A 527,845-nucleotide genomic window follows, 5' to 3' on the forward strand; every position below is an offset into this window, starting at 1 on the left:
TACTGTGAGGCAGGCACCAGCATGGTGTGAGCTGAGAGAAAATCTCTGCAGGGAAAGCTTGGACGAAGAGGCAAAAAAGAAAGGAACCAGAACACAAGGAGTCTTGAAGGTCAGGCCAAGGAGGTTGGCTTGGCTGGTTGTGAGAGCAGTGGCTGTCCAGATCGTGCGTTAAGTGTTTGGTGCCCTGGTACATTTCTTTTCCCCAGCTCCCACTTGCTCATCCAGGCCACAGAAAGTAGAACACCTCACCCCCTGGGGCCTCAAAAAAGCCCAGAATAATTTTCTTACCCAGATTCCTCTTCCTGTGTGTATCTGGGTGGATTCTGAGGGGTCCCCAGCTCCCCAGTGCTGGCACACGTTGTCCTAGGAACTGCCGAGGGCATCCTCCCCAGCCCTGTGCACCTGTCCCTTCCAGCCTTGTCCTCCCCACCCCACCTGCAAAGTACCGACAGCTTCAGTGAGTACAAGCCCAGGGGGACTGTGGTCCCACAGCTAGGACTGCTCTGCCTCTCGGAGCCTCCAGCCTGCCCAGCTTCCCCTCCAGGCGTCACATTTCCTGCTCCCTGCTACTCCAGGGCTGCCAGAAGCCTCAGACTGAAAACAAGCCCAGCCCCATTTCCTCTGTTTAACTGTTCAAGCTACTTGCAGAATCCCTGGGAGAGGAGGACAGGGCCCTGCAACAGCCTCCTTCTAGAATAGACCTTGGCCTGGCTGGCAGAGTCTCTGCTGGGCCACAGCACACAGGATCTGCCTTGAGGCAGGGTGATGGGCTGGAGGGAGAGCCACTGGGAAAGGGGCTGCCAAGCTTCAGTGGCATCACCTGGCTATGTCCCCAATCCTAGAGGGGCAATAGGATGTCTCGTTTACGGGCACAGACTCTGGGGTGAAATTCTTATTTCTACCATTTACAGGCTGGGTAACCTTGGACAAATGAGCTTAGCCGCTCTGTGCCTCAGTTTCTCCATCTGTAAAAGGAGGAAAATAACAAGATCTATGTCATAGGATTGTCACAAGAATTCAAAGGTTTCTGGCACAGAAATGTCCAAGAAATATTAGCTATTTTTTATTATTACCAAGTATTAACTAGTCATGATTTATTAAGCAAATAGTTATTGAGAAATATTATGTTCCAGTCATGAGGGACACAAAGGTGATTACAGCACCAGATGGAGGTTTCTAAGGGCTGGGATGGCATCGTGTACATTCCTGTGTCTGCAGGTTCTGTAGCATAAACGTTTATTGAACTGAACTGAATTGAACTGACACCCTTTCTGTCCTCGAGAAATTTACAATCTTTCTGGGGTAACAAACACATACAGAGCTAAAGAACTAATTATAGAGCAGCGTGACTAAAGAGTGCTTAAGGAATGTATGATTTCCATCCCAGAACCAACCCTAATAACAAAGAGCGAGCGTATGCCTTACTATTTATTTACCAAATCCTCACGATGGCCTCAAAGTCCACCCAGTGTGGCCTTTTTGCTATTCTTTAGACACATCAAGTACATTCCTACTCAAAGGGCCTTTGCTCTTACTGTTCCTTCCACCTGGACTGCTGTTCTCCCAGACTGTCACATAACTTGCTCTCTCAATTCATTCGGGTCTGTTCTCACATGTCACCTCAGGAGGCCTTCCCCAGTCCCCCTAACCTAAGTAACATCGCTGTCATCCTCCTCCTCCCTCTTCGCCTTGGCTTTATTTTTCTCTATAGCTCATCTCATCTCATTACCGGACATTATTTCATATATTATTTGTTTAGAATAGAATCTAAGCAACATAATGTTAGAGCGCTGGTTCCTTGCACACTGCTATCTAGTCTGATACAGTGCCTGATGCACAGATAGAAGGCACTCAATAAATATTTATTGAATGAATTCATTTGTAAACCCTTTCGCCTCTCATTTAATCCTCCTAAAACTCCACAAGCTCAGTTATTACTGTTGCCCTCTTCCATGTTACAGATGAGAAAACTGAGGCTCAGAAAGGCTCCCTGACACACATATTCACCAGTTTATCTGTTTATAGCCTACCTTATTCCAAAAAGGATTTCAGGTGACCTGGAGAGGTAAACCTCTCTGACCTGATCCAGAGTGCACAGCTGGTAAGTGGCAGAAACAGGACGTGCGCCCACATCTTCTAGCTCCATTCTGGTTACTCTCTCCACTCCGCCACTGTCCGTGTGTTAGACGGTGTGGTGCTCACAGAGCTGAGAGGAGAGAGAGCTGTGTGTGGGCTGGGCACGGTCCCAGTGCACCCAGAGGTTGTGAGGGAGCAGGAGACCTCAGCAGGACCAAGAGGTGAAGATCGGAGCAGTTAGGTGGAGAGGAAGGCCAGACTGGGGCCCAGGTTCAGATTCCAGCCTGGGCAGGCCTGCTGGCTGCCTGACAGCCTCTGACTTGGTGCTGTCTCCTGGCTGCTGGGCTGGGCTTGTCCTCACCTGCCTCTTGCCCTCCGGGGCAGCTCCTCTTCCCAGCCAGCCTCCTGCCCTGGCCAGCGGAAGGCGCCTACGAGGTTTATGGTCCTCGACGGGGCAGCCGGCCGGCCTCTCGCAGGGCCCCCTGGTCAGGAAGTGCCGAAAGAGGAAGAGAGTCGCCGGGCAGGATGAGCACACTGGGGGCCGGCCACAGTACCGGGGGAGGCTGCGATGAGGCTGCGGCTCTGGGCCCCGCGGAGGCTCTGGAGACAGAAGAAGGAGAGCGGCCCGGCGCATTGAGGCAGATGTGGCGCTACCGCTCCTGGGACGTGCCACAGATCCCAGCTGAGGACCCCCAGTCACAGTAGGTACTTGGGTGGCTGGAGAATGAGCACAGGGACCTCTGGCCCTCAGTCCCTCCATGAGGCTTTTATCTGGGGTTGGGGGAGTGACAGAAGTGGGGTTACGCCCCTCCCTGTGTCCAGTGGCTCTGCAGAGGCGCAGAAAATGGCAAAGGGGTACTTGGCAGGGTGAGAAGGGCTCTGTTGTTTGAATTGCTGGGGCAGTGTGGTGGGGCCTGAGCTTGCAGAAGGCTAGGAGTCGAGGGAGCTAACCGCGGGGGGGTCTGGGCAGAGAAGTCCCCACAAGAGTGTGGCATTGGGTGCCTTGTGCAGACTCAGTGGGGTCTTCAGTAGCCTCTGGTCTCCTCCCTCAGAGCTTGGTGTCAGAAGCATTGGGAAACTTTCCCAAAGGGACCCACGCACCCCAGGAGGACCGTGTCCGGCCCACTTGCAGATTTCACTGCCACCCTGGCACCTGCAGCTGCTGGGAGGGCTGGTGCCCCATTCCCCTGGTCTCCAGGCCTAGAGGAAACGTGAAGGAAGCTGCGAGAAGGTTCTGAGCTTCTAGATGCTGGCTATTTTTTTAAAACGGCAGGGTTGCCCACATGTCACAGCTCCCGGCACTGGCTATGTGTGGCAGGCTGAGGCTGGAAAAGGGGCTGCCAGAACCCCAGAGAGGGTGAAAGTGAAGTGACACAGGATGTGGCTTTGCAGAGAGGAGTGCTAACAGAAACAGCAGGCAGCTGATATGGGCATCAGGGTGGCAGGGTTTGGAGGGAGAAGACCCATACTCTCCAGCTTCCTGGCCTCCTTTTGTCAGCCCTGCAGGGGCTGTCAGAGGCTGCCCCCAAGCTGCTGATTCTCAAGCACGTGTACTGGCTGTGCCACCACAGGCGACTGCTCTGGTTCCACTTGCTGTCCTCATCTCTTGAGGGGGACAACCTTTGCTGCCCATGGGGGTGTGTTTGTGTGTGGCTGCGAGGTATATTTCTGGGTGGGTGAGGTATATGTAAGAGGGATGTGGCAACATGTAACCGTTGTCCTGGGTTATATTTGGGTATAGGAGAAAGACGTATATGTTCACTGAGGGCATGGATGTTGGGGAATGAGAGTGTGGTCCTTGCTTTTGTGTATGTATTTATGAGTATGTAAGAGGTGTGCAGGTGATTCCTGTAGTGTAAGAGATTTACAGGTTCCGTCGGATATTGTGTTGGGAAAGTGCTATGTGTTAGGAGTGTGAAAGGATTAGAAACAGCTTTGGATTTAGAAAGATGAATTTGAATGAGAAACGTGTGGTTAGTGTGTGTGAGGGTCACTAAGTGACTTTGGTCCTGGTATACATTTCTGAGTGTGAGAGGCTGGTGTGGGAAGTGTTAGTTTGTGTAATGAGTGAGCATAATTGTGTGAGAGGCGTGTCTGTTCTGTGCGTATGGGGAGCACTGTGTGACTTTTGTTCCCGAGGGCGTGATTTGGGAGAGCAAAGAGGGTAGGAGTGGAGATTGTATGAGTGGCTGTGAAGGGCACAGGGTGTGCGAGAGAGGTGTCTATTCCTTGTAGATGTGGGAGGGGAGGTGGTGATAGCCACCCTCGCGAGTGTTCACTTGTGAGTATGTAGGTTGTTTGGTGCGGGGAGACGGGGCTAAGAGGGAGAAAAAAAGGTTGCGTGTGCCTGGGTGCACGCAGGGCGGCTGTGTCGGGTTGGAGATTCTATTCTAATCCCGGAGGCGGACCAGCTGGGGTTGTGGGCGGGGGCTCCGTTGCCCCGCCCCCTCTCGACCCCCCGCCCCCTCTGGCGGCCCAGGCGGGTTGCAGCTCGGCCGGCGGCCGGCAGAGGGCGCGGCGGGCCGGTGCCACCGCGTAGCCGAGGGGGCGTGCTCGGCGGCGGGCAGGCAGCGGCCCGGCCAGCTATGCGGGGTCCTGCGGCCGCAGCTGGCGGCACTTCCTGGAGCGGCGACTGCGGCTGCTTCCCCAGCACCTGGGCGTGGAGCGCGGGGGCGCGCGGCGCGGGGCGGGCGGAGCGAGCGCGCGCCATGGCCGCGGCGGGCGGCGAGGAGCCGGCTTGCTAAGCCCCGGCCGCCGGCCCGGCATGGGCGTCTTCCGCGGGCCCGCCGCCGGCCGGGGCTAGGGCCGGATGGAGCCGCGGGACGGCAGCCCCGAGGCCCGGAGCAGCGACTCCGAGTCGGCCTCCGCCTCGTCCAGCGGCTGCGAGCGCGACGCCGGTCCCGAGCCGGACAAGGCGCCCCGGCGTCTCAGCAAGCGGCGTTTCCCAGGACTGCGTCTCTTCGGGCACAGGTGAGCGCGGCGGCGGCGGCGGGAGGCATCCCTCGGCCACCTGGTACTGACACCGAGCGGGGTGTTCCCGGGCACCGGCGACCCGGGTTGTCTTGGCGTTGGCGCTGCGTGGGGGTCATCCCCCAGCATCCGGGCACTGGCACCGAGTGGGGGTCATTCCCTGGCACCGGCAGCTTAGCGCGCCTTCTCTGTGGTACCGAGGCAGGGATGGCTTCCAACTCTCCAGCAGGGAGACAGAATCACCTAAACCCCTGGCACCAGCAGGTAGGGCCCCCATGACTGGTCACGATCCCCTTCTTGGCACTGATGAAACAGGGCCCCCTCTGAGCCTCCTGGCCCCAGGGAGGTGGGCGGTCACGTCGCCACTCTGGTCCTCGGTGTGGCCGCGTTGCCTACCACCACTGCGTGACATCCGCAGAACATGGCCTCGTTGATACTACTGTTAACGACCCATGCCTGTCCTGGAGCACTGGTCACAGACCTAATCGCTCAGCATCTTCAGCTTCTCCTTGGAGTTGGGGGTTCCTGGCCGCCTGTTTTACAATGCTCTTAATTAGCAGGGAGACCTCAACCTCTGCTCTGCTAGGCAGTAGGCATATCTCCCCCTACCCGCGTCTAGCCCTGCTGGGAAAGGGATCGGGTGCTGACTCTTCAAGCTCTATCTTGTCCTCTCCCCCAGCACGCCAAATGTCACCATATTGTGCCTGTGACGGGGCTTTGACCAGGACTCTGGTGAGGAACTGTGGGGAGGGTGTGGAAAGATTGAGTGCAGGCAACCCGTGGCATGTGTGCTGGTGTTGGCTGGGAGCCGCTTCCTGCCAGTGCATCTCTGGTGGAAGGTGAGGGGAGATGGAGCCCCATAAGGACTCCACCTGGCTCCCTGGACTTCTCCCTGACTTACTCTGTCCTTCTACAGTGGCCACGGAGCTTGCAGCCTATCAGCTCAGGACCCCAGAGCCAACTCAGACTGGACTCTGACCGCTTGGAGTCTGCCCAGGGCCTCCCTCTCACTTTTCTTCAGTTGTCCAGGCTTCATGGCAATTGGCCCCCCGAGCTTTGTCCTGTCCCTTCCCAGGGTTGACCTCACCCACCAATAACATGGGTCGTCTTTTTCTGTACAAGTTGGCATCCCTGTAATGCTGACCTGTGCCCTCTGCCTGCCCTACCCTAAGCAGGGCCCTGCTCTTTGTGCCTGCACTGTGTTGCCACGCACAAAGATCTGGATCCTCACACTGGCAGATGGAGCTCTGTAGGCCCTTGTGAAACCAGGCAGGCTTCAATGCCACATAAAACGGGGCAGGGAACAAAGCTTCTCGTACCTCTGTTTTGTCACCCACAGCCCTGCCTGCCGGAGCAGTTTACACCCAGCTCTGCAGGATGTAGCCTCCAGTGTTCACAGGCTTGTGAGGGGGAGGGAGGGGCTCCGCCGGAGGCTTCCTGTCCCTGCCCACAGGGTACCAAGTGTCGGGCTCTTCTGACCTCTGGCTGTTGCCCCTTGTGAAGGGCACAGGTTTGTGCGTGTAGCAGTGAACCTCAGACACATTCAGGAGGAAGGATAAGAAGCAAGAGAACAGCAAGTACCTTTACATAATTCTCTAAAATAATCCGGACAGATGTTATTTCTCCATTTTTATAGACGAGAAGAACACAGGCTCAAAGAGATGAGTAGTTTGCCCAGAGTCACGTAGCAGGTAAGAGGCAGAGATAGAGTTTGAACTCTAGTCTGATTCCAAAACCCACATCCTTTTCTCTATACCAGGTTCCCAAACAGAACATCACAGTGACCTCGGGTGCTTTAGGAACTACAGATTCCTAGATCTTACCCTTGGCATGTCTGACTCATCAGGTCTGGAAATGGGGCTGGGCTTTTTTTTTTTTTTAATTTATTTTTGGCTGCGTTGGGTCTTCATTGCTGCACACAGGCTTTCTCTAGTTGCAGCGAACCGGAGCTGCTCTTCTTTGCAGTGCGCGGGCTTCTCATTGCGGTGGCTTCTCTTGTTGAGGAGCACGGGCTCTAGGCACGTGGGCTTCAGTAATTGTGGCTCGCGGGCTCTAGAGCTCAGGCTCAGTAGTTGTGGCGCACGGGCTTAGTTGCTCCACAGCATGTGGGATCTTCCCTGACCAGGGCTCCAACCCATGTCCCCTGCATTGGCAGGCAGATTCTTAACCGCTGCGCCACCTGGGAAGCCCCTTTTATTTTTTTAAATTATTTTATTTCTTTATTTTATTTTTGGCTGTGTTGGGTCTTCGTTGCTGTGCATGGGCTTTCTCTAGTTACGCCGAGCGGGGGCTACTCTTCGTTGCAGTGCGCAGGCTTCTCATTGCGGTGGCTTTTCTTGTGGCAGAGCATAGGCTCTAGGTGCGCAGGCCTCAGTAGCTTTGGCTCTCAGGCTCAGTAGTTGTGGCCCGCGGGCTCTAGAGCACAGGCTCAGTAGTTGTGGCGCACGGGCTTAGTTGCTCCGCAGCATGTGGGATCTTCCCGGACCAGGGCTCTAACCCATGTTCCCTGCACTGGCAGGCCGATTCTTAACCACTGCGCCACCAGGGAAGTCCCGGGGCTGGGCATTTTATAAAGCTTCCCAAGTGTTTCTAAGGTGCTACCAAGTTTGAGAACCACAGTATTACATTCACTCTGGGGATGGTAAGTGATCTGACAGGATGCCTTAATGAGAAGAAAATCAAACAGCACCTCCGGGAGTGTGTAAGGAGTCTCCCCTGCATAGTTGCATTGTGCTGGGGCATTGGGGCACACAGAAATGAATGTATCTGGAAAACCCAGTAGAGTCAGGGAGAGGGCAGTGGACTAAAGACTTCCCCCTGACAAGCCTGGGCGTTTGGAGAATCAGATGTCCACGGGGCTGATCTGCCTCCCCTTGCTTTGACTGGAGGCTCGGGGGACAGATATTTGGAATAGTGCACCGCCTTGGCACCTTCCATTTAATGCTGTTTACTTGGTCCTGCCACCTTTGCGAGTTGCCAGTCTCAAAACTCCCCAGTGCCCCAGCTGAACCTAGCCCTCCGTCTTTCCCCAGGCTCCAAGCTCCTTCTCAGTCCGGCTCTTGCTGCTCACTGGGCATCCACCCTCTGAATTTCCCCCTTCCTGCTCCCCTCCCCCACCCAGCCATACACACTTCAGGCCTTGGGGCTGAGGGACCTGCAAGGCAAACAGACAGTGGCTGGAAGGGAGGATAACAAATAGATTGGTCATGGCTGCGGAAGCTGTATTGAGACTTCTGCATTCGGATCTTGGCTCAGTGGTAGAGTTCTAGAATCGACTAGCACTCTCTGCTGGGGGCTTGGGAGGTGTAGTGATGGTACATGGGCCGCATGTTTGCCATTCCTGGTCTGGTCTGGTAGAACGGTCTGTGAATGGCAGCCTCTTCGGCATCTCCCTTAAAGAGGCTTTTTCTTAAAGCCCACTGCAGCCTCCCACATCTGGTTCACCCTCTGGACTCTGGGGAGCAGTTTGCCGTCTCCCCTTTTTTATTTAGCCCAGTAAGGCACACGGCTGAGCCATGCTCCTCCCCGGCTCCGTTCCACCTCGCCTGTCCTTGCCGGGAAACATCAGCCACTCCCACATGAGGAGGTGTAGGTTCTGCCCTCCCCAGGGCATCTGGGTTTCCTCTGTCCTTACCGTTCAGATTCTATTGGCCTTGAGGGGTGGTCAGTCAGAAGTGGGAGGGAAGTTGACTCTGCCTCCTCCTGCTCTTCCAGGGCCCACCTGGAGAGGACCCCCTCACCCTCTGGCCCTGTCCGTCACGCAGCTTGTGGATTAACTGGTTTTGCACCCCAGCGGCATCAGAAATTACCTGGCACTTCACACATCTAGACGGAAGGCACCTCAGCCTGCAGAGCCCCTGGGAGCCTAAGCGTTGGCTCTGCCACCCCTGCCCTTCATTAGTGCTTAAAGTCATTCATTCCTAGAGGGCAGAAAACGCACCTGTGGGACAAGTTTGAGACAGTAGGTCCCATTTAGAGGTGATGCCACGCGGGGCCAGGTGTCCTGAAGTCCAGGATGGCAGAGCGTCCCCGCCGGGCAGCCTGAGCAGAAGCAGTGCCGGTTTGGGTTGATTTTGCAATGATCCGGAAGGGACGCGTTGAGGGACGCCCCACGTTCGGAGGCAAGAATCTGGGCTGTAGTGCCGGGATGTCTGGGAGCAAAAGGTGCCTCTTTGAGTGGTTTGTCTTGCTCAGGCTAATTCTGGGAGCTGCCCAGGTGGCCAAGGGAGGCAGGTGTAAGCCAGAGTCCCTGGGTTCCCGCAGGTTTGGGAAGAAAAAGGGGCTTCGGTGACTGAGCCGTGCATCGGCTCACCTCGCTCTGCCTGTTCCCCACGCGACATGGTGTGCCAGCGTGGAGCCGGCCAGGCCGGGACCTGGGTTGGGAGCCCGCGGTCTTCCCTCTGCTGCCACACACCCGCCAGCGGCTCTGGCTTACAGGCCAGGGGAGGGGGCGGGCAGCTCGTCATTTTTTCTCCGTGCTGTCCTCCGAAAAGGTCAAGTCTCAGGATGTGGAGCCGCCCGGGACTCTCACTTGGCAAAAGAGAGCACGAGAGTGGGTGTCCTCCCAGGCAAGGACGGAGGAAGGACTGAGTGACCCTGGGAGAGGGAGAAACAGGCCTGCCTCTGCCGCTTCCTAGAGCCCTCTCCAGAATTCACCAGTCGCCCCCCGAGCAGAGGGGGAGCCGAGTTGGCATGCTGGCCACGAGGCTTGGCCTGTGCTGGTCCCTAGGAGAAGCAGAGGTTGGATCCCTGTCCCCCGACAAAGGCGAGAGAGTTTCCAGGTCCAGGAGCTGACTGGAAACTTGACCTGCAGTGTCGCTAGAGCGACACAAGGGGGCGACAGCTGCCACGGTGGGGCCGTGAGAGGGGAGCGTCCCTTTGCTGCCGTCCGTCCACTTGTACCACAGGCCTGCTGTGAGTGGACCCGCACAGACCCCCGCTGCTGAGCTACCTGATACTCTGGCTGCGGCAGAAGGCAGGCTGGGCGTGAGCTTCCACATCACCTGGCCCGACCCCGACCCCTCTCTTGAAGATTGAGGTCCAGTGCATTGACCTTGACTGGGCTGAGGTCTCACAGCTAACTAGGGGTTATCTGGGACTTCAGTGCCAGTCCCCTAACTCCAGCAGCTTGTCAGTTTGTACCACATCACAGGACCCCAAAGGCTTCCCTGCTTTCGGAGAAATCCCCATCCGGCACCTTCCGACCTGCCCTCCGCCTCCCCTCCCCCCTGCCGCCACCTGAGTAACTCTCTAGGTCGGCATGGGGGACGGGGCAGCGTGGGCGGGAGGGGGCAAGCCCTGCACCTGCATCCAGGCTCACCGTCTCCCCTCACTCCTGGGCGAGATTAGCAGGGTGCACCTCTGGGTGATGCTAGGCACTCATTTCTTGCCCCCCTGAACTGCTTCCCCTGTGCTTCACGTGTGGGAGCCCCTGATGCCCTTAGGATATCATCCTCACATAGGGCTGCCTTGTGGCTTCTCAGCACCGGGCCTGCCGGGCACTCCAGTCACACGTGGGAGTCTTGGAAGGCAGTTTCAGGTGGAAGAGGGCAGGCCAGAGCAGTGACCAGGTGCCCTTGAGGAGCTATCATTCTGCCGTCTCTCCTCGTCTGCCCCCTTCCTCAGCTGAGACGCCAGAGGCATGGTTAGGTGGTGCAGAGCAGGTTTGATGAGACCGAGGGCTCTGTGGCCCAGGTAGAGGAGGGAGAGGCCGAGGAGATGAGCACTCCCACCTGCCACCCCTCTTACACTCATCTGGATGCAGGGGATGTGCCAGCTCATCTTCCTCTGGCCGTTAACGGTTGCCAGAAGCTTGTAAATCCATCAATTTCATGTAATCCTCTGAACAATCTTGTAGTTGATTTTATTCCCATTTTACAGATGAGACAACAAGGCTCAGCGAGGTCAGGGGCCTGGCCCAGGATCATGCAGCTTACGCTGGAGCCCAAACCCAAGTATCTTTTCATAACACCAGGCTGCCCTACTTACTAGCACTCCTTTCTTCTATTCTTTTATTTTCCCATCACCAAACTGGTAGAGCCTAAGAAGGGGTTTAAGTGCTTGAACCCCTTGAAATTGAGAGATCTTTATCTTGTGTGGGAGTAGAGTGAGGCCCTTGAAATGATCTGTGCCCCAACCCCAAGGGAGAACTGCCACCAGGATCCTAGCCCCAGGGGGAGCAAGGCTGAGCAGGGTAGGGTGGGGAGACCCTTGGGTAGGGAGACTCGGGTTGTAAGGAGGATGTCATGTGGCTCCCTGGCTGGATCTGGAGTGGAGGAACAAGTCTGGGACCTTTCATCTTGCTTTCAAAGTGCAGGGAGCAGATGACTCGAGGGACTTGTTCACAGGAGCTCCAGATATCACCCTGGAGTCAGTGGGGGGCCTGTGGCCTGGGGGGAGGTGTTAAGGAGGAGAACACAGCGCACGGGGCCTCACGGTGAGAGGTCTGAAGAGAGAGGGAGGGCCCCGAGCTCTCTCCCTCCACTGTAGAGACCTCCCTGCCGCTTGCACCTGGCCTAGCGCCAGTTCAGAGCTCCCACATAGAGGCCTCTCCCCTGCCAGGGCTGAACCAAAATAGCTGTCTAGGAGCCTGGGCCCGCGCCGCCCACGCTGCAGCATCTCGCGGGTTAACAGCTTGCCTGTCTCTCCGCCCCCCTTCCCCAGCTAGCTGACATTTTACTGGGGCGGGGGTGGTTGTGAAAGGGGGCCCCAGCCCACGCAGACACCCCACTGACGCAACCTGTCAGCCACTCGCCCTCCTCTGAAAGGCATCCTTTCGGGTGAGACCTTCCTTCCGGCTCCACAGGTATGGGGTTCCTACCAGGAGACGGTGTAAGGAATACTTGGGGCTCCAAGGGGTGAGGGGGAATGCTGCTCCTGGCAGATGCCACTGCTGAAATCCACCCATGGAAGACCCAGGGCAACCGCCCGGAAGCTGGTCTCCCTCTGGGGGCCTTTTTTTTTTTTTTAATACTTAAAAATCTTTTGAAAAGCATTAAGCATTTGCCCTGAGGAAAGTATACAGAATAACGTTAACACCTACCACTTAGCTTGGTCAGATCTTACCATTATGCCATATTTGCCTTAGACAGAGATGGAGGCCTCCTTGTCTCCCTCCCCAGGAGAAACGACGGTCCTGATTGGGGTGTTTACATTCCCGTGCCTGTTTTAAGATTTTTTCCCTATGTATGTATGCATCCACAGTAACACATAGTACTGTTTTGTATGGCTTTGCCCTTGAGTTAAACGGTGTATTGTACGTATTCTGAATTTAGGTTTGTCCCTCCATGTTGTTTCAGAGATTTAACTGTCTTGAAACACGAGCAGTAGCGTGAAGCCATTTTAACTGCCATCTACCATTCCTTTTTGTAACTGTTGACGGACATTTATTTTTGTTTGTTTTTTTCTGTTTTGTTTTTCCTTTTTGCGGTACGCGGGCCTCTCACTGTTGTGGCCTCTCCCGTTGCGGAGCACAGGCTCCGGACGCGCAGGCTCAGCGGCCGTGGCTCACGGGCCCAGCCTCCACAGCATGTGGGATCTTCCCGGACCGGGGCATGAACCCGTGTCCCCTGCATCGGCAGGCAGACTCTCAACCACTGCGCCACCAGGGAAGCCCCTGTTGACGGACATTTAGGTTGTTGGTAGTTTTTTTGCCATTGCAAGTAATCCTTCAGAGACTGTGCTGGGACATGGCTCCTCGTGTGTTCTGTCCGCCAGTGCTTGGTTACAGAGCAGTGTATCTTCAGCTTAGACAGTTGTAGCCAAGTTGTGCACTAAAGTGGTTGTCCTAATTTTTAGGCCTCTGGAGTTATTTTTCTGTCTTTAAAGTTTTGGTAAACTGAGGAATGGGTTACCATGAACACTTTCTCTTTCAAGCCCGCAATATCCCATGAGGAAGACAAGGTGGTATTATCCCCACTAATCCGATGAGGAAATTGAGGCCCAGCCGGGGTAAGAGACTCAGCTTGAGGTTGCGTAGCCGGTCAGAGGCAGGACACTTCTGGACCTTTGAGTCCAAATCCTCGGAAAGCACCTTTGACCCCTGTGACCTCTCAGGAAGATTGGAGGCACATGTTCTGTCTTCGGGGCAGGAAAAAAAAAAAAAAAACCCTGTGTGGAGTGCATGAAGCCTGGGAGGCCGAGTGGGGCCCTGGGGGCTGACAGCTGATTCTAAGAAGATCTTCTAGTAGATGGAGGAGGGAGCAACTTGGTCAGAAGAGTCAGAGGGGGAGTTAAATTTTGAATGAGGGATAAGGGGGAATGCTGCTCCTGGCAGATGGGGAATGGGAGCCTGCTGCAGACACAGGATAAGGCAGCAAGAGGGACCAGTCACAAGAGAAGAGGGACGTGGGGGCCAGCAGGGGTTTCGTAACGCTCCCAGCAAGGTGTTGCGAGACTCAGAGGGAGACATATCGGCATTCCCATCAGGGATCGATTTCACTATGTGCCTCTGAGACACAGGAGCTCAGCCCACACCAGCAACTTGTCCACCCAAGGCTGGCAGGAAGGCCTCCAGAACTGGCCAGCCACTGGGTCACTGCGCTGGCCCACAGCCCTTTGCTCTCAGCGTGATCCTTGAGGCTGAGCCTGGACCATTCACCTTTCCCTCCATTCACTCTTCAAACCACATCCAGCACTTCTAGACCCTGGGGATGCAATTATGAGTAACACATGGTCCCAGGGGCGCACGGTCTGGTGGGGGATACCAAGCTGCAAACCAGCGCTGATGGCCCAGAACAACCAAGAGAGGGCCTGAGCGTGGGAGCAGCTAGCGCCCGGGAGAGGAGGCTGGGGAGAACTTTCCGGCAGAGCCGATATCTGAGCCAGCTCTGAAAATATGAGAGGAAAAAGATGAAGGAGAGTTCACTGAGCAGAAGAAGAGAATGGTGTTCCAGGCAGAGAGACTGTCAGGTGCCACGCACACAGGCAGGAAGAGACCCCTGTGCGTTGCTTGACAGACGCATCTAGAGGTAGAGTGAGGGATTGAGAGCACAGACCCGGAGCAGACTCCTAGGTTGGAATCCCAGCTCTGCCACTTACTAGCTGCGTGATCACAGGCAAGTTGTTTAATCTCTTTGTGCCTCGGTTTTCTGATGTATAAAATGGGGATAATACTACTATTACATTTTATGAATAAAAAAAGTTAGTATTTGTAAAACACTTAGGACGGGAGTGAGTTATGTATTTGTCAAGTAAAATGTAAAAAGTATGAAAGCAAGAAGGGAGAGGAGGCCGAGAAGCCTGTTGACTGCCAGGCCCAGGTCTTTGCATTCTGTTCCCTGACAGTAGAGAGCCATTGAAGGATACGTGGACACTTCAGGATGAATTCTGGTGGCAGTAGGAGGATGGTTTGGAGGGGAGGCTCTAAAGGCATGAGCCAGTCATTAATTCCACAGACATTTCTCCAAGGCCTACCAGGAGCCAGACCCTGAGACAGGGACTCAGGATACAAGGAGAGAGAGACTGGGGATGTTTCAGCAAGGAGCTCAGAGCTGGGGTCCTGGCCTGCCCCCCACCCCACGGCATCTGAGGCAACCGCTCCTCTCCCCTCCTTGCCCACATCTTCACCTGTGACTTCATGTCACCAAACCCTGTTGCCGGGTTTCATAAGGAAAGCCTTGGAGAACGTGGAGTGGGCAGTGGCACCCAGCCCGGAAAGGAGCCTCAGCTGTCACTCTCTGGGTCCTCTGGAGAGGAGAGGAAGGCAACTGCTAAAACAAAGGCTGCTGCCGTCCCCCGTGCCCAGCAAAGAGAAGTGGCCTGGGCCTTGCGGTCAGCCCTTGGGTGGGGTACCCGAGGTGGAGGAAGCCCTTCTCTTCCCCTTACGGCTCTGGTCCCTCCCCGATGGAATTCGCTGTTCCTTCCTCCTCAGCCCATCAGCAGTAAACCCTGGACTCACCGCCAGACAACGTGCTGAGCTGCCCAGATGCAGCAGATCTGGCCCCTGGCCCCCCAGGAGCTTGTCTGGTGGGTGGGAGGAACGAGGCATATGGATTTGAGAGAATCAGGACTTCCACGGGTCCCATGGCAGAGGAGCCAGATGGGTGGTGTGGAGTCATCAGTGGGAGTGAGGTACTCTTGGCTGGGGCAGCTGTGAGCAGGTGGGATTTTGATACGAGGTGAGGAAGGAGGCCGGTGTTCCAGGCAGAAGGTATGCCATGTGCAAGGACACAGCAGTGAGCTTGGGCTCAGCCAGACTAGGGGGCAGAGAATAAGTTGCCTTGGTTAGCACCAAGGGTTGTATCAAGGCATAGGAAGTTGAGTTAGTGCCACATTGCAGAAGCCACGTTTGCTAGGCAAGAGGATTTAGAATTTATTCTGAATCAGTGGTTCCCAAAGTATGGTCCTGGGGTTGCCCTTGACCCTTTCAGGGGATGGTTGAGGTCAAAACTGTTTTCGTAATAATACTTTCAGAGCTGCCCTAGTTTGTGTCCTTCTCACTGTGTTGATATTTGTACTCATTGTATAAAAGCAACTGTGGGTAAAACTACTGGAGCCTCGGCACAGACAAAGGCAGTGGCCCCAACATAAACTTGTAGCCATTGTATTCTTCACACTCACAACAAGAAAAATGCAGTAAATATATTAATCTTCTAAAGCCCAAATCCTTGAGTACACTTTTTTAAAAGTTCTGTGTGAAGAAATGTGAAATATACATACAGTACTTTTGCTGCAAACCGAACTGTGATGGCTGTCTTGAAAAAGCACTTTTGTGACTGAGTTGCGAGCCCTACTCGTCACTTTTTTCTTTTTTTTAAGGAACACCATTTAAACTTGAAAGAACACCTGATGACAGACAGAACTCTTCAGATTTGGATATTTAGCAGACGTTTTCTCAAAAATGAATGAAGTGAGCTTGTCACTTCAAAAACAGTATCAGTATTTGTTGCTATTGATAAAATGTGTTGCTACTGATAAAATTTGAGTGAAAATTACAATTTTGGAAACTTTGTTCCAGTGTGTGGAGATCTGCCTAACTCAGTAAACCAATATTTTCCAATGACCTATGCTTGATGTTTCAAAATTCAGAATGCAAGACAGACCAGTGAAAAGTTCAGATTCCACGTGGCCACTAACCTTTAAGAAACTACCACTTGTCATATTTGGGTGTAGTAGCAGAGAAGAATACCCGTAATTGCGTGAAAAGGCTATTAAAATGCTCCTTCCTTCTCTTAACTGCCATGGGACGCAGAATTTTCTTCATGTACTTCAACCGAAACAACAGATCACAACAGATTGACTGCAGAGGCAGGTATTAAAATCTAGCTGTCTTCTATTAAGCGAGACATGAGAAATTTGCAAAAATTAAAACATGCCACCCTTCTCACTACTTTTCTGTTTTAGAAGGTAGTTTATTTTTCATAAAAGTATGTTATTTATATTAACAGTTACTGGGTTTATTGTTTTTCAACAAATGAATAAATAGTATGTTAAATATTTCTCAGCTTTAGTTTCTAATATGGTCAGTGTTAATAGCTATAACCCCCATAAACAAAACCGTTTGGGGAGCTTCAATAATTTTTAAGAGTGTAAGGGGGTCCTGGGACCAGGATGTTTGAGAGCTGCCACTCTAGATCCTAGGGGCTAGGAGTGTTAACGGAGGGGTGGCGTTCTAGGCAGGATGGGTGTGACATGGGCTGGCTTGCTTCTGGATCTGACAGGCCCCCTTGGCAGGGCTGGGAAACCCAGGATCAGGAGGCTCCGCTCAGCCACTTGTGAGCTGTGGGCAGTCACGGGCCTCCGTGAGCCTCAGCTGCCCTGGGGGTTCAGCTGGGAGCAAAATGCCCCTTGCACAGGGGAGTTACAAGCCTCCTGTCCGGCAGTACTTGTGGAAAAGTGCTCAGTAAGTTGTGAAACACGCCACAGATGCTTATTTTTGCAGTTATTTTGTCTGAAGCCGGTGCTTAGCTGTCTCAGCTGCTTTCCTCAGATCCCGGAATACCTGTCCAGTGGGTGCGAGAGGGTGTAGGGTGACCCGCCTCTTCTCCCCCCAACCCTCCCGGAGCTGAGGCAGGGGCTGAGCTGTACCGGGGGCCGCGTGGAGGGGAGGCTACTGAGCTGTTGCTCAGCCGGCCTCTGGGGACTTTGGGAAGAGAAGCCAGGAGGCGAGGCTCGTGCGCGAGTGTGTGCCCGCCCACTGCCTCCTGCTTGCACTGCTGGGAGAGGAAGTGCAGTCACTTACCGATCGGGTTATTTTCATAACGGCTGTCTCAGGCGTGGGGGAGGAGGGTGGCGAGGGGGAGGGGCAGGGGAGCAGCCACAGCAGCTCACTCCCCAAACTAGGACTTGCTCAGCCGGAGGCCGGCCCGGAGCTGGAGCGGGAGCCGGGGCTCGCCTGCACCCCCCCCCCAGGACCCCAGCCCCCGCCCGCTGGCCCACCTCCTGCCTGCCGCCCTGCCTTCCAGATCAGGTCAAAGGGGCTTGCCTCAACCCTTCCTTGCCTTCTGCTTCCTCCCTCCTGGATCTGTCTGGGTGGGCCTGGGGAGGGGTGGATCAGGGCGGGCCCGGGCACCACCATCCCCAGTCGAGGCTCCTGAAGCTGATGGAAAGGGACCGGCAAAGCGTAGGCCGACCGAGCTCCTGTCTGAGCTCCTGTCCCCGAGCCAGGGCAGGACCCTGTTGAGGTAAACATGACTGGCCTGGTCGCCTCCTTTGCCATGCATCCCTGGCCCACCTCTCCCCGCTGTGCATTCTGGTTTGGTTTGGTTTGGTTTGGGCAGGATCCTTTTAGTGAACAGAGACCTAGGAACCCTGCCTCACCAGCCCCAGGCAGGCCCCCTTTCCAGCATTCCCCGTCTCCTCCCCTCCGACCTCAGCCTCAGGGCCGTGGGAGCAAAGCAGCCAGAGGTGGCTTCTGAGCAGCAAGACCCTGGGGAAGCAGCTCCAGGCCCCGGCTCTGGGGCTGCTGGAAATGGGGCCACATGGCGCCATTCCCAGCCTGCACCGGGAAGAGGGGCGTGAGGGGCCCGTCCACAGCGTGGAACGGGCACTCTGACTGAATCCCACAGGGCAGCCTGTGTGAGCACCTCTGGAAGCAGAGGGGTCCCCGGGGGCCAGGCCTGGTGCCAGGGGCAGAGGGCGTTCATCACAGCAGGAGCAGACACCCAGGCGGCTCTGGCTGCCAGGCTCTGTTCCTCAGGGGGTGGGGGTGGCCATCCTGGGAGCTCCAGCTTCCCCTTCCGGGTTCCCACCCCCACCGTGGGCAGAGACAGACCCCAGGAGGTGACACTATCCACACGCCCTGGTGTCTGCTATAGGCGTAGGCCCTGCCCTGCCCCTCCTCTCTGCCAGCCGCCGTCAGGTACTTTCTACTGTTATCTCATCCGAACCTCCCTTATGTCAAACCTCCTAAACTAGGTCATTTCATCCCCATTTTTCAGATAAGAAAATTGAGACTCGGAAAGGTTAGTTGGTCAGCCCAGGAAAGCAATGGCAGATATAGGATGCCAAGGCTCATGGGCTTTTCCACTTGAAGCTAACATAGAGTGTGAGACAGTCTGGCTGGGAGGCCAAGAGTCCTGTGCTTCCTAACCAGTCGCCGATGAAGCTGAGGCACTCGTGTCCGCTCATCCCCGGCAGCTGCCTTAGCTTGGCCACCTGCAGCCCCACTCGGTGCTGTTCACCGGGGTGCATGGCCAGCCACCACTGTGCGTGTCTCCCTGTAGCATCCTTTGTCCTCCCCAGGCTCCCAGCAGCCAGTTGACGGGGCCCGTGAGTCCTTTCCCACTCTGTCCCCTTCGGGTGTGACAGGATTACCCCAGGTCCCCCCCTGGGAGGCTGAGGGGCAGCCATTCGTGCTCTGCTGTTGGTGTTAGAGCCCTGTGGGGCGTCCTCCAGTGACCTTTACACGTACCATGTGGTACGTGGAAGGTGACAGAGCGTGAGGTGACAAGAAGCTGCCACTCGGAGCTGTGCTGTGGGGAGAAGCTCCACGCCCAAGCAGAGGAAAGGCTGGGACAGGCCTGAGACCAGGCTGGGCTTCTGAGCAGACCCAGGAAAAGCCTCAGCAGAGATAGGAAGTCAGGAGTCAGGCCACTGCTGACCAGAGGACAGAGGTTTCTATGGAGACAGGAGGAACAGGAAGCATGGGGCCTGGGGGGAGCGTAGAGGAGTGGGTGCCTTAGAGGAGAGTTTGTCATAAGGTGTCAGGTCAGCCAGCTGACTGCCTCCTTGGACCAACAAGGAGACTGAGGCCCGTGAGGGAGGGGCTTTGCACGTGGCCACACAAGGCCAGGCTGGCCTAGCCTGCCCCGCCCCGCTCGCAGTGACTGCACCGTCAGGCCCCTGAGGAGACCCCGGGGCAGTGTGTGGGCTCGAACGCGGTAGGGGAGCACCTGTAAGTCGCCCCCGTGTCATGAGGCGGATGTGCGGGCGACCTCGTCCTGCCGGCGCCTCTTGTCGTGGGTCTGGGGCAGTAGGCAGGGTCCAGCCCTCACTGCCACCCAGAGAGCAGCTGCCGCACCCCACCCCCCCCCCCCCCCCCCCCCCCCGCCAGTGACTGTGGCCTTTTGTTTTCTGGGTGACACTCGCATCAGGCGGTGTGTTCCGGCTGACTAATCTCCTCCGGGCTGGGCAGCTGTCACAGGGCGGCCTGACCAGGTGGGCAGGGAAAGCTGACACCCTGGGGCAGTGCTGGCAAGCCAGTGCCCTGGGGCAGTGGGCAGCTGGGCCTTTAGGCTCCTCTTCCTGGGTGCAGAGCAGACCCTGCGTCAGGCAGCCCTGGGTTCAGGTCCCAGTCCTGCCGCTGACCAGCCGAGTGATCTTGGAGCACGTTACTGCACCTCGTCAAGCCTGTTTCCTCATCTCTGTAATGGAGCTATTGATCCTGCCTCAGGAGGTGGTGGTAGTGAGGATCAAACGAGATGATAAACGAACGCACTTAGCCCAGGGCCCGTCGCATAGTAGGTGATGGGTAAATGGGACCGCTACTGTCCTTGTTATGGCTCCCTTCCCTCCCCCGCATCCCACCTTAGTCCCAGCTCGTGGCCCAGCAGGGAAGACCCTGCTCTCTGCCATGTCTCTGGGGCGCGGGCTTTGGGGTTCAGGTAGAGGCAGGTTCCAGCAGTGGCTCCGCACAGACTAGTTGTGCACTTTGGGCAAGTTACCTCCGCAGTCTCCCATGAGGAACGGGGCATGATACAGTATCTATTCTTTAGGGTGCTGTGTTTATTTATTTAAATTTTATTGATTTATTTATTTTTGGCTGCGTCGGGTCTTCGTTGCCCGGCTTTCTCTAGTTGCAGCGAGCAGGGGCTGCTCTTCACTGCAGTGTGCGGGCTTCTCATTGCGGTGGCTTCTCTTGTTGCGGAGCACGGCCTCTAGGTTCGCAGGTTTCAGTAGTTGTGGCTTGCGGGCTACAGAGCTCAGGCTCAGTAGCTGTGGCGCACGGGCTTAGTTGCTCCGCGGCATGTGGGATCTTCCCAGACCGGGGCTCGACCCCGTGTCCCCTGCATTGGCAGGCGGTTTTTTGTTTTTCTTTTTTTTTGGCTGTGTTGGGTCTTCGTTTCTGTGCGAGGGCTTCCTCTAGTTCCAGCAAGCAGGGGCCACTCTTCATCGCGGTGCGCGGGCCTCTCACTGTGGCGGCCTCTCTTGTTGCGGAGCACAGGCTCCAGGTGCGCAGGCTCAGTACTTGTGGTTCATGGGCCTAGTTGCTCCGCGGCATGTTGGATCCTCCCAGACCAGGGCTCAAACCCGTGTCCCCTGCATAGGCAGGTGGATTCTTAACCACTGCGCCACCAGGGAAGTCCCTAGGGTGCTGTGGTTTATAAAATGGTACACATGTTTGCAGAGGGCTTAGAACCGTGCCTGTTACAGGTGGGCGCTCAGTAAACGTAAGCCATGATGGCATTGACTTTAGGAGGAAGCCAAGAGCTCTCCTGCCTTTCTCCCTGTCACCTGCAGAGGCTGGCAGACTGTAAGAGGCAGAGACCCGGAGCTGGGCAGACCCGAGCACTGCTTCCCCAGGCATGGGTGCCTCCGTGTCAGTACCTCCACAGCCATCCAGGGCCCCGCCTGACACTGCCTGCCCGGACCCACAGGGCAGTAGCAATCAAGGGTGGGGGTGTTGGATGGGAGGAGTAGGCGCTGGACATGCAGCCCAGCCCCGATTCCTCAGTCACATCATCTTCCACCTTTTGTCCAGGGCTCCCACCCTCTCTCAGAGGCCCTCAGCTAGCAGAAGTATCTCTCCTGTCAGCCCCAGGCAGGTGTCCCATGGCCGTGACTCAGACCTCCCTGTGGCTGCCAGGGCCCAGGAGAGTACTTGATGGCAGGACACAGGTGTCCCTGGGAATTCTGGAGGCGTTGCCCCCCTGAAGCATACCAGGCTTCCTGCCCCTCCCGCACTGTTAGGGGAAGGTGAGGGCGCAGGTGCTCCCAGCCGCCTGTGCGGAAGGGGCGGCAGGGGGTAGGTGAGCTGGCAGAGGAAGCGGAGCCTGTGTTCAGACCAGGTCAAGGGAGGATGGCTTGAGCAAGGGTGGTCGCCAAGGCTCCTGCAGGAGGAGCTCTGGGTAGCTTAGTGTCTGGAATTCTCAGCGTTTGGGCTTCGGGCATTGGCCCCCAGGTCAAGGTGCAGTTCATGGGCTTCCTCAGCAGCAGAGCTGGAAGGGTTTTCTGACATCATCCAGCATTTTCACACATGGAATGTCTGTGCTGTGCCTCTTCAGAAAGGTAAGACCAGAAGAGTTCTTACTGTCGGCCCCTCAGAGCAAGAGCACACACACACCCAGAGGCGGAGGCACTCTCTGCTCTCGTGGCTTCCCACACAAAGTCCCCCTGGTGGCTTCTCTCCCTGTGCAGCTGCCTCTCCAGCTTTCGGGGGGCCTTAGTTCCCCGGGGCCTTCAATCCCCAAGGCAGACGTCAGATCCTCTCCATTTCTAGTGCCACTGTCAGCCTGACTGCAAGTCAGGGGGTCGTATCAGGACTGAATTTCTCTTCAGAGAGCCTCATTTTCTTACCGTGGCTTGGTTTGTGCCATGTTCCAGGAGGGGACACCTAAGCCTAACCTGCCCTGTGTTGGTGGCAAAACAAAGGCCTAAGGAGAGGAAAAGCCTTGCCCTCAGCCCCTCAGTCTGTCTAGGTCGGCTCCAGGCTTCCACCTTCCTTTTTATTTTCTTTTCCATCAGCTTCAGGCAAGGGACTTGAAGCCCTTTAGGCTAGAGCTTGGTGGATCATGGTGCCTGGACAGGGGATCCCAGATGGGGAGCTGGCAGCCCCTCCTACCCAGCACTCCTGGGGCCGCACAGGGAACAGTGATGAGTGCAGGCTCCCTGCTGGATCCTCTGGCACCCCCAGGCACCCCGTTTATGGAGCTCAGAGGCCACAGACGCCCCCCAGCCCCCGCAATGCCTCCCAAGTGTCCCTTCTCTGCTCAAAGGGCAGCGGCTGTGACGGGGCTCCCGGGCACAGGGTGCGCCGTGGCCTGGCCCAGCTCCTCATGCCCCCGGTCTCCACCCGACAGCCACCCGCCTGCCCCTGCCATGGAGACCTTCTTTAGGAGACACTTCCAGCGGAAGGCGCCAGGCCCTGGAGAGGGGCAGAGGCGGCCCGGCAGCGTGGGGCTGCCCACAGGCAAGGCCCGGCGCCGCTCGCCTGCAGGGCAGGCCTCCTCCTCGCTGGTCCAGCGGCGCCGCTCCAGCGCACAGCTCCAGGGCTGCCTCCTGGGCTGCGGGGTGGGGGCCCCGTGCTCCAGCCGCCGGCGCTCCAGCACCGCGCCCCCCTCCTGCAACCCCCGCTTCACCGTGGATGAGGTGCCCGCCCTGCAGCCTGCCACTGTTGGGGCCCCGCGTCTGGACGCACCCCTGCTGTTGGCCGGGCTCTTGGGCATGGATGAGGAGGAGGGGGTCCAGGAGGAGGATGTGACAGTTGCGTCGTTGGCGGCCACCCAGCCAGGCACCAAGAGACCGGGGCCATCCCCGCATCGGGGAGCCCTGCCCGTGCTGCCCATTCCCCGCTGGCGCCGGCGCCGGCGCCGGGCCTCCTCCCACCTGCTGCCCGCTGACGTGGTGAAAGACCGCGCCCTCTGGGGCCTGCATGGTTACTACCGGCCCCTCAGCCCGCAGCGGCCCTCAGGCCAGCACCTCAGCCTGGGGGGCCGAAGAGCCTCGGGCACCGCAGCTGGCCCCAGGATGCCTGCCTGCGTGCGCCCGCTGTCCCGCAGACGCCAGGTAGCCCTGCGGCGCAAGTCAGCCGGACCCCAGACCTGGAGTGCCCTGCTTGCGTAGGTATAGCTGCAGCCAGCAGGGCGAGTGGCCTCCGGGGGCTGGCTTGAGGGCCCCCGGCTCGGGAAGAGCTCTGAGCCACGCTCGGAAGCCAGCAGGACTCTCAGGAGGGCCCAGTCTCCTCGGGGATCCTCTCAGAGTCTTGGGCTGCCTTAGGGCATCCTCTGCCCTTCCTACCGCCGTCCCTGTCTTGACCCGGTGTTGAGGTCACGGTGAGGGCAGAGATCCTAGGTGAGGGGAAGGAAGCAGAGTCGCCGAGTGCTCAGCTAGCCTCAGCTATCTCCTTTTCTGTAGGAAAGCCATCACCAAGTCAGGCCTCCAGCACCTGGCACCCCCTCCTCCAGCTCCCGGGGCCCCGCGCAGTGAGCCTGAGCGGCAGATCCGGAGCACTGTGGACTGGAGCGTGAGTGGCCGGGAGCTGCAAGGGGCAAATGAGGACCAGTCCCCGCCGGGCTCAGGGCCACAGGAGCAGTCGGGTTGAGGGTACTGTGGGCAGCTGCGAGAAGAGCCCGTGGGCCTATGGGGTCAGGGCAGACCTGGCATGGCCACGTTTGAGCCAAGCCTTAAAGCCAAGGGACAGTGGGGAAAACAGGATGGAGCAAAGTAGATTGTGGCAGCTGGAGCAGGTTTGTATTGGGAGAGGGAGGGTTGGTCGGGCAGGGCAGGGGTGCACTAAGCGTGCTCATCCTGTGGTCTAGGAGTCAGCGACGTATGGGGAGCACATCTGGTTTGAGACCAACGTGTCCGGGGACTTCTGCTATGTTGGAGAGCAGTACTGTGTAGCCAAGATGCTGGTGAGTGAGCTCTGTGCAGCACACTGCCCCCTGGTGGTGGAGCCAGGTCTAGAAGCCTGTAGGCCGACGCCTGCGGGCCTGACAGGCTGCTGCCCTTCCAGGGAAGGCGGAAACAAGGCTCTCACCTAAGCACCCCTGCGGTGGGCTGCCCGAGGATGGTGAGAGGAATGGGGCTGTGTCCTGATGCCAGGGCTGGGGCTTCCCGGTGCACACAGTGGGCAGCTGTGCTGGGGCAGGTGCGAGGAGTTCTCTGCCTGCCCTGCGGCAGCATCCTGGGTGGAGTTACCTGGTGCCTCAGGGGCCCTCTCTTTCCTGCAGCAGAAATCAGTGTCCCGGAGAAAGTGTGCAGCGTGCAAGATTGTGGTGCACACCCCCTGCATTGAACAGCTAGAGAAGGTGAGTGTGGTTGCTCAGGCTCTCCGGCCCCTCCCCTTTGGGTGCTAAAGCCCTCCCAGTGCACACACGTGTGTATCTGTACACGCATTTTCATGTTACACAAACATCACCTGCCGGGGGTACCCCAGTGTGCGTAGTGGTGAAGAGCCAAGGACCCTGGAGCTGAGATGCCTGCATTTGCATCCTGGCTCCTCCCCTTTACTTGTTACTGTGACCCCACTGCCCAGAAGAAGCCTGGCACAGAGTGGGGCTTGTAGACTATTACTCAACCAGATGAAGTAATGAATGATGACCGAGACACCATTTTATCAGTTCCCAAACTAACACTTAGAAGGGGCCATGCCTTGCTGAAGCTGTGCAACTCAGCTGTGTCAGGGCCAGTCCTGCGCGGCCCTGAAGCCTGGCTCAGTCCCCTCCACGCTGCCACTGTAAAGACCTTTCCCCAAGGACCACTGTCCACGGTGTGTCTGCAGCTGGGGGCACGTCTGGGCCGTGTGCTTCCAGGGAGGGAGGTGGAAGGAATGCTGGGCGGGTGGGTCCAGGCAGAGGGTGGGAGGGCTGCCATGGCCCATCAGGGCTCCCCAGGCAGCAGAAACCCAGACCAGCATAAGAGAAATCCCGTAGGGCTAGCAATGGCATGAACAAGGCTAACATGGACTGCTTCCCCGACCCCCCAACTCGTAGTGTGAGGTTTCCCTACAATTCTGCTAAGGCTGAAGCAGGGACAGTTAGGAGAAGAGAAACCAGTGTAGCCCCAGGCACTATAGACCCATCACACCACCCCCTAAGGTGAAAATCAAACCAGGATTTCACAAATGAGCTAACAATCTCCAGGGACCAGTCAGCAAGCAAGGACTGGGTTGCCGGCATGTGCCTGAGTTGGGAGTGCTGGAGGGTGAGGAAAGGTATAGGAGGGGTAAGCCTTGGTGCTGTTTTAGTGGGGGAGACGGATACAGAGCTTGCTGTCTCCCTCATCCCAGAACACTGGGCAGAGGAAGGAAAGATTCCTTCTGGCTAGTGGAGAGGAGCGGGGATGTAGGAGGGCTTCTGAGAAGAGGTGTCTCACGTTCTCAGGGCTCCCAGGATGATTGGGGGCTATCCCTACCTTGCAAGGATGCCTCCGAGTGACACTTTCCTGAAGGGGGTGGCCATATGCCTGACCCCACGAAGGGAGGTTCTGATGTTTTGGTGATCATTTCATGTTTCACAGATAAATTTCCGCTGTAAGCCATCCTTCCGTGAATCAGGCTCCAGGAACGTCCGTGAGGTAAGTGCCCAGGGTAGTTAGGGCCCCAGGTTTCCTGAGTGGGCCTCTCTGCAGTGTCTTCAGAGTGTCACCAGGGGCTCAGCTCCTTCTAGGCGGCTCTGGGGCCCAGGGAGGTACAGGGCTGAGGCTCTGAGGGTCTCAAAGGGGAAGGCCCGGTTGGCCCTGCCTGCAGATGGGGTAGGGCACTGCCTACCTCTTGTGCCTCCCAGTTCTCTCTGTACTTCCTCTGAGCCCCGACCTCCAGGCCACGGGGAGAAGTCTTCAGCCCCTTCTCACACACAGGACTGCAGAGAGCATCCTGCAGCCCCTGCCCCTCACTGTTGATATATTGAGGGGCACAGGCCACGTTCAAAGCTTCCACCCCTCACTTACTCCGGTGACGCTTCTCTCCTCCGCCAGCCAACCTTTGTGCGGCACCACTGGGTACACAGGCGACGCCAGGATGGCAAGTGTCGGCACTGTGGGAAGGTGAGGCCCTGCCCAAGGAAGTTGGCCAGCCTGCTGCCCACTGGCCCCAGGCCCTACGGCCCCTGAGCCTCGTGTGGCCCGTCCATCACTGACCGTGGTCAGGGCTCACCCTCAGCCTGGCTGCAGTGCCCAGCCAGTTCCAGAGCAGCCAGGTCCCTGGGCAGAGCAGGAGGGCAGGGAGGAAAGCCTTCTAGAGCAGCGTCTCTGGACTGCTCTGAAGTCGCAAGTGAGCCCTTTGAGAAGCATATAGACTTCTTCACTCATTAACTCAGCAGATGCATGTTTAGGGCCTGCTGGGTGGCAAGCACCGAGCTGGGTAGCGGGTCCCTGTCCTCCTAGAGGAGGATGTGGCTCCCAGACAGGCTGCAGGGGGCTTCCTGAGCACAGTCCACAGTGGTTGTGGTTTCGTTGACTTATTTATTGTCTGCTTCTTGTCTGCTCCCTCAGTAAGTTCAGGCTCTGAGAGGTCCCTCTTTCCTCCGTCCACTCAGTATCCAGCAGTGTGGGGCACACAGCAGGCCCGCGAGGAATGTGTGTGGAATGAGCAGGAATGAATGTGATCGGTACCATAAAGAACTTTCAGAGTGCACTGGCGGGCCTGGCGGGCCTGGGTCAGGAAGGAGGGATTGGAATCAGGCAGGAGTTAGCTGTGGACCCCTTTGCAGCAGATCACGCAATTAACTAAAGAGAGTTGTGGGCACCTGGCTCAGCCTCCCTCCCTACCCTAGGGACTCATTTTACAGTTCTTTTATTTTTAAAAAACGTGCTCCATTGCCCTGGGTGGAGAAAGGTTGGCACCGGAAGGGGGCTGGGTCTGCTGCTCCAGGCCGGGTCCCGGCTGCCCTCATCACCCTGTGTGCCCTAGGGCTTCCAGCAGAAGTTCACCTTCCACAGCAAGGAGATCGTGGCCATCAGCTGCTCCTGGTGCAAGCAAGCAGTGAGTGCTGCTCGCCCTACCTGCAGGCTGGCCCCCGGGCTGCGCTGGGTTGGGGGTCCCGGGTCTCAGCTGGGTCCGGCTCAGCCACGCCAACCAACCCCCTCTAGTACCACAGCAAGGTGTCCTGCTTCATGCTGCAGCAGATCGAGGAGCCGTGCTCCCTGGGGGTCCACGCCGCCGTGGTCATCCCACCCACCTGGATCCTCCGTGCCCGCAGGCCCCAGGTGAGTCCTGCCCGCACCCTTGACCCCTGCAGACACCTAGGGTCTGCCAGCCACCTGGGCCCACCCACCTTGTCACCAACATCCTTGCTTCCCTTGCAGAATACCCTCAAGGCAAGCAAGAAGAAAAAGAGGGCATCCTTCAAGAGGAAATCTAGCAAGAAAGGGCCTGAGGTTAGACCTGGGACCAGGTTGGCAGCTGGAGGGGAACAGGAGAGAGGGGCCTGTTTTGGGGGATGCTGAGCCCCCTGGGCTGATGCTGCCAGCTCGGCCACCAGTGGGTCAGTTTGGGCTCTGCGGCCCTGAGGAGGGTGAGAGGTCAGATCCGAGGTGCCTCTCTATGGCCAGGCCCACTGTGAGGTGTGACCCGGTGTGATCACAAGGGAACGGGGGCGGGGTCTGCCAAGACAGGAAAGAGCCTTATGGGCTCTCTGTGTCTCCAAGGAGGGCCGCTGGAGACCCTTCATCATCAGGCCCACCCCGTCCCCCCTCATGAAGCCCCTGCTGGTGTTCGTGAACCCCAAGAGTGGGGGCAACCAGGTACCCACAGCCTGCCCTCTCCACCGAGCGCCTTGGGGGAGGGATGGGGTCAAGCTCATGCCCCTCCCCGCAGCAGCTATTCCCAGGTTCCGTTGCAGCTTCTGCCCCATTCCTCTTTCCCAGGGACGCTGAGAAAATCCATTTCTGTCTCCACCCTTCGCCCCTGCCTAGGCCTTGTTCCCACAGTTCCCACCCTTCTCCCCACGCATCTCTCCACCTCAGCCCGCCACCCCTGACTGCCTCCCCCCCGCCCCCCGCCGCCCCGTCCCTGTCGGCTCCTGGTCTCCCACAGGGCGCCAAGATCATCCAGTCCTTCCTCTGGTATCTCAATCCCCGGCAAGTCTTTGACCTGAGCCAGGGAGGGCCCAAGGAGGCGTAAGTACTTGCCAGGGCTCTCGTGGGGATGGTGGCGGGGGCTCGCCTGGCGCTCGGGGTACAGCACTCGGACCCTGACCCCGTTCCTGTCTTCTGACCCCAGGCTGGAGATGTACCGCCGGGTGCACAACCTGCGGATCCTGGCCTGTGGGGGCGATGGCACGGTGAGCGCCCCTGCCCCTCCCGGCCCGGCCCGGCCCTGGCCTCGCACTCTGACCTGGCCTCTCGTGCTCTGCCCGCGGCAGGTTGGCTGGATCCTCTCCACCCTGGACCAGCTGCGCTTAAAACCACCGCCACCTGTCGCCATCCTGCCCCTGGGCACCGGCAACGACTTGGCCCGCACCCTCAACTGGGGTGGGGTGAGCGCCCACAGGGCAGGGGGCTGGGGAGGGCGGGGCAGGAGGGAAGGCCCAGACCCCGGAGGGGCTCAGTTCCTGCCTCCCCCCAGGGCTACACCGATGAGCCCGTGTCCAAGATCCTCTCCCACGTAGAGGAGGGCAACGTGGTGCAGCTGGACCGCTGGGACCTCCATGCTGAGCCCAACCCCGAGGCGGGGCCTGAGGAGCGAGATGAGGGGGCCACCGACCGGGTGGGTCGGCCGGGGCAGGGCCGGGGGTGTCTGGGATCCTGGGACCCGGGGTGACTCTTGGTGTCTCCAGCCCTCGGCCTTTTCACAGGAAGAGGGAGTAACGGTACTCACCTCAAGAGGTAGCTGTCACTCAGCCACTCAGCACATATTTACTGAGAACCTGCTACTGCCGGGCACCGTCTGTTCTCAGCAGTGAGCAAAACCGAGTCCCGGCTCTCGTGGGGCTCCTGCGAACACGGCCCGTCAGGGGGGAGGGCTATGGGAAGAGAGGGCCAGCAGGGCACGGGGCGCCCTTGTGCACGGGGCACTTAGCCTGGGAGCTCAGACGGCAGGGCCGAGGCCGGGGGGGCTGGGGGCAGAGCTGTCTGGTGGACGTGACTGTGTGGGAAAGGCCTGAAAACGCGGGGGCTGAGCCGGCCAGCCCTCATGCCCGTCCCTGGCCTTTCTCCAGCTGCCGCTGGATGTCTTCAACAACTACTTCAGCCTGGGCTTTGATGCCCACGTCACCCTGGAGTTTCACGAGTCTCGAGGTTGGCAGACTTTTGCTGAGGAGGCCTGGGGAGGCTGGGGAGGGAGGGATACAGGAGGGGGTCCCCGAGGGGACCAGATCTTGCCCTTCCCAGTAAAAGGCATTCATTCTCAACCCTCCCTCTTGACCCCAGCCTGGGAAGCCCCAGCAGGCTCAGAACAACTGACTGTCCCCTATTTCTTGTCACCACCCAGAGGCCAACCCAGAGAAATTCAACAGCCGCTTTCGGAATAAGATGTTCTACGCCGGGGTGAGTCTGGGGTCTGCCAGCTGCGCCCCACCATTCCCATGCCCACCTCTTCTACCGCCTGTGCCCCCTGCCTACCTGTGTCTCCCAGGCCGCAGGACCCCTGCGTGGCAGCGGTGAAGGCAATTACCTGTCACCAGATGGTGACGCCCTCTGTCTCCCACAGACAGCCTTCTCCGACTTCCTGATGGGCAGCTCCAAGGACTTGGCCAAGCACATCCGCGTGGTGGTGAGTGGGCCATGCTGGCAGGCAGGGTGGGCGGGCCCAGCGGAAGGGAGACCACCTGGGTACATATACCCTCTACACCCTCCGCCGTTCCCGCCTCCAGTGTGACGGGACTGACCTGACCCCCAAGATTCAGGACCTGAAACCCCAGTGCATTGTTTTCCTGAACATCCCCAGGTGAGGAGGGAAGGGCTCTGTGTGGGCCCTGCTGCCTCTGTCCTGCACGCCCGTCCCCTGAAGCCCATTGTGGTGCCCTCCCCTGCAGGTACTGTGCAGGCACCATGCCCTGGGGCCACCCTGGGGAGCACCATGACTTCGAGCCCCAGCGGCATGATGATGGCTACCTCGAGGTGATTGGCTTTACCATGACATCCCTGGTGAGTGAGCCAGCACGGGGACCGTCTAGAGCCCCGGCCCCTCTTTGCCCCGGCCCTGTCCCCACAGTGCCCCGGAGCCTGGCCCCGAGATGGAAGGGGGGGCAGTCACCAAACTTCCTTCATTGGCCAGGACAGGAGAGCTGACCCTCACCTCCTTCTCTGGCTGGGGTCTCACCCTCCGTCTGCTCTCCACGGGGCGGGGGGTCACTCTCACTTTGGCCAGGGCATCCCTGGGAAAAGCGGAGCTTGAGGTCCTGCCACCCCCTGGCCCCTGGCCTGAGCCTCTCGCGCCCACAGGCAGCACTGCAGGTGGGCGGGCACGGCGAGCGGCTGACACAGTGCCGAGAGGTGCTGCTCACCACGTCTAAGGCCATCCCAGTGCAGGTGGATGGTGAGCCCTGCAAGCTCGCAGCCTCATGCATCCGCATCTCGCTGCGCAACCAGGCCACCATGGTGCAGAAGGCCAAGCGGCGGAGCGCCGCCCCCCTGCACAGCGAGTATGCCCCTCCCCAGCCTCGGTTTTCCCATCTGGAAATGAGGCTCACAATCCCCCGGGGCAGCTGGGTGGGGCACGTGGCTCAGTGCCTGGCGGGGACGGGAAGCCCAGGAGAGCCCTTGCCGAGTGCTGTGTGGTCGCCCCGCCCGCAGCCAGCAGCCAGTGCCGGAGCAGCTGCGGATCCAGGTGAGCAGGGTCAGCATGCACGACTACGAGGCCTTGCACTATGACAAGGAGCAGCTCAAAGAGGCCTGTGAGTGGCGAACGGGGCTGGGGGCTCCGAGGAGCGCCGGGTCCCCTGAGGGCAGGGCGGTGGGGGGCAGCCGGCTGCTGACAGCCGCTCTGTCCTCCAGCCGTGCCGTTGGGCACCGTGGTGGTCCCGGGAGACAGCGACCTGGAGCTGTGCCGCGCCCACATCGAGAGGCTCAGGCAGGTGAGGAGCAGGTCTGGGGCCTGCCTGGGCTGCCCCCTCCTGCCCCGGGTTCTGGTCGCCCCCAGCCCCGGCCTCTGCTTCTCTCGGTAGGAGCCCGAAGGTGCTGGAGCCAAGTCTCCGACGTGCCAGAAACTCTCCCCCAAGTGGTGCTTCCTGGATGGTGAGTGGCCCCAAGGGCCATCTCAGGGTGGTCCCAGGCCATGTCCTGCCCCCTCCCTTGGGGGTCCTAGGTGGGGCGGCAGAAGACCTAGGCCTGGACAAGGGCCCCCTTCCTCAGCCACCTCTCTCCCCACAGCCACCACTGCTAGCCGCTTCTACAGAATCGACAGGGCCCAGGTGAGCACTCGCCGTCCTGCTCCGTCCGCCGCCGGCTCCGGGGCCCCAGTATCCCCTGTCGTGCTAGGCCACCCTCCACAGCCGGGCACAGCCGTCCTTGCGTCCCATAGTGTCCGCGGTTGGGCCGTGCACAGGGATGGTGCTGACGGGAGAAGGGAGCCCGTGTGCCCGGACAGGGCTCGCTGGGTTGGGTTGGCGTGGGGTGGGGGGCGGCCCTCACAGCACAGCTGTCATCCATCCAGTCACGGAAGGAAAGGCACTTCTGGCCAGAGGCCTGGTCACCTGGGTAAACGCTTAGCAGTAGGAAGGGGCTGGCCAGCTGGGGGGCCCGCTGTGTGGAGGTCAGGGTATGGGCTTGGGTGGCAGGAGAGGAGAGGAGAATGGGGGAGGGGACAGGGGACTGGCAGGGCCACTGGCCCGCCTGCCTCCTGTCAGCGTTCCTGCTCACAGCAGAGGCTTCTCCAGGTCTCCTGGCCTGGAAGCCCCTCCACCACCACCCCGGCCACCCTGCAGGGCCCTGACTCTCGGCCCTGCCCTCCCGCCCGCAGGAACACCTCAACTACGTGACCGAGATCACACAGGATGAGATTTATATCCTGGACCCTGAGCTGCTGGGGGCGTCTGCCCGACCCGACCTCCCAACGCCCTCTTCCCCCCTCCCCACCTCGCCCTGCTCACCCAGGCCCCGGTGAGTCCCAGGCCTCAGCCAGTGCCCTGGCTGTAAATCCCACCCGTAAGGCAGCGGCTCCTCAAGCCGTCTTCCGCCCCAGCCACTTCCCTGAGTGCCAGACGCACGTCCAGCTGCCTGTGGTCCCCACCGGCCCCGCCCCACTGACCCACAGGCAGCAAACTGAACCCAGCCTGCCAGCCCTCCACCCCACCATCCGCCCGCCGCGTCTGAGCACACCGCGGAGCCCCTGCCTCCTGCTCTCTCCCCCCAGCCTGGAACCTTCTTCCCCAGCACCCACCCTGCAGTCAGTGTGCCCTCCCCCGTACCTGGTCACTTCATCCCACGCAGCCTGAGCCTGGTGGTCTCTGACCCCACCAGCGCCCTCCCTGCTCCATCACCACAGTCCAGCCCCACTCGCCTCTGGGTTCTTTAAGGCACAAGTTTGCCCACCTCTGGACTTCTCCTTGCCTCCCCGATCTTCACAGAGCTGCCCCTCCATTCATCTCTCAGCTTGGGTGTTTCCTCCTCAGAGTCTCCCAGGAGCCCCACCTGAAGTTGCTGTTCAACCACACTAGCCTGTCTCCTATTCTTTGTAGCACTTCCTGCTGTTTCAAAATACCTTATTTATTTGTTTACTTGTTTGTCTCTCTGACTAGAATGTAAGCTCCCTGAGAGCAAGTTCTCTACCCGCCGTGTTCACTGCTGTGTTGCCAGTGCCCAGAACATCACTTGACACATAGGAGGCACTCAATAAACTGCTGAGAGGACAGAGGGCACCCCGGGTTGGGGCTGGGGAGGGCGACAGGCTGGGCCTGTGCTGTAGCCATGTCACCCGTAGCCCTGCCACATCTCATCCTGCTCTGTTTGCAGGTCACTGCCAGGGGATGCTGCACCCCCTACAGGTGAGGCCTCTCCCTGCAGGGCCCCTGTTTCCTCCCTGGTCCTAGGACGGAGGCTCGGTGGGGTGGTGGGGTCGGGTGGGGTGGAGCCCATACGCAGCCTCACAAGAACACAGCTACGTCACAGTCACCGTGAGCCCACAGCCCTTGGCATACGTGCCCCAACAGGCCCCCTTCTCTGCACAATAGTACCTCAGACGTATGTTCACACACCGACACATGCCTAGGCGTCCGGTGCCAGAGAGTAACAGGCAGGTGTTCCGTGCAGGTGAAGAGCTGGTCGAGGCTGCCAAGAGGAACGATTTCTGTAAGGTACTAGTGCCAGGCTCGGGCTTCTTCCCCTTGGCAGCCCCCTCAGGCCCTGGGGAGTGGGGCCTCTGGGCTGGGCCAAGAGCTGATCTGTTGAGGTACGGTCATCTGTCGTCGCCTGGGCCTCTGTGGGGCCTCCGTGTGGTTGTTCCAGTCAGCCATGCCCCCCATCCCTGTCCAGCCCACAATCGATGTCCCTGCATAGGGGCTTCCTAGCTCATTCTGCCTGTCCCTGGTGCTCAGAAAGGATCGAGCCTTAGAGGAACCGCAGGCTCCAAGGCTCGGTCGTCAGTGCTCCCGGGGTGTCCAGGGGCACCTGGGGTGAGAGAAGCTCATCGTGTCTCCCCTGCGCTCCAGAAAGACCCCCAGAGGCCCCTAGGGAGCCTGGGGCCTGTGTGAGTTGGGGGGCGTTTCTGTGGCTGGAAGCAGGGTGGCCCTGAGGAGCCCCAGCCCTGCTCTGCCTCCTGCCCCCAGCTCCAGGAGCTGCACCGAGCCGGGGGTGACCTCATGCACCGAGACGAGCGGAGCCGCACGCTCCTGCACCACGCCGTCAGCACCGGCAGCAAGGAAGTGGTCCGCTACCTGCTGGACCACGGTGAGCTGTGCCACTGGGGCCCCTGGGAGGAAGGAGAGGCTGCCAGGCCTCTCTGACTTCCCCCTCCCCCTTCTCCAGCCCCCACAGAGATCCTTGATGCTGTGGAGGAAAAGTGAGTATGTGGGCAGTGCAGGACCCCAGTTACCCTGGAAACTGTCCCGTCTTTATCTAGCCCCTCCCATTTGGTCCTGTCAGAGCCCATAAACCCTTCCTGGCCACATCTGTCATCCTCTGGGCCACCCCCCCCCCTTGCCCCAGGACCCTGAACTTCCTGCCCTTTCTAATGGCCTTTGGGAGACAGGAGGGCTCAGAGGACTGGATGGGGTCCACAGCCAGCCCCTGTTCCCCCAGCGGGGAGACCTGTCTGCACCAGGCCGCAGCCCTGGGCCAGCGTACCATCTGCCACTACATCGTGGAGGCCGGGGCCTCTCTCATGAAGACAGACCAGCAGGTGAGCAGACTAGCAGGGCAGGCAGGGGATCCACGCAAACACATGCAACCCTTTCCCAAACTCCAGCCCGGGGAGAGGGGAGTCTGGGGGAGGGCCGCCTCCGGGGATTCAAAGCTGTCCTTCAACCAGCACAGTCCAGACCCCGAGAACCTGAGCCAGCAAGAGTTGGCTGCTCCCGAGGGAAGAGCCCCCATCTTCTAAGCCTGCTGGGGCCGACAGGTCCCTGAGGTGATGGCAGCCCCCCTCATCCAGGGCGACACTCCCCGGCAGCGGGCTGAGAGGGCTCAGGACACGGAACTGGCCGCGTACCTGGAGAACCGGCAGCACTACCAGATGATCCAGCGGGAGGACCAGGAGACGGCTGTGTGAGGCCGCTGCGCAGCAGGGCGACGGGCCGCCAGAGGACCAGCCCCTCCTCGCCCACCTCACTGCCACATTCTAGGCGGAGGGCCATAGAGGGACCCGGGACCCAGGACCCAGGGAAGGAGCCCTGTGCTGCTCCCTGTGGAGCTGCCCAGACCTAGGGCTGGACTCTGAGGAGCTGGGGGCCAGGGGGTGGGGTGGGGTCTCACCCGGCCCCCTGAGGCCACAGCCTAACCCAGAGGCTCACAGGGGGCCAGGAGACTGGACTGGGCTGGGCAGACCATTGGGGGGGCTGGGGGGGCCCTCACCTTCCCTGCAGTGGGTGCCCTGGGGTTGAGGGCCCGCAGCCCAGAGGGCAGAGGGCCTTGAGGCCCTGTGAGGGAGCCCCCAGGAAGACGCTTCCTAAGCCTCCGGGTCCTTTAGGACCCTCACTCTGAGGCTCCTGGGAGCTTGGGCCCCTCTCCCGCCCTGACACCACCCCCCCACCCCCGCCCCCAGGGCTTCTTCCCGGAAACACGGAGCCTGCTGCATCTGCCTGCCCGCTGCCCTGCTTAGCACCTACCCGGTGACCCTCCTCCCAAACCCAGTCATTTCACCTCCGACTGTGTGGCCTGGGGGGTGGGGGTGGGGGCTTTCACGGTGACATGTTTACAGCTGGGTGTGACTCAGTAAAGTGGATTTTTTTTCCTTCCCGCTTTTCTTTTTTTGTGGGGGAGGTCTTCCAGAAGCGGTGGGATCTGCTGGGTTATCCTCCGGGTGGGGGACTGGACACCGTCGACCCAGACCCAGACTCATTTCGAGGGATCTTGGCTTCCGTTTCGGGGTGGGGTCCGAGGGGCTGCCCGGGACCTGACCTCTCTGCCTGGCTGCCGCGCTGGTCGTGGCCGGGGGAGGAGCTGATTTCCTCCTGCTTCCCGCTTCCCGCGGGGAAGATAACAATGAAAGTGAAAGAGGTGGAGAGGGGGCGCCTATGGCCTGGGGCAAACCCCCCCCCTCCTGGCCTCAACTGCTTTCGCTGTTTAGGGTATCGGATGAGGTGATCCCCGAGCCTCCAGGCTCAGAAGGGGTGGGCGTTTGCAGCCGCTGCCGGGCCGCGTCTGGAACTTCTCAGACGGCTGCTGTCGGCTCTAAATCTTAACCAAATCCAGGCCTGCGGGCTCCTCCTTCCCCAGCTCCCCCGCCCCCCGCGCGCCCGCCAACCTGCGCGTGGAGAAAGGCGCAGTGGCCTCCGCGCCTTTCCGACCCGTGCGCTTTTTGGGGTGCCCCGTCCGAGCCCCATCCCGACACTGAGCAGAGCATCTCACTGCAGACCTGGTGAAGCGACCCGAGGCGGGGGCTGGCACTCCTTCCCCAGCATCTAATGGGCGCTGAGAGTCGAGCGGGCCCTGGGAGGCGGAGCGGGGCCTCGACGGGGTTAATCACTGCACCCGGGGCTCGACGGACAGAGCCGCACACAGGCTCGAACGCGGGCCCCGCGCCGGGACCTGTGACACACCCGGGGCTCCGTGCTCCCTCCTGGTCTCCACCTAAAGCTCCGTGGCCATGAAGGGAAGCTGGCGTCCAGAGGGGAAAGGGGACGGCCCCGAGGAGGGGGCAGAGGGCGGGGACGGCAAACAGGGGCCTGGGCCGAGGGAGCGCGAGATTGGGGGCTGGGGACAGGGGGTGCCGGGACAGGACGGAGACCCGGGGCTGGGGCTGGGGACGCCAGGAGAGCCCGGCGTCTGAAAGCGGAGGGCACCGGCCGGGCGAGACGAGGCAAGGCGAGGGTGTGGGGCCGAGCGGCGGGAAGAGGGGGTAGAGGCGCGGGGGGCTCGGGGAGGGAGCGGAGGCGGGGATGCCGGGGTCGGGGGCGGCGCGGGTTTGAGGGGAGGGGGCGGGGCAGGTCCTTCGTCGGTGGGGGGGAGGGGGCGGGGGCCCATGTGACCGGCTCAGACCGGTTCTGGAGACAAAAGGGGCCGCGGCGGCCGGAGCGGGACGGGCCCGGCGCGGGAGGGAGCGAAGCAGTGCGGGCAGCGAGCGAGTGAGTGTGCGGGGCCCCGGAGGGCGCGCGGCGGCTTCGGCCCCTCGGCCGCTGCCGATCTGGGGGCTGGAGGCGGGGTGGGGGTCTGAGCTGAGTCCCGGGCTCCAGGCGGCCCCTGGGGAGACTCCTCCCGCTGTGCGCCCCGGCTGGCGGGGAGGGGCCAGCCCCCCAAATCCGCCGCCACCGCAGTAGCCGCCCGACCCTTTGGGCCTGGAAACTGGGGAAAGGGGGTGGGAGGTTCACGCCTGCGGCCCCCAGTGAGGAATCTGACCCGTGCTCTACCCCCAGGATGCAGCGCCGAGGCTTCCTCCTCCTCGCCCTCCTCGCCCTGCTGGCGCTCACCTCCGCGGTGGCCAAAAAGAAAGGTGATATGGAGGGTGGGGGGTTTAAGGAGGGCTGGAGCCGGGCAGGTGAGGCCGGCAGCCTCGGTTCCGAGGCCGGGACTCCAGGAAGGGGTCTCCGAGTGAGTCTCTCCTGGCCCGGGTCCTGAGCTCTGTTCCCCATGCGTTGTAGACAAAGTGAAGAAGGGAGGCCCGGGGAGCGAGTGCGCGGAGTGGATCTGGGGGCCCTGCACCCCCAGCAGCAAGGACTGCGGCGTGGGTTTCCGCGAGGGCACCTGCGGGGCCCAGACGCAACGCATCCGGTGCCGGGTCCCCTGTAACTGGAAGAAGGAGTTTGGAGGTGAGGTGGGGCGCAGGCGGAGGGTAGGCGGGGGGCCCAGCCTCACGGGGACCTGAGCAGACCCGTGGAGGGGGCCACAGGCCACCCAGCTCTGACCCGGGCACTCTCCCGCCAGCCGACTGCAAGTACAAGTTTGAGAGCTGGGGGGCATGTGATGGGGGCACAGGCACCAAAGCCCGCCAAGGCACCTTGAAGAAGGCGCGGTACAATGCCCAGTGCCAGGAGACCATCCGTGTGACCAAGCCCTGCACCCCCAAGACCAAAGCCAAGGCCAAAGGTTAGCAGAGGGGCCAGGGGTGGGGTCATCACAGGTGGCTGCCCCTACCTGCGAAGGGAGTGGGTAAAACCTGAAGTTTTGGATCCTGGCCAGTGAATTTTTGACGTGTCTGTACCGGGTTTCCCTGTAGGTAGAGACACCTTGGGTGGGCGGTACTGAGGGCCCCCACAGAGGGTGCTCGGGAGGTTGAAATCCTGGCTCAAGTAAGGACAAAGTCAGCTGTTCTGTTGGAGCCTTTGGCTTGGGATTCAGGGAAATCGTACTGGAACAGCTTGGCTTTGTCATCTCTCTAGCAGGTGGGGGCAGTTTCTATATGGGAAGGACTTCACAGTCCTTACTTCCTCTTTCCCCTAGCTTCATTCCTGACTCACAGCAGCCCTGGAGGCCAACAGGGCAGAGTGGAATCTGCCCACTTCTCAGGTGAGGGGACTGAGGCTGTTGTCCAGGGCTGCTGGGACCAGGACTGAGACCGGGAACTTGAAGGTTTTCTGATCCCCAAAGTCTAAGCTGGGGGGAGTAAGGACTGTCCAGCATCATAATGGCTGTCCTGTCCCACGGGCTTCCAGGCTAGCTGATAGAGAACCACCAGGGGGCAGAATTTTCTCTTCTCTAATGTCTGTGTTGGGGGGAAGGGGGTCTCCAGTGGGTCACCCAAACCCTGCTAATGCGGTCTTTCTTTCTTGTTTTACAGCCAAGAAAGGGAAGGGAAAGGACTAGCGGCCAGGCCTGGATGCCAAGGAGCCCCCTGGCTTTACTCGGAGGCCTGGCCCATGCCCTCCCTCTACCGGCCCAGGATATAACCCATCAGTGCCTTTTGCCTACTCGTTAGCTTTATCAATCATGCCCTGCTTCTTCCCTTTCACTTGCCCACACCCACCCCAAGTGCCCAAAGTGGGGAGGGACAAGGGATTCTAGGCAGCTTGAGCCTCGCCCAAAGGGATTTGATTCCCCTGTACCCACTTTTCTTCTTCCCCCAATGATGCCATTACTAAGAAATAAATAAATGTCTTTTTTTTTTTTCCCCAATAAAAGCTTTCTTTTAATATATAAAAGCCCCTTCCCAGGAAGTTTGCTGTGGTGATTTGTTGGAGGTGGGAGAATGGAGGAAAGAGAGGGCTGGAGGGAACGGTGGCTTTCAGGGGGTTGAAGACTTGGCGGTGAGTGCCCCCCAGAGCTCATGGAGAAAAAACGGTTATGAAAATTTCTTCCAGGGCCCCCTACTGACCCCTGGAAGGGTGCCCCCCATCAAGTCCCCTGAGCCTCTCAGTCCTGTTTCTCCAGGGGCCAGGGCTGGGGGAGGGAACCCAGGGGACTCATTAGAACTGATTCCCCCCATCTCAGTTTCCCCCAGGTAAAGGTCTTTTGGTCCAGCCCACTGCCAATCCAGAAGGTTCTATCAGCTGGGAGAGGAGAGATGGGGGTCGCTTGCCTGCCTCACCAGCCCTGCCCCAACTGTCACTGAAGCCTGTGTGTGGGTCAAGTCCACCCCCGTTTTCTCCCTGGTGACCCACCAGGGGTCCCTCGTGCTGCAGAGGCCAGCCGTGAATACCACTCACCACAGTCCCACCTTCACTGTGTGTGACCCGAGCCAAGCCCTCTCCTTGGGGAGGGAGGGCAACTCTTCAGAATGACAGGGGCCACTCAGCTCAGCCTGGGGAGGTAGGTGGCCAGGCCCCAGTTCCTGAGTGAACCCCTGATCTCCCTGCTAGCCCATCCTGAACGTGGCCAGGGTAGTGCCGTAGGGGGTGCTCGGAGCCCCCTCTGCCTGGCCTCCAGCCAGCTCACCCACTGACCCGCCCACCCAACCAGAGCCCTGCTGAGTAGCTGCAGCAAGGGGAGACTTCTGCCCCTGGAGAGAGATATAGGAAGAGGAGGCTGAGCCTACATGCGGGGTACAGGGGGGCAGAAAGCACCGATTACAGCAGGATGGGGGACCCTTCCCTCCCTGAGCCTCCTTTCCCAAGCATTGGCCCCTTTGCTCCTCCCAGAGGGGTGCTGGGCTCTGCTCCCCTCCAGATGTCCGTTCTTTCAGCCACGCTGGCTGGTCATAGTGGGGCAGGTGCCCACATAGGCCAGTGCTCCCCAGCTCCCTGAGGCAGGACAAGAGCGATGGGTCAGACTGTCCAGTTTGGTCACTTCCTGGGGCTGATCCTCTTTGGCCTGAGCAGAGACCTGGTCTCTGAATCCAGCCAGAGCCTCTTCCTGAGGCTCACGGGGTCTCGGGAACATCAGTTCTCTTCGGCAAACATGAACACTGAGAAGTGCCTCCACATCTCTCCCTGGCAGCAGCTGACACGTGGTCCCCAGCACACACACCAGCACCTCCAGTGGTACCCCTACCTGCCTACCTGGCAGTGCCGATGTTCCGATACTGGCATAGCAGCAGGTGTCTGAAAGTCTTTTTAAAGGTGGCATTGCAGAGGGCGTAGCAGGCCGGGTTGATGGTGCTGTTGACGTAGCAGAGCCAGTAGCCAATGGACCACACGGTGTCAGGAATGCAGCTCTGGCAGAAGGTGTTCACCAGGACCATGACATTGTAGGGTGTCCAGGTGAGGATGAAGGCTAGCAGAATGGCAAAGATGGTCCGAGTCACCTTGCGCTCCCGGGCAGCCATCTGCCGCTTCTTGCGCACCTGGTTGCGGGCGATGCTGGCAAACTTGCGGGCCACATTGGCCGCCGGACGCATGCCAGCCGGCGTGGCAGGCACAATCTCGATGGCTGTCACACACTCGTTGCCTGTCTGCTTCGTCACAATCTGGATCTTGGACCATTTGGAGGCCGGATTGAGGGTCCGTGGCTGCAGGGGAGGTGCAGGTGTGGCGGGCGTGGTGGCCTCTGTGGTTGACAGCTCTGTGGGTGGTCGTTCCTTGGTGTTCTGGGTGGCGCTGCCCGAGCTGGACTCATTGGAGGTGTCCTTGTCAGCCACTGGGCGTGGCGGGGGGGGGAGGACCGGTGGAGGGGCCTCCTCTAGCTTCCCGTTGCGCAGCTCCCCCCGAGAAGCTTCTCCTGGGGGCGGTTTCTTGACACTCTGCTTCATCAGGGGGCTCTTGAGGAAGGCCAGGGTCTTGGCCTTCTTCTCCTTAGGGCCTTCGGGCCGGTGCTTGTGAACTCGGCTGCGACTGGCCAGGGAGATGTGGATGTAGAGCACCGTCATGATGACCACAGGCAAGTAGAAGGCAGCGATGGCCGTGCCGAAGGTCACCGCCGGGTTGGACAAAAACTGGATGAAGCACTGGTTGTCTGGCACCGTCCGCTTGCCCACCACAAACTGCCAGAACAAGATGGCAGGTGCCCAGAGCACGAAGGACAGGACCCAGGCAGCGGCGATCATGAGGCCCGCCATCTTGGTGGTTCGCCGCGCGGGGTAGGTGAGGGGCTTGGTGACGCAGAAGTACCGGTCAAAGCTGATGATAAGCAGGTTCATGACAGAGGCATTGCTCACCACGTAGTCCAGGGCCAGCCACAGGTCACACACCACGGCACCCAGAGGCCAGTAGCCCTTGATGATGTACACGGTGTAGAGGTTCATGGAGAAAGCGCCTATGATGAGGTCAGCACATGCCAGGCTGAAGAGGAAGTAGTTGTTGACCGTCTGCAGTTGCCTGTTGACTTTGATGGATAGCATCACCAGGATGTTGCCCACGACAGTCACGAGGCTCAGTGAGCCTGTCACCGTGGCAATGAACACCATCTCCACTGTCTCATAGCGGTTATGGGTTGACGTGACCAGGCGCACAGACTGGTTGCCCAAGCTGCCATTGACCGGTGTGAAGTTCGCCATTTTGGTTAGCAGCAGTGGGCGGGCAGTGTCTGGAGGAGGAAGGAGAGAGGAAAGGGGTGAATGGTTGAAGGGGACTAGAGGGGTGAGGTGGGGTACACTGGAGTCAAGGCGACAGAGGAGCATCACCATCCTGCAGAACTCCATCCTTAGAGAACTCTGTCCCATCACTTCCTCCTGTACTCGGTCACTCGTCCTTTGTTGAGTGCCTACTCTTGTACAAGCACTGTTGTACACGCTGGGGTTACAGAGTGAAGGAGACACACGCAGGCCCCACTCTCACGGAGCTTACAACCCTAGCAGGGGAGACATACAAGCATGTGAGCCACAAAAAAGTGCTAGAAAGAAAACAAGGGCAGGTGATGGTGAGTGAGTCAGAGGGGTGATCAGCGAAGGCCTCTCCGAGGAGGTGAGCTGGATGATGAGGAGGAGGCAGCCACAAGAAGAGCTGCAGAGAGTGGCCTAGTCAAGGGCAATGGCGAGAGCAAAGGCCCTGAGGCATGTGTGAGGCATGGAAAGAAGGCCAGTGTGGGTGGAGGGCTGGGGGGAAGAGAGGTCCCAGATATCAGTATGTGGCTCTGGTCAGACGTATTCATTCATTTACCCATTTGGTCATTTCTTAACCAAACATTACCGGGGACCTGCCCTCCAATCCCTACAGAAGGCACTAGGGACAAAGGCAAGAATATATACTACCAGCGAACATTTATTGTCTACTCAGTGCTGGGCACTTTCTACACTTTTTATAAGTATTCATTCATTTCATCCTCATAGCAAACCTATGAAGTAGATACTGTGTTGTTTTGGTGGGGTTTTTTTTGTTTTTGTTTTTTTTGGTGGGGGGGTGGCATGTGGCTCGGCACGCAGGATCTTAGTTCCCCAACCAGGGAATGAACCCAAGCCCCCTGGAGTGGAAGCACAGAGTCTTAACCACTGGACCGCCAGGAAAGTCCCGGATACTGTTATCTTTTACTAACAGATGAGGAAAGTAAGGCACGGAGATGTTAAATAAACTGCCCGAGGTTCCACAGCTTGATCTCATGTTGCTGTCCCAGAGCTAAGGGTTCTGGTAGAGGGAGGCCCAAAGAGCCACAAGAGCCAGTGATCCCACCTTGGGGAAATCTTCCCAGAGGACCAGAAGAGGTGACATGGAACTAGGAATCCAAGAAGGAGGAGGAGGAAAGTGCCACTGTGGCATCCCCTCCCGGAGCCCTCCCCCATCCCCAGGGCGTGGGGATGCAGTGCAAGGGTAGCTGGGGTCTGTCAGCAGCCAGGGGCTAAGACCTGTGAAGAATCAGAAGCCTAAAGGGCCCATCAACTGAGGAAAGACACACACAGCTTCCCAGGGGCCAGTGCCCTCCCCAAGGCCTGACAGGGAACCCAAAGGGTGAGCGAGTGTACCAGAGGGAAGAGAGGGGCTGCAGCAGGGGAGCCTGTGGCCAGCCCCTGAGGGTACCCCTCGGCCCACCGGTACACACCACGGCGCCCCAGCTGGGGTCCTCCAAGCACGAGGCTCCTCCCCAGAGCCTCGTCACGTCTCCTCCCCCTCTTCCTCTCCTCTGCGTGTGAGGGAGGCCCACGCCCAGGGCACTGTGCCAGGGCAGCCGCTCAGCCCAGCCTCCTTCACACCCGCCAACACGCGCACCATTACACACGCACACAGGCCCATCACAGCCATGCCAGCCCCGCAGCTCCCTGTCGTATATGCAGTTCTGTGCGTCTGTGTGAGAGAAGCAGAGGAGAGACAGTGGGGTGTGGAAGAAGGAGCATGCGCCCCACAGCCCAGGCTCCACGGCCAGCGGGCTCTTAGCCGTGTGGCCTTGCACAAGCCACCTCACCTTCCTGCTCCTCTCTTTCTCATCTGCAAAACAGAGAGGATGCCTGTCCCGGGGCGGCCTCCCTCCCCGGCAGCGGTGGGGGTCAGCAACTCAACTCCATCTCCAGCATTAACGTGCACTGGACGCTGGAGCCAGGTGCCAGGGTGACGCCCCCTCTCCAAGCCTGGCTTCAGTCCCCTTAAGCCACCATCACAGACGCAGATGCAGACCCAGCCTCCTGGCCTGGTAGTTTCAGTTCTCATGCCCAAATCCTAGGTTCACAGGAGAGGCTCACAGAGGGGTGGTGCCATCCCCAAGGTCGCAGAGGAATCAAGGGCAAAGACCAGATACTGCCTTCTCCTGGGGGGGGGGGGGGGTCTCTGACAGCCCTTTTCAGTGCTGAGAGACTCCAGAATGGAGCCTCAGGCACCACCCTCTGAGGAGGGGTGGAAGGGCAGAGGCACCCAGCGTGGAGAGGCTGTCCTTCCTAGGCACCTGCCCGTAGGCACAGGGTGGGCAGGAGTGATCTGTCAGCCAGCCCCAAGGAAACCCTCGCTCTAGCCTCCCAGGTTCAGGACACAGGCCAGTGAGATCAGAATGGGGCTCGAGGTATCAAATAGGAAAAACATAATCGCTCTTGTTTATTCAGTGTTAATTATGAGTCAGGAATCCCTCTGAGCTTTTTATACAGATTATCGGGTTTAATTCCTACAGCAGCCTGAGAAGGCAGGTGCTATAAGTATGCTCATCTTACTGAAGTAAGTATCTTCGTACAGATGAGGATAATGTTAATTAACTTGCCTAAAGTCACCCAGTGTGTAAGCAGGGGCGGGGGCAGGATTAGAACCCAGGAGCCACCTTCTTAACTGCAAGGTGCTACTGCCTCTAGAGTTGATTTCCCGCCTCTGCTCTCCCCTCCTCAAAACCACACCACTAGGGGTGGGTCAGGGGAGGCCTGGGTAGGGCCCCTTCTCATTCCCTGCCAGCTCCCACACTTAGCTTTCCCAGAAGAAAAGAGACCTCTTGTCTCCATCTGTACAGCTAGTCTCCAATCAGGTGGCCAAGGGTTTAGTCCCTCTCTGGGCCCTCTTGGGGAAGCTGCCAGCTGCAGGCACGGCAAGGCACTCTCCCTGTTCCCCACCCAAACTATCTTTCTGGACCCCTGGGGGTCACCCGCAGACGTTCTGACTGCACCCTCCTCTGGAGCGTTTCTCTGGGACGCAGGCCCGCCCGAAACCTGGGGAGGCGAGCAACCGCCGCCCAGGCATGTGCGCACCGCTAGATGGCAATGTCGGTCCCTGGGTGCCAGCTCCGGACCTGGAGAGGATGGCCGCTATTCGCCACCGCCCCCTACTCCAAGGCGACTGGGAAAGCAGTGGAGGTCCCAGGCCGGGCCTCCCAGGGGAGGGACTTGGGCCCCCCCCCCCCCACAGGCCTCACCCCGTAGCTGCCTTTAGGCCTCACCCCGTAACAGCCTTTGGCTCCGCACGGGGTTCAATGGTGGGAAAGTTAAGGGCGCCTGGTTCCACCCCTCACGCGGCGAGGAAAGTGTGGGCGGGAAGGCGACTGCGAGTTCTGTTTGTGTGTGATTACTGGGAAGCTCGAGTAGAAGCTAGTAGCTGTCTGCATGTGCGTGTGTGCGCGCGCTGGGCCACGCCTGGATACCAGTGCGCCCGTGTGCGTGTGAGCATGCTCGCGCGGTGTGGACACGTGCATGTGCATGCGTGTGTGCGCCTGGAGTGCTGCGGCCTGGGGGATGCACACGGTTCGGGTGTGCCTGTACCTGTGAGCTTGTGTACACGAGCAAATGCAGGTCCCACAGTGGGTGACCCGCCACATTCTAAACGCCCCTGTAGGGAGGCTCAGCCCAGACTTCGGCTGTCTGAGTAGGAAGAAGGTCGGGCCAAGAACCGGTGTCTAGATGGCGCCCCGCCTGTGCATGGGGAAGAGTCGCCGGCAGGACAAGACCGGACTACAATCTGGGCTGCGACAGACCCCCTGACCTTGGGGGCGTCTTCTTAGCAGAGAGTCCTGTGGTGTCTGCGTCCCCAATGCTGCGGTGCAGAGTCCCAGGCTGGGACTGACTTCTGTCGAGGGGCTGCTGCTAGAGTCTCTCAACCGGGCTTGCGGGACGCTAGGTTCAGCTCAATGTGCCCACTGTGCAGTTATCGCCAAAGGGCGCCCAGTCTGCCTGGCAGGAGGGTGCTTGGTCGGGCCTTGTTGGGAATTATTACTGGGCCCATCTGGAGGCTCCTCCATGTCTCCGTGGTTGTCGAAGGGGCCCCGAATCTCCCGTGCCCCACTCTCCCCCAACTCCCTAGAGCGCAGTTCCTGCAGCCTCTGGGCGTGGGCACCGTGCTTTCCCGGGCCCTGGAGCCCCCCCTTCCCGGACGCGATGGGAGCGTGTTCCCTGGACGCCGGGGGTGGGGGTGGGTCCTCGATTCCTAGTCGTTCGCTCTAGGGCTCCGGGAAGGCTGTGGTCTCTGGATCTGTCCCTGGGGCGGGAGAGGAGACTCAGGAGTTGCGGGGAGAGAGAAAGCGCGCAGGGGATTTGGCACCAGAGCCTGAAGCTTCCGCCCTGGGGCTCGGGCCTTGGCGCTGGACCTCCCAGTCTCTGAGCCTGGGCAAAAGAGGTGGGGAGTCTTGGAGGGGGGAGGGGCACCAGGAGAGGGCAGTGGTGTTTTCCGTCGGAGTTCAAGGTCGCTGATGGAGGACTCCACGGACTGGAGTGGGCTGGCAGCGCTGGGGGGTGGGGGGCGGGGAGACGGGCGGGAAAAAGGCTCTTTGGGGCTCCAGCGTCCGGCGCCCTGCAGAGCTGCCAGAGGAGGGCAGAAGTGCGGGGTCCCGCCCCCGACGGCTGCCCCTGGCTCCTGGCGGGCTGTGGGCGGGCACACACACCACCACCACCACCCGACCCACTGAGAGTCCATTCCTTCCCAGAGGCGCACCCGGAGATGCCTCCGGGCGACTCCGGGCCTTGCTTCCAGCGGGCCCCTCGCCCCCGGGCCCTCTGGAGCTCCCAGCGCCGCGCTCGCCCCCGAAGGAGCCTGAGGCCCTGGCCCAGTCGGGCCCGCCTCGGGGCGCCTCAGAGGGTCCAGAAGCCACGCGTCCTTCTCTCCCAACCGGGTCCCCCGCCCCCGCGCTGCCGCGGAGTCACTTACCAGACACCTCCGCCCAGTTCTCCTCGCACCTGACAGACGGCTGGACGGGCAGGTGGCCCCGCGGGCCAGCGGGTGGGGCGGGCGGCCGGGCCGCGGGCCGGGGGCGGGGACGGGGTGCAGAGGGGCGGCCCCTGCTCCGCCCGCAGCTCCCAGCGCTGTGGCTCCGACTCGCGCTCACGCTCGCACTTTTCCCCGAGCCGCGTGATGTCACGGGGAAGCAGCCAATCCTGGTGGGCCCGCGCCGCCCGCCCCGGGCCGGCCACCCAACGGGGACGCGCGGGGGCCACCACCCCGGGCGTCGGGGACCCCAGCTACGCGCGCCCCTCCCTGGAGCCGGCCGGCAGCTCTCCACTCGGGCACTATGGGGGCACCGCCCACGGTCACCAGTGCTGTTTAGCGGGGGGCGCTGCCCTCCCGGGAGGCTGGGGGTGGGGTGGGGTGTCCGCGTTGTCATGGGGACGCGGCGCCCCCTCGTGGGCTGGGAAGGGAGCTGGCAGCCCCGTCTGGCTGCGTTCCCATCTCCGCTCTGACCAAGCCCCCGGGACCGGTAGGTGGTCTCGCGCCCCGCCCGGACCTCACTCTTTATACTGCCCGGCTCGCAGCTGGACCACGGAGGCGCGAGTGTTTGACCCCAACAGGAGGTTATGGGTGGCTGGGGTAGGCTCTGCCGCCCCGGTTCCGTCGGGGCAGAGAGCCGAGGGCCGGCAGTTTCGAGCCTCGAGGCTGCGTACTGGCTACCGGGCAGCCACAGAAGAGGGGCGCCGTCGGGGCCTGGGAAGGAGCTGGAGAGAGAAGCCAGGCAACGGTCCCCAGGGAGAGAGGAGCCGGCTCATCGCACACAACCCTGCCCGCCCCCCATTCCTGCCGCCCTGTTCCCTGCTCCCGCGCTCCAAGCCGGGGAGTGGGTGCGCACCCTTTCTCCAGCCCCGGGAAAGAACGCGCCGCTCATCCAGCCGCGGCCTGGAGGGCAGGTTCACCGATGCTTGTGCGGGAAAGCCGAGTGCCCAAGGTCACCTGGAGCGGAGCCCGGAACGAGACCCCAGAAGGCGAGCTGCTGGTCTCTTGAAGTGTCCGGGAACCGCGCGGGCCGGAGCCTTGGGACTTGGGGCCTTGCCTGCACCGAGCAGGAGGGTCCGCTGGGGCGCTCGCCGGACTGAGAGCAGGGAGGCTTCAGCACCTCGGAGAGCTCCACCTCTGCCCTGACCTTGGGGGTTCTGCTCCGCCTGCCCAGGCTCCAGCGTTTCTGCCTCCCTCTGAGACGGCCCTTCCTCGGGCCAGTCAAGGTCCGACTCGCTCCCACAACGCCCGGGCCTGTCACCCCAAACTCTCTGAGCGCAAACATCCAATTAACCTTAAGACGGATGGGTTCTTCTCTTGGAAAATCAACTCAAGTCCCGCCCCTCCTCCACCCTCCCCCAAGGGTTGGGCGGGGGGCTGTGTGTGCGGGGGAGGTGGAGGCCGCACCAGTGCAGGAGGCAGCAGGAGCTGCCAGAGAAGGGGCGGGAACTCAGGCAAGAGGCAGCCCTTTGGGGCTCTTGGTGTGGAGCCCTCTGTGCTGAACAATGAGGCAGAGGTCGGGTCCTACCGCTCCCCAAGGCGACGGCTGGAGTTGGCAGTCGGCTGCAGTGAGAAGCCATGGTCCTTTACATGAACAATCTGGGCTCCCATGATTCTCATAACCAAAGGATGAAAAAGCCCTATTGTTTTTGCTTGCACTTCACACATGAGGAAACAGGCTTGGTTGGTTCATATGACAATTAGATGACAGTCTGTACTCACTGGTTTCCCTTTTTCACATCCCTCCTAGGGTCCAGGAGAGGGTGGTCCTCCTAGGAGGGTGAAAGTGTGTGTGTGCACACGCACACAGGCCGGGAGAAGGCCAGACACTTACAACTGTAAGATGGGGAAACAAGCAAGGCCACTGGAGGCCACAGAAACTTATCACTAGAAATGTCTCCAACCACTGCCTTGAATTCTTCCAGAAGCTGTCAGGCAAACCTGCTCCAGTTTCTCCAAAATCCCTACTATGGTGTAGGGCATTTGGCCTCCCCCAATCCCAGAACGTGGAGAGCTGAGACAGGAACCAGGGGACCTGGTTTAGTCTGTACTCTCTTTGATCCAACTGGTTCCATAGACATCTTGGGTCCACAGAACTGCTCTGAACCTATTTCCTCATCTCCAAGGGGATTGCTGAGCTCTGCCCCGCTGGCCCCATAACCTCATCATGATATGCAAGGGGGCCCATGAAGGCCCTACTGGGGAGGCTCTACCCACACAGCAAGGGCTTTCTGAGGAAAGAGGTTGGTATGGGGACGGAATGTGTTGACAGGGGCCTCCAACAGGCAGGGGCTGGGTTCATCCTTGGCCAGTAAGGACAGAGGCGAGGCCAGGCAGGACTGAATTTAAGTCACTTCATCCACAAAGCCTCCTCATACCCCCTTTTTCAAAGTAACAGAATACGTTAGGGTCCCATCTGGGTTCAAACCCTGGCTCCACCATTTAGTTGTGTGATCTGGGTGTACCAGTACCCACCTCAGAGGGGTTTTGTGCTAAGGACTGAGAGATAATAAACACTGAATCCTTGGCACACGGTTCACATTCAACATAGTCCCCACTCTTGGACCATGGAATTCTTTCTCCCACTGGGGGCAGTATGTGGGTGGAGGGCACGCATTGCAGTGGGCGCCCTTCTCTTTTCATCCTTTAATGCATAGCTCAAACCTCACCTCTTCAAGGAGGCCTTGTCTTACAGAGCTGGAATTAACTTTTAAGAGGTTGCAGATAACACACCATTGTAAAGCAATTATAACCCAATAAAGATGTTTAAAAAAAAAAAAAAAAAAAAAAGAGGTTGCAGAGTACAAGCCCTGCCTCCTAGAGGGAGAAAATGAAGCAAGAGAAAAGGCAAGTGGCCTGCCCAAGGTCTCACAGCTGGTGTGTCTTAGTCCAGAGTGTGCTGTAATATAACAGTTTTCCAAAAAATTCTACTGTTCCTCACCATATAACTCTTAACAGTGTTTTGTATTATTTGCTTGCCCATTTATCTTTTGGTTTTGCCTCTGCTGGGGCAGAACCTATACTTCTGTATGCCCCATAGTGTCTGGGACAGAGTTGAGCACACAAAAGTTACTCAAGAAGTACTTGTTGCTGGCAAAAAGCCCTGCGGTGGCTCTGATTTCCCTGTATGCCTCTGTGAGAGCAGGGTCAAACATCCTTCTTCCGCTTTCTAACTGACTTAAATCTAAGTGTCCAAGGCCCATGACCACAGCACACCCCTCAGCCGCTGTACTGACACAAAGTAAAGGGAAACCTGAGCAGCCAGCAAATGGCATCTTTGGGGGATGCCTGTAGATAAGGCCAAGCTCCCTGCTGGCTCACGCAGACACCCATTATGGGCGCTTTCCCAGGACTGCAGGTGAGCCAGCTTTCTGGCCAGTTACATCTTCACTCCAGGCCCATCATCCTGGGTAGGAAGCAATCACGACGAGCAACCTTAGATCATTCTTACCTACGCACCTGTTACTGTGAAGGTTGCTCCAGTCCTTAGCAGGCCCCTGGGAAGCAGGAGGTGAAGGCACACAGACGCAGCATGAAGCAGAGGTGGCAGCCCTTACCTGAGTGGCTTCTGCTGAGGCATCACGGGGCTCCCCACCTAGGAGGACAGCAGCACCAGAAACAGTGCCTGGGAGAACCAGGGTGGCTCAGTTCAATGTCCTCTCCCAGCCCCCCCAACACTACCCCACCCCCGCAACCCCCATGGAAACAAACAGAGAGGAGACTGGTGAGGGGCATGTCATCATTTTAATGATGTAGATCTTTGGTGTTTCCCTCATTAGCAGTCAGACTATCCCCTCTCCTCCCACCACAATGTTTCTATGATGAGTTACAAACAGAAATCACATTTTCATACTAAAAACAAAATAATCAGAGCCTCGATTTCTCCACTAGAAACTACATGTACAGTTCAAGATTCCACATGCAACACCTTAAATCACAGACCAAGACCTCACATTCTGACCTGGAGTCTCATCCCCTCCCCCAGCCTTGGGCTGGCTTTGGCCTAGGCTCAGCTAATACTGACACCCACAGGTGCTGCTCTGAGGGCCTTGGGGGGTGGTGGGGAAGGAGAAGCTTGGTGGACAAGCGCTGGGGGCTGGCCAGCCTACACCCCCCACTCCTGAGCGAGGACCTGCCCACCATCCCTTGACCCCATCCTGTCTCAGGCAAGCAGGCTGCCCCATTCACTCCATGGTTGTTCCCCAACAGTAAGTGCAGGAAGTCCCTGTCCTCAGGAATCTGGAGGCCTGGCCTGACCCCTGACTGTGGTCTCTGTGGGGTAAGATGATCAAGAGAGGCTGAAGCTCTGGAAGGCTCAGAAATGGAGCTGATTTCTGGGAGCCAGGCTGCTCCTCCTGCACTAGGGCTCCTAGTGGCTCTGCCTGCACAACAGGTGAACAGGGAGAAGCTGGCCCACTGGCCACCGTCCAGGATGGTTTGGCCCAGATCTGGAAGACTATTCACCCTTCTGAGGGCTCTCTGCCCAGGGCTGAGTCCCTTGAGCCTTGTTTCCAGGAGAAAGGGGGGTTCATGGCAGGGATACCCATTTCCACCTCCATTCACACTGAGCGCAGCAGTCTGTGGCTCCCCTGGGCTCCAGATCCTAGAAGGTTCTAGTCCCCGGAGGCAAGCCTTGCCCCTTTGACTGCCTCACGCTGGCTGACTTGGACTCCCTCTCAACCCCCCACCCTCTTGCTCCTGTTTCCTGTTTCCGCAGCCCGCGGCTCTTCTGCGCATACAGTTCCCAGTCAGCTGTGAGGTCCGGTTTCTGCTCAGCGGTTCGAGGGGAGGCACCAGTGCACACACGTCTCTACCTGTTCCGTGTCTCCCCACTGGGGCCCGCAGCCTCCCCCAGGCTGCTGCCCCCACCATCGGGAAGGTGGTTGTTATTGGTGGGGTCGCAGTGCAGGGCTGGTCCCTCAGTGCTGGGAAGGGGGATGGGGGAGGAGGCGGGCAGGGCTGCCTGGGGTGGGTCCCACGCAGGGGTACCAGGCCGGTCCCAGGAGGCTGTCCGGGGGCTCAGGCCTCGCTCTGCCAGCTGCCCAGCTTCCGGGAGCAGTCCCCGAGAGGTGGAGGGCTGGGGCGAGGGGGCGCGCGCGACCCCAGGCTCGGTGCCCGTCTGGGAGCTGCGGTGAATACGGTGGCTGACGATGATGTTGTTGCCAAAACCACCCATGGAGGCCATGGTGGTGCTCTGCTCCCGCTGCACCACGGCTGTCATGCCCCCTTCCGCCATCAGCCGCTGGATCCTGCTGAGAGCGTCTTCCCCGCTGGCACCGTACTCCGAGCCCTCGCCTGGAAGGCACAAAGCAGAAGGGAGGGAATTAACTGCTGGCCTGGGCCTCTGAGTTAGGCAGGCCACCGCTAGTAGTAACTGGGGGATTCTAGCTAAAAGCAGAAACAAGAAGAGGGCCAATCCCTCACTTCAAGAATCAGTCAGGCGACAGACGAATGGATAAAGAAGATGTGGCACATGTATACAATGGAATATTACTCAGCCATAAAAAGGAACGAAACTGAGTTCTTTGTAATGAGGTGGATGGACCTAGAGTCTGTCATACAGAGTGAAGCCAGAAAGAGAAAAACAAATACTGTATGCTAAAGCACGTATATGGAATCTAAAAAAATGGTTCTGATGAACCTAGTGGCAGGGCAGGAATAAAGATGCAGATGTAAAGAACGGACTTGAGGACATGGGCGGGGGAAGGGTAAGCTGGGACGAAGTGAGAGAGTGGCATGGACTTTTATATACACTACCAAATGTAAAATAGCTAGTGGGAAGCTGCTACATAGCACAGGGAGATCAGCTCGATGCTTTGTGATGACCTAGAGGGGTGGGACAGGGAGGGTGGGAGGGAGGCTCAAGAGGGAGGGGATATGGGGATGTATGTATACATATAGCTGATTCACTTTGCCGAATAGCAGAAACTAACACAGCATTGTAAAGCAATTATACTGCAATAAAGATATTAAAAAAAAAAAGAAGAATAAGTCAGGGACTTGAAAACTAGATAAGACTCCCCAAACAATCGTAATTCGTACTTCTGTTTTACAGGTGGTGAAACTGAGGCCTAGGTGGCCGAGGCTGCTCAGCTGGTTAAGAGGCAGGGCTGGACCAGAAGCTGGGAGTCTGGTTTTAACCCTCTGGATACCACAGGCAGACTGGTCATGCAGCTAATGCAGGCAGCCCAGACAGCTGGCTGTGTCTGCTCCTCCCTGTCTTGGGTAACTGGTAGACCTGGCCCTGGAACAGGGGGCACTGCCTGGTCTTTGGAAAGCGAAGGAACTGTATGGGGTGTGGCTAGAAGGCAAATGGTCTGCTCTGCTCCGTTTCAAAGCTGTGCTCTCTCTCTTCATTGTTGTTCTCTTTATATCACTTCCTAAAAGCACTCGAGGAAGACGATTTTTAACTGTTCTCTAGAAGGCATTCTGTCTTCTCCTCTTGTCCCACTTTACTCACCAACTTTCCCAAGTTATTTCCCACATACTGTTCTCCCGGGGCTGGATGCCTGATACCCTCATTTTTCACTAGAGGCAGCCAACTACCCCAGCCTGAGGCTTCAGTCTGCACCTCTAGGGAGGAAGAGAGAAGGTTCTGCTCTTTCCCCAAAAGCCTGAGTATTCCCTTGTCTGTGAGCAGACAAGGCTTTGGCTCAGACCTTAGTTCTGCCACTCACTAGCTGTGTGACCTAGGATATGTCCCTTGACACCCACATTCCTGTTTTCTTTTATCTTTTTTTTGGCTGCGTCGGGTCTTAGCTGAAGCACGCAGGATCTTCATTGAGGCAAGCGGGATCTTTCATTGCAGTGTGCAGGCTTCTCTAGCTGTGGTGCACGGGCTTCTCTGTAGTTGTGGCATGCGGGTTTTCTCTCTCTAGCTGTGGCGTGCAGGCTCCAGGTCATGTGGGCTCTGTAGTTGTGGCGCGCGGGCTTTCTTGTTGAGGCACGCGGGCTCTCTTGTTGAGGCACGCGAGCTCAGTAGTTGTGGCATCAGGGCTTAGTTGCCCCATGGCATGTGGGATCTCAGTTCTCCGACCAGGGATTGAACCCGTGTCTCCCTGCAATGGAAGGCGGATTCTTCACCACTGGACCACCAGGGAAGTACCACTCAATTTTCTGACTTGCAAAAGAGGGATGAAACATCCAACCTGCAAAGTGCCGGGTAGAGGGAATGAGATAATGCCCGTTACACACCTGACACACAGCGGGTGCTCAGTCAATGGTGGCTGTTGTGAATAACCTGGACTCTGCAGGAAGAGCCCCACCCTGAGGGACCTTCCTCCAGCCTGTGTTCAGCCCCCACTGGACAGACATGCAGTCCAAGCCTGTGGGCAACTATGATCAAGGCTCCCAGGCTGCCAGGGCTGCTCTACCAAACTATGTACGGATTTGTTTCCTTTGGCTACCTGTTGGCCACTTTGGGATTCTGCAGTCTGGGCAACTTTGATGGTGAGGTTTGAATTTTTGGGGGGGTACTTGTTGTCAACAGCTATCTTTGCAAGACTTTCTTTGCTCCCACACTGTCCAGTGCCTTCTCTCTGCTCACCTTGTCAGAGCTGGATTTCCAGGCAGCCAGTTCTGCAGCTTAGCTGCATCGAAGTCCCGTTAGATCTCTTCCCTCCTTGCGAGTGCTTGGCAGGCATGTGCTGGTAGTTCTTCCTCTGGGTCTCAGTGAGACAGTTCCCCCCAGTACTGAGTAGGGACTCCGCCTGGGCTCTCACTTATGTCCAGCTTGCTTTTCTCCAGATTTTCTAGTAAATTCTACCCTCCCACCTCCAACCCCTCAAGGCAAGCTGCCCTTACATGCTTCCCCCTCATACAGCTCAGTGCCAACTCCCAGGGCAGAAGGAAAGAGAACCTGAAGGGCTCTCAGAGTACTTCTCTCAAGGGAAAAGCTGTTCAGCAGTGGGTAGGGGTAAGAGGAAAGGTCAACCTAGGGCTTTGGTGCCAGCACAGCTTCTACCCTGTGAGCCAAAAGGGCTACCTGGAGAGGGCCCATGGGGACCTCCCCGTGCTGCCACTGCCACAGTTTTCCAAGAACGCTATGCACTGAGGGCCTCCCCAGCCCGGCCTGGGGTATGCAGCAGGCTGGCCCATGGCCTGCTGGCACTGGAGCTCAGTGGGCTGGGCTCTGTGCCCGGTGAACTATCAGCTCTTTTCCTCTAGATCACTTTGAGGGGTGGGGCAGGTCTGCCTTGGGGCCCTAGGGGAGCTGTCACAGCTAGGTCCTGCCCTGCTGCTGGCACTCGGGTCTGGGACCTCCTGTCCTTTCTCGCTGTGCCAGTGGCTCCAGGCCTCGCCACCTCTCACCGCAACTGTGGCTGTCTTTCCTAAATGGTCTTCTTGCTTCTCTCTCCCCTTTCCACCCAGCCTCCATGCTGCTGCTATTACCATTCTAATTCAGCTCTGATCCACTGAGTTCTGGTTAAGTCCATACTCGGTTCAAAACCCAGCAGCTCCAAGAGTCCTCAAGTAGTTAAGGTTCTCACCGTGACATTTAAGGGCCCTCTCTGGTCAGGTCCTAGTTGTTTCCCTGACCATCCCCCTTCCTGAACCCAGAGACTCAGCGCTGCTGTGTGCCCAGCGCCCCTGCCTGCACACACTGTGGGTGTTCTACCTGCCACGCACCTGCCCATTTCCCCACATCCGAAGTCCACTTGTTTACAAGGGCCAACACAAGTACCACCTCCCTCACCCTGCCTTCCAAGGTCCCCAGCTGGGAGTGGCTGCTCCTGCTCTGGGCCCCACAGTGACCCACACCTCTCTGCGTCAGAGTTCTCTCCCTCTGGGCTCTAAGTTCCTGACGGTCTCGGACTAAGTTTTATTCATCTTTGGGCTTGCACTTGGCATCTACCTGTCGAATGTGTGGGTGAATAAAGGGCTCCCAGGCTGCCTACAGGCGTTCCAGACTTAAGGTGGCTTCTGAAAACCGGTCACATGTTACCCTTTTGCTATGGGGACACAGTTATATATCTGTTTCCTTTCTGGACTTATTTTTGAGGGTAGAGACATGGCTTCATCTCTGAATCAGATTCCCTTTGCAATACCTGTGGATTCATGGTGCCTAATACAATACTAGACATAAAGTAAGTACTCACAAAAGATGGGATAGAAGAGTTTAAAAGGTATACACAAACGATTTCCTCAGGGCTGGGTGTAGGTAGCTTCAGCCTAGAGAGCTGTGAGCTGTGCTTGTCTCTTGGGAGCTCTAAGTCAAGGCTGTGAGCCAAGGTAGGCAGCCAGCACATTCTTCAAGAGGAAAACACACTGGGGCCTGAGAGAAGTGGCAGCCATGGTTAGGGATCCAAGCTATTAGCTCCAGGAGCAGTGGCGGCCACAGGGGTTAATTCTGCTGTCTCCTTCCCTGTAGCAAAAGCATTTCTTTTTGTCTCTGAAAAATGGTAAACTGATTTAGTGTTGACATGAGATCATTTCCTTGGCAAGTTCTAAGGTACGTTCTGGATACAGAGGCCAGAATGGGATCAGTAACTTCCCATAATGCCCAGTTCTGGGGGTTTCACTGCCCAGAAGGGGGAAGCCAGATTGCATCAGAGGAGGAGCTGCCCTTCCTGACCTCAGGGGGCACCCTTTCCTTCCCTTTTCACATTTGTTCTTCCCTGGCCCAGCTGGTCTGTCATCTTCACCAGACAACAAAAAGGTCCAGGCAACCGTTCTCAGTGGTCAGAGGCAGAGCCATGGGCTCCCCAAATAGTGCAGCACAGACAAGCTCAGAGGCAGGGCCTTGCCTCTGCTCAATTCACTCATTCCACACACTTCTTGAGCACCCACTGTGTGCCAGGCAGGCACTGTATCAGAGCTGGGAGCAAACAGTGAGCCCAGGGAATGCCTCCCCTCCCTTTCTGAGTGACAGGGTAGGGAAGCTTTAAAGCTGGACAAGTAAAAAAGCCAATACCTGCAAACTCCCCCTGTGGAGGGCTCTTCCGGGAAGTCCTAGACGGAACTGAATAGATTTTAATAAAATTCTCATAGAACGTGAAAATGAGTAGCCTGGGACCCTTCAGTGCTAACCAGTGGGAAAGGGCCAGGGGAGGGGCAGTCCACAGAATGGTAATCACCACAAGTGGAGCTGGCTGCCCAGACTAATAGACTGGGCCCTGGTGTGTGGAGGGGTGCAGAGGGGGTACCCCCCAACTAGCCCCACCTTCTAGCTAAGCCCAGAAGAGTTAACCAACTTGATGAGTGGTTTCCTCTAGTAGTTTTGCCAACTGGGAGACAGAAGGCAGGTAGGGGTGTGTGTGTGTGTGTGTGTGTGTGTGTGTGTGTGTGTGTGTGTGTGTCCGCGCGTGCCTGTGTGTCTGTGTGTGCGCGCGTGCCTGTGTGTGTGTGTCGCTGCTGTGTCTGCCTGCTAGATGGGGAAAGCGGACCAGGAAGGAAGTCTGAGCCCAAGAAGACTCTTGATTCCTGGTCCCCCTACCAGAGCGGCAGTAGTGGACGGTGGTCAGTGGGGTAAGCACCTCAGAACAACGCTCCTGGCCCCAGGAGGGACAAGGCTGGCCAGTCACACCCATTGGTCAACGCCCCACACATCTTCTCCCCATACTCCTTTCTAGGCGTGGGGTTTTCTGAAAGGGACTATGATGCTGTCCCTTTCAGAGCTGGAGGTCCAGAGCTCCAGGCAAAGTTCACCAAGCCAGACAGATGCAGCGAGCCATCCTGAACCACCCTGCCAAGGCTCCCGTTCTAGAGAACAGCCTATTCGACTGTTGCCTCTGCTGAAGAGTGCCTCTGGCCTCTGAAGGGCTCACCCTCCACCACCTGTTCTACTTTGCAGGGAGAGACTGGGAGTGAATCAGGTTCTGGTCTCAAACTGGAAAAAAGAACCTCCTTCCTCCGGCCAGCCCATCATCTGCATCCCGAAACAGGAAGAAAGGAACTTATAATTGACTGGAGGCCAGGAATAAGCTGATGCTAATCAGGAAATATCAGAGGCTTCTTTGGGAGGTGAAAACACCGGTGGATGCTCTTCTCCTCAAGTGGGGAGCCCCTGCTGCACTTCACTTTCAGGCTGAAGGCCTCACTTCTGACCCAGATCCCTGTAATCTGCCCTTCCTGCTCATCCAGCCTCCGTCTCAACACGCGATGACAGGCCAGGAACAAGAGCCCACTAGTGAGTGGTCCTCGGTGCAGACGGTAATGTTTTTGAACTTGGTGCCCTTGCAGCTGCTGTCCCCTCTGCCAGGAATGCCTGCCCCCTGCCCCCATCCCACTTGGCCTGACATTTTCCTACTTATCCTTGAAGACTCAGCTCAGGGTCACCTCCTCCAGAAGCCTTCCCCAAGCCCCACAGTTGGGAGGTGGGCCCCCCTCCTCCGTGGCCCCGAGGTCCTTATCGTGTGAAGCAATTACCTGCTGGGGGCCTGCCTCCCTGTCTAGATGTCCAGTTCCTTGGGGAAGGACCAAGGCCTATCTGTCTTTGCAACCCCAGCGGCTGATGCATGGGAGACAGTCAGTAAACGGCCACGAGATCGTGGTAGGGGGGCCGCCTCAGACAAGGACTTCCACCTGGGGCTGGCTGGAGGAGCTCCAGCTCTCTCCTCTTCAGTGAGGCTCGGAGCTGTGTTGGGCTGCTGCAGCCGCTACCTCTACACCAAGGGGCTTCCACCCAACAGATGTAGGAGGTGGCCTGGGCCACAGACCAAGAAGGGACTTAACTGTAAAAAGTGTCAGTTAATGGCAGCGACAGGGACAGTGCCCTGCTGGGGGGCTGCAGTTTGGAAAGCTGTTCCCTGGAGGTGACACAGGCAGATTAGTTACTCCTTGCCCGATGCACACCTGTCCTCTCTTCTCATGGTCTCTCTTGAGCAAATGGCTTAACACGGACCTAGGAAATGTGGGTCTGTTTGGAGGCTGCCTTGTCTGGAGCCTGGAGCAGCCAGGGGCTGGGGTAGGGGGTAAGGACAGTGACTGAGCGAGAACAGCCTATTTAACACAGCTGCCAACACACTCCAAAGGGGCTCGAGCGCTACCGCTGGGAAGTGCTAATTGGTTCTTAGCAGTGTGACGCCAGCGCAGAGCCAGGGCGGAGCTGGCTGAGCCACACCTGCAATAGGTGAGAGGAAGGGGCTGACTGCGTGCCAGGCTGCAGTCAAAATGGCCATGAAGCACGGGTGTGTGAGGGCCTCACCTGTGGCAGTCCCGACTCCGCCAGGCTGGCGGCAGGGGGAGACAAGCTACCCTGTGGGGTGGTCCTGGAAGCCCAAGGCCTGGGGTGCGTGTCTCTGGAACGAGAGCTCACAGCAGGGAGCCTTCTCTATCTAGATGATTCTCTGTGCTCTCTCTCCGGAAGAACACCCTGGGTCCTCCAAGTTTTAGAGGATAAGGAGATCAGGGTCCTTGGTGGGACTGAGCAAAACTGTGAGAGCAGCTCGGCTTGCCGGAGCAGTGACCCGGATCAGGGGAATGACCTTCCTGCCCGAGAAGGCACCACCACATGAGGGGCACTCACCCTGACAGCAGTGGTGCTCGCCCTGCACCAGCTGTCCGTGTGGAGGGGCCGGGAGCCTCAGGGAGGGGTGAGAATGGTCCCAGCCCCCACCCCACGCCACTCTCCCGGCCTCATTTCCCCTCTAGTGTTACATGGCTCCTACCTTCATCAGGACCTGAAGCTGCTGTCCCCGGCTCCTGGATCTCCCTCTCTGTCTGTGTTTCGGCATTCTGCAGCTGAAGGGCCAGGGTCTGGGTGCCCTGAGATGTCACTGAGGTGGTGGGGTTCCGGGGCTGCAGCCCAATTGCATTCATGAGGCCCATGTCTCTGTCTGTCCTCCATGTGGCTCTGCTGGTGCTATGGAGAGAAAGGCAGAGCGGAGTCGGGCAGGGCTGGGGACAGCACACCACACACAGCTCCGCGTGCTCCATGCCAATCCCCAGGGCACAGCCTGGACCAGGGCCTGCAGGCTGAGAGGCCCGCTCCCGCGGCTGCCTCCCGATGGCGGTGAACTCGCCTGTGTCCTTTCTCCTCCAGATCAGTCCACACCCCGGGACAATGAAAGGAGGCGCAGAACCGTCCAGTTTTGCAAACCCAGCTGGTCCAGTCACTCAAACAACGAGGGCCCTTCTGGGGAGGTAGAGATGGCTGATCTTAAAAGACACTTCCTTAGATTCGGGAAGCCACTAGCTGAGCTCCACGGGAAAAAGGGTGAGCAGCCCAAGAGGGCCCTTTCTCTCTTTAGCTTTTCCTTCCTTCTAACTATATGCTGACAAGATTCCAGTTTAAATTCTTGGAACTTCCACTGAATGTCCACTTTGGAGGAAAAGCACCAGGACTCCTGTGAGGCTGCTCTGGGATCCTCTTTTGGGGCCTTCTGAAAATAGACCCTTAAAAGCAGGGAGCGCCAGCTGCCAATGAGTAAGGCCCAGGCCCCAAGCTATACGCCCCCTTCCTTGGGCATTTCCTAGGCACTGACCCTCAGGACAGCTCAAGCTGGCAGCAGAGGGAGCCCAGGACTTTCAAGACAGTCACCAGCCACTCCTATTTGTAGCTGCTTCTGGGGATTACTCCTCCGGCTGTGCCCTGTACTCCCTCTAGGAAGCAGTGATTGCTTTGGCTTTATCATTGACCCAGGACTTTTTCTCAAAATGTTCCAGTCTTCATTAATGAATTAAGTGATGAGAGGATCAGTACCAGGTTCCTACTCTCTCACTTGCTCCTGGGGAGGGTCTGTCCCAGGGCTGCAGCTCTGGGCAGCTTGGACCCTGAGGCCTGGGTCATGTGGGAGACTGCCCACAAGCAATTTCCTAGGGAGGGCATCCCTCTCCAGTGTCCACTCCTCTCTCCTCACCGCAGCTCGCCCAGATACCATGCCAGAATGAGAGGGCTAGACGGTGTCCTAGCCTGTCTTAAATCAAGGCTCTGAGGGCAGAGGTTCTGTTCTCTTTCTAAGCCATGAAACACTCTTCTCGAAAAAAATCACATGCAAAAGCTCAATGCATGAAGCAGATCAAAGAGGAGCTGCTCTGGTTGAGGATGGGCAGCTACAGAGCCCTGGAACACAGTCTGAGGGCACTGCTCCAGAGCCCACTGGTTGCAGAAGGGAGGGCGGGCCTCCTCTTTCACAAACTCACCCAGGCCTCTCACTGCTTCGGCTGCTGGAGTGAACAGTGAAGACAGTCTCATTCAGCTGGTCCCAGTAGTACTCAACACCAGAGTTTAAGGCCCTGAAAATCAGTTGGGAAGGAGAAAAGGTGGAAGGCATTAGATACGGAACAGCCAGAACTCCTTGCAATTCCCTCCTTCCTCTCCTGGGGCTGGGCTGAGGCCAGGACCAAAGATATTCCTGCATCAGGATGCTCAGTGTAGAGCAGACCAGACAAATCTCCAACAGCCCCAAAGCCTGGAGTGGTGGCTTTAGCCTCTTCCATCTCCCAGAGCCTAACTGGCTCCTCTTTGGGGCTAAGGAAGAGCTAAAAAATAGCCATGCCAGTCAGGCAGTGAGTTCTGCATGTACGTCAGACATATGAGAAAGGAGCTAAGATGGCCCTGGAGACACCAGGTGCCACGGACAGCCCTGTCTAAAGGGCGTGCTTAGTGCTCAGAAACAGAGAGTGCAGGGTCTCACCACTGGGTCTTCCCTACAGCCACGGCGTCAGGAGAAAGGAAAATGAGGGCACCTTGACATTTTTACTTTGCCTGGAGCTCAGAAGTCTAAGCAGGAAAAAGCTCCCGCTGAGCCAGAGAGGCCCACATCTCTTTCTATTCTGGCCCTAGAGGCTCCTTTGCCACGTAGAGGCTGGACAAGCAACTGGGAGAGCAGAAGATGACCCGGGAGGGCTCACAAACTTCTCCTGGGGGAGGGAGGAGAAAAACTGCAGCAGCGATGGGCTGGACTGCTGACAGCACAGAGAAGAGCTTCTATCCATCAAGTTCTCTGGGCTGCCAACCTTCGCCTGGTTCCTTCTTTCCCTGCAATGGAGTATCAAGCAGTTTCTTCCAACCTCATGCAGGCAAAACTGCCAGAAGGGAAGCAGTGGCCTCTTATCTTTCTATACTGATGTGCCACCTCAGGCAGCAAGCCTGGCTGCCAGTGGTGGGTCCCAAAATGCAAGACAGCTACCTAGCACCAATCACATGGTTGAGGGTGGGGTGCTGCTGACGGTGGTGAAGGAAGAGGGATAAGAGTTGGGAAAGAGCTGTCTTTGAGCCCTTTGATGAGAACTCCAGTGTCTATGTAGAGATTGTAGGAGATACTCAAAAAAGCTAGCTCTGCTCCTAAGAGGGACAGGGCATGCACATGTGCTTGAAGAGCTCTGCTATAGACTGAATCCCCCACAAATTCACATGTTGAAACCCTACCCCCAAAGTGACTGTATCTGGAGATAGGGTCTTTAGAAGGTAATTCAGGTTAAATGAAGTCATAAGACTGGGACCCTAACCCAAAAGGACTCTGGCCTTATAAGGAGAGAGAGAGATCTTATTCTCTTTCTCCATCATGTGAGGACACAGTGAGAAGGTGGCTGTCTGCAAGCCAGGAAAGGAGTCCTCACCAGAACTCAACCATGCCAGCACCTGATCTCAGACTTCTAGCTTCCAGATGGTAGAAAATAAATTTCTGGTGATTAAGCCACCCCGTCTTGAGCTGACTAAGAAAAGCTCCAACGGAAGCCAGCTTTTTAACCTAGAGGCTGAGGTCACCTTCCTTTAACGACAGAACTTCTTCAATAAAGAGCAAACAAATGAAAGTCAGTGGGTTGTGAGGATCAGCCAGGAAAAGATGAGTTGTGGGGGGGTGACGTAAGGTGATTCCTTCCTAAATATGAGGATTGGATAGGGCAGGGGCCTGATGGGGCCTGCACGGTGAGCGACTGCATGTCAGGAGGCTGTGCTACCTCAGGTGAAAGGAAACGGGCCTAGGCACTGGGACCCCAAATCCATCACTAGAGGGGCACTAAGATTCTGGGGATTAGGCTTTACCTGTGGGAAAGAGCCACAGCCAAACAAAAGTACTCTTCCTCTCCCTGTTCTGGACTAAACCCCTCCCAGCTCCTCTTAGAGGGCAGATTTGGTGTGATCTTCAGACGAGCCCTCTGAAAGAACATCAATAAAGAATTAAAGTTCAGGGTAACAACACCTGCGGTCAGCCCGGGGGCCAGGACTGAGGTCAGCACCCTGAGCCGGGACACCTCAACCCAAATCTCTGCCACTCCCACAGCCGCACAGGAGGTGGCGGGCCATGTTTCCTGGATCTCAGCGAGCTGCTGTTTCTCCTCGAGACCACAGGAAGCTGAGTCACCAGATACTCAGCTATTTTTGTGAGGGCTGTCTGAGAACCACAGGGCATTGGAGAGCAGAGGTGAGAGAAGACCTTACGTGAGGGAAGAGGCAAATGACCAGAAACAAAAGCAGAGGTCCCCAGAAAACAAAGCCACCACTGCAATTTTTGATGAGCAAATCTTGGCTGCATGAGGCACCACATGAAGCCAGCTGCCAGGGAGTCTCTGATTTACAAACTTGTCAAGATTTATTGACAGGTGGCAATACCACATGGGTCCCCGCCAAATCCTTTGTCTGTAATTCCTGCTACCCAGGGCTGGTTAGTGACAACAAACTGCTCACACCAAACCTATACCAAACCATGTATTGCGTGACCAGGCACCTTCCTTCCCATCTCAGAGAAAAGGCCATCTGAAGGCACACTCTCTGAGCTGCGACTGCCAGCATGATGCTGATGGTCAAAGAGTCCCTCCAACACTTTCCATCTGGCAGCATGCGCCATCAGCTCCAGGCTATGAACTCTGGCCATTTACCGAGGACATCAACTGCCAAACAGAACAGGAGTGATGGAGGCTATCAACATCCTATTCCATTCTCCCCCCCGACCCCAATCCTCTCTACTCCCCACCAAGAGGTCCAATTCCAGCCATGATTTGTTCTACCTTCTATGGTCAGACCAGCTTGACTACGACAAGCTCATGGATTTGGTTGAAATTCCAGGCACTGTACCAAGGAACAGAGTTGAAGATACCCTCTCTGGCTAATGAAACTCTAAGTGTTCAATATTCAGTGTTGCTTATTTCCATCTGTAAGCTAAAGAACAGTCCCAACCCTCTCCTTCCTCCTTGGACCTTAGGGAGGATGAATGAGTCACCACTGTTTGCTCTAGGTTCCTCCTGGAAGCTAGACAAACACACAGAGGGGTGAAGAAGAATAAGAAGGCCAGTCAGGGTCAGCCTTCCTGGCTTCCTTCAACAGCCTCTGTGAGCTGTGCTTCTGGGCTTGGTTCAGTGACTCCTTACAGCTGGGACCCTTGGGGCTCCCTGAACACAGCTAAGAGCCAGCCTGGCTTCCTCGGTGGTGAAAACGCTCTCACACAGAACTGCCCTCCTCGGCAGTGAAAGCACTGAGTCCTAACTTCTGGACCACCAGGGAATTCCCCCCAGCCTACTTTTCTTCTGACATGAGTCTCTGAATTCTGTCTTCTGAGCTGACTCTCAGAGGTCTTCCCAGCACCTCCCCACCCCGCCGTTTGTAGGGCTGATCTATGAGACGAAGTGAGCAAGCAGCCCCTCACATCAATCTGGCACTTCATACCCACCCTGGTTACTGGTGGGGGGGCTGGCTGGGCTGGCGGACAGCCAGAGGCACAGGAGCAGCTTGGGAGGGGTGGCGGGTCAGAGAGCAAAGCAAAGGAGAAAGGAGCATCTCACTGCTGGGAGCGGGGTGGACACCAGGCTATCAGCCACTGAAATGGCTCTGTATATGGGTGGAAGGGCCAGTGGTCCATCTCCTCACCTGTCTTAAGAATTTCTGTGCCTGGAGAGATGGAGTGTTTCCTTAGGCTTTTTTCTACTGTCAAGTGGGGTTTTAATACCTTCAAGAGATGCCCAAGGAGCTCGTTACCTATGTCTCTGTGCTTGGAGAGAGTGCCAAGGCTAAGACAATGGAGGAAAAATCAAGAACAGGATTGAAAGCACAAAATGTGGTAAAGCTGCCTGTGCCTGAGACAAAGGCAGACAACCACCTGTTTTGGAGGGAGGGCTGTAATCTTGGCCCAGCTGGCTGGCTGGCTGGCTGGCTCATGTGCCCTTGGGAATGGGTGTGCCAGGGAGCTGCATCACACGGGGCCAGGCAGCAGGCAACAACCCTGAGCTTCTACTTCCCTATTTATTCATTCTCCTCGTTCGAAGCCGGAGATCACTCAGAGACTGTTAAAAAAGATGTACATGTTCTCATTTATCCTCTCTCATTTCCCACTGCATCAATCACCTGACCCACTTAAATGCCTCAACATGATCTAGAGCTACATTCTTCACCTGAGGTCTTAAAAGAGTTACAAAATTGTGTGTTCTTGTGGTACATTCTTCTGTGGAAGAGAGTATGTTGCTTTCGTCGGAATTCTAAAGGGGTTTTTGATTGAAAAAACATTAAGAATCAGCTACAGGAAAGAGCTCTGGATCGGAAAACTGGGAAGGCTCATTTTGTCACTGATCTGCTGGGAGACCTCGGGTGAGTCTAAACTTACTTACCTGAATATTTTTCATAGTATTTCCTGCCTAAAGTACAGAAATGAAGGTGACTGAGAACTGGAGAAGCTTTGGACAACTTGGGACAAAGTCATGTCCATCTTAATTTTATATGGTACCCTTAAACACTGGCTCTAAGGTATGGGGCATTTACCCACATGACCCAAGAAATCAGAAGAAAGAGCAACACCAAAAAGGCAGGCTCAACTAGCTCTGAGTCCAACACAACTTGGTCTGTGATGCGGTGCTGTTCACTGTGTCAAACATTAGTGCTATCTTTTTTTTTTTTTTTGTGGTACGTGGGCCTCTCACTGTTGTGGCCTCTCTCGTTGCGGAGCACAGGCTCCGGACGCGCAGGCTCAGCAGCCATGGCTCACGGGCCCAGCCGCTCCGCGGCATGTGGGATCTTCCCAGACCGGGGCACGAACCCATGTCCCCTGCATCGGCAGGCGGACTCTCAACCACTGCGCCACCAGGGAAGCCCATTAGTGCTATCTTGTCATGGAAGAGACTTGAGTTGCTGGTGGGTAAGAGAACTCCCCAGGCAGCTCAAGACGGCTCCAGCTTGCTGAGACGGTGGATGCTGAAGATGACATATGGGGAGAAAAGAGAGGCCAAAGCCAGCTTCATGTCTGGCTGAGATGTCTGTGACTCACACCAAGTGTGTAGGCTGGGGTTGTAGACATAAAAGCCTTGTGGGGCCATGACAAATTGGGAGCAGAGACACTGCCTCTGTAAGAGCAGATCGCTTTTGCAAGAGAAGGGGCTGGGAGTCTGGTTGGGACAAAGGTTAGTAGCTGGAGCCAGGGACAAGACAACAATGCTAAGGAAGGCTGTCTTGGAGAAACAGGAGAAGAAAGGCCTGTAACTACAGTGTTGGTAAGAGTGAAATTATAATCCAGAATTCTTTTCCAGTTTTGGGAAAGATGCCTATTAGAGTCCTCTTATGAATTTCTAAGAAAAGAGGAAGAGGTAAGATAATGTGCTTTGGGGAAAAAGAAATCGTTCAGGGAAGACTGATCCTGAGACTACGGACAGGCTGGGGGGAGGGCAGAAACGGACAGATAAAGCACCTGGGTTAACAGTGGCACAGTCGTGAAAGAGGCAGGCTGTGTTCTGGAGAGGCACCAGGAGCTAGTGAAAGGGGCTCTGTGGACACTGAGTCTGAAGAGAGTGTAGCTGGCAGAATCAAGCAGTCTCCCAGCTCTAAGAGCAGCTTGACTAGGTCAGGCTGAGACAGCAGCTTCCCTTTGGAAGGGGCTCCGAAAATTCTAGATGGAATAAAAGAGCTGTCATCAGAACCAGGTTTTCTTTCTCCTGGGCCACCGACCTAGCTCAGCTGACAAAGGCTCAATCACCAGTCACCTACCAGGCCACAAGAACTGACCCAAATACACACTTTAGGAAAAATCACCAAGGGCCCTATCAAAAGGCAACATGGACACTCCCAGCAGCCAGAGACCCTACCAGACCAGCCACACCGTGCGTGCTCTGTGATCTGCAGGCTACCCTTGGAGAAGACTCTGCACCAAGTGAAGGACAACATTAGGACGGCCTGGAGGCAGAAGTGGCATTTAGTCGGCTGGAACCCCGCAGTAGCCCACGCAGCAATCAGCCTGATCTGCATTGAAGTACAGAGTTTCACTCTCCCCACCTGGCTGGGTCTGGAAATTGATGACAGACCTGGCTGATTCCCAGGGTCTTGAGTGAAAGGATGCCTGAACAGACCTCTCTCCTCCAAAAAGCCAGAGGAAGGGGAGAAGCGGGTGTCATCAGGACTTAAGACAGAGATGCTTTGGTTCCCTGTCGCCTCCTACCCCCTACTTCAATCAAGACCAGTTAATTATCATTTTTATTCTAAACTAAGCTTTTCAATCTGCCTTCACTATTATGAGCCAGAACCCCAAGCAGAAAGGAAAACAGGCAGGACACAGACAGAGCCAGGCTGTCAGAGATCCATAGCTTGACAAATTAGGGCTTTAACAATATTCTATTTCCAATTTTGTTTCTTAAGTTAATGTCTATGGCATTTACACAAACCTGAGACCACCTGTTGAATTTTTCAAAAAGGGTTTAGAAAAGAATCTTTGATATCTATGCTTTTGCCTGCAGGGAAACTTTACTATCACTAGGAAACCAGAGAACGAGGGAAAACAAAGAAAAAAAAATACTGCCTTAGATTTAAAAACACCTAATAACTATACCAGTCTTTTGAAGATTTTTGGAATGGAGAGCTAACCTTACCATCCCCTAGGTGAAAAGGACACTTTGAGGAGTGACGCCAAGAACGAGTCAGGCTCTAGCAGAATTCGAATTTCCCATCTAGAAGACCCCACCTCAGCGGGGGTGGTGGTGGTGGTGGTGTGATGAATTGGGACATTGGGACTGACATATATACACTAATACGTATAAAATGGATAACTAATAAGAGCCTGCTGTATAAAAAAATTAATAAAATTCAAAAAAAAAAAGACCCCACCTCACTGGCCAGATCCACAGGTGAATGCTGATGACTCCAGTCCTCAGCCTGGATGACCCCGAGGCCCCACCCCGCCAGCCCCTTGAGCCACTCACTCTGGTCGGCAGATCACCAGGTCTCCTTTGTTGGTACCATAGGCCAGGCCGAGCCCTGGCTCGGGCAGCCACCGGGCAGAATTGATGCTGACATGTCTCCGCTGGTCAGCAGGCATGGGATAAAGGACGTTGAAAACTCTCTGGGTGAGGAAAAAAGAGGGAAGAAAAGAGAATGGGAGGAGAAACAGTCTGTTACCAAGAATAACAAAATCCAAGGGGAACAAAGTCCCTCCTATAGCCTGAAGCAAGTTAACCACAGGGAAGAAAAGAGATGGTTGGACTGGGAATGGGATGACTCTTAACATATATCTGAGAACTTGGGGTAGCACAGGGGAGGGTGGGACCCTCTTACTTCAGGTGAGGGCTAAGGACTGTCAGGAAATACCAGGGGCATACTTGGACCCTTCTGCATGAAGCTTCACTATGCTCTCCTCACAGCCTTTAACATTTCTCACTTCATCACTTTTAAGGTAACCCCCTGGAAAGCCCCATGCAGAGCCTAGCACACCAGGAAGGACTGCCCCAAACTTTCCTCTGACCAGACCAACCAGTGAGAGCCAACCTCCACTGGTAGTCCTGTTACCATGGAAATCACAGCACTCTTCACTGCAATGGGGAACTGAAGGTGATAGGGGGGCGGGAGGGGGTGATAACATCAAAGAACATTCTTAATTCATCTAATTAAAAGCAATGTTAAAACTGCTATTGTTAAGGAAACCTAAAAGGTGCAATAAGATGTAGGAAGCAGGGCAGATGGGAATCTTGAACACACACATATATGATTTCTTTCTAGCTTATATAAATCACCATTAAACAGATCAGTTCCATTTTTCAAAGGGAGTCTCCTTTCATTAGTCTACATCTTTCCAAAGCTACTATTTTCTCAGGGGGCAGCTTAGCTTGTCTCAGGTTGGGCTGAAGGTGATATCTGGCTACTGATCTACACAATGTTCCAGAATCGACTTTAGTCAGAGACAGGTGCAGGGCAGTGGAAGAATGAAGGGCATAATTTAAGAGTTAGAAAGATCTGGGTCTGAGTCCTGGCGTCACTGCATAACAACTTCTCTGGATCTCAGTTTAAAAAGAGACAGCACCGGGCTTCCCTGGTGGCGCAGTGGTTGGGAGTCCGCTGGCCAATGCAGGGGACATAGGTTCGTGCCCCGGTCCGGGAAGATCCCACATGCCGCGGAGCAGCTGGGCCCGTGAGCTATGGCCACTGAGCCTGCGCGTCCGGAGCCTGTGCTCCGCAGCGGGAGAGGCCACAACAGTGAGAGGCCCGTGTACCACACACACACACACACACACACACACACACACACACACAAAAAGAGATAGCACGAACACTCAAATAATAGGGGAGATTAAAAGAAATGATGTATATAAAATGCCTGATGTGGTGCAAGCTCATAAATGGTAACTCTTGTTATTATTACCATGAACTTGCATCTGGGGCTTAAAAAAAAACAAGAAAAACACATCATCAGGCCCTATGAAAAGGACGTGAGGCTGAGAATCTATAAACTGGAGTTTTAGTCAATACAATGTTTTCTCTTTTAGCCTCTTCAGGTTTTTATAAAATAAGGATGAACTTCATCTGTCTTTACCTGTCCCTAAGGGTTGATGGAAGGGAAAAAAATGAGAGAACAAATGAGAGCGTGATTTAGAAAGTAATATTAAAAAATGAATTTAGGTCAGTATAATAATAATTATTTTTCTGATTATCCTGATGAGAGACCCTGCTCCCCCAAAAAGGTAAATACTGAGCTAAGGGTCCACGCCATTTACAGAAATCAAGTGATAAGAAGTCCTGCATTTGGGAACTTGTTCATGTGCCTTGGGTAGCTATCTGAAAGGCCTTTACCAGGACAGCCTCTGGACTAGAGAAGACAGCGGCACGTGTGCTCGATGTAATGACACACACACAGAGAATCCTGTTATAAAAATTCCCCAGCTTTGTGGTGCTGAGAAATGTGCCTGGGCAGCTTATAGCACACTGCTGGAACAGCCCTGTTATGGTCCTGAGGTCGAATGGGTCTGTTACAAATATGGAACTGGCTCTGGTTTGAGGAATAAGACAGACTGCCCCATGGCTGCTGCTGCTGCCTTAAGAACCTCCTACCTCCTATGTCCTCCCCATATGACTCAACTCCAAATTTAAGAATTAACCAGGGATCCTTAAATCTTTGGCCTGAGGAGACTACTGAAAAAGAGCCCAATGAAGTTTATGAATTTCTAAACTAGTCATCCAGAACATGCTTGCCTGACCTTTGGATAATCCCTTCCTTACACGTACATACCTGGCAGGAGCCTGGAATGAATTCATGGCTACTCCTCTCCATCGGCCTCACTACTGGCTGACTGTCCACAGAGATGGCAATGCCAGTCTTTTCCCCTTTGCACCTAATCAACTCTTTTCCTTCGGGTCAGGGGATGGGTGTGGGGCCTTCATCCTTTCTCACAGAGGTTTTCACTTTTCCAGAAGATAATCAATGGTTTCTGTCCAACCTATCGGCTATATGGTTAAATATGACTTGATATACAAATCAAAAGGACAAAGTGGCTGTGATCAGACAACTGTGGCTGGGATCACTTAATCTGTTAAATTTTTCTTCTCCCAAAGGTCAGATAATATAAGTTGGGGATACACCCAGAGTTCAGAAGGGATGTGCTTTAATTTCAGTGGGTTGGATGAGGGGAGCCTTATTTTTTGCCTATGGCAGTTCTAATGGGATTCACAAGAGTCTCCCCTAAAATCATAATGATTCATTATTGCAGGCAATGGGCCAGAAGGGCCAGAGATAGTGGTCTTGCAAGAAGGGAGACAATGCAGTTAGTAAATCAAATGCTTTGAGGTTGCGCTGAGTGTTTTGACTGCGGTCTCACAAGAATAAGGATTCTTTTCTAGAAATGTTCCAGACCAGGAAAGAAGCAAACAAAGCCTCTCACACGTCACAAATTTACCTTTTATAGTCTGTTGCTGCAGAGGGATTAACAAGCAAATACTATCAATTTGCTTCTAAGTACAGGAATTTGCTCTGGGGACAAAACCATCAAGAAGCCAGTATGATGGGTGACCCAGCTTAGGTGAGACAAGGTCAGAGCAACTGGAGAGAAGTAATTAAAGGCTGAGACCCCTAGACCCTGCTGCACAGATATTCACAACCTCCATGGCTATAGGAGTCATGGGGTATCGATTTGTCCTCCGACTCTGGCAGCTCCCCACCCTGCCCAAGTCCTCAAACAGTGTTGAAAGGGCAGCTCCCAAGAGCCCATCTTCTCCAGTGTTTGGGTATTAGGCTAAATCCTGCTTTGTGGCAGGAAGCCAGAAAATGCCACGTGAAGATCAGTAGCCTCCAGAATTCCTGATAAGCACTTGCTTACTTATCACACTCTAATGTGGGGGTGAGAAGGAAGGAGATGACAAGGAGATGACACAGAGGATGCAGGATGGGTAGGATCACTGATTTACAGGTTCTGAGAGGTCATCTGATCCAATGTTCCTATTTCACACATGCCTGGAATGAAAGGACCCTAAGGGAATGAGAATCTGGCCCATTTGGAAAACCACCCAGAGGTATAGTTTCCATTCCTTTCTCTGGCCGCAGTTTAACAGCTCTGAAAGTACCTCAGGGACAGGAACTACTCCTCACAATTAGCCCTAGAGACAAGACAATACTGGGCAACAAGTTCCCCAATGCTGACAGATGGCTATAGCTCTGGCTACTCCCAAACCATTTATGGTTTCAGCCATCAGTCTTTCCAACCCAGTGACTGGGTAATCTGTGAGCCTCCTCCCAGATTTCAATGGGGGCTGGCTCCATAAGCCCAAAGTTCATCAGCACTGACAAGAACGAAGATCCGAGACAGTAAAGGAAGCTCTGGTCTTTATTTTAAGGCACTCCAAATATATCTCCAGTAAAACCTTCCTTAAAGCTAGTCAGGTGCCCAGAAGCTCCCTGTCAGATGTTAAGGACAAAGCCGGGGACCTGCCAAAAATGCCTCCCCCTCTCTGACAAAAGTGACACCTTATGAAGCTACACCACCAAACTCCATATACTGGAGGAGGATTATCAGGTTCTGGGGTCCCTTTGTGGGGCTGGATACAAAACCTGGATGCTGATTCATGTTTGCAGAGGCCTGGTTTCAACCTGTCTCCAGGGCAGCTATTCCCTGGTAGATGACAAATGCTGACAGAAACCCCCCTCCCCAGGCAGGCTGTTCTCATTTCTGTCTAACATCTGTGAAGGGAATTGGGATCAATGAGCTAGAAGGAACAAATTTTTGAGTCAGTGCAGTCTCAGCATGTCAATAGGGAATGAGTCAGGTCACCAAGATCTTTACAGTTCTAAGGAGTGGGAGAAGATAATTCCTCTACTTCAGGGGTCCAAGACAATCTCTTGTACCACTTGCCTCTATCCCTCAAAGTCTCTAATAGGAAGTAGGAACAAAAGAAAACAGTTCCCAGATCAAAACTAAAAGCGTCTTGTTTCTTGTTCAAAGATAGACAGGAAAAGAACGAGAGGTAGCCAGGGGAACTCAGTGGGAAACCTCCCTCTCCTCCATCTTTCTAAAATTTAGAGGAAAAATGTATTGCTGCCCTCAACAAGATGCTTTCTTTTCTACCACATGTCAATAAAGCTCACACCATTAGTCCAAGTAGCAAACTGCATTGCTCAGATCAGCCCAAATAAGAAGCTAAAAGAAAAAAAACTTTGCAGTTTTCTTGTTTACATTTGGGAATCTCATTATCCTTAAAAGCTGGAACCTTGCCACTGTGGCAAGAGGTCAAGTGCGGTCGGCAGATCTCCCTTGTTTTAACCAAGACAATGAAAGCTGGCTGAGGGAAGAGGACAACTGGAAACTGAGGCCAGAAGGACCATGAGAGAAGTCGCAAGCCAAACGGGCTTTGAGGAAGAAAGGACTTGTGAGGAGGAGAAATGCCTTCTGGGTCGTGATGAGAATCAAGGGAGGCTTTAAGCTTTTAGAGAGGGTTACTAGAGGAGAATTAACTCTCTGGAAAGAGGAAAAAACATCAGTGGAAAGCAGATGCTAAGAGACAGCTGACCTTTTCATTGGAAATGGATGGCTACACTTCTTGTCACAGGCTGAGAAATGCACACATCCCAAAACAGGCAGGGGGAGGGATACTAGTCATCCTTTTTTTCTTTTGGGTTGATTTGCTTAGATTCATCAATTACTGGAGTTTCTTCATCCCTAGGAAAATGTGATTGTTTTTCAGAACCTTTAATTTCTTTTACTGTCTCTAAGCCTTCTTTATATCTACTTTGGAGTTTAGAACTCATAGAATGTTGATTTTAAAGTGGTTATTTAAAAACAAAAATCGGAATACCAAGTCACTTTACTTTCCAGACTTTGTTCAGTTGAAGCAGGAACAAATCTGCCTAGAACACTCTTGTTTAAACCAAAGCTCCCCCAGCAGAAAAGAAGCACAAACAGCTCCTTTTCTTATCTCTTGGGAACTTGTTGCCCTCCTCTGTTCCTGATAACCTGATGCCTTGTAGTCATTTCCAGCCAATCTCCTGTGATTTGTTGAGACCTACAGACTTTGTCTTATTCACCTGTTCCCCTCAAAGAGATCCCAAGGACAGTCAGAGAACAAGAATTTTATTTTTCAATCGGCCTGATGCTTTCCAAAGTCCATCTCTGGCTATTAGGATTGAAGCACAGAGATTACTTCAGTTGAGGGATCTACTTCTGTGCTAAATCAAATACCAAGGCACTCAACGCTCCTGGAACTCCCAGAAGTTAAAATAATTGCTTCCTCCTGTGCCCACACCTCTGTGCACAGCACAAGTTCTTGAACTTCCTCAGTTTTCTAAATCTCAAAGGAAATGGCCAAATGAGTAGTTGTTCTAGATATTCAGCTCAGATAAGGGAGTCTTTCAATATATTCATACACTTTACTTGATCCATATTTTTTTGAAAGAAGAAAGCTCAGGACGGGGGTTAAAATAAAATACTTTCAGCTTCTACAAATGCAGAAGTTGGTTCTCCTACCAATTCTTTTTTTTTTTTTAAATAAATTTATTTATTTTATTTATTTATTTTTGGCTGTGTTGGGTCTTCGTTGCTGCGCGAGGGCTTTCTCTAGTTGCAGCGAGCGAGGGCTACTCTTCGTTGCAGTGCGCAGGCTTCTCATTGCAGTGGCTTCTCTCATTGTGGAGCATGGACTCTAGGTGCGCAGGCTTCAGTAGTTGCGGCACGTGGGCTCAGCAGTTGTGGCTCACGGGCTCTAGAGCACAGGCTCAGCAGTTGTGGCACAAGGGCTTAGTTGCTCTGCGGCATGTGGGATCTTCCTGGACCAGGGATGGAACCCGTGTCACCTGCATTGGCAGGCGGATTCTCAACCACTGTGCCACCAGGGAAGCCTCTCCTACCAATTCTTAAAAAACAAAATGTCTTACCTTTCACTTCTGAAACAGCCACTGGGAATCTCCCACCATTTCTCAGTGCTGTGACTGGAACCCTGAGAAACTCACTGATACTGGGCAGAACTGTGGTCACTAGCAAGACACTCTATATTTTCGTAAGAATTATATCTAATACTTATGTTTAATTACCATTTCCTGAGGCACGTGCTAGGCACACTGATGGTGCTGGTGAGTAGGGGTGTGTGTTCATGTACGTGCAGGGAATACACAGCACACAAGATTTCAAAGCAACATATTCCCAGAACGAATGCTGAGTGCCTCCTGTGTGCCAAGCACAGTGAAGGCTGGGGATACAGCAGTGAAAAGACCCGTTAAGAAGCCAGGTGTCCAGCACGTATGCACCAGGAGAGCAAGGTCCAGATCCATTCTGTTCATTGTATTCCCAGACCTAGCAAAGTACCTGGCCCAGGGTAGGGGCGCAATAAAATTTTGCTGAGTGAAAATAATAAAATGCAGCATAGATTGTGCTCTACTAAAAAGCCATGGAGGAAAGCAAGCATCAAAGTCGGAGGAATCTGTCATGGAAAAATTTGCCTAAACTAATGGCTTTGATTGTAGCTCTAACGTTATTTTTAATTTTTTATTTTGCCCCCTCCCTTCTCTGACAAACTGCATCAGAGACACCCCTGACTTCTCTCATACCTCCTCCCCCTTTTCTACAACATGCTGAAGAAAGGAACTTTTTGAGGATAGATGCTTTGTACCACATCTCAGAACTCAACTTTAAGATAATTGCAGCGGGAGCAGCTTTTACTCAACTGACAAGCAGCTTTAAGAAAATTAATGAGGACAAAATCTTAGGAAGGAGTAAATCATTTCTGACAACAAAACTGTCTCTCTTTTATCCCAATCTCCCCTTGAAGAAATAGTACCCTTCTAGGATACAAAAATAAAATATCTTTATTTTTGGTTTTTGCCACTCCCAAGCCCAGACAAGATTAAGAAGAAGCTCAGTTCCCTTAGATTGCTGGAGAATACTCTGGATTGAACTAGAGTTCTAGGTCACTTTTTTTTTTTTTTTGGCTACATTGAGTCTTTGTTGTTGCGCGCAGGCTTTTCTCTAGCTGCAGTGAGCAGGGGCTACTCCTCATTGCGGTGGCTTTTCTTGCTGCGGAGCATGGGCTCTAGGCGCGTGGGCTTCAGTAGCTGTAGCACGCAGGCTCAGTAGTTGTGGCTCGCAGGCTCTAGAGTGCAGGCTCAGAAGTTGTAGCACATGGGCTCAGTAGTTGTGGCTCACGGGCTCTAGAGCACAGCCTCAGTAGTTGTGGCACACGGGCTTAGCTGCTCCGCAGGACGTGGGATCTTCCTGGGCCAGGGCTCGAACCCGTGTCCCCTGCATTGGCAGATGGATTCTTAACCACTGCGCCACCAGGGAAGCCCTCTAGGTCACTTTTGAAAACCAAACTTTTAGAATCTAGGAAGTACTGATGACTGGATTTGATCACAGGCTAAATTCAGGGCAAGGAGTAAGCCACAGTAAAGATTATATGTTGAAGAATGGAGATAGGATAAGCCAAAAGAGCCTATGCATGTTAGTTACATAATGCTGGTCAGTGCTGACAGAGCTGGCTACCCATCCCGACCCAGGGTCTAAGCTACAATTTAGTTATGACTAATTTGAGTACTCTGGACACCAAGCCTTTTCTGTGGTTCATTTTAATGAACTTATAATAATAATAATCAGTCATCACTAGGCTGTTCTGTGAAGATGGCTATGAAATTGTATGAAATAAAGAAAGCCAACTAATGTTTCTTTATAACCAGGGTGACACTAAGATATCCATTAATGGGTACCACAGCGACATCTTCCATCCAAGGATAACAGTGAGTTGAATGTTGGAAAAAGGAACTCAAGAACTACACCTTCAGATGGGGAAGGTCCTGGAGAGAAAGATATTTCTTCTCACTTTTTAAGCCTAAGAATCTCTGTATTCTATAGCACGAAGGCAAACAGGAATGGGATCACGGTTAAGAGCCTCAACAAAGTCAACTGTGGGCAGGCAAGAATTTTAATTAGAATTGGGAAAAAGGCTCCACAGCATTAGTCTTTAAAGTACCATCACTAGGATGCTAGCATATCCAGAAATGCTATGGGCAGGAGGTACTCATCAATTTCTCAACTTCCTGAAAGTATATGAAAGATCTGGTTAAAGGAGCCATAGAAATAAACCAGATGAGATTCCAGAGACAAGGTGAGAGCAAAAAAGAAAACGACAAAGCTATACTGACAGGTGAGGTCTAATTGGGATCCCCATGCAGTTGATGATTGGTTCTCAATCTTGACTCAGCATGCAGACTCAACTGGAGGGCTTGGTAAAACAAGGATGGCTGGGCCCTACCCTCAGAGCTTCTGATTCAGCAGGTCTGGGACAGGGCTGAGAAGCTGCATTTCTATTAAGTTCCCTGATGATGCTGACTTAAGTCCCGGGGAATACACATTGAGAACTACTGGCCAGTTAGATATAAGTAGGTTGTAGGTCTAAAAAAATCTGCTTCCTTTTCCAGCTGCCTAGGACCTACTGAGAATGAAGGGGATGCATATCTTTACAGCTGGAGCTCTAGAGGGAGAAGGTATACAAGGGGACTGTCCACTACTGAAGAGCAGAACTCTCAGGGTCAAGAAGGGGTTGGGGGAGGCGGGAGAGAAGAGAGGAAGAAGGGGGAGAAGAGGGGGGAGAGAGAGGGGTGGAGGGAGGGAGGGGCAGGCTTTCTTTCCAACACCCCCTCCAAACTAACAATCTGTCTGGGTAATAGTTGCTCAACCCTTGAATACAGTTTCACCACATAGCCACAGAGAAAAAGCTTTCAATAAAATTGACCCTTAAGTATTGATGTTTGAGGCTTGGCCTTAAAGAGCACAATGCTGTCCCATGGAGAAAGGAGAGCTAAACTGCTTTCTGTCCTAGGGCTTCTTCTCCCACCCAAGTCCCTTGTCCATCACTTCTGCCCAAACTGCCCCAGCACTGCCTCCCCACCTACACCCACACCTCGACTGCTGACGTTTGCCCCCATTCCTAGGTAAAACAGCACTTATTACAAACTGGAGGCATAGTTTGCTATATGACTATTTCTGGTTTCATTAGTAATTTTATATTTTTGTTATTTTGCTTTCACTTGGTTACAACCAAAGTTATTACATTAAGTTACCATAATTTTAGAAGATTAATTGCAGTTTTCTGCTACAATATTGTGCCTTGTTCCAATTAGAAAATGAAAAGCAGAGAGAGAACTCAGGCAGTTTAGTGTTTTGAGAATTCAGCAAAACTTCAGCTTAGCAATCTTTAAATGTCTAACTTAAAGACCAAACAGAAATTAACAAAAAGTCCTACTGGCTCAAGTGTGAGGGAGTCAGATGGCACATAAGACCCTGAGGCAGAGATAGTAGCATATTCAGCCTGGAAGAGCCTCGAATCGACAGACGGAAGGGGGAGATAAAATATGTGCCTAGTCTTATTTTTCCTGATTTGCCAATGATACTAAAATTGGGAAGACTAAGCCTAGCCTTAGTAAGCAGAGAAGGGAAATATCTGAGGACCCTAGATCCTAGAAACAAGGATAATAATTAAATTCAACATGGGGAAGAAAATAATTCAGCACATAGAGATATTCAAGGGAGAACCCTGTAAAGCAACAACAGCTGAGAAAAATGGGAGGTGAAGCACGGACAGCCAAGAAGCTAAGAGTTTTATAGGAGACAGAACACAAACACCACTGTGCCTGCAACAAAATTAGCAAAGGATCAAAGCATCACACATAAAACCACGATAAGAAGTAAACCTGAGACTGTATCTCTGCCTCTGCTGAAGAGGCTGAGGGCAGAAACCTAAAATGAAGAAAGCAGTCATTAAGAACAGCAGTTCTCAAACTCAAGTGCGTATGAGAATCATCTGGAAAGCTTGTTTTTTTGTTTGTTTGTTTTTTGCGGTACGGGCCTCTCACTGTTGTGGCCTCTCCCGTTGCGGAGCACAGGCTCCGGACGTGCAGGCTCAGCGGCCATGGCTCACGGGCCCAGCCGCTCCACGGCATGTGGGATCGTCCCGGACTGGGGCACGAACCTGTGTCCCCTGCATCGGCAGGCAGACTCTCAACCACTGCGCCACCAGGGAAGCCCTGGAAAGCTTGTTTTACAAATACAAATACCCGGTCCCCTTCCTGCCCAATTCTTATTCTGATTTTGGTCTGAAGTGGAGTCTGTATTTTAACAAGGACCCCATGCATTCTAATGCAGGTTGTCCAAGGAGCACAGTTTGAGAAGCACTGATCCAGAGGTCTGAAGAACTGCTTAGAATAAGCATGCCAAGGCGAAGAGCAATTAGCAATTCATTTTTACAGGAGTTTTCACATGGGATTGTGTAAGAGATCATCTCTTGGGGAGAGATGGTCACTTAGTGGGAATTAAAATAAGTCGATGCTCTGGAGGATGCTCTCCTGGGAATGTCTGCCGGCCCAACAATTTCACCTCTCTGAACGTTACCACAGTGAATTCCAAGAGGTAACATCACAGAGAAGGGGGATTCTGGGTAGAAAAGCTCTAGGACAGGCCCAGTACCCATAAATTCCTTCAAGGACAGAGCTTGACATTACAGATGGAGACAGCCACCTATACTTACCTGTGCAAAGAGGGAGATGCTCTACTGTCCCATTAAACCCTCGCTCCCTGTTCTCAGACAAAAATGCACTTCTTGCCTTAAACGGTGGTACAGCACAGCTATCCAAAAAAGCTGGTGTCTTCCCTTCCACCAGTGACTGAATTCAGGGACATGTGCTGAATGCTTTGGTGCCTTTGGACGTAAGGGGCAACCAAGACCTGGAAAACCAGAAACCTTTCTGTAGCATGGGGGTTTAAAGTCAGACTGGGTGGACACAGGGTGAGCAAAACCTTGTTGAGAAGCCCGGATCCTGCCTCTTTTGTGAGAAAAATGCTTCCCAAATGAGAGCTTTCTAGTTACTTCAGCTCCCTCTCCTAAGTGGCAGATGGGGTCTAATGAGAATCAAAAAAGCCCTGCTGGGAATGCTGAGAAGTAGCTCTTGTCCTGAGGCATGGAGCAGCTGGCTAGGTGCCTTGAGCCCCTACACAGCAGACTTCTCCAACTGCATTCCCTGAGCTGCCGGCCCCATATGTGACAGCATCTTGGCTCCCGCCCTGGAGCTGTTTGCCTTTAGCCAGATGTTTCTGGCTACTTATAGAAAAGAGGAACCTTGCTAGGATGGAGGACTGGCAGGCTGTGCCCAAAAGTTGGGCAGGAGCCCTCGCTTCCAGAAGAGGCTGGAGATGTCCATTAGTGTTGCTGAAATCAGATCCTCTCTTAATGATTAGAAACAATTATTCCACAATTAGGTAGGAAGGGTTAGAAGAACAGCAAGGATCAAGATTCTAGGTGGTAAAAAGCAGACACCAGGTACTTTTACCATCCAAATCTGCTTAAGATAAGAATATTTAAACTAAAATTCACCTTCCATCCTCATTTATCTAGGTAAGAAAATAGGATTGATGAACTTCCTGCAAAGTCCTCTCCCAATCACTCAATGTCAAATATTTCTAGTCACATGGATTCAAGAATCAGAACTTTCCTGTCATTGTGATGTCAAGAGCAGAGAATGCCTTGTTTCTACCCTTTCAGAGGCATGGCGGGACACGATGTCACCCATCAATGGTTCTGCTAGTTACCACCTAGAAACAATAAGGATGCTTTTCTTGAGATTCTCTTTCATTTATTCAGCTTCTCCTAAATGAGAGGTTTCTTATTAGGTATTTGGAGTTCATAAAGATGAAACAGACACGATCCTACTCTCAAGGAGCTCATGGGCCAAGAGAGGAGAACGATGTGGAAATAAATAACTGCAGTTCGGTGTGATGAGTGTTAACACAGAGAGTGTGCCAGGTACAGGGGTGGCACAGGAGGGAGTGATCAATTCTGTTTAGGAAGGTTCCATAGAAGGGGAAGAGCTTGCAGGCAGTTGGGTTTCAGGGAGAAAAGGGCACTCCAGGTAAAGGTACCCCGGCAAGAGAGAGCCTTACTAATTCAGGGGGCTTGGAAAGTGGCTCAGTAGAGTTGGATAGAAGGTCCTTGTAGGAGACAGGAGGGACAAGAGGCTGGAGACACCACACCTGGCCACCCACTTTCTATTGCTTTGTATATAATGGGTCCTATCTTTAGGGTTTCTTCTTTAAAACAAATGCTTCATATTCCAGGCTGAATTCAACAAGCATCTACATGTGTGGCACTAAATGAGGGACCCCGGGGGATATGCCCCTAAGGAGCTTACACTGAACCTAATTGGGTGGATTAAACATACACACCACACTGCTAAAGAAAACACAAAACAACACATAAACAAGTGCATAAAACTATAAGTGGCACAGCATAAGTGCTAAGGGAATTCACAGGTTCTTAGATTGAGACCGAGCTTAAACACCATCTAATTAGAGAAGTGTTCAAATGCTCAACTCCCCTTGACAAAACCCTGGCCAAATGAGCACTCATGGGATGTGGGAATAATCTCAGTCAGAAACTAGACAGGTTGAGTCCAGGAGGCCACTAACCCCAGGATGCCCAGAAGGCTTTTATGGCAATACAAGCAAGGACGGCTTCAGACAAGAAAGGGTCCTAAATAGAACATTTCTCTGCTACTGAAATGGATGGGACAGTTAAGAGCATAGCAGCTGCCCAAAGTCCTTATCCTCCATCATGATTACAACCTCAGGAAAAGAACATTTCATAGTATACTATTTATCTCTTTTTATAGCTTGCGTCCTGAAAAATTTATTTTAAAAAGAAGCATAAATATTTCATTGGGTTCTCTGTGTATCTCCAGACTAAAGGTTTCATGTTGAGGTAAGGAAGTATTCAGTTTGGTCTTTATGCAAAGATCCTTTCAGGCCTCTGGGGACCCAGCTCATGATTTAGGGTATGAGAAAGCCCCTGCCTTTTAATAGTCCAGAGCTTCCAAAAGTGCGGCCTGCTGGTCATTACTAGGCTGGACTGGAGTCCTTCCTGGCTCCTTATGGGCATGACATCTCTGGTCCTGGCTGGGAGACCACAACCTTGTCCTGCATTACCCTGCCAGCCAGGCCTAGGAGAGCCGCCATACAGTGAAGCCACGAGCAATGCACTCACCCTCATGGAGGTCTCGCCACCATGGGCCTGTTGCAGCCTGAAGACCTGGGCCACCATGTGCTCCGTGGAGGGGTGCAGCAGGATCCTTCGTGAGGCCAAGCCCACCATTACATATCGACCCATCGGGGACAGGCTCACTGAAATGGCATTGGGACCTGAGGGCCAGAAAAACAGAGAAACATCTCCCAGAGTTCTTGCTATTACAAGGGAATAATTTTCCCTCTTAGTCTTTTCTCTTTCTCTCTAATCTTCATCTTTGTTTGGTCATCCTGGGGTTAATCTCATAGGACTGTAGTGAAGAGTACAATGAGAAGGCATGTAAAGTACTGAGTACAGTGTTTGACACATAAAAAGTACTTAATAAATGCTAATCAGTATTATCATAGAATCACATTAAAAAATTATTATACTGTAAATACTATTTTGAAATCTACTTTTTTCACTTCATCCATTACGAACATTTTTCACCATTAAATAGTCTTCTGTAAGAGCATTTTAAAGGCCAAATGGTATTCTGCCTTATTAATGCACCATTATTTCTTTAAGCAACTCTTCACAATTTGACATTTTTCTCTATGATAAATAACACTGCTGTGAACATCCTTCTGAATAAATCTTGCATAGTTTTCTGATTATTTCCTTAGAAGTGAAATTACTGGATCAAAGAGAACATACATTTTGGGGGCTTTTAATACACAATGCCAAACGGCCTTGCAGTGTGTGTGTGCCCACTTCCCCAAGCCATGGCCAAGAACGAAGCTCTCCCTTATTCCTGCCCATAACAACAGGAGTATGCTGGTGATGCCACTGTGGTAGGGAGGACTCTTATTCTGAGATTCTTCTGCAGTGCTACCAGCCAGCACAAAGCAATCTTCCTCTGACACGTGCCCCAGTGAAGCAGGGGCAGTATGTGACCATTACTCCCACCTAAGCTATACCTCACCTAGGAATGCCCAGGCCAAGGTACCAGCATCCCTTTGTCACCAGGTTGGGCTTCCTATCCCTTACCAAATCGCTTGGTGTAGAGCATTTCGCCCAGGTTATGGGGGGCCAGAGAGTACACTGCCAGGATGCCTTCATCAGGAAAGCCCCTTTGGCTGCTAGGGATGAAAGCCGCCAGAAGCTGGCCATCTGCAGAAATGTCACAGCTGGCATCATTGTAGATCTTGCAGTTCTGCACCAGCACATTCATGGAGGCTGCATCAGACAAAGAAAGAAAAGAGGGTAAGAAAGTTTGGAGTTGATGGTATAAAAAATTCTGGGTCAAGAAATCTGGGGGTCTCTCTAAGGGCCTGAACCTGAACCCTCTCTAGAAATACTAAAGGCTGCCTTATCAAACTAAAATGTCATGGAACAAGCAACACAAGACACACAAAAGATATGTCTCTTCTACCACTTTAATAGGAAACTACAGAGAGTCAACACAACCATAACCACATGCTGAGTCTTAGCTCACACTTAGGAAACATCACTTGAGAGATGAGCTAGGGAAAAAGTTATTAAAAATTGTTCCTGGAGAGCCACTCAACAGCTGTTATTGTCCAAAACTGAGATGAATGAAAATGTAAACCCACTGATTCCAAGAAATAGCTGATCCAGGTAAAACTTCCTTGGGGGTGAGAATCCTACTCCCGATCTCTATGTGACCTTGGAGAAGGAAATCATTTCACCAGTTTTCGTCTTATTTTCTCATTTAAGAAAACTGGAGCATTTAGAGACTTCAGTCTTCTGGACGGCTCCTTGCTAATGCTAATCCCTAATTCCACAAGAGAGGATAAAGAGAAACAAAGCCTAGCCCTGGCTGGATGGCTGGAACTATTTTCATTTCTCACTACGCTCTATCCCTCGCCCATACCATAAGCCAATGACCATGGGCAGCCCCAGTCTGCACGTAGCAGTTACTGAGAATTAAGTACAGTCAGCCAGGCAGCAGGCAGGCTCAGCACCAGCGAGGGAACGGGTGGGGTCGGAGGTGGGGTGGAGGAATGCCTGTCCGTGGGGAGAATCGTGCCACATGACAGGACTAATGAGATGTTAGCTAGCTCTGGGGCTGCGCCTGCATGATTTGTTCCGGTTTTCATTTGAATCCCTCTCTGAGGCCCATTGTGCAAATCCCTGCCGGGAGGAAGTGCCCTACCCTTGATGTGAGCCTGGAATCAGATGGCCCACACCATGGGCATGAGCAGAACAGCACAACACATCCAAAGGGACCAAGCTCCTCTGGGCTCTGTCTCATTTAGATCTACTTACATGCAAAGAGACTAATTCACTTTCTCTTATTTGAAGGAGATCACTTCAGATGTCCACTGTCAGAGGCATTATGGTTAAAACAAACAAAAAGGCAAGTTCAACTGCCCTCACCAGATTCCAGGTGATCTACTCCAGGAAGCCAAATGGCCTGACCAGGAAGGTCAAGGGCAAGTTTCCCCAGGAAATTACCTTAAGGAAAACAAAACAAAGAGCTGCTTTCCAGGGGGAACGTGAGACTTACGGGATCAGGGATTCAGAGTGATTTCTAAAACTCTATATTCATCCCCCTTTCCCTGTGTGTGTTGTTAATGAAGCCATAGAGATGACAGAGGAGATCAAAAAAGACATCAGAACACATTGATTAGGCTATTGTGCCAACTCCTGGGGGCTGACACCTACAGCACCATTACACATAAAGCTGAGGAGGGACCACAAGGATGGTTCTGTTTGCTAACTAATAAGATAATGACATCCAAATACTCATTGCTATCACCATTAGGGCTCTGTACTGCTCAACTTCCAACCCACCATCTGCTCGAGCCTGTATGGCTAGATTTATCTAGTTAGCACTGAGACTGTCTGCTCCTTACTCAGGGTCCCAAGCCTGTTGCCAAAAAGATAATCTCCTCCCCCTTCCCAGGACTGACACAGGATTACAGTTGGGGATACAAAACCAAAGCAACTGCGGGAGCTTCAACAGTGAGTCCAGGGACTTCCCTAGTGGCGCAGTGGTTAAGAATCTGCCTGCCAATGCAGGGGACACGGGTTCGAGCCCTGGTCTAGGAAGATCCCACATGCCGCGGAGCAACTAAGCCCCTGCGCCACAACTACTGAGCCTGCACTCTAGAGGCTGCGAGCCATGACTACTGAGTCTGCGCGTGCCATAACTACTGAAGCCCGCGTGCCTAGAGCCCATGCTCTGCAACAAGAGAAGCTAATGCAATGAGAATCCTGCCTACTGCAACGAAGAGTAGCCCCGGCTCGCTACCAGAGAAAGCCTGCGTGCAGCAACAAAGACCCAACACAGCCAAAAATAAAATAAATTAAAAAAAAAAAAAGTGAGTCCATCTTGTTTTTCTAACCTTTATGTTGGCACAATCCTCAGAAAGGTAAAAAGAAACTGACAATTTAGACTGCAACCATCAAAGGAAGAGAGAGAAAGAAAGCAATGACAAGTATTAAGTAGGACATGAAAATAAACAGAAAAGGAAATGGGACTCTGTGGGCTTTAAGGCAGCTTTGTATGGCTTCCATTTTATCTACATTTAATGTCCCAAAAATGCATGGTGAGTATTTTATGAAAGTCGGCTTTTCTATCTTGCTGTTACAGACATCTAGCTTGTATGTGTTAACCTGCAATTCAGTCAAACATATAGAAGCCTACAATGACCCTCAAAACTCACCACCAACATTAAAAAAGCACTGAACTAGATACTGCCAGATTAATTACTAAGAGGGGTCTGCGGGTGAGGGGGAAAGTACAAGTAAGGTTTTCCTTCTTTTGGGAGGCTCGGCTCTAAGCCCACGAAAAACTGGGCATATAGACAAAAAGCATTTTGTCAGCCTCAAATTCAAGCCATGGTGTTTGTGTTTGTACTGTATTATGATGATTCCAAGTCAATGGCCATCTCCCAAATTTTGTCCCATCCCCTCAACTCCACCCAATTTCACAACTGCTCCCAGTTCCTGCAGTGAGCTCAGAGAGAGATATGCAAATAACAAGTGAAAAGAGAATGCTAAAAATTAAAATGGAGCTTCTCCAGCAGTATGTTTCCCTTTCAGAACTTGTACAGCTAGGGATCTAGGGTTTTACTTCTACCATAATGAAGGGGATGTAATAGGCACAGAGTGATCTGGTAGCTTCACTGAGTAGTGGGTGGTGTGTTTACAGTTTCATTAATATTTCAAAGCTCCAATTAGCAATTTACATTTATTGCTTGTTGTATACTAATTTCATGGAAATTAATATACAACAAGCAATGGAAATGGAAATGTTGAGATGGAACATGGAACGGAAATGGAAATGTTCAGTTACAGTGGTGAGTGGTCACTGCTTCAATTCGCTCATGCAGCTTCTTCTCGTAAGGCTGAAATTTTGATGAGTTAATTTACAAAGGGAGAGATTTCCTGGGTCTCTGTTACTTCTTTTCTCAGGCCATAGCAAAGTAATGCACTAATGACAAGGAGAGCTCATCCTTTTTGGACTCAATAATGATGTAAGCAGGTAGAGAAAAAGGTGAAGTTAAATACAGTTTAAGACAGTGGCAACCCACACACCACTAGAAACCTTTGTTCTGCTCCCTGCCTTGCCTTACCACAGTGGTTCTCAAGTATCAGCAGGCATCATAATCACCTGGAGGGCTTATTAAAACACAGAACGCTGGGGTGAGGCCTGAGAATTTGTATTTTTAGCAAGTTCCCAGGCATCTGATGTTGCTGGTCTGGGACCACACTTGAAAACTGCTGTCTCACCAAACAGTCCTTGACCCCTGAGCTGGAGCTCCAGCAAACTGCCCTGCACTTAAAGGCAAAACACATGTCGGGAATGATGATGGAGCAGTTAGCTGGGCAGCTGAGAATGGAAATAAAGTCTAGGAAAGAAAGGATTTTTCAAATCAAAACTGCTTAAGAGCTTCAGGGGGCAGCTCCAGGAGGAGCAAAAACAATGCAGAAGACAGCAGGAAGCCATGTTCCAGACTGTGCAATGTAATCTCCTCCTAATTATAAATGATTTCCAAGTTAAAATGCCCTAGCAGGGAATGGGAGGGGTAAGAAGTACTGATGCCTGGAGGAGCAGAGGGCTCTGCCTTTCTATCAGCTCCATAAATTATAAACAAACACCTTGTACAAAGATCGGTTTGTAGCCTGTTGCTGGCTGGCCAGATGAGGCCACGGGAGCGATGAGCAGTTGCAGTACTTTTACAAATGCATTAGATATGGATTTGGAAAACCCAAAGGGGTTTAAATCAGCAGGAAAATTTCCTTTTCACTATCTCTGAGCCCTCAGAGTTCAGAATAGGACCTCCTGCACAGAGCTCCAATGACACTATATAAGCATTCCCAACGGCACCAATCACTACATCCTCTCTGGATGTGTGTGTGCCCCACACTGCTCAGCCCCTGGGTTTCTTAAGGTCCGTTCCGTCAGGGCACCCTGGTGACTAATGCTATTCTCCCACAAGAGTTCACTCTTAAAAAGCACAGTGAATCTAATGAGCTATTTTTTCCCCCATGAGAGCGGTTTCAAAATTATCTATGTTATATGAGGCCTTATTCACAAATTTCTAAACGCTTTACAGATAGTAATTCATTAATCCTGTATCTCAACTAAGAGAAACAGGTGGTAACACTCTTTAGCCTAATTCTAGAAAAGAGTTAAATTCAATTCAGATAAGTCAGATGACCTCTTAACAACACAGTGGCTGCTGAACACGTGAGTAAAACTGAGGGCCAGTGGCTCCCAGGCATGAGCTGTGCCAAAGCCAAACACTTCCCTCCTCTGGGAAGTATGCAAGGTTCAGAAACAAATCCTACAGATTCCCAACTGAACTCTGCTGACAGCTGAATCTACCAGATTCAGAACTGTAACTAGACTTTATTCAGACCAACCAGAAAAAGCAGTTAGAGTTAATTACAGGAGCCTCAGGTGAAAGTGACTGTCATTCTAGAGGGTAATACCATGGCAAGGAACACTGGCCACCATCAGACATATACGCCCTAAACTCCTAGAATGCCAAGTATTTCCCAAGGCCAAAACTCTGAGAAAAATAGGGCACTTTTAAAAAGCAGAAATCTAACACTGCACAGGACTTAAATGAGGAAGAAAGGTGAGCCAAACTAAATGAGTCAATCTGGTTGCACATGATGCTTTTTGATCAGCTCAGGTTTTACAACAGCCATGATCAAAGGAAGAAAGAAGGAACACAGAAGGTGAATGACAGGAAGTTGTAGTCAGAACAAGTACAGAGCTTGTACAAAGAATGTTAAGGACAACCAAAAAGACTGTCTCAGCTCTGCTAGCAGCATATCCAATGCCTGTATTCTTCTGAATATTTGGTTTTTCTATCAAAGAAAATTGTCTCCAACTGGGGAGAAACAACATGCTTCAGAAGGATCAGAAGCCAATTACAGATGAGGCAACAGGTTAAAAGAGAACCATCTTTTTTACATGAACATCACTTTACAGAGATGGAAAATACACCTCTCAGAGTACTGAAAACAGGGGCAGGGGTGACTTTAGAATTATAGCCATACTCTCAAAGAATCACAGTATAATTTCCAAGAAAAAGACATGATAAAAAGAGCTAACATTTACTGACCATTTACTACAGAAAGTGCCAGATGCCGTACAGAGTGCCTGACATGTATCAATGTTAACTAATTTAATTCTCCTAACAATCCTATGAGGTTGGCACTATTATAACCCTCATTTTATAGACAAGGAAACTAAGGTGTAGAGAGATTAAGTTACCAAGGTCACACTGCTAGAAGGTGGCTGAGCAAAACTTGAACCTGGACATTGTAGCTGAAGAGTTCATTTGCTTAACCATCACAGGACAGTTCACAAAGAAAACGTTATCAAAGAACTACCTCTCCCTATGCTTGTGAAAAAAAGGGAAGAAAAAAGCATCAGGCTCCGACCTTTAAAGTATAAAAAGTACCAAGTAATTCCAATACTATTTAAGCTGTTCCAGACAAAAAGAAAAACTTTCAAATTATATTTGTAACACAAGCATAACACTGATACCAAAACTCATAGATTTTATGAAAAAGAATAGGATAGATCCATCTCACAAATTTCAAGGAAAAAACTCTTAAGTAAATTATTAGCAAGCTACATGGAAAGAATTTAATGTTAAAGCATATACCATGAACCAGGTGGGGTTTATTCAAGGGATGTAAGGTTGGGTTCAATATTACAGAATCTATCAACATAATGATTTCGGGGCTTCCCTGGTGGTGGTGGTTAAGAACCCACCTGCCAAAAAAAAAAAAAAAAAAAAGAACCCGCCTGCCAATGCAGGGGACACGGGTGTGAGCCCTGGTCCGGGAAGATCCCACATGTCATGGAGCAACTAAGCCCATGCACTGCAACTACTGAGCCTGCGCTCTAGAGCCCGCGAGCCACAACTACTGGAGCCTGCATGCCTAGAGCCCGTGCTCCGCAACAAGAGAAGCCTCCACGCTGAGAAGCCCACGCACCACAACAAAGAGTAGACCCTGCTCATCACAACTAGAGAAAGCTCGCGCAGCAATGAAGACCCAACGCAGCCAAAAATAGATAAATTAAAAACAATAATAATCAAGGGAAGTTTATTGGTACTATTGGGATTTAAAAATTAATTTAAGGTCAATTAAGTCTCCAGATACTTGTTTAAAAAAAACCATAATGATCTCATTATTAGGTCAAAGGAGAGAAAAAAACATGATCATCTTCAGAGATGCTGATAAGGCAGGACTAAATTTAACATCTATTCTTTTTTTTTGCGGGGGCGGTTAGGGGGGAGTCCTAACCACTGAACCGCCAGGGAATTCCGAGTATCTATTCTTGATTAAAAACTCACAATAAAATAAGAATAATGACTTCCTTAAAACAATAAACTAGTTCTGGTTCAACCCAAAAGTCAGCAATATGCTTACCGGGAAAAAGCTTGAAGTTTTTCTACTGAAATGAGGAATGATATGAGCATGCCTGCTATTATTTAACATTGTTCTGATGGTAGCAGCCAATGCACTTAGACAAGAGGAAGAAATCACAGGTGTACAACTTGGAACAGAGGAGGTAAAATTAATACTATTTACAGATAACATACTTAGAAAACCCATGAGATTTAACTGAATAACAACTATAATTAGTAAACAAATTCAGTAAAATAGAATTTTTTTTAAAGCTTGTAACAATAAACTTTAAAAATGTATAAAATTACACGAAGAAAACTTTAAAACATTCCTAAGACCACAAGAGAGACTTGGAGAAACTGAAAAATCATACCATGTTCTTACATAAGAAGATACCATAACAATATTGAGTCTCCTTAAGTTACTTTATATGTTCAATGCGATCGCATTAATTACACTAACAGAATTTTTTCAGGGGGGTGAAGGGAAGAAGCGAGGTAGTTTTAAAGTCCATACAGAAAACCAAAATGTTCAAGCAGGCAAGAAATTTTGGATTAAAAAATTAACAAGAGGAGACTAGTCCTACCAGATTCTAAAACAGAGCCTCAAACTTAAACCAATGTGGTACTGTTACATGAATAATCAGACAGATCCCTGGGACAGAAGAGACAGAATAAATACATCCAAATACTCAACAGGAAATTAACAGGATGAAAGTGACATCCCAAATCAATGGGGACAAATAGATCATTTTATAAACTGGTTGCGACAAATGAGTAGCACATGGGAGAAAAGTTGGATCATACTCTGCTTATTTAGGACTAGGTTAAACTTCTGATGAATCAAAGATTTAAAGTAAAAAACTAAAATATAAAAGTACTAACTGATCTTCTTGATGCTGCCACAAAATCTAGGAACCATAAAAGGAAAGTTGGATAATTCTGACTACTTAAAATAAGTTCTATGACAAAAATAACCTTCAGCAGAGTCAAAAGACAAATGACAACCAGGAAACTCCTATTATGAGTTAATTTTCTGATTTATAAAGAGCTCCTGTAGAACTGGTAAGGAAAAGATCAACAACACAATAAAAAAAAAAATAGGTAAAGCACAGAGACAAGCCAAGAAAAGGCAACACATGTGGCTAAATGTATGCAGAGCCACACAACCTGGTTTATAATATGAGAAATACAAATTTAAAATACCTACATTTTTTTTTTTTAATTTTTTTGGCTACACCACGCGGCTTGCAGGATCCTAGTTTCCTGACCAGGGATTGAACCCTTGCCCCCAACAGTGGAAGTGCAGAGCCCTAACCACTGGACCACCAGGGAAGTCCCACCTACATAGTATTTTTTACCATCAGATTTGTAAATACCCCAAAATATGATAGCACAAGCAAGAGTTTAGGGACACATGCACCCTCATGAACCACAAGGGAGTGTATAAATTGGTATCATCTCTACAGAGGGTGATTTAGCAGTATCTACCGAAATCACGAATCTACATATTCTTCCTCCCTACAATTCCATTTCTAGGAATTTATCCTATGATATACTTGCACATATGCAAAATGACAAACTGTGGCATGGTTTGTATAGCAAAAGACTGGAAACAACTTAAAAGTTCCTCAGCAGAGGGGCTTCCCTGGTGTTCCAGGGGTTAAGACTCTACACTCCCAACACAGGTAGCCTGGGTTCAATCCGTGGTTAGGGAACTAGATCCCGCATGCTGCAACTAAAGATTCTGCATGCCACAGCAAACATCCCACATGCCACAACTAAGACCCGGAGCAGACAAAAAAAAAAAAAAAATTCCTCAGCAGAACACTGGTTAAAAAATAACTGGTTAAAAAATGGACAGTGGGAGGACTTTCTTGGTGACAAAGTGGTTAAGAATCGGCCTGCCTGGTCCAGGAAGATCTCACATGCTGCGGAGCAACTAAGCCCGTGCGCCACAACTACTGAGCCTCCGCTCTGCAGCCCGCAAGCTACAACTACTGAGCCTGTGTGCCACAACTACTGAAGCCCGCATGCCTAGAGCCTGTGCTCTGCAACAAGAGAAGCCACCGCAATGAGAAGCCTGCGCACCGCAACAAAGAGTAGTCCCCGCTTGCCACAACTAGAGAAAGCCCACGTGCAGCAACAAAGACCCAACACAGCCATAAATAAATAAATAAATATGTGTGTGTATATATATATATAAAGGACAGTGGGATACTAGGCAGCCATTAAAAAAGAACTGAGTAAATGCTTTATGTACTGATACGGAAAGATCACCAAGACATAAAGTAAAGAAAGCAAGGTACAGAAAGAAAAGTATGTATAACATGCTACCATTTAGGCTAAGTAGAGGTGGAAAAACAAACATTTGCATGTACTTGTATATACATACGATATCGTTGAAGAGGTATGCAAGACACTGCTCATTGTGGTTGCCTATGGGGTGGAGTGGTGGGTAGCTGGGAGCAGGATTGGGAAACTTTTCACTGTATATCCTTTTATATTTTAAAAATCTTTGGTAAATGTATTTCAGATTATAATAAAAGAAACGAAGCAAATAAAATAACGAAACAAAGTACCTAGGGAAAATTATGGCAAACACCTGGGCCAGAAATCTATAAACAAGCAAACAGTATTTAATAAGGGAAAAGGTAGATTGCATTTGATTTCTAGTAAAGAATAGATTATTGAACATGCGGCTTAAAAGCACTTAGAAAAAAATGATTGCTACTGAGGTTTCACTAAGATCAGGACATGAAAAAATTGACCTCATTTTCATGGTCTGATAAGGATACCAAGATTGGCATACTGGGAAATGCCACAGAAGGGGCTATCTTGATTACTTTAAGGTATCTGACCAACTCTTACAATACCCTATAGACAAGATAGAAAAATATGGGCTTCACATGCGAACAACCAAGCCTAGGTGCAAATTCGTGAACCAAAATTGACACAGAGCAAGCCCACAGGAACATACCACAACACTTGGTGCAAAGTCCTGACTGATGCACTAGTTTTGCTAGCAATCCAAAGTTAAGACAGAGGGGGGACTTTCCTGGTGGCACAACTGGTTAAGAGTCTGCGCTCCCGGGACTCCCTGGTGGTGCAGTGGTTAAGAATCCACCTGCCAATGCAGGGGACACGGGTTCGAGCCCTGGTCCAGGAAGGTCCCACATGCCACGGAGCAGCTAAGCCCGTGTGCCACAACTACTGAGCCTGTGCTCTAGAGCCTGCGAGCCACAACTACTGAGCCTGCGCACCTAGAGCCCATGCCTGGCAACAAGAGAAGCCACCACAATGAGAAGCCCACGCACCGCAACGAAGATTAACCCCTGTTCACCGCAACTCGAGAAAGCCCTTGCACAGCAACGAAGACCCAATGCAGCCATAAATAAATAAATAAATAAATAAATGTATTAATTTTTATTAAAAAAACAGTCTGCACTCCCAATGCAGGGAGCCTGGGTTCGATCCCTGGTCAGGGAACTAGATCCCACATACGTGCCGCAACTAAGAGTTCTCATGCCTCAACTAAGGAGCCCGCCTGCCGTAACTAAGACCTGGCACAACCAAATAAGTAAATAAATAAATATTTTTTTAAAAACCAGAAAAACAAAGTAAGACAGAGGGACTTCCCTCGTGGTCCAGTGATTAAGAATCCACCTTCCAATGCAGGGGACTCAGGTTCAATCCCTGGTCGGGGAACTAAGATCTTACATGCCTCGGGGCAACTAAGCACTCCCGCCACAACAAAAGAGCCCTCATGCTGCAACTAAGACCCTATGCAGCCCAAAAAAAAAAAAAAAAAAAAAGAATTAAAGTACTTAGTGTTAAAAAAAAAAAGAGAGAAAATATGTTTATCAAATTAGAAGATGATGTAAGGCTGGGAAAAAAAGGGCTGAATCAAAGTTCAAAAAAATGTTGAGAGGCAGGAACTAAGAAGAGCAATTAACACTATTAAGATAAAACTTAACAGAAACAAATACAAACCTTTGGTTTTTAAAACATTCGAACTGCACAAGTAAGTACAGGACAGTAAAGTCTTGGTTTATTAATAGTTATCAAGTATTTTTTTAATAAATAAATACATTTATTTATTATTTATTTATGTTTGGCTTCATTGGGTCCTCGTTGCTGTGCACGGGCTTTCTCTAGTTGTGGTGAGCAGGAGCTACTTTTCATTCCAGTGAGCAGGCTTCTCATTGCGGTGGCTTCCCTTGTTGCAGAGTGTGGGCTCTAGGCACGTAGGCTTCAATAGTTGCAGCACACGGGCCCAGCAGTTGTGGCTCGTAGGCTCAAGAGTGCAGGCTCAGTAGTTGTAGCGCATGGGCTTAGTTGCTTCACGGCATGTGGGATCTTCCTGGACCAGAGATCGAACCCGTGTCTCCTGCATTGGCAGGCAGATTCTTAACCACTGTGCAACCAGGGAAGTCCCATCAAGGAATTTTAAGTGACTGCAAACTCAATAGTGGCTTCAGAAAAAGCTGTTGAAATCTTAAGCTGAACTAACACTGTCCAAACCATCATTGTACTCTGTTTTGGACAGCTCTCATCTGGAGTGTTCTACGTTGTTCTGCCACCTCAAAGCCTGAAGAGGAAATGAGCAGAACTGTCAAGGATTTGAAAACCAGATCATAAAAGGAATCTCAGGAATTCTGGCCCAAAAAGAATGATTTAAAGGGAAGTGGCAGTTTATCTTCAAATAGCTTGAGAACTGTCACTTAGAAGAGACGTCATTAAACTTATTCTATGGAGATTCAGAGGTAGAACTAGGACCAATGGGAGGAAGTGACAGCAAGGGAAATGGTGGCTGGGTATAAGAAAAAACATTTGAACAGGAATTTAGCAGTGATGGACTAGGGCCAACTCATCAGACAGTGTGACCTATCTGAAGTGTTCAAGCAGAGGCTGAACCACTACTTCCCAAGGATGTGTGAGAGTCCGTCATCAGATAGAAAGTGAAATGAGATGCCTAAAATGCTGTGATTGGGCTCCCCTGGTGGTGCAGTGGTTGAGAATCCGCCTGCTAATGCAGGGGACATGGGTTCAGGCCCTGGTCCGGGAAGATCCCACATGCCGCGGAGCAACCAAGCCCGTGCTCCACAACTGCTGAGCCTGCGCTCTGGAGCACACGAGCCACAACTACTGAAGCCCGTGTGCCAAGACTGCTGAAGCCTGAGCGCCTGGAGCCTGTGCTCCATGGCAGTGAGAAGCCCTCGCACTACGGCGAGGAGTGGCCCCCACTCGCTTCAACTGGAGAGGGCCCGCACACAGCAACGGAAGACCCAACGCAGCCAATAAATAAATTAATTAATTAATTTTGAAAAAATGATGTGGTTTCAATCGAACAACTGGGGCATGGGATTGAGGACTCGTAGAAGCTGGGAAAACGGACTGACAGACAGACATGTTTGTAAATCACACATCAATCAGGCCACTCCCTTTGTTCTATTCAGATCTAGATTAATAAACGAGTTTATCATCACTGTAGTCTTTCCTCAAGGGTCTGGCTCTCAGTTTCTACACTCCCTTCTCCTCTTCCTCTGAGTTCCACCCAAACTTCTAGGCTTGCGACAATGAACTACTAGTTGGTAAACTCCTGGGGCAGATATCTTCATTTTGGTGTCCACCTTAGCATTGTTCTGATCACTGTACCAAAGCATTGTTCACTGCTCAGGGTGGGTGCTCAATACACGTTTGCTGAATTGCTTAACGAGAGTCAGAGAAGAACTGCAGAAATGGCACACGGCAGTCAGCTGCTCAACGAGGCGATGAAAAATCCAGTGCTATGTGGGTTTCTGAGCTCTGGCTCACCAGTAAGAGTCAGACGTTCCACCAGTATCCCCAGTTCTACCTTGGCTTACCATTACTGATTTCTGGGAGGTCAAACTTAGTGAAGTCCCACCACTGGAGCCGGTAGGTAGTATTGGCAATGTTACTGGCCACGGCAGACTGTCCATCACCAATCACTGCCCCTGGTGGGGGAGAAGACAAAGAGAGCACATTATAGTGTTTATCTATATGTTTCCATTGCAAACATGAGACAAAACTAGGATTAGTAGAAAAGGGAGAAAAGGAAGAATCACAACTAAGGCTGAAGAAAGCTGACAAGTCCTGTCAAGTCTCTATCTCAGAGAAACCAGACATGTTTCTCAAGAACAATTCTACATGTAAATATAGTATAATACAATATAGTATAGTATAGTATAGTATAGTATAGTATAGTATAATATAAATCAGCCCCCCTTCCCATTATTACATAACATTTACTGAGTGCCAACAATGTGGCACGTACTGTATATATCCTATCTGGTAGGCTCACAATCTAAAGAGACAAATGGGTGTTCATAAAAATTCTGGGAAAGACACATGAAAAATGGTAGGACACCATTAACACAGAAAAGCATTCAGTCCCTGGATGTCTTTGTGGTAAGCAGCACCCTTTGGGGGAAAGCATCTCCTTTGTATATGACCTTCCTCCTAATAAAACATCTCAAAAGGAAGCTTCGCCCAGGGAAGAGGCAGCCAGCATTCAGCTGATAGGATAGAGAGAGACAGCAAAGAACAAATGAGGTAATATTTGTTAATCTCTTCTGGACCTCTGGCATGTAACACAATAGAAATTTATGAGCCTAGCTTTTCCCCCTCAGAATATTTTTATTAAGGCAGTATTTTATAACTCCTGCCCTGCCCCACCCCAGGAGAACTTCCTTGAATCTAGATTCACTTGTAACATCTCACAGTTTAACTTTCCCTGAGACATACACTTCTGTATGACATTTTTTTCCTTGGTAACCAATTAAATAAAAAAGGGATTTTTTTAAAACAGGGTGACACTTTAATTTGCAGTTGTATTTCATTTTACTTGAACATGTCATCTCTTCCTCCTCCTCCTTCCGAGGTGCATTTCATACACACCCACCCTTCTGATCAGACAGAGCCAAACCCTCTTGGGAGAATAGAACATTCTTATGTGCTACACAGCCTAAATGGTATTCTCTGCTGCAAATCAACTCTGACTGAGAAACTGAACTTGTTAGAGCTGACTAGCCTTGGAACAATGGACAGTTCTATACCCAGATTCTTCAGTATCACCATTTTCCTCCTCTGCATTTCACTGCAAGAGGGTCTTGTCTTTTTTTTTTTTCCCTCCTTTTAGAGCACTGCATTTATTGCTCTGCTACTCCTGGTGTTTCCCTGTTCTTTCCTCAGATGGTCAAGAGGTTGTTCAGAGAGAAAATGTCCTCCATATAAGCTATGAAATATGAGAAAAGTAGTCTTCTTACTCTTCCTCAGTTGCTTCAGGCCATTGCATGAGAAGACTCTTTTTTAACATTAGTTTACTGATAGAGTCCTTGTCCCTGTTTCAATTTGTTAAGAAAGGTACAAACAACTCATTCCCAAGATGATGATACTTCTAGATTAACATATCGTCAACATGGGCAGGACTGCCCCCATGGGGGTGAAAACTGTTCATGGTGGGGGAAAAATCTTAGAGAGTACAATCCCCAATCCCTGCCAAAGTACTGCAGTACATGAACAGATACACAGCATTATCTGTGATATTAAAATTTCATGGGAGGGGGGTGATTAGGGAAAAAGATGTCTAAAAAGGCTCCTTAGGAAGGTAATGATAAAATAAAGGTTGAGAAATACTGTTTTAGATAAACCAATACCATCCAAACAATACATTCTTTATAATCTTGCAGGTTCAAAGACATTGTTCAAAATGGTCATGATCTCTCTGAAGGCCTAAGAAAGACAGCATTTGAGGGTTCTGTCAATGACCCACTGACCTCAAATCCCTATTGAGGGGGCTTCCCTGGTGGCGCAGTCGTTAAGAATCCGCCTGCCATTGCAGGGAACACAGGCTCAAGTCCTGGCCTGGGAAGATCCCACATGTCGTGGAGCAACTAAGCCCGTGCACCACAACTGCTGAGCCTGTGCTCTAGAGCCCGTGAGCCACAACTACTGAGCCCACGTGCCACAACTACTGAAGCCCACACGCCTAGAGCCCGTGCTCCACAACAAGAGAAGCCACCACAATGACAAGCCCACACACTGCAACAAAGAGTAGCCGCCGCTCGTCGCAACTAGAGAAAGCCTGTGCACAGCAATGAAGACCCAACACAGAAAAAAAAAAAAAAAATCCCTATTGAGGGCCCTGTGGCATATCACTTAAATGAGGTAAATATATGCCTTTGCTTAAACTTTACAGAAAATTCTGTAATAATGATATCTGACTTGGGAAATTTTGCTGAACCTCTGGGTCATGAGGAGGGTAAGCTGCCTATAGGACTTTCTTTTTGTAAATAAATAAATAAATTTATTTATTTATCCATCTATCCATCTATCTATCTATTTATTGCTGTGTTGGGTCTTGGTTGCTGCGCGAGGGCTTTCTCTAGTTGCGGCGAGCGGGGGCTACTCTTCGTTGCGGTGTGCGGGCTTCTCATTGTGGTGGCTTCTCTTGTTGCAGAGGATGGGCTCTAGGTGCACGGACTTCAGTAGTTGCAGCACGCGGGCTCAGCAGTTGTGGCTCGCGGGCTGAAGAGCACAGGCTCAAGCAGTTGTGGCACACAGGCTTAGTTGCTCCGCAGCATGTGGGATCTTCCTGGACCAGGGATCGAACCCATGTCCCCTGTATTGGCAAGTGGATTCTTAACCACTGCGCCACCAGGGAAGTTCCCCTATAGGACTTCCTTAATAGGAACTTTCTTGAGTTTTCTAGGCCTCCTTGATAATGAAAATAACTTTAAATTCCAAGGTCCACTACTCAGGAAAGAATTGTTCAGTTTTATTTGGAACCAGGCTCAATTCCATTGAGGTTATGAATTGTTCCTCTGGCTTGCTTATCTTTATCTAGATGGTTGATATCAACCTCTGACCACCAGTCTCTCTCAAATGATTTTAGTTCCTTATAATTTCCTCCAACTTTTAACAGAAAAGCATATAACCCAAAATGGAAGAAGGCAAGTTGATTTTCTTAGTATATGATGAAAGAAATGCTAGTTCCTAAGACAGGATACGAAAAAAATTGAAAAAACAAACCCCATATCGTAGGAGCTTAAAATCTGGGGGAGAGGACGAGAGCTACAAACAGGAAAACAGTTAAGGAAAATACCAGATGCTTTAAGAGCGCTGTGGATATATCTGCAACTGGAACAGAAATGACTGAGGCTCCAACTCACAGCTCCAGAAGCATCCTGTATATCCATGCCTCAGGAAACGTCTTCTGGAAAACAGCTGTGCAATAAAATAATCATGTATGGTTGTACTGTGTGGAAGAAACTAGGGAGGTATTCTCTGCCAGCGGTGCCAGAGTGTTGAGGGATGGGGCCTGGCAGCAGGGAGAGTTGATTTTCAGTGCCGCGTAAACATAGATTAGGGAGCTAAAGATGCCAGCAACAGATTATTGTCACCAGGTTCTCTTCTGTAAGAGCTGCAGGCCAACTGAGCCTGTCTCTCAAGAAACATCAGGAAGAAAAAGTAGCACCCTATTAAAAAAAAAGCCCAACCATTTAACAGGCCTCTGGCTACTAAGCTCAAGGTACAGGAAATGTGCCAGAATGAATTAATGGACTGACCCACAAAGTATTTACATAGGAGGCACTTAGCCTTGGAAACCAAATCCTGACAGAATGCTGAGGGATTTCTGAGGGATCAAGGTTTTCTCAGTAATAACAGAATGGAACAAGCTAGACTCAGGGTTTCTCAACCTCCACTATTGATATTTTGGGTCAGATAATTCTTTGTTTAGGGGGTAGGGTGGGTCTTGTGCACTGTAGGATGTTTAGCAGTACCCCTGGCCTCTTCCCACTAGATGCCAGTAGTCACCCACTTGTGACCACCAAAAATGTATCCAGACATTGTCAAATGTTCCCTGGGGATCAAAATCATTCCTGGTTGGGAAACTCCAAGTTAGATAAATACAGCCTACATTTTACTCCAAGATAGGTGCTCTTAGGAAGCACTACTACTGGAATGCTTGCTGCTAAAGGCACCAACACTGTTGGAGATACTGATTTTGGAAACCAATAAAAGGCACAGCATTATACAAATATTCCTTTAGCAAACTTCCAGTTTTCCATTTCTGCCATGGATTAGAGTTTGGCTTGAACTGGGATCTCATGTGTCTGTTTTTAACATTGTTTCTGAGAATACGGGCTTCAGAATCAGATGGACCCGATTTTGACTCTTCCTGCTAGTACCTATATTAGTATTGCTCTGTGTAAATCAATCTCTCTGAACCTCAGTTTCCTTATCTGTAAAAAGATAATAAAAATTCTTTCAACTTATAGGGCTATTTGGAAAACTTACTGAAATAATAAATGTAAAGTGATGGCAAACAGTAAGTGTCTAATAAATGACCATTAAAATTATTTAATCATTTACTCCAATCTCTGTATGCTTCTCCTCTATAGGTATAGCTCTGGAGTCAACAGCTCATAGACAGAGGTTCTTTTGTAAGAGACTGGCCCAAATAATGTGCCAGGACCAAGGAAGAGAAGCACTTCATTTCAGAATTAAGAGCAAATGCATAGGACCCAGACTCCTTAGTAATGTTCTCCTTGAAAAACAGCTTAGGCCAAGATAGACCACATTCTGGTCCACAAAACACACTGTAACAAATTTAAAAGAACTGAAATCATACAAAGTATGCTGTCAGAACACAAGGAAATTAAACTAGAAATCAGTAACAGAAAGATAGCTGGAAAAATCCCTAAATACTTGGAGATTAAGCAACACACTTTAAGTAACACATGGCTCAAAGAAGCCATCGCAAGAGAAATTTTAAAATATATTTTTTTCTTTCTTTCTTTTATTTTTTTGCGGTACGCGGGCCCCTCACTGTTGTGGCCTCTCCTGTTGCGGAGCACAGGCTCCGGACGCGCAGGCTCCGGACGCGCAGGCTCAGCGGCCATGGCTCACGGGCCCAGCCGCTCCGCGGCATGTGGGATCCTCCCAGACCGGGGCACGAACCCGTGTCCCCTGAATCGGCAGGCGGACTCCCAACCACTGCGCCACTAGGGAAGCCCTAAAATATTTTTAACTAAATGAAAATACAACTAATTAAAATTTGTGGGATGTAGCGAAAGCAGTGTTTAGACGGAATGTTACTGCTTTGAATGCACATACTAGAAAAGAAGAAAGATCTAAAATCAATAATTTAAACTTCCACTTCAGGAAACAAGAAAAAGAAGAGCAAATTAAATCCAAAGTAAGCAGAAGAAAAGAAATAATCAAAATTAGAGCAGAAATCAGTAAGACTGAAAACAGGAAATCAACAGAGGAAAAAAAAAAATCAATGAAATCAAAAGCTGGTTCTTTGAAAAGACCAATAAAATCAATAAACCTTTAGCCAGGCTAACAAAGAAAAAAAGAGGGAAGATACAAATTATTAATACCAGAAATGAAAGACAAGCTATCACTACTGATCCCATGGACACTAAAAGGATAGTAAAGGACTATTATGAACAACTCAAGGCCCACAAGTTTGATAAGCTAGGTGAAATGGACCAATTCCTTGAAAGACACAGACTACCAAAATTGACACAAGAAGAAACAGATGATCTGAATAGGCCTATATCTGTTACACTGAATCAATCATTAAAAACCTCTTAAGACAGAAAGTGCCAGGCCCAGGTGGGTTCACTGGTAAATTCTACCAAACACCTAAGGAAGAAATTACACCAAAACTCCATAATCTCTTCAAGAAAACAGAAGTGGGACTGCTTCTGAGGCCAGCACTACCCTGATACCAAAACTGGACAAAAACATTGAAGAAAGGAAAACTACAGTCTAATATCTTTTATGAACACAGAAGTAAAAATGCTCAACAAAATGCTGGCAAATCGAATATAATAATGTATATAAAAAAAGTTACACACTATGACCAAATGGGGATTTATTCCAGTAGGCAAGGCTGGTTAAACATTTCAAAATCAGTTAATAATATGATACATCACATCAACAGGATAAAGAAGAAAAATCATATGATCATATCAATAGATATAGAAAAGGCACCTGACAAACTCTAAAACCTATTTTTGATAAAAACTATCATCAAACTGGGAAGAGTGGGGAACTTCTCAAGTTGATAAACAATGTCTACAAAAAACCCATAGCTACATTTAAAGGTGAGAAACGACAGTTGACCCTAGAAAAACATATACGTTTGAACGATGTGGGTCCATTAACATGCAGATTTTTTTCAATAAATACGTATACAGTACTACATGATCTGCAGTTGGCTGAATCCAGGGTGTGGAACAGCAGATATGGAGGGCTGGCTGTAAAGTTATACATGGATTTTCAACTGTGCGGGAGTCAGAGTCCCTTTCTCCCCACATTGTTCAAGGGTTAACTGTATATGCTTTCCCCCTAAGACCACTCCTCTTCAACACTGTACTGGAAGCCTACTTAATGCAATAAGACAAGAAAAGTAAGTAAGAGGTATACAGATTGGAGAAGAAGAAATAAAACTTTCTTTGTTCACAGATACCATAATTGTTTATGTAGAAAATCCCAAAGAATAAAACAACAAACAAGCAAAAAACAAAACCTCCTGGAACTATTAGGTGATTATATTAAGTTGCAAGATAGAAGTCAACTGCTTTCCTATATGCCAGCAATGAATAAATGAATAAATGGAATTGGAATTTGAAGTTAAAAACACAATATCATTTATATTAGCACCAAAAAAAAGGAAAACCTTAAGTATAAATCTAACAAAACATGTACAAGATCTATCTGATGAAACAAATCACAAAAGATCTGAAAAAATATTGGAGAGATATTCCATGTTCGTGGATAGGAATATTTAGCACTGTTAAGATGTCAATTCTTCCCAACTGGATCTATAGATTCAATGCAATCCCAGTCAAAACCCTAGAACATTACTTTGTGAATATCAAAAAACTGATTCTAAAGTTTATCTGGAAAGGCAAAAGATCCAGAATAGCCAACGCAATATGCAAAGAAAGAACAAATTTGGAGGACACTATCTGACGTCAAGACTTACTATAAAGCTACAGTCATCAAGATAGTGTGGCATTGGTGAAAGAATATGTCTACTCTAGATCTATGTCTAGACCTATTCTTGATCTATGTCTAGACCAATGGAACAGAAAAAAGAGATCAGAAATAAACCCACACAAATATAGTAAACTGATCTTTGACAAAGGAGCAAAGGCAATTCAATAGAGAATTGAATCTCTTCAAAAACAGTACTGAAACAACTGGATATCCATATACAAAACTATAAAATAAACCTAGACACAAACCTTACACTTTTCAAAAAATTAACTCAAATTGGATAGACCTAGACGTAAAACACAAAACTCTAACTCCTAGGAGATAATATAAGAGATAATCTAGGTGACCTTGGGCTTGGCAAAGACTTTTAAGATACAACACCAAAAGTACAATCCATGAAAAGAAAAAATTGACAAATTTTACTTCATTAAAATTAAAAACTTTTGCTCTGTGAAAGACACTGTTAAAAAGAATGAAGAGACAACAGTCTGGCAGAAAATCTTTGCAAAACACTTAACTGATAAAGGACTGGTATCCAAAATATACAAAGAACTCTTAAAACTCAACAATAACAAAAAACCCAATTAAAAAATGGGCAAAGGATCTAAACAGACACCTCACCAAAGAAGATATACAGATGGCACATAAGCATATGAAAAGATGCTCAACATCATTCCTCATCCGGGAACTGCAAATTAAAACAACAAAGAGAAACCACTACACGATTGTCACAATCGCTGAAATCCAAAACACTGATAACACCAAATGCGGAACAGGATGTGAAACAACAGGAACTCCCATTCCTTGCTGGTGGGAATGCAAAATGGTACAGCCACTTTGGAAGACAGTTTGGCAGTTTCTTGCAAAACTAAACATACTCTTACCATATGATCCAGCAATCATGCTCCTTGGTATTTACACAAATGAGTTGAAAGCGTTATGTCCACACAAAACCTACACAGAGATGTTTATAGCAACTTTATTTGTAACTGCCAAACCTTAAAAGCAACCAAGATGTCCTTTAATAGGAGAATGGATAAGTAAACTGTGGTACATCCATACAATGGAATATTATTCAGTTCTAAAAAGAAATGAGCTATCAAGCCATGAAAAAACATGGAAGAAATTTAAGTATATATTATTAAGTGAAAGAAGCAAAAAGCTATATATTGTATGATTCTAAACTATATGTCATTCTGGAAAAGCCAAAACTGTGGACACAGTGAAGATCAGTGGTTGCCAGGAGTTTGGGGGGAGAGAGGAATGTACAGGTGGAGCACAAGGAGGCTTTTTTTGTCGCAGTGAAACTATTTTGTACGGTACTATAATGGTGGATCATGTCACCATATTTTTGGCAAAACCCACAGAATTTACAACAATAACAGTGAACCCTAATGTAAACTATGGACTTTGGGTGATAATGATGTTTCAAGGTTGGTTCATGGATTATAACAAATGTATCGCTCTGGGGCAGGATGCTGATGGTGGGGGAGGCTATGGGTGTGTGGGGAAGGAGGAAGGTATATGGGAGCTGTCTGTACTTCCAACTTAATTTTTCTGTAAACCTAAAACTGCTCTAAAAAAAAGTCTATTAATTTAAAAAGAGAGAGAGAGAGAGAGAGCCCAAGACTCTCATTCATGTTCTAGGAAACGGTGGAAAGAGCGGCTGTCCATAAGCATACTGTTAGTCATAGCAGTTCACTTTCTACCTCACAACCACAGAGCTCTTCTTCTGGAGCCTCAGAGCAAAAGAGTAAATGAAGATTATTCTGACGAAAGACAAAATGAAAGGGAAAAGAAACTTGAATCCAGTGATCCTGGCCAACCATCAGAAAACAACCATGGAGGGCTTCCCTGGTGGCACAGCAGTTAAGAATCCGCCTACCAATACAGGACACGGGTTCGAGCCCTGGGCCAGGAAGATCCCACATGCCTCAGAGCAACTAAACCCGTGCACCACAACTACTGAGCCTGTGTTCTAGAGCCCACGAGCCACAACTACTGAGCACGTGTGCCACAACTACTGAAGCCTGTGCGCCTAGAGCCCGTGCTCCACAACAAAGAGAAGCCAGCACGATGAGAAGCCCACGCACCACAACAAAGAGTAGCCTCCACTCATTGCAACTAGAGAAAGTCCACGCACAGCAACGAAGACCCAATGCAGCCAAAAATAAATAAATAAATTTATATTAAAAACAAAAAACCTTCTTTTCTTTAAAAAAAAAAAAGAAAGAAAAAGAAAACAACCATGGCAAAAACCAAACTGCTAAGTCTCATTCTCTGAGTCCTGTGTTCAAATTGCAGGCTGGAAGCTTTGGGAATGTGTCTAGGGATAAAATTTTAATAGCCATGACAGTCACATGGTAGGTGAGCTCTACCAAGTCTGCATACATCTTTCTACCTCTGCTTCTCTCAGACTCTTCTCTCCTGTTCCTTGGAAAGGAGAATCAGGGACCCTTTTTTCCAAAAGAGCTTTTTAGGCTCTCTCCAAGATCTGTTCTAGGAGCAGGGATATGAAGAGTATGATTCAACAGTACAGTGAAAATGTGCAACAATAGGAATCATTAGCAAATCTATCAGAAAAGCTAATTCGGGAGGTTAAAGAAGGGCAAGTTACAAAGAAGGAAGCGATTAAATTATATCTCAGTCCTATAAAATTGATGCATTTGAGGCGGCCTAATTCAGAACAGCCGTCTGACTGTGCTGCTGCTGGGAAGACAGAATAAGAATGGGGCTGGGGGCGAAAACACGCCATCAGCCGAGAAACACAGTTACTCTTCTTCTGCTTGGTTGTGATATGAAGCCAAGAACCAGCTTGCTAATTGGTCAGTAGAACTGAAACTAGAAACCCCAAGGCAGATCCAACTGAAGAACTAAGCAACTTTTCAAAATTCTTCTTAGAGAGCCAGCCACAAAAGACCACATATTATATGATTCCATTTACATGAAATGTCTAGAATAGGCAAAGCAACAGTCAAAAAGTAGATCAGAAATTGCCTAGGGCTGGAGTGGGCAGGGGAAGTGGAGGGGGGAGGGGGAAGTGACTGCTAATGGGCATGGGGTTTTTTACAAGGTGATAAAAATGTTCTGAAATACATAGATAGTGGCAATGATTGCACAACTCTGTGAATATACTAAACACCACTGAATTGTACACTTAAAATAGGTGAACTATACAGTATGTGAACTACATCTCAATAATGCTATTATTAAAAAACAGTATTCAATATAACTTTTGTTCAATTTATGAAGTAAAATATGGCAATTCCACTTTTGGTATCCCTTCACACTTCTTTAATAATTTAGGAGTATTGGTGAGCATCTTTTTGTTCCGTATTTGTTTACTGGCTCATTTTATTTCTTTTACTGTGCACTGCTTACCCGCACCTTTTGTGTATCTTTATGTTTGGGTATTTTAAAGTTTTTTTGTTTTTTTTATAGATTGTCTGAGTTCTTTGTAAATAATAAATTGGTTTCTGTCCATGAAAAATAATTCTTAGAGCAATACAACACAGGATTATTTGGACATAAAAAGCATTCTTCATAAGTATATATTGAATGGCATCCTAGGAAGAACACTTATTCCTCTTTCCAGAAAGCTTTATTTAAATGCAGTCTTTAGGAACTTCCCTGGTGGATCAGTGGTTAAGAATCTGCCTGCCAATGCAGGGGACACGGGTTTGAGCCCTGGTCCAGGAAGATCCCACATGCCATGGAGCAACTAAGCCTGTGCACCACAACTATTGAGCCCACGCACCTAGAGCCTCTGCTCTGCAACAAGAGAAGCCACCGCAATGAGACGCCTGTGCACCGCAACGAAGAGTAGCCCCCGCTCGCCACAACCAGAGAAAGCCCACACAGCAATGAAGACCCAAATCAGCCAAAAATAAATATTTTTTTTCAAAATGCAGTCTTTAAATCTGTTCCATGAAGGAGTATATAACTAAGCATGTTGTAACTCTCACTTTATCACCTTATCACCAATTTAAAAAGTCTCATCCAAGATCATAGTCAACTATTCTATAGCCTGGGGACCTGGAAAGAGTTCCTGGTGGCAAATAACAAGACTTCCTCCAAGGGTAGATGTTTCTCTTAGTTCTCATTTATGGTTTTGACATTGAGGAAAATGACCAAACTATATGTAGTTTGTTTAAAAATAACAGCTTTATTATGATATAATTCACATATCATATAATTTACCTAATTAAAGCATATAATTTAAGGGGTTTTAGTATATCTCACAATTGTGCAACCATTATCAAAATCAAATTTACAACAACCATCACTGCTACCTAATTTCAGGACATTTTCATCATTCCCTAGCTTCCAAAATACCTTACCCATTAGCAGCTACTCCCCTCCCCTCTGCCCCACTCCCTCCCTTGCCCTAAGCAAGGGAAGAGACTAGTGAATCTATTTTCTGTCTGTATAATTTTGCCTCTCTTGGACATTTCATATGAATGGAATCATACAATAAGTGGCTGTTTGTGTCTGGCTTCTTTCATTTAGCATAATTTTTTCAAAGTTCATCCATGTTTTAGCATTTATCAGTACTTCATTCCTTTTTATGGTCGAATAATGTTCCACTGTATGTTTTTATAACTGAACCACAGGTTCACATGAGATTAAGATAATAGTTTTTATTTATAGAAAACACACTGCATGGAACCTAGCAATCATAAAAGTGTTGAGGGAAACAGATTTATGTCCTTCCAAAGGAAGGAAAAAGTAGGCTTTCAAAGATCAATTCTGGGGTCTTCGCTGGTGGCGCAGCGGTTAAGAATCCGCCTGCCAATGCAGGGGACACGGGTTCGAGCCCTGGTCCTGGAAGATTCCACATGCCGCGGAGCAACTAAGCCCGTGTGCCACAACTACTGAGCCTGTGCTCTAGAGCCCGTGAGCCACAACTACTGAGCCCACGTGCCACAACTACTGAAGCCCACATGAAGCCACCGCAATGAGAAGCCCGCCCGCTGCAACAAAGAGCAGCTCCTGCTCACCGCAACTAGAAGAAAGCCCACGCGAAGCAATGAAAACTCAACACAGCCAAAAATAAATTTAAAAAAAAACAAAACAAAACAATTCTGAATATATCACCTATAGCTGAAGCGAGTCTTTGTTTTTTTCTGAGGCTAAAATAAAAGATAAGAGGAGTATTAGGGGACATCATTTTCTGTAAAAACACAAAAATAAAACCCCACTACTCTGTTCTCTGTATCTACATGTTTGGTTTGGTTTGGTTTGTTCACTTATTTTTGTTTTATTTTTTATATTCCACACATGAGACTTATATAATGTTATAAACCAATGTTACCTCAATAAAAAATAAATTAAAACAAAAAAAGACCCCCCAAAATATCATATGGGTGACTATAATTATGACATAGGAAATATTCTCAGTAAGGTATGTGCTCTATCAGACTTAGGCTGTTTAATAACTGCTCTAACTGGTCACTGAAACTGATGTTGAGATCAACCATTATACAGTAAAGGTCCGAAATATATATATATATATATATATATATATATATATATATATATATATATAAAATTTTCCCCTCCCCCAGCTTCACTGTGCAGCTTGCAGGAACCTGCGCCCTCGGCAGTGAAAGTGTGGAGCTCTAACCACTGGACCACCAGAGAATTCCCAGGTCCGAAACATATTTAACATAAATTAAAGGGTAAGTATTCTGTAGATACAGATGTCATTGACTATATGTGTCCCTTTTTTTGGGGGGGCCGCACCCTGCAGCTTGTGGGGTTTTTAGCTCCCCAACCAGGGATCGAATCTGGGCCCTAGGCAGTGAGAGCATGGAATCCTAACCATTGGACCGCCAGAGAATTCCTGACTATACGTGCTCTTAGCAGGAACTGGGTCCCTAAACCAACATAATTTTATTGTCCAGTAAACTCCTAAAGGCTCTAAAGCTCCTGCTCATAAAAACAAGGGTAGCATTAGTCCACATACAAATCATGAACTTTAGGAGCAGACCCAAGAAAGATATTGTTGAGGTCAAAGGCATTAGATGAGGCCAACAAAATAATAAATTATATAGCCTGTGAACTCAACAAGGATATTAGTAAGGCCTGGAATACAGATACTGTGCAAGGAAGGGGAAAGAAACAGCTATGAAAGATTTCTACACATCACAGTGTCATCGAAATTTTTCTCAAAACAACAATTCAAACCAGGATTATATGGCCATAGCAGAGTAAGCTTTGTAACAGGCCAAGAGGAGGAAGAGAAATTAACCTGATGGTCATTAGGGCCAGAGCAGTGGATAGAGCCTTCCTATCTGGAGTAAGTAGTACACAGAATCTGATATTAGCTTTTCTAAAAATTGTGGCAAAAAGCACATAACATAAAATTTACCATCTTAAGCCATTTTTAAGTGTACAGTTAGTTACAGTTACAGTTCAGTAGTGTTAAGTATATTCACATTGTTGTGAAACAGAACTTTTTCATCTTACACTTACAAACCTGAAACTCTATACCTGTTAAACAACTTCCCTTTTCACTCTCCCCTCAGACCACAATTCTTTCTGTTTCTATGAATCTGACTACTTTAGATACCTCATATAAGTGGAAACACGTACGTAGTATTGGCACTCGTTTTTAATGCGTCTTAAAAGAGAGAATGCACCGTGCTTCCCTGGTGGTGCAGTGGTTAAGAATCTGCCTGCCAATGCAGGGGAGATGGGTTCGAGCCCTGGTCCGGGAAGATCCCACATGCCGCAGAGCAACTAAGCTCGTGTGCCACACTACTGAGCCTGAGCTCTAGAGCCCGCGCGCCACAATTACTGAAGCTCATATGCCACAACTACTGAAGCCCGTGTGCCTAGAGCCCGTGCTCCGCAACGAGAAGCCACCGCAATGAGAAGCCCGCGCACCACAACAAAGAGTAGCCCCCACTCGCTGCAACTAGAGAAAGTCCCCACGCAGCAACGAAGATCCAACGCAGCCAAAAAAAAAAAAAAAAAAAGTAAAATAAAGTAAATAAATTTATATAAAAAAAAGAATGCACAACTAGATAGCGCACACATAAAGTCATTCACACAGACATGGTGTGAAATCAGTCATATTCATACAGGTGGTCCTTAGGTCTGATGGGAGAATGTAACTTCTAGGCCTGGCATGGCCATTTCCCCTTAAAAAGCCATTCCAAAATAAAATAAGTCATTCAAAGAGGTCAAACAGAGCACAGGGCTCATGCCAATAGACCTAGAAAGCTCCAGAAAGTCCAAAGGTGGTGGGACTGCCACAAGACTACTTTGCTTCCCAATTCAGAGATCGTCAATGATTAAATCATGGTGCCTTGATGGTACCAGTGTCAGCAGGAGTTCAGCAAAGCATCACCAGCCTAAAGCAAAGGAGTAAGCTGCTCTTCACTGGGTCCTCACTCCTTCCTCCTATCACATTAAAACCCAGGATTAATCTTGACTGTTGGCAGGGTGACTGGTACCTGCTAGCTCTCTGAAGTCAAGCTAAGATGCTCCTGCGTGGGTAGATGAAGACGCCGAGGCCTGTTTTCATCACCCATTCTGTAGACCTCCCCTTCTTCGATATGTATGTCCTAATGAAGCAATTATCTACACTTACACTAATGATGTAATTGGGACAAGTAATTATGAAAGCAGAACATCCATTTTCGAAGAAATGAATATCATTACCTTTCTTCCACAAACATTATTTAAGACAAACACAAATAAGCTCACAAGAACACATGCTACCGAAAGATATTTAGGAACAGCATTCCAAACCCCAATGTGTTCAGGAGAAACGGAGAAAAAAAAAAGCCCAACAACCCCAAAACAAAAACAAAAAACCTTGCGTTGGACTCCCACCAGGCAGGGATTTCCTCAAAGCCTCTACTTCTGACTGAAGACATGCAGGTGGATGAGAGTATTAAGAATTACTCTACCTCCACTTCAACATCCCCCACAACCTGGCATTTCCTATATTTAGGTCCTAGCAATCTCTGCTGCTGGAAGGACACTGGCTTAGGCAGGTCCCTGAGTGAAGCCAGGAAAGGAGTCCGGAAAGCTGTCATCATCTCACCGTTGCACAACGGGGCTGCTTACAGTGGGTGCCTGAGCAGCAGACGGATGGGCAGAGATGGGGTGGGGGGAGGCGGGGAAAAGTACTGAGGGAGATAAGAGGTGAGAGAGAAAGATAAAGAGAGCGACTGACCAACTCAAACACTGAAGAGCTCTCACCAATCACCTGTCTTAGATTGCTGAGACTAATGTTTGGTGGAAGCACAAGTGAGAAGAATTGGACCAGAGGGTCTTGGGCTTGTCAGCAGCAGGAGGGAAACGACCTTTACTGCTGCAAAGAGGATGCAGATTTCAAAAGCCTAAAATCTGCAATGAAGGGAAATGGAAATGTGCTGAACGTGGGTTTGACTGGCAGCTTTCCTCATCTGCCGATCACAGGGTAATAAACACTGGGAGATGGCAGAAATGAAGACAAATGCTTTCAGCAGCACCATTCCCCACCCGCCCCTCCTCTTACGCCCCCACTCAGCACATGACAAGAGAGTTAAAGCAAGAAAATAAATCAGCTTCTCAACCAACTCCTTTGTTAAAACTTTCCTTACAGGCCACCTACACGTGAATTATTGCTCTATGAGCCTACATTCTCATTAGGAGGCCCAGTTTGTAAAGGGTGAAAAGCTCCTGTCAAATCACACCTGTACATTTCGGGGTACAGCATTACTGGGCTGAGTCAGTTGGGGCCAGCATATAAGAAAGAGGCCACAGGCTGCTCCCAGAGGGGAAGGCACAGAGGCCCCAAGCCTGTGAGACTCTAACTCAAGCGTGGCTCACTCAGTTTAGAGGAGACTCTCGAGCTCCAAGGACAGCATGGTGTCACTTCACTGCAATCACTGCCACATTACTATTTACCCAGGGACAGAAAGGCTGAGTAAGCTCTGAGGGCCAACAAAGAAGCCCCTTGGGCTTGGAGGGCAAAGGTGAAGTCAGATCACAAAGTGGATACAGAATACAATACTCAGTCTTGACTGCCAACTTCACATTCACTTTGGAGTGAAGGAAACATCTATAAGGTCGAGGATCATATGGGTTTCCTGCAAGTTAGTGGAAGGGAAATATTGCATATTTTAGGACTTGCGACATTGAGATAAAGCATCCAGCTGACTTAGTTTTTGTAAAGGGACTAGGGTTTTTTGAGTAAGGTCAAAAGGTTAGTAATTCCTAATCCATGTGGTGGCAGCTGCTTAAAGGAAGATGGTTGAGCATTTTGTAAAAACTACATCCTGATTATGCTAAAAGTGAGCCTGATAAAAATCTTAGTAACTAGATCCTTTAAGATACTCAAAAAGACATTCTGTCCTACTGGCCCAGTCTGGCTGTTTTTTTCCAGATCAGAGGTGGAAAAAAGATTCTAGACCTTTGTTCTAAAGTGCAGGCACCAACTGGTGGAAAGTCTGGAGCAAAAATAAGTGGGAGAGACCTTGGTAAATGGGCCTGTTTCAAACCACAAACTGCTCGGAAACGTGAGTAGTCCCCAGAGCCAGGCATGTGCTCTGGGATCCTGGGAGAACAACACTTGTCACATAAAGATAGCTAATTTGAAATAGTTTCTAATTAAAATCCACTGTTCAGACATTAATATCAGGCACAAAGTGGAAAAGCATTATTAACAAGCCCCATATTGAGATACTGCTTAGAAGGATGCACCTAGAAGCTAGACAACAATCTGGATAAAATCTAAATAAAATCTCACCTCCTTCTGGAAGCTTTTCAGAATTAGGGAGAAATCCCTCCCCACACAGCATTAGCCATTTTCATAACACAAAACATTTGTCATCTTGTAGGTTACCTGTATATAAAGTCTGCAATGAGTTCAAGTGTTTATATCTCTGTGTACACTTAGCCATCAATTTTCAGTTGATACTGCCTGGTCTCTTTCTTCTTTAAGATAGTGAACTCCTTGAGAGAAGGGGGTCAACTTTTCACTTAAATTTTAAATATTGTACAGTCGCAGAACTTAGAATTTTGCCATTCATACAGTTACAAAGGGTGAGGAGCACCAATGGGAGCTGCAAGGAAGGTCACTGCTAGCCTTATGAACTGTCCTTCCACAAGTGAGAAGACATGCCCTAGACAGTCCTTACTATCTATATCTATTATAGGGACAGGCTGAATTATAAAGAACCAAATCATATGTTAATTTTCAGTCCAGTATATACATCCAGGAATGGGACTAAGCAATTACAGTTTGCAAAAAGAGCATGTCTTTAATTATAAATAAACTGAAACATCCATCGAGAAAAAAACAGCTTAACAAACTATAGTCAATTATACTATGGAACACCATTCAGCCATCCAAGAGAATAAAGTAGATCTGTATGTACCGACACAGAAAGATGTCCTTGATATATTGTTCTGTATGATCCCATCTCTATAAAAAAACAAAATGAAGAATAGGTATATAAATATGTGTGTGATGAGGCATAGAGAAAAATTTGGAAAGATATACTCCAAAGATGGTGAACTCCTTGAGAGAAAGGGGTCAACTTTATACTTAAATTTTAAATACTGTATAGTCGCAGGACTTAGAATTCCCTTTGGGGAATGGGACTGAGGATAAGAGTGGTGAGGAGAGACTTAAGCATTTTACAGTACATATTTTGATATTAGCTGAATTACAATGGACCTGTTTGGTTTTTGGGTTTGTTTTTTTTTGCGGTATGCGGGTCTCTCACTGTTGTGGCCTCTCCCGTTGCGGAGCACAGGCTCCGGACGCACAGGCTCAGCGGCCATGGCTCACGGGTCCAGCCACTCCGCGGCATGTGGGATCCTCCAGGACCAGGGCATGAACCCGCGTCCCCTGCATCGGCAGGCGGACTCCCAACCACTGTGCCACCAGGGAAGCCCAGTTTTGGGGTTTTTTTAAACAAGATTTAAAAGGGAAAACAGGAAGAGTGAGAAGTTACCTTTATAATGATCTATGGAAATCTTGTACGTTTTACCATTTAATATCCCCTATATTCGACATATACATTTATTTGTTCTATGAAGCTAACTAGTTGAAGGACTTGAGAAAAACTCCTTGATCCTGGGTTTGCAATAAAATTCAAAAACCTCAAGTTTTCCATTTTTACCAAGTGACAGTCAGAATGATACTCTGAGATGCCCTTCATACATCTAAGAAGAGGGTTATGTCTTTGGTAACCAATAAATCTGTGCTATTTGACTAAAAAGGAGTCAGAACAATTCCACCTCTGGGTGAATATCTTACAAAAAATGCTACACATGTACACAAGGACATATGTCAAGGAAGTTCAAGGCATGTTGTTATAGTAAAAATCTAGAAAGTTTCATGTTCTTCAATAGGGAATAATGTATATAAATGAATACTAGGCAACAATTAAAAGGAACAAACCAAATCAATCAAACTGCGTCATTGTGGATTGATGAAAAACGTAATATTGAATTATAAAAGTTGTAAAAATGATACATATGGTATGATACCATTTATAAAAATACAACTCTTAAAACACAAAGCAGGGCTTCCCTGGTGGCGCAGTAGTTAAGAATACACCTGCTAATGCAGGAGACACAGGTTCGAGCCCTGGTCTGGGAAGATCCCACATGCCGCGGAGCAACTAAGCCCGTGCGCCACAGCTACTGAGCCTGTGCTCTACAGACCGCGAGCCACAAGTATTGCAGCCCGTGTGCCTAGAGCCCATGCTCCAAAACAAAGAGAAGTCTCTGCAATGAGAAGCCTGCACACTGCCAACAAAGAGTAGCCCCTGCTCGCCGCAACTAGAGAAAGCCCGCGCCCAGCAATGAAGACCCAACACAGCCAAAAATAAAATAAATTAAAAAAAACAAACACAAAGCAATGATATTTTACTAACATATTAAGTTATAAAAGAGGGACTGCAATTATATAAACCAAATTCATGATAGAGGCTGCCTCTAGGTAGACCGGGAAATATAATTATGGAAGTCAAAGGGAACTTCGACTTTATCTAAAAATATTTTATTTTTAAGAATTGAGGGGGGTGCTCGCTTCGGCGGCACATATACTAAAATTGGAACAATGCAGAGAAGATTAGCATGGCCCCTGCGCAAGGATGACACGCAAATTCGTGAAGTGTGCCATATTTAAAAAAAAAAAAAGAACTGAGGGGGGAAATCCCCTGGAGGCCCAGTGGTTAGGGCTCCCCGCTTGCACTGCAGGGGGCATGGGTTCGATCCCTGGTCGGGGGAACTAAGATCCTGCATGCTGCGTGGCAGCCAGAAAAAAAAAAAAGAATTGAGGCAAGCAGGGCAAACTGTTAACAACTATTAAATCTTGGTGTGGCGGCACAGATGCTGTTATATATGTGTGTGCCTGTATGTATGTATTTATACTTCTTTATATTAAAAAAATTTCTCACTATTGAAGGGAGGGAGAAAGGGGATAGGAAGGAAGTAAACAAGCAAGAAGCTGGGGACACAAGGTAAAGACCTTTAAATGCTTCCCCACAATCTCAAGCCTTGTCCAACAAAGAACGGGTGAGGCAGTAATTGGCTAAAGTGAAATACTCTGGGATGTGGAGTCCCACTAAATTCCAAAGGTGGGCAGAGACGGCCATATTCCGTTTACTTGGAATTCTTGACATGAAAGATTTCTCCCACAGAAACATATCCTGTGTCTCAGTGAATCAAGTTTATACCATGTAAAGCCTGAGCTACTGCACTGGTGAAACCATCCAGCAGGCAGCTATGAATGGCATATGGTCACACAAACTTTGTACCCAACAAAAGCGGAGGCTCTAAGGCCATAGGCTTCCTGGGTTCACACTAGGAACAGTCTGTCTGCACAGATGAAATGTACAAACAGATGCCCAGCCCTAAGCTTTTCTCTTAGATGCCACCTTAAAACATCTTACCAGGGCTTCCCTGGTGGCGCAGTGGTTGAGTCCGCCTGCCAATGCAGGGGACACGGGTTCATGCCCCGGTCCGGGAAGATCCCACATGCTGCGGAGTGGCTGGGCCCATACGCCATGGCCGCTGAGCCTGCACGTCCAGAGCCTGTGCTCCGCAACGGGAGAGGCCACAGCAGTGAGAGGCCCGCGTACCACAAAAAAAAAAAAAAGAAAAAATCTTACATTGAAGAAACCTAAGATTTATTTTTAATGTCAGGTTAGATAAATTTCTGAGACAGGCCTGTGGCAAAATTCTAGTTTTTGAAAGGGATATTTCACAAGGGAAAGCAAAGGAGTTTAAGATATGTTTTAGTCTCTTCCTTTCTGCCAGAGCTGCTGATATAAACTCCTAAGGAAACACTGGGCCTGCTATCACTCTTCAGGGATGCCTGAAAGCCAGTGAGCATGATGGTACCCATACCTTTTAAAGACGAACTCTGTCCGTAGTCATCATAAAGAATGCATGACAACATGCGAACTTCTCTATAGGCCACTTTGGGTGTGAGTAAGTAACATCATGAAAGAATCTTGCAGTTATCACTAAGCTATGGGCCCTTGTCCTTTACAAAACCATCTATCTATCTTCCTCTCCACTCTCCTCACTCCAATCCATCTTTTTTTTTTTTTTTTTTTTTTTGTGTGCGGGCCTCTCTCTTTTTTGGCCTCTCCCGTTGCCGCGCACAGGCTCCGGACGCGCAGGCTCAGAGGCCATAGCTCACGGGCCCAGCCGCTCCGCGGCATGTGGGATCTTCCCGGACCGGGGCACGAACCCGTGTCCCCTGCATCGGCAGGCGGACTCTCAACCACTGTGCCACCAGGGAAGCCCTAAAAGCAGAGTTTTGATTGTGTCACTCATCTGCTCAAAAATCTCTAATGGCTCCTCGTTGCCTAAACTGAGCTCGGTTCCTTGGTTTGTTATTTAAGGCCCTCAACAATCTGCCATCTACATTTCTGTGCTTATCTCTTACTGCTCATTAGTCATGTGTTTCTGGAAATATGTTTTAAATATATCTCCACTTTTATACTTTGCTTCATACTGTTCCTACTATCTAGACTCTTTCCTCTCTCTCCTAACAAATGTTTCCTAAAATCCCCCAATCCCCGTCCCTGATCAAGGACTCTCCCAATCGCTTTTTCCAAGAAGTCTACTGATCTCATTAACCTGACATGATCCTCTCTTTGGAAGCCCCATAGCATTTTGTTTCTCTCTCTTATTCTGTCATATTCCTTCTGCTCTATCTCCTACCCTCCTGTCCAGGCAGGACTCTGCCATTATTCAGTCCACTTAAGACAAGTACAAAATTCAGTCCACCAGAGGTCCAACTCAAAATCTGTAAGCCAAGTATACTTGCTCTGTTCCTGCTCAACACTTTCCCTGGACCTGAATCCCCACACTCCATTATAAATAGGTTCCCTGTTTGTTTTTTGGCCACATCATGCGGTTTGCAGGATCTTAGTTCCCTGACCAGGGGATTGAACCCGGGCCCTCAGCAGTGAAAGAGTCGAGACCTAACCACTCGACCACCAGGGAATTCCCATAAATAGGTTCTTTTGACAGGAAGACAACACATGATTTTCTCATCTTTGTATGAAATATCTTGATGCTCTACCACAGAAGGTGTGCGATAACTCTGTATTAAGCACAGAAACAAAGGTTTCTTTGACTATGTGTAGACTCTTACTACTATATTGTTAGCGGAGTACGGACTATCTTAAATCCCTGTGAGAGACTTAAGTACCTCTCAGTCCTTGTGCCCTAAAAAGAGCACTTTGCACAAACCACATAGATGCAACTCAGTTTGTTGCCTTGGAGCCAGAGTACCTTTGGCTTTGAGAAATATCCATTCAACCAGCAGAAGGACACCTCCAGAATTCCTAAAACCACTTTTGTTTGATTTCTGAACTCTAGGAAAGTACCCAACCTCTGGAAATCTACAAAATACAGTACTCAGGGCACTAAGAAATTGATGGTTACATGCAGGAGAAACACTCTAGGAATTTACTTCCTTCTTAACTGCAGCCAAAACAAAGCAGGGGTGGCCAGGTTTTCCACTGCAAGCTGGTTTAAGGTTAAAAAGTTTCTCCCTTTGGCCTCTGGAGGATCTGAGCTGGGAGCACGGTGTCCCCTTTGTCTGCCTCTGCAAGGCTCTTGCCTTGAGGCCAACAGGATTACCACAGCCATTTCATGCTCTGAAAAGTCAGAAAAGGCGAGATGGGGAGCTTTTCACTCAAGGAAATGCCTAGTAGCCAGAGACAGTTCTGTTTCTGTTGAAAAGATAAGCGGGGATGCTGAGGTTAAAAAGCACAATTTCCAACAATGCTTAATGAAAGGTTTGGAGACAATGTACAGAATTAGGCAATGGGATAAACTCCAAGAAGAGAGGAGCAGGTGCCAGAGCAGAAATGCAGCAGAGAATCAGCACCAGACAGTTCATGCATTCAAATTTCCATGTATTTAAAATGTCATCAGGAAGCCCTAGGAGTACAGACTTGATGTAGCAATTAGGGGATACAGGCTTATCCCTCTTGGCACAAAATACCCACAAATAAGCTCTTAGGGTAAAAGTCAAAAGAAAGTAGAAAGGAAAGCTTTACCATAAAAAATTGAGCAGCTGCTACACTCTGTTGCCTTAATAGATAATTAACTACAGACCTTCTTATGAAGAGGTAGCCTAAACTCAACTACTGTATTCAAAGGCATAGAGCTCCCAGGGCCCAGACTGGGTTTTAAACACTGGGTCTATAGACAGTCTTCAGGAGCTCCAGGAAACCACTGAAATAGCAAATTAAATTTTGTGTGTGTGTGCGCGTCACTGTGTTAAGTGGGTTTTGTTTTCTATATTTTATGGTGCTTTGATATCTTGGGGGCCACAGAGACTGATAGACTGCCCCTCCCTGTATTAGTTAATTCCTAGAGATAGCAAACAATTGCCTACAAGCATGCAAACCAACCAATCCAGATCCCACACCTTCAACCAATATAACCTCTGCCCTAAATCACCGTCCATGTTATGTTTTATAAAAACAGGCACACTGTGCCAACCAATGACAGTATCACCAGCAAAGAGATAAAACCTTGGCTTTCAACCTCACTAAGGCTGACAGAGATAGATTTTTAGACCAAAGTACGGAGTCCTGGGACATGCCCAGAATAGAGTAGTGATCTCAAACCAGAGGCTTTTTGATGGCTGAATGAGAACTGAATATTAAACATATATCTATCAAACATACATAGTGGAAGATGTACATAAAATGGTAATATGATGTCCTTCTTGCTTGGCTGAAGCCAATAATCCAGTTGGGGAGATAAGAGTTATGTCAAAAACATTACAGGGGCTTCCCTGGTGGCGCTGTGGTTGAGAGTCTGCCTGCCGATGCAGGGGACACAGGTTCGAGCCCTGGTCTGGGAAGATCCCACATGCCACAGAGCAACTAAGCCTGTGAGCCACAACTACTGAGCCTGCGCGTCTGGAGCCTGTGCTCCGCAACAAGAGAGGCCGCGATAGTGAGAGGCCAGCGCACCGCGATGAAGAGTGGCCCCCGCTTGCCACAACTAGAGAAAGCCCTCGCACAGAAACGAAGACCCAACACAGCCATAAATAAATAAATTAAAAAATAATAATAATCCATCTTAGAAATTATCTTAAAAAAAAACCATTACAAACAAGAAAAGGCCACTTAAGTGTCTAATGAATGGTACAGATGACTAGAGCCACAGCTGTTTAGGAAAGGTCACTGGGCTTGGGGAGGAGAAACCAGGAAAGCTTAGGGAAGAAATAGGAGCTAGGGCTTAAAGGAAGGAGCAAAGGATTTGGAAAGGAGGAGAGGGGGAGAATGATTCAAGGAAGAAAGAGGCTACTGCTCAAGGTGATTCAGGGTTCAAGGGCTAATATCAGTTCACTGGGAAGCAAAGGCTCATATAAAGCAGAATATAATATGAGGCTTAAAAAATGACAAGGAATTTGTCATCTGTACAGCAGGAAATAGAAACTCTTTGAAATTTTTTGAGTAAGGGAATTACAAGGTGGATAGCTTTTAAATTTCAATTTTTATCAAAATACTACATACACATAATTTTAAAAGTTAAAGAGTATTACAAGGCTAATAAAGTTAAAGAGCAGCCTCCTGCTCCATCCTCTCCCTTGATTTCTGCTCTCCAGAAGCAATTACTTTCCAAATCTTTTAGCTGTTTTTCTTCTGATAATTAACTGTCATATTTCTGCTGTTACTAATTTTTCAATTTCAGCAATTATCTACTGGCTTCCTAAGATGGCAAATGATTTCTCCTGCTCTCTTTCCTCCCTCATCCTACCAAAATAGTTATACCCCATTTTTAGGTTAAATAATGTTAATTATTTACAGTATTATGACTATATAAATATTCATAGCATACAGGAATAGTATAATAAATTTATATTGCCTTTCACATACAATTTTGTTTCTTCTGGAGGAGAAATGTTGTCGTAAGTTGCTAGTCGTAACCCTTCTTTTCCCATTCTCTTTATACAATGAGCATATTTATTTATTTTTGGCTGCGTTGGGTCTTTGTTGCTGTGCGTGGGCTTTCTCTCGTTGTGGTGAGCGGAGGCAACTCTTTCGTTGCGGTGCGCAGGCCTCTCATCGCGGTGGCTTCTCTTGTTGCAGAGCACAGGCTCTGGGCACACGGGTTTCAGTAATTGTGGCATGTGGGCTCAGTAGTTATGGCTTGCGGGCTCTAGAGTGCAGGCTCAGTAGTTGTGGCGCACGGGCTTAGTTGCTCTGTGGCATGTGGGTTCTTCCCGGACCAGGGCTCGAACCCGTGTCTCCTGCATTGACAGGTGGATTCTTAACCACTGTGCGACCAGGGAAGCCCCTGGCAAATATTTTAAAGGTGGGAAGACTAGAAACAGGGAGCCACCAGAAAGAAAACTGCAGTGGTATGACAATGGCCAGAATCAGGGTTAGAATAGTGAGAAGAGAAAGAAGAAACAATCAGACACTCCAGTAGGGATGAATCACCTATACATGGTAGGAAACAGAATATAGGTAGCTGGGGTGAAGTAATAACCCACAAAAATTTACAGGCCTAGCACCTGGGCATCAAGAAGAATGTTGGTAAAATTACTAAAAATAGGGAGTGGGAGAAAGTTTGGCTTTCAACGTATTAAACATAAGAAGGTTGTGGGCCATTCAAAGTGGAAAGAATTTAGAAAAATGTCTGAGGGGCTTCCCTGGTGGTGCAGGGACTTAAGGTGATAAGAATGTGCAGAGACTTAAGAAAACAATAGAAAAGATCAATGAAACTAAAAGCTGGTTCTTTGAAAAGATGAACGAAATTGATAAACCTTTAGCCAGACTCATCAAGAGAAAAAGGGAGAGGGTCCAAATCAATAACATCAGAATTGAAAAAGGAGAAGTTACAACTGACACCACAGAAATATATAGGATCATAAAAGACTACTATGAGCAACTATATGCCAATAAAATGGACAGCCTAGAAAAAACGGACAAATTCCTAGAAAGGTAAAATCTCCCAAGACTGAAACAGGAAGAAACAGAAAATATGAACAGACCAATTACCAGTACTAAAATTGAATCAATAATTTTAAAATTCCTGACAAACAAAAGTCCAGGACCAGATGGCTTCACAGGTGAATTCTACCAAACATTTAGAGGAGAGTTAACACCTATCCTTCTGAAACTATTCCAAAAAAATGCAGAGGAAGGAACACTTCAGAACTCATTCTGTGAGGCCAGTATTATTACCCTGATACCAAAACCAGACAAAGATATCACAAAAAAAGAAAATTACAGGCCAATACCACTGACCAACACAGAGGCAAAAATCCTCAACAAAATACTAGCGAACTGGCTCTCACAATACCTTAAAAGATCATACATTATGATCCAGTCAGATTTATTCCAGGGATGCAAGGATTTTTCAATATCTGCAAATTGATCAACTTGATGCACCACATTAACAAACTGAAGAATAAAAACCATATGGTCATCGCAATAGATGCAGAAAAAGCTTTTGATAAATTCAATATCCATTTATGATAAAAAAACTCTTCAGAAACTGGGCATAGAGGGAACATAACTCAACATAATAAAGGTCATATATGACAAACCCACAGCTAACATCATACTCAATGGTGAAAAGCTGAAAGCATTTCCTCTAAGATCAGGAACAAGACAAGGATGTCCACTCTAGCCACTTTTATTCAACACAGTTTTAGAAGTCCTAGCCACAGCAATCAGAGAAGAAAAAGAAATACAAGGAATCCAAATTGGAAAAGAAATAAAACTGTCACTGTTTGCAGATGACATGATGCAATACATAGAAAATCCTACAGATGCAACCAGAAAATTACTAGAGCTCATCAATGAATTCTGTAAAGTTGCTGGATACAAAATTAATAAATCTATTGCATTTCTATATACTAACAATGAAACATCAGAAAGAGAAATTAAGGAAACAATCCCATTTACCATCAAAAAGAATAGAATACCTAGGGATAAACCTACTGAAGGAGGTAACAGACCCCTGCACTCCGAAATCTGTAAGACGCTGATGAAAGAAATTGAAGATGACACAAACAGATGGAAGATATACTGTCTTTTTGGATTGGAAGAATCAATATTGTTAAAATGACAATACTACTGAAGGCAATCTACAGATTCAAGGCAATCCTATCAAATCACCAATGGCATTTTTCATAGAACTAGAACAAATTTCTTTTTTAATTTGTATGGAAAAAACAGAAGACCCCAAATAGCCAAAACAATCTTGAGAAAGAAGAACAGAGCTGGAGGAATCATGCTCCCTGACTTCAGACTATATTACAAAAGTACAGTAATCAAAACAGTATAGTACTGGCACAAAAACAGACATATAGATCAATGGAACACGATAGAAAGCCCAGAAGTAAACCCACACACTTATGGTCAATTAATCTATGACAAAGGAGGCAAGAATATACAATGGACAAAAGACAGTCTCTTCCACAAGTGGTATTAGGAACACTGGACAGTTACATGTAAAAGAATGAAATTAGAACATTTTCTATGCTATATACAAAAATAAACCCAAAATGGATTAAAGACCTAAATGTAAGACCAGATACTATAAAACTCCTAGAGGAAAAACATAGGAAGAACACTCTGTGACCTAAATCGCAGTAATATTTTTTTGGATCCGTCTCCTAAAGTAATGGAAATAAAAACAAAAATAAACAAATGGGACCTAATTAAACTTAAAAGCTTTTACACAGTAAAGGAAACCATAAACAAAGTGAAAAGATAACCTATGAACTGGGAGAAAATATTTGCACACCAGGCTACTTAGAAGGGATTAATTTCCAAAATATACGAACAGCTCATGCAGCTTAATATTAAAAAAAAAAAATCAAAAAATGGGCAGAAGACCTAAACAGACATTTCTCTGAAGAAGACATATGGATGGCTAACAGGCACATGAGAAGATGCCCAATATCACTAATTATTAGAGAAATACAAATCATAGCTACAATGAGGTATCACTTCACACCAAGCAGAATGGCCATCATTAAAGAGTCTATAAATAATAAATGCTGGAGAGGGTGTGGAGAAAAAGGAAGCCTCTTACACTGTTGGTGGGAATGTAAATTGGTGCAGTCACTATGGAGAACAGTATGGAGGTTCCTTAAAAAACTAAAAATAGAATTACCATGTGGTCCTGCAATCACATGGGCATATATCCAGAGAAAACTCTAATCAAAAAGATACACGCACCCCAATGTTCATAACAGCACTATTTACAATAGCCAAGACATGGAAGCAAGGTAAATGTCCATCGACAAATAAATAGATGAAGAAGATGTGGTGTGTGTATATGTGTGTGTGTGTGTGTGTGTGTGTATACACACACACACACACAATGGAATATTACTCGGCCATAGAAAGAATGAAATAATGCCATCTGCAGCAACATGGATGGACTCAGAGATTGTCGTATTGAGTGAAGTAAGTCAGACAAAGACAAATATCATATATCACTTATATGTGGAATCTAAAAAAATGATAGAAATGAACTTATTTACAAAACAGAGATAGACTCACAGACATAGAGGGCAAACTTGTGGCTACCAAGGGGGACAGCAGGGGCAGGGAGGGGGAGATGGATAAACTGGGAGTTTGGGATTGGCATATGCACACTACTGTATATAAAGTGGATGGGTGGCGGGGATCTACTGTATGGCATAGGGAACTATATTCAATATCTTATAATAGTCCATAATGGAAAAGAATCTGAAGAAGAATATATATATTTAAATTTATTTATAACTGAATCGCTTTTCTGTGTAACTGAGGCTAACACAACATTGTGAATTAACTACACTTCAATGTTTTAAAATGGTAAAAAAAAAAAAAAAGAAAAAAAAAGTGATAAGAATGTAAGCTGTATGCACTGATAGTTATTTAAAAAAAAAAAAAAGCCCAGCCATCACTCTTAAGGAAAAGGAAGATGTAATCAAATGTTAGGTTTGGTTGGTATAGGCTTTATGCTTATATATATATAGCTGTAATATATTTTAATTGAAATTGCCTCAGGTAAAATGTGTTATTGTATGTTGAACTCTCTAGCTCTTATAACCCTCCTGCCTCCAAATGAAAGCACTGTTTTGTTTTTTGTTTTTTTTGGCCATGCTGCACGGCTTGTGGGATTTAGTTCCCTAATCTGGAATTGAACTCACACCCTCAGCAGTGAAAGCTCTGAGTCCTAACCACTGCACTGTCAGGGAATTCCCTGAAACTACTGTTTTTAAAACAGAATTTATTTTATTATACTGAATGTCTTAGGAATATAACTCTTGCATTACAGCAAAATAGGCTATAACAGAAGCACTGGGCACTAGAAATATGAAAAAAGACAAGGTTCTTGACTTGAGGGAACAAATAATTTAGTGAGAGACAGAAAATATGTATACAAATATGAGAATACAAGGATAAACATTGTAAAATTATAAATACATTAAACACCCTAGGTACAATTTGAATATGTTACCTCGAGAGTAAAATAAATCTAAGAATAAGACATAGCAGAAGTATATATTTCACTTTTTTAAGGTTATAATCATTGAATATCCACACCTTGCATTCAGATATAACTGAGCACTGTGGCTTATGTTCATTTTTCAAAAAAATGTAGAAAGATACTTCATGAACTATAATGGCTACCATTTTCTAAATATTTATCTTGTGCCAAGGGACACAATAAGTTCTTGTTCAATAAATGTTCCCATTCAATCTTCACAAGTATCCTACAGGAAATCTGTTTATTCATTAGACAAATACTTAGTGAGTTCCTACTACATGCCAGACAGTGAACAAAACAGACAAAAATTCCTGCCTTCATGGGAATTACATTCTGTGGGAAGGAAGAGACATATAACAAAGACATGAGTCCACACAGCACGTTAAATTATGTTAACTGTCATGGAGAAATATAAAACAGAGAAGAGGAATGGAAAGTACAAAGGGTGAAAAGTTGGCAATTTTAAATAGCGTAGTCACTGAAAGGCTTATACAGAACCCCTCTTTACAGATGAAGAAATTGAGGCTCAGATAAGTTAAACAACTTTCCCATGGTCACCCAGTTAGTAAGAGGTGAGATGAAATTTGAATTCAGCTGTCCTTAGTATTAAGCTATATGGCCTCTCCCCAAGGCAATAATAAATTCATTTACACAGGTTTGCTTTATCAGATTATTTCTTTAAGATTATGTTGGCATTTTTAACCTCCCAAAGTGGTTAAGAAATAACTTTCTACTTTCAGGATTTGATGTCTTATTTCATATCCACATAACTTTTACAAAGGAGTAGGGAATGGCCTAAGATCTTTGGTTGACATTATATTCTTGGAAAAGCTGAGAAGAGATCAAAATAATTACTCAAGGAGAGTCAAAGGACACTTCACAAACTACATTCAGCCTATGAGAAGATTATGCACAAACCCTAGACAAGTCCTGCTTCCTGTTACTGCTGCTGTAACCACCTCTATTTAGTTCATCAAGAAGTATTTATTTTATGTCCCAAGGGTGCCTAGCACAACTCAGATGTGCTTCAGCAACTCATTTTATTAAGCTGAGATGGATCCTTTTCAGTCTCCTAAGACTGTCTCTTAGCATCAAGGTGTTCCTGTCACCAGAACATCTAAAGTTGGCAGTCTTGGCTTGTCCCAAGTAGTTCATGTACTGCAAATAACCTGGGCGCTAAGGCAAACATCTACTTTTATTCCTTTTAACTTCAGATAATATATTTTTCAAAGAAGTTAGAGTGCTTTACCATTTTTTTCCACTTAATCCCTGGAAGGAACATGGAGGTAAGCACCACATCCTCACCTGTCAAGTGGACAAAGAGACAAAATGACTCACTCAAATTACACTGTGAATTATTGAAAGAGCCAGAATGACAAAAACCAGGCCGTCAATGTCTAGTTCACCTTCTAGCACACAAGATCAGTAGTTCTCAGTCTTTTTGTGTTCACAATGTACCATTTGGGTACTAGATTTTTTGGCAGTATTTTTGAAGGGATTAAAAGACTCAACGCAACAGAAAAGTCGACACTAATAAAAACGCCAGCACTATTTTAATAAGACAGTGTCTCACAGCACACGTCTGATGGCCTTTGGTACTGCATCAATGAGCAGAACAGTACTCCCTGCCCTGACTGTTCGCACTCCAACCTAACTTCTCATATGCTCTAGGAAACACAAGCTCTGTCTTTGGCACCAGCATCTTACCTCTTACTCCTACCAACTTATATCCTACTCTAGAACACATGTGTGACATCCTCAGGCCCAAAGTCAACCTCACACTGAAATAATTTTATTTAGCAAAACTGCATTTCACACACCAGACAAAACTTGGTGGCATACCAGCATGCTAGGTTGTATAAGAAAAGCCAGCCTCCCTTCAGGAAAGCAAAGCTGCCTCCTTGACTAAGAGGTCAACTTGAATTTAGTGGTTAATTAATACTTTAATGCAACATCACCAGGAAATAAGCAATTGACAATCAGTGCCAAAGGCACTCATTAAAGACTATATCTTCCTGTATCACATCAGAATGACAGCGTCTCTGACAGCCAGAGAAACAATTGACCTCATCTAAGGAAGCTAAGCTGGAACGACACTGTACCTCCCAAAAAAGCTTGTTGAAGAAAAGGCTGTTGAAGCCTGGTTTGAGTGGTAGGAACTTTAGGTGTGGTTAAGAGACACAAGGAAAACTAGAGAAGTGATAACTTGCATTTTTGTAACAATTCTCTGATAGGCTAAGTATTCTATTGATATCTTTGGGTAAAGCCTTGTTACAGATCAAAGTTAATTATTTTCCTGTTACCTGTGGGGGAAATTGTGACAGGCTGACGTAATGATCAAGAGTAAGGAAACAGATAAAACCTAGGACGTCTGTTTACAGTAAGTCAAAGCACTTTTGAAAAGATATGAAAATAATAACTGAACCTGAAAGTTAACTTATTTTTTTCTGTTAAAAATTCCCAGCACTTAGTGTAGGGCCTAGCAAGTTGTAGCACTCAAGAAGTATATTCCACTCGGGACTTCCCTGGCGGTCCAGTGGTTAAGTCTCCACGCTTCCACTGCAGGGCTCAAAGGTTCGATCCCTGGTGAGGGAACTAAGATCCCACATGCCATGTGGCACGGCCAAAAAAAAACAAAAACAAAAACAAGTATATTCCACTGAATTTATTACACACAAACTTAAAAACAAGACTATAAGACTATATTATCAGGACTTCCCTGGTGGCGCAGTGGTTAAGAATCCACCTGCCAATGTAGGGGACACGGGTTCGATCTGTGGTCTGGGAAGATCCCACATGCCGAGGAGCAACTAAGCCCGTGCGCCATAACTACTGAGCCTGCGCTCTAGAGTCCGTGAGCTACAACTACTGAAGCCCGTGTGCTCTAGGGCTTGCATGCCGCAACTACTGAGCCCACATGCTGCAACTACTGAAGCCCGTGCGCCTAGAGCCTGAGCTCCGCAACAAGAGAAGCCACTGCAATGAGAAGCCCACGCACTGCAACGAAGAGTAGCCCCCACTCGCCACAACTAGAGAAAGCCCACACGCAGCAACAAAGACCCAATGTGGCTACAAAAAAACCCCCCAAACTATATTATCTGTCTGAAAAACAATGAGAGAAATAGTAAAATCATTCAGTTTTGGTATTTTTCCTGGTTGATTATTTTCATAATGAAATTAATAAGTATTAGAACCACAAGGGGAAAATAGTTTCCAATGAATAAGGGAATAAATGAACAAATCATTGTTCTGAGGTATAAGATCGACATGAACAGAACAGATCCATTCACATACTTCTCAAATACAAAGAGAGACCCTAATTTCTACCCTAAATTCTACTCCTTCTAATGCAGCTATACTGTCTATTGGACAGAGCCGGGAAAAAACCTATTGGGTTGGCCAAAAGGTTCATTCGTTTTCTTCCGTAAGATGGCTCTAGTTGCACTTAGTTGCCTTTAACTTCATTCAAAACAATTTTGTTAGATTGCATGTGAGAGCTGTCATATCAGTGTGCATTTAAAAAAAGACATCAAAATTGGTGAATTTTTGTGTAGCCATTTTAAAATCGAAGATGGAAGAAAAAAGCAACATTTTTAGCACATTATGCTTTATTATTTTAAGAAACGTAAAAACACAACTGAAACGCAAAAAAAGATTTGTGCAGTGTATGGAGAAGGTGCTGTGACTGACTGAACGTGTCAAAAGTGATTTGCGAACTTTTGTGCTGGAGATTTCTTGTTGGACAATGCTCCAGTCAGGTAACCAGTTGAAGCTGATAAGGATCAAATCGAGACATTAACTGAGAATAATCAATGTTATACCACGCGGGAGAAAGCCGACATACTCAAAATATCCAAATCAAGTGTTGAAAATCATTTGCACCAGCTTGGTTATGTGAATCGCTTTGATGTTTGCGTTCCACATAAGTTAAGCGAAAAAACCTTCTTGACCGTATTTCCACGTGTGATCCTTTACTGAAACGTAATGAAAACGTTCCATTTTTAAAACAAATTGTGACAGGCGATGAAAAGTGGATACTGTACAATAATGTGGAACGAAGAGGTCATGGGGCAAGTGAAATAAACCACCATCAACCACACCAAAGGCCAGTCAGTCTTCATCCAGAGAAGGTGATGTTGTGTATATGGTGGGATTGGAAGAGAGTCCTCTTTTATGAGCTACTTCCAGAAAACCAAATGATTAATTCCTGTAAGTACTGCTCCCAAATAGACCAACTGAAAGCAGCACTTGACAACTTGACAAAAAGGGTCCAGAATTAGTCGACAGAAAGTGCATAATCTTCCATCAGGATAACGCAAGATGGCATGTTTCTTTGATGACGAGGCACAAACTGTTACAGCTTGGCTGGGAGGTTCTGATTCATCCACCGTATTCACTAGACATTGCACCTTTGGATTTCCATTTATTTCGGTCTTTACAAAATTCTCTTAATGGAAAACGTTTCAATTCCCTGGAAGACTGGAAAAGGCACCTGGAACAGTTCTTTGCTCAAAAAGATAAAAAGTTTTGGGAAGATGGAATTATGAAGTTGCCTAAAAAAATGGCAGAAGGTAGTTGAAGAAAACAGTGAATACGTTGTTCAATGAAGTTCTTGGTGAAAATGAAAAATATATCTTTTGTTTTTTCTTAAAAACTGAAAGAACTTTTTGGCCAACCCAATACAAAGGGCTAATACTCATTCTAGATTTTCCCCTATGCCTAGCAGATAAAAATTAGGCTCAAGGAGAGAAATACAGTACTGGTTCACCGAGGACATCTAATCCCTATCTATCTTCTTCTAAGGAGATGCTGGACGTGATCTTTAGAGCAAGAAAGATGGGGAGAAAAAGCTTAAGTTGGACTTCCCTAGTGGTACAGTGGTTACGAATCTGCCTGCCAATGCAGGGGACACGGGTTTGAGCCCTGGTCCGGGAAGATCCCACATGCCACGGAGCAACTAAGCCCGTGTGCCACAACTGTTGAAGTCCGCATGCCTAGAGCCCATGCTCCACAGTAAGAGAAGCCACCGCAGTGAGAAGCACGGGTGCCACAACGAAGAGCAGCCCCCCGCTTGCCGCAACTAGAGAAAGCCTGTGCGCGGCAACGAAGACCCAACACAGCCAATAAATAAATTAATTAATTAATTAAAAAAGAAAAGCTGAAGTCAAGAAAGTCATAAGAGAAGCAACACAGAGAAGAGCTGAGAAATGGAAATTTTAAGGCTCAGCTTAAGAAGGTCCACAGATATCTACAGAATGAGGATGAAAACATTATGTTCCCACAGGATCAACCTAAGCACCTGGAGGGGAGGTGAGGAGAGGAGAAAACGAGTGAGATGGACTGAATAAATTTTTAAATGGAAAAGAAGTCTTAGCAACAGCAAAAATTTTAAATAAATAAATAATAAAGTATTTTAGGTCCTTCTGAAAGTGGAATAGCAAACCAACTAACTTTAAATCCTAGTCAAGTAACTGGCATGCAGCCTCCAAGGCCCAATGCTAGGTATAATCTGGAATACAAAGGATTCGTTATGATTAAAAGAAGAAGTCAAACCTTTGGCTTCTCACAAGAAAGCAGTTATGGGTGTGACCCCTTGGTAGCTCCTAACGTTCAACATTTACGAACATCAAAGCCAAAGGAGAACATAAGTGAAATATTCAAGTTTAACGTCCAGGTCCTAGGTTGAAAAAGGAATGGGGAGGCATGTGTTTCTCTGGGAAGTAGACTGGGCCTTAATCTTGCCTGTATTAATCTGCAATATTGTTTGATTGAGTCTATTTATGCACACACACAAAAATCCCCTCCCATCACAGACTGCCAATAAAGAAACAAAAAAGAAAGATATAAGAGGAGTTCTGAGGATAATTCAATTTGTCAAAATGAGGTCTAAGAACTCAAAATTCCAATATTTTCCTTTACAGACAGGGCCCTGAGGCCACTTCAAGTATGATAGTTTGTTTCAGTTATGCTCCCCACACAAAAGTTATGAGTCATGTAAAATTATAAAATGTGAAATAGTCAAATTGTAACCAACATTGCTTAGCTCTTGCTATAAGAATCCCATAATTTCTTGCCATATCCTTTTCACTCTCATTTTAAGGTCTCAGATCAGGAGAGACGTAGAAGAGGGAAGTCTAGCATACAAAATGAAGAGGGCAAAGGAAGCGGGCATCTTTATTTTTTATTGTATTGTATCGTATTGTATTGTTTGCTTGTTTATTTATTTGCCATGCCACAAGGCTTGTGGGATCCCAGCTCCCTGACCAGGGATTGAACCCGGGCCCTTGGCAGTGAAAGGGTGGAGTCCTAACCACTGAACCACCAGGGAATTCCCAGCAGGCAACTTTATTTATTTATTTAAAGGGTATTTACCATGTTTTATCCAGAATTCCTTTTTTTTTTAAATTAATTTTTTTGGGGGGCTGCGTTGGGTCTTCATTGCTGCGCACGGGCTTTCTCTAATTGCAGCGAGTGGGGGCTACTCTTCATTGCAGTGCACGGGCTTCTCATTGCAGTGACCTCTCTTGTTGCGGAGCAAGGGCTATAGGTGAGCGGGCTTCAGTAGTTGTGGCTCTCAGGCTCAGCACTTGTGGCTCGCGGGCTCTAGAGTGCAGGCTCAGTAGTTGTGACACACGGGTTTAGTTGCTCTGTGGCATGTGGGAATCTTCCCAGACCAGGGCTTGAACCCGTGTCCCCTGCATTGGCAGGTGGATTCTTAACGACTGTGCCACCAGGGAAGCCTCCCCCAGCAGGCATCTTTAAATAAAGGAGATCCCCAGATACCAAGACTATGATTATTTTTTTTCAAGATTTCTAAACTCTAACAATTTTTCTTCAGGTGCCAGAAAAGAACACTGTCTCTCTCTGTAGTGCATTAGCACATAGCACGTAGTGTCCCACGTAGGAGAGACACTAATAACACAAAGGAAAAGGTAAGCAACTCCACTTCATGCCTGAGAACAAAGACTAACAATAAGTCCACACTAACCAAAACTAAAACACAGTGTACCTGGAAATAATGGTAGAATGGGACAAAAAGTAAACATGAAGCTGAAGGACATAAACCACCAGTCAGCCTTTCCTTCACCACTATAACCTCCAAATTCTATGTCCAATTCCTCTGGTACTTCCACCCAGTGGCAGCTCGAGAAATTCTATAAATGAGTCTTAGGGCTGGCAGTTCAATAGGTGGGGTGGGGACAGGTTAGGTCCTGAAGCTGCCAGCAGAGCAAGCTCACTGTTTTCACTTAGATGGTATTATTATTTTTTTCTTTTTTTTAAATATCTTTATTGGAGTGTAATTGCTTTACAATGGTGTGTTAGTTTGGTGTGTTAGTTTCTGCTGTATAACAAAAGTGAATCAGCTATACGTATACATATATCCCCATAACCCCTCCCTCTTGCTTCTCCCTCCCACCCCTCTAGGTGGACACAAAGCACCGAGCTGACCTCCCTGTGCTATGAGGCTGCTTCCTACTAGCTATCTATTTTACATTTGGTAGTATATATATGTCCATGACACTCTCTCACTTTGTCCCAGCTTACCCTTCCCCCTCCCCGTGTCCTCATGTCCATTCTCTACATCTGCATCGTTATTCCTGTCCTGCCCCTAGGTTCTTCAGAACCTTTTTTTTTTTTTAGATTCCATATATATGTGTTAGCATACAGTATTTGTTTTTCTCTTTCTGACTTACTTCACTCTCTATGACAGTCTCTAGGTCCAACCACCTCACTACAAATAACTCAATTTCGTTTCTTTTTATGGCTGAGTAATAATATTCCATTGTATATATGTGCCACATCACTTAGATGGTGTTATTTTTATGGGTAGCTTGGGTTGCATCATGGTGCCAGAGAGGTATCTAAGAATTCCCAAGCTCACCCTTGGTGCTGGCTGCTTTTACCCCATAGGACCTTAAAATTCTTCCTTGGTAAGACAAAGATTAGAATAGCTGGAAACTTCTTTAGAGCAGGTGTTCTTAAGCTGTAGTCTCTCTAACTGGAACATGGCGGGTGGAGAAACTGGGCATTTGAAAAAACTTATCTCAAGCTTTGTATTGATATGTTCAGGTTTAATTAGTTTACCTAGTAAGCAATATAACATTTTATCCCTTTCTCCCAGTCACCTCATTTCAGCAGAATCAATGAAAATATTGAGACCAAGAAACACTTTGTGACTTTTATAAGCTCTCAATTAGGTCTTATGTTAGCTGTATTCATTTTGCCTAAAAGAACATCGAGTTCAAATTCAATGACCCATGATAAATAAAGGTAAAGGTAGGGGACCCAAAGAGCAAAGGCAGAGGAATGGAAGGATACTGGCTGAATCCCATCACTACACACTCTAACCTCTTATCAAGGGAATAAGAGACAATCTGTAGTTTTATTTGGGGACAGTCTCTGCCTCTTTAAACAGTCTCTACACTTCCATTCTCAGCACTCTTCTTCCTTCCCAAGGCATACCACTGCTCCAACTCCTCTGGGGAGTGGAATCTACAGTTCCCCATGCCAGGTTAAGCTTCTCTTCACTTTCTAGTAGAAAATATGGCCACACACACACACACACACATTCCAAGCTGTGGCAGCTCCCTTTATGCTTCACAGTCATTTCATGAATCTTGGCTAAGCTTTGAGACAGAGCAAAGAGATGTTCAGTAAACACACTAAACCACTGGGTGCCCTGCTGAGCTGGATGAAGTTCTTGTGAAAGCCAGCTTAAATCTCCTATGATAAGTATACATCTTTCTTGTACACAGGCCATCCTATTTTGAACCCAACTGCCCAGTGCAAAATTCAGAGCTCACCAACAGCAGAGCTTGCATCCCACCAATCACGGAGATGGCTCTGAACATCAAGGATGTCCTAAAAGCATGACTACTGGATATGAAATTTGTCTCTATATGCCCTGAGGCCCAATCCATGCATTCACATTTGGAGCCCATAAAATAGCTCTTAACCAATCTCATCAATAAGGCCAAGCAAAAGCTAACTCCTATGCTTGAGGAGAACTGAATTCTAGCTTCTCCCAACTACTGCTATAAAAACGCATAATGTGCCACAGTGACTGGGCACACAAAGATCCCTTGCCTTAGGAACTTTTCTTCCAATTTGCTTCTGTTAAAGGAGCTGGGGATTATAAATAATGCCACGGGTACAGGTTCACTTACAGCCAATTTAGTAAGTGCTCGCACAGTTAATTCTGTCAGTCTTACTCCTACACAGAAATACATGTGGCCCCAAGGGGCCCAACCACCCACAGAGCTCTTTTGCACATCTTTTTACCCTCCAGCACACAGAAATAGAGGGCTACATCCCAGAAAACAGAGAAAGAGAAAAGGCAGTTTCTCTGAAATGCTATGTCTAGAAAACCAGGATCTAGCTATCCATTTGGATGTAATTTCTAAATTCATGTCTCTCTGAATAAACCAAATAATGATTTAGACCAAGATGCTTCTCTGGAATTCGAAATCTGTACATCTGTATCCCTTGGTATGCTGAAACTTTCCTTTCATGTATATGTAAGGACACTTTAAAAAGCAGTTTGTTTAGAATGAGTTACCAGGTTACCTCAGATCTCAAAAATCTACTTCGTTGTGGAGGAATGTTACAGTAATGGCCTTTAATGATTTAAGCCCCCCTGTATCCATGCCCTTAAAGAGAGTACCCTCTCTGACTCTGGGCTTAACCATGTGGCTTACGTTAGCTGACAGGACAATAACAAAAGTGACAGCAGAGACTTGCAAAGTGTTTGTGTATTGGGGCCTGACAGCTCGTTTCTCTCTGTAAGCCTAAGACACTGTGTGAAGAAACTGGTGAAGAGAAAAGAGACAAGTCATCCAGCTGAGGCCAACCAGCCTGTCAACTGCCAGATATGTGTGAAGCCATCTTTATTAGTTTTCTGCGGCTATAATTATGAATTACCACAAACTTAGTGGCTTAACATAAATTTACTAGCTTTCATTCCTGCAGGTCAGAAGACCAACATGGCTCTCATGGGGCTAACATCAAGGTGGTGGCAGGACTATGTTATTTTCTGGAGGCTCTAGGGAAGGATCCATTTCCTTGCTCATATGTTTTTGGCAGAATTCAGTTCCTTGCAGTTTCAGGACTGAGGTTCTTTTTCCCTTGCTGACTGTTAGCTGAGGGCCAAACAATTCCCATCTTCTATCACTGCATCTCTTGGACTGACCTGTCTGCCTTTCTCTTCTACTTTTAAGGGCTCATGTGATTAGACTGGGTCCACCCAGATAATTCAGTATCTTCTCCCCATCTCAAAATCTGTAACCTTAATCACATGTGCAAAGTTTCTTTTGCCAAATAAAGTAACATATTCACAGGTTCCAGCGATTAGTATGTGGAGATCTTCAGCGGTCCAATGTCCTGCTTATTACACCAACTAAGACCATCAATACCCAGCCAAGTCATCAACTGACACAGAGCAGCCAAGTTGGCTCAGACCAGATGAACTGCACACAGGAACCACGGAATTTTAAGGAACAGTAAACACTTTTTTAAAGCCAGTAAATTTAGGGGTGGTTTGTGAGGCAGCAAAAGCTAACTGATAAAACGGCCAAGGCTACACCACTTCCGAAGGGTCTGTGTAACCCTCAACCTGATAACATAGATATTTCCCCTTTCTCTGCTCCAGTTCAACAAGCATGCCTAAGAGGTCACTGGCAGTTTTCTGTCCTCTGAATCATAAAACAAAATAATTAGTTTAATTTCTTCTTCCAGTCCAGATCTAGAGATTATTGCTGAAATTTAACAAAAGTTAGCCTTATAATCTCAACAGAACCAGAGAGGGGCTTTTTGATGGACAACTAGAAGCTATACACACAAAATACATATAATACGTATAAATATAAATACGTATAAATATAAATATATATGTACACACACGCACACACACACACCAGAAGTTTTAGGGAAAGATTTTAAGGAAGGGCCAACTTTTGATAGAGCAGAAACTCCTGATGAGAGGGAAATTTCATTGCCACCTAACCATTTCCTCTTCATGTATAAACACCAATGAGGGCTTTGGGGCACAGCGTCTAAGCAGGGGTCTCTAACCCTTCATTAGCCAAATATATTTCCTCAAATGGTCTCTCCCTCAAATTTGCTGATACTTAAAGGTCTGGAAAACTTCAGTGGAAGGAAAATGCCAACAGCAAGTTAATGTCTGTCATCTTGGCTCTTTTGGCTGACTTCCCTATGCCTAGGCTTTGCCTATTAATTGAATGCTATTTGGATTCCATCTCAAAAATAAATGTGGATAGAGACCAGAGGCCTGCCTTCCCCAGACTGGTAAGAACAGCACAGTGCAATTATACCCAAACAGCTTTGTTTTGGAATGTAATCACCAACCCAGCCTTCTTCCCAATGGGATGGCAACAGTGTAATTACCTCTTCAGGAGTCATTTGTTTGGGAATGTAGTTCTTCTACAGGGCTCTTTCTAGTGGAAAGGAGCTGCAACAAGAGTATATGAGAATTTGTAGCGCCCTCCCCAGTAGCAGTTTTGTAGCTGAACAAATTATTTTTGTTTTCTTAAAGTAAAGCCAGAGTTTACATTTCAGCCTCTTTTTCTACCAACATGGAATCACCCATACCCCATGACGGTTCTAATTGAAAAGTCCCAATCTAAAGCTAGATTGCTTGAGTTCTGATTCCTACTCTGTCAAGCACTAGCTGTGGTCTTGGGCAAATTACTTCATCTGTTTATGCCTCGGTTTCCTCATTTATAAAAATGAGTAATAACAGGACATCACTGGAATATTATGAAGATTAAGTGAAGAAATATGTGAGAAGTGCTTAGAGCACCACTTGGCATATAGTAAGTGCTCCTGGGTCTTTGTTTTGTTTTTAGCACATTTGAAGCACTGTATTCCACCACAGTCTCCACATTTTGCAAATGTGATCTAACATCAGCTCATGGTCAAATCTAAGCTTGAGTTACTGCATTCTTTCTGTCCACAACCCTTTTGCCAATTCAGCACAAGGGGCAGTGTTTTGGAAAATTTTAAACGCTGCTATAAAACTGTCACAGTCTCCGAGCTATTTGCCTAGGTAAACTCTCCGATAAGCAGGAGGGACTAGATATTTCCATGTCATTCTTTTCATTTGTGTTACTAGTCCAGGGATATTACAATAAAGAGCCTCTGTTGTGAAATCTTGCTGTTGGAAAAACGAGCAAATACCACCAAAAGCAGCCACTGGCAATATGGCAGATTCTGGAGAAAATTCACCTTTTTAGACAGATTTATTCATGAAAATGAATGATATATTTTCCTCACATGCCTACAGTATATCCAACCACCCTGAAGACTCTTGTTCCCACTGGGAACTTCCACCTTTTACCTCCTGTCCAGTTTTCCCTCTGTTCCTTTGTAGCCTGGACGAAATTCTCTAAGAAGAATATTTTTTGGCTTGTGCTTCACCAGCCATGAGCCATAGAGTAAAAATCATGAGTTTGCTTGCCAAGCAGTCCCAAAGTATACAACTCCACAGCTCAAGGCAGTAGGAATGAAGCTGGGCCCCTTCTGCATGGCACACAGCTGCAGTGGGCTGGGCTTATGATAAACCCAGGGATTCATCATGGTACCCCTGTAATAGGAGAGAGTGTTTTTACAGGCTGACGTATGTAGTTACAGGATAACTTTCTGGCTCTGGGGTGACACTAAACACCTGGCCAAAAGAAACACCACCACCACCCCACAAAGAGTTTCAACACTTCAAAAGGTCCCTGGTCACACACCTGCAGGTGCCTCTTTCCACCTCATGGCTTATATACCAAGATATCTGTGCTTACTCTTGGCTTCTAGCTGAGTGCCACAAGGACCCTGGGGAAGAGCTGGCCTTGTGGATCAGCAGGTGTTAAAGAAAAGAAATTAACACCCATGGGTTGGATCTACTTTGGTAGAGAGGGTGAGAGGTGCTGTCTGTCAGCTCCCATGGCATTTCCAGTCAGTTTGGAATAAATGAGACTGCCCAAGGACATGGTCTGAGAAAGAGGAAGAAAAGCTAATATGAGATCAGAGTTTTAAAAAAGAAGGAGGTGGGGGGCTTCCCTGGGGCGCAGTGGTTGAGAGTCCGCCTGCCGATGCAGGGGACACGGGTTCGTGCCCTGGTCTGGAAAGATCCCACATGCCGCGGAGCGGCTAGGCCCGTGAGCCACGGACGCTGAGCCTGCGCATCCGGAGCTTGTGCTCCGCAACGGGAGAGGCCACAACAGTGAGAGGCCCGCGTACCGCAAAAAAAAAAGAAAAAAAAAGAAGGAGGTGGAGGGTTAACATTCATATCAAGCACTTAGGTAAAAAATGATGGAGTAGATGGGACAGCAAAGAAGACTGTTTCAAGTCTTTCCAGAGTATGTATAAGACCTCTAATCTTAAGTAAAGTGGAGATTGGCTATTGCCTCCACTGGAAAAAATGGGCTTTGACCTATATTTTGCTCTTTCTTTCCTCACATCTCCTCTGTAGATTTCTATATTGTTGTTTTGAGGGGTTGCAAAACATGTCAAAGCACATACCAATCATAACCTAAGAAAAGTAAAAGGGTCCTGGCATTACAGTGGGTACTTATAGCCCTAGAGGGCATCTTCAGCTGGCACCTTCAAAATGAGTAGTATTTCTAAGAAGTACACAACCCACAGGACTCAACAAACTTTGAGATCACTCTAGGTCTAGGGAAGCCCCAGAGTACAGAGAACTTACAGTACAAGTAAACAGTGGGGTCTCAATACAGATATGTTGATGCTAACCTTTCTTTTTCAGGAGGAAGAAGGGGAAGAGATAGGAAATTGGTTAAGAAGTTACAAGAAAAGTTATAGGTCAATTTCTCCTAGGAATAAAACTCCTAGCAGAGCTGACAAGAACCTGTTGTCCCAGCATAAAAGCTTAATAGACTCATATTTTCTGCTGTAGAAATGCTGGCAGTTTCTGTGCTCTCATAGCCAGTTTTCTGTGTATACGTCTACCTTAGCATTTAGCACAATACACACTGTCCTATAGCTATTTCTGAGCACGATGGGCTTACGCAGTAGACGGTAAGCTTATGGAGAGCAGAGATCATGTCTTTTTCATCTGGGTACTATCATATACCTAACAGTGTACCATATAAACAACAAAAGCTCAATAAAAGCTTATCGAGTAAAAATGGCTTATATACCAGCTGAGCACTCTGTAGGTAATAACAAATTCATTCATCTTTTCCCCCACTACTCTTAGCTCCAGATCAAGAAGAGTTATACGCCAGGAGCTCACTAGGACCAACAAATCTTAGATTCCTGCAGGCACACTCCTTAATGTGTGGCAAGTCGTCTCTTCCCATTTCTTCCCTCTGCCTCTGTTCCTAGCTTTAATGAGTTAATCTAGAGCAGTGGTTCTCAATTTTTCAAGTGCACCAGGATCACCTAGAAGACTCTTTAAAAACAAATTCCTAGGCCCACAACCAGAATTTCTGCTTCAGTGGGTCTGAGGTAGGGATCAATAATTTTCATTTGTAACAAGTTCCCAAATGATGCTGATGTTATTGGTCCACTTTGAGAGTCCCATGTTGCCAAGGTTACATAGGAGCAAGCACTTAGTCTGGAGAGTAGATGCTTATTTCATGAGCGCAGGTTCTGATGGGAGACAGAAAACGGTTTCTCAAATGCAAACTCTGACTCCTCTAATCTAACCCCCTTGGTTGACATGACTACAGGCAACAATGGACACATTAGCATGTCAAACTATCAACACAGGGACCTTCAGGTTACCATCTGTTGGTGCCTTAGAGCACAAGCTCCCAGTTTTTCCAACTCTCTGACCATAGCAAAGGGGAGAAAGCCCTGCTTGGTACCCAGGAAGTGCACCATTGTTGAGGAAAACAGAAGAACAGTGAGAGATCAGCAAGGTTATAATCATTGAGGAGACTAGCACAGCTCTAACTCATGCTGGCCCCCAAGATTTACAATAAAAATCATAATGATAATAGCTAAAATCTATTGAACACTTACTTTGTGCAAAAAAAAAATCCTATTCTAAGTGTTTCATATATATTAGCTCATTTAATCCTCAAAACAATTCTACGAGCTAAATACTATTCTTACACCCATTTTACAGATGAAGAAACTGAGTCCCAAGAAAAGGTAAAATAAATTAACCAAGATTACACTGCTAGGAAGTAGCAGCATGAATATCTGAACTTAGATAGTCTAGCTCTGGAGCCCAAACTCTTGAACATTTTGTTCTACTGCCTCTCAAACCAACTCTACACTGCAAGTGGCAGCTGTCCTTCCCAAGCTCCACTCAGGCTCACAGACGCGTGCAAAACACAAATGGGGGCACATTCAGAGTCACTTCAAACTGCACCAAAACCCAGAAATTCTTGGTCCAAGCCCAGGTTTGAGTTACACACACACACGCTAATCTATTAGGATTGGCAGTTAAATTCTCAGGGGAATTATTAAATTTTTAGAGGCAGGGCTAAAACAAAAACAAAAAACACACAGAAACTCAGGCTACAACCTGGCTAGACAGTAAACTCCATTAAGGGCAGAACCATTAAATTCTTTTAACAGACCTAAAGAGGACTTCCCTGGTAGTGCAGTGGTTAACAATCCACCTGCCAACGCAGGGGACACAGGTTTGAGCCCTGGCCTGGGAAGACCCCACATGCCACAGAGCAACTAAGCCCGTGTGCCACAACTACTGAGCCTGCTCTCTAGAGCCCGTGAGCCACAACTACTGAGCCCACGCACCACGACTACTGAAGCGCGCACACCTAGAGCCCGTGCTCCGCAACAAGAGAAGCCACAGCACCACAACAAAGACCCAACACAGCAAAAAAAAAAAAAAGACCCAAAGAGCTCTGGAAAATGCTAAGCATTTAGAAAGTTCTATGTACATTTCAAAGTGACGGTACAGAAAGAGCACAGGTGTTAAGCATCAGTGGGGAGAGATCAAGAGGAAATTTCCTAGGGTAGACAGAGATGGAGGCACAGAAAAACTTAGTCACACATTATAAAAGGAACAGAAGAGTTCGCTGACAAGGCCCAATATTCTCCTCTAGAAAAGCCTGAAGAAGCACAGATAATTCAGCTTAGAAACCAGGACCTAGCTTCTCGACAAGCATACTTCTCACTAGTGGAATAAGGAGATGCAGCAAAGGGCTGGGGTAGAGAGAGCATGGATGCTCCAGTGATTGGTGGAAACCAAATCAGTAAAAGGCCCTGGATGCTGTGTAAGGCATCTATGAAAGCTGGGTTCTCTGGAAGGAGCTGCTTCCCAGGCAACCAAGCCAGCCCCTTATCGCCTTTACTTTCATCACTGGAGCAGAATGAAAGGTAATTGGGTTAATTATTAAAGAGGTCCTAGCTAGTACCACCACCACTAATTGTCCATTAATCTGGGGTTTATAAACAGCTATCTTAATTGATGTTGAGTTGGAATGTGCCACTTACTTTATTAGCCTGGCAACTGGGTACCGGAGAGGTAAAGAACATGGAGAAGGGTCCAGCCAAGGAGATAAAGGGTCCAACACCAGAATTATCATTCACTTCTGTTCATACTCATGTAAGTATACCACGATGGCCTTCAACTGTATTCACTACTTTTCATCTTTCCTAGATTTGCCAACTCAAATGAAGATCTGATATACAGTAATTAAGCCATCTGTTGTATTAAACAACTATGATATTAAATTGAGAAATTAGACTAATTCTTAAATGTCAGCAAGCCCGAGGACCCAGATGTCCACCTAGTTGGCCAAACTAGATTAGACAGGCCTCCTGAGAGTAATTCCCTAAGATACCAGAAAAGTGGGGAATATCTAAGAAAGAGGACCACTGTTTTTAAAAAAGAGGAGAGGGGCAAAAGACAACCAAAAATAAAGTTAACAAGAAAAAGAAAAGTAAATTCTTGCAAAAGGGGTAGCTCTATTTTACTCACAACAGGCAAACAGAAGGATGCCTGGGATATGAGATTACATAAAGCAATAAATTGTAACACTGTATCACTGGGTTTGTAATATATAGACATAATATACATAGCAATAATAGCACAAAGGAGGGGTATGACAATGTAGCTATAATGGAACAAAGTTTCTGTATCTTACCAGAATCAACTCTCTATAAGTCTGAAGTAGATCCTGATAAAGTACAGTTTAAAATCAAGAAAGGAATTAAAATAGCACATTAGAAGCTATCCACTTAATACAAAAGAAGTCAGTAGGGGCTTCCCTGGTGGCACAGTGGTTAAGAATCTGCCTGCCAATGCAAGGGACACAGGTTCGAGCCCTGGCCTGGGAAGATCCCACATGCCACACGAGCAACTAAGCCCGTGTGCCACAACTACTGAGCCTGCGCTCAAGAGCCCGCAAACCACAACTACTGAGCCCACGTGCCACGACTACTGAAGCCTGTGCGCCTAGAGCCCGTGCTCCTCGACAAGAGAAGCCACTGCAATGAGAAGCCCGTGCACTGCAACAAAGAGTAGCCCCCACTTGCCGCAACTAGAGAATGCTCACGCACAGCAACAAAGACCCAACACAGCCAAAAATAAAAAGAAACAAATTAATTAATTTTAAGAAAAAGTTAGTAAAGGAGAAACAGTAATAAAAAAAGACATTAGAAATACAGAAAACAAACAGCAAAATGGCAGGCAAAAATCTAACTATATTAATAACATTAAATGTGAATGGACTAAACAATCTAATCAAACAGCAGAGATTTTCAGACTAGATAAAAAACAACTATATGCTTTCTATAGGAGACACACTTTATATTCTGATATATAAAATAGGCTGAAAGTAAAAGGATGGGAAAAGATATATTACACAACCTACATCCATAAAAGAGCTGGAGTAGCTATACTGATGTAAGAAAAACTAGACTTAAAGACAATATTACTAGAGAATATAACCTTTAAAAATTGTGAATCACTATGTTGTACACCTGAAACTTATATAATATTGTACCATCATCTATACCTGGAAAAAAAAAAACAATATTACACGAGATAGAGGAACATTTTATAACGAAAAAGTTGATTCATCAGGGAGGCAAAACAATTACAAATATATAGGTACTTAACAACAAAGTCCCAAAATATATGAGGCAAAAACTGACAAAACTGAAGGGAGAAATATACAATTCAGGAATAATATGAGAAATTTCAATACTCCATTCTTAATAATGGGTAGAACAACCTGACAGAAAATCAGCAAGGGTATACAAAACTTGAATAACACTATCAACCAAGTAGATCTCCCTGGCATCTACAGAACCCTCCACACAGCGACAAAAGAATATACAACCTTGCCATGCACACAGGTAACATTCTCCAGAACAGACCATATGCTAAGCCATAAAGCAAGTTTCAACAAATTTACAGTAACTGAAATCATACAAAGTATGTTCTTAGACCACAGTAAAATTAAATAAGAAAGCAACAACAGAAGGAAATTTGTAAAAATTGAAAAACACACTCCTAAACTAATGGCTCAAAGAACAAATCCTAAGAGAAATTAGGATGACTGGGCACAAAGCCCATGACACTCAACCAGGCCCCAATGACCTGTAGCTAGAAGCAAAAAAATCCTGACACTTCCCATTGATTTTAATCAAAATACTAAATTAAATCCATCAGGACCACATCTGCTGGGAGCAGATGCTCATTAGGATGAAAGTCAAAAAGATTAGACAGAACAGATAACTAATACCCTACACTACCCAGGTCCCTATCCCTCAGCGTTTCTCTTCCAGTAATTACCAGGAAGACGTCAAATGCCAGGGCTTCTCATTTCACTTATATCAGGTCTCAAGCATGCAGAAAAATATTATAGGCTTAAGAACCTTTCGGCAGATACTCCCTACTTGAACTCAGGCAAAACATGGCACAGAAGGCAGAACAGAGTTATTATGAGTCAGGCAGACCTGGTTTAAAGTTCCAGGTCTGCCTCTCACTGCATTATATTGGACAAGTAATGTAACTTCTCTGAACCTCAGCTTTCTTCCCTACAGAATGGAAACACACTATCTACTTCATAGGGCTGTCATAATGTATGGGAAAGCACTTTGGACTGTACCTGGCCCATAGTAGGCAGTCATTAACTTCATTTCCTTCTCTGTTACAGACTGCTATTACTATACAGAGCTAGAGCTGTCTGCTAAAAAGTCAGCAGGGGGAGCGCCCCAGACTTTTGCGTGTTTCCCCAAAAATATACCGGTAAAGTTGCAGTAGCTTTAAATGTAGTTATACCTCTTTAAGTACAGGTTCAGAATTTGTGTTGCTGAAGAAGGGGCCTGGTGTGGGTTGATGGGTGACTGGAGGCCACCAGGAACCTACAGAATTGTGGAGAAGACAACAAGATAAGGCGGAAGAGATGAAGATTAACAGACTATCAAAACACTTCTCTGTAGCAGCTTCTGTTTTATATTACTGCTTTCAGGCTCTTGTGGGAGGAAGTGGGCAGAATGGATCTTAATTTTCTGCAAATCCATTTTTGTTGATGATTCTGAATGGCTTTGGCTAGGGTCCATTGAAAACTCATTTGCCACTGGTAATGCCTCCTAAAACTGCAGGTGTGTATATACTTTGTCCCTCCAGGTCTGCCAAATTTCCATGCTTCACCCCTACAAAAAGCCACTCACCATACAAAGGTTTCTGCCTTATATTTGGAGCTAAGAACCAAACAGCAAGACTGAGGTACAGCCAACCACCTAAACTCTGAGCTACAGAAGAGCAGGGATCTTGTCTGTCTTATTCACTCTGGTAGCCTACAACAGTGCCTGGCACACAGTTGCGGAACAAACGTCTACTGAATCTAATTGTTCTGAGACCATCACAGCCTCATTCCAATCATATAAGAGAAAGTGCCTTTCCAGGAAAATTGGGAGTGCTTACTGCTACAACACTAATTTGTCTTCACTTCAAAAGCCATTATTACAGCAGCTCTATCTATTACATGATCACAAAATAAGTTTAATAAAAAGCAAAACATCTGTGTCCAGGAGGGCATGAAGGCTCGGGGAAAGGCCTATTATATAATAAGATTTTCCTTAGCAAGCACTACTGGGTCACAAAAAGCTATGTCTAGAAACCACTTAAAATAGAGGAATTAGAACAAATAAGAAAACCCCTGAAGATCAGCCAAGTTCCCTGGGACCTCTTTCCCTTTTCTAGATTAAGGACCTAGAAGAAGAATGCTATTTTGATGCTCTGTCCTTAAAAATAGCTGTGGGGAGGCAGGCAGACTAGGAAACAGAAGTCCCACTGCCTGGTTCACTTCTGGCTCCTCTACTTCTAGCTGCATCACTCTGGGCAAGTTAGCCTTCTGGGCTTCAGTTCCCACCACTGTTAGATAATAGCACCCATCTCATAGGATTACTGTGAGAATGAAATGAAATATGACTAGGAAGAGCACTTAAAACACTCCCTAGCATACAGCCAATGCTCAATGAATGTTAAGCTTTTTTTTGTTGCTGTTATTATTATCATTGGAATTTTCTCAAGAGAAGAATAAAAGTAACACAAAACTGTCAACAGAATCTGGAGGGACATCCAAATGTCTACAAATGATGAGGGCATTTAAGAAAAGACCAGTGGGGTAGATGCAAACTATTCTATACAGAATGGATAAACAACAAGGTCCTACTGTATAGCACAGGGAACTATATTCAATATCCTGGGATAAACCATAATGAAAAATAATATAAAAAGAAAATATATATGTGTATAACTGAGTCACTTTGCTGTACAGCAGAAATTAACACAACATTGTAAATCAAGTATACTTCAATAAAAAAAAGAAGAAAAAAGAAGAAAAGACCAGTGGATACTCTGCAACATGCATCTTGAGAAAATGGGAGAAATGAGTTTAAATGTGAATGGAAACCATCCGCTAATCTAATTCAAGAATGAGCTTCTTGAGAGCCTAGATTTCCTTCCTCTCAAGGCACTCTACATCTTTTGTTAGAGAACTTTTCTCAGTAGATTTCATGTTTGTAAACTGCCTGCTGGAACATAACCCCTATATTCAAAGGTATCCATAAGTGAAACTGGGCTATTTGGGGTCAGACCTCTGGGCATAAAGCAGGGAAGAAGAAATGGAGGTAAAGAGTTATTAGATCAAAGGAGAGAAAAACAACATACAGCTGTTCCAAAAAAACTAAATGCAAAGGAAATAGAGACTTCCCAGCAGTAGAGGAGCAGGGAGCTGCTGTGTTGGGTGGTAGAGGCAGATGTCTGGAACAAAGAAGGATGCAGAAGAACTCTGTAGTACTGTCTGGCAGCAAGTGATTATCTGCCAGTGAGGAGCTTCCACGTGCCATTAGCCAAGCCACACAGAAGCGCCAAGCAAGGAGAGCCATGGGGTCTGTTTACTGACTAGGGCCCTCCTCAGTCAAGGTTGTCAGGACACCATGGTGCAGTCTACTCCCCCACCAAGCCTGGGCCTATGAAGCCCTGGTGTCCAGTAGAGAGAAACCATTGAGGTTTCTGGGGTTTCTAGGCCTTGACACTGGGTCAAGGATACTGCTACTTAAAGGAAGCCAGGTCCCATGGCTTACCAGCTGCCACAACAGCTTGGTCAGAAATCATACTCCCCCAGCCTGACAGTGCTACTGCCTCACACGGATCCCTCTCTACCTTTAACCACCACGTGGCCCAGATTTTCCAAAACGTAATGTCATTTGAATTTTTAAAATAAAGATGCTTATTAAAGATACACCAAGAGACTTCCCTGGTGGCACAGTGGTTAAGAATCTGCCTGCCAACGCAGGGGACACAGGTTCAATCCCTGAAGATCCCACATGCTGTGGAGCAACTAAGCCCATGCGCCACAACTACTGAGCCTGCGCTCTAGAGCCCACGAGCCACAACTACTGAGCCCACGTGCCACAACTACTGAAGCCTGTGCACCGCAATGAAGAGTAACCCCTGCTCGCTGCAACTAGAGAAAGTCTGCGCACAGCAATGAAGACCCAGCGCAGCCAAACATTTAATTTATTTTTTAAAAAATACACCAAAATGTGGCTTGATTTTTATAGTTTTTAATGCCTTCACATACATAAATTTACAAGTTGGCAGTGGAGGTGGGGGGGAAGGGGGAAAAGAGAAAAACCTTTGTTAGAAAAAAAATAGATTCTGCTTTGTTTCCTTCTCTAGACTGCCCAGAAGCAGCAGCACACACTGGGTCTCAGCCCAGTCACATCACGCATATTAGCCCCAAAACGTTGGTCACTAAGTTATTCAGCCACCATAAAACTGCCTCGGCTGGGTTTGTCCAGTCCATTTTCTATTCTGTGGAAATTTCTAAGCCAGCTCCATGGGTCCCTCTCCTCCTTCTTCCTCTGAAGATTATTCCACAGGGCCTGGAAACTCCATGTGCTGGCAGCAGCAATGGGGTGGAGAGGTGTGCTTTCAGTCCTAATTAAATCACAGGATCTGGCTCATGCGTACCTCAACAATAAAACATGAGCAAGGCATCTTTATCATTCAATTTAAAAAGTCTATTTGCTGGATTAAGAAACAAATGGTTTAAATAAATTTTTAAAAAGATGTCTGGGGACCTCCCTGGTGGCGAAGTAGATAAGAATCCGCCTGCCAATGCAGGGGACATGGGTTCGACCCCTGGCCTGGGAAGATCCCACATGCTGTGCAGCAACTAAGCCCACACACCACAACTACTGAGCCCACATGCCACAACTACTGAAGCCCGCGTGCCCAGAGCCCGTGCTCCACAACAAAGAGAAGCCACCGCAGTGAGAAGCCCACACACTGCAACAAAGAGTAGCTCCCGCTCGCTGCAACTGGAGAAAAGCCCGTGTGCAGCAACGAAGACCCAACGCAGCCAAAAATAGATAAATAATTAATTAAAAAAGAGATGTCTGAAGGAAGTGGGAATGGGCAAAAGAAGCAGCTTTCCTCAATCTGTAGTTTCCTGCCCTGAAGTAAGGAACCAAGTACAAGACCTTAAAAAAGAGTTTTCAGCCAGATGCCAAGATGCCATCACATCAACATAGGTAAAGGAGGGGAAAGCTTTACACGGCTCCCTCCCCCTTTAAATTTTCAAAATCCAAAGAAACATCTCCTTACCTGCCAGGACCCTGTTAACAGAAGAGTGAGTAGCCAAGCCAGGCTGTCCACGTTCATGAAAAATCCCAGCATAAGGCAAGTACTCAGGCAGCAAGAAACGCCTATAAGATGGGAAGGAAATCCAAAAAAGAGGGGATATATGTATATGCATAGCTGATTCATTTTGCTGTACAGCAGAAACTAATACAACATTGTAAAGCAACTACACGCCAATAAAAATTAATTTAAAAAAACGCCTATATGAAGGAATCACGCGTTAAAAGCCTACTACAGACTGCCTTAAAACAAAGGAGATATACTATCTACCAACCCTCAACAATCAAAGATAAGGGATCCACTAAGCCTAGGAATCCAAAGAAACCTAGAGCAGAGTACAATTCCTCTCACACGTTTGCATCTTCTTCCAATCTTTCTTCTAAAGTTTCCCGGGGCTTCTATTCTTGAACAGGATGCTCCCAATGCCATTTTTCTATGTCTTTTCATTGTGGTTAATCATTTCCTGTCAAGTCTTTAGGTGGCAGGGCTGGACTGTAGGCTCACTAGGAAATAATTCCAGATATGGACAATCCACCAGATTGTCCATATCTGGAATTATCTGTCCAGGACAAATAATTTTGTCCAAATAGGTCTGTCCAGGACAAACCTACCAGAAAGTAGGTTTAAAAATCCCAGCCTCTCATAAAGCCTCCCTCAGAAAAGTCTCTCATAAAAGTTGACTATCCAGTTCTTACCTTGGGACAAAGCGTCCAAGTGAAGGTGCAGACATCCGGGCATTTCGTGGAGCTCGGTGCCTGGATCTGTCACCATTGTCCCTGGAGAAAACAAAAAGACTACACCTAAGAGAGTCACTAAAGCAGAAACAGACACCAGCCCAAAAGACAGACATCCCGCAAACTAAATTCCTACACTTAGGTGAAGGTCCCAGAGAAGTTAGTCATCTGGTTGCTTACTAATTTGGGTGGCACATTAATATACTACGTTTCTGGAGTACCTCAATTAAAATATTTATGAGCATTTACTAAACAGTTCAGTAAGAAGGAAGATTTTTCTTGAAATAATGTGGTCTCTGAACTCTGCAGCATCTGAAATTGAAGCCAAGTTTAGATCTTCTAAAGGGATTTAGAATGGATATGTATATAAACATATCTCTTTCTAGACTGAAAGACAGAGAAACTTTGGCTTCGGGGGATCTTGAAGGAAGAAGAATTCTCCCATCAAGTTCATTCAACAAATGGTTATCTTTAAATCTGTTTAGGTCCTTGGTGTGGAAAAATCATAGATATGTGAAAGAAAAACAACACAAGAAAAAGACTAGGCAGTCCTTTCTTTTAGAGACTGAAAAATTAACAATGATGAAGATTATTAGACAAGGCAATCCTAAGCTTGGTCATTTGATTAAAAAGAAAAAAGTCTAATGTTTTCTTTATGGTCTGTTAAAGTAATGGTAATAAACACCATTTACTAAATATCTACTAAGTCCTAATACAAAGGTTATTAATATGTTACCCCATTTAATCTTTTGAGTTTCCCATTAAGTCTCATTAGATCTGTTTCACAGATAAGGAAACTAAGGACCAGAGAGGCAAATGCCCAAGGTCACACAACTAGTAAGTGGTTGAGACAAGATTCAAGGAAGATCCATCTGACTCTGAAGCCCTTGCTCTTTCCACTACACTTCACTGCTTCCTACAAGAGAAGACAACAGAAACTTCACGTGGCTTAGTTTCCAATGCATCAAAGGAACAATAAGCCAAAGGGCACTCTGGCTGGATAGAGCAGTTAATTAGCTGTTTAACCAACTCCACAAAATAAATGAACCTCTTGAGAGCTTGATTTGGGGTATGTTCTGAATTCTTCCTTTGGATTATCTTCAACTTAATGAGATAATCTTCAAACTGGCACTGTAACCAAAGTTAAGACAACACTTTGGCTTTCAAGTGTACTACTGGGACCCTTACAAACCAGAAATGAAAGCCTAGGAAGGTTTTTATATCTTGGTGGAACTGGATGCTGAGCATTTAGAGACAAATCAATATCAGGGATATTGGAAGCTGATCCATTAAAAGTCAGTACTTGGTTTTTATTTTCCCAGAAGAGAAAGCATATTACTGTTTTCTTTAACATATCATATTCCTGTGACTTGAAACTCTACAGATGAAGGGAGAGGCAAGGAAAGAGAGATAAGACCATATGGAAAGTGAAAAGGGGATTATAAAGAACAACGAGATCAGAAGTTCCTGACCAGCAGACTGCAGCTCTGGGGAGCCCACAAATTATTATAAGGAGTAGCTGAATATCAAACAAATAAGACAGCTCCCAAATTAAGTATATTATTATTTTTCAAGTATATGTAGATTCAAGTTGTGATCAAAGTACCAACTCGGTTAAAAGTACAAGTGAACTCATGACAGCTTTTCATAACAGTATATTTTACTTACAGATGGCCACTAAAAGTGCAACTAATTATCATGAGAGAAGTTAGAACACATATTAAAGTTAAGAAGGGTCCTAAGGGGGGGGGGGGAAGGGTCCTAAGCCTCAAAAAGGTTGAAAATTAAGTTATAGAAAGAAGCATCATGGGACAAATCCAATTACTTTATTCTACAGCTAAGAAAGAGCTGGCCTTCCCAGAACCACGCTGTGGAGCTGACAATTTACTTCTGAACAAGGACCAAAGAGCCCTCTCTCTCTGGACAATAAACAGTGCTCTATCTGGCATTAGCAGAGTTGAAGAGCAGGGAAGGAGAGGGATGTACAGGAGACAGTACTGATCAGCAGTTGCCAGAATCAAACATGACACAGAGCTGGGTGAAAGGACATATGAAGATAACTTAGAAAAATGGACAAATGCCAGGGCTGGGAGAAAATTTGGCTCCTATGACATATTTCACAAGCCTCTTTTAATTGTTATTAAAACCTAAAAACAATTAACTTCTTTCTGATTCAATTTCTCCTTCCGTCTAAAAAAAAAAAAAAAAAAAGGGAGGAGGAAGGGCAAAACATGGTCAGAGATAATGGCTTTATGTTATTTAGAGATTACCGGAAGATATATATATATATATATGAAAATCAGCTGGCTCAGATACAAGCAGTCTCAGAATGATGGTTACATTAGGCACCGCAAAAGAGGCAATAATATTAAGTGAGTGGAGATGTATCTCTTGGTCCTCAGTTTAACGTCTTGACTAATGATGGGGAAGTAGGAGTTAAACAGCATCTCAATAAAATGTAGAGAAGACTTCAAATTGAAAGTGTTGAGCACACTAGCAAAGAAGGAGAAATGACAGAATTGTACACAGAACAATTAGTAAAATGTGAAATGTGGTGAACACGCAAATGAGATGCTGCCTATGGGAGAAAAAAAACACAGGCATCTAGGAGAAAATAGCCTAGAACAGCTCAAACATTTCCTGACCAGGAAAAACTTAAAACATGAATGGGTAAGGTGGCAAAGGCCAGAATGTCCAACCACAGGACAAGTTAAGCAAGTAGAGGGCAAAAGCCCCATGTTTTAATGCTGGCACACAAAAATCCCTGACTAAAAGCATGGCCTTAAATAAATTAGAGGTGAAAAGAGCAACTAATGACTCTAGCTTCTATAGTCTAGAAAGAAGGGAAAATTCAAAATAAGGAGCTGAGATGGGGAAACAAACTTCAATGCAAAGGATATCTGCAAGGGCGGGGAGAGGAAGAGTGGTTAAGAGTTTCAAGAAAAGGAAAAAAAAAAGTTTCAAGAAAAGGGCAAAGAAATTAAAAGTACTTAAAATAATGTTCAATTTAGAAAACTACACAGACTCTGACACTCACTTCAGTGCTGATACAAGACCAACATGGAGCAAGCCTCCACGAGATGAAGAAGGCAAATTTAGGCAGAGACTAAAGATTAGAAGATGTTTGCCAGATGAACAGTGGGAGAAAGGCAGACCCAGAAAGATAGTTTACCTTAGGAATAATGGAGGGTGATAAATACTGGGCCTAACATAACATAGCCCATGCCCTTTTCAAGGGTAGTACTTAAAAAAAAAAACAAAAACAGTGAAGACCAGAGTATGCAAGCACGCTGGTACCACTCCTCTATCACTGGAGGACTCTTTCTCACCAGAATACTTTTCAGGGAAACACCAGAGAAATCCTCATCAATTTCATCAGCCAGAAGCTGCCTTTAAGCCAGCAGGATAGAAGCTGGCTGAGTTATTAATGGCCTTCCCAGTTGTTGAACTCTGTGCATCTCTGATTAACTCTCAGAAGGCTATTTGGGAAGGAGAGGGGGGAAAAAAATAAGACTTTCTCATAAAAGATTTTGTAAGGAAAAATCACCCTTCAAACAAGCATCCAAGACAACTGCCAAATACAAGAAAATGCATCTATGGAACAAGGGAGAAACACAGCAGCTACTCTTGCTAAATGCCTGGGATTAATTGCCTCAGAGAAAAGCTGTAACTTAAAGGAATGTAAAATACACCTACAGACTGCTGTCTGAGTCCTAACCAGAGAGTCAGGCTGCCATTACTACTCAGTGACAAATGGCTCTGACTTGGGCCTTTGTAAATAAAGCTCTGGCAGCACAAAGCTCAAAAGGCCATTATCTTCTTGACAATACACAGTTGACTGTGCTGAAAATTAGACCATTAAAAAAATACTTGTTTCCCTGTGCTCTTCAGTTTCTACTCAATCTCCAGACAACAGAAGGCCTAGCTGGTGTTCCTGTCCTTGGATGGCACAGTGATCTTGGCCAAGTCCTTTCTTTACTCGGGTGCTATTAGTAAGGCTCTAGACTCTACTTCGAAGGACTGTGCACGCATGTCAGGGCTAGATTTCTGGGAGGAAGGCACAGGCCCAGCTGATATCATTCATAGGGGATACCTAATAGCATAGGTCTCTTGGAACTTCAGAGCCTTAATTTTTCTCCAAGGAATAGTAATATAACAGATAACTACCACTTACAAATTCCTCTCCTTTCTTTTTCTTTCCTTTTTTTTTTTTTTTTTTTTAATTTGTTTGTTTGGCTGCATTGGGTCTTCGTTGCTGTGTGCGGGCTTTCTCTAGCTGCGGCGAGCGGGGGCTACTCTTTGTTGCGGTGCGTGGGCTGCTCATTGCCGTGGCTTCTCTTGTTGTGGAGCACGGGCTCTAGGCACGCGGGCTTCAGTAGCTGTGGTACGCGGGCTCAGTAGTTGTGGCTCACGGGCTCTAGAGCGCAGGCTCAGTAGTTGTGGTGCACGGGCTTAGTTGCTCCGTGGCATGTGGGATCTTCCCGGACCAGGGCTTGAACCCATTTCCCCTGCACTGGCAGGCGGATTCTTAACCACTGCGCCACCAGAGAAGTCCTCTCCTTTCTTGTTCTACCTTTAATTTCATCTTCATGTATTATGCAAATCCATATTCCTATTGTGCATTTTATGTTAAAAAATAAATACATATCTCTAAGTGATAGTTATCCTCCTTTCCCCCTCTTCCTTCACAGCTGTTTAATTCTTTAAATCCACATATATTCCATTTTCTTTCTCTTCTCCTACCATTCCTCATAATAAATATTCATATGTATTTTAGTTGCCCAGAAAGAATACTAATTTTAAAGCTGCCAAGCAATATTATATATTTCTAAGCAATAGGCTCAAAACCCTCAGGAAAGAGCTGGAATTCAGGTAGGCATATATTTTATAAATCTGTTGGGGCTCCACAGGTACCAGATATCCTATTCCTAATCCTCAGGAAGTCTCTCCACTTTTCTGAAACTTTTCATTATTCTACCTCTGCTGAGTACAAGGGAAATCCTTCTAAGATAGGTAGTTAGCTCCAACAAAGATCCAAGAGCTTTAGGGCTAAAATAAACTTCAGAGATTATCTAATCTAATTTTACAAGGTCAGACATTGAGGCCTAGGGTAGGAGAGGGACTTGCCAAAGGTCAAATGGCATATCACAGGCTCAGCCGAAACTGGAACGCGGGGCTATTCCCTAGACAATAGTTGTCAGGCTCTGGGAACCAGTGGGCACTAACAGGAGATCCCAGTTCCATCCAATCACAGCTGTTCTGGGAGTCACTTGCTACTTTATAAACTTAGCTCAAAATCAGTTCCAGTAAGAGTAAAAAAGGACTCCGGCAACATTTTATTTGGAGAAGTAGGAAGTGAGGCAGCTGAGCTCTCACACAGCTCATCTCCCCAGGAATATTCACAAACAGGCCCCACTCTTATAAAACACCAAGGCCTCTTATGTCTAATACTTAACATTCAGTCCTCATATGTCCTCATATGTATTTTGCCCACTGTTTTCTAACTGGTTTTCCTGCATCCATATACTTGCCACCTGCCTAACAACCGCTGTCAGAATTCGCTGCCTAAAACACATGTTGAATAATGGCTGTCCCTAGACAAAAACAAGGCCAAAATTTCTCAGCCAGGCACTCCAGGCCCTCCACAGTCCATGTCTTTCTGATCTTATCGCTCAAAGTACAAATACTCCGTTGCTCTAACCACAGATGTATGCAGGGTCTCTGCACAAACCCTGTAAATCTTCTGTGTCTGGGCTTTTGCTTAAGCTACTCCTTTGTCTAGAATCTCCTTCCCTACTTCCATCCTCCACGTCAATTCGTTGAAGTCCTATGGGGTCTTCACACCTAGCTGAAACCCATGAAGCCTTCTCACATCTCCCCAAGTACTCTCTCCCTTCATACAATGCTGTCCTGTACTTTAGGGGTACCTTATTACAGTCTATCTTATGAGATATTGTGTAAAAATCTGATGTTATTCCATAGCTTAAAACTCTTCAGTGACTCCCGCTCACCTGCAGGGTACAGTTCTCCTCCTTTGCAAGGCACACAAGACTCCCCAAGATCTGGTACCACTCTAACTCTCGGGGCTCATCTCCTGCTGTATCTTGGACTTTACAACCTGACCATACTTGTCAACAAGGGAATTCTTGACATGCTCCATGCTGTTTCATGTTTCTATGACTCTGCATTTATTTGCCTTTCTTCTAAGTATATCTGGAGAAAAGTCCTATTTTAAGACTTTCTCTTTTATAAACCCACGCTATAAAAAACAATCAACCACCACAAACATCAATTAAATGAAATTATTTAAAACTCTGGTAAAAAGGAAGTGAATGGTTTCTTATCTCATCTCACTTTAAGAACTACTTCTATATAATACCACCACTCAATAACTGTAGCTGGTTGCCTGATCCTTGACTGCTTTGGCAGGTTCCAGTCTGTAAAGAGAATGGTCACTTTACAGTGTGTTCCCTTATAGTTTCTCTTGCACTTCTAATATCAAAGAGATTATGGTCTGTAAGTCAAAGGAAGAAACAAAGGCAACCCCATTTCAGAATGAAGTACACGACTTCTTGCTCTGAAGATCTGCCCCTTCCCTTTCTCGGCTATAAGTAACATATCTGTTATTAGTAGTCACTGACTCCCATAGGAGTCCTGGAAATTTGGGGCATAGAAGAGAGAGCAGGGGCAAACACTACCAAGGACATGTGACTTCACTCTCCTGGAATTTCTAGCCATGAGAACTTGACACAAGTATATGAGTCTCACAAAGCTGTCAGGATTTCACCTATAGACAGATAAGAGTAACATCATCGGGTTTCTAACATATTTTCTTTGTGTGACTCAATTAAATTTCCGTAGTGGCAAAAGGGCAGATGAAGAATATTAAATTCTGAACTATAAAGGCGAGTAACTTCTATGCCACACCCAGTCAGATGGCAGAATGGAGTGACAGCCTTCAGAACTGTCCTCAGCTACATTATATACCAAGAAGACCTTTTAATGACTTCCTTGCTAGAAGGTGTCTAGCAAGGGGACCATGAAAGCCTTCTGGTTGAGGCTCCTCCGCACATGTGTATGTGGTACTGCTAGAACATATCATGCCAAACTAAGGAACCAGAACCCATCTTGGGCAACCAGAAATGACTGTCATTCATTTCACAATGAAACGGTTTTGCATATTTGGTCACAATATGGATTTCTGGGTAAAAGGAACCCAAATACAACGAGATAAATTAGAAGAGTTAATAAAACAAATGTAACTGACTTCAAGACACTTCATCTGAAAGACCAGGCTGAAAGACTAGAATTCTCACTGAGACGTTTTCCCCAAGTACAGACTGGTGTCACAACTGTGAATGAAGGATTTGTTCTCTCTGTGCTGGCAACAATTTTTAAGAAGTTGAGGGACTTCCCTGGTGGTCCAGTGGTTGAGAATCTGCTTTCCAATGCAAGGGACACAGGTTCGATCCCTGGTCGGGGAACTAAGATCCGCAACTAGGCCCGCATGCTCTGGAGCCCACACACCACGAGAGAGCCTGCACGCTGCAACTGCTAAGCCCACGCGCTCTAAGAGCCCACGCACCACAACTAGAGAAAAGCCTGTGTGCTGCACCAAAGAGCCTGCGCACTGCAAAGAAAGATCCCGTGTGCCGCAACTAAGACCTGATGCAGCCAAATTAATAATTTAAAAAAAAAAAAAAAAGAAGTTGAATATAATTATGCAGTGTTGGAGATATTTGTGACTGATCTAATCTGAAGCTTCTCCAGTTCTGTCATTAGCTCAGGGTATCCTTGCCTTGGAAGGCAAAGCAGGTAAAAAATGAGGCAAGAAGATGAACTGGAGATGATTCTAGGATTATAATTACATTTAGAATAACAGATAAAATGAGGGGGGAGGGTAAGGGTAGGTTGAACAACAGTCATAAAGTCACAGGTACCACCTCTTTTGCTGGCCTTAGAAACTACAGGAACACAGCACTCAACCTGGGCTTCATAAAAGCCTCCCTCCCTCTTTCCAAAGGGATGGTGAAAATAAAAATGTGAGTTTTCCTTATGCTTATTTGCCATCTACATTCTAGCAGGTGGTCTGAGCTCAGAAGGAGGCAGACAGCAGGGTCGGGGCAGCCACACCTTTACCCTGCTTGTGAACATCTTTATGCAAAGACAGATGCTGAGGGCTTCAGGACAGACCACCTGACAGCAGGTTTCTGGATGTCCTGTTTGTGCATTTTGATAAACACAGGGACCCTGAAGTCTCAATCCTTGCCGCAGACAGAGACAAATGACAGGAGAAGATGCCTGCCTGGGAAGATGGTCATTAATCCAGACCACAAAAGAATAGAAAGTTTAACCTGATGTTGACCAACCTTCAAACCTATCTTCCCTAGCGATAAATCTAGATAGTCTTGCTGCACAGCAAGCTCATGGAGCAAGGGCTCAAATATGGTTGTACATCATTTTTAAAGGTTTTTAAATCTGCAGGACACTAAAGTCAGACACTAAACATGCTTGCTCCTGATCTCTAATCTTAGACATGTCTGACTTTGGTCAAGCCTCTGTATCCTTATTTTAAAAAACACAGTGAAATGAACAACTATCTCACTGGGTTATTATAAGGAGTAAACAAGATTTTAAAAGACATATGTATATTAGTATATATATACTACAAATGTTGTGTATGTTATAAATTAGTATACATGAAAAATGTGATAGCTGATACCTTTCATTCAATGGATGATGAAAGAGAACCAAAAAAGATGGGATCTGCGTAATGTCTCCGTTTTGTTTTCTGAGGTCCCTATACACCTGGATGGGACAAGCTAGAGAAAGGCAAAATGATCTGTGACTTAGCAAATAGAAGGAGAGTGAAGAGGTTGGAGTGGGGTGGCAAAGGCAAGACCATGCTGTGTTGTGAAGGTGAGGAAACCCAGGAGAAGAACAGTCTCTCTTAATGGTACCCTAAGTGTTAGGATTCCAGGCCATATCTAACTTAATCTGCTTCTCTGTACTTGAAAGAACTATAAATTATGACTGTACACGCCTGTAACTTTCTTTCTAGTTATCAAAGCTGAGGAAAAGGATTCGGGCAGAGAAATTAAAATGGGCTGGTACATTCCCTAATTTCTCACTTTCTCTCTCCTCAGAGTACCTAGAAATTAAGAGAAGAGGCACAACCACAAGCAGCCTTTGGTTTACAGTAGGGGGAGGAGGGCGGGGAAAGAGACAGAGAAAGAATGAACAGACGGTAACTCAGCATCAACCAGCCGGCAACATCCTTCACTAGAAGACCTGGACTGCTAATACTGAGGTGACTAATCCACAGCTGCTATTAAAAACAAGTTTATAGTCTGCTTCAGCCCCACAAGAAAGGCAAACACCAAGGGGAGGGACTTTCGGAGGGGCTTTAGAGAAACCAGCCCATTGTTACTAACCAGGGAGCAATACAATGGTAAGTCAGTGCATGAAAGGTGAAGAGGGTGATGTAAATTCAGGCTGCGCTGAAGCCAGGGGGAGGCAAGAGCACAGGTGGGCTGTGGGGAGCACAGGGAGGAGGCAGTCTGACACAGGAAAATCAAGGGGGAAGGAAGGGGAAAGGGAGGAGGTGGTAACAGAAGAAAGAGAAGGTAAGATGAGAACAGAACATTTTAAACTAACCCAGAACTCCACTGTGAAGGACAAGTCACGAGGCAAGATACAGCTCAAAGGCATGAGCCCCACGTTTCACCACTGCGAAGAGATAACAGCCTTCCAAACATGCGTGGAGAGAGGGCTATGCAATCTGCACTGACTCCCAGAGCTCCACGGGATTACCGAGGCTTTTCAGCAGCACTAAGTCCCAGCAGCCTTGGCACTGTGCGTTGAAACTGCTTCCCTGAATAGACCCCGGTGCTGGAAAAATAATCATTTCTACAGGGGAACATATTTCCCTACAGGTGTCTGCCTGGCTAAAGGAGTGGAGACTCTCCCTTCACTGCTGTGCCCACGTCCATCTTCCCCCAGCGGGGACTTAAGGCAGAAGGACACATCTGAGAGTCACAGAGCAGCTGGGCCCTTCTCCCACCACCCCTGCTCCGTTTGCCACAGCACAGCTGTTTGAGGGCAACCTTGCATTTCTTTCACATTTACATCTTCCTCAGACGAATGAGCCTCCCACTGAATGTTCCTTCTGCTTCCCAGTACACAATTGGCCAGTGTGTTTAAGGATTGTATCGGGAAGGCCAATTGGTATGAAGGGTATTCCCACCTTCTTGGTCCTCTCTGGCAAAGATATTTCTCAAACACTTCATAAAGCTCCACTGCAAGATGGCTCCTGGGGAACTATTCATTCAGCTTACGAAAGAGGAAGGTGGAAGGGAGGCAGGAGCTCTTAAGATCCCAGACCTGACCAGGCTATGTCAAGATGAAGGGGAAAAAAAAAGGAAGATGACTGACAGGCTGTCCTATTCCAGTACTGCCAGCAAAAAAGATGGGGAAAGAAAAATGTTTAACCACCCTTCCCTCTTATTCTGCATGTTTTGAGAATATCAAAATATAGGAATCAAAGCAAAAGCCAAATGTCCAATCTGGTACAAGCCAGGAAAGCTCAGTTTCAAGATGGAAAGAAACACAATGCATGGCTAGAAAGGTCAGGAGCAGCAGGTGAGAGAATGTAAAACCCAGCAGGAAGATTGGGGAGCTTGACCTTGGAGCCCGGGACTGACGCTGCTCCTTTAGCTCACCCCCGTACCCCAGCCGACCGCTCAAAGAGACTAGCAGAGCAAGGAATCACCTCTCAACCCCCACATTAATCTGACAGGCAACTTCCAAAGGATCCTTACTGGGGGTACAGGGAGACTGAGAACGTTTAGGGACAAGGGAGTAGGACCTCAGAGAAGCAGTGTGATTAAGGGTACTGAGAGAATCTGTCTCCTAGGGAAATCCGAGTATTGTCTTTGTTGTTAATCTCTGTATCTACTCTGCTTAAGAGAAAAAACACGAACCCTCCTGCCTCCCTGATGTTATGAAGACAGTCCACATGAAGCACTTCCACAGTCACTGTTTACGCAAATGGGAAATTAAAAAGTTGCCTAAAGAGCAGCGGCCATTTTCTCCCAGCCTGGCCTGGGGCCCAATGGGCTGTCTCTTCCCAGAGGCTTCAGGGAATCAGCAATGCAACTACCAGAGGTGGGAGTGCCCTGGGCATTTTAACCCTCTGTCCCTCACCCCATCCTATTTCTCATAAATAATAACTTAGGGGTCTGAAGCAAGAATGTCAAACCACTATTGCTCAGACAGTGGCCAACTTGGAAGCACTCACAGCTTGGGAGGAGGGGTAAGAAAGCAAGTTGAATATATACTTACTCAAAGTCCTCAAATTCCAAGTCGGTTCCCTCTACTGATGGACCCTGGTTGTCTGAGGAAGAGGAGGAGGTGGAAGAACGGAGGCGGTTCTGTTGGTAGCGCATAGAACGCTGGCGGATACTGTCTCTCCGTGAGAGATACTGGATCATCCTCTGGGCATAGTATGCAGCAGGAGATAATCTGAGAGAAACAGAGATGAACAAACACAAACTAGCACTAATGTGGGGAATACTGTGAAAGACAGTAAATCCAGCTCTCCCATCACATCTCCCTGCTGAGGCGAACTCTGGAGACATGAAAAATAAACGGCATTTAACTCACCAGGAGATTTGTACTGCACAATATGCTTATCAGACTACCACCAGTGTTTCTGTTCTGAGATAAGGCAAACAGCTGTTTAATCAGTCATCATCTGATCAACAGCTGCCCCTTCCAAGAGTTTAACACTGGACCTTTCTTTTAGTTTCTTAAGGGACCTCTTTTAACTTCTCAGGGTGTGCCCTTTATATAGATTCGCAGATTTTCCTTAATCATCCATATTCAAAATATAAGAAATGAAAGGGACCACAGCTTCTTTCATTTTATAGATGAGAAAACAGGCCAAGAGATGGTGAACCCGAGATGACTAAAGAAGGCATCTTCAGGCATCACCTTCACCAGGGCTCCTTTCTTCTCCAACAAATACTTGTAGCTCCAGATTTGTCCTAGCTCCTTAAGAGTACTTCTTTGAACCTCTTATCTCTCCTTTACAGATTATCCAGATATTTTAACACAGAGAAAATATTCAGGATAGAGACTGAGAGTAAAATATACTCAGGAGAACAGAAAATCTAAAAGAAAACAACAGCTTTTTTCTATTTCTTATGACAGAGCATCATAGGCTACGTGGGCACTGAGCAACACAGAAGACAACAGTCACTCTTCTTCTCCCTTACAATGGCTGTTCTCAGTAATTAGTCTTAAAAGACTTAATTTACTTTAAATTAGTAAAAGGTCTATATTCTTCCAGCTATGGTTCACTGTCTTCATACTCCATGAAAATGTCTACTGTCCTATACAATTTGCACATTCCCTTCTTTCTCAAGTTTTTCCTCCATCTTTCACAACGTATATAATTTGAGGCTGTGAACTGAGAAAGTGAGAGAACAGTAACAGAAAAATGTTTTATATATAATATTAAGTGGATTACTAAGAAATTTCAAGACTTAAAACCTGCCCAAGACCTAAAACCTGCCAACTTTGATTCAACAATTCCACTATTAATTTTATCCTACAGAAATACACCAGGATACAAAGATATATATATATATTGCTGGCGCTAGTGAAAAACTGGGAAACACCCCAAATGTCCACCAACAGATTAAATAAATTACATCTATACAAAGAAACATTATATAACAATTGAAAAGAATATCCTTATATATGCACAATGAAAGCCCTCTAAAATAAAATTTTAAGTGGGGGAAAAATTAAAGAATGATATGTATATACTAATACGTATATAAAAATATTTATTTCTGTAATTAGAACCAAAAAAATTAAACACAACAATCCTGATAAGGATTCCTAGGGACCTTAACTTCTATAATGTTTGAATATAGAAGGAAAAAAAAAGCATGCAACTTTTTTTTTCTAATGGAAATCTGGAAAAACTGATTGAGAATGGAAATGGAAATACTTACATCCAAATGGTAGAAAAAGTACAAACATCTTGCTGCCTGACCTTTCATTACCCCTGGACAAAGTAAGCCTCTAGGTAAATCCTCGGTAAATCTACTCACTCAGACCAAAGGAGATCCTGCAGTCAACTGCCTCACGAAACAGGGCTGCCTCTGAAATGCCTGTCATCAGAGGTGGTGTCCTTCTGGCCAACCATCAAGCAGAATTTCCAAGCAGGCCAGGTGACAATCTTTGGAACTCAAAAGTCTGTGTTATGGAACAATATGCTGCATTTGGCACCTCTGAATCCAAATTATCTTTATACAGTAGGTGGGCATGGGACGTACAGAGGCCTTGGCCAAGATCATCAGAGAATAAGATTTAAAGTTTCAACTAGTGGAACTTTCACTGTCTCTTTGGGCACCTGTTCCCATGCATTTGGCAAGGATGAATCAAGAACCCTAAATTTTCAACAGACAGAAGCCAATACTCTTGAGTTGTTCCTATAGCTACCAAATATACAGAAATCTTCCAGTAGAAATCAATTGTTGTTGGTTAAATTCTCAAGTCAGTCAGAGCAGAAAAGAATGTTAAAAAAAAGTTTTAAGAGGAGAATGAAGATTCTTTTTTTAGAAAAGATTCTGAAAAGTGACCATAAATACACTCATTACTGAGTTGATAGCCTACCTTAACTAATGGAAAAATTATATTATGGTGATAGAGGCAGAAATAATGTTGATGCTGACAATAATAAATAAAGATTGTCCTTTTATGTAGGGGTAAAAATTCAGCTCTAGGGGGCTTCCCTGGTGGCGCAGTGGTTGAGAGTCCGCCTGCCGATGCAGGGGACGCGGGTTCGTGCCCCGGTCTGGGAAGATCCCACATGCCGCGGAGCGGCTGGGCCCGTGAGCCATGGCCGCTGAGCCTGCGCGTCCGGAGCCTGTGCTCCACACGGGAGAGGCCACAGCAGTGAGAGGCCCACATACCGCAAAAAAAAAAAAAAAAAAATTCAGCACTAGGTAACCTCAATTGTTTAATTTCACCATTGGACAGGAATTCCCTAAACTACATAACTGTGCATCAATGGTAAAGAAAAATGGATTCACAATTATTAAGTACAAGTACATCATAGCCTCATCTTTTTAGATATCCAGAGGGAAGCTAAGGATCTGAATGCTGACATGTCTCATAAAGGCTTTGACCTATACAGATTATGCAGGGTGAAATCTAAGAGGAAAAAGAAATTAAACAACCAGTAATGAGGTAACAATCATCCTCCTACTGAAGAGTGGATAATTATCAAACTCTAAAAGTGTTCCAAGTGAATATTTTAAATAACTCAAGTTTTCTTCAAGGAAGAATACTTCCCCCTCCAAAAAACCCTTTTTTGTGTTTAAAGGGAAAATGTAAAAATAACACCACCACAAAGTTTGGCCTTTCTGTGATAAAGAGATCTGAGTAGGAATAAATAACAAATTTATTACATGAAAGGCGGACAAATAATGGTCTTTAAGAGTCACCGTTAAACTTTGTCAGGTTAAAAATTCTGGGGATGAGATTCCCATTACTGTCCTAAAAGAAACTGTTTCACAGCAAGAAGTTCTCTCAGGGTTTCAAAGAATTTGATTCATGCAAAATATTTCCTTCTCTTATTTAGGGCTTGTTACTTTCAAATATGACTAGAGACTAACATAAACTTCCTTGTTTCAGTCATCATCTAAGTTGCCTACCCGTTTTAAAGTCATCAGTCCCCATGTTCCCTGATCTGCCATTTCTGGGGTACGGAAAAGGAAGTAAGAGGATAACAGGGAATCTTTTCACTAGTATCTCAGAAAGAATGCTCAGTATCATGACATAACTGTAGTAACAACAAAATCACTCAATAACCTTGGAAACAAAAACCTTGGACTTGAAATTCTTAATCTACAGCAAAGCTCATTTAGCCTTTTCTGACCTACACTGTTAATAACTTCAACCCCACCATTATAAATTACCCTCTTCTTTTGGCAAAGCCTCACAATGTGCGGTCTGCTGTTGCTAGAGAATGTGCAGGTTTAACCCCCTTTCGGATCATTAACAGAATTATTAAGTCCTGCTGTGACAACCCCAAAGGGCTGCTCACTATAAATAAATGTTATATAACAACTCAACACCCCATCCTCGGTCCTGAGTTACCAGTATAAGGTAAAGGTGGGCCTTAAACTCATCTGAATTCTTTTTTTCTTTTTATCTCTTCAAGAACTTTTCAAATGTCTTCTAATGGGGGTAAGGCAAGCACTTTAATAATATGTCAACTTGTTTTATTCAGTTACCCTTTTGTCAGTCATCTCTTCCGTCATATAGTCTCCAAAACTTCAACATCTGAATGAACTTGATTTCCGCCTTTTCATGTTCTAAATTTTCTCTCAAATGAGAGAGAATTGTTTGCTTTTAATTTGTAAGTGATTTCCCTATTAATAAAAAAACTTTTGTTTCCCTTTTGGCTGTCCATCTGAATGGCAACAGCCTCTCTGATGAGCAGAAAAGAAATATCCTGTGATTCTGCCAATGACCTCCTCAGGTCCCTCCTCTAGTGTCCCACTTACAAAAATGAGCCCCAAAGGACAAGGGCTCAGTCATAACCCTCTGTCACCAGAGGCTCTGTTCACTTACCTGTAATACTTCCCAATCACCTGAACCACCTGTCTCAAAACTGTAACTGAAGAGTAAAAGAGCACCAGGACCAGAGAGGCACAGAATGGGGCTTCCAACAGCTTGGGAACCCCAAGGGCAGTCCCTCCCCCCCACCTAGTGCCATTTCTCACTTCAGCCTTACCTCGCTGGGTCTGGGTAAATTGGGTGCTCTCTGGATCCTGCTCCATCATAACGGGATAATGAAATGAGGGAAGACTCCAGCAGCCTCCTAGCAGAGATTAAAAAAATGGCAATAATCCCTGTCAATTACCAACTCAGAGGTCATTCATAAGGAAAAATGGGGGGAGAGATAAATAACATCCCCCTTTGCAGCTAGCTAACACCTCTTATCTGGGATCACACCCTTCCTATAAGCACTTAGAGGCATAAGTAAATGAAGAGCTCCAGAGCTCCCACGCTGGATATGGCCATTGTATCATGGTGAATACTGCTCTTCCGTCAGTGCAGTAGAGACATGATCTTATTTCTATTTCCAGTACCTCCAGTAGACAAATAGGAGGTTGGGATCAACATGGGAGAGGAAAATGAGGCATACCGAGAGACTATCATGTAGTGCCAACATTTACCTTGGTGTTCAGTTCCTGCATGTCATCCTAATCCACAGCCCCTTATCTTCTACACATTCTGCTCTGCCCACACCCTTTCTGTGAGTACTCCTACAGCTCTCTTAAAAATCTCTAATTATATAATCTAGCCCAACTGTCAATTCAATGATCATATGTGTTACACACATATTTTATTGAGCACTTTTTTAGTGCCAGGCAAATACTAAGCACTTCACATGTAGTTCTTTATTTAAACCTCACCACAGCCTGAAAAGGTAAGCATTACTATACATACATGAGATCAATGGGCCTAGAAGTTAAGTGTATTGCACTGCAGCACACAGCTACCAAGTGATAGCACCAGGACTCCAGTGAAGGCCTGTCAACTCCAAAATGCTTCAAACCACTATGTACATGTATCCAGTGTGAGTCCCAACTAGAATGCAGGTCCAGTAACACTGGCTCTTCCCATTTATTTAAGGGAAGCCAAAAATCTGGACTTTTGCATGAAATCTCCTGTTACATTTTAGCTAAAACATTTTTTTCCTTTTCGTACAGGAAAGGCCAGTTTGACAAACATCTGACAAACATGGTTCGGGGCCCGCAGTTTGCCATGTCTGCCACACTGCTTCCCAACTCATCTGACAAACATGGCTCGGGGCCCCCCAGTTTGCCATGTCTGCCACACTGCTTCCCAACTCAAATGTGCCTTGGCAGCCAATCAAGCTCCTGCCATAGAAGACGTTTCAAAGGAAGTGGACTCAGAAAGAAATGCATATTGTTCCTCTCCAGCAGCATTTTGCCTGGCTCTACCAGGAGCAGGTCTCCAGCTCCCTGCTGGACTCTTCTTTAAAGCAGATCTGCAGGATAAGGACAGCAGCTACCAATCTTTTCCAATTGAGTTAATTCAATTCACTGTTATTATCCCAGCGACTGGCTCACCGAAGCATTTTCCCTAACAGCCTGGGAAAGAGATACAACAGAGGCCCTGTCAACCTGGCTTGCTACCTTTCCCACCCAGGAAAATAACTGTTACATGATGTTTTGGATCTAGACAAGGCTTATAATCCCCACACTTAGGACAAGTTAAATAGTCCTACCACTGAAGGGAGTGAATACAATGAAGCCAATGAGGAAGAGAAGAAAGCAATAAAACAACTTCTCTCTGGTTGAAAACCTGAATCTTCAATGATACCACTGTTTACAGCAGCAGAAATGCTGTGTTTCATCAATTCTAAGACACGCTTTCCCCCCCAACGTTTTAATGTGTCTGAAATTAAGATACATTTTATAATTGTGTGACGCAGTTTAACTGGCAAGATTTTTTTCTTTCATAGGAGCACATAAAATAATGGCATGTCTTTGAATCTTGAAATACGGACTATTTGTGAGAGGAAGGGATAGTGAGAGGTACACAGACTGGAGAAAGAAGAGAAGCGAAATTTTGAGAAGAGTATCAATTTAGGCCATCATATATTCACTACTAATAAATTTGTCCTATAGGAATTAGGCGGGAGCTGAAGAACAGAAGCAAGATCTGAGAGCAGCTGACTGCCCTGGAACACCCAGAAGCTTGTTCTATCCCAGAGGGTTCTGGAATGAGTCTTGAATTTCATTGAGCCCTGTCGTGTTACCCTCCAAATGTCTGCTTAATAAGCAGAGGCCCTTTGACAAGAGGCATCCTCCAGAGTGACCAACATATATCCTTCTTAAGTACTTCTGCCTGAAAAATGACCCTGCCAAATTAGGAGGCCAATATTACCCACTACTCTGCCAAGGCAGTGACAGTACTCAAAGAAATGAGATGACTTTTTAGAGATGCTGTGAAGGAGATTCTTGAACCAGAAGAGCTTGGTTTACACAATTTCAATTTTAATGATTCCATTTTATAATCCCGCAAACCCTACTTCCCACCCTAAATTCTTACCTTAATTAGGAAGGCGTCTTAAAACAGAGTTACACCAAAATGTTTAGTTTTGTCTCTGGGGAGTCCCTGATGAGGTTCTTTTGGAACACATATATATCCCCTGTGCCTACTTACTAGAATCTGTTGGCACCATTTGCTCCTCAGGCAATACAGTGGACTAGCAAGTCATACACATATGGCGTGTTAGCTGCTAATACACAAAATCAGGAGAGCCAATTACTGTGAATAGCACCCCATACATGTATCACTGATGAAACATTAAGTTCTCTACAGTTACAACACAAACACTATCTGAAGGATTAAAAAACACTTCTCCAGGGGCTTCCCTGGTGGTACAGTGGTTGAGAGTCTGCCTGCCGATGCAGGGGACACGGGTTCGTGCCCCGGTCCGGGAAGATCCCACATGCCGCGGAGCGGCTAGGCCCGTGAGCCATGGCCGCTGAGCCTGCGCGTCTGGAGCCTGTGCTCCACAGCGGGAGAGGCCACAACAGTGAGAGGCCCGCGTACAGCAAAAAAAAAAAAAAACAAAAAAACACTTCGCCAATTGGTGTTGAATAAAGAAATAACGAGTAAATATCACCACCACTCCTAGGAAACTCAAAGAAAGATCTTTCTCTCTCACAGTTAGCCTCCTGCAAAGAGCCATAGATGGGGAAATGACACAAGAAAAAGGAATGGAATGGCAGCTGAGCGCTTTCTGATCTGGCCACCACAAATTTCACTTGACAATGATCAATCAAGTAGTTGAGTAATATGAAGTCAGGTAGGACTTAGGATGGGCTCAGACAAGCTTGTTCAAGCTTGAAGCTACCATTTCATTCTGACCTGTTATTTAGAAATGTTTTAAAGAGTCATTGAAGCTCTGACAGAGAAAAAAAAACCTTTCTTTACAACTTTGCCGGGTTTATTCTCTAAACTAGTGGTGTTCAAGTGAGGTACATCAGGGGTTCTGCTCTTTTGATCCACTGGAGAACAGGAAGAAAATAATAGAACTTTTGATTTAAAATGTATAACCATAATGCCACACACACGCACACACACACAGGTTGCTCAAAAGCCTTTTACTAACAGAGGTTGTTTTTTTTTAAGTCTAAAGGCCACTGTTCTATCAAACTATACACTATTTTAAGAAAATTCAATATTTAATAGAATATAATTATCACAAATATATAAAATACAAAAACTATAAATAAAGCCATAACTATATTCACATACAGGTAGAGCAAAAGAAAGAAAATGATACAGCAAATGTGGTAAAATGTTAATATTTACGGAATGTGGGTGAAGAGTATACGGGAATTCTTTGCACTATTTTTGCCACTTTTCTGCAAGTCTGAAATTATTTCAAAATTTAAAACATCCAATATACAAAATCTAAAAGTAAACCACTGAAAACTAAAGAGAAAACTACTCATTTTCAAAAGAATTACTCACTTCTTAAAAAGAGTTTCTTCAAATAGCAAGTTGCCTCTAAAAAGCAGGTTTGACAAACTACAGGCACTGGGCCAGCTGCCTGTTTTTATAAATAAAGTTTTATCCAAACACAGCCACAACCACCCATTTAAATATTGTCTGTGAGGACTTCCCTGGTGGCCAAGTGGTTAAGAACCTGCCTGCCAAAGCAGGGGACACAGGTTCGATCCCTGGTCTGGGAAGATCCCACATGCCATGGAGCAACTAAGCCCGTGCACCCCAAGTACTGACCCCACGTGCCTTAGAGCCCGCGCGCCGCAACTACTGAGCCCACGTGCAGCAACTACTAAAGTCAGCACGCTCTAGGGCTCACGTGCCACAACTACTGAGCCTGCCTGCTCCAACTACTGAAGCCGCGTGCCTAGAGCCTGTGCTCTGCAACAGAGAAGCCACCGCAATGAGAAGTCCACACACCGTAACGAAGAGTAGCCCCCCGCTCACCACAACTAGAGAAAGCCCGTGTGTGGCAACAAAGACCCAACGCGGCCAAAAATAAATTAAAAAAAAATTTTTTTAATTAAAAAGAATATCGTTTGTGGCTGCTTTGGAGGTAGGAAGGCAGAGTTGAGTAGACCTAATAGGGAAAGAACTAAAATATTTACTACCTGGCCCATTACAGAAAAAAATCTGCCCATCCGTGCTCTAAAACATTTGCTTACATAAAATCCCTTGAAAGATAAGGTGGAGTCACTAAGGAATGTAACAGAAAAGCTTGAAATCAAAGTATTACACACTAGAATAAGTTATCAAAAATTAATATTAAGCCCTACTAAAATATAAGTCAATACACAATCCAAGCTGTAAAATTCCTAATATTTTAAATGAATACAACTATTTCTTCCTTCCCTAATTAATACTCTGAATATGTACAACAGTTCCCTATATCAGCTGTATCCTTTGATGACTAGGAAAACAATAAAAAATAGTAGTAGAAGAAAGCTCCGGAAAAGAACAAAGTTGTCAGGGCAGATGAGATGGGTTACCCAAAAGAAAAGAACCTTTGGGGAATTCCCTGGTGGTCCGGTGGTTAGGACTCTGCGCTTCCACTGCAGGGGGCATGAGTTCCATCCCTGGTCGGGAACTAAGACCCCCACAAGCCGCACAGCGCGGCTGGAAAAAAAAAAAGAAAAGAATCTTTGTTTCAAATTCAATGGGTATCGGGGTGGAGAAGGAGAAAGTTTGGGTACCAGTCTAGACAAATAAATAAGCCAGTGACAACTCTTCCTTAATAAACAACTATATCCTAAAGATATTCTTTTAACTAATTGTCAAATCACAGAGAAAATCAACAAACTACAGCCAACAAACAAGTACAGACCTTCTCCAATCACTGGAAACAATCAATAGCTAAAACTGTGACCTATATATACTGATAAGGAAAGTTGCTCTTAGAAGCTAAGATGCTGGTGCCCCATGCCTGAAGAGTAATTTCCCAGTCTGGCTCTGATGTCTGGGTGACATCTGCTAGCTCAGTTCAGGGAAGCCAAACCCAAAGGAATAACTCCCTTCCACCTAGGAAATAAAATCCAAATTCCTCAGCTTGACACCCAAAGCCTTGCAGCCAAATTTCTCATTCCTTCTGAACATACTATATGCTCTGATGCAATCATTTTCAAACTTTTTGGCCTCAGAGTTCCTTTAACAATCTTTAAAAGTATTGATGGGGGGCTTCCCTAGTGGTGCAGCGGTTGAGAGTCCGCCTGCCGATGCAGGGGACACGGGTTCGTGCCCCAGTCCGGGAAGATCCCACGTGCCGCGGAGCGGCTGGGCCCGTGAGCCATGGCCGCTGGGCCTGCGCGTCCGGAGCCTGTGCTCTGCAACGGGAGAGGCCACAACAGTGAGAGGCCCGAGTACCACAAAAAAAAAAAAAAGTATTGATGGGGCTTCCCTGGTGGCGCAGTGGTTAAGAATCCACCTGCCAATGCAGGGGACAGGGGTTCGAGCCCTGGCCCAGGAATACCCCACATGCTGCACAGCAACTAGGCCCATGTGCCACAACTACTGAACCTGCGCTCTAGAGCCCAAGAGCCACAACTACTAAGCCCGCGCGCCTAGCGCCTGTGCTCCACAACCACAACAAGAGAAGCCACGACAATGAGAAGCCCACGCACCACAACAAAGAGTAGCCCCCGCTCGCTGCAACTAGAGAAAGCCTGTGTGCAGCAATGAAGACCCAATGCAGCCAAAAATAAATAAAATTTTTAAAAAAATTATTAATGACCCCAAAGAGTTTTGGTTTATATGGGTTTTATCTATCAATATGTACTATATTTGAAATTAAAACTGAGAAAAATTTAATACACAAGTACACATTCCATTGGCCATCAGAGTGATAACCTCATTACACATCATGTAGTGTCTAGAAAACTCCACTGAACCCTCATGCAAGAGAGTGAAAAAGACAAAGAACATCTCAGTATTATAAACATAGTTTTGACTTCAGGGATCCCAGGCCACACTTTGAGAACTATTGCTCTAGCTAAACTAAACACACCCTCACTGTTTCACCTCTGTCTTTAGCTTGGCCATTTCTTCTTTCTGGAAAGTTCTTCCCCATCTCTGTCTGTAAAACTCCTTCAAAGCTCAAATACCTGATTCCTCTAGCCAGATGTTCACCCTTTCTTCCCCCACACCCCGTAGCATCTGAATCCTCTCTTAAAAGGCCTTCTCCCAAGTCACCTGTACTGCAGTTCCTAGTAAGTATGTCGTCTTCTCTCTGCTACTGGACTACAAGGTACATGAAAGCAAGTACTGGGTCCAAGTCATCTTTTTATCCCCATTAAAACTCACATCCTAATTAACACATAATAGGAGACCAATAAATATCTAAGTGAATAAATCAGCAGGCCTAAGTAGACTTGGAAAAATAAGCAAGAAGACATATCTGATTGCCCCTCACTGACCCTGTGACTTTCAGACAAGGTTTCTAGATGTCCAAAAACTCACACTGAAATTCCTGAAGGAACTAGTTTTTCAGAAACTGCTTACATCACTCTTCATCCCTTCCGTCACTTAAGCCCTTCAGGTTAAAGTGCTGACATAGTTATCCTGATAAATGCAGTGCAGCCTGCTCCCTAGGAGGCTTGTTAAGTCATAAAGTCAGAGGCTGGCTACTTGCCTGGGAAACTACCACTGATGCTCCTGGACAGCTTATTGCCGAAAGAGACCTCACAGGGGAAAGAGGGCAATGTTTTCAGGGGAATGAAGAGGTGGGAGGCCAAAGAAACTTGGATACAATATTGCCTTCATTTCTGCATCTTGCTCGGCAAGCCCCAGATCTCTGCCTTGGCGCATGCCAGGGCTGGGAGATGACAAGCCCTTATTCTTTGTAAAAAAATAATTGTGTGTTCTGCAACGACACTTCTATTATGATTTCCAAATTGACATCTCTGCTTTAAAGCAGAGGCATCCAAGCCTCCCCATTTCACACACTGGCAATTATCGCTTAAGTTATCCAACGATAGGCACTCATCTGATCTCTGCAGGGCCCCCTAGTTCTAGGCGTGCACTTACAGCACATGATGCAGTTGCCAGAAGAGACTGGCAGGCAATTCCTGCTCCTGCTGTGGGGCAGACCAAGGCAAGGTGGCACTGCTAAAAGGCTAACCTCAGGAAAAAAACAGACATGCTACAGAAAGAGCTCACAGTGCCTGTTGTGTGGATCAGCCTTATTTTATCATCATCCAGCATAAACAATTCACAGGGCTCAAAGTAAAGCCTTTTACCAGACAAACATCTTACAAAACATTAACATATCCCTCAATGTCTCTGTGCAGCGAGCAACTGATGGCAAAATATCAGAGCACAATATAATCAGAGACACCAAGAGGGAAGAAGGTGGAAACAATTCATACGGGGTGTGCAACTGTGTATCTGGCTATACGAAAGTCTTGCCTGAAAAGTCAGTCAGACCCCTCTTAGAACAGCGGACCCTCTGCTGACCGTTAGGTACTTGGTTATTTTTATTTATTTTTTTTTTAATTTTTATTTTATATCGGAGCATAGTTGATAGGTTATTTTTAATACAATTGTAAAATGATTGGTTGGCGCTATGCCTAGCTCCTGTATATCCTCAACATATCACACTATAGTTATAAAACATCCATTTATAATAAACACTCACTTTTGTCAGCATCTGAACTCAAAGGTCCAAGGTGATCTACATGGACATGTTTACTCTGTCTCCAATTCTTTCTCTCTGGGAGACTTGGGAGGTCTGCCCACAGACCACAGACATTTTTAAACTAGGAATTTAGATCAGTGGCTTTTCACCAAAGGATGAGTAGGATCATACCAATAACAAGTTCCAGAGCTAGTTCTGATATTCACATGCACACATACCAACAAGCAGCAGCCATGACATGCTAGTTTGAACTTTAATCAAGAGGAAGTTACTAGAGTCTGTCATACAGGGTGAAGTAAGTCAGAAAGAGAGAAACAAATACTGTATGCTAACACATATATATGGAATCTAAAAAAAAAAAAATGGTTCTGAAGAACCTAGGGGCAGAACAAGAATAAAGACACAGATGTAGAGAATGGACCTGAGGACATGGGGAGGGGGAAGGGTAAACCAGGACAAAGTGAGAGAGTGACATTGACATATATACCCTACCAAATGTAAAATAGATAGCTAGTGGGAAGCAGCCACACAGCACAGGGAGATCAGCTCGGTGCTTTGTGACCACCTAGAGGGGTGGGATAGGGAGGGTGGGAGGGAGACGCACGAGAGAGGGGATATGGGGATATATGTGTATGTACAGCCGATTCACTTTGTTATACAGCAGCAACTAACACAACAATGGAAAGCAATTATACTCCATTAAAGATGTTAAAAATAAAAAAATTTTTTTTAAAGAGGCAGTGAATCCTAATTGACTGGTTTCCCCCCAAATCAAGAAGAGATTTACAGAATTCAATAATCCTGAATTCTCAGCTAATTTTTTAAAAATTTATTTTATTTATTTTTGGCTGCATTGGTTCTTAGCTGTGGCATGCAGGATCTTCATTGAGGCGTGCGGGATCTTTCATTGCGACGCAAGGGCTCTACTTACGGCGCGTGGCTTCTCTCTAGTGCCGTCTGGGTTCTCTCTTCTCTAGTTGTGGTGTGCAGGCTCCAGGGCTCATGGGCTCTGTAGTTGTGGTGCATGGGTTCCAGAGCACGTGGGCTCTGTAGTTTGCCGCATGCAGGTTCTCTAGCTGAGGTGCGCGAGCCCAGTAGTTGCAGCACCCAGACTTAGTTGCCCCGTGGCTTGTGGGATCTTAGCTCCCTGACCAGGGATCAAACCCGCGTCCCCTGCATTGTAAGGCGGATTCTTTACCACTGGATCACCAGGGAAGTCCCCCTCAGCTAGTTTTATTCAGAATAATAGACAATTCCAAAAAAGTCTATCTCTAGACCTACTAATACTACAAAGGATATATGATATAATCATTTACTGTTTCAATAACAGCAAACCTTGCACATTTCTTCTCAGATGATTCTTCACATTCACATTCCTGACCTGAAATTTTAAAAACCCTCAACGAGGGCCATTTGTTCTACTGACCCTGGTATACTGCAAACAGCATACTCTACAATATGAAATAAAACCTTAGGGCCAACATCAGAAAAGCAAAGAGAAGTTAGTAAATGAAGCCTAACAAGAGAATGAGGAAAAAGGAATGCACAGTGGGCTGGGGCATTTATTAACCAGAGGCAAAGAGGCAGCCTTCCTGGCTGTCTGTTCAAGCAATTAGGTTTCTGGAGTCTATAGAAATAGAAAAGAGGGCAGAGACTCCCAGCTGGGCCCCCAAACAATCCACTGTCAGCCCTTGCATTAACCCAAAGCTCAGAGTACAATCACTTTTCTTATATCCTGGGCTCACTCTGAACTGCTTCTCTTAGTGACATTTGATTTTCACTGATTCATCTCTAGGGGTATACTACTTGCCCTTCCACCCTGATCCCGACCTCAGGAACCTTCTTGATTCCCTTTGGACTCAGCATTTGACTCCACTGGAATAATTTCTCTACCATTTCCCTCTGTCTAGACAACACGAAATTGTCATAAATGACACCTAAACTACAATTAGGAGAAAACCTGCAATTTCCACTCTCCTCCCCCGTTTCCCAAAAGAATTGCACATGCATGTCAATCAGTACTACCATGAAGATTAACTCTGTGAAGCCTGGAAGCCATTTAATTTCCAGCTTCCTAAATATTATGCATCCCCCCCCACTCCACTATAATTAGAAGATCTAAATTGCCTTCTTTTCTCTAGCACTAATGGTTATAATCTCAGAGATCTGAATGCCTGCTGAATCGATACCTGGGTAGAAAGTCCTTACACTTTATCCAGCTGCATTTTATTTAGCAAAATCAGACAAAAGCAAAAAGACAAGGCAAAAGAGAAGAGAGGCAATGAGAGAAAGGCATGACTCAAGAGCATCAGAACCAGGCAGTACGATTATAACTATTATAAAAATAAGATAGTTTGAAGCCACTGCCAGTTCCTTGTGAAATGTAATATCAAAAAATAGCAAGGTCAGGGGACAGAAAATCATGAAATAACTTATCAATGGTTTTCAATGGGAGGGGGTTCCCCCCAGGAAACCTATGTCTGGATACATTTTGGTAGTTGCAACTGGGTGGGGGGAGTACACTGGCATCTAGTGGGTAAAGGCCAGGGATGCTGCTAAACATCCTATGATGCATAGGACAGCTCCCCCCTCCTCCACCTCAATAAAGAATTATCCAGCCTGAAACGTTAATAGTGCTGCTTTTGAGAAATCCTCTGACACATCTTAACAGTCTGAGATTAACAAAGGGAAACTGAATAACTAATATATGAGGTAAGTCCATGCTTTAGCTTCAGAAACAAATTGCAGTTTAACTCATCATCTTGTGTCACTTATTAGCTGTGTGACCTTGGGCAAGTTCATTAACCTCAGCGTCCAAATTTAATGGGAAATACCTATTTCACAAGGTTGTTACGATTAACTAAGAACATAACTATAGTAGCCAGTACAGTCTAATAAAAAATGATTATTTTTTTCTTCCCTCGATTACAGTTCCCAAAGTACCTGCAGGGAACACCTAGCCACCCAAGTCACTATGCCTACAAAGGTGGTTTCCTAGAAAGACATGTGTTGAAGAAGAACTGGTACTATAAAGGCAGAGACATGGGTATCTCAGCCCTAAGAATCACATAAGCCTCACCCAAATAGACCAACAAGAGCAGTTAGTCAACCATCCACCAATCTGGCTATTGGCCCATCCAACCACTGATTCAAACCACAAATAATTATTGAGTGTCTATTATTGGGTATATATTAGTACATAAAATAGATATGGTCCCCGCAGTAACTAGTATCTGAAGATGGACTCCAAAGAATCATACTTCTTGGTATTCTTGCCCTTGTGTGGTCTCCTCCCACACTGAATCTAGACCAGCCTGTTAACTGCTTTAATCAAGAAAACGTGGTGAAAAATTAAAAAAAAAAAAAAAAAAAACTGGTGAGTTCTGGGATTAAGCCTTTTTGAGAACTGACAGCTTCCTCCCTCTTGGAACTGTCACTTTTGGAAGTGCTAAGCCACTACATAAAAAGTCTGGTTACTCTACTGGAGAGGCCACATGGAGAGAGGAGCCCTTAATAGGCCTAGCTGCTCCAAATGAGCCTCCAGATGGCTCCAGAGAGACCCCAAGCAAGACCAGCAGAATTCCTTAACTGAGCCCAGTCTACCCAAAGAACAATGAAAGATAATAAAATTGTTATTTTAAGTCACTAATGTTGTTTTTTGGTTGGCTATGCATCAGCAGATGAATGAATTAGTTCCTGATCTTCTAGAACTTTCAAGCTAGTTACAACAGCAGCATTAAAAGTTAGTTTACAAGGGAAACTCGGCTACCAAAACAAAACACCAAACAACACATTTGGAAAAGGACCTTAAACAATAAAACTCAGTGCAAACTTGCTCACTGTCCAAAGCATGAGGTCTTGGTACTGGTCAAAAGGGTGAATGTCAATTTAGAAAGACTTTCTACTCTTTTCTACTTGTCTCAATCAGGCTCTCCTTCTTTTTGAAACACACTTCTGCCCTGGACGGCTCCCTCTCAATATTGAAGGTGACCCTAGAATTGGGGAAACTAAGGCTATTTGTACTCCCTCTCTTATCAAGAGGCAAATAGTTTCTTTTGCACAGATCATTATAGTAGAGTGCAGGAAAAATGAAGATAATATCCCATTCCCTTGCTATGGGCCAAACTACTTTCTGTATCACTACACTTTCTAAAATAGAATCTCATTGCGTCTGCTGCAAGTGACTAAGGGGAGTAACTGGCACTAGCCCTATCACAATAGCTGTTCCTTACCCTTTCCTTTATACAGCACCTCACATTTTTATGTACTTGGTTTACTCCAATTTTACATGGTGAGATTTCATAGATCATGAAGACTTAAGTCCAAAAAAAAAAAAAAAACACGGTACTAACAGATACAAAAGAAAATGACCTGTAGGGAATGTGTCATGGCAAAAAAAGTTTTTGTTTGCTTTTTGGGTTTTTTGTTTGTTTGTTTTTTGAGCAGAGTAATAATGGAGAAAGAGAGAAAAGAGCTGGCATTTCTTGAGCATCTGAACATGTAAAAGCAACTGATGCTTAACTCATTTAACCTGCATAACAACGATTTTATAACTGAAGTTCAGAGAGGATATTTAATCTGCCCAGGGTCACACAATCGGGCCAGAATTTGAATCCTAAGTTGCTCAAATCCAAATCCTTCTATTAGAATACATTACAAGAAAAGAGGGGGAACCTAAGGAGACTATGAGAGTTAAAGTAACACTGCATCACACATGGGACAGGAGCAAAAGGAAAAATAAAGGTGATGGATGATGCAAAGGAATTTTAGTACACTTCAGAGATTTAGGGAGGAGGTGGTGGTTGCGATGTTAAGAGTTCCTGGGTGGTCTAAAACAGTATTCTCTAACTTAGTGCATATCAAAATCATCTGGAGAGCTTGTTAAAAACGCAGACTGCACACCTCCCACCCCAAGTTTCTGATTCAGTAGGTCTGGAATGAGCCCAGAAACTCGCCTTTCTCACATCAGCAGGAGATGCTGATGTTCCTGGTCTGAAGACCACACTTTGAGAACCACTGGCCAAAGATCGCACGACAAACACATTCTGATGTATCTACACCTCTCTCTCTCCTTCTGTCTCTCTCTCTCTCTCACATATAACTTACCCCATCCAAAATAGTACCATCTAACACAGCTGCCAAATTTAGTTGCTCTAGGAGGGACTATAAATTCATCAACTCTTTGTAAATGAACTATACTTCAATTAACAAAAAAAATTGGGGGCTTCCCTGGTGGTGCAGTGGTTAAGAATCCACCTGCCAATGCAGGGGACATGGGTTCAAGCCCTGGTCCAGGAAGATCCCACATGCCGCAGAGCAACTAAGCCCATGTGCCACAACTACTGAGCCTGAGCTCTAGAGCCTGCGAGCCACAACTACTGAGCCCACGTGCCACAACTACTAAAGCCCGCATGCCTAGAACCCGTGCTCGGCAACAAGAGAAGCCACTGCAATGAGAAGTCCACGCACCGCAACAAAGAGTAGCCCCCACTCGCTGCAACTAGAGAAAGCCCGCGCGCAGCAACAAAGACCCAACACAGCCAAAAATAAATAAAATAAATAAATTTTTAAAATTAAATTAAATTTAAATTTTTTAAAAAAATTCAGTAACTCTGTTAGGATGACCATTACTGCAATGGTCCTTTGCCTTCAAGGAGCTAACAGAAAATGACCAGCCCAGCTTCTGCCTCAATTTTGAGAACTCAAAAGAGACAAGCATAAAAAGGAATCAGAAAAGCATGCAGAAAAGAAAGAGTGCTAGACTTCTGGGAAAACACTAAAGTTAAAAAAAAAAAAAAAAAAAAAGAAGAAGAGTTCTTTCTTGTCTTAGTTTTAAAAGGGTTACATCTGCTAAAAAGAAAATTAAGAAAACAATCCTACTTACAACAGTGTCAAAAAGAATAAAATACTTAGGAATAAATTTAAACAAAGAGGTGGAAGGTTTGTACACTGAAAACTATAAAACACTGCTGAAAAAAATTAACGACACAAATAAAAAGAAAGACATCCCATGTTCATGGATTGGAAGACTTAACATTGTTAAAATGTCCATAATACCCAAAGCAATCTACAGATTCAATGCAATCCCCATCAAAATCCCAATGGCATTTTTTTCCTTTATTTCCTTTTTTTTTTGCAGAAAGAGAAAAAAAAAATCCCAAAATTCATACAGAATCTAAAAAAGAGCTCTGGATAGCCAAACAATCTTGTGAAAGAGGAACCAAGCTGGAGGCCTAACCTGTCCTGGTTTCAAAACATATTACAAAGCTATAGCAATTAAAACAGTATGGTACTGGCATAAGGACAAACATATAGACCAATGGAACAGAATAGAGAGCCCAGATATAAACCCTTGTGTGTATGGGCAAATGATATTTGACAAGGGTGCCAAGACTACACAATGAGGGCAGGACAGTCTTCCCAACAAATAGTACTGGGAAAACTGGCTATCCACATGCAAAATAATGAAGATTGTCCATTATCTTATGCCACAGATAAAAATTAACTCAAAATGGATTAAAAATCTAAACATATGACCTGAAACTATAAAACTCACAGAAGAAAATATAGGGGAAAAGTTTTATAACATTGGAATAGGTAATGATTTCTTAGATACTACACACAAAAAAGTCCCACGGGTAACAAAAACAAAAATAGACAACTGGGACTGCATCAAACTTTTAAAACTTAAGCAAAGGAAACAACAGAATAAAAAGGCAATCTACAGAATAGGACAAAATGTTTGTAAGTTATTTATCAGATAAGGGGTTAATAGCCAGAATATATAAAGAACTCCTACAATTTAATAATAACAACCAAAAACCCAATTAAAACATGGGCAAAGGACTTGAATAGACAGTTATCCAAAGAATATATACAAATGGCCAACAAACATATGAAAAGATGCTCAACATCACTTATCATCAGGGAAATGCAAATAAACCACAATGACATATTATCTCATGCATGCTAAGATGCCAATCTCCAAAAACAAAAAAAAACCCAAACAGAAAATAACAATGTTGGCAAGGATGTGGAGAAATTGGAACCCTTGTGCACTGTTGGTAGAACTGTAAAATGGTGCAGCTGCTATGACAAGCAGTATAAAAGTTCCTCAAAAAATTAAAAATATAACTACTGTATGACCCAGCCATACTACTTCTTAGTATATATCCAAGGGAATTGAAAACAGAATCTTAAAGAGATATTTGAACACCCATGTTCATTACAGAATTATTCACGTAGCCAGGATGTGGAAGCAACCTAAAGGTCCATCCACAGATGAATGGATAAAAAAAATGTGGTATATATACACAACTGAATATTATTCAGCATTTAAAAAGGAGAAAATCCTGTCATATGCTACAGCATGGATGAACCTTGAGGACATTACGCTTAGTGAAATAAGCCAATCACCAAAAGACAAATACTGCATGATTCCACTTATATGAGGATCTAAAGCAATCAAACTCACAGAAAAACAAAACTGAATCATGGTTGCCAGGGGATGGCAGGACGGGGAAATGAGAATTGTTCAATGAGCATTTCACTCTTGCAGGGAGAAAAAGTTCTACAGATCTGCTATACAACTATGTGCATAGACTTAACAACACTGTACATTTAAAATTTAAGAGGGTAAATTTATGTTTTTTTATCACAGTAAGAAAAAAGACCCCCAAAATAGGTTACATTTGCCACCAGAACAAAGAAAGCAAAAGATAAAAGCCACCTTGCTGAGGTGAAGTGATCCAAGGAGACAACAGGGAGATAGAGGAAAATTGAGAAACGTATATGAACATGTGTAGGGGAGGAAAAAAGGAAAAGAGGCAAAAAGATTCAAACTCATACTCTCTGATGCAGCAAAGGAAAAGAGCACAATGTTATTAACAAGCTGCAATTCTCCTTCTATGACAAGGTCATACTTTCAGCCTTTGATTCCTTTATTATTACAAGTTTCTACTCTTGCTCTAACTTGATTTTAATTTTCTGGCGGGTGACATCCAAATCACTCGGCCTTCTCACGGAAACCCATCCCTCTGTCCAAGGCACTCTGCTCACAGGGAGAGGCGCAGACATTCTTGTCCAAGATTTCACATAGTTCATCATGAAAGGAAGGTTAAGGTTACTTTCATACTGCATAACCTGACATGACAGAGGTCTGCTCACTAAATGGTGCCCCAGCCAGCAAACAAGCTTGGCACCCCCACCTTCCCTCTTTGGAAACAAAGGAGGAGTTTATTAAATGTTGCTATTAAAAAGTCAGGCAGCTTTTCAGGCGAGGGGGCTGTGAGCATGTCAGCCTACTGCCAGCAGGGGAGCCCTTTATGTGTGAATTAGGCAGGATGGGTGGGGTAGAGGAGAGAGTACTGCCATGTCCAGTGCCTCCCCCTGGTGGAGACAAGGGGTAGGGAACTTAAGAAGACCTTCTTGAGCTAATGAATGCAGTGGTAACCAACACAAAATTGGAATTAAGCAGGAAACGTAAATGGATGAAGTCAGCCCAGTGCAGACTAAGGCACAAAGAAAGTCCACACCTTGACTAAAGGGGCAACAACTACTCAACTCCTGCTGATTGTTATTATGTGGGAATGTAAGCCAGATCTAATTTTTTTTTCAAGAGAATCCAGAAATCTGGATTTATGTAGAAAAAACCTGAAATTTTTAGTGACATCGTGAGGGCCAAACAAATGTACCTGAAGGTTATTTTGCAATCTCTGGGCTAATATAACAGGCCCACCTGCTAAAGCCAAATTTGCTCATGTGAACACATTGTCAGGAGTGCTTCCAAGAAGGAGCAGATGATGTACTGGATCCTCCTCCTCCCCATAAATATATAAGAAATCCTAGAGGAGGAGGAGAAGCTACCTGCACAGCTCTAACGGGCTGGGACCCATTACAATAAGCAAAATATATTATGCAAACAAAACCCCGTACACCTGGTGTTAATGTCTTAGCAAAACCTCCAACACATCCTTTAGAGCACTACTCTGAACAGATTACAGTAGAGAAGGGGATCTGAAGGGGGGAAAATGAGTACACGGGAAATTGCTCCAAATATATTTGCAGTACACATAGATCCCACTGAAGTCCCCGTGGCACTCCAACACTCTGAGCTGACAGAAGCGATTACATATTTTCAAGTTCTCAGTGTGTATACAAAGCACACAGCCTGCTCTAAACCATTCAGCCCCAGACAGAGGGATGATGGGGGATAATTTAGATCTGCCCAACAGGTGTTAATTTGACCTGCAGTGGGGGAAGGGCTGCCTGTCAAGCATACAGCCTGGAGGACCTGGAGGCTCACACCCTCCCTAACACCAGGGCAAGCCTCCTCACTTGCAAACAATTCCCAAGACAGATATATAGCAAGGTTAGAAAACCTTGCTTCAGGGCAGAAAGCAGAGGAAACAAGAAACTCTTCAGGTGCGTAAGCCTGCTCCTAACCGTCAAAGAATCTTACAAGAGCCAATACTCAGGACATCTAGTCCAAAGTACAGAGAGAGACAAGTGCAGGGGTCCCATCCCTACCTCTTCCAGGGCCCTCCTTATCATAATGCCTTTTATTACTATAACACCCAACTCTCTTCCATTCCAAGCCATATTCACATAAAGCAGGGATTGGCAAACCATGGTCTGTAGGCCAAATCTGGCCTACTGCCTGTTTTTGTATAGCCCATGTGCTAAGAATGGTTTTTATATTTTTAAATAGCTGAAAAACATCAAAAGAAGAATATTTCACGACACGTGAAAATTATGTAAAAATCACATTTGTGTCCGTAAGTAAAGTTTATTGGCACACAGCCATACTTATTCACTTACCTATTGTCTATGGCTACTTTCGTGCTACAATGGCAAAGTTCAGTATTTGCAACAGAGACCATATGGCCTACACAAAGCCTAAAATGTTTACAAACTTGCCCTTCACAGAAGAAGTCCTAGTCACTGAAACAGAGGATACAACCAGGGATCACACTCAGAATTCAGAGGCTCAAATACAGAGTGACTTAGTTGGGCAGATGAGCAGAGAAGGGGAAAAAGATTACCAGGTACCCTCTCTTCTACTCTACCCTCACCCTCATATTGCCAAAGAGAGAAGTGGGTTTTCTAACTATCCCCGAAAACAAATAACTTAAATATCTAAATGTTACTGCCTTATGATGGGGCAAGAAATATCTGGACTCTCTCAATCATTTAACAAGGCCAGGAAGACTAGGTGGCCCAAAGCCAGTAAGTGAGTGTCAAAGATGGAACCAAGTCTCCCTCATACAAGGCTACTGGACAAGAAAAGTACATGAACACCTCCAGGTGGCATATGTTAGAAGTCCTTCTCAACCTTGAGGATCAGATTCCTGAAAAACCTGGTGGTAGGATTTACAACTAAGAAACGTAAGACCTTATGGGAGGGGAAAAAACACAGGATTAGGAGTCCTAATCTATGAAATTATGAATATCTATAAAATTATGCTCACTAAAATAGAAAATATCATTTTATACGTTTTAAATTAGTAATAATGAATACAATTAATTTTTACCATTAACAATGTTCACACTCTTCAGCCCCAGCAATTGTAGTTCTGAAAATTCATCCTCCTCTAGAGACACCTGCACAAGTACACAAAGATGCTACAGCATTGTTTCTGCACGCAAAACCCAGAAACAATACAGATTCTGTCAACAGAGGACTTGTTTAATCATGGTGCATCCAATTGTGGAATACGATGCCATTGTTAAAAAGAATGTAGCAGATCTATACACATCAACATGGAAAAATGTCCATGACATATTAAGTGAAATATGTAAACAGTGGAAGAGTAGATTTAGTATGATCCCATTTTTATAAATAAAAAAAAGTGCTTTCATTTGCAGAGAAAAAATTCTTAAGTTAACACACAAATTGCTAACAGTGGTTAGCACTGCAGAGGACATTCACTATAGATAGATAAATCACACATTTCTATGTTTGAATTTTTACAAATGACTTTGTATTTGTTTTGTAAGCAGACAAAACAGGCATCTCAAAATTCCATTTATGATACCCTGCTGACTACAAATTTTTCAGGCTCTCCCTTCCTCACAGTTTCAATAACATGCTGTCATGCTTGGGGGATGGGGGTGGCTTTGTTGCAGATAATACGCCTGCCAAGAGGCTTTATTTCTTTATTTATTTGGCAAGTCTTCATCCAAACATTTAAGGCCCTTCTAATTCTGACACAATCATTGACTCCCGCCTTCTGGTTTTCACCACAGAATCAAGACACAAATTAATCTAAAAGTGTGTGATGTTGGCCTAACTTTAATTTACCCTATTTAGCAGAGCCTCTTCAGTCTATTGTCAATCAGCAGCCACATGATCCTTTTAAAATATAAGATCATGCTACTCCACTTCCCAAGGCTTCCCAAATCACTCAGAGTAAGATGTAAAATGCCTTAAATATCTTAGAAGGCCTGCATAATCTGGTCCCCATTACCTCTCTAACTTCATCTTCTATCACTCCACCCTTCACTGTGCTCCAGCCAAGCGTTTCAGGGATTTTGCATTTGCCCTTCTCTGCCTAGAATGCCCTTGCCCCCAAAGTATACAGAGTTTACTCCCTTACTTGCTTGAAGGAAGGAAGAGGTGTCTGCTCCAATGTCACCTTACCAGACTTCCTCTGATGACCCTATTTAACACTACAAACTTCCACCCCAGAAACACCTACATTTTCAAATATTTTTCTTCATAGAATTTAACATCATCTGGCATACTAGATATTTTATTTATGTGTTTATTTTCTTTCTCTCATTAGAATAAGAGACTTCTTGCTGGTACTTAAATAGTATATGGTACACAGTAGGTACTTAGTAAATATTTGTCAACCTATGAATGAATGAATCGATCAATCAGAGTAATTATTTCACCAGCCCAATTCCCAGGGTTATAACAAGAACCACGCTCCTTTAAGGCCTGGGTTTATCTTCCCCCACGCTTCCCTTACTCTTTTTTTTTTTTTCTTTTTTTTGTGGTATGTGGGCCTCTCACTGTTGTGGCCTCTCCCGTTGCGGAGCACAGGCTCCGGACGCGCAGGCTCAGCGGCCATGGCTCACAGGCCCAGCTGCTCCGCGGCATGTCAGATCTTCCCGGACCGGAGCACGAACCCGTGTCCCCTGCATCGGCAGGCGGACTCTCAACCACTGCGCCACCAGGGAAGCCCCTAGAAGTTTTGACAGAGAAAACTGATGTGTGAAAGCACTAATTTCAAATGAAGAGGACGAAAGAGCACCCTCTTTAGGACCCAGAAGTTTGACTCCCATCTTTGCTACAAGCACCTCTTTAAAGTCACTTCCGGGCTTCCCTGGGGGCGCAGTGGTTGAGAGTCTGCCTGCCGATGCAGGGGACACGGGTTCGTGCCCCGGTCCGGGAGGATCCCACATGCCGCGGAGCGGCTGGGCCCATGAGCCATGGCCGCTGAGCCTGCGCGTCCGGAGCCTGTGCTCCGCAACGGGAGAGGCCATAGCAGTGGGAGGTCACTTCCCCTCTCTGCTTCTAAGTTTTCTCATCAATTAGAAAGAGACAGAGACAGGCAGACATACAGACACTGGACTAAATAAACTCTAGGTTTTCTCCAGTTTCAAGACGCCATTTAAATAATTTTCTTTTTTTCCCTAATACAAGCCTTTCACGGCCACAGGGACCCTGTTGCAAGAAGCCCCAACACCCTCATCTTCTCCTGCTAAGTCCTGGGCTATCAGACCCCAAAAGAAGCTTCTCATGGTGAAGCAAAGGGTCTGCCATCCAAGTTATAAACTGTAACCTGGAGTCAGACTATATAGAGACAGTCACCTTCCACTGCCCAGAGGCAAAAGGAGATAAACCGTGCATCACTGTTCAGCAACATAGAGCTACACTGAAATACACACTTTTGCTTCATATTCTCACTATCTGAAAACACTATAGATTATATCAGCAACACCAAGGATCAAAACATGCCTCCTTAGTCCATCTCCTACTACATGGCTGAAGAATAAACCCCCTCCCTTCAAGTAGACGTGCACACACACAGTAAGGACACCTCTTCCCTGCCAGCCTAGCCCAACAGTGACACCTGCTGGGGAAATCCAAGCAAGGCCGCTCATCAGCCAGAGAACACTGGACCTTCAGAAGGTGGTAGAAGATGCCAATTAACACAAGTATATATTAGTGATTTATACCAGAATGCAGCCCCTCAGTTTATGAGGAAGTGGTGGCCCTTCTTTAATGGGTGTGCACTTAGAATATTTTACAAGATACCTCATTTTTGATAGGCTGTAAACCCTCGTGGTACACCTCATTCAAGTTCATTTGAAAAGCAACTCCATAAATAATGTAACCACTGGATTAATATACTATTTTACAATGAGAACTGTGCATTTGTATATTTTAAAATTTAAAAAGCGTGTGTGTGTGTCTGTGTATATATATATACATATACATATAAAATTGTTTACAGCAAGATGACAAGGGACTTCATTTTCTACAACATAACATTTCTAAATGCTTGAACTTTTTTATTTAAACCACAAGCACATACTACTTTTTGCCTAAAAAAAATTCTGATACATCCTTAATAGTTTCTGGGTTTTAAATGGCCCACTTTATTAAGAAGTGACTATTAATATATTAGTCACATGTGGCTATCTACATTTAAATTAGTTAAAATTTAAATGTAGTTTCTCAGATCACACTAGCCACATTTCAAATGCTCAATAGCCACATGCGGCTGGTAGCTACTATACTATATGGCACAGATATAGAACATTTTATTAGACAGAATTGCTCTAGAGAAACATACTAGAGTATTTTCAGACAAAATTATATGATGTCTGGGTGGCTGGGAGTGGATAAGGGATACAGACGAGTGTTGAAAATTTCTGAAGCCAGGTGATAGGTATATGGGAGTTCATTTATACTACTTTTCTTTTAATTTTTATATGTTTGAAGATTTCCATAACAAAAAGTTAAAAGAAAAGAAAAACATAAAAATGGTTCACCTAAAAATGAGATTATCACTTTAAGAAATACACCATGGGGACTTCCCTGGTGGCGCAGTGGTTAAGAATCCACCTGCCAGGGGCTTCCCTGGTGGCCCAGTGGTTGAGAGTCCACCTGCCAATGCAGGGAACACGGGTTCGTGCCCCGGTCCGGGAAGATCCCACATGCCGCAGAGTGGCTGGGCCCATGAGCCACGGCCGCTGAGCCTGCGCGTCCGGTGCTCCGCAACGGAAGAGGCCACAACAGTGAGAGGCCCGCGTACCGCAAAAAAAGAAAAGAATCCACCTGCCAATGCAGGGGACACAGGTTCAAGCCCTGTCCAGGAAGATCCCACATGCCACAGAGCAACTAAGCCCGTGAGCCACAACTACTGAGCCCGCATGCCACAATTACTGAAGCCCACGCACCTAGTCCGTGCTCTGCAACAAGAGAAGCCACCAAAATGAGAAGCCCGCGCACCGCAACGAAGCGTAGCCCCCGCTCGCCTCAACTAGAGAAAGCCCACATGCAGCAACAAAGACCCAACGCAGCCATAAATTAATTAATTAATTAATTAATTAATTAAAAAAACACACACCATGGAGGGCAGCCTAAAAAATCTTTAGTCATGCACACTGGAGTTCAAATCCCCACTCAGCAACCTACTGTGTGACCTTTAACAAGAAACTTGACTTCTCTGAGCCACTCTTTCCTCAACTGGAAGATGGGAAATTTCATACCTGCATTGCACAGAGTTACTGTGGAAATTAGAAATAATTAATGCAAAGCTAGAACACAGTAGTAGGCTCTCAGTAATTGGTATCTCTAATTATTATCAAACAACAGAGTTTGTTTTAAACAACTCAGGTAGGGCTTCCCTGGTGGCGCAGTGGTTGAGAGTCCGCCTGCCGATGCAGGGGACACGGGTTCGTGCTCCGGTCCGGGAGGATCCCACATGCCGCGGAGCTGCTGGGCCCGTGAGCCATGGCCGCTGAGCCTGCGCGTCCAGAGCCTGTGCTCCGCAACGGGAGAGGCCACAACAGTGAGAGGCCCGCGTACCGCAAAAAAAAAAAAATAAACAACTCAGGTATTTCTCAGAACAGCAACACATGAAGAGGTCCTGCTAGAACAGAACGGACAGAGAGGCTGACCACAAACCCACTGATGCTAGTGAAACAGGCACTGGTAGGCTTTTAGAGCAATAACTGTAGACAGTCCTTTATGGCTACCTTTAATAAACTTTTTGAATGCCTACTATATGTCAGGCACTATGCTTGCTACTGTCTCACCTCTCTTGACAAAAAGGAAGAACAGAATCTCAGGCTCCTGATATGGGTCATTATGCAAGGCAAAGTATTCCAAAGCTGGCAATTTAGATGTTAATCCAGAACTGGCCTCAATCAAACGGGCAGAGTAACAATCTAAGCTACCTCATCTCTCTTTCATATCTGACCAAGTCTCCCTGTGTTCACGTTACTAACTGCCCTTAAGTAACTTCTTCTTATCCTGAATTCATCATGCCCTTTCCTCCCTTAGCATGTGCTATATCCTCAAAATAAAAAGGTCTTTCCCTTTCCAAATCCTACCCATCTTTCAAGACTTATTCTTGTAAAGCCTTCTTTGATGATCCTTCCCTTTCTCTGAAATTAGACTACATTTAATCTCAGTACCATACAATGAAGCATTCGGCTCATTTACATTTTTTATGTAATTACATGTAAATAAGTCTTGCCTCTACAACAACACTGTATACTGCCAGTGGGTAAAGACCAGGTATTATACTGCTTTTGTACTCCTGACAGTGCCTAGCACAGTGCTAGAAAAAATATATAATTCAACAAATACTTATTAACTGGGTAACTCTCTAAAGCATTCTCCCAAAATAACAAGTACATTATGTGCACAATCCATATTCCCACCCTTGCTAGAAGCTTATGTCAGAGAAACTTCAGATGCTTCAACAGAGGATGTAATGCACAGCAATATGCTGTTTGGATCCAACAAGCATATTCTGGGAGTTGGTGATTATGCTAGATTTGACCTTTACAGAATTACAGAAAGAAGTCCCTAATAAATCAAGATAGATGCGCACACAGCCATACACGGAACATGTGGTGGGCGATCAACTACACCCACTCTGTTTCTTCCATGAAAGAGTTGCCTGGGATGCCAATCCAAGTATGGAGAGGCCTTCCTTCTATGAATTTCTTCTTCTCCACCTCGAGGTGAATGTCCATCTGGAAGATCTACTCAAAGAATCTTAACTAAGCAACTAACTTGCTGTCCAAAAAATATATATCGCTAAAAAAAAAAAAAACTTTTTCTTGACATATATACGTACTATTTTCTTTTCCTTTTGTCAAGTTGCAATGTTCCAAAAGATATGGTTTCAGAATTTGTCCAAAGAAACACAATCAAAGAGCCAATACACTAATCTGTCCTAAGCAGGGTTCTCTTTTACTACTTTTTCCTAGTCTCTCTGGGACATTTTGTTGTTTCACAATAACCAGTCCTGCACATACAATCCTTGGAGAAGGCCAAAAAGCAGAGAAGAGGAAGTCAACGGTTTTACCTCCTCATGCCTCTCTAACCTCATCTACAACTCTCCTCCAAGGCTAAACATCACATGAGCTTAGCCAGAAAAGGAGCAAGCCGAGTCACCTGGCTCATACTGCCAGGCCTTATCCTCTTTCCGCCACCACAGCAAGATTTTCCAAGAAGATGCAATGGAAGCTAGGGAAATCAGAACCAGATGCATGATGCATGGATCCCAGACACTCCAGATCCAGCCACAACACCCACAGGACTGAAGGAAGAGATATCAGGAGGAAAGTAAGGGATACAGGAGAAGACAGGAAAGTATCTGCTCACCTCCTGAGTGAATCTTCCTCGGAGCTTTCCTCAGCCATATCCTGATGTAAGGCCTCCTGCGACACAGTTCCAGATCTGCTGGACTGGGTGTAAATTCGTTCCCAGTGGCCTGTCTCCTGGTTGAAGGCCACCCCCACAGTCCTCTCCTCCTGTGGGCTAGCAGAGCTGCTCAACTCCAGCCTGCTGGAGCTCGGCGTTTGGCCCTCAGTCCGCTCGAGAGGTGGCAACTGGCTGCCACTCGAGGGCATGCCCTCAAAGGTACTGGGGACCTGCCAGGAGGAGCTGGCTTCACCAGAGGAGTAGTTAGGTGCACTTCTTTCCCAGCGCAGGGTATCGTTGTTGAAGGTCAGGAGATTGTGGCAAGCGCGGCAGCGGTTCAGGTGGCCACGGGACAGGTTGGAGTTGTTCTCGCTGCTGTGCGGGGTGGGCTGGTGGGAGGGGCCTGGCCTCTCAGATTCAATGTTATTGTTGAGCATTTCCTGGGCCTGTTGGGCCTGGGGCGCTTCCCCACTCAGGCTCTGGTCCAGCTCCTGAAGCCGGTCATACTCCAAAAAGAAGCGTCTCAGGTCACATTGAAGCTCATGGCGAATGCTGCCCGAGTTGTTTTGGCTGGAGCCATTCCCTCCATCTGACTCAGCTGCCAACCCTGAAGCTGGAAAACCCCTCCCTTCTGTGGCTGAAGTGTACACAGATGCTTGAGAGCCACCTTCCTGCTGTCTCAGCACAGACAGCAAACTCACCGAAGAGGCACTGGTCCTGGGCGGGGGCATGGATTCCGCCTCAGAGCGGGAGTTCAGACTGAGCACTGTCCGGGTCCACTCAGATCCTGTCAGCCCGGGAGCGATTTCTCGGTGATACCTAGAAGGGTGGCTAGATAGAGGACCTCCCAAAGAGCGACGGGTGGGACCCAGACTGAGGTTGCGGAGCGTGTTGCCGGCAGTGCTGCTCTGGACTGTACTGAAGGCAGACGGCCGGTTCAGGAGGCCCTGGTCCTGCTGCGCTGATGAGGCCTGCTCCGGGGGATGGAAGGGCTCGGTCTGTACAAAAGAAAAGGAAGGGGTAGTAGCCCTGGCAGGAGCAGGGGGTACACTGTCCTGGTGTGGCAAGAGGGAAGGAACTCGAGTGCCAGAGCAGCGGCTGCAAAGGCACAGGATCCCAAGGTGCTGGCAGCACTCGGCTGTGGGGTAACTGACCCGCTGTCGGAGCCGGATGTAAGCGGAAGTCCTGGGACGCTCCGTGGAGGGCTGAGGGGGAGGCGGTGGGGGTGAGGGGGTGGCAGAATCTTGCACTGTGCTTTGCTCTCCCACCTGGATGCCAGAGGAGCGGGAGGACAGCATGTGCAGGAAATTGTGGAGGAGAGGCGTCCGGCGCACTGGCTGTGACTGCAGGAGGGCACGCTGACGGTAATGCGATAATTCTGTTCCGTCTATGGGGATCTCTGGTTCGTCATCACCCTGCAACGTGGACCAAGGTGGGGCGGGGGCAGAGCCAGGTAGTTAGGTAGAACTTGCTGGTAAATCAAGAAAAACTACTGATAATCATCCAAGGAAAACCTTTCTAGAGAGGCAACAACTCCATCCTTGAAGTACTGAGAACTAACTGGTTCCAGATTCAGAATCATCATATGGTATTAAATTATTCACTTCCAATTAGCAACACTTCTGAACGAGTACAGCTGGCAAACCAACTCTGTTACAAAAGGCATTTCCATGACATGGAGGCAGTAAGGGGAAGCAAAATGTCAACCAGCCAGAGGCACATGAATGACAAGTTATCCAACACGGCCTGGTTACTTCTACTGGGACGATCACTCAGGGGTTTCAGAATGGACTCCCCTGTCACGATACGGCTATAACTTTGAATACAGTCTGAAGCTAGTTTTGAATCTTGACTGGAAAGAAACACTTGGACATTGAAAATTGAAGTCCAATATAATCAGAATTAGAGCACTAGTTGAGAAAATAACCCACAGTTTAGACAGAGTTGAAACTGCTGACTAACTTACCTGCTGATTAGAGGGGTTAACAATTGCTGTGAGTAAGTAGTGTCCAAGAGGATCAAATCTCACCAGACTGAAAGCACAGAAGAAAGGGACAGAGACACAGAGAGAGAAATTATGTTAACCAAGAAGAGGAAACCTGTGAGAAAACGTCTGGAAATCATTACTGACAATTGTGGGATCACCAAGGTATCCACTTAATGCTACAGACTTCCAAAACTTTCAAACAGATTAAAGTAATAAAGCTCAATACTTCTTCTTACGTCCTCACACTTGCCAGAATAAGGGAATACGTATCGCAAAAATAATTTCAAAAAACACCTGGGCTTCCATCCCAGGAAGCAGCTAGCTACATTAAGCACACAGCTGCTCATGTCTAAGAGCCCATCATAATAGTAAAGCAGAGAATGCTCCCATACTCTGCCACAGGTTCAGGTCTCCCCTCACACAGCAGCTACACTGGCAAGAAGCATGAGTGCTGGTGACAAGGAACAGTCTCAGCATCAAGTGACATAGCTGAGGCTAGAAAATTAGCTAATATCCAACTGCGATACCAAAAGGACCAAAGGAAAACAATGCATCGACTATAATTCAGGCAATATGTGCGCTGATTTTGAAGGCTAAATATGTAAATATCTACTAGCAGATTGGATACATATCTACACCTCCACTTTCCATTTCCAGAAAACCAGGGATGAGCAACTTAGCCACCAAGCTACCCACCACCTGAATACCTTTCAGGATTATTAAAAAAAAAAAAAAAAGGCTTTATACCAAACCAGATAGCTTTGAACCTAAAAAAGATTCTAACAGCCATAGTCTACAGAGATCAGAAGATGAGGCCAATATGGAACAGCTGAAATGAACAATATGAACTGCTTCCTAGCTGATTAGCCAGATGCTTAAAAAGTAGGAAGAGCCATAGGGATAACACCCTGCCCTGAGCAGGGATAATACGGAGATAATAATCTGTCTCCTGAGGTGAAAGCACGGGTGAATGCTCTCTGCCATGTTAATCCTACGCCAGACATTGCTGGTGGGCAGAGCACTCACCGGACCCGTTCCATCTCACTAGCTGTCTTCACCACGGCAAAGGGCTCCCGTCGACTCCAATCCCAGAAGTGGATCTCATTGGCAGTAGCAATCAGCAGGAGCTGAGCCGTAGGGTGGAAAGCCAGGGAGGCAATGGCATTGTTGCTATCTGTGAACCAGCTTTCACTGCCACCCTATGAATGAACAAATCCCAGACATTCTTAGGTTACAAGCTGCCAGCAGACTGAGATGTCAATTTCAAAAAAAAAAAAAAAAAAAGGGTCCATTTAACATAAAACGACTACTTGTAGGGCCCACTTTAAGTATGTCCTCTGAAAAGGACGTACAAAACCAGTGATCTGGCATTGTCACAACTTTATCAGAAAAACATTACTGTCAGCTCAGTTTTGTCATTTACAATCCATAAGCAATGAGCACCCGCACAGCTCCTGTTTCTGTAGCCTGTGAAAACTCAAGCTTGGTGCATGACATGGTGCACAACAACCCACTAGCCAGTCACCAGGACAAGGAGCATGATCAGAATACAGTACAATCCTTGATCTAAAACAAGAGAAATCCATCCTGAAGACGTCTTAGAGTGTCCTGTACTATGTCACAATGGGCAGACAGTTAAATAGGGTGTTCATCTTAGAACGGAGGGCTGTCGGCTAGACTCCCTATCAGTAAGTAGGCAATGATTACTGAGTAAGTACTCAGATATAGTCCTAAGAATCTGGCTAGTCTCTCCTCCAGAGTTAAGAAACCAAGGGTAAACAAGTCTCTGCATTTAGAATACCAAAGAAAAGGAAACACTTACGTGTAAATCCCAAATCCTAACCTCCCCATCTAGGCAGCCAGAAGCAATAAGGCCTGAGATGGTGGGATGAAAAGTGACACACCATGGAGTGCGGCGGTGTCCAATCAGAGAGTGAACACACTTGCCTGTCTTCACCTCCGTGATATAGATATTATGGTTTACATGGGTGGAGGCCAAGAGAGTCCTAGGGAATCAAAGAGGAGGAAGTAAATATGAAGCGTGTGGGAGGGTAACAAACTTTATCAGCTTTGGACAAAAATGAAAATTGATACTTATTTCCCATCCCAACATGATAAATACTACGACTTGGGCATTACAAACAACAGAAACATTCTCATCTTTAAAAGCTTTCGGCTTCTCCATTCTGTCCCCAGAAGACACATAACCCCTTCAGAGAATATTCTTTCCAGCAGGGAAAACTATCACACTATTGGTGGCCTATATCACACAGGCAAAGGATTCTTACTGAGAAACTTTCCAAGCTCTGATCCTCGACGTTCATAGATTCCTTTGCTTATTCCCATTATTTTTATGGTTAGCACTGCTCATCTACTTTCTTTCCCTTTCTGATAACACTGGCAAAGCTCTGTTCATTCAGTGCTTCAAAGAGCCTTTAGGGGGCTTCCCTGGTGGCGCAGTGGTTAAGAATTTGCCTGCCAATGCAGGGGACACGGGTTCAAGCCCTGGTCCAGGAAGATCCCACATGCCGTGGAGTAACTAAGCCCATGTGCCACAACTACTGAGTCTGTGCTCTAGAGCCCACGAGCCATAACTACTGAAGCCCGCACGCCTAGAGCCCGTGTTCCGCAACGAGAGAAGCCTCCGCAACGAGAGAAGCCACCGCAATGAGAACCCTGCGCACCGTAACCAAGAGTAGCCCCCGCTCACCACAACTAGAGAAAGTCCGCGCACAGCAAAGAAGACCCAACGCAGACAAAAATAAATAAATAAAATAAATTAAAAAAAAAAAAAAAAAAAGAGCCTTTAGGGATTTGACTTGGAAGATCAAGCTAGGCCAAATACACAGAAAGCAATGCTGTCACAAGTCTCAGGTAAAGTTTAGGTAAGGACTTGGTGGTACCTGTCTGGGCTGAAGGCCAATAAAAAGGTAGAGCGTGGACTATCCGGCAGTTCTACTCTCTGAGAAATAAACAAACAAAAGTTAAAATACATTATTTATAAACTATGGCTCACTCTATCTCAAAAACACCAAACCATTCCAGACTAGTATTTACAGTGTAAGCTTAAAAACTGGAGACAATGATCAAGCTACAAATTGAGAGAGATAAATCTAAATTACCTTCAGGAAAAATATCTAGCTCTAAAGAAAAATGATATTTCTAGCCCATTATGCTTCCAAATTTATTAAAACCTCCCCCCACAAAAAACCAAGTTAGATATATCAATTCTCCTACACAAAATAAATTGTACCCCAACTCTATGTCATTATCCCATTCTAAGGCCCCATTCTACTGTCACCCCTACAACTCCTATGTGAAAAACACCCATTTTTCTCACCTTGCCCTCCCATTTCATCCACCGGGTTTTATCTTCCACCAGCTCCTGCAGAAGTCGCTGAGCTCCAAAGGTCCGAGTGCCCCGTTCTCGCCCCCAGAGTATCCGGACAGCATTCTTCTCTGGAACAACCTTCATGGTCCTCAGTAGCCACTGTCACACCAGGCCCGGGAAGAGAAGGAGTGAGCAATAGCTCTACACGCTGAAGCAGCTAAAATGAGGCCATTCAGGTCCTTGTAAGTTGCCTTCATGGAAATCTAAGGTATAGACATTAATGTCAAAGAACATCTATTCTGCAGTCAGAGAAGGTTCCCACTGCAAATATGATTCTAGCTCAAAGAGGAAAGTACTGTTCTTTTCATATTTAACGACATCTTCTCAGAAAAGACCCTTCTCCCAGAACTTTTCTTCCAAGAATATTTCATCCTTAAATTCCTCCCATATCCTCCATAGCTCTCAGCCTTATATCTAAAGAAGAGACCATTGTCTAAAGGAGTTATTCTTTTCATCAGGCAGTAAAAACTTTTTTACTAACCAAAAGGTCTAAAACCCTGTCAAAAACAAAACAAATCACAATATCTGCACTCCGGGGACTTCCCTGGCAGTCCAGTGGTTAGGACTCCATGTTTCCAATGCAGGGGTCACAGGGTCAATCCCTGGTCCGGGAATTAAAATCCTGCATGGCACACAGCACAGCCAAAAAAAAAAAAAAAAATCTGCACTCCCCGCTCTGTGCCAAGCTGCTTCCCTAGTTGCTAGTAGTCCTCTTTATCACTTGGGCAGCCTCCAAACTAAAGGACACGTAACCAATTTTAAAAGGCTATTACTTAAGGTATGGTTCTTATGCAGCAGCTTCAATTCTATCTCCTACCTAAAAGCAAGTGCACAGAACCACTTCGAGGTACCTTTCTCATTCTCTTTTTCTCTTCCCCACTCAAGTTCCAGAATAGAGGACAGAGGAAAGAGAAGAAAAAATTTCAATTCCTTTTTCTCATCCACTGCAAGCCTTAACTGTATAAAGCTGTCACAAAATAAACACAAATCCTATTAAAATGTCAAATAGCAGCAAAATATACACATGTGCAACAATTAAAGAATTGTGGTCCCTCCAAACAATGGAATATGCAGCCCAATGAAATGGCATTTGAAAAGAATACGTATATAAACCTCATTCATTGCAACACTGTTTCAACTATATTTTGAAAAAATTCAAATATACAGAAAAGTTGAAAACAGTAGAATAAATACCAACTACTCACCCCTTAGACTCAAGAATTGCTAATATATTGTCAAATTTGCCTCATTTATCTCTATGGATAGAGATATATAAGGGTTGTTTTAATTTTCCTGCGAACCATTTCAGCAGGCATTGAGATACTCTAATCCTATATACCTCACTGTGCATCTAAGAATGAAGACATTTAACTTCATAACCACAATACCATTATCACACGCATTATCATTTGTGCCTTTAATACACCAAATACACCAAAAAGTGTCTTAAAAAAAATCCAGGGCTTCCCTGGTGGCGCAGTGGTTGAGAGTCCGCCTGCCGATGCAGGGGACACGGGTTCGTGCCCCGGTCTGGGAAGATCCCACATGCCGCGGAGCGGCTGGGCCCGTGAGCCATGGCCGCCGAGCCTGCACGTCCGGAGCCTGTGCTCCACAACAGGAGAGGCCACAACGGTGAGAGGCCCGCGTACCGCAAAAAAAAAAAAAAAAAAAATCCAGAACCCAAACAAGGTTCAAGCAACGAATTTGGATGTAATGTCTCTTTAGTCTCTTTTACTCTAGAATGGCCTCCAAGTTTTATTTTGGTTGGTTCTGTTTATGCTTGTTTGTTTACAACACAAGCGTTTTAAGAAGACCAGGAGAGTTGACTTGTTGACTTGCAGTTGACAGTTACATCCTAGTTTTGTCTGATTATTTCCTCACAGTGCCATTTAGCTTGCATCTCTATCCCTAATACTTCCTGTAAACACTGACTAGATTTAGGTTAAGAGGCTTGGGCAAAAATGCTTTTCAGGTGATGCTACCTATGTACCTCATCTCATGATGCAGCACATCATATTCTCAGACTGTTCCATTTAGGGAGACCTGGTCAATTACATGATCATCTGGCAAAACATGATCACTTGGTTGAGTCTGTAACAGCCAGAGCTCTCTTTAGAAAGGTATATTTCCCCCTTTACAACTACTGATCTGTGGCTAACGTTCGGCACCATGTGAATATGCTGTTCCTCTTCAACCTTTTGCTTAATCATTTAGCAGTCACTGATGATTCCTTTTTAAATTATTTCATTTGGGGGCTGGAATACATTGATTTTCCCATTCCATCATTATTTCTACATTTATTACCTGGCATTCTTCTGGAAAGAACTTTCCCTTAATAACTGAAGCAGAGTAAATGCTTAATTTTTTTCCCTTTAATTACTACTTCTTATTGTTTGTAATAGCAAAAATTGGGCACAACCCAAGTCTCTAAAAGGGACTAAATGACTAATCTACGGTAAGGAAGGTTCTATGGGTACTAACAGCAAGAGATCTCCAAGATACATTGTTCAGAGGAGGAAAAAGCAAGGAGCAAAACAACATATATAGTAAGGCTAACTTTTGAAAAAGGAGAAATTAATGGTCACTTATTAGGAACTGAAGGGACAAGGTAAATGGAGACAAAGATAGAAGCTAGACTTCTCAGTGTTTTTGTTTTATGTCATTTTTATTTTTGAAATTACCTATTCAAAATTTATTTTTAAAATATTTAATAATGTGAAAAAATACATGTTAAGTGAAAAAAGCAGAATAGAAAATTACATATACAGTATGATCCAAATTTTATTTTTTTTTAATCTTTACGAATAATGATAGAGGCACTTCCCTGGTGGCACAGTGATTAATAATCCACCTGCCAATGTAGGGGACACGGGTTCAAGCCCTGGTCTGGGAAGATCCCACATGCTGCGGAGCAACCAAGCCCGTGTGTCACAACTACTGAGTCTGCGCTCTAGAGCCCGTGAGCCACAACTACTGAGCCCACATGCCACAACTACTGAAGCCCGTGCGCCTAGAGCCCATGCTCCACAACAAGAGAAGCCACCGCAATGAGAAGCCCGCACACCGCAACGAAGAGTAGCCCCCACTCACCGCAACTAGAGAAAGCCCACACGCAGCAACGAAGACCCAATGCAGCCAAAAATAAATAAATAAAATTTTTTAAATCATAAAAAAAACAACGACAGAAGAGAAATATAAAAAGTATTAACCATGGTTCTCTTTGGGTGGCAGGATTATAGGTGACAATCAACAGAAAAGGCAGTGTTCTTTTCATTTTTTTAATTTAAAAAGTAATAAATGCTTATTGTAAAAAGTCAAACAATCATCAGCTCTTTACACTTCACGAAAGGCTGCAATCTAAAAAGTACACAACTAGATGCATCCAAATACAGAAGGAAAAATACTTATCGCCTATGCTGAAATGAGTTTTCTCCCGGAATATTAAAATTTAAAAAGCCAGAAAGATTCTACAGAAAAACATAATTCCAAGTTCCTAGTCGCATATAGCACAAAGTTCCCTAAGGATTGATTGAGGAACACTCTAGCCTGTATCCTTGTAGTACAGCTCTCATCCCCCAGTAGCCTACAATATAAATACTATGTACACAATGAATATGTCAACACAGTGCTGGCCAACCTCCTGCATAAACTAAGGATGAACTAACTGGAAAGAAATAATCTCCTTGGTGACCCTGATAACTCATGGTTTAAAGACCAAAAGTCTGGAAGTGAAACTGCCACAAATCTGAAATACAGTTCCCATCCATTCACCTTAACCCTTAACTGAGCCTATAATTTTTTTAGAGCCAATCATTCTTTTACCTAATATAGAGAAGTTCAGCAGAAATGAGTTTTGAGGGTTCCTTGCCCTATAGTGCAACATTAAAAGTACTTTTTAACCATTTATAATCTTATAACATGTGGTGAACACAGCAGCAGTCCAATTCCTAAAAAAAGTCTGACCTTCTGACCTCATGTAACTCAAGAGGAAGAAAATATAGGTCACAAACATTGGATGATTCAGAAAACTGTGATGCAGTCTGAAGTTCCTACAGGAATCAGAAGGACGAGGGAAGAGCTGCTACAAATACCAGTTATCAAGAAAATTCAAAAGCTAAAGCTCAGGATTACTGAAGAGCTTCTCTACCAATTCCCAGAGACCTAAACACACCAACAGTTCAAACAAGAGAAAGTCTGACTGATGGCAAGAAGTCAAAGGAACTAAAACAACTGCACAGTCTCTCTTTTGTCTGAAGAAAAAATATTTGCTCTGTTTCTTTAAAAGGATAAGGGGCCTTCTCCTGATACACTCCTTACAGCCACCTGAGAAGAAATTTCACTTTGTTCTCCATAAAGAACAAAAGGAGCTAAATCAAACTGCAGTCAGGCAGGCCTGTCGCTGAGGAGGAAGTGCCAGTCAAGTGTGTTTTTCATTTCTCTTTTTAAAAAGGAGGAAGAAACAAGTTTCCCAATCTGTCCCTTAAACCAGATCGGGACAAAGGGTGCCAAGAAGAGTCTTTGTGATACCATTTCACAGGCCCCCGGAATCAATCCTCAATCACCAAAAGCCTCGTGCACGTACAACCAAAAGGACACGACTGGGATATGTACATAACACAAATATTATTTGTTATTCCACCCCATTTCTAACCACCACCCCCCATAATGATGATCACTCTAAAAAGATGGGAAGATAACCACCTTGAAAGGTTTTCTCTGCTTAATTCTAGGACAAAATTATATTTAACGAGCACTAATAAAAGTCACCTAGAGATTATGCACAGCCCAGTGGAAACTAAAGTCAGACTTACAGGTTCTCCTTGCAATTTGATCACCTTATGCTAGCAATTTCACTCCAGCTTCAAGCAATATGACTTTGGACAAGTTATTTAACTTCTTTGAGGCTTTTCTGCCCCCTTTGTAAATAGGAATTGCAATATCTGCCTCATCAAGTTGTTGTGAGGCTCCAATAAGAAAAGTGTGGTGGAGCATTAAGACCACTGCTGTTACTGTTGTCATTATTATTGAATCCTCTTTGGGGTTCACCATGGTTTCCCTCACCAAACAATATGGCCAATTAAAACCTCTGAGACCTGAGATGCCACGATTCCCAAGAGTAGCAGATTCCTAAGAAACATTTCAAAGGCTGTTACCAGACAACAAATTAAAAAGTACTCAGGGAAAGTACCGTACTCATTTGTGTGGCAAAAATAATTAAATGAGATTTGGGCTACCTCTACATAAAAAGTGAATTAAAAAACAGAACCAACAACTTAGAGCTATATCTGCAAAACCTGGCTGATAATTCACACCCCAAATCCTCCCTACCAATAGCATTCCAGGGGTATGAATCAGAAAGTTATTAGGCCTGGAAGCACTGTTAAAATGCAGTCCAATGATCTCATTTATTTGAGTAACTGCATCTCTCTTCACTTCACTATGCCCATGTAGGCAAAGTCTAAGAGTCAAATCAGCCATATAATACCAACATATATCCCAAAATAACATACAGGATCCAACCCAAGGTTAACTCTTTTTTTGTTGTTTTTGCTTTTTCTTTTTTTGGCCGCACTACGTGGCATGCGGGATCTTAGTTCCCCAACCAGGGATCAAACCCACTCCCCCTGCACTAGAAGTACGGAGTCTTAACTGATAGACCGCCAGGGAAGTCCTGAGGGTTAACTCTTTAAAAGAAAAAAAAAAATCCTTTAAATACTAAACCTAGGATCACCTGCATAAGTAGAGTTCTCCCAACAACTGGAAAATTAACTACAAAATGTCAGGCCTTTAATTAGAGGCCTAAAAGTGGCCCAGTACTCTTTAGAAACTCCATGTGGGTGGAAATACACAGGGTTTTCTACAACTGGCAGATCGGTTTTCATTAATAGGACTTTCTATAGGGCATTTCAGGACACTTCAAATGACACCATATATGATCCGAGTCCAAAAATGTAAGCACCACAGCAGCAACCATCCCTGCCTCTATATAGCTCTTGCCTGACTCCTAGAGTAGACTGAACTTGGAGGGGAGCAGGGAATTTGGGGCAAAGCATCACAAATCTAGAACTGTTATCAGGTAACAAACTCTGAAAGCAAACACACCTGGAAGCATAAGAACTTCAACTATTACCTGAGTTGTGTATCTACTGTATGCAGAGTACTAAAGGATATCCTAGGATATACCAAACTGCTAATTGTGGTTTAAGTCCAGATAGAGAAACTTTAAGTAATGTTTGTTTAATTTTTTTATCCATAATTTCTAAATAAGAGATAGTATAGTATAGTGATATATGGCTCCTGAAATCAGACTGGCAATTGAATCCCAGCTCTGTCATTTTCTTGGTACATGAAGGTTTCTTGGTACATGAAGGTTTCTTGGAACAGTTACTTAACCTCCCTGTACTCCAGTTTCATCATCGTAAAAGACAGTATGTATATGATAGGATTACCACAGGGATTAAAAGACTTACCAAATGAAAAGTGCTTGCTACTATATAATTCCAGTGCTTGTACCAAAATAATACCTTCATTCTATAATGAAGAATTACAGAATCTAATAAAATATTTAAGGCCACAAAGTCCTATAAACAATCAGACTAATTAAAGACAAATTCTTCTAGGCAAAATGAGACTGTCCACTGCAAAGGTCTCCAAATCATTTCATATTAAAAAAAAAATATCTTACCACTGTAACCTTTAAAAAAATAATAATAAAATCTTGAGATAATGGTTAAAATAATAATAACTAACACTTTCATAGTCCTTTTCATTCCCACTGTTCTTAGCACTTTACATAAAGTAACTCATTTACAATCCTCAGGTACACGAGGCCCTAAGAGAACAAGTCACAAGTCGGTGCTGGATTCAGAATCCAAACCCAGGCAGTCTGGCTCCAGAGTCTACATACTTCATTACAACAGAAAACTCCCTAATGCCTGAGATAAATTCTCCTATGTGGTCTCACATGTATTAGGCCCTCAATCAATGTTTCACTGTCTTACCATATCAACTGGAAATCAGCTTGCTTTCTATTTTTAATGTTCATTTCCTCAGAGGTCAAGAAATTAAAGAATGATGCTGAGGGCAATTCCCTGGCAGTCCAGTGGTTAGGACCCTGCGCTTTCACTGCCAAGGGCATGGGTTCAATCCCTGGTGGGGGATCTAAGATCCCACAAGCCCCACGGTGCGGCCAGAAAAAAAAAAATGATGCTGAGGAAAAATGAAAAAAAATTCTCATTCCTTCCTTTACAGCAACTTATTTACATAGTTTTTGCGAGAAAAGGGGACTTCAAAACCTTTGACCATAAATACTCTGAATTTGATAAAGTGCCAAATAAGACTATATCATGAAATTCAGCTACTATGTGTTTACCCTACAAACCTACCAACTCCATCCAAATAAAAAAATTACCTATTAGGAAACAGAGATAGATGCCACAGGAATTACTTTTGTACAGCAACCAGGATAGAACATAAATCTCAAAAAACACGGTCAACAAAGAATGTGATTGAACATACTCTGTCATGTCTGTGCATACCCCTTTGTCAAACATGAAATATGACATCAACACACCTGAGGAAAGAAAAAGGGGAGTCTTCAATGTAGAGCCTCATACCAGCCCTTTCTCATCCACACGGCAGACACATATGCTAGTGACCTCCGTGCATTGCTAGAGTTAGGATTCTCCACAACTAACTTAGTCTACCTGTCTGTGATAGGTTCTCTCCAAAGACAGTCTCCATCAATTCCTTCTACCCTACTCCCATGCTGCTCTGTCCATCAAGAGATAAGAACATATTTTTCTCTCCCTGAATCTGGGCTGACCCTGTGACTTGCTCTGACCACAGAATATGGCAGAAGCGATAACATGCCAGTTCCAGGACTGACAGCATCCACCTTCACTCTTGGAAGCCAACCACCAGGCTGCAAGGAAATTCAGGATGTCCCACTGGAGACAGAGACCATATAGAGAGACCTGGATGATAAGACACTACTAGGAGAGGCCACATTGAAGGTGCCAGACCAATGAGTTGAAACCCTGATGCCCTGTCTAACCCAGCCTAGCCACCAGCTGAAAGCAGACAAATGAGTGACCCCAACTGATGCGACACAGGGCAGAAGAACGAACCAGACAAACCCTGCCCAAATTCCTAACCCACAGGATCGTGAGAAACACATCATTGTCTCAAGCCACAAATTTGGAGGTGGTGTGATACTGTGATTTATAATAAGAAATACATATTTGGTCTTAGTCCCCATTTTTGGCACAGAGCTCCTAAAACCCTTGAAATTTCCTGAGTGATAGAAGTCTTTTGTCATTCATAAGGAGTCTCTTTTAAACTTATGCTAACAGGTGACTTAGGGAGGTACCCCTAGAAAGCCTCAGGATGGGGCTGGTCACCAGAAAGACCAAGTGATTACAAGATTGGAACTTTCAGTCTCACCCACTGACCTCTGGGAGAGGAAAGGGGATAGATAGGCCTGCAGATTAAGCGCTATAAAAACTATCGAAGGGACTTCCCTGGTAGCGCAGTGGTTGGGACTCCTTGCTCCCAGTGCAGGGGACCCGGGTTCAATCCCTGCTCGGGGAACTAGATACCACATGCATGCCACAACTAAGAGTTTGCATGCCACGACTAAGGAGCCCGCATGCCGCAACTAAGGAGCTGGCGAGCCACAACTAAGGAGCCCACCTCCCGCAACTGAGACCCAGTGCAACCAAATGAGTAAACAAATGGATATAAAAAATACATACACACACACATACATACATACATACATACTACTGTACAAGATCTGATGAGTTTCCAGGCTGGTGAACACATTCACAGCCCAGGAGGGTGATGCACCCCAGTTCCACAGGGACAGAGGCTCCTGTTCTTGGGACCCTTCCAGATCTTGCCCTATGTACTTCTTCATATGGCTGTTAATCTGAATCCTTTATAATAAACTGGTAAATATAAGTAAATATTTGAGTTCTGTGAGCCACTCTATCAAATTAGTCCAACCCAAAAAGGGGGTTGTGGGAACCTACCACCTATAGCCCATCAATCAGAAGCACAGGTTACAACCTGGACTTGCAATCAGTGTCTAAAGTTGAGGGGGTGCAATTTTTTGGGACTGAGCCCTTAAACCTGTGGGATCAGATGCTATATCCAGGTAGAGAGTGTCAGAACTGAGTTAAATTTGTTGGACACCCGGTCAGTGTCTGCTGAGAATTGGAGAAATGCTTGCCAGTTTTGGAAAAAAAAACACACATCAGAGGTGGTTTTTGTACAGCAACAGATAACTAAAACACTACTACCTAATACCCAGTGTACGTAATGCCTTGTTAGGACTCTATCTTCCTCACTAGACTATAAGCTCTGTGAGGGCAAAAATCATGTCTGTCCTAGTCCAGTATCTACTTTAGTGCCTAACATAGAAGAGAATGAATATGTGTGTGTATTTATATCCAACTGTGAGGAAAGCCCAAAACAAACACTAAACTCTCATAAATAGCAACACCTAGGTGAAAAAAAAGTGGTTATAGGTAGTGCTGTTGGTTCAAGGTCATAAATTCAATTTCTACGAGTCAAATATCTCCAAAAAGAGAAAACTTTGTACCATTAACTAATCTCAACAAGTCATTTCATTATGTACATGTCATTAATCAAGACAAGGCCAGGCAACAGAGTATGAACAGGGCAAATCCATCCCTACCACTACTAAGGGGGAGGGGGGGCTAAACCTAAAAAAATACATATACAGAGATGACAGGAGTCTTTTGTACTTTTTATACTCATATAACAATGCTTCTTTATACTCATATTTGAAACACAGCATATTTAGAACAAAATACAGAAGCAGTGGATTTTCTGAAAGCAAGGTTGGGAATATGGGATATTGTATCTTCTGAGCTTGAGAGTGCTGGATATAAAAGTGATGTGATTTAATGGGTAAAGATAAGACTAATAGGTAAGAAGCTTCAATGACTGATTCCTACCACTGAGGTGTTATATAATCTTGAACAAATCACACTCTACATATAAAAACTGAAAGTAATAACACCCTCTCTTTCTACCTTAAAGGAATAATATCCTTGGAGTATCTTAGGAGTCGCAAAAAGTTCAAGGCAGGATTACAACTTTTCTAAGTAAAAGTCAAGTTAGGAACCAACAGTAATCAGAATAAACAATAAATGGGACTTCACACAAAGAAGTCCGGCACATGCAGCTCTAAGAGAAAGTGCAAAGGAAACTACGGTGGCTATGAAGCAGAATCAGAGAGTACCTCTAATTAATCACCCGACAAACTAAAAGCAAATAATTTCATGGAATCAAGACCTATACAATCAAAATTATACACAGCCCCTTTATAAGCAGCCAAAGACCAGAAATAAAATGTTAATAGAACCTGCACCTGTACTGTAGACATGCACAGCATTTATGTTCAGAATTATAAATACTCTAAAATACAACTGGTCTGCCTCTAGAAAGGTAGGCTAAGAGACAATAGTGAATCAAGTACCTGTAAAAGGTTGTCAGCCCAAATTTACCAAGAGATAAGCAAGCAATGTAACCTCTTTTTCTCATATCTATCTTTTTCTCATACACTCCCCAGGGCGTTTTTTATATATAAACTCAGTGTAAGGAAGACCACTACAGGGTATATCACAAATAAGCTAACAACTTTCCAAAATGCTTTGAACATATAAAACTAAAAAATTCTAGTGACTGTTATTATAATGAAGGGGAGGAAAAAAACACCAGCTTTTCTGCTATAGATTTTGCTGACTACGGCTTCCTGAAGTAACTCACAATGATATAACCTAACGTCTGCAACATAGTAAACTTTACGCTCCTATGATCAAAGCTAGAAACAGAAAGCCGTAAGACCCAAATTTGAGACTGACAATCTTCCTTACTCTCACTTACCTCAGAAGAATGAAGAGAAAAGAAACGAAGCTTCACCTGCAAACTCTTCTGGGGAAAACAGTGAGCTGAGAACCCCTGAAAACTCAAGGAAGAACACAGAGGAAACCACTGAACCAAAAAGAAATTGAAGCTCAATTTTTGAGTCCCTAGCTGTCAACAGAATCAGGACCAGGAAGGCTACTGCTAAGTGCACAAAAATGGCAAGAGATTTCCTACTAGCAAGCAAAAAAGAAAGAAAAAAGAGTAGCTTTTGATGGAAGAAATTTCACAGAAACAAAAACAGCTTAACCCCAGAAATGGGAACTGACCCCAGCTGCCTCAGGCAAACAGGCCTAATGGCTTTGGCAACAACATACCTTTCATCCACCAACAACATTAGGAGGCTGAAGTAGAGCCGATTTCAAATCACGAAGGATCACATCTTTCTGTTTTCTGCGTAGTCTTTGGGAAAAAGAGTCCAGCTCTCCTCCCTGGAGTACCACACTGCCCCCAGTAGTTCCTGGAAACTCCTGGAGCCACAGCAACAGTACTGTAAAAAGCTTTGAGAACATTAAGCCAGGTATCCTCACAAGCCCAGACAGGTAAGATTACTCACCAGACAAATAAGAACATTTAAACCTGGAAGAGGTTAAGAAATTCATCTAGGTTTGCAAGATGAGTCAGTAGGCAAAGCAGGATTTGAATTCAGGCTTTTCCTTCAGATAGTATCAGAGCTTGACTCTCAGTCCTTGGCTCAGCAGATACTGTGTTCAGTGTTCTCCAATGTTAGAGTCAGCCCAGGTCAGGTTCTTGGCTGACTAGAATAGGGAAAGGAAAAATTTCCCTCAAGGCTTCAGGAAAAGGAGAAGTCAAATTATTAAATGCAGAGCTCTTATGCTAAAAGGTCCAGATGCCCTTCTACCTTGCCAATCACATTTCTCAGCCAATCAAAATAAGACACTGGATTTTAAGAACCTACTCATTTTAAGCTCTCACTAGAAGTTGGAAGGTATTTTCCCTACTTCCCAAATAAAAAACACTTAAGGGGGACTGGAAAGATGGAAAAGCAATAACAGCCAGCCAGCAAGTGTTTACTGAGTATCTATGTACTCAGCACTATTCTAGGCACTGAGGATACTACAGCGAATGAGAAATACCTGCCCTCAAGGAGCTTATGTGACTATTTATGTAATTTAAAAAATGATGACACTTTCAAGTACTGATAAATGTGAGGAAGAAAATATGAAAAGTAATGTTTTTGGGGGGGACAGATTAAAGGAAGGAAATCAACAGTTCAGAATCACTTTCTAGTTTTCTATGACTATGAGCCTAAGAAAATATGAATAACTCAGGAGAAACTTTAAAATATTTTCATACAAACTAATACTATAATAAATATAATCCAACATCACTTCCTATATATTTTTTTTTTTTGCAGTACGCGGGCCTCTCACCGCTGCGGCCTCTCCTGCCGCGGAGCACAGGCTCCGGACGCGCAGGCCCAGCGGCCATGGCTCAAGGGCCCAGCCACTCCGCGGCACACGGGATCCTCCCAGACCGGGGCACAAACCCGCGTCCCCTGCATCGGCAGGCGGACCCCCAACCACTGCGCCACCAGGGAAGTCCTATCACTTCCTATTTTTAAATAATTATATATAAGACTAAATTTGAAATAGCATTAAAAGAAAGTATTCTTATCTCAAAAGTTACAGCAATCTTAAAGCCTTACAAGTACATGGCAGTAAGATCCCAATATTTATCCAATCATCCACCAACTGATAAAGACAAGCCCAGTGGCAGAGTATAACACATATATTTAAAGCAATACTTCTATCGAACATTCACTGAATATGTGCTACACACCTGACAGTGCTAAGCACTTTTCCACACATTATCTCATTTACTTCTCACAGCAACACTATGAAGATAAGTACTATCATTATCCCCATTTACAAATCACAAAACTGAGGCTTAGAGAGGTTAAATGATTTGTCCATGTGGAGGAGAGATTCAAAATCAAATCAGATGGGACTTCCCTGGCCGTCTAGTGTTTAAGATTTTACCTCCAATGCAGGGGGAGTGGGTTCGATCCCTGGTCAGGGAGCTAAGATCCCACATGCCTCAGGGCCAAAAAACCAAAACATAAAACAGAAGCAATACTGTAACAAATTCAATAAAGACTTAAGAAAAAAGAAAAAATCAGATGCCAAAGTGCATACTCTAACCACTACACTATATTGTTTCTACAGAACAAGCACTAAACCTCAGATACAGAAAAAAATCCTTTTCATGTCCTCACACCTAGGTCAAAATTACAAAGAGTTAATTCAGGAGACAGAAAGAGAAGGAATAAATCTGAGTGAATCTGAGTCAGAACACAGTACTGTAACCTTAGGCAAATTCCACAATACCCATGCCTCAACCTCCCTATCTATAAAGGAGTTAACCACACCAGCACTAACCATTACTTGCCTCCTGGTAGGTTGTGAGTGTTAATTACTAACTGTAATAAATACACAGATCATCAGTTGAAAGAAACAAGGAAAACTACAGCATTATTATTATTGCCTTGTTGCTAGAGCAAAACACCAGAAATCAACATAAATAAGTTATGTACACCAAGAATGTACGGTTTGAATATGTACTTTGAAAGGCAATCATATAATAAGTTGTTTTACCTCTAATTTTTTTCCTTTTTTTTTTTTTAATTTAAAAAAGCAATACAGGGACTTTCCTGGTGGTTCAGTGGTAAAGAATTCGTCCTGCAATGCAGGGGACGCGGGTTCGATCCCCGGTCGGTCGGGGAACTAAGATCCCACAGGCTGCAGGGCAACTAAGCCCTCGCGCCAAACTACTGAGCTCACACACCTCAACGAGATAGCCCACGTGCTGCAAACTACAGAGCCCACGCGCTCTGGTGCCTGCACGCCACAACTACAGAGCCCATGTGCTACAACTAGAGAGAGAAAACCCACACTCCACAACTAGAGAGAAGCTCTCATGCTGCAACGAAGAGCCCGTGCGCCGCAACGACCAAAAAGATCCCACATGCCTTAACGAAGGTCCCGCGTGCTGCAACTAAGACCCAATACAGCCAATCAATCAATCAATCAATCAATAAAGTGGGGTGGGGGGAGCAGTACAGGAATTTCCCTGGCGGTCCAGTGGTTAAGACTCCAAGCTCCGAATGCACGGGGCATGGGCTCAATCCCTGATTGGGGAACCAAGATCCCACATGTGGCACAGCATAGCCAAAAGAAAAAAGCAACATATACCATACAGCATTTATCCCAGAGAACGCATGTTCGCACAAAAAAAGGTACACAAATGTCCACAGCATCTCTATCAGTAATAGTCAAGAACTGGGAAAAAACTCAGATGTTCTTCAATGGGCAAGTGATTAAACAAACTAAAGTATATCCAAACTATGGAATACTACTCAGCAATTAAAAAGAAAGGGGCACTGGGACCTCTCTGGTGTTCCAGCGGTTAAGACTCTGCACTCTCAATGCAGGGGGCCCAGGTTCCATCCCTGGTCAGGGAACTAGATCCTGCATGCTGCAACTAAAGACCGACACAGCCAAATAAATAAATAAGTAAATAAATATTAAGAAAGAAAAGAAAGGAGCACTATTGATTCATGCAATTTAGATGACTCTCCAGGGAATTACATTGATTGAAAAAGGCCAATCCAAAAGGTTACATGCTGGGAATTCCCTGGCGGTCCAGTGTTTAGCACTCAGCACTTTCACTGCCTGGGCTGGGTTCAATCCTTGGTCGGGGAACTAAGATCGCATAACCAGCAGCGCAGGCAAAAAAACTTTTTCTTTAATTAAGAGAAAAAAAAAAAGGTTACACACTATATGATTTTATTCACATAACATTCTTTTTTAAAAAAATTAATTTTATTTTTGGCTGCGTTGGGTCTTCGTTGCTGCATGTGGGCTTTCTCTTGTTGCAGCGAGCGGGGGCTACTCTATTGCAGTGCATGGGCTTCTCACTGTGGTGGCTTCTCTTGTTGCAGAGCACGGGCTCTAGGCACGTGGGCTTCAGTAGTTGTGGCACGTGGCTCAGTAGTTGTGGCTCCCGGGCTCTAGAGCGCAGGCTCAGTCATTGTGGCGCATGGGCTTAGCTGCTCCGCAGCATGTGGGATCTTCCCGGACAAGGGATCGAACCCATGTCCCCTGCAATGGCCGGCAGATTCTTAACTGCTGCACCACCAGGGAAGTCCCACATAACATTCTTGAAATGACAGGTTGCCAGGGACAGATATGGCCGGGGGAGTGGGAGATGGGCCATCTTCCCCAGGGGGTATCTTCCCTTGATCATCTGCACAAAAACTTTATTGCAACTTTACCCACTGCACTATCAGATCATTATGATTTGGTGCGAGGGGGAGCAGCAGTGGCTATAAAATGGCATCAGGAGAGATCCTGTGGGATGGAAATGTTCTACATCTTATCTGTGTCAATGGCAATACCCAGGTTGTGACAGTATTCTATGGTTCTGTAAGATGTTACCATTGGGGGAAACTGGGTAAAGGACACACAGGATCTATCTCACTATTCTTTCTTACAACTGCACGTAAACCTACAATAACCTGTAAACAAAAAGTTTAATCAGAAATGAAGGCAACACATGCCTCTTGTAACAAGTAAAACCGTAGTCTGTGGTCAATCTCTTTCCCTACCCATTCCATTCCCTCCCTCTTGAGATAACCATGCAAACTCACTGCTCATACAAACAGGCATGCATTTAATACTTTTTGTTTATTGTATCAAAATGGGATCATACATACTACACATTACCCTGCAGCCTATCTTCTTCACCTATCATCACTATATCATAGAGAGCTAAAAAAAAAAAAAAAAAATTTAAGTGCCAAGCAGGATGGCAGGTATAGAAAATTTTCTGACTGGGGCAAATCTGACAAATGTTTACCGTGCTAATGTGCCATAGCTGAGCCAGGTGCATTCAGTGAGAGCACAATATACAAGTAGCATTCTAAAGAGATCTGCAAAAATGCAAGTTCTTCAGCAGCTCTTCGAGGATCCCATCCCCCTCTCTGCCTCCTCCATGGAACCATCCCGGGGGGCCCATGGAGGAAGAAATGCTAAATGATTTCTTTTCAGCAGAAAACTGCAAGGGGGGTTAATTCTCCCACATACTGAAGCCATAGCAAACAAACTTCCCTGAAAATGTATTCCTCCTTCAAGCAGAAGTGCAAAATATATTGTTGATAACATTTAAGACATCCAATTGTAAAAAAGCAACTACCACGATTAAGCGCTTAATGTTTTATGTACTGTATCTCTAGAGCGCCCTCCTACCCCACTACCATTTTACAGACCAAAACCTGGCTTGATGTGAAATTACTTGCCCATGATCAAACAGCCAGCAAGTGGTAAAGCTGGCATTCAAAGGTACAAGTGCTTTTTCCACTTTATCAGGTTTTCCTATAATATCACATGTCAACAGAAGAGATTCAATAAGTGTAATAAGTGTATTTAGGCAGAATCCATTTTCTAAATGTCTGCTGACTTTGATTCAACCTTTTTTTCCATTTAGCATGTCTGGGGGGACTATATTATGTGCCAGGACCTATCATAGGTGACAGTGAAAGAGAGGTAAAAACAAACAAACACAACGCAGAAAAGGCCTCCAACCTCAAAGAGCTTTCAAACTGCAACTGCAATATACTGAAACTATAACTGCCATATTGATATGTGGCGAGTGTTACCCTCAAGGAAGTACAAAGTGCTGTGGGTTTGAAGAATCCAGCTCTCCTCCCGAAATCAAGTGACATTAGCTTCCTTACAATTGTTCTTAGTTTCAATTCCACTCATATTCTACAAGTCACATATTTCTCTTCGTGATCTCTGGCAAAAGGTCTGCAATGTCCTTCTATACAAAACACTGCCCCAGACACGCTCAATTAGTATGAACAGAAGCTGCCAGCTCAAATCAGCAGAAAGCTCCTTAATGCTGTAATTTTTTGAAATTTTGGCAATGAAAAGAAATTAACCTTTTTGGTGAAATCATGGATGTGCAGAGTTAAAAGTGACTTAGACATCATTTTGAACATAGAGACTTAAAAAGGTAAAAATTCACTTGTCCATTGTTACAAGACTCATAAGGGCAGCTCTCAGACAAAAGCCCAGGTCTCTCAACTCATTGTATGGAGTTCCTTTCCACTCCTGCTTCTTTCTTTTAAGTCCAATGAAAAACTTAGTGATGTTCAAGTTTTCTCATTTCATCAATGATAGATGCATTCATGAATCATGTGTAGTTTAAAGATGAACTTTATCAAAAACAGACGTGCTAAGCATGATGAGATACATATATACAGAGGTAAAGGACTGCCTATCCTTGATAAGGCAGCTCTTCAGGCATTTGGGAAGGCAATGTTAATACACTAAAAAATTGCCATCATCAACATCATCATCATCTTAGCAATAGCTAGTATTGGGGGGGATACGACTATGAGTCAGGCACTCACAGTATTTACATGATATTTCTTATCCTTACAACAACTCTTGAAAGATAGGTGTTGTATTGTACACTGGTGCACACCAGGTTTAAAGAAGAATCCCCAAATTCCACAGCTACCCAGGGGCTGGGCTAGAATTTAAACTCTAGAGTCCATACTCTTTTCCCACTATCCTATGCTCCCTAGGAACAGAATAACTGCACTGCACATGTGGCTGTGACATCAAGTCACTTCAAACTCTGACATGATTTCCTGATCGGTAGTTATGTAATTAGCCATCTTTTCAATCTTCAGGTTGTCTTAACTAATTTCTTTCATGATTCCACAGTGGTTTTCCATGTTTTCTTCCTTTCCTTTCTTTGTTTTTATAGAAGCAAAACCCTTTTTCCAAATGAAATCTTATGTGAAAACACTAAAATATAAAAGCGATCAAAGTTGAGCTGCTCTGGTTTAAGCAGAATGGGAGAACCAAAGCTCTTCCTTACTCTCATGGCCATCCCTTAGGCACCTCGAAAGAACACACTAGCTTAATACAGAAGGCTGCCTTCTCCATCTCAGCTTTGCCACTCACCATCTGTATGAGGACCAGTAGACCTCAAAGCATGATTCTGGTAACAGACCTGAGACCCCTCATGAGGGATCACTTTTTCTTGTCCTTTACAACAGAGATACCACCATCCGCTTCATAGGTTTGTTATTAACATTACGTGGACGAACAAATATAAACTTCCCAGCAGATGGTTAAGTATTGGAAAGTTGGCTCCCCCCTCTTTTATCCTGCAGAGGTAGCAGTTGTTGCCAATTCAAGAAAGCTCAATAAAATATACTTGATGGTTATCTTCAGTAGCAAAGAAGTAAACAAGTAAATGCTCCCACAGCTCAACTAAAATAAACAAACCTAACAAACCCTTCATTAAAGGTACCAATGGTAATACCCCCTCCCAGCTTAGTTTCCCATAGTTTCCCAGTCAGTCAATGACCCATGGATCTCAAAGCACAATGTTTATAATGCACCTGAGATCCCTTATGAGTTACCATAATGCAGATGGCAAGTGTCAGGTGAATGAGTTAATGTTGTTCTGAGCACCTTAAATTTGGCACTTCCTGAGCTGAGCATTTAAATTGGCTACTTAATATTGCATTTAATGAGTATTTTTATGTTCAAGTTCTACAACAGAATCTAATGTTCATTTGCCCATCTTCTGGCTTCTATTTCTCCAGGCATTACAAACCAAAAATATGCTGATGTCATGTGCACCTTCACCCAAGCAACTTTAACCTAGCCCTTCCTAAACTAGTCATTAAGAATCTATTAACCAAAAAAAAAAAAAAATCTGTTACCTTAGTCTGTTACTGATAATGTGTTCCCTTTTCTATATGTGTAACAGGAGACTAAATCCATTTTCACAGGAAAGAGGTTCTCAGTCCCAATCTAAGCCCAACCAACAACTCTCAAACTATCAACTTTATGGAAACTGCAGGTATTGGCTTTGACCCCCTACAGTTTAGGAAGAATTATAACAATAATACATCATACAGCCATGAAAAGACTCATTTACAATAAAGAACACATCCCTAAGCATTCAACTTGGGAGCCAAGAAGATTCAGAATGCTAATCTATTTTACCAGGAGACCTTGAGCAATTCACCTACTCTCTAATGATTATTTTTACATAAGGAAAATGAAAATATACTCATTAAAATTCCAGAGGTACTGTCTGATTAACCATCAAACAACTATTTCCTGCGGTTACCAGGGACCTCAGGAAGTCATCTTTGTCATCTCCCTCATTTCTTAACAAGCGCACACCTAAATCATCCTAGAAAGACAGTTACAAAGTCTTTGGGAAAGATATTTCACAACCTTCCTTGGTAACATTCCAGTATCTTGTAGTCAGGAAGTTCTTTCTAATTTGTAACCTATATCTTTTCCGTTGCAAATAAAACACATTCCGGGCTTCCCTGGTGGTGCAGTGGTTGAGAGTCCACCTGCCGATGCAGGGGACACAGGATCGTGCCCCAGTCCGGGAAGATCCCACATGCCGCGGAGCGGCTAGGCCCGTGAGCCATGGCCACTGAGCCTACGCGTCCGGAGACTGTGCTCCACAACGGGAGAGACCACAACAGTGAGAGGCCCGTGTACCGCAAAAAAAAAAAACACACATTCCCTCTTGTCTTCTCCACTGTGGAAAGAAAACATCTGCTTAACACCACCTGAACAATATCCCTTCAAGAGACTATAAAATATAGGAAACCTATTTCAAACAGCTTCATGTAAATGCCACATGGCTTTCAGTGGGTCACCTAGACAAAGAACGTGATTAAGAGTCTTAAATTCCCAGTTCCATCACTGACTTGCTCTGAAGAAGATATGAAGTTAAAACCATGCAGGTGCTGTACCTCAATTATCCCATCAGTAAAATGCAAATAACAAAATGAGTAAAGGAGAACTCAATTCCTCAAAAAATTAACCACACGAAAAGAGATTCTCAATCCCAATCTAAGCCAACAACTGTCACATCACACACTCTATAGAAACTGCAGATGTTGGCTTTGATCCCTATGGTTTAGGAAGAATCATAACAATTACATTACCATAGGGCTCTGTAACTCCACTCCTAGGTACGTACCCAAAACAACTGAAGCAAGTACATGCACGTGCATGTTTACAGTAGCACTATTCATAATATCCAAAAGGTGGAAACAGTCTAAACAGTTCATTAATGGATGGATGGATAAACAAATTATGGTCTATACATACACAAAAGGTTACATACTAGATGATTCCACTTATATGAAATATCCAAAATATATCAATCCATAGAGACAGAATGCAGATTGCTCATTTCCAGGGGCTAGTGGAAGGGGGGAATGAAGAGAAACTGCTCAATTGGAAAGAGAATTTACTTTGGAATGATGGAAATGTTTTGGAACTAGATAGAGGTAGTAGTTGCACAACACTGTGCAAATGCCACTGAACTGCCGTTCACTTTAAAATGGTTAATTTTGTGTTATGTGAATTTTACCTCAATAAATTATTTTAAAAGAAAAAAAAAGAATGCTAGGAGAATTAATGGGCACAATAACCATAAAATGCTTACCCTTTCCAGGAAAGTCTAGGCAGAATGGTAGCCAAAATGTTTAATATTACTTCAATATAGTCAATTAGACTTTGAGCAAAGAATATGTAAATGGGAAACAAAATAGAAACCAAAATAAAGTCTAGAGTTATATAGTATCCCATATGGAAACAAGAGCCAATAAATAAGTGAATGAATAAAGGGAAATAAAGTAAATAACCAAGCATATCAGCTAATTAGCTATAGCAATAATGACCATAGGAAAGCAGTAAGAAAAAGATAAAGGTAAGGAATGAACTTTAAAAACCAAAACTGGCGCTTCCCTAGTGGCACAGTGGTTAAGAATCCGCCTGCCAATGCAGGGGACATGGGTTCGAGCCCTGGTTCAGGAAGATCCCACATGCTGCGGAGCAACTAAGCCCATGCACCACAACTACTGAGCCCGTGCTCTAGAGCCCGCGAGCCACAACTACTGAAGCCCATGAACCCAGAGCCTGTGCTCCACAACAAGAGAAGCCACCGCAATGGGAAGCCTGCGCACCGCAACAAAGATTAGACCCCGCTCGCCGCAACAAGAAAGCCCGTGCAGCAACGAAGACCCAACGCAGCCAAAAATAAATTAATTAATTTTAAAAAAGAAAGTGCTTGCTCAAAGCAGGTGGTTAATAAATATAATAATAATTTAAAAAATCCAAAACCAGTAATACTAAAATACAAAAGATCCATTAGGTAGGGAGGTGAAAATAGAAAGGCTAATGATAGCAAAGCTAAAAAGCAAAGCTAAAAAGTATACATAAAGCCTTAAACTCCAAGGCCACATATAAAGACCATGAGAATCATTATCTCACCATCTTGAGAATATCCTCATTCCCTTGCCCCTTTCTGCTTTAATACAACTTTTTCGCAAGACACCAAGGCTAAGCAGGCAAGGACAACAAAATGAAAAGGTACTGTTCCTATGTTCATGGACCTTATGATATTACTTCTTTTTAAAGACTTACTTCTTATGGGAAGACACATATGGTAATAATCTAAATATACAGACCATCTCCACTTCCTCCCTTTCCACTTCTTAAACGCACTTTAATCTGGCTCTGGCCCTACATTCCTCCAATGCTGTTCTTGCTATGATCATCAGTGATCTCTGTGTTGCTAAATCAAACAAAATACCGGTGATCACTTCCTCCCTGAAACATGCTCCTCTCCCAGTTTCTGAGATTTTCTCTTAAATTCCTTGCAGCTTGGTCCTAAGTGCTCTTCTACTCCTAGTCTATACATGCCTTTCGTCTGGGTAAACTCATCCATTTTCCTTGACTGTTAACACCTATATACTGGGGCATCCAGATTTATTTCCAGCGCCATTTTTGAGCATTAGCTCAATGACTGCTTACTTGATGGGTCCACGTGTATTATTTCACAGATATCTCACACTTAGCATGACTAAAATTGAGGCTTTCATTCCACTCGCCAACTCAAGTTAAAACCTACCCCTCCTCCAATGTTTCCACCTCAGAAATGGCAACTTCTGAGATGCTGATACTCATGCCAGAAATCTGGGAATCATACCTGATACCTCTCTCTTCCCACATATCCAATCCATCATTAAGTCGTTCTGTCCTAATTCTAAAATATCTACTGAATCTTTCTACTTTCCTCCATCTCCTCTGCCTACAGCCTAATCCAAACCATTGTTATCTTTTGCCTGGACCACTATAAGGCAGCCTAATTATTAGACTTTCCCCACTTCCTCTCTTTCCAAATTTTCCACAATTTCCAATTTTTTCCACCACAGATTTTCAAAAATTTTCACAACATAGCCAGAATAATTTTTTAAAAATCATATATTAGGTTACAACACTCATTCTTAAAACCTTCAAAGGCTTCTGATTATACCTAGGAAAAAAATCCAAAATCCTTGACACAGTCCTGCCTAAATCTCTATCCTCATCCTATGCCCCCCATTCTTACCCACTGCTCATTGCATTCAAAGCACACCCGTCTTTTTTCAGCTTCTCAAATGTGCCAAGTTCTTTCCCACCCCAAGGCTTTCACACATGCTATTCCTTTCCCTTCCCCTTTCTTCCTTCTAGTCTCTGCTTAAATATCACTTCTTCAGAGAAACCTCCCCCAAAGCTCCAATATAATTCATGTCCCCCTGCTATAATCTTTTTTACTTTTCCATCATAAGACTTTACATACTTTGTAATTATACATTTATCAGTGTTTTTTTTGGAAATATTTATTTATTTGACTGCATCGGGTCTTAGCTGCAGCACGGGCTCTTCGTTGCGTTGCAGCAGTGGGCTTCTCTCTAGTTGTGGCATGCGGGCTTAGCTGCCCCGCGGCATGTGGGATCTTAGTTCCCCCACCAGGGATGAACCAGTATCCCCTGCATTGGAAGGCAGATTCTTAACCACTGGACCACCAGGGAAGTCCCTATTGGTGTATTTTTTGTTTACTGCCTCTCTCTCCTCTGGATCATAATCTCCATAAGGGTATGGACGATGTCTATTTTTTTCACCGTACTCTTGGTATAATGGCAGTAGTTTAGAGAGTTTAGAATTGTTTAAAGTATTGATAGTTTAGAATCAGTATAATTTAGGGATTAGGAGCAGGGGAGCCAGGCTGCTTGGATTCAAATCCTGGTTCTGCCACGGACGAGCTCTATGACCTTGGGCAAACTGCTTAACCTCTCTGTGCCACCATTTCCACATCTAGAAAATGGGGAGAACAAAAGTACCTACACCATAAGGTTGTTATAAGAATGAAAAGAATCAACAACACAAAGCACTTAGTACAGTACCTGGTGCAAAGCACTTCAATAAGCACTGGCTCTGATCAGCTCTTATTAGGGTATCCTCACCATCTCCCACAGAGGTAAACATTCAATAGACATTTACTGGATGAATGACTGATAAAAGAGACTCTACTACAGTCATTAAATAGGCTTTTTTAAATGACAGAGCAGGAGTATTATAGAGATTTGGAGATGAAAACATAAACAGTTAAGGCAAAGACTGAAGAAACCCACAATTTATAATGCATAAAGGGATAACAGTAATAAAAAACTAACTCTGGGACTTCCCTGGTGGCGCAGTGGTTGAGAGTCCGCCTGCAGGTGCAGGGGACACGGGTTCGTGCCCCGGTCCGGGAAGATCCCACATGCCGCAGAGCAGCTGGGCCCGTGAGCCATGGCCGCTGGGCCTGCACGTCCGGAGCCTGTGCTCCGCAATGGGAGAGGCCACAACAGTGCGAGGCCCGCGTACCGAAAAAAAAAAAAAAAAAATAGAGCCCACGTGCCACAACTACTGAAGCCTGTGTGCCTAGAGCCCGTGCTCCACAACAAGAGAAGCCACCGCAATGAGAAGCCCGCGCACCACAATGAAGAGTAGTCCCTGCTCGCCGCAACTAGAGAAAGCCCGCACACAGCAACGAAGACCCAATGCAGCCAAAAATAAAATTAATTAAAAAACAAACAAACAGAAAAACTAACTCTACTGGATGCTCAGTCTTTACCACTAAGCAAAAAATATGTTCACTCTTCCAGATGTTTACCCAAGGTGATTTGGTTGCTTTGACTTTTCCCTAAATATCACCCTTTTCCAAAACTTTAATCACTTTCTTCAAAATCCTTCCAGCACCAAGCACAGTTCAGATAGATGGTAAAATTCAGATACTATCATTTTCTACCTGTTTTGCAAAGAAATGTTCTTCTGTTCCTAAAATAGCTCTAGACTGTTTTGCTACATATATTATAAAATCCTCAAAGTTTTGCCCTCAATCTAATATCTGGAACTCTTTCAGACACTGTTGCTTTGGACGTTTTCTCTTTCCCAGTGAAGACTCATCCTCTCACTATAAGTTGAAGGACATTGAGGGGAATGAGGGACAAATATGCTGCTTTAACTTCCTATTCCTTATTCAAGCTTCCTCAAAAGACCCTAAACTTCAATCTAAGCATCACTATTATCCGTTCTGCTTTTGAAGAACATATAATCTTTAGCTTATTATAACAATATTGAAAATGATAACAGCTGGCATATATAGTGCTATGTGCTATTCTAAACACTTTACATATGTCAACTCATTTAATTCTCACAACAAACCGTATGATATTCTACAGATGAGGAGAGGCACAGAGAGGTTAATTAACTTGCCCAAGTCGCAGAGCTAGTTAAGTACTGGCACGGTGATTTGGACCCAGACTGCCTGGCTCCAGAGTCAGGACCACTATGCTATTATTTCAAGAGTTTGGCAAGACATTTTTTTGCCTTGTTTTCACAGGTCAGCTAGACAGAAATACTCCAATTCTTGCCCCAAATCAAACATGCATATTAATCCTCTCCAATTCAGCAAAATTTCAGATGTTTCATTATATCATAGGCATATATACCTAAAACAAAGTAATTGTGGTTCATGGGAGAATCTATGTTCTATCCTGGGAAGCAGAAATAAACAAATGATGAAATCATGAAATGTGAAATTTGCCTCAGTGAATCCTACAGATAGAAATATAATTCCAGTAAGTAGTAGGAAAAAATGTTTGCAAAACACTTTTAATTTCTTGCAGGAAAAGTACCAAACAAGACTGTAGGTGTTATTATATACACACCCAACAGCAACCTACATTTTCCCTCTCTCAATTTCACGACAATTCTCCTAAGTCTCTCCTTTTATATGAAGCAAAATACCTCAGCTTATTCCCTGCTACAAACACCTGAAGGCATGTATCCAGTTTTCAAATTCATTCAACTCAACTTCCAAAGAACAGTGTTTTTTGGAAAAAATTAATAAATGAAAACTAACACATAAGAAGTAAAAAATTAAACTCATTAGTCAAGCATGCTGGATATTCATTAAGTCATAGTTATCCTTTACTATGCCAAATCCAGTGTCATCATACATTAAGTAACAGACAAATATTTTATGTAGCAATCTTAAATGAAGACTTCCATTGCAATGGCAACAGGGGAACATTAATTTACTGAATCATGGTATGTTTCCAACTTTTTAGGGGGCTTAAGGATGCCATGGCTGAAGACCCCAATCCCCGTGAACACCCAGTGCCTTCCTCACTCCTTCATCTCTCTCATCTCTCTCTGTGTCTGCCCTTGTTTGTTTCCTTAATAGCACAGCCTAAATTTCAATCTTTATCAGATACCTGGTCAACTCTGCTCCCCACTGGAATTATCTCCATAAGGGCAGGAACACTCATGTCTACTTTTGTATCCCAGCATCTAATGAGACTTCCATAAATATTTGGTAGATGAAAAAAAGTCTGAAAAGGTAAGGGTTGAAACATACAGTCACAATCAAGGAATAGATCCAAAAGGTCTGACTGGAATATTTCATACCTCAGGAAAAAACGCAGTGCAACAATACTCAATAAATAAAGGAAAAAATTTAGGTGAAGTGAAGATTATCAACTCTAAGAGCGAAGGAAGAGACAGAACAAGTTAGAAAAGACTGCACTAATCCATAAACAAGCCAGGACTAACTGGAATAGAGGGAGTAACACGCAGCACCTAAAACTTCTTTCACTAGCACTTCCAAGGACTTACTCCTTTCCACAAACATGTAGTAAGCTTCTCCAATGCATTTAATGTTTGTCACCTCTATCCTCCATGACTGTCAGGCATAATGCTGCCTTCAAAGAAGCAAGCTGTCCAAGAACCCAGATGACATCTGTTCATTGTTGCTGTAAGACAGCATAGAAGTTAACATTTGAAGAGCACTTTATCTTTTCAAAGCAGCTTCATGTATTTTTTTTCTCAACAGAAGTATTACGATAGAAGTACTATCTTTCCCATTCTTTAAATACAGACACATAAAAGCACTCAAAGCCTTGAATTTGAATCCCAGCTCTGCTACACATTTACTGTGTGATCTTGGACAAATTATTTACTTTCTGTGAGTCCAGTATCCATGGGAAAATTAATATCTACCTTAAGGGACTGTTATGAGCATTCAGTGAGATTAACACCTGCAAAGAACACCACACCGTAAATGCTCAATAAAGGACAGTAACCTTCCCTATGGCCTCCTTAAATAGTTTGTACAAGATTTCTCAGCTAGTAAGTTGGTAAACCTAGGACTTAAACCCAGGTCTCCTGATTCCTTAATCTGTTTTCTTCTAGCCACATCACTTTGGCAGACTGCCACATATTACTGAACATATAAATATATTCTGACAATAAGCGATCACAACATTTTTATCTATCAGCAACTAATTTTAGCTTTGAGAAAAAGGGACCAAAAAAAACGATCTAATTAACTTGGGGGCAGAAGGGGTTCGAAAATATAAAATATAAATTACCCCCAAACCGTAGTACAGTTGTACCATAGCACTTCCGTACAAACAAAAATTATGACAAGAAACAGAAAGTTCTCTCTGGGTTTATGAGGAACAACTGAAGAAAGAAACGAGCATGACTATGATTAAAGGAACTTAAGGGTATTTTTTTTTTGGTAAACCAAACCACTGGGCAAAAAGATTTGCATCCCATTCCAAAGTAACTCTATCAGGGATGAGAAGTATCTTATAAAAAGAGACCTCAATGTGCTAACAACAAACTTTTTCTCCAATTCCTTTAAGAGTGAGATAAATGGGAAGAGTGAGATAAATTGTCAACATAAACTGTCAACATAAACGTTCATAAAGATACTTGAAGGCCATAAATGTTTGTTCTGGATTCAGTGTTAATAAGCAGCATAAAGGAGCATGATCAAAAGAATAAAAGTTTCATAAATATCCTAACACAAGCCGAAAATATTTTGAAAATTATACAGTATAAAAATAAGTTATTACTCTGTTAATAAAAATAACCGATTGTTTTCAAAGTGATATACATAACTAATCTTTTTCAAGTGCTATATATAACTCCTTCTAGGACAAGTTCTAGAAGACATTCGAAGAAGTTCACATCTTTAACAATCCCCAAGAGAAGAGAAGACAGAATAATTCAGTCACATCCTGAATTTGTAAATTCTGAAAAGAAATGCCAGGAGAGAGCTTGATCGACTTTGAAAGAACACAAGATTTAACCAAGAAAGGTAAGAGTTGAGTGAATTTCTATCACAAAGCAGGGGAGAAGCTGATAAGAAGCTCTACCCCTCCCCACCAGCACAACCAGATTTCTTGTCCTCCTCAACTCAACTTAAACCTCTGCTAATTATTTTCTATGGAAGCATAACAAAATGTTCCTAACATTTCTTCCTGACACTCAGAGCAAATTCTATTTATTATTTAGCATTCATTAGTAGCCACTGAGATACTACACTAACTCTAAATTCTATGCAGAACCTATCAATCTCCAGAGGGTAATGTCCCTTCCTTCTCTAAATTTTTTCCTCTGATATAAATTCTCCTCTACCATAAAAACTTTTCCAGAGAACACACATTCTTAGCCTAACTTCCCAATGTAGATTCTCCATAAAGATAGTCTCAGGACTCTTCATGAATCCCTTTCTGGGAGCACTAAGGTCCTGGTAACTAGGAAATCACTCATGATCAAGGGCCCTTCATTTAAATCCTGCTGACCTCACCAAAATAATAATATAACAATAATAATAATAAGGAACAATAATCCTTCCAAAACTCATATGAGAAGTCTAAATCTGTTAAAGAACATAGACTTGTATAGTTTCCATCCAAGGATTACAAATTTAGTCTCTTCTCCCTTAAGAAAGCCTATCTCCTACTGATTCTACAGATGTATTGTGGAAATACTTATTCAACTTAGAATGACCTCTAGGTTATTTTCTTCAACAAAGATATTACACAAATTAGAATCATTACACTGAATCCAATGAAAATAAAACGAGTAAGAACATGTAGTCTCCAAAATTTCCAAGCTGGGAGAGAAAAGGAAAACATAATGGAGTTCCCAGAATGCTAACTTTCCATTTAAATATCTCAATATTTGAATGATTCCTACACACAGGCTTTTTAACTCTAGTATATGCAGTAACTAAGCCACTAAGCAAATACAAAACTGGTCCGAACGAGGCTCCTTGGGTTTTATTCGGATTCTTCCTAGAAAGCACTCTCTGAGGATAAATATCTGACTTCAAAATCTTGACCATCCTCTGCAGGACGTTAACCACTTAACACCACAGTTGAAAGACTTCCAAAGAGAAGCAGGCTGAGGGGAAGAAGGAGAAATAAGTATCAACCAGAAAGCAAAACAGACAGCAAACAAAATTTTCTACCAAGAAACAAAGAAATTGTTTCTTTCTACTCTCGCTAAAATGATACAGACTTTCAAAAGCAAACCAGCCAAAGATCGCGTGGTCCCTTTACTCCTGCAATCCCCAGTGACGGACTCTATATTCCTAGGAAGGAGGGATCACAGACAATCAAACGGCAAATCACTATGTGGATAAAATGACTGGTAAAGTGAGGGGTAAAAAAATTGAATTGGCAAACAACAAAAAAAGACTTACGGTGCATTTAAAGATCTGTCAGGGCTACGGGGAAAAGTCACGTACTAGATCAGCCTCAGTTTCCCTACCCAAAAAAGGCGAGAACATGACACTTCGCTCAGAGGAGCCAGAGGGCCCTGTTCCACAAGCCCCCACCTATTCAAAGGCCCCTTCAAAGGCCGGAGTCAGAAAGTGTCCCCAGTGCAACTGAGTCATGACACTCGGAGCCTTTGGGGGGTGGAGTGGGAGGAAGAGAGGAGAGCCAAAGCGCGCAAAGCTCTATCCGTTCCTGGAAAGCGACTTTCCCCACACACTGGGGGTACCGACACCCGCCCCAGAGCCAACATCCCCTCCCTACCGAACCGCACCGGGCAGCCCCACCATCTCTGCGTCCTTCCGGCTTCTCCCTCAGTTTCCCGCCGCCTCACCGACCGCGCCCCCGAATTCAGCCGGGTAGTTCCTCCTCTGGCCGTGTCTCCGCTGCCGACCCGCCGCCCACCCGCCGGCGCCAAGGTCTTCTCAACCCGGCGGCGGAAGGATGCCGGGCCGGGCCTCCCAGGCTCCTCCCGTGGCCTACCTGAAAGGCGGGAGGGGGCTCAGTTTGCAGCCCAGCGAGTGGACTGAGCCACAGACTAGAAGAAGAGGCAAGGAGGAAGCAAGGGGTCCGCTCTACCGACCAGCGGGAGAAAACAGCCTGAGCGCGGAGCCTCACGGATAAGTCAGCCTTCCACCCGGCGCCGCCACCGCTCGGAAGACATCAAGCAAGAAGACGGCGCAAAAGATCACCGAATACACGAACGCCCAGACATCAAAGGAGGAGCGCCCAGACAATCGTTCAAGGAACTAGAGTCGAGCGTCGAAAAACAGCTTCGCTCCAACTCAAGGTCCGACTCCTGTCCAAGGCATAAATAAACAAACCCAGATCATAAGCCACGGAGTAAAGCAGACTGGGCTTCTGCCATTTTCTGTTTCAGCTGCCTGCTGTCTAAATTGTTTAGAGAACCGAATTTTTCTTGAGAGTGTTGAAGATCAAGTCATAGTATAATAACACGTTATCTAACTATAGTTCAGCGACTACCTTATGGACTCTCAACACTATCCCAACTGAGCAAATTTGACCTTAGTTTCCTCATGAAACAGGTGAATGAAAAAGATGATAGATTGATTGATTGATAGATAGAGGTATGACAGAGAGAATGAGAGAATCCAGACTGAGGAACAGAGTGAATAATCTCTATTAAAGCTCCAATTTAGCTCCCATAAGCATAGCAGAGAGAAACTGGAAAATTCAGGGTTCTGCAGTCTGATCTTAAGACAGGAAAAAAAAACCCAAAAATAATACACGTACTGCTTTTCTCTTTTATTTTATTCCAAAGGCCTAGAACCACAGGTGTGCTTCTTACATAATAACAAAGTCTCTTTGGGTTCTGAACTTAACGAAGTGTGTTTACATTTTTATCATCACAATAGCTTTTTTCTGAAGTCTCTTAGTAGACAGACTAATATGGTCAGCACAAACATGGATTAATATGTTCATCCCAGGCACAATTTAGTAAATCATATAGATCACTGCAATATGGGTTACCAACTGTGAGCAATAATAGTTTACCTTACCTCCTTCGAAGGAGGGAGGAGACTTGGAGAGTAAAGGTGTAAAAAGAAAAGATAGTCCCAGCCCTTAAAGAGTATATAATCTAATCAAAGTGAAAGCCCACATTCTTAAAACATTAGCTTTATTTACAATTTATTGTAATTTTTTTTTTTTTTTTTTTTTCTGTACGCGGGCCTCTCACTGTTGTGGCCTCTCCCGTTGCGGAGCACAGGCTCTGGACTCGCAGGCTCAGCGGCCATGGCTCACGGGCCCAGCTGCTCCGCGGCATGTGGCATCCTCCCGGACCGGGCACGAACCCGTGTCCCCTGCATCGGCAGGCGGACTCTCAACCACTGCGCCACCAGGGAAGCCCCTGTAATTTTTTTTTAATCCTTTAAATTCATGAAAATATTTAAGGAACAACTCATATGCATAAAATGCAGGATAAGACCAGCATCCATAATATGAAGACAAAACGCTTTATTGTCTATCACTTTTTTAAAAAAATAAATTTATTTATTTTTGGCTGCTTTGGGTTTTCATTGCTGTGCACGGGCTTTCTCTAGCTGCAGAGAGTGGGGCTACTCTTCGTCCTGGTGCACGGGCTTCTCATTGTGGTGGCTTCTCTTGTTGCGGAGCACAGGCTCTAGGTGTGCAGGCTTCCGTAGTTGCAGCACATGGGCTCAGTAGTTGTGGCTCACAGGCTCTAGAGCACAGGCTCAGTAGTTGTGGCGCATGGGCTTAGTTACTCTGCGGTATGTGGCATCTTCCCGGACCAGGGCTTGAACCCATGTCCCCTAGCATTGACAGGCCCATTCTTAACCACTGCACCACCAGGGAAGTCCCTTGTCTATCACTGTTTTAGAGGACTCTTCAAATGAGTAAACATTATAGCAACATTTATAAAAGCTTAAAAAGAAAGAATTTAAACACGAACTTTTAATTTGTTCATGTTCTCATGAAGTCCTTGGAAATATTCTACGTAATTTTTCATTTTATTTAATTTTTTGGCCGTGCCGTGTGGCTTGTGGGATCTTAGTTCCCCAACCAGGGATTGAACCCGGGTCACAGCAGTGAAAGCACCACGTCCTAACCACTGCACTGCCAGGGAATTCCTCTACATAATTTTTAAAGTTTAATTTAAGCAGAGACACAATAGTGTTATTTTTTTTGCATTATATAATTTCCCTATTAAAGTCTTTAATAGTTGTTATTTTAAACAATTGCACAATATTCCATTGAGAGGATTTACTGAACATGCTTCCCATTTTGAATATGTATCTTGCTTCCAAACATTTTCTGTGTAATAGGTATTGCAGCTCCTGGAAAGAGGCAGTTATAACCTTATTATTAATGATTAGAATCTACTGCACAGGACTTCCCTGGTGGCACAGTGGTTAAGAATCCACCTGTCAACGCAAGGGACATGGGTTCAAGCCCTGGTCTGGGAAGATCCCACATGCCACAGAGCAACTAAGCCCGTGCACCACAACTACTGAGCCCACACTCTAGAGCCCGCGAAACACAACTACTGAAGCCCGCGTGCCTAGAGCCCGTGCTCCGCAACAAGGGAAGCCACCGCAATGAGAAGCCCACGCACCACAAAGAAGAGTCGGCCCCACTCGCCACAACTAGAGACAGCCCACAGGCAGCAACGAAGACCCAACGCAGCCAAAACTAAATGAAATTATTTATTTATTAAAAAAAAGAGAAGCTACTGCACATAAACAAAAAGAGTAAGAAAACAAGGGGCTTCCCTGGTGGCACAATGGTTAAGAATCTGCCTGCCAATGCAGGGGACATGGGTTTGAGACCTGGTCCGGGATAGATCCCACATGCCGCGGAGCAACTAAGCCCGTGTGCCACAACTACTGAGCCTGCGCTCTAGAGCCTGCGAGCCACAACGATTGAGCCCACGTGCCACAACTACGGACGCCCCCGCGCACCTAGAGCCTGCGCTCTGCAACAAGAGAAGCCACCACAATGAGAAGCCCGCACACCACAACAAAGAGTAGCCCCCACTCGCTGCAACTAGAGAAAGCCTGCATGCAGCAACAAAGACCCAACGCAGCCAAAAATTAAGTAATTAATTTTTTAAAAAAAGAGTAAGGAATCAAGGCAGAGGTTTATTTCTCTGTCATATAAAAGAAATCTAGGGTAAGGTGTGGCCATTCAGCATCAGGGACCAGGCTTCTATCTTGTTGCTGTGACATGTTCAACAAGTGTTTTTTTGTCTTAGATCCAAGACAGCTGCTCAAGCTCTAGCCATCATGTCTACATTCCAACCAGCAGGAAGCTGAAAGAGGAAAGGCATGTCTCCTAGCCATAAGGACACATCTTGAAAATAGCACAGGACATTTCCACTTACATTCCACTGGCCAGAATTTAGTCACATAGCCACACCTAACTAGGAATTTGTCTTTATCCTGGGAAGCCATGTACCCATGAAAAGTCAGGGGCAAGTGGATTCTAGGAGATGACTAAATAAGCAGTCTGCCAAATTCCTAGAGCCAGCTGAGTAGCAGGCAAACAGACTTTGCTTTACTGTTTCCCAGGGCTGAGTTTCTACTTCTAGAATACACGCTTTAGGGAAGCTTCCTTCTTGGGGAGGCTTGTGGGGCTTAATTTCTAAAGCTACAGCCCTCACTCAAACTTGACCCATACAATGACTTTATTTTGAAACCTTGATTTCAGTGAGGAAAACTAAACAAACTACTTTAGAGGCTATAAGAAGTTTTCAGTTTTTCAAATCTGGAGACATTTATGTTTGGAAAAACACCTGAAGGTTATGCAAATATAAACCTAAAATCAACATCTGAAAATGGAGATGTTTGAGAAACTGAGGCTAGACTGCTCTGTGAAACCATGCAAAATATGGTTTATTCTGCAGACAGAGTTGCATCTTTACAGATAAGTTTCATTAGAGAAACTGTTTCAAGTGTGACAGTAAACTCCTATTTGTTCTTATCAAGTCTATTTGGACAGAAGAGTAGATCACAAAAGATCAGGGGTTGAAACCCTCAAACACACAGAAATCTTTTTACACTGGAGGAAGACCTGAGAAAAAGAAACCAGGTGGGCAGAAGGAAAGATCATCTTGGGATGTAACACAGAAGCCTACACCTTGGTGTTAAAAACTCAATAACTCATTATTATGTTGATTGTTGATTATTGTATTCTGATAGGATTCTTCTAGAGGAGTCACCCCCCTTGAAGGTAAGAGGATGCTTCCCCTGAAGTAGGGTGACCAACTGTCCCAGATTGCTAAGGACTGAAGGGTTTCCCAGGACACAGCACTTTCCGTGCTAAAACTGCGACAATTGAGGGCAAACCGGGAGAGTTAGTCACCCTAAGAATAAATATAGCCACTGTCAATCACGTGGAAAGAATCTGGAAAGACTAAACCAGGGGACTTCCCTGGTGGTGCAGTGCTTAAGAATCCGCCTGCCAATGCAGGGGACACGGGTTTGAGCCCTGGTCTGGGAAGATCCCACATGCCGTAGAGCAACTAAGCCCGTGTGCCACAACTACTGAGCCTGCGCTCTAGAGCCTGTGAGCCACAGCTACTGAGCCCGTGTGCCACAACTACTGAAGCCTGCGCGCCTAGAGCCGATGCTCCACAAGAGAAGCCACCACAGTGAGAAGCCCGCGCACCACGACGAAGAGTAGCCCCCGCTCACCACAACTAGGGAAAGTCTGAACACAGCAACGAAGACCCAAAGCAGCCAAAAATAAAAATATATTAATTAATTAATTAATTTTTTAAAAATGACTAAACCAGTAATGAGGATTGGGACTTACTGACCTGGGGGAATTGCCTGTGATAAAGGGTGAAGGGAGGGGAAAGGAGAGAATGGGAGGAGACTGTTCCTTATCTTGCTCTGGGCTCTGAGAAACCTATGACATTGGGTGGTAGGAATCAGGCCTGAACCTAAGATGAGATTCTGTAGCAGTACCATGAGTCATCTTATTACAAAGTCCAGGAAGAGGAGTTAGGCCTTGAGCAGCCAAAATGATGAGCCGCTTGTAGGTTTTGCGTTGCAATTCTATTGCTCTTTGGTAGTCTGCTCTCATGGCACTGTGGCATAACGTACACACTTTGGGTTGGACAGTAAAGGTAGAAGCTGTGTGGTGATGTAGGAGCAGCCCAGGGAAGAGGAGAGATCCCAGAACAGCAGGTAACCATTCACAGAACCATAACAGGCTTTTCCTTCTCTGGAATTATTTATATAGGATAAATTTCTAGTGGTGGAATTTATCAATGGATTGAAATGTATGAACATTTTAAGACTCTAGAATGGCATGGAAATCAGCCCTTCTATAAAGACAGCTGTATATGTAAGGGTTAGAAAACGTCTCAACAGACTGAAACTGAATGTTTTGCTGGGCAAACATGGAGACTCCTTTCCAAAAGACTTTTTGAAGTTTACCAGCCTGTGACTTCAAGGTCTACTTTTCTTGTTCTTGTTTAATATCAAGAGATCTCATACCTCCTATTTGATTATCACGAAGTAGGGTCTTAGATGGTAGTCACATTAAAAAAAGAAAAGCCTGTGCATTTTATGTGGTTAGGTTCCTGGGGTGTCTCCAGCCTTCAACTAGTATTTTTTCTTCCTTCCTGCACTGCCATTTTAACTTAATTCTGAGTCTGTTATCTCTTATACCCACAATTTTGTAAAATCTGGGTGGGATCTAGGGAGCAAAAGGGACCTGAGGATATATGCATGCACAGTGGTTAAAACTCCAATTTCTTATTTTCTTGATCTCTTCTTAACTTCCCCTACACTGTCAGGGAAATCAACTGTTAAGCTCAGTTCTTGAGTTTCCAGTTTATTATTTCAGGTAGGGATACAATTGTAGTATGTCTATTATCCATATAGCCTCTATTTTATTCCTCCCTATCTCTTATACTTTTTCATATATGATCCCATTAAAATTGTGTCTTGTTTCTTTGTCCCTAAATTAGATTAACTTGCTATAGATCCTTCACAGTCCAAGAAAGGAGCTCCATCTCTGTTTAGTTCATTTTAAACTAAGAATATGTTTATGGTCCCTCTTTTGTATAATTTGGAATTAGTAAACCGCTGATAACCCAATATTGTAGTTTTCCCTTAATACATCCTGGGACTTTTGCTGTCTTGGAACAGCTAAGGGCAAATCTGGAGAACTTCTATGCTGGCCAGATGGAATCATCTACGGGAAGATGAGGCTTATATAAGACAGGTGAAATCCTTGACTTTGTCCCAAAGCTATACCAGGAAGATACTATAAATCCACAATAAGGACCTCAAGAGAAGACTTCTCAGGCACCTATAAAAAGCCCCTATAAGCAAACCCTTGGCAATTTGGAAATACAGATCATGATCCCTCCCCTAGGTCATTCTGAGAAAAGTGTAACTGGACTGAAAAAAAATCCTGGCCTATAAAAATCCAGGTCGAAAGGAGATTAAAGGAATAGATTTTAACAGTTACTCTGTGGAATTAGGAAATAAAATGCTCCCAGGGAAAAACACTTCCAGCCAATGTTCAGTCTGTTCAGCACTTAGAAATTATCTTTGGTGTGCAAGTAATAGGCTTGAAATTGCTATTCTCCCCCAGACTGTCCCTCCCACTGAGGCTTCATGTCACCATCTAATAAGTTAAGTTGTGAAAAGCCCAATTTTCCTTTAATGTGGTTTTCTAAAGCTAAAATGCTAGGCACTTTCCAAGATTACACTCCACCTTGCCTCTTAAGATGCACGGGTAGCAGTATGCCTTTCCTCATGCAATACTCATAATAGAACCAAAACTTTAGAGGGAAAAATACCCATCTCAGGAAACTTGGAAAGACTGTGAGAGTTAAAATATTGCCTTATCAGGGAGACAAAGCAAGCTTGGGACACAGGTTAAACTTTACAAAGAAAAAAAACATAACAGGGCACCTCTATTGCATAATAAATAGAACAAAAGTTTCCAGTCACCCCTTCACTGTCCACTCCCATCTCAGCAATATCACTGTACTTGTTAAGCTCAACCTCCTGCCAAATGGACCCACTCCTTACAGAGTAGGATGATGATGGAAAATAGCATTTGGAGTAGAAATAAACAGCAGATAATAATCCATAATTGTTTTTAATCTTGTGGATGAGTCACCTTCAATTTATTTCCACATTTCTTTGGTCATCAGCTGTTCATGTCTTTACTTTGAAAATCACCAGATTAACACTGCCAAAGGCAGATAGGAAATGATCCATGAGGACAATTCAGAGGGATCACACGGGGGAGTGGCTGAGAAACTGGGAACAAAACAATCCTCAGGAAAGTCTCTATTTTGTCCCAGCAAAGGCACCAATGTGTGAACCTAATTCACACTTTCATTATTCCAATCAGGTTCTTTTTATATCAGTATAATTTTAGAATAAGACTTGGTGGAGGATTATTTATTTCCTGAGAAATTCTGTCCATCACTTTGCACAGAAGATATTCAAGTAGGTCTAACTCCAAAATTCATTTCAAACCAAGAAATTATATTCCTTTTACTTCTTCTTTTTTTTTTTTTTTTTTGCGGTACGCGGGCCTCTCACTGCTGTGGCCTCTCCCGTTGCAGAGCACAGGTTCCGGAGGTGCAGGCTCAGCGGCCATGGATCACGGGCCTAGCCGCTCTGCAGCATGTGGGATCTTCCCGGACTAGGGCTTGAACCCGTGTCCCCTGCATCGGCAGGCAGACTCTCAACCGCTGCACCACCAGGGAAGCCCTTACCTCTCCTTTTTAATACATGTCTTCTGTATCCCCTAAACTTTCTTTCTGAACAAGGAATTTCAAAGCAGAATGGCCCAAAAGACATCCTAACATCATGATCATAGGAAATGTGATCTATTTAGATGTGGACTGTCTAAACCTGGGTGAATTTCCTTTGCCCATCAATCTATCAGGGTCTTTAGATCCCCTGTAAAGTGTAAGCTTGCTATTTTGTCTCTATTTGACTTGTCTTCTTTAAGCTGATTGAATTCTTAAACCCATTTAGCCTTTAGCTCCTACTCAGGGTTGGAAGTAAGAGATTGGAGTCCAGATGTTCTCCCTGGGAACTAGGTCCAAGTCACAGCTCAGTTATTACAGACAGAATTAAGATGGAGGTTTTGGACTGTCCTTAACCTCCTCTTAAAAACACAAAGCTGAAAAATCACATTAGTAGCCGTTTATTTATGTCAGAAGACCATTTCCCAACTGAAATTTACTCTTCACACTTGCCTCAGATTATGCCTATATAGGTAGTAAAGTAGAAAAGCTAAAATGCCATCCAAATCTTTCAGGACAAATATTGTTTTCTTTTGAAATCTCTAGATAACTGCTTTGATTTTGTAAGCACGATATAAACGTCTGCAACCGAGGAACTTTCAAATGAGTGAGTGGTGCTAACCTGGTGTTCAATGGATAGTAGAGAACTGTTGTCTCGGAGGTTTTGGTTTAGTTAATAAACTTGCAAATGAATCGAGATATTCTGGCCTAGCCTCAACCTTTCTAAAACACGCAGATTAAATGTCAGTTTGTGACAAGTGTCCACACGCTCAGTTATGCTAGATGATGGAACTGTGTAGGGGGTGGTGAGAGGGAAAGTTTGTCACAGCTCCTTCTGGAAAGCCTCCCCGCTCCCCACCTTCCACATTAGCTGAAGTGAGTGAGCATCAACTCCTGACGGATACGGTCAGCCTCTAGGTCCAAGGACTCCATGTGCTCATACTCTTCCTCAGGAGGCTGTTCCACGGGTCCTGTCCCTGGAGAGGACCAGACATCCATCCCATGCTCCAGGGAGATGTTGTGGAGGACGCAGCAGGCCAAGATGATGTGGCTGGACTTCTCCGGTGAGTACTGCAGTGCCCCCTTGGATCCATCCAGGCAGCGGAATCGGGAGCAGAGGGTTCGGAAAGTCTTCTCAATCACACTGTGAGTTGCAGAATGGGCCATATTATAGCGATATTCGGCTGGAGTTTCAGGAATGTGAAGTGGGGTCATAAGCCAGGTGCGGAGAAAGAAGGAACTGTCACCTGTGGGGAAGGCCCAAAGACATCACAGATGTTTATAACTGGAATACAAACAAAAAGGAAAATCCAGGAGCATGTACAGAGAATGGACAATAAAATGCAACAGCTTCCGGAGCCAAAGCACACCAGGAAAATGAAGAGGGAAATGCTGTGATAAAGAGCCCATAGCTAGTCATGAGCAGGAAGACCAGAGTGAGTCTTGGCTGGGAATACCCTTGGTTAAAACCAACAGAGAAAAGCTGACCCGGCTAAAGAAAGCTAAGTCTGAAAGAATGTAGGACAGAGGTGAAGGCACTGGAGGAAATGAAATTCCTGGATTTTCTTTTTTTGGCCGCGATGCACTGCTTGTGGGATCCTAGTTCCCTGACCAGGGATCGAACCCGGGCTCCCGGCAGTGGAAGCGCAGAGTCCCAACCACTGGACCTCCAGGGAATTCCAGGATTTTCTGAATTCAGAGATATTGTTCTTTAAGAAAAAGTTAATATGGCTTCCTTGGTGGCACAGTGGTTAAGAATCCGCCTGCCAATGCAGGGGACAAGTGTTCAAGCCCTGGTCCAGGAAGTTCCCACACGCCACGGAGCAACGAAGCCCGTGCACCACAACTACTGAGCCTGCACTCTAGAGCCCGCGAGCCACAACTATGGACGCCCGCGTGCCTAGAGCCTGTGCTCCGCAATAAGAGAAGCCACCGCAATGAGAAGCCCATGCACCGCAATGAAGAGTAGCCCCCGCTCGCCGCAACTAGAGAAAGCACGCACGCAGCAAGGAAGACCCAACGCAGCCAAAAATAAATGAAATAAATTTAAAATAAAAAAGGTTAATAGAAACTATCACATTGCAAGCCAATCTTCAAAATCTCTAAAGAGCAAGAGTGCAAGAGAGAAGAAGAGAATTCTGCCAGGAGACCTCAAAACACTTGTGAGGAAAAATCTCTGACTTTACCATTAAAATGTCAGGTTTGAAAGCACTACCTAGGAATTTCAGAGTATTTCATAGACAATAATCATTCAATCTCCCAGTGCTAAGAAGAATAAGAGAAAACTCCCAGCAGAGATGAGAACTCAGGTGTTCTGCCTTCCTAGATATTACATTCATTAGAACCACGCCTTTGTAATAGAGGAACAGGTAGAATTTCACATTAACAAGGAGACCATAAATATAATGATGCAAGTAGTAATAGGGATAAAGAAATAAAATCAGAAGTCAATTAAAATAATATACACAAGGCATTTCCCTTAAGTGACTTCTTTATGGAATAATCCTGGGAAGTGCTAAAACCAAAACAAAACTGGGGTGCAATGTCCCATTACAATAGTGCAATGTTTCTATAATGTTTAATTGTCCTGACTCACTAAATCTGGAAGATGAAATGTCTCAGAGGAACAACCCCTTAGTAATTTGAGACAAATAGACCTGAGGAATACCAACTTGTATAGTTGCTGTGTTCCTCACCCACCATCAATTTCAGTAAATAGTTATGGATTGTTCAGAGAGTGCTAGGCACTGTTCCAAACATATAGCACTCCTTTCTTTTAGGAGCTTACATTTCTTTTTTTTCTTTTTGGCCACACCATGCGGCTTCTGGGGTCTTGGTTCCCCGACCAGGGATTGAATCCCGGCCTGTGGCAGTGAAAGAGCCAAGTATTAACTACTTGGTTGCCAGGGAATTCCCCATGGGTTAACTTTATTTTATTTTATTTTTAAAATAAATTTATTTATTTATTTATTTTTGGCTGCTACTCTTCGTTGCGGTGCATGGGCTTCTCACTGCAGTGGCTTCTCTTGTTGTGGAGCACATGCTCTAGGCATGCGGGCTTCAGTAGTTGTGGCACGTGGGCTCAGTAGTTGTGGTACATGGGCTTAGTTGCTCCGCAGCATGTGGGATCTTCCCAGACCAGGGCTCGAACCTGTGTCCCCTGTGTCGGCAGGCGGATCCTTAACCACTGTGCCACCAAGGAAGTCCCAACTTTATTTTGAATGATATTGACATATAACATTGTATTAGTTTTAGGTATACTGGATTAACTTTAAATATCTGAGATGGCTCACAAAATTTTCAAATTGTATATTTAGCTGACTTTTTTCCTCCTAAGTACAACCTATTTTAATTGAACTCGTCCCTACTAAATACTGAATTTTAGAAACTGATGTTGTAAATAATAATGAAAATAATATCTATGACTTGTCCAATCCCAACTCCACTAGGCAGATACTACTGACCTTATTTTACAAGTGAGAAAATAAAAATAAACGTCACCCATCCTTTGATATGTTAGGCACAGGAAGAGGAAGGAGCTAGTCACTAAATGCTAATAATGTCAGACTCAAAGTCATTAAAACAATGGTATAATGCTGTAAAAGAGAATAAGAAAAACATTTAAGATGACTAGCAAAACAAAGAGATACTAGATATTTGTTAAACGTCTCTTAAGAAACAGTATGAGCCTTAATTGGGAAGACATACAAGACAAGCTAGTTAATGTAAACCTCTTATAAAATGCTGCATCATCATTAATTGGTTATAATCCAAGCACCACTGGCAGACAGACACTCAGGAGGGGATTAGGAACAGAATTCCTAAACAGACTACAATTGCTTACATGATCAGTCATCCAAGAGACATTTTGGCAGATCTTACCCAAAGCTGCTTAACAAGACTAGCCCAAGAGCTGAAGAAATAACTCAGGCTGAATTGTTTGTAGGAGCAGGTACATTTAGAGAAGAGGAATTAGGTGATGCCCTCTGAAGGGGCATACGAGAATGAGGACATGAAGGGATGACACCCAAGATGAAAATATGCTAAACAAACAAACCAAAAAAAACAAGGGGGAATCACAGCTAGTTCTAGGTTTGGCAAATCTAGTACCATTCTACAAATCTGATGGTATTCTTAAGATAAAATCAACCATCTTCTTTTTTTTTTCTTTTTTTGTTTTGGCTGCGTTGGATTTTCGTTGCTGCGCGCAAGCTTTCTCTATTTGCGGCAAGTGGGAGCTACTCTTCGTTGCAGTACGGGGGCTTCTCATTGCAGTGGCTTCTCTTTGCAGAGCATGGGCTCTAGGCGTGTAGGCTTCAGTAGTTGCAGCATGCAGGCTCGGTAGTTGTGGCTCGCGGGCTTTAGAGTGCAGGCTCAGTAGTTGTGGCATACGGGTTTAGTCGCTCCGCGGCATGTGGGATCTTCCCAGACCAGGGCTCGAACCCGTGTCTCCTGCATTGGCAGGCGGATTCTTAGCCACTGCGCCACCAGGGAAGTCCCCTTAGCTGGCTTTAGAGTTAGGGTACCAAAGTGATTTCATAAGAAATCAGCTTGGAACCCAAGTACTTCCCCAGCTGTGGAAGAAGTAGTTGGATGAGACACTTGCAAACAGTCTTCCCTTCACTTCTTGGTGTGAGTTGTATGAAAATGGAATTTGAAAATTCAGAGTAGGCAAAAGGTGGGATTAAGACAAATTTCCACTAGGGTAACGAGAAGGTGGGGCACTGACAACAGTGTGTAGAAGAAACAACTGGGGGCTTCCCTGGTGGTGCAATGGTTGAGAGTTCACCTGCCGATGCAGGGGACATGGGTTCGTGCCCCGGTCCGGGAAGATCCCACATGCCGTGGAGCGGCTGGGCCCGTGAGCCATGGCCGCTGAGCCTGTGCGTCCAAAGCCTGTGCTCCGCAACGGGAGAGGCCACAACAGTGAGAGGCTGGCGTACCGCAAAAAAAAAAAAAAAAAAAGAAGCAACAACTGAAGAAAATCAGTTAAGTTCCAAGATGTTACTCATGGTACCCTGGCAGCTCTAAACCAATCAGTGTGACAGCAGTCTCTCCTCCTCACCTGGAACACTGGGCAGGGGTGGGAGGGTTCTTTTTTTTTGGCTGCCCCGTGTGGCGTGTGGGATCTTAGTTCCCCGACTAGGGATCAAACCTGTGCCCCCTGCAGTGGAAGCGTGCAGTTTTAACCACTGGACCGCCAGGGAAGTCCCAAGGGGAGGTTTTTCTTTAACTGCCAATCAGCACATTAAAGAGAAAAATTCCTGAGTGTTTATTACATGTAAAACACTGTGTTATGAACATGTGCAGTGCAGACATGATTAGTGGCCTTAAAGAGAGGTCTTCCAATCCTTTATGTGCCTTCATCTCCCACATAACATGTTGTGTACAAGATAACCCTTGTCCTACTGCTTACATAGAATGGTTCTTTTTTTTAAAAAAAAAGACAACAAAAAAGCTGCCAGGCTCGAGGGTTTTATCACTGTTAACTAACTGTATTCCTCCCAGCTCTACAGTCACATCAGTTTGCACTGCTCAGTACTGAATAGGTTTTTGTCCTACTCAGATCATTAAGCCAGGCTTTCCGAGGGCACTCAGGCAAACAGATCTATGAAGTGAGTTTCCATAAGAACTGAATAAATGCACTGTCTACTATCATTTTCATACAGATATCATGGTGACAATCACCAATGGCAAAAATAATGCATTTTCACAATACTTTAGAGTGAACTTTCATATATATTCCCTAATCCTAACAATAGGTATTACTGTCCTTAGCATTATTTTCACCATTTTACAGATGATAAAAATTAAGGCTCAATTGTATGGATGTACTATATTTAACCAGATCTGCATTGATAAGTATCTTGGCTATATAAGGGGAATGCTTTTGTAGGGTTGTCGTTGCTATTGTTGTTTGTGAGTACAAAACACTGCTGCGATGCAAATGCCTGTAATTTTGTTTTACATATTTCTGAACATGTACCTCCAAGAAGAGCTGGGTCAAATTGTATGTTTTTAAATGTTAACAAGTGTCCTTTAAATGTTGATTTAAAAAAATTAAGGCTGGGGATTTCCCTGGTGGTCCAGTGGTTAAGACTCTACTTTCTAATCAGAGGGTGCAGGTTACATCCCTGGTCAGGGAGCTAAGATCTCACATGCCTAGAGGCCAAAAACCCAAAACATGAAACAGAAGCAATACTGTAACAAATTCAATAAAGGCTTAAAAAAAAAAAAAAGACATTACTTCTGTTTCAGTCCTGCTTAAAAAAAAAAAAAATTAAGGCTCAGAGAGTTCTCATCTGAGGTCGTGCTTAAAACAGAACAGGACTGAGTCTCAGGTCTATAGACCCCTATATTTCATTCTACTCTGCCCAAACTTTTTTTTTATAGTTTCAAAAATGAAGCATTTACACCTGCAGACTTACCAAGCAGCCAGCTCTCTTTGTGCATCCCAGCTTCGAACTGACTGCTGAGAGAAGACTGCTGCAGTACAGCACAGTCCTGGAGGCTCCCCGGCCAGTTTGTCTCCACAGTCATCAGTGCCCCTCTGATGTCACACACCATGAGGCAGTTTAAAGAATGAAGACCTTTGCGGTTCACATAGGAAAGGTCTTCAGCATTTGGTGCCTTGATTGCCACATGGACACAGTCAACCACCCCTATGACCCCTGGCATCCCTGCCAACCCATAGAATTCATCCTTCAGAGCCTGCACGGAGGCGTCATCAGCTGGAAAGCGGATGAACTGCGAAGCTCTTTCCACAAGCGCTTCGGTGACATTGGCAACACATCTACTCATAGATGCCTGACTGATTCCAATAGTATCTCCCATCCGAGTCTGGAAGGAACCTGAGGTATAGAAGCCCAGTGCTGCAAGGATCTGTGTCTCTGGGCTAATAGCCCTGGATCTCTGAGTAGGTCTAGAAAGACTGGCCCCCAAGAGCTCCACCAAGTAATAAATGAACTGTCGAGGAAACCCATACATGGACATCAAGTATTCATCTGTCACATCATCCAGCTTAAAGCGGTCCAATGTGCGGTGACCTCGGCCATATAGCAAGAGATCACAGTCAAGTACTGTTATTGGTATAGCCATGGTACATGTAACTGTTGTCTCTCCTTCCCTCTGCTACTTTTCCTGAACTCTTCCCACTGAAGATGTTGGTGCAAGAAGGTATTTAAGGAAGTGTCAGAATTCAACAGCTAACCATCATTTAAATGGCTCTGGCATTTATAATCTTCTCTCTGTAAAGGTTAAAGAAAAAAACAAAAAACATTAGAAACCTACCAAAGACTTTAAAGTGATTCAGGGGCTTCCCTGGCGGTCCAGTGGTTAAGACTTCGCCTTCCAAGGCAGGGGGTGCGGGTTTGATCCCTGGTGGAGGAGCTAAGATCCGACATGCCTTGCGGCCAAAAAACCAAAAACATAAAAAAACAAAAACAAAAAAAACCAGAAGCAGTATTGTAACAAATTCAATAAAGACCTTAAAAATCATCCACATCAGGGCTTCCCTGGTGGCGCAGTGGTTGAGGGTCCACCTGCAGATGCAGGGGACGCGGGTTCGTGCCCCGGTCCGGGAAGATCCCGCATGTGGCGGAGCGGCTGGGCCCGTGAGCCATGGCCGCTGAGCCTGCGCGTCCGGAGCCTGTGCTCCGCAGCGGGAGAGGCCACAACAGTGAGAGGCCCGCGTACCAAAAAAAAAAAAAGGTGCTATAACTGTAACTCGGTTTTTCTCCACTAATTCATGGCAATACAACAGGCTTGCTTTGGTATGAAGGAGAATGGGAGCTGAATTTTGGTGGCTCATTTAATGCCTGGCATTTGCATTGGGAAGAACAAAAGATTAATGGAGGTGATGGCATAATTATCCACAAAGTAAAAGAGGTCTGCTCCTAACTATACAGGCCACGAAGCAGCTGACGTAAGTCATAGCTACCCAGGACAGGGATTAGTCACGGCAGGATTCATTACCCAAAGCCCTCTGGCTCCACCTGATAAGTAAGGGGTAAGAGATGGGGGTGGGGAGGGGGGAGTGTCGTTGTTCAAACTAGTCTAACAAGGGAAGAAGGGGCAAAAAACCGCCCACGACCCAGGCTGGTAGACGGGAGATTCTGTGTTGTAACAAAAGCGTTTCCCCTCACCCCAAGAAATCCAAATCGTGAGGCTGAGGGCAAGGAAGTAGGGAAGACCAGATAGGTTGGAAGGAAGGCGCAAAAGAAGAGGCTGGGAGAGCTAGGGCTGAGAGGACACTCCACCTCTAAGGCTTTTAAAAAGATGTCTTAGAAATGAATACGGAAGTGTGATTGCCCCGGCCACTCAAAGTCAGCCGAGGCCGCTCACCCACCTCTTGGCGGCTGCCAGATTACCAGCCGCACTTCCCACCCACCCAGCCGAGTCCGGCCCTCCTCCGGAACCGGCGGCCGAGCACAAGCCGCCACGGCGCTCTCTGTAGGCACCGCCCTCTCGCGTCACCGCCCGCCCCAAGCCGTGTCCTCACCGCAGCTGCCGCCGCAACCTGCGATTCGCCGGCGCACATTCCACACACGGCCCAAAGGTTCACGCTCTTTCAAAGACCGCCTCTTTACGCCTTTGTCTTCTGAGACGCTTGAAGAGATTGGTGAATCAGACCTACATGGTAAGGAAACCAGTTTTTATGGGAACGTCAAAGAGGAAAGAGATTAAGTAGGTCATCCATACTGTGCCGAAAGGGCGGCTGAGGTTAGATAGCTGTATTTCCCCCATAGCCCTCTTCCTCCCACCGCCGTCACCGAAGCGGATGAAAACAAACAGTAACGATGGCGGCGCCGGGAAGCGACCGGCTGCTGGGCTGAAGGCAGGAGTGATCACTTGAGCTGTGAGGGAAGCCCTGAAGAGCGCCTGTAGACGTGAGTGCGACAACTCGCGCAGTCTTGGGAACGAAACTCCCGGGGCCTGCGAGCCACGAGGCTCCTGGGGCGTGAGGTATTATCTGCGACCCGTGCTGTCAGTGCAGCTCCGGAGCGCGGAGCTCTCAGCCAGGAGGCGCAGCTGGCCGGCCCCAGGCCCCGGCCTCCGTAATGAGAGCCCCGAGCCACTCTCTGTGTCGCAGCTTCACAGGTACTAACTTTAGGGGGGATACCCCCGGATCTCTCAGCGCCCCCGGGTGGGAGGCTGTGGACCTGCGGCCTGTCGGGTACGTCCTGGCGAAGCCGAAGCCTATTAGCTGTAGGTCAGTTCCCCTAAGCTTTCTTTGGGAAGTCGGGTTACTGTAGGCTTCATTGGCCCTTGATCATTCCCAGTCCTTACAGAGATGCCCAGAGCTTTCGACTCTGCTTTCTCAGCTCTTTGGGTTAAAGGCATTTTGGAAGGAATTTGTGGGCCCATAACTCTGTGGTTGGGTACCAGTATGAATGAGATAGGTTTTCATTCAATCAAGATTTGTTGAGTGCCAAATATGTACTCCGCGTGTAGGTGAGGGTGACTGTTGACTAGTGCAAAAAGGGACCCAAGGTTCACGACTCTCTTACTGGCAGTGGAATGACCTGTGGAAACCTGCGATCCATTCTCATTAAGTAAATCTCTGGGTAAGTGGCTAAGCACCTTCTTGGATTCATCACTAACTCATCTCAGTTTTCACTTTCTCACTCAGTTATTTACCAAGTTTTTCTGGTCAATTCAGTGTAGCGTTTCACTTTTTAGTATTCCTTCCTCTCTGGCCATCCCACAGCCAGAGAGAGAGGGGTGGAGGGCGGGGGAATGGATGTGAATGAACGAATATTTAAAGAACAAAAGTGCCTATTTTTTCATTACACTTACTTTAAAAGTCATCTCCTAAGGTGGTAGAATTTATTGAACACCTTCAATGGGAGATGTGCAATAATAAGAAACAACAGGTCCTTTCTTTACACTAAATTAACTCCAGGTTATTGTGTGTTGTTTTATGTGTTAGTCCTTTCATGTGTGGATATCATGGCTCCAATTAAATTATATGTTTTTGTTTGTTTCTTTCAACTCCATTTTTCAGCCGAGCAGAAGTCTTGTAAAGTGCTTGTGGAAGGGAATCCTGAGTTAATATTTTTCATACCCAGGGGATGATGAATAAGTGATGAAGCAAAGGTCATATGTATTGATCTGTGTAGTAAAATGCATGTAGTTAATTCTCCTGCTGTTTTCAAATTGTACCCCTTTGGGTCGGAAGTTAAGATGGCTATGGCAACTTTTGAGATTTACATTTCATAAAAATTGCTATTTCTTTACTTACACCTAACAGTTCTTATCATTTGTATTTTTTTTCCCTCAAGTGGAAACTGCAGATCAAAAACTGCAGATCTTCAGCTACTAAATACTCCAAATTATATTGTTTTATTTAAGGACTAAAAATCAGCTGGACACAATTCAGTCCTGCCATATACGCGTACTGGAATTGTACCGTATGGAGGCGGGGGCAAGAAATCTCTTTTTCCATTGTCTTTCCTGCTTGCATCCACCCAGCTGCATCAGCTTATGACCTCCATGACTCAGAGCAGGGTGTCCATAGCCTAAATGCAAAAAGAAGCCTAAGACATTAACATTGAGCTTCCAAAGACATGAGTCCTACTACATGAGTGAGTTTTCAAAGATAATTTTGACTAATCAGAAAGTGCAACCACTATAGAACTTATTGCTGTCACTTGATAAGGTTCATTACCAAAGCTCTGCAATTATATTTTGTTCCATTGGGAGTGGAAGTTATTTATTTTGGAATTTTTATCTGGAGGGAACTTATTTAATCTTAGTAATGCTTGGAAATCCCTAAAACTTTTACTTTTTAAACACTTTTTACATTATTATAGAAGAGATGAAAATGACATTCATAACACTGTGGTTGGAGCACTACATTCCTCACTCTATGACCCTTTATTATTCAAATTAAGTTTTTTGGTTTTTGGTTTTTTAAAATTATTTTTTTGGTACCCGGGCCCCTCACTGTTGTGGCCTCTCCCGTTGCGGAGCACAGGCTCCGGACGCGCAGGCTCAGCGGCCATGGCTCACAAGCCCAGCTTCTCTGCGGCATGTGGGATCTTCCTGGACCAGGGCACGAACCCGTGTCCCCTGCATCGGCAGGCGGACTCTCAACCACTGCGCCACCAGGGAAGCCCTGTTTTTATTTATTTAAAAAAATATTTATTTATGGGACTTCCCTGGTGACGCAGTGGTTAAGAATTCGCCTGCCAATGCAGGGGACATGGGTTTGATCCCTGGTCCAGGAAGATCCCACATGCCGTGGAGCAACTAAGCCCATGCGTCACAACTAGTGAGCCTGTGCTCTAGAGCCCATGAGCCACAACTACTGAGCCTGCATGCTGCAACTACTGAAGCCCGCGTGCCTAGAGCCCGTGCTCCGCAACAAGAGAAGCCACTGCAGTGAGAAGCCCGGGCACTGCAATGAAGAGTAGCTCCTGCTCACCACAACAAGAGATAGACCACGTGCAGCAACAAAGACCCAACACAGCCAAAAATGAATATTAAAAATTAAAAAAAACTTTATTTATTTGGCTGCACTGGGTATTAGCTGCAGCACGCAGGATCTTCATTGCCGCCTGCAGGATCTTTAGTTGCAGCATGCACGATCTAGTTCCCTGACCAGGGATCGAACCCAGGCCCCCTGCATTGGGAGCGAGGAATCTTAACCACTGGACCATCAGGGAAGTCCCTGGCTTTATTTTTTAATGGAAGAAAAGTATAGAAACTCACTGAGTAAGAAATTCAGGCTATTCAGCTAATATTTGAACTACTGTATTGCTTAAGATTTTTTTGGCTTGTATGTTGACTTTAGAGTCTTAAAATATGTATACTTTACTAAAAGTTTATTCTTGGAAAAAGCTTGCCTAAACTTTATATGTGGATAATTTAGAAGTAATTTCCAACTTGGGGTGTTGAGTAAAATAAATTTCCATAGGGCCTCATTTTTTCATGCATGGATTTAATAGAAGAGAGGGTGCACGGGGTTACTGGTCCTTGCCTCCTCTTTGTCAAATTGTGGAGAGCAGTAAAAACTGCAGGTAGGGCTTCTCTGGTGGCGCAGTGGTTGGGAGTCCGCCTGCTGGTGCAGGGGGCGGGGGTTCGTGCCCCGGTCCGGGAGGATCCCACGTGTCGCGGAGCGGCTGGGCCCGTGGGCTGTGGCCGCTGGGCCTGTGCGTCTGGAGCCTGTGCTCCGCAACGGGAGGGGCCGCAGCAGTGAGAGGCCCGCGAGTACAGCAAAAAAAAAACAAAAAAAACTGCAGGTAGTCCCTGACAGGATAAAGGCAGTGTATGCAAAGGGAGAATGCAGAGGAGGCTAACTAGACCTCTATGACCAAGGGGAAAAAGAAACTTTTCTTGGGAATTCCTCAAAGTCCAGTGGTTAAGACTCCATGCTTCCACCGCAGAGGGTCACGGGTTTGATCCCTGGTCAGGGAACTATGATCCTGCATGCTGAGTGGTGCACGCTGCCCCCCCCACTCCACCAAAAACAACAACAACAACAACAACAACAACTTGAAGTTTGGGTTTTAAATCTTAAAACGATTTAAAATCCTTAAAGGGATGTAAAATTAGTTTTGAATCTTTAAAAAGATTTTAAATCCCTTAAGAGGATGTAAAATTAATTTTAAATAATTGTTTTTAACTGTAGAGTAAATGTGAGCCAGTTTGTTAGAGAAAGCCTCTAAATACCAGTATAGGTGGCACAAGAAATTTGCTTTTGCCCTGGTGGTGTCCCCCATATGCCCTTGGTTACAAGAGAAGGGAGAAGATTGTGAATCACCACTACATAGAAAAACAACTCAACATGCACAGTCTGTCAACAGTATCTTAGTAAAAATAAAGGTAAATAAAGAATGTATAGAAGTGATAACCCAGTGTTCTTATTTTGGAAAATACTGTTTTCACTCTTGACTTTTGATTCATACAAATATGAAAGAAATAGAGTTAAAAATCATATTATTCTTTCCAGGCTTTCCAGGGTGGTTTGTCGCCACCCTCACCTTCCTCCTGTATTGCCCGGAGCTATTATGTCATTAGGAGAGATTATGTAGAGAAATACTTGTGGAGGTTTAAATGCCCTGTTTTAAATATAAGCTTAAGGGTGTTTTTATGCTTTAATCTATTTCTGTTGGAATTTTCAAGAAATCGGATATTGGCCTTATGTATTCTTTAGACTGGTTTTTAAATTGTTCCTTAGTTAATCAAACACAGCTTTTGTCTTTTATCTTTATTCCCACTTCCCATTTTCTTTTGGTTTACTTTACTTTCTGGTTTCTTAAATCTCTTATTTGAGATTTTTTTTTTTTAATTATAAAGACTATAAGTTTTCCTCTGAATTCTTCTTTTGTTGTGTCTCATTTGTTGTCAAATATTCTTCATTTTGTTAATTTCTAGATCGTTTGTAACTGGTTTTTATTTCAATGTTTATTATAAAAAGCTTCCTAGTGTATACACGGTTAACTTTTTATTATGTTTCTAGTTTATTGAAATATGGGCAATAACATCTTGGAAAAAAATTTTTTTAATGGTCAAGAACATGATCAGTTTGTGGTGTCCCTTGAACCTAAGAGAATAATGTGAAAGGTAGAGTTAGATAACTAAGAGCTTTATTGAGGATCTCATATGTGGCAAGTACTCTTTACAGGAACTATCTCATTTAATCCTCACCACAACCCTATGAGAAAGGAATCTGAAGTACAGAAAGATTGAGTGACTCGCACTATATGCCACCATATATATATATATATATATATATATATATATGTGTGAATGACTTGTTTTTATTATTCAGATTCTCAAAAATTTTTTATATCTACTTGATATATCAAAGAGGTATGTTGAATCTTCAGGTATAGTTTTGGTTTTATCAAGCTCTGCTAGTATCTCTAGGAATTTTTGCTTTATGTATTTTATTGCTATATTGCTTACATGTACAGGTTTATGGCTATCATATTTTCAGAGATTATCGTTACTGAATGTCCCTTTTAATCTCATTTCATCACTTCTGGTCTGGAATTGTCATAAATATCGACACTTCTGCTTTCTTTTTCTTTTTTTTTAATGTATTTATTTTATTTTTGGCTGCGTCGGGTCTTCATTGCGCGCGGGCTTTCTCTAGTTGCTGCGAGCGGGGGCTACTCTTTGTTGCAGTGAGCGGGCTTCTCATTGTGGTGGCTTCTCTTGTTGCGTAGCACAGGCGCTATGCACGCAGGCTTCAGCAGTTGTGGCACGTGGGCTTCAGTATTTGTGGCTCGCGGGCTCGAGAGAGCAGGCTCAGAAGTTGTGGTGCATGGGCTTAGCTGCTCCACGGCATGCGGGATCTTCCCAGACCAGGGCTCGACCCTGTGTGCCCTGTATTTGCAGGCGGATTCTTAACCACTGCACCACCAGGGAAGGCCCTGCTTTATTTTTGTTTTCTTTCTTTCTTTTTTTTTTTTTTTTTTTTTTTTGCGGAGCACAGGCTCCGGACGCACAGGCCCAGCGGCCATGGCTCACAGGCCCAGCCGCTCCACGGCATGTGGGATCTTCCCGGACCAGGGCACGAACCCATGTCCCCTGCATCGGCAGGCAGACTCAACCACTGTGCCACCAGGGAAGCCCTCTTTCTTTTTTCTTCCTCTTTCCCCCCTCCCTCCCAAGTGAGTGTATCTCTGCTTTCTTCTTTATTTTCAGACTTTCTTTGTAACTCTTTTGGTAGAAGACTATTTCAGTTGTTTAAACTTTTCCATTCTGTTTCTCATTTGTCTGCAAAGAACTTTCTAAATGGAAAAAAAGATCTTTATGATTTACTAATTCTGATGCCTAGAAAAGTGGGGAAATTATAGTTTTGTTCTCTTTACCCTTGAACTTGTACCTAACTGGTTTTTTTGGGGGGGTGGGGTTGTTTTATGGCTGCACCACCCACCTTTCGGGATCTCAGTTCCTGATCAGGGATTGAACCTGTGCGCCCTGCAGTGGAATCACAGAGTCCTAACCATTGGACCGCCGGGAACTCCCTTAACTTTTTTCTTATTAACTGTTCCTGATTTGCCATACTCAGCTTTTAAGCCTGAATCCAGAACATTTAAAAACTGTTAAAAATTGGAAAGCATAATTATTTTTTCAGTAATTGATGTTAATTAACTTTTCCCAGTTTTAGGGGCTGGAGATATTATCTGGGGTCATTTTTGTATAATCTCTTACCAAATTATTCAGTTGTTTCTTTGAAAATATTTGCTCTTTCCTTTCTTTATTGACTGCCTCACCTTAATCCAGTGCTATCACCAACTCTCATCTGGATTACTGAAATGGCTTCCTAGCTGGTCTTCCTGCCTCTAATCCCTTTATTTCATCTCCTCCTCTCTATATTCAGATTAATGTCCCTAAATTTTTACCTATAGAAGAATCTGCATTGACTCCCTACTATAATCTACTGTTATTCTCTTTTGCTCACTTTTATGTTTCCCTACTAATCTGGCTGGATCATACTTACCTACTTTTTATACATTTTTGTTCTCTGTCCAAATTCTCAATTTTGTGCTTCATTTAATTGAACATATTAAGCATAGTAATTTTAAGGTCTGTGTCTGATAACTGTTAATGTGTTTCTGATATCTTTCAGATTTTGATCATTTGTGTTTGTCTCCTTGAGTGCCTGGTTTACTTTAACATGTGCCAGAAATTGTATATGAAAAATTATAGAGATAATTTATGGGTTAGGACAACATTATTTTCTTCCAGGGAGAAATTACCTGTGTTTCTGGCAGAGGCTAAGGGCAGACCTTATTCTACACTGTTGAAGCTGAGTGATGTGTAAAATTTTTCATAATAAAATCTTTTTAAAATTAGCTTGAAGTCATACAAATTACAACTACATTTGTCTTCTGAGAGAAGAACTATCCATTGTTTTTGTAAATTAAAAAAAAACCTTAAAGAATACAGCATTAGCCTATTTATCTGGGTTGTATATTATGGATTAAAAGGGAAAGGAGTAACAAGGAAATACTTGGAGAAAAAAGAAAAAAAAAAAGACCAATTCATAATGTCTGTCATCTCCATACTCATTATATACCCTAATCTTAAAATTAAGCCATTACCAAATGTAAAATGGCATGGCTGCCTTGGAAAACAGTTTGGCAGTTCCTCAAAAAAATTAAATGTTGAATCACCATATGATCCAGCAATTTCATTTGTAGGTATATACCCAAGAGAATCATATGTTAACACCAAAACTTACCCATGAGTGTTCTCAGGAATATTATTCACAGTAGCCAAAAAGTGGAGACAACTTAGATGCCCATCACTTGATGAGTCAATTAACAAAATGTAGTCTGCCAATTCAGTGGAATATTATTCAGCCATAAAAAGGAATGAAGTACTGACACATGCTAAAATACAGAGTGAACCTTGAAACATGCTAAGTGAAGGAAGCAAGTCACAAAAAGGTGACATAGGATTTCCTTTATGTGAAACTTCCAGAATAAGCAAGTCCATAGCAATAAAGCCTACTAGTAGTTGCCAAGGACAGGGAGAAGGGGAAGGGGAGTGATGGATAACAGATGTGGGATTTCTTTTCAATGTGATAAAAATGTGGTGATGGTTGCACATCCTTGTGAATATACTAAAAAGCACTGAATTGTACACTTTAAAATGGTAAATTTTATGGTATGTGAATTATAACTCTGTTAAGAAAAACTATATAAAGTGATTCTTTAAAAAATTTTAACCTACTGCCTTAACATTCTAAGTCAACGTGTTTAACAAGTTCGTAAATAAGTGTATTTCTTCTTAGCTTGCCCAGTCTCCTATCTCAGATGTGTAGTCTCTCACATTGTCTTGTTCTTTTGAGTTCTTGGTGTTTTATTTCCATGTGCAATCTGCAGATTTTTAAATTCTGAGTTCATCTAGCTAAAAGTTGGAAGGAAGGGTTATGAATGGCCTGGCAGTAGGCTGTTGATGATCCAAGTCTGTGAAAGCTTCTCTCAGGCCTCCTTCGGGCTTCCTTCTGCCTGTTTCTAGGAGTTTCAGTGGTTTTGGACAAGTTTTTAGGTTACTTTCTTGGCTTTTTGTTTCCTTACCATCCATGTAGGTAGTGTAATTTTGGATCTTATATCTGTGTACCTTACTGATGTATTCTTTTGAAGGTTTGAGAGTAACTTCCCCACCTCCCAACCTTGCCATGATAGATGGCAAAGCTCTTCATTGCTTCTCTAGGATTCTTCTGGCCTCTGATCAAGAAGCACTTGGCTCTGGGGTTTTCTGCAGGGGAGGTTTCTACCTGCCCATAAGCTTGAGGTATATTCCCTCACACCCCACTCTTGTTCTCATGTGTTCATTATAAGAATCTGACCTTGCTCTCCATAAACCTCAGCTCCCTGGCATCAATTTTCCCTTGTATCTATGGCTTTAACTTACCTTTTTTTCTGGAACCTGGGATGTTTCAATCTTTCTGGTTTAGCTGCGTATCAAAACCTTTTTATTGTCATATCTTATTTGCATTTTTATGTACCTGTAGTGGGCAGGGGTGGGGTGTGACTGATAACATTAGTTCAGTCCACATTGTTGTTGGATGTCCTCCGAGTTTTGAACTCATACCTGACATGGCGCAGTGCATTGAACTCCTTGTCTCCTTCACTCTCATGAAAGCCCCAACTTTCATATACTCTTCACCTACATTCATGCATTGTTCTCTGTAGGCCACATTGCTTTACTTCTTTCTGTATGTATCACATACTGTATAATAGAACAACGCAGGATTTCTTACTTTTTTCTTTTCCTCTGGACTCTTGAGAAAAGTTACTTGTATCTCTTAAGACAAGAACATTGAACAGGGGCTTCCCTGGTGGCGCATTGGTTGAGAGTCCGCCTGCCGATGCAGGGGACGTGGGTTCGTGCCCCGGTCCGGGAGGATCCCACATGCCGCGGAGTGGCTGGGCCCGTGAGCCATGGCCGCTGAGCCTGTGCGTCCGGAGCCTGTGCTCCGCAGCAGGAGAGGCCACAGCAGTGAGAGGCCCGCGTACCGCAAAAAAAAAAAAAAAAAAAAAAAAAAAGAACATTGAACAAAGTGTAATTGTATCATATTCAGGAAATTTAATATTGATGCAATACTGGTTATGTAGTGTACAGTCAATTTTCAAATGTTGCCAAATTGTTTCAATACCCTCCTTTATAGCAACTTAAAAAAAAAGTCCTGGGTTAAGCATTGTATTTAGTTGTCATACTCCTATTGCCTTTACTCTAAAACAGTTCTTCAGACTTTTTCTCTCATAAGATTGACTTTTTTGAAGAGTACAAGTCCATTATTATGTAAAATGCCCTGTCTTTCAATATAAGCTCATCTGATTGCTTCCTCATGGTTAGATTTGGGTTATACAGTTTTTTTTTTTTTTTTTGGCTGCGTTGGGTCTTCATTGCTGTGTGCGGGCTTTCTCTACTTGCGGTGAGCGGGGGGCTACTCTTCATTGTGGTGCGCGGGCTTCTAATTGCGGTGGCTTTTCTTGTTGCAGAGCACGGGCTCTAGATGCGTGGACTTCAGTAGTTGGGGCACACAGGCAGAGTAGTTACGGCTCGTGGGTCCTAGAGTTCAGGCTCAGTAGTTGTGGCGCACGGGCTTAGTTGCTCCGTGGCATGTGGGATCTTACCGGACCAAGGTTCAAACCCATGTCCCCTGCATTGGCAGGTGGATTCTTAACCACTGCACCACCAGGGAAGCCCCTATACAGTTTTAATGTAAAAGCTACATAAGTGACATGTCCTTCTCCCTATATCACATCAAGAGGATGTAATGTCAGTTTTTCAGTTGTTGGTATGTTTCTTTGATTACTTTGTTAAGATTGTGTTCATCTGACTTCTCTTTGTAATTAATAAGTCAATAAGCAGGAAGACTGCGTGAAAATTTGTTGGCAAAAGGTATATTTACAGTGGTTTTATCATCCACTGGTGATTTGCTTGAACCAGTTATTCCTGTGTGATTTTTTTTTTTTTTTTTGGCCGCGCCACACGGCTTGTGGGATCTTAGTTCCCTGACCAGGGATTGAACCCAGGCCACAGCAGTGAAAGCTCCGAGTCCTAACCACTGGACCGCCAGGGAACTTCCAAAATGGTGGTTTTCCTAAATCTTTATTTATTATACATTTACTAAGTGGCAATTTACTGTGAAGAAGTATTCTTTTCCCCTCACTTATTGTACAACTGCCTTTGAAACCAGTGTTGGAGAAAATGTGAAAATTCTTGCTGTAGAATAATGACTACGGCAAGAAAAGATTATCTCTGCTCTTCCACTGTTAGTTGAAGAAGCAAATGTAAAATTGTCAGTTTTAATTTCAGTGTTCCCCAAACTTTTACATATTGCATGACAAACATGAGTTTAAAAACACTTTATGGGGGGCTTCCCTGGTGGCGCAGTGGTTGAGAGTCCGCCTGCCGATGCAGGGGACACGGGTTCGTGCCCGATCCGGGAAGATCCCATGTGCCGCAGAGCGGCTAGGCCCGTGAGCCATGGCCTCTGAGCCTGCACGTCCGGAGCCTGTGCTCCGCAACGGGAGAGGCCACAACAGTGAGAGGCCCGCATACCTCAAATAAAAAACAAACAAACACTTTATGGGTATAAAGTGTTATTTAAACACTTATCAGTCTTGAAAATAATGTTGTGCTGAGCATTTGTCAGCAAGTTTGTTTTTTTAATTGCAGGCAGAATGTCCTGTTATCTCTGTAATAGTTTTGAGGTTACTGTTTTGTAGAGTATGTGTGAATAGAAGTAGGCATTAAACAAATATGAAAGCAATATTGTTAATATGCCAGGAGCTGTTACTCAAAACAACTGAATTTGCTTAATAACATTCATCCTTAAGATAAATCAAGGAAACTTTAACTCTTCAATATTAGATTAGTTCCGTGTATAAATTTGCTTTTCAAAAAACTAAGGTTGTCTAAGAGAACTAGAAGACAAGCTACAGACTGGGAGAAAATATTTGCAAAAGATATATCTTTTAAATATATATATTTTTATTTATTTGGTCTTAGTTGTGGCGTGCGGGATCTTCGTTGCAGTGTGCGGGATCTTTAGCTGTGGCATGTGGGATCTAGTTCCCTGACCAGGGATCAAACCCAGGCTCCCTGCATTGGGAGTACCTAGTCTTAGCCACTGGACCACCAGGGAAGTCCCAAAAGGGGTATCTTTTAGGATAATGAGTTGCCATCTCACACCTATTAGAATGGCCAAAATCCAAAAACACTGACAACGCCAAATGCTGGAGAGATCATGAAGCACTGGGAATTCTCACTCATTGCTGGTGGGAATGCAAAATGGTTCAGCCACTTTGGAAGAGAGTTTGATGGTTTCTTATAAAATAAACATACTTTTACCGTATGATCCAACAGTTGCACTCCTGTAACTCACCCAAAGGAGTTGAAAACTTGTTTTCAGCAGGAGATTGGAGGCTTCTCTGGAGAAATTAAGTGTCTTTGGAGGGAAAAACCTCTATATATTGACACTTGAGGTTTCTTTCCATAGAAAAAAGGGTGAGGCTGCACCCAGCTTGTTCCTGATGACCCTCTTTGAGCCCTACCAGTTTACCAGCCTCACTCATATACCCTGAGTTTCTGGCTTTTTGGTGCCTCATGCTCAGATGTGAATGGGACAGCCAAGGATCACCAGTCACTTGATGGAAGTGTCCATTGTGGCTGCCAGTATTTTTCAAGCTTAGTGAGGAAGCGGGCTCAAGAGGTGGGAGAGGGAGTGTCTCATAAGGACTTTGATAACTGGCCTTCCCTGGTGGTGCAGTGGTTGAGAGTACGCCTGCTGATGCAGGGGACGTGGGTTCGTGCCCCGGTCTGGGAAGAACCCGCCTGTGGCGGAGCGGCTGGACCCGTGAGCCATGGCCGCTGAGCCCGCGCGTCCGGAGCCTGTGCTGCGCAACGGGAGAGGCCACAAGAGTGAGAGGCCCGCGTACTGCAAAAAAAAAAAAAAAAAGACTTTGATAACCAAAGTTCCCCATGTTTTTGATTCACTGTTTCTAAAAAGTTAATGTCCAGTCCTTTTTATTTTCCTTATTTATTTTAATGTTTTTTTACTTTTTAAAATTGAGGTATAATTTACAATATTATATTAGTTTCAGGTATGATAAAATTTTTTTATAGATTATACTTCATTTATATTTATCCTAAAATATTGGCTACTGGGCTTCCCTGGCGGTCCAGTGGTTAAGACTCCATGCTCCCAATGTAGGGGGCATGGGTTCAATCCCTGGTTGGGGAATAAAGATCCCACATGCCGCATGGCACAGCCAAAAAAATAAATTAAATAAATGTAAAATATTGGCTACATATTCTTGTAGGTGATTGATGGGTTGATTGATTGTTAGTCAGCAACTTTTCATAGCTTATTTATTTTATACATAGCAGTTTATATCTCTTAATCCCCTACCTCTATCTTGCCCCCCCTTCCCTCTCCCCACTGGTAACCACTAATTTTTTCTATCTATGAGTCTGTTTATGTTTTGTTATATTCATTCATTTGTGTTTTTTTTAGATTCCACATATAAGTGGTAATGTACAGTATTTGACTTTCTCATTTATTTCACTAAGTGTAATACCCTCCAGGTCCATCATGTTGTTGCAAATGGAAAATTTTCATTCTCTTTTGTGCCTGAGTAGTATTCCTTTGTGTGTGTGTGTGTGTGTACACACACACACACACACACACACACACACCCCATGCTAGTGGTAGAGGGAGGATTCCAAAATGGTGATTGCACCAGTGTCCATGTGGTAGAACAAGCTCCCAAAAATGGCTGCCACAAGTATCTATGTCCCCAGGGTGAACTCCAGTTGCCTTCTGCCTCTCCAGGAGACTCTTCAAGATCAGCAGGTAGTTCTGACCCAGGCTCCTCTGAAATTACTACTTCTGCCTTAAAGGTCCCGGCACATATGAGAGTTTGTGTGCCCTTTAAGAGATTCCATTCTATTTCCCACAGCCCTCTGGTGCTCCCAGATGTAAGCCCCACAGGCCTTCAAAGCCAAACAAACATTCTGGGGGCTTGTCTTCCTGGCATAGGACCCCCAAGCTGGTTAGTCCAATGTGGGACTCAGACCGCTTGCTCCTTGGGGAGAATCTCTGCAATGGTAATTATTCTTATGTTAGTGGGTTCCTCAACCCGGGGCATGGATTGTGACTGTGTTGGGACTCCCCACTCTTACCCATCTTATTGTGGTTCCTTCTTGATATCTTTAGTTGTAGAAGATCTTTTCTGGTAGGTTAGGGTTAGTTAGGGTCAGGGTCTTTTTCCTCAATAGTTGTTCTGTACATAATTGTAAATTTTGTGAGAGGAGGTGAGATCAGGGTCTTCCTACTGCACCATTTGGGGACCTCCCAATGTGCAGCCTTCTAACGTTAGGAAGGAAGCGCAGTTCTGGTCTGAGTGGGGTCATGGAGTGGGTGTAGGGCTTAGAGTGGGGTCTAACTGCTTCTTCCGTGGACTTTCAAATAATCCTCCTGTTTTCAGCCCCATCTGCCACCCTACTTTAGTAGCTACCTGGTGACTAATTCCTTAGACTTTCTTAGGTCCTTTGGTTCAGAAGAGCTTTCTTTGTTTAGGGTTTCTCCCACTGCTGGCTTGGATATCAGCTGTGCTCTGCTTAGTCAGTTATGTATTCCTTCTACCTTCCCGAACTTTGATGTTGTTATCTCTTGTCTGTGTGTATGCTTTTTAAGCCCTCCACCCTTTTTTTAGGAGTGAGCAGAAATAAACATTGAACCTTTATCCTTTACCAGTCTGTTTACTTTTTCCCCCCAATATTTTGTTGACGTCTTTCATTGTTATTTCTTCTTCTGGGTTTATTTATAGCTTTTATATTTCTGTGCTTTTAATTGAGGATTGGGAAAGTAGTTGAGATAAATGGGTTTTGTCTGCCTAAGAAGAACTCGTATTTTTAAAATTTAAAATTAGCATTTCAGTATGAAAGTAAGTAAAAGATCTAAAAAACCTGTCTATCCAGATAACTGTACTTTTCCCTTACCTGATTGTATCATTTGCACTTGAACAGTGTTGTAGAATCTTCTGTCTAGTATTTGGGAGTTGGTGATTTTCTACAACCATTACATAATAATGGGAAACTTTATTTATTTAGTAATGGCATCTTTTTTTCTTTTTCTGTGTGTGTTAAAATACAAGCAACAGAATTTTACCATCTTAACCATTTTTGAGTGTGCAGTTCAGCAGCATTAAATACATTCACATTGCTGTGCAGCCTTCACTATCATCCGTCCCCATAACTTTTCATCTTGTAAAACTGAAACTCTGCCTATTAAACAGCAACTCCCCATTCTCTCTTCCCCCCAGCTCCTGGCAACCACCATTATACTTTCTGTCTCTACGATTTTGACTACTCTTAAGTACCTCATATAAGTGGAATCATACAGTATTTGTCTTTTTGTGACTAGTTCTTTTCACTTTAGCATAATGTCCTCAAAGTTCATCCATGTTGTAGCATGTGTCAGAATTTCCTTCCTTTTTAAGGTGGAATAATATTTCATTGCATGTATATACCACATTTTGCTTATCCATTCTATTTTCAGATAATTGTTTAAAAACATTTTAGTTTGGCACAAGTCTGCACATGTTCTAAACCTGACAGAATTATTTGTTGTTATGAACTTCTGTTAATGAAAATGATGTGTAGAGAATGTTGCTAAATTGAAATTGCTAATCAAGGTCCAGTAAATAGTTTTTGTTATTTGTTAAATGTCTTAAGCCTTCAAGAAAGGCCTTAATTAAGTGAGGTATTTCTCAGACAAGAAAAGCTACAAGTGGCAAGTCTGGGGAAATAGATTCTGATGAAACTTGAAGGGACAGCAATATTAGGAGCATTATGATTCATAAATATACTTTTGGCCTAATTAAGCCATTTTAGAGGTGACCTCTGGTAAATTTAATCAAATATATGTGGTTGGGAACCACATAGAACTTTTTGTAAATATCCAAAAATCATACATAGTAATTGGTTTGTGTCCCTAAGGCAAAAAACTTTAATAAGGTAATAAGTAGCGCTGATGAGCTTGCTTATTCAACATATTAACAGGAAAGGGACATGAGATTTGAATGCTTGTGAAACCTTGCACCTCAGATTGGCACTTGAACCCATGTGCCGGAACTCGAACCCAGACAAAACCCATGGTCTTCCAACTGAGATCACACACATGGTTTCAGGACTTAATGAAGCTCAGGTTCTTGATGTCTCATAGCAGAAAGAATTCAGTGAGAGACAAAGTGATACGTAAGAAGTGGATTTATTTAGAGAGAAACACACTCCACAGACAGTGTGGGCCATCTCAGAAGGTGAGAGCGCCCTTGGGGGAAACACACTCCACAGACAAAGCGTGGGCCATCTCAGAAGGTGAGAAAGGCACCAGGGTATGGGATTGCCAGTTTTTTTTTTTTTTTTTTTTCTTTTTTTTTTGCGGTACGCGGGCTTCTCACTGCTGTGGCCTCTCCCGTTGCGGAGCACAGGCCTAGCGGCCATGGCTCACGGGCCCAGCCGCTCCGCGGCATGTGGGATCTTCCCGGACTGGGGCACGAACCCACGTCCTCTGCATCGGCAGGCGGACTCTCTACCACTGCGCCACCAGGGAAGCCCTGGGATTGCCAGTTTTTATAGGAGTGGGTAATTTCATAGGCTAATGAGTGGGAGGAGTATTCCAGCTATTTTAGGAAGGGGTAGGGATTTCCAGGAATTGGGCCACTGCCCACTTTTTGATCCTTATGGTCCGTCTTGAAACTGCCCTGGCGCCTGTGGGTGTGTTATTTAGCTTGCTGATGTGAGCGTGTACTGAGGCTCAAGGTCTAGTGGAAGTCGACTTGTCTGTCATCTTGGACCCATTTGGTTCTAATCAGTTTACGTCATGTCCTCAGGCTATGTCATTCTTTCAAAGGTTGTGCCCTGCCTCCTTCCCTCCTATTTCACTTGCAGAAGAGTTTTCTATGTAATTGAGAGACTAGAATGCTGAGAGGTAAAGTGGCCTTGACTTAAACTAAGTGGTAACCTAAAAGCCCTACTTTGGCTTAGTCTTCTAGCAGCTGATATATTTTCTTAAAACCTGTTCCATCAAGGGTCTTTGGCAGTTATAACATGTTGGTGACAATGACTGATATGGGCAGTGGTCTGTAAAGTCTAAAGGAAAGAAAGTCACATACATTCATTGTCAACTAAGAAGGCCCTCTCTAGACTCTTGGTGGCAGAATTCCAATGTGCTTGTTTCTGAGGTAGAGAAGGATATATGAAGCTAATAGTGGGTTGATATGATTTTATTTTCCCAAAGTAGTCTCCTTGTAGGAAAGGCAACATGTTGATCACTTGATGCTTCTTTTATCGACAGTTTTATTTCTCAATTAATAAATTGGATTTATGGTATGTAAACTGTCTCTTGTAAGTGAAGTCCCCCAAACCTTGACTGAACTAATAAAATTAGTTTCCTGAGCATGTACATCCAAGGACTAGATCCTTGTCCAGGATCACCATTTATTTGCTAGTTTCAGTGACCAAGATCTTTCCTGAAAGTACCAGCAAGCCTCTGATCACCTTTGCAAAATCACTTTACCTATTTTCCCCGCTGACTTTGTATGTGGACTCTTGAAGATCAGACTGAGGAGTCTGCCCAAAGTTCTGGCACATAGGAGCAATATGATGACATAATGCTTTATTAGACTAGCCTTTCAGTGGTTTACCTGAAGTTTACAGTATAATCTAGAAGGAGGTGTTGGGGAAGAAACTTTTCCTATAACCTCTTGGATTCAGCAGATGGGGGCGTGCAAATTAAGCCAACAAAAGATAGATTAGCAAGAGAAAAGACAGAGTTTATTAATGCCTGCAAAGTGTATACCACAGGAGTGCTCAGTGATGAATAGCTCAAGGAGGTGGTAAAAATTTGGGACTTAAATGTCTAACTCAGTAGGAGAAAGAGAGGGGAGAAAGGTTTTATAGGAAGAAAAATTAGTTTCTTTAGGAAAGAAGAATGGGTGTTTAGGAGAACAAATGGGAAATAAGAAAGTTTGTGATAACAAACTTTATCTTGTGTGGGTGCAAATGGTCTTTCCATCTTCTTCATGACTATGAAACTCCCCCAGATAGGGGATTTATATTAGGTTTATGTTAGGTCTCTCTCCTGGGGTAGAAGCCAACCTGAAATGGGAATTTATGGCAGTCCTCATTTCTTAGAAGTTTCCGCTTTTAGTCAGATAAGGGAAGCTCTGAGAAGATTTCTTTTCTACATCTGTTGAATCTCAAATGTCTTCAGCTAAAAATAATCTTTATGCCAAAGTGGCATATTTTAGGATGGCATAGCCTATCCTCTTCAAAGGTAAAGTAACTAACCAAGAGAGTCTCTTCCAGATAAGAAATGAGACTTGGATTAAGGTGGTTATCTATGGAAATGAAAATGCTGCTAATATAAAGGATTTTGTATAAGCATAAGTTTGAAGGATTCAGTAATTGGCTAGTGTAGTAAAGGGCAGAAAAAAAGAAAAAATTCAGTGTTTTTAATGTTTGTACCAAATTTCCCTTTATATTCCTTGGAGCACTCAAAGAAGGAATTTTGCAAAGTGCAAAGCAAAAGTAAACTTTCTATTACATTTCTATTGTAAAGGATGAACTAATATCCTTGATAGATAGCCTAGGCCTAAGGGGACAATAAGCTCTGATACCTTTGAGAGAACTTTTTCTCTGTGGAGACCACCCTTTTTGGCTCAATAACTAACTCTAGTTACATAATCCTTTGAGTGCTTCCAGTGGTACAAAAAGTCACAAGAGTCATTGTGCCATTATAATGTTTGTGCTTTGGTAGATGCTCTGGTAGTGGGAGCACTTCCCCACTTCAGTGTAAGATAGGGGCAGCCCAATCCTCCAGCACTGTTCTTATCTCAGATCTGTTGATGTGTTGCTTCAGGGCCTTGAGCTGTTTAACCCTTTAAAAGGTCTTTTTATTTTTACTTTAATATTTGTTAGTGTTCTTTTCAACCAAAATTAGGAAGGCCTGAAGGTGGGTGTACATGTCAAGCATATTATTTGATAGGCCCCCAAAGATGAGTCCTTTGTAATTTGATCAGTAGATTCTCCTGTGGATCTCATCAATTATTTCTTCTCAAAGGTTTTATTTCTCCTTCATTGGTTTCTTCCCACCCCCCACCTATAAATTTGCTCAGATATTCCTATCCTACAGGGAAAATCCTTTTAACAGAAAAGCTTGAGCTCTTTTCCTGTCTAACATCTCAGAAGTAGCTGAATCCATTCCTCACTACCACCCTAAGAAACTCTCCTCTCAAAGGTCATTAACAACGTAATGCCAAGTCCAGTGGCCTTTTCCTCTTGAGAATGAAGGAATCCAGAATATGTCATCCCAAAATATGCCTCTTTGACATAATTATTTTGAGCTGAAGGCAGTTAAGAAGCAGCAAATGCAGGAGAACCTTTCTCTGCCCTCCCGTTTTCTGCCTAAAGGCGGGATATAAATTCCCCTTTTTTACTGGAGACAGATTCTTATCAGACCTGAGAAGACACCAGAGAAATCTGCAAACAAACCTTGCTCCCTTAGTTTCCTCCCACAGCCTGCACCCTTGAATGCCTAAAACTGCTTTCCTTTGTCCTGTCATTTCTCTATGAAGTTATTATTCTTTGTTGAAGACCCCATATGAGCCATAGTTCTAAGCCACTGCTTTGAGTTATTTTTTGTTGAGGTTTCTCCTCTGTGGTAGGTGCTGCATTAGTCAGTAAACTGTTTTGCTCTTGTTAATCTGTCTTTTTGTTGAAGGAGTCCCAGCTCAAAGTTTAATATGCGTAGAGGTAAAGTTTTGCCTCCTCCACAAGAACTTACACTGTTTGACCATCCCTTCAATCTTGAAACTTTAATTTCCCCTCAGTTTCAATGAAAACTTCTCAGAAATCATTTTATCTCCTATTTCTCTGATTAGTTCTTGCATTTCTTTTTGTGGTTCTTTTATGCAAATGCTTTCCAAGGTCGTTGTTTTGTTTTTTTTCTGTTATCTCCCTTGGTGATTTCATCTGTTGCTATAGTTTTAATAATTCCTTCTTTTTTGAGATTTATCTCCAACTTTAATCTCAGTCTTAACCTTTTCCATTAGCTTCAGATTTAGCATTTTCAGACAGATCTTCAGGTGTTTCTAACTCAACCTATTAAATAAACTGAACTGATTGGCAAAAAATAGTGAACCTTGATCCCTAACGTACACCACATATACAAATTAATTTTCGATGGACCACGAATCTAACTGTGAAAGGTAAACAGTAATGTTTCTAGAAGAAAATGTAGGAGAATATTTTCATGACTTTGAGATCAGCAAAAAAATTTTTAACAGGACACAGGAAAGTGCTAACCATCAAAGAAAATGTTGATAAATTGGACTTACTAAAATAAAGAACCTCTGATCATCAGGAAACTCCATAAGAGGATGATACTCAGCAATAAAAAGAAATGAACCATCAGGACTTCCCTGGCAGTGCAGTGGTTGAGACTTCACCTTCCAATGCAGGGGATGCAGGTTCGATCCCTGTGGGGAGCTAGGATCCCACATGGCCTTGTGACCAAAACATGGAACAGAAGCAATATTGTAACAAATTCAATAAAGACTTTAAAAATAGTCCACATCAAAAAAAAATTAAAGAAAAAAAGAACTATTGACATAGAATATAACGTGGGTGAAAAAAAATATAACATGGGTGAATCTCAAAATAATTGTGTTGAGTGAAAGAAGCCAAAGAGTACATACTGTATGATTTAATTTATATAAAACTCTGGAAAATGCAGGTAGGGATCTTTAGTGATAGAAAGCATATCAGAGGTTGTTTAGGTATGGGGGATTATGGGGGCGCGGCTGGAGGGAGGGAGTACGAAGGAACATGAGGAAACTGTTGGGGAGTAATTGTTATGTTCACTATTTTGTGGTGATGATTTTACAGTTATAAACCTGTCAAAACTTATACTTCTGATATTGTCAATTATACCTCAATAAATCTGTATTTATTGTGGACATAAAAACCACCCAGATGAGAACAGGTGAAGGCCATTTATTCAGAGCTTTCGGTACCAGAGGAGTCCGCTCCAGCACTTGCCTTTGGCAGAGATGCAAAGGTAGGTAGACCACTGGGGAAGCTTTATAATGGAAAAAAGGCAGGGAAGCCTTCAGGAATGTCCTAATTTGGGGCTGTTGGCACAAGGAAGCTGTAGGCAGCCTGACTACAAGTGGGGGTACTCTGTATGATTGGTTGGGGTACATATTTGGCTTTCTCTGGTTGGTCCTAAGTTGGAAGCAGGGATAAAAATTAGGGAAGCTGTCAGTTAATCAAGTCCTGGCTGTTTGGGGCCAGTTTTTACAGGGGTTATCATTTGACTTCCTGGACTGGTTGCTAGAGATAGTCTGACTTCCTTGACTGGTAAGTGTAGATAGTAGGTTGGCTTCCTGGGCTGGATTTTTGCAGATTGTGGGTCAGAGCTCTATCTTTATATATACAGTCTGGCCATTGTCCGTTAGTATGTCGTGACTCTCACGATAAGAAACAAATTCCACAAGAAAGGCAAGCCACAAACTGGGAGAAGGTATTTGCAGTACATATCCAACAATGTACTGAATCCACTATATATTTTTTAAAACTCCCACAATTCAGTAAGAAAAAGACAACCTAATTTTTTAAGTGGGCAAAAGGCTTGAACTAGCACTTTATGAAAGAGGATATCCAAATGTCTAATAAACATATGAAAAGGTATCATTGGAGGAAAGGCAGTCATCATTTCATCTCTAATTTAATCATCATTCAATGCAGATTAAATGAAATACCACCACACTCCTACCAAGATGGCTAAGGAATCAGCAATACAAAGTGGTAGTATAGATGTGGGACACTGGGAGCTCTAAGGTACTGTTGGTGGTGATGTAAATTGGTACAGATCCTAGAAAACTGTTTGGCAGTATCTATCAAAGCTAAACACCAAGGCATACCTTGGATATATTGTGGGTCGGTTCCAGATCACTGTGATAAAGTGAATCACATGAATTTTTTTGTTTCCCTGTGCATATAGAAGTGTGTTTAAACTAAACTATAGACTATTAAGAGTGCAATAGCATTATGTCTTAAAAAAAAACAATGTACATACCTTAATTTAAAAATACTTTATTACTAAAAAATGCTAGCCATCATCTGAGCCTTCAGTGAGTTGTAATCTTTTTGCTGGTGGAGGGTTTGAAATATTTTGAGAATTACAAAAATATGACACTGTGACACGAAGTGAGCAAACACCATGGGAAAAATGGCGCTGATAGACTTGCTCAACACAGGGTTGACCCAAACCTTCAATTTTTTTATTTAATAAATTTATTTATTTTATTTATTTATTTTTGGCTGCATTGGGTCTTTGTTGCTGTGCGTGGGCTTTCTCTAGTTGCGGCGAGCGGGGGTTATTCTCTTCTTTGCAGTGCGTGGGCTTCTCATTGCGGTGGCTTCTCTTGTTGCGGAGCATGGGCTCTAGGCGCGTGGACTTCAGTAGTTGTAGCAGGTGGGCTCAGTAGTTATGGCTCGCAGGCTCTAGAGGGCAGGCTCAGTAGTTGTGGCGCACAGGCTTAGTTGCTCCACAGCACGTGGGATCATCCTGGACCAGGGCTGGAATCCGTGTCCCCTGCATTGGCAGGCGGATTCTTAACCACTGTGCCACCAGGGAAGCCGCTTCAATTTGTTTTTTAAAAAGAGGAGGGGGCAATATCTGTGAAGCAAGGTGCAATAAAACAAGGTATGCCTGCATATGCATACTCTATGACCCAACAACAACACTCCTGGCTCTACATCTGATAGCAGTGAGTATTTATATTCACGAAAACTCTCATGTAAGAATATAATAACCGACTTCCCTGGTGGCGCAGTGGTTAAGAATCCACTTGCCAATGCAGGGGACACGGGTTTGAGCCCTGGTCCGGGAAGATCCCACATGCCGTGGGGCAACTAAGCCCGTGCACAGCAACTACTGAGCCTGCGCTCTAGAGCCCATGAACCACAACTACTGAAGCCCGCATGCCCTAGAGCCCGTACTCCGCAACGAGAAGCCAATGCAATGAGAAGCACACGCACCACAAGGAAGAGTAGCCCCCGCTCGCCGCAACTAGAGAAAGCCCGTGCGCAGCATCGTAGACCCAATGCAGCCAAAAAAAAAAAAAAAAAAAGAATATAACAGCTAAAAGCAGGAAACAACCCAAATGTTTATCAACAGTTTAATTTATAAATTGTGGCATATTCATAAAATGGAGTGCTACATAACAATGAAAAAGAATAAACTGCTACATGCAGCATTATAAATGAATCTTACAGACATAATGTTGAATAAAGGAAGGTACACAACAGAAGAGTTAATACTATTTGATTCTATTTGTAAGAAATTCAAAACAAACAAAACTAGGGGCTTCCCTGGTGGCGCAGTGGTTGAGAATCTGCCTGCTAATGCAGGAGACATGGGTTCGAGCCCTGGTCTGGGAGGATCCCACATGCCGTGGAGGGTCTAGGCCCGTGAGCCACAAGTACTGAGCCTGCGCGTCTGAAGCCTGTGCTCCGCAAAGAGAGAGGCCGCCACAGTGAGAGGCCCGCGCACCGCAATGAAGAGTGGCCCCCGCTTGCCACAACTAGAGAAAGCCCTTGCACAGAAACGAAGACCCAACACAGCAAAAATAAATTAATTAATAAACTCCTACCCCCAACATTTTCTTAAAAAAGCAAACAAACAAACAAACAAACTAATCTATAGTGATAAGAGGTCAGAATCATGGTTACTTTTTGGTGGTTTTATTGACCAAGGGAACACAAAGGCACCTTCTGGATTATTGGAAATGTACTATAACTCGATCTGGGTTGTCATTGTATGAGTGTTTACATACAAAAGTTTATTGATCTGTACACCTAAGATTTGTGCATTTCACTACATGTAAGTTATACCTCAATAGAGAACAATGTTTGTTTTTTTTTTTTTTTTTGCGGTACGCGGGCCTCCCACTGCTGTGGCCTCTCCCGTTGCCAAGCACAGGCTCCGGACGCGCAGGCTCAGCGGCCATGGCCCACGGGCCCAGCCGCTCCGCGGCACGTGGGATCTTCCCGGACCGGGGCACGAACCCGTGTCCCCTGCACCGGCAGGTGGACTCTCAACCACTGCGCCACCAGGGAAGCCCGAGAACAATGTTTTTTTTTTAACTTGTATTCATTATTTTCTGTTTCAACTCTATCCTTTTGTTTATACCTTTCCTTAAAACTAGCTGTCCCTCTGGCTTTCTTGTTTTTCTGAAAGCCCATTAAACTTTTTGCACTCAGTCCTTAAATCCTGTTAGCTCTTCCTTTAAAATACTTCCCATCCATACTATTTCCAAATCATGTCTGTATCTGTATTAGAGTTTTAGCCTTGACCACAAGCCTGAATTATTGCCAAGGACCTAATTGGTTTCCCTGCTTTCCATACTCAAAACTATTCTACAATATGCCAGCAAAGCTATCATCTAAAGCACCATTTGGATTGTGTTGCTTCCTCTCCTCAAAAGCCTTGAGGGTGCTCCCATTTCTGGCATATTAGATGCAGGTCAGTCTCTAGCACTGTATTTAAGTCTCTCATGATCTGGCCCCAGCCAGCCATACACAACCGCTGGAAAATTGGCATACTTAATAGTTCCAAACCCATTTTGCTCTCTGTGGCTTATACGCCTTTGTTCATGCTCTTCTCTCTGTAAATGCTTTCTTCCTCATACCAGCCCCTTCTCAAAACATTTTAACCTGGGGTTTATGATGTACTTTGTGAAACTCATGAACTCCCTGAATATACCCAAAGTTTCTATATTTGTGCATTTTTTTGGAGGAAGGGCTTGTCATGTCATTGGATTCTCAGAAGGGGTCCAAAACCCACCCCCACCCCTACCCCACTCCCGCCCAAAGTTAAATTGATTTACTGGCCCTTTGAAGGAATGTTAACTCACTTTATGTTTTAATAAACTTTTTGTCTCATTAGCACTTAGTCTTCAATATGCTGGGTAATAAAACTTTTTTAATAGGTAAGTAATATAACTTTTTTAATATATAAGTTATATTTAAAAGCTCAAAGTTTCAGATTCAGGTAAAATGGCTTGTCTCATCTATTTTTAAGGTCTATAGATTTAGCTCTTTGTGTGGAATTTATTTTGCTCAAAAGATAGTATGTATTTTTCACTTTGGTGTCTTTAGTCAGGGGGGAAATTTTTTTTACCTCCTACGTGACTATTCATACAGCTAGTAGACAATACCATCTCTGTATGCTTTGTTGTAGCAATCCCTTTTAAAAGATATTAGTCACATTTTTCAACACTTTTTTTTTTTCTTCCTGTTTTAGATTCCTATAGGCAATGGAAACTGATCTCAATTCCCAGGACAGAAAGGACCTGGACAAGTTCATTAAGTTTTTTGCCCTCAAGGTACTATATCCATTCTCTTGAGCCTAGAACTGTTAGAAATAACTTCCGTGCTTCTCCCTTTTTGGAAATATAGCATAACAGCTTGCAGCTTGCCCATTTTAAGGGATACTTCTGTCTGTTGTAAACCAAACTGTGAAATTTGGGGGCGGTACTGGGGGTGTAACTAAAAAGTAGCTTCCAATTTTCCTCAGCTACTTGTTCAAAAAAAAATTTTTTTTGCAAGCCTGTTTGCAGAAATGTCAAACTTATTATGCCAGGTTATTGGCACAGTATGTTCCCTTGGGGTGGGAACAAAGACTGCGGACTGGAATGGACAGCAGTTTGGGCATCTTTCCGTAAGCATCAACAACCTCTGAAATGTCTCACTTTCACTTATTGTTCCCTTCTGGGTAAATGAAGAATTAAAACTGAATTTTGAATGCTTTAGAAAGCATATTTTCCTAAATCTAAAAATCATTTCCACCACTCTCACTCCTTCCTCTCAACCATTGCTATGTAAGAATAATCCATGCGGTAGATTCTGGTTGTAAAATTAGTTGGAAGACTTTTGCCATATGGGCCAAGTCATATGAATAATTGTGGAATCCTTGGTTTAAATCAACTATGATTACATAAGTGTATGGCAGTGAATATTTAAACCTATGGTTGGACTTGTTTTTCTATGAGAGTCAGAGCCATCATGTGCAACTTTCCTTCTGCCATGTGAGAATATTATAGATTACAAGCCTCAAATTGTAATTTCTCTAATTGGTTGACACTGTGCCCTCAGGAATATTTACAGTATTATTTTTGTGCCGTGTTTTTTTCCTACCTGTTCTTGAAGGTTTTAAATCCTACCCTTTCCTGAAGTATAGTTATGATCATTGGCATCTTTTAAATCCTGCATTGGGAGGGTTTTAACCCTGATTAGGAGCCAGATCAATTTGTTTTAACTTTTTATCTTTGATTTTTTGTTTGCTTTTTTTAGACTGTCCAAGTGATTGTCCAGGCTCGACTGGGCGAGAAGATTTGTACTCGTTCATCTTCTTCCCCAACGGGTTCAGACTGGGTAAAATTCCAGTTGTTTGTTAAGGGATATACTATGGTGTTTGTCACAAGGAATCACAGTGTAGTAATAAATAATGCTATTTCTAATATTACTAAATCATAACATTAAAATACCTAATTCCATTTGATCCATTCACTTGGAAAGTATGTTCTTCATCAGTGTTAGTCTGATGTATTTGTTTTTTGGCTTTCTGCTGTGATAGGTGAAAAGCTTTTTCAACCTGAGTTTTGGGGCTTTGATGCAAGATATCTTATGGGGAAGGGAGAAGTAAGTGAATGTCCTTAATCAGTCAAGAGCAATGCCTGCTTTACTCAGCATCCAATCTTACTACTTTATGCTTCCATAATGTTCCTTGTGAGTGTTTAACACAAAGTTCCTTTTGTTTTCTAGTTCAATTTAGCAATCAAAGACATCCCAGAGGTTACGCATGAAGCAAAGAAGGCACTGGCAGGGCAGCTGCCTGCCGTTGGGAGGTCTATGTGTGTGGAGATCTCACTCAAGACTTCTGAGGTAAGGTTATGGCCAGAAGGGTGTCTTTTTTTTTTTTTTTTTTTTTTATATTGAAGTATAGCTGATTAACAGTGTTGTGATAGTTTCAGGTGCACAGCAAAGGGACTCAGCCATACATATACCTGTATCCATTCTCCCACAAACTCCCCTCCCATCCAGGCTGCCACATAACATTGAGCAGAGTTCCCTGTGCTGTACAGTAGGTCCTTGTTGGTTGTCCATTTTAAATATAGCAGTGTGTACATGTCGATCCCAAACTCTCTAACTATCCCTTCCCCCCATCCTTCCACCCCCGGTAACCATAAGTTCATTCTCTAAGTCTGTGAGTCTGTTTCTGTTTTGTAAATAAATTCATTTGTATATTTCTTTTTAGATTCTGCATATAAGGGATATCACAGGATATTTCTCTTTCTCTTTCTGACTTCACTCAGTATGACAGTCTCTAGGTCCATCCATGTTGCTGCAAATGGCATTATTTCATTCTTTTTAATTGCTGGGTAGTATTCCATTGTCTATATGTACCACATCTTCTTTATCCACTCCTCTGTCATTGGACATTAGGTGGCTTCCATGCTTGGCTACTGTAAACAGTACTGCAGAGAACATTCGGGTGCATGTGTCTTTTCGGACCATGTTTTTCTCTGGATATATGCCCAGGAGTGGGATTGCAGGGTCATATGGTAGCTCTATTTTTAGTTTTTTGAGGAAAATCCATACTGTTCTCCATAGTGGCTGTACCAATTTACATTCCCACCAACAGTGTAGGAGAGTTCCCTTCCCTCCACCAGGACGGTGTCTTAACTAGGCACTCAAAGCTCTTCACACTCTGGTTCCAACTCAGCCTTTTTTTTAAAAAAATACTTATTTATTTGGTTGTGTTGGGTCTTAGTTGTGGCATGCGGGATCATTTTTTAGTTGTGGCATGTGGGATCTAGTTCCCTGACCAGGGATCGGACCTGGGCCCACTGCATTGGGAGTGCAGAGTCTTAGCCACTGGACCATCAGGAAAGTCCCCCAACTCAGCCTTATTCCTGCTCCTTCCCTCTCTGATCACCTCATTATTCTCTGAGGAGGTTGTGGTTTTTGTACTTATTTTTCCAACAACTTGGAATAGACTCTTCACCCTCATCTTCATATATATCATCTATATGTGATATGTTTCTACTTATCCTTCAAGACTTATATGCCCTAGAGCAGGGGTCCCCAACCCCTGGGCTGCACAGCAGGAGGTGAGCAGTGGGCGAGCAAGTGAAGCTTCATCTGCCGCTCCCCATCGCTGTCATTAACGTGTGAACCATTGCTCGTGTACACTGCCTTGAACTATCCCTCCATCACACGCATTACCTCCTGAACCATCATCATCCACACCACCTCCCCCGATGGAAAAATTGTCTTCCATGAAACCGGTCCCTGGTGTCAAAAAGGTTGGGGACCGCTGCTCTAGAGGATCTCCCTTTCTAAACCCTCTTTAGATTTCCTGTGTGTTTTCTTTACATTTGTTTCCAGAGTATAACTTGCTGTATTGTGGGGTTTTTTTTAATGTGTTTTTGTTCACCTTATTCCATGCTAGGATTGAGGCAAATATTCTTGCTTTCATGTTTATTAATCGATATCCACTACAGGATTGTGAGGGTGCATGGTATAATAAAAGGCAAATGAGTTTGGAGCTATACAGACCCAAATTCAGATCCTAGCTGAGCAACTTCGGCTGAATTACTTAACCCCACCTCCCCTAACACCACCAAAGTAACACGACACTTCACAGTCTTGCAGAGCTATAATATTTCCTCATTTCATTCTTACTTGTAAATTACCTAACATAACATATGGTGGGTGATCATTACATGTTCCTGTTCATACTATCCTTTTTTTTTTTGGCTGTGTCGGGTCTTAGTTGCAGCACTTGGGATCTTCGTCGTGGCATGTGGGATCTTCTGTTGCAGTGCGCGGGCTTCTCTCTAGTTGAGGGACACGGGCCTAGTTATTCTGCGGCTTGTGGGATCTTACTTCCCTAACCAGGGATCGAACCCGCGTCCACTGCATTAGAAGGCAGATTCTTAACCAAAAGTCCCTGCACTTTTATTCTTGAGGTCAGCAGCTTTGCCACATCTTATTTATCTGTGTAGTTCTTTAGTTCTTTTTGAGGGACTTCCCTGGTGGCGCAGCGGTTAAGAATCCACCTGCCAATGCAGGGGACATGGGTTCGAGCCCTGGTCCAGGAAGATCCCACATGCCACGGAGCAACTAAGCCTGTGCACCACAACTACTGAGCCTGCACTCTAGAGCCCGTGAGCCACAACTACTGAAGCCCGTGCACCCTAGAGCCCGTGTGCTGCAACCACTGAGCCCACACGCTGCAACTACCAGGCCCGCATGTTGCAACTACTGAAGCCTGCGTGACTAGAGCCTGTGCTCTGCAACAAGAGAAGCCACCGCAATGAGAAGCCTGCGCGCTGCAATGAAGGGTAGTCCCTGCCCGCCACAACTCGAGAAAGTCCGCACACAGCAACGAAGACCCAACGCAGCCAAAAATAAATAAATTTAAAAAAAAATTCTTTTTGAAATGAGGCAGGATATAAATAAATAATCATCTCTCTGCATGGCACAGTGCCCGGGATGGCACACAGTAGGCTCTCAATTTTGTTGAACGAATGATGTCAGTACTTATTCCATGGCAACCTTAAGCACCAAATAAAACAAAACTTCGTATTTTTCTTTATTGAATTACCAATTTATACTGTGGATTATTTTTCTTAGCGATCCATAGGGAGTCCAAAAGGAATCCCTGGAAGAACTCTTTCCTCTCTCAGGCATCTGTGTAATCCTATTCTAAACTGTTATGATTATCCTAGAGAAATCACACCAATTTATCTTGGATACTTCCTACTGTCCAGTCATCCCTTGATTTTTTTTTGGGGGGGGTGGATTCAAAATTCATCATGTCATTTAGAGATGACACTGTGATGAAAAGGATATATTTTAAGAATACATATTTAAATTTGATCTAGAACAAGTAAAAAATCTCTACTCCGCAAACTAACCCGAGTTTATTCCCAAACCTAAAAGAATGGCCCTCTTACAGCTGACTCGTAAAAAGATTACTTGTGTTCAAAAGTATGTGACTATCCATCTCACTAAATGACACACAGGAGTGTTACAGGGTTAAGGGATTCTGGCTTTGGTCTTTTCTTTTTCTTTCCCACCCACTAGACTAAGTCTGTTCAGAGTAACACATAGAGAGACTGAACAGTTTGGCTAAAGACATCAAATAGCTAAAAAGACTTTTAAGTAAGGAGCTTGTTAAGATATTTAACTGTATCACCTAAAAATATCCTCTATAGAATTGGAGGGAAAGGCTCTCTCCATGATTTGAAATGTTGGCCTTTCTGAAGAGCAATTTGGACATACATAGCAAAAGTCTTAGAAGCATGAATATTCTTTGACCCAACAATTCTAATTCTGGAAATTTACCTTAAGAAACTAATTCAGGATGCATACAGAATTTTAGTCTCAAGTCTGTTTATCACAGTGTTGTTTGTAGTAGTGAAAATTTAGAAACAAGCTGTATGTCCGAGTATGGGGGTACTGATTGGATAAAATAATTGTCATATGTTGGAATACTACACAGCCATTAAAAATAATGTCGAATTTTAAATTTTATTTATTTAATTTTTGGCTGTGTTGGTTCTTCATTGCTGTGTGTGGGCTTGCTCTAGTTGTGGTAAGCGGGTGCTATTCTTTGTTGCGGCGTGTGGGCTTCTCACGGCGGTGGCTTCTCTTGTTGCGGAGCCTGGGCTCTAGGTGCGTGGGCTTCAGTAGTTGTGGCTCACAGACTCTAGAGCACAGGCGCAGTAGTTGTGGCTCACGGGCTTAGTTGCTCCGCGGCACGTGGGAGCTTCCCGGACCAGGGCTTGAATCTGTGTCCCCTGCGTTGGCAGCTGGATTCTTAACCACTGTGCCACCGGGAAGTCAACTAGAATTTTTAATTATAAGGAAAATTCCATGTTGTATTTATTGATAAAAAGTGATAGGGGCTTAGACCGTGTGCAGCAACAAAAACCCAATGCAGCCAAAAAATAAATAAATTTTTTTAAAAAGTGATAAAAATAGTATATATAGTATGATCTCACTTTTATTTAGAAAAATCACTGATTGGAAAAAAAAGAAAGAAAAATCACTGATTGGATTATAAGTTGATGTCTCTTCTTTTTGCTTATTTATACTTTCTAATATTTTTATAGTGACTGTATAGTGCTTTATAATAAGGAAAAAGATTTAAAAAAACCTGAAATATCTTTGAATTGTTCCATCTACAGGGAGATTCCATGGAGCTAGAAATCTGGTGTCTGGAAATGAATGAAAAGTAAGTGGTCTGTCTTAGGGTCCTTCGTTGTGGTAGCTGAGGATAAAGTGCACGACATCATGTGAAAAGCAGGGCTTTGTACCAGTCATGGAGAGGGTTCTGACCACTTAACAGAGCCAATAGGTCTTTGCTACAGTTTGCTTCATGCTTGGCTTCCAGCCCAGGCACAGAGATGACCTTCAGAGGGAGTGTCAGTCCAGAGAGACTCAGACGCCACTGGGAGAGGAGCAGAGAGAAAGCTGAAAAAGGATTTGTTGTTTTCCCAGAGTACAGATAGTTCTCTGATTAAATCCCTTGAGCTCTTGTAACATGACTACTCTGTTTTGTCTGTTTTCTATGTGGCAGACATCCAATAAGATTTCCCCTCACTACTCCTTTAGACATGCTGTGTTGGTCACGGATTGGAAATGCATGTTATTTTCCCCCTCCATTTTCTTCTTTCAGGGCAGATTAGCTTACTTCCTGCCCAAAGCTTTAGTTTTCAAAAAGAATATATAGGAAAATTGAGGAAATAGCAACACATCAGAAGAAAAATCTTATTAATAAGTATGAGTGGTATGGGCATTATTTTTCTTTCTTAAATAGAAAGCAACTGCCAGGTTATAGTCCAAAATTTTAGTACCAAACACTTCTCCAGAGTTCCTGTTAGATGTATAGAGGTAAACTGCTCGTAAGATAGTACATTGAAATTGTTTGCACCTTTAGTAATACAATTGCAATATTGAATTACTGTTTTTAAGGGTGTTGCTTTATTTCTTAGAAAGATAACTGCTTCAAAGCTAGAAAAAATATATATTGGATACCTTTTGGTGCCCACCTGCCTTTGTCTAGTGCATGAGAAAGTGAAACTTTGGCTAGCTTCAACAATCTGTTTATAAACTGACAAAGAACTCTAACTACAACGTTAGTTCAGAACACATTTTTGTTTTGTTTTGTTTTTTGCGGTATGTGGGCCTCTCACTGTTGTGGCCTCACCTGTTGCGGAGCACAGGCTCCAGACACGCAGGCTCAACGGCCATGGCTCACGGGCCCAGCCGCTCCACGGCATGTGGGATCTTCCCGGACCAGGGCACGAACCTGTGTCCCCTGCATCGGCAGGCGGACTCTCAACCACTGTGCCACCAGGGAAGCCCCAGAACATGTTTTAATAATAAATTTAATCTTATACAGTTCCAGCACTTAATTTGTGACTATCTCTGTTGACTGTAATACTCTGTGAAAGGTTATTTAGACTGTAAATCAGATTATATTCTATCAGAATTTATGAATAATGCTAACAGATTTTTTTTTAGATTTTTTAAATTGAAGTATAGTTGATATTCAATGTTGTATTAGTTTCTAGTGTACAGCAAAGTGATTCAATTTTATATATATATTCTAATGCTAACAAATTAATCTCAGTAGCTAGATGGAACATAACTAACATCTCTATTCATTGCATTTCTGTTCTTTGTTTTTCATTAGTGGAGTAGGAGAATGCTGATAGTGTCTTTGCTCCTCAGGTGTGATAAAGAAATCAAAGTTTCCTATGCTGTGTACAACAGACTGTCGTTGCTACTGAAGTCTCTCCTTGCTATAACTAGGGTGACACCAGCTTACAGACTGTCCAGGAAACAAGGGCATGAATATGTCATATTGTATAGGTAAGCAGTCACCTTCATGATTCACTCATCGGCCTTATCATTTTGCACATTGTCTGACCAGCATTCAGGTATTCCATGATTAGTTTTTAGACAGACGTTTGGATAGTTGATGCTGTAGCTTTACTATGATTGTCTATCTATTCTCCCTTCTGAACCTCAGCTTTTTGCAAAGCAACCAAGTTCGTTATTCTTTTGTTTGTACACAGTCATGACTCCTGTAGAATGGATTTTGAAGTCCTACTGATATATATCTCATTTCTGGAAAAGGAAGTTAAGACTTTGAAAAACAGGCTATCCTGGGAAGACTCCACAATGTTCTATATTCCAGAGTTAGATTAAAACTTTTTGTGTAACAAACTGCTAATTCAGTGTGTTTTTAATTAGTTGTCTGTGGATATAAAGAACTGGTTAACAGTTCTTTGAGTATTTTCCTTGTAATATTCCACATCAACATATATTTGAGTGCTTTTTTGAGGCAAGCATTGTGGTAGGCCCAAGGAAGAACTATACAGAGGCCCAGCCGTACTGGTGTTTCTAATCTAATGGGGGAAATGGTTTGGTACATGCATAGTCACAGTAAAAAGCAGGATTTGCATAGCAGTGCCAGGAAAAAAAGTGCTGTGAAAACACAGGAAGAAAGAGTTTGTTCTGGGTGGGAGAATCAAGACAGGCTTCATGGGGGAAGTAGCATTCCAGCTAGACCTTGAGGCAGTGAAAATTTCATCTGTTGGAAGTGAGGGAGCATGATCATTCCAGGTGGGGTGTACCGCAGATGGCAAGGAACAGAAATGGGGGGCGGAAATGAGCTGTACTCAGATTGTCAAATGGACCAGAGCGGTGGTGAGGAGGATGTGTAGCAAAGTGTGAGAGCAGAGCATGGAAAGTCAAGGGTTCCTAAATCATCCAAGACTCTGTTTCATATTAGTGATGAGCCATGGGTTTTAGCCTTTGGCTTACATTTATTTATAGAGCTGATCTTTATTTTATTTATTTTAATTAAGTGATTTATTTATTTATTTATTTTCGCCTGCCTTGGGTCTTTGTTGCTGTGCATGGGCTTTCTCTAGTTGCAGCGAGCAGGGGCTACCCTTTGTTGCGGTGCATGGGCTTCTCATTGTGGTGGCTTCTCTTGTTGCGGAGCACGGACTCTAGGCGCGTGGGCTTCAGTAGTTGTGGCACACAGGCTCAGTAGTTGTGGCTCACGGGCTCTAGAGTGCAGGCTCAGTAGTTGTGGCATATGGGCTTAGTTGCTCTGTGGCATGTGGCATCTTCCTGGACCAGGGCTTGAACCCGTGTCCCCTGCATTGGCAGGTGGATTCTTAACCACTGTGCCACCAGGGAAGTCTCTAGAGCTGATCTGTAGAAGAATTAGTATAGCAGGATGGAAGGACCAAGGATTAGAGACTTAACTAGTTCTGTTGAAATAATCCAGCAACCCTACCTATATTTGTTTTTCCAAGTCTTTAATACATTTTTGTTGTCTTCCCAGGTTTCAGGATGAGTATTCCATTTGAAAATTATTAGACTTTTATTTAGATATAATAGATTCCTTTCTAACTCTTATTTCCCATTTACCTATGCTAAGTTTCCTTCACTTTGGTTCTTCTGTAAGTAGCCATGTTAAACTACTCGTCATCAGCTTAGTTAACTAGGACTCCTGGTCCTTTTCATACCTGTGTTTCAAGTCTTCACTGTATCTCTGGAGTGATACAGTATTTATTGCTCACTGATTGCTTATCATTTAGGATTGCTTTTTGGATACAAATAGCTGTAGCTTAAACCACAGAGAAGTACGTTATGTCAGAGGTAGATTTAGCTCTTTTTTTCCTTTTTGTACTATTGGTAACAGGTTAACAGTATAGCCTTAGACCGTTAAACAATAGTCTTGTCTTGGTTTTTTGTTTGTTTGTTTGTTTGTTTTGCTGTACTATCATTTTTCCCCTGATCCTGTAGATCTGACAATTTCACTGTAAAACTACATTGTTATAAAAAATCATTCTGAATTTGTTGTTCATCAAGACTGCATTAAAGTTTTATTGTGTACTATCTGTGAAGAAAACTTTTGCTTAGCACCTGAGTGGCATAAAGAATATAACCAAGAAAAAGTGGAACATAATCAGATTATTTAAAGCACTGTACCAGTATTCAGATGAGTAGTGAGCTGATGGTCAGCTTTTGTCACAGGGTACCTAGCAAAATCTCCTTTGGCGACAGTTTATTAACATCATTCGTGTATTACTTTATGGCAGGAGTCAGCAAACTATGGTCAGCAGACCATTTGCTTGTTTTTATTTTTTAATATATATTTTTTAATTTATGTATTTATTTTTCTTTTTTGGCTGTATCGGGTCTTAGTTGTGGCACATGGGATCTTCGTTGAGGCATGCGGGATCTTTCATTGTGACGCGCGGGCTCTTCGTTAAGGCATGTGGGCTTCTCTCTAGTTGTGGCATGCAGGTTTTCTCTCTCTAGTTGTGGCGCACAGACTCCAGAGCGCGTGGGCTCTGTAGTTTGGGGCACACAGGCTGTCTAGTTGAGGCACGTAAGCTTAGAAGTTGTGGCGCACAGGCTTAGTTGCCCCGCGGCATGTGGGATCTTAGTTCCCCAACCAGGTATTGAACCCGCATCCCCTGCATTGGAAGGCAGATTCTCTTCCACTGGACCACCAGGGAAGTCCCTTGTTTTTATAAATAAGATTGTCTTACAACATAGCCACTCCATTCGTTTACCTATTATCAGTGGTTACTTTTGCAGTATAACAGCAAAGCTGAGTAGTTGCTACAGACTATGTGGCCCACAAGCATAAAATATTTACTAACTGATCCTTTTTTTTTTCTTTTAATTAACTAATTAATTTATTTTTGGCTGCGTTGGGTCTTCGTTGCTGTGCGCCAGCTTTCTCTAGTTGTGGTGAGCAGGGGGCTATTCTTCGTTGCAGTGCGCGGGCTTAGTTGCTCCGCGGCATGTGGGATCTTCCCAACCAGGGCTCAGAGCCGTGTCCCCTGCATTGGCAGGCGGATTCTTAACCACTGTGCCACTAGGGGAGTCCCTATTCTCCTAATTTCTTAACCAGTCCTCTCCATCTACATGCCCATGTCTACAGCTTAATCAAGTGGTAGCAATATTGCACCATTAGGAGAGATGTTCATGCAGATAAGAAAAGAAGGGTTGGTTTTGTTTATTTTGTTTCTCGGTGTTTGGTATGTAGGCCCTTAGAATAAAGAATCAGGTAACATTTTTTTTTCTTGCTTCCCTACAGAATATATTTTGGGGAAGTTCAGCTGAATGGCTTAGGAGAAGGTATGTATCAAGGTTGAAAAACATTTGTAGTATTGTTAAGAGCTCTCCTGACTTCAGAGATATGCTTGGATGCTGCCTGTAATAATACATAGCTTGTGATTTTAGTATGAGTGATACAAGTAAGGAAAAGACAGGTAGGTGGTCCAAAGAGCCACCAGGGAATGAGTGAATAATTTTCCCAAAAGTTCCAGTAACTCAGTATTCTTTCTTACTCTTTATACCAGCGGTCCCCAACCTTTTGGCGCCAGGGACCGGTTTTGTGGAAGACAATTTTTCCACGGAAGTGGGTGTGATACTAGTGATGGGGAGTGGCAGATGAAGCTTCAGTCGCTTGCCCGCCACTCACCTCCTGCTCTGTGGCCCGGTCTCCTAGGGGTTGGGGACCCCTGCTTTATACGACTGTCTGTTTTCCTAATTTTCTACAATGAGCATGTTAAATGTCTCTGATGAGCATGAACAATTTTGAAAAATTGGAAATGAAACCAAGAACACCAGGAAAACTTTGTTGTAACGCTCTGACTCTTTTCTATATTTAGTTCTGGGGTGGCAGCTTGGGTGGGAGTGCATTTACTTCATAAATTGAGGTGTTTGTGTGAGAAACTCCCTGTGCCCCTTTGCTGTCTTAGTAGCACATCTGGACAGGGCTGGTTAGGACTTGTTCAAGCTTTAGGACTAATCATCATTTTACCTCTTTGAAGGTAGTTTTATCTGGAAATAGAATGCTGTTTCCCCTGGCAATATTAGGTCAATATGGAATAAATTGAAAAAAATATATATATATATCCACACATACACGTATGTATGAAATTGAGGCTGCTGCACTCAGGGTGCTAAGTGGGTAATGCCAGAGATTGTACAACAGGCTAAGTGGTTCAGGGAAAGACAGACTGTGGGTACTGTAAGTATTCTCTGGAAAAACCTAATTATTTATCTCTTTTCCTAGGTTTCCAGACAGTTCGTGTTGGGACAGTGGGTACCCCTGTGGGCACCATCACTCTTTCTTGTGCTTACAGAATTAACTTGGCATTCATGTCCACCAGGTGAGGAAAGAGCTTTGGAATCCAATAGAACTCTTCTAAAGATATTAAAGTTGTTTTCCTCCAAACCTTGTGGCTGAGCCTACAATTCAGCTTCTCCATTGCTGAATTGAGAGAACCCTTCTTCCAGATTGGAGAATCTGAGTGTCCCAGAGCCAATGTAAAATTTGTGGTTTATATTTAGGGATGTAGTAGTTAAGGCTCTGTGGTTCCTGCCAATAGATAAGAGGCGAGGGGCTCTCTGAGGACTTCAGGGGGACTTGACAAGGCATTCTAACAAATACGGCAATCTGCTTACTGCATTACAGGCACTTTGAGAGGACCCCACCTATCATGGGGATTATTATTGATCACTTTGTGGACCGTCCCTATCCCAGCTCCTCGCCCATGCATCCCTGCAATTACAGGTGAGGAATGTGAAAAACACTTCCCCAAACTGCAGCTAGGCAGAAGCATCCATCTTGCACAGGTCCATAGAGCACCTTTATCAACACTCACTGATAGGCAGGGGGCACTGATGGAGACGCCATGTGGAGAGAAGCGGAGTGGCCAGCTTTCATTCTTGCTGCTGCCTATAAGGTATACCAAGACTCAGGGTGGACCAGGTCTCAGAAAATTCTTGCATAGTTTGGATCTGGACAGTAGTGATTTGACTTTTGATTTGATTTTACTTCGAGACTGTGAGAGTGGCAGTAATTTGTAGAATGTCCTTTGCAAATTAAATGGTTTTCAGGTCACCATTGGCTGGCACAATGCAGTTTTATACATCAGAATCAAATATCTCCAGACCTAGATCCCAGATAACAGAATTTTCTAGAGATTGGAATAGATTTGTATCAGGAGAGATACTGCCTTTCTATAAAGGACTCATGAAGTTGGATAGGTTTTGTCTTTAGAGTCTAGACTTTTGTTTCACTGCATTCTCTATTGCTGATAATTCTTGGTCACAACACTGGCCAGGCTTAAGAAAATCCTCTCAAATGATATGTCAGGTAAAATGTTTGGATTAAAAAAAAAAAGCCATTGTCAACCTCTAGATGCTGCTTTCTGGAAATGTTTGAAATTATCAAGGATTCAACATACCTCTCTTGCCATTAGGAACTCTGCCTGAAACAGTTCATGTCACAACTTGCATCCGTATCTAACCTCTCTTTGTATCCTTTCTGAAATTGACTGCCATCAGTCAGTTCATGATTTCTTTTCCACTCACCGTAGAACCGCTGGTGAGGACACTGGAGTAACATATCCTTCTGTGGAAGATTCTCAAGAAGTGTGCACCACCTCTTTTTCCACCTCCCCTCCATCCCAGGTAGGGGGAAACAGGATCTGGGGTGGCAGTAGTTATTTGGTACATATATGGGCCTTATGAAATGGTGTCAAAATTTAGATACAGTCTCTTGGTGGTGATGGTGATTATTTCAAGGAGGTTATTTTGAGGGGTGAAGGAGAGCCTTCTTATCCAGCTGGTAATATTGCAGTGTTTCTAGTCTGTAATCATTCTTAACCTGCAAGATTACATGTAACCTTTACCTTCCTGGGACATCTGAAAATTCCCTGAAAATCAGTCACAGAAAATCAGAAATGTGTTCTGGTACCAGAGAGGTACTCTAACCTACACTTGTTAATTTGGTAGCTACTTCTTCTTTTAAGTGGTAAATATGGTTCCTCATAATGGAAGGAGCACAAAAAGAGCCAATGATAATTTAGCATAAAATGCCAGTAAGACACCAGCTGTGCAGTTTTTCTTAATAGTTACACAGATATGTGCCTATCTGCATTCCCTCTCTGAACACTTATAACCATTAACTTTTCCACTCGAGTCCATCTTCAGTGTCAAATCCAGTTTCAGTAAACACAGTGTCCAAACAATGTGAGAACTTCTCACAAAGAAGTGTTGTGTGATGTATGTGGTACTGAGACTGCTTCAGATAAGGAATCATTTTTGCCAGCTGACTGAATTTCAGAATTTCAGGGGCACATTTCTTCCCTTCCACCCCAAGTCTTCATCTTCTACCCATTGCCTGCCCATCATCTCTATTATTTCCCTCCTCTTTGCTTTCATATTAGATGGTTCTAGACATCAGTCAGTTCTACTTTCCTTGAAATTAGCCCAGATTATCCCTTTTCAGCATCTGACTTGGGGGACCCAACAAATTAAGTAGCTATCCATACATTTTTATTTTCTATGTTTTCTTAATTAAGAAAAAATTTTAATGTATTATATCCTGGGTTGTTAGGTATTGGATTAAAATTATAGTTCTAATTTGTTTTAAAAGCAGAAGTTAAGCACAAAAGCTAACTGGTATGTGATGCACTTTACAAAATCCATGGATCACTATTATTTCTGTTGTCCCAGTTTAGAGTTAAAGAGATTCTTGTTGTAAAGTTACCTAGACAGTTTGGTTTGGGGGTGTGGAAATGGTTTTTTCCTTCCACCTACTAGTATATGTAGGCATGGATGTCGCCATTGCTCTGGGAGGGGGTAGCTTCTGGTATGCTTGCTGACATGGAACAATCCTGACCAAAAAAGGGGGGGAGAGCCCACTTTCTTACTAGTGCACATTAGTGAGTAGATTGTTTTTTAAGATCATCAGAATGTGAATATGTCATTTAATGTTCATTAAACAGTTTTGTTTTACACGTGATAAATTCATAAACAGTATATAAACTTGGGAGATATGAGGCATGGTGAGTCTGGGCCTTAACAAATCAGTTTGTCTTTTTCTCTGATACAGTGGAAATTCGACCTGACCCCAAAAGTAAAGGGAAGTTAAGTAGTTTCTGTACCTGATGTTTGCAAAAAAGTTTGTTAACCTACGTAAGGAGAGTCTGTATTTTTCATGGTATCAGTTGTGTCTTCTTACAGTTTAAAAGTAGATCACGTCAAGATCTCATCAATACTGAGCACCCCATGGGTGAGCCTTGTCACTTCTCCCTGAGTACCTGTAATCAAGACTGGTACAGTTTGGTGCAGAAATACTCATTTAGAACCTTGATGGTAGAAGAGAGAGAGAAAAATCATATGCCATCTGGTCTCCTTGTTCCTGTAAATATTGAAATAGTTTCTTCCTTGGTTTAACCTAGGGAATTGCATAATTGTTCAACAACTTCTATTTGAGCTTTTGCTAGAATCCAGTAAATACATGTTAATGAGCTGGATTCCCCCCCGCCCAACAAAATAAGGATCATTGTGTCATTTGGGCACAGAGTTGAGTCAAGAAATAGTTGTGACCCTGAACCTGCTACTGTGACTTAAGGTCCTACCTCCATTTCTAGGCGTTAATTAGCTAATTGGTGAGACTTAAAGATGGAACAGCAAGACCCAAAACTATCATCATACCCATAATTAGCTTTGAAATCATGAGTTTTGAAAATGCCCTAGCTTTTACTCCATGAAGTTCTCCTACACCGTCAGGGACTGTAAGAGCGTGCACACACACACCCTGATGCCTACACCTGCACACCCCAACTCATCTTCCCTGAGATTATGTAGGAAAGTTTGCAGCTGGGTATCTGAGCATTTTAAAGTTCCAGCCAACAAACGTCAACTGTTTAAACCTGAGCCCGCAGATCCTGAGTCCCCAGAAAAAGGCTTTCAGTCTAACATCTTAACCTCAGTGTCCTCATTCCTGCTTAGCACAACTTGTGTCTGTTCTCAGGACCTTCCTATTGGAAGCTGTTCTCTAACTTCCACCCTCTTTTGACTAAAGACAGACTAATGCTTGGTTCAGATTTCGCCAAGTCATAGCAGCTCAACTCAGCTTTGTTTTCCACCTGCTCATCAGGGAGAGCACCAGGGATAAACATCTCTTCTTCACATCCTTCCAAGCGGTTCTTTTCCAAAGGCAGTCATGCAGCTCTCTCCCTGCTTCCCTCCTGACTTCATTGTACATTTCAGCCTCTATTGCAACTGCCCTTTCCAGAGTTTTTTCACTTCTTTCTCAAGTCCCTTTTCTTTTTTCTTCTCTTGTTTCTCCTGTCTCTGTGTGTATCTGTGCACAGTGTGTGTTTACTGTTACAAAGGCACATTTTCAGACCCCTACTCCTGTGGTGACGGACACTCTGAGGGTCCCCATGGCAGGACTGGCCTTTTCCCATCAAGTGAGTCCATACTGGGAAGAAGGGGGTATATATAATCAGACGGTATCTTTTTATTTAAAAACTGTAAATAAAGGACAAGGTATAGCTATTTAAATATCCCCAAGTTTTCTATGGGTTATTTTGAGGCATGGTAATTGATTTTTAACAGTATACAGCCATAGCACAGCAGCCCAAAATAGGATTTGTCATTTGCCCCTCCTCCTACCATTGATGTGAAAAATACATGGAGTTGCTTATATCTTTTTTTCCAAATAAACCATCCAAGAATGGTTTTCTTTCTTTTTCAATATAAATAGGAACCCTCCCAAACCCAGTGGTGATGGAGGGTGTGATTAGAGAAGACTGCTTCTGTTTCAAAGGGACCTCAAGGTCAAAGGAGAAAATAGAACGACCTGGGAAAAACCGATGACTTTGGCTCTGAGTTCTGCCCAGGCTTGTGCTCTACAGATCTACTGGGGTGGAAACTGAAACAGTTAGCTGAGCCCCTGGGAAAAGGGGGCACAGGGAACTCATTGGAGGCTTTTGGAAGGCGCAGAGCTGGGAATCTCAATCCCACTGCAAACAAGTCTGCTTTCTTATTTACAGAGTAACGGCCTGGTCTGTCTTTAACCCTTACATCAGGCCCCCCGCACCATGAGGATGTGGGCTGGGATCCATTCCTTACCTCTCTGCCGATCTCGATCATTAGTCATACTCTAGGACTGCCTATTTTTTCCTCCTCCTTTCCTCTGCCCTTCTTTGTTTTTCTCTTGCTTAGCTCTCAAGCTCTCGCCTTTCCTGTCAGCCTGCTGCCCTGGGCGTTGGATCAGCTGACCTGGGTTGTCCAGCCGTGTTTGCTGCCGGCTTAAACACCACACACCCTTACCAGGTATCTTTAAAGATGGGGAGGACACTAGGGGTTCCTATGCTGCCTCCCCTGCCCTGACACATTTGAAGGGCCTCTTGAGACACCAGTGTTCAAAGCTCTTCTGTAGCTTTGGAGGACTAAGATGATTCTGAGCGGGGACCTTTTAGACTTCAAAAAAGGAAAGAAGAGTTTCCCAAGTGTTTTCTCCCTGTCTTTCCCTCTGTAGTCATTTCCATGCATGTCTTCCATTAACTGAGCCCCAGAGAGGATAAAGATTTCCAAGTTTTCCTGCCCACTTGGTGGCAGCATTGGTGATGGAAAAGCTGGAAAGCAGATACCATCATGCTAGGCCGTGAGTTTCCCTTTCTACCTGACACGGCCATGATTCGCTGTATTTTTCCATTTTTCCCCAAAGCTAATGGTTCCCGGGAAGGAAGGTGGGGTACCCCTTGCTCCCAACCAGCCTGCCCACGGTGCCCAGGCTGGTGACCAGGAGAGACTGACAACCTACACCCCTTCTGATGGGGCCCACTGTGCTGCCACACCTTCCAGCAGGTGAGTTCACATCTTGGCTCTGCTGCTCTTTGGACCAGCCAGGGACCTGTCCTCCCCGATACATGTGCTTATTTGGTATCAGTAAAGAGTAGCTTTCAGCATTGGCTCAGGCTTGGCCTTTGAGGGGAAAATGTGGAATCCTTAAAATTCTCAATAAGAATCGTACTTTGCAGCTGATACGTGAGGAAGCTCTCCCTGGGCACTGCTGCTAACAGCAAGCATCGGGCTTGGTGCTTCTCACCCTCATCCAGTGAAGGTGTTTTTCAGATGTTTCTCTCTTACCCCAGGATTGACTCCCTTGGCATCCTCAGTGTTTTCTGAGACCAGAACAGGGCGTCGTTAACCATAACCCTGACATCGGGAGTCACAGTGTGTCTGTGGTGGTAGTTAGGATTGATCTTCTTTTTCTACTATGTTAATGCCTCATGGAGATCCTTTAGAAACAACTATTTTCCCTCACTAAAATTAAAAAAGAAAAATCTTTTCTGATTGCAGAAGTGATAACAGTCTGTAAAATTCAAAATTTGAAGACATTGATTAGGTGGAAATAAAAGTCCTCATAATCCCACCCTGCAAAAATCACCACGGTTACCTCCTTTTAAAAGACGAGAGGATCTCAGAAGGGTTAAGCAATTTGCCTAAGAGAGCACTTAGCTCACAAAATGGCCAGACACAAGCCTAGCTCCTTGGATTGCAAAGCCTGGGCTTGCTCTTTCCATTACACTCGGAGTTCTGTGGGAAGCTGGGCCTGTCTTGACCTGCCCTTCCCTCCCTTAACTGGAAGGTCTCAGAGATAATGACGTTGATTGCCCCACCACATCTTAAACGAACTTTCAGATAATAGAAATTCCTGGGTTTTTTTTTCCATTCCCACAGTGGAGATGGAGGAGGGGGAGATTGTTTGGGAAGATCTTTCTGTGCCATCCATCAGGAAAAGTAATTACTTTCATTCCTGGCTCCCCAAACTTCCATCCTCTTATCCCTCCTCCTGTCAGAGAATCAAAGGAGGATCCTCTTGGTCATTTTACACTCTCGTTTTCTGAGCCTTGATTCCTGGGGTATGACTGGGAGTAACTTAAGACAGAGGACCCTGTGTAGGGGGTTCTTAAATGCTGGTCCTCCCTGCTGGCTGGAGTCTAGAGGCCACGTGGACTGCATAGTGTTCCCCATCTTGAGCCCCTGCTTTGAGGCTTTCCCATCCCCTGCTGCTTGAGGGGCTATGACTACTAGTCTGGCAGCGACAGTATGGGCCCCTGTTTCTCCTGCCTGGAGTCCCCCATCTTCCAGGACTCAGCCTCGGTCTAGAGGGAGGGAGTGGGAGCAGCCAAATTGAATGTGTCACTGGAACATTTGCTGAACAGAGGGATGCCTGGGGGCAGAGAGAAGGGAGGAAACATGGTGTGGAGCTTTAGATAGCAAAACAAAACAGGACAGGAAAAATCTAAAATCTTGAGGCTGGCTTTGTAATTAGATTAATATTAAAATTAGCTGCTTATGAGAGCCGCTTGCCTATATGTATGATTGCTAGATGCACGGTGATTGATGCTTAGCATTGGTATAACAGATTAAATTTTATGTAAGCTCTACACAGTTGTAACACCAAGTTTCAATTAACATATGCATAATTTTTAGCTTTTCCAGGAAATGCAGTCCTCTGCTCTCAATTCAAAAGGGAGGGTGACAGTGGCAGCCGCCAGACCTCATATTGCCATTTCCCACATGTGTGAGCTGGTGGGGGGCAACTCCTGCCCTAGGCTGCAGCCTCACAAGTTGGTAGATTTATGGGGAACCAAGTAGGCTCTGCTATGGTTTGAGAATGAGAATCAACATTACCTTTCTCCTCCAGTGAGGATACTGAAACTGTGTCAAACAGCAGTGAGGGACGGGCCTCCCCCCATGATGTCTTGGAGACCATCTTTGTCCGGAAAGTGGGGGCTTTTGTCAACAAACCCATCAACCAGGTGATTTTTCTGCCCCTGCAACTCTGAGAATGTGTGAGCCCTTAGAGTGAGGTCTTACCTGGGATCTGTGGAACCACTGAAATCGCATGCGAAATTGTGTGTGTGTGTGAATTTTTTGTGAAGAGGGTTAATAACCTGTGACATCCCTCCAGAAAAGTTAACTGTTGTTCTGTGATCACATAGGAGAGGAGACCACGCCATTAGGTACAGACACATTACACTGAAGTGTCATTGCCTCAGCCTAACTTGAAATAGGAAGTTCCTCTTCAGCTCTGCCAGTGAAAAGCAGTTGTTACTGAATTACTGTGGGTCCAGCTTCCAAAACTGAATTCCCAGGGTCCTGGGGAGCCCTCACCCCTGTTGATGCTGTGGGCACGCAGTGGGAGGCACAGGAGGTTGGAGAGGTCTCCAACAAGACAGGAACCTGAGGGATGGCATCGTCAGCTGAGGTGTGCAAACGTGCTGGACCCCCAGGCTTCTGGTGGGCTCTGAGGAAGCAGGCAAACTGGGGGAAGGGGGACACTAATACTTTCTCCCATGTCTCTTCAGGTGACCCTGACCAGTTTGGACATACCCTTTGCCATGTTTGCTGCCAAGAATTTGGAACTGGAGGATGTGGATCCCATGGTGAGTCCACCATTGACTGAAGTTTGCAGTGAGATGGTGCCGTAGTCGTCGTCCTTCCTGGGCGGGTCATTCACTATTCCTCCACAGACCATTAGCCATGCTCCTTGGCTTTTGGTTTACAGCCAGTGCCCAGAACCAGCCCCTACCTCTGCCTTATTCTGAAACAGGTGAATCCTCCAGATTCCCCAGAGACTACATCTCCTCTTCAGGGCAGCCTGCACTCTGATGGCTCCAGTGGGGGCAGCAGTGGCAATACCCAGGACGACTTTGTCATGATCGACTTCGTAAGTTGCTGTCATCTTCCTTGACCTTTGCTGCTTCGGGGGCAATAAACCTGGAAGCATCCGTTGCACTTGAATAGGACTTCAGGGATCAGAGGGGTCGGTATAGGCAGAGGGAATGGGTGCTGGCTGTGCATCTTATGTGGGGAACCTGCCCTTACACCCTGCTTGGGGAGGCATTTGGAGGCCCATCAGCAGTAAGGCATTTTGTGCCATGTCTTTGATTGAAATTCAACTTGAAATGGGATTTTCCAGTGGCAACTGCATAGGTTCTATTCATGAATGGATAGCCCCCAGCCCTTTTTTTAAATGTTTTAATTTTTGGCCGCATCGGGTCTTAGTTGTGGCACGCGGGATCTTTCGTTGCAGCACGCGGGCTTCTCTCTAGTTGTGGCGTGGGCTTAGCTGCCCCGTGGCATGTGGGATCTTAGTTCCCCGACCGGAGATCAAACCCACATCCCCTGCATTGGAAGGCAGATTCTTAACCACTGGACTACCAGGGAAGTCCCTGGATAGCCCTTTTCCAAGGAGAGGAGTGTGAAGGAAGGGGACAAAAACCTAACCAGGGGAGAGGGATGTCATCACCAGGCTTAATTCAGCTGCCCAGAAGAGAAAGGTGTAAAGATTTCTCTAAGATAAGTCTGGAGGAGCCTTTTCTTTGCTAATTACTGGAAGGAAAGAGGGTTGTTGATAGCTTACCCCCTCTGATTTTCCTCTGTGGTCCAAGGCAAGCTAAACTTGAGTCTGTCTTGTTTTTTAAGAAACCAGCTTTTTCTAAAGACGACATTCTTCCGATGGACTTGGGGACCTTCTATCGTGAATTTCAGAACCCCCCTCAGCTGAGCAGCCTCTCCATAGATATCGGGGCACAGTCCATGGCTGAGGACTTGGTATGGAAACCCCTTCCCCCACCCCACCTCATCCTCTGGCCTCCTTTCCTCCTTCGATGGTCATTCCTGCTCCACAGGCCTGGAAATTTCTTCCTGTTACTCCTCCACGCCCACACCTCCCATCTTCCCTGTAACAGGACGGAGACTTTTAGACCATTACCTTCCTGGAATCACACTTGAGATTTGCATTGTGCCTGGCGGTCATTATCTCAGTTTTGCTTGCGCTCATTTCCTCCTTTTCTCGGCACTCTTGTCACGGCATTTCTCACACACGCCTGTTGTTGGTGCCTGATGTCTTCTGCTTGCTGATGCCACTAAGCCAGGCTGCTCCAACAGCTCTTGCCTTCCGCTGTTAAGGTTGCCAGGCAGATGACAATGGTACAGGGCAGAAGAAACAGAAGGTCCCCAGCATTGGTGTTCTTGCCCTTTCCTTGGAGAGCTCGTTCCCTGGTTCTCGTGTTCAGCCAGATGTCCTGATACTGACTGTAATGACCACATCTCCGCTTAGGGTGTTTCCTATTTCCTGTCTCTGAAGGGCAGAGGAGTGCCCTGCACAGCCGCAAACTCAGGGTGCCCCATGCCACAAGATGTCAGGGTCCCTCTGCTTGAGGTGGGTATATCACCTCATGTGTCGAAATCAGAGGAATGGCTCTAGGAATAGGAATCTAGGTTTAGCTGCCCTTGATTTGCTTTAATCAGGAAAGCATGCTCAGTAATAATAATACAGCAATAATGTCATTATTATTAACATTTATTGAAGCTTTCTAGGTGCCAAGCATTTTTTAAGTGCTTTACATGAATCTTCAATGACCCTAAGAGGTAGGTTTTCTTATTATCCCAGTTTACAGATGAGAAAAACGACACTGGGAGCAAATAACTTGCTGGTGGTTACACTGAGCTGGCAAAACAAGCTTTGACCCCTAAGAGTCTGGCTTCTGATTTTAGGCTTTTAACCATTGGCTCCCTGGCCTCTCATTTGAAGTTTGCCTGGAAGGAACCGGAGTCCAAAGGCTCAACGTGAGGCTGCAGCCAGTGCTGGCTGGTTGCCCCAGCCTCCCAAACCCGCCCGGGCATCTGGCCTGTCTGGGCTGCCTTGTAAGTCCTGTGGCACCAAGTATCTTGTGCCTGTCAGGAAGTCTTCTGTGATGGCTGAACTCTTCAAATGCAAATTCATCAGTGGAGACAGACCACCTGATTAGGACCAAATTTTAATTAATGGTTGATACCTGAGGGCAGTTAAACTTAGCTCCTCATGGTTCTGTTTTTTTGTTTTCATTGTTCTCTCTCAACCCCATCTAACCCATCCCCTTCTCAGCTGATGTAAAGATGCAGATTCCTAGGCCTCACTGTAGACCTGCCGGGTCAGAATCTCTTGGGAGTATGGCTGGGACTGCCTTGTTCATGTGCCCCCAGGGGATTCTGATGCCTGCCCAGCGCAGGCTGTGAAGAAATCATTTGTACATGTTCTGAATTTGTAGGGCTCTAAACCTACTGTGTTATTCTAATGTCAGTCTCATCTGTGCCAAAGATACTTCACATTGAATTTCTCTGTGTCATCCCGTTGTTGGCATGGTCCTTTTCCATCTCATTGTGTGTGTGGCCGGCTTAGATTCCCTAGGCTGTTCTGTCCACCTCCCCAGCCCCCACTAACCCCTGCTGGGCAAAGGCCCACTGGCCAGTGCCTGCTCAGTTGCTCCGCACTTTGCTCTCCAACCCAGCACTGCTGAGCCGGACTCTTTGCCGTGCTCCCTTCAGCCCAGGGTGACAGCTGGCTTCAAGGCCCTACCTGAATAAGCAGCTTTTCTCTCCCCTCCCGGTACAGGACTCACTACCAGAGAAGCTGGCTGTGCACGAGAAGAATGTCCGAGAATTTGATGCCTTTGTAGAAACCCTGCAGTAAAAGTTGGTGTCCTCGAGTATCAGCAGCATCCCCTTTTTGTGGTCCCAGGAGACAGAGAGCCTCCCACTCGTCAGCTGCTCCCATCCCTTGTCCCGCTTCAAGCCAGGTGGAGGGGAGGCTGGTTCCCCCATGGGGACCCGGAAGTCCCTGCTCTTGCACTCCTGGAGACTCACGGCAGCGGTGAAGGCCAGTGGTAGCATTTGAGAGGACTCACCCTCTGACCTCCCTCTGCAGGGCCCTCTGCTTATACCGCCCTCAGCAGCTGCTTCCCAAAGGTTGTCGTCCCGCTCCTCCACCGGCCCCTGCCCCGGGTTCGCCCAGCAGCTGGCCCCTCGCCTGCCTGCCGTTGCCGTGCGCCATTCGACATTCCGGCTGGTGGCCCAGAGACTGGTGTGGAGGCAGAAAGAGGAAGGAGACAGTGCTAGGAGGAGGAAGGAAGGAAGCTCTCCTTCAGGGTCTTTCTCTGTTAGTTCTGCTATCTTCTGCCCCTCTCTCTCTCCCTCTCTCTGCCCCGTGCCTGTATTTTTGGCAGTATGGCAGGCTTCCTGCCCAAGGTGATGAGAACCCTAAAGTCAGCCATTCCCACCCTTGAAGGCTGTGCCAGCCCGTCCGAGCAGCCCTGGCGGCTGCCTGTGCTCAGCTACATGGAAACAGAAGCCTCCCTCTCTAGGATTCTGTCATTGGAGTCACAGCAAAGGTTCTTCTCTTTCCTCTCCCTTCCCCTGTCATTGCTCCTTGGTTATAGGACCCAGTAAATATTTATTACTTTCAGAGAAATCAGATATTTTGTAGAGAAAACATGTTTGAGGTTAGACGTTTTCACTTGGGGAAGGTTGGAGGGCCTCTTCCTGGGGCAGCGCCTCCTCCTGTAGAGGTTCCTTGGATTTAGGTTGCTGCCCTGAGGATTTCCCTTCCCATGTGTATATGGTGGGATCCAAGAATAGGGCTGGCTGAGGGCAGCAGAACCTCCCAGAATTGCTGCATTTGAACTGACATCACACTCTGCCTTGGACGTGTACATATTCCTGGTGAGAACTTTGAATCTCCCAGCTTCCCCAGAGAGACTGACTCTGTTCTGGCAGCCCAGGAAGTCTTGGGTGCGAAATGTGATGACTCCCCAGAGTTGTGGCACGTGTAGTGCCCGAGGGGCGCTGTGGCCCCGGGGAAGGCCAGAGAGGCCCCTCCTCCTGAGGCATTTGTTCCTGATCCTCAGGGCTGGGTTATGGGCCTTTTCCTGCTAGGCCTAGCCACCGCCTTTCTTTAACCCCAGGGTCTGTACACTGCCCTGAGGTTTATTAGTTGGATTGGTTCCTTGTTGAGAAACCAAAACTGGGCATTCAGGTGTTGTTACTTGAGTTAAGTCAAGGGCCCAGCCTCACCCACTGACCATCTTTTCCTCCCCGCCTAACTGATAGGCCCAACCCCGCTTCTCTGGCCCACCTCGGGTATTCATTGGCAGCAGCTGTTCTGCAGCAGAGCAGGTGGCCCTCAATTGCTTTTTAGCAAGTGCACGTGGCATTGTTTTCACCTACAAGGCTGATCTCAGGGCTGGGGTCAGCTCTGATGCTGCCTCAGTTGGGCTGAGCCCTGCCCCTGTGCACACATTCTCCAGTGTTTCTAGGGCTTCCCTGGTGGCGCAGTGGTTAAGAATCCGCCTGCCAATGCAGGGGACACGGGTTCGAGCCCTGGTCCGGGAAGATCCCACATGCTGCAGAGCAGCTAAGCCCGTGCACCACAACTACTGAGCCTGTGCTCAAGGGCCCGCGAGCCACAACTACTGAAGCCCGTGCACCTAGGGTCCGTGCTCTGCAACAAGAAGAGAAGCCACCGCAATGAGAAGCCCGTGCACCACAACGAAGAGTAGCCCCCGCTCGCTGCAACTAGAGAAAGCCTGCACACAACAACGGAGACCCAACGCAGCCAAAAATAAATAAATAAATAAAATTTGAAAAAAAAAAGTGTTTCCAGTAGTGGCGTCCAGCTGGCCATCCTGTCTCTGGGCCAGAGCACACCTGTGGCCTGCTAAACCAATCCAGGCTTACCCCCCAGGCCCCAGCACTGAGACGGGCGAAGGCCCTGGTAAGTTACTGATTGCCCCCCACTCCCCCACCTCATCCCAATATGTCAGCCGCTGCCCTCTTCCAAGGCCAAGCATGGAAAGGCCTGTTAGCCATTTGCCTCTTTGACTCCTAATTGTTGGCCTCTGCAGGCAGCAGCCTCTCTTCAGGACCCCATCAGTGAGAGGCCAGGGAGGCTGAGCCCTGACTTTGAGCTGAGCCTGGGAGGAGCAGAGCAACTGTCAAGGCCGGCCCTTGTCCCTCAGCCCTGTACAATGAAAGGTATGAGCCCTCGCCGGACCTGCACAGCACCCCCGGGACAGGGCTGGGACCAGTCATGTCTCCAGGTGGGAGAGCCCCTCCCGCTCCTCCAGCCTACTTTATTTGGAAATATTGAGCTATACTTTAAAATGTATTCAAGGGATTTCCAATAAACTTTTTCTGTACTTTATAGCCTCCTGTCCTGCAAGCTGTCGAAAAACCTAGCCCACTTCCTCCCACCACTGGGCAGCCCCGGGTCACTGACAGGCTCCGTGGAGGGAAGAGCGGTGCCATGTGAGGCACAGCAAGGTTTCAGAGCCATTCAGGCTGTTTGGAGTCCTGGGGCCTTGGGCTGGTCGGGAATTTTTTTTTTTTTTCCTGGCGGCACTGTGCAGCACGTGGGATCTTAGTTCACTGACCAGGGATCAAACCCAGGCCCCCTGCATTGGGAGCACGGAGTCTTAACCACTGGACCAACAGGGAAGTCCCAGGAAACCTCTTAGAGCCTTATTTTCCTTGGCTGTAATGTTTCCATTTCAAGGGTTGTGTGAGAGTATTCAGTGAGATAACATGTATGAAGTAGACGTGCATGTGAGGTACGCCCATAGGAAAATCCTCAGAACGGGTAGGCCGTTTTCTTCAGCTCTCTATCCTTCCTATGCAGCACAGCTCACCACTCACCCTGGGCAACAGCCTTTGGCTCAGAGGGAAAGACAAGTGACAGGTCCCTGCCATGTTTCCAGCAGAGGCCAAGCAGGGGGCGGGGGACTCCCCAGACTGCTGGGCTATTTGCTGATCTGGTGTGAGGGGTTGTGGCTGAGCAAACCAGACAGAAGGGAAGGGACTGAGTGAAGTAAGTAGAAGTCCAGGTCTCATGCATGTTTGTTTAGCTGCCCTGATCTGACAAACAGCTCCTTCCTCCTATTTCGCCTGCAGTGGCGGGAGGGAGTGGAAGGTAGAGCTGGTGTCCCAGAGGAAGAGGTGGTTCTAGAGACCGGAGACTGACAAACTCAGGCAAGTGCTGTCTTGGTTGCCTTCCATGCCCTTCAGGCCAGAAGCCACGCCCCAGGGCAGAAGAGGACTAGTTAGAAATTCTAGATTCAACCCAAACCTGGGGCTGAAAAGAATGGGCCCGCCCACTGCTGCCGCTTTGGGCCCTGGGAGCCCTTGCTTGTTAGTGAACTGCATGTGACGCTGACCATGATACCTGACCATGCATCCAACTCCTGGGTCAGAAATGGTGGAAAGACTGTCGGAGTCCTCACCTTCAGGTAGGGGTCCCCCAAAAGCAAAGTGTTCAATTGCCCCTCATCTGATGGTATCCTACCCTTTTAAGCCATGTCACTACACTCTGCCCCCAGAGACCCACTGTTGCCAAGGCAGGGGTAAACTGGCTTTTGAGTCACTCGGCAGAGGCCCTGCCAGGAGCCCAACCCAAGTAAACAGCTCTCCGTCTCCTGCTCCCCTGTCTTGTCATTTCTTTGGGTCACTGCCCTTCTGTTCTAAATAGTCACCCAGCTTAGAGCTGAGCAGAGCCAGGGAGACAGGCTGCCAGTGCCTCTGTTCGAGCTACCTGGACGAAGGTCACAGTTGTGCAGGCGGACTGGCTTCCTGGAGCTCAGTGCCCGTGTTTATAACCATTGTCTTGATCCTGCAGCTTTGGCCCGGCTTCCCCAGCCCCAACAAGCAATGAGGAGAAAAAAAGAACAGGCCTGCCTGAGGCCATCATAGCCTCCTGATTGCAGTCAGCAGGCAAGCAGCAGACAGCTGGAACTTGACCAGTGTGCCAAGTGGAATTCTGGCCTGCCCTCCCTGTGACAAACCATTTTAGTTTTTCAATTGTAGTGAAATACATGTAACGTAAAATTTACCACATTAACCTTTAAAGCAAAGCAAAACTGCTCAAAAGAGGAAAGCTGGATCTTTCATAGCCTCCACGTGACTAGGTGGCAGGTGGAAACAGCCAAGGCTCTCAGGCTGAGGGGCGGGGTGGGGAGGACCGGAATGGCTGGGAGATGAGGGTTCCAACCCTGGCTGCTGTACAAGGTTGGGACTATCACTTCATTCCTCTGTGAAATGACCATCATTCTGGTTCCCACTGGGCACTCATTCTGTTATGTAGTGTATATGTTACGGTCGGCCCTCGCATCTGTGGGCTCCACACCCGAGAGTTCCCCCAACCTTGGATAGAAAAATTTTTGGAAAAAAAAAATTCCAGGAAGTTCCAAAAAGCAAAACTTGAATTTGCTGCATGCTGGCAACTATTTACATGGCATTTACATTGTATTAGGTATTATAAGTAATCTAGAAATGATGTAAAGAGAGGATGTGTGTAGGTTATATTGCAAATACTACACCACTTGATAGAAGGGACTTGAGCATCCTTGGATTTTGGTGACGGGGTCGGGTGGCTGGAACCAGTCCCCCACACATAGGGACGACTGTGTGTCTGATCTTCAGAGAAATGAAGTAACAGTCTCGGACATGGGACCAGTTACATGACAATTACCAGTTAGAGCTGGTTGTGAGTGATGGAACTAGGATTTGAACCCTGGTCTCACTCTAAAGCTTGTGCTGTGGTCCACCACAGTCTGCTCTGTTTCGGGGAGAGAGGTCCTGGTTTTAGGATATAGCACTTGGTGGCCAGGTGGAATGTATAGGTGCAAAAAGGAAGGGGACTGTTCACACTTCTAAGCCTGGAATATGGTCAGAAAGCTGGCTTCATACCGGCTCACAAGTGAGCAGGATGAGGAAGGGGTCAGATTGACTGGGGAGGGGACTTCCCGAAGCCCTATCTGCTCTTCTTCCGCAGCCATACCACACCTCCCACCCAGTTATGAGCCTCCATGCCCACTTCCTTATCAGCCAGATGGGCAGTTTTCCATCTCCATTTTTATTGAAGTATAAAAAGTGCAAAGGTGAAATACATGATTGGTGCCAAGGAAGTCATTGTGAATGTGAATACTTGATTCACTGTACAAGTCCCCCCACCCCCAGGTAAAGACCAGTTGGGGGTGGATAGGGGAGAGACCGAATAGACCCACGAGGCTCCCCAGTAAATGGGGCTCTGAGCAACACCTGATACAAAGGAAGGCAGACAGAAATCAGAAGCCTGGGCCTGGCCTGGAGACACAGGGACTGATAGCAGCCACACCAGGCCTTGGGACTCCTGACATGCTAGTGTCCTGGGAAAAGAGCCCAGTGAGGTCAGGCCCAGGCCACACCCGGCTCGCAGATGGGGCAGGACTGGTCAATGAGGACCGCCACAGTACAGGCTCTGGCCAGGGCTGCAGGAAGGTGGTTCACCAGGAAGGGACAGCTGGAAAGAGGGATATCCATCTTCATCAGGGTCCAAGGGGAGGTTGCTAGAACTCACCTGGCAGGGGCCAATCTAATTAGCAAAATCCCTACCCAGCCCCTCCAGGAGTCCAAAACTGGAGGAAGGAGCCACCCCAGATCTTGAGGCACTGAATCACCCCTGGCCAGAGCAGGGACCGGTGTGACTCCACAACAGACATGCCTAAGGATCTGTCCAAGTAGGAAGGGAGGGGAGGCAAGGCATGGGGGGTGGAGTGGGCGGGGACTGGTTGTCAGTGGTCTGACCAGACACTAGGAGGCTCTCAGGGGTGAGAGTGGGGTGTCTATTTTGAATGGATGCTGGGACTCAGCCCTATCATCCAAGCTGCCAGTCCTGGCAGAACCAGGGTGCTAAGACACCCTGGGGGCAGTACCACTTGGGAAAGGCTGACCCAGGATGTGTGGAAGAGAAGGCAGACATAGGACTCCAGGCTGTCATTCGTTAACTGTGTAAATACCAGAGGCTGAGCCACCAGAGGGGAGGACAGGAACAGGGTGCTTGCAACCAGGCCTTCACCCAGACAGGGAGGAGTCACAGCAGGGCCAGCCCAGGCCAGCTCAGCCTTTCATTCCCCAGCAGTCGGGAAGGGGAGGACCAGCCCCAGCTACCAGCCCAGCCGGCAGTGATTTTGGCATCTCCAGTTGCCAGGGGAAGAGGCAGGAGAAAGCAGGTAAGCAAGCGGTTGCTGGGGCCAGTCCTCCTGCCTGAAGAACAAGGCCAGCTCTGCAGAGCCCGGCAGGAGCCAGGGATCCAAAGAGGCAGTGAGAAGTATAAGGCGAAGAAAAATGTCTTGTGGTTACAGCGAGGCCTCTGGCGCCGGTGAGGTGGGCTGGACAGGAGGGGAGGAGGAGCTGTCCAGTTGGCTGGCTCCAGCTTCTGTCTCCAGGGGGCTCACAGCCCCTTTCTGGGCAGGAGCCCTGGGCTCCCGTAAGGCTGAAGCCAAGAGGAAGAGTCCAAACCGGGGCTATCAGAGAAGGGGGCGGGTGGGGCAGGGGCTGGGCTCAGAGCCCCTTGGAGTCAGGGCTGAAACAGCTCCCCTTGATGATCCAGGAGGAACTTGGTGAAGGTATTGATGGGATTAATGGCCTTGAGGGTGATGGCAGCATCCTTGGCCCACAGCAGGTTAGGGCCGAAGACAACAGCCAGGTTAGTGTTGGTCATCTTGTTCTGGTCACAGAGGGCAGAAATCTGTGGAAGGAATCAGGGGGCTGCAGCAGGAAGCCACAGACGCTGCCTCCCACGCCTGGCAACCACGCCCAGGAGCAGCAGCCACGGCAACTCCTCCTCCCTCTCTCCTCCAGGTAAGCGGTAGAGGCCCAGGCCGAGGTCTCACCTGCACCAGGAAGGCAGTGAGGAAACGCAGCACCAGGTAGTTCTCCTCGGGCAGCATCTGGAAGGCCTGCAGCGTGGCCTCCACTCTCTGGCTCTCATCAATGTCTATGAGGAAGGGGGGCCCAGGTCACAGGGGCCCATGGCTGGACTGGTTCGGGAAGCCCTGTCATGAGGCTAGGGGGAAGACCCAACCAGACTTTCCTTGAAGGACAGGCCAAACCCGCCTGCTCTGAGTCCAGCTGCAACCCCACCCTGCAGAAGCTGGAGAAGGGGGAGAGGGGCACTCACTGAGGAAGCCCACAACGTGGGAGTAGAGGTCAAAGGTGAGCAGGGGCTCAGGAAGCTCCCGGAGGAAGGTCTTGAGAATGACCGCTGGCAGGTGCAACTCATTGTACTGGTCGAAGTCCACAGGCAGCCCTGGGGGTGGGGAGGGGAGGAGCTGGGCTGAGCCTGGAGACCAGCAGCCAATCCGGAGGCCAAGCAGGCCCCACAGCCTGACTTCACCCTTGGCCACAAGCCGCCTCCTCCCACTGGGACAGGGGGCACAGGGTCAGGCCATCTGGGGAGTGGGGCCCCCGAGCACACACCACAGTTATTCCTCGCCTCTGAATGACCCTGAACCCAGGCTCTAGAAGCCTGACCTATGAGAAAGTAGGCCTGGGACAACCAGGCAGGAGTGAGACACATGTAATTATACCAAATGCCACAGAAAACTCACACACACACACACACACACACACACACACACACACACACACGTGTGCGCACGCAGGATCTGTACTGGCCCTCTGGGCTTCGACACATCCCTGGGGCCACTCACCCATGTTGTACTTCTGTTGCACTTCCCGTACAACTTGGGTGTTGGCCGACCTCCGGAAAATCCCCTCAGTGGTGAGAGCTGGGAAACAGTGGGGCCTGGTGAGTCTCAGAGCTCTGGGGCAACGTGCGGACTCCCCACCCATTCTGTGTCTTGGGGTCCTGGTCAGGGTCAGTGTGGGTGCTGGCGCACGTGGGACCTTGCCCAGCCCTGCCCAGCGGCTTCCCGAGGGGAGAGGGCTCCCTGGCACTCACCGTGGGCCTGTAGGTAGGCAACGGTCTCCCGCAGCACGAGTGGAATGGGTTCCTGCTCTGGGTTCTTCTCCCGGAGGCTGTGGGCACAACGCAGTGACGGGTTTGCAGTCCTCCTGGTCCCCAGGTTCCAGCCCCACCCACCTTTTGCATACTCACTGCTGCAAGGAGACCCCGAACTGCTGGTTGGGCAGAGGGGGCCGTGGTGGCATGGGCTTGGGGGCTGTCGCAGGGCTCTTCTGGGTGGATTTGAGGAAGTCATCATACCTGGGGAAGCAGCGGGGAGGGTCAGGGCCCCTACCTGGTTCTGCAGTCACTATGGCAACTCTTGTTTGTCAGGCACTTACTGTGCTATCTTACATGGATAACCTCATTCAGTCCTCCCACCAACCCAGCTTTACACAGAAGTGAAGACTTTAAAGAGATTCAGTTACAGAGCTTTTCAGTGACAGATACGGGATCTGGACTTGCTCTGTCTGACCCCATGTGCTGCCCCTTACTCATCACATCTGCTTCCCCTGTGTATCCTGGTGCTGTCAAGGCTGCTTCTCCCCTTGGCCGGCACATCCTACCCCCACAAACATGATATATGTGGACAGTGTGCCCGGTGGGCACACACAGCCCCCACCGCGGTCTCACTTGAGCACTTGGCGAGGGATCCCCAGTTGCTCCAGCTTCACATGCTCGCTCAACTCACTCAGGTAATTCACATAGAAGATCTTCTGCCCAAACTTGAAGCTGCCGATGGAAGAAAGGGTGTGGGTCCAGAGTAGGCCCGCTTCAGCAGGCCTCCACTTTCTCCTCAGCAGCCCACCCAGATCAGACTGAGGCCTAGCCCCAAAGTGGTCAGTCCCCAGGATGCTTGGCTTCCTCAGGTATCTGCTTCACAGTTCAAGGGGAAGCACAAGAGACGAGTGCCCCGCCCTGGGCCCACTCACCTAATGATGGGCTTGAAGAGGATGAGCAGGGTCTTGATGAACATGGTGGGGTGCACGATGTACAGAGCCTTGATATTCTTCTTGTACCTGCAGAGGCAGAACGGGGAACTCAGGAGTGGGCATGGTAGGAGAGGCACAGAGCTAAGCTCTTAATGTACAGTTACTGATTTGATGACTCATAGTAAGCCTTCGAGGTAAGTGCCATTGTTGCCCTATTTTACAGATTAGGAAACGGGCTCAGAGAGGTTAAGTAAGATGAAAGGTCACAGAGCGAGTAAGTAGAGAAACTGGGATTTAAGCCCAGGCCATTCCAACTTGAGACTCTTTGTGTTTAGTTTACCCAGGTAGGGGGGACCCGCCTCCCCTGGCATGGAATACGTTCCTGCCCAAGCAGAGGGCAGCCCAGAACCCGGCAGAGCTGCTGGCCCCTGGGCCCTGGAGCTCCTCCGAGGCCCTAACCCACTTGCGGTCAAACTCCCGGTAGGCGTCCCGGAGCCAGCTGAGGGAGGGCTTGTTGTCGCTGGTCAGGCCATGGTGCAGGTAGAGCAGCGTGTAGTCACTCTCCACATACTGGTCCAGGGTGTGCTTCAGGTATCTGTAAGAGATGAGCCCCCCTCAGGCCTGCCCTGTATGCAAGTGGGGCCCCATTAAGACAGAACCAGTGCCCCAGGAATCCCCTCTCCTGCCCTGTCTGTTCTGGCTGCATCAGTCACCACGTTGGGGTGGAGGAGGAACGAGGTAGTGGCTGGGCTGCGTGGAGGAATAATAAGAACAGCAGCAGCTCTCAGGTTTGAGCACTGACTAGGAGTCAGGAGACCAGGACTCTAACTGGAGCCATCTCACATACCTGCAGTAAAAATGGGAATAACATTTCACTCACAGGATTGCCCTGAGTCAACAGTAATGATGACAGTCACCATTTACCAGTATTAAGCTTAGTGTCTACCAAGCACTTTGTATGCAATATCTCGTGCCTTCCTCTTTATAATGGAGGCCAATACTATCCCCTTCTTACGAGCGAGGGCAGTGAGGCTGAGAGAGGTCAAGTGCTTCTCTGAGGTCACACAGCTTGTGGTGGAGACTGGAGGTGAACTAACTCCAAGTTTCGCCTTGTTGATCATGGGACAGCTCTGCCTTTTACACTCCCAGCGCTGTCTGTAGAACACTGTGCCCACGAAAGGGGATCAGGGTGGTCAGAGGGTCCCCTCCCCTGCTCCAGTCACTGGACGTTCTGTGGACCAAAGACCCACACCTCAAGTTCCCTATGCTCACAACACAATACCTACCACCCAACACAAACACACATAAGGGTGTTGGGCCCACCTGAGGTGGAGAAGTATGAATTGAGTGAACGTGAACTCCAGAAAGGGAGAGGAGCCCAGTGGAAAACCCTCTTTCTGGTTGGCCAACAGCTCCCAGGCCCCAGCAGGAACACCACTCCAGGCTGGGAGGCTGGGCATGCAGGAATGCTAAGGGCTTCCAAGGGGAGGAGGGAAAGGAGGGGAGGAGGGAAAGGAGGGGAGGAGGGAAAGGAGGGGAGGAGCCTTTTTATATTTTTTTAATGATTTGGAAAGCTTACAGTTATTAATTAGAAATCTGACGGCTTTTGTTTAAATTTATTTAATTAGTTAATTTATTTTTGGCTGTGTTGGGTCTTCATTTTTGTGCGCTGGCTTTCTCTAGTTGCGGTGAGTGGGGGCTACTCTTCACTGTGGTGCGCGGGCTTCTCATTACAGGGGCTTTTCTTGTTGCGGAGCATGGGCTCTAGGCGCGCAGGCTTCAGTAGTTGTGGCTCGTGGGCTTCAGCAGTTGTGGCACATGGGCTCAGTAGTTGTGGCTCGCGGGCTCTACAGGGCAGGCTCAGTAGTTGTGGCGCACAGGCTTAGTTGCTCCGCGGCATGTGGGATCTTCCTGGACCAGGGCTCCAACCCGTGCCCCCTGCACTGGCAGGTGGATTCTTAACCACTGAGCCACCAGGGAAGCCCGGGAAGGAGCCTTGGGAAGTGCCCAAGGATGTGACTAAGCGCCCAGACACAACCTGACCTATCCCAGAGAGGCTAACCTAAACATTGGTCCATGGGTGCCAGCACTGGCGGACATGTGAGGTGTCTTATGCTGGATTTATTATCTTGATTCCCATCATTATCACTATACAGTTAATTTACCCCTTACACACATTGAGCACTTTGCAGTTTGAAAAGAGCTGTCACATAAAAGAATGGCATTTTGCAACTATAAAATAGCCAAAGTTAGGGACTTCCCTGGTGGTCCAGCAGTTAAGACTCTGTGCTTCCACTGCAGGGGGCATGAGTTCGATCCCTGGTTGGGGAACTAAGATCCCACATGCCACGCAAAAAATAAATAAAAATAAATAAATAAAATAGCAAAAGTTGTAGTGAAAATACACTCATCCTTTGATGAATGTTATGACCTTTTGGAGGTCAATAAAGTGATGTTTATCGGAAGCTATAAAATGTTCATACTCTGACCTGATAAAAATATGTCCAGGAATTTATCCCAAGGAACTAATCAAAGATGAACAGAAATGTTTTTGTAAAAGGCTGTTCATTATAGCCTGTTTTATAATGGGGGGAAAAAATGAGCAGCAAAGTAAGTGTCCAAGAACAGAATGTTGGTTAAATAAATCACAGGAGATCTATAAATAGAATACCTCACAGGATGTTTCTGCAGACAGAACCAATCTGTGAAGTTGGATGTGAGAACAGTGGTTACCCTTTGGGGTACTGCCTGGAAGAGCAAAGGGAAGTCTGTAGGTGTGGATGACATGGGTGTATTTCGTTTTTGAAAATTCATCAAGTAGTATACATAATGTGTTCACTTTTCTGGATACGCATATGTCAAAATTTTTTGAAAGGATATCCTTGAAGAATGTTTAATGCTCAGAATATAAAAACATTATGTAAGATACAAAACTGACTATAGAGTTCTGTATATGTTATAGAAAAAAATGGGAAGTGAATACACTAAAATGTTAACAGTGGTTTTCTCTCTGGGTGGTGGGTTTATGGGAGACTTTATTTATTGCTGTCTGTATTTTTTCTTAATAGCTATCTACATTGTTCTACATTCTTGAAATCTGTGATACTTTACAAATGAATACAGTGGCATTTCACAGGGCTCAGGAGAGACCTGACCCCAAGCACACAGCTAGTAAGAGGCAGAGTTGAAGTTTAACTGGTCTTCTGCATCCAAGCTTCAGGCACTTTCTATTTCAACCCCCCAGATCTGGCTGGACAGCTGGGAAAAGCCAAGTCTGAGATAATCTGACTGAAAATAAGATGACAGGACTGATGCATGATGAAAGCACCTCCCTGCCCGGCCAGGTGGTGGCGGGGAGATCCCACTGGGAAGGAGTGGAGGATGGACAGGATGGGTGACAGAGGGCTTCCCGAAGGCAGACGAAGCCCCAGAGTGGAGGCAGCCTCGCTCAGCACGCTCTCTCCTGAAAGCTGGGTGCTTTCCCATCCACCTCCTCTGACCTCCTCCCACTTAGCCCATAATCTGGCCAGGAGTCTGTCACCTGCCTTGTCAGATGCTGTGACAATAAACCCAGAAAAGGGGACAGGTGACTCAGCCACCCTCAGGCTGGGCTTCTTGGCCTGTTCCTGGCTGGGCCACATGGCGGGCCTGGAGAAGGCTCTGCCTGCCTGCACAGTGGAGGAGCAGTGGGAGGAGGGCTCAGGAGACCAGAGAGAAAGCATTCACACAAAGCTGGAGAGACTCGGGCCTGGCCCTGGCTCACAGGACTGCACGGGCTCTACAGTCAGGCCCTCCCCTTCTGTTGCTGTAGCCCCGGACTGTCCCCACCCCAACACCAGCCCCTCCACACACACAACCATTCAGGATCCCAAAGAGCTGGTAAGGGCGGGGCAGACATTTGCAATTGCAGGAAGTGCTTTAAAGTGTCAGGAAAGGAGTACAAGATGGAAACTGTACACACAATGAGGAGCCTCAGGAGGAAGTCAGTTATGGCTCTGCCTCCAGGGATCCCGCACCTGCTGTGGGCCCAGCACTGGCCTAGTGGTGGCTCAACGATGAACACTTATCAGAACAGTCTGTCAAACTCCTGCTTTCAATCAGCCTTTGGACTTGCATCAGATTTCTAGACCAAACAGCTATTACCTGTATTTAGCTATTAGAACCTGGATAGGTACAGAAGTTGTTGGCACCAGATTTGGCACAAAATAACACTAATTATTCATGTAAATGATGAACAACTGCAACTGCCTCAGAAATGCACCATATCGTTATCATAGTCAGTCCTCACATTTGGACGGTATTTTACTTTCCAAAGCATTTTCAAATGCAGTATCTCACTCCTATGAGGAACAAGGGCTGTATTATTATTCCCCAAGAAGAGTGAAGAAAAAGAGGCTTAAAGAGATGAACACACTTTCCAAGGTCACACAGATGGTTTCCAGGACTAGAAACCAGATCTGACACCTAGCCCAGTGCTCCCAATATCCCTCAGGAGAAGAGGGGAGGCCTTGAGGGAGGTGGCTTGGTACCCCCGGGGCAGGAAGGGACAGTAAGGAAAATGGCTCCAGGCCGTAGTGGGGATCTGAGCACGGGTTCCATCACTTCCCCATGGGTACTCACCCCAGGAGCTTGCTATGGTCCAGCTGGTGGCTCGGGGGCATTCGGCAGGCACTAAACACAATGATCTTCCGCCCATACTTGTCATCTCCTAGGTGTGGAGAAAGGTGGAGCACAGTGGGTGAACGATAAGCCAAGAGAAGTCAGGTGAGGATCTGAAAGGGGCCAGGCCTGGAGACTGTACCATTTAGCGTAGGGGCCAGAGTGGCCCATGCGGACAGACCTCTGGGCAGGTGCCTGCACTCAAGGGTGTGTCACTGAAGAAAGAGGGACAGGTGGTCTCAGGGCTACAGAGCTGGGGCACAAAAAAATAACATGACTTCTTAAAAAGTCATGCCTGGCGCAAACAAGCCAAATGTCCATCAATGGATGGGTAGATGAAGAAAATGTGGTGTATCCATGCAATGGACTATTGGCTATAAAAAGGAATGGAGTACTGATACACGCTACATTGTGAATGAACCTTGAAAACACGATGCTAAGTAAAAGAAGCTGGACATAAAAGGCTACATATTGTTTGGTTCCATTTATATGAGCTATATAGGTAAATCTGTAACAACAGAAAGCAAATTAGTGGTTATAGGTGCTGGGAGGAAGGGAGAATAGGGATTGATGCTTATGGTTATGGGGGTTGGTATGGGTGAAACTATGGATGAAATGGATGAAATGATGGAACTAGATAGAGGTGGTGGTTGTTCAACATTGTGAATGTACTAACTACCACCAAAGTATACACTTTAAAATGGTTAATTTTTTTTTTTTTTTTTTTGGCTGTGTTGGGTCTTTGTTGCTGTGCACGGGCTTTCTCTGGTTGCGGTGAGCGGGGGCTACTCTTCGTTGTGGTGCGCAGGCTTCTTATTGTGGTGCTTTCTCTTGTTGCGGAGCATGGGCTCTAGGCGCGCGGGCTTCAGTAGTTGCGGCACGCAGGCTCAGTAGTTGTGGCTCGCGGACTCTAGAGCACAGGCTCAGTAGTTGTGGCACACGGGCTTAGTTGCTCCGTGGCATGTGGGATCTTCTCAGGCCAGGGCTTGAACCCGTGTCCCCTGCATTGGCAGGCGGACTCTTAACCACTGCGCCACCAGGGAAGCCCCTAAAATGGTTAATTTTATGTTATATAAATTTCACCATAACTAAGAAAACAAAAAAAGTCACACCCGCCAAAGCAACTGTTATCTTGCCGTACATCATCTTAAAACTCCATACCTATTCCAGAAGCATCTCCTCTGAGCAGCCTGTATTTGAAAAACTTCTTGAAGCTACCTTCTCAGAAAGCCTGAGGCCAATGAGGAAATCAGTCTGATTACTTAACAGTCATGTCTTGTTTTTGACTACTAACAACACTTTCTGATTTTACTGCCAGAATTATTTGCCACAGTTGACTGACCTCTGGACATTTCTAAAAATCATTCCTTTCTCATTAAGGATATTCTAAAAAACATGGAGTAGAGAGGAGTTTGTAACACTTTGGGAAGGTGCTCATTTGAGTGTAACCACTGAGGGATGTCTGTCCAAAACTAGTCACTATTTCATGGTCTGACCATCTGGCTTTGTCATGAAGCTGGGGAGCTCCTGAGACATATGCCACAGTCTCCCAAGGTGAGATGCTCTTCCAGGGTCAGTGTGAACCAGGGACTCTAAGCACAGCTCGATGGGGACAAGGCCTGGTCCCCACTCCCCCATGTCCCAGGGCCCTTCCCTTTATCTTTATCCTCACACCTCTCCAGAGTCATTCTTGCCTAATCCCCACTGCTTCAGAGGCAAATAAAAAGACCACTTACACAGCCCACACAGTCTGTCCTCCTTCCACCTCTGAGGATTCAGGGATTCCCCAACAACTTGCTGAGTGTCTTCTCCATGTTAAATAAACCATGATCCTGATGATCCTTCTTGGTCAGTGAGTGACTTAACCCAGGACTCAGCGCTTTTCCAAAGTGGTTGCCAAGGCTCTGACCCTTTTCTCAAGGGCTGGGGCAAGACTCATTGGAGAGGCTGAGGAAGGCTTCTGGAATGTGGGCAGCATGGCCCCAGTCCCTGCTGGTGGCCCAGCCTGGTGCTCTGGCCTGAGCTATTGCCTCACTCCCAGCAGTCTCCCACTGTGTCCAGCCTCTGGATCAACCCCTCCAGTGATTCCATCTCCACCCAGAACACTGCCTAGTCTCTGCTGGCCCTAGCCAAAGGTCCTAGCCAGGACCCTCCAAGAATTTCCTGGGTCAGGGTCTGAGGCCTGGCCCACCAAGCCCAGAGAGAGGCTCCGTTCTCCTTTCTAAACTGCCCCAGCTTCTAGCCTTGGAGAATTAGAAACATCTACCCGCCCTTGACTCTCGTGCCTTGACTCCTTTCTTCCTGAACCCCACCCCAAGCTGTATAAAAGCCCCTTAGAAAGGCTCACAGGACTTTGAGGCTTGGCCCCGCCAACCCCCTCTGCAGGCTCACACCATGCACACCTTCGGCCCAGTCCGCAGCAGGTGGCTTTAGCCTCTGTCTCTCATGCCAGACAGACTTCCTCTAGGCAATTCTGCTCCCCTCCTCTAGGCTAACTCCTTTGAATCCTTAAGACTCATCCCAGGCATAATCTCCCAGAAGCCTGTGTCCCCTCCTCCTCCTCCCTGCAGGCAGGTTAGCTGTCCCGTTTCATAGCTCCCAGCATGAACCATCACCCGTCTCTGTCACAACACTGACTCTCCTGTATAACTATTTACGTGTCTGTCTCCTCTAGTGGCTGTGAGCAGCTCAAAGACAGGCACTGTCTTGTCCATCTTTAAATGTCCAGATGGTCCAGAGCCCAGCAACGTGGCAGGTATTCAATAAACGCTGGTAGCCTGTCACAGGTCGGCATTACACGGTATGCACGGTTCTATTTCTGAGTTTGCTCACCATGTTATCTGGGATATGAGACTGCTTTGGACAGTTTCCCAAAGCCTGGGGCAGAATTTCTCCAGACTTAACAAGCAGAGAACCCTCTGCAGGTATGTCTGAGGAGGAGACGGTGCAGCTCCATCCAGCAGCAGGTCTATTTTGAAAGACCAGGTGTCACCTGTTCCCCTCCACACCCTGGACCAGATCCTGAGGCGCTGGGTTCCTTCCAGGCCAGTTGGGGGTGGCTCTGCGGCCTGCTCTGATTCACTTCCCATAGGCTTTGACAGAAGAAAGAGCAGACTGGCAGTGGGCAGGGATGAAGGGTTAGACTGCCCAGCCCACCCTCGTGGACAATCTGGAGCTTCAGAAACCCCTGGGCCTTCTATTATGAGCCTGTGGGGCGGAGGGACATCATCTGTCTACTCCCCTCTAAGCAGAGGAAACGCCCAGGGTATAGCGGAAAACGCTGGGAGGAGCATGGAGGATTCTAAAAGATTCTCTTCATCACTGCCCTCCAACAGTAAGGCAGCCCTCATTGGCCGGCAGATTTGAGGACTTAGGCAGAGCAGAAAGTCTGAGCTCACAAGGCTCTGGTATTTAAAGAGCTGGTAACTGGTTAAGCAGGCAACTGAGGTGAGAGGCCAGAGGCCTGTAGTTCCACCGCTCAGCTGCCCCAGCAACTTGTAAACAGGAACTTGGGTTCTCAACCAGGTTTCCATCAATGGGCATCCACCAATGTCATGATGTTATATAAAAAATATTACAAGCACGTGCACGTGTTTTCTGGGGAAGAGGTCCACACCTTTCATATTTTCAAGGAGGACTCCTGACCAGTTTCAAGAACTGCTTCCCTGGACTGTATGCTCCCTGAAGGAGGGAATGTGCATTGTTCCTCAATGAATCCTCAATGCTGGGGACTTCCCTGGTGGTCCAGTGGTTAAGAATCCACCTTCCAACGCAGGGGATGCGGGTTCGATCCCTGGTCGGGGAACTAAGATCCCACATGCCACTGGGCAACTAAGCCCACGCGCCACAACTACTGAGCTCACGCACCTCAACTAGAGAGCCTGCATGCCACAAACTACACAGCCCACATGCTCTGGAGCCCATGCGCCACAATTAGAGAGAAGCCCACGCGCCTCAATGAAAGATCCCGCATGCTTCAACTAAGACCTGACGCAGGCATAAATAAATATTAAAAAAAAAAAATCCTCAGTGCTGAGTACTGGACTTGTTCCCAAAGTAGGTGTTTTATAAATGCATGCCAAGTAAAGTCAGGATGGGGATGGGGGATAAAGGAGGGGGCTCAGAGAGGGACTGGATGGCAAGACTCCCAGACTAGCAAAGAACAAGACATGGGCAACCCCAGGGCTTAGCCCGTCCTCTCCTCCCTGGAGTGGAGTCCCATTGCCCAAGTCCTTGAGTGGCTCGGGCATTTGCCAGCAGGCAGGGTAATGGCTCCTACAAGAAGCATGTGTATAAAGGCCTGGGAGTCCCCTCCTCATCTCAGAAGATTCAAACAGATTTATCCTGGAAAAAGAAGGGAAAGAAGGAGCTGGCAGCACTGGTGGCTCCAGAGCACTGAGGGAGAGGGCTCAAAAAGGAGGCACAGCGTTTGTTGAAAGCACCAGGAAAAGACCAGCCACCAGAGAATGAAACCTCTGCATTCCCAAAATACGGATCAGGAACTTCCCAGGGGAACCTGGGTATCAATCAGCAACAGAGCAGCTCCTCCAGCAGGCGTTCTGAGACCCGCCAGACCAGCACACTCCCGTGACCTGAGAGCAGGCCAACCAAGGAGATGGGGGGTGGGGGGCTGGGGCACATTGGTTAAAATGTGAAATTGTCAGGAATAGTGCAAGCCAGCTGACATCATCGTTGGTGGCTAGAAATCTGCTATTTGTAGTTAGAAATTGCACATGTTACAAATAATAGCCTTTTCTTTTTTTTCTTTCTGGAGGGCAGACTATTAAACCTTTACCAGCACGCCACTGGAAAGAACCCATGTGGACCAGTCAGGTTTGACCGTGGAGCATGACAGCTACTGCCAGCAAGGGAGAACAGAGGCTACAGAGGAGTTGGGGACATAATACACCCTCCCTTCCAACGTGGGCTCTTTCTCTGGTTTCCAAGGCCAGGAAACTGGCCTCCCAGGAAGTCACCATAGCCTCATCAAACAACTCTTGCTCTGGCAGTGCCAATCCAAACTCTTCTCAGCAGTCAGAGAGGCACACACATGGGGGACACCCCACCAGAGGGGCCCTGAGCCAGCACTGGAGCCCGGCCATTGCTTACAGCCAGCCCCACGACCCCCATGGACAAGACCCCTCCTCCCCTGGAGCTCCTTTCCCTTTGGGCTCTGGATGTGTGGGCTCCCCACACAGTCCCCACCCTGTCAAACCTCCCATAAATCCCCTGCTATTTCCAGCTCCCAAGTACCGCCAGCTCCCAGCTCCCAGCTCCCCGGAGTGGGGCTGCAATTAAGCTGGATCCACCTGGCCTCCACCAAGAGCCCTTCTTGATCCACAGCCCAGAGAGGCCAAGCACAGAGAGCCAGGAACACGCCTACACACCTACCTGGCTGGACCCCCTCAGGCTCATCGCACCCTGGAGAGACAGAAACATATTGCAGCTCTGCTTGCAGGGGTCACCTGGTGGGGATGGGGGCAGTCTTCCCTGCTCTGCCTTGTGACTTGGCCAGGACAGGAGGATGTCAGCAGAGACAGCAGAGAGACTCCTTCACATCAGACATCCCCATGCCCCAGTCAGGTCCATCTCTAGGAGTGAGGAAAGTTCTGAGCCTTCAGGTGACTCTCCTGTACTCAGGGCAGGACCAGGCCAAAAAAGAACTCTCAGCCTTGCTTCTGTAGGGGTGACAGAGACCATAGCCAAGTCCTCCAATCCAGACCAGGGCAGGCGTCAGGAACACAGATGTCAAGGAAACACCTTGACATTAGGAACAACCCTCTCAACTGCCCCATCCCTCCCTGAGCCCAGCATTCAGGAGAGACGGAGCTCCCTGCTGCTTCCCTATGGCCGAATGCCTCCAGGGCCCCCTCAGCCAGCACCACTCAGGGTTCCAGGGGCCACAAGCTACCTGGCTCCCCTTGCCCACCCCAGTGCCTCAGGGCAGGGCCGTGCTGCCATCCTTGCTTACAGCTGAAGAAGAGACAAAGGATCCTACAATTCCAATTTCTTCGTCTAGCACTAGGACCCTATAGGCAGAAACCAGGTCATCAAGATCTCTGCTACCTCGGTTGCGCCTGGAGGCTTCTGGGTCCTGCATTATGAACAGGAGGGCAGGAGCTCACTGAGGCCAAGACCCAAGGGGGGCTCCGCGCTCATTCGTAGCAGGGTAGCACATCTGCAGGGAACCTGATGCTCCAAGAGTCATGTGCCTCCTAACTTCTGGAAGGAGGCTCTGCCATTCTAGACTTCCTTGGAGGTACGGTTTCCCCGGAGGGACTGCCACCTCCCTGCTCCCCAATAACTGATGGGGAAGAAAAGCTGACCTGAGGGCAAAGGGAAGGGAGTTGAATGAACACTTATTGAGGGCCAACTACGTTCTGGCTGTGGGCTAGGTCCTGATATACGTTCACCATTGTCATCCTCTCAGCAACCCTGTGAGAAAGGAATGAGCTCAGACTGCAGAGCTGGAAATCAAACCCAGGGCTTTCACAGTGCCTCCCACACGCCATCTGCCAGTGGAGATGCTGAGGTCACAGGTCAGGATGTGGTTGCAGGTGAACAGACCAAGTGGCCATCACAATCAAGTCTGTATTTTTAATGAACGACACATGGAGCCTCAATAGCCCCAGGGTCAGGGGTCAGAGCGGCCCCTCCCCTGCAGCCCCTTCCCCTAAGGCAGGAGGGCCTGGCTTCCTTAAGCCAGGGATGCAGACTGTGAGGGAAAAGGTACAAGGCTGGGTGTGCTCACCTGCCACCTCCACAATCTGGTGCCGGGCAATGTCGTAGTAAGGGTCATCCCACTTCAGGTGTGTGACAGGTTCCGGGGAGCTGCTTTTGGAGTCATCTGAGGAACACAGCAAAGTCAGGGGATCATCTGGGGGTCTGGCACAATGTTCTCCCTGAGATTCGTGCTCTTTGGCCCTCCCCCCAGTAAGGCTTGTGCTCCCAGCCCCACCCTGGGGCTGGTCTGTTTGCCCACATCCTGTCCTCCTGGGGTCTTCCTTCCACAGGAAGGGGGTCTTCCCTTCTCAGGCGCTTATGGCTGCTGAGGTCCAGCCATACCCACCTGACTTGGGAAAGTCGGGCATTTCGTCTGAGGGCCAGTTCTCCTCATCAGTGGAGGCTAGCGCCAGCTGGTTCACAGCCTGGCTGGCGTCATCCGAAGTCAGGTCGTCCTGCAGCTCTGAGAGCGGGTCCATGGCCGAGCCTCTGCCCCACAGCTTCACGCTGCAGAACCTGAAGAGAACCCTGGGGGACAGGAGGGAGTTGGCAGGTCAGTGACACACTCTCTTCACCCATAACTTCTACAGCAAGCCCTCCTGCTCCCACTCTTTCCTCCTCCAAGCTCCCTTGTCCCTGTTCCTCAACACTCCTCATCCCTGCCAAGAGCTCCATGTAACTCCTCCTGGCTTTCCTGGCGCCACACTTTTCTGGCATGTTGCCAGAAAAGGCAGCTGGGGCACAGGATGGCACAATTCAGTGCCTGCCTTCAGGCCCTCCAGCTGCATAAGGAAGAGTGGTGCCAGGTCCTGCACTGCCCACCACCCAGCTGGTTCCGTCGAGCAGTCCCAACTGCAGAGGTTCAAGGGCCATGCCCCTCTCCTCCAGGGTCATAGAGCACAGAAGCTTCCCAGGCCCCAGCAGTGATGGGGAAGAGATATTGCAAGAATCTAAGGAGCACAGGGCTGCTCCAAACCCCTGCCTGAAAAAGGTCAGCTGTGGCCCTGGCTACTCCATCCGTCACTCCTGGCCCAGGGAAGAGGAGGTAGCCAGAGACCATAAGACCTAAAAAAAAAAGGCCATGGCCAAGGGGCCCAGCTGGGTTTGCCCCAGGACAGGAATGAGGAGCAGGAAATGGAATCTTCCTGCCAGTCACTGTGACAATCTGCAGGCTCCTGGAAGCTCCCAAGCCCAATCTACTCTGGGGGGAGCTCCTGACACTAGTTTCAAGGTGGGAAAGATCAACAGACCACCTTAAGGACTGGGGGGTACAGGTGGGCAAGGAGGAAGCCCATGACACCCAGAGTCCAGAGATCCAGGAGGTGGAAAACAGAACAACAGCTGTTGCATGCGGGGAGGGAGAGGAGCCAACTCTGCAACTGGGTTTGCCCAGGTCTGGGGTGTGGCCTCATGGATGTGGCTGAGTGCAGCCTGGAGGAGGCACCTTCTGCCCTCAGCCCTAACCGGAAGCCAATCCCTCTCCCTTCACAAGCTCACCATGTGTGTGAGGGTGGGAGTTTCAATTCAACCCACTCGTCCAACCCCAAAGAGGCTGCTCTAAGTCCAGTGCATTCCTGCGGCCTCAAAAAATGACATATATGGTCACAGAATCAGCAGGGCAGATAAGGAGCACAGACAAGACCCAGGCGTGGGTAGGGAGAAGAGAGGAGAACTGTGGGCCCAGCTCCAGATCCTGAACACCTCTGAGCGATGTGACAACCGCCTGCGCACATCACAGCAAAGACTCCATCCGGATGGCAAACCGGCAGCTCCCTACTTACTTACTTAGCAACAACCTAGCAATAACTACCCTGTTACCAGGGCAACCACACTGATTCAGCAGCAAAAGCTGTTTGAAGCTCCTGAGCCAAAACTGAGCCGCCAAACAGCCAGAAAAAAACCCAAAAAACCCCACTTATTTCTCTTCCTCTTCCTCTCCTCTGGCCTTATCTGCTATCCTTATTCACTGCTCACTACCAAAATACAAGTCCCTTACCACAAACAGAGAGAAAGACGTTCTCTATTGTTTGGGAATGCATATCTCCCAGCGAGTGCTGCTGTACCCCTCACCCCAGCTCCCCATTCCAAGCAGCCCTCAGTCTTGAGAAATCCACACCTGATTCAGCTATAAGCTCCTCCCCATATTCAACCAGGAAGCTGTGAGGGCTCCCCCAAAGGGGCCCCTGGCCAGGTAACAGGGACAGAATTTAGCTCACAGTAACCCTCCCCAGGCCTGAGCCTTCTCTCCATCCCTTCTTTTTGGTTACTGCCCAGGCACCAAGAGCTCCTTCAGCCCTGCCCACAGCAGTTCCAGAGAAGTCTTTCTGCACAGAGTGGGTGCTTGATGCAGTGAAAAAAACATGGGATGAGATACATGGAGAACTGGATTATAGTCCTGACTGAGTCGCAAAGATGCTGAGCAAGTCCTTTTCCTATCTAGGCCTAAATTTCCTCATCTACAGAAGTGAAGGCTCCTCCCAGAAATATAATTCTCCAGCATTCTAAATTACTTGTGCTGAAGTGAACAATGGGATTAGAAGGAACAGCTGGGAGTTGAAGTATGTGTGAGGGAGGGAGAGGGACACTCTCTAAAAGGGAGATGAGCTTGAACTCCACCTCTTCCAGTAACTCTTCTATTTTGTCAGTTCTTCCAGAACTGACCCCTCCCCCACCCCATAAACTCCTTTTCCATCCCAACTAATCACAGTTGTTTCCACCTCCCAGCCAGCCTAACCTCCCTCACTACCCTCCAACCCACAGCTGTTGCCCTCTGTGAGCCCAGAAGCTCAGCTCCCACTCAGTGGGAGGGGGAGGGAAGCTAGTACAGGGCAATTGTAACATAAAGTAGTAGAAATGAAGCATCCTAGCTGCCTAAGACTCCTGTCACTTACAAGTCCTGCTCCACTCTGCAAAATAATCCTTATTGTCAGATTAGTTTTTCCCTTCTCAGTTGGTAAAATCTCTACCTTTACAATAATCTTCAAGAATCACTTTAGGCAGGCATGTTAACCTTTGGGAAGTCCTAGAGCTCTCTGAAATTCTGGAGAAATTTATGGACTTTTTCCCTAAGAAAAATCAGCACATGCATGAAATCTTGCATGAAATTTTAAGGGGTTCACAGGCCCTCTTTCCCATTTAAGAAACCCTGCCTCCTCAAAATTACATCTGGCACAGAGTTGATGCTCAGTCATTTGCTGAATGACTGAACAAATCAATTTGTATCCTAAGAGGAAAAGGGAACCAACCACCATGAACTGGATACAAATTATCTTTTCACAACAGCACCAGTGAGGTATGTATTACTAAACCCATTTTACAGTTTGAGAAACCGAGGACCAGAAAAAGTAAGCAAGTTGCTTAGGATCATACAGCAAGGTCAAGATTTTAATCCACGTCTACCTTAAGGTGGTCGCTTTGTGCAGGTCAATCCCTCAATACTTCTCTAATGGACTGTCATTCAAGAGATTCTCAAAGTTCTGCAGAAGGGCAAAGTAAAGCTTCTCTTTTAATCTCCTCCATGGACAACTGAAATAACAACTTAAAATCGTATTCTCTGGCTTGGGGATCGCCCTCCTAGTTGGGGCTCCAGAATTGTGAAAATGCAAATCCCACAATACAACAGCAAAACTTTTAACTACAATCACATTTGCATAGAGCTTCATGGTTTACAAAACCCGGATTGGGTGTAATTATCCCATTTCACAGATTAAGAAATAGATATGAAAGTGTGGCCTAATAAATGGCAAAGGTGGAATACTTCCCCCAAATATCTTGGTCTTAGTTCTTCCCCAGATCGGACCAGGGAAACTTCCCCTTCCCACGAGCTTGCTCAATGACAGCGAGCGAGGAGGCCAGGAAGAAGGCAGCAAGGAAGCAAAGTCCTCTCACTTCAGACCCTCGAGGCGGGCCGAATCCCCGCAGCAGGAAGGCCAGGTTCCCAGGGCCCATTCCACCCTTGCTCCCTTCCTCGGTTCCGGTCGGATCCTCCCCATCCGGATCCCATCCCTTCAGAAGACCAGGCCAGTCCCTTTCCCTCCCCCACCACCTCCCAGGGAGACCCCGCGCCCCGCAGCTCACCGTGGTGGGGCACCGCTCCCTCTGCCACGCCTGTCAAGGACAGGCAAACATCCGGCTACGCGGTCGAATGGGAACCACCCCCTCCCTGTCGCTTCACTCCCCAGCCACTTCCGCCACACCTCCGACCTACTTCCGACCCATTGCCCGGTCCAAACATGGCCTTCGCAGGAGCCCCGCCCACTTCCTTACGAGCCCGCTTACGTGCCCGCCTGGAGGAGAGACAGTATAACCGTCCGACTCGTCCCTCCCAAAAGGAAGCCCTTGAAACAATAGTTCCTCTCTACCGGATACTCAAATCCCTAGTGGACCTCCGGAATTCTAAACTCGTATTGTTCTCGGACAGAGATTTGCTTCACCACTACTGGCAAACTCCCAGTCCTGCGCACCAATGAGGTCTGACTCTTAAGATTCTTTCCCGAAAGGAAATTTGGTAGTCAATGACTGTTTCCGGGGGGAGCTGAGAAGGTGAGTCTCACTTCCGGCGGAGGGAGGCTTTCTGACCCGGGATGGAGGAGGTGGAGGAGCTGCCCTTGGAGTGGGAGAGACTGCAGTTCGGTGAGTGACCTGCGATGTCTCCGACCCTCGGCCCTGGCCTAGATACTCCTGACGTTCTCTGGTCAACTCTTTCCCCCCACGACCCTTTTCCTCCCGAGCCTGGCATCCTCCTCCGGTGCCCTCAGAACCTCTGGGAGCTTCTTAAGAGCCCTCGAACCGCCTCAAACTTTTCCGGGGCCCCCTTGGAGCCCTTACATATCCCTCAGACTCCTGAGGCCTAGCTGGACTTCGGGTTTTCTCCCTCACCTTTCCTCGCCCCACGACCTCTTGGGCCGCTTCCTCACTGTCTTTCTCTGTCCCTGCAGCCCCCGATCCACGCCTGGGCCCGGACTCAGGATGGAGCCCTTCCAGAGAAGGCTGTGCACAGGGACTCAAAGACCTCTCGCCCGGACCCACCCGAGCCATCCTCGCTCTAAAGAGCCTCCCGCGGGGCTTGGCCCTTGGCCCCTCATTCATCAAGGAGCAGCGCTTGGGGGTCTGGTGTGTTGGGGAACCCTTGCAGCCAGGCCTGCTCTGGGGGCCACTGGAAGAGGAGTCTGTCTCCGAGCAGAAGGGCCATGGAGTGAAAACACAGCAGAAGGAGGTATTGAGGGATAGGGCTTTACGTCTCCGTGACTGAAAATTTTGATCAGACGTTTCTCGGTAACTCTCCAGTTTGTTGGAAGATGCAGGGTGTTTCAAGAGATAGGAGATGGTTTATGCCCTCTCTCTCAGGGACTGTCTCATCCCCTCACTTGCGGTAGCCGAGGAGGTGCAAAAAGTTATTAAAAGGTGGATTAGTAGATGGGACTTCCCTAGGTCCAGTGGTTAAGACTCCAGCGCTTCTACCGTGGGGGGCGCGGGTTCGATCCCTGGTCGGGGAACTAAGATCCCACAGGCCGCACAGCGCAGCCAAAATGTAAAAAAAAAAAAAAGTTGGATTAGTAGAGTGTCAGCAATGACGACGAAAGTCAAGAGCAAAGGTTTTTGGAAATTAAAAAGCCATGGGGGGGCTTCCCTGGTGGCACAGTGGTTAAAGAATCCACCTGCCAATGCAGGGGACACGGGTTTGATCCCTGGCCTGGGAAGATCACATTTGCCGTGGAGCAACTAAGCCCATGTGCCACAACTACTGAGCCTGTGCTCTGGAGCTGGCGAGCCACAGCTACTGAGCCCACACGCCTAGAGCCCGTGCTCCACAGCAAGAGAAGACGCCACAATGAGAAGCCCACGCACCGCAACGAAGAGTAGCCCCTGCTCGCAGCAACTAAAGTCAGTGTGCAGCAAGGAAGACCCAATGCAGCCAAACATAAATAAATTTATTTAAAAAAAAAAAAAAGCCATGGGATCAAATCCTAGCTTTGTCACATAGCTAGTTAGATGGCATGCCTTGTTTAACTCATATGTAAAATAAAGGAATGGCCGTTTCCTTTATTTTAATTCTCCAGGATTGTTTGGAGCAAAAGTTGAAAAAACACAGGTAAAGGATTTCATTTCATAAGTCCTGAAAAACAGATTTAAGGTTGATGTACCTCTTACTACTTCTTCTGTTTGGTATTCACTGAAAGGCAATAATATGTGCAATTCAGTCATTCACCACACCTTGGGAGGGAGGTGAGGGGACAGTTTTTTTGGCCTTTATTGAATGAAAACTCGAACGGCATAGTCCTATAGAGGCAGACCAGAGACCATTAACCTTCTAGGGGCTTCATCTTAGACCTGTCTCAGGAGAGGTTACATCAGGGGTTTTTTTGTTGTTTGTTTCACCCTGGTCCCCTCAAACACATGGGAGAAAGACTTTTATTGGTTTATTTCAGGACGTGTCACTAGGCCCATGGGGAGATGTGTGTGCTTGTGAGCAGAGTTCAGGCTGGACTAGGTAAGTTACAGGAGAGTATGTAGTGAAGATGTTCCTTTGAGGCTTTCTGTTGTGGCATGGGATGGAACCGGAAGCTGGCTTCTGGTTCCCACCCAGGGATCTTTGCAGTGAGTGTTCCAAAGGCATGGGATCCTTTAGGACTCAGACTGCCCAGGAGCTGGGGCTTTCAGGGAGGGCCACTTGAACGGGATCTCCTGAGCTAACTCTTGCTCTGCTTTGCAGTTTGGTGCAGCGGGGAAGGCTGGAGGGTGAGGGAAACGTGGCCCCAGTGCGGATCAGCGAGAGGCTCCACCTGCAGGTGTACCGGGTCGTGCTGCCAGGTTTTGAGCTGCTGATGTGGCCCCAGCCTCCCTCGGAGGGCCTGAGCCCCACCCAGCCCAGGCTAGAGGAAGAGGCATCCTTGGCTGTGGTGACAGAAGTGGAGTCTGCTGTACAACAGGAAGTGGCCTCCCCCAGGGAGGATGCAGCAGAACCTTGCATGGGTATGTGTCAAATAAATGCTGGCTTCCCCAATTATCACCAAAAAAACCTGTTGATAAGACAAAGCAAAGCTTATGGCGTAAGACAGTAGGGGAGAACAGTAGCATTTCTGAGAGGGAAGGGCAAAGCCTGGATATTTATCGAAATTTTGAAGTCTGGTATAAGGTGGATTTTTCAGTGTGGGATGGGGTCGGGGCTCGATCAGTATTGGGTAAGGATCATGACATAGTAGTTTAGGATTTGTGGAGACAGCAAGGCTAGAATTTTCAGGTAAGAGGTTCAGAGAGTTTGGGGATGTAAACTGTCATTTGATGCTTTTTATTAAAGAGTGACAGGTCTTTTCCTTGGAATGAACAATATAGTTGACTCTTGAACAGCACGGGGGTTAGGGGCACTGACCCTCTGGGCAGTTGAAAATCTGAGTATAACTTATGGTTGACCCTCCATATCCAAGTTTCCACATCTGTGGTTTTGCATCTGTGGATTCAACCATGTAGTGCTGTGGTATTTACTGTTGAAAAAAAATCCTCGTATAAGTGGATCCGTGCAGTTCAAACCTGTGTTTTTTAAGGGTCAACTGTATAGATATTTGCAAGTTTTATCTTCCTGAGTTAAGTTTTCTGGAATAGTAAGGTCACACTGACAAAGACAGCAAGTTGTGTATAAGGTTTCCAGTTTTCTTATGTTTTTTCTGTCTGGGCTGGGGATGGGGATTCCTTTATTTTCACGTGACCTAAAGTGAGGAGATGGTGGTCTCAACTCATCCTAAGTGCATGTCTCCAGGGGGAGAACAAGGGCACTATGGGATGGCCTTTCTCTAGAAATTATCCAGATGTCTAGACACTATGGTTCCCAGGAGAGCCTCCCCAGAAGGCACCTGAGACTGGACAGAAAGATAAACAGAGTGTGTGACTCATGTTCCAGGGAAGAGATTGGTGTCATTGCTCCCATTGCAGTTCAGGGGCTGAGGAGGAGAAGACACATATTCCTATAATTTCCTGGTGAGACCACCATGACCCCGTGCTACAGTCTCTACTAAGCCCAGCACCCCACTCTTGCCTTGCAGATCCTGGTCACCAGTCACAGCCCCGCATCCAGGCGGTGAGCCCTGGACTTAAGCCCCAAATCCAGGACCAAGTTTCCAAGGAGAGCCAGCCACTCGGCCCATTGCCTCAGGATGGCCATGTAGATGAGGAGGACCCACCCCAGACCCAGATGCCACCTGAACCTCAGAGCAGCTCCACTCCCCAGCAGGGCCCTGAGAGCAGTGAGGCCAGTTCCTCATCTTCTGCCAGGGGCCCCCAGCTGCGTGCTTACCTAGTCAGGAAGTTGCGTAGCCCCAGTGATCAACGTCCACCCAGAGCGAAGACCTCAGAGCCCGGGGCCCAGCAGAGTGGAGAGCAGCAGCACCCTGGTTTACCCGCATGCTTGCGGAGCGCCCCTGGCCCGGTGGGAGGCTCCCCGAAGCGGGGGCGACGGTACCGCTGTGCTGAGTGTGGCAAGGCCTTCCTGCAGCTGTGCCACTTGAAGAAGCATGCATTCGTGCACACGGGCCACAAGCCCTTCCTTTGCACCGAGTGTGGCAAGAGCTACAGCTCAGAGGAGAGCTTCAAAGCCCACATGCTGGGCCACCGTGGGGTGCGGCCATTCCCCTGCCCTCAGTGCACCAAGGCCTACGGCACCCGGCGAGACCTCAGAGAGCACCAGGTTGTACACTCAGGTGCCCGGCCCTTTGCTTGCGACCAGTGTGGCAAGGCCTTCGCCCGCCGGCCCTCCCTGCGGCTGCATCGCAAGACACACCAGGTGCCAGCGACCCCTGCCCCGTGCCCGTGCCCTGTGTGCGGGCGGCTCCTGGCCAACCAGGGCTCCCTGCGGAACCACATGCGGCTCCACACGGGGGAGAAGCCCTTCCTGTGCCCACACTGCGGCCGGGCGTTCCGCCAGCGGGGCAGCCTGCGCGGGCACCTGCGGCTGCACACAGGGGAGCGCCCTTACCGCTGCCCACACTGCGCTGACGCCTTCCCCCAGCTGCCTGAACTGCGGCGCCACCTCATCTCCCACACCGGGGAGGCCCACCTGTGCCCCGTGTGTGGGAAGGCCCTCCGGGATCCCCACACGCTGCGCGCGCACGAGCGCTTGCACTCAGGCGAGAGGCCCTTCCCGTGCCCCCAGTGCGGCCGTGCTTACACGCTGGCGACCAAGCTGAGGCGCCACCTCAAATCCCACCTGGCCGACAAGCCCTACCGCTGCCCCACCTGTGGCATGGGCTACACTCTCCTCCAAAGCCTCAAGCGGCACCAGCTCAGTCATCAGCCCGGGGCACCCTCCAGCCCACCCTGTGTGCCGCCTGCCGCTTCTGAGCCCACCGTGGTGCTCCTGCAGACCGAGCCAGAACTACTGGACACATGCAGTGAACGGGGTGGGTCCCCAGCCCCAGACGTCTTCGAGGTCACCCTTTCCGAGAGCCAGGATAAGTGCTTTGTGGTGCCCGAGGAGCCAGGTCCTGCTCCCAGCCTGGTGCTCATCCATAAGGACATGGGCTTTAGCACCTGGGCAGAAGTGGTAGAGGTAGAGACGGGCACCTGACCACCCTCACCTTCCCTCAGCAGAGCTCTGTATAAAGACTGGTGTTTCTGAGCTTGGGTGTCTGGATCTTTCTCTTTGGGTTCCCTGATAGAGACTAGTGTATGAGAAGCAGGTCGAGGACTCCCCTTCCTGCTTATGGACGACCACTTTGTTTCCCAAGACTCTTAATAAGGTAAACCACTTCTAGATGTGAGATCTTCTTATCAGCTTCCAGGAGAGCTTGTCCTGCCACCCTCCCTGGGAACTCCTGAAGGTGCTTGTTCTTTAAACCTTGTGGAAGTGACCCTGCCCAGTGAGGACTGGGAACTCCTCAAGGTGCTTGTTCTTTAAACGTTGTGGAAGTGACCCTGCCCAGTGAGGTAGCCAGGTCGCAGGCAGCACTAGTGCCCTGCTGGGGTGCTTATTGCTGGAATAGTCACTCCCATCCAGCTCCCTGAAGGACAAGCATTTCTATTTGGAACCAAACGGAATGACTTGTGAAGGTTAAAGGCCAGAGACACTCAGCTGACAAGTCTCTGAGTCAGGCATTAGATTGTTTTGGCAGCTTTTCTCACCACCGAAGGCCTGTGAGGTTGGTTTTTGTTCTGTGCTGAAGGACACCAGACTCATTGGAGGTGGTTAGGGCGGGTCTGCACCCTTCTTTGTATCTGGCCGAAGGCAGCCCTGTTGAGGGAAAGAGCGAGGAATGAACATGTGTTTCATGTTTCATCAGCTTTGGGCCTGGCCTGCCCGAGGTGCTGGGGACGCAGCTGTGGACAAGACAGAGGCAGCGCCCTTTACAGGGCTCAGGTCTACCAGGGGCAAAGAACAACAGTAAGAGTTTAAAGAGGAGCACTCCCCGGTGCTGTGGGTGTGTTTAGTGGGATGGGTTCACTTGTGGGCATCAGGGAAGGTGTCCCCAAGAAATTATAATGATAATAAACAGCATTTGTTGTGGGCCAGTCCTTTATGTGAGTTTATTTCTGTAATCCTATAGCAATCCTGTGAGATAGTTATGAGGACAGTCAGGAACAAAGAGCTGTAAGTGTCCTGCCCAAGGTGACAGAGCTACTAGGTGGCAGAGCTGAGATTCAAATCCACGTAGTTTAGCACTGGAGTAAGGCTCTTAACCTCCACACTCTAGTGTCCCGCATTTCAGCTGTGACTTGTTGGATGAGGAGGTGTGGGGGAAGGTGGGGATGTGAGGGGCTGCATGTGAAAAAGCCCCATGGTGAGACCCTGGGTGTGAGCCCTGAGACCAGCATGGCTGGAGCAGAGAATGAGGGGAGGGGGGCAGGGTCAGGTCACACAGGCCTTGCTTCAAGAGTTTGGACTTTATTCTCAGGACATTGAGGGGCTCTTTGAAGGGTTTTGAGCAGGGGAATGATACGATCAGATTCATGATTGAAGAGACCACTGGAGAGGATTAGTGGGCAAGGTGCAGTTGTGGGGAAATCAGTTAGGTGGCTGGGAATGGGTGGTAGTGGAAATGCTGTCCTTCACCCAACAAATACTGAGCACTTCCCGCGTGCTGGTTAGGGGTATAGCAGTAATAACAGTCTCTGCTCTCATGTAGTTACGTTCTGGTGTGGCAAGAGCCAATAAACAAATACATGTCAGATGATGGTAAATGCAGTGAAGAAAAGTAATGCAGTGGAGAGGTTGAATGGGGAGTGTGATTTTACAGAGGGCGGTCAGGGAAGGCCTCCAGTAACGTGACAGAGACCTGAACTACGGAGAGGAGTGAGCCAGGCTGATGTCTGCAGAAGGAGCTGGATTCCAGTCAGAGGAAACAGTACCAGCAGAGCCCAGTGAGTTCAAGCAAGAGCAAGGAGCAGAGCGGCCAGGGCGGAGCGTGGAAGGAGGTGAGGGCAGGGGCTGTAGGCTGTGGGGAGGGCTTTGGGTGGACAAGTTCTCTGAGAGGTAGAAGTGACCAAAGTCAAAGACTGAGGGAGAGAGGAAGATCTGACTCCTGCTTTCTGACTTAGCAAGTTAGGTAGCCGTGGGGCGGGGGCGGTGCGGGACAGCTATGATTTTGGCTGGGGATGGTTTGAGTCGAGGTGCCTGTGGGAAAGATCTCAAGAAGGCAGTGGGAAATGGGCACAACCTGCGGGGAGAGGGGAGGCTCTTCAGGAGAGACTAAGTCAGCATCCGATGAAACAGGAGAACCTGCAACGTGTAAGTCGCAGAAGCTGATGGAAGAGCATCTCAACAAGGAAGAAGAGGGTAACGATGTCCTTTGCTGTTGAGAAGGTTGAAATTTGCCAGTCGCTGGTGAGCCGAGTGAGGGCAGTTGGGAGCCAGACTGCATTGCTTTGAGGAGGGGGAGGCAAGAGAGACAGGGGAACTTACATTCTTGTTCCATCCTCCTTCTGTCCTGCAAATTGTGTTGTGCCGCGTGTTTCACAGATGGGGAAACAGGTTCAGAGCGGATTGGTAACTGCCGAGACCGCACATTCAGTAAACAGCAGAGCCAGGACCATGACATGACGTGTCCTCTGGCTTCCCAGCACTCAACCTCCGTGTCATAAGCAGCCCCATGTCTCCTGCTTTGCACTGACTTTAACCCATCCACCCACCCGGTGTGAATAACTTCTTGGCAAAGCGTCATTCTGAAACTGTCCAAGGAGAGGGAGGACAGCAAGAGATGGTGACGACGATCTGTGGAGAGAAAGGGCACACCATCCAAAGCCTGAAAAACAGCTGCTAATACTAGTTTTGAGTCAGCCAACCCCCTGGCTCAGTCTGGTAGGTCCTACTCTTTTCCAGCTCCAGCTTCAGGCGGGTCATTCCAACTCAGGTAACCTCTCAGCTGTGTCTGCCCAGCGTTGTTAGCTAACTTGGGGACATACCCATTGCTTGATACTGAACAATGCAGGGAAGTGGGGATGCTTTGGGTTGCTGGGGAGGCCTGCCGACACCCCACAACTGTCCTCAGACCAAAACCTGGGATGTTTACCCCCCTTTGTCACATTCCCACACAGATGAGGGACTTTCCTCTCCACTGAGACTGTCCCTGGTGATGCAGAGCAGTGTCAGGTCAAAGCCAACAAATTCAAAGCCACCTGGTTTGAGCATGTCTGCTCAGCCAGCGCTCATGGCTGAAGTGGGAATGGGCATCGGAGAACATCGTCCAACTTCCTCACGTTACAGATGGGAAAATGGAGGCCGAGAGAGAAGTCACCTTCTAAGGCATGAGACCAGTGAGTAGCAGAACCGGGACAGGGCCCAGGTCTTCTGAAACTCACTTTAGTGCCCTTCAAATGAAAATAAAGTGCAATGACAGTTCTTGGAAAGGCTGATCACTGGAATATTTTTTTCATTGAGAAAATATCTCCTCCCAATCAAAATAATTCTTGTGTCATTATAATGTTGAAAGTCCCTTCATTCCCTACTTCTCCTTTTCTCCATCCCCTGATAAAGTCACTTTGAACTGTTTGGTGTATATAGCACTGAATTTGAATGCTGCTTCTTGCTATAGAGCAAAGTTGCATTGAAAATGTTGCTGGACACCTTTTCACAGATGCAAAATTTTTTTTAATTGGAGTATAATTGCCTTACAATGTTGTGTTAGTTTCTGCTGCACAGAGAAGTGAATCAGCCATACGCATACACACATCCCCTCCCTCTTGGACCTCCTTCCCCCACCCCATCCCACCCAACCAGGCCATCACAGAGCACTGAGCTGAGCTCCCTGTGCTGTACAGCAGGTTCCCATTAGCTATCTATTTTACACATGGTAGTGTATTTATGTCAAACCTAATCTCCCAATTCATCCCACCCTCCCTTTCCCCCACTGTGTCCACACGTCCGTTCTCTACGTCTGCCTTTGTATTCCTGCCCTGCAAATAGGTTCATCTGTACCATTTTTCTAGATTCCACATATATGCATTCATATACGATATTTGTTTTTCTCTTTCTGACTTACTTCACACAGATGCAAATTTAAATTCACAGGGTGAGGGGACTTCCCTGGCGGTCCAGTGGTTAAGACTCCATGCTTCTATTGCAGGGGGCACAGATTCAATCCCTGTTCGGGGAACTAAGATCCTGCATGCTGCATGGCGAGGCCAAAAACAAACAAACAAAACCATGCAGTGTGTGTGTAGCTGCTGAGCCAAACGTCAGAAAGTGCAGGAGATAAAGAATCTTTTATCCTGATTTGCAGCTTTAATAGTGTGAAAAAAAATCTTACAATAGAATAAAATTTGATTCATGTTTAGGGACCTTTAAACAATGCAGAGCATCATGGACTAGACAAGTTCAGGTGTGGATCATGGCTCTGCCCTTAGCTAGCTGCATAAACTCAGGCAAGTTACTTCTCCATGCCTCAGTTTCCTCATCCATAAAATGGGGATAGCTGTAGTATATACCTCATCAGTGCTACATACCTGGCACATGGTGAGCAATTAATAAGTTGTAGCTGGTTATTAATAGTATTGGAATCAGCCCTCTTAACTTGGAAGACAAGCAAGATTGAGGTACATGTTGCCTACAGGTAGTGCTTGTTTGGGCAGGTCAGCATCACTCACAATAGTTTTGTACTTTGGGTGTGTGTGCTCTGGGTGTACGGTAGTCCCCCTTGCAGCGATGGCGTGGGAGGCAGGAGTCGAGTCCTGGTCCTCGCCCAACTCTCTGTATGACCTTGACCAATTAGCTTCCCAGCTCAGAGGCTCCATTTCCTCACAGTGACATGGGGAAATTGGACCAGATCAGTGGATCCCAATCTCGGCTCCACCGTGAAGCCCTTTTGGTAACTTTTTTTTTCTTCTGTGGGTCCTGTATTTAAAAAATTTTTTTTTATTAAATAGAAACTCATATTTTTGAGTCAAAATAGAAAACTGTTGATCAGATTGAGGAAGAAATAAGGTAATTAACCATCTAAAAAGACATAATTTCAGCCAAAAGGGAAAAAATTATTTTTGTCTTAAGATAAATTTACAATTTTTGAGTTCTTTTTTTTTTAATATGCAAAAGGACAAGGCCACCCTGTAGTACATGCACAGAGCCCTAGGCTTCAGAACATCTGGATTGGGACTTCCCTGGCAGTCCATTGGTTAAGACTTTGCGCTTCCACTGCAGGGGGCACAGGTTCAGCCCCTGGTCGGGGAACTAAGATCCTGCATGCTGCGTGGCGTGGCCAAAAAAAAAAAAAAAAAAAAACGGAAATGGAAAAAAAAACCCAGAACGTCTGGATTTAATAATATCTGATCTCCTTTCCAGCTCTGAAATTCTGTAACTCTATGTCCTGGAACATATTTCAACTGTTTTCAGTGATTATAGAGCTTCACTTTACAGTATAATGCTGGCTTCACCCGTGATTTTGTTTGATGCCAACTTGTTGGGCAGAAATGCAACCCCTCATTATGGCCTTGTTCTCAGAGGGAAGTAGGATCTGTTTTAAGGGTGCAGGTATGTGTTTGTGTTGAAAGCAGGAATGACACTCTTGGCTGCAAGTACCACTGGGCCCAGAGAGAGTTCCAGAGAGCCGGTTCCTGGCTGGGAGGCTTGCAGGGGGCCCTGCAGCCTGAGGGTGTGCTCAGTCTATTAGGACCCTGCACCCATGGAGGTGTTTGGATCCTTCCAGAGTCACATTCACAGAGGGGTGCCCTCCTTTGGTCCTCTCTGCAAAATAGAGGGTAGGTACAGTCTTGTGTTCACCCAGGAAAACAGGGAGGCTGTCCAACTAGAACCCACTTGATAATACTAGCCTCCATTTATTAAGGAATTAAGTCCACTTTTCACTGTGAATGTTGTCAAACACAGAACATTTAAAAGAATAATGTAACAATCTTGTTACTGCCTAGATTTAATTAGCGCTAACGTTTTGCCCTGCTTGTTTCATCTTTGCTGTAAATCCTTCAGTGTAATCTGTAACTCATGAGGAATTAAAAAATATATAATAATATGTCATATAACACTTAGCAAATTAACACTAATTCTTCCATATCATTGCATATCTAATCTATGTTTAGATTTTCTTATTCTAAAATAGTCTTTTTACAGTTGATGTGTTCAAAGGTTTAAATCAGTCATGGTCATTTTATTCCCTTCATGCATTTGGTTGTTAGGTCTCTCTTAGGTTTCTATTATTCTGAACAGTCTTTCCCACCCACCCCTTGCATTGCCCCATCATGAATTTGTTAGAGAAACCGCGGTCACTTGTCCTGTCAAATGTCCCTCATTCCTCGTGGTGGTGTCTAACTTATTGCTCTGTTGTCTGTATTTCCTGTAAACTAGTAAGTAAAGCTAGAGATTTGATCCAGCCTAGGTTCACTCTTTTAGGAAGAACACTTCATAGGCAGCATTGTGGATTTCCTGTTGCATCATATCATGTAATAGTGCTGTTTATTGAGTGCTTACTGTGTGGCAGGACTTGTGAGACTTTACAAGCATAATATGCTTTGGGGGAGTAATTTAGTTTTTACTTCATAACGCCTAAACTCTGAATCCAGCTAAACCTGGAAGGAGACAAGGGGTATATGGAATCCAAAGAATTACAGCGAGTCAGAGCACAAAGATAACAGGATTTGAGAGCTGGGAGGTGCTCTCCACAGGAACAAAAGGAATGGTGGGGATAAGATAAAACACAAAATCAAATTTCTCAGAATGGCCTAGAGTCTTCTTGCTGGTCTTGCCATTCCTGGACTCAAAATGCCCATGGCCTCCACAATATCCGTGCTATCTCTCTCCCGGCCAAAGAACCCATGCTTGCCATCCCATCAGTCTTAGCTGTGCAGACAGCCCACAGAGCCATTTGGGTTGGGTCCAGCATTTGCCAAGGACCAGATGTCTGGACATATTCAGAATGAAGTTCTCATCAGAAAAGTTCTCCCCCTAAATGGACTTGCTGTGTGTACAGTTATGGCATGTAAATTCATCATCCTGATGCATAAATCCAGGAATAAGCCTTGGAAAGCAGGAACCCTTATAACCAGATCTCATCTTCCCAGTGCTTAGAGAACCGAAGTTTTCTCCTTTGGAATATCGTCTGTAAACAGCTTGTAAACAGTAGTCACGGCCCAAGACTTGCCCCTTAACGGCCATGTCTGTGCGTGAGTGTGCCATGGACTCAGCGGGGCTGCAGCTCCGAAGCAGAGTCTGCAGAGTGACCAGTATGATCTTATTTAAGTTCTTCGACAACAGCCTTGTGAAGTGAATATTGTTATAATTCTGATTTTACAGATAGTGAAACCCAGGACCGGCCTCCTAAATCAGTGCTCTCATTCATGCTGCGGTGCTTGTCTGTCGGGAGTGATGGGTTCTGACAGCGAGGGAACGAGGGGGAAGTCAGCAGGCCCCTGGCTCCGCCCGAACCCTTAGTAGAAGAGGTGCCATGTGTTATGTGCTTTGTCCTTCTCCCTGCCAGCAACACCCCCTTCTCTTCTCCCTCTCAGGTTGACTCAGCACTGGCCCAAGCCTGTCCTCGGAAAAAGGAGGATCACCTACTTGAAGCAGGAAGGACGAAACCGCACCTCTCTTCTCTCCACTTCTCAAGAGCTCTGCCCCCTTCTCTTACTCATGGAATTTTTAAAGAAATTAGTGAGGTGAGATCTTTTCACCATTCCTCTCCAAGAAAAAAAGAAGAGTAGGCTCCACGTCATTAGCCAACAGGGAATACAAATTAAAACCACGATGAGACACCTACACATCTATCAGAATGGTTGATGTGAAATGGATGGATGAGATAGAGGTTGGTGAGATATGAGCGGCCAGAAGTCTTCAAACATTGCTGGTGGGAGTGTAAACCAACACAACCGCTCAGGACAACTATTTGTCAGAGTTGCTTATTAAAACATACGCCTGCCTTGTGACCCAGAAAATCCATCCCCGGGCATGTACCCAATAGAAATTAGTGCTTATCTACACCAGAAACCTGCATACGAATATTCACAGCCACACTATTCATTATAGCCCAAACTGGAAACTAATCCAAATGCCCATCAGCAGGTGAACGGATAAATGAAATTACAATACTCATGTAGTGAAATACTACACAGTTTTAAAAGGAACAGACTGCTGATATGTTGATACACATAACAGGGATGAACCCCAGAAACATGCTGAGCAAGAGAAGTCAGACAGAAACAGGTATATGCTGCTGGTTTCCATTTACATGAAGTTCGAAAGTAGGAAAACTGATTTATGGTGATGGTGGTTAGACTAGTGGTTATCTCAGGGATGACTCCAACAAGTATGTTGGGGGCTGGAAATGTTCTCTCTCTTGATCTGGTGGGTGTATGCATACAAATTTGAGGTAAACACTTAGGGGGACTTCCCTGGTGGCGCAGTGGTTAAGAATCCGCCTGCCGGTGCAGGGGACACGGGTTCAAGCCCTGGTCCGGGAAGATCCCACATGCCGCGGAGCAACTAAGCCCCTGCGCCACAACTACTGAGCCTGCGCTCTAGAGCCTGCGTGCCACAACTACTGAAGCCCGTATGCCTAGAGCCCGTGCTCCGCAACGAGAAGCCACCACAGTGAGAAGCCCGTGCACCGAAATGCAAAGAGTAGACCCTGCTTGCTGCAGCTAGAGAGAAAGCCCACGCGCAGCAACGAAGACCCAACAGAGCCATAAATTAAAAAAAAAAACAAAAAAAAACGCTTAGGAGTGGTTTCAACATTACCGTATGTAAGCTAAACCTCAATTTTTAAAATATATAGAAAAATAGGAATGAATATATATGTATAATGTAAATATATAAATATATATGTAGGTATGTAGGAAGTGGGCCACCCAGGCATTAAGCTGATTCATGGGAGTCGAGTCCTGGTCCTCAGTTCTCTGTCAGCCCTGCCTCCCCTGCTCTGCACCGGGCCGCTCCCTGTGATCTTCCCAGACTGTACATGTCCGCAGTCCAGACCCTGAATGGCCAGGCCCGAAGGAGAGCGAGGCGAGAGGCTGTGCTCCCTGTGTTCCTGCTCTTTGGCCCTCTGTCCTAATGAGACCCAGGACTAATATTTACCTTTCATACTGCAAACTGGAAGTGGGGGAGGGCTGGGCAGGGGTAGTGTGGGACCAGCATCCAGTCTAGGCCTGGCACAGGGCAGATAGGCAGTTGGAGAGGGAGGGCCCTGCTGTGGAGACCAGGGATTTGAGCTGCCCCTGTTCCGGGCCAGGCCGCATCCTGGGAGACCTGGGAGAGAAAATAGACCAGAGGGCCTGGCTCCTCCTCCCAGGCAACCACCACACACAAACACAGCTCCCTGGCTCCCAGACAAGGAAGAGTGGAAATGGGACCCTCCATCAGTGGCTGAGAGGCTGGGGCAAATGTTGGCCGGCCCTGCCCCAGTATGTCCTGGGATAAGGTGGCCGCTCTCATCTGGCCACACCCTCGCCTCCATTTTCTTATGTGCATGTGGTGATTACAGAAACCTCCCCACTGGTTTACATCCATATAGCTACTCATTATTAAGTTCTTACTGTATATTCATAATCTTCTTTAGTCCTCACAACAGGAACTCTTCCCACTGTACAGATGAGGAAACAGACACACAGAGATCAAAACAACCATCACCGTGTGTTAGGATTGGAAGGAGCCTCAGGAAGATCTTGTGACCCCACTGGCCCAAGTTTGCCTGTGTCTCTGAGAGGGAGGCGCTGGATGGTAGCTACACTGGTCTTTGCTCTGGGACTTCCTCCCAGACCACCCATCCCTGGTCCCAGGAGGACCTGTCCTCCCAGATGGCGGAGGCGGACTATCTATCCACCTGTCCCCACGGCCCTGACCTGCTGACCTCTGCTTCCTGGCTGATTTCTTCATGTTGGTTCAACATTAACCCAGAGGGGTCAGGACAAGCCCTCAGAGTCCTGGGAGCGGACACACTATGGCGCACGTCCGAGGCCTGTGGCTACCTGGTTGCCTGGCCCTGGCTGCCCTGTTTAGCCTTGTGCACAGCCAGCATGGTAAGGGGGCCCTGGAAGCTGGGACAGGCTGGCGGACTGGGATGTAGGCCTGTGGGCTGCGGTCCCCTGGCTCGACAGAGAGCACAGGGCCGGCCCCCAGGTGGCTCTCGGCTCACTGTGTCCAGCTTAGGGAAGGAGCCAGGTGCTCAGGGCTGGACAGACAGTGACTACTTCTCTCTTGCAATATGGGGGTTGGGATGGGGGTGATCCATGAAAGGAGGGGGGCTAGTGACTGCCGTTAGCAGCCTTTCAGGTCCTGCCACCATCCTAGACACCCCCTTTCTGGAAGCCAGCAGGCAGGCCAGGCTTGCTTCCTGCCCTAAGTGGCTGGTGGTGGCTAAGACAGCCTGGGCCCCTGAGGCCACTGTCCCACGCCCTTTCTCCTGCAGTGTTCCTGGCCCCTCAGCAAGCACTGTCGCTGCTCCAGCGGGTCCGACGCGCCAACAGTGGCTTCCTGGAGGAGTGGCGGGAGGGCAACCTGGAGCGAGAGTGTGTGGAGGAGCAGTGCAGCCGTGAGGAAGCCTTCGAGGCCCTGGAGTCTCCCAGTGCCACGGTGAGGCCCCAGGGAGGGAGGGCTGGGGGTCCCTCCAAGGGGGCCCTTGGTCCCTGCAGGGGCACCAAGGAGGGGAGCGGGGAGCATCACAGCTCTTTGTTGATAACTTCATCTCTGGCCCCGTTTCCCTGGGCTGCCCTGATGAGCGGCTCAGCCTTTCTAGGAGGCCCCAGTGCCTGGGCTATGTCAAGGCCCCAGGGTACGGTGAGGCTCCAGGACGTTGGGGGGCAGGGGGGCCTCCTCAGTCTTTAGACATCTGTCTATGTTGGGATCTCTGGAGACCCTGGCCCTGGCCACATGGCCTCTCAACTTTAGCTTGGCTGCTACTTCTGTGCCACCCTTGGGAGGTGGGTCTCTGGTCAGGCCTGGGCCTAGGCCTCAGTGTTCCAGGAGCCTTTTGAAGCTTTCCCTTCCCTGGGGCTCTGCCTGGGCCCCTCTTCTCCAGTCTACCCCACCCCGGGGAATCCCTTTCAATCTTGTCTGGCCGGGGGCGGGGGGGTGGGCGGTGGGGAAGGCGGGGAGCTCCCCTCTCCTCAGATACTCTTCTCCTCCCTGGGCTTGGGCTTTTAGAAGCAAAAGTAGAAAACTCTGCCACAAACCTCCCCAGAGCGTGACCAGGGTAAGGGAAAGGGGAAAGTATAGGGAGAAGACAGGAAGTTTACAAAAAAACAAAACAAAACAGGATCCTACCACAGCCTCACACTCAGCCTTGTTTTTCAGGATGTGTTCTGGGCCAAGTACACAGGTGAGCACTGGGAAGGGTTTGCTCCAGGAAGGGAGTCCTGGGGACCCAAGTTAGAGGGTGCCCCACTCCAGAGAATTTTCTGATCCATCCAATCCTCCATTCCTCCACCCACGCCTCTTTCCTTCCTTTCTTCCATATGTGTCCCTTTCTCTCCGTTTCTGAATGTCATCCCACCCTTCACTTGAACCTGTCCTATCCCTACCTCAATCTCAATGATGTTTCTGGGTCTTTTCCAGCTTGTGAGTCGTTGAGGAAACCTCGAGAAAAGCTCATTGAATGTCTGGAAGGTGAGGAACTGACATGAGGGTGTGGGGACAGGATAGGAGGGGACAGCCTGGGAGAAGATCAGAGTAGGGGTTGGGTAGGAGTTGTGGCCCAGGGGTGGTGGCCTCTAGCAGCTGACATTGCCTTTCTGGTCCTGCGGTCAAGGATGTGTCTTTGCACCTGGCTCTGTGCCTGGCAGTCAGTAAGATGATTAATATTGGAGGAACAAATGAATGCACAGGTAATGAAATAATGTTTAAGGCCTCATTCTCATCAGAGCCCCTGCCCATGCCAATCAGTCTTCCCCATGTCCCCAAGGCAGAGCTTCGATGATGTCACATTCTTTCTCCAAAACCTTGAGTGGCTCCGCATTGCCCCGAGAATAAAGCACAGGCTTCTTAGCCTAGTGAATTTTGCAGGTTCTGATCTTAACCTTCCCTTCAAGCCTTATCTACCATTGCACCAACCCTGAATCCAGCCCCCCAGCTTGTTGACAGCAAGCACTTCTCTCAACAGGGCAAGATGTTTCTAGATCCTGGCCCCTGCTTACATTATCATCTCCCCCTGGAGCAGCCGTCAGTGCCTACTGAAAACCCCCCTATCCTTCAAGAATTAGTTCAAATGCCACCACCTTGCTGAGCCTTCAAGGTGCATCCTCCCTCCTCCACGGCATTCTGAATACACCTTTAGTATGACAGTAGACCCCACAACATGGAACTCTTTAATCACACTGGCTATGCTTTCATTTGTTAAGTAATTTATTCAATAGACATTTCACTAAGCCCCTGCTGTGTGTCAAGCTCTATGGTTGAGTGCTGGGGATTTTAAGAGAATCAGGGAGCTCACAGTTTCATCAGAAAACAAAAATACAAAACATCAAAGTAATTGATGGAAAAGTTCTGTTCCAGGTGCCAAGAGAATTCCAGGAGAGGGAGCATTTCGTTTGCTGGCAGAATCAAGGACTGCTCCCCAGAAGAAGTAGAGTTTTACCTGGATTTGTGGGATGCACTGATGAATAAATAGGAAAGCATGGCCAAGGCAAAGGAAAGAGCACGTGCAAAGGCCCTTAGGCACGAGGAGCTAAGATAACAGGACACCTAGACCAGGGCCAGATTTGGAGAACCTTGTTCACTTTTTCATTCTGTTGGCTATGAGGAGCCACTGAACGTTAGCTCTGGGAGGGCAGGAACCTACTTGACTATGACTGTCTTATTCATTGCTGTGTCCTTAGTACCTGGCATACTGCCTGTCACATGGTTGTCACACAGTGGGCACTCAGTGAATATTTGGTGACTACGGTTAAATGGATTGTAGAACTGCTGGGTACAGAGGAAGTGCTGAGTAAATGCAGGTTAAGGGTCATGGACCAGAGGTAGCTTGGAGGGGATGGACCGATAGAGCTCTACTAGGAGAGAAGCGGGGACAAATCCTCAGTGTAGGAGACCTGGGCTGGGGGTCTCTGCAGGTAACTGTGCCGAAGGTCTGGGTATGAACTACCGAGGGAACGTGAGCTTCACCCGGTCAGGCATCGAATGCCAGCTGTGGAGGAGTCGCTACCCACATAAGCCGGAGTGAGTGATGGGCAGGCCTGTCTGCCAGGGGTCTGAGAATAGGGGGTGAGGAGACACTGGGGGTGGGGGAGACGCCTCCTGCTGAGCAATTTTCTGTTCCAGAATCAACTCTACCACCCACCCTGGAGCTGACCTGCAGGAGAATTTTTGCCGCAACCCAGATGGCAGCATCACTGGGCCCTGGTGCTACACGACGCTCCCCACTGTGCAGAGGGAGGAGTGCAGCCTCCCTGTCTGCGGTGAGCTGGGGGAGGTCAGGTGGGCGTGGCCAAGGCCACGGGTCTGCTTGGGCCTGGCAGCACAGGATGGGAATCAAGATCCTGGCTCCCTTTGAGCTGGTGTTAGTTACTGACGACCTATTTGAGCTTGTTGATGAGTGAAGTCAGGAGACCAGAGAGAGTTAGCTTCCAGCCTCCTCCCCTCCCTCCACAGCCTTTGCTTCCTTATGATCCAGGATGTGGCCCATTCTAAATATGCTTTACTTCCTGCTTGAGGCATTCTTCCCCCTTCCTAACCATTTCAGTCCATGTACCCTTTGCCGAGCATCACAGAGCAAGCCTCGTACAGTCCAGCCCTGCATGATTCTGTCATCATTATTTCCCATGATGTGTCAGCTAGCTATAGCCATAATAATGCTGCAAACCCCACAAAATCACAAACAGCCACAAAAGCTGGGGGGCATACACCGATAAGCATTTCTTTCTTTTTTTTTTTTGACGTGGACCATTTTTAAAGTCTTTATTGAATTTGTTACAGTATTGCTTCTGTTTTGGTTTTTTGCCTGTGAGGCACGTGGGATCTTAGCTCCCCGACCAGGGATCGAACCCACACCCCCTGTATTGGAAGGGGAGATCTTAACCACTGGACCTCCGGGGAAGTCCCGCATTTATTTCTTATGTGTCTGAGGTTCAGCTGGGGTGGCTCTGCTGATCTCAGCTGCACTCGCTCACGCGTCGGTGGGGTCCAGGTGTAGGCTGGGCTCGGCTGGTGGCCCTACGTCAAACAATGGGTCCAGCTGATCTTGGCTCCTTGTGTGGGTGGGTCCATGTCTGCTCCGTGTGTACTCATTGTGGGGGGAGGCTGAAAGGCAGCAGCTTCTTCCATGGGGGCGGCAGAAATACCAAGCAGTGAGCAGACACACATCTTTAAGCCTAGGCTCAGAACTGGCAGAGTCAGCTCTGCCCACATGCCATTGGCCAAAGCAAGTCCCATGATCAAGGCCAAGGTCAAGAGGTGGACCTTTACACCTTTGCTTGTAAAATAACAGGGCAGAGGATGTGGATCCAGGTGGATCCAGGTAAGAGTAAAGAATTAGTGCCAGTAACTCAATCTACCAAACATGGGTTGCTCTTCTTTGTCCTTCATGCATCCCTGTAGGACCCAATGAGGGATGCTGGGGCCAGTCTTACAGCGAGTTGCCAATCATAGAAACAAAAACAGCTACAGTTTACCAAGCCCCCACCCCTGAACACCTATGATAAATATGTTGCAGGCATGCTGAAACTGACCTACTGCCTGTGTAGACATCCTCAGTGGATCCCAGCTATCTTTCCTACTGTGCCCTTGTGAAAGCACAGAACCCTTAAACTCCAGGCAGTCACTACCAATAGATTACAGATAGCGCAGGAGATGAAACCTGGTTCCTATCTCTGGCTTATGCACCAGACACTTATGCCATACATTTTGTTTAAATCTCTCAATAACCCTGCAAAAACGCATTAGTATTCCCTTTCACAGGCAAGCAGACTGTGGCTCAGAGAGGATAAGTGACTTGAGGTCTATAGGATAAAGGCCGAAAGGCAGGGATTCACATCCCGTCTGGCTCCACGTGTGGTCCCACCCACTCTGCTCCTCTGTTTCCTCACCCACCAGGCCAGGAGCGAGTCACTGTGGAGCCGACCTCAAACTCCAGAGACTTCGCAGTGAATCTGTCGCCTCAATCGGAAATGTGCATCCCTGATCGCGGCCAGCAGTACCAGGGGCACCTGGCGGTGACCACACATGGGTCTCCCTGCCTTGCCTGGGCCAGCGAGCGGGCCAAGGCCCTGAGCAAGGACCAGGACTTCAGCCCGGCTGTCCCACTGGTGGAGAACTTCTGCCGCAACCCAGACGGGGATGAGGAGGGCGCGTGGTGCTACGTGGCCGGGGAGCCTGGCGACTTTGAGTACTGCGACCTGGACTATTGCGGTGAGAGGGCAGGGCAGGGGACATGAGACAGAGGACACAGCCTGGAGGGAACAACAAGAACAGTGCCTCCCCTGATCTAAGGCTTTACCACCTGATCTAAGGCTTACCACTCACCAGTGAGTGCATTCATGACACCTGACGTTAACCAGGTGGGCATAATACTAGCTCCACCTTACAGCTGAGGAAACTGAGGCCCACGAGGTTTGGTTTCCTAGTAACGCAGGTGCGCTTGCGCTCTTAATCTCTACACCAGGCGACCTCCGCGGCTGCCTGGGGGCTTGGGGAGGTCAGAGGGTGGGTGAGGAATGGCCTGGCCCAGCCGCAGCTGGTGTCTGGGTCCCTGCAGAGGAGCCGGTGGATGAGGAGGTGGGATATGGGCTGGGCGAGGAACCGGATGCGGCCATAGAGGGACGCACCGCTGCGGACAAATTTCAGCCCTTCTTCAACGAGAGGACCTTCGGCGCCGGGGAGGCAGGTCAGGCGGCGGCCGGAGGGGCGCGGGGCCGCGGCATGGGGGCGGGGGCGGGTGTTGCAGCGCTCGGCCCCTCACGGTCCCGCTGGCTCGGCAGACTGTGGCCTGCGGCCTCTGTTCGAGAATAAGTTGGTGCAGGACAAAACGGAACAGGAGCTGTTCGATTCCTACATCGAGGGGCGCATCGTGGAGGGCCGGGATGCGGAGATTGGCCTGGCGCCCTGGTGCGTGCTCCCTGCCCCCACCGACCCCTTGCGCGCCTGCATCCCGCGCCCTGGGAGACTCCTCCGCCCTCACAGGTCTAGGCTCCACAGACAACCTAGCCCAGCACCAACATCTCATCGAACCCTCACAGCCACCTTTTGAGATTGGGTTTACTACTTCTCCAAAGCAGATGGTGAAGCTGTGGGTCGGAGCGCTTAAGTGACTCGCCTAAATGGTGCTGCTGGTGAATGGGTTACAGAGCAGGACTAGATTCCTGTTCTTCTGACCCCAGGGCTGTGCTAAGCTGTGCCAACTCTGGCCTGGAAGAAGCTTGATGAGGGGAGGGGGGGTGCAAAAAGCAGGTGGCAGCCCCGCGGTGTCACATATATGCCCTGGTCCCCAAGGACGGGAAGGTCAAGCTGGGGTCCGGGCCCAGTAGGGAGCTCTGTCCAGTTAGTTCTTAAACCTGGGACTTTGCGCTTGTAGGGCTGGTGGAGGGGCAGCCCTCCCACCTCCTAATGCTTCCCACTTCTTCTCCCAGGCAGGTGATGCTTTTCCGGAAGAGTCCCCAGGAGCTGCTGTGCGGGGCCAGCCTCATCAGTGACCGCTGGATCCTCACCGCTGCCCACTGTCTTCTGTACCCGCCTTGGGACAAGAACTTCACTGAGAATGACCTCCTGGTGCGCATTGGCAAGCACTCCCGCACCAGGTACAGAAGTGGAGGCCCATGCATGTCTGGCAGGGGTCCGCGTCCTCCCGAGTGACTGTGAGGGGCTCTGGTGACTCTGGGCCACGAGGGATATGTCTGTACCTCTCCCACAGTAGAAAACCCTGTAGGCTCTGCTGTAAAGCCTATATGGCCACGTCCTGACTGAAGCTTGGACCTGGGGATAGAGAAACTAAGCCTTTGCGAGAGCAGAATCCTGGCCTGCCCTTAGCACCCTTCCAGGCACCAGGACATGGCCCAGGTGTGACCTCTGAGTAGAGGCTGTTTGGATCAGGGCCTACAGGCTGCGTCCCTCCCCCTACCTGCCTGGGCTGTTTGATCCCAAAGCTCTGGGCAACTTCAGGCCAGGAAGAAGCTGCCAGGACAGGAGCCGGCCCTCTCCTCCTCACTGGTGGCCTGCTGGTTACGCTGACTCCCAGACCCTGAGGGCAGGCAGTTTTCTTCCTCGGGGAACCAGCTGCCCCTCATTGGGTGGCCTACAGCTTCTCCTTTTCTCTGCTGGGGTCTGCACAGCTATGAGCGAAAGATTGAAAAGATCTCCATGCTGGAAAAGATCCACATCCACCCCAGGTACAACTGGAGGGAGAACCTGGACCGGGACATCGCCTTGCTGAAGCTCAAGAAGCCCATCAGCTTCACCGAATACGTCCACCCCGTGTGCCTGCCCGACAAGGAGACAGCAACCAAGTGGGGCGGCCAGAAGGGCAGCCGGGGGGTGGCTGGGGGGGAGCCGAGGGGGTTGGCCAGGGGGCAGGTGGTTGGGGCGCGGCCAGGGGGCTGGTAGCTGAGGGCCTGGGCTGGGTTCTGGGCCTGACTCTGACAGCCTATTGCCTTGCCAAAGTTCCTTCCCTTTTCCGGGCCTCAGTGTCTTCCTGCACAGGTGTTTTAGATTCAGGTCTCTAAGGGATGGTGTTGGGGCCAGGAGGTTTCTAGACTGGTCTGTTCTCACTCAGTCCTTCTCCTTTCCCCAAAGGTTGCTCCAGGCTGGAAACAAAGGGCGAGTGACGGGCTGGGGCAACCTGAGGGAGACGTGGACAGCCAATATTGCTGAGGTGCAGCCCAGCGTGCTGCAGGTGGTGAACCTGCCCATCGTGGAGCGGCCGGTCTGCAAGGCCTCCACCCGGATCCGCATCACCGACAACATGTTCTGTGCTGGTAAAGTCCCCTGGGCATGGCTGGGCAGGCGGGAACAGCAGGGCCTCGGGTTGGGAGGATTGAGACACGTGAGTAGCACAGGCCTGGGTTCAAGTCCTGGCTCTATTCCATTAGGCTGTGTGAGGGTTGAGCGAGATAGTGTATTTAAGGCGTTAGGCGTGGTGCTAGTCACTGGTCAAGTTGTCAGTATATGTGAGCCAGACACCAACCAGAGGCCACGGGTGGAGGAAAAGCCATTCATTCATTCAGTCGTTCAGCAAATATTTACTGAGTGCTTACTGTGGTCCAGGCAGTATTCCAGGGTGTCCAAAAAGGACCCTAACAGATAGGGTCTCCTGTGTCTTCAGAGAGCTTCCTTCCTAGAAGGAGAGTGTGTCAGTAAGCAGATCTAGAATAGCAATCCTGATAGAAGAAAAATTAAGCTGAGTAAGGGAGTGAGAGGTGGGGACGGGGCGATTGAGACAGAGTGGTTGGAGAAGGCCTCTCTGAGAAGTGATGTTTAAGCGGAGACTAGAAGACATGAAAGAGTGAGCCAGTCTAGAGGAAGTGCACTCCAGACTTGTGGAGACAGCAGGTACAAAGGCCCTGAGGTGGGAGCATGCTTGGCGTGTCTTAGGAGCAGCAGGGAGGCCTGTGTGGCTGGAGGGCAGTAAACACAGGAAGGGCAGCATTGGAAGAGGGGAGAGAGGTGGGCAGTCAGGGGATGGGTGCTTCCTTCAGGGCCTTGAAGGACTTTGGCTTTTATTGAGATAGGACATTATTGGAGACTTTGGGGCAGGTGAGTAAACGATCTAACTTAATTTTTAAATTTTTAAAAATTAAAAAAATTTTAGGCGATTTCAGACTCACAGAAAAGTTGCAAAAATAATACAAAGATTTCCTTTATACTGTCATCCAGATTCTGCCACCTCCTTTGTGTGTGTGTGTGTGTTCTGTGTGTGTGTATTTATACACACACATATACACATTATTTGAGACTAAATTGTACATATGTTACCTTTTTTACCCGTACACTTAAGTATTTCCAAAAAAACAGGGTTGTTCTCTGCCATAACCACAGTACATTTATTAAATCAAGAAATTAATAATGAAAAAAGAAATTAATAATGATATAATACCTTTGTCTAATTTTTAGACTTCATTTAAATGTTTTCCAGTTGTCCTACTTACTGATGTCTTTTTTAGCAAAAGAAAAACAAAAACGTTTTTCCCATCCAGGATCCAGTCCAGGATCACACATTGTACTCAGTTGTCAGTCTTTGTCTTTCGCGATTTAGACATATTTGACATGTATAGGCCAGTTATTCTGTAGATTGGCCTCAGTTTGGCTTTCTCTAAGGTTTCCTAATGATCAGATTCAAGCTAAGTGATGTTGTGTCCTTTTCAGGCATATGGCGTCTCTGTCCCATAACTGGTGAGATTAACTCTGACCTCTTGGTTAAGGCGGTGTCTGCATCTGCCATGTTTCTCACTGTAAAGTTCTGTTTTCCTTTTAAAGACTAACATCCTGTGGGGAGAAAGTTGAATACTGTCTGTCCTGTTTCTCATCAAATTGTTCTCCTGACTCTGGTAGCTGCCAAATGGTGATCTTTTAATTCTGTCATTCCTTCTACATTTATTAGTGATCATCTTATTGTAAGGAAGAATTTTCTTTCACTCTGTCACTGTGGACTCATGGGTCCTTTCTTTATTCTAAGGACTATAATTTGTTACTATCATTATTATAATGTTCAAATTATCCCAGGTTTGGCCAGTGGGAGTCAAAAAAAAACAAACAACCTGGCTTCTGTGACTTTTGGAGATGTCCTGTCAATCTCTGAGTACTTTCTTACTTTCAGCGCAGCAAGATGTTCTAGGTTCATCCTACTTGCCTTCTAGTGGAGAATGGTATTTAGAAACCAAGATCTGGGTGCCAGTTGTGCACATTGTTACTGAGGTGTCATTGCTCCTAGGCCCTCTTAGCAGACAGAATTAGAAAATACATGTATTATGCACATGCCTAAATCTATATCTATGTTCTTTCTATCTATTTATCTATCTAAAGCCATGAGATGACACTGAAACCTCCCATTGCAATGCAATAGGATTTTTTAAAACATATTTATTGGAGTATAATTGCTTTACAATGGTGTGTTAGTTTCTGCTTTATAACAAAGTGAATCAGCTATACATATACATATATCCCCATATCTCCTCCCTCTTGCGTCTCCCTCCCACCCTCCCTATCCCACCCCTCTAGGTGGTCACAAAGCACTGAGCTGATCTCCCTGTGCTATGCGGCTGCTTCCCACTAGCTATCTATTTTGGTAGTATATATAAGTCCATGCCACTCTCTCACTTCGTCCCAGCTTACCCTTCCCCCTCCCCACATCCTCAAGTCCATTCTCTACATCTGCGTCATTATTCCTGTCCTGCCCCTAGGTTCTTCATAACCATTTTTTTCCCCTTTAGATTCCATATATATGTGTTAGCATACGGTATTTGTTTTTCTCTTTCTGACTTACTTCACTCTGTATGACAGACTCTAGGTCCATCCACCTCACTACAAATAACTCAATTTCATTTCTTTTTAAGGCTGAGTAATATTCGATTGTGTATATATGTGCCACATCTTCTTTATCCATTCATCTGTCGATGGACACTTAGGTTGCTTCCATGTCCTGGCTGTTGTAAATAGAGCTGCAATGAACATTGTGGTACATGACTCTTTTTTTTTTTTTTTTTTTTTTGCTGTACGCGGGCCTCTCACTGTTGCGACCTCTCCCGTTGCAGAGCGCAGGCTCCGGATGCGCAGGCTCAGTGGCCATGGCTCACGGGCCCAGCTGCTCCGCGGCATGTGGGATCTTCCTGGACTGGGGCACGAACCTGTGTCCCCGGCATCAGCAGGCGGACTCTCAACCACTGCGCCACCAGGGAAGCCCCCCATGACTCTTTTTGAATTATGGTTTTCATATGCCCAGTACTGGTATCGCTGGGTCATATGGTAGTCCTATTTTTAGTTTTCTAAGGAACTTCCATACTGTTCTCCACAGTGGCTGTACCAATTTACATTCCCACCAACAGTGCAAGAGGGTTCCCTTTTCTCCACACCCTCTCCAGCATTTATCGTTTGTAGATTTTTTGATGGTGGCCATTCTGACTGGTGTGAGGTGATACCTCATTGTAGTTTTGATTTGCATTTCTCTAATGATTAATGATGTTGAGCATTCTTTCACGTGTTTGTCGGCCATCTGTATATCTTCTTTGGAGAAATGTCTATTTAGATCTTCTGCCCATTTTTGGATGGGGTTGTTTGTTATTTTGATATCGAGCTGCATGAGCTGCTTGTAAATTTTGGAGATTGGTCCTTTGTCAGTTGCTTCGTTTGCAAATATTTTCTCCCATTCTGAGTGCTGTCTTTTCGTCTTGTTTATGGTTTCCTTTGCTCTGCAAAAGCTTTTCAGTTTCATTAGGTCCCATTTGTTTATTTTTGTTTTTATTTCCATTTCTCTGGGAGGTGGGTCAAAAAGGATCTTGCTGTGATTTATGTCATAGAGTGTTCTGCCTATGTCTTCCTCTAAGAGTTTGAGAGTGTCTGGCCTTACATTTAGGTCTTTAATCAATTTTGAGTTTATTTTTGTGTATGGTGTTAGGGAGTGTTCTAATTTCATTCTTTTACATGTAGCTGTCCAGTTTTCCCAGCACCACTTATTGAAGAGGCTGTCTTTTCTCCACTGTATATTCTTGCCTCCTTTATCAAAGATAAGGCGACCATATGTGTGTGGGTTTATCTCTGGGCTTTCTATCCTGTTCCATTGATCTATATTTCTGTTTTTGTGCCAGTATCATACTGTCTTTTTTAAAATTTAATTAATTTATTTATTTATTTTTGGCTGTGTTGGGTCTTCGTTTCTGTGTGAGGGCTTTCTCTAGTTGCGGCGAGTGGGGGCCACTCTTCATCGTGGTGCGCGGGCCTCTCACTGTCGCGGCCTTCTCTTGTTGCAGAGCACAGGCTCCAGACACGCAGGCTTAGTAGCTGTAGCACACGGGCTTAGTTGCTCCGCGGCATGTGGGATCCTCCCAGACCAGGGCTTGAACCCGTGTCCCCTGCATTGACAGGCAGTTTCTCACCCACTGCGCCACCAGGGAAGCCCCATACTGTCTTGATTACTGTTGCTTTGTCTGAAGTCAGGGAGCCTGATTCCTCCAGCTCCGTTTTTCTTTCTCAAGATTGCTTTGGCTATTCGGGGTCTTTTGTGTTTCCATACCAATTGTGAAATTTTTTGTTCTAGTTCTGTGAAAAATGCCATTGGTAGTTTGATAGGGATTGCATTGAATCTGTAGATTGCTTTGGGTAGTATAGTCATTTTCACAATGTTGATTCTTCTAATCCAAGAACATGGTATATCTCTCCATCTGTTTGTATCATCTTTAATTTCTTTCATCTGTGCCTTACAGTTTTCTGCATACAGGTCTTTTGTCTCCTTAGGTAGGTTTATTCCTAGGTATTTTATTCTTTTTGTTGCAGTGGTAAATGGGAGTGCTTCCTTAATTTCTCTTTCAGATTTTTCATCATTAGTGTATAGGAATGCAAGAGATTTCTGTGCATTAATTTTGTATCCTGCTACTTTACCATATTCACTGATTAGCTCTAGTAGTTTTCTGGTAGAGTCTTTAGGAGTCTCTATGTATAGTATCATGTATCATGTCATCTGCAAACAGTGACAGCTTTACTTCTTCTTTTCCAATTTGGATTCCTTTTATTTCTTTTTCTTCTCTGATTGCTATAGCTAAAACTTCCAAAACTATGTTGAATAATAGTGGTGAGAGTGGGCAACCTTGTCTTGTTCCTGATCTTAGTGGAAATGGTTTCAGTTGTTCACCATTGAGAGTGATGTTGGCTGTGGGTTTGTCATATACGGCCTTTATTATGTTGAGGTAAGCTCCCTCTATGCCTACTTTCTGGAAGGTTTTTATCATAAATGGGTGTTGAATTTTGTCAAAAGCTTTTTCTGCATCTACTGAGATTATCATATGGTTTTTATCCTTCAGTTTGTTAATATGTTGTATCACATTGATTGATTTGCATATATTGAAGAATCCTTGCATTCCTGGAATAAACCCCACTTGATCATGGTGTATGATCCTTTTAATGTGCTGTTAGATTCTGTTTGCTAGTATTCTGTTGAGGATTTTTGCATGTATGTTTATCAGTGATAATGGCTTGTAGTTTTCTTTCTTTGTGACATCTTTGGCTGGTTTTGGTATCAGGGTGATGGTGGCCTCGTAGAATGAGTTAGGGAGTGTTCCTCCCTCTTGCAATGCAATGTGATTAATTTTAGCTTCTCCCTTTCCACATTTGTAACAGTCTCTGTTGATAATGAGAAATCTGACTCCTATTATCTGTAATGTATTTACTTATTTGGTTAATACAAGAATACACAGTTTGAGAATCACTCATCCATGACTGTGGAAAATAATCCTACAAGCTAGAGTTTAGCATTTCTTCATGGTTGTTTCTGTTTTTAGCCTGAAGATATATATATATATATATATATATATATATATATATATATATATATAGTCACAGTACTGTGTCTAAAAGTAACTTGGGTAATTATTATCCCCTTCCCTGTGTTATTTATTTAAAATACAGTTAGGCTCATTTGTTTCATGATTGTATTCAATTTTGGGTCCTCCTTCCCATCTTTGTTGTCTTTACTTGTTTATTTTTGGACTATTACCTTGTTTTATTATGCTTTGCTTTATTTATTTACGTATTTTTTATTTTATTTAAATATAGTTGATTTACAATATTATATTAGTTTCAGGTGTACAACATAGTGATTTAATGTTTTTATAGATTATACTCCATTTAAAGTTATTACAAAATAATGGCTGTATTTCCTGTTCAATATATCCTTGTGACTTATTTATTTTATACATAGTAGTTTGTATCTCTTAATCCCCTAGCCCTATCTTGCCCCTCCCCGCTTCCCTTTCCCCACTGGTAACTCCTAGTTTGTTCTCTCTATCTGTGAGTCTGTTTCTGTTTTGCTATATTTATTCATTTGTTTTATTTTTTAGATTCCACATATAAGTGATAACACAGTATTTGTTTTTCTCAGTCTGACTTATTTCACTAAGCATAGTACCCTCTATGTCCATCCATGTTGTTGCAAACGGCAGAATTTCATTCTTTTTTATGGCTGAGTAATATTTATTTTATATATATATATACCACATCTTTTATCCATTCATCTGTTGATAGACACTTAGGTTTGTGCTTTGCGTTATTGCCCTTCCCAGATATTGTTTTTTTTACAAATTGAAGGTTTGTGGTAATCCAGCATCAAGGAATTCTATCAGCGCCATTTTTCCAACAGCATTTGCTCACTTCATATGTCACATTTTAGTAATTCTTACAATGTGTCAAATTTTTGCATTATTATTATGTTTGTTATGGTGAACTGTGATCAGTGATCTTTGATGTTACTATTGTAATTGTTTTGGGGCATCATGAACTGTGCCAAGACAGCAAACTGTGTGTTCTGACTGCTCCACCAACCAGCCATTCCCCCATCTCTCTCTTTCCTGAGGCCTCCCTATTCCCTGAGATACAACAATATTGAAATTAGACCAATCAATAACCTTACAATGGCCTCTAAGTGTTCAAGTGAAAGGAAGAGTTGCATGTCTCTCATTTTAAATAAAAAACTAGAAGTGATTAAGCTTAGTGAGGAAGGCATGTCTAAAGCCAAGACAGGCCAAAAGCTAGAGGCCTCTTGTGTCAAACAGTTAGCCACTCTGTAAATGCAAAGGAAAAGTTCTTGAAGGAAATTTTTGTGTTTCATTTTTCTTCATTAGAGAGTTTAATTTATTTTTTTAAATTTTTTAAAATTGGGCTTCCCTGGTGGCGCAGTGGTTGAGAGTCCGCCTGCCAATGCAGGGGAGGCAGGTTCGTGCCCCGGTCCGGGAAGATCCCACATGCCACGGAGCGGCTGGGCCCGTGAGCCATGGCTGCTGAGCCTGCGCTTCCGGAGCCTGTGCTCCACAACGGGAGAGGCCACAACAGTGAGAGGCCCACGTACCGCAAAAAACAAAAACAAACAAATTAATTAATTAATTAAAAAGTGCTATTCTAGTGAATACATAAATAAGAAAGCAAAACAGCCTTATTGCTGATATGAAGAAAGCTTTAGTGGTCTGGTTAGAAGATCAAATCAGCCATAACATTCCCTTAAGCCAGAACTTTGAAGCTAGCAGAGATTGATTCATGAGGTTTAGGGAAAGAAGCTGTCTTCATAATATAAAACTACAAGGTAAAGCAGCAAGTATCCAGAAGATATAGCTAAGATAACTCATGAAGATGACTCTACTAAACAACTGATTTTCAGTGTAGCCAAACAGCCTTACATTGGAAGGAGATACCATCTAGGGCTTTCATAGTTGGAGAGGAGAAGTCACTGCCTGGCTTCAAAGCTTTAGAGGACAGGCTGGCTCTTTTGTTAGGGGCTGAAACAGCTGGCGACTTAAAAGTTGAAGCCAGTGTTCATTTACCGTTCTGAAAATCCTAGGGCCCTTAAGAATTATGCTAACTCTACTCTCCCTGTGCTCTCTAAATGGAACAACAAAACCTGATGACAGCACATCTGTTTACAACATAGATTACTGAATATTTTAAGCCCACTGTTGAGACCTACTGCTCAGAAAAAAAAGATTCCTTTCGAAATATTCCTTCTCATTGACAATGCACCTGGTTACCCAAGAGCTGTGATGAAGGCATACCACAAGATTAACGTTGTTTTCATGCCTGCTAACACAACATCCATTCTGCAGCCCATGGATTAAGGAGTAATTTTTTCTTTCAAGTCTTATTATCTTAATGAATACATTTCATAAGGCTAAAGCTGCCATAGATAGTGATTCCCCTGATGGATCTGGGCAAAGGAAATTGAAAACCTTCTGGAAAGGATTCACTGTTCTAGATGCCATTAAGAACATTTGTGATTTCAATGGAACGGGATAGAAAGCCCAGAGATAAACCCACGCACCTATGGTCAAGTAATCTATGACAAAGGAGGCAAGGATATACAATGGAGAAAAGACAGCCTCTTCAGTAAGTGATGCTGGGAAAACTGGACAGCTACATGTAAAAGAATGAAATTAGAACACTCCCTAACACTGTACACAAAAATCAACTCAAAATGGATTAGAGACCTAAATGTAAGACCAAACACTATAAAACTCTTAGAGGAAAACATAGGAAGAACACTCTTTGACATAAATCACAGCAAGATCTTTTTTGATCCACCTCCTAGAGTAATGGAAATAAAAACAAAAATAAACAAATGGGACCTAATGAAACTTCAAAGCTTTTGCAAAGCAAAGGAAACTACATTCAAGATGAAAAGACAACCCTCAGAATGGGAGAAAATATTTGCAAACGAATCAACAGACAAAGGATTAATCTCCAAAATATATAAACAGCTCATGCAGCTCAATATTAAAAAAAGCAAACAACCCAATCCAAAAATGGGCAGAAGACCTAAATAGACATTTCTCCAAAGAAGACATAGAGATGGCCAAGAAGCACGTGAAAAGCTGCTCAGCATCACTAATTATTAGAGAAATAATCAAAACTACAATGAGGTATCACCTCACACCGGTTAGAATGGGCATCGTTAGAAAATCTACAAACAACAACTGCTGGAGAGGGTGTGGAGAAAAGGGAACCCTCTTGCACTGTTGGTGGGAATGTAAATTGATACAGCCACTATGGAGAACAGTGTAGAGTGGAGGTTCCTTAAAAAACTAAAAATAGAATTACCATATGACCCAGCAATCCCATTACTGGGCATATACCCAGAGAAAACCATAATTCAAAAAGACACATGCACCCCAATGTTCACTGCAGCACTATTTACAATAGCCAGGTCATGGAAGCAACCTAAATGCCCATCCACAGACGAATGGATAAAGAAGATGTGGTACATATAGACAATGGAATATTACTCAGCCATAAAAAGAAACGAAATTGGGTCCTTTGTAGAGCCATGGATGAATCTAGAGACTGTCATACAGAGTGAAGTAAGTCAGAAAGAGCAAAACAAATATCGTATATTAATGCATATATGTAGAACCTAGAAAAATGGTACAGATGAACCAGTTTGCAGGGCACAAATAGACACACAGATGTGGGGAACAAATGTATGGATACCAAGAGGGGAAATTGGCCGTGGTGGTGGTGGTGGTTGTGTGATGAATTGGGAGATTGGGATTGACGTATATACACTAATATGTATAAAATAGATAACTAATAAGAACCTGTTGTATCAAAAAATAAAATATTCAAAAAAAAACCATTTGTGATTTCATGGAAAGAGGTCACAATACCAACATGAACAGGAGTTTAGAAGAAGTTGTTCCAACCCTCATGGATGACTTTGAGGGGTTCAAGACATCAGTGGAGGAAATAACTGCAGATGTGGCGAAAATAGCAAGAGAACTAGAATTAGAAGTGGAGCCTGAAGATGTGACTGAATTGCTGCCATCTTACGATAAAACTTTAATGGATGAGGAGAAAGTGGTTTCTTGAGATGGACTCTACTGCTGGTAAAAATGCTGTGAAGATTGTTGAAATGACAACAAGGGATTTAGAACATTACATAAACTTAGTTGATAAAGCAGTGGTAGGGTTTGAGAGGATTGACTCCTAGTTTGAAGGAAGTTCTGTGGGTAAAAAGCTATCAAATAGCACTGCATGCTTCAGAGAAATTGTTCTTGAAAGGAAGAGTCCATCGGTGGGGCAAACTTCATTGTTGTCTTATTTTAAGACATCGCCATGGCCACCCCACCTTCAGCACCACCACCCTGATCAGTCAGCAGCCATCCACGTGGAGGCAAGACCCTCCACCAGCAAAAAGATTACAATTTGCTGGAGGTTCAAATGATGGTCAGCATTTTTTAGCAACAAAATATTTTTTTTATTAAGGTGTAGTTGATGTACAATAAGTTTTAGGTATACAACATAATGATTCACAGTTTTAGAGGTTATATTCCATTTATAGTTATAAAATATTGACTGTATTCCCTGTTTGTACAGTATATCCTTGTAAATTATTTATTTTATACGTAGTAGTTTGTATGCAACAAAATATTTTTATTTTATTTTATTTTTGCGGTACGCGGGCCTCTCATTGTTGTGGCCTCTCCCGTTGAGGAGCACAGGCTCCAGACGCGCAGGCTCAGCGGCCATGGCTCACGGGCCCAGCCGCTCTGCGGCATGTGGGATCTTCCCAGACCAGGGCACGAACCCATGTCCCCTGCATTGGCAGGCAGACTCTCAACCACTGCGCCACCAGGGAAGCCCAACAAAATATTTTTAAATTCAAGTATATGTATATATATTTTAATTCATTTATTTAGTTATTTTTGGCTGCATTGGGTCTTCGTTGTTTCACTCAGGCTTTCTCTAGTTGTGGTGAGCGGGGGCTACTCTTGGTTGTGGTGCGTGGGCTTCTCATTGCAGTGGCTTCTCTTGTTGTAGAGCATGGGCTCTAGGCGTGCAGGCTTCAGTAGTTGTGGCTTGCGGGCTCTAGAGTGCAGGCTCAGTAGTTGTGGTGCACGGGCTTAGTTGCTCCGCAGCATGTAGGATCTTCCCGGACCAGGGATCGAACCCGTGGCCCTTGCATTGGCAGGCAGATTCTTAACCACTGCACCACCAGGGAAGTCCTGTATATATTTTTTGACATAATGCTATTGCACTCTTAATAGACTATAGTATACTGTAGACATAACGTTTATATGCACCAAGAAACCAAAAAATTCATATGACTTGCTTTATTGTGGTGGTCTATAACTGAACCCACAGTATCTCCAAGGTGTGCCTGTATTAACATGGTCCAAAAATCAGATTCTTTATACAGGTACACTCAGAGAATGATATTCCCCTTTTCCTCCTGTCCTGTTCCCACCTCCTTCCTTTCCACCGCATTTCCATCCAGGCCCTGCAGTTAACCAATCTCAGTAGTTTGAGGTTTATTCTTCTTCTGTTTCTTTTTGCACAAATGAGCAGACACATTTATATTTTCTTATTTTTCCCTTTTCACAGAGTAGCACAGTATAGATATTCTTTTGTACTTTGCTTTTTTCACCTAATGTATCCTGGAAATTCATTCCATTTTAGTTATAGAGCTTTTCCTTATTAAAAAAAACTTATATTTTTATATGTCTGTGAGTCTGTTTCTGTTTTGTAAATAAGTTCATTTATATCATTTCTTAAGATTCCACATGTAAGTGATATCATATGATGTTTGTCTTGGTCTGACTTACTTCATTTAGTATGATAAACTCTAGGTCCATCCATGTTGCTACAAATGGCATTATTTCATTCTTTTTTGTGGCTGAGTAATATTCCATTTTGTGTGTGTGTGTGTGTGTGTGTATATATATATATATACATATATATATACACACACACATGCACATCTTATATCATCTTTATCCATTCATAGAAAACAAACTTACCACACAAACTTCCTAGTGGTTACCAAAGGGGAAAGGAGAGGAGAGGGATAAATTAGGAATTTGGGATTAGCATATACAAACAACTATATATAAAATAGATAAATAACAAGGTCCTACTGTATAGCACAGGGAACTATATTCAATATCTTGTTATAAACTATAATGGAAAAGAATATGAATAAAATATATGTATAACTGAATCACTGCTGTACACCAGAAACTAACACAGCATATTGTAAACCAACTATATTTCAATAAAAAAGAAAATTTTATAGTCACATTAGGAGGATGTGTGATAGTGTCTTCAACCATTTCCTGTGTATGGGTATTTAGATTTCCAATATTTTGTAATTGAACATCTTTTTATATCCTTACTGACCATTTTTATTTCTTTTTTTGTGAATTGTCTGTTCATGTTTTTACGGTCCATTTTTTTGTCCCTCTCCCATCATTTTTTTTTTTTTTTCTTTTTTGTGGTACGCGGGTCTCTCACTGTTGTGGCCTCTCCCGTTGCGGAGCACAGGCTCCAGACGTGCAGGCCCTGCGGCCATGGCTCACGGGCCCAGCCGCTCCGCGGCACGTGGGATCTTCCCGGACTGGGGCACGAACCCGTGTCCCCTGCATCGGCAGGCGGACTCTCAACCACTGCACCACCAGGGAAGCCCCATTTTTTAAAAAAAATAAATTTATTTATTTATTTGTTTGTTTTTGGCTGCGTTGGGTCTCCGTTGCTGTGCGCGGGCTTTTCCCTGGTTGTGGCGAGTGGGGGCTACTCTTCATTGAAGTGCACAGGCTTCTCACTGTGATGGCTTCTCTTGTTATGAAGCACGGGCTCTGGGCACGTGGGGCTCAGTACTTGTGGCTTATGGGCTCTAGAGCGCAGGCTCAGTAGTTGTGGCACACGGGCTTAGCTGCTCCACGGCATATGGGATCTTCCCAGACCAGGGATCAAACCATGTCCCCTGCATTGGCAGGCAGATTCTTAACCACTGTGCCACCGGGGAAGTCCCTCCTATCATTTTTAAAGAGTTCTTCATATGTTAGTGATATGAGGCCTCTATTTGTGATATACTTTGCAAATATTTTCTTCCAGTTTCTTTTTCTTTATCCTTTATTATGTTTTGGCCATCCAATTAAATTTTTTTATGTAGTCAAATTTATTAATATTTCATTTTACTGCACCTGGATTTTGCATCAGAGTTAAAAGAACCTTCCTTATATCCAGGTCATAGAGAAATTCACTCATATTTTCTTCTAGTACTTGGTTTCATTTTCCTACACTCAGATCTCAGAGTCATTTGGAGTTTATTCTTGCATACAATGTAAGGTATGGATTTAATTTATCTTTTTCTAAATGGCTAATAAGCTGTCTCTGTACCATTTATTAAAACTCTGTCTTTGGGGACTTCCCTGGTGGTGCAGTGGTTAAGAATCCACCTGCCAATGCAGGGGACACGGGTTCAAGCCCTGGTCTGTGAAGATCCCACATGCCGCAGAGCAACTAAGCCCGTGCGCCACAACTACTGAGCCTGTGCTCTAGAGCCCGCAAGCCACAACTACTGAGCCCGCAAGCCACAGCTGCTGAAGCCTGTGCGCCAAGAGCCCATGCTCGCAACAAGAGGAGCCACCGCAATGAGAAGCCCGCACACTGCAACAAAGAGTAACCCCCGCTTGCCGCAACTAGAGAAAGCCCACACGCAGCAGCGAAGACCCAATGCAGCCAAAAATAAATAAATAAATTTAAAAAAATACTAAAGAAAAAAAAATCTGTCTTTGCCCCAGTAATTTGAGATGTCGCCTTTATCACATACTAGGTTTCTGTGTGTGCCTAAGTCTGTTTCTGGACATTCTGTTTGGTTCTTCTGGTCTGTTGTCTATTCTGTTAAAATGTTGTCTTGTTTTCATTATAGAGGCTTTAGAGTATGTTTTAATATCTGGTAGAGCTTATCTTCTCCTGTAGTTTTTCTTTTGCAGTGTTTTCCTGGCAACTCTTGCATGTTTGTTTTTCCACATGAATTTTAGTATCAACTTATCTAGCTCTATAAAAAACTTGGTATTTTTATTGGGATTACATTAAAGTTATAAATTAAATTAGGGAGAACTGACTTCTTTTTGATGTTGAGCCATTCTATCCAAGGACAAGAAATGTCTTTCAATTTGTTCAAGTCTATATTGTATCTTGTGCTACAGTGTCTTCTCTTATGTTTTTTTTCCTCCTTGGCACCTTATTTTATATATTTGTGTTTTCTTCCTTATTTTTCTTGAGTAAATTAGCTAGTGATTGGAAACAAACAAAATACCTAAGAATTTGACTTATTAATTAGGCTTATTATTTTTCTATTTTGTACCTCATTAATTTCTGCTTTGATCTTAATTTTTTTCCCTTATACTTCCTTTTGGTTCACTTTGCTGTTCTTTTTCTAAAAGCTTTTTGAGCTGCCAATTTGGTTAATTTATTTTTTATTTTATTTTCTTTTTAAAAGTATTTATTTGGTTGTGTGGGGTCTTAGTTGCGGCTCACCGGCTCCTTAGTTGTGACACACTGTCTCCTTAGTTGTGGCATGTGAAGTCTTAGTTGTGGCATGCATGTGGGATCTAGTTCCCTGCCTAGGGATGGAACCCAGGCCCCTTGCATTGGGAGCTCGGAGTCTTATCCGCTGCACCACCAGGGAAGTCCCTGGTTAATTTATCTTCGATCTTCAGTTTTTACCGAGTAGGGCTATGAATGGAAAACACCATTCATGGAAAGCACTATGTTTGTTTGAATTATTGAATTATGTTTGAATTATTTTTTTTTTAGAAACTCTCTAATTTCAGTGTGTATTCCCCTTTCACTCAAGAGTTAATAGGTGGTTTTAAAATTTCCAGATGGGAGGGCCCTTTAGCATTTTGATTTTCAGTTTTGCTGCATTATAATCCAAGAATATAGTTTGTAATATTTCTACTTTATGGAACTGATTTTTCTGAGAACCGTTTGATCAATTTCTGTGAATGTACATGTGTGCTTGAGGTGTGTAGATGTGTTCTCCTTTATCCACGTGTAAAGTTCAGTATATATATATATATATATATGTCCATAAATGTACCTTATCAGTTATTTAGGTCATTTATATCCTTGTTTATTTTCAGTTCACTTGATATGTCTTGTGCTGAGTTTGGTGTGTTGAATTCTGTTAGTGTATTTCTGCCTGTCTCCTTGCATCATTTATAGTCTTTCACTTTATAAAGGCAGTTGCTGTGTTGTTGGGTGCAGATACTTGTAACTGTTAATTACTCATTGTGAACTGTGGCTTTTAGCAGTAAAAGTGTCCTTCTTTACTTTCAACTTGAGCTTCACTATCCCTGCTCTCTTTGTTTCCATTCTCCTGTTATACTTTTGTCCATCCCTTTAACGTTAGCCTCTATGAATCACTTTGTTTTGTCTCATATATAGCATCGTTGAGTCTTGCTTTGTGAGTCAAATTAAAAATCTTTTTGTTTTTTAAAAAGTGAGTTAAGCCCATTCATATTTATTGATATGATTAATAGAATTAGTATCTCATATGATTTTGTTATTTTTATGTATATTATGTTTCATTTACTGTGTTTTTTCCCTGTGTGATCTTTTCTTGACTTTTCAAATAATTTCATATATTTAGTAAGGTTTGCATTTTTGTTCTACTCATTATCTTTGGTCTTACACCTTTTTGAAATGCCCTTAGTTTCTTATATTCTTTTAGTTGTTACAGTCAGTGAGTTTACTTTCTCTTTCTCTTCTCCTCTCATACTTTTAGTTGTATTATTTCTACTTGTCAGACAGTTAATAAGTCCTTTTGCTGAAGCATTCATCTCCTGGTTGGATGAAGCTTGTCCACTAGTCGATTTTTCAAGAAGGGTTATGGGTATAGAGTTTCCTGAGTTTTTATGTGTTTATAACTGGTTTTCTGTAGCCTTGACACCTGAAGCTCAGCATGATTGAATATAAAATCCATGGTTCACATTTTCCTTCCTTGAATATTTGAAAATATAGCTTTATCATTGCTTGCTTTGTATGTTGTTTTTGAAATCTGATGCCGGTGTAATTGTTTTGCTCTTATAAGGGAGTTGAGTTTTTTTGCTTCCAGGCGTTGAAGGTTTTTTCTTCATCTTTGAAGTCTCAGTTTTTTTAGGACACGTCTCAGAGTTCAGTGTTTCAGATCAGCTTTGCCAGGTTCCCAGTGGATCCTTTCAATATGCACATCCAATCTTTTATTTCTGTGACGTTTTCTTGGACTATATTATACATATTAACTCTGTTCCATTGCTTTCTTTTTCTTATTGAGGGACTCATTTCTTTAGTGTGAGTTCCATTTCGACCACTTTCTGCTTTTAATTACTTCCCATTGTTTTGTCCATTTATTATTTTTATTTTTGGCTGCATCAGGTCTTAGTTGCAGCACACAGGATCTTCGTTGTGGTACGTGGGCTCTCTAGTTGAGGCACGCGGGCTCAGTAGTTGTGGCATGCGGGCTTCGTTGCCCCGCAGCATGTGGGATCTTAGTTCCCTGACCAGGGATCAAACCTGCATTTGATCCCTGGTCAGGGATCATTGCAGGAAGGATTCTTTACCACTGGACCACCAGGGAAGTCCCTGTCCATTTTTTTTTTTTTTTAACATCTTTATTGGGGTATAATTGCTTTACAATGGTGTGTTAGTTTCTGCTTTATAACAAAGTGAATCAGCCATACATATACATATGTTCCCATATGTCTTCCCTCTTGCGTCTCCCTCCCTCCCACTCTCCCTATCCCACCCCTGTCCATTTATTTTTAATTATTGATTTAAAAATTTTTTTTGATTTATTTTATTTTTGGCTGGGTTGGGTCTTTGTTGCTGCGTGCGGGCTTTCTCTAGTTGCGGCAAGCGGGGGCTACTCTTCATTGGCGGTGTGCAGGCTTCTCATTGCAGTGGCCTCTCCCGTTGCGGAGCACGGGCTCTAGGCGGGTAGGCCTCAGCAGCTGTGGCACGCAGGCCCAGCAGCCGTGGCTCGCGGGCTCTAGACACAGGTTCAACAGTTGTGGTGCACAGGCTTAGTTGTTCCACGTCATGTGGGATCTTCCCAGACCAGGGCTCGAACCCGTGTCCCCTGCATTGGCAGGCAGATTCTTAACCACTGTGACACCAGGGAAGTCCCTAATTTTTAAATTTCTGATTCATTCTTTTTCACATACCAAAAATTTGCTTGAGGATATTTATTTCAGTTAGTTTTCTTGTTTCATGGTTGTGTTTGGGAAAGAATCTTTGTTAGCTGAGGTATTTTGGTTCTTACTGTTTTCCTATAGTATCTTGGTATAGATGTACTTACTTTTCGTCTATTCATTTTGTAGATTTGGGGTTATTTACAAGATTCCTAATTCATTGAATCCACTTCTTTGATCTAGTGGATATTTTCCCCTCCTCATCTCCACACAAGTTTTTTGTTTTTTTTTTTTGAGATGTGGAACCAGGTCTTATTAGGACCACACAAGTTTTGATATTCGATGTACAGTTAGATAAAGTGGTTTGAAGTTTGGGTGTTCTCTGTATTCGAGTTATGTTGAAGGTGTGGTTTTTGTGTAGCTTTGTTGTTCTTCATGTTGTTTGTGGAGGATATGTGGAGATATTTGGATAAAGGTAACTGCCCTAATTCTCATTTTTCTCTCACCTGTCAGTTTAACGTGTTTTTTTTTTTAAGTCATTCTGCTTATTGGGTGGAGAATGGATTGTAGGCAGCAAAAGTAGAACTAGGGAGACTAGTGGTTCAGGGGAGAGGTGTATGTGATGGGACCAGGTGTAGAAGTGGTGAGGGGTGGTTGGATTGGGGATGTACGTTGAAGATTGAGCTGGCAAGGTTTGCCTAAGAATTGGATGTGTGGGGTGAGGAATTGAGCAGAGTCAAGGATGCCTAGAAGGAGTCAGTGGACACTCAGCAGCAGTATCCCTTGAAGGGGAGAGTGGCTGGAGTGTGAGCTATACCCCTCCCTGAGTACTGCTTTTCTCTCTCAAGGTTACAAGCCCGGTGAAGGGAAACGAGGGGATGCTTGTGAAGGCGACAGTGGGGGACCGTTTGTCATGAAGGTAAGCTGAGTTCCCAGAAGGCCAGGAGCTGGCAGGTAGATCCTTCTGGGGTGGATGAGGAGGGACCCAAGTTTTCAGAAACAATTGCTTGACAGGGTAATACTGACACTACCTTGGACTTGACTCTATTGGAAATCCCATGTTTCTTCCTCAGAGCCCCTTTAACAACCGCTGGTATCAAATGGGCATCGTCTCATGGGGTGAAGGCTGTGACAGGGATGGAAAATATGGCTTCTACACACATGTGTTCCGCCTGAAGAAGTGGATACAGAAGGTCACTGAACGGTTTGGAAGTTAGGGGGCCACCCACATTCTACACTGCTCACTGCAAAATCACAGAAGCCAATCCAGTGAAAGAATTATTTTTGTGGCTTGTTCCTAAAACTGTATTTCTCAATAAAGGTGACCCTATCAATGAGCCTCAGTGCTCACAGTGCTGTTCATGGGTAGCTCAGGAAGAGCCAATCCTACTACTGGACAAGCAGGACTTAAAGAATCCACCACCCCTAGAACAGGGTCCAGTGAGAGGTGAGATGGCAGCCTGAATTTATGAGCATTTAAAATGTTCCAGACTTGGGGCTTTAATAGATTATTTCATTTAATCCTCACGAAAGGTAGTAAACTGAGACTTGGAGAGGTTCCTTGTCCAAGGTCACATGGCTAAGAAGGGTCAAAGTCTGACTTGAAATATAGGAGAAACTGAAGCCTGTGCTTTTAGCCACTTTAGGCTGTGAAGAGCTGTTCTGGGACCAGAGAAGAGGCTGGAGGAGGGTAGGCTAGTGAGGTGGGGAGTAGTTACATCTTTCTTATGTTATTAAAATATCAGGGCTTCCCTGGTGGCGCAGTGGTTGAGAGTCCACCTGCCGATGCAGGGGACGCAGGTTCGTGCCCCGGTGCAGGAAGATCCCACATGCCGCGGAACGGCTGGGCCCGTGAGCCATGGCCGCTGAGCCTGCGCGTCCAGAGCCTGTGCTCCGCAGCGGGAGAGGCCGCAGCGGTGAGAGGCCCGTGTACCGCAAAAAAAAATCAGATCTGTGCCGCCCAAAGGCTCAGTATTTTAAGTGTCTTCACTCGCAAGGGTTGTGGGATAGCAGTTCTGAGTAGGGGCCCTAGCACCAGACTGCCTGGGTTCATATTCTGGCTCCAGCCTTAAAAGGGATAGTCACGGGAACTCCCTGGTGGTCCAGTGGTTAGGACTCCGTACTTTTAATGCCAGGGCCCAGGTTCCATCCCTCGTCAGGGAACTAGGATTCCACAAGCCACGCAGCATGACCAAAAGAAAGGGGGGGGGGGGATAACCATGGTTATGTCACTTGACCTCCCTGAGCCTCAGTTCCCTTACGTGTAAGATGTATATAATGACATTACTTACCTAATAAGGTTTTGAGGATTAAATAAGGTCATTTGCATGTGTACTTAGCAAAATGCCTGGTACCTGGTCAGCTCTCTGTTAAGTCGCGGCTGCTTTTATTCTCACTACTGCCTGGCGTGGTGAAGTTCCTCTGCCACTTCCCACTTCCCTCTCTGGTCTCTGAAATAGCATAGTGTTGGAGTTGCTGCTTCCTGGAGTTTCTACTCTCACAGCAGTTATCAGAATTGAGTAATTTGTTTTTCTGAGAAATGGGAACAAGAAGATGTAGAAGTGGATTCTTACAGGGTTTGGGCAAAATCTTAGGAGTCACAGAACTTTCAAGATGCCTTTTCACAGCACATTCTTCAAGGTTACTGATGGCAGAGGTTACTGTCTGGGATGGAGCACGGCTCTGACACATCGTTGCCCTTCCACGTAGCTCCAGAGTTACTGGCTGACATTGGTGTATTGCTCTTCCTGTTGGGTGCATTTATGACTCGGGGAAGCAGGCACTACAGCCTACAATAATGTGTGACAGCGAGTTGCCACTGGTGTGAGGTGCTGATCACTTGGTGACCGTCTGGAGGACTGTTGAGAAGTCTCACCCCTGGGCTTGGAGGGGGTGGAGCACGGGTGCCTTGTGGTCACCTTCTCGGCCTAGGATCTAAGATCTTTAGCTATCATGGCTTAAAGCAGGAAGGGACTTAAGGTAGGTAACCTTCACCCCCCTCCCCTCCCCTTTTTTTCCATTCCCATTTTTTAGTACATCAGGGAAGAGAAAATTAGGACTGAGTTCCTTGTCCTCATTCTTCGGTTCTAGTTGACCAGAAACCAGGGTAAAACTGGGAACTCAGTGAGCTTGCAGGATCTTGACAGCCCTGAGCTTTAACCGGAGCAGGGGGAAGGGATTAAAAGTTAGTTGTAATACCCCAAAATCTGGTTTTTAAACAAGGGCGCACATCCTCACAAGACTGCTGGACTTTGGTTTTTCAAATTAGCTGTGCTAATTCCAGACCCAAGCACAGCCATTCTTTCTAAATGTGTTCCTTCTCTACAGCAACGAACTCCTCTATCTTCCCTTCAGTGAAGGCCTACTTCCTGTGTGCATTAAAAGGGAGAGAGGCAGGTTTAATTTCTTATCTCAGGCAGCACAGGAGCCATCTCAAAATCATGACTAGAATCAATACAGGACTAATTTTTCATCAACCTTTCATTTCTAACACCAGTTCAGTAAAAAGTGGTGGAGAAAAGTTCCTTTGGACAATGTTTTCTGACTGTGGAAGGAGGTCTTGTGGAATGTTATTGCAGATGTGAATCCTGTTTATTTCTAGTCTTTACTGAGTGTGAAGGAACTGTTAGTCTAGATTCAGAGACTCTGCTAACCAGGCAGGAAGCCCCTATGCTCTCTGTACTCCTTTAGTCAGATGACCCCAAATCTAGCTGTGGTGTGACAGCCACTGTAGCCCAGCTAATCCCTGGGCACAATGTCATATGTACTTGGGCAGTAAAAGTAGTAGGGAGCCTAAGAGCTCCTTGGAACCATGGTGATTGATGATGATGGGATGGAAGTCGTGACCAAAATCTCAAAACAGGGAAGAATGAGATTTCTCTGCTCCCCTAGGAGTTGCATGCAGAAAGCAGGAGAGGTGAGTGCCTATTATTCCAAAGGAGTGAAAGGACCAAGCCTGTGAGCCAAGAAAAGGTAGAGCTCCTTAAGCAGCAATTATGAACCTTTCTCTAACTGGCTGAATACCCAGCTGGTCCCAAGAACAGGTGATGGAGAGCTGCCCAACACTCCCAGATACGGAGCATCTTGGGACACAGTTATAGTTAATGCAAACTTTATTTATAAAAGACTCTTAAATTAGTTGTATCATGCCATGCATTCATATAGAATACAGTGACCCTTCAGGGCTACAAGGAGAAGAGCTCACAAACTCAAAGGAAAACTAGTAAAGCGTTTCTAATAGTTAAAAGCTAGGAAAGATTAGGACAATTTTACAAATGAGCAATTAAAAATAAAAGAAAAAGGATATGGAAACTAGTCTGAGCTGAGAGAAGGGCAGCTGTTTACAGGTCTGTACACTAAAACTAAGACACAGACAGTCTTCTAGAGAGGCAGGATGCTGGCGGAGAGAAGCGGAGGATGTGCAAAGACTTGTGCCACAACGACTCCTCCCCCAGGTCCACGGTATGATACATACAACCAGTTTGTGTACACTAGGCCTGCCAAGGCCACTTTAACTATGAGGACTCCTAGTTTAGTAAACTAAAGCTGCAGGGTGCCAGGGGAGTGGGGCGGCTTCATTTGCGACTGCTCTTTATTCTCTCCAGTCTTTTTTTCAAGTCATCAATGTTAGCTGTGGAGGAGGAGGATGTAGTCATGGTTCCTGAAGAGTGAGTCTGGTTGGAATCCAGATCTGAATGCTGGTGCTGCTCCCGTGACTCCCGGAGCTGCGAGAGTTTGCTGTGCAGCATGTCTGTGGAAGAAGCAACAGTAGGAACTGCTGGTTTGGAAAGCAAAGAGGTCAACGGAGGTCGGTCATCTTGCTGTTGAGAGAAGAAGAAACATTGTCCAATCAGGTCAGGATGTGGCTCTGGAGCAACATACACTGAGGCTGGGAACGCTGCTCCTCTGGCCAGCCTGTCCCTGACCTGTTGGTCATCGCCCTCCCTGCCCCACACAGAAGGAGAGGAGCAGTACCTTTGTATTGTCCAGACCACATCGCTGTCGCAGGATTTTTAGCCTTTCCAGGTAGACAGATGGTCCCACCTCTTCTCCATTTGTGTTACCTATGGAGGACACTGTGCTTGTGGGAGTGGGCACACATGTGACTTCCATCTGGGGGGAGATGCCTAAGTAGGAAATATAGAAGGAATATTCAGATATACACACCCCCACCCCGACTGCCCTCGTTAACCTCCCACCAAAGGGAACAATTTGGCCCTTGAATATCACCACTATACTTGAAGACTAAAAAAATCCACAAGAATCTACCTGGAGTTCATGATAAAGGGTGCTCTTAAATATACAAGATACGCTTAATGAGAACTTCCAGAACTGATAGAGAAGGGCACTGAATGTTAAGTTGGACCATCCATCTACATCCTGAGCTATGCAAGGGTTGTATTCTTATAATCCCACGGCTGACCTGGGCAATCCAAAGAGCCTAAGCTACTCCTGAGTATATGGTAAGTGCCCAAGTGAAGAACCTAAGAACTTTATTTTATTTTACTTTTTTTTGAAGAATTATTGCTATTTCATCTTTATTTTTTTGGGCTGTGTTGGGTTTTCGTTGCTGCGCGCGGGCTTTCTCTAGTTATGGCGAGCGGGGGCTGCTCTTCGTTGCAGTGCCCACGCTTCTCATTGCAGTGGCTTCTCTTGTTGCAGAGCACAGGCTCTAGGCATGCAGGCTTCAGTAGTTGCAGCATGCGGGCTCAGTAGCTGCGGTGCACAGGATTCAGTAGTTGTGGCTCGCGGGCTGTAGAGCACAGGCTCAGTAGTTGTAGCACATGGGCTTAGTTGTTCCGCGGCATGTGGGATCTTCCCAGACCAGGGCTCGAACCCGTGCCCCCTGCGCTGGCAGGCAGATTCTGAACCACTGCGCCACCAGGGAAGTCCCCCTAAGGACTTTAAATGTTTGCAAGAATTAGACTAGGTTTGGACCAGGTGATACACAGGGCAAAGCTCTTATTCAAACTGGGGAGGACAGCAAGGAGCTCAAGGCTACTGTCTCTTCATAAGGAGGAGGGGTAAACTGCGGTGTCCAACAAAGGAGGGGTAGGAACGGGAGCATCCGAGATCAATATTCTGGCAGCAGAGGGGAAACCAAAACCAAACCAAACCAAACCAAACCGAACCAAAATCCATCACAGTTCTAAATTTCTGAGAGGGAACAGTCACAAAATGCAGGCATTTAAAATATCCAGTTTGATATCAATGAAAAGGCATTATATTAGTCAAAAGATAAAGTACTGGGAAGAAGAACGGAAAGTGAAAAGTAAAAGAGGTTACTCTAGGGAAAAAGGAATCTTTTAATGTAGAGATGAGAACACTCTGAGAGGGTGAAAAATGAAGACTAATGCAAAAGGCAGCAATAAGAGAAGACTGAACACTTTAAGGCATTCAGTTACCAGTGGGGTTACACGCTTGTGTTGCAAATGTTGAACATCACAAGAAAGGACTCTGGAAATGAGAAACAGAGGCTCTACCCTGATCAGCTCAACAATGGGATGTCCATATGTGGCTACTGGACACTGCTCGCTGTGCTTCAAGAAAGAGACTCCAAAAAAAAACAAAGAAACAGACTCCAGGTCTCGGAGAGGGGTAATTTAAGGTGTTGAAAACAAGAACAACTATTGGAAAAACAAACAAACAACAAAGGGACTTCCCTGGTGGTCCAGTGGCTAAGACTCCACGCTCCAAATGCAGGGGGCCTGGGTTTGATCCCTGGTCAGGGAACTAGATCCCACATGCATGCCGAAACTAAAGATCTCACATGCTGCAACGAAGATCCTGCACACGGCATCGAAGATCCTGCGTGCCGCAATTAAGACCCGGCACAGCCAAATAAATAAATAAATGTTAGAAAAATATTAAAAAACAAAGAAAAAACAAGAACAAAAAGAAACAATGTAAGAGAATACAATTGACCCTGCAGCTTAGAAAGACACATGGTGAGAGAGAACATGACTGGAATCTGAAAACCACAAAGGAACAGTTTCACAGGCAAACAAATTTTAGAATGTAAGAGTAGGTGAGCTTCACCAAACTCAGAAAGAACTAAATGCAGGACCAATGTGAGGGCTGTCCTCTGCATGATGAGGGAACTTCAGCAGTTGGGCCTTTTTTTTGGTTTAAGGCTCTTGACAGCTATTTTTTATAACTGATACCTCCTAAATCTTCCTTTTGTCCCTAGGTCCCTGAGCAGTAACTCTCCAGTATAGGCGTTTTCACTGGGGGGACAGTAATATTTCAGCTTAACATTAGGATAAGCATTCACTCATATATTAAACAAAATACCTACTGAATGCCCACCACGTGCCAGGCAACAAAACGGACAAAAGTCTTTACCCTTGTGGACTGACTGACTGATTTGCCACACAGCTTGTAGGATCTTAGTTCCCCGACCAGGGATTGAACCCAGGCCCTCAGCAGTGAGAGCACAGAGTCCTAACCGCTGGACCGCCATGGAATTCCCACCCTTGTGGATTTTTAATTCTAGCAGAGACGGACATCACACAATTAATCTAATAAACATTATGTTACATGGTGTGTTAGAGGAGGTTATGTACTATGGGGGTGTGAGGGGTAGGTTGCAAATTTTAAATGAAGCCTCACTTCATTTAAAATGAAGGCAGTGACAAAGATGTGGAGGAAACAAAGACTGTCCTGGAGAACAGCAGTCTACACACAAGAAACGGCCAGTGCAAAGGCCCTAAGAAGGTGTACGCCTGGTGCGTTCCAGGAACAGCAAGGGGGCTGGTGAGGCTGAAGTGGAACAGAAGTCAGAGAGTAGGAGAGACACAGTTCTAGAGGTATCAGGGGACCACATCATGTCAGACCTCACAGGCCTTTCTTGTAAGGCTTTTTGCTCCGCTGAGTGAAAGGGAGAGCCTTTGGAAATGTTTGAGGCACGCCGTTTCGATGCTATGTGTGGAAATGACTACAGGGAGGCGAGAGTGGCAGTGGGGAGACGGTGCAGGAGAGCGCTGCAATCCACGTAAGAGAAGATGCTGTTCAGACCAGGGCAGTGGCAGTGAAGGAGATGAGAGGTGTGGGTGGATTCTGTGTGTTCTGTAAGTAAAGCCAAAAGAATTTCCTGGCAGAGGAAAAGAGAATACTCAAAAGTTGGGGGTCTGAGCAAACTAGAAGGACAAAGTCGCCATCCAGTGAGATGGAGGAGAATGCAAATGGAGCAGGTTTTGGGGGGTTATCAGGAGCTCGGTCTTTGACACGCTGAGTTTATGATGTCTACTATACCAGAAACCCAGCGAGGTGTCACGCACGATCTATCAGCAGAGATCAGGAAGGAGGTCTGAGCTGGACATCGGACAAAATTGGGCTTTGCTGGCATAGAAATGGTATTTAAAGTGATGAGAGTAGATGGATTAGTTAAGGGGATGAGAGTAAGAAAGAAGAGATAATCATGGACGGAATCCAGAGGGACGTCAACATTAAGAGTTCAGGGAGAGGAAGAATCTATCAGAGAGGCCACGGGGGAATAGCAGCTAAGAAGGAGGAAAGCAAGAGAGCACAGAGGACCAGGAGCCCAGGGGAGGAACTGTTTGAAGGGTAGAGAACACTGCCATTGCCAGACACTGACGATGGGTCGAGGCAGGTGACTGAGAGTTGACTACTCTCTGCATCACTGGTGACCACTAAGTACTGAGGTGCACGGACATAAATGTAAACCCATCAAAAACCTCCAGGGGCTGATGCTAGGAGCTATTTTGAGCTTATTCCTGGAGCTACCAGAGGAAACCATACCTGTTGAAATGGGAATACGGCCTTTGCCCTCCCTCTCCATCTCAATCACCCGAAGGCCTCTCTCAACATAGCTCTGGAAGAACTGTGAGGAATTTTTCAGAAATGGTTCAATGTCAGCATCTGAATATTTCTTCTTATATTCATATAACTCTGCTAGGCCCTGGTTAACAAGAAAAAGGAAGAGGTGGGGATGGCTGTTAGTGACTCTTTTCCATAAAGCAGATCCCTTTCCCTCTCACCTCTTTCCCTCTCACCTCTTTAGTGTTCTCTTTAGAGCCAATCTTCTTAAAAATCTCAGCTAAGAAATCATTCACTTTGGCCTTTGATGATTTTTCATCCTAAAGACACAAGAAGGAATGATTGGTTAGACCTGAGTTATTAATTAGGAACCAGTGGTTGGATAAAAACTGAAAATATCTCAAAATCCAGACCTTCCAGGTATGTTCCTACAAATAACAGAAGCACCAGTGCTGCAGGGGCTGCAGCAGAAACATTAACAATCTCAGGTTTTCAATTAAACTTGATAAGGAAAGTCCCTCCCTAATTAGAGCTCACAGTGGATTTATCTAGGGACCAGTACCTTAGGCACAGACACAGAAACCTTTCTTAGGAACAAAAAGCCCAAGCTTATAGTTTATATTTGAAAACGTCAAGGTGATTGGACCAATCCCTGAGCCTTCATCTTAGGCCCTGAGAAAGAAAGGCTCCGGTGGCTTATCCCTTTGACAAGATCACATTCCTCAATCTTTCAAGACAGGACACTCACGATTCGAGATGCTCCCTTTTCTGTTTCCTTATCAGACTTGCTCCCGGTCTGGTCCATACTGTGCTTCATCATCCGGCAGAGGTGGGCCTCCAACTCTGACTCATTCTTGTTGTCAATCATCGTTAGGTGGTCTAGGATCTGAGGAAGAAACGTGCACATTCAATGGCAGCGATGCCGTATCTGTGACGTTCTCTCAAGTTCCCTTGGGAATGGTTGCTGTTCTCACTCACCTTGGGCCCTTTTAATTTGCATAAAGTGTGCAGCAGCGTTTTTAAGGTCCTTATGGGAAATTCACTTTTGCATTGCTTTAGTTTCTCTTTGGGGAAGACCTTCATGAAAATGTGTATATCCAGAAGAATTCTGTCCAGATTAATGCTGTTGATGGTATCAGGCAGTAGTCGAACCATTCTCCAGAGACACTATTTAAAAAAGAGACACTATTTAAAAAAGTTAGAAGGAGTCACTGAAGAATGAGGATAATCTCTGTCACCATTCATTTCCCCTAAGCTCTGGGATCACTTCTAAAAGATGGTCAGGGATATGAATGTAGCACCTCATCTTTCAAGTTCAGCTGCTAAACACGAACCGTTTTATTTACTTCAACCATGTCACTGGCTAACGTGTGACAAGCCATTTACCTGACCATCTCCATTCCTCCTTCCCACTCCCTAGAGATGGGGCCCTAAACAATGAGAAAATGTGGAAATTCTGTCTTGGGTTTGTTTGGTACCTGAGAGTAGAGTAGTTCATATTACCTAATCAAATCTAACCCGAGGAGACAAAATGCTTTACACTATTACAGTATAATAACAGTATTATAATGTTACAGATATGTTCATTTGCAGTCTTCCAAAAATAGACCAAAATATTATAAATCTATACATATCTTTTCCCCCAAAAGAAATGAAATTTGTCTCATCAAACTTCTTGCCTTTTGATTCTAGGAGAACTGGTGAGATATTTACAAAATAGCTCTTCCTTTTCACTGAGGCCAGGAATTTTTTAGGCCTGAGCTAGGGGTATAAATTGGAGGAAGGGAAAAATGGAGAGCAAATATATTTTATAGGTGTGCCTTGACTGATCTGAGTTAGTTCCAACTCCTCTTTCCCCACACTTTGAAAGAAAGAGATCAAATTATTTCAACTTCACCTTCATAACAAGCTCTGAGAATTTGGGAGAACTGGCTGTTGCTAGCAGGCTGTCTTGGAGCAAAACAAGTAGGGCGCTAGAAAACAAACCCAACACAACAGCATTAATAAGTTTCAAACCTGCTTTCCAATTAAAATCAGTAATTGAAAGCCAAGTGTAAATTACAATAGCCAGATCATGGAAGCAACGTAAATGCCCATCAACAGACAAATGGATAAAGAAGATGTGGTACATATATACAATGGAATATCACTCAGCCATTAAAAAGGAACGAAATTGGGTCATTTGTAAGAGACGTGGATGAACCCGGAGACTGTCATACAGAGTGAAGTAAGTCAGAAAGAGAAAAACAATTATCGTATATTAACACATATATGTGCAATCTAGAAAAATGGTACAGGTGAACTGGTTTGCAGGGCAGAAATTGAGACACAGATGTAGAGAACAAACGTATGGACACCAAGGGGGGAAGGTGGTCGGAGGGTGGTGGTGGTGGTGGTATGAATTGGGAGATTGGGATTGACATATATACAACTAATATGTATAAAACAGATAACTAATAAGAACTTGCTGTATAAAAAATAAAAAAAAGAAAGCCACGTGTAAGAATTCTTTATCTGAGAAATTGAGAGCTCATGGATCAGGAATTGTCTTTGATTACTTGACAGTCATTAAGAAAATAAACATCATTTAAGCTCTGTAAGTTACCACTTGGTAAATGGTAAAGCTTGTCACTATTTTTCATTGTCACTGGTAGCTAAGAAAGAAAGAAATGTACATGAAATGTACACAGAAGAGAAGGTAACTGACAAGCTCCACAGTCCTACTCTAGAATACTCATAATAATGGCTGGTTTACTGAGTTGTTAACTAGCTTTAACTGCTGTCTCAGATTGGAATACCTTCTCTTGAGGAAGAGAAGAGTAATAAATCAACTTATCAGGCAAACCTAAGCTTACAACTGATCTAAGTGCCTCCTGGTTTCTATGGGTAGACAAAAGAGAGGGTGTTCCAGGCTCTAATGCTCAGAGTACAGATATACCTCAGGATGTTGGTCTGGTCTGACTTCTCCAGAACTTTCACCACCAAGAGGTTCACAGAGCGGATCACCTGTTGCCCTTCCTCCAGATCTTCAATTCGAGAATCCAGCATTAAGGTGATGAGGCCATGCATCAGGTCTTTCAGAACTCCAGTGGAGGCCTCTCGGGCGAGGCTTTCTATCTGAAACAGCTATCCAATCATAATTGTGTTAGAGAGGCATGAAACTCAATATACAGATCAAGGAAGATAAACATGGGTGGCATATTCTAATAAATAATTATATTGTATTTATAAAAATTCAGAGTATTAGGAAAAAATAAAAATCACTACACTCTCCCAAACCGCCAAGAATAGCCAAAATTAATTGGTGTGCTTCCTTCCTGTTATAAAAGTATTTTTAATGTGAGCAGTCATCTGTGAAAAGCCAGCTAAGGCCCAACCATGACTGATGAAGAAACTGGCAGGAAGCAGAATTTCAGGTAGTCTGTAAGTATCCTAACAATAAGGTAAGCTGGAGTGTTGCCCAACATCCAGTGGAAGCAGCCAATGGCTTACATGTAAAATTCCACACATGACATGTTTCACTGGAACATCTGAACCAACTCAGGCCTGAGAACCTGGGTGGGATGAGAGACTGAAGGGAAGCTCATGATCTGTGGAGGTGTCCTTACCGAAATCATGTTGCCGATGATACAGCTATACAACTTGATGATTTCATCCTTCTCCAATTTCTCATCTGCCATATGTGTGTTGTAGATGAGTCTCAGCTGCATGAACGTGGCTATCAGAAACTGATCAATATGGCCAGACATAGCTTCTGCTTTGTCTTCCTGTCTCAGGACCTCATCGATCTGATAACAAAAATCCAAGATGTATTTTCCAAGCTTCATACTTCTAAGTAGCAGGAATACACTGTAAGTCTCTGTAATATTTATTAGCAAAGCACTTCTAGCGCTTTTTTTAGCTTGAAAAAACCCAGTCACCTTACATATAAATAACTAGTCCTTAGGGACTCAATCATTCAACAAATATTTACAGAGCAAGACTATTAGGTGAATTAACTGCAGCTCCTATTCTAAGAGGCTCACCATCTAGTTTAAGGAATAATAATCCTTATGTTTAAATGCTAATTTATTAAAGAGAGTGGTTTTATACCCGTTATCTCATTTGATCATTCCAACAGCTCTAAGAGGTAGACAGGGCTGAGAGTAAGATCTTCATTTACCATACGAGAAAAGTGAGGCTCAGTAAGATCAGGCTACTTAGTTCAAACTCAAAACTCAGGTTTCCCACAACCGGATCCAGGTTCTTTTTGGTTCAGTAGACTGGTTGTCACTAATGGTAAAATGTCACTATGGGAAAAACACGTATTTCCTATTCACTACAGTAAAAAGATCTTTATTTTTATGATTACATAAATTACACCCTGAGACAATCGTGCCAATAATCTTCATGACCATCCTTTCATGCAGGGCTGCTATACTGCACAACTCCAGGGGTCACCATTTATACAGACTGCAATGTGAATAGTGCCCTCTGGTGTTGAGGAAGCCAGTGGTCCTACTTTCATTTCTTTATGCATGTATACCCATAAGCACATACAATTTTATATAACTGGAACTGTTTAACAATTCTGTTTCAACGTGGGCAAAAAAATATATATATATATTTTTGGAGGGGGGGCTTACTCTTTTTCCAAGGTAATTAACATCGACAACCTGATATATATTCTTTCATGTTCACAGAATCATTTATAACCACACATAGATAGGGTCAAGGTTTAGGGCACTGTTTATTCCATAATAATATTTATAGTACATACACTTCTCTGCATCTAGCCTTCCTAACAGAAAATTATGTAAATCTCTAAAGTCAACAGAGACGGTTCTATTTTTAAAGGCTGCGTAATAGTCCACATGTGCACACACCAAAACTTAATCATTCCCTGACTGTTTCAACATGTTTCCAGTTTGGATATTTTGTCCACTATAAATAATGTTACAATAAACATCTTTGTGTATATATATCCCAAGGTACTTGTGTTTTAATTTCTAAAAAAAAAAAGTGTGCCAATGGGACTCGCCATGGGTCCAGTGGTTAAGACTCCACGCTCCCAATGCAGGGGGTCTGGGTTCGGCCCCTGGTCAGGGAACTAGATTCCCACATGCAGCAACTAAAAGAGCCCGCATGCCGCAACTAAAGATCCCATGAGCTGCAACAAAGATTCTGCACACGGCAACGAAGATCCCTGCGTGCTGCTAAGACCTGGCACCGTCAAATAAATTAAAAAAAAAAAATGCACCAAGGGTTTAACTTTTTAGGCTGAAGGATGAAACATTTTAAATTACTGTATAATAGATATTACTATATTGCTTTCTTTAAAAAGGCACTAACATGTAATTCACATTTCTATGTTTAATGTATGTTTTTTCAGCGTCTCTATCAGCTGTATGTTTTACTACTCATTTTACTTTCTGTCACTCTGATGGTTTAAAAGTGATTATCTTGGGAATTCCCTGGTGGTCCAGTGGTTAAGACTCCATGCTCCCAATGCAGGGGGTGAGGGTTTGACCCCTGTTTGGGGAACTAAGATCCCACATGCTGCACAGTGCAGCCAAAAAAATAATAATAAACAAACAAAATAAGTGATCATCTATTGTTACTTTAATTTGCGTTTCTGTGGCGGAGGAGGTGCTGAACATCTTTTCATGTGTTTACTGGCCAGCTGGATATCTTCTGTGATTTGCCTATTCATATCCTTGAGTTAGTTTTTTTTCTATTAGGTTCTCTTTTTCTCAAGAGTTAATAAGAGTTCTGTTTACTGTCGCTATTAATCCTTTATCAGTCATATGCAAATATATTCCACAATATAACACTCATTTATTGACAGTATACTGTAAATTTCTCCAGATTAAAATCTTAAAATTTTTAAATGATCAAATTTGTCTTTTCTTTTTAGGTTCTGGGTTTCCTTCCCTTTTTTTTTTTTTGCGGTACACGGGCCTCTCACTGTTGTGGCCTCTCCTGTTGCGGAGCACAGGCTCTGGACGCGCACGCTCAGCGGCCATGGCTCACGGGCCCAGCCACTCCGCGGCATGTGGGATCTTCCCGGACCGGGGCACGAACCCGTGTCCCCTGCATCGGCAGGCGGACTCTCAACCACTGCACCACCAGGGAAGCCCCCTTCCTTATTTTTTAATGCTCTCCCCAAATTCCTTGGTTATTTCAAAAAATTTGGGAGGGGGATCAGTTGTTTCAAGTTTCTACAGGGTTACATGTGTGTTATCTAAAATAAAAATCTCTTCCACATCTATGGTTGGTTCCTTCTTCATCCCTGATACTTACATTTTTGCTCTCTAATCAGGCTAGAATTTTTAATTTTAATTTTTTTAAACAAGAACCTGCTTTTAGATTTATTATCTTTAAAATCTATTTCATGAATTTTAGCTTTATTATTACCTACTCTCAAATTTCTTTTATTTTTTATTTTTTGAATTTCTAAGTATAAGTTCCTTTATCCTTTCTTCAATAATAAATGCATTTCATGCAATATATTTTTCTGAGTTCAGTAGCTTCAGAGTATAGTTGTAGAGTGAAATGCTTTCCTTCACTGCTAAGAGTTTTTTTTTTTTTTTTTTGATGAAAGAGTTAGTTAGGAGGGTGTTTCATACTTTCCAAGTAGCCAATATTTTTGTGATATTAATATCATTTACTAAAAATTTTGTTGGGTTATCAGCAAAGAATTTGGTCAGTATATCTTTTGCTTTTTGCATTTATTAAGAGATTTTTAATGACTCCTCTGCTCTAAGTTTCCTTTAGATGTGAGTCTATTTCTGGGCTCTTTGTTCCATCCCAATGGTCTGTCTGCTTTTCCCTGGGCCAGTACTACACTTAATTAATTACAGTGGCTCTATAATCACTGTTGATACCCAGTGATGTAAATCCTCTCCACTGAGTTTTTATTTTAAAAAACTGTCTTAAAATAAAACTGTCTTTGCTATTCTGAGGCCCTTTGATTTCCCATATAAATTTTAGAATCAGCTTCTCAACTGAAGAAAAAAAACCTAAGATTTTGATTGGAATGGCATTGAATTTACAGATATTATTTGAGGAGAAGCTGGCATTTTTATAATCCTGAATCTTGAGAACACAGTATTTTTCTATTTATTTGGAAACACAACAAAATAATGTCATTCAACAAAACTTAAAAATTTTCTCTGTCAAGGTCTTACATATTATACACTGCTTGATCACTCCTAGGTACTTTAATTTTTTGTTGCTCAGGGTTTTATTTTTTTACTACGGTAAAATATATATAACTAAAATTTACCATTTTAACCACTTTTAAGTATACAATCCAATGACATTAAGTATATTCACAATGTTGTATAACCATCATCCCTATTTCCAGAACTTTGTCATTATCCCAAACAGAATCTGTACCCATTAAATAATAACTCTCTATCAACCCTTTTGCCCTTGGCAAACTCTATTCTAGTTTCTGTATTTGACTATTCTAGGTACCTCAAATAAGTGGAATCATATAATGTTTGTCCCTTTGTGCCTGATTAATTTTATTTAGCATAATGCTTTCAAGGTTCATCCATGTTGTAGCATGTGTCAGAATTTCATTCTTCTTTATGACTGAATAATATTCCATTGTGTATATATATGTATATATAAATATATATACACATCACATTTTGTTTATCTGTTCATATGTTGATGGACATTTGGATTGTTTCCACCTTTTGGCTATTGTGAATAATGCTGCTGTGAACATTGGTGCACAAGTATTTGCTTAAATCCCTGCTTTCTAGGAGGGGATCTGGGGATCTTATTGTAATTCTATGTTTAACTTTTTGAGAAACCGTTAAACTATTTTCCACAATGGTTATACTACTTTATGTTCCCACTGGCAATACACACAGATTACAGTTTCTCCACATCCTGGCAAACACTTGCTATTTCCCATTAAAAAAAAAAAAATCCTAATGGGTGTGAAGTGGTATCTCATTGTGGTTTTGATCTATATTTCCCTAATGACTAATGATGGTGAGCATCTTTTTACTTGCTTATTGGATATTTGTATATCTTCTTTAGAGAAATGTCTGTTCATGTCCTTTGTCAATTTCTGAACTGGGTTTTGTTTTTTTTGTCATTGAGTTATAGGAGTTCTTATATATTCTGGATATTAATCCTTTATCAGATATATGACTGGCAAATATTTTCTCTCATTCTATAGGTTGCCTTTTCATTCTTGTGATAGTGTCCTTTGATGCATCCAATGTTTTAACTTTGATGAAATTCAATTTAATTATTTTTTCTTTAGTTGCCTGGTGTCATATCCAAGAAATCACTGCCAAAATCACTATATGAAGGTCTTCCCCTATGTCTTCGTCTAAGAGTTTTATAGTTTTAGCTCTTATATTTATGTCTTTGATCCACTTTGAGTTAATTTTTGCATATGGTATAAAAGTCCATCTTCGGGCTTCCCTGGTGGCGCAGTGGTTGAGAATCCGCCTGCCGATGCAGGGGACACGGGTTCGTGCCCTGGTCCAGGAAGATCCCACATGCCGCAGAGTGGCTGGGCCCGTGAGCCATGGCCGCTGAGCGTGCATGTCCAGAGCCTGTGCTCCGCAACGGGCAAGGCCACAGCAGTGAGAGGCCCGCGTATCGCAAAAAAAAAAAAAAAGAGTCCATCTTCATTCTTTTGCATGTGGATAAACATTTTTCCCACCATCATTTGTTTAAAAGACGGTCCTTTGCGCACTGAATGATCTTGTCACTCTTGTCATTCAGGTCACTAATTCCGTTTCTGTAGTGATCATTATCTCATTCAGTCCATCTACTCAATTTTTTAAAACTCTAAAATCATATTTTTTTTGCTTGGAAGAATCTTTCTGTACCCCATGCCCTTCCCCATTGTGGTCACCTTGTCTCCGTTAGCAATTTCATTTTGCCAGGACATTGCTGTTCTGGTTATTTTGTTTTATTCTTCTTCCCAGTTACTGGGTGCCTTAAGGCATGTTATTACTCTTTACATATTCAAGATTCAGTCTTGGGTCTACCTTTTGGAAACCCTCAACAATGGCAATAAATGGGAGATAGAGCATTTCTGCCCTTGTAGGTTTGTGGTATACCAACTGGCAAGCTGTCAGTCGTTTGGCAAAGTACCAAGAGCAGGCATTCCTGCTGTTTGGTCTCTAAAGGTACAAAAGTCAGAGACTTGCCAGCCTCAGAGAGTGAATTCAGCCCTTTTGTTCAGCTCCCTGTAGTTCCTTAGGGGCAAGGGAGAACACCAGGTACTCCTATTAACACTCACATAAGCCATCACTGCCCTTCCTTTAGGGCAACTACAGATCTCCACAGATGAAGAGAGATCTCTCTCCAGGATTTCTGGTGTTTTGATCCTCTTCTCTGGGCTCTGCACTATTGAACCTCAGGTTTTCCTTAGGCCCATATGGGAAAAAATCTTGTACTTGTACCAGACAGAGCTTGAGATTTGCTTAGACACTTCAGATACTACCCACCAGACCCGCCAGCTCCTCTGCTCAGAAAAGGCAAATGGGTTTGGATTGAAGTTGATAGAGAAAGGCAACAGGGATGCATGCATTCAAGTTGCTGTTTTCCAGACTCCCCGCCATTTGTTTTCTTCCAACAGCAAAAGTGTTAACAGGAGACTATTTGTCAAGCAATGTCAAAAACCTTGTGCCCTTCTGCTCAGACCTAACATAGCAAAGACGTATCTCTTGATTTCCAATCTCTCAAGCCTGCTCTTCCTCCATCCTTTCCCATCTCCGTACACAGCACCACCATCCACACAGTTGCTCAAGCCAAACAGCAAGGAGTTACTATTGATTCCTCTCCTCCCTTACATTTCATATCCAATCTATCACCAAGTCCTGTGGACTCCACCTCTGAAAGATACCCTGAAACCATTCACTTTTCTTCCTCTCCACAATGATCGTCCTAGTGCACATATCTTTCATATGAATTTCGACCACAGCTTCCTAACAGTCTAACAGGCCTCCCAGAATCCACTCTTGCCCTGCCTATAATCTGGTCTCTATGGAGTGGCCAGAAGTGACTTTTTCCCCAATTAAAATAAGTTCAAACATTACAGAAACGTTGGAAGTATAGTAAAAGAACTTTTTAAAATCCTGAATCATTTGCAAGTTGTCAGTTTGATGCTCCATGACCCTCTTGATACTTCAGCATGTATTTCTTTTTTTAAATATTTATTCATTTATTTATTTTGGTTGCGCCGGGTCTTAGTTGCGTCATGCAGGATCTTTAGTTGCAGCATATGCACTTCTTAGTTGTGGCATGTGGGCTTCTTAGTTGCAGCATGCGAACTTAGCTGTGGCATGCATGCAGGATCTAGTTCCCAGATCAGGTATCGAATCTGGGCCCCCTGCATTGGGAGTGTGGAGTCTTACCTGCTGGACCACCAGGGAAGTCCCATCATATATTTCTTCTTAACAAGACATGCTCTTTCATAATCATGATATAAGGATCAAAGTCAGGAATACTGATGTTACTACCACCTAATCCTCAGGCTCTATCCCATTTTCTCCAGTTGCCCCAATTTTTTTTTTTCCCCAATTAAGTTCTTTATAGTGAAAAGGCCCGTCTAGAATCATGCACTCTAGACCAGTTCCCTCATTCTTTCCTTGACTTTCTTCACCTTGAGATTCTGAAAATGTCCCTCAATTTGCACTTGTCTGATGTTTTCTCATGAATAGATGACATCAGGAATCTCAGCGAAGTAATGCAGAATTCCCACTGGATCCTATCAGGTGGTACATGATTTCATTTTGTCATATGATTGATGATGTTTACTTCGATCACTCAAGGTGGTTACCTGCTAGGCTTCTCTACTGTCAAATTATTCTTGATATTTTGTATTTTGGGGTTACTTTAAAAATATTAGTCCTTTGTATTTTGTGGAGAGGTACTATGAAACTAAATATTCCATTTCTCTTCAAATTTTTAATTAGCTTATATGTGCATGGACTTGTGGTTTCCTATTTTATTAAATTCAATAAATTTACAAATTGTATTGTTTATGGGGTTATAACTCATTACTATTATTATTTATTTTGATGTTCAAACTGTGCTCTCTTCCAACAGGGAGTCTGTTCTAGTTGGCCTGTGTGTCCTTCTGACATGTCCCTACAATTCTCTGAGCCTATCCTTGCTGTCTAGCACAACAAGATACTCCAGAATCATCCAGTACTTTCCCTGATTCAGCTCTGGAATCTGCCATTTCTTAAGGACCTGTTATTCCTTTTAGAGGAAAGTGGTATTTAGGAGACAAGATCTGGGGGTGCTCATTGCTGTTGGGGTGTTGCTGTTCTCAGGTCCTCTCAGTGAAAAGAGCTAGGGGATATATGCATATCATCTGTAACATACATTTATACACCGCATATATACATACGCACATACATTTACATTGATATTTATTTCTACATCTGTGTATTGAAAACCATGAGTTCATACTGACACATCTAATTCCGGTCCAACACCAGAGTTTCTATTTTCTTGTCCTTCCATATTTGTATCACCGTTCTCTGACAGTAAGAAACTTGGCTCCCATTTTCCTTATTATATTTATTTATTTGACCAATCCCTTTGTTTGTACCCAATCTCCCACCTCTGCCACCAGCTGTTCCCCAGGCCCACATCTTCTGCTTTGGCTCTGACTCCCTATTCTGAGCCAGCCGCATGCCTCCCTGCTCCCCTCCAACACACATGGATGTCCTCCTCATGCCACACTGGCTCCCCCCACGGACATCTTCCTCTTTCTGCTTTGGCTCTGATTCCCGGCTGTGTGTCACCCCTCCTGAATGACAGCCTCCTCACAATGTTTGGGCTTGAAGACCCTAACATTGGGCCACTGCCCTAACATTGGGCCACTGTGGCTCTCTACTCTCACCCCCTTGCTACAAGGTAGGTGCCTACCTTGTTTTACCCTCCTCCTGGCTTTATGACTAGACTGTTAGGGAAGGGAAGCAGAGGAAGAAGAGAAAGGTTTTTTAAAAACATGTAGCTTCTTTTTCCTCAAAATTCTCTAATGGCTTCCCATCACACTTAAAATCCATAACCTCCCTCAGTGCTTTTAAAACGCCACATGATCTGGTCTCTATCCACCTCTCAAATCTCATGTACCATTCTCTCTCTTCACCACTACGTTCCAGGCACATGGGCCTGTACTGTTTCCTGGACCACACCAAGGTCATTCCTACACAAATCTCATGTACCATTCTCTCTCTTCACCACTACGTTCCAGGCACATGGGCCTGTACTGTTTCCTGGACCACACCAAGGTCATTCCTACCCTAGAGTTTTTGTACTAGCTGACCTCTGCTTGAACCCCGACCACCAATCTAAGTAACTAGTACTTAGTTCTCTCTCCCCCATCACCCCATTTGAGTTATATTTACACAGCAGTTACTGATATTTTGTTTGTCTCTGCCCACCAAAATCTAAGAAAGTTCCATGAGAGCTGGTTCCTACCAATTGCTGTTTTTCAGCCTCTGGTGAAAGAATGCAACTGTAAAAAGCAAGGCTCTATCACAGCTCTATCCTGTGAGGCAAGTGATGCCTGGCAGTGGTCCCTGTGCACTTTTTTCATCAGGGAGGTACTGAACACTGCCTGCCTCCCTTAATACTGTAACCAGTGTGCAACCATCACTATTACAGCCTCTATAGCCACCAGTGGAATGACTGTCATGGGTAATACCCCCATTACCTGTGTCAGAGCTTGGATGCTTGTGTTGATGTCACCACTGGCTACTTGGGAGATAATGAAATTGATTGTGGATGCTGTATTACTGTGCATATCATCAAAGTGTGGAGAAACAGCCCGGATCCTAGAGAGTGGAGCAAAGGAAAATATTCAATCTTTATTATAAGGTATCCCAATGAGTTGGAATGATGCAATTCCCCACTAGATCCAGGTTTTAGTAAAGAACTGCTATTAGTCAGAGAGTAATCTGTTCTAAAAAGTTCTAACTGCACAGAGAGCTCTTTTCAACATATACACTCTGATGATCATGAAATGCTCATACTTAAATGAAATGGGTTAACTTACTTGGGTTCAGGAATAAGGACTGGTTCAAAAATGTCATCCAGTTTGTGCTGAACAAGTTCTGGCATTTCACATCGGACTGTACCATTGTCATTCTCAATCTCATCTAGATCCAGCTGGAATTCTCGGCGAACCATCTGGGCTGCCTCAGGATGCCCACTCATGCTTCGGGCTTGGCTAAGGGAAGCAAAAGGAGGCTCCTGAACTAAAAGAGACTTTTTAACCAAAGGGCAAGAGAAGCACTGCCAGCTGCCCCAAAGCTGCAAGACAGATGTTCAAATTCTGGTTTCAGCCCCCCTGAATGATTTAAGTCCTTGAGTCTAAGCAAGTGCCTTCAATGGGCAACAACACTGGTTCATGAATATCCTAAGAGAGATTGACTTGTACTTACAGTACTGCCAAGTTGTAAGTATGCTCTCTAGTTCACTAAAGCCAACAAACCTTGTACGCTATTCCAGTTGGGGCAGTAAATAATAAAGAATATTTATATTGACTCAAAGCTCACTACTTCTGGGCAAAAATTTAAGAAATATCTAGACTGCCTGGCTCTTTTCTACCAATTTAACCAGTGTTTACGTTTTTCTAATTATAAGCATCATCCCATGCAGTGTTCAGTAAATTTTATACTTGAGGGACAGTCAATCACCTCTTTTTAGGAATATTCACTCTCAGGTCAGGCCAGCATTGCATCCAAGCAATAGATATTCACAGTCTCCAAATTCAAATTGGTTAAAATTATACTCATGATATGATCCAAAATAGAGCTATCTTGCGTAGAAGGCAGTTTTTTTTTTTTTTAGAAGGCAGTTTTTTGAGTCCCTAAGCCCATTCTGGGTTGCATGCACTTTACTCAGCCTTATCTGATGAATAGGAACCTGTGCACAACCAAACATAACACAAGGAAGAAGGTGAGCCCATATTTTAGCCACATGACATTGAGTTGACACTTCTGCTAGCCAGTGGACTTTCAGGGAAGGCTTGATTCATGGGATACTTGGACACCCTCTACCTGGTTATAAAGTCTACACCAATAGCCCTCCAGAGGGGATGAATCCAAGTCAGAAGTTAGAAAGATATAAGAGCCCTGCTAATGAGAAATTAGCAGGCAGTACTTACATCCTATAAGTGCGATACATAATTCTGTCCACGGAAAAGCAGTGAAAGAAGGCACAAGACTATTTAGAAGTGGTTTTGAGACAAAGACAATGAAGACTGAAGGATTTAACATTTGGTTACAAGACATTTACGCAGACACTGTGTCATGCATGATAATGGCTACAAGAACTCAAGATTATGTTACAGGATAAGCTCTAAGCACACAAGGCAAAGTCCACAGAGATGCTCTCAGACAACTATCTCCATCCACATACTTGAGTCTGGAGGACATGTCCTCAGCTGGTCCCTTGCGTAGCATGTTGGTATTGGAGCTTATGCTCTGTGTGCGCTGAGGTTTCTCTTCCACCTGTTTTACTGGTGCAGCAGAAGGCCTCTTTGCTGACCGCTTAATCCTCTCCTCAAGCATGCTCATATCCTTTTCAGAAAGCTGTCAAAAGAGACCGAATTTAATTTATTAGCACACCCCTCTACTAGAATATGAAGAGAATTAAAAACCTAAATGGAAGACCCAAGAATTAATATCCATTTTCATGTCGAAGCAAACAGAACCTCGTATGTTAGGGTAAGTTTCCTTTCAAAACACTACATCATTTTAAAATCAACTACTGCTAAAACCTGACTTGCTATATAAGAGAACATATGAAAGAAGGAAAGGACAGAAAAGGAAAGGCTATGAATAACTACAAATAAAAAGGTCAAGAATTAAATGAAGCTTCCTCATTTTTTGGTATTACCACTAACTAGCTGTGTGACTATGGGCAAGAAGCTTCACTTTTGGTCGTCTGTAAAATTCCCATCTGCTTTATTTCCTTCACTGGCCTTGTAGTGAGGATTTAATAAGATTAATACAACTAAAAATATATAAGCACAGGGTAAATACACGTGCTACTAAGAGGTAACTGGAGTGAAGAACAGGTCCAGCCACAGTAGTGACTGGCTCAGAGGAAGTAAGGAGTCAAAAGCAGAACCTTCTGTGCTTGGAGAGTCTGGCTCATAGCTGCAGCTCAAGACCCTTTTGATCTGACAGGTACCAGAAACCACATTATATACAAGTGAGTACTTGTTCACTAGAAAATAAATGCACTAAAAATTACTGAGGAGATTGCCAGGCAGAATTTAAATCCCAGACTAGCTCAGATTTCTTGATTCAAAAATAGTTTTCATCTAAAGCAAATTGTTATGAGGAGAATGCTCAGAAAAGAAAATCTAATTTCCAGTAAAACACAGCCTGAATGTCCTACAGTAATCAGAGACACCCTCAAAGGTTTATATGGATTCTAGGACATATCGATAGGCTGAGTTTTAACAAAAAGTGGTAAAAACTTAGAGTTGAGATGGCATGAAACTTGACACCTAAGTGATCCTGCAATTCACAACATGCTGAAAATGTTCAGAGAAAAGTCACTCACAGTTCCAATCAGTTTGAACACCTGATCCCCGTGTACATTGTACACTGTAACGATGGTGTTGAGGGCAGCATTGCGCACAGCGTTGTCGCGGTCTCCTATGTGAATCGCTATCTCCTTTAAGGCTTTTCCTGGGGTTGGTTGGCAAACATTCATGCCATAGGACTCGACCAGACACCCTAGTTCTTCTAGGCACTCTGGGGAGAGAAAGGCTAGATTAAGGAGACTCAACAGAGATTTGGCATAGAGACCTATCTTTACTAGATACATTTTCCCTGGCATACATGAAGGTCTAAAATCTTATTCTGGCTCTGCCTTGAATTCTTCCTTGTTTACTGCCTTCTATAAAATACACAATGAAACAGTGGTGTTATAGCAAGGGCTCCTAGAAGAAAGAGATGCCTGTGAGTCAGATGGCCCCTGTGCACTTGATTTTGTCACCAGGGTGGTGCTGAGCAGTGCCTGTATCACCTGATACTGTGGCTCCACCAGTGTGCAACTCATCACTCTCACAGTCCAAATCAGAAGGTTAGAATCAAGAAATTTCCTGGTTCATCTATAAATTATTTCTTTTAGAGGTCACTGTTGCAGACATAGGGCTCTATTTAAATTGTTGCTTTACCTGCTCTCTGCTTAGAGTTTTTGGATTTGGTTCCTTCCATGATGAAGGGGAACATCTTGCTGGCTGGGTAGACAAGGCACATCCGGTTCAGGATGGCACGGACATCTTTACGAATGACATCCTTTGGTTCTCCGACCTAGTCAACAAGGAAAATAATGATTAAGTGATTCATTCTCTGAGTAGCAAAGGTACCCCCTTGTGTGTCACTACATCTTGAAAGAATAAAATGAGCGGTGGAAGGTGCAGATATGGAATGATCTTTAAGATATATATTAAGATATATATTTCAAATACATCATACAATAAATGAAGAGGGGAGAGGGAATAAAAGTACAGGAACTGAAGTAGCTGGGAACTTGAGTAATCTTCCAAAGTGAGAACAACACATTACCTTGAGGATGAGATAGGGGATGAAGGAAGATGCTTCATTCTCAGTAAGATGATACTCCTCCTCACTCAGCAGGGTGAAGAGCAATTTTAAATATTCTAGGGCTTTCATTAGGACGCTTGTATTGGTGTCAAAAAACCGCAGGGTAAGCCACTTTAAGATAAGATCCAGGCAACCAATGACACCCTCTTTTTCACTCTCCAAGTGCTTGAAACAAAACAATACAAAACCCTCACAAATTAGACTATAAAAATTTAAGTTCTATTAGGCAAGTAACTCTCAAATTTTACTGCAGTGCAAAAAGAAAATGATAGATTTTTAAGCCTCCATTTAAGACCCCAAATTATAGACATATAGTCATTTATTTTATCAGATAATAAGAAAGCTCTAAAAACAGAGAACATGGTGTATTCCAGTTCCTTCTCAATTCATGCAAACTTCCGATGATTTCACAGGGCTCAGTATTTTCATGCCTGAGATTCATGCATATTTATTTTGTTGCAAACTTACATCAACCATGACAGCAAGGGCTTTGTTGTGATGCTGAAAGTCTGAGTGAAACATCTCATCTTGTAACCATTTAGCCACACAGCTAGACATCTGAGTTTTTAGTTGCTCAATGTATTCATCCCGCGGAGTAGTAAAATTCCACTTCAGCACCTGAAAAAAAAACAGTGAAAAGGAGCTGTAAGGTGTTCAACTGAAATGTGGTAGAGAACTCTATTTAAAGCAGCTGCAGGAATCAGTTTAATAGGATATTTTTAAATTCACCAAGATTAATGTATAATTAAGTATGAATGCAAAATGTACTCTCAATCTGTCTGTCATACTTCTGGAAGCTTAACTCTGAAAATCTTCTAGGAATAGAATTTTCAGCAATTCTTACTAGAAAAATCAATGATCTATTATTGTATAACATGGTGGATACTGTTGGTACAATTTTAATAAAGGGCAAATTTGAAATTTCTATCAAAATTTTAAATGTACATATTATTCTAGGAGTTTAATATAAATATACTTACATATGTGCACAAAACCTATATTCAAAGATGCCTATGGCAGTATAGTTTATAAGAGTGAAAGATTAGAAGTAACCTAAATGTTCAACATAGTGGGTTGAGGATAAAGAAAGGTACATACATATGATGCATCAATAAACAGAATGAACGCATACATGCGTTGCAGATATGGAATGATCTTTAAGATATATATTTCAAATACTATTAAAAGAAAAATGTAAGATTCAGAACAAAGAGTATGGCATGTTCCCATCTGTGTAAAACGAGGGCCATATATTTATATATATATGATTGTATAGGTATGGAATATTATTATTTCTGGAGTAATACACAAAATAACTGGTCATAACATCCTCCCTGTGTAGGGAGACTGGAGTGGGAGACATGCTTTTCATACTTTCTGTACTTTTTTTGTATTGTTTGAATTTTTAAAAATTCTAATGTATATATTTTGAAAAGTTTTAACTGATTAATAAAACCAAAACAACATTAAAAGCGAAATGATCAAACTAGCCATATATAGTTACAGCCACTATGGAGAACAGTATGGAGGTTCCTTAAAAAACTACACATAGATCTACCATACGACCCAGCAATCCCACTACTGGGCATATACCCTGAGAAAACCATAATTCAAAAAGAGTCATGTACCAAAATGCTCATTGCAGCTCTATTTACAATAGCCAGGACACGGAAGCAACCTAAGTGTCCATCGACAGATGAATGGATAAAGAAGATGTGGCACATATATACAATGGAATATGGATAAAGAAGATGTGGCACATATATACAATGGAATATTACTCAGCCGTAAAAAGAAATGAAATTGAGTTATTTGTAGTGAGGGGGATGGACCTAGAGTCTGTCATACAGAGTGAAGTAAGTCAGAAAGAGAAAAACAAATACCATATGTTAACACATATATATGGAATCTAAGAAAAAAAAAAAAAGGTCATGAAGTACCTAGGGGTAAGACGGGAATGAAGACACAGACCTACCAGAGCATGGATTTAAGGATATGGGGAGGGGGAAGGGTAAGCTGTGACAAAGTGAGAGAGTGGCATGGACATATATACACTACCAAACGTAAAACAGATAGCTAGTGGGAAGCAGCTGCATAGCACAGGGAGATCAGCTAGGTGGTTTGTGACCACCTAGAGGGGTGGGATAGGGAGGGTGGGAGGGAGGGAGATGCAAGAGGGAAGAGATATGGGAACATATGTATATGTATAACTGATTCACTTTGTTATAAAGCAGAAACTAACACACCACTGTAAAGAAATTATACTCCAATAAAGATGTTAAAAAAGAAAAAAAAAGCGAAATGATCAAACTAGCCATATATAGTTACCAAATCTATCTTTTAAGGTCAGGTACAAGAAAGAATAAAGGAGTAGTATATTACATATGTGTAGTTGATAAAAAAATCAATGACTACTTTCCAGTCTTTGATTCTAAAAACAAACAAAAAAACCCCCCAAAAATAATCTTACAGAAACAAGATATAATTTATAAGCAAAAGATTCAGTTAATTATTAGATATTTCACAATGATATGAATTTCAGACAGAAAAATTATTCTTGATTACAAAACGAAACTAAAACAAACAAGCAAAAAACTCCTGAAGATTCTTATTTCTTCCTTACCTTTAATCCTTTCTCATCTTTCATTCTTTGCTCCTTTCCATTTGGAACAACAATAAAAATAGGACCAGATTTGTCTTCATCTTCCTTTAAGCTGGTTTTGCTTGGCACTTTCTTTCCTTGTGCAGTCTACAACCAAGGTACAGGGAATACTGATTAGCTTAGGCTACTCCTTCTTGGGAATTCGCTGTTACTGCCCAGCAAAAGGGCACTATATAAACCAGAGACACCTTTCTATATCATATTCCAAATGAAACAAACAAATGAACCATAGAATCTTGCATTTGATATATTTGTGTACAGGTTTTCTAAAAATGTTTCTAATAGCACTCTTAAGTAACTGTTGGTTAGTCCTTGGGCTGGCATGTGATGTGGTTGGAAAAGCTGCTATTATATATCATTGGTCTGGGTTACAGGCTATTTTTGTTTCTTGGATAGTTCTTTTAAAATAATTATTGATATAACTGACATATAATGGATAGTTCTTTTCTTTCTTGGAATCTTCAACACTGTTTATAGCTTTCCATATTAATGACATTTTGAATGGTATGCACACATTTCACATAACTTGAGAAAACTTTTCTGTTTCTCTGTATATAAAATGTATCTCTATAACATTACTGTAACTGGAGACCCTTTGAACCTGTTTCTAGAGAGAAATTTCCTAGAAACATTTTAAATACTTAAGTTACTAAAGTGGCTTTTAGGGACTTCCCTGGTGGTCCAGTGGTTAAGAATCCATCTTGCAATGCAGGGGACACCGGTTCAATCCCTGGTCAGAGAACTCAGATCCCACATGCTATGGGGCAACTAAGCCCGCGTGCCACAACTACAGAGCCCACGTGCTCTGGAGCCCGCGCACCACAACTGGAGAGAAGCCCGCATGCTGCAACGAAAGATCCTGCGTGCCTCAACTAAGACCCGATGCAGCCAATAAATAAATAGATAGATTTTTTTTTAAGTGGCTTTTAAAAAGAATCCAAGATTTAGAACCTTTGTATCAGATGGAAAGAAATTGTGAACACATGGTATATATATTTAAGGTAAAATTTGAATTTAATTACTGGAATTATTATTATTATATTATAAATATAGCAAAAGTCTGCTATTTTTAGTAGGCCAGCATTTCTTTCTAGTTCAAACACTTAAGTCATTCAGTCAAAACAAATGTGAGATCATTTATGTGAAACTGCTTCGTAAACTGCAAAAGACTGAAAAGAAAGTTGCATTAAGAACAGAGTCAAAAATACTTCAAAGCATTTGTGATCAAAATACTGAAATAAGCGCTTGTTAAATTTGGGAGGAGGAGAGGGAGAAGGACAGGAAAAGAACAGCTTCACTGGATAGTTCAGAAGATAATTACTCATTTAAATTAACTCACTGAGTTGAAGGACCCAAGCATAGGGAGGGAAAATGAGTAACTAATATTTAGAAGAATGGCCACAGAGTGGCCCTTCCATAATGTGGATGTAATAATAAATATACTGGATAATAAAACATTTCCTACTCTGCATACTTTCATCAGTTACATGCAGTTAATGAAATAGTTTTCTCCATTTATATTTACTATTAGATTTACTACTGATTGCACAGTTTTGCAATTTTCCTTTTGTAAGTATTAAACAGTCAATTCTTTGAATACAGTGACAAGCTCTGAATCTTGATATAGAAACTGATGACACTTTGCTATGATTCAAAAAATTAGGGCTTCCCTGGTGGTGCAGTGGTTGAGAGTCCGCCTGCCGATGCAGGGGACACGGGTTCGTGCCCCGGTCTGGGAAGATCCCACATGCCGCGGAGCGGCTGGGCCCGTGAGCCATGGCCGCTGAGCCTGCGCGTCCGGAGCCTGTGCTCCACAACGGGAGAGGCCACAGCAGTGAGAGGCCCGCGTACCGCAAAAAAAAAAAAAATTAAATGAAAACACACCCAGGGGATATTTAAGGTTGAGCATTTGAACACATTTCTTTAAATTGTCCAACTCTGCATGGATGCTAAAAGGATTGGTGATGCATCAAATCCCATTGGTGTGGGGACAGAAGATATTTCCTTTTAGTCTAATCAGAACACCTAATATAATGACTTTCTGCCAAATGTAAAGGAAGTTGCCTACTACTGAAAATCTCCCTCAAAGTCCTGGATGTCAGAAACCCTGGCAGTAGCTCTTGAGAATAGGAGTCTTTGTTTTGAGGTAACATTAAAAGTGAGACACAGAAACTTGTATAAATAAATACTTTATAATTAGATAATATCAAGAGTAGTAATAATCTTTCATATGTAATATAATCTTTGCTAAAAGAATGACTCAGTGTATAAAACACTTAAAAGCAATTCTACATCTAAGTTGCAGAATTAACATACCTTTGCTTTAGAGGAAACTCCTAGAGCTTTGGCCTTTTTTGGATCAGGCTTGGGTTCTACAGTGCCAGAAACAGAATCTTCAACAGGTGCTTTGAAAAAAAAAAAACATGTACTGTAAACATAAACTCTAACTAATATCACTATATTCTGGGCAGGTTAAATATATAATGATGGTGAGAAAGCCAGTAGTTTTAAATACATCTATTAAAAAAATTATTTTTATTTTATTTTTTTGAAAAGTGTTTTTTAAACAAATGTATCCATTTTTAAAGTACTTTCAGTTAGATTTTTTTTCCTAATCTTTCTTCTCCCCGATTTCCTCATGAAATTAATTCAGAAAATCTACATCTCCTTTATCAACATTTAAACTGCAGTTTAAAACCATTTTCTAAATAGCAGTTAAAAAACCTTTATGTTAGACTGATACTTCCTTAAGGGAAGAGTCTATCACCTTTGATACTATAGTAAACCATATAGCAAGATCCCAATAAATGGTATAACTGAATATATACTTTGATACCAACAATTTAACACATGTAAAATTTCTCACTTTATAGCAACAATAATTTCTACCCCACTAAACAGAATATTATTATTTTGTTTAAGCAATAAGTCTAGAAGAGCAGCAGTTACAGATCAGTGTTCTATTTGTACATTTTGGAATTTTAACATTAGGATGAAGAAATCAAGAAATTTCCCTTGAAGAAGTTTAGTAAATATTAGAATGGATCAGCAAACAGCCAAGTGTAGTGGAAGGGGAACTCATTTATGAATGAGTTAAGCAGAGGTCTCTGCTGGTTCAGCCACTGGCTGGCTGTTTGGCCTTGTGCAAGTCACTTAACCTTTGGTGTTCCTTACCTGTTAATAAAGAGGGTTAAGCTAGATGGTCCCAATTCTCCTTCTAACTGTAATATCCAATAGCAGAAAATAGTTGTGGAAACCTTAAAAGTAAGATTGAGCACTTGCTTTCTGGAGTATTTCATTGTGATACTCCAAAACTCCTTTTTGGAGTTGGAAATCAAATCATTCATCCTTAAACCCTCAGCACAGTTCCTGGCATAAAACCAGGTAACTTGACAAATGTTTATGAAAGGAGGGTAAGGAGATGGAGGGAGGATTTGGGATCTAAGCCATGAGGAAATGTGATTAAAAAATGAAGGTTTCTATTTCTTTAAGAGTTCCCTTGACTATTTCCTTCCCCTTTAACCCTCTCAAAATAAGAGTTACCTGAGGCAGGCTGGAATTTGGCTGGAGCTGATCCTCCCACGGATTTGGAAGTTGCTTTAGCAGGTGCAGCGGGCTTCGCTGGCATGTTAGCTTTGGCTTTCTCTAACATGGCCAACACCTGATCTTTAGAAGTTGGCTAGGGAGACAATATAACAGAGGTGAGAGGCCACATAAACGATATACTCATGCTATGCTTACTAACAGACCTGCTGTCAAATCCTTGAGCTCCTAGTTTTGAAATACCAATGAAGTAAGGGAGGCAGCACATAGTGCAAGAGAAGTAACACATTATGAAGTCACAGTAAATTAGCTGCCATTCTAGAAGGTCACAATTTTCATCCCTGCAAAGACAGCAGATTCTTTAGAAGTTCTACACTACTAAACATTTTATTTCTGCTCTCACTGGGATTTCAAGTTGAAACTCATAGGAGGTTAATATGATCTTTTGCCTATATAAATTCATGTTCAATATTTTTCTAAATGGCTTTTAACAGCAGCAACAAGTAGTAGTACTTTTAGTTTCCCAGTAGCCTTGGCCATTTTCTCATATCCTAAATGCATCATGAAGAATGGCAAGGCATCTTGGGCCTTCTTTCGCACATCTCCGTTGCGATCCTCTAGGCAGGAGTAGAGGTGGGGAACACAAAGGATAAGGTCTGTGGGGGTGGAACGGAGAGTCGGTAGTTTCTCAGCCAGCCAGCCCAGAAGCTGCCAAAAGAAATGAAGACCAGTTACACACTGCACATAGAAAACTGTCATTATTTATGATCTTCAGCTTAATGATTTTATCAGTACCAAACACTGAATTAGTTCTCACACTACAACTTTCCAGTGTGAAATCAGTCATTTCCATTGTCCAATGAAATGATAAACATGCAATGAAGATAATCAGCTAAGATAAGGACACAGTTTTTTGGACCACGTTTGAGCATTAAGTTATAAAGCTTTAATAGTTCTTAATGCATCTTAAACTTTCACTTCTTTTTTAATTCTAAGAACTATTCAGCTAGAGAAGATGCAAAATATTTATTTGATTAGAAGATGACAAGTTCTACCAGGACTTCTGCTTTCTGCCTTACATAGACAGTTTTTCTCTATATCTCTAAAATATTCGTTTTATTTTTTGTTTGTTTTTCAGCCATGCCGTGTGGCTTGTGGGATCTTAGTTCCCTGACCAGGGATCAAACTGCAGCCACGGTAGTGAAAGCAGAGTCCTAACGACTGGATGCCAGGGAAATCTGTATTTATTTATTTTTAAAATTAATTTTTTAAACTAAATTTATTTATTCATTTTTGGCTGTGTTGGATCTTCATTTACTACGCATGGGCTTTCTCTAGTTGTGGTGAGCAGGGGCTACTCTTCGTTGTGGTGCGCTGACTTCTCATTGCAGTGGTTTCTCTTGTTGCGGAGCACAGGCTCTAGGTGCATGGGCTTCAGTAGTTGTGGCGTGCGGGTTTCAGTAGTTGTGGCTCGCAGGCTTTAGGTGCATGGGCTTCAGTAGTCGTGGCATGCAGGCTTCAGTAGTTGTGGCTCATGGGTTCTAGAGCGCAGGCTCAGTAGTTGTGGCACGCGGGCTTAGTTGCTCTGCAGCATGTGGGATCTTTCCGGGCCAGGGCTCGAACCCGTGTCTCCTGCATTGGCAGGTGGATTCTTAACCACTGCACCACGAGGGAAGCCCTGCATTTATTTTTTAGTTGAGATATTTATTGAGATGATTATATATTCACGTGCAGTTACAAGAAATGATACAGAGAGATCCCAGGCACTCTCCTCCGTTTCCTCCAACAGTAGCACTTTATGAAACTATACTATAGTATAAACAACCAGGATATGGACATTGATACAATCCACTGATCATACTCAGATTGCCCCAGTCTGATTCTGTCTCATTTGTGTGTCTATATTGCTTTCTCTACAATTTGTTCATGTGTTAGTGTATTCCCGCAGTCAAGATTTTGAACAGCTCCATCCCAAGGATCCCATGTGTTGCCTCTTTTATAACCACATTCACATCCCTCCTCCTACTCCCTAATCCCTGGTAACCACTAATCTGTTTATCCATTTCTAAAATATGAGATTTCAAACTCATATAAATAGAATCATATAGTATGTAACTGTTTGGAATTGGAACTGTCAGCACAATTCCTCTGCGATTTATCTAACTTGTTGCATGTATCAATAATTTGTTTCTTTTACTGCTAAATAGTATTACACATATGGATATACAACAGTTTAAGCATTCACCTGTTGAAAGACATCTGGGCTATTTCCAGATTTTGGCTATTATGAATCAGCTGCTATGAACATTTGTATATAGGCTTTTGTGTAAACATAAATTTTCATTTTTCTGGAATAAATGCCCAAGACTTGCTGGGTCATATAGTAACTACACGTATAGTCTCGTAAGAAACTGCCCAACTGTTTTCTGGAGTGGCTATACCATTTTACATTCCCACCAGGAGAGTGTTCAAGTTTTTCCACATTCTTGCCAGAATTTGGTGTTATCACAATTTTTTATTTTAGTAATTCTGATAGTTGTCTGTGATATCTCATTGCAGTTTTAATTTGCATTTCCTTGAAGGCCAATAATGTTGAACACCTTTCATGGGCTTATTTGCCATCTGTATATCCTCTTCAGTGAAATGTCTGTTCATGTCTTTTGCCTATTTTGTAATTAGATTTTTAACTGTTGAGTTTTGAGAGTTCTTTATATATATATATATATATATATATATATATTCTCGATGATAGTCCGTTATCAGACACAGAGGTTGCAAATATTTTCTCCCACTCCAGCCTGTCTTCTCATCTTCTTCACATGGTCTTTTGCAGAGTAAGAGTTCTTAATTTTGATGAGGTCCAATTTATCAAATTTTTCTTTGATGAATTGTGGTTTTGGTGTCTAGTCTATGAATTCTTTGCCTGAAGAATTTCTATATCCTGAAGGTTTTCTCCTATGTTATCTTTAAAAGTTCTATAGTGTTATGTTCTACATTTAAGCCCATAATCCATTTTGAGTTAATTCTGGTGTAAGATGTGAGGTTTAGGTAAGGTTTATTTTTTTTGTCTCTGGATGTCAACTGCTCCAGCATCATCTGGTGAAAAGGCCACACTTCCTCCACTGAATTACTTTGGAAACACCGTCGAAAATTAGTTGCTCATATTTGTGTGGGTCTATTTCTGGGTTTCCTCTTCAGCTCCACCTATCTGTGTCTATCCTCTTCCTCCTACCTCTTGCTATCACAGTGTCTTTTTTTTTTTTTTTTTTGCCACACAGCTTGCCTGGGGAGATCTTAGTTCCCCAACCAGGGATTGAACCTGAGCCCTTGGCAGTGAAAGCATGGAGTCCTAAACACTGGACCGCCAGGGAATTCCCCACAGTGTCTTGATTATGTTAGCAATTTAACTTAGTAAGCCCTAATATATGGTAGAGAGGTTCTTTCCATTTTTTTCCCTTTGTCAAGATTGTTTTAGCTAGAATATAAATTTTAAAATAACCTTGACTTTGTCTATAAAAAAAACTTTCTTGAATTTTGATAAGAATTACGTTAAATGCATACATCAATTATGTATACATTAAATGTACAGAACTGACATTTCTAATTTCTACTATGTTAAATCTTCCAATCCACAAACATGGCATGTCTCTACATCTATTTGGGTCTTCCTTGAATGCTTCATCAGCATTTTTGTAATTTTCAGTAGACATATTTTGTATTTGTTTTGTTAAGTGTATAGCTAAGGATTTCATTTTCTTTGGAGTGACTGTAAACTGTACTGTGTTTGTAACTTCGGTTTCCATATGTTCAATGTATTATAAAGAAATGTGATTGACTTTTATCAAATGTGATTGTGTTTATTTTGTATCCTGCAATCTTACTGAACTCATTTATTAGTTCTAGGAGTTTACTTGTAGATTTCCTGGAATTTTCTTTGTAAACAGTCATGTTATCTGCAATTACGGATAGTTTTATTTATTCTTTTTCCAACTGTATGCCTTTCATTTCTTTTTCTTGCCTTACTGCAGTGACTAGAACTTCCAGTTCTATGCAGAGTAACAGTAGTGAAAGTGGACATTCTTGCTTTGTTCCTGATCTTAGGGGGAAAGCATTCAGTCTTTAACCACTAAGAATATTATCATTTACAGAGGTTTTTTGCAGATGCTTTTTTATTTAACTTGAGTAATTCTCTTCTATTACTAACTTACTGACAGCTTTTATCACGAATAGATGTTGGATTTTCTCAAATCCTTTTTTTTTGTCAACTGGTAGGATTATATGACTTTTCTTTAGCCTGTTGGTATGATGGGTGACACTGATAGACTTTTGAATGTTGAACTATTTTTATGTCATGATTAAAACCTCTTACTTTACCATTTAAGAGTTCAAGCAAAGAGAAAACTTCACAAAAAGGCTAGTCCTTTAAAAAGTTTTATTGTTAAAAAAGCACATGAAAGGAAAAAAGAAAAGGAAGCACATGAATAAAAAAGCTCCAGGAATTTGGTTTCATATTATTAGCGATCTTATAATGGAACTCATTCTATCCATTCATGTATATTTATTAGGTAGGTCCAAGCCTCTATGAAGGTAAAAGACATGAGTAAAGCAAATCATATTTGTGGTACTAACCTCTTGCCTCAAGAAAGGATTCTCCTTTTTGAGCTCTTCAGAAAGATCTTCCCCCTCCAGCCATTCCTTCATGCCAGTCTGTTCTGCCCAAGCATTCACTGTTGCTAGGGCCGCAGCTCGAACATTGTTCTGAATGGAAGACAGAATCAGTAAAGGTAACACTGCTATGGTTTGGAGGTAGGGAGTGAAAAGCCTGTTACTTTATGAACACGAACAATGGAGGTTTCTCTAAAGTCCACATGAACATACTTGGAACATACTTCATCTTCTTTGAAACAGAATGTAGATCCATGTTGTACTAAAACTCCAAAGTAAATTAGAAACATAAAACTCCAAATTGTAAAGATCCTATACTCAGTTAATTAGGGAAAACAGTGACCTGGGCATAAAATATCATGTTAGGGGAACAAACTCTTAGGTTTTGTTTCCTGAACTTCTGGGGACTCTTATGTCCCTGGTTATCTGCTAAAGAATGTAATTCTACCTGTTAGAGAACTCTTAATAGTTAGACTGAAATTAACAATTTGATTGAACATTTTTGTTTTTATATTAATTTGCATTCATAGAATGAGAACGACTTACTGACGTGAAAAATACTTAAATAGTCCAATTCCTCAAATTAAATGAATTACACAAAAATAGAGAGACATTTGAATATTCAATTAAGGATAAACATAAGAGCTTGCAACTTTCAATGTGACAAATTCCAGGACTGTGAAACTGCAAATATCTTACTGAAGTACCAGAAGATCCTACTCTAGTAGTTGAGGGAACAGGTAGAAAATAAAATACATGATCCAAAATTTATATGTTTATTCACTCTTTATACCAACACCTTAAACAATGATATCATAATCATAATAGCAACCATTTTTTGAGTACATACTGTATGAGACAGGTGCAGGTACTTTATGTACAGTTGCTTATTTAATTCTGTAAGAATTAAATTTCATAGATAAAAAACTGAAACTCAAAGAAGATAAACAACTTATCTAAGGGTCACAAAGCTAGTAAGTGAGATATCTGATCACCTTAATAATGCCTGGGAGGTAAAAATTTTTACTATTTTCCTCCTAATATTCTCTTCTCTAACAAAGTTTATAAACTGTTTACATGCACTCTTACATGTAAGAAAAGGATTGGGGCTTCCCTGGAGGCGCAGTAGTTAAGAATCTGCCTGCCAATGCAAGGGACACGGGTTCGAGCCCTGGCCCAGGAAGATCCCACATGCCGCGGAGCAACTACGCCCGTGCGCCACAACTATTGAGCCTGCGCTCAAGAGCCTGCAAGCCACAACTACTGAGCCCACGCACCACAACTACTGAAGCCCGTGCACCTAGAGCCTGTGCTCTGCAACAAGAAGCCACTGCAATGAGAAGCCTGTGCACCATGACGAAGAGTAGCCCCTGCTCGCCACAACTAGAGAAAGCCCGTGCACAGCAACAACGACCCAACACAGCCAAAAATAAAAACAAATAAATAAATACATTAAAAAAAAAAAAAAAAAAAAGGATTATTCTTAGCCCAGTCATGTGGCTGGCCTATTCCAGAACACAGCTGTGGTAAAAAGAGTCAGGTTTACCTTGCTGTCTCCAAGCACTGTGATGATAGAGATGCCTAAGTTCTTCACATGTTGCTTGATGTTTGGGCCCATGGCTACTGCCAACTGCTGGAGGATATTCAACGTCTGCTGCACCTGGGTGGGAAAAGCCAACACCTTATGTTCAAACCATTGCAAGGTGTGCTCAAAGTTTTGCAAGTTTGCTGCTATACAGTCAATGCAGTAGGAAGTTTCTGGCCTACTTTAAAAAAATCAGCTCATTATGATACTAATCAGCTTATGAATAATTTTTGGGTGATGGTGTCTCATTTTATCATCAGTTCATAAAATTGGAGTATTAGAATTTTAGACTAGAGATTACAATGCTTTATAATTTTAAAGTAAGGTAAAGCCTAGTTTAAGAAAAATCTCACATAAAAATCCAAATTTAAAAATTAGAAATTAACTTGTTTATGGGTATTACAAGCAGTTTTATACAAAAATACTTAATATCAGAGCCCTGTAAACAGCAAATCTGAGATTCATGAAAATTTGATTAATAAACTTGCCATCTACCAACATATCCTGAGGCACACTTAAGAAATTAAAGGAAGCTATTTCTAGTTCAAAGCAATAGAGTGACTAACTCCTTTTTGTTTTTGCTGGTGAAGGTTACTGAAAAGGATCACCTTGCAGGGGCAGAGAGGGGAGAGAAAAAAACAGGCATATATTCTACGTACCAAGATTTTATTTGAATCGTTGAGTCGACCCTTCAAGGCAGTTGGAAGTTCACCTATGTTTGGCTGGATAAATTTTGCTTCATTGATAATACCTGCCACTTCATCTAGGCCTTCTTTCCTGATCTTCCAATTCTTGTCACCAATCTTAGACACCAACTCTGAAGTGATTTTATCACTGAAAAAAAAAGACAGAATCCTTAATTCCAGATGCCTAAAAGAACAATGATGTCACAGAAGTACCTTGACTGAGAAACAGAAGACACCATTAAGAACTAAGTATAATACATCGAATAAATCATTAGCAACAAACCTGATTTCTGTCCTTGGCAAAAGATCCACAACATCATTGCTCCCATCATCTGGTTCGTCTCCATCTTCTCCTTCATCTGTACCACTTGTACTGTGTTTGGAAATCCCTCTGGTTGGAGCAGGTGGGTTCTGTCCCTGCATCTACACACAAATAAGTCAGTGAGGCTAATGAACTTGATGAAGAATATGAGAGCAAACTGGTTAGAGAATGGTACCTGTGTCAAACTTTCATATTCCTTCATAATACTTAATATTCACACAGCACATATTTTAATTCCTACTTAGATTCCAATTTTGAGACTATGTGACAAAAGATATCTTTATACAAACCTATTAGAATATGACTTCTCAATCATAAAGCTGTCATTTGACTTGTATGCCCAAGACAATACACAGCAAGTCTGCCAAAACTTAGCAATTTCAATTAGAAAGTTTATTCAAGGAAGGTCAAGTTTCTTTTTACTTAAAAAAAAAAATTTAATGTTATATTTAGTGTACTTTTGGAATAGGTAATACATTCAAAATGTTTAATATTCCAAAGCTACAAAGGAGAAAATGTCCCATCCTATACTATAGCTACCTAGTTCTCTTCCTCACAAAGTCATCTATTTCTTATGAATTCTTCCCAGGGATACCTTATACATATAAAAGCAAATACATACATATTCTTCATTCCAAAGGGTTAAAAGTTTAAACTTAACTAATATAAGCATTCTCAAGTCAACTATGGATTGTATCATTTGTGGAATCTTTACCTTCTCAAATTCTGCATCTATCTGGGATAGGAGGGCAGGCTTCTCATCCTCAAAGAACATTCGCAAAGAGGGACCAACGTACAGATACATCACGCCAAGCAAGGTGATGGCAGAAGTCCTCACAGCCTGGCAGAACAAAAATAACTTTTCAGATCAGAACAGAACCATAAAGATGGCTGTACTTACTACTCTTCCTATACATGCTGGTATGTACTCACTGGGTTTGTTGCAGCAAGAGCTGTCTTCACATTGCTAATGAAAGCTTTCACGTTCAATCTAGAAGAAATGATACTTAGAATGAAAAACAGGTGAAACCTCAAAATACTCAATGGAGTTTTATAAAGCCAGACTCTAGAACCAGCTTCCTTTAGATATGTCCTGAGTTTCACCTATTCTCTTTCTACACTCATTTAAAGTAAGCTTTAAATACTATCTATATGCATTAGATCAATCCAGTGTTGATCTCTTTCCTGAACTCCAGATTCATATGTCCGACTGCCTTTGTGACATTTCCATTTCTATGTCTAGTAGATATCCTACATCTGTCAAAACCAAACTCCTGATTGTCCACAGCCCGCCCCCAAACCTGTTCTTCCCATAGTCTTCCCTATCTCAGTAAACAGCCACTTCATTCTCCAGTTGCTCAGGTCATCCCTGACTCCTCAGAGTCACCCTTGACTCCTCTTCTCTCTTAAGTTCAATATCCTGCTTAGTTCTACCTTCAAAATATATTCTGAGTCATAATACTTCCAAGCCATATAATTTCTTGACAGGATTATTTCAGTAGCCTTCTAATTAGTCTCCCTGCTTCTGCCCTTGATCTTCACTATCTGTTCTGACTGAATAATCCTCGTATTATTCTGCTCAAAACTATCTAATGGTTTCCAATTTATTCAAAACTTTCAGGCCCTACACAACCTGGGCCCCTGTTCTTTCTTCAATCTTTATCTCCTACCACTCCCTACTCACTCTTCTACTCCAACTGCATTCTGAAGAACAATTACTCCTTGCTATTTTAAAATATATCACGTGTGCTCCTGCCACAGGGCTTTTGCACTTGCTGTTCCCTTCGTCTAGAATGTTTTTCTCCCAGGACTTCCCTAACCACTTCCTGACGCAGTGGTTAAGAACCTGCCTGCCAATGCAAGGGACACAGGTTCAAGCCCTGGTCCAGGAAGATCCCACATGCTGCGCAGCAACTAAGCCTGTGCACCACAACTACTGAGCCTGAGCTCTAGAGCCCGCGAGCCACAACTACTGAGCCTGCGTGCCACAACTACTGAAGCCCGCGCGCCTAGAGCCCGTGCTCCGCAACAAGAGTAGCCACCGCAACGAGAGGCCCGTGCACCGCAACGAAGAGTAGCCCCTGCTCGCCACAACTAGAGAAAGCCTGCGCACAGCAACGAAGACCCAATACAGCCAAAAATAAATAAATGAAATAGCTTTATGAAAAAAAAAATCTTGGCTTTGCCACTTTCTGTGACTTGGGCAGATCACTTAAGCTTTCTGTGCCCTAGTTTCCTCATCTATAAAAGGAGAGAACAATACCTCACATGGTTTTTAATGATGATTAAATCAAATGAGTTATTATTTAGAAAGTGCCAGGCATAAAGTAAGTCTATAAAATTTTGTTAAATAAAATACAATAGTTCCCCCTTATCTGGGAGGGATACTTTCCAAGACCCCCCAGTGGATTCCTGAAACCTTGGATAGTACTACATATACTATTTTTTTCCTATACCTATGGAACTATGATAAAGTTTAATTTATAAATTAGACACAGTAAGAGATTAGTAATAATAACTAATAACAGAACAATTATAACAATATATGGTAATAAAAGTTATGTGAGTGTGCTCTTTCTCCTTAATCAAGTTTTTCAACTCTACCAGAAATGCAGAGGCTGCTTCACTGGCAAACGCAGCCTCTCCTGTAATTTTTACATTTTTCAGTCCCAACCTGTTTCTGAATCTGTGTAGCCATCCTTACTTGCAGCAAATGGCTTGGTGTCACTTGTTTCAGGGGATCCCTTACTGAAATCTTCATAGGCTGCACGCTTTTGGGTGGAACACATTGCCATCAGTCAGGTTTTCTTTCCGTTTATGTCTTCCACCCAAAAATTCAATGCCTTTTCCATCTTAACTAAGCACTTACAATGTTTGCAGTTTGAGGTGCAACAGTGAAACTCACGAATTTCTTTTTCCTTCACAATTTATGGATAGAAGATTCTTACTGTAGATCTTAGCAACCTCAGCATGCCAGTTTTTTCTTTCCTTACTGAGTTGAGAACTTTCACTTTTTCGTTTAAAGGAAGCACTTTACAGCTTCTTTTTAGCATATCCAAATTGCCAGCATCTCTACTCTTGCACTTTGGGGCAATTTTTTTTTTTATGACTTTTTTGATGTGGACCATTTTTAAAGTCTTTATTTAATTTCTTACAATATTGCTTCTGTTTTATGTTTTGGTTTTTTGGCTGCGAGGCATGTGGGATCTTAGCTCCCTGACCAGGGATCGAACCCGCTCCCCCTGCCTTGGAAGGCAAAGTCCCAACCACTGGACAGCCAGGGAAGTCCCATGGGGCCATTATTAAGTAAAATAAGGGTTTCTTGAACAGCAGCACTGCAATACCACAAGGATCAATCTGTAACTGAGGCAGCTACTAAGTGACTGATGGGTGGGATACACTGGACAAAGGAATGATTCATATCCCAGGCAGGACAGAGTGAGATCTCATCATGCTACTCAGAACGGCCCACAGTTTAAAACTTATAAATTGTTTATTTCTGAAATTTTCCATTTAATATTTTTTGACTGCAGTTGACTGTGGGTAACTGAAACTGTGGAAGGTGAAACCACAGATAAGCAGGGGACTACTGTAAACAAATGTAATCAATAGACAAATAACTTTGGGAAAGAGTGGGTTAAACAAGTGTCTCAACTGCAGGACTTCTGAGAGCCTTTAATTTTCCAACGTGCACTATAGATCTCTAAACAAGTGTGATTTTATATAGTATTTTCCAAATGTATTTGACTAGAAATCCTTGGAACTGGCTTTTCTGTGGGACAGTTACAAATACTTGAGGAAAAATAACTTAGAGAACTCTAAGTATTAGTGGATATCAAAATGCAGAAGCACAAGCCAATATAGGCTTTTCAGGAACAAAGGTAGTCTTGTTTAATATAAATTATAGACAATCCAGCTCTGGCTTCTCAGAAATAAGCAGCAATAGCTACAACAAATATAACCACCAGTTAGAGACTGGCAAAACATGCACTTGATTTCTTTCTGACTTACCCAGAAAAACCAAATTCTTTTATTGCATTTGATAGCCAATTCAGAGTTTCTGACTGATTCTTGGGATTCTTCTGTAAGAAAGCCATTGACATAACCTGGAGTGGAAAAACAAACATACAAAAAACCAAAATAGATCTGTGTTTTCTCTCATATTTCTCACAGAAATATAGCTTGACATTAAGGCAGTAGTAGATTAAGCGTGGTTTTCCTGATGCTAACACAACTGCAAGAATGCCTTAGGAATGAAATATTTAATTTACACGAGAAAATGAGGTAAGTGACAGAAGCATTAAAAGCATTCTCACAGTATTGTACATCAACTAATACTTCAATAAAAAAAATTTTTTTAAAAGGCAATCTGGACTGTTTACAACTTTTCATTAGTGGTCACTCTGGATGATAATGTCTTAAGAGAAAATTACTTTCATTCTTAATAGAATATTCTTGACTAAGACAATTTTAATTATCAGGCAACAGTGCAAACTAAAGGTAAAAGTAAAACAGTATCAAAAAAGATTTTACTTGAGAAGAAAAGAACTAAAGTTTAACTAATAACTTTAAATTAAAATTTGGGAAAAAACTGGGAAAACTTGAGGAAAGAGAGCTCTGTGTCACTAACCTGTTCAGCTGTCCATGGCAACATACAAGCTTCTGCTATTGCTGTCATAGCTTCTTTTGCATTGTTCCCACATTTCACATCTCCAATCTTGTCTACAAGGCCATCTAAGACGATCTGAGCTGAAGTTTTGGAAAAATTTCCCTTCTGGGCAATTAAAGCAACTATGTGAAGCTTCATTTGCATCACCTGAACAAGGATAAGTATCAGAAAGTTATGAGTAAGCCAAAGACATTTTTTTTGGCAGGGGTGGGGCGTGCCACGCGGCTTCTGGGATCTTACTTCCCTGACCAGAGATTGAACCAGGCCCTCGGCAGTGAAAGTGCCAAGTCCTAACCACTGGACCGCCAGGGAATTGCCCAAAGACATTTATTTATTTACTTATTTTTATAGCAGCCTGAAGATGTAACAGCTGAGAACATGACCAAACTAAAATCAAACTTTAAACCAAGAAACAAAATAATTTTTATCCTTTAATTGTTATCAATTAATGTAGCTGACAGCTAAGACAGAAAAAAAACCACTCAGTGTTTTAAAATATTAACAAGCAATGTTACCACATGAAGTTTATGAATTGAAAAATATAATTTCTATATTCTCCTTCTCCTATGGTTATCTGCATATAGTACTGAGCATACATCCTGAAATACATAATAAAATGACCATACTAATTCAGAGTTCCTACTAGAGTTGCCCACAAAAAAAATTACAACCCTCGTGTACACACATACACACACACACACACCAGAACTTGAGAGATTTAAAGAATTTGTAGATTTTTAAGTGGAAGAATGGAAGGAACTGTGAAAAACAATTTAAAGATATTAATGTGATGATGGCAGATGTCTGGGACTTCAGACACTTTTGACCAAAAATATTTCCCTTTGCCCTGTTTGAATATTTAAATAACAAGTGTTGGCAAGGAAGTAGAGAAACTGGAACTCTCCTGCACTGCTAGTGCAAAGATAAAATGGTACAGCCACTTTAGAAAACAGTTTGTCAGTTTCTCAAAAAGTTAAACACAGAGTCACCATAAGACCCAGCAATTCTACTTCTAGGTATACACATGTGTTCACACAAAAGTTTGTACGTGAAAGTTCATAGTAGCATTATTCACAATAGCCCCAAAGCAGAAACAATGCAAATGCCCATCAACTTATGAATGGGAAGGGACTTCCCTGGTGGTCCAGTGGTTAAGACTCCGTGCTTCCAATGAAGGGGTCGCGGGATCCCTGGTTGGAGAACTAAGATTCCATATGCTGCGTGACACAGCCAAAGAAAAAACAAAGAACTTATGAATGGGTAAATAAAATGTTGTATATCCATACGATGGAATACTGTTTAGCAATAAAAGACTGTAGGGCTTCCCTGGTGGCGCAGTGGTTGACAGTCCACCTGCTTATGCAGGGGACGTGGGTTCGTGCCCCAGTCCGGGAGGATCCCACATGCCACGGAGCGGCTGGGCCCGTGGGCCATGGCCACTGAGCCTGCATGTCCGGAGACTGTGCTCCACAGCGTAAGAGGCCATGGCCGTGAGAGGCCCGCGTACCGCAAAAAAAAAAACCTGTAGAGTTGATATATGCTACAGTATGGATGAACCTTGAAAACATTATGCTAAGTAAAAGCCAGACACATCATTCTATTTACATGAAATGTCCAGGAGAAGTGATCCATAGAGAGAGAAAGTAGATTAACTGTTGCTAGGGACTGGGGGTGGGGACTTGGGGAGGAATAGAGAGTGACTACTGATGGGTATGGGGCTTCTTTTTGGGGTGATGAAAATACTCTAAAATTAAATAGTGGTAGGAGTTGCTAACTATGTGTATAGACTAAAAACAGCTGCACTGTACCGTTTAAAACAATTTTATACCCTCAGGAAAGTGGTTATAAAGGAAAAAAAGATATAAAATTATCTCTTGTTATGGATCTAATACAAAGAAGGGTATTAGCTCAAATCAGGTGTGCTTCTTTCACCTATCTGAGAAGCTACGTAAGGGGAGTTTTAAAAGTGGTGGTGTGAGGGGAAGAAGGCAGTATCAGAACCTTTTGGCACGGGAAACCTTTGTGGAGCTGGATGGTTTGGATGAGGTTATAACGCAGTGCTAAGGGAACAGTGAGCAAGGAAGCTAAGGTCCTAAACAGAGAATAAGAGGTGGCAAAACAGAAGTAAAGAAGAGACTAGCAGGAAGCCAAAAATAAACCTGATACATTTCAAACTTTTGTTTCCCATCAGCTCTATGTATGTCTAGAGGAGGAGAAGAAAACACTTTTCTCATTTTCCTTCATGTATTACTTTCCTATACCTCCCTTTACACCTACTTTTTAACTAAGTAACGGTACTGCTCAATTTCATCTCTATTATCAGTTAATGAGTTAAACCGATTATGTGGTAATTTTTTATTGGCAATTTAAAGACTACATTTATTTTTTATGCAAAGAAATAAGAAAGCTATCTCATTGTTCATCCCTCCCTATATTCGAGGTCTTCCAGGTCTAAATAATGAGAAAAATGCATACATATGAATTAACAAACAATAAGTATTTGTATATATATAAACTCCTAAATGCACAAAGTTAGAGTTATGTGTTTAATCAAAATGCACACATTCCACTGTTCATTTAAAATTACATGACACATTGGCTGAGTGATTTTAAAAAAAAGAACAAGCTAAAAATTACCAAACTATACCTCTCTAATACACCATAGGATGATGTAATGAAAATTACTTCAATAAAAGACATTAAATCTCTAATTTAAATATACCTGAAAATTAGTTTCTTTCCATCCAGGTTTCTTGGCCAGCATCCTCACTAATGCCTGGCATGGCATTTCAGTTCGGTCCATTAGTTCAACAGCCTTGAAGTAAAACAAGATAGTAGGAGAGTTAAGGGATTAATGATTAGTTCCAAGGGAACAGTATATACCAAATCAATTACGTGTTTACCTTTGAAGGAGTGAGGGGAATAGAAATGAGGAGGGTCACAGAGAGAGCTTGTTTACTTTCTGTTATAATACTTTGTTTCTTAAGTTGGATGTTTGGTATATGGTTGTTATAGTGATGCCACTGAAACTCTTTTTTTCACATTTCAGGAATTCATAAATAATTTGCCCCAAAGAAAGTAACAGTAACAGTTTTAATTTGCCCAGTGTATGGCTGAAATTGCTTATACATATTTTGACTTATTCGATTTTCCTAAAAACATAGCAAAGTAGAGTAGGTTAGAAGCATTTAAGTACAGGTTTCAAAGAAGCACACCTCAGGGCTAAGCTTGAGTGGCGGATGCAGGACTGGAAGCCAGGACTCCTGGCTCAAGTCGCAGCATTCTTGCAGTTTCTCCGCACCCCTCCTCATTAGAATCAAAGAGTGTGTGCCAAAATAAACCACCATGCTCCTGTCCAACACAGATTTTTTTTAAAGAAGCTTCTCATACCAAGTGATAATGTCTATTCTTCTGAGAATCATGACAACAAAGAGGGAAACATAAAATGGATGAGGGGTGCTTTACGTGAGGAGATCTGTTTGCCTAGTAAGTTTAATACCATAATATTAAAATTCAGGGACTTCCCTGGTGGCACAGTGGTTAAGAGTCTGCCTGCCAATGCAGGGGACATGGGTTCGATCCCTGGTCTGGGAAGATCCCTGGTCTGCCACGGAGCAACTAAGCCCGTGCGCCCCAACTACTGATGCCTGCGCGCCCTAGAGCCCACGTGCCACAACTACTAAAGCCTGCACGCTCCAGGGCCTGCATGCTGCAACTACTGAACCCACGTGCTTCAACTACTGAAGCCCGTGTGCCTAGAGCCCGTGCTCTGCAACAAGAGAAGCCACTGCAATGAGAAGCCCGCGCACCTCAATGAAGAGTAGCCCCTGCTCACCACAACTAGAGAAAGCCTGAGCACAGCAACAAAGACCCAACACAGCCCCAACACAGCCAAAAAAAAAAAAAAAAAAAAAAAATTAATTAAAAATAAAATAAAATTCACGTAAGCCTTATAATTCAGAATAAACCTAATTTTCTTGAGTATGCATCACTTAGGTTATGAGCTGATAGAAGCCACAGAAAGCAGATGTTGAAAGATAAATACGAAACAGCTAAAAAGCAAATAAAAACCCCACCTCATCTTTAGTTAACACCCTGCAGACATGTTCACTGGTTATAAAATACAGCAATTAGGACTAGTCCTTCATTTATCAATTCATCACTTCTGTATGATGTAATTTTCTTTCACATTCAACACATCCCTGTGCACCCACCTTTTGGAACTCTTCCATACAGGCCAGCCTTTCCTTCCAGTTACTGCTGTCTAGAAGCTGTATACAGGTAGCAGGAAGGACAGCTGAAGCTTTTTCTTCACATACTTCTATCTGTAAGATACAAAACATTAACATTAATAATTGCTTAACGAAACAGATGGCAATAATGTAAGAATACCCCGGCCAAAACTACAAGAACACTCCCATACGTGTGTTTTAGTATCTGAGGATTCTATTATACTACTGTAAAGGGGAAGTTTGTCCAAGGCACAGTTTCAATAAACTAAAAAGACATCCATTAACTATACGTTACAGAACTCAGAAAAGAAAGAACCTGAACCTCCTCATAGGCAACGACTTTCCGTGGTTTTGAGTTTGAGGCATACTGTATAATACTGACCGAGAGCTCAGGCTCCACTATTTCTTTAGTCTCCAACCCTTTCTTGTTCTTGGTTCCAGTGCTCCCTGCGCCTCCTAGTGCAGCTGGTTTCCCCTTCTTCGGTGGCCCGCCAGGCTAAAAGCAAACAGAAAAATATTAAACCACTTAAGGATTTAGAATAGTGATTCTTAGACATTTTGGGGTTAGAGACTCCTCAAAAATTTGATTAAAATGAGGGATCACTCAACCAACAGCGACAACAAAAAGACCCATATTTTTTGTGCCCACAGAATTTAGCAATTTCAAGGGCAGACAGACCTCCTGAAGATCATTCATGGGGAATCTGTAGAAGCTGTGTATTAAGAACCTCTAGGGCTTCCCTGGTGGCGCAGTGGTTAAGAATCCGCCTGCCAATGCAGGGGACATGGGTTCGAGCCCTGGTCCGGGAAGATCCCACATGCCGCGGAGCAACTAAGCCTGTGTACCACAACTACTGAAGCCCACATGCCTAGAGCCCATGCTCCACTACAAGAGAAACCACCGCAATGAGAAGCCCGAGCACCACAACGAAGACAACAGCAACTAGAGAAAAGTCCACGAGCAGCAACGAAGACCAAACACAGCCAAAAATAAATTAAAAAAAAAAAAAGAACCTCTAATTCAAAATGAGATAATGAGATAAATGAAATAAAAACGATGAACTGGATTTATGCTACATTTACAGATTAATTTGAGAATTAATGTTTGATGCCTTTAAATGCCTCTAGATCCTTCCTACACTAGTAAAGGGCAGTTTTTGAGTTATAACATTTACTCACTATTTAACCACAAAGTACTCACTATTTAACCACAAAGTTACTCCAAGTAACATGAGAATATGTTATTACTCACTGTAGAACTATCTAATTTGTGAAGGAAAAGAGGTGTTACGCCAATTTCAGTGAGTGCTCTAGTTATGTTGAAGATGGCCATCTCACTGAATATTTTTTATTGTTTTATTAGTTTTCCAGTTGACTTGCTTGGGTTTTCCAAGAATATGATCATATAATCTATAAAAATGATATACTTAATCATATCAAAGTATCCATCCATTTCTATATGGTTAAGAATTTTTATCAAGAAGACATGCTGAAATTTATTATATTCCTTTTCAGTGTCTGAAATTAGACTTCTTTTGATCTATAAATTCAGTAATTTTTCTAATATCAAACTATCCTTGCAATCCTGGAATAAACTTCAGTTGCTCATACTTTCTATTGTACCCACTGGATTCTATCTGCTAATATTCTATTTAAATATCTTGATTTAAATTTATGTCACCCCCAGTTTTGAAAGGTCACAAGAAAATTGCCGTTTATCATAAGGTATACAGCGAAGGGCAGTAACTTTAATATGGCAGCACACATCACTGTCCACATCATTCCTTCTACCTATTTTGGATATTTGTTAAGCAATGCCCAAACCTAAAAAGAAGAGATAAAATGACAGAGGACCAATTTAGTCTTGAACATCCAGAGCTGTTCAGAAACCACTGTTATCTTGAACATATTCTGAGCTTTTAAGGTGGGGTTAGCAAAGCTAAGATGCTGGTTTTTAATCCAATGGAAACCTCTAACACTTGCCAGTTCACATTAGCACTATGATTTTATTGGTTCATAATAACTACCCCATGAAGAGAGATTTAATTGTTTTCTCACTGTAAAAATAGAAAACAATTTACTAGAACACCTCTTCTGGATCCTTTCTTGTATATAATAGTACTCTGTTTTATTAATTGAGAGGCACCTCAATTAATAAATCTCCTACTTTTTTTTTTAAACACAGACATACATGTTTATTGGCTTAGTAGGTTTATTAGATGATACTGTCCTACTGATTTTTTCAAAAGAACAAAAGCAGGTCCTTCCCCACCCCACCCACAGCTTATTCTTGGGGGAAGGAAAAGAATCCCTTATAAGAGAAAGCCAGCTAGCATGGAAAGGTTCAGCAAGATAAGAAAAGTTCTTAAGGTGCTGCGCCCAGGTCACTGTCCAGAGAGGTAGGAGCTGGTGAGAAAGGAGAAAATAGCTGCCAACTCCCTGTACTGGAGTACTGAAGAGACAGCATAACATGAAAGTACACAGACTCTGTAGCTAGATACCTGGGTTAAAATTCCAGTTCTGCAACTCTGGTCATTCAACAAATATATGCAGAGTTCCTGCTATATGCCAGAGCCTCTTCTATGCACAAGTGGTCAAGCAGTGACAAGATCTCTATCCTTTAAAGTTTATAATACAGTGTGGGGAGACAGAATAAACAAACAAGTGAATTGTAAGAGCATGTGCAGGACATGTAACCTTGCTGAGCCCTAGTTTCCTTTTCTGGAAAAACAGGGATCACAAAACGCTTATCTCAAGGATTGTTATGATGATTAAATAAGATTATGTAGGTAAAATGCTTCACAAAGTAAAGCTCACTAAATATCAGTTCTCTTCTCCTAACTCCAGGCTGGGGCTCAGGGTGGAAAAGAGAATCAAACTTCTTGCATTTTCAGCAGATAACTTCATGCTTAAGAGAATCCAGTCCAAGAAAAGTGTTCACTGTAAGAATGCCATATTTGCCCTTGGTCATTTCCCCCTCTTCTACACTAGAAAGTGAGACCCTGATGGAACGGAGACTCGGTGCTGCAACTGCAGAGCATTATTAGCAAAATGACCTTATGTTAAGTTAGAAAATGAACTTACGTTATTAATGTTATGTACCTTGCCATACTATTTCATTATTATTTTTAATAAATTTATTTTATTTTATTTATTTTTGGCTGCGTTGGGTCTATTGCTGCACATGGGCTTTCTCTAGTTGCAGCAGGCAGGGGCTACTCTTTGCCGTGGTGTGCAGGCTTCTCTTGTTGCAGAGCACAGGCTCTAGGTGCGCAGGCTTCAGTAGTTGTGGCACGTGGGCTCAGCAGTTATGGCTTGCAGGCTCAGCAGTTGTAGCACACGGGCTTAGTTGCTCTGTGGCATGTGGGATCTTCCCAGACTAGGAATCGAACTCGTGTCCCCTGCATTGGCAGGTGGATTCTTAACCACTGCGCCACCAGGGAAGTCCCTATTTCATTATTTAATGATACTTTCTGATGCCTTAAAATGTACTCCTGTATCTTCATTACCATTTTTATCTCTATATAGGTTTCAAATAACCAAATGTACTATTGGAATATGCTGTCTTCATTAAAAGATGCTCTGCTGTTTTTGAATGTTGTAATGAGTTCATCTCTCAAATGAAATCATATTGAAGAACAACCCTGAACCTGAGATTCAGACCCTACCTTACTAAATTCTAATTTTTAAACCATATTTTCCAAGTCATCTATTAACCTTAGTAGCAGGTGCCTTTTTTAAGGGTCCTGGTTTGGGTGCTGAAATGTCCTTTGTGTCCTTATCTCCTGTAGCCCCCGAAGCAGCAGCTCTTCCCGGCACAGGCTTGAACTCCTTCTTGTCAGCTGCAAGTCCAGCTTTCTTACCATGTACGAGCTCTACTTTTTCTGAACATTCTTTGATCTGGAGAATGAAATTGAGATAGATGTCACTGAGCCTAACTTTGAAACACAATCATTACATTACTTAATAAGTCACTTCTAAACCACAACTACATGAGAATTCAGAGAGAAAAGTTTCCTTTCCAACAAAGATAAATTATCCATATTTTCTTGGCAGTAGATATACATTAATGACGTCTTACATTATATTTCTATGCAAATGAGAATTTACTAAACTTACAATAACCACATTTTTGTAGAAAATGAACTTACGTTTACCGGGGGGGAAGGGGGGAGGGATAAATAGGGAGATTAGGATTGACATATACACACTACTATATATAAAATAGATAACTAATAAGGACCTACTGTATAGCACAGGGAACTCTACTCAATAATCTGTAATGACCTATATGGAAAAAGAATCTAAAAAAGAATGGATATATGTATAACTGATTCACTTTGCTGTACAGCAGAAACTCACACAACATTGTAAATCAACTATACTCCAATGAAAATTAAAAATAAACAAACAATAACCATATTTTTGATGGAAGACATTCATATTTAGAAAGGCAATTTTCCAGATATTAGAAATGAAATTAACTCAAAACATCATTTTTACCTCCTCTACAGATTGGTCACTCAATTTTATTTTTTATAATTTGAAAGATATTTCTACTAATCAAGAAATTCTGATCAAAAGGATACCAGTAAACAAACCCATATTGCACAGAGACAGGACCGCTATCCAATTTCATTACAACCCATTACTAACCTACCTTATCAAGCTTGAGTTTGTCGACATCAGCTAAGAATGGGTTTACTGCTTTCTCACCAACCACCTTCAAAGCAGTACCCAATGCTTCAAATGCAGCATCTCTGACTTCAGGAGCAGAATCATTGATGTGCTATAGTCCGGAAGTAAGCAAGATGATCTTGATACAAGGTTCTTTAGGTATTACTGATTTTAACTCAGACTGATGGTTGTTAGATAAAGAATTTGCTTTTTACAATTCACAGAATCTAAGCTTAGCTTTCTATTTGCCAATTAAGTTACCCTTCCTCTTACCCTCTATCTAAAATGCTTCATACTCAAATGATCTTTAAATACTCTAAACTGGATGCCTGTGCTTGACCAGATCCAGCTGAATATCAGTTTATGGGCCAAATAAGAAATAAAAGTTTTAGTAGTGAAATTATAAAGCTAATTTGTGCTTTTCTTCAAGAACAGGAACATAAATAATACAAGAATTTGGATTCAATTTTCAAAGCTACAGAGGGTCTCTCCTCAAAAGACAATAATCTACAGTCTTAAAGTCAAGTAGTCACTGTACACAATCAGTAGAAAAAAACAAAATCTTGCCTAGGTATAAAATATTTCCTCAATTTCAAAGAGAGTCTATACCTTAAGTAGAGCAGCACAAAAGGGCTTTAGTAAGCTCTTTGGCAGGGTAGAAGCAGTGCAGTGGCGGAAGCTTCTTGCAATAAAAAGAGATGTCTGCTGCTTGATGGTTGGATTTTTATTATCCATTACTGCTAAAACATCCTCACTGATGTTCTGTAGTGTGGTCTTTAGAAAGAAAATGTGGTCAATAAGCTTTTCTCAAATGTAAAGAACAATCAAAATATTACATTGACAAACTTTACTTTAGACAAAACCACAAACTCAACTTACAGTAAGAAAGATTGCATCAATTGCCTCCTGCAGGGCTTGTACCACTTGAGGCTTCTTCTCTTTGAATTTCTCCAAAATGGTTGGTACAACCTTTAAAAGTGAATAGTTGGAATGTATTCGGCAAAAAAAAAAAAGGAATGATGTACTGATATATGCTACAACATGGATGAACTTTGAAAACATTATGCTAAGTGAAAGATGCCAGTCACAAAGGACCACACATGTATTATTCCATTTGTACAAAACTTCAAATCCACAGAAGCAGAAAAGTATATCAGTTGTTGCCAGGGTCTGGGGGAGGGGAGAATGGGGAGTGACTGCTAATGGATATAGGGTTTCTTTTTGGGGTGGTGAAAATGTTCTGGAATTAGATAGTAGTGATGGTAACACGCCCTTATGAATATACTAAAACCACTGAATTACATACTTTAAGACGGTGAATTTTATAGTATGTAAGTTATATCCCAATAAAACTTATTAAAACAATGTTTGCCTCTACCAAAATAAACAAAAAAAGTAAACATCTAAGTTGGATTAAGAAGTCATTTCCTTTCTTGAAGGGCATAAGAATCTTCTGCTGGAACAATCTTATGCCTATACCACCACAGCAATGTTTCTCAACTTTTTTTTGCATCTGTACCTTATATGCAACCTTACAATCATTTTTATCAGTAACAACTCTTAGTGGACAAAATGATTCTCAACTAGGTGGATTTAGGGTAGGGGAACAGGTATAGTATACAATTCTTCCTCCCCACCCAAGATTCTGATAGCCCTCACTTGGACTGAGATGTCTTCTGCCTCTTCACTACACTAAAGAAAAAAGAAACAGTACCAGAAATTATAGGGTTTTTTTTGTTTTTTTTTTTGCAGTACGCGGGCCTCTCACTGTTGGGGCGTCTCCCGTTGCGGAGCACAGGCTCCGGACGCACAGGCTCAGCGGCCATGGCTCACGGGCCCAGCCGCTCCGCGGCATGTGGGATCTTCCTGGACTGGGGCACGAACCCGTGTCCCCTGCATCGGCAGGCGGACTCTCAACCACTGTGCCACCAGGAAAGCCCAGCAATTTTGATCAGAACTGTGTCTTCTTACTCAAGTACTAAGTTTAGATCAGTAAAGTTAGAATTTTTATAATGTTTATTTTATCTTATAAACTATCACTAATTCATTAAATATTTATTGAATATCAAGTATATGTATTGAGTATATGTAGCCAGGCACTGTGCTGGCAGGCAAATTAAAGTTGCTTTTTAAGGCCTAAAATATCTAGCAAAGCTCAATGGCACCTCCCCCAACCCAATTTTTAAAAAAAATTTCATAGAAGTGATACAGATCAGAAGGAATACAGTTTCCATGGAGAAATATAAAAGACTTTTTAATACTAAGAGTTAGTAATAAACCTGAAAATCAATATACTTTTAAAAATTGTTTGTTTTTATTGATGTAACACTGGTTCATAACATTATCTGAGATTCATGTGTACCACATTATAATTCGATTTCTGTATACACTATAGCGTGCTCACCACCAAAAGTCTAGTTTTCATCCGTCACCATACAATTGACTCCCTTTACCCATTTTGCCCCCTGCCAATCAAAAATCAAGACATTTTAATAGCTATAAAGCTAAAGTTCACTTTTATATATATTGCCAAAAAGACAGTTTATAAGTAGCTAAGGAAAATAAAGCTGAACCACACTAACATACTTGATATCAAACACTGTATATGATGTAATTTTAAGGGGAGACAAATACCCCAAACTATAAAGCACTAGAGACATTCTTTAAGCTGCACACCAAAATGTCACAAAGCCAGAATCAGAATTCAAACTAAATGGTCAGGTAATCATCTAACTATAAATTTAGTAAATTAAAATGTACTTTAAAGATTGTTTTCTAGCTTGAAAAATTATAATACAGAAGTATAAAATATTCTAAGTAACACAAAACTGACCAAAAGCTAATCAATACACTTGATACCATACACACACAGAGGTATTATATAATAAGTAATGATTACTATAAAAATAATGATTATAATTTTACTCCAATTTGTGATTTACACGTTTAAGGGTTTTAAAGACCCTTATTTTTATTTCCCTGGTAACAAGCTAGTCATGATTTATTTTTATTTGGTAGTGTCTTATTTTTTTCAGTTGAGTTCTCTGAAATTATTTTTAATGCTATGAGTAAGCAAGCTCCAAATACCATAACTAAGTGAGGTTTGATGTTTGCTTCAATATAAAACTGACACATGACTACAGACTATTAGGAGACTCTCAAAGTCAATCCAGGGAATCAAATGATCAGTGGCTAGCAAGTTAAACCCTAAAGTTCACTACGGTCAATATTCAGGATGCTGAGCCATTTTAAGTAATACAGATGAGATTTAGAGGCCAACTGACAGATGCCAGAATTAAAGAAAACATCGCAATTTGTTAAAACTGTTAGCAAACTTGATTGCTTCCAAATTTATGTTCAACGAATGTCTCTAGACAGAGCTTCTTATAATAAACTGATATATCACCAACAGTGTAACCTATATAAAATGTCTCAAGTATATAAGTAAACCACTTTTTTAAATAGAAAAACACCATAAAATACATTTTATATATTAATCTCACTTCCGGTTTTATATTGCCTTTCCTGCTCTCATTTTTACTCTGTTCTGGTTATCACAAGTTATACTTCATACTGTTTTACTGTATATAATATTTTAAGAGCAAAGCAAGATATAGGTAAATAAGTAATAGGCAAATCAATTGAACTAAGTACTTTAGGTCAAGTGCCTGATTTTCTACATAAAGCTAGTGAATTTAGTTACAACTGACATTTTTATTGAAATGTTGTAAGGAGTTATGCTCAGTATTAACAAAACTTAGTGAGAAATTTACTTTCCCCATATATATAAAGATCTGTGCCAAAAAGCTGTTTTAAAGCATAAAGCAAACTAGCCTGCCATTCTTGATAACGTTGTTGATTTGTATCAAAAAAAGAAGTGTTACTTACGTGTCCTGCATATTGTCCGAATTTCTTCCTTAGCCCAACAGCCAGGCCAGTAAGACATTTTGCTGCCAGAGCCACCAACATGACATTGGTGTCCTTTCCAACAACCTACAAAGGGTGGAAAGAAAGGAAAACAAAAGAGTCACAGCCCCATAGAAGGGAACTGAAAATTTATTCTTAAAAGAACTCTGAAAGCTATTATGTAATGAATAGCCAACTTTGTTTCCTACAAAAGAGGAAAGATTCTTCCTTGACAATATCAAATTTGGGAGCTTCCCTTCATTATGTTTAGTCTCCTATCTTAAAGTTCTACCGGTAAAATATACATAAAACCAGGTCAAATCGCTAACTCTCCATTTGTGGTAGTATGGGCTGTCAGCATTGCACAACTGTGCAGGAGGTGACTCTGATAATGGCAGAGAAGCTGGAGGCCTGCTGACTTTGCTTTGGGGCAGGGAAAGCCAAAAGACAGTGTATCTCCAAAAGACACCACAGAGTAGCAGCTCTAAAATTTATATCCAAGAAACACCAGTAGAAACTGTTGTAGGTACCTTCAAGAAGCTGATGGGATGTAAACTATTATATATAGGATGGATAAATAACAAGGTCCTACTGTATAGCACAGGGAACTATACTATATTCAATATCCTGTGATAAACCATAATGGAAAAGAATATTAAAAAAAAGAATGTCTATATGTGTATAACTGAGTCACTTTGCTGTACAGCAGAGATTGGCACCGCACTGTAAATCAACTATACTTCAATAAAAAAATTAAATAAAAAAAAAAAGAAGCTGATGTGGACTCTAAATTGCAAATGCCATTGCAACCATTCCTCTGAGGGAGCTTCTGGCCTTGCAGCTGCCATTTTAGTTATGTAGTGATCATCAGACTTGTATTCAGAGTCTCTCAGCAGAGTCTCCTCCAGCAATGTTTATACTACCACCCTCCGATAGCATACCCTACAAGGCCCAGAACTTATCAAAAGTCATAGGTAGCAGCTGCATTTGTGTCAATCTAGCAAGACAGTGACTATGCCTCAGTTCCTTCCTAATAAGATTTTACTTTGGTATACTGCTCAAGTTAGCTGGTGTTAAAAAGCTGCTTTACTTTTAAGCGCTCCCAAACCCTTGTTTTTTCACTCTTTTCCCAGGTAGAAGTAATGCTTCCATTCTATTTTGGACTTTATCCCTAAGATCTGGTATTTCATAAGCAGAACACTTAATTCCAGATTCCCTGAATTAAAGAACCCCTAATGCATAGCATTCAACGAAGTTCTATTTGGCACCTACATATATTCCCTAAGTGCTGAGGAGTAAGGGTTAAAAGACTAACATTTATTAAAAACAACTTAAAAAACTAAAAACAAAACTACCATATGACCCAGCAATCCCATTACTGGGTATATACCCAAAGAAAACCATAATTCAAAAAGACACATGCACCCCAATGTTCACAGCAGCACTAATTACAATAGCCAGGACATGGAAGCAACCTAAATGTCCATCAGCAGAGGAATGGATAAAGAAAATGTGGTATACACACACACACACACACACACACACACACACACACACACACACACAATGGAATATTACTCAGCCATAAAAAGGAACAAAATTGAATCATTTGTAGAGACATGGATGGACACAGAGAGAGTCATACAGAGTAAAGTAAGCCAGAAAGAGAAAAACAAATATTGTGTATTAACGCATACATGTGGAATCTAGAAAAATGGTACAGATGATCTTATCTGCAAAGCAGAAATAGGGACACAGATGTAGAAAACAAATGTATGGATACCAAGGGGGAAGGTGGGGTGGGGAGGGAGGAACTGGGAGATTGGGATTGACACATATACACTATTGATACTATATATAAAATAGATAACTAATGAGAATATACTGTATAGCACAGGGAACTCTACTTAATGCACTGCGGTGAACTAAATGGGAAAGAAATCCAAAAAAGAGGGGATATATGTATATGTATAGCTGATTCATTTTGCTGTACAGTAGAAACTAACACAACATTGTAAGGCAACTATACCCCAATAAAAATTTTAAAACATTAGATGCCATAATTTTATAGGTGCTTTATAATCCTTATTTTAATTTTCACTCAAACCCTATAAAGCAGGTACTATTACTATCTCAATTTTGTGGATTTCAAAAATTAAATAGAGGACTTCCCTGGTGACGCAGTGGTTAAGAATCCGCCTGCCAATGCAGGGGACACGAGTTCAAGCCCTGGTCCAGGAAGATCCCACATGCCACGGAGCAACTAAGCCCGTGAGCCACACCTACTGAGCCTGTGCGCCACAACTACTGAAACCTACGTGCCTAAAGCCTGTGCTCCATAACAAGAAGCCACCGCACTGAGAAGGCTGCACTGCAATGAACAGTAGCCCCAGCTCGCCGCGACTAGAGAAAGACTGCGTGCAGCAACGAAGACCCAACAAAGGCAAAAATAAATAAATTTATTTAAAAAAAATAAATAGAGATTAACATGCTCAAGGTCACAGAGCTAGCAAATGGCAGTGCTGTGATTCAAACCTAGGTCTGCTTTGACTCCAAAGCTTTTGCTCTCTTTACTAAAGCATATTCTCCCTGTAAACTCATGGCAAATTCATTTTCCTTATGGGAAGATGAGATCAGGGTCCTAATAAACATTTTGTTAAATCTGTAATTACTATAAATCTATGGAGTAAAAATTCTATTCAGTTTTGTATTGAACACATTATTGGTATTTGTAAACGTCTGGATTATTTTTCCTTACCAAAGCATCTCAGGTATTATTTACATGCTAGACTTTATATTTAACGTCTAAATGTATATTCTAGGAATGGTCATCAAAAACATGCCAGGCCCCATTCCAAGAGGTCCTAGTTCAATGAATTTGTGATGGGATTTGGATATCAGTATTTTAATATAGCTCAAAAGGTGATTTTTGTTTTACTGCCCCAGTTAAAGGCCATCATTCAATCCCATCCTTAAGAGACTACCTCTAGGGCTCCCCTGGTGGTGCAGTGGTTGAGAGTCCGCCTGCCGATGCAGGGGACACGGGTTTGTACCCCGGTCTGGGAAGATCCCACATGCTGCGGAGCGGCTGGGCCCGTGAGCCATGGCTGCTGAGCCTGCGCGTCCGGAGCCTGTGCTCTGCAACGGGAGAGGCCACAACAGTGAGAGGCCCGCGTACCGCAAAAAAAAAAAAGAGAGACTACCTCTAGAGACTCCCCTGGTGGCGCAGTGGTTAAGAATCTGGCTGCCAATATAGGGGACATGGGTTTGAGCCCTGGTCTGGGAAGATCCCACATGCCGTGGAGCAACTATGCCTGTGCACCGCAACTACTGAGCTTGTGCTCTAGAGCCCGAGAGCCACAACTACTGAGCCCGCGTGCTGCAACTACTGAAGCCCGCTACAGCCTGTGCTGTAGCAAGAGAAGCTACCGCAATGAGAAGCCCGCGCACCGCAAGAAGAGTAGCCCGACTGCCACAACTAGAGAAAGGCTGTGCACAGCAACGATGACCCAACGCAGCCAAAAATAAATTTAAAAATTTTTAAAAAAGAAGACGTTCTTAATTAAAAAAAAAAAGAGAGAGAGACTACCTCTAAAGTTACCATTAGCTCAATAACCAGTGGAAGGTGAATCTCAGACACTGATGATCCTAATGTAAAGTTTTGAAGAGGATCTTGTGAACCTATTATAGTTCAGGATGTAATAGAAGATTGAATGAATTTATTGGTGAGCGATGAACCAGGCATCTATTACAATATCTGCCTATTAACACTCACTGTCACACATCTCAGTTTGATTAAACAAGTTGTTCTTAACTGGGAAATGGGAGTGGTGGGGGGACTTCCCTGGTGGTCCAATGGTTAAGACTCCGCACTCCCAATGCAGGGGGCACGGGTTCCTAAGATCCTGCATGCCATGCCGTGTGGCCAAAACAAGCAAACAAACAAACAAAAAACAAAACGGGAGTGGGGAATATGGAAAAGTGTTTATTTTTAAGAAAAACAGTGTATGTGGGAGGACTCTATTCCAGCATTGAGGAAAAACTCAGCAACTCTGTTCTAGAGCTGGGAATGAAAGCTTTAGCTCACAATGTTAATTTAACCTAAATAATGGGAAATATTCTGTAATTAAAAGCGCTGTCACTTCTCCCATAAATCTAGGCCTACAATGTGATTTTAAGTAATAATTAGTATTTAACTTTAACTAGTAGTGTAAGCGACTAAACAGTAATCAAAACAAAAACACTGTTGACCAAACAAACAAACCAAAAACCCATCATGATTGTGTTTAGAAAACTATAATGAATACAAGAAAAAGAAAGACCAAGAAAGACCAAGTGAAAAAGTGTTAATAACACAGAGAAAGTCAATGGAGATTATATAATAAAACACCTTGAAAACCCACATCTTAAAGATGAAAATATATATATATATACCAACCAATATCCATAGGTAACTGACAAAGTCAAAGAACCTATCTGAGGGGTGGGAGGGAGGGAGAAAAGGAATCTTATAAAGAACTATAACCCGTGAGAACAAGAAAGCCATCAAAATATGCTAGGTCAGGTGACAACTTAGAAGAAGACAGTTTATGAAATAACTTCAGGAATATCATAAGGAATTTCAAAATGAATAGTTTTTTACTATTTGCACTAAAGGGTAAAATTGGGAAATTAGTAAGATTACTTCATAAAGACACTAGAGAGCAGAAACTATTTACGGAAGGAAGAGGGATGGGTCTACAAAGACCAACACAGGTGAATATAATATGAATATGGTGTGGAGAGCGGGTGGGGGAAGGAAGGATTGGGAGTTTGGGATTAGTAGATACAAATTAGTATATATAGGATGGATAAACAACAAGGTCCTACTGTATAGCACGGGAAACTATATTCCATTTCCTGGGATAAACCATAATGGAAAAGAATATGAAAAAGAATATATATAGGGCTTCCCTGGTGGCACAGTGGTTAAGAACCCACCTGCCAATGCAGGGGACACAAGTTCGAAACCTGGTCTGGGAAGATCTCATATGCCTTGGAGCAACTAAGCCCGTGCGCCACAACTACTGAGCCCTCATGCTACAACTACTGAAGCCTGAGGGCCTAGAGCCCGTGCTCCACAACAAGAGAAGCCATCGCAATGAGAAGCACATGCATCGCAACGAAGAGTAGCCCCCGCTTACCACAACTAGAGAAAGCCCACGCACAGCAACGAAGACTCAACACAGCCAATAAATAAATAAATAAAAATAAAAAAAACAGGGCTTCCCTGGTGGGGCAGTGGTTGAGAGTCCGCCTGCAGATGCGGGGGACACGGGTTCGTGCCCCGGTCCGGGAAGATCCCACATGCCATGGAGCACCTGGGCCCGTGAGCCATGGCCGCTGAGCCTGCGTGTCCAGAGCCTGTGCTCCACAACGGGAGAGGCCACAACAGTGAGAGGCCCGTGTACCGCAATAGATAAATAAATAAATAAATAATTAAAAAACATAAAAACAGTAAACTGATTTAAAAAACCAAAACAAAATGTTGGATTTCCCTGGAGGCACAGTGGTTAAGAATCCGCCTGCCAATGCAGGGGACATGGCTTTGATCCCTGGTCCTGGAAGCTCCCACATGCCGCAGAACAACTAAGCCCATGCACCACAACAACTGAGCCTGCGCTTTAGAGCACACGAGCCACAACTACTGAAGCCCGTGTGCCACAACTACTGAAGCCCATGCTCCTAGAGCTCGTGCTCTGCAACGAGAAGCCACCTCCATGGGAAGCACATGCACCGCAACGAAGAGTAGCCCCTACTCGTTGCAACTAGAGAAAGCCAGCACGCAGCAATGAAGACCCAACACAGCCAAAAATAAAAAAACAAACAAAAAACCAAAAAACCCCCACAAAATGTCATGTTAATTTACATTGACATTAACTTTTCATTGTTTTAAATATTTTAGCCGCAAAATTAAGTTTCTTTTTACTTGTTTGTTGCCTTTGATTGGTTGCCCCACTCCACCATGTAAAGAGAGAAAGTGCCTCCTGCTACCCTAAGATCTCACAGAAATCCACTGTCTATGTCTACCCAAATATAAAGACCCATAATCTTCTCTGTATAGAATACAGACAGAGCTTATATTCATAGTCACAATGCCAATGGAAATCACAGAACAGTCTTCATTTGAAAATATAATATCCTAAGAAAATGCACGTAGAGAACATCAACTATTAACATTCCTGATTCCAATTAACATTCCTGATCATTACATAGGGAAAAATAAAAGCTTTTATTTGAGCCATTGAGAATTCAGTGCAATATATGTCTCCATAAGATTCCTGATAAAAATTATATGCTAGAACTTACAGAAAATCTGAAGCTCTCTTCAAGGCCACTAGAATCTCATTTCCCTTACCACCTTCTACCCTTCCTTCTTCCTCCCAGGCTCCAGGTTGGCGAAATGTTTTCCCTAGGGCAATTCCCTTTTAATTACAGTCAGTCCTCCATAACTGCAGATATGGAGGGCCAACAGTATTCATTGTACTATGCCTTTTTATACAAGAAACTTGAACAGATTTAGTATAGGTGGGAGCACCTGGAACACCCCCCCCTCCCCCCACCGGGGATACCAAGAGACGAATGTAGTCTTGCCTGGGTCTTTGGCTCTTCAAGATGGAAGACTGATGAACAACGATTTTGACAAATAATATCCCTGTCTCCAAATCCTACTTAGAGGAAAGCAAAGGAAGGCTGACTGTGAGAAGATATGGTCCATGCTCATTATTTATGGATTTCGTATTTGTGAATTCATCTACACATTAAAATTAACTTATAAGCCCCAAATCAATAATTGAGGCACTTTCCGGGTCACTCACAGACAAGCACAGAGCTAGGAAAAATCTATGTCGCCTGATGTGCACATTCCTAGCTGAGGTGAACAATGCAATACTCTGCCTTCTTCTTTCAGCTCTCATACTGTACCCAAGTATCTTTTTCGTAGTCTATTTACTGCCTTGGTTTTTTGCATTTTTGTGCTTTTGATTGGGGCTTTCACTGTTTAAAATGGCCCCCAAGTGTACTGCTGAAGTGCTGTCTGGTGTTCCTATGTGCAAAAGTGCTGTGATGTCCCTTTCGGAGAAAATAAATGTGTTAGGTAGGCTTTGTTCAGGCACGAGTTATTATTTCTGTTGGCTGTGAGTTCAATGTTAATGGATCAATAATACATACTGAATAAGATGTCTTCAAACAGAATAAAACAAGGTTATGCATTGATCGGTTGATGAAAATGTGACCAGAGGGTTGCAGGACCTTAACGCTGTATCTTCCCTTGGAGCAATGGTTCAGCATTTGCTAATTCAGTGTCTGTGGTGACTTTACAGAACATAAGTACTATGAATAATGAGAATTACTCTTATATACACATATAATTAAAGAGTAACCTCCTCCCCCCACCATGCTAATCCTCTGCAATTTCAGGCTGAAGAAGCAAACAAAACATTTTCATCCTTGCTATATTCAAGAAGATGTCTTCAGGGACTTCCCTGGTGGTGCAGTGGTTAAGAATCTGCCTGCCAAGGCAGGGGACATGGGTTCGAGCCCTGTTCTGGGAAGATCCCACATGCTGCGGCAACTAAGCCTGTGTGCCACAACTACTGAGCCTGCACTCTAAAGCCCATGAGCCACAACTACTGAGCCTGTGTGCCACAACTACTGAAGCCCGTGTGCCTAGAGCCTGCGCTCTATACAACAAGAGAAGCCACCGCAATGAGAATCCTGTGCACTGCAACGAAGAGTAGCCCCCGTTGGCCACAAACTAGAGAAAGCCCACACGCAGCAATGAAGACTCAACGCAGCCACAAATAAATTAAATGAGTAAATTAAAAAAAAAAAAGTTTGTTATTAAGCTCTATAACTACATCCACAATTGTCTGATCTATACTTTCAGACTTTATGAAAAGCCAGTACACACAAAAATATACACCCCAGCATTCAACTTGTTTGGACCTAAGCAATAACAAAGGAGTATTTCCTAAAATATTTCTTTCTTATTTAGTACTTACCTGCTTTATAATTGACCACATATCCCCAGATCCTGCACTTTACATGCTGATATAATACAAGGTGGTATCCCTTGCTATCTAATGAAAAACACTCTTCATATTTAATATTTGTCCCATTAAATAGAGCCAATTTAAAAAGCTCATTCTGTAGAATTATAAAACTAGAATATCTGGTTCTAGATCAGCAAGATTCTCTATTTCTTGACATTTGTACAAGCTACCAAACAGCATATTTAAAGTCAAAGTGATAATAAACAAAGATTGAAAACCAATCCCTCTAAACTAGCCTAGGACAGTCATTTTAAATAACCCTTAAAAAAATGTATGCCTATAATTCAAAAACCATCAATAGTGTTCCCTAAATGGCAATGCAACTGTGGTAAAAAAAGATTGACTGATGAAGAAAAACTCAATGGCCTGGTCTGCTGTTGGGATACCAATGCTGAAACTCCTCACATTTACCTTCTTCAAAGCTTTTACTAAATCTGCATAATCGCCTGCTTCCAGTTTAGGGTTTTTCACTAGTACTTCTACAGCTTCCAGGGCTTCTTTTCTTTCTTGCCATTTTTTTGCCTCCTACAAGACACAATATGAGTCACTTGTAGAACAGAAAATAAGAGCGCAAAATAAAAGTCTATTTCTTGCATGCTACTAATTCAAAGATATATATTTTTTGTTTTCAGAAACTTTCTAAAGCTAGTCAGAAATCAAAATTACAAAACTGTGTATCCAATCAGAATGTTTTGCTCATATACATAAAATTTTGTTTATATATTAAAAGTATTTTTGTAACATTTCATAACCCTAATGTTCTACAATAAGTAAACAGAATGAAATGCCATAGACTTTTCCTTCTCATTTTCTGGGTAAACTTTAAGCAAGTGTTAAACAGAAAACATTAATAGAAAGCATTTCTAGCATATCTCACAGCGGCACATCTACAGGAGAGAGGAATTTCCATATTGATAACATTAGAAAGACCAGAAAAGAACAAACATATAACCAACAACCAATACTGTTCTAATCCTGGATATTAGTTTTCCAGATTGTAGGTATAATGCTAATTTTTTGTTTTGTGGCCATAAACTACAATATGCTTCACTAGAATTCGAATACTCACTATTGGAGAGAACTGGGAATAAAAACAAGATGACAAACCCATCACCCTGAAGGAATTACAATTCAATTCAATTTATCAAATATTTATTTGTTAATCAGAAGATAACAGGATACTGAAGGAGCTGATAGCAGAGGTAGGATGATCTTCAATAAATAACTATCAGGTCATGACGACTGTGACAGGAGAAGTACAAGCTGCTTTGGTAATACAACAAGAGGACTTAGCCCAGTTTAGGCTTTCAGGTACAATCTCCCCCAAGAAGTGATGCTTAAGGTGGGATCTAGACGATGAAGAGTTATTATGAGGTAAATGGGGGGAGAAGAATGTTATAGGCAGAAAGAACAGCATATTAAGGCCTAGAGTTTAGGGGGAAAAAAAAGTTTGGCACATTTGATGCCAGGAGAAATTCAGTATGACTGGAGCATGGAGAGTGAGAGGAATTAGAGATGTGGCTGGAAGGTAAGTGGGGACCTCAGAGGTACCATAAATCACACCTCAATGGCTACAGTATGATTTCAGACATCATCTTAAAACCCATGGAAGCCACTGAAGGATTTTAATGAGGCAATACTATGGGAAGATTTCCATTTTCAAAAATGACACCTCTAATTATATTGTGAAATATGATGGGAAGGAGGCAAGAGCAGACAGGGTATCTTGTAAGAAGATTATAGCAGCATACAAGGCAAGAGCTGATGGTAGTGGCTGGGATAAAACTTTCTCAATTGGGGATAATTTTGTCTCTTGGGGTACATTTGGCAAAGTCTGGAGACATTTTTGACTGCCATGACTTGGAGGAATGGTATTACTAATATCTGATCGGTAAAGACCAGTGATGCTGCTAAACATACAACAACGCCCATGCAATTCCCCAAGCAAAGAAATATCTGGCAAAAAAATGTCAACAGTGCCAAGGTCAAGAAAGCCTGGGGTAGGGGGAAAAAAAAAAAAAAAGAAGTAACCCTGGGGTAGAGAAAGAAATCCTGGGGATGGAGAAAGGGGGATGAATTTGAGAGATATTTAAAGGTAAAAACCAGACAGACAATGAGGAAAAGATATAAGTCAAGAATAATGTTCAGGTTTCTGGCAAGAAGTAAAAAGAAGGACTAAAGTAGGTACATATACAAAGTAGTATGGGAACAAAGAAGAAACAACTGACTCACTTTATTAGGGAAGATATGGGGTGGAAAAGGGTGCACCAGAAAAAGGGCTCAGAAAAGCACTCTAATTATATTCAAATAATTATTTAAAATGAAATAAACGAAAGAAGTCTACCATTACTTACAATTTTGTCATAAAAGTCTTTGGGAAGTTTGGAAAGAATTTCTACTGCTTCCAAAAGCTCATAAGCATCTATCTGTGGTACCTCATCACCATCGTCACCACCTTCCAGGAGGAAAACAAAACAAAACAACCCTTAAAAATGGATGAAATGGGGACTTCCCTGGAAGTCCAGTGGTTAAGACTCGGCCTTCCAATGCAGGGGGTGGGCATGGGTTCAATCCCTGGTCGGGGAGTTAATATCCTGCATGCCACGCAGTGTAGCCAAAAAAAAAAAAAAAAGAAATAGTTTTACTTATTAAACAGTTATCAGCTGTCCTTTCACACCCCTGATGAAATCTTGATACAGGAGGGATCAGAATTATTAATCCTACAAACCACAGGATTGTATGTATTTTATTAAATAGCAATCCTATAAAATGCACCTCGTGAACACAGGTTACTGTGACAGGGCCAGTTCTTGCTAATTTTTATAGAAACCAGCGTTGAAAAGTGGCTTACCTCCCTCAGCATCTCCACCAGCAGACTGCTGCTGTTCCAATTTAGCTTCTAGTTCTTGCTGGGAACGCAAAAACCTACTTGGTTTAGGAGCACCTGTTGGCAGTTTGACCCATTCTTCTTCTAGTTCCTTCAACTGCAAATATCATAAAATATTTTAAAAACATATCTATATCTCTGCCATTAGAGAATATATTTATATTTACTAATAGATCAGAACCCAATTTCTTATTTATGTGGCTCTAATAAGGCAAACAAGAAAAGATAAATTTAAATTGTGCACATTTTGTAGTATGAGTCAAATTGATGTATATCTACTATACTGAAGATATATGACTAAGCACTTAGAAGAATAAAATCCACTTTTTAAGACACTCTCATTATGTCATGAATTCACATATATTTGCAACAAATAATGTCTCTAAAACCAACTGAAATATAAAAAATAGAATGCATTTTGTCTAAACAGATATTAAGTCCTGCCACCCAAAAGTATTATAAAAGGATCTTATAGGACTTCCCTGGTGGCATAGTGGTTAAGAATCTGCCTGCCAACGCAGGTGACACAGGTTCCAGCCCTGGTCCGGAAAGATCCCACACGCCGTGGAGCCACAACTACGGAGCCTGCACTCTAGAGCCCGTGAGCCACAACTAATGAGCCTGCACTCTAGAGCCCGTGAGCCACAACTACTGAGCCTGCGTGCCACAACTACTGAAGCCCACGTGCCTAGAGCCTGTGCTCTGTAATAAGAGAAACCACCGCAAAAAGAAGCCTGTGTACCGCAACAAAAACCCAACACAGCCAAAGATAAATAAATAAAGTAATTAATAATTTAAAAAAAGGATCTTATAAAAACTGCTATAGATTCAACACTAACCTACTGGCATCGGTGAATGCATAGTATTTAATTTGAGAGGACATAGTAACAGTAGAAACAGGTATGCTCAGAAAAAAATGATTTCAAAATTAAGAATGAAAAATAATTATTTGTAAGGACAGAATATCAACAACAATGACAGGAAGGAAATATCTTCATATTAACCTTATACAAAGACAACCAAAAAACTTTGTGCCTCACCTGGACAGAGTTTATACTTTGTAATGGGGGTCTCAGAGCATCTCGAATCCATCTATAAATCTCCACAGCAATTAGTTTGGCTTCATCTCGAACAGCCTTCTCTCGAGACTCAAAGAGTTTTGGCAACACTTTGATAATTGGCTTCAGTAAGATGATTTTGGAACCAAATTCACTAGAAGTAAAAATTGGAAAAAAAACTGTCACCATGCAATATGCTTTGGTAAAGTGTTAGCCTGAATTCACTCAAACATAGTTCTATATCTATATATAATAGAGACATATAGGTTGAGTTTTTTTAGGGAAGAAGAAAAAAGAAACTTATAACAACATCTGTATTTAGATGCCATTCTTCCAAGAATATTATTTAATGTCCAGAGCCCAAAATAATATTACCATTTAAAAACTTTCTAGGTAACCAGTCTAGGAATTACTCGAATCTAAAATGGATCAACACTTGTGTAACATCTTAAATACATATGTATGTACATTAAGTTTAAAATAGAAACAAATCAATTTATAAATATTTAGATGACTGAAATCGACTTTTAATAAGCTTGCTTATTTATTTATTTATTTAGCCTGCGCCGGGTCTTAGTTGCAGCACACGGGAATCTTCGGTGCCACATGTGGGATCTTTAGTTGCAGCATGTGGACTTCGTAGTTGCGATATGCAGACTCAGTTGTGGCATGCATGCGGGATCTAGTTCCCCAACCAGAGTTCGAACCTAGGCTCCCTGCATTGGAAGCATGGAGTCTTACACATTGGATCACCAGGGAAGTCCCTTAATAAGCTTTTATTAGCTCTTCTATGTAATTACGGGGATTCACTCCACTTGATAGATCACCAATCCTGGCAGTGTGTCTTTCATTCCTGATTCGAAGCTATCACACTATAACTTCAGGCAACTTAAATCTCTCTTTGCTTCAGTTTTCCATGGGGAAAACAGTTGCATTCTGACTTCTTAAAAAGGCAGTATAGGGCTTCCCTGGTGGCACAGTGGTTGAGAGTCCACCTGCCGATGCAGGGGACGCGGGTTCGTGCCCCGATCCGGGAAGATCCCACATGCCGCGGAGCGGCTGGGCCCGTGAGCCATGGCCACTGAGCCTGCGTGTCCAGAGCCGGTGCTCCGCAACGGGGGGGGCCACAACAGTGAAAGGCCCCTCCACCGAAAAAAAAAAAAAAAAAAAAAAAAAAAAAAGGCAGTATAGGGACTTCCCTGGTGGCACAATGGTTAAGAATCTGCTTGCCAATGCAGGGGACGCAGGTCTGAGTCCTGGTCCAGGAAGATCCCACGTGCCGCAGAGCAACTAAGCCCGTGCACCACAACTACTGAGCCCGTATGCCACAACTACTGAAGCCCGCGAGCCTAGAGCCCGTGCTCCGCAACAAGAGAAGCCACCAAAATGAGAAGCCCTCGCACCAATGAAGAGTAGCCCCTGTTTACTGCAACTAAAGCCCGTACGCAGCAACAAAGACCCAACGCAGCCAAAAATAAAATAAAAATACATTTATAAAAAACTAAAATAAAAAGGCAGTATATTTAACATTATATATCTGTCACATATCATATTTTTAAGTTCCCAACTTAAAAATATAGCTTTCTGATTCACTGCTAACATTTCTGAATAACAAATTCTAGAGCAAGAGAGATTCAGTTATGAAAGAAGATTGACATTCTGTAGTAGGATCCATATATACTATTTATCTATTATCTAATGTACACAAATGCAACAAAATGTTTCAGTAATAGCTACTGACACACTCTAACAGGTTAAAGAAGGAGACTGAAAATACTTTCCCTAGAAAGTGATATTTAACAAGACACCAGTTTGTGTAAACGGTTCAAATATAGCCATCATAGCATGAAAATAAACCAGATGATCTTCAATATTTCCTTTAAAATCTTCTATTTTAATAGAAAAAAAAATTCTAACTTGGTTCAGCAGACCTTTAAGTCTAAAGGAAAAATAAGAACTTATAGCGACGATAAACCATTCTGTTTAGGAATACTCATCACAGTGTCTGAAGAACCTAACATTTGGGATCTCTTAAACTTCCTTTACATTACTACTGTTTCATCTGATTTTTGTTTATTTGTTTCACTATCCTGGCCTAGTTCTGAAAGATATTTAAAAAAAAAAAACAGATGGAGCAGGTCCAAATGGAAAATAGATACCTTAACAATACAAAACCTAATCTTGATATTACACATATTACTATAGGGGGGAAAAGTTCTAAAAGCTTGTTTTAGGGGCCACAGATCATTTTTGGTCTCCTGAAGCTACCACTAACATAGATAGCTTGAGGAAGCTCTGGAACCAAGGACTGAACAGTTCCTGAAGGTCCCAGAGAGCTATCTAGTAGTTCTACTATAGATTCTGAGATGCCTTAGGACAAATAAAGAACCATACAAGGATGGGACTAAACAACAACATCTATAAGGAAGACATAAAAGACAATATACCCAACTTGTCCTTTTTCTACCCTTATTCTCCCAGTCAGCTTAAAAATGAAATAGCCAGAGTTTGCAGAACTCCAGATTAGAAACTTCTAATTTTAAGGTAGAATATAGTATAATATATATTTTTATTAAGAAACTCATTACTAAGGACAGAACAGATCTATTAAGACAAGCACCAATTTGACAATGCAGTCAATTCACTAAATTTCTCAGACAACAGAATGAACACACTATTTACTACTCATAAAAATACATGCCTACTATACTAGAATAGGCTAGGGATGAGGAAAATTTTATCACAAAAGAATCTAAGTGAAAGTCAAATTTTATATAAGAACATTATGAACCAAGCGAAAGACAAAGTTTACTGACATAAATTGAAGACAGTTTAACAAAATTTAAGAATTTTGATACTTTCATGTAAGATAAACACCAAAGGAAGCATATTCTCCAAGAAGCAGGTCATATACAAAATCACAAGAGAGGTGAGTTGGGATGATCTTCACACCCACAGGTCACACATTCAGGATTTCACTAGAGCTGCTTTCTAAAGTATCTCATGTGGAAGTATTGGGGACAGGATATCAGATTAGAAGGACTGCCAAATCAGAACAAACCAGTGTTTTGTCTAATTCAGATTTCCTGAAAGAGATCCCATTCATGAAAAACTTCACTGCCAAACAACACTTAATTCTAGGGTTGAAAATAACTTATTACATAAGAGTAAAAGTTATTTTCTATTTCTGTTGCTATGCTTCTATTTAAAGGCATATAGCATTTGCTTCTATTTTATTTTAAAAAGCACCTAAACAAAGGTTTACTTCAGCCAACGTTTCAAGGTACATAAATTTATGCCTGAGGATAACAAGAGAAACGGAGCTCCTTACCCTGAGGAGTGCTTTTCCATGAAAAAGTTAATTCATAATCTGAGAAAACGTCAGAAATATCCCCCGTTCATCTTCATCAGAAAGAGATTTAGGGACTTCCCTGGTGGCACAGTGGTTAAGAATTCACCTGCCAGTGCAGGGGACATGGGTTCAATCCCTGGTCCGGGAAGATCCCACGTGCCGCGGAGCAACTAAGCCCGTGCACCACAACTACCGAGCCTGTACTCTAGAGCCCATGAGCCACAACTACTGAGTCTATGTGCCACAACTACTGAAGCCCACGCACCTAGAGCCCGTGCTCCACAGCAAGAGAAGCCACCAAAATGAGAAGTCCACACACCACAATGAAGAGTAGCCCCCCACTTGCCGCAACTAGAGAAAGTCCGCACGCAGCAACAAAGACCCAACACAGCCAAAAATAAATAAATAAATTTGTAAAAGAAAAAAAAAGAAAGAGGTTTAGATAAAATAACTATGCAACACACTTAAAGGCTAAAATTACTGAATACAAAGTGTCACACTTGAGGAATGGCTTTAGCTTTTCCAGGTCACTTTTCTGGTTGGTATGGTCTGCCAAGTCAAGCCCAACAGCTTTCATTTCTGTTTAAACCAGGAACCCAAACTCAATTGAGATATTCTAGTTAACAGAACTAAAGCAAAAAGAAAAGGTTTTACCTTAAGGCTTTCCTCAGTGTCTCTATACAGGCCACTATGATCTTGGGGTTCTTATTGTCCAGGCCTTTCAGGAGCTCTTCTTGCACAGCCTCTCCTTTCTCAATCTCTATGTACATTAGACAAATCTCAATGCCTAGCTCCTTGGCTTTGGCCTTGGGTTGGTTGAACACTTTACTCACAACACCTGATACAACTTCCCCTGTGGTTCTGTAATATAGATTATAAACAACAACAACCATACACATAAAAACACACTTTAGTAGAAAGAGCTGGAAAAGGTCATGGAAAGTGGGGGAAACAAATACTTTTTAAAAAATGCTGAGAAATAAAGTAATGAGACTCTAAAAACTTTATGTTCAAGTAAAACAGAAACAAACTCACACACTTAGAGAATGAACTTAGGGTTACTGCGGGGAAGGGATAGCCAGGGAGGTTGGGGTTGACATGTACACACTGCTGTATTTAAATAACCAACAAGGACCTACTGTATAGCACAGGGAACTCTGCTCAATGTTATATGGCAGCCTGGATGGGAGGTGAGTTTGGGGGAGAATGGATATATGTATATCAATGGCTGAGTCCCTCTGCTGTTCACCTGAAACTACCACAACATTGTTAATCCGCTATACTCCAGTATAAAATAAAAAGTTAAAAAAATTATGTTCAAGAACATGAAAAAAAAAACTTATGCAAACCATAAGAGGTTAAGACATGTCACAACAGACAATGACACAGAACCATAGTTTCTATTTACACATATAGGAAATTTAAACAAGAAAGCAAAAATCCCTTGAAATCTCACTACCCAGAGAAAACTACTTTCAACTTTATGGTATCCATCCTTCTAGACTTTTCTATATGCAGAGGTAGATAGACAGATACAGATACATTTTATAAAAATAAGATTACAGAGTTCTTACTTTTTTGGAAAATTTTTGAAAGTCATTTTAAACACTTTTTAGGACAAGAGAATTTCTTCACAGAGGGAATGGATATGTACCTTTAATAACAAAAGGCTGTTCCTGACTCCTTGGCAAGACTTTACAGTAGCTTTATTGCTTTGAGTTTCTTCTAAATTAAATAAAACCTGTACTACTGGAAAGGAGAGAAACTGAGTGGGTTGGAATTACATGCGGCATTTGTCAAAAAAGTTTCTAGTATCAGAAGAAAAATGAAATTAAAAAAGCAATGGTCTCACTGATGGCAAGGGGAACTCATTGATGCTGGTTAACAAAACTGTCAAATTAATGACTGTCTTTCTTGGTATAATTTTTGAGGTGAGTCAAGTACAGTCTGCCCTCCATATTGGTGGGTTCCTTATCCATGGGTTCCTCATCTGCAGATTCAACCAAACTTGTATCAAAAATATTTGGGAAGGGCTTCCCTGGTGGCGCAGTGGTTGAGAGTCCGCCTGCCGATGCAGGGGACGTGGGTTCGTGACCCAGTCTGGGAAGATCCCACATGCTGCGGAGCGGCTGGGCCCGTGAGCCATGGCTGCTAAGCCTGCACATCTGGAGCCCGTGCTCTGCAATGGGAGAGGCCACAACAGTGAGAAGCCTGTATAACGCAAAAAAAAAAAAAAAAAATTTGGGAAAAAAAATTCCAGAAAGTTCCAAAAAGCAAAACTTGGATTTGCCATGCAGCCAACAACTATTTACACATTATTTATATTGTAGTTACAATTATTTACACAGCATTTACATTGTGTTAGGTATTGAGAGTAACCTAGAAATGAGTTACAGTATACAGGAGAGTGTATGTAGGTTATATGCAAATACTAGGCCATTTTCCGTGAGGGACTTGAGCTTCTGTAGATTTTGCTATCCTAGGGCGTAGGGGTGGGGACTTTTGTCCTGGAACCAATTCCCATGCAGATACCTAGGGATGTGTATATATATTTCTTGTGCAATTAGGTCAAGGGTCCCCATTGTTTTTTTGTTTTTTTGTATGGAGGGCTCCTTTCAATGACATAAAGACTAGTATTAGAAAAGTCAGGTTTATCAGGTATGGGAGACTGGGGTGACTGGAAACCTCTATCATCCAATAAGCTGGGAGTTACAGAGGTTATTTAGTTCGCATTACCTCTCCTAAGAGATAAAAATGCCTAATGACCATAGGGAGAAAGATGTGATTCTAAGATCACCTAGCCTGGAACCACTGTAGAAAAAGATTTAAGTAATGCCCAAATGTTTTCAGTGAAATTTTGACGTCTTTGCTAACCACCTCAAGTTTCTTCTAAAAGTTACAAAAGATTTTCCCCCTTGGAGTAATTCGCATACAAAAGTCTCAAAAGGAAAAGCACTTGCTCATCAAAGCTTAAGGTAAAAACTCAAGATCTGATTTCTAATTTGCTCCTCTCTAAAGATCTCTTGTACCATTTAGACTTCTGAGAGCAGATAAAGACTGAAATGAAAAACAAGTGTCAAGGAGCTATGAAAGTTAAGAAATGAATATCCTCTAAAAGTGCTAATAACTAAGCACAGTGATCCATAAATATACATAAATTAATCCATGTAGCACGAGACAGGGGTTTTTACCAGAATAGTTGGAAAGAAACTACTTACTTTCCTGCTACATGGGCATTTTCAACATAAACAAGTGCAGCTTCTAATCCTTTCAACTGAACCACTGCATTGGAATCAGTCACAAATTTTTTGATCAATCCTAAAAATTTGGACCATTCTGGGCTCTTTTCATCCTTTATTTTCTGGAAGATCTTCAGGGCCTCTTCATACCCACTTAACCTTGCTTTCCACAGCTAAAAGAAAAGTATTTTGAAACAAAACAAAATTTAATGACATTATTATCTACCATTGGGGTTGGGGGGTGGAATGACTAACTTATACTAGGTAATTTGAACAAAGGACCCCAGACTAGAAACAAAAACGGAGTTTAAGAAATCCAGATAGCTTTTTTTTTTTAAAGATTAGCTAATAAACTTTTTCTTATAAGTGTTTAATATTTATGATATTCTGTCAAGGCCTTCTAGAATTCATAAACAGGCCACTATAAACGTATCCCACTGTGTATCCAAGTATTAGTCATTACTTCTTTGTAACATGACATTAAAGATGTAACAATTCAAACATGAGAAATTTTCCTGCTTAAACTGCCCAATCTCCAAAGTAGGCTGTTTCTCCAGTTGTATTGTGTAATCATCAGGCAGCTTTATACTACACTATACAGTATAACTGCTGACAAAACAAGCCAATGACACTGAAATTTGAGTTCCAGAAAAGTCTTACCTTGTGTTCACATTTCTGATCAACTGGCAGTTTCAGCCACTCACTGTCATCTCCCATTGTGCTTCCAGTTTCTTCTTAGAATTAAGAGTAATTCCTGGTCAGACAAAAATCGGTATCTATTAACTCTAGCAACCAAGCTGTCTCTTAAGACAAAAAGATTTTTCTGAGACTATTATTTTAGCATGTGTAAACCAACAAAAGTAAAAAATCTCATTCTTTGGTCAAATGCCCATTTAATTCCATTAATAGAACATTTAAAAAGTAAACGAAAAAAGTTAATAGAAATTCTAAATGAGGGATTCCCTGGTGGCGCAGTGGTTAAGAATCCGCCTGCCAATGCAGGGGACACAGGTTCAAGCCCTGGTCCGGGAAGATCCCACATGCTGCGGAGCAACTAAGCCCGTGCGCCACAACTACTGAGCCTGCGCTCTAGAGCCCATGAGCCACAAATACTGAAGCCCGTGTGCCTAGAGCCTGTGCTCCGCAACAAGAGAAGCCACCGCAATGAGAAGCCGGCACACCGCAACAAAGAGGAGCCCCCGCTCTCTGCAACTAGAGAAAGCCCGCGCACAGCAACAAAGACCCAACGTAGCCAAAAATAAATAAATAAATTTTTTAAAAAAATGTAATCTATGTTAGCTGTAGAAAATCTGGAAAGTATAGAAGATATATAAGGAAGGAAAGCATTAAAATACAACTTCACTATCAATTAGTAACCAAAATGAACACTGCAGTGTATCTACTTGAACCCTTCCAGATTTTTTTCAATGCACATGCAGTGTATAAATTATATGAAAAAGGGCTAATCCTCTTGTAATTTTTTTCTTACATCGTCACAAACATTTCCTCATATTTGAGAACATGATGTTTAAAGGCTGCACTACACTCCATTTTATGAATGTACCATAATTACCAAGCCTAACACTGGACATTTAAATTGTTTCAAGTTTTCCAATATTATAAATAACATAAAAGGGATCTTGCTTAATCTTTCCATCCCCAGTCCTGGTGTGACATAAAATATGTCTTCAATAAATATTTGTCTAATGAATATATGCCTTGATAGTATCCGCTATGAGTCAGGCTCTGTGCAAACTATTTTTTAAACATATTGATTCATTATACTAACAACAACTACACGAAAGAAAGACATTCTCCCCACTTTACACACTAGGCTCACAAAGATTCAGTAACTTGCCAAAAACAACAAAGCTAACAGGCCGTGAGATCACACTAAGATTCCAAGTCTATGCCTCTTCTTTACAACTTGTTGCCTCCCATTAAAATGTAGGAAATATCCCAGGGAAAGTTACTAGAGACCGAATTGTAAAAGTTTATTAGAGTAAAAGGAACTTTCATTAAGACTTCTCTTCAAAATCCCCAAGAGTCTGTGAAACAACAGCAGTGTGTTTTAGAGCAGGAGTCAAACCTTAATAGCAAATCTACAGGAACTCTAATACAGCAATAGTGATAGATAAAATAGTACAACAGTTTGGAAAACAGTATGGCATTATTTAAATTGAAAATGCATATACTCCACTATCCAGCAACTCCATTCCTAGGTATATAACCTAGAAATTGATGCCAACTGCACCAGAAGACCTGTATGAGAGTGTTCATAGCAATGTTCTTCATAGAAAAGTCAAAAGTTGGAAACACTTTTTACAAGTTCATCAAAAAGAGAATGAGTAGTGGTATATTCACTGAGTGTAATATTATACAGCAACTAAAAGAACTGAAAGCATTGAAAGCAAGTACTCCAACAAGTACATGTACATGCATATTGATAGCAGCACTATTCACAATGGCCAAAAATCAGCCCAAATGTCTATCCATGGATGAATAAACAAACTGTGAAACATACATACAATGGACTATTACTCGGCTATAAATGGGAATGAAGTACTTACTGATACATGCTACAGCATGGATGAATTTCACAAACATGATGCTAAGTGAAGGAAGCCAAACACAAAAGGTTCTATATTATATGATTCCATTCATAGGAAATATCCAGAATAGATCAATCCATAGAGACAGATGGAGACTGGTGGTTGCCAGGGGTTGAGGAGAGAGGGGGAGAGAGTGGGAGTGGGGAGAAATTGCTTAATGGGTAAGGAGTCTTACTGTGATGTGATGGAAATGTTACTGTTTTGGAACTAGACAGAGATGGTGGTTGCACAACATTGTGAATGTACAAAATGCCATTGAATTGTTCACTTTAAAATGGTTAATTTTATGTTATATGAATTTCACCTCAATAAAAAAGTATTTTTTTTTCAGTTCCTAGGTGACTGTAATATGCAACCTGGGTTAAAAACCTCTAATGTTACTTTCTTGGCACAAGTTTGAGCTGCAAAAGCAATCTTTCCTATCTGAGTTTCAAAGAGAAACAGTCAATGTAAGTTTTAAAAACATTTTCCAGCCAAGAGAATGTGAACAATAATATTCGATTGTTGGTATTCTGTGAATTCTCTGCAATACTTTCTTTTTTTCTTGTTGGTTGCTTTTCGAAACATGAAGAAAAAGGTTACCTAACCTAAACTGCCTCATATAAAATATTGATGTCAGCCTTTCTCAACTTCTGAGGTGGCCCACACACTGTCTGTGGCATGTGTTTCTCCCAAGGCCACTCTCGCCTTCTGAGATGGCCCACACACTGTCTGTGGAGTGTGTTTCTCTCTAAATAAATCCACTTCTTACCTATCACTTTGTCTCTCACTGAATTCTTTCTGTGATGGGACATCAAGAACCTGAGCTTCATTAAGTCCTGAAACCAGGTATACAGCAAAGTGAGAGACTGGTTCAAGATGGTGGAGTAGAAGGACGTGCTCTCACTCCCTCTTGCGAGAGCACCTGCATCACAACTAACTGCTGAACAATCATCGACAGGAAGACACTGGAACTCACCAAAAAAGATACCCCACATCCAAAGACAAAGGAGACGCCGCAATGAGACGGTAGGAGGGGCGCAATCACAATAAAATCAAATCCCGTAACTGCTGGGTGGGTGACTCACAAACTGGAGAACACTTATACCACAGAAGTCCACCCACTGGAGTGAAGGTTCTGAGCCCCATGTCAGGCTTCCCAACCTGGGGGTCTGGCAACGGCAGGGGGAATTCCCAGAGAATCAGACTTGGAAGGGTAGCGGGATTTGATTGCAGGACTTCAACAGGACTGGGGGAAACAGAGACTCCACTCTTGGAGGGCACACACAAAGGAGTGTGCGCATCAGGACCCAGGGGAAGGAGCAGTGATGCCACGGGAGACTGAACCAGACGTACCTGCTAGTGTTGGAGGGTCTCCTGCAGAGGCTGGGGGTGGCTGTGGCTCACCATGGGGACAAGGACACTGGCAGCAGTTCTGGGAGGTACTCTTTGGCGTGAGACCTCCCAGAGTCTGCCATTAGCCCCACCAAAGAGCTGGGTCACCTCAGTCCAAACAACCAACAGGGAGGGAACCCAGCCCCATGCATCAGCAGACAAGCGGATTAAAGTTTTATTGAGCTCTGCCCACCAGAGCAACACCCAGCTCAATCCACCACCAGTCCGTCCCATCAGGAAGCTTGCACAAGCCGCTTAGATAGCCTCATCCACCAGAGGGCAGACAGCAGAAGCAAGAAGAACTACACTTCTGCAGCCTGTGGAAGGAAAATCACATTCACAGAAAGACAGACAAAATAAAAAGAGAACTTTGTACCAGATGAAGGAACAAGATAAAACCCCAGAAAAACAACTAAATGAAGTGGAGATAAGCAACCTTCCAGAAAAAGAATTCAGAATAATGATAGTGAAGATGATCCAGGACCTCCGAAAAAGAATGGAGGCAAAGATCGAGAAGATGCAAGAAACGTTTAACAAAGACCTAATTAAAGAACAAACAAACAGAGATGAACAATACAATAACTGAAATGAAAACTACACTAGAAGGAATCAATAGCAGAATAACTGAGGCAGAAGAACGGATAAGTGGCCTGGAAGACAGAATGGTGGAATTCACTGCCGTGGAAGAGAATAAAGAAAAAAGAATGAAAAGAAATGAAGACAGCCTAGGAGACCTCTGTGACAACATTAAACGCAACAACATTTGCATTATAGGGGTTCCAAAAGGAGAAGAGAGAGAGAAAGGACCAGAGAAAATATATGAAGAGATTATAGTCGAAAACTTCCCTAACATGGGAAAGGAAATAGCCACCCAAGTCCAGGAAGCGCAGAGAGACCCAGGCAGGATAAACCCAAGGAGAAACAAGCCAAGGCCCACAGTAATCAAATTGACAAAAATTAAAGACAAAGAAAAATTATTGAAAGCAACAAGGGAAAAACGACAAATAACATACAAGGGAGTTCCCATAACGTTAACAGCTGATTTCTCAGTAGAAACTCTACAAGCCAGAAGGCAGTGGCACGATATATTTTAAATGATGAAAGGGAAGAACCTACAACCAACATTACTCTAACTGGCCAGGATCTCATTCAGATTCGATGGAGAAATCAAAAGCTTTACAGTAAAGCAAAAGCTAAGAGAATTCAACATCACCAAACCAGCTCTACAACAAATGCTAAAGGAACTTCTCTACATGGGAAACACAAGAGAAGAAAAGGACCTACAAAACCAAACCCATAACAATTAAGAAAATGGTAACAGGAACATACATATCAAAAATTACCTTAATCGTGAATGGATTAAATGCTCCAACCAAAAGACACAGACTGGCTGAATAGATACAAAAACAAGACCCATATATATGCTGTCTACAAGAGACTCACTTCAGACCTAGGGACACAAACAGACTGAAAGTGAGGGGATGGAAAAAGATATTCCATGCAAATGGAAATCAAAAGAAAGCTGGAGTAGCAATACTCATGTAAGATAAAAGACTTTAAAGAATGTCACAAGAGACAAGGAAGGACACTACATAATGATCAAGGGATCAATCCAAGAAGAAGATATAACAATTATAAATATATATGCACCCAACATAGGAGCACCTCAATACATAAGGCAACTGCTAACAGCTCTAAAAGAGGAAATCGACAGTAACAATCATAGTGGGGGACTTAAACTCCTCACTTACACCAGTGGACAGATCATCCAGACAGAATATTAATAAGGAAACACAAGCTTTAAATGACACAATAGACCAGATAGATTTAATTGATATTTATACGACATTCCATCCAAAAACAGCAGATTACACTTTCTTCTCAAGTGCACACAGAACACTCTCCACGATAGATCACATCTTGGGTCACAAATCAAGCCTCAGTAAATTTAAGAAAACTGAAATCATATCAAGCATCTTTTCTGACCACAACGCTATGAGATTAGAAATCAATTACAGGGAAAAAAATGTAAAAAACCTAAACACATGGAGGCTAAACAATACGTTACTAAATAACGAAGAGATCACTGAAGAAATCAAAGAGGAAATCAAAAAATACCTAGAGACAAATGACAATGAAAACACGAGAGCCAAAACCTATGGGATGCAGCAAAAGCAGTTCTAAGAGGGAAGTTTATAGCAATACAAGCCTACCTCAAGAAACAAGAAAAAATCTCAAATAAACAATCTAAGCTTACACCTAAATGAACTAGAGAAAGAAAAACAAACAAAACCCAAAGTTAGTAGAAGGAAGGAAATCATAAAGAGCAGAAATTAATGAAATAAAACAAAGAAAATAGCAAAGATCAATAAAATTAAAAGCTGGTTCTTTGAAAAGATAAAATTGATAAACCTTTAGCCAGGCTCATCAAGAAAAAGAGGGAGAGGACTCAAATCAATAAAATTAGAAATGAAAAAGAAGTTACAACAGACACCACAGAAATACAAAGCATCCTAAGAGACTACTACAAGCAACTCTATGCCAATAAAATGGACAACCTGGAAGAAATGGACAAATTCTTTTCTTTTTTTTTCTGATGTGTATTTTTTTTTTTACATCTTTATTGGAGTATAACTGCTTTACAATGGTGTGTTAGTTTCTGCTTCATAACAAAGTGAATCAGTTATACATATACATATGTTCCCATATCTCTTCCCTCTTGTGTCTCCCTCCCTCCCACCCTCCCTATCCCACCCCTCCAGGTGGTCACAAAGCACAGAGCTGATCTCCCTGTGCTATGCGGCTGCTTCCCACTAGCTATCTACCTTACGTTTGGTAGTGTATATATGTCCATGCCTCTCTCTCGCTTTGTCACAGCTTACCCTTCCCGCTCCCCATATCCTCAAGTCCATTCTCTAGTAGGTCTGTGTCTTTATTCCTGTCTTACCCCTAGGTTCTTCATGACATTTTTTTCCCTTCAATTCCATACATATGTGTTAGCATACGGTATTTGTCTTTCTCTTTCTGACTTACTTCACTCTGTATGACAGACTCTAGGTCTATCCACCTCATTACAAATAGCTCAATTTCGTTTCTTTTTATGGCTGAGTAATATTCCATTGTATATATGTGCCACATCTTCTTTATCCATTCATTCGATGATGGACACTTAGGTTGTTTCTATCTCCGGGCTATTGTAAATAGAGCTGCAATGAACATTTTGGTACATGACTCTTTTTGTGGACAAATTCTTAGAAAGGTATAACCTTCCTGAACCAGGAAGAAATAGAAAATATGAACAGACCAATCACAAGTAACAAAATTGAAACTGTGATTAAAAATCTTCAAAAAAATTAAAATACTGATGTCACTGTGCTATATTTTCTGAAATGGCTTCTACTACTTCATAGCTTCAGTTTTTTTAAAAAAATTAGTGTTTATGATTTTGCTGCTTTCCATTCAAAGGAAAGGCTTGCTTCATACCAAAACTTTCCCAGGGCTTCCCTGGTGGCGCAGTGGTTAAGAATCTGCCTGTCAATGCAAGGAACATGGGTTCGAGCCCTGGCCTGGGAAGATCTCACATGTCGCAGAGCAACTAAGCCCACGCGCCACCGCTACTGAGCCTAAGCTCTAGAGCCAGCAAGCCACAACTACTGAAGCCTGCGCGACTAGAGCCTGTGCTCCGCAACAAGAGAAGCCACAACAATGAGAAGCCTGTGCACTGCAACGAAGAGTAGCCCCCGCTCACTGCAACTAGAGAAAGCCTGCGTACAGCAACAAAGACCCAACACAGCCAAAAATTTAAAAATAAATAAATAAATTTATTTAAAAAAAACAAAACTTTCCCAGCCACTGAAATAATGGATAGTGTTTTGTGTATACGTGTGACACTGAGGACTACTGCTCTGTCTTTATCTTTTTCCAGGATCAATATACTAAGAAAAAAAGCACTTCACTAATTTTTCCCCATAATTATTTTAATTTTAAAATTAATTTTACAATTTAATTTTTTACATATATAAGAAAATATATACAATATATGTGTTAGGAAGCATTACGATAAAATTGATATATTGACCTACCACCCAAACTGAAAATTAGGACACTACTATTATTACTGCACCTGTGCATTTCTTTCCTACCCCATCCTTCTTACCACAGAAGCACCTTCCTAAAGTTCACCTGGTTCTATGCTGTAGTCAGTCACATATTCCTAAACAAAATTAACTGTGCTTGTTTGTGAGCCTTAGAAAAATGTTGTAGTCTTCCATAAGTTGCTTTTTTCATTCAATGTTTCAATTGTAAAATTCATCCATGTGGTATACTGTAGTTTAAATCTACTAAAAGTGTGGTCCAAAGACTTGTGCTGTTTCACAAACTTATCATTCAGAGATAAGTACAGAAATAGAGGTTTAGAAACTGCCATAACATCTATTCTAACTTCTTTTATTATAGTGGTTTGAGGAACTGAAAAAAGTTCAGCAAGGCTAAAGTATAAAATGCAACAAGAAAAGTGAAAGGGTATAAAGAGTAAGGCTAGAAAGTAGTCCAAATCAGACCCTGGAAGGTCTTGTAAGCAATATTAAGGAATTTAGACTTTATCCCAAAGGTAGAAGGAGACTTTGAAGGACTGTAGACAGGAAAATTTCATATGCTACCAAACTTGCATTTTTCAAAGACTATATAATGTAAATATAAAAGCAATGTAAAGAATGTCTTGGAAGGCAGTTAACAATGGAGGGAAATCAGTTAGAAGGCTGTAATCTAAATGAAGGATGATGATGGCCTGGAACTTAGAGTAGTTGCAATGCAGGTGGAGAAAACGGGATGGATTTTAGAGCTACAAGGAATGTCAAGGACTGTCTTTATTGAGTGACTGTAGAAGGAGTGTAAGACACGGATGAAAATGAAGTTTTGGGCAAGCTGAGTTTGACATGTACACTAGACAAGGGTAGATGCGGGAAGCAGCTGGTGATTCAAGCCTGGTATTCACGAGAGAGATAAAAATTTAGGAGTTATCAGTAGATAAATGTAATTAAAACCAAGGGGGTGGATGATAGTACTGAGGGAGAGTACATAGTGAGAAGAGCCCCAGGTTAGAGTTTAGATGAAACCAGCATCTACAGGACAGGTAGATGAGCCCCTTAGACCACCATGTACAGTGTCTGACACATATAAAATGATCAATTAATGTATGCTGGGGAAAGAAAAAAACCCACAATAACTCAAAATGCAGTAACAGTCTTATCAAATTTGAGTTTTTGCTACTTGAGGGAAACTTTATTACCTTCTATGTCTGGCTGCAAATCTACACTTTAAAAAAATTAAAAGAATTCTGTATCTTCAAAACCACCACTAACTTGAGGTTGAGGCCTTGGGTAAGTTACTTAGCCAAATATATATTGCCTCAGCATGCTTGTGTGTAAAGTGGGAATAATAATACATACCTCAGAGAATTGTTGTGTGGATTAAATGAGTCAGTACATGTAAAGCTCTTAGACTAGGTACTTGGCATCTAGCAAGGGCTCAAAAAATGTTAGCAATTTACTATCATTATTTGGCATCCCAAATTTGAATTTATTTCATTTCTAAATTACAGTTGACTTTATTTTGGAATTTTATAGGATTAAAAGAGCAAGTCTATAGGCACCTCAGAATATTGTTTAGTGCATAAAATATATGATCATATTAAATCAGTTATGTTGAAATAGTTATATATGTTGAATATAATATAGTTATGTTGAAATATAGTTATCAAAATATTTTGAAATGTGAATATATGGGCTTCTCCATTAATATATTAAATAAAATCTAGCAGCAGATTTAATAACTACTGTAACTCTTGTTATGAATAAAAAATATATATATATATATATATATTTTTTTTTACCGTACGCGGGCCTCTCACTGTTGTGGCCTTTCCTGTTGCGGACCACAGGCTCCGGACGCGCAGGCTCAGCGGCCATGGCTCACGGGCCCAGGCGCTCCACGGCATGTGGGATCTTCCCAGACTGGGGCACGAACCCGTGTCCCCTGCATCGGCAGGTGGACTCTCAACCACTGCGCCACCAGGGAAGCCCTAAAAATATTTTTATATACTACATAACATGATTATGAAAATGATTTCTATTGGTGACAAAGGCATAGGTTCTTATAATATTATTGTAGTTTATTGCCTACATTATTAATTGAAGAAAATGTCAAAATTTCAGTTAGGACTTCCCTGGTGGCACAGTGGTTAAGAATCCACCTGCCAATGCAGGGGACAAGGGGTTCGATCCCTGGTCCGGGAAGATCCCACATGCCGTGGAGCAAATAAGCCCGTGCGCCACAATTACTGAGCCCAGGTGCCACGACTACTGAAGCTCGCACACCTAGAGCCCATGCTCCACAACAAGCAAGCCACTGCAATGAGAAGCCCGCACGCTGCGATGAAGAGTAGCCCCCGCTCTCTGCAACCAGAAAGCCCGCACGCAGCAACAAAGACCCAACGCAGACCAAAAGAAAGAAAAAGAAATTTCAGTTTTAAGATTAGTGCAAATAAAGATGTAATTATTTTTCCATACAAATTTACAGAGTCCCTGAATTCTAACCCAGCTTAAAATCTCTTGATCTACAACCTTTCAAATTCTATGATCAAAAACTTTAGGGCATTCCCTGAGGACATGTAACTTTGCCATCAGTTTTGATGTGGAAACACTATGATATATAAATGTTGTTGGACAACAGCAGTTTTAAGAGTAAAATATGAAAGTTTTAAAAAAGCTAGCTCTGTCCTTTATTTACTGAGACTTTATTTTCTCCTTTGTATTTCCATTGTATTAGATAAATAAATGTGACTGTAGAATTGTAAAAAAAAAAAAAAAAAAGACTTTAGGGCACTGCTTACAATCATCTCAAAGTCCCTAGTTAAAATAACAGTTAACACCCATCCTGTATTTCAGTAGCACTTTATATTTTACATGTATTTTTACAATCATTCATTTTCTATGTATTTCATAATGTAAATGCAAGCACACTGTTATATTATCTCATTCAGGTTTAGTTTCTTTCTTTTTCATATTATTCTTAGTTATGTGACTCTTACGAAACTATAAGATTCTCTTGAGCAAAAGCCTTTTGTCTTATTAATCTCTATCTTCAAAAGGGTCAAATAAATAAATAAAGTATCATTATCCTCTTTTTACATATGGGGAAAAAGAGGTTCAGCGTCCTGCCCAATGTCACTTAAGTAGGGGACAATGGTCTAAAAGAGATTTCTTTTTTTTAATTTATTTTTGGCTGCGTTGGGTCTTCATTGCTGCACACGGGTTTTCTCTACTTGCGGTGAGCGGGGGCTACTCTATGCTGTGGTTCACTGCGGTGGCTTCTCTTGTTGCGGAGCACAGGCTCTAGGCACGCGGGCTTCAGTAGTTGTGGCACACACGCTCAGTATTTGTGGCTCGTGGGTTCTAGAGCACAGGCTCAGTAGTTATGGTGCACAGGCTTAGTTGCTCCGCAGCATGTGGGATCTTCCTGGACCAGGGATCGAACCCGTGGCCCCTGAATTGGCAGACGGATTCTTAACCACTGTGCCACCAGGGAAATCCCTGAAAGAGATTTCTTGATACCTAGTTTGGTGAAATTCCTACAACTGACCTACATATGGTTTCTACATTATCTATAGTGAAATCTATTCACACTCTACAGTATAAATAGTAAGAATTATTTTGGTGATTACTTAACTCAATAAAAATATAAAGGGCAAATGAGAGTATATGTGAAAGACAAGTTTATTTGCCTCCAAAGGACTTAGGTAATTTAGGGAAATTTAAAATACAGTTGGTTGGTAAGGGGGAATCATCCCTAATCAGCAGCTGCCGAATAATCAAGCCTAACTACCCAGTTGGGCCTCAGAACACTGTTAACCTGTCTTTGCGTAAGAAAGAAATGACTACAGTTTTAATTATAATTTGGGGTTATCCATGTAGTCCGACCCTTCTCCCTCACAACCCTTATTCCATTGAATACTGACTCTACCAGTTGAAAAGGAAAATATTTCACTGAGATTAATTAAAAAACTAAAGGGTGGTAGACTATAATTTCTATAGCTCATACTAGTTTTAAATTTATAACTATAATTCTAGAATATTTGCAGGGGGGACAGTAGGGGAAAGTCATTAAAGTGGCTACCTGTTTGTAAGTTAAACTTTGCCTCTATCTGCAAATTTTAACTAGCCATTATCACAAAGGAAAGTAAAGGCCTTAGGAACATTTAGAACATATTCAGGAAGTAATGAAGAGGACCCTCAGAGTTCATAAAACGGAATACATGTAGAATAAACCAACAATTTCATGAAAAGTCACACCAGTTAAAGGCCTGAGTGATCTCTTTAGAGAAATGTAGTGCTGTTTTCAATATACACAGCAAATTAAAACCAAACTAACATTCATAACAGCCAAAGAGTGGAAACAACCCAAACCTCTATCCACTGATAAATAGATAAAACGTGGTAAATCCACAGAATGGAGTATGATTCAGTAATAAAAATTAAGTACTATAAAGAATTCCTAAAACTCAACAACAAAAAAAGCAAACAACTTGATTAAAAAATGGGCAAAGAACTTGATTAGACATTCATCCAAAGACAGACAAATGGCCAATAAGCACATGAAAAGATGCTCAAGATTACAAACATTAGGGAAATGCAAATCAAAACTACAAGTATTACCTCACACCTATTAGGATGGCTACTATCAAAAACCCAGGAAACAACAAATGTTGGCAAGGATATGGAGAAATTGGAACCCTTGTACACTGTTGGTGACAATGTAAAATGGTACAGCTACTGTGGAAAACAGTATGGCTGTTCCTCAAAAAATTAAAACAGAATGACAATATGATCCAGCAATTCCACTTCTGGGTATATGCCCAAAATAATCGAAAGCAGGATCTTGAAGAGATATCTGTACACCCATGTTCATAGCAGCGTTACTCACAACAGCTAAAATATGGAAGCAACCCAAGTGACCACTGATGGATGAATGGATAAGCAAAATGTGGTATACACATACAAAAGAATATCATTCAGCTTAAAAAGGACAGAAATTCGGACATGCTATAACCTGGGTGAAACTTGAAGACGTTATGTTAAGTGAAATTAAGCCAGCCACAAAGAGACAAATAGTGTATGATTCCACTTATATCAAGTACTTAGTCAAAATCATAGAGATAGAAGGTAGAATGATTGTTGCCAGCAGATGGATGGAGAAGGGTAATGACGGGTTACTGTTTAATGGGTGTAAAATTTCAGTTCTACAAGATGAAAAGAATTATGGAGATGGATGGTGGTAGCTACACAACATTACAAATGCATTTAATGCCACTGAGTTGTATATTTAAAAATGCTTAAGATGGTGAATTTTACGTTATGTGTACACACACAAAAGAAGTGAAGTACCGATACATGCTGCAACATGGATGAACCTTGAAAACATTATATTAAGTGAAAAAAGTCAGTTGCAAAGGACCACTTATTATATAATTCCATTTATATAAAATGTCCAGAATAGGCAAATCTATAGAGACAGAAAGTAGATGAGAGGTTGCCTATGACTGGGGTGTTTGGGGATATTAGAAGGGTGTTAAGGAGTGCGGGGTTTCTTTTTGGGGTAATGAAAGTGTTCTAAAATTGACTGTTGGTGATGGCTGCACAAATCTATGAATATACTGAAAGTCAGTGAATTGTACACTTTAAATGGGTGAATGGTACGTAAATTATATATCTCATTAAAACTGTTAAAAAAACCAACTAACAAAGTTTACTAACAGAAGTCCTTAGGAGATAAGAGTGATTTGTTAAAGTTGCTGATCATTTTACATGTGAATGGGCTGGGTGTAAAATAAAAGGATCTAACACTAAGGAGTTACTCCATTCCAATTTTACCTAAAGCATTCATTTGATGAATTTCCCTATGGGTAAACCATGATGACTCAAGGAGTTCACAGGAGTAAAAGTAGATGTCTAAACAAATAACCATAATACAAAATGTATTATATGTGGAAAGTGCCCTAAGCAAGAGACAAATAAGGGTTAAGGGAGTTCAAAGACAGGATCAACCGCCAGTGAGCAAGGGATGGTCAGTGAAAAATCTCATAGAAAGGATGACATCTGAGCTCAGTGATAAATGATAGGTAGATTTAAAAAAATAAAAACAAAAACAAAACCAGGAGTGGAGAAGAGATATTTTAGGCTGAGAAAACAAGAAAGGCAAAGTCTTGGAAGTAGAAAAGTACTAAGCATGTTTAGGGAACACTAAATGGCTCCATTTATTAAGTATAAGACCAGAAAGACAGACTAGGGTCAAATCATGTATAATCTTGAATATTAAGCTAAACAGCAGAGGATGCTGATGACCTGAAGCAGGGCAATGACATGATCCTAATTACTTTAGAGAGATAAATCTATGCAGAATGAATTGGAAGGGAGAGAAAGTAGAGTTCTGATAGGAAATTACTGCAGTACTGGAGGACAAAGATAAATAGAAGCCAGACTCCTAGGAATGGAAAGGATGAGCAGAGGAGACTGAAGGGAATTACATTAAAGAAGCAGAATCAATAAGCCTTAGCAACTAAGGATGTAGCAGACCTAGTAGGAGGCTCCAGTCTACATGACTTGGAGAACAGTGGTGCTAATGACAGAAAAATCTCAGAAGAAAGTTCTGAGTTGTTTGTTTTGGGGGAGTGGAGGAGAGGTTAAGAATATGATGAGTTTGGTTTTAGACTTGAGAAATATGATCTTCAAGTGGCTGGAAATGTGGGACCAGGAATGAACAGAGGGTTCTGGATTTTATAAACATATAAACATTCTATAAACATAGATGTATGAAACCAAGTCTTCATTACATAGCAAGGTTTGATGCTTTAAGAGTAAATAAAATTGCCAACAAAGAGAAGCATTAATAAAATTAATTTGACCTATATATGATGTTTGCTATGGTTCAGTCTAGTCAATACTACAAATACTCAGAAATTTCAAATTATTCGGCACTCTCAGGAGGTTTTACCCTAGCCTAAAACAGAGGAAAAGGCAAGGGAGTCAGCTAAAATAAATCTGTTCCACGGAAATATTATCATTTTATACCACGGCTGTATCTAAAATGTCTTCCAAAGAGCTCAAGTACCATAAAGTCCACACTACTGCTGAAGAACGTTTAGATGTAATTATTTATTTTTAGACCAGAGGTTAAGAAATGTTTCCAAAGACATACATAAAGACACAACTTGGAATAAACTCTGAACTTAGAATAAATTTCAGTTTACTGTTCAATATTTAAGTGTGCATAATGTACTATCATTAACATATGATATCTATGCATTTTCTCATTCATCAACCAGCTAAAAGTAAGGCACAGGGAGATTAAGTCATCAGTAATGTTAGAGTTGGGCTAGAACCTTTGTCTCCTATCTCTCAGTCCACCCACCACTCTTCCCCATCACTCAAGGGTCCATGTGTAGTGTCCTTTTACTTTAAATTCCTGTACCACGACATCTTATAAAAACAGTTATACAGCTACTAAACATACTGTTTTAGCTTTCTAAAGCTAAAAGAAGAAGAAGCTATGACAGTAAAACTATTTTATGGCTAATTCTCAAGCTCTTGACCTTCAAAAGCTCTTCACTATCACAACACAAGAGATCTAGATCTGATTACCATTCCTGGACTCTCACTTCTGGCTAAGGAAATGCTACTGCAGAAGCACAGAATGAGTCTGAGGGAAGTTTGAGGAAAAATTCTGCCCACTCAAAAAGCAAACCCTGGGCTTCCCTGGTGGCGCAGTGGTCTAGAGTCCGCCTGCCGATGCAGGGGACACGGGTTCGTGCTCCGGTCCGGGAGGATCCCGCATGCCGCGGAGCGGCTGGGCCCGTGAGCCATGGCCGCTGGGCCTGTGCGTCCGGAGCCTGTGCTCCGCAACGGGAGAGGCCACAGCAGTGAGAGGCCCGCGTACCGCAAAAAAAAAAAAAAAAAAAAAGCAAACCATTTGAACGACCAATAAAGAATGATGTAAATTTGCTCAAAAAAGGAAATAATTAGAAAACAAGGATAAGACAAAATACACATACATGCTCAGAAATCTTTACTCAATCTATGTCTAAGAAGGCCAACTGGATTAAAGAAGCATAGCAATTACGTAACTGTCACAGAAAACTTTAAATTTTATTACTTGGCTAAGCGAGACAAAATCTCATCACTTAAGTAGCCAGTAACAAAAATGACAAGCCTTTCCCTCTAATTTAAAAAAATCTCACTACCTCCAGGTAATTCTCATTAACAACGACAAGTGTTATCCTCTTGTAGTATTCTGCATTATCAGGGGGCCAGAAATGCGAACTGCTCCTCTAGTAGGTTATCTCAACAAACTTGGGTGGGCTTGCTGTAGTAGTCCTGGGATGGTCGCCTCCCACCAGTTCCTTCAGAGAGGGGTAAAGAGCTGACTCTTTCACACGGTGCTATTCGTATCAAGTGGGAAAGAGGGTTAACTGACTCTCCCTAATAGATTATCACCGTCAGCGTCTTCAAAAGGGGGACTCCAGCAACACAGGCCTCTGGGGAGACACAGAGCTAAACCCGGCTGTGAATTAGGTCAACTTTGAGAGTTACTGCTCAATTGTACCAAGGTAGCTGAAAATCTAATGCTTACTCATCCCAAAGCTACCCAGGTCTCCAAATGCCAGGCTAAGGACCCAAGGCCCAGGGCACTAGATCCAGCACCACCCATCTAGCTTAGTGGGATTATACAGGGTAAAAGCAACCCTCGCCTCACTCCAAGTAGGAACCAGGCTGGGGCAAAGCTAGGTTCTGGGCACCGCTCAACCACTGCATATCCAGACCAGCACCCTAGGGCCGCTGTCACCACCCAGAAGTAGAGCAGATGCCCCAGGCTTTAGCTCACTGCAGCCGGCATTGTTTACGCTCTTTCGCCGCCTTAGCCTCTGATAGGCCAGGAAAGTCCCCTGTACAGTCCACTAGGACTTCCGGCATGGGCACGGGATGCTTGACCCTCGCCCGCAGTTTGACACTTACGCTCCCCAGGCAGGGAGAGGTCGGGGCCCTACGGTCCGAGGCAGAATCTGCAGGAATACCGGACGGGCGGGGGCGGTGGTGGCATTGGTGCCGAGGCCGCTGAGAAACGCCTCCTCGGGGGCGGGGCCCAGAGCTCACAGTCAGAGTGCCCGCCCCACCTCGCCCCCGCCCCGGCACACACTGACGGCTTAAAGGGGCCGCAGCGTGCCTTTGCTCAGAGGTCTGCAGGACCCAGGGCGCTCCTTCGAGCCCAGAGGGCTTCCAAGGCAAGAGGTGAATGGAGGCCCAGCTAGGGAAACTCCACCGCAGCTGGGTGGGGACCTCTTTTTTTGTGGCAACACAGATAATGTTCCAGAAACAAAGGAGGTGACCTGTTCTTACTATCACAATCCTAATTCCTCCTCCAGGGGCGAAAAAAGTTGCTGCAGGAAACAGTCAAAGCATCAGGGTAAACATATAGCCCCCATTATGTAAGTGGCTTCTTCCATTAACTTGAGCGGTTAGTGTTTTTCAAATGGCAACTCAAAGGCACAGAAAAGAATTCTGACAGCCTGCACTGCTTCACCTCACCCTCTCAGTGACTTCTTTCTCTTCTGTACAACGTGAGGAATCCTAGACAACGATAGAAGACGGAAGTAGGGGGCAAAATAGAAAAATAACATTCTCCTTCTTGTGAGTAAAATGTGATCTTTGAAATATTGGCCAAGAATTCACTACAAGTCTATGTAGATAAAGAAATCTTGCGTGCAAATACAATTGTGATGTGCAGTCATCTCATGTAATATGAAGAGTTCTTGTGAAAAATTGTAGGAGAAACTGGATTAATATCTCAGGGAGTTAAGTAATGGTCTCTGAGCTCTCCACAGGTCATTAATGGATTTTAAATTTCTTTTCATAGGAGGAATTTTTCCTCAATCTCAGATTATAAGGTTTGTATGCATTTTGTGTCTCCTTTATAACTGTCAGGAAAGAAATTTATGTGGTTATTAAGCTGGTGTTACCTTCACCTAATCTTGATGAATAAACATACCTTATTAAAACCGTAAGCCACTGCCAAACCTCTATGGGAATCAATTTAGTAAAGCTAAAGACCATTTACAAGTGCCCTAACATCTTCCATCCCAAAAAGGGGTTCAAGAGGAAATTTAGATTCCAAAGAACAGGCCCAAAGACTGCTCTAATATGGAGCAGACCCAGGTTACCCTTATTCTGAAGGTCTTAGAAAATTCTAGGCTAAGGTTATCATGAAGAGAAACTGATTCAGATTAGAATAGTCTGATTTTGAACTGCCAAAAAAATCTCATTTTAAAGTGCATTTAACTGTGAATGATACTTTTGAATTAAGTAATTAAGACCTTCTTTCATTCTGTCTGTATCAAGCTTATCACACTGTTCTGAGAGTAACGGTTTGTAGAGCAGCCTTCCCATTAGATTGTGAGCACAAGGGCAAGGGTTGGAATGTAGCTCACTCATCTTTTTTCCGTGTGATACCAAATGAATACTCAATAAATAATTAACACAAAAGGTATGACCAACACTTATTTTGACACAGGAGTCCAGATAACTTCAATAAGCATACTGCAGTGAGTATATGTGCGCATGCACACACACAAATGGATAATACCCAGTGCTGTGTTTACTAGTGAATTAAGAATTTAGAGAGAAAAAAATCCATTTACTGTACAGCTCAGTACAATCAGATTTATATCTTTTGCCCCAAAGCAAAGACATTTTATATAAAAATTCTTAAATAATACTTAGATATCTTACCAAATATCACAGCCCAAACACAGCCCATCTTATTTTGGTTACTGTATCCTTTTCTTTACTATACCATGAAAAGACTCAACTGGACATGTAAAACCTTCATAATTCAACAAATTACCAGATAGAAGTATTCTCCTTAACAGGGCAAAGTTGAAACTGTTTAGGAAATGATTTAGCAAATATTATATATGGAAAAAAACATGGGAAAATGATAATTCATATATTAGAAAGGTGGCATTTCTTGTGCTTTTAAAAAATCCTTCTTCATTGTAATGTTTTTCCTGCAACAAATCAAGCAGAGATAAGAAAAATATTTATTGTACACATAGCCAGAGCAAGGGGGAAAGAAGTTTTAAGCATTAACTGGAATTCCTTATTAGATCATATTCAGTGAAGGAAAGAGGCCAAGTTAGAGATTAAGAGGATGGACTCTGGGGCCAGAATGCTTAGTTCAAATCCTGGTTGTGCCGTTTATTAGCTGTGTGGTTTTAGACAACTCCTACCTCTCTGTGCTTCTGTTTTCTATTTGTAAAGTGAGGAATTTTTTCACCTTATTGGGTTATTAGGAGAATTAAATGAGTTAAGTTTATTATATTTGTAAAGTGCCTAGAATTAATTGCTATACATAAGTATTTGGTAAATAAAATACATAACGCTCAACAAATACTGTCTGCCTTTTCTGTTACATTCCTTTTAAAACTAAAACGCAAATGTATAGCAGCGTCCCCCCCCTCCCCCGACTGCTCCTAGTTACCTGTGTTCTCAGCTGTCAGAAGTAGTGTTAACTGAGGATCAGAGGGAGAAGAGGTCCCCCAATCTAAGAACTTTTAAGTCAGGTTTACTGAGGTATAACTTACATATACTAAAATAAACTTTAAAAAATTTTTTATTGGAGTATAGTTCATTTACAAAGTTGTGTTAGTTTAAACAACTCCACTTAACAATAGCATTGAAAAGAACAAAATATTTGGGAATAAACCTAACCAAGGAAATGAAAGATTTGTACACTGAAAACTACAGAACAATGCTGAAAGAAATTAAAGAAGACACAAATAAATGAAAAGACATCCCATACCCATGGATTGGAAGACTTAGTATTATTAAGATTCCATATATCAGAAAATAATCTATAGATTCAACACAATCTCTCTCAAAATCCCAACAGCATTTTTTTTGTAGAAATAGAAAAATTAATCCTAAAATTCATATGGAATCTCAAAGGACCCTGAATAGTCAAAACACTTTTGAAAAAAAAATGTTGCAGGGCTCTCTTCTTGATTCCAAAACACATTAAAAAGCCACAATGATCAAAACAGTGTGGTAGTGGCATAAAGACAAACAGACCAATGGAACAGAATAGAGAACCCAAAAATAATCTCTTGCGTTTAGGGTAAAATGATCTATGACAAGGGTGCCAAGACCATTCAAAGGGGAAAGGATGGTCTCTTCAACAAATGGTGACTGGAAAAACTGGATAGCGACATGAAAAAGAGTGAAGTTGGACGTTTACCTTACACCATACATAAAAATTAATAGGACAATGGGGACTATATCAAACTTAAAAACTTTTGTGTATCAAAGGACACAATAAACAGAGTAAAAAGATAACCTACAGAAGGGAAGAAAATATTTATAAATCATTTATCTGATAAGGGGTTAATATCCAGAGAATATCAAGAACTCCCACAACAGAACCCTCCGGCACTGTTGGTGGGAATGTAAATTGATACAGCCACTACAGAGAACAGTATGGAGGTTCCTTAAAAAACTAAAAATAGAACTACCATATGACCCAGCAAACCCACTACTGGGCAAATACCCTGAGAAAACCATAATTCAAAAAGAGTCATGTACCACAATGTTCACTGCAGCATTATTTACAATAGCCAGAACATGGAAGCAACTTAAGTGTCCATCGACAGATGAATGGATAAAGAAGATGTGGCGGGGCTTCCCTGGTGGCACAGTGGTTAAGAATCTGCCTGCCAATGCAGGGGACACGGGTTCGAGCCCTGGTCTGGGAAGATCCCACATGCCATGGAGCAACTAAGCCCGTGAGCCACAACTACTGAGCCTCCGCGTCTGGAGCCTGTGCTCCACAATGGGAGAGGCTGACAGTGAGAGGCCCGTGCACCGCAATGAAGATTGGCCCGCGCACTGCGATAAGAGTGGCCCCCGCTCACCGCAACTGGAGAAAGCCCGCACACAGAAACGAAGACCCAACACAGCCAAAAATAAATAAATAAATTGGGGGGGGGGAAGATGTGGCACATATATACAATGGGATATTACTCAGCCATAAAAAGAAACGAAATTGTTATTTGTAGTGTGGTGGATGGACCTAGAGTCTGTCATACAGAGTGAAGTTAAGTCAGAAAGAGAAAAACAAATACCGTATGCTAACACATATATATAGAATCTTAAAAGAAAAATGGTCTGATGAACCTAGGGGCAGGACAGGAATAAAGACACAAACGTAGAGAACAGACTTGAGGACATGGGGAGGGGGAAGGGTAAGCTGGGACAAAGTGAGAGCGTAGCACTGACCATATACACACTACCAAATGTAAAATAGCTAGCTAGTGGGAAGCAGCTGCACGGCACAGGGAGATCAGCTCGGTGCTTTGCAACCACCTAGAGGGGTGGGATAAGGAGGGTGGGAGGGAGACACAAGAGGGAGGGGATATGGGGATATACGTATGCATATAGTTGATTCACTTTGTTATACAGCAGAAACTAACACAACATGTAAAACAATTATACTCCAATAAAGATGTTAAGAAAAAGAACTCCCAAAACAACAAAACTCCAAATAACCCAATTAAAAATGGGCAAAAGACTTGAATAGACGTTTCTACAAAGATGATATACAAATGGCCAACAATCATAGGAAAAGATGCTCAACATCACTAATCATCAGAGCAACGCAAGTCAAAACCACAATGAGATATCCCTCACACCCATTAGAATGGTTACTATCAAATAAACAAACCAATTTAAAAAAAAAACAGAAAATAACAAACGTTGGCAAGAATGTAGAGAAATTGCAACACTTGTACACTGTTGGTGGGATTGTAAAAATGGTGCAACTGCTATGGAAAACAATATGGAGTAACCTCAAAAACAGTAAAAATAGAATACCATATTACCATATGATCCAGCAATTCCACTTCTAAGTGTATGTATGAGTGTGTGTGTATATATATCCAAAAGAGTTGAAAGCTGGGGCTCAGATTTGTACATCCATGTTCAAAGCAGCAGAAGCAACCCAAATGTCCACAGAAGAATGAATGAATGGATAAGCAAAATGTGGTAAATACATACAATGGAACAGTAGTCTTAAAAAGGAAGGAAATTCGGTTACATGCTACAATATGGATAAACTTTGAGGATATCATGCTAAGTGAAATAAGCAAGTCACAAAAAGACAAATATTATACGATTCCACTTACATGAGGTATCTAAACTATTAAATTAGCAACAGAAAGTAGAATGGTGGTTATTAGGGGCTGGGGGAAGGAGGAAAAGGAAAGTTGTTTAATGGGTATAGTGTATCAGATTTGCAAGATGAAAAAGTTTTTGAGATGTGTTTCACCACAATGTGAATGTAGTTAATTTAAAATGATTACGATAGTAATTATTTTGTTACATGCTTTTTTTTTTAAGCTGCAATTTAAAAAAAAGTAAGATACTTGTCTATTCAATAAAATGCTCTATAGGTATTTAAAGAAAAAAAAAGACAAAGAAGACTAAAGAAGATATTTAAATACTGATGCGGAAGAAATCTATTATTAAGTTTTAAAAAGAAATTTGGAGATAGCCTATGAAGTCTAATTCCTTTTTTTGTGTTTAGTAAAAATAAAAAAGAGGGTCATACACACTGGTGGTAGGCTGATAATGACCCCCAAAGATATTGGGCTGTAATCCCTGAAAACTTTAAATGTTTTATGTGGAAAAAGGGTCTTTGCAGATGTGATTAAATTAAGGATATTGAGATGGGGAGATCATCCTGGATTATCTGGGTGAGCCCTGAATGCAATCACATGTATCCTTATAAGAGGGTAACAGAGGGAAATTTGACACACACAGACGAGAAGGCGATGTGAAGATGGAGAAGAGCAAGATCAGAAGAGGCTGGAGTGATGCAACACAAGCCAAGGGATACCAAGAGACGCCAGAAGCTGAAGAGACAAGGAAGCGGTGCTTCCCCAGGGCCTCTGGAGAAGCATGGCTTTGCCTCAATATTAGCCTCCAGTAAGACTCACCCTAAATTTAAAAAAAAATTCTTATTGAAATATTGTTGATTTACAATGTTGTGGTAGTTTCAGGCGTGCAGCAAAGTGATTCAGATACACACACACACATATGTGTGTATTTTAAGATTCTTTTCCATTATAGGTTATTACAAGATACTGAGTGTAGTTCCCTGTGCAGTAGGTCCTTGTTGGTTATCTCTTTTATATATACAGTAGTGTGTATATTTTAATCCTAAACTCCTACTCACCCTAAATTTTGGGCTCTGGACTCCAGAAATGTGAGAGAAAAAATTACTGTTGTTTTAAGCCACCAAATTTGTGGTCATTTGTTTCAGCAGTCATAGAAAACTAATACAACATTGTACATGTTTGAAAGCACATAAAACTTTTCTGGATGGATCCATAGAAAACTTAACTATGATCACTTTAAAAGAGTAGCTAAAGGGACTAGCTAAAGAATTTTTACTTCTCACTTTAATACCTAGCCATGTCTTTTTTCTTTTTTTTTTTTTTTTTTTCAGTACTGCTGTGGCCTCTCTCGTTGCGGAGCACAGGCTCCGGACGCGCAGGCTCAGCGGCCATGGCTCACGGGCCCAGCCGCTCCGCGGCATGTGGGATCCTCCCAGACCGGGGCACGAACCCGTGTCCCCTGCATCGGCAGGTGGACTCTCAACCACTGCGCCACCAGGGAAGCCCTCTTTTTTCTTTTTTAAACAACAAGTTTCAATATTTTCTATCATAATGTTTTTAAAAGCTCTAAAACTTTATAATTCCAGCCTGGCACCTTGAGAATGGATCTGTCTATACTCATCCCATAAGCCTCAATTCTTCCCCTTAACATTTTTTCGACACCATATCTCCTTTGAAAGAAAGATCTGAATCTTTTTTTTTTTTAATAAATTTATTTTTTTATTTTTGGCTGCATTTTGTCTTCGTCACTACACACGGACTTTCCCTAGTTGTGGCGAGCAGGGGCCTACTCTTCATTGTGGAGCACGGGCTCTAGGCACATGGGCTTCAGTAGTTGTGGCAGCAGCTGTGGCTCATGGGCTCTAGAGCACAAGCTCAGTAGTTGTGGCGCATGGGCTTAGTTGCTCCATGGCATGTGAGATCTTCCCAGACCAGGGCTCGAACCCGTGTCCCCTGCATTGGCAGGAGGCTTCTTCACCACTGAACCACCAGGGAAGCCCCCTGAATCTTATTTATTACCCCAGCATCCAGCAGAGTGCTTCGTCCTCTAACACATAATTCCTAAAATAGCACAATTTCATCAAATCATAGAAGTCTTAAATATACAATAAATGTGTTCTTTGAGTTTATAAATAAAATATTGTATGTTAAATGCGTATTTCAAATGTGAAAGGGAAACATGATATATTTAATGGAATTCTAAAGTAAACCCACTTTCAAAGTGAAAAATTATTAAGTAATAGATTTCAAAAAATTTATAAGATTTTTGTCACTTTTTTTTAGTACCTATTTTTTGATTATAAAATCCATTAAAAGAGGGAAATTTTAAGTTTAGAATCATTTGGTAAAGTCATGGCAGAACAGTTGCTTGTAATAAATCTTATTACAGAGCACTCCAGTCAAAATTAAATTCAATCTAAATTGTCGTGTTGGGCGCTGGAGTTAGATCTGAGTTCTAAAGCTTGCTTTGTCACACACTAGCTGAGCCTCAGTTTCATTATCTGTCGTAACAGTACCATCTTCATGTGGTTCCTTATTTAATACACACTTCTGGAGCATTCATTATGTGCCAGGCACTATTCTAAGCACTTCACATATACTAACTCATTTAATTCTCATAACTCTGAGATTGATATTAGCCCCATTTTACAGACAAGAAAACTGAGGCACAGAGGTTAACTAACTTGCCTAAGGTGATTCAACTAACTGTAATGGTGAACTGTTGAAGTGAAAATGAGATTTCTGCTTTATACCTGTTAAGAATCCCCGCAAATACCCATATTATCCCCCTGTCCCACAGGTACACTTAGTATGTAGCTAAGTACCTAATACAGAGTAGCATCTCATGATCTGACACTATTCTGTATTAGGCACTTATCTACTTACTGAGTATGGGAAGTGAAATACAGTAGCCCAGGGGCAATACTATGAGGGTGTAACAGAGGCACTTAATCTGGACTGGAGGGTCAGGAAAGGTCTCCTTGAGAAAGTGATATTTAGGCTGAGAACTAAAGGAAATTAATACGGATTAGCCAGGCATAGGCATAATGACTAGATTTAATAAGAGAATGTTTCAGGCATGTGTGTGAAAAGCCTGAAAGAGCTAGGCAAGATAAAGAACAGAACTGCAACTCATGTGGCCAAAACAGGAGTTGAGAGAAAGGGCAGACTGAAAAGGGCCAGATCATACAAAGCCAGTGACTTTATGCAAGGAAGTAGTACTAACAGATGGCACAGAAACATCAAGCACTCAAGAAACAGTGGCTATCCTTGTGTTATTATTATAAGCATCATCCCAGAGTTATCTAGAGATTTTAGAAAGACTTCAGACTTAACCAAACCCACATTTCAGTCCTCTGGTTCAAGAAAGGCCTAAGTTAGCTTAGAGCTCTTGGGACCAAGTAAGGCAAGTCTACTCTGATCTAAAACAAACCATTTCATTGGGTGTATAAGCAATCTATTCCTTTTTATCCTATAGAAAGCAAATTTACTACTAGTTAAACAAGTAAATGTCGTTTTATAATACTCAAGGGGACTGTCCATATTTTGTTTGGAGGAATCCCCCATATTAAACATAGCTCAAAATAAGTGGGCAGTCCTCTAAAGCATAAAAAAACTGTTTTCCCTTACTGCCCAGAGATTTCTGATATGGGATCTGGTCTTTACTCCCAAATGAAGAACTCATGCTAGTTCTAGACTAGGGGTTTTTCATGAGACTTTCTTTTTTAAAAGGAATGTTATCACATAAGAAAAAGGACCAGAAGAAAAGTGTGTAATTAGAGTACTGAAAAAAATTCCTAAAATCTAAAAATGAGAGACTTCATATTTTAAGTGAATAAGGACATGAAATGATTTTAAAAAAACACTGCAAATAAATACATAAAAGAAGTAAAACAGCAAAACAAATTAGAGAAAGAAATGTTCTAGACAGCCAAGTTTGCCAGGTATCAGAGGTTTACCCCTGAAACACCAATTATTATTATTATTATTTTTTGCAATATGCAGGCCTCTCACTGTTGTGGCCTCTCCCGTTGCGAAGCACAGGCTCCGGACGCGCAGGCTCAGCGGCCATGGCTCACGGGCCCAGCCGCTCCACGCCATACGGGATCTTCCCGGACCGGGGCACGAAACTGCGTTCCCTGCATCGACAGGCGGGCTCTAAACCACTGCGTCACCAGGGAAGTCCCAACATCAATTATTTTATGTAACTTTTTTCCATGTAAAATAAATCTAAGAAAGTACATAAGCCTCCCAGTCTTCTTAAACAAAGTAGACTGATAATTATTTAAACTTTTCAGGATAATCCATTTGAGCAATCAATGTAGCAAAACCCTCAAGATGTACTGCCAAAGAGGTATGAGGGACTCTTGCATCAAAACCAAATGGTTCCAATATGGCTTTTTTGAATTTTAATGTTTTACGTTTTGTAGCTTTGCTTCCTCAAACTTTGTGATCAAACTAACACTTTAGCTTAGAGCAGTGCTGCCTAATTTTAGCTCTTGATTTAAAGACCCAAGCAGGGGGACTTCCCTGGTTGCACAGTGGTTAAGAATCCGCCTGCCAATGCAGGGGACATGGGTTCGAGCCCTGGTCCGGGAAGATCCCACGTGCTGCGGAGCAACTAAGCCCATGTGCCACAACTAACGAGCCTGCGTGCTGCAACTACTGAAGCCCGCGAGCCTAGAGCCTGTGCTCCGCAACAAGAGAAGCCACCACAATGAGAATTCCACATGCCGCAACCAGAGAAAGCCTGCACACAGCAACGAAGACCCAATGCAGCCAAAAATGAAAGGAAGGAAGGAAGGAAGGAAGGAAGGAAGGAAAGAGAAAGAAAGAGAGAAAGAGACAGAGAGAGAGAGGGAAAGAAAGAAAGAAAGAGAAAAAGAAAGAAAGAAAGAAAGAACCAAGCAGAGTGAAACTGTGCATAAAGAGGGAGTAGGATCTACTTGAAGGAAGTCAATAAAATTTAGACTGCAGAAAATACTTTTTTGGTTTATTTCCTGGTATTTAACTTGCAGATAAATAAAACACTACTTTTAAGTCTATGCTTGAAAAAAGAAAAAAGGCAACTGCATTAAATGAATGAATTTTATTTCAAGAAATACTTGAGACTACTCAACTTTTTTCTCATCTTTATAGAAAGAATTTAAGTCGCTTTAATTAATAACCTCTAAAGGACTTCCCTGGTGGCACAGTGGTTAAGAATTGCCTGCCAGGGGCTTCCCTGGTGGCACAGTGGTTGAGAGTCCGCCTGCTGATGCAGGGGAGGCGGGTTCGTGCCCCGGTCCGGTAAGATCCCACATGCCGCGGAGCAGCTGGGCCCGTGAGCCATGGCCGCTGAGCTTGCACGGCCGGAGCCTGGGAGGCCACAACAGTGAGAGACCCGCGTACAGCAAAAAAAAAAAAAAAAAAAAAAAGAATCGCCTGCCAATGCAGGGGACACGGGTTCAATCCCTGGTCCGGGAAGACCCCACATGCCACAGAGCAATTAAGGCTGTGCGCCACAACTATTGAACCTGAGCTCTAGAGCCCGCGAGGCACAACTATTGAGCCCGTGTGCCACAACTACTGAAGCCCATGCACCTAGAGCCCGTGCTCTGCAACAAGAGAAGCCATCGCAATGAGAAGCCCGCGCACCGCAAGGAGGAGCCCCCGCTTGCCGCAACTAGAGAAAGCCTGTGTGCAGCAACAAAGACCCAGTGCAGCCAAAAATAAATAAATAAATAAATTTATTTTTAAAAAATTTAAAAATAACCTCTAAGAAATATAATCAAGATATCAAAGAATTAGGTTTCTAATCTCTTCATAAAATAATAAAAATTATGTCTGAAGAGACAGGAGGTCACCAAGGCATATCTGACATCGTATCTATGCCAAAAATGTCTGGCCATTCCAACTGAGTCAGAATTTACTTTGAATGCATCTCTGAACAAAGATCATATTCTAGGAATAAACAATTGCTGTTACCAAGTAAGGGAAAACAATGTTTTCTGTGGTACTTAAAAAGAGTTATGGGGGACTTCACTGGTGGCGCAGTGGTTAAGAATCCACCTGCCAGTGAAGGGGACAGGGGTTCAAGCCCTTGTCCAGGAAGACCCCACGTGCTGCGGAGCAACTGAGCCCGTGTGCCACAACTACTGAGCCTGCGCTCTAGAGCCCGTGAGCAACAACTACTGAAGCCCGTATGCCTAGAGCCCGTGCTCCACAACAAGAGAAGCCACCGCAGTGAGAAGCCCGCACACCGCAACAAAAAGTAGCCCCTGCTTGCCACAACTAGAGAAAGCCCACACGCAGCAATAAAGATCCAACGCAGCCAAAAATAAATAAATGAATAAATTTATTAAAAATTAAACAAAAAGAGTTATTGGGAGAGAAGACAGACCTCAGTAAAAAGCATACCACAAAGAGGACATGTGTTTGGGACATAAGTTTCCTCTGAAAGTTGGTGAGACCTGTATGAATTCATGTTTAGCTTAATGTAAATACAGATGGAAATATATAAAACAACTGTATGTATATGCATATAAATGACTTAGTATACATACATACCTACCTCTGTTTCCTGAGAGGGCCTACGAACAAATGACACCCTAGCAATAAGCACACCTACTATCCAGATCTCGGCTTCTAAATACCACTGTCCCATAAAAGGAACCACAGCTGATTCTAGGGCTGGGACAGGGAAAATATAAGATGGGTCTGGAGCATCTTGTTGTACAGAAAGGAAATGCTCAAAAAGAAAAAAAGGATAGGAGCATGTCAAAGGAACACAGGAGGAGCCAACCTGAAAGCTGCAACAATTTGAGCAAAAATAAATAACAAATAATCAGTTTTTAAAACAGATATTCATACTGATATAGATAAATGGTTAGACAGAAAAATAAATGGGGGAGAACAGACAAATCTTCATTACAAATTTCCAAATAATCTATGTAGATACTCTTCCTTTCAAGAAGTAGAATTTAAGCCCCCCACCCACTTTGAGGATGGGCTAGACTCAGTCACTCACCTCCAAAGAATAGGCATAGGGACTTCCCTGGTGGTCCAGTGGTTAAGGCTCTGTGCTTCCACTGAAGAGGGCACAGGTTTGATTCCTGGTTGGGGAACTAAGATCCTGCATGCTGCATGGTGTGACCAAAAATAAATAAGTAAACAACAACAACAAAACTTAAAAAAAAAAAAGAATAAGTATAGAAAGGGAAAAATACTACTACTTAACCTGGCAAACACTACCATAACCAAGTGTTCAAGGTTAACATCATCAGTGATGTCATGTGGATAGCGCGTATTTCCTGATAGGAAATGATAGTATTCTGTAACATTCTTTCCAAAAACACATAACCCTTGTCTAATAATGAAAAAAAATCAGACACACCCTAAGGAAGAACATTCCAGAAAATAACTGACTAGTACTCAAAATTGTCAAGACCATGAAGACAAGGAAAGACTGAGAAACTGTCAAAAGACCAGAGGAGACTCAGAGGGATGACAAGTAAAGGCAACAGATTACCCTGCATTGGATCCTGAAACAGAAAAGTGATATAAATAGAAAACTACAGCTATCCCAACAAAATCTGGAGTTCAGTTAAAACTAATGCATCAATGTTGGTTTCTTCATTTTGACAAATGTATCATGTAAGATGTTAACAACAGAGGACACTGGGTGAGAGGTATATAGAATTCTATATCTTTGCAACTTTTCTGTAAATTGAAAATTATTACAAAATAAAAAGGTTATTTTTTAAGTTTCCTCTAAAAAAAAAACAAAACCCTATTATTTATCTTCAAAAAAGTCATGTCTTGAAAAACAAAATTTTAAAAAAGTGGGAGGGCTTCCCTGGTGGCACAGTGGTTAAGAATCCGCCTGCCAATGCAGGGGACACGGGTTCGAGCCCTGGTCTGGGAAGATCTCACATGCCACAGAGCAACTAAGCCCGTGCACCACAACTACTGAGCCAGCACTCTAGAGCCCACGAGCCACAACTACTGAGCCCGCATGCCACAACTACTAAAGCCTGCGTGCCTAGAGCCTGTGCTACGCGACAAGAGAATCCACAGCGATGAGAAGCCTGCGCACTGCAACGAAGAGGAGCCCCCGCTCGCCGCCACTAGAGAAAGCCCGTGTGTAGCAATGAAGACCTAACACAGCCAAAAATAAATAATAAATAAATAAATAAATTCTTAAAAAAAAAAAAAACCCTAAGTCTCAGAAGCTTTCTAAATAACCTAGCTGAAAAGAAGTCAGAATTCTGAAAAAGATTCAGGAAATCTCTCTTAAAAAAAATGAAAAAAAGTGGGATACCTCACACCTACCAGAATGGCTAAAATCCAAAAACACTGATGAAACTAAATGCTGACAAGATGTGAAGCAAAAAGAACCCTCATTCACTGCTGGTGGGAATACAAAATGGTACAGCCACTTTTGAAGAGAGTTTGGCAGTTTCTTACAAAGCTGAACATTGTCTCACCATATGATCCAGCAATCACACTTGTAGGTATTTACCCAGTGGAACTAAAAATTTATGTCCACACACACAAAAATGTTTATAGCAGCTTTGTTCATAATTGTCAAAAACTAGAAATGACCTACATATCCTTCAATTAGGTGAATGGATAAACAAACTGTGGTACATCCATACAATGAAATCTTATTCAGCAATAAAAAAGAAATGAGCTATCAAGCCAAGAAAAGACATGGAAGAACCTTACATAGATACTCCTAAGTGAAAGAAGCCAGTCTGAAAAGGGTACATAGTGTATGATCCAATTATATTACATTCTGGAAGAGGAAAAAACTATGGAGACAGTAAAAAGATTAGTGGTTGCAAGGGGGTGGGCAAGGGAGAAAAGAATGAATAGGTGAATTACAGGAGATTTTTAGGGCAGTGAAACTATTCTTTACGATACTGTAATGGTGGATAAATAACATTATGAATGTCAAAACCTACAGAAGTTTACAACATAAAGAGTAAACTTTAATGCATGCTAATTTTAAAAAGTCACTTAGGAGATTGGGGATCCCATAAAAGAATGCAGACTTGTGACAAGAGAATCTAACTATCTTACAAATGTGTGAAACCACCTCACTGAAGTGGGTGGGGAAAAAGAATTGACCTAGGTAACTTCAGAAATGAATGGAGTCTGAAAACTAAAGGCAAAAGGAACTGCGTATAAGCACTGTACTTCTAGTTAATAAAGTTTCCTATGGGAGTGTGAATTAACGATTCAGATATTGCTATACATGCATACTGGAACTGAACAATTAAGTAAATGGATGATGGAAGCCAAGTTTCTCACTGTTGAAGTGGAAATTCAGATCAACAAGGGGGAGGAGGCTAGAATGATCTGTAGGGTAATGGATTAGACTTGGAGATATCAGTAAGAACTCATATTTAACTTAACATAGATACAGATGGTGACATATAGAAATATCTATAGATGTGTCTATATACACCAGTTAACATATACGTCTATATTTCTTTGTTCTGTTAGCTGAGAGGGCCCCAAAAAAATGACACCCCAGTAGCAATGAGAACACTTACTGCCCAGATCTTGGTTTTTATTACCATTCTCCAGTAAAAGGTGCCAGGGCTTCTTGGAGAAATGGCTAATTCTAGAACTGTGACACGAAATATACAAGATGAGCCTAGAGCACCTTATAGTGCCAGAAAGTAGGGAAGTGCTCAAATATAATTAAATAAAAACAGCACGCGCGCACACACACACACACACAAACACATGCACACAGATGTGGGAATGTTAAAGGGGCACAGGAGTCAACAGAAAGAACTCTCAATGGATAAAGCTGGAACAATTTCAGCAACAAAATAAAGTAGTATTGGACTATAACTCAAAGTATAAAATATCCTTCAGTTCATACTGATATAAATGTTTGACTAATTAAATTAATAAATGGGGAGAGAGAGACAAATGTCCCATGCAGAAGAAATTCAAATAAATTATGTAGATATTCCACCCCAAGTACAGGGAGCACAACTCCTCTCTCCGTAAGTGAGCTGTACATAATTACTTCCTTCCAAAGAGCACAGTATTTAAAGAGTAAAGAAACCTGACAAACACTACTTCAGCCATATGATCAAATCAATATCAACAGTCACAAATCATGTTGATGTGATGAATATGGCATTCTCTCTGTGATCTTCCACCCGAAAACTCATAACCCCAGTCTAATCATGAGAAAAACATCAGATAAATTCCAATACAGGAACATTCCACTATACCTGACCAGTACCCCTAAAAACTTCTACAGATTTGAAAGTTTTTAAAAATAGGGGGGAAAAAAAGTGGGAGGGGGAAGCCAGATCTGCCTTCTCTGCCAGTCAACACAAACAAAAAGCTATCATTTTTCCATGATTCTTAGTTGAAGACTTTCCAAATTAATCTGCTAAGATATTGCTCACATCCAAAGACACTGTAACACAGCCAACTGGTTAGTTATATATTGTCCTTATCACTTCATTACATGGAGAAAACTATGCCAGTTTTGGCCAACTTTGTTCAGCAAATATTTTCTGACCACCTTATTTGACCCAAGCACTGCTTGAGTCATTGAGGTAACCTCACAGATGAAAAAAAAAAAAAACCCCAAAAACCTATGCTCCCCTGCTCTGCTTTCATTTCTGTGAGGAAATCAGACAATATACAAGGAAACAATAAATGGCCTATCATATAGCAATAAACACTATGAAGTTTAAAAAAAAAAAGAAAGTGAGGTAAACATGACCAAGAGGGCTACTCTAATTGGAGCTTAGAAAACGCCTCTTTAAGGACATGACCTTTGAGTTGCAAACTGAGTGAAGCCTATATACAAAGACAGGCTTGAGGTAGGGGTAGAGCAGGTGGGAAGTCCCAGGCAGAGAGAACAAACACAAAGGCCAAAAAGAAATTAAGTTTAGGACTTCCCTGGTGGCGCAGTGGTTGGGAGTCCGCCTGCCAATGCACGGTACACAGCTTCGAGCCCTACTCCGGGAAGATCCCACATGCTACGGAGCAACTAAGCCTGTGCACCACAACTACTGAGCCTGCAAGCCACACTACTGAGCCCATGTGCCACAACTACTGAAGCCTGCGCGCCTAGAGCCGGTACTCCACAACGAGAGAAGCCACCGCCATGAGAAGCCCGCACACCGCAACGAAGAGTAGCCCCCCGTTCACCACAAATAGAGAAAGCCCACGCGCAGCAACGAAGACCTAACACAGCCAAAAATAAATAAAATTAATTAATTAAAAAAAAGAATAAGTTTAATGTGTTTGAGATAAACAAGTAGTCAAGGCAACTGCCCTGACAGAAAAAAGCTAAGTAACATATTCTGAACTCTACAGGTAATATGCATTTAAAATTAATTAAAATTTTTAAAAAAATCTCAAACCTCTCCAACATTGATCACCAGGAATCCATCAATCATAATGAGATCCAGATCTCAATTTTATGCCCCCACTTAGTCCCCCTCCCACTGTCACAGCTGTCCATCTCCCATATGGTAAATACTGTATTTTGAACTGCTCCACCTTCCCTCTAAAACCCACCATGCCTATGGTTCATATTTCATTATGTCTGTGACAGAAGTTTAAAAAAGGAGGGGGTGAGGGGAGATTCTACCCAGAAAATGATCCTGAATTCTCCCTAACAGATCTCATTACTTCACATAGAACAACCAGAGGTTACGAGCAAAGGCCCTGAAGACACACTAACTTGGGTTCAAACTGAGGTTCTATCAGTTGTATGATTTTGAGCAAGCTGCGTAACCTTTCTAAGGCTCAGTTTCCTCATCTGTAAAAAGTTGTGAGAATAAAAAAAGATAAAACGTGGCACCTAGTGAATATTCAATAAATGTTAACTAATGCTGGTAAAAGTATTTGAGCATTTATTTTGTTCAAGGACTAGAGCTAGCCAGAGGGATTATATAGAAACTACAATTTGCTACAGCAAATTGTTTGAGAGATAAAACTGTCAAACTCCCTTAGCTCAGGGGCTTTGTCTTTTTCTGGTTCACTAGTGTATTCCCAGAATCTAGAACAATGTTTAACACACGGTAGGCATCAATCTCAATATTTGTTGAATGAATGAATGAGACTCCATTAAGTCAAAGAAGCATAAAAGAGTATGGCTTTGCTCCAATATGAAGAAAAGTTTTCGTTCCTCATCAAGATTTTTAACAATAACCTAAGACACTGTTAAATGTTTATTATTTTTAATTGCCTCCCCAAAACCTAGGACAGTGTTCAAAATACTAAGGTACTCAAATTTATTGCAGTTAAAACTCTGCTGCTAAAATTAAGCTGTCTGTTAAAATTTTAAGTAATACGTTATATAGTATATTGTTAAGGAGTATCTTTGCTTGCCATTGCCTGAGTGAACAAACTTTAAAAACTTGTGTAAAATTTTTTTCTCATGAGTTTACCAACTAGGTTTAATTTATGCTGGCAAAATATATTGATTTCACCTTTCTCTATATCATTTTATAAAAACAACATTACACTTTATCCACTCACTTAAGTCCAAATCTTTTATGATTTCTTAAAAGTTTCAAAAGATTGTTAGCTTAATTTATCAGCTCTTTAGGTCAAAGAAGGACTTTTCAGGGTGATAAAAATGGAGATAGGAGGAGTTCACCTCTCTCAAAATGAGTTTTCAATTACTATAATTATGCATAAAATAAGACAGGGAGCATTTCTGGGCCACGATTTGAAGCCTTGATTCCCCTAAGAATTAAATTGGAGCCATGCATAAATTTGGGGCAAGTTCTGCAAAAACCTCTTCATCCTCTATTGATGCTGAATGAAAAACTCATTGTTAAGATTCATCAACACGAATATATTTTCTAACACACAGCAGCCACTCTGGCAACACGACTTTCACCGTTTTCTCTCCCAGAAACAAAACGCATGCATTTAAATCCAGCCCGACAATTACCACCATTGCAGGGTAGCTATCTCAACCGCCGGAGTGGTAAAAGCTAAAAAGCAAGAATCTAGTTTACCAAGCCCTCACCCTAAAGTAGCAAGGCCTGCTTCACCTACACTGCTGGCTATTGTATTGGTCCCCCAAATCTTCAGAGCTGGAAAGATACCTTAACTCTACTGACACCTTCTGAGAGAGAAAGCCAGGCGGAAGGGCGGACCGGTATGATCCGAATCGTTTAAATCGCAGCAAGCCGGTGGGGAGCCAGGTGCGCGGGCAGGGACCCAGGTGCACGGGCAGGCCCCGGTACCACTGTCCTTGTCAGGCTCTGAGACGACCAGGCCCTTCACGACCACCACAGCCCTCGGACGCTCTTACTCATTCATTCATTTAACAATTACGCGAGGGGCGCCGTAGCCGGGCCGGCTCGCAGGCCCCCGCCCCAGTACCCAAACACCCTGAGCCACCAGGCACGGCCCTGCGCCGCACGCGTCCCCAGGACGCTACCGTCCGAACCCCGTCGCGGCACGCTCTGGTCACCCAGATCCCAGCCCCGGCCTCCGCCTCACACAAGCGCCCACGCCCCTCGCCCTCCCAGCCGCGAGTCCAACGGCCTCCGCCCCGCTTCGCCGCCTCAGACCCGCCGGGTTCGTGGGGCGAGGGAGACGCGCGTCCGCGGAGGCTCCCCGCCCGGGGTTCAGGGCCGCTACGCGCGTGCGACTAGTGAACTCAAAGGCCTAGGCGGGTGGGCCAGGCCCACAGTCCACTCACCTCCGCTGGGTCAGAACCGAGGGTCTGCTCTAAGCCGTTTGAAACCGCTTGGGCCGCCGCACACCCCGCAGTGTCCTCGTTGTTTATTGGTCCTCGGCGGACCGCCCATCGCCCTTCTTATTGGTCCATTTGAAAGAACTATGGGCACGCGCCGCCCTCAGCCTTAAAGGGGCCACGCGCAGCCGTGTTTCCCTTGGAACCCGGCGCTGCTTGGTCCGGTGGGGAGAGGGGTCGCCGGAGAGAAAGATGCAGAAAACCCCGAAAAGAAGCGCGAAAGGTCTGTGGAGAGTTGTGCATCTCCGGCTGTCAGCAGGTTTGCTTTATATAATTACAGATACTTAAACTACTGTCAACACTTGGCAATTTTTTATGAGTCATTTCATTCACCAAATATTGATTGCGCAGCTAAGGGCGTGAGGAAAACCAGAGAGGCTGGATTATAGTGGAAGGAGGGTGAATGGAGCCCGGACGCTGGATTCTGGTCTTAGACCTGCTCTGAGTAAAGCACTCTTCTTAGTAAATAATCTGGAGCTTAGTTTCCTCATCTGTAAGACGGGATAATGATGTTTTCCTTTTAAACTTAGTGTGAGGATTTAATATTACTAATTGAATTTCTAGGAATGGGCTTTGAACAGTAATGCATTCTTCAAAGGCTTGATAAATCTTGTTGTTTATAAAAATGAGGGGCTTGGTTAATTTGGTCCGAAAATTCTTGTTTAGCTCTACATCCAATGTTTCTATGAAACATTGGTCCTAATTTCCAAGGAATCTGCAAACTACAGTGGTCAGAAGAATAAAACATATAGACTAGTCACTAAAATTCAAAGCAATATGAGAACAATATAAAAGAAAAGCTGTAGATGTTTAACTGAAGGGAGAAATTAGATGGGGGAGGATCTGGCAAGGGGATTTTTTTTTTTTTTTTAGGGGGATGGATTTTTAATCTGGGATTTAAAGCATATGTAGCCAAGAGACTAAGAAATGGGGAGGGGATGGGTGAAAGTAATAAAACAATTTTTTTTTAATCCATCAAACTGGCAAAGATGAAACAGTTTAACAACTTTTGGTTAGCCAAGAGTTAGAGAAATACACACTCAAACTCACTTCTTGGTAAAAGTATAATTGATACAAACTTTTAGGAGGCCAATTTAGCAGTTATTAAAATGTAAAATGTACGTAATCTCTGGCCAAGTAATGCTACTGATGGGAATTTGTCATACAGACCTATGCATGTATGGAAAGAAAAATGTACAAAGACATTCACTGCAGCACTGATTTAGAAAACAAACAAACAACAACAAACCCTGAAATTTATATGTTCATCTATAGGGAACTTATATAAATTATGGTATAATCCATTCAATAGAACACTGTGCAACTGTTAAAAAGAATGTGGTTAATCTATACATGCTGGTTAGAAAAATGCACCAACTTTCACTGAAAAGAAGGCAAATTGCAGAAAAGCATACATATATGGAATGATTTTATTATATATGGTTATAAATGTATGTATATTTGTGTGCATGCCTGAAAATGGTTAGAACATTACTGGAATTTCAAAAAACTTAATAGGGATGGGACTTGCCAGGGAGGGAAATGAATTTTTTACCACTGACATGTTAAAACAAATTTTTTTTAATAGAAGGAGCAGGGAGAATGTCTAGTATTTGGAAAAGTACAGGCAAAGGCACAGAGACAAGAAAGTACATAGTATGTTGGGAGTTGAACATGTGGGTTGATTTTAGAACAGGGTTCATGTTAGGAAGTAGTGGGACACAGATTAACAGAGAAAGTTAGGAACAGTTTTTGGAGGGTCTTGAATACTAGGGTAAGGAATTTGTACTTTATTAAAGTAGGCAGTGGGGAGCTATTGAAGGTTTCTGAGCAAGGGAGTGACAAAATCAGGATTGCACTTTAGGAAAACTAATTAGCTTGATTGTCTAATTCTAAAATGGGTTAGAGTTGAGAGCCCAGTTAGGAGTCTGATATGAGCGGTGGAAATGATGAGAACAGATTCAAGAAAGAGGGAAGGATTTGGCAACAGACTAGCTTAGGTATAAAGGTGAGGGTGGCGCCCATTTAGGGAGATGAGTCAGAGTGTGCCAGGATTTGAGCCTAGGGACTGGGAGGCATTGATTGACCAAATGGAAGTAGAAAGTCAGGAGAAGCCAGTCTCAAAGGGAAGACAAGGTATTTGGTTTCAGACCTGTTTACTTTTACATACCAATGAGACATGCAAATGGAATCATGTAAGTAGGCCCAGGAAATACAGAGTGAGAGCTGTGAAAAGAGGTTAGGACTCAAGTGATATAAATTTGGGAATCACCTTCATGAAGTGAAAAGATGAAATTGTGGATGAGACCACAGAGTGGAGAGAGTGAAAAGATAAGAGATGAGGACAGATCCACAGGTGGAGGTAGGAGAGAGGAGCCAATTGAAGCAAAAAGCTCACGATAACCTTTTTTTAAAATTAATTAATTAGTTTATTTATTTTTGGCTGTGTTGGGTCTTCGTTGCTGCGCGTGCACTTTCTCTAGTTGTGGTGAGTGGGGGCTACTCTTCGTTGCAGTGCGCGGGCTTCTCATTGCGGTGGCTTCTCTTGTTGCAGAGCACAGGCTCCAGGCGTGCGGGCTTCAGTATCTGAGGCACGCGGGCTCGGTAGTTGTGGCTCGCAGGCTCTAGAGCGCAGGCTCAGTAGTCGTGGTGCACAGGCTTAGTTGCTCCGCAGCATGTGGGATCTTCCCAGACCAGGGCTTGAACCTGTGTTCCCTGTATTGGCAGATGGATTCTTAACTACTGCACCACCAGGGAAGTCCACAATAACTTTTGAGAAACAGGCTAGAAATATATAGAAATAGTCTTCTTCAGTCATTGATCATTGGCATGTTTACTTTATTTAAATATTACCAGAGGGCTTCCCTGGTGGCGCAGTGGTTGGGAGTCCGCCTGCCGATGCGGGGGACACGGGTTCGTGCCCCGGTCAGGGAGGGTACCACATGCCGTGGGGCGGCTGGGCCCGTGGGCCATGGCTGCTGGGCCTGCGCGTCCGGAGCCTGTGCTTGGCGGCGGGAGAGGCCGTGGCGGTGAGAGGCCCGTGTACCGCAAAAAAAAATAAAAATAAAAATAAAAAAATAAATATTACCAGAAATAAACTGAAGATTACATTTAAGTAGAGAGTGATGGTAACCTGGAATCTGATCATTAAGTAACGTGCAGAGTCTAGACCCTGGAGAGTTTTAGAACAAGATGGCAAAATCCCTTTTTGTCTTATATGGTTTAAGTGCAGCCCCACTAGAAGGTGGGCATTAGATGTCTGATTCCATTAATGTATTCATTCATTCAACAAATATTTATTGAGCATCTAGTATGTGCAGGGACTGTTCTAGGCATTTTGGATTATCAGTGAACAAAATAGACCCCCTCCTCTCAAAAAATCCTTCTTCTCGTGGTGCTCACATTATAGTGAGGAAACAAACAAAAAATCATATGGTATATTATTAGACAATATGTGCAATGGGAAAATAGAAAAGAATAAAACAAGGTAAAAGGGATTGGGAAGTGGAGTTGGAAGGACTGTAATTTTATAAAGGGTGGTCAGAGTTTCACTGAGATCACATTTGAGCAAAAACTTGAGTAAGGCAAAGCAGTTCACCGTGAGTATATTTAGAGGAAGAAAGTGCCAGCCATAGGGAACAGCTATGCAAAGACCCTAAGTTGGGAGCATATCTGGCAGGTTTGAGAAACAGTGTGGCCAGTATAGCTGGAGCAGAATAGTTGGCAGCAGGAAGGTAGTAGGAGCTGAGGTCTGATAATGGAGAGAAGGGAATGGCAGATTCTGTAGAGCCTTGTAGAAACCTAATACAGTACCTTGCCCATAGTAGATGCTCAGTAAATGTTTGGCCAGTCTAGGATTATCATCAAATGGCATTTATCTATGTATTTATTACAGTTATGTGTACCTACTTTATTCCTGGGGTCTCTCAATAGTTCCACATATGGAGGTTAATAATAGGACAGTGAAACCCTTGTGGGCATTAGAGATCTAAGTGAACACTCTATTATTGCAACTGCAAGTAGGAAACAAATGCCAAACGTTGTGGCTGCTGAGTAACTGTGCTGAGCCTTTCTGAGAAGTCTACTAGTGTTGGGACAGTGCTCATTCCATCACAATCACAAGCTACATTTTGGTGGAAACATCCCTAGCATGGGACATGGATCCATACTTCCAGCCTAAAAGGAGCAGCTTCAATGATTAACTTCAACTTTCAGTCCAGGTACCCCCTGCATTATTCCCTGGAGACAGCAGTGGTGACATTAACACAGACGTCAAGTGTCTATGGGTTCAGTGCCTTGACTGGCCTCCAAGACTGCAAAGCCTATCCCATCTTGCACTTGGCTGCATTTAAAGGTGCCGGTTGATTGAAGGAATGGACAGCTTTTTTTTCTCTTTTCTCATAGCCCATTTTTCCCATTGGCCCCAAAATGTAGGCTGCCCAAGAACTTCGACCACAGAAGGATCAGCTCCACCAAAAAGGAAATAGGCAGGAGGGAAAGATAGGAACCTCCTTAGCAAGCTGTCAACAGGCTTTTAGGGGCTGGAGGAAAAACCACTGAGAAGGGCAGGATAAGTGAGAGTTCTTGGCTCTTTGTGTCTTGTAAAATGAAATAAGCAGATTGTATAGCCTGGGGCTAACCTCAGCCTTGGATTTAAACTCAGACCCTTAATTAGGCTGTCTGGATCTCTTTTAAAGGCACCTCGTGAAGGAATCCAAAGTTGTGAGGTGGAGCCTTGACTGGAAATAAAAGTCTGTTCCCTGTGCTGAGCTCTGCTTAGCCTCTGTCAGCTGGTTAATGGAAGAATGATCTGGAGAGAAAATAATGGGCAAGTGAGGTAATGTTTCAAAACAAAGGCTGCCTGAAACATTCCCCAAACACACATCCTATTAACCGGATCAGTTGAGTCATCTTCAAATACGAAGAAAAGACATAGACTGTTTCTTAGCCACAAAAAAGGCTCAACCACATTTCTTTTATCATGTCCATTAGTAGAAATGACTAAAGATGCCCTTGAGTGTCAGTGCATTACACTTAGAACATCATGCACCCTCAGCTCTTGTAGATGCTTTTTCCAGCTTCCTATGCAGCACTGACTTTGTTTTCTTCAGGCCTAGGTTTGGTGAAAGCTTCAGTTCATGCCATGGAGACCTCTTTACAGGCTACAGAGATCTTTTCACTTTAGGTTGCACAGTTCAAATAATATAGAAAGAAAGGCAGTGACTATATTTTGAACATAATTAATTTGCAAAAATACGTCCCGTTTGTTAGAATTTGACTCAAAATCTCCCTACTTATCATTTTTAGGTTTTATATCCAGAAAACCAGACAGGGAATTCTCAACTCTTGTTTCAGCCCCAAGGTTTCCTGGAAGGAACATAAATAGAAGTCTCAGGCCAGAAATGACCTTAGCAATCATCTGGTTCAGCCTTTCCATTTTACTGATTAGGAAACTAAGAGCCAGCATAACCTGAAAACAGGGTGCTAGTCCTTGACGCTGTTGCAAAATTCTCATTTGCCAGTGGTCAAATTCTCGTCAAGACCTGGGCCATCAGGTCCTCTCCCATCCCCTTCTGAAGTAGCAGGATGGTCACAGTTTAGCAAAACGCACTCAACAAATTTTGTTCCTCCAGAAACACTTGCAGTTTTGCAAGCAAATGGTGTGTGTTCAATGCATTCATTTTTTCTTCCCATTTGAAAAGTTCTTCCTGAGTTCCCAGCTCTAGTGGTCACTGTTCATAGCTTGAGGCTATGGAAAAGGGCACTTATTCTGAGGCTCTGGAAAGGGGTACTTCCTACAGGTATACAGGCTTGTGCATTAGGCTAGATTTCATTGCTTCAAATGTCCTCTTTTTCTCTCTGTTGTGTTTTTTGGGTTTTTTTTTTTTCCAAAAAAAGAATGGTGGATGGTTGTCCTTGAGCTAGTCCACTTATTTTTGTTCTAGCACACCTATCCCTCACCAAAGTTGGAAGAATTATACACTGCAGTTTATACTCAGATCTCTTGTCACTTACATTCAAAAGGATTCCGTCCTTCTTGCTTTCTTTTTCTTTTTTTGGGGGGGGTGGGGTTGTTGGTAGACTCTAAGCTCTGTGATACTCTTTCTTGGTCATGCTTGGGTAGTGTCCAGCCCCTAGCAGATGAATGAATGAATGGGAGCAATGTTCTATAAATGGTTTATGGCTTAGAAAATCAACTATTGACCCTTGACATCAAATTCTATAACTGGCATTAAGACTTGCATGATTCCCAATCTTCACTGAGAGGTATTATTTGTCCAGATACCTGAAAAGAGATCCCCAATGCCTTGTTCTAGGCTTGAGATGTAATGGATGAGCTATGAGTAGACAGCTTTTTAAAAATAAAAGGAATCTTAGTGTTGATTGACCCATTCTCAGAGTAACTGTGAAACATGACTAAGATCAAACAGAGCTAGAGGCAGATCTAGGACTGGAATTAGCCCTTCTTGTCCCCATCCCAGTACTTTTATTTCAAGACATCAGACAGTCTTGCCAGTGACCATCACTGAAAGGCAAAGTCAAGTTCTGTGACACTGAAGTCCTCGTAGACCTAGAACAGAAATAGAGATACATGGTATACATGCCGTGACACTTCCTTTTGCTGCCCAAAGGAGACGCCACTAACCATCATGAGACTTTTCCCATTGGGTCTGGACAGAACCTCAGGCAGTCATGACCAACCAGAGTTGGCACTCAAGATGAAACCTATCATCCACCCTCCTCTAGAGGAAATAAGGATTTCAGAAGCCAATGAACTCTGGTCTTAACCTGTCTTTTCAAGATGAGCTGAACCTCCAGCCAGGAACCTCCCACCCTTTATTGCTCTTCAGTGTCCTCACATCCCCAAGGGACTTAGAGGTGATGTTTGCAAGCAGGTCTTCCACAGCATGTTTCTGCCAGACAGAGCAGGTGCAGTTATTAGTCATGACTCCAAGCCAGGCAAGGTGATTAAGAAAAGCTAAATTTATATTAAATTATCATAAAGTCCTAAAATACTGAACATAGTGGTTAAATAACTCCAGAAAGTCCAGTCTCTCCAGTGAGTAACGTTAAAACCATTACACATGAGCGTGGGAGAGTCACTTCCATTAGTTTAGGACAGAGAGATTTTGCTTTTTACATAGTAAATCAGTGCTCAAATAGATACTTCTTCAAATATGTCCTTTCTACATTCTGAACAGCCCAAGTGCAATAAGATCCTTCCCCCTTTCCGTTCAAGAAAATGCCACTTTGCTACTTTCTCCCCATGCCCAACCGTGAGTCTGAGGACCCAAAGGGCTCCTTCTTTTACGGCCCCATCAAGTGTGAAATGCCCCCCTTTCTTCCCAGGAGGAGGACCTTTCCTTTCCCACTCTGTGTACTGGAAAAGCCTGCTTGGCCTGGCCTGGCTGTCCTATGAGGGTCTAGACCTGGGGCTGGCTACTGCGAGCAGGGCTAAGAGCCTGGCACCTGTCTCTAGCGGTCTTAGAACTGACCAGAAAAGGTTTGCTCTGATCTTCCCTTTTCACTCACATGTTTGGCAGCTGATTTCTCAATACCAAGAACCCCAGGATGTGTTTCAAATCCGGAAACTTCCCCTTGAAGCACCCCCAGTCCATTCTCAGTTCCTGTTGTTGCTTTTGATCCCTGGGTGAAAGAGGTCTGGATCTGCCCTGGGCTGAAAGGGCTTCCTCAGTGGTTCTCTCTACCTTCCTACTCCTTGCCCCCCACTCTGCATCTTTATTTAGGCCTCTTCACCATACGTGCCTACAAGGCTAGGTCAGAAAAGGCAAATTAGGCACCTCCCCTCCTCCCCAAAAAAGAAGAGCTAGGTAGAAGTTTTAGGACAGTAAAAAGTCTCAACTCCCCTGACACTAGTGTGACACACATGCCTTTCGTGTGAATAAGCATGAACCAAGTGATGGCACCTCAGCATGAAAAGGGAGTCACTTAGCTGGGAAGAGTCGGAATGGGAACTTCACCACCCACAGCCACAGGCTCTGTCTACTCACTTAGATCCCTGAGCACCTGAGAGAGAACACAGGAGGCTCAGCTTCATGGACACTTCCCTTTAAGCCCTGGGTGCCTCAAGTCTCTAAACCAATCACTCTTCCTGACCATGTATGAAAACTTCTGGCCCTTCTTTGGAGAGTTGCTTCAGGATCTCTGTGCTCAGAATCCCAGAGAATGAGGAAGGAGAAAGTGGCAGAACATTACAGTTCAGGGGATGTGCTAAGATTGGTCTAAGCAGTGCTTCTCAGACACTGCAGAGACCCAGCCCTGAGGGTCCCACACGCATTCAAGACACCGGCTCACAACCTGGAGGCAGCAGGAGGGAATTCATATTAGCCAGCTGCCATGTGATAAGAGACCCCCCAGTCATCTGAAGGTAGAAAAGGCTCCAGACATTCTAGCAGGAGGAAGAACAGCTTGAGCCATACCCAGACCTCATCAGTATCTGCAGCTGAAGAAACAACAACTTTCAGGGCAAGAATAATATCCATTGCTGGCAGTGGAGAGGACACCCAGGCCCAATCACCCTTAAAAGCTTTTTCATGTTGCCAATGCACTCGAGGCTGGAGGTTTTCCAGATGCCCATGCCAGCTGGGCTGACTCCTCCTTCTCTCAGCCTCTATCCTTCATCTCTCTCTTTACCCATGACCCCCACCCCTCCCGCCCCAGCCCCCCGGTCAGCAAGTTCCCTCAGAGATGCGGTCAGGCCAGCTCTGATGGAGCGAGTGCAGTCCTGGATCATCAGCTCTTGGGGGGCAGGCACTGGGGGTGCCAGGGGAAGGGGAGGTGGAGCTCTGTACTGACGAGGAATCATTACTGAGCCTGGTTTCAAGGGGGCTCAGGATGGCGTGCATGAGGTGAGGTTCGTGGTAAAATCCAGGTCTAAATTCTCAGGATGCCCCATCATTTCTTGTGCACAGGTAGTTACGAACCCAGGTGGAAACAGCTCCAGTGGAGGGCTTGGGAGCAGTTACGAGGCGGGAGGAGGCGGCGCAGGACGAGCACACAGGAAAGGGGCCTGCTGTATAAGCGAGCTCAGGGACTGAAGCCCACCAAGGAGAAGGAGCAGGTAGGAAGGGAAGGGAACATGGGCGTTTAGACTTGGCTCTCTGAGGAGAGCTTGCGTTCGTGTCTCCAGCCTGTGTCTGGCAGGGAGCCCCGTCTTTCAGGAGTGGCTGCGGTATGGACGCTGCTGCACTCAGACTGCTCTTCCTGCAACAGCTGCTCCGTCTCCATGTCATCCAGGGAGCCAGAGCTGGCCTGGATGGACACGGTGTCTGTCTTCATGCATACATGATCCCGAAGGAGGCCCCCTCGGGAGCTGCGCAGTTGCTTGAGGTCATCCCACTCAGCATCGTCCCCAGACAGGAGGCAGATCCCCTCTACAATCTTGACCTTCTCCTTGGTGTAGTTATGGTCAGGTCCACCCTAGGGTGGGGAGTGGAGAGACACGGTCAGTTGGTTGGCTCTCTGTAAAGAATCTCATGACGAACTTAGAAAGGAAGTGGATGGGTTAAGAGTGGGCATGAAGAGCGCAAAAATCCCACAAACAAATGGGGAAATCTAGTCAGAGCAAACGTATGAGGCTGAGCCTAAAAGGAAAGGAGCAGCTGTGATGATTATTACCATTATCATACAGGGAGGAGGGAGAACCGTGACTTCCGTGAGCCACTCACTGGCTACATCACCTCGGGCAAATTACTGAACATCCCCCAAACTCAGGCTCACCGCTTTAGAGTAACAGTGTCCGTACCTCATAACCAATGGCTGTGAGAGTTAAATGAGGCAATCCACGCAATGCAATTAGTAGGTGCCTGACGCATAATATGCACTAGATCATGTTAGCTATTATTACATTGCTAATGGGGTTTATTAATGGGACAGCATGCTAATATACATGATCAGAAGCAATTGACAAAAGCAACTAAATGTGCATTTATTCAAGATTTTAAACTACTTTGGTGCTATTCCTTTTTTTTTTTTGAAGTATAGTTGATTTACAATGTTAGTTTCTGGTGTACAGCAAAGTGATTCAGTTTTATATATATATATATATATATATATATATATATATATATATATATATATACACACACATATATGGTCAGATTCTTTTCCATTATAGCTTATTATAAGATACTGAATACAGTTTCATGTGCTATTTTATTCTTAATTCTCTTCTTTCTAACTTTCTTAAGAAGAAAAGTTTTAGAAGGTAAGACAGGAGGGCTCTAGAAAACCCTCTTACTTGAGTTCTGTCAATCCACTGGGGGTACTGTAACCTATAAGCTTTTGTGGGAGGTTATTCTGGCTCTACTCCCAGGAGCCTCAGGGCCATTTCCAAGCAACCTGCAATTGTTCCAAGGACAGCCTTAAGTTCCACTCAGGCTTCTCCCTTTATGGATTCCTCAAGGGGTAGCCGTACTCCTGGTTTCTGGGGGATACCAACCAACATGCCGCCACTGCCAAGAGAAAATGGGCCATGGCTTGGGCTCTGTCCCTGGGATGGTGTTCCTGCCAAGAGCCCTGCAACTGCTGCTCTACTTTAGTAACAGTTCAGTTCCACAGATATTTATTGAGCCCCTTCCCTTCAATAAGCAGGATACTTTGATGATTAAACAATATAAAATATGGTCCCTGCCCTCTGGGAGTGACGACTCCCTTGATCAAGGCACGCACACACATGCCCAGTCAGCCAGCACACCCTCCAAGCTGAATTAGTGTCAGATAAGATGCAGACCACTCAGTGTCTTCATCACAGAGACACGTGGGGTAAGTCAGGGAGATGTGGGTGACGTGGCACTAGCAATTTGGGTGATACCACGCCCTCTACAAACACACAGCAACAGGTACCTGAAATCAAGAGGAAATCAGAAGAGAAAGGGTGAAAGACTATCAGAGGGGTGAAAGAGCTGCTGAGGAAAAAGCATACAACAGGAGAAAGAGTCACATGATTTTAATTTCTAACCTAGGGCCCTCATTGGGGTTCTTTTCTGGGGCATCAGACACTCCAGGAACCCAAGAAGCTTCAAGAGTCTTTCTCTCAAAGATATTCACAGAGAAGGGGTCTACCGTCCCTAAATCTGCAAGCTATCCCTGCAGCTTCTGTGTTGGCTTGTAGTGGATGCGTTGTTTTAATAGGGAAGTTCATGGATCCTGAAATCACGTGATTATTGTATGAAGTGTATTCATTATGCCCCATAGGTGTGAGGGCTGGCTTTGACTGTGCTAGACAGGCCAAGAGAGTAGATGGGTTAGGTCTCATAAGGGATAATTTCTCATGAAGGGTTACAGGATTTTAGGAAAAAACAAGGGTCATATCAGACTAGGAAAATCTAAGTCCCAGGCTATATTCCCTAGTCAAAACGGGACTATTCTTCATGCCTGAACATTTAGCAAATAAATTTTCACTGCAGCAACAAAGGAGTTAAAAGAACAAAAGCATATAAACTTTCAGAATTCTAGAGAAATCCCTCTAGATTATGTGCTAAGAGGAAGGATAGGAGAACTCCAGCCATTCCCAACCACAGGTGCCAAAAGCTTGGATCAGAGGTTAGAAAGGGAGAGTCCAGGAGCTCTTGGGTTTTTTGGTGTTTCCTAGGAGTTTGGGTTTATTTCAGAGGGGCACAGCCTCACTGCTGGGGAATGACAGCTCCAGGAGGGAAGGAACCCCTGAGCCTGGGAAAATATCTCCTGGCAGGGAGGTGCACACTCACATGCTTTCAGACCTAAAGCTTCTGGGATCTGCTTTCTAACCTTACTCTCACTAGGGCCCCTCAAGCTGCTCCCTCAGAAGTTATAGACCTCTCCAGAAACCCGAATCACATCCCATTCTTCTGTTCACTATAACTTCCAAAATGGTAGATGGACTACCCAGCATCCCTTACTGATCTACTCAGGCAACTGGAGTATAATCCACCCCCGCCCTCCAAAAACAAACTCTTGGATATAAATTTTAATTTTTACCTCTTTCTTATAGCACAGTTGATTGTACATGGCTGGCTTGGGGATTGCTTCAATTTTCACTTCCTGAGTGGAAGTTCGGTAGGAAGGGTTGCTGTAGGTCAGGTTCCCCATTGCAGGATCAGTTAACTTGGATTTTTTGTGTCTTTAGGAGAAAAAGTGATGAGAAATTAGTTCAGATCTGTATGGGGATAATATCTGGGGAAGCTGTAACCCAAGTTGTGGCAGGCAGCCTCTAAGAGGGCCCAGTGGTCCCTGCCTCCTGGTACTCACACCTTCTCAATTCCTGACCCGTGAGTGTGGGCTGGATCTGGTGACTCGCTTCTAATGAACAGAACATGCAAAAGTGAGGGATACTGGATTAGGTTACAAGGAAACTCCTAACAAGGGAACTGGTTTCTATCTTAGTTTGCCCTCTCTCCCTCCCTCCCTTCCCTCTCTCTTACTCTTGCTCTGGGGGAAGCAAGCTGCCATGTTGAAAGCTGTCCTATGGAAAGGCCCACAAGGCAACAAACTGCTGAGGGAGGCCTCTAGCCAACAGCCTGCGAGGAACTGAATCCTGTGCTTGGAAGGGAATCCTTCCCCAGTCAAGCCTCGAGATAAGACCACAACTCTGGCTGATACCTGGATTGCTGCCTTGTAAGACACCTTGAGGCAGAGGCACCCAGCTAATCTGCATCTAGATTTCTTTTTTTTTTTTAATTTTATTTGTTTATTATTTTTGGCTGCATTGGGTCTTCGATGCTGTATGCGGGCTTTCTCTAGTTGTGGTGAGTGGGGGCTACTCTTCATTGTGGTGCATGGGCTTCTTATTGCGGTGGCTCCTCTTGTTGTGGAGCACGGGCTCTAGGCGCGCAGGCTTCAGTAGTTGTGGCGCGTGGGCTTCAGTAGTTGTGGCTCGCAGGCTCTAGAGTGCAGGCTCAGTAGTTGTGGCACACAGGCTTAGTTGCTCCGCGGCATGTGGGATCTTCCCGGACCAGGGCTTGAACCTGTGTTCCCTGCATTGGCAGGCGGATTCTTAACCACTGCGCCACCAGGGAAGTCCCTGCATCTAGATTTCTGATCCACAGAAACTGTGAGATAATCAGTGGTTGTCATTTTAAGTTGCTAAGTTTCAGGGTAATTTGTTATACAGCAATAGATAACAAATACACTGAGCTTTAGAGTCAAAACAGACCTACGTTTCAATGCCACTTCTGTTACTTACTGGCTGGGGTATTGGTGGACATAATCTAAACTTTCTGAGCCTTAGATCCTCATCTGTAAAGTGAGGAATAATAATACCTGTATTACAAGGTTGTTGTGACATTGATACATATTCATTAAATGGTAGGTGTTACTATTACTGTTGTTGTTGTTAGTAGAAGCTGCTGCAGTAGCAGCAAAATCCTGACATTTTTGCTGCAAGCTGCATTTAAAGCATTTAGGAGAAAATATATACAGAGAGGGTCATAAAAGGAAGATTCTAAATTGAATACTACACATTCCACCTTCCCAGGATGGTCCCTACCGAGCAATGATGTATCTATCACCCCACATTGTAGTAAAGAGTTGTGTTTGTGTGAAGAGAAGATCATTTCCAGCTTCAGTGGTTTGAGGTAGTGTAGAGTGGTGGCAAAAGCAAAGATGCTAGAGTCAGTACCAGCTTTGCCTCTTACGGTGTGAACTTGGGTAACACCCTCTGTGTCCTTAGTATCCTAGTCTATAAGGAAAATACCAAGCGTTGCTGTGATCATGAAATGAGGAAACTACTTGGGCTGTGACTGGGGAAGAAGGGTACACATTCAGGTTTCTGCCCTTCCCTTCTGCTGCTCTGACCAGGGACCCAACTTTGAAATGAGGCTGGTCATAGGTGGAATCAGTGAGCTGTCAACTTCAGGAGGTCCCAAACGTGCTAATGGGACATACAGCAAACATACAGCCACTGCAGTGGGGCTGAGGTTACCTGTACAGCATCAAAGCCGCGATCACCACCAGAATAAGCAGAATGCTGAGGGGTCCACCGATGACATAGCTGACATGAAGTCCTTCCCCTAGGAAGAGCAGAGGGACGCTAGGTGGGGACCCCCGACAATCTTCTAGCTGGTGTGAGGGTTGGGAAGATGGAGGGCTCCTTTTGTAGCTGTTGCATCCCATACCATCTGAGGATGGCTAGGGGCCTCCTTCTCAGAGAAGAGGCCACAGCGGGAGGGGGGAGGGGGCTGAGAAGAAACCTATCACTATGTCAGCATCTCTAATCCCACTTCCACTACTTACTAGCTGTGTGACTTAAAGCAAGATGCTTAACTTCTAAGCCTGTGTTTTCTCATCAGTTAAATGTAAATAATAAATTGCTCATAGGGCTGGTGGAGATTGAAGGTGAGTGTGTATATACAAATACATATACATACAGGCATGCGCACATAAATATGGCTTAACAAGTGCCTAGCATACAGAAAGCACTCCATAAGTGGCAGCTATTATGGTTATTCTTTCTATGGATTTAGTCTAAGAAAAGGGTTCATCAACCCCAAAGAGTCCCCATGAAGGTTCTGCGAGATATCAATGGAGACTTAGGTTCCTTACATCTTGTTTTTCAAAACAGTTGGGCACTGAGGGCTTACCTGAAGCAGCAGGTACGGCCTCATTGGAATACGTGCAGAGGCCCAGCCGGGCATCCTTTTCAGAGCATCTGTGGGGCAGAGAAAACTGAATGTGAAGGCTACTTATATTCAACAAAGATCTTGCCTTCTGCCAGGAAATGGGGACAGTCCTGTGAAGGACAGGGCTAAAGGCCTGGGAGTGGGGCTTTCAGATATGAGACTACACCAGACAGGAGATAGCGGAAGCAAGGAGAGGGCAGGACAAGAAAATACAGAGAAATCAGCATGAGCCACTGTCTTCAAGATGCTATATCATGTTTAAATGTGTTTTAAAATGTGCACTCTTTTTTGTTGTTGTTTTTGGTCGTGCAGCTTGTGGGACCCCAGCTCCCTGACCAGGGATTGAACCCAGGCCCTCGGCAGTGAAAGCGTGGAGTCCCAACCACTAGATCACCAGGGAATTCCCTAAAATATGTACTCTTTAAAGAGGATTCTTTAAAAAGGAGAAGCAGGTTTGGGAGTGAGCTGCAAGAATGCTAAGGACATCAATAGCAGACTTTATTAAGCTACCAGCCAAGCAAACCTTGGATTGGATCAAGATTATCACAAGGTCTAGAGAGACTTAAAAAAAAATATTGTTTTTCTTTCCTTCATTCTTTCACAAGGGAATATGCAAGACATCCAGAGGGAGGGCTTGGATAACTAACTTGAAGTGCTGAGACGGTAACTCCTTTGTGGCACGTTATGAGCTGGCAATTAAAGACGTGTCCTAAAAGTTTAGAGAAGAGCTACCTGCAGGAGCATCTGAAACCAAGATGTACTGAGTCTTCAGATACAACTCTGATAGGAAGAAAATATCTGAGTAGGGTTCAAAAGTTTTCTAAATAAACCTGAATAAAATCAGATTAATAGTGATTGTTAGTGCTTAAAATTTAGTGAGAAAGGTACACGTTTATATCTGTTTGCTTTTCTATATAAACTCTTCTAACAAGAGAAAATGGGGCATATAGAATAAGTTTGATCATGTACAAATCTTATCATTTTAGGGACGTGAGTCTAGTGGTCTTATTTGGAATTATTACTATGTTTCTGCCTTCAGAATTGAAATCACGTGTTAATTATCTTTTAAGCTACTGTTGATATTAAAAATAATATTACAATGAAAAATGTTCTAATAGAAAAATGCCTGGGAAGATAGACATCAGTATAGTAAGAGTAGGAAATGAAATCACTGTCTCAAAAAGATATCTGCACCCCCATGTTCAATGTAGAATTATTTACAAGAGCCAAAACATGAAAACCACCTAAGTGTCCATCAGTGGATGAATGGATAAAGAAAATGTGGTATAGGTATACAGTGGAACATTATTCAGCCATGAAAAAGAAGGACATTCTGCTAAGTAAATTAAGTCAGACAGTGAAAGACAAATACTATATGATATCACTTATATGTGGAATCTAAAAAAGAAAAAAAAAACCAACTCATAGATAAATTGATACCATACAGATTGGCAGTTGCCAGAGGTTGGGGGTGGACAAAATGAGTGAAGATGGTCAAAAGGCTCAAACTTCCAGTTATAAGATAAGTAAGTCCTGGGGATGTAACGTACATCATAGTGACTATAGTTAACAATATTGTATGTCTGAAAGTTGCTAAGAGAGTAGATTTAAAAAGTTTTCATTATAAGAAAAAAAAAGTATATATGTGTGGTGATGGATGTTAACTGGACTTACTGTGGTAACCATTTCACAATATACACATATATCAAATCAGAAAAAAACACTAAAGGTAATTACACATGAGTACTTATTTCTTTTTTACTCCTATCTGTATTTCCAGATGATTTTTTTGCAAAGTGTAAATAAAAAACATATTTATAAGACTTTCTCTAAATGGAATATAACATGATATTTCATCAATTTTAAGATGTGCATTTTTTCTATATTCTAATATCTCTGAGATAGAACTGTGTCTTACAATTAATGGCATCTCACAGTTGCTGTTGGTCATTTTTTCAGTTTAAACTCTCAAATCAGGATGCATTTTAAATTGACAGCACCTTCAGTCTAATGAAATATAATGTTTTACACTTAATTTGAGAGCTGTTCACGGTTATGCTTGCTTATTTAATAACGGGGTGTGTGTGTGTGTGTGTGTGTGTGTGTGTGTGTACACATGCACATACATGCATGTGTGTTTGAGTGTTACAGGTCATATAAACTAAGGCCATCACATCCCTGGGGATGTCCCAAGTTAAAAAGCCACAGCCCAGAGACCACTATGACTTAGTGGCTTTTAAGTAAACTGTAGGACAAGACCACGTGCTAAACTTGTTCTGTGAGAGCAAACGTCACTGAAAGAAAGGAAGAAGGAGGAATGCCAGGCAGAAACTCCTCCTGAGTGATTTCTCTCTAAAGCTCGTCTTAAAGCCTCTTGCCTTCAGAGCTAAAAAAAAAGAATTCCTTGCAACAACCTCCAAGTCTAAATATCATCTCTAGTTCCAAGTAGCAGGGACAGGTGGCTAATGATGTGATCTACCTCCCATCTGCCAGAATCATCAAGCTGGGCCTACGGTCTTCTGCTGGCAGGGCATGGCGATTTGAATCAAAGAGCCCCCAATTCCATACTGACCCACTTACCTCCCTTCCACCTCCTCCAGAGATGTGCGGGTCCAGCTGGTAGAAGAACGCAAGGTCGTCGGTAGCGTGTTGGGTAGCACGGGGCTCCTTTCACTTACGCTGGTAGCCCTGGGAGCTGGGGGCACCAGGCCAGGTACTGGAGAGAAAACAAGGACTGGAGTGGATCACTGGAGCCACAAATATCTACATATGGTCCAAGAGTAGCATGTGGAGAACTTGATAAAGCAATTTTTTAGCTGCCCTGATCCTAGGCACCCCTGTTAGATGTCCTTCTTAATACTGTACATAAAAAGGATTTGGTTTCCAATATATATTTTTTAATAAATTTATTTATTTGGCTGCGTTGAGTCTTTGTTGCTGCTCACAGGCTTTCTCTAGTTATGGCGAGCGGGGACTACTCTGCATTGTGGTGCGCGAGCTTCTCATTGCAGTGGCTTCTCTTGTTGCAGAGCATGGGCTCTAGGCACACGGGCTTCAGTAGTTGTGGCACGTGGGCTCAGTAGTTGTGCCTCATGGGCTCAGTAGTTGTGCCTCACGGGCTCTAGAGTGCAGGCTCAGTAGTTGTGGCGCACGGGCTTAGGTGCACCATGGTATATGGGATCTTCCCGGACCAGGGCTCGAACCTGTGTCCCCTGCGTTGGCAGGCAGATTCTTAACCACTGCGCCACCAGGGAAGTCCCAGTTTCCAATATTAATAGCTCCGGATGGGCTAGCTGGCCCACAAAGGGCAGGAAGAGAGGATAATGCACAGGTCACAGTAGGGATCAGGGAATCAGGAGACCTGATTTCCATCCTAGTAAATGCCAGAAGCCAGACAAACCTGGGTCTGTACCATCCCAAAGCTCAAACCCACTGCTCCCAGTCACTCTGCTGTAAGAACCCCTGAGGGGAAATCTCACCCAGAAGAACAAAGCTGAGGCTGCTGATCCCCTGCCCTTCCAAGGGCTCTGCTGTTCCAGGAGGCCAATTAGTCCAACTCACCAAGGGAGCAGGGCCGGCCATCAGGCTCGTCAGGACAGGCACATACAAAGTCTGAGGCTCTGGCAAAGCAGAGGTGGGTGCAGCCGCCATTGTTCACACCACAGGCATTGGTCCCTGGGGGCAAAGCAGATGTGAATGTCTGGCCTGGGGCAGAATCAAGTCTCCTAATTTGACACTTCTCAGAAAGGAGATTCGGGGCTACCTTACTCCCAGGGACCGTGGGGCAGGAGGGGTATAACGACAGGGGGCTGAAAGGTCTAAGAACTTAAGATGTGAACCAAAAGGCTCTCCTGTGGCTCTGTCTTGGTTATTAACCGTCCTCAGGGTGACCAACCAACCCCACTAATGGTAAGGAAGCAGGCTCAGGGCCCTGGAGTCCACCTGTCTGCCGCTGAGGGGAAACCACGATGATATCCATGAGTCCCTCCACATTCGCCAACACCGTCTCCTTGTTCCGGCCTGAGTACTTGTCAACACGCTGGATTGACTTGGTCTGCCAGTCTGTCCAGTAGATCCACCTGTCCTGCTACTCAATAGGGAAACCCCCAAAAGAGTAACTATTAATAGGCAGACCCTGGTACAGCTTCCGTGCCTCAGCCCGTGTGTTCCCTCTGTCCAAATGCCCTCTTCTTCCCTTATCCATGTCAGCTCCCGTGCATCCCCAAATATGACATTATCCAGGAAATCTCCCCCAATCCATAGAGAATTCACCATTTCCTCCATGCTGCTCTGAGCTTGTCCTCACTTCCACAGGTGAGTTTCGACACTCTATGGTCATTTACTTACATGTCTATCTGTCCTGCCAGATTAAGTTCTTCAAGAACAAGAATGTGGTTCATTCATCTCTCAATTTCCAGCACTAACACTTAGTCCTCAGTCAGTTGACCCAGTGGCTCAGTGAATAAATAAATTCCTGTACCTAGCAAACAGGAGTAAATTGCGGGGGCCGGGGCGGGGGCAGTCGTTCTAGGTCCCTGTTCTTCTGGGCCCATCACTCAGATCCCTGGCCCAAGTCCTCTGGTTACTTCTGCAGGGAGCTGCCCTCTAATGTAGAGATCCTGAGATTCTCTACCAGGGGTGGGGAAGGGCAATGTAGGTGGTTCCCCTCCCATCCCTGCAGTATACATCAGAAACCTCAGAGGAAACTTGTAGACTGAAAAACTAAATTCAATATAATCCTGTAGTTTTACATTTGGAGTACGGGGTGGGGAAAAGCCTATCATTAAGTAAAGCCAGACAAAATCTTATTGGCCGGTAGGATATAATGCAGAATACAGGTAGAGTGCATGTTTGTCAAAAAAGGACAAAGATTTTTTTTTTATTGTTTTTTTTTTAAATTTACTTATTTTGTTTATTCCTTTTTTTTTTTGGCTGCATTGGGTCTTCGTTGCTGCGTGTGGGCTTTCTCAAGTTGAGGTAAGCGGGGGCTACTCTTCATTGCAGTATGTGGGCTTCTCACTGCGGTGGATTCTCTTGTGGAGCATGGGCTCTAGGCACGCAGGCTTCAGTAGTTGTGGCACGTGGGCTCAGTTGTTGTGGCTCGCAGGCTCTAGAGCACAGCCTCAGTAGTTGTGGTGCACTGGCTTAGGTGCTCCGTGGCATGTGGGATCTTCCCGGACCAGGGCTCAAACCTGTGTCCCCTGCATTGGCAGGCAGATTCTTAACCACTGCGCCACCAGGGAAGCCCGAGGGACAAAGATTTTTTTTTTTTTTAACATCTGTATTGGAGTATAATTGCTTTACAGTGTTGTGTTAGTTTCTGCTGTATAACAAAGTGAATCAGCTGTATGCATATGTATATCCCCATACATATCCCCTCCCTCTCGCATCTCCCTCCAAACCTCCTTATCCCACCCCTCTAGGTGGTCGCAAAGCACTGAGCTGATCTCCCTGTGCCATGTAGCTGCTTCCCACTAGCTATCTATTTTACATTTGGTAGTGTATATATGTCAGTGCTACTCTCTTACTTCCTCCCAGCTTACCCTTCCCCCTCCCCGTGTCCTCAAGTCCATTCTCTATGTCTGCGTCTTTATTCCTGTCCTGCCCCTAGGTTTATCAGAACCTTTTTTTTTTTTTTTTTAGATTCCATATATATGTGTTAGCATACGGTATTTGTTTTTCTCTTTCTGACTTACTTCACTCTGTATGACAGACTCTAGGTCCATCCACCTCACTACAAATAACTCAATTTCGTTTCTTGTTGTGGCTGAATAATATTCCATCATATGTATTTACCACATCTTCTTTATCCATTCATCTGTCGATGGACACTTAGATTGCTTCCATGTCCTGGCTATTGTAAATAGTGCTGCAATGAACATTGTGATACATGACTCTTTTTGAATTATGGTTTTCTCAGAGTATATGCCCAGTAGTGGGTTTGCTGGGTCATATGGTAGTTCTATTTTTAGTTTTTTAAGGAACTTCCATACTGTTCTCCATGGTTGCTGTATCAATTTACATTCCCACCAACACTGCAAGACGGTTCCCCTTTCTCCACACCCTCTCCAGCATTTATTGTTTGTAGATTTTTTGATGATGGCCATTCTGACGGGTGTGAGGTGACACCTCATTGTAGTTTTGAATTGAATTTCTCTAATGATTAGTGATGTTGAGCATTCTTTCATGTGTTTGTTGGCAATCTGTATATCTTCTTTGGAGAAATGTCTATTTAGGTCTTCTGCCCATTTTTGGATTGGGTTGTTTGTTTTTTTGATATTGAGCTGCACGAGCTGCTTGTATATTTTGGAGATTAATCCTTTGTTAGTTGCTTTGTTTGCAAATATTTTCTCCCATTCTGAGTGTTGTCTTTTCATCTTGTTTATGGTTTCCTTTGCTGTGCAAAAGCTTTTAAGTTACATTAGGTCCCATTTGTTCATTTTTGTTTTTACTCTAGGAGGTGGGTCAAAAAGGATCTTGCTCTGATTTAAGTCATAGTTTTCTGCCTATGTTTTCCTCTAAGAGTTTTATAGTGTCTGGCCTTACATTTAGGTCTTTAATCCATTTTGAGTTTATTTTTGTGTATGGTGTTAGGAAGTGTTTTTTTTTAATTAATTTATTAATTTATTGATTGATTTTTGGCTGCACTGGGTCTTTGTTGCTGTGCATGGGCTTTCTCTAGTTGTGCTGAGCAGGGGCTACTCTTCGTTGCGGTGCACGGGCTTCTCATTGCGGTGGCTTCTCTTGTTGCAGAGCACGGGCTCTAGGTGCGCGGGCTTCAGTAGTTGTGGCACGTGGGCTCAGTAGTTGTGGTTCGCAGGCTGTAGAGCACAGGCTCAGTAGTTGTGGCACACAGGCTTAGCTGCTCCACGGCATGTGGGATCTTCCCGGACCAGGGATTGAACCCATGTCCCCTGCGTTGGCAGGTGGAATCTTAACCACTGCGCCACCAGGGAAGTCCAGGAAGTGTTCTAATTTCATTCTTTTACATGCAGCTGTCCAGTTTTCCCAGCACCACTTATTGAAGAGGCTGTCTTTTCTCCATTGTATACTCTTGCCTCCTTTATCAAAGATAAGGTGACCATATGTGCGTGGGTTTATCTCTGGGCTTTCTATCCTGTTCCATTGATCTATATTTCTGTTTTTGTGCCAGTACCATACTGTCTTGATTACTGTAGCTTTGTAGTATAGTCTGAAGTCCAGGAGCCTGAGTCCTCCAGCTCCATTTTTCTTTCTCAAGATTGTTTTGGCTATTCAGGGTCTTTTGTGTTTCCATACAAATTGTGCAATTTTTTGTTCTAGTTCTGTGAAAAAATGCCATTGGTAGTTTGATAGGGATTGCACTGAATCTGTAGACTGCTTTGGGTAGTACAGTCATTTTCACAATGTTGATTCTTCCAATCCAAGAACATGGTATATCTACATCTGTTTGTATCATCTTTAAGTTCTCCCATCAGTGTCTTATAGTTTTCTGCATACAGGTCTTTTGTCTAGGTAGGTTTATTCTTTGGTATTTTTTTGTTGTTGTTGCAGTGGTAAATGGGAGTGTTTCCTTAATTTCTCTTTCAGATTTTTCATCATTAGTGTATAGGAATGCCAGAAATTTCTGTGCATTAATTTTGTATCCTGCTACTTTACCATATTCACTGATTAGCTCTAGTAGTTTTCTGGTAGCATCTTTAGGATTCTCTAAGCATAGTATCACGTCATCTGCAAACAGTGACAGTTTTACTTCTTCTTTTCCAATCTGGATTCCTTTTATTTCTTTTTCTTCTCTGATTGCTGTGGCTAAAACTTCCAAAACTATGTTGAATAATAGTGGTGAGAGTGGGCAACCTTGTCTTTTTCCTGATCTTAGAGGAAATGGTTTCAGCTTTTCACCATTGAGAATGATGTTGGCTGTGGGTTTGTCATATATGGCCTTTATTGTGTTGAGGTAGGTTCCCTCTATGCCTACTTTCCGGAGGGTTTTATCATAAATGGGTGTTGAATTTTGTCAAAAGCTTTTTCTGCATCCATTGAGATTATCATATGGTTTTTATCCTTCAGTTTCTTAATAGCTGTATCACATTGATTGATTTGCATATATTGAAGAATCCTTGATTTCCTGGGATAAACCCCACTTGATCATGGTGTATGATCCTTTTCAGGTGCTGTTGGATTCTGTTTGCTAGTATTTTGTTGAGGATTTTTGCATCTATGTTCATCAGAGATATTGGCCTATAGTTTTCTTTTTTTGTGACATCTTTGGTTTTGGTATCAGGGTGATGGTAGCCTTGTAGAATGAGTTTGGGAGTGTTCCTCCCGAGGGACAAAGATTTTTAAATGATTGAGAATCCCTGTTTTGGCCCCAAGCTTGGTATACCTTTTTTCCTTTCTTGAATTATTATACAGGGTTAGAACTCTAAAATAGTGACAGCTAATACTAAATAAAACGATTAGAAATAACACGCACTGAGTGCCAGATACTCTGCTAATGCTTTGTGTATATTTCAGGAGGATACTATTATTTTTTGTTTTTTGTTTTTTGCGGTACGTGGGCCTCTCACTGTTGTGGCCTCTCCCGTTGTGGAGCACAGGCTCCGGACGCGCAGGCTCAGCGGCCATGGCTCACAGGCCCAGCCGCTCCGCAGCGTGTGGGATCTTCCTGGACTGGGGCACAAACCCGTGTCCCCTGCATCGGCAGGCAGACTCTCAACCACTGTGCCACCAGGGAAGCCCGATGCTATTATTAAACTCATTTATTTTATAAGTAAGTGAAGCTTAGAGAAGTTCACTCTCTTGTCAAAGTTGCATAGTTACTTCATGACACAGGCAGAACTTGAACCCACGGAGCTGGCTCATGGGAGGTACTCACTCAGTAAACAATTACCGACTGGCTACCTGCCTCAAAACTCTGGCTCTCAGCCACTCCACACCTCTGCCCACTAAAGTAAGCTGCCTGAGCTTGCATGCTGGGACCACAGCACGGGGATTAACTGGGGAACTTGTTAAAATGAATATTCCTTGCCCAACCCTCAGGAGGCAGATTCTTTATATCCAGTGCCCGGGAATATGCATTTTAACAAGTTCCACAGTTGACTCCGTACAGCTGTTTGAGAGCCACTCCTTCGAATGTTAGAACATGGGACAGCTGGAGCAGCAGGGCACAGAGTGGCAAGGCTTCAGTGTACAAGAATCACCCCTAAAATGAGCTTCCATAGCAAACCTGTTCAGTAGCACCTGGGGCTGAGGCTGCTGATGCAGAACCCCGAGGAAACACCCCTGTCAAGGAGGTTTAGTTACCTCCCTCCTGAGCCAGTACCTGAGTGAGAGCAAAGGGGTGCGACACGTGGCTGACCAAGACCTGCCGGAGCTTCCCACTGAGGTCGGCGCTCTCAATCCGGTCCAGATGGGCATCCACCCAGTAGATCCTGTAAAGGAAAGGAGAAAAGGCAGCTGCTGAAGACACTTGCCGGGTAGCCCAGCCCTGCCCTCAGGGAGCTAGCTGTCCCCTCCTGAGCTGAACTGGCAGGTGCTGTGAGCAGTCAAGTTGACTTGATGAGAGGTCACTGGGAATCCCCAAGCTGAAGAGCAGAACTTGGTTGGTGACTCATAAGTGGGGAGGCCAGGGCTGTTCTGCAGAGAGTAGAAATCTAGTGACCTCGGAGGAGCCAGCCCCCAGTCTCATCTTCAACGACTTGATAACCCTTTGACTCCTACCCAAGAATCAAAGCCCAAATTCTTGTGAACGCCCTTCAAGAAGAGACTCAGTCTACAAAGAGCTCAGTGAAGTTAACGGAAGAAGGCATTCCTCTTCTCCAGTCCAACTCTCCAGGTGACTTTGATCCCCTTCCCTTCTTCTGAGAGCAGAAAGGAGAATTGACTGCTTTGGAGCCTCTTCCTCCCTCTTCTCCTGCCCTCCAGTATTTTTAATCTAGATCAGGAGTTGCAAATTCCAATACCTGATGGGGTCAGGAGAGCAACAAATGCAAAGAATCAGTTAACTGGATGGGGGGTAGTGGGATCTGTGGTCCAGCCAGAGGACATGCTCTGCTAAAGCATTCAAATGAAAAACATGTAAACCAGATAATCCCCGCTGGAGGGTTGAGTGCTGGATTCAGCAACACCTGCTCCAAGAATTTGTGCCCTCATACTTCTCACTGCTCGCTTTTCCCTACCTACCAAGGAGCTTTCTACTTGTTCGTTTTCACTACTTCAATCTCAACCACCCTCTCCTCTGCCCACCTGATTTCCAGGAGGCTGTCTGGGACAGGATTCCCACCTGCGGGTATCATAGTCCAGGGTAAGGCCATTGGGCCAACCCAGGTCTGTGTTGATGAGGACCTTCCGCTCAGAGCCATCCAAGTTCGCCCGTTCAATCTTGGCAATGTGGCCCCAGTCTGTCCAGAAGAGGTACCTGGGACACAAGAGTGCCATCAGCAAGGCATGGGAAGATGGCACCCAGAGGTCGAGAGAATACAGGGACACCCAGATACCATTAATATACAGGCATCTTTCAAGAGCCTCTTCATCAGGCCCTTCTTCCCTGGGTCTCTTTTCTGCTGGCCAAAAACTTACCCCTTCCTGGGGAAAACGGCAATGGCCCGAGGTTCATCCAGGCTGTTGTTAATCAGCACTTTGCGGCAGGAACCATCTAGCCTCGATGCTTCAATGGTATTTCGGCCTGTATCTGTCCAATACAGATTCCTGGCCACCCAGTCCACTGCCAGCCCATCGGTGGTCTTCAGCCCACGCCCGATCACCGTCTCCATGTTGCTGCCATTCAGATCCGCTCGCCTTGGGGAACAGCCCAGGGTTGGATGACTGACCAGATCAGCAGTAGGCTGATACCCCTTTCATCCGTGTTCCCATAATTGGATTCCCACTACACTGTAAGCTCCATAGGGGCAGGGACCAAGTATTTGTAAGTACATGCCTCAGCATCTAGCACAGTAGGTATTCAAAATATCTGCCAAATTGAATAAATTATTGGGAGGACAGAGTGTTTCCTGCTGTAAGTACGGGGCATTTGGGCCCATGTCTTGCCGAAAGACAGGTTAATAAACCCCATTACACCTTAAGGAGGAGACAAGGATTGCTAGATAGTGATTATGAGAAAGGGCAGATTTTTCCAAAATCTACTGTGCATTTTTATAGCAGTCCTACACCAGGGAATTCAACCTCAGGATGGGGGCATGTCACAAATACACGGGGGACTTTTGTAAACTACATATGCCCACCAGCTCCCAGATTCTAATACACCCCTCAGGGAGAACAAAAGGGAATGCTCCTGTTCTTCTACATGAGAATCTCTGCCATGGTAAAACCCTCTAACTGGTGACAGGGTACCACATTCCTCAGCTGTGTCGGGGTAAAAAATTGGAATAATAATAAATAAAACAAAAAATATTAAAAAATAAAACCCAACACAACCTTGTAAATAACCATAAGCCTTGGCATTTGGCCAGCGTTCCTGCATTATAATACAGATACTTGGTTTGGCTACATGGCCAACTGATCAATGAGTCTTAGAGGATCACTGGAGCTCCTGCAGAGCCCAATGGTAGAGGTAGAAAGCTCCGGGTCCCCAGCCCGACTTTATCTGTTTGTTTTACATACTGGGCTTCTATTAATCTTTTTTTGTTTAATATTTATTTATTTATTTGGCTGCGCCGGGTCTTAGTTGCGGCATGTGTGTGGGATCTAGTTCTCCGACCAGAGATGGAACCTGGGCCCCCTGCACTGGGAGTGTGGAGTCTTAGCCACTGGACCACCGGGGAAGTCCCTATTAATCTTTAAATAGATAAATTCCCTGGCGGTCCAGTGGGTAGAACTCCGCACTTCCACCACAGGGGACACAATCCCTGGTTGGGAAATCCCACAAGCCGAGTGGCGTGACCAGAAAAAAAAAATCTTGAAACACTTCATAATCTTTAAATAAACGAAAGAAAACAAAAGTTTGAAACTCTGCTGTAAGTGATAACATTATAAAGCATACAGTTCAGGGTCAGAACTCACTATCCAAGTTGCGGAATCACTTAGTCCATTTAGAGGTCAACACAGACAATAACCTCACCTATCAAAGGTCAGAAGCAGGTCTGTGTCTTCTAGAGGTCTCGGGGACCCTCATACCTGATAACATCCAGGAACACATCTGTGTAATAGACCTTTCCATCCACACTGTCATAATCCAGGGAGATGACATTGTTGAGCTCGGGAACGGGCACGTGCACATCTGTGTGGTCGCTGGTGTCCAGTGAGATACGCCGGATGGAGCCGCGGCTGGAGAAGAGCAGGTAGGTCTCAGGAGAGGGGTCACAGGTCTTCCCATCTCCCTTCAGCTGGATGCCAGTGGGGCAGGCACAGGAAAAGCCAGAGGGCCGAGGCAGGCAGAGGTGAGAGCAGCCACCATTTCTCGAACTGCACTTGTTAAAACCTGAGAAAGAGAAGCATGAGTTTTGACACCCAGCCTGGAATATGGTCTGAATCTTATAAAAGGCCCTAGTTTTTTGTGCCTGATTGTCTGCTATTCTACATAACAGGATTCAGTGCCTGGCAGGGAAGAGGCAGAAGGAGGAGGGGTGTCTCCAGGAGTCCTTTGAGGGTGACAGCACCCTGCTGTTGCAGTACCAGCCATACCCAGAGGGAACACAGCCTGATCCTGCAAGGGGGCTTAGGCAGGTCCCTGTCTCTCGGGTTGTAAAGGCATCTCTGTGCTCTGGATATATCTCTGATGTTGAGATACCCCCAGGAAGTCAGAGGCTCTGGCTTACAGCCCTAGGGGTCTTCTCACCCAGTGGCTGTGCCCTGTCCACAGCCTGGATGTCCATGAGGCCTGGCAGGTTGGACCTCACCAGGATGACATTGCTGCCAGTACCCTTGTCGGCACGGTGGATGCTACGGGTCTGCCAGTCAGTCCAGTAGATATAGGAGTCGAGCAGGGTGAGGCCATATGGGTGCTGCACAGGTGACACCAGGGTGTGCCGACTGGCACCATTCAGATCAGCAGCCTCAATTCGCTGTAGAGGAAGAAGAGGGTGAGGGGTGGCTATCAGAAGACTGGGAGCCCTCAGCGGAGATCCCAAGTAGGCCTCTCCCATATCCCCAGGCTTCTGCAAAGCAGCAGGAGCAAGACCCTCACCTCCGTGTGGGCATCAGCCCAGAGCAGCTGGGAGCTGGCCTTGTCCACAGTCAGTCCATTGGGCCACCCTAGGTTGTTGCTAATGAGCACGGTGCGGTCTGAGCCATCCATTCCAGACCGCTCTAACTTGGCATTCTCCCCCCAGTCTGTCCAGTACATGAACCTGGGCAAGAAACAATACTAGCTGGTTATCTCCACAGTTCCTGTATACTGTGAGTACTTAGCAATATGCCAAACACTGTGAAAAGTAGCTACATGCACAAAAGGGAGTTGTTGCTTAACGAATACAGAATTTCAGATTTGCAAGACGAAAAAGTTCTGGAGATCTGTTTCACAATAATGTGAATATACTTAACACTACTGAACTGTACACTTAAAAATGGTTCAGACGGTAAATTTAATGTTATGTTTTTTACAATTAAAAAAAAGTACTTTCCATGCATTATCCCACTTAATCCTCACAAGGTCCACAGGCATGCATTTTCATTATCGGCTCCGTTTTAAAGGCAAGGAAGTGGAGGACCAGGGAGGTTAAATATTGGACCCAAAGTGACAGACGCAGCTAATAAATGGTGAAGAAATTTGAATCCTGGATTTCTGATTCTGAGGTTCATGCTTTTAACCTCTACACTATACTGCCACCCTGAAAGAAGTCACAAGGAAGTGGAAGTGCCCCAGAGAGGTCAGTCTCAGTGCTCCTTTGAAGCACGCTTGCTCTCCACTGGCCCCCTTCGCCCCAGCTGAGCCAGCCCATCCCGCAGCCTGGAGCCACAGAGCTGCTCTCACCCCATCTCGTGGTACAGTACAATGGCACGGGGGCTGTCAAGGTTCTGCCACACCAACACCTTCCGCATGGACCCGTCCAGGTTGCCCACTTCAATCCGGTTGGTTCCTGTGTCTGTCCAGTACACTTTCCGGCCAATGGCATCCACTGCGAGCCCATCTGTGGTCTGCAGCCCTGCAGGAAGTCAAGACAGCACACTGGCTCCTGCCTTAAAACAGATGGGATATCTCCCCCAGCTCTGTAGCCAGACAGGTGGTCCCCGGGCTGGGAGCAAGGCCCACCTGTGGTGATGATGTCCTCGTGCTGTGAGCCATCCAGATTGGCACGGCTGATCCTGTGCAGCGTGCTGTCTGACCAGTACACTTTTCCTGGAAAGGGAAGCCTTGGCTCAGCCTGGACTTTCACCCTGCCCCCCAAAGGAACACACACAGCTAACATGCCCTGAGACACCAGGGCATGTCAGAGAGCCCTATACCCCTGAGCAGAGGATATCAAGGGAAATACAGAAATATCATAGCAGGATAGCTCTTGGCAGAGATGAAGAAGAAGGCCCCCAAACCCCATGCCCTCATAACCAAAGAGAAAGTGCTATAGAGATGGGGCAGGGGTCGTGCCAGAGGGAACGGGGAGCCCCCAGGCTCTTACCAGGAGGCAAAGGTGGTGGGAAAGCAAGGGCAGCAGTTGCTGTAAGGCAGGGACAGTGGGCCAGGAGAGAAGGGAGGGCCACACAGACCTTCCTGGGGATCCACTCCAATGGCAATGGTGTTCTTCATGGTAATGTTGATTGGTACCACCACATCGGCAAAATAAGGGATGTCCAAGGAGACCATGCGTATGTCTATCCTCCTGGCGAAGATGAGGAAACTGTTCATGCCTGCCCAGGTGGGGAGAGAAGGAAAGAGGACAGTCATCCTAGCACAGCCATTAAGAAGATTTGGAGTAAGGCAAACTGAAGTTCATGCCCTGTCTCCATTAGTTTCTAGTTTTGTGATCCTGGGCACATTATTTAAATTGTTTAAGGCTCACTTTCATCATCTGTAAAATGGGGACAATAACAGGGTGGCTGTAGGAATAAAAGAGATCACGTATGGAAAACCCTTAGCATTGGGTCTGATACATAGTCATCACTCTTTATTAATATCATGAAAATGAATCTCTTTGAAAGACCTTTTACCATGAAGTTTAAGAAACTTCATGTTAGGTGAAGGAGGGCTTTACCTACAACCTGAGAAGCACAATTCAGAGCTCCTTTCTTGCTCTAATTCCCCAGGAAGTTAGGGTTCAAATGCAGCCTACCATGCAGCAGCCCCTGGGGAGAAACCTCAACATCCAACATCTGGGCAGCCAGGTCCTGCTTCTGAGACCTTTCAATTAAGGTTATACGAAGGTTGTGCTGGTTGTGTGTACTCACAAAAGTGCCATTTCCAAAGGAGGTACCATCAAATTGTAGATATCATATGTTCTAGTATTTACTATACCGATTTTGGGCAGAAGGAACAAAACTGACTTGTTCTAACCGAACAATTTCCCAACAGATAACAGTAAAGTGTCTGAGAAAGGAGCATCTTTTTCTAATATGCATGAAGACACCATGAGACCTAGTTGGATCCTACTTCTAATCCTGTCTACCTGCTCCTCTGGACCTCTTCTTTTTTCTAAAAGCTTCATCTCGCCCCTAAGCCTCTAGAAGCTTAGGTTTCTCAGACCACACCAGAGTCCACTTGCAGGGAAGAAAGAGAGCCACTGCTCCTCCCAGAGAGGCTCTATCTAGGTCTGTGATGCTTAGACCTACCTGGTGAACAGGTCTTGCCATCAGGCATCAGGTTGATGCCTGTGGGGCAGGTACAGCTGAAGGCACTTGGATTTGGGGACCGAAGACACAGGTGGCTGCAGCCGCCATTCTCCGTAGCGCATGGCGTGGACACTGGGTGGAGAGGAATGGGTCAATGAGAAGGACCATTGCAGAGGGAAGCAGAGGAGAAGCAAGTGTGGGCCAAGGGCTGCTTACCTGGGGGTCGCCGGCGGTGGAAGACGTGGATGTCCATGAGGTTTTCCAAGTTCTCCTGCAGGGTCTCCCGGTCCAGTCCCGTCAGCCGGTCGGCACTCTGAATACTCTTGGTCTGCCAGTCAGTCCAATAGATACGCTCTCCATAGAGGGTCAGCCCAAATGGGTGGGGCAGCTGGCTTCCAATCAGTACCTGCCAGGGACCCAGCACTTGTGTCATGCCCCAGCAAGTCCTGACAGTACAGAGCAGTGGTCAAGGGCTCAGGTGAGGAGGCAGGATGCAGCTCTGCCAGTACCACCTGCTGTGTGACCTTGAGCTAGAGCTGGTTATAAAATCTGAGCCTTGGTCAGCCAATCTGTGATATGATCGTGACAGTGCCTGGCTCCAAGGGTTGCGTGATGATTGTAAAAGATCATGTATTATTTATATAATCTCAAAGTGTCTCTGCACAAATTACTTATTAATTACAAAAGGAGAAATGGCAACTTCACAGTGGACACCACCTTAACTGTACCACCAAAGTTGGTATCACAATGATGGGACAAGCTGACATCGGTGGCTACTGATAAGACACATTGAAAACTCAGGACACAACTTTACTTACTGTAGTATTTCTGCCCCAAATGCATAATCTGAACTTAATCATAAGGAAACATCAGACAAACTGAGGGACATTCTACAAAATAACTGGCATTTACTCTTTAAAGATACGAAGATCAGGAAAGACAAAGACAGGCTGAGGAAATGTTCCAGATTAAAGAGACATGATTACTAAAAACAACTGTGATCTGGGATTGGATCCTGGACTAAAAAAGAAAAATGAAAAAAAAAAGCTATAAGGACATTATCGGGGCAATTGGTGGTGAAATTGAATATAGACTGTGATTAGATAGTAATATTGTATCAATGATAAATTTCCTGGTATTGATCATTATATTGGGATTATGCAAGACAGTGTTCTTATTCTTAGGAAATATGCACTGGACTATTTTGGGTTCAACGGCAGGATGTCTCCAATTTAATCTCAGATGGTTCAGAAGAATTGTGTGGTGTGTGTGTGTGGACAGAGAGAGAATAAGAATGATATAACAATGTGGCAAAGCACTGAGTAGAGCTCCCTGTGCTATACAGTAGGTTCACCTTGCTGTACAGCTGAAACTAACACAACATTGTAAAAACACAACATTGAACTAACTATACTCCAATAAAAATTAATAAAAAATTATCTTCAAAGTTGCTAACAAAAAAAAAAACAATGTGGCAAAATATTAGTTATTTTGCACAAAATATTAACTAATATTAGTTATTGGTTCTTTTTACTATTCTTTTTTTTTTTTTTTTTTTTTTTTTTTTTGGGGGCCTCTCACTTTTTTGGCCTCTCCCGTTGCGGAGCAGAGGCTCCGGACGCGCAGGCTCAGCAGCCATGGCTCACGGGCCCAGCCGCTCCGCGGCATGTGGGATCTTCCCGGACCGGGGCACGAACCCGCGTCCCCTGCATCGGCAGGCGGACTCTCAACCACTGCGCCACCAGGGAAGCCCTCTTTTGACTATTCTTACAACTTGTCTGTAGGTTTGAAATTATATCAAAATAAACAATAAAAACAAAGAGAGAAAGAGGTCATGGGCCCAGTATGCAACTGGTGATTAATTAGCATTAGTGTTGATGGTTATCAGGAAAGCACTTATACCCCCAGACCACAAGCCATATGATCCCTAGTTTCCTTTCTTCATCAAGGAGCAGGGACCCCGGGCTCTGGAGCACAGCCGCAGTTTCAGAGAAATAGCAAATGCACCATGCTGGATCACCCCTAGGCTTCCCTGGGTCCTGTTAGCTGCCAGCCAGGAAGCGCCACCCTGGAGGCTGTCACGGCTGTGGGAGGATGCCTTAGCGCCACCCTTACCTTCCTTTTGCTGCCATCCAGTCCGGCAAATTCAATCGTCTTCATGCCGGCATCAGCCCAGTATAGCCGCTGGGACCCATAGTCAATGGCTAATCCATTAGGCCACGTCAGATTAGAAGAGATGATGACCTGACGACCTGAGGCATCCATGCCAGCTCGTTCAATCTTGGGGCTTGCACCCCAGTCCGTCCAATACATGTACCTGGGCACAGGCAAGGGAGGTCTTACAAGCTTTCCAGTTAATACCCAGTGGGGATTCAGGGTTCCTAGGGTTTGAGGGTTTCTGCTTGCTATAGCTACCCCAGCCTCTTGCCTCAGTTCCCAGCCCCCTTCTGGGTTCTGGTCTTGTCTCTCACATCCCTATCAAAAAGTACCCGAGGATCTTAAATGTTTCCTTGACTGGATGGGTTAAATAATTACGGTATATCAACTTAACAGAATTCTATATAACCATCAAGAAGAAAAAAATAGATCTATATAATCAAATGGAAAGATAGCTAAGATATATAGCCAAGTGAAAACCCAAGTTACAGAAGAGTATGCCATTGTTGTCAAACCAAAACCATCACCTCCACCGCTACATGTACGCATACACATAGAAGAAAATCTGGAAAAAATACCCTAAACTGTTAACCACAGTTTTTTTTGGAGAGTGAGATTATAGGGAATCTTCACTTTCTACAAACTTTAAAAAAAACAACAACAATGGATTACTTTGGTAAGCAGACCAAAAAGCCAACCAAACAAACCAAAAAACAGAAAAAGAAAAAAGAATTTTAAATGTAAAAGGTTTCCTTGTCCATGAAGGAGACAGAGTTGTCATGATGCTCTGTGGTTTCTATAGCTGCTCTTGCTTCCTTGGTGCGCCCGTGAGATCTAGCCACTCTCTCTAACCTCCAGACTCCCGCCTAGTACTCAGATCTGGGGGTGGGGGGAACTTGTTCCAAAGGGGCTGGTGCTCACCCGCCCATGGGTTCCACTACGATGTCTCGGGGACGATCAAGGTTTTCCCAGATGAGTACTGTTCTCATGCTGCCATCTGTGTTGGCCACTTCAATCCGGTCTGTCCCTACCAAGCAGTAAGGGGCAAAGACATTAACTAGTCTTGGTCATTCACCCTCTTACCTCCCATGCCCAGCACAGAGCACGGCATGTCGTAGATGCTCAAGAAATACTTTGTGATAAATGCGCAATGGATATTTAGTGAATTGAATTTCAAGAAGAAATTCAAGGAAGAGATCAGTTCCATTTCGTGGAAGAGTAAGGCTTCCTCAACCCAAGCAACCCACTCTGTCCTATAATCTAAGGCAATGCTTCTCAAACTTTAGTGTGCACAAAAACCAGAAGAGCTTGTGAGAGTAGAGATTCCTGAACCTAACCCCCCGAAGATTCCAATTCAGCAGGTCTGACGTGGGGCCCAGGAATATGCGTTTCTACCAAGTTCCCAGGTGATGCTGATGCTGATCCTGCTGGGAACCACACTTTGATAGCTCTGGTTTAAGGCATTCCCCTTACCTCCCACATTTAACTGCCTAATAGAAAATGCCTCTTTTACCAAGACAGCGATGGAAGGAAAACCACGGGGCGTAGGTTCCTTATCTGAAATGACGCAAAGCATTCTCAAGCATAAGCTGCACAGCAGGAGCAGCCGCCACTTGAATAGCAAATGCCCACCTCAGACGTGAGCTGCTAACTTCAGCTCTGCAGCAGCCCAACCACTCCTGACCTACCAAGGACTTCAGGTCAAGACAGAAATGGTCTAGGAGGGGCACTGGGCCCTTTGTACCCGAGGCCAGGGGTTTAAATAAGAGGATCCTAGAGAGCCAGGCCATAGCTGCCCTCTCCATACCTGCATCTGTCCAGTACAGCTTGTTGGTGACCCAATCAATGGCCAGGCCTGCTGGGCTCTCCAAACTGGTATCCACTACCACCTAGGCAGGAAGCAAAGCTGTGTCACCAACTGGACTTACACCCCAGCTCTGGGGCCTAAACTCCACCAATTCACAGGCTGGCAAAGGTAGGGGAAGCCCTTACCCAGGAGAAGGCAAATTCCATCCCTCAATCTCTGCCCTCCCCGGGGGGCCTGGGCCCACGCTGGGACCTACCTCCTGTCCTGTTCCATCCCACTTGGCCCTGCTGATGGTGTCAGTGCTGACATCCGTCCAGTACACGTGGTCATCCCGGGAGTCCCAGTCAAGGGCCACAGCACTGCGCACGTCAGCCAGTGGGATGACATCATCGGACAGGTCCTCTGTGTCGAAGCTGATCCGACGGATGTCCATCCTTCGGGCAAAAAGCAGGAACTTGTCAAGACCTGATCAAAGGCCGAAAGGGGTCTTCTTTTAATGCTCTAAATCCAGTAACAATGACAGACACAGACGCTCACCTGTGTGACATCTGGTTCAATCACACTTCCTGGGGTCTGGTGCCCTTTGTCCCCTACTCTTCACACCTCAGGCCCCCTTTAAGCATCGGGCAGCCCGTGCTGGCACAATCAGACTTTAAGATCCAATGGAAGTAGACTCGACCGGGGCCCAGAGGTGCATCCTGTTTAAGCGTCTGTCAGCTTCATCTCAGCTTGCCTCTCCTGTTACTTTGCTCAGGCTCCTCTGGTGTACTGGCTAAGTCACTGTCAACCCCACCCTGCCTCTCTGCCTCCGTGTCCGCTTCAGGACTTCTGCTCCACTCCGTCATCTAGATCCCTTCTTCTTGCTCTTCATGACTTCAGCCAATAATGACTATTTGCAGAGCACTTACTCCTTGCCAGGCACCGAGCTTGGTGCTTTTCTTGCCTTGTCTCCTTTACCCTCATAACAACCCTTTGTGGTTCATGCCATTTTTTTTTTTTGGTTCATGCCATTTTTATTCCCATTCTCTGGATAAGCAATCCTGAGGCTAACAGCGGCCAAGTAACTGGTCCAGGATCCCACAGCTACAAAGCACCGAAGCAGGGACTTGAACTCAGGTCTGACTCCAGAGATGGAGCTCTGGCCACACCTCTATAGAGCTTCTTCCCAGCTGGCTCTTTTCCATCCCCTGCCCCTATTCTGGTCTGTCTGAATATTTCCCCATATACTATTCTGCTTGGAAAGGCACTTCCTGCCTAACTTTATCAGCTATCTTCTTTTAAGCTCTGGGAAACCTTTAAGGGGAAGTTCCTTGCATCTCATTAAGACAATCTGGGAATAGTTGGGCACAAAAGAAGGCAAGGAAATGAGGTTCTCAATCAAAGTGTTGAATGACCACTGCCCCTGTTCCTCTGAATAGTTTTCCTAATTTCACTCTCTGGAAAAGACCTAGATCCCAAGAGAAATTTGATTTTAACCAGAGATAAGAGGATCAGTGGGCATACAGCAGTAAATGAGAAGAGCTGTGATATGTGAGGAATTACCCCAGCCCCTTGCTGGTTGTGCTATACACCTGGATCACTCTTCTCTGGACTATTCTTAGGAAAAAGCACCTGCACCACTGAGCTAGACAAGGCCACCCTCTCAAGGCAATACACCTTCAGGAGCTCAAAGGAAGCCAGAGTAGCAGTTCAGGGAGCCCCCTGGGAATCCCATTATCTTTCACTCACTAGGCACTTATTTATCCAGGGCTTATGTATGCAGAGCACCATCAGAAGTCCTAATCTTACTCTATGGTTTAGGGGCTGAGAGAAAGTCTGTAACAGGGTGAGGCTAAAGGTAAAGAGCTAGGAAGCCATTCCCCTGCTTTGTAGAAGGGCCTAGAACCCTCTTGCTGCCTACAGACAAAGCATCCTGGGTGAAATGATACAAAAGCCTGGCTGCAGGAGTTCATACTTGACTGGGTGGTGTCGCTGAGCCTTCAGGGACTACTGCTGGGCCCTCAGCCCTCAGCTTTTTGTTTTTTGTTTTTGCGGTACGCGGGCCTCTCACTGTTGTGGCCTCTCCCGCTGCAGAGCACAGGCTCCGGACGCGCAGGCTCAGCGGCCATGGCTCACGGGCCCAGCCGCTCCGCGGCATGTGGGATCTTCCCGGGCCGGGGCACGAACCCGCGTCCCCTGCATCGGCAGGCGGACTCTCAACCACCGCGCCACCAGGGAAGCCCAGCCCTCAGCTTTGACATGGGAGCCCTCAGCCTCTTACATTCTTCCTCTCCAGGGGCTACCTGAGGAGGCCGGCTCCTCCCCACAACTGGCAATCCCTGAACTCCTATCCCTTGTTCCTTCCACCCACCCTCACAAGGCATGTCCATTGAGGCACGTGCCCTAGACCCACTTACTCTGGGCACAGGCGTGGCTGCTGATCTTGCGGAAGCCAGTGGGGCAGGCACAGGTGTAGTTCTGTCCACTGGGAAGACACAGGTGGGTGCAGCCTCCGTTGTTGTCCCCACAGCGGTTTTTCCCTGCTCAAAAAGCCCAGAGCAAGGTCGGGTAAGACCAAAGGTTGGGAGAAGCGGTCCCAAGACTAGTGAGTAGTGGTTTAGCAAGGGTATGAGTTCCCTCAAGGGAGGAACTACGCCTTATTATTTTTTATATCTGCCCCACCTGTGAGCAGAGTGAATACCTGACACACAGGAAATGTCTGCATGAATTAGATGGGGACAGTGAAATTGAAAGTCCTTCATGAGTCTCAACGTTGTACTGCCCTAAATTTCCAGCAGAGGGAGGGATTCGCCCACATCAGTGCTAATCTCAAATTTCCCCGCGAGAAACAACGGCAACTGTTGACAGGTGCAAGGAAGGCTCTCAGAAGCACTGGAGGCCCACCAGGTGGGTGGTTTTTTACCTGCAGGCTGGCGCTGGGGGTGCAAGGTGTGGATGTCCATGGGGAAGTGCAGTTTGTTGCGAATGATCTCCTGGTTCTTGCCAGTAAACTTGTTAGCACTATTGATGCTCTTGGTGTGCCAGTCTGTCCAGTACAGGCTATCTTCAAACACGGTGATGGCAAAGGGATGTGGGAGGCCTGGGGGAAAGCCCAGGATGACCTCAGTCTAGACATGGCCTGCCTGGCCCCTGGGCCCAGGCCCAGCAACTGTACAAATCTCACCCTCTGCCAAGGCTCCTGGGGGCTGGGACAGTGGAAGTAGGATGAGAGATAAAGGAGAGTGAAGGGAGGGCCTCACCCTGGCTAATGACAGCCTTGCGGTGACTCCCGTCCAGATTGGCCCTCTCGATGACGTGGTGCTTAGCATCCACCCAGTACATACGACGCCCGGCATAATCAATGGTGAGGCCGTTGGGCCAGAAGAGATGGGTATCGGCGATGATACGGCGTCCAGAGCCATCCATGCTGGAGGCCTCGATGCGGGGGGTGTTGCCCCAGTCTGTCCAGTAAATGGTACTGGAAATAGAAAAAAGGACATTGCGAGGAAGGCAGTAGAGGGTGGGTAAGTACCCAGGATAGTAATCAGGCAGAGGGCTTTTATTGGTTTAAACCATGTGACTCCAACTGTTAGGAGACACATTGTTTGGTCTGCAGAGCATTTTTTCAATATTTGAATTTAAATGTCTCTAGACAGGGCATGTATTCATTTAACAAAAAAAATTTTGGAGTACCTGCTACGAGCAGGGCATATCTATCTTGGGTATTGGGAGTGCAGCAGTGAACAAAACAGACAAAAATCCTGACCTTGTGGAACTGACAATACACTAGTGTGATACGACTTAGGACAAGCACTTTCTTCTTTGTCACAATGTCTACCACCGCCTTTTGTAATGTCACACATGCACGCGCATGCGCGCACACACACACACTCTGTGTTTCTAAAACAGCTGACCTGCAACTGTAGGATCTTAGAGGACACTTCCCTTGATTAACTGCACTTAAATTTTTCTTTTTAATATTTATTCATTTGGCTGTGTGGGGTCTTCGTTGCGGCACAAGGGAGCCTTCGTTGTGGCGCTCGTTCGGGCGCACGGGCTTCTCCCTAGTTGTGGTGTGCAGGTTTTCTCTTCTCTAGTGGTGGCGCACAGGCTCCAGGGCACATGGGCTCCAGAGCGCGTGGGCTCTGTAGTTTGTGGCACGTGGGCTCTCTAGTTGAGGCACGCAAGCTCAGTAGCTGTGGCGCGCGGGCTTGGCTGCCCCACAGCACGTGGGATCTTAGTTCCCTGACCAGGGATCGAACCTGCGTCCCCTGCATTGGAAGGCGGATTATTTATCACTGGACCACTAGGGAAGTCCCTGCATTTAAGTTTTAAAAACCAGAAGCTAAGAACTTGCATTTCAGGAGACCTTTCTTCTAATAATAAAATTATTAATTTTTATTTTAATTTTAAAGTAATGCCAGCTTCTTGCCATTCAACTTTGCCAGGTTTTTTTTTTTTAAGTTATTTTATGCTGATTTACTTATTTTTCGGTTGTGCCGGGTCTTAGTTGCAGCTCGCCAGCTCCTTTAGCTGCAGCACTTGCGCTTTTTTTTTTAGTTGCAGCCGGTGGGCTCCTTAGTTGTGGCAGGCAAACTCTTAGTTGCGGCATGCGTGTGGGATCTAGTTCCCTGACCAGGGATGGAACCTGTGTTCCCTGCATTGGCAGGCAGATTCTCAACCACTGTGCCACCAGGGAAGCCCCCTATTAATTTTTATTAATTAGCTCAACCCTGTGAACTAATAACAAAAATACTAAACATCTACCACTTACATAATGTGTTTATGCCACATTTAAAATGCATCATCTCATTCAATCTTTAATCTTCACACAGCTGTGAGGTAGGCATATTTTCGATCACCAGTTTAGAAATGAGTAAAATGGAGACATAGAGAGATTAATTAGCCCAAGGCCATACAGCCAATTACTGAAGAGCTGTAAATCCAGGTGTGTCTGAGTGCACAGCCAAGGCTATTAACATCACCCTGTGAGGATGCCCGCCCCCCCCCCCACACCCTACCAATAAAGTCTGGCCCAGGTGGCGGGGGGAAGTGTCCCTGGAGGTTGCATGAGGAACCTGGGAGCTTGAGCCACAGCTCACTCACCCCTCCATGGGGTGCAAGGCAATGGCCCTGGGCTTCTCAAGGTTCTGCCATAGAAGCACCTTCCGGTGGGCCCCGTCCAGGTTAGCCACCTCAATCCTTGATGTCCCTGAGTCGGTCCAGTAGAGTTTGTCATGGACCCAATCCACAGCCAGGCCCCCTAGAAAGAGGCCATGGAAAAATGTCAGGGGTTCAGCCCAGGCTCCTCTGTGCCATAGAAGCAAGGGCAGCTCTTACACAAAGCCGTTTCTTGGGCCAGGTACTCTTCTAACCATGTTACACACACTAACTCATTTAATCATCACAACAGCTGTGTGAGCTAGGTACTATAATGCCCATGAAGGTGAGGATATTGAGGCACAGAGAAGTCAAGTAACTGTCCAAGGTCATGCATTTTCTCCTCGCAGCCAATCACATTCCACTTCACGAATCCTGGCTCCCTGACCCACACCCAGGGTCCCCGACTGCACTGGCCCAGGGGTTTACAAATTGTGGCTCAGGGGTTCACAGAGGAACATCAGAAGTCCCATAAGCATTTGAGTCAAATGTGCTCAATACCAAATTCTAACCCACTTCCCTTGCTTGTAGAATGGCCTGAGATTGCAAAGTGAGCTTTTGTTTTTCTAATCTGCAAACATTTGGATATATTTATCTGGGTTGATCAGAATATTCCTAACACTAAGCAATCAAAAGTCAGAATTTAACTGGATGCAAGGCTGATAGAGAACTGTAACGGTCATCCACAAATCTCGGATTTCAGGTGGTTACATTCATCAAAACGGTCTCATTACTCTTGCTGATTGAGCTCATGTTTGCTTTACAACCAGCAGATGTTATAAACCTGAACCTATAAAATGAAGGTAGACTAATGAATGTTTTCCATATTAGAGTTCCATCCAAGATTTCACTGCGAGAAGAAGATGTTCCGCTGCCTAAGGTTTGTAGCCACTCGCCTGTTCTTTCCTCGCCTGTTCTTTCCTCGATGGCTCTGCATGTGGTGTGGCCCTGCCCCTCCCCATGGGGCCTCGTTCCCTACCTGGGCTCTCGAGCCCTGTAGACACAACCTCTTCCACATTGCTGCCATTGAGGTTGGCGCGGAGGATCCGGTCCAGGGTGACATCGGACCAGAAGACAAGCTCACGCCGGTGGTGGAAGTCGAGGGCGATGGCGTTCTCCAGGTTGTTGAGCAGCAGTGTGTACTCAGAGCGGTGCGGCAGCACCTGCCGGATGTCGATGCGGTTGGCGAACAGTAGCACAGGCTCCGGCCCTGGGACGTGGCATAGAAATGGGGCCCCCGCCAGGCTCCAGAGCTGCCCTTGGCAACATCAGCGTGCACCCCCAGCTCCAGGGGGCCCCTAGCCCGCTAGGGCACGTCCCAAGCTGTTAGCATCAGTGCTAGAAGGGTGGGAGCCTGCAAAGTACACATCCCACCCCAGCGGGGTTTGGCTTGGGGCTCAGGAGGCAATTCATAGCTCCATTTTACTGCGATGGAAACAGCTAACTCTCGGCAAATCTCCAAGCACCGGAGCACCTGGCTGCCAGGCTCAGTCCTCTGCCCACCCAGCCAAATGCCAACACCCCTTACCCAGAGCCTTGCAGCTGCGCCGGTCAGGCCGGAGTTCGTAGCCTGCTTCGCACCAGCACTGGAAAGCCCCCTCGCTGTTGGTGCAGCCCTGGCTACAGTACCCCTCCTCGGCACATTCATTCACATCTGTGAGGACGGAACGTGGTCAGGAGATCTCTGTTCTGCCATCCTCCCACCCCAACTGCCCAGCTGATGAGCTGCTTCCCTGCCCACATACCCATCTACTTTCCAGGCCTAGTGGGAAGACTATTTAACAAGCGGTCAAGGGCTTCGAGTTCACTCTGAGCTGGGCTGGAATCCCAACTCTGCTAACTCACCTCTCTGAGCTTCCGTTCCCCCACCTTTGAAATGGGAGGGATAACAATCCCTACCTCCCAGGGCTATTGTGATCATGATATGAGGTTACGCCCATCAAATGCCTGACCCATCGGAAACACAGCTGCCTGGCCCTGCTCCCACCCAGGCCCCAGCTCACCCTGGCACGTGCGTCCGTCCTCGATGAGCCGGTAGCCTGTGTGGCAGGTACACTGCACTGCCCCCCGCACCATCTGGCACTTCTGGGTGCAGCCACCATTGTTAACATTGCAGTTCTCCTCACCCATCCGGGGCCCTGTGCCAGCCAAGCCAGAGATGGGAGTTGAGCCCAGAATCCTCCCCCAGACAGCCAACTTGGCATTCCACCTGGACCACGAAGAACAGCTCCTGAGGCTGCAAGAGTCACTGGGGAGGCTTCTCTTTGAAGCGTATGGGTGGGGCTCAGCCACAAACCATGGGTGGGCGCGCCCGGGGGGACACTCACGGCAGCTCTGCTGTGGGCTTTCGTCGCTGCTGTCCCCACAGTCATTGACCCCATTGCACAGCTTCCTCTGCCCGATACAGCGCCCATTCCAACACAGGAACTGGTCCGAGGCACAGTGGGGGCTTCCTGGAGAGGGAGGGAGGAAAATGGGGAAGGAGGCGGGGGAGACCCAGGTCACATCAGGGCAGGGCTTGGGTCAGCAAAAGGATGGGAGCCTGTCATTTTCTAGGGTGAGCTGGAGACAGATGAGACTCAAGGTGGGAGGGTCGGGGTCCAAGGCAGGAAACAGCTCAGACAGGGCTGGCTGAACGTCTGCATGTGTTTTCTCTCCAGGACACCGCAGTGGGACGGTGAGGGGTGTGGGACAGAATGAGAGAGCACATCCATGTGTCCGGCACCAGTGTGGCTAGGGGAGGGGGCATGGGGGCTGTCAGCCAGAGAGCAGTCCTTGCTCACGAGGCCAGAGCACCAGGCACCGGCCATGTGTGAGTTAGGATGTGAGAGGCCATTGAAACTCCCAGCCCTGATACTGTGTTCCAGGCCATGAGACTGCAGGTCAACAGATGCGCCTGGATTTGACACTGGTAACTGAGAAGAGCAGGAAAAATCCAGGTCATGGGCAAGATCTGACTAAAGCATCACCTTGGCCCAAATGGAAAGGCAGCAGTAACACCCTCTTCCCACCCCTATCCTCCAACCCACCTATGGGTTAACGGGCCTGGGGTACCCCTGGGAGACTCTACCTGTGTTCTCACAGTTCTCTTCATCGCTGTTGTCCGCACAGTCGTCCTCCCCATCACAACGCCAGGACAGACGGACGCAGCGGCCTGACCGACAGCGGAACTGTTCCGCCGTACATATCGAGGTGGCTGGGCAAAGCAAAGGTCTAATGAAAGCCGGGCCCCACGTCAGCCCAAAGCACCACCCTGACACCCCAAAATGCGCTTTATGCCAGCACCCACGCCACTCTTCTTGACAGCAGTGTCACAGCTGGTCTATATGGCATCTCTGTGGGAATTGGAAAAAGGTGCCTTTTCCTCAAGACACTTTACTGCCATCTGCTGGAAACTGCCATGATGACTATATAAATCTACAGAGTCATGGAAGATACGTCTACTGTGGGACTGGCATCCTTTGCACCTAGCACCTCTGGGCCATGCCCAACCTACACGACTGTACATGGTGGTCCTGTCCTAACTGTCTTCAAGCTTTACCGGTGGTGGCCTCTCTCTACTTCCAGCCCAGGCCTTCGGCACCGCCCCCCACTCACTGCAGTTGCGCTCATCAGATTGGTCATCACAGTCCGCGTCGCCATCACAGCGCCAGCCCGCGTTTATGCACAGGCCACTGTCACACATGAACTCCCCAGAGCGGCAGGGCTGGTGGGAGGCTGCGGAAACACGATAGGCTTCTGTCTCTAGCTAGTCCCTGCACCCAGTGTCCCATGGCAGACCAGAAAGCCACAGCCCCAGCACCCAGGCTCTTCTATCTTTGCTCAGTAGGGACCAGGGAATCCAAAAGCTTGTCCCCTGAGCTCCTGACCCAGGTGGCACCTGTGCCTTGCCACCCCAGGAGTTCCTCCCAGCCTGGCCTCCCCTCCCCCACCCAGCTGGCCAGAGCACTCACAGCAGTCAGACTCGTCCGACCAGTCTCCGCAGTCATCATCACCATCGCAGTGGTAGATATCGAGGATGCAGCGGCCGTAGGCACACTGAAACTCCTCCAGGTTGCAAGGGGGCACTGGCACTGCTGAGGCTGGAAGGAGGGCAGGGGCGGGGAGGGGAATACACTCAGTCCTGGACAGAGGAGAGGGGCCCTGACTCCTCAAAGGAGCAAGATGCTCAGACAAAGAAACCAGGTTTCATTTGGGATGGCCCTTATAGACTCCCATATTCTGGTGGACCAAAGGGAGACCTCCCTTCCCACCTGGGGAACCTGTTCCCTCCCTGGCTCAACCTAGGAGGAGCCACTTCTTAAGAACCCACACTCCTTGCCCACTGTTCATGCACTCCTCAGCCTGGCTCTCAGCCCATGGGATGGAGCTCTCTGCCCCATCCCAGCCCAAGAGCCTGAGTTCTGGGGCCACTCACGACAGCTCTCCTCGTCAGAGCCATCTTTGCAGTCAGTGTCACCATCGCAGTACCAGTGCTCAGCGATACAGCTTCCATCGCTGCAGCGGAATTCCTTGTCGGAGCACTTGCGCATGTCTGGGGGGACGCAATGGGACAACAATCCTGCAGGAGCCCCACCGGCAACCCTCCTGCAATCCTCCCTGACTCCCATCCTCACTGCCCCTGGGAGTCTGACCCAGGCCCTGCAAGACACCACAGATTCGGTGCAGACTCCCAAGGGGAAAGCCGAAGCCCTGGAGAGACTGGGCCTCAGGCTCCTATTCTGTGGTTCCTGGGGGGTCTGGCTGCTCTGCCCCTCCTGCTCTCCTCCAGCTGCTCCAGGCACCTGGGCAGTTCAAGGTTCGGGCAGTGCTAGAGCCCCTGCTGCTCTTTCTCCCCACGGCCATGCCATCCACCAGCCACCCCGCCTGCCTCCCTGGAGCGCCGCTCACCACACTGCTCATCGCTGTTGTCACCACAGTCGTTGTCACCATCACAGTGCCACAGGCTCCGGATGCAGTAGCCGTTCTGGCAGGGGAACTCGTCTTCCTCACACTCCCGCGGGGCTGTGGGCACAGAGCGGTCAGGCTGCTACAGGCAGTGGGGCCAGCGCCTGGGAGCCCAGCAGAAAGCCTTGCAGAGCAGAGCAGCCAAGCAGCTCTGATGCTTCCCAAGGGAGCCTAGGAGGTGGCTGTCTCCGGGGGCTTATCTGACCAAGAGAAGAGGTGGAAGGACAAGAGCCAAAGACCACGGGCTGGGGCATCATTTTCAAGTCTTTATCGAATTTGTTGCAATACTGCTTCTGTTTTATGTTTTGGTTTTTTTGGCCGCGAGGCATGTGGGATCTTAGCTCCCTGACCATGGATTGAACCTATACCCCCTGCATTGGAAGGCCAAGTATCTACCTCTGGACTGCCAGGGAAGCCCCTGCGGCATCATTCTCTGACTGAAAATTGTTTCCCAGCAGAGCTTGATGGAACCTGCCCAGCCCCGCCAGCACTCACGACAGTCCTGCTCATCTGAGTCGTCCTCACAGTCGTTGTCCCCGTCACACACCCAGGAGCGGCGGATGCACTTGCCATTGTCACAGTGGAAGTCAAGAGGGGAGCAGGTGGGTAGCACTGAGTCCCGGCAAAAGAAGGGAAACGAGTGTCAGTCTGGTGCACTTACTCAGGCAGGCTCAACCGGGCCAGAAATCCTTTGGTAACTCCCTGTCTGAATTACAGTCCTTCCTCACGGACTCCTACGCCTGCCCCCAGCTGATGGAGAACCAAGCAGAAACAGCAGTTAAGAAGCCAGAGCTTTCTCAGGGAGTGGTGGTCAGGGATTCAGAAGGCAGAAGAGCCCAAGGAGCTCAAAACCACTAGGAAAGCAGTTAAGGAAAACATGAAAAGACAAACAAAAGTATTTTTCCCCATTTCCTCTTATCAAATGATGATTGACACACCTGGGCTCAATTTCAAGTTCAAGAACTCATCACTTATCACACAAGCCAGTTACCCTCTCTGAGCTACAGGTTCTTTGACTGTACAATGGGGATAATTATAATTGACTCAGCGAGGTCTTTTGAGACCTCCAAAGTGCTACATGAAAGTGAGCCATTTACCATCATCACAATTAGCCAAACTGATTAGGGTTAATAAGGTCCAGGTTGTAGCTTCACTCTTCTGAGACTAATTAGCCTCCCTCAGATATAGGTGCTGCAGGGTGGGGACTGCACCCCTGAATCCAGACAAGTAACTGGCTCAGGAGTAATATTACTACATACCCAAGACAGGATACCCTAGCCTGTTGTGCATGTTACTACACTAGGGGAAAGGGGAGATTTAATGAGAATGTGTGATTTCTTACAAAGTTTATGTTATTTGAAAAGGTGTGATTACACAGAATACCAACATAAGAAACACAGAAATACTCGGCATCCACGTATAGTATGCACATTTTAAAATGCACAAATATGCAATAGATACACATATTCACATAAATACAGAGAGATCTATTTAATTAAAGAGACCACCTGTAACTTCAAATGTTTTCTCCTGTACTTGTTTCAAAGTTTGTTTTACTGGCCATACATGCATGGAAATATGGGAAATACGGGAGGGCCGAAGCCATATATATTGTGAAGAAACCACCCATCTGTTAATACCTGTCACCCTCGAGAGAGTCCAACTCTGAGTCTGACACAGCTGATGCACAGAACACGCCATCACACCTGTCCTTGCTCCCTCACACCTTCTACTACTTCCCAGCGTCCCATGGGGAGGCTCTTACTACATCCGTCCTCATCGCTGTGGTCCCCGCAGTCGTTGTCTCCATCACATTGCCACTGGGCGGGGATGCAGGTACACTCGCCGAGGGCACTCACTGCACACGTGAAGTGGCTCCGACCACAAGCACACTCGGGGCTGCTGGCTAGGCCTGGGAAGAGGGAAGAGGAACCAGTGAGGGCTCAGCTCTCACGCAACCAAAGCCCATTCCAGGGGGGCAAGGTAGAGGAGCCAAGTCTAGGAGCACCGTCACCTAGGAGGCCACAGTGATGCTGCAGGGAGGTGTGGACCATATAATCGTGCCTTCCCCCTCCTCCAAGGCACAAATGGTCAAGAAGATACCCTCTGACTTTGGGCTCACAAACAGTCCAGTATCCCTTCTATGACAGGGTTTTTTTGCACACACCCCCAAAGGCCCAGGGACAAATGATGCCACCTAGAGGGCTGGTGGTCTTGAGGAAGGGGAGCCAGGGACAGCATGGGCGACGTAGAAAGGTTTCCATATCCTTCCCTCCAAAACTAGGTGGAGTTATGGATGCTTTTGCCTCTATCCAGGACCAGGACATTGGCCAGGGAGAACAAGAAATAAGAGTGGAATTAAAATGCTGGAGCCCCTTTAGGGATAAGAAATCACACGAGGGAGCAGAGAGCAACAGGCGCTGCTGTGAGTCCCTGAGTTAGAACTCGCTTTAAGGAGGGTGACCAGGAGAAGCGGGACCGGGAAACCAGGCTGCCTCAGGGCAGAGCGACTGGGACCAGTCAGAGCCTTCCGGTCTGCGGGACTGGCCACAGCCTGGAGAAAGGATGGCAGAAGCAGCCCCTCCCACAGCCTCCGCAGCACACAGCTGGGCTTCCCTATTGAGCATCCAGCTATCTGCCTGGCCAAGTCCCATGACCGGCTGCTGTGCCCCCTCCCCAGCGTGCCCAGCAGGATGCCCTGGGATGGCGTGTGAATGGCTCGGTGCCCCCGCTCCAGCCTCAGCTGGAACAAAGGGTTCTGCCAGGGTCACTCTCCCCCCTCCCAGCATTCATCTAACCCGCTGGGCTGCTGCAGCTGGGAAAGAAGGGGGTCACCTCTCCCTTGCTCATCTCCTCCGCTTGCTTTCTCCTCCCTTTCCTCCCCTCAGCTGGGCCTTGCCCTCAGGCTGGGCTGGAACAGGGAAGGAGTCAGCTCCCGAATTGCCATCCCGCTTCCTTTCCTATTTACAGGGCCCAGCTTCTCTCTCGGCTCATCTCCTTGACTACATCCTCACCTTGTATTATATTACTCAAGCCAGCTTAGGGTTTAGGGCCCAGAATGAAAGGGTGGACTGTTATTCCCACCAAAAGCAAGAGGGGAGCCAAAGACCCCTCCCTCTCCACTTCAACCCCAAGGATAAGTGTAAGCATAAAGCAAGGGGCCCTAACCTGCAAATGGATGGGAGGGATGGCCAACCTTTGGTATCTGTGAACCCCTGAAACTACAGGCAAAGTGTACGTTTCTGGAGTGAAGGACCACAGCTTTCACCCAATCTTCAACTGAGGCCTTGCCCTCCCCCTCCACATGCTAAGGGAATCAGCTGCCCTAGAAAAGATGCAGGATTTCCTGCAGAAGCCACAGGAATCCATCTGAAAGGAGCAGCATCTCTATACCTCATAGGAAGGCCCTACTCCAAGCCCAGCACTCCTGTCTCTCCAGATCTCTCTGCAAGTACAGGACAGAGGATTCTTCCCAGGGAAGCACTGAAGACCCAGTCCCATCCTCTTGGGTCTGTTCTGAGAGCACTGAGAAGGGATGAGGGCTTTTTTCACTCAGACCCTGGGCACCAGAGCCTGAGGAACTTTTGTAAGTTTGACCAGCTCATCACAGTCTATAGGCACTGCTTTAGGGAACTCTGGCTGGGATGAAAGAGCAATGACTAAGTATTCCAGAGGACTCCATGCCATGGGGCTCACCACCAACACGCTGACCTCTTTCTCAGGGAAGAATGGTGAAGAGGAAGAATAAGGCTAAGAATAAAGCTAAAAGTCATCCCAATGAGGGATGATTTTTCTCCTTCTTTGAAGACTGGCCTCAGCTGAAGATTGGGGGCATTTGGCAATGCATGATGACATTTTGGTTGTGACTGGTGGTACTGGCAGCATCTAGAGGATAAAGGCCACAGATGCTGCTAAATATCCTACAATGTACAGGGCAGGCGCCCACAACAAAGAAGTTATCCAGCCTGAAATGTCAATGGAGGTTGAGAAATGCTGCTAGCCACGCACAGCAGGGAGCGGGGCCACACCAAGGAGGAGATCAGGGTAAGGGGGTGACAAGAATGGAGAGGAAGAGGGGGCACTGGGGGGAGAGGAGGAGGAAGCACTGGACCTGGAGCGGACAGAGCTGGGTCCCACTGACCAGCTGTGCCCCCCTGTACGAATCCCGTAGCCCCTTAGCCTGTTTCCTTGTGTGCAAAAAAAGCCGCAAGGGTTGGACATGAAGATAAATGTGAAAGAGGCTAACCTCCTGCCTGGGAACACCAAGGATGCTCCATAAATGCATACTGGGGGTGTGCAGGCATGAGGATTTGGGGGCTAGCTTTTTCTGAAAGGCCTTGATTTTAAGAACCTCAGTACGAGGATCAGGAGATCAAGGAGAGCAGCATTTCAGGCTGCATGCAAGTCAAAAGGAATCCACAAGGTAAAAGCGGAGCCTTCAGGGTTTTTTTTAGCCTCCCCCCAGCCCCCTTTTGGCTGAGTGATAGCAGAAGTCCTGAGTTTCCCCTGCAGACTTCAGGAACAAAGCATTCCATCCAGTGGGCATCAAGTTAGTTGCTGAAGAGTCATGACTTCCTGCATGTCAGAGCAACATCTGAAGGTCAGGCAGCCAGCGACAGGCAAACTCTTGGCTTGGGTGTTCATACAGTAAACAGACACATTATACTCCAAACCCCAGCTCTTCTGGACAACTGCTGCCCCTCTGGGATCCTGGGAGGTGGAATTCTGCCTTTTCACTCAAGTCCTGGCTGTGATCATAAAGGACAGCTTTTAACCCTTTTTAACTAAAAGAATGGTGAGTGAAGAAAGGATACAAATGACTGCGGGTGGCAAAACGCGGTCTTCATTTTAAGAAGTGTTCAGTTAGAACACTCAGCTGTGCTTCTGGCCTTGAAAGCTATTTGCCAGCCACACTGCAAGCTACCGTGGCCTCAAAGGGCATGGAACCTTCAACCTAATGCAATTCAACATGGAAAAGACCTCCTCCCGAAGTGTTCACTATCCCTGATCATCAAGTTATTCAGCTTTTAGGATACATGGTAATGTGCTCATAGGGCCTTCCTGGGAGGTTAACCAAAATCTCAGCCATCTGACCACTTTCTCACTGCTTTCTTCGGAAGGAAAGCAGGGAAACGCCCATCTGCTTACACTATCAGGCACAGTGTAATACGTGAGAGAACACAGATTCTTGAGTCAGAGAGGCTGGAGTTCAAGTCCTGGTTCTACACTAACTCTACAGCTTTGAGCAAGTTAGTTAATGCCTCTGAGTCTCAGTTTCCTCATCCATAAAATGGGAATAACAACAGTTCTACCACAAAGGGTTTTGTAAAGATTAAATAATCCATGTAGACTGCTTAGCGCAGGGCTGGCACACAGCAAAAGCTTCATAAAAATACAGCCATCATTTACTGAGTACTTACCATGTGCCCTCCAAATACTTTTCTAAGTGCTTTTCTTATGTCACATCATTGAATGCTCCCAACAACCCTGGGAAGTGGCACTGTTATTATTATCACCACCTTACAGTTGAGGACACTGAGACACAGGGAGGGGAAGTCTGTTGACAGGTCACACAGATACTAAGGGTTGGAGCCAGCATTCACACACAGGCAGGTCAATTCCAGATTCTCTGCTCTTAATCTCTTCATGAATACTGCCTCCTAATAAGTGGTATTGCTATTATGAGAATTTCCAATACCCTGAGATCAAAAAAGGGGATTTATAACACTGGGATTTTGGGGTCCTTCTTTCTGCATTCTGGATTGGCAAATGTGCAGTGAGTTTATGGATCTCAAGCAGTGACCTCTCCTTCTGGCTACTGCTGAGGCTAAAGACCAATTTCCCTTGCCCTAAGGTAAAGTAGTGAAGCAAGGAGAGTATGGAACCCTAGCCCTTTGAAAGAGTGCCTCGGTACCGTGTTGGTCCAGAAAAGGGCAGGGCTTTAGACAACAAATGATTATGTTTTGCAGTTTTTCTTGACAGTTTGCAAGCTACTTCTGCATACACACTTGCATTCTCACTTAATTATTACAGGACTACCCATTTAATTGGTAAGATCACCTACTTTGGCCCAGGTCATGGGGTGAGTAGGAGAGCCAGGATGGCAGCCCCATTCGGACCCTTAGACCAATATTCTTCTCTTAATATGATCTCAGAATCTGGACTTTCAATAAAGCTTCCCACTGATGCACACTCAAGTTACAGAGGCACTGCTGGGAATTCCCCTGGCTGTCCGATGGTTAGGACTCTGTGCTCTCACTGCTGAGGGCCCAGATTCGATCCCTGGTCAGGGAACCAAAATCCCACAAGTCACGAGGCACAGGCAAAAAAAAAAAAAAAAAAGAGAGGCACTGCTCCCGATCGCCCCACAGAAAGCTCAGCTCAAGGTGGACCACACCTGTCACTTGGAGGCCCAAGGTGTACAGTGACTATACACAGCTACAGAGCAGCTTTTTCAAGTTGAACCGGAAATGAGAAGGCTTAAGGGGTGTTCTGTGAGTGTAGGGATATGACAGCTACCCCAACGTGGAAGGGATTACAATGGGAAAGGGAGGAATCATCACTCATATAAGTGAAGGATGTTTTATTTCATAACATACCAAAGCTCTCTTCTCTTCTCCTAACAACTGGCAGCAACGGTGAAGATATAAACCTTATTTAATGAGGATAAGTTATTTGGAATGACTTTGAACTACATGCAGGCCAGTCAAGGGACCAATCCACTGATTTCAGCTCCTTGGGCAGCTTACTCAGTAAGCGTCTCTCACTGAAAGGGAAGCCCACGCAGCGAGACAAGACTGACATAACTGAAAGGGGTGAAAGCCAAAAGCCACATGGAAATGGATCTAGTCTCACCCAAGAGATACCTGCAGTCTGGAGAGACTCGGGTAGCTATACAGCCACTGTTTGAGAGGACAGAGCCTGCACAGAAAACATTGGAACCAATACCAAACAAGGTAAATGGCTGGCAGTAGAAGGAGGCCAGAACATGAACCCTTTCTTGATGCTGCCCCACCTGGACCCACAAAGCCCCAGCTGAACTGAAAGCCCCTGCTGTGTGCCCCAGAGGCCCTTGGTGTCTCCTCTTATGGTAGCATTTAGCTCACTGTGGGACCATTGTTCACTTACTAGACCAGAAGCCTCTTGATGGTTGGAATTGTATGATATAGAGCTTTGTATTTGTATTCAGTGCACAGTTCAGTGATTGGTAGGTAGCGATGATCAATATAAGTTTGTGAAACGAATGAATGACACATTCCATTAGAATCTTGTGACAGTTGGGAGTCATAGGAAAAGAGAAGCCCAGAATATGAGAAATAAAAGTGGTTGTTTCCTACCTACCCTATACTCAAGAAAACAGGAATCTTCATTTTAAGGTGGCTTCCTAGTTCTATCCAGCTTAAGTTCACGCCTTTCTCCAACAAGAGCTCCTTTCACTGGCTGTATTATCAAGCTGTGATACTGACATGCCGTGACTCTCCTTATTTCTGTCCCTAGATCCCTAGAGGCCAGCCTTACCTGGTTTGAAAATCTATCTGATAAAGTCTTCTCCTAGTGGGCCCTCTCAAAAGTGATACCATAAATCACATGATTATTGGTCCCAACAAGGTCAGCCTTCTCTTGCCACTTTTAAACACAGAAAAGAAGTCCTTAATGGTCAGCTTCCAAAGTTATGAGGCAGGAGAGCATAGTGTTAAGAACATGGAAACAAAACTAAGCTAATTCCTGGCCATCGGACCAGGTATAATCTCTTTACACCTTAGTTTTTCATCTGGAATATTGGGATAATAAGAGCCCCTACCTCCCATGGATATTATGAGAATTGAATTACTTAATTCATAAAAAGCCCTTAGCATAATGCCTGGCATATACTAAGCTCTTGATAAATGGTAGCACCTACTATTGCTATTATAGAATTTGACTCATCCAGACTGTCTTATCCATCCACCCCATGATTAAGCCCTAATATTTCAGGGCTTGAGATGTCGAAAAATCCAACTGTGCGCCAAGCTGCAGTGCTGTTCCCATGGGTTAAGCTGGTGGCATGAGTGACCACAGGAAGAGGCGGGAGAGAGTCTTGTGGCAAGAGTCCTGCTTTACTGCCCTTCTCTGGGGGAGCTTGAAGTACATGGTATCCTTTATCCTTACCTAATTTATCATCAACCAATTCTTAGGAGGCAAATATAGAAAAGAGCATTTAGAACCTAAATTACAGAGCAATTTAGAAATGGATTAGTTTCCTTTTTTATGAATCGGGGGTAATAATAGTACCTATTTCATAAGGTTGCTGGGAGGTTTAAATGAAATAATACATATAAAGTAGCTATTATACATAATACATAAGCAGCTATTATTTTTGTTGTTGTTGTTGTTGTTATTAACCCCATCATCTTCATCTGTGTCCTCTCTCTCAAACCAGTAATGTAGCTACATCGCCATACCGGCTTCTTACCCTGCCTAGAAGCTTAGTCAACAGATTTCACAAATCCAACAGGGATTGAATGTGGCTGTGCTCTCTGAGGGGCTGCTCAAAGTACTGCTTTCCTCTCCCCTTACATCTCAAAACCCAAGGTCCACAGAGTAACATGTGGCTTCAGGGAGCAACAAACCGTATCTCCCCTTCTGGGAGCTTTTTTAAGCCTCACTCCATCAAGAAGCACCTGAAAGGTAATTCTCATAAAGAATTATGAGAATTGGGATTCCCTGAGAAGATGAAGACTGAAAACACAGAGGAGAGGGCAATCTAAGATAAAATACAGACAGTCCCGACCAAGACATTCTGGTATAGCTTAGATACAAAAGATTCTATTCTAAGAGGTAGTATGGATTAGAGAGTTAACAGCTTAGGCTCTGGGTTCAAATCCTAGGTCAGTTACTCACTAGCTGTGTGACAGCAAATGGCCTAAGCCTTAGTTTCCCATCTGTAAGACAGGAATCTAACAGAATCTACCTTATAAGGATATGGTGAGGAGTAAATGTGATAAAACACGCTAACACTTTGAGTGCCAGCAATACAGCAAAAGATTCACAAATGTGAAATGCCCCAGAAATACGTTTGTAATTTTTAGACCACATGTCCCCAGCTTGTTGGGCAAAAATGGTCACCAGAGATCACTCCCAGAGGAGCAGAAATTCTCATTTGGGGGAGGTATATTTTAAAGTCATTCACTTTTACTGCTTCTCTGAACCTGTGGTTGAAATTTCTCGTTTAAACTGACAGCGAGTGTGGCAGGGGAGTGGAAAAAGGAGGGAAATCCCCTTTCTTATTTACTAGGCTTATGGATATTAGAACCTGGCATCTGTATTTGGTTTCCAGAAGGCTGTAGTCCCTAACAGTGAAACTATCTCTTGTCCTCATCCATGCCATGGTGACAGTCGGGTTCCCAAGGCTGGGGCCAACGAAGGGAACATTTGGAGCATCTCCCCCCCACCCCTGCCCTGCAGGCCAGGCAGGAAGTGGAGCTGCAGAGCCAGGAGAGATCACTGGAGGTGCTTCCAACCTCAAAGCTTCTTTATTTCACGTGCTAATCAGGTGTTTCTCCCAATACCCTAATCTGTACCTGCCTGGCCCTACACCCAGATGGGACAGGGGGAGGGACCCTCTCCTCCAAAAAGGTGCTGCCTGGAGCCAGGAGCTTCCAGGCCCCAGAAAACCTCCGGTGGTAAATTATGCCGCAGCACCTTTGTGCTGCCTCTCAGCCAGATGGGAGGTTTGCTCCCAGTCTTTTGTTTCCGGCTTTGCTGGCAACTCCGATCCTCCCTGGCTCAGCACAGAGGTGAGGGGGGAGCTCCTGTAGGCCATGTCCGGGCTTGCAGCGAGTCCCGAGTCCCCGGCAAGGCTTTTCCCAGCTGGGGCTCAGGCAGCGCCCTTCCCCTTCTCACTCTAACCTGAATGGGCAGGGGAGCAGAGCATTAGGGAAGCTTGCAGGCAATCCACTCAGCTGTGAGCAAGGATGGGAATGCCTACGTGCCGTGAAAGAATAAAGTTTGCTCAGAAGGGCGTAAGAGGTGCCCAAGGGCACCAAGGATGTTTGCTTCTTGCTAAATCAAAAATGCAGAACAGAGAATGGAGTCAAACGACAGCCAGGGAAGCTAGAGAATCAGCTCTTTCAAACGGCTTCTCTTGGTTATGGTCAACTTTCCGCAGCCCCCAAAACCATCACATCTCTGGCACCAACTTAAACAGAAGAAACAAAGAGACAACAGGGGTCAAACTTGGGGGTGGAGGAGCTGGGGGCTGGGCGGGGGGGGGGGGGGAGGAGCGAGTCGTGGGCTTGAGACCTGAATCAATTATCCTTGCACGCTGACAGGATTCCTGATTGAAGACAGTAGTCATGAAGGAAGGCAGCTCCCCAACGCCCGGCCCCCAAATTGGGGCAATTACTATCTTATGAGCTCTGGGGCCTGACTCCTTTCCCAGGCCAGTGGGAGGGAGAGCTTGGAATTCTAAACTGTTCCAGCTACAAGAGACCTCAGCCAGCACCTCTCACCCCGGGTCACAGCAACCTTAGGGTGAGATGCCTGGCTGCATCCCTGACCACAGGGCTTTTAACAGGGAAGCTCTCAGAGGAAAGCCCCACATCCCAGGCCCTCTCCCAGGAGAACTAAGGCAGAGTGGGCCCCCTAGACTCATGGTATCGCTTAATCTCTTTTTTGAAGTGTGGACAGGAGGGAAATATGCTTAGGTTTCATTAGGTTTTCAAGGGGGAAAAGAAAGGGCAAGATCTTTAAAAAAAGAAAGCAAAAAACCAGCTGAAATGAAGGGCTGAGCCTCCATTTTAGCACATGACACTGTAGTATAACTACGGTTGTCTGGTTCCCATAGTCCAAAGGCAAGAACCGTCTCTAATCCACTTCTGCAAGCATGCTAACAAGCAACTAACATTTACCCAGACCTGTGGTAACAGAGTAGTTGTCAGATTCTGTGCCGAATGGTTTGAACATACTATTATTTCATTTAATTTTTACAATATCCTCACATGATAATTTATTACTACTCCACCCCCTCCCCCCACTTACAGATATGAACCCCGAAGTTCAGGGTGATAAAGTGTTTTGTACAGGGTCACAAAGATGTGGCGAAGCCAAGATTCAAACCCAGGCCTGCCTCTGTTTCTTGATCACAGAGCTATGTATGCAGTGATTAGATTAGCACTTGACAAATGTGTGTCTGGGGAATGAATGAACAAATGAATGGGTGCAGAGCCCAGTTTAGGGAATGCTCCTGAGTGTGCTGGGGAGAAGGAACTGACCCTGTCAGCTCGAAGCTGGAAGGAGAGCGGCAAGTACAGGCATTCATCAGAGCTATTTATAGGGCCAAAGCCTGGCTCTGCCAGCCAACCAGTTGGCAGGAAGGCTTTCCTGGGATATTGAATCCCACCAGGCTGAGAAGGGGAAAAGGTCTTCCAATGCTGAAGCTGAGATGGTAATCCAGACACAGTCTGGGGCCAGATGCCCCATGTCCAGGCAACTGTGACAAAACTCATGGCTAAACTGCGTCAAGGAATGTAGAGACTGTGGCTGGAACAGGCTAACAGACCTAGTCGGCCATGGGCATGGAACTGTCTCGAAATTATGAGATGTGTCCAATCACAAAAAAAGACAAGACTACTTTTTAAAGTAGTCTCCAAAATTCTGTTCCTATTTTGGAAGCCCGTAGGATGAATCTTCTCTTCAAAGGAGAAGCAACATAGCCAGTCTCTCCCATTTTCCTTCTTCTTAGGGATCAAGATTAGCAGTCAATCCGTAGAAAGAATGAGAAAGACGTGTAAAATACCCTGTCCTCTGTGATTCCCTGTGTTCTCTGCTGGCCCAGAAAATGGACATGCCCAGTGTGCTCCATATCAGACATGGTCATACTCAGCTCCCTAGCACCTGTCATCCTTAATACCATGTGCCAGTCCCAAAGATGTTATCTGATATGCAACAGGGGACAGAAGAGGAAATCCAAAGTCAGCGACAAGCCAAGCATCTTTCAAAAGTCCAGTAAGATCAGGGATAAGGTCAACCAAGCACCATGACAACACCAGATGGAAAAGAAACCCGTCTCAGCTCCACTCATTTGCACTCATCCTCAGATATAACCCTCTATCTACCGAAGCTTACCTGGAAGAGATCTCCAAGACAAACAGGGTTTCCACTCTTCAAATGGTGGTGGATTGTCTGAGGCCTCACGTCAACCCTCAATAGGCAGATACCCAGGGCTATTACCAGCAATCAAGTTCCCTTCCAAAATCTTTAAGGTTGGAGTATTATATAGGCTCAGGCCAATCCCACAGGCTCTAGGAAAAGCCCCAAGTACTAGCAGCATCCAAATAAGCACCTTATATCTTATTATCTTGAATTCATTCCTAGCGGAGGTCAGATCTGCCTAACTGATCTACTATGACACACTGTCTTCTCCCTGAGCCCCTGGAACATAGTGCGGGGTCCTTGTGATATTTTTGGTTGAGCGACTGCTCAGTCTCACTGGTTGATGAACCATGAATCTGTCCCCTCCAAGCCTCTGAGGATGGCTCAGTATCAGGCCAGGCGAAGTTTAGATCTTGGTGCCATGGAGTGCCCTTATTCACATGCACAGAAAGCCTCCCATGCTTAGAAGTTTCCATTAAATATCTTGTCCTTAAAAAGAACCCAAATAGTTACCCAGAACCCTCCCAACCTTCTTCTGTGAAGCATAAAATATACATAATTTTCTACCCCCGTTCTCAGTGCAGATGTAGTGTTAGGCAATTTTGACAGCTCTGGAGCGATAAAATCCTCTTGGCCAGTCTCAGCCCGGAACCTTCCAGCTCCCCTTTCCCTAGGGCAGAAGGCGACAATCTCCTCTCTGGCTTTGTTGGTATCCGTTTTGGCCCTTTTTTTTTTTTTCAGTGCCGTGCCATTTCCCTTGATCTTTTTCAAAACTTCCTCCAGGGGGCCGAGAGGAAAGTTCCATCCTCTTCCCTTGCAGCCCGAAGGGGAAAAGCCCCCAAAAAGCATAGCTGTCCCTTTAAGGGGCCCATGCGGTGGGAAGAGCAGCTACATTCCTACCCCAGTAGGGCCGCTGTCCCGACACGCCAGAGAGGCTGCAAATAACCTTCTAGGAGAGAGCTCGGGAGGGGGAGAGCACGGTGCAAAGAGGAACGTGGGTCGCCCAGGCTACTACTCCGAGAGGAAGAGTTAAGAGCTCGGTCGGGTTAGAGTGGGCATGGAAAAAGTCATTTAAAACCCACGGGTAATTTAAATACCAGACAAGAGAACTCTGTTTTGGATTTGGGAGGTAAACACCTTTAAAACAAGTGCTCAGGCATCTCCACGACCTGCCAGGCAAATTCCGAAATTTGCATTATTTCCACACGAGCTCCCTTTACGTTAAAGAACTGGCTCAAGGCCGTGGTCTACAGACCCCATTATTCTGAACCCCACCGCCTCATCCCAGCAGCGGGGAGAATGGGAAGATTCGTGTCTCCCCCGGCTGAACAGCGGTGGGTGAATAGGGTTGGGATTCAAAGATCAAAGTTCTTTGATCTTTGGGCACAAACTAGAGGCAGCTGCTAAATCACGGAGTGCACCCACGGTCCTAGCCGGCTGCGGAGAAACAGATTCCACTGGAGCCCTAATCACACACACCAGTTGCGTACCGGTACCAAACAAGTTATTAATAAGGAGCAGATGAAGCAGCAGTCCTGCTGCCATCCCTCCAGCTTCCCCGAGGGCCACCGCGCGGGCCGGGAGGCTGCCTTCTGAGGTTCGGCGATACCCGCCCAGCTATCCCGGCCAGGGCGGATCTGCGGGAGCCTTCCAGCAGTTTCTTCCCTATGTCCCTCCTCTGCCCCTTTTCCAACCCTGTTTCCCCCTCCCCCACTCCGGGAAGGATCCAGGGCAGGAAGCTGATTGGTCACAACCAGGAGAGGGAACCCAAAACACCACTAAGTGAAGATGCTGCGAGCAGGCAGTGCCCAAGGACCCTCTGCGGGAGCATGGTCCGGGGTCCAAGGAACTGTTCCTCGAGTGGAGGAATCCCCAGAGCTCAAGTATTCAGATTCCTCTGGAGCCTCTCCGCAATCCGCCCGAGACCCCCAGCCCCTGAAAAGAGGGCTATTTACAATTTATGGTTTAGCGACCATCCCTCCCCGCCTCCCTTTCTTCGCCCACATTCATTCGCACCAAAGACACAGAGACCCTGTCTAAACCTGAAAAGGGAAGCACCCCAGCTCTTCAAAGAGCAGCGAGGGAAGGCGAGCGAGCGCCTCGGACCTTCCCCCGAGCCTGGCCCAGACCCGAGCCCGGAGTGCTCCTCCACCGCTGTCCCGTCTCGGACTGGAGGAGTTGGGGGAGCTCCCGGTCCCCTCCCCGGAACACAACCTCTGGGCTGCTGCTTGGAGTGAGGGCGAGGGGTCCCAGGCCCCAGCCTGCGCCGTCCCGCCCTCGGGAGGTGAGTCCTGCCGCGGCCGGACCCAGGGAAAAACTTTCCCGCTGGGCCGGTCGGCGTAGGCGCGGCGGCGCCGCTTACCGTGTGCGCAGAGCAGGGCGCCAAGCAGCAGCGCGCCCCACGGCCGCCTCATGGTGCCGCCGCCGCCGCCGCCGGCGCTCCCTGCCGGCCGGGGGTCCCGCCGGCTTCTGCGGGACGGCGCGGCGGAGGGTGTCGACGGAGGGTCCCCTATGGGAAGCGTCCCGGTCCACGGTGGCGGGCGCGCCCCGCAAGTCTCCCTCCGGCCGCTGCCGCCTCCAGTGCTGCAGAAGCCGAAGCCGACCCACCAGTGAATCCGGAGGGGGTGTCCCGGGCCGGGCCGCCCCGCCCCGCCCTGCCCCGCCCCCAGCGCCGCAGCCCCCGCCGCGGCCACCACGCCTGGTCCCGCCCCCAGCGCCGGCCCGGCCCCTTTCCGCCCTCGGCCCCCGCCCCCCGGTCCCCAGACCCCAGCCGCCGGCGCCTGCAGCGCTGGCCCAGCTCCTCTTCAAGCCGCCCCCACGTTCCTAGCCCTCAAGAGAGCCCCCCTTCACTCTCCCCAGTACTACTGCTTTAAAGTCCTTAACTTAGAAAAGGTTTTATCCTAGCAGCAACTCTCGGATCCCGCTCACTCTAGTTCTGTGCTAGAGAAGTGCACCCAGGCTGACCCAAGTCGCCTGGACGTGACCCCGGCCCCCCTACCGGCCCCAAGTCCAGACTTTATTGATGTCTCAGAATACACAAGGCTTGCTAATGCATAATCCTCTCGGTCTTTATGGACATCAAACAAGGGGCATCAGGGGGCCTGGAGTGCTGTGTCTTAACTAGCGTTCTCACTGTCAAAATTCCTTTCCTGAGATTTTCTCCCCCCCTCCCCCCCACCCCCGCCTAGGCAGCGTTGTTCTAGAGCTAAATAATTCTACGACCTCCCGTTTTCGTTTACTCATTTCCTGAGGTGGTTGTCTGGGTCCTGTCGCCCCCGCTCGGACGTCCAGAATTGGCCCAGACGTAGTTCCTCCTGGCTGTCTTTGTAAATCGGCGTAGTTAGCCTCTTCACCTTCTTTGACTTTAAGATCCTGGCAAGAAAGGAAGGGGGTAAGGAAGTAAGCCCTCGCTTGCAGTTGTATTCTCTCAGAGACTTCAGCCTCCTCCCAGCTTCAGTCTCTAGGGCCTTCTAGCAATATTTAACCTTTGGGTTAGTACATAAAGTTATAAATTCCTCTTTTGTCTTAGCTTTGTGGCCTATGCCTCTCCCCAGTGCATATTAATAATATGGATTAATTTTGTTACCACCTGCCATTTTCTAGGTTGAATCTTGTCCTGCTACTTTTGTCCAAGTCCCCAACTTCCTTAGAGTCCTGTATATCGCTTTTCCCTCCAAGCTGGTATGCCAACAGTTTCTGGCTTTGGATCATCTGCAATTTTGTTAAACCACTTTCTTCTCACTAGTAAATAGAGTGAGGAAGCCCCAAATGCGCCATGTTAGCTGAGGGGAGAGTAATTTGTTACAGTGCAAAGAGGATATTGGGAGATTTCTCCAATGGATTGGTTGCCATTTCATCCTCGCTCGTCTGCAATTTTTCAAAGGCTTTCACTTCAAATTACCATCTTTGACCAAAGCTAACATTAACTTTGCAATAGCAAGGAAAAAATGCGTTGTTAACTGCTTCTTAGCCAGTATTTCTCTATTCTGTTTTGCCTAAAATTTTTATGCAGATGAAATGTTGAACTAACGTCACCATGGTAACAAATGCCATGAGGCATTTTCTGTGTATGTAGTTCTTTTTGCCGACTGAAGGCGGCAGTCGAGTCAGGTCAGGCTTACTTGATCCTACTGCTAGGAAAAAGTCAACCGTTAAGGCCTATGTCATCTTAGCCTAAAATCCAAGGAGAAAAGGGTGAAAAAGTAGAGGCTGATTCTCAATCCCTCCTCCCCACAACGTTTTGATGCAGCCTTCGTCGGTCTCAAGGTTTCGATATATGTTGCTTACGAAGACTTGCTTTTTGACCTGTTGAGGAAGACCTTAGGATTCTGGAGGGCATTTTTTTTTCCCACAATGAAAACTAAGGACATGTGGTATAATGAATACATTTGCCCCAAAAAATCCAGAACAGGCGGTCACCATACTTTCAATGTCAGGGGATTAAGAATTTATAAACAGTTTCCGCTCTGTATTCAAAAGACAGGTTCCTTTCCAGAAGGCATGATTTGTGTTGTTTTTCTGGGATTGAGGAGGAACAGGGAAGCTGGCTGTCCCTGTCTGACTCAGGCTCAAGAGACTGAATTTTCTGTGTGCATCCCGAGTCCTCCTCCTCCATGGTTCAGCACAGTTCTGGTGCACAGAGCCATCCCTGGCTGCTATGAGTCACTGGGAATATCAATGGGGAGAAATGAACTTCATGCATAGTCCCTGGCTGGGTCACCCCCTAGGGTGAGTTAAGTCTTGGCTGTCAGAAACTGCTCTTGTGCCAGGAGTGCTAAGCCATATTTATTTTTACCAGGCCTCTCAGACTGTCTTGTTTGGAGTGAGAGATCCTGAAAAACATGCCAGAATGGGCTGTTTGTCTCCCTTTTATTGCCCCTGGGACATGCCCCTAGGAAAGTTGTAGGGGATTGCCAATTCCAGAAGGGTCTCAGAGACATTCGTTTCCTCAGAAACACCACCCCTTTCCTTCATCCTTGAAGGACAGACCAGGGGACTGAATTTCTAAGATCAGAATATTGCCCTGAATTAGACCATCACTAATGGCCTTTTCAAAGGATACCCTGGGGGTGCTACAGAAACAAGATAGAAATGGGCACTATTTTGATCCAGCTGGGTTGGTAGAATCCTCTTACAACCCAGGAATCATTCAACAACCTGAATTCTAAACATAATTCTTCTAAAAGAGTAAAAGGTTTGACATTTACACACTTTAAAACAGTGGTTCTTAATCAGGAGTGATTTTTGCTGACATGGGGCAATGCCTAGAGACATTTTTGGGAGTAGGTATTACTGGCAAATAATGAGTAGAGGCCATGAATGCTGCTAAACATCCTACAATAAGCAAGACATCCCTCCCCACAACAAATAATTATTCAGCCCAAAATGTCAATAATGCTGAGGTTGAGAGACCCTGATTAAAAAGTTAAGAACATGAGTCTTAAAAAAAGAATTGCTCCATCTCTAGTATCACTTTCTTGTGTGAATGGAGGAAGGAGTTCTCAAAGCTATAAATGGAAAACAAGAGAAAGCACAGCTAAAGGAAAGGAGCTAAAAGAGTCCTATACCTATCTGCCTAGGGATGCCTATTTCCAATATTTACTCACTTAGTGGGAGTAAGTATTTATTGTGGGTATATTATGTGCCAGACACTGTAGAAGCAGTAGTAAACAGATATATTGGGTCCCTGGAACTTACACTCTGATGGCTGGGGAGGCTACAAGTATACAGAGGCATTAAAAGAATGATCTCACAAATGAATTTAAAGCTACAAATGATAGGGGCATTCAAGGAAAAGTACAGGGTTCTATGAAAGGACAGACTTGATTTAGATTTGGGGGTTCAGGGAAGGCCTGTCAGAGGCACTAACACTAGCATGCTGAGTAAGATTCATCAGGCTAAGTGTGGATGGGGTGGGTCTTCTAGGCAGAAGGAACAGTATGTACAAAGGCCCTGAGCCAGGAAAGATTTATAGAAAAATAGAATTAACTTTTAGCAATGGTATGCTTTTATCTAGGTTCAGGGGGCTACTACCAGAGACCAGGAAAAAAGAAAAAAAAAAAGAAAGTATAAGGGAATAGTTTGATTTGCATTTTTGTGCTTCTTTAATTGCAAACCCTCCATACCACCACTTCAAGTACCAACACTTTTCACGTTCCAGCTCAGCAGTAGTGTTTGAGCCAGGATCTGGGTACCATGGCTGATTCAGTTCCCTGGCATAACTTGGGGCACACCCTGAAAAGTGGAACTTCCTAGATATATTTTTTTAATCTCCTGGAAGCTTGATAGTCACACACCTGGCACGTATAAATAGAGCTTTTGCAGCAAACATCTCAGTATGTCTTGCTTATTTCAGTAGCAAAGATGAATTTAGAATGGTGGATAAACAAATGGATCAATGAATAAATACTCATTTAGTAACAAACATGACTCAAGCATCTATGTAAATGGTCTGTTTCACACATGCCCCTTTATAATTCATTTTCTACACAGCAGCCACAGTGACTTCCTAAAAAACAAATCAGGTCATGTTATTACCAGGCTTAAAACCTTCCAATGGATTCCTACTGCACTTAGAATAATAGCTGTACTTCTTACATTTTCTAAACTTTTAATCTAAAGTGGGAAAAAACGTCTATTTAACAGGCATTTATTCTGTCAGGCACTGTGTATGATTCTAGAAACTTAAAGATGAATGAAGACTGTCTCTGACCTCCAGGAACTCAGAATCTAGTAGGATAATTCAAATTGGTTGTTTTTTTTTAATGACATAAATATTTTTTAAGTCTACTTTTAAAAATATTGGTTCAATTTCATTTCCAGTCCTTATCCACATGCATAACCTGTGTACATTAGCATTTATAGAACACTCCACCCAACAATAGGGTATACATTCTTTTCAAAGAGCACCCAGAACATTTACTAAGGCATATTTACTAAGGTAGTCCATATTCCAGATCATAAAACAATTCTCAGTAAAGGCAAAAATGATTCAAGTCATATAAGGTTTCTCCAGGTATATCTGACCACAGTGGAATTAAACTAGAAATCAGGGACTTCCCTGGTGGTCCAGTGGTTATGACTCCACATTTTCACTGCCAAGGACCCTGGTTCAATCCCTGGTCAGGGAACTAAGATCCCACAAGCTGCACAAAAACAAACAAACAAAAAACCAGAAACACCTTTGGAAAATCCCCCAATATATGGAAATTTGAATAATACACTTCTATATAACCCATGGGTCAATGAAGAATTCCAAAGGAAAATTAGATAATGTTTTCTATTTTAGTTTATAAATTTAAATGTTTATAAAAGTACAAAATCACATTTTGAAGATTGGAGTTCTTTTTGTGGGAAGATTTTTAACTAAAAATTCCATTTCTTTATAAATATACAGCTTTTCAGGTCGATCTTTGTTGCTAAGTGCAGGCTTTCTCTAGTTGCGGCGAGCAGGGGCTACTCTTTGTTGCGGTGCGTGGGCTTCTCATTGCGGTGGCTTCTCTTGTTGCGGAGCTCTAAAGCACAGGCTCAGTATTTGTGGCGCACGGACTTAGTTGCTCCGTGGCATGTGGGATCTTCCCAGGCCAGGGCTTGAACCTGTGTCCCCTGCATTGGCAGCCGGATTCTTAACCACTGTGCCACCAGGGAAGCCCCCCATCTGTTTATTCTTGAGTGAAACTTGTTAGTTTGGGTTTCAAGGAATTTTTCCATTTTACCTAATATGTTAAATGAGTAGTGTTGTCCTACTATTCCCTTAGTGAAAATGACACAAATAGTTATCGCTGTGCATGCTCCAGGACAGAGGAAGGCACAGCTAATTTTTGTGGGCTACCAAGAAGGATCAGAAAATCCTCCTCTGTTTTACACTACATGAAAGTGTAATTCCCAACTCTTTTTGCAGCACTGAAAATATAAGATAACAAGAAGGTACAAGTCTGTAATTGTCTTTGAGCTCCAGTTCAATTTAAGCCATGTCCTCTTAACCACTTTCTCAAAATGCATTAGTTTTCTTTAACTGCCCAAGAAATGGGAACATTTATTTTTCCCTGCAAATTCTCCCGAAGCTCTGGTCTGTTGACCTGTGGCAGTCCAAAATGATTGGTCTGTAAATAGCATTTTAAACTAAACATGTAAATCTCATACAGTGGCATCACACATAGTTTCTGCTTTGCTTTTATGGAAGATAAGTCTTTGAAGAAGAGCCTAGTAGCTCAGCATGAATTTCATGACCTGCATTTCTTAGTAGCTACTTCGCCTT

At 45.0% G+C, this 527,845-nt stretch overlaps 11 protein-coding genes and 3 non-coding genes across 58 annotated transcripts; 6 read left to right on the plus strand and 8 right to left on the minus strand.

The window, feature by feature from the left end:
- Window positions 1-2,601: 2,601 nt before the first annotated feature.
- Window positions 2,602-36,367, plus strand: DGKZ (diacylglycerol kinase zeta). Of its 16 annotated transcripts, XM_029207094.1 has the most exons (32): window positions 4,812-5,046; window positions 22,506-23,264; window positions 23,560-23,668; window positions 23,964-24,059; window positions 24,378-24,455; window positions 25,666-25,722; window positions 26,122-26,190; window positions 27,056-27,127; window positions 27,235-27,351; window positions 27,451-27,522; window positions 27,793-27,888; window positions 28,181-28,263; window positions 28,367-28,427; window positions 28,509-28,622; window positions 28,712-28,852; window positions 29,304-29,382; window positions 29,576-29,631; window positions 29,795-29,857; window positions 29,958-30,031; window positions 30,120-30,231; window positions 30,529-30,728; window positions 30,880-30,980; window positions 31,081-31,160; window positions 31,251-31,320; window positions 31,456-31,496; window positions 32,045-32,184; window positions 33,037-33,068; window positions 33,334-33,377; window positions 33,849-33,969; window positions 34,048-34,081; window positions 34,321-34,420; window positions 34,673-35,473. In XM_029207094.1, the coding sequence occupies exons 1-32, from the start codon at window positions 4,886-4,888 to the stop codon at window positions 34,787-34,789; spliced, it is 3,549 nt and encodes a 1,182-aa protein (XP_029062927.1). In that variant the 5' UTR covers window positions 4,812-4,885; the 3' UTR covers window positions 34,790-35,473. The 16 variants fall into 16 exon arrangements, 15 of the variants coding, with proteins under 15 accessions (XP_029062928.1, XP_029062923.1, XP_029062924.1 ...); XM_029207095.1 differs by lacking the exons at window positions 4,812-5,046; window positions 22,506-23,264 and adding an exon at window positions 2,602-2,777; XM_029207090.1 differs by lacking the exon at window positions 22,506-23,264 and having other exon boundaries at window positions 4,632-5,046; window positions 34,640-36,365.
- Window positions 36,368-36,695: 328 nt separating this feature from the next.
- MDK (midkine) lies at window positions 36,696-38,820 on the plus strand. 2 transcript variants are annotated; one of them, XM_029208378.1, is made up of 6 exons: window positions 36,696-36,803; window positions 37,092-37,168; window positions 37,317-37,484; window positions 37,600-37,761; window positions 38,116-38,181; window positions 38,453-38,812. In XM_029208378.1, exons 2-6 carry the CDS (start codon window positions 37,093-37,095, stop codon window positions 38,476-38,478), a joined length of 498 nt encoding a protein of 165 aa, XP_029064211.1. In that variant the 5' UTR covers window positions 36,696-36,803; window position 37,092; the 3' UTR covers window positions 38,479-38,812. The 2 variants fall into 2 exon arrangements, with proteins under 2 accessions (XP_029064211.1, XP_029064212.1); XM_029208379.1 differs by lacking the exon at window positions 38,116-38,181 and having other exon boundaries at window positions 38,453-38,820.
- Window positions 38,821-40,096: 1,276 nt separating this feature from the next.
- CHRM4 (cholinergic receptor muscarinic 4) lies at window positions 40,097-41,588 on the minus strand. Its single transcript, XM_029208862.1, has one exon. It carries the CDS (start codon window positions 41,540-41,542, stop codon window positions 40,106-40,108), a length of 1,437 nt encoding a protein of 478 aa, XP_029064695.1. The 5' UTR covers window positions 41,543-41,588; the 3' UTR covers window positions 40,097-40,105.
- An 8,711-nt stretch (window positions 41,589-50,299) lies between these two features.
- On the minus strand, window positions 50,300-223,660 carry AMBRA1 (autophagy and beclin 1 regulator 1). Of its 11 annotated transcripts, none has more exons than XM_029207199.1 (19): window positions 223,454-223,624; window positions 193,936-194,189; window positions 193,499-193,557; window positions 192,418-192,601; window positions 191,622-191,794; window positions 190,575-190,641; window positions 189,877-190,023; window positions 188,570-189,606; window positions 163,765-163,851; window positions 159,291-159,470; window positions 147,909-147,989; window positions 147,178-147,278; window positions 94,931-95,041; window positions 82,204-82,392; window positions 81,196-81,350; window positions 67,626-67,765; window positions 60,657-60,749; window positions 59,183-59,376; window positions 50,300-51,869 (listed from the first exon to the last, which is right to left on the minus strand). In XM_029207199.1, the coding sequence occupies exons 2-19, from the start codon at window positions 194,068-194,070 to the stop codon at window positions 51,385-51,387; spliced, it is 3,618 nt and encodes a 1,205-aa protein (XP_029063032.1). In that variant the 5' UTR covers window positions 194,071-194,189; window positions 223,454-223,624; the 3' UTR covers window positions 50,300-51,384. The 11 variants fall into 11 exon arrangements, with proteins under 11 accessions (XP_029063032.1, XP_029063027.1, XP_029063026.1 ...); XM_029207194.1 differs by adding an exon at window positions 223,258-223,453 and having other exon boundaries at window positions 50,309-51,869; window positions 188,570-190,023; window positions 223,554-223,660; XM_029207193.1 differs by adding an exon at window positions 223,245-223,453 and having other exon boundaries at window positions 50,309-51,869; window positions 188,570-190,023; window positions 223,554-223,660.
- LOC114887866 lies at window positions 114,140-114,246 on the plus strand. Its single transcript, XR_003791627.1, has one exon. It is a non-coding gene; the product is annotated as a U6 spliceosomal RNA (small nuclear RNA).
- Window positions 223,661-231,902: 8,242 nt separating the features above from the next.
- Window positions 231,903-239,688, minus strand: HARBI1 (harbinger transposase derived 1). Its single transcript, XM_029208654.1, has 3 exons — window positions 239,590-239,688; window positions 237,671-238,489; window positions 231,903-232,489 (listed from the first exon to the last, which is right to left on the minus strand). Exons 2-3 carry the CDS (start codon window positions 238,338-238,340, stop codon window positions 232,110-232,112), a joined length of 1,050 nt encoding a protein of 349 aa, XP_029064487.1. The 5' UTR covers window positions 238,341-238,489; window positions 239,590-239,688; the 3' UTR covers window positions 231,903-232,109.
- Window positions 239,689-239,740: 52 nt separating this feature from the next.
- ATG13 (autophagy related 13) lies at window positions 239,741-290,300 on the plus strand. 12 transcript variants are annotated; one of them, XR_003791532.1, is made up of 19 exons: window positions 239,741-240,341; window positions 240,696-240,808; window positions 264,595-264,676; window positions 265,644-265,724; window positions 266,115-266,234; window positions 270,551-270,597; window positions 272,100-272,240; window positions 275,500-275,540; window positions 276,484-276,580; window positions 276,886-276,984; window positions 277,793-277,886; window positions 281,436-281,546; window positions 281,941-282,080; window positions 283,927-284,041; window positions 284,591-284,668; window positions 284,836-284,952; window positions 285,711-285,839; window positions 287,662-289,818; window positions 289,949-290,297. XR_003791532.1 is itself a non-coding variant. In XM_029208975.1 (19 exons), the coding sequence occupies exons 3-19, from the start codon at window positions 264,608-264,610 to the stop codon at window positions 287,737-287,739; spliced, it is 1,656 nt and encodes a 551-aa protein (XP_029064808.1). In that variant the 5' UTR covers window positions 240,017-240,341; window positions 240,696-240,808; window positions 264,595-264,607; the 3' UTR covers window positions 287,740-290,298. The 12 variants fall into 12 exon arrangements, 11 of the variants coding, with proteins under 11 accessions (XP_029064802.1, XP_029064797.1, XP_029064798.1 ...); XM_029208975.1 differs by adding an exon at window positions 280,580-280,678 and having other exon boundaries at window positions 240,017-240,341; window positions 287,662-290,298; XM_029208969.1 differs by having other exon boundaries at window positions 284,878-284,952; window positions 287,662-290,300.
- A 2,634-nt stretch (window positions 290,301-292,934) lies between these two features.
- Window positions 292,935-312,323, minus strand: ARHGAP1 (Rho GTPase activating protein 1). 4 transcript variants are annotated; one of them, XM_029208978.1, is made up of 14 exons: window positions 312,213-312,231; window positions 311,535-311,611; window positions 308,482-308,663; window positions 308,164-308,259; window positions 301,374-301,461; window positions 297,217-297,348; window positions 296,754-296,840; window positions 296,455-296,553; window positions 295,975-296,082; window positions 295,819-295,895; window positions 295,568-295,645; window positions 295,036-295,164; window positions 294,749-294,852; window positions 292,935-294,603 (listed from the first exon to the last, which is right to left on the minus strand). In XM_029208978.1, the coding sequence occupies exons 3-14, from the start codon at window positions 308,612-308,614 to the stop codon at window positions 294,433-294,435; spliced, it is 1,302 nt and encodes a 433-aa protein (XP_029064811.1). In that variant the 5' UTR covers window positions 308,615-308,663; window positions 311,535-311,611; window positions 312,213-312,231; the 3' UTR covers window positions 292,935-294,432. The 4 variants fall into 4 exon arrangements, with proteins under 4 accessions (XP_029064811.1, XP_029064809.1, XP_029064810.1 ...); XM_029208976.1 differs by lacking the exon at window positions 311,535-311,611 and having other exon boundaries at window positions 312,213-312,323; XM_029208977.1 differs by lacking the exon at window positions 312,213-312,231 and having other exon boundaries at window positions 311,535-311,918.
- Window positions 312,324-312,583: 260 nt separating this feature from the next.
- ZNF408 (zinc finger protein 408) lies at window positions 312,584-318,508 on the plus strand. The gene is made up of 5 exons (XM_029208963.1): window positions 312,584-312,767; window positions 313,073-313,350; window positions 314,564-314,625; window positions 314,848-315,107; window positions 316,172-318,508. Exons 1-5 carry the CDS (start codon window positions 312,719-312,721, stop codon window positions 317,689-317,691), a joined length of 2,169 nt encoding a protein of 722 aa, XP_029064796.1. The 5' UTR covers window positions 312,584-312,718; the 3' UTR covers window positions 317,692-318,508.
- An 8,957-nt stretch (window positions 318,509-327,465) lies between these two features.
- On the plus strand, window positions 327,466-353,457 carry F2 (coagulation factor II, thrombin). Its single transcript, XM_029208586.1, has 14 exons — window positions 327,466-327,575; window positions 327,965-328,128; window positions 328,849-328,873; window positions 329,110-329,160; window positions 330,603-330,708; window positions 330,811-330,947; window positions 332,581-332,895; window positions 333,242-333,370; window positions 333,465-333,591; window positions 334,113-334,280; window positions 334,812-334,985; window positions 335,272-335,453; window positions 352,967-353,037; window positions 353,192-353,457. Exons 1-14 carry the CDS (start codon window positions 327,497-327,499, stop codon window positions 353,333-353,335), a joined length of 1,872 nt encoding a protein of 623 aa, XP_029064419.1. The 5' UTR covers window positions 327,466-327,496; the 3' UTR covers window positions 353,336-353,457.
- A 2,752-nt stretch (window positions 353,458-356,209) lies between these two features.
- Window positions 356,210-463,123, minus strand: CKAP5 (cytoskeleton associated protein 5). Of its 5 annotated transcripts, none has more exons than XM_029207980.1 (44): window positions 463,036-463,123; window positions 427,740-427,833; window positions 427,059-427,252; window positions 424,495-424,701; window positions 420,471-420,642; window positions 419,395-419,527; window positions 418,898-418,998; window positions 416,955-417,068; window positions 408,433-408,537; window positions 405,424-405,513; window positions 405,154-405,318; window positions 404,528-404,656; window positions 403,585-403,767; window positions 400,250-400,363; window positions 399,850-399,960; window positions 398,358-398,450; window positions 395,597-395,782; window positions 394,978-395,072; window positions 391,900-391,957; window positions 391,682-391,807; window positions 390,928-391,067; window positions 390,618-390,792; window positions 389,920-390,033; window positions 388,338-388,466; window positions 384,222-384,416; window positions 383,709-383,844; window positions 382,482-382,570; window positions 380,127-380,252; window positions 377,972-378,121; window positions 377,465-377,668; window positions 377,074-377,209; window positions 376,455-376,648; window positions 375,300-375,472; window positions 373,933-374,106; window positions 373,591-373,711; window positions 364,505-364,684; window positions 363,835-364,022; window positions 362,794-362,869; window positions 361,875-362,063; window positions 361,645-361,782; window positions 361,133-361,216; window positions 360,879-361,038; window positions 357,093-357,244; window positions 356,210-356,938 (listed from the first exon to the last, which is right to left on the minus strand). In XM_029207980.1, the coding sequence occupies exons 2-44, from the start codon at window positions 427,794-427,796 to the stop codon at window positions 356,693-356,695; spliced, it is 6,102 nt and encodes a 2,033-aa protein (XP_029063813.1). In that variant the 5' UTR covers window positions 427,797-427,833; window positions 463,036-463,123; the 3' UTR covers window positions 356,210-356,692. The 5 variants fall into 5 exon arrangements, with proteins under 5 accessions (XP_029063813.1, XP_029063815.1, XP_029063814.1 ...); XM_029207982.1 differs by lacking the exon at window positions 463,036-463,123 and adding an exon at window positions 456,352-456,395; XM_029207981.1 differs by lacking the exon at window positions 463,036-463,123 and adding an exon at window positions 444,130-444,189.
- On the minus strand, window positions 373,445-373,540 carry LOC114887847. Its single transcript, XR_003791611.1, has one exon. It is a non-coding gene; the product is annotated as a small nucleolar RNA SNORD67 (small nucleolar RNA).
- Window positions 376,855-376,965, minus strand: LOC114887846. Its single transcript, XR_003791610.1, has one exon. It is a non-coding gene; the product is annotated as a small nucleolar RNA SNORD67 (small nucleolar RNA).
- An 8,846-nt stretch (window positions 463,124-471,969) lies between the features above and the next one.
- LRP4 (LDL receptor related protein 4) lies at window positions 471,970-513,569 on the minus strand. The gene is made up of 38 exons (XM_029209391.1): window positions 513,521-513,569; window positions 509,222-509,368; window positions 507,952-508,068; window positions 507,400-507,513; window positions 506,927-507,043; window positions 506,463-506,591; window positions 506,107-506,226; window positions 505,580-505,705; window positions 504,837-504,962; window positions 504,513-504,647; window positions 504,038-504,163; window positions 503,489-503,719; window positions 502,456-502,612; window positions 500,610-500,827; window positions 500,273-500,449; window positions 499,767-499,889; window positions 497,627-497,835; window positions 497,371-497,452; window positions 496,485-496,590; window positions 495,522-495,723; window positions 493,623-493,812; window positions 493,407-493,538; window positions 492,348-492,488; window positions 491,896-491,982; window positions 491,617-491,788; window positions 490,831-490,993; window positions 490,483-490,708; window positions 489,822-490,125; window positions 488,268-488,486; window positions 487,972-488,106; window positions 487,012-487,120; window positions 481,650-481,794; window positions 481,269-481,382; window positions 480,288-480,423; window positions 477,669-477,736; window positions 477,011-477,098; window positions 475,069-475,210; window positions 471,970-472,530 (listed from the first exon to the last, which is right to left on the minus strand). Exons 1-38 carry the CDS (start codon window positions 513,567-513,569, stop codon window positions 472,198-472,200), a joined length of 5,715 nt encoding a protein of 1,904 aa, XP_029065224.1. The 3' UTR covers window positions 471,970-472,197.
- Window positions 513,570-527,845: the final 14,276 nt, after the last annotated feature.

Source organism: Monodon monoceros, unplaced genomic scaffold (assembly GCF_005190385.1).
Source record: "Monodon monoceros isolate NGI ecotype Baffin Bay Population unplaced genomic scaffold, NGI_Narwhal_1 Super_Scaffold_7, whole genome shotgun sequence".
In the NCBI taxonomy this organism is placed as follows: domain Eukaryota; kingdom Metazoa; phylum Chordata; class Mammalia; order Artiodactyla; family Monodontidae; genus Monodon; species Monodon monoceros.

Coding starts and splice junctions, on each gene's coding strand:
- ATG13 (XM_029208975.1), top strand. CDS start 264,608: ATGGAAACTGATCTCAATTCCCAGGACAGAAAGGACCTGGACAAGTTC. Junction 266,235..270,550: donor TCTCACTCAAGACTTCTGAG/GTAAGGTTATGG, acceptor TTCCATCTACAG/GGAGATTCCATGGAGCTAGA. Junction 285,840..287,661: donor AGTCCATGGCTGAGGACTTG/GTATGGAAACCC, acceptor CTCCCGGTACAG/GACTCACTACCAGAGAAGCT.
- CHRM4 (XM_029208862.1), bottom strand. CDS start 41,542: ATGGCGAACTTCACACCGGTCAATGGCAGCTTGGGCAACCAGTCTGTG.
- HARBI1 (XM_029208654.1), bottom strand. CDS start 238,340: ATGGCTATACCAATAACAGTACTTGACTGTGATCTCTTGCTATATGGC. Junction 232,490..237,670: donor CAAAGAGAGCTGGCTGCTTG/GTAAGTCTGCAG, acceptor CCTTCCCCACAG/GTGACAGTTCCTTCTTTCTC.
- F2 (XM_029208586.1), top strand. CDS start 327,497: ATGGCGCACGTCCGAGGCCTGTGGCTACCTGGTTGCCTGGCCCTGGCT. Junction 327,576..327,964: donor CCTTGTGCACAGCCAGCATG/GTAAGGGGGCCC, acceptor TTTCTCCTGCAG/TGTTCCTGGCCCCTCAGCAA. Junction 332,896..333,241: donor CTGCGACCTGGACTATTGCG/GTGAGAGGGCAG, acceptor GGGTCCCTGCAG/AGGAGCCGGTGGATGAGGAG.
- ARHGAP1 (XM_029208976.1), bottom strand. CDS start 308,614: ATGGACCCGCTCTCAGAGCTGCAGGACGACCTGACTTCGGATGACGCC. Junction 308,260..308,481: donor GCCCGACTTTCCCAAGTCAG/GTGGGTATGGCT, acceptor TGTGTTCCTCAG/ATGACTCCAAAAGCAGCTCC. Junction 296,841..297,216: donor TACCGGGAGTTTGACCGCAA/GTGGGTTAGGGC, acceptor CTGCCTCTGCAG/GTACAAGAAGAATATCAAGG.
- AMBRA1 (XM_029207194.1), bottom strand. CDS start 194,070: ATGAAGGTTGTTCCAGAGAAGAATGCTGTCCGGATACTCTGGGGGCGA. Junction 60,750..67,625: donor CTGGTGATCTGCCGACCAGA/GTGAGTGGCTCA, acceptor ACTGATTTTCAG/GGCCTTAAACTCTGGTGTTG. Junction 51,870..59,182: donor AGCTTCAGGTCCTGATGAAG/GTAGGAGCCATG, acceptor TGTGCCTTCCAG/GCGAGGGCTCGGAGTACGGT.
- ZNF408 (XM_029208963.1), top strand. CDS start 312,719: ATGGAGGAGGTGGAGGAGCTGCCCTTGGAGTGGGAGAGACTGCAGTTC. Junction 313,351..314,563: donor TGAAAACACAGCAGAAGGAG/GTATTGAGGGAT, acceptor GGTTTATTTCAG/GACGTGTCACTAGGCCCATG. Junction 315,108..316,171: donor TGCAGCAGAACCTTGCATGG/GTATGTGTCAAA, acceptor CTTGCCTTGCAG/ATCCTGGTCACCAGTCACAG.
- LRP4 (XM_029209391.1), bottom strand. CDS start 513,569: ATGGGGCTGCCATCCTGGCTCTCCTACTCACCCCATGACCTGGGCCAA. Junction 504,648..504,836: donor AAGCCCACAGCAGAGCTGCC/GTGAGTGTCCCC, acceptor TGGCTGGCACAG/GGCCCCGGATGGGTGAGGAG. Junction 481,795..487,011: donor ACCCCTTTGCTCTCACTCAG/GTACTGGCTCAG, acceptor CCTATTGAGTAG/CAGGACAGGTGGATCTACTG.
- DGKZ (XM_029207080.1), top strand. CDS start 22,243: ATGGGGAGCTGGCAGCCCCTCCTACCCAGCACTCCTGGGGCCGCACAG. Junction 24,456..25,665: donor GCATTGAACAGCTAGAGAAG/GTGAGTGTGGTT, acceptor CATGTTTCACAG/ATAAATTTCCGCTGTAAGCC. Junction 31,161..31,250: donor ACATCGAGAGGCTCAGGCAG/GTGAGGAGCAGG, acceptor TTCTCTCGGTAG/GAGCCCGAAGGTGCTGGAGC.
- CKAP5 (XM_029207980.1), bottom strand. CDS start 427,796: ATGGGAGATGACAGTGAGTGGCTGAAACTGCCAGTTGATCAGAAATGT. Junction 399,961..400,249: donor TAGTGGAGCCTGAGCTCTCG/GTCAGTATTATA, acceptor TGTATCTTACAG/ATAGAAGTATGTGAAGAAAA. Junction 395,073..395,596: donor TGCCATGGACAGCTGAACAG/GTTAGTGACACA, acceptor TTTCCACTCCAG/GTTATGTCAATGGCTTTCTT.
- MDK (XM_029208378.1), top strand. CDS start 37,093: ATGCAGCGCCGAGGCTTCCTCCTCCTCGCCCTCCTCGCCCTGCTGGCG. Junction 37,485..37,599: donor CTGGAAGAAGGAGTTTGGAG/GTGAGGTGGGGC, acceptor CTCTCCCGCCAG/CCGACTGCAAGTACAAGTTT. Junction 37,762..38,115: donor GACCAAAGCCAAGGCCAAAG/GTTAGCAGAGGG, acceptor TCTTTCCCCTAG/CTTCATTCCTGACTCACAGC.